The 538,296-nt window shown below is 45.6% G+C and overlaps 1 protein-coding gene across 3 annotated transcripts; it reads left to right on the top strand.

Moving 5' to 3' along the window:
* Nucleotides 1-197,151: 197,151 nt before the first annotated feature.
* LOC140393875 (protein phosphatase 1 regulatory subunit 12A-like) lies at nt 197,152-520,253 on the top strand. 3 transcript variants are annotated; one of them, XM_072480442.1, is made up of 24 exons: nt 197,152-197,413; nt 260,523-260,653; nt 292,299-292,417; nt 316,056-316,215; nt 318,225-318,369; nt 321,690-321,764; nt 324,398-324,477; nt 329,623-329,774; nt 334,253-334,371; nt 337,917-338,129; nt 339,204-339,298; nt 344,785-344,931; nt 346,497-346,529; nt 365,548-365,638; nt 383,244-383,441; nt 394,586-394,769; nt 396,550-396,671; nt 399,251-399,292; nt 484,928-484,944; nt 492,515-492,665; nt 495,146-495,250; nt 495,357-495,407; nt 496,796-496,846; nt 518,317-520,253. In XM_072480442.1, the coding sequence occupies exons 1-24, from the start codon at nt 197,162-197,164 to the stop codon at nt 518,401-518,403; spliced, it is 2,820 nt and encodes a 939-aa protein (XP_072336543.1). In that variant the 5' UTR covers nt 197,152-197,161; the 3' UTR covers nt 518,404-520,253. The 3 variants fall into 3 exon arrangements, with proteins under 3 accessions (XP_072336543.1, XP_072336542.1, XP_072336544.1); XM_072480441.1 differs by having other exon boundaries at nt 346,320-346,529; XM_072480443.1 differs by lacking the exon at nt 346,497-346,529.
* Nucleotides 520,254-538,296: the final 18,043 nt, after the last annotated feature.

Raw genomic sequence — 538,296 nt, 5'->3', positions numbered from 1 at the left:
TTCTTTAGGTGTGCGAGTACCCGTGCCCTCTTTATCGGCCCGTTCAGCCCTCTCACATTCCACGTGATCAGCCGGGTTGGTGGGCTCTTTACCCCCCCCCCCACTTGTCGACTAGCCATCCCCTTTTATCCAGCTCCTCACCCGGTTCCCATGCAGCTGTGTCCCCCCCAGGCGGTGCCCCCCCGCCCCGCCCACCCCACCCCATACCAGCTCCCCCTTCTCCCCAGCAGCAGCAACCCAGTAAACCCCCCCCCCCACTCCCCCCGCTAGATCCCCCACTAGCGTAATTGCACCCCCCATGTTGCTCCCAGAAGTCAGCAAACTCTGGCCGACCTCGGCTTCCCCCCGTGACCTCGGCTCGCACTGTGCGACGCCCCTTCCTTCCTGCTTCCCTATTCCCGCCATAATTATCATAGCGCGGGAACAAAGCCCGTGCTTCCCTTTTGGCCCCGCCCCCAATGGCCGACGCCCCCAGCTCCTCCACCTCCCTCCCTCCCTCCCCCACAACACGGGGAAGAGAGAAAAGTTACCGGGTCGCAGGATTAACAACATAAAAATCATCTCTCCCCCCTTTTTCCCCCCTCTTCGCCCCCCATATTTGCCCCACCACTTTGTCTCAAACGTTCTTTTTTATAACCCACTTATTCCAATTTCTCTTCAACAATAAATGTCCACGCCTCATCCGCCGTTTCAAAGTAATGGTGCTTCCCTTGATGTGTGACCCACAGTCTTGCCGGCTGCAGCATTCCAAATTTGACCTTTTTATGAAGCACCGCCTTGGCCCGATTAAAGCTCGCCCTCCTTCTCGCCACCTCCGCACTCCAATCTTGATATACGCGGATCACCGCGTTCTCCCACCTACTGCTCCGAGTTTTCTTTGCCCATCTGAGGACCATCTCTCTGTCCTTATATCGGAGGAATCTCACCACTATGGCTCGGGGAATTTCTCCAGCCCTCGGTCTTCGCGCCATCACTCGATATGCTCCCTCCACCTCCAACGGACCCGTCGGGGCCTCCGATCCCATTAGCGAGTGCAGTATCGTGCTCACATATGCCCCGACGTCCGCCCCTTCTGCACCCTCGGGAAGACCAAGAATCCTTAAATTCTTCCTCCTCGCATTATTCTCCAGCACCTCCAGCCTTTCCACACATCGTTTATGGTGTGCCTCGTGCATCTCCGTCTTCACCACCAGGCCCTGTATATCGTCCTCGTTCTCGGCAGCCTTTGCCTTCACGACCCGAAGCTCCTGCTCCTGGGTCTTTTGCTCATCTTTTAGCCCTTCGATCGCCTGTAATATCGGGGCCAAAAGCTCCTTCTTCATCTCCTTTTTAAGTTCTTCCACGCAGCGTTTCAAAAACTCGTGTTGTTCAGGGCCCCATATTAAACTGCCACCTTCCGACGCCATCTTGGTTCGTGCTTGCCTTCCTTGCCGCTGCTCTAAAGGATCCACCGCAATCCGGCCACTTTCCTCTCCTTTTTCCATCCGTGTCCAGGGGGGATTCCCTTCTGGTTTACCGCACATTGCTTTTAGCCGTTAAAATTGCCGTTGGGGCTCTTATTAAGAGCCCAAAAGTCCGTCCAATGGGAGCTGCCGAAACGTGCGACTTAGCTGGTCATCGCCGCACCCGGAAGTCTTAAAAGAATAGTTATTGGAGCCCTTTCTCAGCATAATGGAGTGCAAAAGTAACAACCACAAACTTTATGACCTTCACAGGATGGGTTAACAAATGTGTGAAAAGAAGCACGACTTGACCCAGTTCGATATAATTCTGCTTATTAGGATTTTATAGTGTAAGGATGATAGCTAAACGATATAAATATGTAACACAGCCCTTTTATCAGGCAGACACCCTGTAGGAGCAGGTTGTGTCTCCCAAGCATGTTTGTGTATCAAGTCTTTGTTACTGCAACTGACAGACTTGAGCGTTTTCAAATGGACCACATTGCAAGCCTGACAGAAAAATCCTAAATGGGTTGTCAGCATAATTATTTTTAGTACACTGACAATTATTTTTGCAAATGTTGTTCAATCACAGAAACACATCTAATATTGAAAACTTTTTTTGAGTTTTGCAAGCATGGGCTGGTTGGGAACGGTCTGTGCTTTGCTCATTGCAAACAGCCGGAAGAGCACGCTGTTTTATACCATCCGCAATTATTTGGGATGTATGGCTTGGATACCTAGCATCACACTGTGTAGCGCACAAAGACTCCATGAGACGAAAACAGTGAAGTCGATGAGGCTTTATTAAGCGTGTCTGTTCCCCAGCAGCCCGATAGTAAACTGGCCTGCGGGGGAAGGCACCGGCTTCTTATACTTCGCCTTCAGGGCGGAGTATGAGGTCAACGGCCAACCAGGACCCGGGATCTGTCAGCCAATGACATTAGGGCTTCCAGTCCCACATGACCCCCAATACATACTACCACATTCACCCCTTGTCAAAAATGAACCCGGCGGGGTGATGCTTCGTATGGTGGTAAGGGTTTACAGGGCTGGTCCTGGGAGGATAGAACAGTTACATGGTAGTACAGTATTAGACAGTATCATCCTGTTACAACTATTTACAGAGGGTATAGGAAAAACAAAATGTTCATTGAACAGTCCATCTTTGTTTTACATCGACGCCACGAGTCGGTCAGGCGGTCTGGTCGTCCGTGTCGATCGCCTCGGCCCCGGCGGTGGTGGTGGTGCTTGTACCAGCGTTGTCGCCTCCGGGAGCCGCACGGTTTCAGCTGTCGGTGCAAAGGGGAGGGGGACTGATCCTCCTGGGAAGGGGGCGGTCGCGGGGTGCGGCGGCGGCAGGAAGGGGGGCGGTTGGGTTGATGGTGTCGGGGGGGTGTGCGTGGTGCCGGCGGGCGCCAGATCCCGCAGGGAGACCGTGTCCTGTCGGCCGTCGGGGTACTCCACGTAGGCGTACTGGGGGTTTGCGTGGAGGAGGTGAACCCTTTCGACCAACGGGTCCGCCTTATGTGCCCGCACATGCTTTCGGAGCAGGATGGGTCCTGGGGCCGCCAGCCAGGTTGGCAGCGACGTTCCAGAGGAGGACCTCCTAGGGAAGACAAGGAGACGCTCGTGCAGCATTTGATTAGTGCTCGTACATAATAACGACCGGATGGAATGGAGAGCGTCCGGGAGGACCTCCTGCCACCGTGAAACTGGGAGGTCCCTGGACCGTAGGGCCAGTAGGACGGCCTTCCAGACCGTGCCGTTCTCCCTTTCTACTTGTCCGTTCCCCCGGGGGTTGTAGCTGGTCGTCCTGCTTGAGGCTATGCCCTTGCTGAGCAGGAACTGGCGCAGCTCGTCACTCATGAAAGAGGACCCCCTGTCGTTGTGAACGTATGCGGGGTAACCGAACAGCGTGAAGATGCTGTTCAGGGCTTTAATGACTGTGGCCGCAGTCATGTCGGAGCAGGGAATGGCAAAAGGGAAGCGGGAATATTCGTCCACTACATTAAGGAAATATGCGTTGCGGTCGGTGGAGGGGAGGGGCCCTTTGAAATCCAGACTGAGGCGTTCAAAGTGGCGGGAAGCCTTAATCAGGTGCGCTCCATCTGGCCTGAAAAAATGCGGCTTGCATTCCGCGCAGATGTGGCAGTCCCTTGTGACTGTACGGACCTCTTCTAAAGAGTATGGGAGATTGCGGGACTTGATGAAGTGGTAAAACCGAGTGACCCCCGGGTGGCAGAGGTCCTCGTGGAGGGTTTGGAGGCGGTTAATTTGTGCGTTGGCACATGTGCCACGGGATAGGGCATCGGACGGCTCGTTCAGCTTTCCGGGCCGGTACAAGATCTCATAGTTAAAAGTGGAGAGCTCGATCCTCCACCTTAAGATCTTGTCATTTTTAATCTTGCCCCGCTGTGCATTATCGAACATGAAGGCTACCGACCGTTGGTCAGTGAGGAGAGTGAATCTCCTGCCGGCCAGGTAATGCCTCCAATGTCGCACAGCTTCCACTATGGCTTGGGCTTCCTTTTCCACTGAGGAGTGGCGGATTTCTGAGGCGTGGAGGGTTCGGGAGAAAAAGGCCACGGGTCTGCCCGCTTGGTTGAGGGTGGCCGCTAGAGCTACGTCGGAGGCGTCGCTCTCGACCTGGAAGGGGAGGGACTCGTCGATGGCGCGCATCGTGGCCTTTGCGATGTCCGCTTTGATGCGGCTGAAGGCCTGGCAAGCCTCTGTCGACAGAGGGAAGGTCGTGGTCTGTATTAGGGGGCGGGCCTTGTCTGCGTACTGGGGGACCCACTGGGCGTAGTACGAAAAGAACCCCAGGCAGCGTTTCAGGGCTTTTGGGCAGTGCGGGAGGGGAAATTCCATGAGTGCGCGCATACGTTCGGGGTCGGGGCCTATTATCCCATTGCGCACTATGTAGCCCAGAATGGCTAGCCGATCGGTGCTAAAAACGCACTTGTCCTCGTTGTACGTGAGGTTCAAGGCTTTGGCGGTCTGGAGGAATTTTTGGAGGTTGGCGTCGTGGTCCTGCTGATCGTGGCCGCAGATGGTTACATTGTCGAGGTAAGGGAACGTGGCACGTAACCCATGTTGATCAACCATTCGGCCCATCTCCCGTTGGAAGACCGAGACCCCGTTTGTGACGCCAAAAGGGACCCGTAGGAAATGGTATAATCGCCCGTCTGCCTCGAAGGCTGTGTACTTGCGGTCACTTGGGCGGATGGGGAGCTGATGGTAGGCGGACTTGAGGTCCACGGTGGAGAAGACTTTATACTGGGCAATCCGATTGACCATGTCGGATATGCGGGGGAGAGGGTACGCATCTAGTTGTGTGTACCTGTTGATGGTCTGGCTATAGTCAATGACCATTCTTTGTTTCTCCCCTGTCTTCACTACTACCATCTGCGCTCTCAAGGGACTATTGCTGGCCTGGATTATGCCCTCCTTTAGTAGCCGCTGGACTTCGGACCGAATGAAGGTCCGGTCCTGGGCGCTGTACCGTCTGCTCCTAGTGGCGACGGGTTTGCAATCCGGGGTGAGGTTCGCAAACAAGGACGGGGGTTGCACCTTGAGGGTAGCGAGGCCGCAGATAGTGAGTGGGGGTATGGGGCCGCTGAATTTAAACGTAAGGCTCTGTAGGTTACATTGGAAGTCTAAGCCCAGCAAGGTGGGGGCACAGAGTTGGGGAAGGACTTTAAGTTTGTAGTTTTTGAATTCCCTCCCCTGTACCGTTAGGGTGACTATGCAGAATCCCTGGATCTGTACGGAGTGGGATCCTGCAGCTAGGCAAATCTTTTGTGCGCTGGGGTAGGTAGTTAAGGAACAGCGTCTTACCGTGTCGGGGTGTATAAAACTTTCCGTGCTCCCGGAGTCGACTAGGCATGGCGTCTCGTGGCCGTTAATTAGGACCGTTGTCGTCGTCGTCTGGAGAGTCCGGGGCCGAGCCTGATCGAGCGTAACCGAAGCGAGCCGTGGTTGTAGTAGTGGGGTGTGATCCGTTGTTGCCGTCCAAGATGGCGTCGGGGATGGACAAAATGGCTGCCCCCATACATCGTACGTGGCTGAGGGGTCACAAGATGGCGTCGGGGGTGGACAAAATGGCCGCCCCCATGCGTCGTACAGGTCGGGGGCGGTCCAAGATGGCGGCGCCCCTCCTCCCCTCGTGGTGGTCGGGACCCAAAATGGCGGCGTCTGCGAGTCGCACATGGTGTGCTGGGGGGTCTGGGGAGCGCTAGGACCGCGCGGAGTTCCTTCACTGCGAGTGCCAGGGCCGCGGGCACTAGGACCGCGCGGAGCTCCCTCACCGGGACAGCGGTGGTCGGGGCCCAAGTCGGCGGAGCCGGCGGGTCAGGCGTGGGGCGCGGGAGGGGGGTGAGGGTGGCGTTCGGGACGCGAAAGACCCATTCCTCTCCGTGGAGAGTGTTGGCCGGCACCCAAATCGGGAGCGCCGGCGGCGGGTCGTACATGGACTGCGGGGAGGGGGGTTGGGGAGCGTAGGCGGCGTGCAGGGCTCCCAGTTCTCCCAGGGCCGCGGTGGTCGGGACCCAGAGCGGCTGTGCCTGCCGGTCGCACATGGTGTGCTGGGGGGGTTGGGAGGCATAGACTGCCTGTAGGGCTCCCTGTGGCCCCGGGACGGCGGCGACCTCGCGGGATCGGCACACCACCGCATAGTGGCCCTTTTTCCCGCAGCTTTTGCAGATGGCTGCGCGGGCCGGACAGCGTTGTCGGGGGTGGTTCGCCTGGCCGCAGAAATAACAGCGGGCGCCCCCGGTGCGACTCGGCGTTTGGGCCGCGCAAGCCTGTGGGGTGTCCGGGGGGGGGTTTGCCGCGACGGGTACGTACGGGGCCCAATGGCCTGCTGCGCGGTCGGGGCCGTAGGCGCGGGTAGCGCGGCGTAGAACTCGTCCATCGATTCTTCGGGAGCTTGCCGTCTCATCGCGAGCTGGTAGCGAGCGTAGATTTGGTTAACTGGGTGGACATAGAGACTTTTCAGTGCTGCGAACGCCGTCTGGAAATCGTCAGTGTCTTCAATGAGGGTGAAAATCTCTGTGCTCACCCTCGAGTGCAGGACCTGCAGTTTTTGTTCGTCTGAGACCCGGCCAGTGGTCGGTCTGAGGTAGGCCTCGAAGCAAGTCTGCCAGTGTTTGAAGGCTGCTGCCGCATTCACTGCGTGGGGGCTGATCCTCAGGCATTCTGGAATGATCCTGAGCTCCATAGTCCTTTTTAGGCACGCTTAATAAATTGTAGCGCACAAAGACTCCATGAGACGAAAAGAGTGAAGTCGATGAGGCTTTATTAAGCGTGTCTGTTCCCCCGCAGCCCGATAGTAAACTGGCATGCGGGGGAAGGCACCGGCTTCTTATACTTCACCTTCAGGGCGGAGTATGAGGTCAACGGCCAACCAGGACACGGGATCTGTCAGCCAATGACATTAGGGCTTCCAGTTCCACATGACCCCCAATACATACTACCACACACTGGAACTGAAATTCATATACCACATTGCTTATTTTTGTGTTAGCCAAAACACCCTTTGCGCTTGAAGGCAGCATCCTGTTAATGACAGATGCCACAAGTGTTGCTACCGCATGGTAGCAGCATGAAACAGCTAGCTTTACCTATTGCTCAATGTTTTCAGATACTTTGCCCTTCCAGGGTAATCGGAGGGAGACTGGGTACTTTTCAAGGCCGCAAGTGATGGTCTTAGGTCCGGTCATGAGTTTGTGCAATATACAAAGCAAAATGATCTGACCAATGTAGCCATTATCCCACAGGATGCCTTTCATGTGCTCTATTTCAGCAGCAAACTTGCATGGTGAGAAAATGTCGTGTTTGAAACTGCTAGGATCCGAACACATGTATTGACCAGTGAAGGTAGGCTTGCTGTAGACCGTGGTACTAAAAATAATTATGCTGACAACCCATTTAGGATTTTTCAGTCAGGCTTGCAATGTGGTCCATTTGCATTGACTGGAAGCTACATATATTAATACATAGGACCCTCTCCTTTGCAGATAGAAAGACCATGGGTGCGATTCTCCACTCCCACGCCGAAGTGGCCGCGCCGTCGTGAACGGCGTTGAGGTTCACGACGGCGCGGAACGGCCCCGATCCGGACCGATTCAGGCCCTGACAATGGGCCAGTATCGGGGCCGCGTCATCTACCCGCGCCAGGCCTTGTCGCCCGCGTAAAAGCGGCGCCGCATAGATGACGCAGCCTGCGCCGCATAACGGACGTCATCCGCGCATGCGTGGTTGCCGTCCTGTCCAAATCCGCCCCGCAAGAAGATGGGGGACGGATCTTGCGGGGCCGCGGAAGGAAGGAGATCCTCCTTCAGAGAGGACGGCCCGACGATCGGTGGGCACCGATCGCGGGCCACCCCACATTCCAGGTGAAGCTCGGTGCAGGATCCCCCCTCACCCCCCCACAGGCCGCCCCCCAGCGTTCACGAACCGCCCACGACTGCAGCGACCAGGTGTGGATGGCGCCGGGGGGAACCCGCCGTTTTGGCCTGGCTGCTCAGCCCATCCGGGCCTCAGAATAGCAGGGGTGCTGGAGAATCGCCATTTTGGATGTCTCCGGTGATTCTCCGGGCTGCGGCCCGCGAAACTCGACCGGGCCGTTCCCGCCACTTGGGAGAATCGCGGGAGGGGGTCAGACCGGCGTCCCCGGAAATTTTGGCGGCCGAGGTGATTCTCCCAACCGGCGTGGGAGTGGAGAATTGCGCCCCATGTATGCACATTGCGCCTGTTTCAGCTAAACAAAAGACGTGATAGCCGTTTTCTGGTTCATTCCTCAGGGAAATGCCTTGACAATCAGAGTCAAGCTGCCTGGTTTAAATTTTAAAACCATGATGTCAGTCGTGAGTCATCACCATCAGCTGGTGCATTCTCCATGATAATAGCTGTACCAATCAGAGTCCATTAGCAAATAACTCAGCACTCTCTTCTCATGGAAGATAAAGTTGCTGTTTCCCCTGCCATTAATATTCTTGCAATTGTCCTGATGAGTGTAAAATGAAAAACTTTGACAAGATGTCTTTTTCAATAACACTGAAGGTATAAATATCAAATTGTGCTTTGAGGATGGGGTGGGGGTCAGACATGGGCTAGTTACATATTTACTTGTCTTTTGCTGGAATTCTAGCACTTATTGGCTCTTTTTGTTCAATCTTCAGCTCAGTGCGAGAGACCTTTATGTTCTTCCTTTGCCAATAAGCTGATCTTTGGTAGTGCCAAAATAAAACAACAGCTTCAGGATTTTGCATTAGTAAACCATTGTTGGCTGGATGGCTGGTTGCGATGTGGAGTGATGTCAACAGCATGGGTTCAATTATCGTACTGGCTGAGGTTATTCATGAAGGCACTGACTTATCAACCTTGCCCCTCGCATGAGGTTTTTTCATAGATTATCATAGATTATCATAGAATTTACAGTGCAGAAGGAGGCCATTCGGCCCATCGAGTCTGCACCGGCTCTTAGATTGAGCACCTACCCAAGGTCAACACTGCCACCCCATTCCCATAACCCCACCCAACATTAAGGGCAATTTTGGACACTAAGGGCGATTTATCATGGCCAATCCACCTAACCTGCACATCTTTGGACTGTGGGAGGAAACCGGAGCACCCGGAGGAAACCCACGCACACACGGGGAGGATGTGCAGACTCCGCACAGACAGTGACCCAAACCGGAATCGAACCTGGGACCCTGGAGCTGTGAAGCAATTGTGCTATCCACAATGCTACCGTGCTGCCCCTCAGGTTAAATCACCACCAGTCAGTTTCCTCTCTTTCAAAAGGGAACAGCAGCCTATGGTCCTCGGGGACAATAGTGACTTTCACTTACACACTCATTGTTGGAGCATGGGAGAAAAAAGGTGTCGGATTCTCACATTAAAGGCAATATTGAGCACCCTGGCACTGCAGCCTTGCCACTCTGGCAGTGCCCCCAGGTATCCTGGCAGTGCCACAGCACCTGGGGGAAGTGCCATGGTGCCCGGACAGCAGTGTTGCAGTACTACATGCCCTGTCCCCGACCACCTAGGGTCTCTAATGGTCAGTGAGAACCCCCAAGGTGCTGTTATGCCTGGTGCTGTTTGCGTAGACCAGTATTAAACGGGGCCCTGGCAAAGTCTTGCAGGCATGGCTGTTGACTCCCAAGCGGCAAGTGAATCTCGGGTCCGGTATTTAAATGAGCCCAGCAAGGGCCAGGTCCAGATTTCACTGGGGAGGAGCGAGTTGGGTGACTCATGCCAGGAACAATTTGATTGCTGAATCACACCTGAAGTTGTTAATTTCCTTAGGCCTGAATGCTTAAATGTCTTCTGCCTCACGGCGCTGTGGACCCGGGTCGATCCTGGCCCTGGGTCACTATCCGTGTGGGCTTTACACATTTTCCCCTTGTCTGCGTGGGTCTCACCCCCACAACCCCAAAGATGCACAGGGTAGGTGGATTAGTCAGGCTAAATTGTCCCTTAATTGAAAAAAAAGAATTGTGCACTTAAAATTTTTTTTAAAAGAATGCTTAAATGTCTATCCTTCAATTATCAGCAATTTGTGTTAGATTTTAAGAAGGTAAAATATTAAGATTTACTCTCTTAAACCTCACACTTACCTCAACTCCAGAGTGTCACTCACTGAAACTAGCACTCCGTTAACCATTGCTAAATGTTTAGAAATGTTGTGGTTAGTTTCACAGCATGCTACTTGAGATCCACTCAAGCGTGAAGAAAAATGAGATTAAACAATCCAGACAGTGGGTGTGTGCAACCTGTCAATCACAGCCCAGTAACATAAATTTCACATTGATGTGAATGAACGACTTGCAGATTAATGATCTGAGGGGTGTTTAAACCCAGTTGATGTGAGTTTTCCCTTTCTAGGAATTTACAGGTGCTGCTTCCTTTGCCTGAGCCAGTAGGTGTAGGGCACAGGTGAGTTTTAAAGCAGTAATTTTTTTTCTTACTATCTTTGTCTGGATTACTTTCTAGCCTCCAGGAAGAGGTCTCTAATGGGGGGCTTCCAGGCAGGGGTCTCTGTAATGGGGGGTTCTCGTGAAGTTCTCACTTATGGGGTTTTCTATTTGGGGTCTCTGAAATGGATGGGGTTTATGATGAGGTTTCTTGTGGGGGTGTCTGCAATTGGGGTTTCTGGCGGATATCTCTCTTATAGGGGGTCTCTGGTGGGGTGCTCTATTATGGGGGGTCTCTGTAATGGGGATCTCTGGTGACAGGTCAGTGGGGGGAAGGGTCACCTTCATACTGCGGAGGGGACGGGTGACTCAGAAAATACCAAGGTGGTAGGGGATGAATTGTGTTGTGGAAGGGTGGCAGGGGAAGTGGCCCAGCTGCTGGACCTTGCTATCAAGCCACTCGCTCAAAATGGCGACCTGATAGCAAGATTCACAACTAAATCCCTTGCAATATCAACCGTGCATAAATTTGCATTAAAAAGGATTGTGAATCCTCTCTGAATTTGTGCTCCCAGCACAAGCTCAAATCAGAGATGATTCATCTCTGGCAGGAGAACATAGGGCTGGATTCTCCATTGCCCAACGCCAAAATCGGGAATGGCGATCGAGCGGAGAATAGCTCCCGATGCCGAGATCGAGCCAGGTGCCGGTTTGATGCCGAATCGCGATGCTCCGCCCCCTCCAAAACGGCATCATTGCGACGCATGCCGTGCACAGTTGCAACTGCGTTCACATCTCATTAGTGGGCCAACCCGCGATGCTACGCCTCCAATGGGCCGAGTTCCCGATTGCATGGTCCACATGTGCTCTCAGCGGTCGTGAACCTGGCGTGGTGCCTGCGGAGAGAGATAGGGCGCATGGACAGTGTCCAGAACCGCCATACTTCACCGACATTTGTGCTGCCCGCAGGCGGCTTCTGCCAGGGCTGGGGAGAGTAATGGGGGGTGGCCAAGCGGTGGGCTGTGGGGTTGGATTGGATGGGGAAGCGGTCCAGCAGAACCAAGGCCACCTTTCCAGACACGATCGGTGTGTGTGTGTGTGTGTGTGTGTGGTGGGGGGGTTGTGTATGCTACAGCTTGCACTGCGCATGTCCATCACGGACCAGGTGATTCCTGCTCTATTTTCCACCTGTTCTGCGGTTGTTCCATGCGGTGCTAGCCCCTCACTGGTAGCGGTATTGGTGCGGGTGTGGCGGTGATCTTTCCGACGTTGAACTCCACAGATACTCCGTTGGCGCCAGCATTTAGGCTCAGGAGGAACGGAGAATCCAGCCCATAGTCTCCTAAACAGAGACTGCCTGGCCATGATATTGTCTGTACTCGCATTTCCACGCACAATGAGCTCCAGATTTCAGGCAGGCCAAAGTGAGCATTGTGAGCTTTCCAAACAAAAAGAAGAATTTAAAGTAGAGAACTAGTCTAATCAGGAAGTTACATCGGCAGCATGGATGCTGGAATAGTCTCCAAATACCAATATTTTGTTTTCTCTTCCCTCTCTGTTTTACTCTGCGGGAAGATAAATAAAACCGATTTACAAATTTATAAATCACTAGCTAGGCCTCAGCTTGACTTGTGTCAAATTCTGGTCATTATACATTAGGAAGGATGTTAAGGCCCCGGAGAGGGTGCAGCGGAAATTTACTGGAGTGGAGCCAGGGATGTGGATCTTCAGTTATGTGGAAAGACTAGAGAAACTGGGATTGGTCTCCTTAGAACAAGATAATAGAAACTGGGAGATTTTGTTCCACTGGCAGGAGGCCAGGCAACCAGAAGAGGCAGATTTAAAAGAACTGGCAAAAGAACAAGAGAGGAGATGAGGAGATATTTTATTGTTATAAACTAAAAGGCATTGTTTGAAAAGGTGCTGGAAGTCAGATTTAATGATAACTTTAAAAATTGAACTGACTAATTTTTTGACGGGGAAAATAGTTTCAGAGCAATGGGGAAAGAGTAGGGGAGTGAATTAATTGGGTCAATTTTCCAGAGCCTGCACAGGTAAAATAGGTCGAATGGCCTCCTCAGTGATTTATCATTCCATGATCTTTGCAAGTTACTCTCTCTCTAAAGCAAGCTAAGTTAGCAAAACCACTGGAAAAGGAAACAGGGCAGCTTCTGAGCTAAACCAAAGAAAACACGAAAATCTCCAAGCCGACCATGCACTTGCAGAAATCACTACTGAAATCACAAATTTCAATGGCTGCAACCTTCCACCATCTATTCCTCCCAGACACGTCAAAGACTGATTCATTTTTTTAAAATTACTTTTGGACTCAATTCCCATGTCTCACCTTTGATACAGAAATATAACATGGGTCTTATCATTTTTCTCTCATTTGGTGGATAATAAACTCAATCTTTCTTTAACTCAAGAAAGACTGATTAAATTAACTCCTTTTAAAACATAAAAATAATGGGCTGGGAACAGATATCCGCAAGGGAAGGGATCCTCTTTAAATGAATCTTGTTGTGAACAACCAATGGAGTTAAAAAAAGACCATGAGCCAGTTCATCCCGCCATACCCTGGATAACAAATTTGGGCAACCTCGCCTGAGGACAGGTTGTATCATAGAACATGGAACATAGAACAGTACAGCACAGAACAGGCCCTTCGGCCCTCGATGTTGTGGCCAGATTTGTCCGAAACCAAGATCAAGCTATTCCACTCCCTATCATTCTGGTGTGCTCCATGTGCCTATCCAATAACCGCTTGAAAGTTCCTAAAGTGTCCGACTCCACTGTCACAGCAGGCAGTTCATTCCACACTCTAGCCACTCTCTGAGTAACGAACCTACCTCGGACATCCCTCCTATATCTCCAAACCCGAACCTTATAGTTATGCCCCCTTGTAACAGCTACATCCACCCGAGGAAATAGCCTCTGAACGTCCACTCTATCTATCCCCCTCATTATCTTATAAACCTCTATTAAGTCGCCTCTCATCCTCCTTCGCTTCAATGAGAAAAGCCCTAGCTCCCTCAACCTTTCCTCATAACAATGTGACCGCTCCTTTTCTATTTCTAACTTCAGCCCATATTGCCTCAGTAGGCAGATCACCCTCGAACTGCCTTTCTGCAGCCGTTAAACTACCCTTGATTAACAATGATACTCCTCCACCTCTTTTACCACCTTCCCTACTCTTACTGAAACATCTATACCCCGGAACTTCCGACAACCATTCCTGTCCCTGTTCTAACCATGTCTCCGTAATGGCCACAACATCGTAGTCCCAAGTACCAATCCACGCTCCAAGTTCACCTACCTTATTCCGGATGCTCCTTGCATTAAAGTAGACACACTTCAACCCACCTTCCTGCCTACCGGTACACTCCTGCGACCTTGATACCCTCCTCAGTACCTCACTACTCTCAACACTGGCTTCTGGACTACAGCTCGTTTTTCCATCCCCCTGACAAATTAGTTTAAACCCCCCCGAAGAGCCGTGGCAAATTTTCCTCCCAGGATATTGGTGCCCCTTTGGTTCAGGTGCAAACCGTCCTGTTTGTACAGGTCTCACCTTCCCCAGAATGTGCTCCAATTATCCACGTAACTGAAACTCTCCCTCCTACACCATCCCTGCAGCCACGTGTTTATCTGCACTCTCTTCCTGTTCCTCAACACGCTAGCACGTGGCACCGGCAACAAACCTGAGACGACAACATGGTTAGTCCTGACTCTCAGCTTCCACCCTAACTCCCTAAATTCCTGTTTTAAATCCCCATCCCTACTCTTATCTATGTCGCAGGTACCGATGTGTACCACGACTTGTGACTGTTCCCCCTCCCCCTTAAGGATTCTGAAAACACGGTCTGAGATGTCAAGGACCCTGGCACCCGGGAGGCAACATACCATCCGTGAGTCTCTTTTGTTGCCACAGAACCATCTATCTGTCCCTCTAACTATCGACTCCCCAATAACTATTGCTCTCCTGCTCTCCCTCCTTTCCTTCTGAGCCACAGGGACGGACTCAGTGCTGGAGATCCAGTCACTGTGGCTTACCCCTGGTAAGTCCCACCCCCCCCCCCCCCCCCCCCCCCCCCCCCCCCCACCACCAGTATCCATTGCGGTATACTTGTTACTAAGGGGAACACCACAGGGGATCCCTGTACTGACTGCTTCCTCCCAGCCCCTCTCACCGTCACCCATCTATCTTCATTCTTCGGAGTAACTACATCCCTGAAGCTATTATCTATGACCACCTCTGCCTCCCAAATGATCCGTAGTTCATCCAGCTTGAGCAACCGCCCAACTTAAATACAGGTAAAAATAAAACACTTAACCAGCAACCACTGCGTCCCGCACTATAACAGCAATCAGCTGTTATGGGCCCGCGCAAACAATTTAAATCTGTACTACTTACCCAGCAGCCACTCTGTCCTCACTCCTCACTCCATCAGGATTCAGTTGGAAACCCCCAACGGTAAGTTTTTTAAAATTCACTCACCGTCCCAGCAAACACTCAGCAACCACTGCGTCCCGCATTATAACAGCAATCAGCTGTTATGGGCCCGCGCAAACAATTTAAATCTGTACTACTTACCCAGCAGGTAACCCATTCGTCAAACTTGTGGGTTTGGATGGTGCTTTTGAAGGGCCTTAGCAAGTTTCTGCAGTGCATCTTGTAGGTGGCACACACTGCTGCCACTTAGCACTGGTGGTGGACAGGGTGAATGTTTAAAATGGTGAATTGGGTACCTATCAAGTGGCTGTTTTGTCCTGGATGGTGCAGAACCTCTGGAGTGTTGTTGGAGCTGCACTCATGCGTCACATTCCTGCCTTGTGCCTTGTAGATGGTGGACAGACTTTGGGGAGTCTGGAGATGAATTACTCACTGAACAATTTACAACGTCTGGCATTAATCTGATCTAGTAGTAAAGCAGAGATTGCTGACACTGATTTCTGAACAAATTTAGGTTTCTCATCAGTTGCGGAATGTCTAATTTACTCCTGTATGTGGATGCCTCGAGTGTGCCCACTCCTGTTGAGTGAAGCCTATTTCACTTCTGTTTGCAGAGACATTCAATGGTTACAGCACAGGAGGAAATAATCCAGCATGTTGAAACCAACTTTATTATTAACACAGTATTAAACTACACTAACATCACAGAAATATAGCTTCCAATTACCAGTTGAAGAATGCTTAACAATTAAAGGAAATACTTTAATGTCTAATTGATTTCTTCTCTATCTCCAATCAAGAAAAAACCATCACAGGTCAAAAAACACTTTTAAAATAAAGTTAGAAAACATAGGATTACTTTCCATTTTCTCGATAGAAAGTTCTTTGAAAGACTACTTGGAGAGAGAGAGATCCTGTCAGATTAATGCTGAATATAACAGCCTTCTGCAGAAGCTGCTGTTCAGCTCACAGGTTCCAGCCAAAACTAGCTTAAAAATTACTGATACAGACCTGGCTCCTCCCATTACTCTCATCATTCTTTTTTTCCACTCAAATCCTATGCTTATTTACTTAAGTTTAAACACAATGGGTGGGTTTCTCCGGTCTGCCAGCCACATGTTTCTTGGTCGTGCGTTGTTTGCTGGTAGTGGGATTCTATTTTCCCACTGATTGTCAACGGGATTTCCCATTATAACCACCCCGTGCCGCTGTGAAACCTGCTGGTGGGGGTGCGCTGCCGGCAGGAAAATTGAATCACGACTGGCAAATTTCAGCCAAGGTCTCTAATTTTCTACTCCTCAGAAATAATAACAAAACTCCTTTTGTTCTCTCCTTGTAAACGTAAGCATGGCTTGAAAGAATGATGATCTCATGTTTACAACATCTTAATTGCACCTTTTGGAGCCACAAAGTCTGTCTGTCTTTTAAACCAGGATTTTAAAAAAGTATGACTGCAGCAGATATATACACACCCTAACCCAAGCTTTTAAAACATTACTGCAACAAATACATATAATACAATATATATATACCAATTTATTGCATTCATCATAATAGGCTGCAGCTCTTTATCATCCTCCTCCTGCTGCTGCCACTTTGTTCTACCAGACAAACAATATTAAGGGACTGAATTTGAAAACAAAATATTTCTCGGCCAGAATCTCATCACTATTACTTTGAAAGAACTTCATAATACATTTTCAGCCTGCTTGAAATATTTAAACTTTGGTTTGGCTGCTTCTTACAACTTTAATCACGTACCTTTCTGCAAGAAGCTCAAAGCCACACAATTATAAATTCAATGCTACACTTCTCGGAACCTGCCTCCTATTGCTCCATGTCCCTTTCAACCAGCCTGCAACTTTTAAAGCTCAAAGTGTCCCTCGTGTCACTCACCTTTCCTGATCTAATTGTGGTGCCTCCATGAGCAGATAACATGGGCCAGCTCTATTCTACTTAGTGGTCTCTATACAATAACTCGGTGTTTCAGTTCAGTGCAGTTATTACCCCTGACCAGGACCCACCTTAATATCTTTAAAACCACATCGCTGAACAATTTCCAACTTCTGGCACCAATTTGATCTAATAATTAAACAACGACTTCAAATACCGATTTACAAACAAATTAAATTTTTAATTCCTTTCTACTTTGAGCACGATTGTTGCTGTGTACCTTCTCTGTTGACTATGATATTCCTTCCACGTTTGTATGGTGTTATAGTCACTTCTGTAAAGGTAGGGAAAGTACTCATTCTGGATTGGAATATCTCAAAAGCAGGCTAATGTCACTCTTAAACAACTTAAATGGATAATCCACTCATTGTGTTCAAGCAGTCAATGGTTAAACTGGAAATCATTCAACAAAATTCAGAAAAACTGCAGTACAGCCTTTGACTTATTCTTGCAACCTTTCATACACAACAAAGTGCTGTAGTAACAGCCACTGGAAAATGAAAAGAAAATCGCTTATTGTCACAAGTAGGCTTCAAATGAAGTTACTGTGAAAAGCCCCTAGTTGCCACATTCCGGCGCTTGTTCGGGGAGGCTGGTACGGGAATTGAACTGTGCTGCTGGCCTGCCATGGTCTGCTTTAAACGCCAGCGATTTAGCCCAGTGTGCTAAACCAGCCCCTAATAATAATCGCTTATTGTCACAAGTAGGCTTCAATGAAGTTACTGTGAAAAGCCCCTAGTCGCCACATTCCGGTGCCTGTTTCGGGAGGCCGGTACAGGAATTGAACCCACGCTGCCGGCCTTGTTCTGCATTACAAACCAGCTATTTAGCCCACTGTGCTATACCAGCCCGCGTTATAGTATATGGAGCTAATATTGAAAACAATTATCAATTTGAGGGGCTGAATTTTCTAACAAATACAGCGTGGTATTTTTGCATTTGTGAAGTGGATCAATTCTTATGGATAGGCTGAAAATAGCTTTCTTCAGACAATGTTTCAAAGTGAATGTCCGATATTGGTGCACACTGTTGCAGGAATGCAACAATAGTTAAAAGCCATTGAATCAATGAATCAGGAGTTTTCAAAAAATTATCCAAGTGCAATTGCTAACCAAAACATGAAACATATGGAAAACAGCTGAATGAAGTCTTCAAGGCGGATGAATTTAGTGCTCCACTCCTGGTCTAGTTCACTTGTCATAGAATAGCGAATGCAGTTTTACTTGATAAAAGCAAATTACTGCAGATGCTGGAATCTGAAACTAAAACAGAAAATACTGGACAATCTCAGCAGGTCTGACAGCATCTGTGGAGAGAAAAGGGAGCTCTTGTCCTCAAGAGTAAGCCAATCGGATTGGCTGGCAGCTCTGGCAGTCCCAGCAGAGCCAGAAATCAGTAGTGGACACTGCCTGGACTGCCAGCAGACTCTGGAAGAAGATAAATGGTGTGCAGAATGGTGTCCACGGCTTTTAGGACAGGAAGGCATCAGGCACCTAGGGAAAGGGTCAAGGAGGTGAGAGGGGTGTGTTCTGGGGCCAGACTCTTTGTCAAAGCTAGTGTTACTTGAACTGTACTCGATGACAAATCTATCTCCAGTGATCAAAACATCCCACAAATATACTGCTCATTTCATAGTTTGGTTTTCTACTATTTGACCCTCTGAGAAACATGGAGAGCTGGCCATGTTGTATATCGTTAGGTGATGATACCAATGGATTTTGCCAATGTGACTCAGCATCTTTGCCCATCACAGAGAAAAGGGAGCTCTTGCCCTCAAGAATAAGCCAATCGGATTGGCTGACAGCTCTGGCAGTCCCAGCAGTGCCAGAAATCAGTAGTGGACACTGCCTGGACTGCCATCAGACTCTGGGAAGACGATAAATGGTGTGCAGACCCAAAAAGGGTTATTCCCAGTGTTTCTGCCTCACTGATGGGCAAAGATGCTGAGTCACATTGGCAAAATCCATTGGTATCATCACCTAACCATATACGCCATGGCCAGCTCTGCCAACATCCAAACACTGAGATCCAAGAGCTGGCCACAGCATTTAAATTTCAAAGAGTGCTGAGCTGGGTTTCTGACCCTGTCCGATCAACCATCCTGCCTACTTTCACCTCATAATACCTTACAACTCCATTTGTACCTCAACTCATTTCCTGCTGAAACCCTCGTCCATGCCTTGGTTCCGTCTAGATTAAATTATTCCAATGTTCTCTCAGCTGGTCTCCGATCTTGCAACCTTCATAAACTTGAAGTCATTCCAAAATTCCACTCACTGGTAGGGTTGGGGGGGAGAGAATATTGTTTGCCCCACCCTCGAAAGAAAGATCATTCCCAAACGACAGACTTTAAACATGGCCGCCATGTTGCAGTAAAACATTGGGGGCGGCCTAAACAAGCTGAGGGTCGAACTTCTGTCCCACAGTGGGGGGAGGTCTTGCCTTCAAGAGTAAGCCAATCGGATTGGCTGGCAGCTCTGGCAGTCCCAGCAGTGCCATAAATCAGTCGTGGACACTGCCTGGACTGCCAGCAGACTCTGGGAAGAAGGTAAATTGTGTGCAGAATGGTGTCCACGGCTTTTAGGACAGGAAGGCATCAGGTAGCTAAGGAAGGGGACAAGGAGGTGAGAGGGGTGTGCTCTGGGGCCTGGGGTGCAGAAACAAAGGGATTAACATCTTGGAGGTGACTCCAGTGCACACATCAACAGGAATAACTGCTCTCCAATTGGGGTGTCATTTTGATCGGTAGCTCCGATCCCCCTGCCACATGGCTTTAATGGCCCCCCTCACCCTCTTAACCTTGACAAAGCCCCTGTGAAGCCCCCTCTTACCACCCCCAACTATTTGGCAAGGCTCCCCCCCAGGTCTGACCTCTGGCAGTGCCAACCTGGCACCCAGGCACCTTTGCACTGCCCCTGGCACCCTGGCAGTGCTAGGCCCGAACTGCCAAGGTGCCCAAGTAGCACTGCCAGGGTGCTAGGCTAGCAGTGCCAAGGTGCCCAGATAGCAGGGGGAGTGCCAGGGTACCATTCTGCCCTGTGCCTGACCACCCAGGAGTCTCCAATAGCCTGCGAGACCTCCAGATGTGCTGTTGCAACTAGTTCACGTTTCTGTGAAGCAGTACTAAACGTCCTGGTGAGATCTCGCAGGTTCAGCCATTGAATCTGGGTGCAGGGTGAATTCAGTGAGGGAGAGATCCATATCTCACCAGGCGGAGCGAGTCGGGTGACTCACAATCGGCCCGGTACGGAGCCCGATTTGGAGCTCTCGTGTGATTCACCCGTTGCCAGGCGCAACGGGATCGCTGAATCAGACCCTAAACCTGCTGCGTGTTTGAGAAGTTTTGCCCTGGTACAACATTTTCAAAAAATTAGCAACTTGCAAAATCAATTCGCCGAGGGGCCATGTGCACAATTTTACTTCACTGCTCATGAAATGACTGAAATTTGTCCTTGTGGGTTACTTGATCAAGATAGTTATGGGCAATCTAATCACATGGGATCATATCTCTTCTCTTCTGCACATCTCTCTCTCACAAACTTTCCACACCCTGACTGTGCATAGGTCAGATCATCATCTGTTTCTATTGCTAATCATTCCTGGAACAGGGGCTTATAGGTTGAGGGGCATTATACCATATCAAGTATAGCCACACTCACACACATGCAAATTATGGGGTAATTAATCATAACCAACCTACCTAACCTGCACGTCTTTGGACTGTGGGAGGTAACCGGAGCACCTGGCGAAAACCCAGAGGGAGACCGTGCAAACTCCACACAGATAGAACCCAGGCCGGAATTGAATCCAGGTCCCTGATGCTGTGATGCAATGGTGCTAACCACTGTGCCACCGTGCCACCCATTTTACACATCAATTTACAATATTTGTAACTGGTATAGATTTTCATGCAGATTTACATAACAACCTGTTGTCAGAAGTACTCGATAAATTCACAGTCCTTTCAAGGAAGGCAATTGGTGGGAGTAAAAATTCAATCTGGTGGCATCACGGAAATGTCAATGCTAACATGGAACTTGAACAGGAATTGTACTCTTGACATTGGATTTGAGTAGACAAGTGGGTGTGAAGTTACGAGTGACTAATTTTGAGCGTATCTATTGTAATAGGATGGGAACCCATCCAAAAACGCATGAAGGATCCAAGGAAATTACACCAGGGTTCGTATGGGTTATTTGAATGAAGGAATGCCAAGTCAGGGAAACATTAATCAGGATCCTTGGTTTAAAGTTGATTTCGACAAACAACCATATAAGGCAGAGACCAATATAAAAATCATCAAATTGAATGCTACAGAAATGACTCAACAGTGAGACAAGAGCTAATGGACCATTCGACTGTCTAAAACTTTGCAAATAATTTTTAAAATGCAGCATGGTAGTTTGTCGAACTTTGCTGAGCAATTTTACGTATTTAGTTTGCGTATTTTTTGTCACATTTATTTTGTTCGAAGACCTCTTACTTTAGCTATGGGGAGTGAAAAAAATGAGTCTTCTATATAGTGTCAGGCAACAAGGAATTTCAGTGTTAATTTCTGAAGAATGGGCAGAGAATTCAAGTCAAGATCCAAACCCATTACTCAATCTAGATGTATTGAGAAACTCTACCAAGTTTTGAATTGCAGTTTAATGAATATTGACACCAATATGTGAGCACATGAAATCTGAGAGGGGAATAAGTTGGAACCACAAAATAAGTCAAATTTCTTGCAACCTCCTACAAAATATAAATATGTACAGATTAATTAAACTGCCATTCTGAGCTTCAATGTTCCTGGCAGAAGCCAAATAACTCAGCAGTGACATTCTGTCAGCGGGCCACTGTCTGCTTGTACACAATGCCAATTTTCAGATTGAACAACGTTGCTTCCATTTTCTTCACTTCCAAGTCTGTAACTTTCAAAAGCTATCATTCCCTTCCAACTCACAGGGAGTTAAAAACTGATTTCTGCTGCATGTGTCAATGGTCAGATTAATATCAGGTATTGGTCAAAATGTAATCCCAAGGTATTTTGCTCAATTGAAATGATGTAGAAAACAAACAAAATGCCTTAAGATAATTATAACACATATCTCTTAAACCGTGTGGTTAGGGCGGCATGGTAACACAGTGGTTAGCACTGTTGTTTCACAGCTCCAGAGTCCCAGGTTCAATTCCCGGCTTGAGTCACTGTCTGTTCGGAGTCTGCACATTCTCCCCGTGTCTGCGTGGGTTTCCTCCGGATGCTCCGGTTTCCTCCCACAAGTCCCGAAATACGTGCTGTTAGTAATTTGGACATTCTAAATTCTCCCTCTGTGTACCCGAACAGATGCCGGAATGTGGCGATGAGGCACGATCAATTGGACAAAGACCATGGCCGAAATTCTCCTGAAACGGCGCGATGTCCGTCGACTGGCGCCCAAAACGGCGCCAATCAGACGGGCATCGCGCCGCCCCAAAGGTGCGGAATGCTCCGTATCTTTGGGGGCCGAGCACCAACATTGAGGGGCTAGGCCGACGCCGGAGGAATTTCCGCCCCGCCAGCTGGCGGAAACGGCCTTTGTTGCCCCGCCAGCTGGCGCGGAAATGACATCTCGGGGCGGCGCATGCGCGGGAGCGTCAGCGGCCGCTGACAGTTTCCCATGCATGCGCAGTGGAGGGAGTCTCTTCCGCCTCTGCCATGGTGGAGACCGTGGTGCAGGCGGAAGGGAAAGAGTGCCCCCATGGCACAGGCCCGCCCGCGGATCGGTGGGCCCCGATCGTGGGCCAGGCCACCGTGGGGGCACCCCCCAGGGCCAGATCGCCCCGCACCCCCCCCCCCCCCCAGGACCCCGGAGCCCGCCCACGCTGCCTTGTCCTGCCGGTAAGGTAGGTGGTTAAATTTACGCCGGCGGGACAGGCAATTTATCGGCGGGACCTCGGCCCATCCGGGCCGGAGAATTGAGCGGGGGGGCCCGCCAACCGGCGCGGCGCGATTCCCGCCCCCGCCGAATCTCCGGTGCCGGAGACTTCGGTAACCGGCGGGGGCGGGATACACGCCAGCCCCCGGCGATTCTCCGACCCCGTCGCCCCCGAGTTGGATCCAACTGAGGCTTTATTGCGATCAGATGTGTGGCCTCCCACAGCAGCTGACGAAATGGAGGACACGCATATTTATACCCCGCCTCCTGGGCGGAGCCAGCAGGCAGGGACTACCGGCGAACCTGTAGTACAGGTCCCACCGTACATCACCTAATACAGGTGCAACAGTGGTTTACCACATTCACCCCCTGCTAAAAATTGAGTCTGGTGGGGGTGGTGGATAACTATATACAACAATGAGCTAATATTTGCAAGATTTGGGCAAACAAATGTCCTTTGATGTCCGGTGGATCAGTCAGAGGTTTAGCCGGTCCGGGGCCTTGATGTTCCTCTGGGAGCGACGCAGTGGTGTCGGCGATGTTGGTGCTGATCTGGTCGATGGTGACTCCGGGAGCGTGCCAAAATCCTCTTCATCATCGGGCGTGGGCAGGGGGGGATGGATGGTCCTGGGGGAGGTTCTGTTGGGAGCGACGGGGGAGGGGAGGGTGGCGCTGGGGGCGGAGAGGGTGTGGGGATGGAACCTGCTTGTGCCAGGTCCCTGAGGGAGACAGTATCCTGGCGGCCATCGGGGAACGCCACGTAGGCGTACTGGGGGTTTGCGTGGAGCAAGTGCACCCTCTACACCAACAGGTCCGCCTTGTGGAGTCGGACGTGCTTACGGAGAAGCACGGTTCCCGGAGCTGCGAGCCAAGTCGGGAGCGACATCCCGGATGTGGACTTCCTGGGGGAAGGCAAAAAGACGTTCATGGGGTGTGTTGTTCGTGGCAGTGCAGAGTAATGAGCGAATGGAATGTAGTGCATCAGGGTGGACCTCCTGCCAGCGGGAGACCGGGAGGTTTCTGGACCGTAGGGCCAGCTGGACGGCCCTCCATACCGTCCCATTCTCCCTTTCTACCTGTCCGTTTCCCCGGGGGTTATAGCTTGTCGTTCTGCTGGAGGCGATACCCCTGCTGAGCAGGAACTGGCGCAGCTCATCACTCATGAATGAGGATCCCCTGTCACTGTGGATGTAGGCGGGGAAACCGAACAGAGTGAAGATTGTGTTGAGGGCTTTAATGACGGTGGCAGACGTCATGTCGGGGCATGGGGTGGCAAAGGGGAATCTGAAGTATTCGTCGATCACACTGAGAAAATATGTGTGACGGTCGGTGGAGGGGAGGGGGCCTTTGAAGTCCACGCTGAGGCTTTCAAAGGGGCGGGAGGCCTTCACCAGGCGCGCGTGGTCCGGCCGGTAGAAGTGTGGCTTGTACTCCACACTGACCTGGCAGTCCCTGGTGATTGTCCTTACTTCCTCGACGGAGTAGGGCAGATTTTGTGCCTTAATGAAGTGGTACAACCGTGTGACTCCTGGGTGACAAAGGCTGTCGTGCAGGGCCCGGAGTCAGTCTACCTGTGTGCTGGCACATGTACCTCGTGATAGGGCGTCGGGAGGTTCGTTGAGTTTGCCGGGGCGATACATAATCTCATAATTATAGGTGGAGAGCTCGATTCTCCACTGCAAGATTTTATCATTTTTGATCTTGCCCCGCTGTGTGTTGAACATGAAGGCTACCGAGCATTGGTCAGTGAGGAGAGTGAATTTCCTGCCGGCCAGATAATGCCTCCAATGCCTCACAGCTTCAATGATAGCATGGGCCTCCTTTTCGACGGATGAGTGCCGAATTTCTGAGGCATGAAGGGAGACCAGAGACAAGGGAAGGTAGTCCTCACAATCTTCCACTGGTGCCTCACTCGAAGCCTGCGCAGGTCGTTACGGGACCGAATGGAGATAGAGACGCTGACATGACGGAGGCAGCAGACTCTGACTCCGAGATGGAGACACAGGATGCATCAGAGGGGGAATCCTCGGGTCCACGGGCCGTGGATGTACAACCGCGCCATTCATCACGGAAGCGGCAGTCTCCGTCTCGTTACACGCCGCCTGATCCAGCGCCGCGTGCAAATGGCGTACGGCCTGCGGCCAAACGAGTCCAACGCCCTCCTTCGCCAGGGTCTTCGGTGGATTCCTTGGACTTTGGGGGGGAGGGATGTTATAACCTGCCTACTTACCATTGGCTGGGTACTAATGACTATCCCACAATCCTGTGGGAGTATGAGCTTCCCCAATGAGGGGGGCGGAGAAACCACTAGTAAACTCCTAGTATAAATAAGCTGGCCAGTTCAGGAACCAGGAGGGAGGAGTATGTAGCAAGGGAAGTTACTGCTACTGTTATGTATATATGTTATAGTAAATAAATGTTATTTCTTTGTATCCTTAAAACTCGTGCTGGATTCTTCGTGGCCCTTACAAAAAGAAAACAAACCAAATTCTTCTACTATGTACTTGTTAAACGACCAAGATTATAGTGGATGAAAAGTATTTCCAGCCGTTTTGAACAAACAACAGCCTCGTGTAAAGGTTGAAGTTAATCAATTCCATGACGGTATATCTGTGTAGTATGAATCATTACAGAGTGGTGTGTGGATGTGTGTCCCCTGTGCACACCCAACGTTACTGGAAGTGCACTGTAATGATGTAAATGGGCTGATGCAATGCCAAGAGAACAGAATTGTTCAACAGATCTGCAGGGAATGCCTTGCTTATTCATTTCTGAAGCAATAAGCACTGAAGTAAGATGTGCCCTGTTCTGTGGCTGTTTAAACAGCCACTCAAGCTTCAGCCAAGGTGCTTTTGACTTGTGTTGAGGCGAAGTTGGTATGAGTTACTGGAGAAGTTTGGATGATTCTGCTGACCACTGAAAACAGAATAATATAAACTTGCACGGGTATTTTGTTCCAGTGCCACAGGTTCTTCAACATGAGCAGGAGGAGACAGGGACGGAATGCTCCGTGAGGAGACGGTCTTCTTGAAGTACAACTGAAACTGGGTTGAGCCAAGCCCAGTGCCACAGGAAGCTTCACTTCACTAAGGAGATAGTGAGAGTTGTGTCAGCTTCCTCATGATAACTGGAGCCTCGAACCAGGGTGAGGTTAGGGCTGCAAAGATTACCATCGCCATTTCTCCCTGCAGTCAGATCGTTTCACAGTAATGTGTGGCAATTCTCTGTCCATAGAGCTATCCGGAAGGTGACAGGGGCTCTCCGCAGGAGAGAAGACTTCATCCTTTTCTCTCCGAGGAGGAAAGACCAGGATGAAAGGGTAGAAGGGTTCTCCAGGATCATTTGCTTTCTGATGGTGTTCTATGGTGCGTTTGTCCTGTGGCAGTCAAAGTTTCTCACTATCTTCAGGCCTTCATGACAGACAACAGAATGCGGCTCAGTAACAAAGCATCACAGCACTATGCCAGGTCAAAGGGATCACAATGAAATCAATAAAGCCACCCACAATCCTGTGAAGTATGCCAGTGGGCTCCTAAAATGGAGATTTTGCTGCTTTGAATATTTGGGGTGAGAAGCGGCCTCTGTGCTACATGGCAAAGAAAGTTTCCATGTTCATGATGATTTGCTACATTCTCCACAATCATGCAATTATAATGGCTCAGCCACTACCTCATAGTATCCAGAGGCCGACTTGGGAGGAGGAGGAAGAGGAAAAGGAGGAGAGCATCGGGAAGGAGCAGAAGGAAGGGAGGAGATCATATGTATCATTTGAAGCCAAAGAAAGCGTGAGGGTCCTCATTGTCAGGTTTTGCTGCAGTAAAGAAACCCCTCACCTGCAACATCGGCCCACCATTCCTTAACTGTACATCTGTAGCAGACTGCACTAGGAAGCCCCTTTGGCAATATAATTCAAAGGCTAACAGCAAAGCGTTTACACAACTTTATCCTGCAATACAGTCCTTGTGGAGATGAAGTCCGATCTTCACGTTGAGGGTACACCCCATCATGTTGTGTACTACTACCACCAGGCTAAATGGGATAGCTATTGGACAAATCTAGCAACTCAAAATTGAGCATCCATGAGGTGCTGTGCGCTATCAGTAACAGCAGAATTATATTCAACCACAATCTGTAACTTCATGGCCTGGCATATTCCCCAGTATCGCACTACCGCCAAGCTGGGAGATCAATACCAGTTCAATGAAGAATGCAGGAGGACATGCCAGGATCAGCACCAGACATACATGAAGTGAGGTGCTAACCTGGTGTAGCTACAAAACTGGAGTATGTGTGTGCCAAACAGTGTAAGCAGCTTGCGATAGAACTAAGCAATCCCATACCAACAGATCAGATCTAAGCTCTGCAGTCCTAACAACACATCCAGTCGTGAATGGTAGTGGACAATTAAACAACTCCCTGCATGAGGAGGCTCCATGGATAATGTCCTGATCCCAACTATCTTCAGCTGCTTCATCAATAATCTTTCAAATGCAGCAAGATCAGGATAATATTCAGGCTTAGGCTCATAAGTGGTAAGTAATATTTGTGCCACACAAGTGCCAGGCAATGATCATTAATGAAAGAGACTCTAACCATCTCCCCTAAACATTCGATGGTATTAAGATCACTGAATATCCCACTCTTAGCATCCTGGGGGTCACGATTGACCAGAAACTGAAGTAGCTATAATAATGCTGTGGCTACAAGAGGAGGTCAAGGGCTGGATTTCTGTCCACCACGTTAGAAGAATCATCATTTGCGTCCATGTGGATTGGGCTTAGGAAAAAAAATAGGGGCAGTCACACTACCAAGACTACTATAGACTCCCCAAACATTTGCGATGGAAGAACAAATAAATATGCAAATCTCTGAGAAGTGCAAAAAGATTAGAGCAGTAAAGGTAGGGGAGTTTAACTGCCCCAATAGGAACAGAGATAGTTTTGTGATTAATGTAAAAATTGACATGTAAAATTTAATACTTTTTCAGTAACTATTAAAACCTGAGTTAAGATGCATGCAAACAATATAACTGTTAGAGCTGTGATTAAGGTGTCGTAGATGTGAAGTAATCATTGATTTGCAGGTGAAGTGTTCTGCTAAAGATCTTGAGAACCATTTACTTGATTACAGATAGTTAACTAATAAGATATTGTTTACGTTTGAAGAACTGTTAAAATACGTCAGGAAGGAAATTGCACAGGGTCTGCCTATAATTTTAATCCTCACTGGATGCAGATGAGGTGCTGGAGGAATGGCGATCTGCTAAAGTTTACCTTTCATTCTGTGACCTAGAAGGCACAATTCAGGGTGTGATGGAATAGTCTTGACTTGCCTGCTTAAGTGCATCACCAACAAGCTCAACATCATCGAGCACAAAGTAGCTGGGATTGGCGCCCATACGCCACCTTGAACATCCACTCCTTCCATCACTGATGCACAACAGCAGCAGTGTGCACCATCTACACAAATGCACTGCAGCAACACCCCAAGGCTGCTTCAAAAGCAGCTTCCAAACCCATGATCTTTACCACTTAGAAGGACGAGGGCAACGGATGCATGGGAACATCTCAAGACCCCCTCCAAAACCGCACACCATCCTGACTTTGAATTACATCACCTTTACTTCACAGTTTCTGGGTCAATATCTTCCCTTCCTAACAGCCAACAGAGCAGATTCATTTCCCATATCAGCTGAGGTTACTCATGAAGGCCCCACCTTCTCCATCTTGCACCTCTCCCGAGGTGTGGTGACCCTCAGGTTAAATGACCACCAGTCAGCTCTTTCTCAAAAGGGGAGAGCATCCTATGGTCCTTGTCATGATATGCACTCATGCACATAATGAGATACAGACACCCAGTACAGCCAATCAACACACAGGACAGAACACAACCAATCACCAGGCAGAACACTAGAGGGGGATTCCCACTATAAAACACACGAGGCATCAGCACTCTGCCTATTTCCACTGGTGACAACGGTAGTGACAGTCAGGGTGTATATATCAGTTAGCACCTTCTACACGTGGCTCAGAGCTAGTCTGGTCTAGTTATTTATAGTTAGCACGCTTAGATTAGTAGAGTGTCAACCCACAGCGAATTGTGTGCGCTGCTCAGCAAGTTCAATAAAACTTATTGAACTAACGTCTAACCTTGGTGTCTACTTTACAGTACAACTGCATCCAGTTGCAGTCCGCATTACCCCAGGGTGAATAACATGACATGGTACCAGTAGGCTACTTTATCTAAGTGGTTTACCTCGAGTGATTCAGTGACGACCAGCGAGTGCCTTCCAGCGGCATATAGAAGATCCAGGCCCTTCCACAGCTATAGATCTCCGGCAATCCCAGCCCCAACTGGCGGGTCTTCAAGCAAAGGTTCCTTCTCTAACTTGAGGCCTCGGGCCTCGAGGATGCGTCCGATGCCAGAAAAATCATGCTGCTCCTATCAACTACGGGGGACCAAGCCATCCAAATTTTCAACTTGCTCACTTTTGCCGACGGCGAGGACAAGACCAAATTCAAGACCGTTTTAGGTAAATTCGATAATCACTGTTAAGTCGAAACGAACGAGAGCTTTGGGTGCAATGTCTTCCAGCAACGCCAAGGATGAACCTTTCCAATCCTTTATAACTCATCTCCGTATATTAGCACAGTCCTGCAACTATAGTGACACCGCTGATTACATCATCAGGGATCAGATCGTGTTTGGGGTCCACTCCGACTCTTTGCGGGAGCAGCTCCTCAGAATTAAAAACATGACCCTGCCAGTCGCAATCGAGACGTGTAAAGTCCATGAACAGGCGAGAAATCGGTACTCCCGTTTCAAACCGGCAGAACAGGAACAACTTGCCTCCCACGAGGCAGAGAGTGTACAGACCATCGCCCGGATGCGGCGCCTCAATATCGATGAAGGTGGCCATTTTGCACGCTTTTCCCGGGGTCCCACGCTTGCGCACCACAAACAGGAGAACAAAGCGGCCGTGTTACCCCAGGGTGAATAACACGACAGTCCTATGGGACTACGGTGACTTCCATTTATTTCAATCAATGAAAGCAAAGGAAGTGCAGACAAACCGGTTCCAGCAAGCAGAACTATCGCAACAGGGAGAGATTAAAACTTGTTATACCTTTAGAGATACTAATAGTCACCTCATTTCCATTCTAAGTGGGGATAATGGGTTCAGGTCAGAATAACTGAAACTGATGGTTAAGCAGCAATCAACCCAATAATGGGCCACATCACATGACCCAAGCCTCTAACCTTTTGGAGAATTTTAACATTACATCTTTGGCCTCACACGCAGTCTGCTGTTTAACATCCAACCTGTGAACGCCAAGAAACAGGACTCTAGACTGAACAACAGCCTACTCCTCAAAACCTGCCCCTGCTGAAAGATTTCCTACCCTTGCCTGTAGAACTGACCCAGTCTCTGTGTGCCAATTTTACCTTGCGGTAACAGCACCAACTGAACTAACCAGCTGAAACATAGTAAAAAATTGGAGCAGGAGTAAGCCATTCAGCCCTTTCAGCCTGCTCCGCCATTCATTATGACCATGACTGATCATCTAATTCAACAGCCTGTCCAGCCATCTCCCCATATCCTACGATGCCTTTAGCTCCAAGAGGTGTATCTAACTCCTTCTTGAAAACATAATGTTTTGACTTCAGCTACGTTCTGTCGTAATGAATTCCACAGGCTCACCACTCTCTTGGTGAAGGAATTTCTCCTCATCTCAGTCCTACAGTCCTCCCCGTATTCTCAGACTGTGACCCCTGGTTCGGGACACCCCCACCGTCGGAATCATCCTTCCTGCATCGATCCTGTTTAATCCTTTTAGAACTTTATAGGTTTCTATGAGAACCCCCAGCCCTCCCCCTCAGTCTTCTGAACTCCAGTGAATATAATCCTAACCGACTGAATCTCTCCTCATATGCCAGTCCTGTCATCCCAGGAACCAATCTGGTAAACTTTCCAATAACTCCCTCCACACCAAGAACACCCTTCCTCAGTAAAGGAGACCAGAATTGCACACAATATTCAAGCTGTGGTCTCACCAAGGCCCTGTGTAATTGCAGCAAGACACCCCTGTTCCTGTACTCGAATCCTCAACTATGAAGGCCACCGTATAATTTACCTTCTTTACCACCGGCTGCACCTGCGTGCATACCTTCAGAGACTGGTGTACAAAGACACCCAGGTCTCATTGCACACCCCCTTCTCTCAACTTATAGCCATTCAGAAAATAATCTGCCTTCCTGTTTTTGTTACCAAAGTGGATAACCTCACATTTATCCACATTAGAACTGCATCTGCCATGCATTTGCCCATTCACTCAGCTTGTCCAAAGCACTAAAGCATCTCTGCAAACCCCTTGCAGCTTACCGTCCCACCCAGCTTTGTGTCATCTGCAAATTTGGAGATATTGCATTTAGTTCTTTCATCCAAATCATTAATATATATTATGGATAGCTGGGGTCCCAGCACTGATCCCTGCGGTACCCCATTAGTCACTGCCTGCCATTTGGAAAAAGACCCGTTTATTTCTACTCTTTGTTTCTGTCCACCAACCGTTTTTCTATCAAACTCTGACATGAAAAAGCTCCTCACTGGACTCTGACAATCATGTGAACTAATATTAATTTCTGTGGTTCTTTCACTGTTATTATCCTTAGTGTGCAACTTTTTCTATCCTCTCCTTACTGTGTGTGTGTGTATTTGTGTGTAGTGGAGTGGGACATTGCAAACATCTTCCTCAGGTTTGAATGTGAATAAACTAACGGTTACATTTCTTTGTTGCCGCAAAGAGAAACGGTGTGGTGATGCCCACACTCTGGATTCTAGTAAAACACAATAAGAGGTTTAGTAAGGGTGTTGCTCATTCAATCAAGATAGTGATCCCCGCTCAAAGCCCAAGCAAACACTCTGCTGACATCACTACACATCACATGATGCACCATCAGCAAGAATGTATTCCCAGGTGCTAACCTTTTGAGTCAAACATAACTGCTGCGAGCTATCAGTAAATTAGATGAGATAAACTGAGGGTTTGGAATCATAAACATATGAAGCCAACATAAAACAATTCAAAAATTCCTCCGGTTTACAGACAGTTGCTGTGAAGATAAAAACTTTTAGTTTGCCTCTCTTTCCTGTCAATAACAGCTTCTATATCATAGAAATAACAGCAATCACACCCTATTTTACAAAAGCAAATCTGATTTAACTCTCCTAGCATTTTCCAAGATGGCACCGGAGCGAGGCGACTCTCTGCGAGCTCTCCCCAACAGATCCACTTTTTACTTAACTCGTTCTAATCTTTTAAAAATTAATTCTAAAACTAACATTATTACTAACCTCTCTCTTTTATCTTCTCTTGCAGGCTTGAACATCCTCCGAGGTCCTTGGAGACCTTTTGACCCGACCCGACCTGACCTCCGCGACATGGAAGAAGATCGGGCTCACACCGGAAGTGAGGCCCCGACCTCGATTTGGAGCCGACCCGGACCTCGGAGCTCCCAAACCGGCCTAACTACCGACGCCAGCTCCCGGATCGCCTTGCTCAGTCCCCGGAGCTCCCAACCCGACCCCCGATGGCAAGACCCAGCCCAACACGACCCCACAGACCCCCCCAGCGACCCGACACAGAGAGGCCCGCCCAACAACCCAACATACCTGGTGATGGAAGAAAGAAAAATCCACGTGGAGGCCCAACCGGGCCTACTTCAAGATCCGACTCCAGGAGCGCCCAGGGAGGGAACAGACCACGGGACCCAGCCCAACCTGCCTCAGGAGGCCCCTGCCCAGGACCCAGGACCCCCGAAAGGGCGGAGATCCCGCGTGAGGACCCAAACGCGCTGCAAGGTATTCCCGCGCAAGCAGAATGCCGGGACCCATCCGGATCGCAACCCCTCTACTTCAACCAGTGCCCGGGACCCTGCCAGACATGACCCCAGATACGTAAACAGCGCCCTGGTCCCCGCCAGTGCCCTGGTCTCCACCAGACGCAACCACCTACCTTCCACAAGAGCTGACATCTCCCATCGGATCCCAGGATCATCCAGCAGCAGCCGCGACCGAGGAAGCGAGGGAAACGCGGCGGTCTGCAGGTTAGACTGAAGCAATGCGGTTTCAAGACCCCCCCTCCCCAGCATACTCCTGGCAAACGTCCAAGCGATCGAAAACAAGCTGGATGATCTTAACATCAGACTTACCTCTCAGAGGGAAGTAAGAGACTGCTGTGTGCTCTGTTTCACAGAGACATGGCTCACCTCCGCCTCACCGGACTGCCATAAAACCTGAAGTCTTCTCAATTCACCGGGCGGACAGCACTGCATCATCAGGCAAAGCGAAGGGTGGAGGGGTGTGCCTCCTCATCAACTCCTCCTGGTGCTTGGATGTGGCGACTCTGGCGACCTACTGCTTGTAGCACCATCGATCACACACGAGGCGAGACGTAGAGAACGTCAATCGAGGCTTTATTGAGCAGACTTGTTCCCCAGCAGCTCAGTCACAGAATGCAGCTGCTGGGAGCAAACCGGGTTCTTATACCCCGCCTATCTGGGTGGAGCCCAGTAGGCGGCAGATCCAATCAGGACCCAGCATCTGTCCTCCAATAGCTCCTTGGCATTCATGATGTACCGTATTACCCTAATACATACCACCACATTCTCCCCTTGTTAAAAAAGAACCCGGCGGGGTGGTGGGTGGTATGGTGGTAGGGGTTTACAGGGTCGGTGTCTTAACCATTTAACTATATACAACCATGCCGCTTTTACTGGGCCACTGAATTATTCACATTTAACCCGATTAGCAGCAGTAACTATTTACAACAATGCCGCTTTACTGGGCCACTGAATTATATACATCTTAAGTTGATTCAATGAGTTGAGATGGTGCTCTGGTCGCCCTTTCCGACCGTCTCAGCCCGGGTGGTGGTGGTGGTGCTGGCTCGGGTCCGGTCGACTCTGGGAGCATCGCGCTGTCCATCCCTGTTTCCTTACTCGTGGGCGGCCCTGGGAGGAGAACCGATGCCCCCGGGAAGGGGGTGGCTGTGGGGTGCACCGGCGGGAGTGAGGGGGTGTTGATAGGTGTTGGGGGGGTGTGGGGAACTACGGCGGGCGCCAGGTCCCGCAGTGAGACCGTGTCCTGCCACCCGTCTGGGTACGCCACGTAGGCATACTGCGGGTTTGCGTGGAGTAGATGTATCTTTTCCACCAGCGGGTCTGATTGGTGCGTCCGCACATGTTTCCGGAGCAGGATGGGTCCAGGGGCTGCCAGCCAGGTCAGAAGTGACGTTCCAGAGGTGGACTTCCTAGGGAAGACAAGGAGATGCTCGTGAGGCGTTTGGTTCGTGGTGGTACACAGCAGGGACCGGATAGAATGAAGGGCATCCGGTAGGACTTCCTGCCAGCGGGAAGTTGGGATACCCCTAGACCGTAGGGCCAGTAGGACGGTCTTCCAGACCGTTCTGTTCTCCCTCTCTAACTGCCTGTTCCCCCGGGGGTTGTGGCTGGTCGTCCTGCTCGAGGCTATGCCCTTGCTGAGCAGGAATTGGCGCAGCTCGTCACTCATGAAGGAGGACCCCCTATCGCTATGGATGTAGGCGGGGAAATCGAACAGGGTAAAGATGGTGCAGAGGGCTTTAATGACCGTGGCCGCGGTCATGTCGGGGCAGGGGATGGCGAAGGGGAAACGGGAGTATTCGTCAACGACGTTAAGAAAGTACGTGTTGCGATCGGTGGAGGGGAGGGGGCCTTTGAAACCAAACTGAGGCGTTCAAAGGGACGGGAAGCCTTTATCAGGTGCGCTCTATCTGGCCTGAAAAAATGTGGTTTGTATTCTGCGCAGATTTGGCAGTTCCTGGTGACTGTTCGGACCTCCTCGACGGAGTACGGGAGGTTGCGGGCCTTTATGAAGTGGTAGAAATGAGTGACCCCCAGGTGGCAGAGGTCCTCGTGGAGGTCTTGGAGACGGTCCACTTGTGCGTTGGCACATGTGCCGCGAGATAGGGCATCGGACGGCTCGTTCAGCTTTCCGGGACGGTACAAGATCTCATAATTATAGGTGGAGAGTTCGATCCTCCACCGCAGGATCTTGTCGTTTTTTATCTTGCCCCGCTGTGCATTATCGAACATGAAGGCTACCGACCGTTGGTCAGTGAGGAGAGTGAATCTCCTACAGGCCAGGTAATCTCTCCAATGTCGCACAGCTTCCACTATGGCCCGGGCCTCCTTTTCTACTGAGGAGTGGCGAATTTCTGAAGCATGGAGGGTCCGGGAGAAAAAAGTCACGGGTCTGCCCGCTTGGTTGAGAGTGGCCGCCAGAGCTACGTCGGATGCGTCGCTCTCGACTTGGAAGGGGAGGGACTCGTCGATGGCACGCATTGTGGCCTTTGCGATATCCGCTTTGATGCTGCTGAAGGCCTGGCGGGCCTCTGTCAACAGGGGAAAAGTAGTGGACTGGACTAGTGGGCGGGCCTTGTCTGCGTATTGAGGAACCCACTGGGCGTAATAAGAAAAGAAGCCCAGGCAGCGTTTCAGGGCTTTGGAGCAGTGGGGGAGAGGGATCTCCATGATAGGGCGCATGCGTTCGGGGTCGGGGCATATCACTCCATTACGCACTACGTAGCCCAAGATGGCTAGACGGTCGGTGCTAAACACGCATTTTTCCTTGTTGTAGGTGAGGTTGAGGGCGTTAGCGGTCTGGAGGAATTTTCGGAGGTTGGCGTTGTGGTCTTGTGGTCGTGGCCGCAGATGGTGACGTTGTCGAGGTACGGAAACGTGGCCCGTAAACCGTGCTGGTCAACCATTCGGTTCATCTCCCGTTCGAAGACCGAGACTCCGTTCGTGACGCCGAATGGAACCATTAAAAAGTGGTATAGCCGCCCGTCTGCTTCGAAGGCAGTGTACTTGCGGTCACCGGGGCGAATGGGGAGCTGGTGGTAGGCGGACTTAAGGTCCACGGTGGAGACGACCTTGTACTGTGCAATCCGATTGACCATGTCGGATATGCGGGGAAGAGGGTACGCATCTAGCTGCGTGTACCTGGTGATGGTCTGACTGTAGTCTACGACCATCCTCTGCTTCTCCCCGGTCTTCACAACTACCACCTTGGCTCTCCAGGGACTATTGCTGGCCTGGATTATGCTTTCCTTCAGCAGCCGCTGGACTTCGGACCTGATAAACCTCCGGGGGAGGTTCGCAAACAAGGAGGGCGGTTCGACCTTGAGTGTCGCGAGGCCGCAGATAGTCAGTGGGGGTATAGGGCCGCCAAATTTGAATGTTAAGCTCTGGAGGTTGCATTGGAAATCCAACCCCAGGAGGGTGGGAGCGCAGAGGTGGGGGAGGACATACAGCCAGTAATTTTTGAACTCTCTCCCCTGCACCGTTAGGTTTCCGATGCAGAACCCTTTGATTGCAACGGAGTGGGACTCCGCCGCCAGGAAAGTTTTTTGGGTGCTTGGACGAATTACAAGAGAACAGCATCTTACCATGTCCAGATGAATAAAATTCCCCGTGCTCCCCGAGTCGATCAAACACGGCGTCTCATGCCCGTTCACCAGCACCTTCGTCGTTGTCAGCTGGAGCGTCCGGGGCCGCGACTGGTCCAGGGTCACCGATGCCAAACGTGGTTGGTGCATCTGATCGGTGTCTTCAGGCAGTGTGGAGCCGTCCATGCTGGGGTCCTTGCCTGTCAGCCAAGATGGCGGCGTCCATGGATCGCACGCGGTCGGGGGTGGACAAAATGGCCGCTCCCATGGATCGCACGCGGCCCGTGGGTAGGAAGATGGCACCGCCCGTCCCCCCCTTGTGGTGTCCGGGGTCCAAAATGTCGGCGCCCATTGGCCGCACATGGGTCGCTGGGGGTGTTGAGTCCGTGGTCCCGTTTCTTCCCCGGAGATAGCGGCGACCCCACGGGACTGGCACTCCGCTGCGTAGTGCCCCTTTTTGCCGCAGCTTTTACAGGTGGCCGAGCGGGCCGGAATTTGCGACGATGCCAAACCTGCTACGTTCGCGTCTCTGATCAGGAGCTCCGTATGTTCATTCGCCGTTACCGCTGGGCAGTTGCAGTTTCTTCCCAGGATCGTTAGAGCATTGTAGAATTTGTCTAGCGATTCCCCGGGGATTTGTCATCTCGTCGCGAGCTGGTAGCGTGCATAGACCTGGTTGACGGGCCGAATGTAGGTCTCTTTCAGCAAGTTGATCGCCGCTGGGAAATCTTCCGCGTCCTCGATGAGTGAGTAGATTTCGGGACTTACCCTGGAATGCAGGACCTGCATCCTCTGGTCTTCTGTTGGTCTGCCGGGGGCCGTTCGGAGGTATCCCTCAAAGCACGCCAGCCAGTGCTAAAATGCCAATGTAGCGTTAGCTGCTTGGGGGCCGATTCGCAGGCACTCCAGGGCGATCCGGAGCTCAATATTCCTTTGTAAGTCTGCTCAATAAATTGTAGCACCATCGATCACACACGAGGCGAGACGTAGAGAACTTCAATCGAGGCTTTATTGAGCAGACTTGTTCCCCAGCAGCTCAGTCACAGAATGCAGCTGCTGGGAGCAAACCGGGTTCTTATACCTCGCCTATCTGGGTGGAGCCCAGTAGGCGGCAGATCCAATCAGGACCCAGCATCTGTCCTCCAATAGCTCCTCGGCATTCATGGTGTACCGTATTACCCATAATACATACCACCACATTGCTCCCCAGACTTGGAATACGTGACCATGAAGTGCCGCCCATATTACCTTCCACGTGAGTTCACTTCAGCCATTATCACAGCGGTCTACATCCCACCACAGGCAGAAGTGAGGAAGGCGCTGGACGAACTGTACACAGTTATAAACAATTACGAAACAGAACACCCGGAGGCCTTGTTCATCGTGGCCGGAGACTTCAACAAGGCCAATCTCAAGAGTGTACTGCCAAAATTCCACCAGCACATCTCCTGTCCCACCAGGGGCGACAACACTCTTGACCACTGCTACTCAAAAATCAAGGGCGCCTACCATTCCATCCCCCGACTTCACTTTGGGAAGTCAGACCATAAGACGTGCTCCTTCTCCCGGCATACAAGCAGAAACTCAAGCGGGAGAATCCAGCTAAGAAGGTTGTGCAGTCCTGGTCCGAGGAGACAGAAGAGCTCTTACGTGACTGCTTCGAGACAGTGGACTGGTCCATATTTAAGAACTCAGCGACCAACTTAAATGAGGATGCCACCACCGTCACAGACTTCATCAGCAAATGTGTGGCCGACTGAGTGCCAAAGAAAGCAGTACGCATGTTCCCCAACCAGAAACCATGGCTCAATCGCGAGAATGATCCCCTACTGAAGGACAGATCTGAAGCGTTCAAGACAGACGACCCTGACCTATACAAGAAATCTAGATACGACCTCCGCAAAGCCATCCGAGATGCCAAGAGAGAATATAAAACCAAGCTAGAGTCACAGACAGACTCTCGGCGGTTGTGGCAAGGACTAAACAACATAGCAGGCTACAAAGCGAAGCCGGGCAGTATCTTCGGCAGCAGCGCATCCCACCCCGATGAACTCAATGCATTCTATGCTCGGTTCGTGCAGGTAACCAACAATCCGCTTTCAAGTGCCCCAGCAGCCCATAATTCACCCATACCCACCATCACAGCTTCCAAAGTCAGATTGGCCTTCCTGAAAGTGAACCCTCGGAAGGCGACGGGCCCGGACGGGATCCCTGGTCGTGCACTCAGAGCCTGCGCGGACCAGCTGGCAGGGGTATTCGCGGACATCTTTAACCTGTCCCTACTCCACTCCGAGGTCCCCACCTGCTTCAAGAAGATCACCATCATACCAGTACCAAAGAAGAACCAGGCAACGTGCCTCAATGACTACCGTCCAGTGGCCCTGACTTCAGTCGTAATGAAATGCTTTGAGAGGTTGATCATGAAGCACATCATCTCCATACTCCCAGAACGCCTTGATCCACTGCAATTCGCATACCGCTGCAACCGGTCCACATCTGACGCCATTTCCCTGGCCCTACACTCATCCCTAGAGCATCTCGAAAAGAAGGACTCCTACATCAGTCTCCTATTTATTGACTACAGCTCCGCCTTCAGCACCATAATCCCAGCCAAGCTCATATCAAAGCTCCAAAACCTAGGACTTGGCTCCCCACTCTGCAACTGGATCCTCGATTTTCTGACCAACAGACCACAATCAGTAAGAATGAACAACAACACCTCCTCCACAATAGTCCTCAACACCGGCGCCCCGCAAGGCTGCGTACTTAGCCCCCTACTCTACTCCCTGTACACACACGACTGCGTGGCAAAACTTGGTTCCAACTCCATCTACAAGTTTGCTGATGATACGACCATAGTGGGCCGGATCTCGAATAACGACGATCAGAATACAGGCGGGAGATAGAGAACCTAGTGGAGTGGTGTAGCGACAACAATCTCTCATTCAATGCCAGCAAAACTAAAGAGCTGGTCATTGACTTCAGGAAGCAAAGTACTGTATTCACCCCTGTCAGCATCAACGGGGCCGAGGTGGAGATGGTTAGCAGTTGGAGATGTGTCTAGGGGTGCACATCTCCAAAAATCTGTCCTGGTCCGCCCACGTCGACGCCACCACCAAGAAAGCACAACAGCGCCTATACTTCCTCAGGAAACTAAGGAAATTTGGCATGTCCACATTAGCCCTTACCAACTTTTCCAGATGCACCATAGAAAGCATTCTTTCTGGCTGCATCACAGCCTGGTATGGCAACTGCTCGGCCCAGGACCGCAAGAAACTTCAGAGAGTCGTGAACACCGCCCATCCATCACACGAACCTACCTCCCATCCATTGACTCCATCTTCACCTCCCGCTGCCTGGGGAAAGCGGGCAGCATAATCAAAGATCCCTCCCAACTGGCTTACTCACTCTTCCAATGTCTTCCATCGGGCAGGAGATACAAAAGTCTGAGAACACGCACAAACAGACTCAAAAACAGCTTCTTCACCACCAGACTCCTAAATGACCCTCTTATGAACTGACTTCATTAACACTACACCCTTTATGCCTCATCCGATGCCAGTGCTTATGTAGTTACATTGTATATGTTGTGTTGCCCCATTATGTATTTTCTTTTATTCCCTTTTCTTCCCATGTACTTAATGATCTGTTGAGCTGCTCGCAGAAAAATACTTTTCACTGTACCTCGGTACACGTGACAATAAACAAATCCAATCCAATCCAATCTGCAGTATTTTATTTCTGGTTAATCTTTTTGTGTTTTTCCTTGCGTCTGCGAATAACGAAGGAAACCTATTGCATTTACATATCGCCTTTCACACCCTCAAGTTGTTCCAAAATGTTTTTTAGTCAAATGGTTATCTTTTTGAAGGGTAGTCGTTGTTATTTTACAGGCAATTTGTAAACTCTTCCATCAAGCACCAAATGCAGTCAGGAAACAATTCCGTTTAATTACAGGAAATGAGCCATTGACTTTTGACAATGCTTCAGAAAGCATTTTCATTTGGAATAGCTTGCAGGACATGATTCAGAAGTGAACCATGATATTATGAGAATATTCTGACAATTTAATAAAACACTGTTATAAACAAAGGGAATAAAGCATCAAGACCTATCTCCACGTCAGTTGAGAACTGAATGGCTCAGATAGAATTTGTCCTAACATTTTGACAGACATCCAATTCTGAAGTCCTGAGGAGTAAGGGCAGAGAGGTGAGCAACTGAAATATTTTTCCTGCAACAACCAAGTGAACATCACTAATTGACTGAATGCATAAGCACGATTGCACAGACACCCGGTCTTGAGTCAAAGTTTTACACAGACTGGTTGTTACAAGCAGCTTATTGGTTCACAGATATTGATGATCTTTGGCAGGGCTGATATCTTTATTCCAAATCTCTCCAGACATGATTGGTCCCCCTTCTGTCTTACCGGTTTGTGATGTTCTCACTTTTCACAATTTCTGTACCTCCTCTAGGTGCTTACCCTTCTCCAAGTCTGGCTTCTTGTGCATTGCTATTTTAATCGTACCACCATTGACTGTTGTGCTTTCAGCTGCCTGTAACTCCTGATCATAATTTCAACTCTGCCATTAACTAGGACCAGAAACAAATGAGTGACTGATGAATATAATCAATCTGGGGCCTCACAGTGTGATTAAAACCTGGTTGCTATTTTAACTGGGCAGAGGGAAGTCAGTAAATGCTTATGTGATTGGCCTAGAGCAGCCAAACCTCCAGACATCTCCAGGGATTAAACCCACTGCCGAGAGGGACATGTGTAAGTGATGGAGCAGGCTGTACTGTACACTGCTCGGTGCTGGGTATCTATTTATCTTGCATTTCCATAGCGTGAATACTCATTAAATGGGAATTGACTCCTACCTTCAAGGTTAAGTCAGCAGCAGAAGGGAAACTTGTACTTACAGGTCCCCAACTGTTTAAAGGTGGAGTACATGAGGCGAGGTTGTTCAATCCTTGGATTTGAGGTGAGGTCTTTGTCTTTGTCTAACTCAGTGGCACAGGGGAGGGCAGCAGGAGAAACTGGACAGTCTAGTTAGAGGCAAGAATGGGGAAGAGAGAGGGGCTGGTGCTGCTCAGGACCTCAAACAGCACAGTAACTGGGCTGGCAAGTTGGTGGTGGTTGGGGCATCAAATGTCAGTGCAAGAAGGCCCTAGCATGTTTGTCTTCGGGGGAGTGGAGGGGGTCTGTTATTTGTGAATTCTGGGCCCGCATATCCAAGGGAGACAGCTGAACCATGCAGAGCAGGTCTATGGTCAGAGAAGGGCAGTTCCAGCTGGAGGCAGAGCAGATCATGGGCCACTGGGGGATGGTCAAGAGGTACCAAGGGCAGGTCAAGGATAATGGGGGGAGAGTCCAGGGTGAGAGATGGAAAGTCAAGGGTCACTGGCACTGGGTCAAGAGTGATAATTAGAGATTTGAGGACCATTGCAGAGAGTGATATTGGGAATGTCAAGGACGATGGGAGGAAGCTTGAGAGTGATGAAGGATGGAGGTTGATGTGTTGCAGCTGCAGGGTCACACTGAATTTCAATCGACATGGTTGCCAATACAGATTGAATTGGCAGGGAACCAGATTTTGAGAGAGAAGATGACTGTGGAATGGGAGGTGTCCTAGGTGTGGCCCATGGAAGGACCATGCACTCCCATAGGCCAGCTGCAAATGCTCTATGGATGCAAGACATGCACATATATTTATCTGCCTTCTTTGTGGAATCAAAGTGGGTCTCATACATCTAATTTTTCCACCACCTTGGGAGGAAATGGAGAAATTCACCACAGGACGGCTGTGGTCCAACAACAACAGAGACCACAGGGTCATCAGGCGGTACCAGCAAAGGGGGAAGTTGATCAGGAGGAAGACAACCAGGACTGTCATTGTCACGAGCAAGCATTGATGCATCAGCGTGTGTTCAGAACGCAGACAAACCACTTTCAATAGTCTGGGAGGCATGCCAGAGATGGCTGAGACCTCGCTGGGAAGTGGTCACTGCTAAGACCTGCCCGGGAAGTGGTCATTAGCCTGTGTGTGCTCCTTCACCAAGACCTGCAACCTTGTGGATTTGGAGGGAACCCAATACCAGTCAATCTGAAGGTGAGTGCGATGCTAAATTTCTCTGCGGACATTCCAGATGTCGACGGGGGGACAAGTGTGACACATCCCAGGCTGCAACACGTTGATGCACCAGGGAAGTGACCAATGCCATGTTCAGCAAGGAAATGAAAATGAATGAAAATCGCTTATTGTCACAAGTAGGCTTCAAATGAAGTTACTGTGAAAAGCCCCTAGTCGCCACATTCCGGCGCCTGTTCGGGGAGGCTGTTACGGGAATTGAACCGTGCTGCTGGCCTGCCCTGGTCTGCTTTCAAAGCCAGCGATTTAGCCCTGTGCTAAACAGCCGCTAATGAATTCATCCAGTTCGTAACCAAGAGCAGTGAGCTTCAGGCCATATTGCGGCCACAAAGGCAGGGGGTAATTGACTGCACTCATGTACCCATTAGTGTTCCATGTGAACAGCCAACTACATTTATGCATCAGAAGAGGTTTCACTCCCTTAACATTCAACCAACCTGTGAACATGAAAATCAATTATGCCAGTCAGCGTTCATTTACCAGGGAGCTCTCGCATGATTCCTACATTTTATGCAACTACCAGAGCTAGTTATGGCCCCTGCCCAAGCTCAAGAATGGATCCTGAATGACTAAGGCTACCCCCTCAGGATATGGTTCAAGGCACCATTAGGTCACCCATAGCCCACAAAGGAGTGACACAATGCAACACATGGATCAACCAGGGCAATCATACAGTAGAACATTGGTTTGTTGAAAATGCTCTTCCGTCGCATTGACCAGTCAAGTGGATCATTGCAATACTCACCACAGAGGGTATCCAGAATTGTTGTGATCTTTTGTGCATTGCACAATGTGGCATTGCAACAGGAAAAGGAATTACCATGCAAGGATATGAAGGAACTGCTCTCCTCCTCGGATGAGGATGACAGTGAGGAATATGGAGATGAGGCCACAGATATCGCAGGAATGGAAAGATGTGTCATGGCAATGGAGAGATATTCCAGGGCAAGGGCTGTCAGAAATAATATCATCTTTAATCAGTTTATGCAGGCAGGATGCACCTCCCTAACCGGCAGTACATCGCCTGCAAACCATTGTCTGCTCTAGTGTGCGCCCACCTCTGCCAGCCTCCACCTGCTATTATCTTACGATTCACGTGCTTTACCCAAAAGGCTAAGTTGAGTGGACGTTTATTGCACAAAATCAAAAGATAAGACTGCCTTTGAGGATACTGGCCTCATACGTTCACATAAATCACTGAAACTCTAAGCGCCGCCTTTCTGCTCCTTGTCCACAGTGACAGCACCACGAGTGCATGAACAGCACATCACTTCTCGTGCATTGCAGTCCCACCAGAGGCTGCATATTCAGACATATTCCCCTGCTAATACAACGGAAGCCACACACATTAGCACACAATAAGGATTGAACTCTAATACATCACAAAATTGTGCCTACACAGTTATTAAGTGAAACAAATATAATATCAGATATATACACGCACATATGTTTTGTGTCCCAACAACTGTGCCACCATTGTGCCTTCAAAATGTCCCACTAGGGTCTGGTACATACAGGGTTAATGTGGGACTGGGCACAGTACCACCCACACAACACTATAAGAAAGCACATGACCCAGACCAGAGTCAGTGTAATGCTGGCCAGAAATACGTTACGAGGTAGAGATAATTACTTGTCTTTCTGTACGCTTTACTGTATGTATGTATAATGACAAGTAGGTAATAAAGACTTGCTGTAAACACACAGAAGTCTATGAAGGCTTCCTTAACTAACATATCCTGGAACCAATATCATTACGACACCAGCACATCACTGCTCGTTCATGCAGTCCCACCAGAGGTTTAATGTTCAGCAATGATACATTGCCCTGCTAATACAAAGGAAGCCACACACATTACCACACAATAAAGACTGAGCTCAAACACATAGCAAAGTTGTTGCCTACACTAGTGAACTGTCCCTCAGTGTCCTTGATTTATCAATGATTGTTAATCATGAAGCATGATATCATCATAAGCCCTCTGAATGAAACATCCCAAACAGTGAACTTGTACATAAGTGAAACAACAACCCAAAAATGCACGAGTGAAATAAATATAATGTTAGATATATACATCTACTTACATTTACACTACCTGAACACCAGTGCCCCATTGTGTTATCAAAACGTCTAAGTTTCCTCTTAAGCTCACTACTCTTTGGTGCAACTCCGACATCCAGAGTTGAGAATGAGGCAGACTAATGAGAGCAATATTCTGTTGCATTCAATTACCTTGGCGGGCATTCTCTGGTTGGTTGAGGCCTTGATAGCAGCCTCCTGCTGGGGGTCTCCTACATAGGGGCATCGCCCTCAGCCCCGCTTTTTGGAGGCTCCGGGGTCACCAGCAAAGGGGATGAAGAACCACTGCTCTCAAATTGCAGCAGCCGTGCATTCCTCCTCTCTCTTGTGCTTCATGTATCGCTGAGGGTAAAGGGCACCTGGAGAGAGGCACATGTGCTCCGTTCTCCTCTTGCCTAACCATTGATGTACTGGGCCTATGGCCAGAGCGATGGAATGTCGTTCTTCATGCATATGATCTCTGTGGCAGTTGCCAATCTCTTCATGGGGGGAGCCATACGTTCACATGCCAGGACCATGGCAGAATTAATGGAACTCATGAATGGACTCCGTATCCATCCATGCAAGATTCTGCCTAGACTCTGACACCTCCGTTCGATTTACCACTGCCTGTCTGATTTTCATCAGCATCTGACCCCGATTCTATATGCAAACCCTCCAAATCCTGTGTGAGTGTAACTGCGCTGGTGGAAGATGAGGGGTATATATATAAAACGATGCATCCCCTAGGTATTGTGAGTTTTTATCCGAGAGATAATGGGCGGGATTCTCAGGTCACCGACTCCGAAATCGCATTCAGCGTTCGGCCGGACAATCCTCGTTTGCACTGAAATCAATGGCGGCGCCACTTTTGTGATGCTACACCCCCTCAAAAACAGCGTACGCCGCACGCCGTATGGACGACCTCAGGACGGCCTCAGGTCGTCACCTGAGTCCCTCCCCCGATGCTCCGCCACCGATGGGCCAAGTTCCCAACAGCGTGGGTCACGCATGCTATTTTTTTCGTGAACCCTACATGGCGGCTGCGGACTGAGTCCAACGCCGCCACAGTCGGGTGGGACCCGTCGTCCGGACTGGGGGGCTTTGGACGGGGCTGGGGGCACTGGTCGGGGGTGGTCCAGGTTTGTCCAGGCGGGTTTCTGGGGGACAGGTTGTGGCAGCCCTGGTCCACGCACAGCCGGCACCATGTTGCACGGTCACGGACCCTGCAATTCTCCGGCCGTATCCGCAGGTAAAGCAGGGGGCTTTATGCTGCATGCCTGCTAGCTCCCCACCAGACGGAGGATCGGTGCAACATTTGCGCCATTTTTTCTGGCGTAAAACGCCACTGTTCCCACACCGGCATCAGCACTTAGTCTTCAAGTCGGAGAATCCAGCCCGATGTTGTTGCTTTTCCATGGCCTTTGATCTTCACACCCTATAGCAACAACCTGCAATGGAGAACAAAAAGACTGTAAAGAGAAGCTCAGTCTATCAGGAAACCACAGCTTCACATGTGCCTCTAGTGTGCCTTTGTCTCAACATCAGGTTGGAGGTATTCTCACTCTGTGACTGACTAATCAGCCTCACCGGCTGCAACAGAATGGCCTTCCAGCTCTCCTTCAATCTCCGAGGCTTCTTCCTCACATTGCATTTGAACCTTCAACTCAGGAATGCCTAATCCCATTTTATCCTCCCCCCCCACCCCCCCCACCCCAACCCCCCACCCCCCCAAACCTTGATATTGAAGCCCTCCTCGTCCTGCATAATGATGTGGAGACTTAAAAGGCATGCCAAGTGGCTCCTAATTTCATTTCCTCCATGCATCGCCATGGCACATACTGGCCCCACATTCTCCCCCTGGTGCAAAGTTCTACACCCTCATAAGGAGTCATTTGATGCATCACCATATTGTCACTGACACTGGTGGATCTTAGGAGGTTATCACCCCTTCTGCTGCACTGGATTTAGAATCATGGCTGGACCGCCACGGCTGCTCACTTCCTCTATGATATCTGTCCAGGCTGCCTTGGTCAAATGGCAGGATCTCCTATTGCCATCCCTGTGGAAAAAAACCTGCCATCTTTCCGGGCTGGCCTAAGGAGAATCTGCAGGGAAGCATCGCTGAACTGTGGGGCCATTCTTGGTCTATGTGTAGACATGTTACTGATGGAGGGAAGGGGAGTGATGGAGACCAGGAAGGTGCTTGCTGTAGAGGAGAGGGCTCAATGAAGGGGGTTATTCACAAAAGCTGTCAGGGGGGGTGGAGGCTGTGGTTCAGAAAATAACTGTTCACTGGCCCTGTAGGTAAAATATCTTGATGCCAACATTCTCTCAATTCTCCCTGCCTGCAAATACTAGATGCTTGCAGTGGTGGGACCTTTATAGCCCACCCCAAAATTTAAATGAGTCAGGTGAAGGCAGGGACAGTCACTTCCTGCCCACCCCCATATATGTGATTACACATGGATCATGTACCTTCCACAGAGGCTTTTGATTTGCATCATAATTGGGAGCATTGTGGCTTCTGACACATGAGTGGAAGGGACATCCACTTCCAGTCCCACCATCAGGGTATGTTATAGAGCCATACAGTACAGAAGAGGCCCTTTGGCCCATCGACCCTGCACTAATCTGCCCATCTCACCAACCCATTTATATCTTCCTGCAACCTAAGACCTTCTTCCTCACTGCCAATCTTCGTGTCATCCGCAAACTTACTTATCATCCCCCCCACATTCCCATCTATATCATTTATGTATGTCACAAACAATAAGAAACCTAGCACTGATCCCTGTGATATGCCACTGGATATCGGCCTCCAGTCACACCTTCTATCACCTTCCTCTATATCCTACCGCTAAGCCAGCTTTGAATCCAACTTGCCAAGTTACCATGGATCCTATGTGTATTTAATTTCTTTACCAGCCGCCCACATGGGGCCTGGTCAAAGGCTTTGTTGAAATCCCTGTAAGCCCATCAACTGCACTACCCTCATCTACACACGCAATCACCTCCTCGAAAAGTTCAATAACATTTGTTAGATATGACCACCCTCTGACAAAACCATGCTGACTAGCCTTGCTCAACCCCTACCTCTCCAACTGGAGATTAATTTTCACCTTCAGAATTTTCTCCAATACTTTTCCAACCACTGATGTGAGACTCGCTAATCTGTAATTCTCTTGGTTTGTCTCCACTATCCTTCTTGAAAAGTGAAACCACATTAGCTGTCCTCCAATCCTCTGGCACCTACCCTGTGGACAGAGAGGAATTAAAAATTTGGGTCAGAGCCCCTGCAATTTCCTCCCTTGCCTCCCACAACAGCCTCGGATTCAACTCATCCGGACGTGGGGATTTCTCCACTTTTAAGCCCGCCAAAACCTCCAACACTTCTTCACTCCCTATGTTAAACTGTTCAAGAACTTCACAGTCCTTCTCCCCAAATTCTGTACCTACATTCTCCTACTCCCGAATGAAAATGGATGTGAAGCATTCGTTTAACACTCGAACAATGTCCTCCGGCTTCCCAGACAGATTGCCCCCCAGATCCCTAATGAACACTATTCCTTCCCTGGTTATCTTCTTCCCCTTAGTATACTAATAGGATATCTTGGTATTCTCTCTAATCTTACACGGCAGTACTTTTTCGTGCCCCCTCTTTGCTCTCCTAATTGCTTTCTTAAATTCCCCTCTGCACTTTCTATACTCCACAAAGGCCTCTGCTTACTTGCTCCCTTTGTACCTGCTAAAAACCTTTATTTTCTTTCTTATCCAGTCCTGAATATTCTTAGACATCAAGGGTTCTCTGGGCTTGTTTTCACTATTTCACCATTTTCTACTTTTCACTTTAAAGGGGACATATTGAGCTGTCACTCTCCTCATATCCTGTTTGAAAGCACCACCATCCCCCCCCCCCCCCCCCCCACCCCACTGCTCAGAAACCTGCCTTCCCCAATGCAAAACCATTTTTTGCAGACTAACTTTTTTTTTTCTTTTTCCATAACAAAATTAAACCGTACTGTGTTGTGGCGCAATCACTAAAGTGTCCCCTCACTGACACATCGAACACCTGTCCATCTTTGTTCCCCAGAATTAGATCCATTGCGCCATCCCTTGTTGGACCTTCTACATATTGACATAAAAAGCTTTTCTGGGTACATTTCTAGAAATCCACCCCCTCTAAACCCTTAGCACTGATCATAGAATCATAGAATTTACAGTGCAGAAGGAGGCCATTCGACCCATCGAGTCTGCACCGGCCTTGGAATGAACACCCGACCTAAGCCTACACCTCCGCCCTATCCCCGCAACCCAGTAACCCCACATAACCTTTTTGGACACTGGGAGCAATTTATCATGGCCAATCCACTTAACCTGTATATCTTTGGACTGTGGGAGGAAACCGGAGCACCCGGAGGAAACCCATGCAGCCACGGGGTGAACGTGCAGACTCCGCACAGTGACCCAAGCTGGGAATCAAACCTGGGACCCTGGAGCTGTGATGCAACAGTGATAACCACTGTGTTACCTTATCGTCCTCACAGTGCCAGGGACCCAAATTCAATTCTGACCCCGGGTGATTATCTGTGTGGAGTTTGCACTTTCTCCACATGTCTGCTTGGGTTTCCTCCGGGTGCTCCGGTTTCTTCACACAGTCCAAAGATGTGCAGGTTAGGTGAATTGGCCATGCTAAATTGCCCTTAGTGTCCCAAACGGTTAGGTGGGGGTTACTGGGTTGCAGGGATGGGGGGGGGGGTGTCCTAGGTAGGGTGCTCTTTCCAATGGTTGGTGCAGACTTGATAGGCTGAACAGCCTCTTTCTGCACTGTTGGGGTTCTAAATAAACTAATTTGAGAGCGAGACCCCAGGGAATTCCAGCACCACCTGCCTGTTTCTCTTGGACTTCCTGGGGCTCCCCCTTCTTTCTTCCAGTCCCTTGAGCTGCAGTGTGACTACCCCCCTAAACATGCTATCCACGTAACTCGCAGCCTCGCAGATGCACCACAGTTACTCCAGCCACCACTCGAGCTCCAAATCCCGGAGCTCAAATTTCTTCTGATTAAATTCCACCTATTACTTAATTGAGAGTGGGAGGGGTAGTTGGAGGCAGAAGATCATGTGATGAAACATCGACGAGTTTTGAGTTGTCAACCATGCATTGGCCTCAGAAACTAACTGGTATGACTTGATGAACTGTTTAAAGAACCAGGGAAGCAGTCATGTGGACTATTAGGGCATGTGTACTTCTACAATTATTGGATTGTCAAGCCATTTCGGAGCTTGCAGATTGCTTCATTTTGCTCTTCTTGCTTTTCTTGTCCTGACTAAGCTTTTTCACTTTATCATGGGTACTATTTTTACTCTTCTAAATGACTTGCTAGTTGGAGATAGTGCAGCAGTCTCAGCAATCAAGGAGACCAAATGGCTCTTATCGAAGTCAAAAATAACAAAGGCAACCTCTCCCTTCTCATCTTTTGTGAACTGTCGGCAGCCTTTGACACAATTGATCACAACCTCCTCCTCAAACACCTCTCCTCTGTCATCCCTCTCGCTTTGCACTCCCCTGCTTCCATTTGCCTCTATCGAATCATAGCCAGGGAATCACCTGCAATGGTGTCTCTTCCTGCACCCGCGTCATTACCTCTGCTGTCCGTCAAGGATCTCTCCTTGGTCCCTTTCTATTTATACACAGTCATTTGGCAACACCATCTGAAAGCACAATGTTAATTTCCACATTTGATGCACCTTGCTCGATCTCACCACTCCCTTTCTCAACCCCTCCCTCATCTCTCTCGGCCCCTCTAATGTCTCTAAATTGTCAGACTGCTTCTCTGATATCCAATATTGAATGAGCAGAAATGTCCTCAAAATAAATATTGGGAAGACCAAAACCATTGTCTCCAAACTTGTTAACTAGTGACTACACCCCTCTCCATGGCAACCACCTGAGACTAAAGCAGACATTTGCAACCTTGGTATGATATTTGTCCCCAAAATGAGTGTCTGAACATGTATCCATGTTGTTACCTATTTCCGCCTATTTCCATCGCCTTTAAATCACCTGAGTCTATCTCTGCCTCAGCTAATCTACTACTGAAACTTTCATCCATGCCTCTATTACTTGCAGACTTAACTATGCACTTCTGGCTGACTTCACACATTCTATCCTCTGTAAACTTGAGGCCATTCAAAACTCTGCTACCTATATCCAACTCATTCCAAGTCCCATTCACCCAATAGCCCCGTGCTTGCTGACTTATATTGGATCCCAGTTAAGCAATGCCTCAACTTTAAAATTCTCATCCTTGTTTTCGAATAATGATAATAATAATCACTTCTTGTCACAAGTAGGCTTCAATGAGATTACTGTGAAAAGCCCCTCGTCATCACATTCCGGCGCCTGTTCGGGGCAGCCGGTACGGGAGTTGAACCGGCGCTGCTAGTCTTGTTCTGCATTCCAAGCCAGCTGTTTAGCCCACTGTGCTAAACCAGCTCCATCTCTGTGTGCATGCCCCCTTATCTCTGTGAGCTCTTTTAGCCTCTTAATCTCCCAAGACATTTTCTCTCGTCTAATTCTAGCACCTTGACTACCCCTAATTCTAAACAGTCTACAATTGTCTGATGTGCTTCCAGTTGCCTTGGCCCTCAGCTCTGGAATTCCCTCCCTAAATTTCTCTGTCTCTTGGCCTCACTTTACTCCTTTCGGATTTTTTTTTTCAATCTCCCGCATTTGCCAAGCTTTGGTCATCTGCGCCAATATGTGGTTCAGTGCCAAATTTTGTTTTATAATGCTCTTGTGATGCACCTTGGGACATTTTATTAAATTAGTATTTATATATATAGCAGTTGTTGTTTTTGTTGTTCAATTGAGCCTGTGGACCATCGATGCAGTGGGAGTGGGGGACAGGCGGGAAGTGGTGGGGTGCTATTTGTAGAAGGCCTTAACCAGCCCACAACATCAAACTACCAAGAAGCTGTGAAAGCCACCACTAAACTGAACCTTATTTCCTGAGGCTCCTTTCAGATTGCTACAGAAGATATCACATTCATCTCCCAGTCTGAAATGCATATGCACATCTGCTTTGAGCAGCGCTATAATGCTGTCTTAACCAAGCCAGTCAGTTTATTCTCTCTAATGGTTGCCAGAATGAAAGAGCTCTGGGCTTGCAGCAGTGGCTGCCTTACTTTGTGCACAAGACATCACTGGCTGCACACACCTAGCTGTCAGAGCACTGGGGGGTGACCAAAATGTTTTTTTTCTCAGCAAGAAGGGTTAGCATTCCCATCAGTGTCAACATTCAAAGATCACACAATTTGCAAAGGTTCTGCTGGCAGTTTACATGGTGCTTGCAGCCTCATTCATCTTCCCACTCTTCCACCCACCCAGAAATGTAAGACTTTGATAAGAGATGTTACTTCCATAGGTGGTCAATGACACTCTCTGCATCCCCGCCACACCTAAACAGCACAGGAACAAGAAGTGTCATGAGGCCGAGAAACATTATTGAACACACACACTATTGGCATTTTGAAGCTAAGGTCCCAAATGTCTTAAATGGTCTGGGGCTCCAGGAAAAATGGGACATATGATGAGGTGCTGCATTCTGCTCAACATGGGTATGGAACTAAAATTGGAATTTGAGGAGGTACTGCAATCCATACATCCAGTCCATACTCCTCTGTACACTAGTGCTAGGTGAATCCCCACATGCAAACCACTCCAGCTAACACTCTAACCCAGCCACAGTGCGAATCTCTGTCCCAGTGTTTGGGAGTGATGAAGAATGTAGGATGCCTCCTCAGAAGAATCCTATGAGAAGTCTTCTTCATGGCTCTGCCTGCTGGGATGGGAAAAGGGCTAAAAGTTAGGAATGCATTGGGATACTGCACAATTGCAGAAGTCATGCATCAGAATATAGTATTTTATAGTAAAAATAGCAGAGTGTGCAGCTCTTTAGCTTAATGAAAGGGTGTGAGTAATTGTCAGGGGCCCTCGTTCTGACACCCTGGGTTAGTGCGCGGTCAATTCCAGACCCACTTGGCCATGAGTCACAACACAATTGAATTAACCAATAATTCTAAAAATACCCAAAGTTTTTGGTCTTTGGTTGCCCAATAATTTCAGTCACCAGGTTTGTAAATTTAAACACAATTACTTTTTATTTACACCAAAAACTATAATGAAATATGCAGCAGACACAAATGGTTAACTATAATCTGATCCCTAATCCACCACTTTGACTTGCCCCCATCCCCTACACAAGACACAAGACAGACAAACACAAAGGGGTGAAAGGTGAAAAGAGAGGTGTCCCTGGGGAAATATGGAAATCAGTAGGAAGGATCCTTACACCATGTTCAGCCTCAAAACCTATGCTATGCACAGCTGGCCACATGGTTTTCTGATCCGGCTTACTCAACCTCATGAGGTCAGATGGTCCTCCTACCGAGGCTGACGTCACTCTTAATTAGTGTGCACTGTCATGTCCTCTACAGAGAGATGGTGGGGGTTGGTGAGTGACTATCTGATTAAACTTTATTGACTTGTAGAATCATAGAATGGTTAAAGCACAGTAGGAGGCCATTCAGTTTGTCATGTCATGTTGGCTCTCAGGAAGAACAATCCCCTACCGTTTCCCTGTCGCCCTGCAATTCTTTTCTTTACAGATGATAATCAACTTTCCTTTTGAAAGCCTCGATGGAATCTTTCCTCCATTACACTTCTAGCAGTGCGTTCCAGATCCTAACCACTCACTGCAATAAAAATGTTTTTCTTCTGACACATGTAACTCTGTTTTTCTCTCCACAGACCTGCTGAGTGTTTCCAGCAACATCTTCTTTTAATTAATAACAAGTTTAAGTTGTGGCAAGATATGGAAAACACTAAGTTTGGGGAATGAAATCCAATCAACAGCATCAAATACATAAAACATTGACTTTTAAAAAGGAAATGAGTCCTGATTTTAAAATAATGCTATCAAATGATCTTCCAGTGAGTTTCTTCAGAGAGCATGTGAATTTACTTATTGATGCACTATCAATTACGACGAGACGAGAGTAGAGAGTAATCGAGGCTTTATTAAGCAGAGATGTGTTGCCTCTTGCAACTGCTGCCGAAATGGATGCAGCTCGGTGAGCTCACACATTTATACTCCGCCTACTGGGCGGAGCCAGCAGGCAGGGATCTACCCCCGTACCTATAGTACAGGAGCCTTACCGTATTACCTCTCATATACGTATTATACAAACGGTGGTGACTGCCACACTTATATATATGAAAAATAGGCTGGCACAGTGGTTAGCACGGCTACCTCACTGTGCCAGGGACCCGGGTTTGATTCTAGCCTTGGTTGACTGTCTGTGGGGAGTTTGCACTTTCTACCCCTGTCTGCATGGGTTTCTTCCGGGTGCTCCGGTTTCCCCCCCACAGTTAAAGATGTGCAACTGAGGTGGATTGGCCATACTAAAAATTGCGCCTTAGTGTCCAAAGATGTCCATGTTAGATGGGGATATGGGGATAGGGAAGGGATTGGGCCTAGGTATGGTGCTCTTTCAGAGGGGCGGTGCAGACTTGATAGGTTGAATGGCCTCCTTTTTCACTGTATGGATTCCATGGAACTCATTTCCCATATTCAGACCAGGGTCGTTATTGGTCCATTTAATGACCTCAAGTGCTTATGGTTGGAGGCAGGAAGGAGGAGGAGTGCTCATCAGCCACTCTCCCACCTCCCTACCTCCAAACGTGCAGCTATAGAGGATAGAAGATTCCACCCACGGTTACAGTTCATGAGATGGTTAGATTCTGTCTTGATCAGCACATCCTGAAGTGCTTTCAAGCCTTTGAAGCATAGTTACTGAAATAAAGTAGGGAAATGAGCCATACAATTTACTCACAGCAATGTGTTCTTGTTGGCTTTTGATTCCCAGACGTTGTTAATAATCACTTTAAGCTTGGAAATATCAGAAACTCTCGGCGGAATTCTCCGCTCCTGAGAGTAAGAGTTGACGCTGGGGCAGTGATGCACGATCAATTACACAAAGACGAGAGTTGGATGCAACCGACGCTTTATTACACTAAGATGTGTGGCCTCCTACAGCAGCTGGCCAAATGGCTGCTGTACGAGGAGCACTCATATTTATACTCTGCCTACTGGGCGGAGCCAGCAGGCAGGGAACTACCCCCGTACCTGTAGTACAGGGCCTTACCACAAAGCACCTAATATATACATCAGTGGTGACTATCACATTCACCCCCTGTTAAAATTGAGTCAGGCGGGGGTGGTGGAGAACTATATACAAGTAGATGTTTTAAAGTACAGGAGAAAAATTGACTCCAGCGGGGGTGGAGGAGAGTTATACAGAAGGATGATGTTTTTTTAAGAGTCCCGATCAAGTTACAGGTTCAGTCGATCCGGAGCCACAATCTGCAATTGGGAGCGCCGCAGTGCTGGCGGCGATTCCGGTGTCGGTCTGGTCTTCGGTGACTCCGGGAGTGTGCAAAATCCTCTTCATCCTCGGGCGTGGGCAGGGGAAGATGGATTGTCCTGGGGCGGGGGTTGTGGCTGGGTACGCCGGGGGAGGGGAGGGTGGCGCCGGGCCGGAGGGGTGTGTGTGTGTGGAACCAGCTTGTGCCAGGTCCCTGAGAGAGACAGTATCTTGGCGGCCATCGGGGTACGCTATGTAGGCATACTGTGGGTTGGCGTGGAGTAGCTGTACCCTCTCAACCAACGGGTCCTCCTTCTTGTGGAGTCGTACGTGCTTACGTGTCCTGGAGCTGTGAGCCAGTCTGGAGGTGGACTTCCTAGGGAAGGCAAAGAGATGTTCATGGGGTGTGTTATTACTCGCAGTGCATAGGAGTGACCAAATGGAGTGCAGTGCGTCGGGGAGGACCTCCTGCCAGCGGGAGGCCGGGAGATTTCTGGACCATAGAGCCAACTGGATGGCCCTCCAGACCATCCCCTTCTCCCACTCCACCTGCCCGTTGCCCCGGGGGTAATAGCTGGTCGTCCTGTTCTAGGCGATACCCTTGTTGAGCAGGAACTGACGCAGCTCATCGCTCATGAATGAGGATTCCCTGTCACTGTGGACTTAGGCGGGAAAGCCGAACAGAGCGAAGATGGTGTTGAGGGCTTTGATGACGGTGGCAGACGTCATTTCGGGGCATGGGATGGTGAAGGGGAATCTGGAATATTCATCGACCACACTGAGGAAGTACGTTTTACGGTCGGTCGAGGGGAGGGGCCCTTTGAAGTCCACGCTGAGGCGTTCAAAGGGGCGGGAAGCCTTCACCAGGCGTGCACGGTCTGACTGTTGAAGTGCGGTTTGCACTCCGTGCAGACCTGGCAGTCTCTGGTGATTGCCCTGACTTCCTCGACGGAGTAGGGCAGATTGCGGGTCTTGATGAAGTGGTACAAACGTGTGACACCCGGGTGACAAAGGTTGTCGTGCAGAGTCCGGAGTCGGTCCACCTGTGCGCTGGCACGTGCACCTCGGGATAGGGCATCGGGGGGCTCGTTGCGCTGCTGTGTGTTAAACATGAAGGCTACTGACCGTTGGTCAGTGAGGAGAGTGAATCTCCTGCCAGCCAGGCAATGCCTCCAATGCCGCACAGCTTCAATGATTGCTTGGGCCTCTTTTTCGACGGAGGAATGCTGAATTTCGAAGGCATGTAGGGTTCGTGAAAAGAATGCCACGGGCCTGCCTGCCAGGTTGAGGGTGACGGCCAGAGCGGCGTCTGATGCGTCGCTCTCGACTTGAAATGGTAACGTCTCGTCGACTGTGTGCATCGCGGCCTTGGCGATGTCAGCCTTAATACGGTTGAAGGCCTGGTGAGCCTCGGCAGTTAGGGGAAAAAGAGTGGATTGAATGAGTAGGCGGGCCTTGTCTGCATAATTTGGGACCCACTGGGCGTAGTAAGAAAAGAACCCCATGCAACATTTCAGGGCCTTGGGGCAATGGGGAGGGGGGAGTTCCATGAGGGGGCGCATGCGATCGGGATCGGGCCCCAGAACTCTGTTCTGGACCACATAGCCGAGGATGGCAAAGCAGTTCGTGCTGAACACGCACTTCTCCTTGTTATAAGTTAGGTTGAGGAGAGTGGCGGTGTGGAGAAATTTGGCAAGGTTGGCGTCATGGTCCTGCTGATTGTGGCCGCAGATGGTGACATTGTCTAGGTACGGAAAAGTGGCCCGCAGCCCGTACCGATCAACATTTGGTCCATTTCCCGTTGGAAAACCGAGACCCCGTTGGTGACGCCAAAGGGAAACCTAGGAAAGTGGTAAAGGCGGCCATCTTGGATTGGATTGGATTTGTTTATTGTCACGTGTACCGAGGTACAGGGAAAAGTATTTTTCTGCGAGCAGTTCAACAGATCATTAAGTACATGAGAAGAAAAGGGAGTAAAAGAAAATATATAATAGGGCAACACAACATAAACAATGTAACTACAAAAGCACTGGCATCGGATGAAGCATACAGGGTGTAGTGTTAATGAAATCAGTCCATAAGAGGGTCATTTAGGAGTCTGGTGACAGTGGGGAAGAAGTTGTTTTTGAGTCTGTTCGTGCGTGTTCTCAGACTTCTGTATCTCCTGCCCGATGGAAGAAGTTGGAAGAATCTGCCTCAAAGGCAGTGTATGGGCGGTCCGCCTTACGGATGGGAAGCTGGTGGTAGGCGGATTTTAGGTCGACAGTTGAGAAGACCCGGTACTGCGCAATCTGATTAACCATATCAGATATGCTTGGGAGGGGGTACGCGTCGAGCTGCGTGTACGATTGATGGTCTGAAAATATGCCACAACTTGTAGTTGTACTACAGAGACTAGCCAAGAATTTGGATTGACCCTTGAGGCCACACTGCAAGACAGACTTGTGTGTGGATTGAGAAATTAGACAACCCAAAAACGATGGGACCCAGGTGGGGCATTCTCCACAGGAATGTTGGAGACGAGAAAAGAAATGTTGTAATTACGGCAAGAAAGGTCGTATAACCAAGTCGTGCGGGGCCAGGCAAAATCCTCAAACCTCAAAGATGGGTAAACGCAAGAATGCACCCAAATTTTAAAAAAGAATCTGCAGAATGATCAAAGAAAAGGAAATTCTCAGGAAGACACGATGTCTGTGGAGATCAAAGAACTAAAACTTGATGTATTATTGATACAAGGTGTAGGAATTCCATTAAGTCCCCCAGCCATACTGAGGCACTGGGCAGGGAAGCTGACCTCCACCAAACAGCACCTGCCTGCGAGCAATCAGTGGGGCAAAGGGATTTTGGGTCTATTCAAAACTAAATGGGAACTAAATTAAAATGGAAGTGGATACAGGAACTGCTGTATCTCTTATCTCTGCAAAATTATATCAACAGTGGCTCAAGAACATATCGTTAAAACCGTCTAACATAATCATGGGAATTTATGTGAAAGTGGTGGTTCCAATGAATGGTTAAAGCTTGGTGCAAGTTTTCTGAAAAATTGCCATTACATGAAGTAAAAGTAAATTTTCCTGCACTTTTCAGAAAAGCATAGTTGAACAAAATCAAAATAATTTGGCAAGTTGTGAACCAATTGATTGATGGAAAGAACACATTATAGAGAGTCTTAGGGAAGTACAAGAAGCTATTTGAAAACACTTTAGGGGAAATGGTCAGATGCAATGCTGCGGGGAGAGAGGGTGTGCGGACAGTGTCCAGCAACGCCATACTCCACCGAGAGCCGCTGGTCGTGGGTCTTCTGCCAAGGCTGGGGGCAGTAGTGGGGGGCAGCCAGGAGGTGGACTGTAGGGTCGGGGACTGTATATGGTCCAGCACAACCGCAGCCATCTTATCCGGCATGCTCGGTGCGTGTGTGGGGGGTGTAGGCGTGTGCGCGGCTGCAGCTTGTCAATCCTGCGCATGTCCAGCGTGGACCCAACGATTCGGCGACAGTTCTTTGCGCATTCCGCGGGTGTTTCACGCAGTGCTGGTGCTAGCCCCTCACAGGTAGCGAGTGTAGCGCCGATTTGTCCGTTGTGACCTGAAACACCACAGATCCTCCGTTGGCGTCAGCACTTAGACGCAGGAACAAAGAATCCAGCCCATAGACTATTTCTGAATGGGAAAAGGCTTCGGAAATCAGAAGCACAAATGGACTTAGGAGTCTTAGTTCAGGATTCTCTTAAGGTTCAGTAGACAGTTAGTAAGGCAAATGCAATGTTAGTATTCATGTCGAGAGGGCTAGAATACTAGAGCAAGGATTTACTGTTGAGGCTATATAAGGTTCTATATAAGGCTCTGGTCAGACCCCATTTGGAATATTGTGAGCAGTTTTGCACCCAGTATCTAAGAAAGGATGTGCTGGCTTTGAAGAGGGTCCAGAGGGGGTTCACACGAATGATTCCCGGAATGAAGGACTTGTCATATGAGGAGCGGTTGAGGACTCTGGGTCTGTACTCATTGGTGTTCAGAAGGATGTGGGGGGATCTCGTTGAAACATACAGAATATTGAGAAGCCTATATAGAGTGAACATGGAGAGGATGTTTCCACTAGTAGGAGAAACTAGAACCCGAGGGCACAGCCTCAGGCTGAAGAGATGATCCTTGAAAACTGAGATGAAGAGGACTTTCTTCTGCCAGAGGGTGATGAATCTGGGGAAGTCATTGGTGCATAAGGCTGTGGAGGCTAAATCACTGAGTGTCTTTAAGACAGAGATAGATAAGTTACTGACTAATAAGGGGATTACAGGGAGAAGAGAGGAGAACTGGGATGAGAAACATATCAGCCATGATTGAATGGCGGAGCAGACCTGATTGGCTAATCACCTAATTCTGCTGCTATGTCTCATGGTCTTATGGTTGTGTGCTGACCAGTATCCCTTAACATTAATAGAGGCCCTATTTGTTGGATTGGCAGGTGGACACAAATTCAGCAAGTTCATCATCGCTATCTGGATTTTTGATTGCCCTCTCCCGTTTACATAAAAGAACAGGACCATGCTATGAATTTGCAACTAACCTTGCGGATGAATGAGGCCATCAGACTCTGTAATGGGCTATGGCTGGTCAGATCAAAGTGTCCTGTAGGACAATGGATCTTGAGTGAATCACCCATCAACTGAACAGGGGTATCCTGTTTATTCCTGCGAATGGGTTTATGTCTGAATGGGACAATGTAACTCAGTCTGGTTGTGGGCGTGTACCTCTGACTCAGTGCTAGCAGTTTTACCCTCAGTCTGTTAACCCCTAAATTGCCCACTGCATTTTCGATCCGATTCCGCGTCTAATTTCCTAATATCTCCCTATCACAACAGGCACCCTAGCACTCCCTCTGGAACCTGGCACCTTGGCACTGCCAGCCTGGCATGCTCTCAGTGCCACATAGGCACCATGGCATTGCCAGGGTGACAGTGCCAGGATGCCTGGGTGCCAGGTTGGCACTGCCATTGATTGGGCCCATGGGACCTTGCCAGGTAGAGGGGGGTGGGGGTGAGGGGCTGATCCTGGGACCTTCCTGAGGTTGGGAGGGTGGAGGTGGCGGGGGGGGGGGGGGGGGGGGGGGTCACAAAAGGGGGAGGCGCTGTAGGCAGGGGGTGGGGGGGGGGGGGGGAGGGGGGGAGATCGAGGCAGCCTTCCAAAATGGCACCTCAATCTGCGAGGAGCCTGCAGGAATTGACTGAAGTAATAACCTTTATTGCCACAAGTAGGCTTACATTAACACTGCAATGAAGTTACTGTCAAAAGCCCCAATCGCCACATTCCAGTGCCTGCTCAGATAAAAAGAGGAAAAATTCAGAATGCCCAAATGACCTAACAGCACGTCTTTCGGGACTAGTGGGAGGAAACCGGAGCACCCGGAGGAAACCCATGCAGACACGGGGAGACGTGCAAATCCTGCACAGACAGTGACCAAAGTCGGAATCGAACCTGGGACCCTGGCGCTGTGAAGCAACAGTGCTAATAGAGAGAAACTCCCCGAGGCCAAAAGAAACGGCAAGTTTCTCAGTACCGCAGCTGCCGAGAATCACCCCCTTAAACACGCCCAACACCTGACATAGAATTCTTTCCATTGAATCACACCCTACATCTTCTTACATGAGTCCCGCAGGTTTGCTGTGTGCTCTGATCTCTGCGGCACGAAGGAGCTCATATGTTGGATAAGCCAAGGACTCCTCTCAGCTCTCTTTCAGCTCTTGGGTCATCCAAACCTGAGATAGCTTTAATTTTTTCAGGGCTTGGCTTGGTTCCAGCAGTGTGTGTACATCATTCCGAAGCACTGGAATTCTGTCACTTTCACAATGAACTTGTCTACATTTAATTTGGCCATAACTTTCCTGGTTCACTCCAAGGCTTCATTTAGATGATAATCATAATCTTTCTCATCTGCACCACACATCTGAATATCATCTGCTATTCCGACTGTCCCTTTGCATCCTCGGCATGTCTCATTTACTTTCTGCTGGAACACATCCCGGCTCACTTTAAGGCCAAAAGCTAAATGGAGGGATTTGGACTGTCCAAAGGGTGTGCTGGATGTTATTAGCAACAAAGATTCTGCATCTTGTGTCATTTTCCAGTAGCCGTTTCTGACATCCAGTTTCCTGAAATCTTTTGTCCTTGCCAGTGCTGGTGCCACCTGTTCCAATGTTATGATGTGGAGATGCTAGCGTTGGATTGGGGTGAGCACAGTAAGAGTCTTACAACACCAGGTTAAAGTCCAACAGGTTTGTTTCGAATCACTAGCTTTCAGAGCACAGCACCTTCCTCAGTTGTAAGACTCTTACTGTTCCAATGTTGCAATGGAGGGGTGCGGTTCAACCGCTGATGACGCTGGTACGGAGGCCTGAGACGAGGACGTTATAATAAGGCCCATGCTGCCCCCATGCTGTCATTGAGTGGTGCACGAACTGCTGAAAATGCAGTGTCAATGCCTGGATCGCTCAGGTGGTATCCTATAACAAACCCACCAGAGGGCTCCCACTTTGTGGTGGCCTGTTGTGTCCTCCACAATCTGGCACAGCAGCGGGGAGACATGCTGGAGGGGGAGGAAGGACATTCCATCTCATCTGAGGAGGAGGGGTGGCAGTCCAGGATGGACTGGAGTGAAAGCCCAAGGAGTAGCCGGAGGATGGAGGACAAGTGACAGCAAGAATCTGACATGTGAGGAGGACAAGGGAGACTCTCCTCGTCTCCAGAGTGTCCTAGGCCAAGGCTATGTCCATCCACTCAACCCCCACATTTCCCTCCCTCCTCCCCAATCCCTTCCCTCTCCCATTTCCCTCCCTCCCGATTCCCCTCCCAGATTTCCCTCCATCCCCCAATCCCCCTCCTCCCATTTCCCTCCCTCCCCATCCCCCCTCCCCAATGTCCCTCCCTCCCCAAAAAAATGTCCTTCCTCAATTTCCCTCTCTCCCCCCAATCACCCCCTCCCACCCATTTCCTTCCCTCCCCCAATCCTCCCTCCCTCATTCCCCTACGTTCCCCCATCCCCCTGCCCTCTCCCCCATTCCTACCCTCCTCCAATCACACCACCCTCTCGCTGACCACTCTGTTTCCCCCTGCAAGGGTCAGTCAATCATCACTTCAGGGTGATGAGCCTGTGTCGGCACTGTCAGCGGGCCAATATACAAGGTAGGAGAGCTATGATCACTCGCTGTGAGGAAAGCTCTGGAGCTCCTCAGTTTCTGCCAAAGTCTGACTCTTGCCTCTCTGCTGACAGCGTGCTCACACCCATCCTCTGAACGGGGTTTGCATTAGGGGCATTTGATCTTGAACCACTGTGCCTGAGGGGCGGGGGAGCGGAGGGCAACAGGGGCTGGGGGTGCAGGCAGGCCCACTGTGAAGATGAATGTGACAGAAGCTTCACATGTATGAGGTGTGACATGTTTTAATAATGAACATTTTACTGCAACAGTTTTCCATTCCCTCTAGCTACAGATAATGACCCCCCAGTACCCATTCAGTGCTCCGCACTCTTCTTGACATTTTGTGGTCTAGTGTTATGTAGGTATGTCCCCAGGATGCACATCTGAGGTGGAGGCAGCCTGTTGCTTTCTGCACCCTGTGGCGGGTGCCCCCTGGTGGGCAAGGGTCCTTGTTCGACTTACCGATGTCACTGGTGTCGCCATGCCACCCTGTTCTTCCCGCTGCCCCTGAAAGGCACCAGTGTTAAGAGTGGGGATTCTGAAGAACTGGAGACTTCCGTCGTTTCCTTGGTGGCAGGCCCCGAGTTGGCTTCCAGCGCTTCCTCCTCCCTGATGATGTCCGTAGGGCCCTGGGGAACTCCAGCTGGACTGAGCTCCAGAGGTCTCCGAATCATCTGGCACTACCAGACCTGGAGGCTCCTCATTGCCTGAACCACATGTCAACACCCTCAGCGATGCTTCTCACTGACTGGGCCATGTTCTACAGTGCGCCGGAAATGTCCACCTGTGTCTGGCACACGTTCCTCAGTGACTGGGACATGATGTCGAGGCCCTCAGTCATACACTAAGCCATGCCTTGGACATCACCACTCTTTTTTTTTTTATAAATTTAGAGTACCCAATTATTTTTTCCAATTAAGGGGCAATTTAGCGTGGCCAATCCACCTAACTTACATATCTTTGGGTTGTGGGGGTGTAACCCACGCAGACACGGGGAGAACGTGCAAACTCCATACAGACAGTGACCCAGGGCCGTGATTCGAACCCAGGTCCTCAGCACCGTAGGCAGCAATGCTAACCACTGTGCCACAATCCTGCCCGGACATCACCACTCATAACACAACGTCGTGTTCCAAGTTTTCTACTGCAGTCGGAACTCGCAGTGTTGGCCTCAGTGTCATGCATTGTTGGTAATATCTCCTGCGCCTGCAGCCTTTGGGATTCCTCCATTCGGCCTTGCAGTTGCTGGAATGTCACGGCTTTGTCCTATCATCTACACCAGCTCTGGGAGAATCTTGTCCTGAGGCTTGGCATCTGGCTGGGATCCAGCTGAGCCCTGAGACCAGCAGACCTCCAACTGCTGTCTCCTTTGGATGTTTCTGCCTCCACCTGATGTGCATCAGCAATGTCGTACTCACCAGATTGTGCCCCAGGCGACTGTCCACTAATGTCACCCACCAAGGTATGTGTCTCTGCACTGATGGATTGTGGGGGTGACAGCTCTGACACCTCGATGGTGGCATTCCTCTTGGGTGGCAGGTGGGGTGGTGGGGCGGGGGGGTGGAGCATGACACTGAATGCCCAGCCCCATCAGTTGAAGATCCTGTGTTATGGGCCAGAGTTTAGAGAACCCCAAAGTGTATCATGGAGTTCACCTGACCCACAATTTTTAATAGTTTGTGGTATGGGGAGCACACGGCCCACTCTACAGGTGTGGTACAGCAGAAATAGAAAAGTATTTTTTAAAGCAGAACAATGTTTATTCTATGAACTCAAGTTAACCTTTTTAAAACATACAGTGAACATCTTAGCAACCATCAATTCAAATACAACCCCCAAAGACTACAACACTAAGTAATCCTTTCAGCTGTTCTTTTAACATCCATTCAATTTAAAAGCAAAACCTTTAACCGAAGCACATCAGGTTAAAGTCACTACTGAAAACATTTATAATTCTGAATTCACCAAATGATCAAGGGATAGGCTGTTCATGGCAGAGAGTTCAACAGTACACCTGCTTTGCCTGGCTTCAGCTCCAACACTGAAAACGAAACTAAAATACAACCTGCAGCAAACAGCCTAAAACAAAAGTAAAAAGCTGACAGACAGCCCAGCTCCACCTACACTCTGACATCACTGATAAACACCCATTTCTTAAAGGTAAATTTATGAAGCACCCATTTCTTAAAGGTACTCTCACATGACACCTCCCCCCAAGAAAAAAAAATAAACCATCAGCTTCAAGATGGTTTCATTTTTCACCTTTTCACTATGCTTTAACAAATGCACACAGTAAATATACTTTTTCATTTCAAAAAAACAACACACGCAAATAGGTATAATAATATAGTCCATTTTTGTTCTTCTTCCTCCAACTGAAATCCTTCTCGATTGACAGTCTGTTTGAACAAGAAGGTCTCTGCATGATCTATCCATTCCTCTACGCCTCGGCATTTCTCTTTAAAGTCAGATACTTTAGTTCAATCTGATCACAGAGTCCCTTGTAATTCTCCAACACACGCGCATTGGTTATCACAGCTTTCAGGCAGTCAAATGCCTATTGAAAGTCCGCTGTCCAGTGAAATTTTCGACGTTGCTTCAGCAAGTCTATCAGTGGAGCAATCACTCTACAAAACGTTTGCACAAATGCTCGATCAAATCCACTCATGCCAAGAAATCGCATTATTTCCCTTTGTCTTGAGAGTATTGGAAACTCCTCAATAACTGTTGGTTTCACATCCCGTGTGACCATTCGACCCTGTCCGATTGTATGGCCAAGGAAAGTGACTTGGGCTTTTCCAAATTCACTTTTGGCTAGGTTTATCACCAAACCCGCCTCCTGAAGTCAGTTGAATAACTCCATCAGATGTTTTAAACGTTCTTTCCATGTCTGGCTGAAAATTACCAGATCGTCGATGTATGCCGCACAATTGGGTAATCCTGAAACTGCTTTGTTAGTTAACTGTTGAAATGTGGCAGGGGCGTTTTTCATGCCAAATGGCATAACTTTGAATTGGTATATAACATCTGGAGTCACAAAAGCTGAAATCTCCTTCGCCCTTTCGGATAAAGGTACCTGCCAGTAACCTTTAAGTAAATCCAATTTGGAAATAAAAGCTGATTGTCCCACTTTCTCAATGTAATCCTCCAAACGTGGGATACGATAAGAGTCCGTTCTTGTAACTGCATTAACCTTTCTATAGTCCACACACAACCGTTGGGTACTGGCTGGTTTAGGCACCATCACTATGGGTGAGCTCCATTGGCTGCAACCCACTTCAATTATGCCATATTTAAGCATACTCTCAGTCTCTTTGTTAACCTGTGCCAATTTTAAAGGGATAAGTCTATATGGATGTTGTTTGATTGGAACAGCATTTCCCACATCTACATCATGTATAGCCATTTTAGTACTTCCCAATTTATCTGTACAAACTTGCCCATGTGATATCAATAACTCTTTCAAGTCAGTCTGTTTTGCCTCTGGAAGGTAACTCAACAATTTATCCCAATTTTTAAGAACATCCTAATTTTCTAATTTAATTTGAGATATGTCAAATTCACAGTCATCTGGATTTGGTTCATTACTTTGAGTTAGAGTCATTATCCTAGAATTTACAGTGCAGAAGGAGGCCATTTGGCCCATCGAGTCTGCACCGACTCTTGGAAAGAGCACCCTACCCAAAGTCAACACCTCCACTCTATCCCCATAACCCAGTAACCCCACCCAACACTAAGGGCAATTTGGGATACTAAGGGCAATTTATCATGGCCAATCCACCTAACCTCCACATCTTTGGACTGTGGGAGGAAACCGGCGCGCCCGGGGGAAACCCACGCACACACGGGGAGGATGTGCAGACTCCGCACAGACAGTGACCCAAGCCGGAATCGAACCTGGGACCCTGGAGCTGTGAAGCAATTGTACTATCCACAATGCTACCATGCTGCCCCTAATAAAAAAATGAAAATCGCTTATTGTCACAAGTAGGCTTCAAATGAAGTTACTGTGAAAAGCCCCTAGTCACCACATTCCGGCGCCTGTTCGGGGAGGCTGGAACGGGAATTGAACCCACTTTGTTGGCCTGCCTTGGTCTGCTTTCAAAGCCAGCGATTTAGCCCTGTGCTAAACCAACCTCCTTTTTCACTCCTTCCCTTTTAAAGTAGGTTTTAAGCATATTCACATGACACACTCGGCGAGTCTTCCTTCTATCTGGTGTTTTTACCACATAATTTACCTCACTTAATTTCCTTTCAATCTGATAAGGTCCACAAAACCTAGCTTTTAAAGGTTCACCTACCACTGGTAACAATGTTAAAACTTTATCTCCACTGGCAAAACTACGAACTTTGGATTTCTTGTCCGCTACCCGTTTCATCACATTTTGTGAAACTTTTAAATGTTGTCGAGCCAATTCACCTGCTCTATTTAATTGTGCGCTAAAATCTGACACGTAATACAATCATGTAATTTCCGATTTCTCACTCAACAATTGTTCCTTAATTAAATTAAGTGGTCCTCTTACCTCATGACCAAAAATTAGTTCAAAAGGACTAAATTTGGTTGACTCATTAGGTGCATCCCTAATTGCAAACAGTACGAATGGAATTCTTTTATCCAATCCTCTGGATAATCTTGACAATAAGCCCTGAACATTGTCTTTAATGTCTGATGCCACCTTTCTAACGTCTCCTGCAATGCTGGATGGTACGCAGTTGATATAAATTGTTTTATTCCTAAGCTATCCATAACGTCTTTGAATAACCTTGAGGTAAAATATGATCCTTGATCCGATTGTATTTCTGTGGGTAGCCCATATCTAGTAAAGAATTTAAGTAACTCCTCCAAAACCTTTTTTGGTTTTAATATTACGTACTGGAATGGCCTCTGGAGACCTAGTAGACACATCCATTATAGTCAAAAGATATTGATTCCCACTTTTCGTTTTAGGAAGCGGTCCTACGCAATCAATTAGGACCCTTGTAAAAGGTTCCTCCAATGCTGGAATGGGTATTAAGGGCGCTGGTTTTATTACTGCTTGAGGTTTCCCTGTCACTTGACATGTGTGACATGATTGACAAAATTTAACTACATCTTTATGTAGTCCAGGCCAATAAAAATGTTTCTGGATTTTAGCTTGAGTTTTCCTTATTCCCAAATGACCTCCCACTGGTGCCTCATGTGCAACTCGCAACAATTCCTTTCTATACCCGATTGGCAATACTACTTGATGAACCTCTGCCCATTTTTCATCCGCCTCCATATGTAAAGGTCTCCATTTTCTCATCAAGACATTACTTTTACGGTAATAACATTCTGGTATACACTCAGATTCCTCTTCCGAATATGCTTTCTGATACATCCGTTTTATTTCTACATCTTTCTGTTGTAACTCCGCCAATTTTCTTGAACTAAAAATTTCCGCCTCATCCTCCACCTGTTCTTGTTCTTTTTCAACCATCTGGTCAAAAATCGTTTCTGATAATTGCACTTCAACTTCATCTTCACTCTTTGATTTCTCCTCTTGTCTTAGCCTGTGACTTTGCGACCTTGTTACTCCACAATCCGGAAAAATCCCAGGATATTTGTCCTTCAACACTTCAGTTGTCTGATTTTCCACTGGTTTATCAACCACAGTAGGCATCACCCCCGCCTGTGATCCAGCTATATCATTACACAAGATAAACTGTATTCCTGGACAGGATAGTTTCTCTATAACTCTTACTACCACTTCACCACTCTTCACTGGACTTTCCAACCTTACCTTATATAATGGAACACTACTCCTATCACCCTGAATTTCACATATTACCACCTTTTTTTGCAACATTCTTCCCAAACTGCATAACTCCTCATCTCTTACCAGTAAAGATCGACCAGCTCCCATATCTCTTAAAATTGTGACTTCTTTACCTGCTCCTCCTGATACACATGAGTAAACTTTACCCACACAAGTAAATTCTTTAAAGAGACCTGGCGCCTTATTATCAATCACCTCTTGATCAGGCTGTACAATCTTTTGCACCTCCTTCGCTTCACTTGCGCTTTCCTTCACCACTTTCACAAACCCCACTGTCTTATCCTGTTTTACCACATCAGCCTTCCCAATGCTTTTCTTCAACCACCAACACTGTGACTTTACATGGCCTAGTTTATTACAGTGAAAACATTTGAAACTTTTCATGTCTCTTCCACCCTCCTGGATTTCTTTTTTAATCTGAGGTACGCTCTCCTTATTATCTCCCATCAGATCACCTTTACGTTTACCACTTGAGTATTTCTCATGTCCCCAGTTTCCATTCCTCACAGGCTGAAACTGACGTCGGAATCCAAGCTTTGTTTTATGAACTAATTCATAATCATCTGCCATTTCTGCTTCTAACCTCACAGTTTTAACCCTCTGCTCTTCCATATGAGTTCTCACAACATCAGGAATTGAATTTTTAAACTCTTCCAAAAGCATAATTTCTCTGAGAGATTCATAAGTTTGGTTTATTTTCAAAGCCATTATCCACCTATCAGAGCTACTCTGTTTGAGCCTTTCAAACTCGATGTATGTTTGACCAAATTCTTTCCTTAAATTTCTAAACCTTTGTCTGTCGCCTTCAGGCACTAGCACATATGCACCTCAGGTGGATTTTTTCACCTCCACATATATCCCAGATACCTCCTCCGGCAGTGATGCAAACACTTCCCTAGCCCTACCTATCAGCTTTGGTTGAATCAGTAATACCCACATGTCCTTTGGCCATTTCATTTGTTTAGCTACCTTCTCAAATGAAATGAAACATTTTCCACCTCCTTCTCGTCAGACTTTGGCAATGCTTGGACATATTTAAATAGATTCCCATCAAGCCTTTAACTTTGACGCTCTTTCTCACTATCCTCATCACTATCATCCAACTGTACGTTTCCCTTTACGTCTGCCAATTTTAACTGAATGTCATGTTTCATGGCCATTTTCTGAAGTTCAAACTCACTCTCTTTATATTTTTCCCTGATCTGTATCTCCCTTTCTCTCTCTTTTTATTCCACTAGGGCTATCCTTCCTTTTCTCCTTTCTTCTCTCTCCTTTTCTTTTTCCTCCCTCTCTCTTTCTTTTTCCTCTCTTTCGTATTCAAGCTGCTTTAATTCTCTCTCATGTTCCATTTGTTTAAGTTGTAACTGAATGTTTGCCATTTCCAATGAGTCAAACTGTATCTCAGGCAACTTTAAATGCTTAGCCACCACCATAATTACCTCACCTTTTCGCATTTTGTCAGTTAATGTTACCTGCAATGTTTTTGCCAAATCTAACCGTCTGCTTTTAGTCTCTGTCCGTAAGGTACTGCGTGTGACCGTCTCCACCTCCAAAAACTTCAGAGCCTCTGAAAGAGCCATTGTCCACAACACATTCCCCACTTAAACTAGAATACCACACCTGATAAGCAACCAAAATATGCTCACCCCTCACTGTCTTTAAGTTCACTAAGCCAATCCAATAGATAGACTTTCATCCCCCTTGAGCCCCCAATTTGTTATGGGCCAGGGTTTATAGAACCCCAAAGTGTATCATGGAGTTCACCTGACCCACAACTTTTAATAGACTGTGGTATGGGGAGCTCATGGCCCACTCTACAGTGGTGGTACAGCAGAAATGGAAAAGTATTTTTTAAAGCAAAACAATGTTTATTCTATGAACTCAAGTTAACCTTTTTAAAACATACAGTGAACATCTTAGCAACCATTAATTAAAATACAACCCCCAAAGACTACAACATTAAGTAATCCTTTAAGCTGTTCGTTTAACATCCATACGACTTAAAAGCAAAACCTTTAACAGAAACATATCAGGTTAAAGTCACTACTGAAAACATTTATAATTCACCAAATGATCAAGAGATAGGCTGTTCATGGCAGAGAGATCAACAGTACGCCTGCCCTGTCTGGCTTCAGCTCCAACACGGAAAACAAAACTAAAACACACCCTGCAGCAAACAGCCTAAAACGAAAGTAAAAAGCTGACAGACAGCCCAGCTCCTCCCACGCTCTGACGTCACTGATAAACACCCATTTCCTAAAGGTACATTTCTGAAGCACTCATTTCTTAAAGGTACTCTCACATGACACCTGTGCAACAATGGACATATGGTCAGTGAGAGGGAAGGATCATTTTGTCTGACATGAACAACTCACTTGAGGCAGTTCATCTGGGTGAAGGGGCAGTGGATCCACACCTCGGTGACAGAGGCCAACCTCACTGTCGGTAACTGCTCTCTCCTCAGGCAACTCTGCGATTTCCAGGGCCTGTCCCTCACAGGGGGTGCAAACTCAAATCTCTGAGACTCCGCACTCCAGTCTTGGCCCTTTCCCATTTATTATGGGCTATCTTCTCCTGTGGGGACAAAGAGAGGGCATTGCGAGTCACATGTTTGATGGGTTAGGGGAGCTAAAGGAGGTGGCAAGTTTGGGTACCGCACCTGGACATGAAGGGGCTGTGCTGGTGGGTGCTAGCAGGTTCTGAGGATCAAGAATGAAGATCGGATTTGGGGAGGGTGCAAGGTGTTTGGGGGGAGGGGTGGCATTGGGGATTTTGAGGGGTGACAGGCAGAACTGATGCCAGGAGAGAAGTGGTAACTTACCCTTACAGCTCGTTGGAGGTCATTTGTCTTCTTCCAACATTTGACAGCTGTCCTCCCTCTCATGCTGCCCACACAGAAAGCCACTGCCACAGCCTCCCAGGCAGCATTGCTGACTCTGCTGCTCGTCCTCAAACTCCCTCAGGGGAATAGGGTGGCCCGCCTCTCATCCACATGTAGAGAAGCCTGGCCATCCACAAAGCGAGGGTATGTCTGCGCGCTGCCATGCTTGTGTGTTGACTGAGAGTGAGTGGTGAAGGAGCATTTAAAAGCCGCTCCCCCTTGTTAGCGACGAGCTGCCAAGGGGTGAGTTGGACAGATCAGACAGCGAGGGAGCCATTAATGTTGAGAACCACATGGGGGCTCATTTTGAGCAGTAAGGGCCACTGAATATGGGCCGCCATCTTGCCAATGCAGCCATTGCAAAACACTCCGCCAAACACACCCAAAAGGGACTTTGAAATGTTTCAGTTGAATCGCACCCGGGGCAGTGATTCCTCTTAATGGCTTTAACAATGTCTTTGACATCCAGGCAAATAAAAGTAGCCATAATTTTTGTTCCTCTTGCACCACAAAGGTAAAGATTAGGGCGGGATTCTGTGATCTTGAGGCTAATGTTGACGCCGTCGGAAACGCCGTCGCTCTTCTTGACGGTGTCAACATAGCCTCAGGATCAGCATTTCTGGCCCCTACAGGGGGCCAGCATGGCACTGGAGCAGTTCACGCCACTCCAGCTGCTGATCCTGTCGTGAACTGGGCGCCACGCGATCCGCGCATGCACAGTGGCACCGGCGCCAACGCACGCATGCGCAGTGGCCTCCTTCAACGCGCCGGCTCCGACGCAACATGGCGCAGGGCTACAGTGGCCAGCACAAGAAAGGTGGCCCCCAGCCAGAGAGGCCGGCCCGCCTATCCGTGGGCCCCGATTGTGGACCAGGCCACATCGGAGGCCCCCCACAGGCCACCCCCGGACCCTTCAACGCCAAGGTCCCGCCGGCTGAGAGCAGGTGTGAACGGCGCTGGTGGGACTCGGGTTTTTAACGACGTCCACTCGGCCCATCCTGGGCCGAGAATCGGCGGGGGGCCCCATAGAGTGGCCCCCGACCGGCGCTGCGCCAGCCACACTGGCACCAATGGCTCCGATTCTCCACTCTGCGGAGAATTGCGTCCCGGCATCGGGGCAGCGTGGCGTGATTAACGCCGGTCGCGGGGAATATCCGGCCCAGCACCGGGCTGAGAGAATCCCGCCCTCAGTATCTCGTGATCATCCTCCTTTCTTCCATGTCTTGGAGCTCCCTTTCAAGCTTTCCTTGGACTGGTATTTAAAGTGCAGGATACATCCCTGGTTTCATCACTGGGTCAATAGTGAGGATTACTCAAAACCTTCAAATCATCCAACCATCTCATCCAAGCTCTCTGGGTGTATCTGCACCAGATCTTCTTTGCATCTGATTGGAAGGTGCTTTTCAATGTTGTATACTCTTCAACTTTCAGTATCGCCTCTTTTACCTCATGGATTATAGAGATAATCTACAGCTCTTCACAACTGTACAATACCAGGATAGCAGGACCATCTGATTCAGTGATGAAGAACATACAGTTGAAGTATTTTCCTTTGTGTCCCCCTCTGATTTGGGTTGTTCCTTGCTGTTGAATTTTAATTCTCCCATATGCTGTTACCATGACATGTTCGGTTTCAGAACACCTTCCTTGGAATAACATAAGAACATAATAACTAAGAGCAGCAGTAGGCAATTCAGCCCCTCGAGCCCGCTTCACCATTCAATATGATCGTGGCTGATCTCCTCTTGGCCTCAACTCCACTTTCCGGCCCGTTCTCCACAGCCCTTCCACCCATTACTAATTAAAAATGTCTCGATCTCCTCCTTAAATTTACTCAATGTACTGGCATCCACCGCCCTCTTGGGTAGTGAATTCCACAGATTCAGAAGTAATTTCTCCTCATCTCTGTTTTAGATCTGCTATCCCTCATCCTAAAACTATGATCTTTAGTTCTAGATTGCACCACACAAGGAAGCATCCATTCCACCTTTTATCATCTTATATACCTCAATTATATTTCCTCTCATTCTTCTAAATTCAAGATGATATTGTGCTAAACTGCTCAATCTCTCTTCGTAAGACAAACCTCTCATCTCTGGAGTCAATCAAGTGAACCTCATCTGAACTGCCTCCAATGCAACTACGCCTCTCCTCAAATAAGGGGACCAAAACTGTACACAGTTTTCTTACATATTTCAAGGAAAGATCTTCTGGTATAACCCGAGCAGGATGATGTTACTCTGTGCTCTGGTGTCAATTTTCACAATCAGATTGTAAGCCTTTATCTCACCCTCTTCCAGATCTGAACAGTTGTGTGAATTTCTTTCCTTGGGGAACTTGCATTCGGTCATTTTATATAGTAGTATGAGCCATGTTCTCAGATTCATCATCATCTTCCAGGGTATTGATTTCTGCTCCTGTCACATCACCCAGTTGCTTTAGCTCTGGTTCCTCATCTACCAGCCTCTCCCGTTGTTCTGCCTTTGATTGGCCTTTCCACAAACTCTGCAGATTGATCATTTATGGGACATTTCCATCTGTCTGTGAATTGATGTGGTTATCCACAGCTCCTGCATGTCTTTCTCTCTGTTTCTTAGTGTAGCCATCTGGGATGGCCACGTCCCGATTACAAAATGGACACTTGGAAAGACTGCAGGGAAAGTTGGACAAAGCTAAGAAACAAGCAGGTGCAAGCTCTGTCTGTTGATTAGAACCTTAAACACTCAGACAGGACAGAAACTACCAAACGATTTACATACTAATGAGCCATCTCCGGGGACAAAAGGGAAACATTTAGATACACAATGTTAGGACAGACTCCCTGGCGCCAGAAGAAGCTAAGACTTCTCCTGGTGATTGACAGTAACCAGGAGACGCCCAGCGATCAGGGAACCACCCCGCTATTGGAGGAAAATCGATACCGATGATTGGGAAAGACCCAATTAATTGAGGCCAAGTTCAAGGCCCGCTCAAAAGAGGTATACTTTGCAGTATAAGAGGTATCACCCAAGGGAGAATCTTTCTCTTTTGGCTTTGGCTCTCAGCGAAGAGAGAGACCAGCCTGGCAGCTACAGTAGACCAAGTAAGTTCCAAGTCAACACATGCTACGAGATAGACGCTCCTAGTTGCTACCCTGTAAACAGCTCAACCCAGCAGCCTCAGAACCGAGCAACGGCCATTGTTCCTCTGACTGAGTGGGCGCCCAAAGCTAAGTATAGGCCTTAGTAATAGTGGTAGTTTAGTTTGTAGACTTTATGCATGAGTAGATTTGACTGTGTGTAAATAAATGAGCATTGCTTTTGAACTTACTAACTGGTGTATCGAGTCATTGATCAGTATTCGGTTCTGAGCCTTGTGGCGGTGTCGAAAGATACCTGGCGACTCTTGAGCAAACGTGATTAAATAGAGCCAAATTAAGAACCAACCAAAAGTTAGCAACATTATACATTCTGTTGTTCCTGCTGCACTACATCAACTTTACTACCTTTCTCTTGGCTTAACCGAAGGTTAGTTGTTGGGGTAATCGGTGTCTTCCTCTATCTGCTCGTTGCTTTGTGTACTTTGGCAGTGTCTACAGCCTATAATATTGAGAGCTCGTCCTTCCCCATTAGTGCTTTCTGTGCTTCAGAACCCAGAATTAGTTGGTCTATCAGCCTTTCATTTATGTACTTAAACAGACATTTTCTGGCTGCTTTTTTAAAATCTTGTTACAAAGTTATCAACGGGCTAGCCTAATTCCTGTCTGAGGCCTTGAAATTCACAGGGATGGATCTCAGGTTTCAATTTTGGCTGGAGCTGGGTGCTAGGTTTTTCAAAAATATTGTCTAGGTCTTTGCTGTCCTCTTAAGTAAGCTCCCAGCTGTTAAGTAAATTTAATCATACAGTTCCTGCCCACAGGAGAACATAGCTGGCCCTCTCTTCAGGAAACTACTAAATGTCAATCTGCTCTTTTGTTTAAACTTTGCAAATGCCTCTTCAATATCCTCAGTTTTCCATTTTGTTGCGGTCTTTGGCTGTGCATTCGTTGCTGTGGAGGTTAATATTTTGTTTTTCATTTTCACATGATTACGAACTTAAATACAGGAGTACGAATCAGGAAGAGGAGTAGGCCATTCACCCCTCATTGATGCCCGGTTTTGAGCTGCTATATCTGTTCTGAATCTATCCCATATAGCATGCTGGTAGTGATAACACAATGGAACTATGTCTCTACAAGGATTGTGCATTGGTCACTCCTACCTATGCTGTCATGGACAGATGCTTCTGCAACATAAGGAGCGGGAAGGATGAGGACTAGTAGGTTTTTCCTCTTGTTCATTCTCTCACCACCTGCCAGAGGCCCAGTCTGGCAGATATATCCTTAATGACACTGCCAGTTTGGTCAGCATTGGTCCTACAGAGCCACTCTTGTTGATGGACGATGAAATCCTCTACGCAGAGTACATTCCGTGCCCTTGCCATCCTCAGTGCTTCCTCCAAATGGTTTTCAACACAGAGGAGTACTGATTCATCAGCTGAGGAAGGGTGGTATAGGCGGCAGTAGGATGTTGACCTAATGCAATGAGACCTCATGGAGCCTGGAGTCAATGTTGAGGACAACAGCTAGAGCGACCGAGCAGGTGATCTACCTCAGCCTTCCCAACAGGACAACTCCTTCATGCAGTGTATAACATTGCAGCACCACCTCTGCTGGTGGGACAGGACTATGTCTGCGACAGATACTCACAAAATCATATCTTATAGACAATGTCAGGCTGCTGCTTGACTAGTCTGTGGGACAGCTCTCCCTATTTTGGCACAAGCCCCAGATGTTAGTAAGAAGGGTTATTCAGGACTAAGTGTACTGCTGTCATTTTCCATGGCTAAGTCAATGCCAAGTGATCCATCTGGTTTTATTTTTTTTTACCTTTCTCGACAACTGAGTGACTTTCTCGATCAATCTCAGAGGGCAGTTAAGAGTCAACCATATTGCCGCATGTCTGGAGTCACACGTAACCCAGACCAAGAAAGGACGGTAGATTTTATTCCCTAGAGGGCATCAGTGACCCAGATGTGTTTTTAATGAAGTCGATGATAGGTTCATGGCACCACTACACAGACTAGCTTACAATTCCAGATTTTTATTAATTCATTGAATTTTAATTCCACCAGCTGCTGTTGTGGAGTTTAAACTTGTGTCTCCAGGGCATAAGCCTGCGCTCTGGATTACTAGTCAGGTGACATTACCACTACGCCAATCACCTCCCTGTAAGTTGTATTTGGAGATGTTAAAGCATTGCGGTGCCAGAATAATTCTTGGGAGTATTATATTTGCAGAAAAGTTCATCCAGTACAGTATTTCAATGTCATTTATGCTTTTCTTCTTCCAAAATAATTTCAGCTGCTCAAACACATCTGTTTCATTCACAGACTTGTGCAGACCACCCTTAACAGTTGAACCTTATCATCCTTTCCTGTTGTTTCCTTAAGGATGATTTTCTTAATTTCAGGACCTTTAATTAATTTTCCAACTGCCGAGAGAAATCCCAATTATCCCACCACAGGTGTATTGAAAGGAAAATGGGCCCAGTGAAAAGACTGAGCGATCATCTGCAGCTTCTTACTCATTAACCTGAATATAACAGGATTCTTCATCACAATACAGTGGATTCCTATTATTTGCGTTAATCTATACAAATAGAAATGCGATCGAGTTTTACCATCATTTTCTTCAAATCAACAACATAGGAAGCATAAAGAAAATAGTGGATTTCTAAACTATTGTTATAGCCTCTTACCAAAGCTGGTGACTATTTAGCAAGAACACAGGGCATGATTCTCTGATCCTGAGGCTAAGTGTTGACGCCGTCGTAAACGCTGTCGCATTTTACAATGGCGTCAACAGGCCCCTAGGGGCAGCGATCCTGCACTGCACAGGGGGCCAGCATGGCACTGGAGCGCTTCACGCAGCTCCATCTGCCGATACCGGTGTCAGAACGGGCGCCGCGGGTTCGCGCATGCACGCTACGGCCGGCCCGAATTCGTGCATGCGCATGGGTTGCCTACTCCGTGCCAGCCCCGAAGCAACCTTGCGGAGACCTACAGGGCCCCGGCGCGGAGGAACATAGGCCCCCACCAGAATTACCCCACCCGCCGATCGGTAGGCCCCGATCGTGGGCCAGGCCACCGTGGAGACCCCCCCTCGGGGTCGGATCTCCCCTCCCTCGCACCAGGCCGGCCCCCACAACATGAACGGCGAGGTCTCGCCGGGTGGGACCACACGTGAATGGTGGCGGCGGGACTCTGCCTATCTCGGCAGGCACTTGGCCCATCGCGTGCAGAGAATCACCGGGGTGGGGGGGCCACGTCAGCCAGCGCTCCTGGTCCGGTGGCCGGAGAATCGGCGGACCAGCATCGGAGCGGCGTCGCGTGAATCGCACCCCTCCCCCAGCGTTTCTCCGAGCCGGCCCACAATATCAAACTGAATTGTATCACAAGTAATACATTTAAAACCAGAGAACTACTGTCCTATTTATTTTACAATTTTGCAGCCTGCCGATAACTACTTATGTTAAACACAAGCTGTTAAAAGTAAAGTAACCTGTTGTCAAACCATGCCCTGTAAATGCACAAGAATTAACATTGATGTCAATTAATTTTTAATAATTTGTTTGTATTCAATCATTAATAGTCTGAGTATGTTTCTCAGGTTTGAAGCGGCTGTATGCAAATTCTCAACTTTACAATAAATCTCCTAGATCCTAACTATTTATTTGAAAATTTGACCATCAGTCATGATGAACAAATCACATTTTTATGTATCAAGTGAACAGGGGATACGTGATAACCAACATAAAAACCGAAAGTGTTAGGAAAGCGTAAGGGGTCAAATCATTACCTGAATGAGAAATAGAGATTAGTGATTTGGTTCTCAAATTTTGTCCGATGATCACAATGTTCTATATAGTTTGTTGCTGCTGCCTGTTGCTTTTTTGAACATAATTACATCATTATGTGTACTAAAAGTAAATAAACAATTGGTTGCAATTCTGCTATGAATCATGCTTACAAAGTCCCACTCATTTTAAACTGTCTCAATAAACTGGGATTCTAGATAGTCTTCCTTTGCTATTTCCTTCAGTGCCTTCCTTTTCTGAAGATGTTAAATATTTGCTGAGAGTGTTGTTCCACGGATACATGTTGGTCTTTCATTGTACAAAAGTGTGGCCTTTGATAGCGAACGGCAACAAGTCATTGCTGTCACAATCCTTATCTAATACCCGCATTTGTTCAGTTCCAGTTGTGATCAGGAGAAAACAGTTCAAACCTAAATCACAGGACACGGTCTAGTATACTGTTTTTCTGTCCACGGAAGACTCCCATAGGAGATTGTGTGATTTCTAAAAAAGTAAGGTGAAACAAAGTGAGTTCATATGGCATTTTCCAAAGTAACCTTCAGGTCTTGATAAGCCATATCATTTCTTAGTTAACGGCGAGCGAAGACCCACCAGTTCGGGTGAAAGTTCATTTTAAGGACAGAAAACGCACTAAGAGCAAGTTCACCTGCAGCACTAAAGGCACATCAACAGCAGTGAGAGATCACGTATATCATGGAAAGATCATCCACATCATGGAAAGATCACCTAGAGCAGCGAAAGATCATCTACAGAAATGAGATCACCAATAGCAGTGAGATAACCTACAGCAGTGAGATGACCTACAGCAGTGAGATCATTTACAGCAGTGAGAGATCACGTACAGCAGTCAGATCACCTCCAGCAGGGAGAGATCACCTACAGAGGGGAGAGATCACCTTCAGCAGTGAGATCGTCTGCAGAAGTGAGAGATCAACTACAGCAATGAGAGATCATCTACAGCAGTGAGATCATCTACAGCAGTGAGAGATCACCTACAGCAGTGAGAGATCATCTACAGCAGTGAGAGATCATCTACAGCAGTGAGAGATCACCTACAGCAGTGAGATCATCTACAGCAGTGAGAGATCACCTTCAGCAGTGAGATCATCTACAGCAGTGAGAGGACATCTACAGCAGTGAGATCATCTACAGCAGTGAGATCATCTACAGCAGTGAGATCACCTACAGCAGTGAGAGATCACCTACAGCAGTGAGATCACCTACAGCAGTGAGATCACCTACAGCAGTGAGGACATCTACAGCAGTGAGATCATCTACAGCAGTGAGATGGCCTACAGCAGTGAGAGATCATCTACAGCAGTGAGAACATCTACAGCAGTGAGATCATCTACAGCAGTGAGAGATCACCTACAGCAGTGGGAGATCACCTACAGCCGTGAGAGATCATCTACAGCAGTGAGAGATCGCCTACAGCAGTGAGATCATCTACAGCAGTGAGATCATCTACAGCAGTGAGATCACCTACAGCAGTGAGAGATCACCTACAGCAGTGAGAGATCATCTACAGCAGTGAGAACATCTACAGCAGTGAGATCATCTACAGCAGTGAGATCACCTACAGCAGTGATAGATCACCTACAGCAGTGAGATCACCTACAGCAGTGAGAACATCTACAGCAGTGAGATGACCTACAGCAGTGAGAGATCATCTACAGCAGTGATATCATCTACAGCAGTGAGAGATCACGTACAGCAGTGAGAGATCACCTCCAGCAGTGAGATCATCTACAGCAATGAGAGATCATCTATTGCAGTGAGATCATCTACAGCATTGAGAGATCATCTACAGCAGTGAGATCATCTACAGCAGGGAGAGATCACGTACAGTGGTGAGATCACCTACAGTAGTGAGAGATCACCTACAGCAGTGAGAGATCACCTACAGCAGTGAGAGATCACCTACAGCAGTGAGAGATCACCTACAGCAGTGAGATCATCGACAGCAATGAGAGATCACCTACAGCAGTAAGAGATCATCTACAGAAGTGAGAGATCACCTACAGACGTGAGAGATCATCTACAGCAGTGAGAGATCACCTACAGCAATGAGAGATCATCTACAGCAGTGAGAACACCTACAGCAATGAGATCACCTACAGACGTGAGAGATCATCTACAGCAGTGAGAGATAACCTACAGCAGTGAGATCATATACAGCAGTGAGTTTACCGACAGCAGTGAGGTCATCTACAGCAGTGAGAGATCATCTACAGCAGTGAGATCATCTACAGCAGTGAGATCATTTACAGCAGTGAGAGATCATCTACAGCAGTGAGATCATTTACAGCAGTGAGAGATCACCTACTGAAGTGGGAGATCACCTACAGCAGTGAGAGATCACCTACAGCAGTGAGATCATCGACAGCAATGAGAGATCACCTACAGCAGTAAGAGATCATCTACAGAAGTGAGAGATCACCTACAGACGTGAGAGATCATCTACAGCAGTGAGAGATAACCTACAGCAATGAGAGATCATCTACAGCAGTGAGAACACCTACAGCAGTGAGATCACCTACAGACGTGAGAGATCATCTACAGCAGTGAGAGATAACCTACAGCAGTGAGAGATCATCTACAGCAGTGAGAGATCATCTACAGCAGTGAGACAACCTACAGCAGTGAGATGACCTACAGCAGTGAGATCATTTACAGCAGTGAGAGATCACCTACAGCAATGAGAGATCATCTACAGCAGTGAGAACACCTACAGCAGTGAGATCACCTACAGCAATGAGAGATCATCTACAGCAGTGAGAGATCATCTACAGCAGTGAGATCATATACAGCAGTGAGTTTACCGACAGCAGTGAGGTCATCTACAGCAGTGAGAGATCATCTACAGCAGTGAGATCATCTACAGCAGTGAGATCATTTACAGCAGTGAGAGATCATCTACAGCAGTGAGATCATTTACAGCAGTGAGAGATCACCTACTGAAGTGGGAGATCATCTACAGCAGTGAGAGATAACCTACAGCAGTCAGAGATCACCTACAGCAGTGAGAGATCACCTACAGCAGTGAGAGATCACCTACAGCAGTGAGATCACATACAGCAGTGAGAGATCATCTACAACAGTGAGAGATCACCTACAGCAGTGAGAGATCATCTACAGCAGTGAGATCACCTACAGCAGTGAGATCATCTACAGCAGTGAGAGCACCTACAGCAGTGAGAGATCATCTACAGCAGTGAGATCATCTACAGCAGTGAGTTCACCTACAGCAGTGAGAGATCACCTACAGCAGTGAGAGATCATCTACAGCACTGAGAGATCACCTACAGCAGTGAGAGATCACCTACAGCAGTGAGAGATAACCTACAGCAGTGAGAGTGACAAAACATAAATTTCTTTACCCGTCAGTCTGGCCTCAATAAAAGTCGAGATGGATTTGCAGGTACGGCATTAGTTATTTTATTTGACTTGCAAGCCTGACTCAGTTCACAGCGGTACAAAACACATCTTGCTTTCTGTACCTCCGGAATCAAGTGAGTCTGTAGGACAAAGGAATCTCTACTGATACACACAAATGGCATCAAGTTTCACATACACGATTCCCATAGGTCATCCTATACCCCTCCTGACCTGGCCATACATCCTAATTGGCTCACTTCCAATCCCTTCCTCTGGCCCCCTATTACCCAGCATCCTTTTCCCCTCCATAGCTGGACACACCTCCTCCTTACTTTGCCATGCATTCTGAAATCCTTTGTCTGTGAAGTCACCAGAATGCGATTGGCCTATCTCTACATTACAGTAACTAATATCTCTAAAACAATTATTTTATATCACATTCGTCATTCCCTCCTTTTATCATTCCATGATAACCGAACTATTCAATCCATAGCTACGGTCCCTCATCTAAAAAGATCCGTCGCTGCATTTCCAATTCCTGTAGTAGCCCCCTTCAGGCAGCACGGTAGCATTGTGGATAGCACAATTGCTTCACAGCTCCAGGGTCCCAGGTTCGATTCCGGCTTGGGTCACTGTCTGTGCGGAGTCTGCACATCCTCCCCGTGTGTGCGTGGGTTTCCTCTGGGTGCTCCGGTTTCCTCCCACAGTCCAAAGATGTGCGGGTTAGGTGGATTGGTCATGATAAATTGCCCTTAGTGTCCAAAATTGCCCTTAGTGTTGGGTGGGGTTACTGGGTTATGGGGACAGGGTGGAGGTGCTGAACGTGGGTAGGGTGCTCTTTCCAAGAGCCGATGCAGACTCGATGGGCCGAATGGCCTCCTTCTGCAGTGTAAATTCTATGATAATCCGCTGCACTCTCGTGGATTTTAACAGCCAAGATTCTTGGGGCGTCTATCTGTTCCAGTGCACCCCGCATTCTACCCATCACGCATTTAAGGATGGCTGGGCCCACAAAGATGCAGCCAATAGCCACTGCTAAATACATGGCCATATTTATCAACCAGTCCTTCCAACCTCCAAATCCCCAGTTACCCCAAGAGCCAAGATCCTGCATTCCGTCCAGGTGATCCCGTATGTGATCCATACATTTAGTGATGTTAGCGGTTAAGTCATGAACTGCCATGATACACTTGCCCTTTACTATGGCGCATGCCCCACCCTCACGGACCAGAAGATAGTCAAGAGCATACCTGTTCTGCATTGCAAACAACCGCAGCTACAAGACGCTCAGAATTCCCCCACCCGGCTGAGTGGCCCCGGTTGGGTGCGAGAACCTGAGGTTTTTTCCAGTTCTCGCAGAATTCAGCTGAGACTGCCCGGCGGGTTAACTGAGTATGCAGCATCCACGCCAAGGGGCAGGGGACTGTGGTAGGGACTAGAGTCCCAATAGCAATTTGGCGGGGAAATGGGGCTGACAAAACATTGGTCACTGTGCCATTAAATAAAAAGTAGTATCCTTGCTCCGTGTGCAGGCTAGCATCACAATCAGCATATCGATTGCGCAGGGATCCCCCAGTAGCCCAGTTTATCCAGCTTTGAAACGCCCATTCGGGCCGCCTAGCAATGCGGAAAGCCCTAGTCCTAACAGTGATATGAGAGACATTCGCCCAGCCACAAAGGAGCTGGAGGCCGGCGTTCAATGGATCGCAGGTGGTGTTATAACAAACGCATTGGCCAGACACCTGGGTGACATGACACCTCCTGTCCGTACAGGTGGGGAACAGACATGTTATATTTGTTTCCACCTCTACCAGCAAACAGCCGTATCCTTCACTTCTGAAACAATTCTCGTACGACCGGGAATCCCTATTGGGAGTGAAGTGGCTAGGTATGTATGCCCTCCACCGTTGCGGCCTATCATACTGTGAGTGGGAATTATCCCGAGGAAGGGGAAGGCAAATAGCCGGTGGTGCTGAACCCGGATCGTAAGGAAGAGTGACTTGCTCGGGTGGTGGCTCGGAACGCTGTCAATGAACCACCGTTTGGGGAGTGCCCCAAAGCGGTGAAACAGAAAATAACCTAGACACCGCTGCGGGGTTTGGGTAGCAGACAACCCGTCCGTGGCCATACAAGTGGTGGTAGATCTGGTAGAAGAGATTCATACTACCCGGGTTTCCCTCAGTTTGGCCTTTAACTAAATTAAGTGTATCTCCTGATAACCTACGTTCTAGTTGTACTTCCCTTCTCACACGCTCCGTCGTCTCTCGAGTCCCCCTCTCTCTCTCACAACCTCTTTCTACTCTCTCCTGACGGTCTGATGTTACCTTTATCGCACCAATCTTAACACATCCAAAATCAAATTTACATGTACTCCAAAAACAAGGCAATGTCCATGTAATGGTTCCTTCGCATCGCCGGGACCGTTGCAATTGCTTCATGAGTCCTGCATTTTCCCTCAACCTGATGACATTTCATGAGTCGATACCATGTCCTCGTATATGGGGGCAGCGAAGAACATCACCTCTGCATAAACAAAATGTCCTTGTAGTTTGGTTGGGGTTACAAATGTAGATAATATTTCCCTTTTCCATGTCCGTCGCCGATGACACTCCAAGTGAGGTGAGGCCGAAGATCACACAGGCAGTGCGTAGCCACCCCATCATGCTCCACACCTGTAAAATAGCACTGGAGAAGGGAGGCAGGTTAATCTGTCCAAGAAAATGAGGCCCGTTATCAGAACTCAACTGAGCTGGTATTCTGTACCGGGGAATGATTTCCCACATCAGAACTTTAACCACAGTTGCAGCTTTATTATGGATAGTCGGATACGCCTCAACACATCTGCTGAACACATCCACAATGACCAAAACATATTTATAACATTGACATCTTTCCAACTCAATGTAATCCATTTGGAGCGTCTCAAAGGGACCACTGGGCAACGGGGTTTGCCCCATACCACAAGGGATACCTTTGCCGGTGTTATATTGCTGACAAATCAAACACCAAGTGTTGATATTCTGAGCCAACCCCTGCATTTTAGGGTGCCACCAAGTGTCCAGCCACAAATCACTAGTCCCCCGAGCCCCACAATGAGTTGCAAAGTGCACACATTCAGTGACCCATAAAGCCAGTACATCAGACATACAAGTCTGATGTGATGGCGTGGTCCATAAAGAGGAAACAGAATCATATGTACAACCTAACCGTTTCCACATTTGTTTATCACTCTCAGGAGCGTCCTCCTGTAACCTTATGACGTCTTGGATGGTTGGTATTGGCTTGTCAGAAGCAGACATATTTATAGTAGATCGTTTAGTCTGACTTAACATTTTAGGCACCATCACTTGCTGAATTTGCGCGGCTGTCTGCACTGCACAATCTGCTCGTTCATTACCAATGTCAACTGGGGTCTTACCGTTTGTGTGAGCAGCGCATTTAATGACGGAAATCTGCGCGGGCATAAGGAGGGCCTGCAGTAGGTCATTAACTAAACCACGGTGGGATATTTGACCACACATAATCATGTCAGGTTGTTCTGACAAAATATCACTCAAATCGTCCCTTATTGTGGTAGTTTCCTGAATCAAGGCTAAACAGTCGTGGCCAGGTGCGTCTTCATGGACAGGGGGACCACTAAGAAAACAGGCTGGATTGATAGTGGTACAGTGTTTAAATGTCACACGTGGATTGTTCAAAAGGTACATCTCATACCTATTCTGACGAGCTGCGGTAAGATGCTGAGTCTGCAGTTGCCTCAGTAGTGCGATGACCGAGTGGGAGCTATACACCGTAATATCCTGTTGGAGAGTGAGAGCATGTAACGGCTGTGCGATGGCATTGATTGAACGTAAATCCTGTACTAATCGGTACTGGTCTGGCTTGGCTGGTTTAGGCACAGCAAGTATGAGGGTGTTACATTCTGATTGGCAAGGGACCAAAATACCCTGATGCAACAGCTCTCGGATTAATTTGTCTATAGACGGGGCAGCTTGGGGTTTCAGGGGGTATTGCCGAATGGAAGGCAGCTTTACATGGTCCTTAATCATCGTTACCTTAATAGGTGTAACATTTGTCTTTCCCACTTGTGATGGGTATTCCGCCCAGACCTGTGGATTGACATATTCCAAAACATCATGTCCCCGGTGATGCTGCAGTCGAGTGTTAATCGTTTCAGGGACCTCAAAATATTTTATGGCAGTGCCGTCTGGCGTGACTTGAAGTGCGTACTCTGTTGGATCTGAATGATCCACTGCCCTCCTTACCATAGGCCCCAGATCCCTGGTCTGGTACTGGTCGTGGACCTGACGTGTAATATGAGGGCTTACCGAAGCTGACTGTGGCCATAAATGTGGTGGTATTGTAACAAAATCGGCTGTACCTTCTTTTCCCGTGACTGTGGCTGTAACTTTGACTGGCCATTCGGTCCCAATTAATGGCCGGTATTTGTCCTCCAACTCCCTGTTTTGTCCGGTTCTGTCATAGGCCAGGGTAACGTGATGCAGTGAATGTTCAATGTCTAACGTCCACCACTGGGGGGGTGATAGAAATATAGCACTGTTGTCTCATCCTCCATGATTGAACCGTTACCCCTTCGTCTCCGTACTCTAGCTGTAGCTGGAAGATACACAGTAAATCTCGGGCCAACAAGTTACAGTCCAATCCAGTAGTCACTAAAAACTGATGATCTGCAGACTTATTCTCGTAAGTGACTGTCACAGGTTCAGAGATAGGATACTCACACACCTGTCCTTGGGACCCTGAAAAATGCTGGGTGTGGTCGGATAGTGGTAGTCGAAGTTCTGATTGTACCGAAGACATGGCTGCTCCAGTGTCGATTACAAATGGGTGATGTTGATCTCCTATCTGCAGAGAGATAATAGGCTCCCTGTCCGATTGGAGAGTCCTTACGACTAAATTAGCTAGTCAATCCTGTGTTGGGAAAAGGTTTGCCTGGGAGAAGTCAGTGTATCTTGTCTGTCCTCCCCTTGGTGGGTACCCCCTCCTTTGGGTCGGGTAGTCTCCTTCTGCTGCCCATCTTTTAAAGGGGCATTCCTGTTGCCAGTGATCTGCACGGCCGCAATTAAAACATGCATTGCTCCCTCTATATCTGCCCTGTCCTTTTTTCCCAGTAGACCAATGGCCCCTCAACGGGGGCGACGGTTGTAAAGCTGTTGGTGCTTACGGTGGGCCATAAAGAGGAGCTGAGGGTCCATTTGGGTGGGTTTGATATCCTCCCCCTCGCTGATCCACCCACCCAAAGTCACAATATTGGGGTTCCAGCTGGTACGCTACCGTTTCTGCCGCATGTTGGGGTCTCAGATCATCCTTTTTTATTACATACTCAGTCTTAACCTTTGTAACTGAGCCTCCTTCCTGGCCTACACCGTCCTTCCAATAAAATCTGACTGCCCTGGCCATCTGGGAAGGGTCGTTCTCTGTCCAATTCATGTTATTACATTTCACAGCAGTAGCCACGGAAGGTGGTAGGCAATGCATTAACATAGCACAATATTGAGGGGAATTCTGACCATTTTGATATGGCAAGTCGCCTGACTGCCCACGGTAGATTTCATTAAAACGTTCCAGAAATTCCTCTGGCTCATCAATCTTTTTAGGTTTGAGGTCTAAGATAGCAGAAATATTTATGGGCTTTTGAAATGTGCTATTCAATGCATTCAGGATTTGTGTCCGTCTATCATCGTCCAACGCATGGGCTTGCTGAAGTGCGGCGTGGCTAGCATAATTCAAGTGATTAAGATGATTGCGGTACTCTGCTGGGGTTAAAACCTGCTGGACTAGGGACCTCTGAGCTTGATAAATTGAGATGGTAGTTCTCAGGGAATCCACAAAAGCAGCAGGAGATTTTTTTCTATCTGTGATTGTAGCCATAATAGCCATCATCTCACTGGGTGTCCATGGGAAATAAACATCTATCGTGGGCTGGGCCCCGGCGGTCACTGCATCAAAGTTTGGTATCTTCCTAATCGGCAACTGTCTCCGAGTCTCACCAGGGGGCACTCTAGCTATTTCCTCTGGTTCTTCCAAGACTTTGACGTCCCTCCCTGTCACTAGAGGGAGCTCTTTCTCTTCAGAACCATCCCTTTCCTCCCTCTTTGTTCTCAAAGTTTGCGGTTTCCCCTTGGTCTGAAGGGATTTAGGTGGTATGCTTGATTGTTTCTGGTTAGGATCAGGCCCTTCTCTCGCTGTCCGAGATCGGGTCCTAGAGCTAACTGGGCTTGTGGAACAGAGCTCCTCTTCCCTCTTAGATCGTGAAGATGGTAAATTAGGACCCACGCTATCAAGCAAAAGTGACTGGCATGATTGGAATCTGGGGAGCCGTGACTGGATATAAATTATTATACTCTGGTGGTTCTGGAATTAGTGCAGACAATGCTACAGGTGCCGTCGGAACCTTTGCTGACATAATCAAATCATCCAATTTGTCATTTTCTGTCAATTCAAGGCCAGCCATTGAACTATGTAGCCCATTGTTTGTTTGTTTTTTCTTCACTAATTAGAATCCCCATTTTAAGGGCATTTTCTTGCCAACTTAATAACATGATCTTATCCCTCTCATGTTGACAATATTGTCTCCATAATCTAATTAACTCTTTAGCTTTCATACTTTGGCTCTTTCTTTTTAAAAAATTTTTTTTAAATTATATATATATATATATTTTGCTTATTTATAACCAATGGCAATTTTTTGCTCCTTGGCAAAATTATTTAAAAGGTTCTAACAGTGTTCTTTTAAAACTTAAAATGTTTGAAAATTCAAATTGAATTACTGCAACTTGCAAGCTTAGCTCTGATCTCAACTCAGAACTAAATTTACGATTTGCTTAACACAAACTTGTATAACATTTACAACTTAATTAATTCTTTATCTTAACAATTTTTCTTTTAACAAGTTTTTCTTACATTCTCAAAAATGTTGGCTGCTATCAATGAGGGAGCAGTTAGCTGCGGTGATGTATACCGGAGCAAAGTCAACTGTCATCTCCAGATTTACACTTTTTAAAATGGTGTCAGTGAGTTTCTTTCAGTTTCTATTAATTCACAAATAAAATGAGATAAACATTATTTCAAGTAAGTAAAACTTAAGATTCTGGCAATTTCAATCAATTGCTTTTGAAAATAATAACTTTTATCAAAGAGGTGGAGAAACCCACTGGTTTCCTTTAATTAATTCAAAATGTAACTTTGCTGGAGTTCACTGACTCAAAGGAAAGGTATCCGATTACACCACAGGCTGCTGCTGTTATCTCAAGGCCTGTGTGAGAAGCACTGTCTGTAGTCTTTAACTTTGGCTGCTGCTGTTAACCCTTTGAGAGACTTCTGCTTTAACTAACATGCAGCATCCAGTTCTATGGATGTTCTTTGTTTTGAAATTTATCCAAGCAATTCCCCATAATCTCAACTAGTCCTCAGAACTGCGTTTTTCGCCACTACAGTCCAAGGGTACAATTTTAGCTTAATCAACTATAGATTTAAAACACTCACACATGGAATTGAATCATCTGTTTTAGATGTTGCATCAACCCAAAACCTAACCCAAGCCGAATCAGAACTCACACATGGAGTTGAACCATCTTTGTTTAGATGTTGCATCAACCCATAACCTAACACAAGCCGAATCAGAACTCACACATGGTTGAACCATCTTTGTTTAGATGTTGCATCAACCCATAACCTAACCCAAGCCGAATCAACAATATGAAATCCCATCAATTAAATTTCTAATCCCCAGACTGACCTTTGATTTCGTCGAGACAATCTTTCCGTACCAACCGCGAGTGACCAGACTAATCAGACGATAAGAAGAGGGGAAACAGCAATGCGCGGTCATTTTCCAGCTATACATTGTGGGCCCCTTCTTCCCACTCTCCCTGTTCATAATCAGTCTAATTCTGATTTTGCAGTTGGTCAGAACCGTCTTGAGAAATTCCGGGTTTCGGGCACCAAATGACAAAACATAAATTTCTTTACCCGTCAGTCTGGCCTCAATAAAAGTCGAGATGGATTTGCAGGTACAGCATTAGTTATTTTATTTGACTTGCAAGCCTGACTCAGTTCACAGCGGTACAAAACACATCTTGCTTTCTGTACCTCCGGAATCAAGTGAGTCTGTAGGACAAAGGAATCTCTACTGATACACACAAATGGCATCAAGTTTCACATACACGATTCCCATAGGTCATCCTATACCCCTCCTGACCTGGCCATACATCCTAATTGGCTCACTTCCAATCCCTTCCTCTGGCCCCTTATTACCCAGCATCCTTTTCCCCTCCGTAGCTGGACACACCTCCTCCTTACTTTGCCATGCGTTCTGAAATCCTTTGTCTGTGAACTCACTAGAATGAGATTGGCCTATCTCTACATTACAGTAACTAATATCTCTAAAACAATTATTTTATATCACATTCGTCAAAAGATCATATACAGCAGTCAGAGATCACCTACAGCAGTGCGATCGTCTACAGCAGTGAGATATCACCTACAGCAGTGAGAGATCGTCTACAGTAGTGAGAGATCATCTACAGCAGTGAGAGATCACCTACAGCAGGGAGAGATCACCTACAGCAGTGAGATCACCTACAGCAGTAAGATCATCTACAGCAGTGAGATCATCTACAGCAGTGAGAGATCACCTACAGCAGTGAGAGATCTCCTACAGCAGTGAGATCACCTACAGCATTGTGAGATCATCTACAGCAGTGAGAGATCACCTACAGCAGTGAGAGATCATCTACAGCAGCGAGAGATCACCTACAGCAGCGCAAGATCATCTACAGCAGCAAGAGATCACCTACAGCAGTGAGAGATCATCTACAGCAGTGAGATCACCTACAGCAGTGAGAGATCACCTACAGCAGTGAGAGATCATCTACAGCAGTGAGAGATCACCTACAGCAGTGAGAGATCATCTACAGCAGTGAGAGATCATCTACAGCAGTGAGAGATCACCTACAGTACTGAGATCACCTATAGCAGTGACACCATCTACAGCAGTGAGATCACCTACAGCAGTAAGAGATCACCTACAGCAGTGAGAGATCATCGACAGCAGTGAGAGATCATCTACAGCAGTGAGATCACCTACAGCAGTGACATCATCAACAGCAGTGAGAGATCACCTACAGCAGTGAGAGATCATCTACAGCAGTGAGAGATCATCCACAGCAGTGAGAGATCATCTACAGCAGTGAGAGATCACCTACAGCAGTGAGAGATCATCTACAGCAGTGAGAGATCATCTACAGCAGTGAGAGATCACCTACAGCACTGAGATCACCTATAGCAGTGACATCATCTACAGCAGTGAGAGATCATCTACACAGTGAGAGATCATCTACAGCAGTGAGATCACCTACAGCAGTGAGAGATCATCTACAGCAGTGAGAGATCACCTACAGCAGTGAGAGATCATCTACACAGTGAGAGATCACCTACAGCAGCGAGAGATTATCTATAGCAGCGAGAGATCACCGACAACAGTGAGAGAATATCTACAGCAGAGAGAACTCACCTACAGCAGTGAGTGATCACCTACAGCAGTGAGAGATCATCTACAGCAGTGAGATCACCGATAGCAGTGAGATCACCTACAAACCTACAGCAGTGAGATCACCTACAGCAGTGAGAGATCATCTACAGCAGAGGGAGATCTACAGCAGTGAGAGATCACCTACAGCAGTGAGAGATCACCTACAGCAGTGAGAGATAATCTACAGCAGTGAGATCATCTATAGCAGTGAGATCATCTACAGCATTGTGATCATCTACAGCAGTGAGAGATCACCTACAGCAGTGAGAGATCACCTACAGCAGTGAGAGATAATCTACAGCAGTGAGAGGTCATCCACAGCAGTGAGAGATCACCTACAGCAGTGAGAGATCATCTACGGCAGTGAGATCATCTACAGCAGTGAGATCGCCAATAGCAGTGAGAGATCATCTACAGCAGTGAGAGGTCATCCACAGCAGTGAGAGATCACCTACAGCAGTGAGATCACCTACAGTAGTGAGAGATCACCTACAGCAGTGAGAGATCATCTACAGCAATGAGATCACCTACAGCAGTGATGTCACCTACAGCAGTGAGAGATCGCCTACAGCAGTGAGATCACCTACAGTAGTGAGAGATCATCTACAGCAGTGAGAGATCATCTACAGCAGTGAGCGATCACCTACAGCAGTGAGAGATCACCTACAGCAGTGAGTGATCATCTACAGCAGTCGGAGATCGCCTACAGCAGTGAGATCATCTACAGCAGTGAGAGATCATCTACAGCAGTGAGATCATCTACAGCAGTCGGATATCGCCTACAGCAGTGAGAGATCATCTACAGCAGTGAGATCATCTACAGCAGTCGGAGATCGCCTACAGCAGTTAGATCATCTACAGCAGTCGGAGATCGCCTACAGCAGTGAGATCATCTACAGTAGTGAGAGATCATCTACAGTAGTGAGAGATCATCGACAGCAGTGAGTTCACCTACAGCAGGGAGAGACCATCTACAGCAGTGAGAGATCATCTACAGCAGTGAGATCACCTCCAGCAGTGAGAGACCATCTGGAAGAGCATGGCTCATTTACAGCAGGGAAGTCCACGGATAGGAATTCAATCTCATCTACACGAGATAATGCTGAGTCAGCAAAAGTACAGCGTATGAAAATCGCACAGGATTCAACATTGAATATCTACTGGACAGAATATTGTACAGAATTCTCTTTAATTTAGTATTTAACTCCTTTTCTTTTAAGGTCTGTTCATAGTACACTTTTGCACTCTAAAAAGGACTCTGAATCACATGAAGTTAAGATTTAAATCAAAATATTCAGGCTCAGAATACATCTGTAGATAATTTAAACTTTGGTGCGATGTTGATTGCAAAATCAGTGTACTATCTGTTGAACTGATGCTGATCTTGCAGCTCTCTTGCATGCTGCTGATGTAGCATTCCCCTCAGGTTCCTAATGGAATTGTGTTTATTATTCAATTAAATAATATCCATGATGACGCACTCTACTGGGTAAAGAAAACCTACCTCACCACTGATATATTTAGAATCTGGCATTTCTACAAACCAGGAAGTCCAAATTTAAAACTCGTCAAAGCAAAGGAAAGAGCTCCAATTTCCTTTGTAAGGGTATGCTATGTTACAGATTTATCTTGAACTGTTAGATAGACTGGATGGGGAACCTTTTTTAATTTACAAAGTGTATAATGAAAATAATTCAATTCTTCACACAGAAAATTGATGAGAGTAATTTTATTGGCTCATTCCTTTACTCGGAAGGTTTTGTTGACTTGGGAAAATAAGTATTATGTTACCGGATGAGAACCCAACAGTTGCCTGGATACCGGACAGAAACCCCATTATTTCATTTCATTTGTAAAACTGTGAGGAAAGGATACTTCACTCCAGGAGTGATTCCACGCACAAATATTGATATGGTGTATTAAAATAAACTTTATTACTAACACAGTATTACTAACTTTAACGTCATAAAGACAAATAGCTTACAATTATCAGTTAAACAATGCTTCACAGTGAAATTAAATGCTCCTAACTGCTGTCTTTTATCTGCACTCAAACAAAACCCATCTCAGGTCAAAATCCACTTTTAAATACAGTTAATCGACCCTGGCATATGTACTTAATTTGAGATAGAGATATCCTTCAGGGCCCAGCTTGCAGATTCTTGCCTGTCTCAAACTACTGTTTAAACTGCCAGTCTGAGAGACTGCTTCTTTCCTATTCACAGGCAAATATTTAACTCACTGTTCTGAGAGCAGCTGCTTTGCTGGTCTGTCCCAGTCAATCTTCAACTGAACTGTTTTGAAGGAAACTGCTAGTCTGTCCACAGACGGATCTAAACTCACTGTATTGAGAGGAGATGCTTGTCTGTTCACATCCCAAACTAAAATGGAATTTTAAAACTAAAACCTCAGCACCTGACTGCTTCAGCCCCTGGCTCCTCACATTGACTATATCATCTTAATAAAACTAAACACAGTGTCCCTAATTATCTACTCACCAGGGAACCCTCTTAATATGAATACAATTCCAATGGACCAATTTCATCAAACAATGTCCATGGTTGGAATGTATTATGATCTTACTTTTACAATGTTTATATTGCACCTCTGTCTCCAAAAGGTGCCTGCTGCCTTTCAAGCCAGGATATTTAAAAACATGACTGCGGCAGTCATACACACATTAACCCAGTCTTTTAACCCTTACTGTGCCAAATAGATATATTAGAATATATCTGGAATTCCTACATTCATCACAGAAGGTTCAGGAATGATTTGATCTAACTTCATAATATGGGGGGGGCTGATAAGCGAGCAGAGAGAAACTATTTCTGCTGGTGTAAAAGTAAGAACTGGAGCTTTCAGGAGTGAAATTAGTAAACACGTCTAAGCAGTCGAAGGTCGGAACTCTCTCCCCCAAGGTAATTGGGGCGTGATCAATCGTTAATTTTAAACCTTAGATTGAGAAAGTTTTGTTAACCAAATGTATTAAGGGATATGGAGCAAAGGCAGGTATGTGGAGTTAGGCTGAAGATCAGCCATGATCTCACTGAAAGTTGGAGCAGACTCAAGGGGCTAAACGGCCTACTCCTATTCTTATGTTCTGATGATTAGCACAAGTTAAACTATGGATAATATTATCCAGAAAATGCTGGCATTGTCTTTATTCCTACATTTCTGTACCAGAGAATGGGTAGCCGTTTCAGATTTATTCATTAACATGATATTGGGGTGGGGGGGGGAGTGATAAACTAGGCAGAGAGAAACTATTTCTGAATTATAATTCTATTATAATGAATAAATGCCAGTATAAGCTTAATAGGCTGAACGGCCCTCCTTCAGTGCTCGAACATTCTGAGTCTACGATTCACACATAATTTGTTCCTCTCATGTCTCATAGAAACTCCTCTTTATTAATGTATCCATCCTCTTCTTTTGCATGTGCCTGCTCATTTCCTTCTTTTGATTTGAACCTTCAATCAGTTTGAGAAACACAAAACTTGAGCCAATCAGCTGAAAGAAATTGGAGGCACTGATGTGACATTGAATGGAGTGCACCTACTCGGCATATACTGATTTCCAGTGGCACTGTCACGGTGAGTCAGAGGTTCTTCAATGTCTAAAAGGCCTTGGGAAAGGGCTCACCTCTTCAGTTTTAAAACTTGGATAAAATAACCTTTCCAGATTCAGTGAAGCAAATATTTCTGATTGATCCTTGGAACACGATCGAGTAATTTTTCTTTCTGACTAACTGAGCAGACATCACCACTATATAAAGACATCTGAATTGTAATGTGAGAGGGCAATCTGTTTTCACTCTTTTTTTTCCAAATTTAGAGTACCCAATACATTTTTTCCAATTAACGGGCAATTTAGTGTGGCCAATCCACCTAGCCTGCACACTTTTGGGTTGTGGGGGCGAAACCCACGCAAACACGGAGAGAATGTGCAAACTCCGTATGGACAGTGACCCAGAGCCGGGATCGAATCTGGGACCTCAGCACCGTGAGGCAGCAGAGCTAATCCACTGTGCCACCGTGCTGCCCCTGTTTTCACTATTAAAGTGTGGTGTGTTTCATTATGTATGCCAAAAACAATATAAAAGTAAAATACTGCTGGAAACATGAAATAAAGATCGCAAATATGGCAAATGATCATCAGGTCAGACAACATCTGTGGAGAGAAACAGAGTTAGCAGGTGTAATCTTGTGTGCTCCCCTGTTTAAATTTATTATTATTTTCAGTTCCTTCTAAACACAAATAAAGGAAAAAAGACTGATATAAGCATTCAGAATATATTTTTCAAAATTGTTTTTGTTTCAATCTTAATCTAGGGGATGTGTAACGTGTTGTGAAAATTCTTTAAATATTATCATTTACAGTTTTGACAGGAACATTTTCCCAAAGAGAGGTGGAGTTTATGTTTTAGAACGTGGATGGTGATAAAATTAAAAGGTCTTAAAATGGTGATCAACATTAAATAAGACGCTGGTGTCTATTGCATGCCAAATGCAAATAGCACGGCAAGACATAACCCTCAAGCAATCTTGTGTGCCAAGAGTCTGTAGACGATCATTGTGGACGGCTTACTGCAGTCCATAAATCAGTGAGGATTCCTACTCATAAGATCTTATTATATATATCCCAATTTCCTGCATTAGCCTTCTGACTCGAGGAGCTGAACCTGAAGGTATGGTGGACCAGTTGCACTGATTTCTTGTCAACATTGCTGGCAAGACAACTGAACGTTTGTAAACGTTATGCTGTTGGATATTTCAGTGCGTGCAGACTTTTCTGTAGGAGTTCATTGATTCCTTCTAAATACTGATCAGGGAACAATTGACAGTGCATGTCTCACTTTTAAACTAAACTTGCTGAAAAGCAGTAAATGTTTTCATATTAATATAGTATCAATTTCGGTCATATATCATCCCTTCGACCTACTCTCAACAGCAACGTAATGGAGGGTGTCATTGACGTGTCTACAAAGCGACACTTACTCAGCCATTACTTGCACACCACTTCTCAGTTTGGATCCTTCCAGATCTTCTTGGCTCCAGATCCCGTTACAGCCTTGGCCCAAACTTGGATAAAAGAGTTGAATTCCAGAGGTGAGGTGAGAGTGACCACCCTTGACAGCAAGGCAGGATTTGATCAGGTTGTGCTACCTAGCAACACTAACAAAATTGAAATCTCTGGAAATCTGGGGACGAGGAGGGGGGGGCACTCTCCACTAGTTGGAGTCATACCGAGCACAAAGGAATGTGGTTGTGACTCTTGGAGTCTAATCACCTCAGTCCCCCAGGACATTGCTGCAGAGGTTGGTCTGTTGTGTTATGCTGCTTCGGATAACACAAGCTGCTTCCTTGCTGTAGTCTCTACAAAAGGATGCTCCAGACTATGAAATGAGGTCAACGTGTTCATTGAACTATTAACACAGTTCTTAAATGAGTTCGACACTCTGCTAATCTATCTCTCTAGTAACTCAGTCTAACTATACGAGCTTGCTCTAAGCCACGTGCTGGAGTGTGATGCTGCTGATCAACCCTGTCTAACTCTCTAGATGTCTGTCCGTGGAAAGAGGCAGAGCCTGTGTGCCCTGTCCTTTTATATGGGTCGTGTAGTGCCCCCTTGTGGTAATGCCACCTCTGGGTGTCCTGATTACCCATTGGTTGTGTCCTGTTCTAATGACCCATTGGTTGTATGCCTGCATGTCATGACATCTCTGGTGTTCCCTCTGGTGGTTACTTAGTTGTAGTGTATTTACATTACCCCTTGTGTATATACAGTGATGCATATCACTACATCCCCCTTTTTTTGTGTTACATATTTTCTGTACTTTGTTAAAGAAAATTGTACAAAACAGGTAGATAAATGATGACATGTACAAGTTGTGATGATATTGATGATTATACAATACCAATTAACATTTATGATACCAAACTTTAGGAATTGGTACGGTCGAGTGGCTTGCTTGTTTTGTTGTTGAAGTGGTGATGTTGATGCTGTCATTTTCTTGTGAATGCCGTCAGTGTTCCTGTGATCATGAGGTGTTCGAATGGTCGATTCACTTTGTTGTCTGATTTGGACTCTTTTTTTCTATGCTTGTGGTAGCAATTCTGTATGTCATCTTTCCTGAAAGCTGGTTTGCTTGTTTGTAGTGGAGCAAACGTGAATCGGTGAGATTCGGTTCATGCCATGGTATGTCTGCACTCTTGCCATTGTCTTGAGCTGTGCTGTCACATTGTCCTTCATGTGCAGAGTTGTACCATGTCGTACAAGTCGTTGTTCTATTGTTGTTGTTTTTGTTGTGTTTGTCATGCTTGTTGTTGCTGTTGTTGCCTTTGTTATGCTTCTAGTCGTTGTTTTTGTTGTTGTTCTTGTAGATTTTGTTGTTGTGCTTGTTGCGCTCAAGACTTTCATAGTCTTCTTCTGGTGGCTCAAATAAGCAGGGTAGACTGTCATAGTCTTTTTGTTGTTCACGTGAGCTTGGTAGACTTGGATCGTCTGCTGCTGGTTGCTCAGATAAGGTGGATAGACCTTCATGGTCTTGTTCATGCATGGACTTCATTTTCATTTCATTTCATGGAGTCTTGAGTTGCTTCCATTGTGGAGTCTGTCAACGAGCTTGCTGTGGAGGCTTGCATCGCTCTCTCTGTGGAGTCTGGCATCGTTCCCTATGTGGAGTCGTGCAGTGGTCTCGCTGTTGAGTCAATCTGTGCGCTCTCAACGAAGTTGTGCAGTGGTCTCGCTGTGGAGTCTGTCATCACTTTCTGTGCGGAGTCGGGGACTCTTCGTGGTGTGTGGACCACTCTCTGTGTGGAGTCGGGGACTCTTTGTGGTGTGTGGACCACTGGTTTGGCATCAGGCTGCTCTCTGTGGGCTTCGCCTTCTTCTTGGGGATTTGACAGGTTGCTGTCATCCAATGTATCGACGATCTGCCATGGCATCATGGTATTGGATTTGTCTACCATGACTAGAGTCGTGTTGAGCTTTGCAACCGTTTTGCTGATGCAATGATCATCAAATCCGAAGAACTCATCCATGTCTGAGTAGTATTCTTCAATGTACAAATCATCTCTTTGTGTTTCGGATTTGTTATTGTACGCTCCATGTCCAATGATGAAATCATCTTCTGAGTAGTATTCTTCAATGAACAAATCATCTCTTTTTGTTGCGGACTTGTTATTGTGCTCTTTATGTCCAATGTTGAAATCATCTTCTGAGTAGTATTTTTCAATGAACAAATCATCTCTTTTTGTTTCGGATTTGTTATTGTGCTCTCCTCTTTGGATGGTGCTAACTGCTTGTTTCAGGGTGCGGCGGAGGTCATTTTAAACTGCTGGTAGAAGTTCAGGCATTGTTCTGTCTTTTGAGATGAAGGAATTGTGTTTTCTGGCTTTAAAACTCTTCTTTTTTATTTTCGGACATTTCCCCTTTAAGTGGGTGTGGTTCGGGGGCCGTTGACGTCATGGCGCTCATGACATCATGCGTAGGACTCCATTGTGCATGCTCACGCCGAAGTTCTTTTACTGTGCGCTCTTTTCGCAATTGCGCATGCGCGGCTTCTCGTGCATGCGCAAAACACCGTTTTGCCGGTTCACGTCTTCTAGGGAAATGCGCATGTGCGGACTGGTCTGGCTGGATTCGCGCATGATGGCTGCCAATCAAAACTGCCGTCTGCTTCTGTTGCAACCCTATCTCTGCCTCGTGGTGAGTATTTGCGCCAGTTTTACCGATTCCTTTTGTGTCTGCCTCGCAGTGGCTGTCGAATTTGTCCAGGATGGTCTGGAATTTCGTTCTTTCCTGCCCGTCGGAGTGTTTAAAGGAGTTGAAGATCTCTATTGCATGATCACCTGCAATGGTGAGTAGAAGAGCTATTTTCCGAGCATCGGTCGCGCCATCGAGGTCGGATACTATCACATATAGTTGAAATTTCTGCTTGAATGATCGCCAGTTGGCACTAAGATTGCCGGTGGCCCTGAGCTGATGAGGAGCCTGAATCTTGTCCATTGTGCCTGTACGCAGTAGCTGGTTGTCACGGATCTTGCTGAGTTGAACTAAATAGATTGAACAGTCACACCTGGTATCATGTTTTGTTATGCTGTTTTGGATAACACAAGCTGCTTCCTTGTTGTAGTCTCTACAAAAGGATGCTCCAGACTATGATATGAGTTCAATGTGTTTATTGAACTATTAACACAGTTCTTAAATGAGTTCGACACTCTGCTAATCTACCTCTCTAATAACTCAGTGTAACTGTACCAGCTTGCTCTAAGCCACATGCTGGGGTGTGATGCTGCTGATCAATCCTGTCTAACTCTCCAGATGTCTGTCTGTGGGAAGAGGCAGAGCCTGTGTGCCCTGTCCTTTTATATGGGTCGTGTAGTGCCCCCTTGTGGTAATGCCACCTCTGGGTGTCCTGATTACCCATTGGTTGTGTCCTGTTCTAATGACCCATTGGTTGTATGTCTGCATGTCATGACATCTCTGGTGTTCCCTCTGGTGGTTACTTAGTTGTAGTGTATTTACATTACCCCTTGTGTATATACAGTGATGCATATCACTACATCCCTCTTTTTTCGTGTTACATATTTTCTGTACTTTGTTAAAGAAAATTGTACAAAACAGGTAGATAAATGATGACATGTACAAGTTGTGATGATATTGATGATTATACAATACCAATTAACATTTATGATACCAAACTTTAGGAATTGGTTCGGTCGAGTGGCTTGCTTGTTTTGTTGTTGAAGTGGTGATGTTGATGCTGTCATTTTCTTGTGAATGCCGTCAGTGTTCCTGTGATCATGAGGTGTTCGAATGGTCGATTCACTTTGTTGTCTGATTTGGACTCTTTTTTTTTCTATGCTTGTGGTAGCGATTCTGTATGTCATCTTTCCTGAAAGCTGGTTTGCTTGTTTGTAGTGGAGCAAACGTGAATCGGTGAGATTCGGTTCATGCCATGGTATGTCTGCACTCTTGCCATTGTCTTGAGCTGTGCTGTCACATTGTCCTTCGTGTGCAGAGTTGTACCATGTCGTACAAGTCGTTGTTCTATTGTTGTTGTTTTTGTTGTGTTTGTCATGCATGTTGTTGCTGTTGTTGCCTTTGTTATGCTTCTAGTCGTTGTTTTTGTTGTTGTTCTTGTAGATTTTGTTGTTGTGCTTGTTGCGCTCAATGACCGTTCCATGTGGATAATTCGAGTCATTCTCAAAGTTACTTGTGTCAGTGTCGTTTGTGGTATCTGATGCTTCATTGAGCATTTCTTCTTGAGGATTGTGAGAATGACCTGATGTGGCATTGATCTTGGTGACATCACTCCTTTGTGGTTGATGTGATTCCTCTTTGATTCCTTGGTGCTCCTTTTCTGGATCATTTCTGGTTCACTTGAATCGTCTTTGGTTTCTTGATGCTCCTCGTCTGGAGTCAAAATCTTCAAGATTTCATTTTCTTGTAGATAGGCTCGAGTGGATGAGGTTTTAATTGACGTGGTCTCACTGGACGCACGAGTAGTTTCACTTTGATTGTCGAGTGCCTCTGTACATACGAGCTGAGATCTGTCAGTCTCGCTGTGCTGTTGCACATCTTGTATGGGAATCGTGATTTCTTCGTCACTTGTCTCACATACAGTGGGTGGACATTCAGTGTCTTCTTGTTGGTTAAATGAGCTGGGTAGACTTTCATAGTCTTCATCTGGTGGCTCAAATAAGCTGGTAGACTTTCATAGTCTTCTTCTGGTGGCTCAAATAAGCTGGGTAGACTGTCGTAGTCTTTTTATTGTTCACGTGAGCTTGGTAGGCTTGCATCGTCTGCTGCTGGTTGCTCAGATAAGGTGGATAGACCTTCATTGTCTTGTTCATGCATGGACTTCATTTTCATTTCATTTCATGGAGTCTTGAGTTGCTTCCATTGTGGAGTCTGTCAACGAGTTTGCTGTGGAGGCTTGCATCGCTCTCTCTGTGGAGTCTGGCATTGTTCCCTATGTGGAGTCGTCCAGTGGTCTCGCTGTTCAGTCAATCTGTGCGCTCTCAACGAAGTTGTGCAGTGGTCTCGCTGTGGAGTCTGTCATCACTTTCTGTGTGGAGTCGGGAATTCTTCGTGGTGTGTGGACCACTCTCTGTGTGGAGTCGGGGACTCTTCGTGGTGCGTGGACCACTGGTTTGGCATCAGGCTGCTCTCTGTGGGCTTCGCCTTCTTCTTGGGGATTTGACAGGTTGCTGTCATCCAATGTATCGACGATCTGCCATGGCATCATGGTATTGGATTTGTCTACCATGAGTAGAGTCGTGTTGAGCTTTGCAACCGTTTTGCTGATGCAATGATCATCAAATCCGAAGAACTCATCCATGTCTGAGTAGTATTCTTCAATGTACAAATCATCTCTTTGTGTTTCGGATTTGTTATTGTACGCTCCATGTCCAATGATGAAATCATCTTCTGAGTAGTATTCTTCAATGAACAAATCATCTCTTTTTGTTGCGGACTTGTTATTGTGCTCTCTATGTCCAATGATGAAATCATCTTCTGAGTAGTATTTTTCAATGAACAAATCATCTCTTTTTGTTTCGGATTTGTTATTGTGCTCTCCTCTTTGGATGGTGCTAACTGCTTGTTCCAGGGTGCGGCGGAGGTCATTTTAAACTGCTGGTAGAAGTTCAGGCATTGTTCTGTCTTTTGAGATGAAGGAATTGTGTTTTCTGGCTTTAAAACTCTTCTTTTTATTTTCGGACATTTCCCCTTTAAGTGGGTGTGGTTTGGGGGCCGCTAATGTCATGACGCTCGTGACATCATGCGTAGGACTCCATTGTGCATGCTCACGGCGAAGTTCTTTTACTGTGCGCTCTTTTCGCAATTGCGTATGTGCGGCTTCTCGTGCATGCGCAAAACACCGTTTTGCCGGTTCACGTCTTCTAGGGAAATGCGCATGTGCGGACTGGTCTGGCTGGATACGCGCATGATGGCTGCCAATCGAAACTGCCGTCTGCTTCTGTTGCAACCCTATCTCTGCCTCGTGGTGAGTATTCGCGCCAGTTTTACCGATTCCTTTTGTGTCTGCCTCGCAGTGGCTGTCGAATTTGTCCAGGATGGTCTGGAATTTCGTTCTGTCCTGCCCGTCGCAGTGTTTAAAGGAGTTGAAGATCTCTATTGCATGATCACCTGCAATGGTGAGTAGAAGAGCTATTTTCCGAGCATCGGTCGCGCCATTGAGGTCGGATACTATCACGTATAGTTGAAATTTCTGCTTGAATGATCGCCAGTTGGCACTAAGATTGCCAGGGGTTCTGAGCTGATGAGGAGCCTGAATCTTGTCCATTGTGCCTGTGTTCAGTAGCTGGTTGTCACGGATCTTGCTGAGTTGAACTAAATAGATTGAACAGTCACTCCTGGTATCATGTTTTGTTATGCTGTTTTGGATAACACAAGCTGCTTCCGTGTTGTAGTCTCTACAAAAGGATGCTCCAGACTATGAAATGAGTTCAATGTGTTTATTGAACTATTAACACAGTTCTTAAATGAGTTCGATACTATGCTAATCTACCTCTCTAATAACTCAGTGTAACTGTACCAGCTTGCTCTAAGCCACATGCTGGGGTGTGATGCTGCTGATCAATCCTGTCTCACTCTCCAGATGTCTGTCTGTGGGAAGAGGCAGAGCCTGTGTGCCCTGTCCTTTTATATGGGTCGTGTAGTGCCCCCTTGTGGTAATGCCACCTCTGGGTGTCCTGATTACCCATTGGTTGTGTCCTGTTCTAATGACCCATTGGTTGTATGTCTGCATGTCATGACATCTCTGGTGTTCCCTCTAGTGGTTACCTAGTTGTAGTGTATTTACATTAACCCCTTGTGTATATGCAGTGATGCATATCACGGCAGGTCAGGGCGGTGTCCTAGGAAAAACCATCGTCAGCTGTTTCCTCAGTGACCTTCCCCCATTATAAAGGTCAGGAATGGGGGTGTATAGTATATGTTTAGATCCATTTTTCAGCTCATCGGATGAGAAGTAGGTCATGTGTGTGTACTGCAGGACCTGGAGGAGGACATTCAGAATTGAGCTGACGTGGCTGAGTGCAAGTGTTTGTGTAGAGCACCATCTTGTGGCTTGTGTTGGTGTATTACACATAGCTGAAGCAGTGATTGTACAACTTTTTTAATAGAATTTGTAGGTCTTTATTAATGATACAGATCTACAAAATAATGTTTTTGAACAATTGTTTTTTCATGGAAATTATGAGCCTTATTTATTTTCTGAATTGTTTCGGTTTCAGACTTCTTTACTCAGTTGTTCATGTTGGTATTTGAAGAGGTATTTTGGGATAAAATTTGGGGCTTGTACATACAAACCGATAAAAATGCTGGGACAAGAGCAGATGAACCAATGAACACCGACATAGTTGTGATACCTTTTGATCGCTCAGGAGTGACAAATAATTTTGTTTTTAAAAAACAACCCAAGATACAAAAATGAAATATGGAAAGCTCCTCTTTGGCCTCCTTTGGGTGATTAGAAACTAGACCAGGAGACCATTTTAAATTGGATTTGTTTTATTTAATTTTTCACCTTGCCTGCCTTTGTTTTGATCAAAAACTGCCTGCAGCAGCCTTTATTGCTTAAATCTTCATATCATCCACAAATGATATGACCGTTCCTCCAACACTTACATTTCGGACAATAAGAAGTCTTACAACACCAGGTTATAGTCCAATAGGTTTATTTGGAATCACAAGCTTTCGGAGCGCAGCTCCTTCATCCAATGAGTGAAGAGGTAGGTTACACGAACACAGCATATATAGACAAAGTCAATGATGCAAGACGATACTTTGAATGTGAGTCTTTGCAGGGAATTAAGTCTTTGCAGGTCCAGATGGTGCGACTGGAGAGAGGGATACTCACAGGTTAAAGAGGTGCGAATTGTCTCAAGCCAGGACAGTTGGTAGGATTTTGCAAGCCCAGGCCAGATGGTGGGGTGTTAAATGTAGTGAGATATGAATCTAAGATCCCGGTTGAGGCCGTACTCATGCGTGCAGAACTTGGCTATCAGTTTCAGCTCAGCGATTCTGCGTTGCCGTGCGTCCTGAAGGCCGTCTTGGATAACGCTTACCTGCAGATCAGAGGCTGAATGCCCTTCACTGCTCACTATTCCCCGACTGGAAGGGAACATTCCTGCCTGGCGATTGTCACGCGATGTCCGTTCATCCGTTGTCGCAGTTTCTGTATGGTCTCGCCAATGTACCACATGTCGGGACATCCTTTCCTGTAGCGTATGAGGTAGACAACGTTGGCCGAGTTGTACGAGTATGTACCATGTATCTGGTGGGTGGTTTTCTCACGTGTAATGGTGGTATCCATATCGATGATCTGGCAAGTCTTGCAGAGCTTGTCATGGCAGGGTTGTGTGGTGTTGTGGTTGCTGTTCTCCTGAAGGCTGGGTAGTTTGCTGCAAACAATGGTCTGTATGAGGTTGCGCATTTTCTTCGGAGCCTTCAACACGTCACCGATGAAGGTGAACATCTTGTCAAGGCCAACCCACACCTCCACTACTTGCTTTCAAACAACCACGCAACCTGATTTCACACTCAACAGCCTCCAGCTTAGACATTGACACTGCGCATAGTTTAGAGGATAGGACAGAGGCAGGATCTGCACATGGTGAGACACCGTGCATAAGCTTGTTCCCTGCCCCGAGTAGAAGGATAGTACAGCCACCAACTCACCAGAGGGCAAGGTCACCCACAAGTTCTGCTGCAGAGGACTGAGATGAGCACTGCAATGGAGTAACCTACAGTTAATACTGATGGATATGCAACAAAATGCTTTGTACATTGGGAAATCTTTTAAGGAGCATTGAGGAGTCCAGTAGCAACTTTGCACAATGCTTGATGTAGGGCTTGGAGCTTATCCTTTCCAGTGGGATAGTGGTGGCCAACTCCATCCACTCAATTGCGAACCCAAACATGATGTGGCATCCAACGGCTAATGGCGCAACTTCCATTGCAGAGAAAGTAGTGACTGCAGTGAAAGCTCAGGCTATTGAGCTTATTGTCATGCAAGCTTAGACTGCGTTCATCACAGTTGTGGACTGCAGTGTGCAAAGGGGCTTTCAGGGTCTCGCAGCTGTCCAGGAATATGCCCCCCACAGAATACTAGGATTCCTGCGGCACCAATCTGAGGGAGCAGCCTGGATCACAAACGATGTTATCTCTCAGGAAAGCATCTTTTATCCTCCCACTTCTGCTACCTGTAACTTTCTTTCTGTTGCCTGTCAGCCAGGCAGCTGAGACAGCAGTTACCCCCACTGCTCCACGAGGTGCAATCCATTGCCTCGTAGGACCAGAGCTGTCTCTCTTCAAGGCTACCTGCAGTCTCCTCTACTAAAAGACAGCAGCCTTTCATCAGCCATGCTACAGCCACTGGGGTAGCACTGGGGAGCACCCGGACACACAAGAGCACACAGCAGACAGACAATGATGCACAATGGTCATTAGTGACTTCTGTATGCTGAATGGCATACTTTTATTGAAAATTAGATTTAGATCATTTAGGTCATTTAGATAATTTATTTTGTGCTGTTGTTTTATTTTTGCAGTGAGGCTACACAGTGATGTCCAGTAACAAAGGGAAGATACGCTGTGGGACAGATGGTGAATGTGGAATTGGGGTTTATAGTCATCGGCATCAAACTCAAATGATTTCTACATCGACAGCCCAGCCAGGAAGTGCCTGCGCTGATTGCTTCCTCTTCACCTATCCTGCTCCTCATCACCCACCTTCTCCCACTCTTCAGCTGCTCGCCATATATTTGGTTGCAAGAGCTGTGCTCTCGTGATGATGAGTCTACTGCAGCATGCAGTAGACTACCATGAATCTGGACACCCACCTTGCTGAGTACTAAAAGGCTCCTCCAGAATGGTCCTTCCAGTGAAAGCATTATTTCAGCATTACAATGGTCTGTCTGAATGCATTTCATATGGCAGGATAACGTCTATCGCATGCATATCCTGTAATTGTGAGTGAGCATCCCACCAGAATAGTGCGCTCTTGACACCCAATAGCTACCCTTGGGGTGGTATTTTATCTGTGATGCCAGAGGAGTGAGTGGAATTTCCACTTCTGTATTGAGATTCAGTTCCGATGCAATTCTAATTAAAATGTAAAATGCCGGCGACCTGCACAGGAGATCAAACAGCATACTTTCATTGGTGAATCCTGCTGTCACCAGGGCTGGGACCTCAAAATGTTCTAGAAAATGCAAGTTACACAAAATGAATGAGCCATAAGAGCCCTCTAGGAAACAAGCGTAGTCATGAATGATCACATTCAATGATAGAAAGTTAGAGGAATGGCAGGGAAGGGAGTGCAATGTTCCTCCTGCAGGATGTTTGAGGTGAGGGATGCAGTTAGTGTCCCTGCTGATTTTACCTGCAGGAAGTGCTGCCATCTCCAGCTCCTCCAAGACCGAGTTAGGGAACTGGAGCTGGAGTTGGAAGAACTTCGGATCATTCGGGAGGCAGAAGGGGTCATAGATAGCAGCTTCAGGGAATTAGTTACACCAAAGATTGGAGATAGGTGGGTAACTGTAAGAGGGACTGGGAAAAAACAGTCAGTGCAGGGATCCCCTGCGGTCGTTCCCCTGAGAAACAAGTATACCGCTTTGGATACTTGTGGGGGGGGGGACTTACCAGGGGTAAGCCATGGGGTACGGGCCTCTGGCACGGAGTCTGTCCCTGTTGCTCAGAAGGGAAGGGGGGAGAGGAGCAGAGCATTAGTAATTGGGGACTCTATAGTCAGGGGCACAGATAGGAGATTTTGTGGGAGCGTGAGAGACTCACGTTTGGTATGTTGCCTCCCAGGTGCAAGGGTACGTGATGTCTCGGATCGTGTTTTCCGGGTCCTTAGGGGGGAGGGGGAGCAGCCCCAAGTCGTGGTCCACATTGGCACCAACGACATAGGTAGGAAAGGGGACAAGGATGTCAGACAGGCTTTCAGGGAGCTAGGATGGAAGCTCAGAACTAGAACAAACAGAGTTGTTATCTCTGGGTTGTTGCCTGTGCCACGTGATAGTGAGATGAGGAATAGGGAGAGAGAGCATTTAAACACGTGGCTACAGGGATGGTGCAGGCGGGAGGGTTTCAGATTTTTGGATAACTGGGGCTCTTTCTGGGGAAGGTGGGACCTCTACAGACAGGATGGTCTACATCTGAACCTGAGGGGCACAAATATCCTGGGGGGGAGATTTGTTAGTGCTCTTTGGGGGGGTTTAAACTAATGTAGCAGGGGCATGGGAACCTGGATTGTAGTTTTAGGGTAAGGGGGAATGAGAGTATAGAGGTCAGGAGCACAGATTTGACGTCGCAGGAGGGGGCCAGTGTTCAGGTAGGTGGTTTGAAGTGTGTCTACTTCAATGCCAGGAGTATACGAAACAAGGTAGGGGAACTGGCAGCGTGGGTTGGTACCTGGGACTTCGATGTTGTGGCCATTTCGGAGACATGGATAGAGCAGGGACAGGAATGGATGTTGCAGGTTCCGGGGTTTAAGTGTTTTAGTAAGCTCAGAGAAGGAGGCAAAAGAGGGGGAGGTGTGGCGCTGCTAGTCAAGAGCAGTATTACGGTGGCGGAGAGGATGCTAGATGGGGACTCTTCTGCCGAGGTAGTATTGGCTGAAGTTAGAAACAGGAAAGGAGAGGTCACCCTGTTGGGAGTTTTTTATAGGCCTCCTAATAGTTCTAGGGATGTAGAGGAAAGGATGGCGAAGATGATTCTGGATATGAGCGAAAGTAACAGGGTAGTTATTATGGGAGACTTTAACTTTCCAAATATTGACTGGAAAAGATATAGTTCGAGTACAATAGATGGGTCGTTTTTTGTACAGTGTGTGCAGGAGGGTTTCCTGAAACAATGTGTTGACAGGCCAACAAGAGGCGAGGCCACGTTGGATTTGGTTTTGGGTAATGAACCAGGCCAGGTGTTGGATTTGGAGGTAGGAGAGCACTTTGGGGACAGTGACCACAATTCGGTGACGTTTACGTTAATGATGGAAAGGGATAAGTATACACCGCAGGGCAAGAGTTATAGCTGGGGGAAGGGCAATTATGATGCCATTAGACGTGACTTGGGGGGGATAAGGTGGAGAAGTAGGCTGCAAGTGTTGGGCACACTGGATAAGTGGGGCTTGTTCAAGGATCAGCTACTGCGTGTTCTTGATAAGTATGTACCGGTCAGACAGGGAGGAAGGCGTCGAGCGAGGGAACCGTGGTTTACCAAGGAAGTGGAATCTCTTGTTAAGAGGAAGAAGAAGGCCTATGTGAAGATGAAGTGTGAAGTTTCGGTTGGGGCGATGGATAGTTACAAGGTAGCGAGGAAGGATCTAAAGAGAGAGCTAAGACGAGCAAGGAGGGGACATGAGAAGTATTTGGCAGGAAGGATCAAGGAAAACCCAAAAGCTTTCTATAGGTATGTCAGGAATAAGCGAATGACTAGGGAAAGAGTAGGACCAGTCAAGGACAGGGATGGGAAATTGTGTGTGGAGTCTGAAGAGATAGGCGAGATACTAAATGAATATTTTTCATCAGTGTTCACTCAGGAAAAAGATAATGTTGTGGAGGAGAATGCTGAGCCCCAGGCTAATAGAATAGATGGCATTGAGGTACGTAGGGAAGAGGTGTTGGCAATTCTGGACAGGCTGAAAATAGATAAGTCCCCGGGACCTGATGGGATTTATCCTAGGATTCTATGGGAGGCCAGGGAAGAGATTGCTGGACCTTTGGCTTTGATTTTTATGTCATCATTGGCTACAGGAATAGTGCCAGAGGACTGGAGGACAGCAAATGTGGTCCCTTTGTTCAAAAAGGGGAGCAGAGACAACCCCGGCAACTATAGACCGGTGAGCCTCACGTCTGTAGTGGGTAAAGTCTTGGAGGGGATTATAAGGGACAAGATTTATAATCATCTAGATAGGAATAATATGATCAGGGATAGTCAGCATGGCTTTGTGAAGGGTAGGTCATGCCTCACAAACCTTATTGAGTTCTTTGAGAAGGTGACTGAACAGGTAGACGAGGGTAGAGCAGTTGATGTGGTGTATATGGATTTCAGCAAAGCGTTTGATAAGGTTCCCCACGGTAGGCTATTGCAAAAAATACGGAGGCTGGGGATTGAGGGTGATTTAGAGATGTGGATCAGAAATTGGCTAGCTGAAAGAAGACAGAGGGTGGTGGTTGATGGGAAATGTTCAGAATGGAGTACAGTCACAAGTGGAGTACCACAAGGATCTGTTCTGGGGCCGTTGCTGTTTATCATTTTTATCAATGACCTAGAGGAAGGCGCAGAAGGGTGGGTGAGTAAATTTGCAGACGATACTAAAGTCGGTGGTGTTGTCGATAGTGTGGAAGGATGTAGCAGGTTACAGAGGGATATAGATAAGCTGCAGAGCTGGGCTGAGAGGTGGCAAATGGAGTTTAATGTAGAGAAGTGTGAGGTGATTCACTTTGGAAGGAATAACAGGAATGCGGAATATTTGGCTAATGGTAAAGTTCTTGAAAGTGTGGATGAGCAGAGGGATCTAGGTGTCCATGTACATAGATCCCTGAAAGTTGCCACCCAGGTTGATAGGGTTGTGAAGAAGGCCTATGGAGTGTTGGCCTTTATTGGTAGAGGGATTGAGTTCCGGAGTCGGGAGGTCATGTTGCAGCTGTACAGAACTCTGGTCCGGCCGCATTTGGAGTATTGCGTACAGTTCTGGTCACCGCATTATAGGAAGGACGTGGAGGCTTTGGAGCGGGTGCAGGGGAGATTTACCAGGATGTTGCCTGGTATGGAGGGAAAATCTTATGAGGAAAGGCTGATGGACTTGAGGTTGTTTTCGTTGGAGAGAAGAAGGTTAAGAGGAGACTTAATAGAGGCATACAAAATGATCAGGGGGTTGGATAGGGTGGACAGTGAGAGCCTTCTCCCGCGGATGGATATGGCTGGCACGAGGGGACATAACTTTAAACTGAGGGGTAATAGATATAGGACAGAGGTCAGAGGTAGGTTCTTTACGCAAAGAGTAGTGAGGCCGTGGAATGCCCTACCTGCTACAGTAGTGAACTCGACAACATTGAGGGCATTTAAAAGTTTATTGGATAAACATATGGATGATAATGGCATAGTGTAGGTTAGATGGCTTTTGTTTCGGTGCAACATCGTGGGCCGAAGGGCCTGTACTGCGCTGTATTGTTCTATGTTCTATGTTCTATGAGTGAAAGCTCTTCCAATTCACAAATGCCACCCGCTGGTCCCAGGAGGCTCTAATGGCCACATGAGTGCAGGTGATGGCCCCTTGCATGCTAAAACAAACAATGATCGCAAATCCCAATGCTCTTGCTACCTGGCTGTCCTGGCCTGTGATGTGTTGGGTATGCCGGGTCTGCGAGGACTGCGTTTACTGCAGCAGTGAGGGAAACAGGCTTCCAACACTTGAAGAAATGCAACTCGATTTTATTGAACTCTTAACTATCATACATACTTTAACTGTGGGTTGACACTATGCTGACTTGACCGGAGACCTGAGGCTAACCTGACCAGACTATATTACTACCACATGGTGCATGTTCTAGTTGCTGCTCACGGGCTCTGACTGTCTCAGAGGCTGCATCCCAAGAGAGCGGGAAAACTAGTGCCCTCTGGCTTTATAGTGGTCGTGTCTTGTCTGGTGATTGGCTTCTGTGTTCTGTGTGTTCACTGGTCATCCTGTGTGTCAATCACTGCCTGTCTGTGCACCATCATACGCCTGTGTGTATATTATGACATCTCCCCTCTTTTTTTTACTTATTTAAAAGAATGTGTGTAGGTCAATAAATAGTGAGTGTGTGTGTGTACAGGAGCCTGACTATATACAAAGTATGCTAACGTATTCACATGGGAAGGTGTCTAGTGCAGATAGAGGGCAGATAAAAAATTAGGAAGAAACAATATGTACAGATGTGTAAACGGATTACAAGTTAATGCAACATTCAGTCTATAAATCCAGTCTCTGTGGCGGGCGACGAGTTCTGGTTGACCGCCTCAAGGGTGGGTCAGGGGCCGCCTGCACTTGAACGGGCGGAACTACCTCCAATGTAGAGGTCGGTAAAAGAACTGGCAGATCGGTGGCCTCGTGGAAGGGCGCGTCCTGAGGGACCAGCATGCGGGGCGCGACATCACGTTCAGGTGGCGGGCATGGAAGCAGCCGCAGTGCCCACCAATTACGCCGAAGAAAGGAGCCATCATGCATGCGAACGAGGAACGATCTCGGGGCCACTTGCTTAACCACCACAGCCGTGGCAGACCAGCCACCGTCAGGTAGCTGAAAACGAACTTGGTCAGCAGGAGCCACAGCAGGGAGATCTGTGGCATGGGCGTCGTACGCCGACTTGCATTGATCCAGAGACTGTCGCATCCTCTGCAGGACCGGAAAATTGCCAAGGTCCGGGATGTGGATAGCCGGCACCGTCGTCCATAGTGTGCGGTTCATTAGCAGCTGTGCTGGGGACAGGCCAGCGGACAAAGGAGTCGCCCGGTAGGCTAACAGCGCCAGGTTAAAATCTGAACCCGAGTCAGCAACTTTGCACAATAGTCTTTTAACAATGTGGACCCCCTTTTCAGCCTTCCCATTCGACTGGGGGTAATGGGGGCTTGAAGTGACGTGCGTAATATTGTACAGCCGGGCAAAATCCGTCCACTCCTGGCTGAAGAAACAAGGGCCATTATCAGTCATAACTGTAAGTGGAATGCCATGACGGGCAAAAGTCTCTTTGCATGCCTTGATGACTGTTGCTGATGTGAGGTCAGTCAGTCTTGATGTGTTGGGTGTTCTGGATCACATACAGGTCACCAACACTTGAAATAGTGCAACACTATTTTATTAAATCATTAACTGTTTAAACATACTTAGACTGTGAGTTAATACGATACTAGCTTTAATTAAAGACCTCTGCCTTGTCCTAACCAGTCGATGCACTCAGCACATGGTGAATGTCTGTGTTGCAGGCTGTGAGCTCTGTCCTCCTAGCTAGCTGCAACTCGAATGAGCGGGAACTCTGATGCCCCCTGTCTTTATAGTGCGTGTGCTCTCTCTGGTGATTGGCTGTGGTGTTGTGTGTGTTGATTGGTCCCACTGTGTGTCCATCAGTGTGTGTCTGCACCATGATATACTGGTGTATATTATGTCAAGTCTGACCACCTCGGGGTAGTTGGAAAAGTAGTCCACGAGGAGGACATAGTCTCGGCCCTTTGCATGAAAGAGATCAATACCAATTTTGGACCATAGGGAGGACACCAGTTCATGCGGCTGTAGAGTCTCTTTGGGCTGAGCCGGCTGGAACCTTTGACACGTTGGGCAATTGAGAACCTTGTTGGCGATATCCCGACTGATGCCTGGCCAATATACTGCCTCTCGGGCGCGACGGCGACACTTTTCGACCCCCAGGTGACCCTCGTGGATTTGACCGAGGACCAGCTCTCGCATGCTCTGTGGGATTACTATCCTGTCCAGCTTCAATAATATGCCGTCCACTACCGCTAGATTGTCCTTAACATTATAAAACTGGGGGCACTGCCTCTTTTGCCAACCATCCGTGAGATGTCGCATTACCCGCTGGGGTAAAGGATCTCTGGCCGTCTCCTGATGAACTTGCACGACCCTTTCATCAGTGGCCGGAAAGTTGGATGCACAAAACTTCACCTGAGCGTCTATCTGACAGACAAAGTCCGACTGCTCACACGGCGTGGTGATGGATTTAGAGAGTACGTCGGCCACAATCAGCTCTTTACGCGGGGTGTAGACCAGTTCGAAATCGTAGCGGCGGAGTTTGAGGAGGATACGTTGTAGCCGTGGCGTCATATCATTGAGGTCTTTTTGGATGATGTGAACCAATGGTCTGTGGTCTGTCTCGACCGTGAATTTGGGGAGCCTATACACATAATCATGGAATTTGTCAATCCCTGTGAGGAGGCCCAGGCATTCTTTTTCAATCTGAGCGTATCGTTGCTCAGTAGGTGTCATGGCTCTAGAGGCATATGCGACTGGGGCCCAGGAGGAGGATTCGTCCTGCTGGAGGAGTACTGCCCCATGCCAGCCTGGCTCGCGTCGGTGGAGATCTTTGTCTCCTTGGCGGAGTCGAAAAACGCCAGTACCGGGGCCTTGGTGAGTTTCGCCCTGAGCTCACACCACTCTTGCTCATGAGCGGGGAGCCACTGGAAGTCCGTAGTTTTTTTGACAAGATTGCGGAGAGCTGTGGTGTATGATGCAAGGTTGGGGATAAACTTCCCAAGAAAATTGACCATCCCTAGGAAGCGGAGGACCGTCTTCTTGTCCTCCGGGGTCTTCATGGTGTTGATCGCTGACACCTTGTCTGCATCTGGCCGCACACCGAACTGCGAAATATGGTCATCAAGGAACTTTATTTCTGCTTGACCAAATGAGCATTTGGCTCTATTGAGTCGGAGGCCATGCTCGTGGATCTTGTGGAACACTCGCGTGAGGCGATCGATGTGCTCCCGAGGAGTTGTGAACCAGATAATAATATCATCGATGTATACTCCCACCCCCTCGATGCCCTCCATCACTTGCTCCATTATGCGGTGGAACACCTCCGAGGCGGAGATGATGCCAAAGGGCATCCAGTTGTAACAGTAGCGACCGAACGGGGTGTTAAATGTACACAACTTTCGACTGGACGCGTCCAGCTGTATTTGCCAAAACCCCTTGGAGGCATCCAGCTTCGTGACAAACTTGGCGTGAACCATTTCGCTGGTGAGCTCTTCTCGTTTAGGTAAAGTGTAGTGTTCCCTCATGATGTTACGGTTCAAATCTTTGGAGTCTATACAAATGCGAAGTTCCCCTGACGGTTTTTTGACACAGACCATGGAGCTAACCCAGTCCGTGGGTTCAGTGACCTTAGGAATGACGCCCTGGCCCTGGAGGTCTTGCAGCTGCTGCTTGAGGCGGTCCTTGAGGGGTGCCGGCACCCGACGTGGTGCATGAACCACAGTGTGGCATTCGGCTTCAGCAGTATCTTGCATCGGTAAGGTAGTGTACCCATACCTTCGAAGACGCTGTGGTATTGCGCTATGCTGACATCTAATTGGGCTTGGACATTGACATCTGGCGAGGTCGTTGCCTCTGCGGACGACATGGTGTGAACCCACTGCACAAGATTCAGGATTTTGCAGGCCCGAGCACCGAGCAGGGAAGCTCTGTTGGTTCCTACAATTTCAAAATGCAGGGTTGCTTGTGAAGAACGATGGGATACCGTAAGCTGGCATGAGCCACTGGCAGCAATGGCATTGCCATTGTAGTCGAGGAGCTGGCAGGCCGCTGGAAGAATGCTTGGCTTGACGCGGATGGTGTCATGGTCAGACTTTGAAATGAGGTTCGCTGAAGCGCCGGTGTCCAGCCTGAAGCGTATGCGAGCCTTGTTGACCGTGAGGGTGGCACACCACTCGTCGTCCGGATCAATGCTCATCACTGGGAGTTGTTTCGCCTTCTTCACTGAAAGCATCTTATGCTTGGTGATGATGCTCACCTGGAATGGGGATGTGAGGCCCTCGGTGTCGGAATCTGGAACCATGTCGGAGTCGGAGTCTGCAACGGGTTGCTGTACTGACCGGACGTTCCTGCGCTGCGACTGGGATCGCTGTGTATTGGGCAGTTGAGCAGATCTGCACCGGGCTGCGTAGTGGCCAAGCTTGCCACACTGGAGACAGCATCAAGATTTCGCGGGACATTGCCATTTTATATGGGCGGAGGCACAGTTGTTGCACGTCATGGCGCCGACGTCAGGACGCCCCGTGCGCCACCGCACATGCGCGGTGCGGTCAAACGATGTGCGCAGTTCGGTCATCAGCCTCGCCGTCCCCTTGGTCGTGGCGCGCATGTGCAGGAGCCCGGGAAAAGCGCGCGAAATGGCCGCCCTCATCCAGACTCAGGCCCTGGAGCTGTTTTACGGCCTGCACCCGCTCCGCATCGTGGGGCTCCTGCCGCGCCATCTCTGCCGCCTTGATATGGGAGTACCGGTTGTTAGCGTGCTCGTGGAGGACGCAGATTTCGATGGCGATGGTAAGGGTGAGCTGCTTAACTTTAAGGAGCTGCTGGCGAAGGGGATCGGAGTGGACTCCGAAAACGATCTGGTCGCGGATCATGGAGTCGGAAGTGGAGCCGTAGTTGCAGGATTGCGCGTGGATACGGAGATGGGTTAAGAAGGACTGGAAAGGTTCATCCTTACCCTAAAGCTTTTGCTGGAACACATAGCGTTCAAAGCTCTTGTTGACTTCGATGTCACAGTGGCTGTCGAACTTCAGCAGAGCTGTTTTAAACATTGTCTTGTCCTCACCTTCAGCAAAGGTGAGGGAGTTGAAGATGTGGATAACATGGTCCCCGGCTGTAGAGAGGAAGAAAGCGATCTTCCTGGCATCCGATGCGGTTTCGAGGTCGGTGGCGTCAAGATACAGCTGGAACTGCTGCTTGAAAATCTTCCAGTTCGCACCGAGGTTGCCGGCGATGCGGAGCTGCGGGGGAGGGCGGACGCTGTCCATGTTACTGATCGCTGGTAAAAGGCAGACTATCGCAAGGTAGGTCCGTCAAACTCGAGCCCCACTCAAACTGGTACCATGATGAGTTGGGTATGCCGGGTCTGCGAGGACTGCATTCACTGCAGCAGTGAGAGAGACAGGCTTCCAACACTTGAAGAAATGCAACTCGATTTTATTGAACTCTTAACTATCATACATACTTTAACTGTGGGTTGACACTATGCTGACTTGACTGGAGACCTGAGGCTAACCTGACCAGACTATCTTACTATCACATGGTGCATGTTCTAGTTGTTGCTCACAGGCTCTGACTGTCTCAGAGGCTGCATCCCAAGAGAGCGGGAAAACTAGTGCCCTCTGGCTTTATAGTGGTCGTGTCCTGTCTGGTAATTGGCTGCTGTGTTCTGTGTGTTCACTGGTCATCCTGTGTGTCAATCACTGCCTGTCTGTGCACCATCATATACCTGTGTGTATATTATGACAGTCTGTGACGTAATTGGTGAATTACTTACACACAAAGGAAGAGGGCATTGGTCACTTCCTTTATATAGCTATGTGGCAGCCTGTGGTATGTGACCTAAGTCAGTAATGGAGCCCTGGAAAGCACCAATGGCAAAACAAATTGAGCACAACAGTCACCTTGAGGACCATTGGATTGAAGTTACCATTAAATCCACATGGCTGCAGGTCTTGGTGCACAACCCTACACATCACTTACTGGAATAACCCTGATTGTCTTTGGCAATGTCTGTCCAATATCTGCAGATAGTTAGTTCTTGTCCTGAGGTTGCAGTAATGTCTTGGTGCCTGTGTTCTAAAATACCCTTTCAAGATAGATGCATTTGCGTCTCTTTGCATCAGTTCTGATGATGCTACCTTCCACAAGGGCGCTTATGACATGTCTTCCTTATTCCTCAGCCAAGGATTCCCCCGCACCCCATCATAATTGATAATGTCTTCAACCAGAGAGTGCAAAACAGCGCACAGCGAGGTGAACCCAGAAAGTTCAAACACTGGGGAAAGGGAGAGGAGGACTTGGTGTTGCCTTTTCTCCTTATACTCTTTTACTCTGTCCTTTCTGTGGTTCTGTTCCAATTACGGCAATCAGTAAATTTGCCTTTCTTTCTACATTATCTATGTCCGAATGCTTAGAGTCGCCAGGTATCAAATGATACCACCACAAGTTTCAAACGGCTATTGATCAAAGAGCCAAACACCAGTTAGTTAGTTCAAGGTCAAGGGTACTTTATTTACACACAATTAGTCATGCAACATAAACACTACTAGTTAACTACACCTATCGACTAAGACAACCTGTACTTAACTTCGGGCACCCGGCTTAGGTCAGAGAAACAGTGGCCACTGTTAGATTCTGGATCTATCGAGTCCGAAGGAGTAGCTGCTGCTCAGCTAGGCTCATCGTCTGGTAGTGGGCGTTGAACTTGTACTTGCTTCTGGTGTTGCTGCACTTGGAGATGGCCGCGACCGGGGTACCAGGTTCAAGAGAGGACGAACATGTGGCGAACACTTCTTCTTATACTTGGGGGTTTTCACGCTCTTTTGAGCAGTCCTTCAGTTTGGACCCCACTAATTGGGTGATCCCTGATCACGCCGTTCGATTCCTAACCAATAAGTGGGCGGGGATCTGGATGGCTGGGCGTGTCCCAAGTGGTCACTGACCCCGTTGTTTGTGTTTCGCTTGAGCAGGGAGTGGCGCCAAAATGTCTGGGACTGTACCGGTCGCTCGAGTACCAGTCCTTTGTTTTGGTGAAGTTGGGCCATCAAATGCTAATCAGCCCCATTATAATGCTAATTGGACGGAGTTTCGATACCATCTGGACTTCTTGCTTGCAACCCGGGGAGAGAGGGGGGACCCGGGGAGAGATCGGGGCCCAGGGAGATATGGGGACACAGGGAGAGAGGTCGTGCGGTGGTGAGAAATAGACCCGGGGAGAGAGGCATGCACGGGGAAAGAGGCGGACCCGGGGGAGAGATGCGGACTTGGGGAAAGAGGCGGACCTGGGCAGAGAGATGGACCTGGGGAGAGAGGTTGACCTGGGAAGAGAAATGGATCCGGGGAGAGAGATGGCCCCATGGAGTGAGTGGGACCCGGGGAGAGAGATGAACCCGTCGAGAGAGGCGGATCCAGGGAGGGAGGCGGACACGGGGAGAGTGGGAGACCCAGGAAGAGAGGTGGACCCGGGGAGAGAGGGGGACCCGGGGACAGTGGGGGAGCAGTGGCGAGAGATGGAACCGGGGAGAGAGGGCAACCAGGGGAGAGAGGAAATGAAATGAAAATCGCTTATTGTCACGAGTAGGCTTCAATGAAGTTACTGTGAAAAGCCCTTGGTCGCCACATTCCGGCGCCTGTTCGGGGAGGCTGGATTAACCCGGGGAGCGAGGCGAACCAGGGGAGAAAGGCAGACCAGTGGAGAGAGGGGACCAAGGGAGAGAGGCAAACTCGGGGAGAGAGGTGTTTTGGGGGTGAGGGATGGACCCGTGGAGAGAGGTGGACCCGGGGAGAGAGGGGGACCCGGGGAGAGAGGGGGACGCGGGGATAGATCGGGGCCCGGGGAGAGGTGCGGACCCAGGGAGAGAGGTCGTGCGGTGGCGAGAAATAGACCCGAGGAGGGAGGGTGACCCAGGGAGAGAGGGGGACCCGGGGAGAGAGTGTTGCTTTCTTTGGTTGGCTCTTAATTTGGCTCTGTTTAATTACATTTGCTCATGAGTCACCAGGTATCTTTCGACACCTCCACAACGTTCAGAACCGAATACTGATCAATGACTCGTTACACCAGTTAGTAAGTTCAAAAGCAATGCTCATTTATTTACACACAGTCAAATCTATTCATGCATAAACTCTACAAACTAAACTACCACTATTACTAAAGCCTATACTTAGCTTCCGGTGTCCACTCAGTCAGAGGAACAATGGCCGTTGCTCGGTTCTGAGGCTGCTGGGTTGAGCTGTTTACAGGGTAGCAACTAGGAGCGTCTATCTCGTAGCGTGCGTTGACTTGGAACTTACTTGGTCTGTTGCAGCTGCTAGGCTGGTCTCTCTCTTCGCTGAGAGCCAAAGCCAAAGGAGGAAGATTCTCCCTTGGGGAATATCTTTTATACTAAAAAGGGCTTCGCGCGCTTTTGGGCAGGCCTTGAGCTTGGCCTCAACTAATTGGGTCTTTCCCAATCAGTTGTATCGATCTTCCTTCAATAGAGGGGTGGTTCCCTGATCGCTGGGCGTGTCCTCGGTGGCTGTTGGTCTGCTTTGTCTTAGCTTCTTCTGGCGCCGGGGAATCTGCCTTAACATTGTGTATCTAAATGTTTCCCTTTTGTCCCCGGAAATGGCTCATTAGTATGTAGATTGCTTGGCAGTTTCTGTCCTGTCTGAGAGTTTAAGGTTCTAATCAACAGACAGAGTTTGCACCTGCTTGTTTCTTAGTATTGTCCAATTTTCCCTGCATTCTTTGCAAGTGTCCATTTTGGAATCGGGACGTGGTCATCCCAGATGGCTACAATCCCTCCTTGTGATCCTCAACATGAAGCATGAAGGATCACACTACTACGTCGTCTTCATCCTCTGACCAACCAGGGCACCCATACTTAGGTTCTACACTGTCCTATCCTATGCAACACAATTTTACCTAAACCATTTTACATACATTCATTATCATAAACACTCTGCGGGGCGCTATGACATTAATACATGCATTACAGAAAAATAAAAAACTGGAACCTCTAACTATTCTCACTAAACTGTCCGCATTCAAACAATCCAAAAATACAAACAGTCCAAAAATTATCTCTACATCTTTAACTGTACAAAATAGCAGCACACAAATTTCTCTGGCCTGGCAGTCAGACACAGAGGTTTACATCTCTTTATTCCACAGAATACATCAAGAAAAATGGATGCTCTTTAATCCGTCCCAACGGGTTCGGGGGTCTGGTGAAATCCGAAAATGGGGGACCTAAACCTGTATACCGGGGTGCGAGAGGGATATGCTCTCTTTCGCCATTTCCTAACTCTAAACGTTTGCATGACACTGCAAAGTATCGCCAGCACTAAGAGTGCTTCGACAACATATGAGAGTGAGTACCAGGTGATAAACTTATCACACCAGGTCGGGGTATTGCTAGCTGTCGCTGGGCTAGTTATCTCAGGGTTCCGTGTAATGCAGGAGTGCGAATCATTTACGGTTTGTGTGGTAGGGGTCAGGGGGGTAGCGTCCATGCGCAACTGAAGGGATCCCGCTAAGATCCATGTGAACACGAAGGCTGTCTTCATCTTTGTCGGTCTACTTCTTTGTCTTCCTCTGGGGTTCCTGGGTTTCTGGACTTCTGTGAACACAAGCATAATTTCTGTTATTATCTTGCTTAAGATCTCGTATGTCTGTCTGTCTGTCCTTTATTGCCAATTTCCCTTTATAATTGGTCACCATCTGTGACTCCCTCATTTTTTTTTTAAACCGAATATTTGGACTAGACATCTTAGAAAAATACTGCGGTACTGCTAGCCGTCTCGCAGCCTGTGTGATTTACCATCCCAGTGTTCGAGGATGTAAATAGCATAGGGAAGCAACCTAAGAGTTGCCAAAACCAAACTGAAGAATTTTGAACGTAATGAGCCAAAATGGGGTGCATATGGGCCGCGGCGGGTAAGAAATGGGTGGAATCCCCGGGTAGGACGGTGATCAATGCCGTTTGTGTTCTACCCGAGCGTAGCTGACCAGAGGGGGAGTCCTCAGGCAGGGCGGGGACCAATGCCGTTTCTCCACTGCCTGAGCAACCGGCAAGAACGGGTAAGAATGTGGTCATCGTGGGGGGCTGCCTCTCGAATTAGGAGACCAACTATGAGTCGTGTTGTGTCGACAAACTAGTTCCTCTGAACTATTGTCTGGGGACAAGCTTGTTCCATTAACAGGTTTCTGGGGACAAACTAGTTCCTCTAACAGCAAGGGGGCGTCAAAGGAGTGGTGACGTGGGGCCATGAAAACTTTTGCGTTTACGAACAACACTTAACATTAACACGAACGAACAAACATTCAACAAACATGGTGCAGGTTCCATCAGAAAGGACACCGTATTTCTCCAGCGGTTCCTTTTTTCTCCATCATCTGGACACCTCACTGCTCAATAGCGAACAGGGTCGCAAAAGGATTGGTTTGGTGGGAGTCAGACTCTAAGTCATCATCTTTTCCCGGCTGCCAAACTCTTGTCTGTAGTAACCGTGCTAAAGCTGCTTGGGGCGAATTGGGGTCCATCTCATCATTCCGGATGAGCCTGAACGAATTGTCTCGGTGCCAGAATCGTGTGTCAAGGTTGGAGCTACTATGCATCAATCCGTAATCATCGGGCGGTGGGTCTGGGGCAGGGGCTTTGATATAAGTGATCTCAAATGGGTCAATAGAATCATGCTCAGATTCACTGGGAGTGGGGCCTGCTACAGGGGTATAGTCGTAACGTGGTGTCCTGTGGCTATCATCATCGTGAGTGCTATCACTGTCGCTGTCACTGCTGGTTCAGGGAAGGGAGAGGTGGGGAGGTGCCTCTGGGGCGGAGTTGAAGTCGTGTCTGAGGGCGGGCTGGAGTGGTTGGGGGAGGCTAGGAATACGTCATCTGTGGACGGAGCGTGATCGTCTGCTGCTGCGACCAGGATGTGGTGTGTGTGGTTATTCTGCGAACCGTAAGCCTTGAGCTGGTTTATATGAAACTACGCAGACTTACCATTGGGATAGGTTATTTTATATACTGAGGGGCTGACTTTGTCCGAAATGGAGTACGGATCAGAAAATTTTGGGGAAAGGAATGAACTGGGGTTGTAAAGGGAAAGCATAACTTCTTGCCCTACTGTAAACTCAGTGGCGTGTGCTGTTTTTTCGAAACAGGCCTTGCTCTGTTTCTTCCTGGTTCCAGGTCTCACTGCTGCTGCGAGTTGGGCTGCCTTTATGTTCTGTACCAGTTGTGTAACCGCATTTTCATGCGTGAGGGCTGTAACTGCGGGGCTGGCCAAATCCCGTCCTAATAAATACTCAGTGCCTTTCATGGGGCGTCCGGTCATGAGGATGTGGGGGGTGTATCCTGTGGACGTGGATACCGTGTTTCTTAAAAGCATTAACGCAAATGGGAGAACTGAATCACAGGTGCTGTTATTCTGCTGTACCATTTTTCTGAGGGTGGCTTTTAATGTCCTATTCAGCCACTCTACAATACCACTTGACTGGGGGTGGTATGCGATATGGAACATTTGTCTAATGCCGAAAATCGTGAGGACGTTTTTCATTACACGTCCGGTGAAATGGGAGCCTTGATCGGACTCTATACTGCATGGGAAGTCCCATCTTGTAAAGATGTGGTGTGTTAATATTTTAGCTGTTGTCTTGGCCGTATTAGTTCATGATGGAAATGCTTCCACCCATTTTGTGAAGGTGTCTATGACCACCAACACATACTTGTAACCATTTCTGCATGGGGGTAGGGGTCCTATATAATCTATCTGGAGATTTGTCCAGGGTCCATTAACGGGGTGGGTATGGCTAAGTTGAGCCTTTTTCGCATATCTGTCCGGATTGTTCTGGACACAGATTAAGCAATTCTCTATGTAGTGTGTGACATCAATTTTTAAATCAGGCCACCAGCAAAGCGGTCTGAGGTGGGCTAGGGTGGGTTCAATTCCTTGGTGTCCATGATTGTCATGGAACTGACAAATGATCTGGTTCCTGTCCTGGCTGGGAACTATATAAATGCCATCCTTTAAAATCACACCGTCCTGTCTGGTTATTGAGATTTTAAACTTGTCGTACTGGGCTGGGAAGGTTCCCTTTAAAACTTCCCTGAGTTTCTCGTCCTCTTTCTGGGCCTTCGCTAAATCCTGAATGTTGGTCTGTGAGACCTGAACTGCGTGTACTGGGGTGCTTTCGGGGGGGTTCCACAAATAACCATGCCTGGAGCCTTCCTTCGCTAGGGCGTCTGCTTTAACATTACCAGGGGGGGAAGAACGGTGATGACTGCGAACCTTAATTATTCCGTATTTCCTATAGTTCACTGTCTCTAAGATATGGCGGAGTAATGGAGCTGAAGGTAGGGGTTTACCGTCCGCAGAAACAAATCCTCATGTTTCCCAGAGCGTTAGGAACTCTGTCAAACTATTGCAGACATACATGCTGTCCGAATAGATGTCTGCTGGGGTCGGGAACGAGTCTGGGTCGTCTACACTATATGCAATGGCTGCTAGCTCTGCTGCCTGCGAGCCTAAGTGTCCTGGCAACTTTAATGAAATTTCATCTAGAGTGTGTCCCTGCGCGTCCTCTACATATATACCGCAACCGGTAATTCTCTCTCCATTTAACTCTGTGGAAGAGCCATCCACATAAATCTTCAGGGGTGCGCACGTGTCTGTGGGCTGGGGTCTCTGGGGAGTACTACCTGTTTTCCTGGGAGGTGTCTTGGGAATAAATGGGCCTGTGTTCTGTTTCGTGGTGATGATCTCACATTCATGAGGGGTGCCTGCATACTGCAAATTATCGGCTAGGAAGGTATGGGGTTTGGTTCTCTTTACTGTGATGTCCCCTCCCTGTAAAAGAAGGGACCAACGGGCTACACGGATTTGGCTGACGGTGCCATCTTTAATTCGGCCGTCTAACAATAGCTGTGTCGGGGTGTGTTCTGTGAGGATGGTGATGGGGTTGAGTCCTGTAATGTAGGCGAAGTATTGTACTGTCCAAAATACTGCAAGCAGATGCCTTTCACAGGCAGAAAAATCCTTGCTCCACAGGGTCTAACACGCGTGAGGCGTATGCTACAGGGCGTAACTGGTCATGGCATTCCTGGAGGAGTACGGCCGAAAGGGTTCGGTCGGTGCTTGCAACTTCGATTGCGTATGGGGAAAGTGGATCTGGGACCTGTAGTGCGGGGGCTGCGCTGAGTGCTCTTTTTAAAGCGTCCACAGCATCTGTATGCTGTGGAAGCCATTCCCAAGGTGCCTGCTTCTTGAAAAGGTCGGATAGGGGCGCTGCTTAATAGCGAAACTGTCAATATGGTTTTGGCAGTAGCCAACCAGTCCTAAAAATTACCAGAGAGCTGAGACATTGTGGGGAAGGGGCAATTTGACGATCGAGTCAATTCTCTTGTGAGTTTACCATGAGTGATCACTGTTCCTAAGTAAATCACTTTTTCTTTCAAAATCTGGGCCCAGATTTACAACCAATTTCTTTTAGGAGTTCTAGGAGTTCGGCGAGAAGCGAAATGTGCTCTCCCTTTGTGTCTGTCTGTAGTAACACGTCATCTACGTACTGGACCAGACAATCGGGGCAGGAAAATTTTGCTAAACCATTTTCCAGCTGTCGCTGGAAAATGGAGGGGAAGTTGTGGAAGCCTTGTGGAAGGCACGTCCACGTGTATTGTTGCCCTTAGAATGTAAAGGCAAATTTGTACTGTAGCCACCTAAAATGGCTGATTCCCGATTAGAATGGTCAAACCCCGATCTAAAATGGCGAACGAAAGAGGCTGATGGGAAAATCAGCCAACAGGACTCAAACGGACAGCTGCAGGTAAAACAGTGTATTCGGCTCTGGGGAAGTCGGCCCAGACCGATACCTGCACCCATTAACATCACAACAACCCAGCCATCTGCATAATAAGCAGCCATCCCCGGGAACAATTGCTACACATTAGCAACATAAAGCCGATCCAGACTTTTCGGCGCCAGCAGTGGATGAGACAAAGAAAGATGGACAACCACCCCCCGATCAAGGAATCGCCCCATTATTGGAGCATATCGAACCAAGTGATTGGGACCAAGTCCAATCACTTGGAACCAGGGTCAAGGTCCGCCCCAAGAGGCGGGAAGCCCCTGGGAACTATAAGAATAGGGGCCAAGTTCAGATCGACCCTTCTCTTCCTGCTCTCAACCTTCGACACCCTTCGACAAAGAAACAAGTAAGTCTTACACCAACGATCGCTACCAGATAGGTGCTCCAGACTATCGACTCGTAGCAGCCTTTTTGAATCCCGCAGGCCAGACCCAATTCGATAGACCATTCATTTCTCTGACCTGGTGGGCCATCTCCAAAGTTAAGTATTGGCCTTTAGTGATAGGTAGTAGTATAGAAGTAGGATTATTGTATAAGTATATATTGCTGTAAATAATAAATGATCGTTGATTTAACTTTTACTAAGCGGTGTGCTGCATTATTAATCATTACTTGAGCTTGAACCACGTGGCGGTATCAGAAAGATACCTGGCGACTCATGAGCAAATGTGACAGAATTAGAGCTAATAAAACTAAGGCTAATAAGAGCAACAGTACTGGCACACTTTAGCCAATGGAATGGACCAAAAGCCATTACTAATGTCCAAAACCGAAAGAAATTTTGACTGGAGTCTCTGTTTGAGCATGGTGTCGGGACTCATGGCTATGGTGGGGGCTGCTGCTGGGGTTACTTTGTTCAGTTCCCGGTAATCAATGGTCAGTCACCATGATCCATCCGGTTTCCTGACAGGCCAAATTGGTGTGTTGTTTGTGGAGGCTACTGATCTGAGTACGCCTTGATCCAACAAACTCTCTATTACTTTGGAGATTTCTCCCTCTGCTTCCTGGGGAAATCCATACTGCTTCTGGAGTTTAGGGTCGGGACCTGTAATGTTCACAAAGCCAGCCAAATTGCCACAGTCGCGCTTGTGCTGTGCAAATGCTGCTTTATGTTCCTGCAGGACTGCCCTAACCTGTTTGTCTGCACTAATGGCTCGAGGGTCGAACCAGAAGTCTCCTACTAAGTTAATCGTATTTACATACTCTCCTACTTTGAGCATGGCGGGGGCTCGTGCTGCCTTTGCCATTTTCCAGACACACTTGTTAACTGGGTCAAAACAAAGGTTATGGGAGCTCATGAAATCGATCCCAAGGATATGTTCTGCTGTCTGGGGCAGATCAACTAAAACTACGGGGTGCTTAGTTGTGATGTTCCCTATTTGTATTGCTACAGGGGCTGTGCTGTGTCCCTGTTGTAAATGGCCTGTAAAACCGTTGAGTGTGATGGTGCCTGTTGTGTGCCACATGTCTCGCTGGAACATCGTGGAGGAATTGAGTGTGGTGCGGGACCCTCCTGTGTCCCAAAGAAATTCTACGGGTTGTCCCCGGACTTTGCCTACTACTACTAGTCCACCGGACTTGTCCCAAAGGGTGTCGCAGACCCAAGTTGGGGAGCCCGAATGCCGTTAGTCGCTGCCGTTCATGTCTGCATTCTCTGAACGGGCGCTAACGCTATGGATCGGCTTTGCCCTATTCCTGTTTAGGGTGCCTGTCTGTTGGTTTCTCTGCTGCTTCTGGGGCACGTTGCACTCTCGTGCAAAGTGTCCTAGCTGTCCACAGTTGTAACATTCCTGAGCTTTGGGCTGGGGTGGGCTGTTCCTGCCCTCATTTACCCATGCGGGGTTCTGGTGTGCTTTAGCTGGGTTCATCTCTGCCTGCTCTTCATCAGGTGTTATAAATGTGGTTTTGCCTGCAATTAATTGCTCCCAAGCGTGGGACAATCTCTTCAAAACCCATTTTTCATTGTGGGCCTCATCTGAGGGGTGATAATTTGCACAAGCTTTTCGTCCTGCTTCTGTGGCGTGGGAGACTAGAATTCGGGTCCATTTGGCCATATTATCTGGGGACAAATGGGCGCGGGCTAACTCCCCAAAAACTGCAGTGAAGTGAATCCACAAACGTCCAGCAAATGCTGTGGGGTGCTCTGTCATCTTTTGCCTACACTTATTTAGGCCTTCTATGGGGTCTCCTCTGTTAAAGCCGATCACATCAAGGATCGCTGTGTGCATCTCTTGGAGTGTGCCTCCTCCTACATTCTGTGGGTCGGGAAGGGCTGCCATGACTGGAGGGTTGAGGCTTAAAACTGTGAGTTTCACTAGCTCCTTTTCGTCCAGGCCGTACATGGTAGCCTGGTGTTTGACTTTCGCGAAAAATTGGTGGGGGTCTGAAGTGGGAAGGAACGGTGTAATTTTTCCACACGCGTCCTGTAATTGGGTCACGGTTAACGGGGTTGTGTAAAGGAACTCTGTTTCTCACTCTCCTGCGGCCCTGCGGTGTGTGGTTACAGGGTTCATGGGGGGTGTTCTGCCTGTTCGGTTGGGGGTTGGGGCGCTTTCCTTTTCTTGGGTTTTCCCTGTGTTCATGTCCCATGTACGTATTTATGGGCAGTCTCATTCAATTCCTGCCAGTCAGGGCCGTTTTCTTAATCTAATTGGGGTCCGAATGTACTTTGAAAGCCATTTTGAACGGAAAGCAGAGATTGCAATTCTGCAATTTGCTTCTGGCACTTTGCGTGGTCTACGGAGCTCTGCCTTTGTTCCGCTGTGGAAGTATGGACTGCTCGTAGGGCTGCTTTTAAATCATTGCACTGTTTCTGCAATTTCTCAATTTGCTGTTCTGTTTCTTGCCTTACCAAGACCGCACGTTGCATGTCCTGGTAGGCCTTATCATATTGCGTCTGAAAACTGTTCAAATGCGCGAGACAAGACTGATGTGCCCACTTGGCATCATCTACCTCTCTGTCCCTTGCCGCTAACTGCTCTTTTAAATCTCAATTCTGCTGCTCTACCTCACTCACGTCTACCTCACTGGTTCTGTCTCTCTCCCCTATCTCTCTATGGCGCGTCCTAACGACCTCCTCTGTGCCTCGCAATTGTGCCAAGCAGGACACGATTGCCATCGGCTTGCGAGCTTTTCCCAAGCTCTTCTTGTGGATCTCTGACAGGTTCTCCCACCAAGTATGTCCTATACTCCCGGGTCCTGTTTCCTCATTATTGCAGAATTCACTCCAAATTCACTCCATTCTTTCCCTTTGAGATATTTTCTGATCTAATCTTCCCAAATGGGACACTGTCCTACTCTACTGGTTGCTGCGACCTCGAATTCCTGGGGGTTCATAAGGCATTCCATTGCCTTCATTGCCATTTTCTCTATCTGGGTTCTCTACTGAACTTGGAACAGGGGGCGCTAAAGTGGTGATGTAAACATGGGTACGGCTTACGCTAATGTCCGGCCTACAAAACTCCCGACAGTTTTACGCAACAAAATCTCTCAGGTTTACCTAATATCCCTGTTAATATGCCTGCATTAACACACTTCCGAATCTCAGAGGCTTGATCGGTACTGTTTTGACGCTTGCGGTTTTTCTTTCTGTTCCCAATTGGATTCTCAATTCAAATTTTGGGTTCTCTCAGAGTGGTTAGGCCACTTCTAAGTCAAGTCCTGTCAGATGTTGCCAGTAAATGTTGCTCTCTTTGGTTGGCTCTTAATTTGGCTCTGTTTAATTACGTTTGCTCAAGAGTCGCCAGGTATCTTTCAACACCGCTACAAGGTTCAGAACCGAATACTGATCAATGACTCGATACACCAGTTAGTAAGTTCAAATGAAATGCTAATTTATTTACACACAGTCAAATCTACTCATGCATAAACTCTACAAACTACACTACCACTATTACTATAACCTATACTTAGCTTCGGGTGCCCACTCAGTCAGAGGAACAATGGCCGTTACTTGGTTCTGAGGCTGCTGGGTTGAGCTGTTTACAGGGTAGCAAATAGGAGCGTCTATCTCGTAGCGTGTGTTGACTTGGAACTTACTTGGTCTGTTGCAGCTGCCAGGCTGGTCTCTCTCTTCGCTGAGGGCCAAATCCAAAGGAGGAACCGCTACCCATCTCTCCCCGGGTACCCCTCTCGCGGCACCACTACCCCTATCTCCCCGGCTACCCCTCTCTCCCAGGGTACCCCTCACTCGGCACCGCTACCCCTCTCTACCCGGGTACCCCTCTCTCGGCACCGCTACCCCTCTCTCCCCGGGTACCCCTCTCTACCCGGGTACCCCTCTCTCAGCACCGCTACCACTCTCTCCCCGGGTCCCCCTCTCTCCCCGGGTACCCCTCTCTCCCCTGGACCCCCTCTCTCCCTGGGATCCCCTCTCTACCCGGGTCCCCCTCTCTCGGCACCGCTACCCCTCTCTACCCGGATACCCCTCTCTCCCCGGGACCCCCTTTCTTCCCGGGTCCCCCTCCCTCCCTGGGTCCAAGTCTCTCGGCACTGCTACCCCTCTCTCCCCGGGATCCCCTCTCTCCCCAGGTCCCCCTTTCTCAGCACCGCTACCCATCTCTCCCCAGGATCCCCTCTCCCCCGGGTACCCCTCTTTCCCCGGGTCCCCCTCTCTCCCCGGGTCCCCTCCTCTCCCTGGGTCCCAGTCTCTCGGCACCGCTACCCCTCTCTCCCTGGGTCCCCCTCTCTCCCCGGGTTCCCCTCTCTCCCCGGGTACCCCTCTCTCCCTGGATCCCCCACTCTTGGCACCGCTACCCCTCTCTCCCTGGGTCCCCCTCTCTCCCCGGGTACCCTGGGAGAGAGGGGTATCCAGGGAGAGAGGGGTACCCGGGGAGAGAGGGGTAGCGGTGCCGAGAAAGGGGTACCCGGGGAGAGAGGGGGACCCGGGTAGAGAGGGGTAGCGGTGCCGAGAGAGGGGGATCTGGGTAGAGTGGGGAACCCAGGGAGAGTGGGGTACCCGGGGAGAGTGGGGAACCCGGGGAGAGATGGGTAGCGGTGCCGAGAGAGGGGTACCCGGGGAGAGAGGGGTACCCGGGGAGAGAGGGGGACCCGGGTAGAGAGGGGTAGCGGTGCCAAGAGAGGGGGATCCGGGTAGAGTGGGGAACCCGGGGAGAGTGGGGTACCCGGGGAGAGTGGGGAACCCGGGGAGAGATGGGTAGCGGTGCCGAGAGAGGGGTACCCGGGGAAAGAGGGGTACCCGGGGAGAGTGGGGAACCCGGGGAGAGATGGGTAGCGGTGCCGAGAGAGGGGTACCCGGGGAGAGAGGTGAACCTGGGGAGAGAGCGGATGCGGTGCTGAGAGAGGGGGAACCGGGTAGAGAGGGGGACCCAGGGAGAGAGGGGTAGCGGTGCTGGGAGTGGGGTACCCGGGGAGAGAGGGGGACCCGGAGAGAGATGGGTAGCGGTGCCGAGAGAGGGGGATCCGGGGAGAGAGGGGTAGCGGTGCCGAGAGAGGGGGATCCGAGGAGAGAGGGGTACCCGGGGAGAGAGGGGGACCCGGGGAGAGAGGGGGACCCGGGGAGAGAGGGGGACCCAGGGAGAGAGGGGTAGCGGTGCCTAGAGTGGGGGATCCATGGAGAGAGGGGTACCCGGGGAGAGGAGGGGACCCGGGGAGAGAGGGGAACCCAGGAAGAGAGGGGGACGATGGGAGAGAGGGGGACCCGGGGAGAGAGGGGATCCCGGGGAGAGATGGGTAGCGGTGCTGAGAGAGGGGGACCTGGGGAGTGAGGGGATCCCGGGGAGAGAGGGGTAGCAGTGCCGAGAGACTGGGACCCAGGGAGGGAGGGGTACCCGGGAAGAAAGGGGGTCCCGGGGAGAGAGGGGTCACGGGGAGAGTGGGGGACCCGGGGAGAGAGGGGGACGATGGGAGAGAGGGGGACCCGGGGAGAGAGGGGATCCCGGGCAGAGATGGGTAGCGGTGCCGAGAGAGGGGGACCTGGGGAGTGAGGGGATCCCGGGGAGAGAGGGGTCACAGTGCCGAGAGACTGGGACCCAAGGAGGGAGGGGGACCCGGGAAGAAAGGGGGTCCCGGGGAGAGAGGGGTACCCGGGTAGAGAGGGGTAGCGGTGCTAAGAGGGGGACCCGGGTAGAGAGGGGATCCCAGGGATAGAGGGGGTCCCGGGGAGAGAGGGGTACCCGGGCAGAGAGGGGGACCCAGGGAGAGAGTGGTAGCGGTGCTGAAAGAGGGGTACCCGGGTAGAGAGGGGTACCTGGGCAGAGAGGGGTAGCGGTGCCGAGAGAGGGGCACCCGGGTAGAGAGGGGGACCCGGGTAGAGAGGGGAACCCAGGGAGAGTGGGGTACCCGGGGAGAGGGGGGAACCCGGGGAGAGATGGGTAGCGGTGCCGTGAGAGGGGTACCCGGGGAGAGAGGGGTACCCGGGGAGAGTGGGGAACCCGGGGAGAGATGGGTAGCGGTGCCGAGAGAGGGGTACCCGGGGAGAGAGGGGTACCCGGGGAGAGTTGGGAACCCGGGGAGAGATGGGTAGAGGTGCCGAGAGAGGGGTACCCGGGGAGAGAGGTAAACCCGGGGAGAGAGGGGATGCGGTGCTGAGAGAGGGGTACCCGGGGAGAGAGGGGATGCAGTGCTGAGAGAGGGGGACCCGGATAGAGAGGGGGACCCAGGGAGAGAGGGGTAGCGGTGCTGAGAGAGGGGTACCCGGGGAGAGAGGGGGACCCGGAGAGAGATGGGTAGCGGTGACGAGAGAGGGGAATCCGGGGAGAGAGGGGTACCTGGGGAGAGAGGGAGACCCGGGGAGAGAGGGGTAGCGGTGCCGAGAGAGGGGGATCCGAGGAGAGAGGGGTACCCGGGGAGAGAGGGGGACCCGGGGAGAGAGGGGGACCCGGGGAGAGAGGGGGACCCAGGGAGAGAGGGGCAGCGGTGCCGAGTGTGGGGGATCCATGGAGAGAGGGGTACCCGGGGAGAGGAGGGGTCCCGGGAGAGAGGGGAACCCGGGGGGGAGAGGGGGACGATGGGAGAGAGGGGGACCCGGGGAGAGAGGGGATCCCGGGGAGAGAGGGGTAGCAGTGCCGAGAGACTGGGACCCAGGGAGGGAGGGGTACCCGGGAAGAAAGGGGGTCGCGGGGAGAGAGGGGTCACGGGGAGAGTGGGGGACCCGGGGAGAGAGGGGGACGATGGGAGAGAGGGGGTCCCGGGAAGAGAGGGGATCCCGGGGAGAGATGGGTAGCGGTGCCGAGAGAGGGGGACCTGGGGAGTGAGGGGATCCCGGGGAGAGAGGGGTCGCAGTGGCGAGAGACTAGGACCCAGGGAGGGAGGGGGACCCAGGAAGAAAGGGGGTCCCGGGGAGAGAGGGGTACCCGGTTAGAGAGGGGTAGCGGTGCCGAGAGGGGGACCCGGGTAGAGAGGGGATCCCAGGGATAGAGGGGGTCCCGGGGAGAGAGGGGTACCCGGGCAGAGAGGGGGACCCAGGGAGAGAGTGGTAGCGGTGCTGAGAGAGGGGTACCCGGGTAGAGAGGGGTACCTGGGGAGAGAGGGGTAGCGGTGCCGAGAGAGGGGTACCCGGGTAGAGAGGGGGACCCGGGTAGAGAGGGGAACCCAGGGAGAGTGGGGTACCCGGGGAGAGTGGGGAACCCGGGGAGAGATGGGTAGCGGTGCCGAGAGAGGGGTACCCGGGGAGAGAGGGGTACCCGGGGAGAGTGGGGAACCCGGGGAGAGATGGGTAGCGGTGCCGAGAGAGGGGTACCCGGGGAGAGAGGGGTACCCGGGGAGAGTGGGGAACCCGGGGAGAGATGGGTAGCGGTGCCGCGAGAGGGGTACACGTGGAGAGAGGTGAACCGGGGAGAGAGGGGATGCAGTGCTGAGAGAGGGGGACCCGGATAGAGAGGGGGACCCAGGGAGAGAGGGGTAGCGGTGCTGAGAGAGGGGTACCCGGGGAGAGAGGGGGACCCGGAGAGAGATGGGTAGCGGTACCGAGAGAGGGGGATGCGGGGAGAGAGGGGTACCTGGGGAGAGAGGGAGACCCGGGGAGAGAGGGGTAGCGGTGCCGAGAGAGGGGGATCCGAGGATAGAGGGGTACCCGGGGAGAGAGGGGACCCGGGGAGAGAGGGGGACCCGGGGAGAGAGGGGGACCCAGGGAGAGAGGGGTAGCGGTGCCGAGAGTGGGGATCCATGGAGAGAGCGGTACCTGGGCAGAGGAGGGGACGATGGGAGAGAGGGGGACCCGGGGAGAGAGGGGATCCCGGGGAGAGATGGGTAGCGGTGCCGAGAGAGGGGGACCTGGGGAGTGAGGGGATCCCGGGGAGAGAGGGGTAGCAGTGCCGAGAGACTGGGACCCAGGGAGGGAGGGGTACCCGGGAAGAAAGGGGGTCGCGGGGAGAGAGGGGTCACGGGGAGAGTGGGGGACCCGGGGAGAGTGGGGGACGAAGGGAGAGAGGGGGTCCCGGGGAGAGAGGGGATCCCGGGGAGAGATGGGTAGCGGTGCCGAGAGAGGGGGACCTGGGGAGTGAGGGGATCCCGGGGAGAGAGGGGTCGCAGTGCCGAGAGACTGGGACCCAGGGAGGGAGGGGGACCCAGGAAGAAAGGGGGTCCCGGGGAGAGAGGGGTACCCGGTTAGAGAGGGGTAGCGGTGCCGAGAGGGGGACCCGGGTAGAGAGGGGATCCCAGGGATAGAGGGGGTCCCGGGGAGAGAGGGGTACCCGGGCAGAGAGGGGGACCCAGGGAGAGAGTGGTAGCGGTGCTGAGAGAGGGGTACCCGGGTAGAGAGGGGTACCTGGGGAGAGAGGGGTAGCGGTGCCGAGAGAGGGGTACCCGGGTAGAGAGGGGGACCCGGGTAGAGAGGGGAACCCAGGGAGAGTGGGGTACCCGGGGAGAGTGGGGAACCCGGGGAGAGATGGGTAGCGGTGCCGAGAGAGGGGTACCCGGGGAGAGAGGGGTACCCGGGGAGAGTGGGGAACCCGGGGAGAGATGGGTAGCGGTGCCGAGAGAGGGGTACCCGGGGAGAGAGGGGTACCCGGGGAGAGTGGGGAACCCGGGGAGAGATGGGTAGCGGTGCCGAGAGAGGGGTACCCGTGGAGAGAGGTGAACCGGGGAGAGAGGGGATGCAGTGCTGAGAGAGGGGGACCCGGATAGAGAGGGGGACCCAGGGAGAGAGGGGTAGCGGTGCTGAGAGAGGGGTACCCGGGGAGAGAGGGGGACCCGGAGAGAGATGGGTAGCGGTACCGAGAGAGGGGGATGCGGGGAGAGAGGGGTACCTGGGGAGAGAGGGAGACCCGGGGAGAGAGGGGTAGCGGTGCCGAGAGAGGGGGATCCGAGGATAGAGGGGTACCCGGGGAGAGAGGGGGACCCGGGGAGAGAGGGGGACCCGGGGAGAGAGGGGGACCCAGGGAGAGAGGGGTAGCGGTGCCGAGAGTGGGGGATCCATGGAGAGAGCGGTACCTGGGCAGAGGAGGAGATGATGGGAGAGAGGGGGACGATGGGAGAGAGGGGATCCCGGGGAGAGATGGGTAGCGGTGCCGAGAGAGGGGGACCTGGGGAGTGAGGGGATCCCGGGGAGAGAGGGGTAGCAGTGCCGAGAGACTGGGACCCAGGGAGGGAGGGGTACCCGGGAAGAAAGGGTGTCCCGGGGAGAGAGGGGTCACGGGGAGAGTGGGGGACCCGGGGAGAGAGGGGGACGATGGGAGAGAGGGGGTCCCGGGGAGAGAGGGGATCCCGGGGAGAGATGGGTAGCGGTACCGAGAGAGGGGGACATGGGGAGTTAGGGGATCCCGGGGAGAGATGGGTAGCGGTGCCGAGAGAGGGGGACCTGGGGAGTGAGGGATCCCGGGGAGAGAGGGGTAGCAGTGCCGAGAGACTGGGACCCAGGGAGGGAGGGGTACCCGGGAAGAAAGGGTGTCCCGGGGAGAGAGGGGTCACGGGGAGAGTGGGGGACCCGGGGAGAGAGGGGGACGATGGGAGAGAGAGGGTCCCGGGGAGAGAGGGGATCCCGGGGAGAGATGTGTAGCGGTACCGAGAGAGGGGGACATGGGGAGTTAGGGGATCCCGGGGAGAGATGGGTAGCGGTGCCGAGAGAGGGGGACCTGGGGAGTGAGGGGATCCCGGGGAGAGAGGGGTAGCAGTGCCGAGAGACTGGGACCCAGGGAGGGAGGGGTACCCGGGAAGAAAGGGTGTCCCGGGGAGAGAGGGGTCACGGGGAGAGTGGGGGACCCGGGGAGAGAGGGGGACGATGGGAGAGAGAGGGTCCCGGGGAGAGAGGGGATCCCGGGGAGAGATGTGTAGCGGTACCGAGAGAGGGGGACATGGGGAGTTAGGGGATCCCGGGGAGAGAGGGGTCGCAGTGCCGAGAGACTGGGACCCAGGGAGGGAGGGGGACCCGGGAAGAAAGGGGGTCCCGGGGAGAGAGGGGTACCCGGTTAGAGAGGGGTAGCGGTGCCGAGAGGAGGACCCGGGTAGAGAGGGTATCCCAGGGAGAGAGGGGGTCCCGGGGAGAGAGGGGTACCCGGGGAGAGAGGGGGACCCAGGGAGAGAGTGGTAGCGGTGCTGAGAGAGGGGTACCCGGGTAGAGAGGGGTACCTGGGGAGAGAGGGGTAGCGGTGCCGAGAGAGGGGTACCCGGGTAGAGAGGGGTAGCGGTGCCGAGAGAGGGGTACCCTGGGAGGAGGGGTACCCGGGGAGAGAGGGTTACCCGGGTAGAGAGGGGTAGCGGTGCCGAGACAGGGGTACCCAGGGAGAGATGGGTAGCGGTGCCGAGAGAGGGGTACCCGGGGAGAGAGGGGGACCCGGGTAGAGAGGGTTAGCGTGCCGAGAGAGGGGGATCCGGGTAGAGTGGGGAACCCAGGGAGAGTGGAGTAACGGTGCCGAGTGAGGGGTACCTGGGGAGAGAGGGGCACCCGGGGAGAATGGGGAACCCGGGGAGAGAGGGGTAGCGGTGCCGAGAGAGGGGGATCCGGGTAGAGTGGGGAACCCGGGGAGAGAGGGGTAACGGTGCCGAGAGAGGGGGATTGGGGAGAGAGGGGGAGAGGTGGCGAGAGATGGTCTGGCCAGTGGGGGAGGAGCTCACAATGAACAGAGTGGGAAAAACAAAGAGTGATGTGATAAGAAAGCGGTAAGTTCATTGATTGATAAGAAACTGCGAATTTGCATTATCTATTCTAATTTACTTACAGTTAGAGGTGAAAAGGAGAAATATTTTATAGGTTAGAAAGACTAAAAGCCAGCTCGAAATTTAAAATTAAAGAACCAAATTAAAAACAAATAAAATAAAATAGAACTGCCAGACTAGACAATGAGTTTTTCCTGCATGATGTGGAGCTGGTGGACCCCTTGCGGTTCCTTGTGAACCCAACTGTCGCAAGTGTTCGGTCGTTGGGCCCCAGCTATTTACAATCTATATAAACAATTTTGATACGGGGTTAGAAGGTTCTATAGCCAAATTTGCAGACAACACAAAAATAGGTGGGACAGTAAGTTGCAGTGAGGAAATAAGAACCTTACAAATGGATATGGATAAGTTACGAGAGTGGGCCAAAATGTTGCAGATGGAGTTTAACATGGATAAGTGTGAGGTCATGCATTTTGGTCTGAAAAATGGGAAGGCAACTTATTATCTAAATGGGGAGAAACTTTGGGTTGCTCCATTGCAGAGGGATCTGGGGGTCCTCGTTCAGGCGTCACAGAAAACTAGCATGCAGGTACGGCAGATAATAAAGAATGCGAATAAAATGTTGGCATTTATAGCTAAAAGGAATAGAGTATAAAGTTAAGGAAGTGTTGCAATTGTACAAGGCATTGGTGAGACCACACCTGGAGTATTGTGCACAGTTTTGGTCCCCTTATTTGAGGAACGATGTAGTGGCATTGGAGGCAGTTCAGAGGAGATTCACTAGGTTGATTCCAGAGTTGAGGGGTTTGCCGCATGAAGAGAGATTGAAAAGTTTAACCCTATACTCTTTAGAATTTAGAAGAATGAGGGGAATTTAAATTGAGGTATACAAGATGGTAAAAGTTATGGATAAAGTAGACGTGGAACGGATGCTTCCTCTTGTGGGGCATTCTGGAATGAGACTTAGTGTAAGAGGAAATTTAAAGTGGAGATTAGGAGAAACTACTTTTCCCAAAGGGTTGTGAATCTGTGGAACTCACTACCCCACAGTGCAGTGGATACTGGGACAGTGAGTAAATGTAAGGAGGTGTTGGACAGATTTTTAATTAGTAATGGGTTCAAGGGTTATGGAGAATGGGTAGCATGGTGGAGTTAAGGGCAGGGTGAGATCAGCCATGATCATACTGGACGGTGGAGCGGGCTCAAGAGGCTCACAATGCAGTCTCCTCGATACTGGGTAGACTAAATTCAAACTGGGTGACCACTTTGCAGAACACTTCAATCAGTCCACAAGCCCGTCCTGTCATTTGCCATTTCAATGCGCCATATTTCTCTCATGCTCATTTTCTCTCTTTGGCCTGATACAATTTTCCAGTGAAGCCCAACGCAAACTGGAGGAACAGCAATTCAACTTCTGATTAGACACTTTACAGCCTTCAAGACTCAACATTGGGTTCAACACTTCAAACCAAGAACTCTGTCCTACATTTGCAATTTTTTTGCCTCTATGGCCAGTCTGTATGTTGTTCTCATGTATTGTTTTCAACCAATGTTGACCCTATTTCTGCTATTAATATATTCCGCTACTTTGCTTTCTATCTTGATCATCTTTGATCTTCTATTCTGCTTTCCTTTTATTCAACACATACAACCCATCACTAATTCTGAAGAAAAGTCATATTAGACTCAAAATGAAAATGAAAATCGCTTATTGTCACAAGTAGGCTTCAAATGAAATTACTGTGAAAAGCCCCTAGTCGCCACATTCCGGAGCCTGTTCGGGGAATTGAACTGTGCTGCTGGCCTGCCTTGGTCTGCTTTCAAAGCCAGCGATTTAGCCCTGTGCTGTTTCACTCTCTGGGGATGGTGCCAGACATGGTGCGTTTTTCAGCATTTACTGCTTTTATTTCAGATATCAGATTGGGCGGCACGGTCACACAATGGTTAGTATTGCTGCCTCACCGCGCTGAGGTCCCAGGTTCTATCCTGGCTCTGGGTCACTGTCCGTCTGGAATTTGCACATTCTCCCCGTGTTTGCGTGGGTTTCGCCCCCACAACCCAAAAATGTGCAGTGTAGGTAGATTGGCCACACTAAATTGCCGCTTAATTGGAAAAAATAAATTGGGCACTCTAAATTTTTTTTTAAAGCAATGCTGCCTCGTAGTGCCAGGAACACAGGTTTGATTCCGACCTCGGGTGACTGCGTCGAGTTTGCACGTTCTCCCCGTGTGTGCGTGGGTTTCCTCCAGGTGCTGCGGTTTCCTCCCACAGTCCAAAGATGTGCAGGTTAGGTGGATTGGTCAAGGTACATTTCCCTGATTGCAGCTGGTGATAGATTTCAGTGAGGATTGTCATGATATTCAAACACACACATCATGATAGACACACCAACAGACAAATCAGAACACACAACACCACAACCAATGACAGAAAGATATAAAAGCATAGACACGACCCCCGGTGGTCAGTATTAGCTGCAGAGGAGAACCAGGACACATCTATTGCCAAACACACTCAGGGAGACAGCACGTGCAGAGTATCCAGAACGAACTGTATTATAAGAGTTATAATAAAATAGAGTTGTACCACATACAACTGTGTTGGCTCATCTGTGCACCAGAGCACCCAACACCACATGGTACAGGAGTGGATCGATACCTGCCGGCATACCTCAGTGTACACAGACAACCAGCAGTGCCCAGGCATGATGTACGAGCTCCCGGTTCCGCAGGCGCTCCAGTGCCACGGCGACCTCCGCGAAAACTGGCGGCGATTCCGGCAAATGTTCGAATTGTTCCTGGTGGCAGCTGAACTCAAAGACCTGGATGATAGGGAAAAAATTGAATTTCTCCTCACCATCGCCGGTGCAAGGGCAAGAGAAATATTCAGAAGGTTCAGGTTCTTCAGGAGGCAGCAAAGGTACGATTACCAGGCAGTCCTGGGCAAATTCTCCAAGTACTGTGAAGAAAACGCAATCCAATCGGCACATAAAGGTAAGAAAAGCTGCAGTACTCACCTCGTGGCTGGGATCCCGGAGCCCGAATTCCCAGAGGCCGAAATCCCGGGCCTGAGAGAAGGCTGGGTCGAGGTCGGCGGCCATCTTGCTAAAGGTATAACGCTAGCACAGTTGCGCGAGAAGTGCGCAGAACCGGAAGTTTCGTTTGCGCATGCGCGAGATGCTGCGCATGCGCAGTCAAGAAAACGGCCATCGGTAAAGGAACAGCGATCTGAGCATGCGCAGTCGCTTCCTACGTGCTACATACCGAGCGTCAGGATGTCAGAGGCCCCAGACTGCACCAATTTAAAAGGGAAATGTCCCAAATCCAATTTAAAAGGGAAACGTCCCAAATCAAAAAAACAAAAATCTGTTAAAGCTGTGAAACAACCTTCCCTCACCTGGAATGACAGCACAGTGCCGCAAATTGACCCAGGAGATGAATTTGACCTCCGAAGAACCCTCCGACAAGCAGTTACCTACGCACAAGCCGATGATTCCGACCTTGAATACTTCGATGACGATCTTTACAGTGTTTCCGGACCTCGCGAGCCCAATGATAGCTCCGTGGTCCTATATGACTATGACTCGGACGAACCTTTCGTGTTGCACATTGGCGGCCCCCACATTGAATCCGACGCAGATGCGGATTCATTTTTCGGATTTGAGGATCTTCAATCCAGCAGATATGACGTTCCAACTTATCAGTACCGGATGATGCTGCAGCCTGACATTAACAGACAGGGAGCGGTGCAAGCACACGGAGAGTGCCCTGCTGCCACACAGAGCGTGGTCCACGTCCCGCTCAACGTTCCCGACTCTATGAAAGAAGACATGCAAGACTCCAGAGTGCAGTCCTCGCATGAACCAGAAGTGACTCCAGTGTCACAAGCTTCCACAGCAAGCTCGTGGACAGACTCCACAATTGCAGAAATGCAAGACTCCAGAGCGCAGTCCTTGCACGAACAAGAAGTGACTCCAGTGTCACAAGCCTCCACAGAGAGCTCGTGGACAGCCTCCACGATAGAAGCAACGCAAGACTCCAGAGCGCAGTCCTTGCACGAACAAGAAGTGACTCCAGTGTCACAAGCCTCCACAGAGAGCTCGTGGACAGCCTCCACGATAGAAGCAACGCAAGACTCCAGAGCGCAGTCCTTGCACGAACAAGAAGTGACTCCAGTGTCACAAGCCTCCACAGAGAGCTCGTGGACGGACTCCACGATGGAAGGAACGCAAGACTCCAGAGCGCAGTCCTTGCAGGAACAAGACCATGAGGGTCTAGCAACCTCTCCTGACCAACCAGCGGCAGACGATGCAAGTCTGCCATGCTCACGTGAACAGCAAGAAGGCTATAACAGCCTACCATGCTCCACTACACAGCAGCATGAACATGACTGTCTCTCATGCTACAATGAAGGGCACAGCGCCGAAGACTGTTCAAGCCCAACTGAAGACAAGCCAAAGGAATCGCCTCGTCCAAGCCCGAAGAAAAAAGGTTTATGCGCTGACCTTCAGGATCATTATAGCCGAACAGAGATTAATAATGCTGCACGGCCACAGAAGGATGCTGAGGATTTGCTAACGAAATTAATTGAATGTTTAACTTGCAAGGAGCAGACTGAGAATTGCCAGTGTTTTAGTACGGATCGAAAAAATGGACAAGACATTGATCCTCAGGTAATGGAAATAACACAACCTGAATCATATCTACAGCAGGGACAAATGTCTCCCTTCAACACAACACCGCAAAATCCCAACTTCGGAGACCAGCAGTTAGTCAGTAATGACTCTTCAAACCTGGAGGGGAACATTAATTGCATTGAACCTATACACGCTCCACTGATTATTGAGCAGAACATTGGAGCAAGAATCCTGAGGACACCGACATCGAGTAGCCAGATAACGAATTTAAAACCCACAGCAGTGTCAAGTGAACCAAGTGTGCTTTCCACTAATGGTGAAGATGCAGATAAGGTCGACCCGATTATCCATTGTACCACACTAACCCCAGTGATTAAGCAGTTATGTATGGGGAGTATAAGGTGGGCAATTGAGAACAGTAAAAGAGAGACTGTGACCATGCCAGTCCCAGCAAAATCAGACCCAGAGACCATGAAGGCATGTACATTAGACAAAGATACACATGAGGCACCTGAGAAGAAAAGTGAAACGGAATGTTCTTTGGAAAATAGTACAATGTCGATAGAAACATTGGATCCTATATTCGAGCCCATACCTATGGGAGAATTTGGGGGTAATAAACAAGGTTCTGCAATGTCTGGGGGAAGATTTAAAATTCCAAAGAAGAAAAGCCCAAATGAAGGACAACGGCAAGACAATGACAGTCCACCGACATGGTGTGCACCACCAGATGAAAACTCTGACAATTTACCCAACCCTAGTGAACAGCAAGCTGCTAATGAGGATCTATCCACGGGATGTGAGACGAGTGACGACAGCATCCCACTTCCCATGCAAAAGGTGCAAGGTGACAGACCTCGCCTAGTGCGTACCGAGGCACTCGACGATCACGGTGGGACCACTGACGACTGCGGTGGCAGCGCACCGCTTCCACCCTCGATGGCTCGACCCTCTCCACTGGTTGGTGCATTCCTGCATGTTCCGACTCCAGAAGTGCAGCTTCAGGGAATCTCGGCTGCCTCCAGTGAACCTGTTGGGACTCCGGACGGGGGGCATCGACGGAAGGCAGACCGGACTCCAGATGGGGAGCAGCCAAGCGCCGACTCTGATTCGCGCACGCCAGACCTTGCTCCGGACGGGCGGTGTCGCGGCCTCGGTGATGGCACGCTCAGGGTGACGGCGGATGCCACGGCGACAGGGAATGGATCGCGTGGCAGTCCCACTGGGTCGGCAGTGGCAACCAGCACCGGCGGTCCAAGATGGACACACCAATTCGCGCCATCGCCAGACGTTGATGCGAGCAACAATTCTCTCTCCAAGGCGACATGCTTCGACGTTTCTCTGCGGAGTCACCCTTCCGGCACAGCAGGTGGCCGGAACCAGCGTACACGGTCTCGGCCAACTTCCACATCTGGCACAGTCATCGCCTTGCATGATATTAGTGATGGTGCTACTTCGATGGCAACGACCCATCGGCTACAAGATGCCGTCCACCACAAACATAAAAAGAAAAAGACTCCACCTTGTTCCTGGCATGCAGGGCGGATGGATTGGTGCGTAGGCGCAATCAGCGAGCTTTGCGCCGCCTTCCACGCTCGCAACTGAACCGTACGCACACGCCGGATCCTCCACGGGTTCCCAAGGATGACTTCGTGGAGATGCCACGGATCATGCCCCTTCCATCGCCACCAGAACCAAATCTCCACAGCTGAACCGGCTTGAGGACCAGCCCATTCTTGAGGCGGTCACCCATTAGACTGGACTTATAACGCTGTTCATACGTTCAAAAAGTCAAACACTTCTGTATTATAACCTGTTGTTGTTTATTGTTCCAGATATCGTCTGACCAGACCAATGTTCAAGTTTTTTTTTCTCTCGCATCCAAGTTTTGTTATGGTACAACCTTGTTAGTGTGACGCACCCGACATCGCCCCATGTAAATAGTTACGTCATATACACACGCTGTACATAACACACACACACACTCTTCGATGCACTCACGACACAATTATATTTATAACCACGTAGGCACATATCTTTGTAAAAAGGGGGGATGTCATGATATTCAAACACACACATCATGATAGACACACCAACAGACAAATCAGAACACACAACACCACAACCAATGACAGAAAGATATAAAAGCACAGACACGACCCCCGGTGGTCAGTATTAGCTGCAGAGGAGAACCAGGACACATCTATTGCCAAACACACTCAGGGAGACAGCACGTGCAGAGTATCCAGAACGAACTGTATTATAAGAGTTATAATAAAATAGAGTTGTACCACATACAACTGTGTTGGCTCATCTGTGCACCAGAGCACCCAACACCACAAGGATCTCCTTACTGAAGTTCAGATGTTTTGTTTGTTGCTCTCACTGAGATTCAGAACAGGAAATTGTTCCCTGATCATGATGGGCAGATGTGAACTCCTGTTGAGTGCTTTTCTGCCCATTCAAGCAGTTTCTGCTAATTTTCCCAGTCATACTTTCCAAGGGGAATGCTTGCTATCATCTGTGAGCAACTGATTTGCGTAGAAGCCTTGAAGTGAGCAAAATCTCCACCAGCACCTCCCACATAATTCACTGCAGGCACTTCAGAGCATTAATCACTTGCAGAATCAAAACAACATCCAGAAGAAATCAACCAGGAACTAACTTGTAAGTTGTTGATCATGCCATGTTATAGCACTGCTGGAAGGTTCTTCCTTCTGTTGAACACATGTTCAGCTACACAGATTTAACTTAGCTGGAACGTTGAGCTCCAAAATGGCACCACTGGCACAGACTAAGCATTCCACACTGATTGGCATCATGACCTGTCCGCAGCAAATTACCGTGCGCGTGCTATCTCCCTCAACAATGCGTCATCCAGCGTGATTAACCCTGAAAATGTGTACACATGCTGCAAACACCGTTTTTAAACTCAAGGACACTAGCACATCCCAAGAAATGTGCACAAACTATCTGGATTTCTCACTCAAAGTGTAAAGAAAGAACCATAGGCAATCAAACAGTATGGTGTCCGAGGTGCCAGCAGTAGTTGCTGGGCCACTATAGGGCCCAGCACAATGAGATATATGGCCACACAAATTGGACTAAGTTTCCATTGAAAAGCAGCAGTTTTCCAAATACTAAAATTCTGAAAAATAGTACATGAGTGTGGTAGTCACCACTAGTGGCATAGTATATGCATTACGGCACTGCCCGTGTATTAAGGGTACAACGGTAAATCCCTGCCTGCTGGCTCCGCCCAGCAGGCGGTGTATAAAAGTGTGTGCTCTCCGATGCTGCAGCCATTCTGGTTCCAGCTACAGGAGGCACAACATCTTGCTCAATAAAGCCGGATTGTTCCACCATTCTCGTCTTGTGGTAATTGACGATGCATCAATGAGTACCTTCTTTCATTGAGGTAGCACGTAGAAGGGGCACTGATTAGAAGGCAGAAGCATCACACTTTGATCTCCAAGCAGAAGAACCCAGGAAGGAAATAGCAATGGCACACACTTTAAATACTTGTAAAAAATAAATTGGTTTTGCTCAACTTCAGTATATTTCAAATGCTGCTTTTGGGAAGTGCATAGGAAGGTGGAATGAGAAAGGTTGAAGGCTACATATGATAGTTGACTATAATTGTACAGTTGTCTGCAGTGAATGGTATTGTGTTTACAGGCCTACTCGACGGCTGCATGAGTAGAGTAAGATTTACATGAACATCCTGTCTGTATAATTGGTTCCCTGTTCCAGGCTGTATGTCAGCTTCAGCCATTTCTTCCTCATCCTCTGTCAAGGACCAATGATGCACTTGCTGACCTTATGACTCCCAAAGCACATTCTCTCGAGATAACAGTATTATGTAATAAGCAGCAACACAAATGATATTTAGATAATGGAGCATGGCCCATCTGCTTGATCTATCTGAACAACAGAATCGCTACTTCAGGAGGTCATTGGTACATTCTCCCATAATTTTTTTACATTTTTTTTTAAATGTTTTTATTCTCCATTTTCACATATTCCTTCAAAATTTACACCCCACCCACAAACAGTAAACGGTAAGAAATACAAAATCAATCCCCTTAACAATACCAACGATCCCATCTTCCCACCACCCCAAACAACGGCCCACCTGTCAATATATGCATCCAATAAAACAAACCCTCCTACGGTGGCAACAAAAAAACAAAGGAGAAAATGAAAAAGGAGTCCGGGACCGCCCATGGTCACCATTGACCTATAGAGTCCACTCCCCCTCCACCCCCCTACACTCAACGCCCTCCAACCTCTGAAAGAGTACCGTACTTGATACCCAAGAATTGTACCCCCCACCCCCCCCCCCCTCTCCAGTCTCCAACTCCTCCCGTCCACTGCCTCTTGTAAAACTTCTCCCCCCAACCTCGGTTCCTTCCCCCCAACTTTTCACCCCGGCTAGACCACTCGGACCCTGTTCTGCCAGGCTCCGATGGCCACAGCCCCTCCCCCCACCTCACTCCCGTTCACTGGATGGCTAAAACCAGCCAGCGTGGAGGCCCCCCGCCCGGGTCCCTTTTACCCTTGCCCGGCCCTAGGAAAGCCCAGAAATCCCCTTTTAGCACACAAACCCCGCATATCCACCTACACCCCAAAGAGCCCTCATTTTGAGTGAAAATCCCATCACTTCCCTTGTCCAAATATACACCCGCACGCAGTGAAACAAAAAAGAAGAAAATACAGTCATGAGGTTACATCGGCACATGGCCATTTCTCAACTTCTCAGTTCTGCCACAGTCCTTCTGCCTTCTCAAACTCCTCCGCTGCTTCCGCCGTTCCAAAATAAAAGTCCCTGAGCTTGTAAGTCACCCTCAGCTTCGCTGGATATACAATGCCGCACTGCACCTTGTTAATGTACAGTGCCCTCTTCACCCGGTTGAAGGCAGCCCGCCTCCTCGCCAGCTCCACCGTAACGTCCTGGTATACACGTATACCAGCTCCAGCTCACTGCACCACCCACTTCTGCTTGGCCCAGCTCAGGACCTTCTCCTTCACACTGTACCTATGGAAGCACATAGTCACTACCTTGGCGGCTCACTCGCCTTTGGTACAGGCCTCCACGACCGATGAGCCCGATCCAGTTCATATCGGGAGGGATCCTCCCCCTCCCCCAATAGTTTCGCCAGCATCGCGGCAAAATACTCAGTCGGCCTCGGTCCTTCAACTCCTTCGGGCAGCCCCAGAATCCTCAAATTCTGTCGCCTGGATCTGTTTTCCATTTTTCCTCGCAGATCCTTGTTAATGTCCATCACCTTCCGCATCTGCTTCCCCATCGAGGCAAGTTGATCACCGTGCTGCAATAACGTCTCCTCCACTTCCTTCAGCGCCTCCCCTTGCTCTCGCACCTCCGCCACTGCGCTCGCCACCTCCGTCCTCATCGGGGAAACCGCCTCCTCCACCAGCGCACTCAAAACCTCTCTCATCTCCTTCCTCATTGTCTCCATGTATTTCGTAAACTGCCTTTAGAATTCCGCAGCCATCACCTTAGTTATTTCTCCAGCCGTAAGCAATGCGGCCTCCCCCGGTGCTCCAGCCTCTATTTTCCTTGGTGACCCCGCGGTGACCATTCCACTCCCCGACGGACCTTCAGCTGTTTTCCTTACGGACGTTCTTTTGCTCACCCTCGACATTTTTCTTCACTGTGCCTTCACTCTGCCGCCTCTGTGCCTTCTCCCTGTTTTTGCCACCTCCGTGGACCCTGGGACCGGGCTTAAAGCCCCGAAAATGTCGTTCCCGAACGGGAGCCCTCCATTGTGCGGCCGCCTCCCGCCCGCCGTCACCGGAAGTCCCTATTCTGCCATAATTTGAATGGAGCCGTGAGCTGTGGGGTGTTTCTGCTCCACATGTTTATTTTGCAATCAGTGGAAACAATAACTTGGCTTTGATAGGATTGTCTTGTTCTCCTGGCAATCACTATCTCAGTCTGCTTGTTTCTTCAAATAATTATGGATTAGAATGGCTGCATTATGAAGGAATGTGGCTGTGTCCAGGGTATTGCCATTTACTTACCTGTTCTCGTGGTCTAAGACCTCTTACAGATTAAAAGAACAGAACCTTTTACTATTCATAAAAAAATATGGGACTGCTGTCAGGGATTATTTGGGCCATCGATGATGCTTGCACTTTCTGGGAAGCCACCATTATTTGATAGAATTTCATAGAATCTCTACTATGCTTGTAGGAGGAGTCCATTCAGCCCATCAAGTCACACCGACCCTTCGAGTGAGAACACTACCCATGGCTATTCCCAGTTCACCCGCCCTATCCCCGTAACCCCATAACTTAACCTGCACGTCCCTAACAGTAAGGGGCAATTTATCATGGGCAATCCACTTAACCTGCATATCTTTGGACTGTGGGAGGAAACCGGAGCAGCCGGAGGAAACCCACGCAGACACAAGGAGAATGTACAAACTCCTGTCACCCAAGGCCAGAATTGGACCCCGGTCCCTGACTCTGTGAGGCAGCAGTGCTAACCACTGTGCCACCGTGCCACCCTATGTATATGGTGAAATTGCTATGCCCTCATACTGTCATACTTTATAGAAAAAGAGATGAAAGTGATTCTCCTGGCAAACAGAATTATGACTTATTTGGTGTCTTGTTGTTCTGAATACTGATAATTGCTTTCTTCAGTGGTAACTCTGCAGGATCTAATAGTATAAAAATAAAATGCTATAGCCCCAGGCAGAGGTGTCCCTTGGTGGAACTTGTGTGGAGGTCTTTTTCAAGGTTATTACCTTACCTGTGAATCATAGACAATGAAAATAGGTCTCCATACACATATCCTGGTAACTGCCCTTGGGTCTGATAATTCAAATTCTGCAATGATATTGAGTGGGCAGCAAACATATTAGATGTAATTGCAGCTCCTTTTTATCTCCCAACATTAAGTATGTTTCCTCTTTTAAATCGAGTGTTGCATTTGGAATTTCCACACTGCTCGTGAGATAACAGCCGTCAGTGAAAATGTTGGGAAAAAGATGGCACAAAAATAGTCTTGAAATGGAGTTAAACCTATGAAGCAAAAGCACCAGCTGAAGCATCAAGGATAATACATAAATAGATATTCAAAAATAGCCATTCGATAACTAATTTCAAAAGTAAAGTACCAAAACTACAGCAGCAATCTCAGCGCAGGAAAAGATCGGGATGCCATTTAAAAATGCGAGTCTCGACATGACCCCCGAAAGCCCCAACTCACTGTAAAGGCCCCTCCACCCCCTCACCCACGCAGGGCATCCCCGTGCCCAATCATCACTGTGCCAGAAATGCCAACTTGGCACATTGGCAGTGTCAGCATGGCACATTGGCAGTGACTCTGCCCGCCTGCAGTGCCACCTGGGCACTTTGTCTGTGCCAGGCTAGCACCCAGGTGGCACTGCCAGGATGCCAGGGTGACACTGCTAGGTTGCCAGTCTCGCAGTGCCAAGGTTCTCAGATGGTACCAGCAGTGCCAGGGTACCACCCTACCCAGAGGGCATGTCCTGGAAGACCCCCATGAGTGCCATTCCATCTGGTCCCCATTTGTGGAGACCAGTTCTGAACGGCGTTTGCCTGAGGTCCCCAAGGCAAAGGGGATAGATCCTAATGCCTTGGATATCTCAGGGAACTGTACATTAAAATGAGATTAGCTGTCTCGCTCTAATATGCAGATTTGTCAAAAGTTAATCCCGCCCACAATGGGAGGACTTCACAACATGACGTCTCACGAAATTGCGTTAGATCTCACGAGGTGTGGTGAGCTGGGTAGATCCTGGGAGTGGGGTCTCCCGCCATTTAGTGGCCATGTTGCACTGCGGTGCTCTGCTTTTCGGGTGCAGAGTGTCCGACAGATCACACCCTCAGATTTTCAACAATCTAGTCCTTGGCCGATAATTTATCACGACATCTCAGCAGCTATTGATTTGTTAAATCATTCCTTCTCTGGTACTTTCGATGCCCTTGTCCCTGATAAAACTCTTTCACACCCAATTCACCCCCCTGTTTTCCTCTCACCTCCACTCCCTTAAGTACAAGGAATACAGATTTGGCGGCCGTCAGGGAACGCTACGTAGGCGTACTGGGGATTGGCATGCAACAGGTGGACCCTCTCGACCAATGGGACCGACTTGTGCGCCCTCACATGTTTCCGCATCAGGACGGGTCCGGGTGTGGCTAGCCAGGTTGGGAGCGAAGTCCCGGAGGAGGACTTCATGGGGAAGACAAGGAGACGTTCGTGAGGTGTCTGGTTTGTGGTAGTACAGAGCAGCGACCGAATGGAGTGAAGGGCCACTGGGAGGACTTCTTGCCAGCGGGAGACTGGGAGATTCCTGGACCGAAGGGCCAGCAGGATGGTCTTCCAGACCGTTCCGTTCCCCCTCTCTACCTGCCCGTTTCCCCGGGGGTTGTAACTGGTCGTCCTGCTGGAGGCGATGCCTTTGCTGAGCAGGAATTGACGCAGTTCGTCGCTCATGAAGGAGGACCCCCTATCACTGTGTATGTACGCGGGGAAACCGAACAGTGTAAAGATACCCTGGAGGGCCTTGATGACGGTGGTTGTGGTCATGTCTGGGCAGGGGATGGCGAATGGGAACCGGGAGTATTCGTCAATCACGTTAAGGAAGTACGTGTTGCGGTCGGTGGAGGAGAGGGTGCCTTTGAAATCCATGCTGAGGCGTTCAAAGGGACGGGAAGCCTTTATCAGGTACGCCCTCTCTGGCCGGTAGGAGTGGTGTTTGCACTCCGCGCAGATTTGGCAGTCCCTGGTGACGGTCCTGACCTCCTCGATGGAGTAGGGCAGGTTGCAGGTCTTGATAAAATGGAAAAAGCGAGTGACCCCCGGGTGGCAGAGGTCCTCGTGGAGGGATCGGAGGTGGTCCACTTGTGCTGTGGCACAAGTGCCGCGGGACAGGGGATCAGGAGGCTCATTTAGCTTCCCCGGACGGTACAAGATCACGTAATTGAAGGTGGAGAGTTCTATCCTCCACCGCAAGGTCTTGTCGTTCTTAATCTTGCCCCGCTGTGCATTGTCGAACATGAACGCCACCGACCGTTGGTCCGTGAGGAGAGTGAATCTCCTGCCGGCCAGGTAATACCTCCAGTGTCGCACAGCTTCTACTATGGCCTGGGCCTCCTTTTCGACCGAGGAGTGGCGAATTTCGGAAGCATGGAGAGTACGGGAGAAGAAAGCCACGGGCCTGCCCGCTTGGTTGAGGGTGGCCGCCAGAGCTACGTCGGACGCGTCGCTCTCGACCTGGAAGGGGAGGGACTCGTTGATGGCGCGCATCGTGGCTTTTGCGATGTCCGCTTTGATGCGGCAGACGGCCTGGCGGGCCTCCGTCGACAGGGGGAAGGTTGTGGACTGGATTTGGGGTCGAGCCTTGCCTGCGTAATTAGGGACCCATTGTGCATAATAGCTAAAGAAGCCGAGGCAGCGCTTTAGGGCCTTGGGGCAGTGAGCGAGGGGGAACTCCATGAGGGGGCGCATGCGTTCAGGGTCGGGGCGTATGACTCCATTTCGCACTACGTAGCCTAGGATGGCTAGATGGTCGGTGCTAAACACGCATTTCTCCTTATTGTAGGTCAGATTAAGGAGGTTCACGGTCTAGAGAAATTTTCGGAGGTTGGAGTCGTGGTCCTGCTGGTCATGGCCGCAGATGGTGACGTTATCAAGATACGGGAACGTTGCGCGTAAGCCGTACCGGTCAACCATTCGGTCCATCTCACGCTGGAAGACCGAGACCCCGTTCGTGACACCGAAGGGAACCCTTAAAAAGTGATAGAGCCGCCCATCTGCTTCGAAGGCAGTGTATTGGCGGTCCCCATGAGGGTTAGCTGGTGGTAGGCAGACTTGAGATCCACCGTGGAGAAGACCTTGTATTGCGCAATCCTGTTTACCAGGTCGGCTATACGGGGGAGAGGGTACGCGTCCAGCTGCGTAAACCGTTTGATGGTCTGGCTATAGTCGATGACCTTCCTATGTTTCTCCCCGGTCTTTACCATCACTACTTGAGCCCTCAGGGGCTGTTGCTTGCTTCGATGACCCCTTCCTTCAGCAGCCTTTGGACCGCGGACCTGATGAAGGTCCGGTCCTGGGCACTGTACCGTCTGCTCCTGGTGGCGACGGGTTTGCAATCCGGGGTGAGGTTCGCTAACAGGGAAGGCGGGTCGACCTTAAGAATCGTGAGGCCGCAGACAGTAAGGGGGGGAATAGGGCCGCCAAATTTAAAAGTCAGGATTTTCAGATGGCACTGGAAATCCAGCCCAAGGAGGGTGGCTGCGCAGAGGTGCGACAGAACGTACAGGCGGAAATTGCGGAATTCCCTGCCTTGTACAGTGAGGTTCGCTAGGCAGAACCCCTTTATCTTCACTGCGTGTGACCCGGAGGCCAGGGAGATCCGTTGGTTTACGGGATGGGTGACAAGGGAACAGCGCCTTATCGTGTCGGGGTGGACGAAGCTTTCCGTGCTCCCGGAGTCGATCAGGCACGACGTCACGTGGCTGTTGATAGCGATCGTTGTGCTGGCTTTCGCTAGCGTCCGGGGCTGACTCTGGTCCAGGGTCACGGAGGCCAGCTGCAGCAAGGGGAAGATCTGGTCAGACAGCGTGGAGTCGGCAGTGCTGGGGGGTTGAGGCCGGTTCCGGGTTACGGAGGCCAGCTGTAGCAAGGAGGAGTTCTGGTCAGGCAGCGTGGAGTTGGCAGTGCTGGGGGGTTGAGGCCGGTTCAGGGTAACGGAGGCCAGCTGTAGCAAGGGGGAGTTCTGGTCAGGCAGCGTGGAGTCGGCAGCGCTGGGGTCTTCTTGAGGCCCCATCCAAGATGGCGTCAGCCACAGGTTGCACATGGAGTCCGGGGATACAGAAGATGGCGTCGGCGAGGGACAAAATGGCGGCGCCCATCCACCCAGCGTGGTGGCCGGGGGCAAAATGGCCACGCCCATGGGTCGCACGTTGCCTGTGGGTAGGAGGGCGGCGGTGGGCCTTGGGCGGCCGGGACCTGGAACAAAGGCTGATGATAGTCGCTGGCGACCGCTGCCACGGCGGGGCCTGGCAGACCACGACATAGTGGCCTTTCTTGTCGCACCCTTTGCAGGTGACGGTGCGGGCCAGGCAGCACGCGCGGGGATGATTCGCTTGGCCACAGAAGAAGCAGCGTTGGCCGTCAGTGAAAACGGGCCGTCTAGCGGCGCAGGCCTGCGGGGTTAGCGGGAAAATCTGGGGGGCTGCCGCGACGGGGTGCCACGCGCCCGGGAGCAAAAGCCAGTGCGTTTTTGTACGCAACGTCCATAGACCCTGCCAGGGCCCGTGCCTCAGTGAGGCCCAGCGTGTCCATTTCAAGGAGCCTTCTGCGGATGTCGGGAGAAGACATACCTGCCACGAAAGCGTCCCGAATTAAAAGTTCCGTGTGCTCATTCCCCGTGACTGGTGGGCAGCTGCAGTTCCGGCCCAGCGCTAGTAGAGCCCAATAGAAGTCCTCCAGTGTTTCTTCAGGGCTCTGCCTTCTAGTTGCCAACAGATGACGGGCATAGACCTGGTTCAGAGGATAGATGTAATGTCCTTCTAGCAGCGTGATAGCTGCAGCATAATTCTCCGCCTCCTCGATTAGAGGGTAGATTGCAGGGCTGACTCGGGAGCGTAGAAGGTGCATCTTCTGCCTTTCCGTGGGGGTGTCGGCGGCTGTGTCGATGAAGCTCTCAAAACACGCCAGCCAGTGCTTAGAAATAGCAGCAGAATTGGCTGCGTGGGGACTGAGCCGAAGGCACTCCGGCTTGATGCGGAGGTCCATCCTTTCAGAAGTAATAGCTGATTAAATTGATGCACAATCAATTACTCGTGAGTCAAGGAGAGTCATACTAATCGGCTTTAATCAGCTAGAACTGTACCCAGCAGCTTCAATACAGAAAGTGAAGGCTGCTGGGACAGCATTGGTTCTTATACCCCGCCTCTCAGGGCGGGGCTATGTGCGTTAGCCAATGGTAGACTCCTAGGTCTAGCCAATGGGCATCCACCTCTCAGGTACTGCAATACCTGGTATTACCACACCACTCAACCTCCCATCTGGCTTCTATGGTAATTAACAACATTCTCCTCAGATTCTTTCATCTTGAAATCTGCCATCATCACCCTCCTCAATCAACCCTTGACCCCTCCATCTTTGCGATCGTCTTCAAATTCCTATCTTCTCCAAATCCATTATCGCCTCCCAAATTCATACCCAGTATCTTGCTTGAATCCCCCCCAATCAGGTTTCCATCCATATCATCACTGTACCGAAACAGCTCTTATCAAAGTCACAAATGGCATCCCAGTTCACTGTGACAAAGGTAAAATATCCCTCCTCGACTGCACTGGCCCGTCTGCAGCCTTTGACAGCAATTTTGCTCCAACATTTTTCATCGTCATCTCACTGGGTGGGACTGTGCTTGATTGGTTTCACTCCTATCTATCATGTCATTGCCAGAGCAATGGTTTCTCTTCTTACTATCCTTGATCATCTCCTTTTTTGCAGCTATATACTGCCCCTGGGCAACATACTCTGAAATTAAAGCATCAATTTCCACAGGTAGGCTGACGTTACCCAGCTCTATCTGTCTTCTCCTCCCCCCCACATTTTGATCTCTCCCCCAGCTCTAAATAGTCTGACTCTTTGCACAGCGCCCAGCATTGGATGACCAGAATTTTTCTCCAATTAAGCTAGCATTTTTGGTCTGTGCCACAAGTTTTGTCCCCTCATCACCAGATCCATCCCTCTCCCCAGCAATGATCTGTTGCTGAACTATACTGTTTGACACGTCAGCATCGTACTTGAACATGCAATATATTTGAACCTGCCACATTTCCATACCTCACAAAGACTGCTGATTTTCATCTCTGTAACATTGCTCAACTCCACCCTTGCATCAGCTGTTCAGCGCAAACTCTCAAAAGTGCCTGTTTTTAATTCCAGACTTGATTGTCCCACTGCAATCATGGCCTGCCTCCCATGTTCTACTCTTTGAAGTGGCAAGTTATTAGAAGAAATTCTGTGGAACAGTAGAGGGGTGGGTGTTAGCACTGCTGTCTCACAGCGTCAGGGACCTGGGGTCAATTAGAGTGTGACAACACAACGACAGTGTGAATTCTGAATAAACTGACTGTCTGCGTGGAGTTTGCACATTCTCCCTGTGTCGGCATGGGTTTCCTTTGGGTGCTCCATCCGCCCACAGTCCAACAATATGCAAGTTAGGTGGATTGGCCATGATCAATGCATGGAAATACGAGGATAGGATGAAGGAGTGGGTCTAGGTCGAATGCTCTTTTGAAGGGTTGGTGCAGAATCGATGGGACAAATGGCCTCCTTCTGCACTGTAGGGATTCTATGGATCATTTAGAAAGGCATGTATTATTGAAGGACAGTAGGCATGGATTTGTTAATGGACGTTTACGTCGACGAACTTGATTGAAGGAGTGTAATAGGAGTGTAGATGAGGGTAGCACACCTGATATAGTTGACATGGGTTTTAGCAAGGCTTTTGACATGCTTCCACACATAGACTAGTCAGAAAAGTTAAAGCCCATAGGGTTCAAGGGAAAGAGGTAAATTGAATCCAAAATTTCCTCAGTACCAGGAAGCAACAAGTAATTATCGCAGGACGTTTTTGTGACTGGAAGCATATATTACCATAAATGGAAAGCATCATTTAAAAAAACACCAAACACAAACCACTGAAAAATCTGGTGGGATTGTGGGGGGGTGGGGATATCAATTTGATTATGTCGCATTTCAACTGATTACAGAACATGTTGCCATGAATGTATACAAGGGTTTAGCAGATGAAAAGGTCTGTGGTAATTTATTAATGCAAAAATCGGGGGCAGCATGGTGATGCAGTGGTTAGCACTGCGGCCTCACGGCGCCAAGGTCACAGGTTCGATCCTGGCCCTGGGTCACTGTCCGTGTGGAGTTTGCACATTCTCCCCGTGTCTGTGTGGGTTTCGTCCCCACAACCCAAAGATGTGCAGGGTAGGTGGATTGGCCATGCTAAATTGCCCCTTAAGTGGAAAAATGAATTGGATACTCTAAATTTTAAAAAAAGATTAAAGCAAAAATCAAAACTAGGGAAGGTTTGACAACTACACAGTGAGATTTGTCAAGAATTGATAAAGTATTGGAGTTGGGGCAGTTAAATGAGGGCACTATATTTGAGATCCCGCCATGTGGTTGTCGCTACTTACAAAAGTGGTTCTGCAAAAAACACTTAACTCTCCTCATTTTTGACCCGCTCATCTCCCAGCTGTAGGTGGATGCCTTCCTCCTCCATCTACCCTATATTTATGTGTTGTTGTTTGTTATATACTGCTTGCTACAATATATTCCCAATGAACTTGGAGACCCTGGCTATATTGTTGCGCACACCAAGTCTCGCAGGAGATATAAAGAGCTGCTTTAAGGTGTCTGTGTTCTGTGACCTGGTGCCTCCACAGCCGTCGATGTTATGCACTGTTCATCACTGTCCCCGAAGTGCCACGAGTAGACCTGGTCTCATTGCAATCAATGTGATGCTCCTTTACAGCTTGACAAAACCTAGCACTGTGACCTACTTCAAAATGAAAGTATCACAACTTGAACTTAATGTTGAATCTGGGAAATTATTAACCATCATAATCCTGCTTTGTTCATAATCAATCTGCAGTCCAGCAAGATAAAAAATTGTGCTCAGGAAATGTTAGAGCTGTGCGATTTTCTGGACTTAAAGATATCCTGCCAGGTGAAAAGAAAGACTGTAGTACCCTCATATTCTGCTATCGATTGTTCCGGAGGAAATTAAACTAATTGCTTGGTCTGAAGACAACTCATCAGTCAACAGCTTGATACCTTTTTGGGAATGCAGATTGACTGATGTTGTTGATTTCATCGGCAGAAACTTGGAAAGCAGTATAGATATACTGGTTCAGACCTCTGGAGACTTTGGCAGCCATTAGCAATACTGTCCACGTAGTGCAAGTTGGTTAGTTTATAGGACCCTTCATATGTATGCCAGTGGCACTGAGCTCCACATCTGTAACTCTTCCATCTACTGAATCCATGAACGGCCCCGGTCCCAACCAATTCAGGCCCTGACAATGGGCCAGGATCGGGGCCGCGTCAACTACACGCGCCAGGCCTTGTCTCCCGCGTAAAAGCGGCGCCGCATAGATGACGCGGCCGGCGCCGCATAACAGGCGTCATCCGCGCATGCGCGGGTTGGCCGGCGTCAACCCGCGTATGCGTGGTTGCTGTCCTCTCTAAGTCCGCCCCACAAGAAGATGGGCGACGGATCTTGCGGGGCTGCGGAAGGAAGGAGGTCCTCCTTCAGAGAGGACGGCCCGACGATCGGTGGGCACCGATCACGGGCCACCCCTCATTCCAGGTAAAGCCCGGTGCTGGATCCCCCCTCGCTCCCCCCACAGGCCGTCCCCCCAGCGTTCACGCACCGCCCACGACTGCAGCGACCAGGTGTGGATGCCGCCGGGGGGAACCCGCCGTTTTGGCCTGGCCGCTCGGCCCATCCGGGCCTCAGAATAGTGGGGGTGCCGGAGAATCGCCATTTTCGGTGTCTCCGGCGATTCTCCGGCCTGCGGCCCGCGAAACTCGACCGGGCCATTCCCGCCGCTTGGGAGAATCGCGGGAGGGCGTCGGACCGGCGTCCCCGGAAATTCTGGCGGCCCATGCGATTCTCCCAACCGGCGTGGGAGTGGAGAATCGCGCCCTCTATACCGTCAGATATCAGGGGCAAAATTCTCCCGAAACGGCGCGATGTCCGCTGACTGGCGCCCAAAACGGCGCAAATCAGTCAGGCATCGTGCCGCCCCAAAGGTGCGGAATGCTCCGCATCTTTGGGGGCCGAGCCCCAACCTTAAGGGGCTAGGCCCGTGCCGGACGAATTTCCGCCCCGCCAGCTGGCGGAAAAGGCCTTTGGTGCCCCGCCAGCTGGCGCAGAAATGACATCTCCGGGCGGCGCATGCGCGGGAGCATCAGCGGCCGCTGACGGCATTCCCGCGCAAGCGCAGTGGAGGAAGTCTCTTCCGCCTCCGCCATGGTAGAGACTGTGGCAAAGGCGGAAGGGAAAGAGTGCCCCCACGGCACAGGCCCGCCCACGGATCAGTCCACCCCGATCGCGGGCCAGGCCACCGTGGGGCACCCCCCGGGGCCAGATCACCCCGCGTACCCCCCAGGACCCCGGAGCCCGCCCGTGCCGCCTTGTCCCGCCGATAAGGTAGGTGGTTTAATCTACGCCGGCGGGACAGGCATTTTAGCGGCGGGACTTCGGCCCATCCGGGCCGGAGAATCGCGGAGGGGGGCCCGCCAACCGGCGCGGCGCAATTCCCGCCCCCGCCGAATATCCGGTGGTGGAGAATTTGGCGACTGGCGGGGGCGAGATTCACGCCAGCCCCCGGCGATTCTCTGACCCGGCGGGGGGTCAGAGAATCTCGCCCCAGATCAAGAACAAGGCAAGATTTTATTACAATAGAAGGAGAAATGATTTCTTTTAACCCTGTGATAAACTCTGTACCCTTGGCTTGACTCATGTTCCTTTCAACAAAGAACAACAAAGAACAAAGAAATGTACAGCACAGGAACAGGCCCTTCGGCCCTCCAAGCCCGTGCCGACCATTGACCGTTTCCTTGATACTCACTCAGAATAAACCAGACCTTTAAAAACCTTCATATCCTGCTTGTATGTTTTGCATGTGAAGCACTTTGGGATGTCATAAAACCCTTCTTAAAACCCACCTCCAAAGCCAAACTCTTAACCATCTGAGTGATCATCTGACTCCTCATGCCACTTGTTTCATACTACTGCCGCGATGAATAACTCTGGAATTCAGAAAATATTTGCCTGTAACTCCCTCAGAAGGAGCATAGGGGGTGCTGGACTCAACAGGTAGGGAGGGGGCATCTGTCCTGGAGATGGGTCATTCGGGATGGGAGGAGGATGTCCGACTGGAGGGGAGGCGGAGGTCAGTCCGGGGGAGGGGGGGTCAGTCTGGGAGGGGGGTTTGCGTCGGACTGGATTGCAACGGGGGATGGGGGCCTGGGGGAGGGGGGTGGGTGGGAGGGTTTGTTCAGGTCAGGGGTGGAGGTGATATGGTGGGTCCTCAGTGTGTCCTGTGCCAGGCAGGGTCTGGATTTTTAAATGAGGCCCTCTTGATTTAGAAATAATTTTTGTTCGCTAACTCTTTCAGAGTAACTATCAAGGTAATACTGACAGAACCATTTGAAGTGATTTAAATCAGGTGACATGGTGGCACAGTAGTTAGCACTGCTCCCTCGCAGTACCAGGGAGCCTGGTTTGATTCTGGCCTTGGGTGATTGTGTGGAGTTTTCACTTTCTTCCTGTGTCTGCTTGGGTCCTCTCCAGCTGCTCAGATTTCCTCCCGCAGTCCAAAAATGTGTAGGTTAGGTGGATTGGTTATCCTAAATTTCCCCTTAGTCTCCAGAAATGTGCAGTTTAGAGTTGGAGAAAGTGAACCGATATAGGATGCCCTTTTGGTGAGTCAGTGCAGACTCAATGGGCAAAGAACCGCCAGAGGACGTCTTCCAGGTTGCCCAGGTATTCCTTCTATGGATTCTATGGTTCCCAGCCCAGTACAATTGTCCAAAGGAGGTTCCTAGCGGGATTCCCCAACGCATCACTGGGGTACTCCCTAAATGCAATGTTGAGAACCAGGAGCTATTATCTCTAATATTATTTATCATTGATGGAAAAGTCTCCCCAAGACTCCCGAAAGCATGTCAACCATCTACAAGACACAGGGCAAAAGCAGTGCTCAGCATTGGATTCTGGCTGAGGCTATTGGTGGAATTATCTTGTCTTTCTTAAAGAGGCCGAGTAAGTGCTTATGGTCCATGATCACCATGAAATGACACCCATAGATGTACTGGTGAAATTTCTTTATTGCGTATATCACAGCCAGTCCATCCTTTGCGCTCTGCATCAGCCAGCGTTCTGGGCACAAACTCTATCAGTCTTTCTGTCCTGTAGTCCCACCGGTGGGACAACACTGCCCTAATGCCATACAGGGAGGCGTCACATGTTAGGACAAATGGTCTTGTGCATTGAAGTATGTCCATAGCTGAGATAACACCAACTACTGCTTCACTCTGGTGAGTGCCTCCTCCTGTGGCGCTTTCCACACTCAATTTTGTTTATTCTTCAATAGTGTGTGCAAGGGAGCTAATAATTTAGCCAGATACAGGACGAACTTCATAGAATAATTTACAAGCCCGAAAAATGACCACCGCTCCGCTGTGTTTTCCAGTTTAGGGGCTCCCCGATACCCTGGATGTTACTTCCACTGGGTGCAATCCATCCTTATCGATGCAGTACCCAAGGTACGTAACCTCTTTCGTCTGGAGGACATACATTCCCCTCTTCAGTTGGACACACACACCAGAAAACCATCAGAGGAGCTCTTCCAGGTTGCTCAGGTACTCCTTCTCAGTGGTTCCTGTAATGAGCACATCGTTCAGATAGACAGAAACCCTGGGAAGCGCTTGGAGGATGTTTTCCATAACACACTGAAAAATCGCACACGCTTAACAACACCCCAAAGGGGAGACAAGTGTACTCGTACAACCATCTGTGGATTTTGATGGTGACATATTGCAATGACGCTGTGTCTAACTCCAATTGGAGCTACGCATTGCTCATATTGAGCTTCATGAACGAGTAACCGCTGGAAAACTTTGCGTAGAGATCTTCTACACATGGCATGGGGTACCGGTCCAAGTGTTTACTGTCATTTAAAAATTGCCACGCAGGTGGACGAACTTGTCAAGTTTCAGCACCAGGTCCACTGGCGCTGCCCACTCTGCAAACTGCACCCGGCGAGTTTAGCCCAAGCTCTCTAGCCGTCTCAATTTGTTTTCTACCTCTGTAGGCATGGCATATGGGTCTGGCCGGGCCCTGATGTGCTTAGACTGGGCCTCTGGATCAACATAAGTTTTTGTTCTGGCTCTCTTTATGTTTCCCAGCCCCTCCTGGAAAACCTCTGACTATTTTCCGAGGACTTCATACGGGTCGCCAGTACCATCCAGAAGATTTCTTGCCAGTCCGGGTGGAGTCTTTGTAACCAATCGTGGCTGAGAAGATTGGGTCCAGGTTCTTGTACTACTTCCAGTGTTGCCTAACTGACTGTGGTCCATGGGTGACCAGGTCACCGTGGTACTGATGATGTTCAACAATTCCCCGGTATATGTTGCCAGCCGAGTCTTGGTATCACTCAAACCCAGGGATAGAATTCCCATACGGAGCCTACGGAAAGTTTGTTGTCCAATAATAGGGACAGCAGCCCTGTGTTCATAAAACCATAGAATCCCTACAGAGCAGAAGGAGGCTATTTGGCCTTTTGAGTCTTCACTGACCCTCTGAAAGAGCACTCTAACTAGATCCACTCCTCCACCCTTTCCCCATACCCCAACCAAACGTATAAATGGTACCCCTACCTAATCTAAGGGCAATTTTATCATGGCCAATCCACCTAACCACACCTTTGGACTGTGGGAGAAAACCGGAGCACCCGGAGGAAACCCGCACAGACTCAGGGAGAAAGTGCAAACTTCACACAGACAGTCACCCGAGGCCGGAATTGAACCTGGGTCTCTGGCACAGTGTGGCAGCAGTGCTAACCACTTTCTGTGGGTCTCACTCCTCACCCCTCCAATAGGTTTCCAGTTTGTCATCGGAAGGAGCAAATTCCTTTTTTTGATCAGCTCATATTTGCTTTCATCATCGTTTCAACAAGAATGAAATCACTCCAGCCACCTCGATCACATTGTGTAGGATATATCAACCCGGCTTGTTCATTAAATCAAACTTATTTTTCTTCTGAGTACTGCTCTAGATAAAATCAGAGTCAGTTTCTCTATATGCCTCCTGAATTCTGCATTCTGTTTCTTGTCTTCCTCCTGCATCTTTTTCAGTCTTGCACTGCGCAACGGATCTTCAGAGCATGCAAAATGGCGACATGGAGGGCAGCACGGTAGCGCAGTGGTTAGCACGGCTGCCTCACGGCGCCGAGGTCCCAGGTCGATCCCAGCTCTTGGTCGCTGTCCGTGTGGAGTTTGCACATTCTCCCCATGTTTACGTGGGTTTTACTCCCACAACCCAAAGACCTGCAAGGTAGGTGGATTGGCCACGCTAAATTGCCCCTTAATTGGGAAAAAATGAATTGGGTACTCAAAAATTATTTTTTTTTAAATGGCGGCATGGTTCATAAGTTAGGGCAGGAAGCTGCAGTTAACAGTGGCACCAACATTTAAGATGGTAGTTTTAAACAGGAACAAATGTAGCCGCAAGAAGAGGCAGAAAACTGTTGACCTGAAGTTTTATCCTAATTGCGGCTACTTTGGGAGCCATAATGCAATTTAGCTGCATCAGGTCTTCCTCCTCAGGCAGGAAAATATGCAAGGGGTGGCTCAGGGTGTCATGGTATGCAGACATGCACATAATGAGATACAGACAGGCAGCTAATGAACACAGAGAACAGGACATAACCAATCAGCAGGCAGAACACTTGGGGGTGGTTTCCCACTATAAAAGGCACGAGGCACTCACACTCCACCTCTTTCCACTGGGGACATCTACAGAGTGAGTCAGGGTGTATATATCACATAACACCTACAGCACGTGGCTAAGAGCTAGTCTGGTTCAGTCAGACAAAGTAATCACACTTAGGTTAGCAGAGAGTCAAACTCACAGAGAACTTTGCTAACTGTGTGACAGGTTCAATAAATCAGATTGAACTAACTTCAAGGTCTGGAGTATCTTTCAGTTAAAGCTGCATCCAGTTGCAGCCTGTGTTATCTCAAGAACAATCAAAGAACAAAGAAATGTACAGCACAGGAACAGGCCCTTCGGCCCTCCAAGCCCGTGCCGACCATGCTGCCCGACTAAACTACAATCTTCTACACTTCCTTGGTCCGTATCCCTCTATTCCCATCCTATTCATGTATTTGTCAAGATGCCCCTTAAATGTCACTATTGTCCTTGCTTCCACCACATCCTCCGGTAGCGAGTTCCAGGCACCCACTACCCTCTGCGTAAAAAACTTGCCTCGTACATCTACTCTAAACCTTGCCCCTCTCACCTTAAACCTATGCCCCCTAGTAATTGACCCCTCTACCCTGGGGAAAAGCCTCTGACTATCCACTCTGTCTATGCCCCTCATAATTTTGTAGACCTCTATCAGGTCTCCCCTCAACCTCCTTCGTTCCAGTGAGAACAAACCAAGTTTATTCAACCGCTCCTCATAGCCAATGCCCTCCATACCAGGCAACATTCTGGTAAATCTCTTCTGCACCCTCTCTAAAGCCTCCACATCCTTCTGGTAGTGTGGCAACCAGAATTGAACACTATACTCCAAGTGTGGCCTAACTAAGGTTCTATACAGCTGCAACATGACTTGCCAATTCTTATACTCAATGCCCCGGCCAATGAAGGCAAGCATGCCTTCTTGACTACCTTCTCCACCTGTGTTGCCCCTTTCAATGACCTGTGGACCTGTACTCCTAGATCTCTTTGACTTTCAATACTCTTGAGGGTTCTACCATTCACTGTATATTCCCTACCTGCATTAGACCTTCCAAAATGCATTACCTCACATTTGTCCGGATTAAACTCCATCTGCCATCTCTCCGCCCAAGTCTCCAAACAATCTAAATCATGCTGTATCCTCTGACAGTCCTCATCACTATCCGCAATTCCACCAACCTTTGTGTCGTCTGCAAACTTACTAATCAGACCAGTTACATTTTCCTCCAAATCATTTATATATACTACAAAGAGCAAAGGTCCCAGCACTGATCCCTGTGGAACACCACTGGTCACAGCCCTCCAATTAGAAAAGCATCCTTCCATTGCTACTCTCTGCCTTCTATGACCTAGCCAGTTCTGTATGTGTGTTTAACACGACATGGTACCAGAAGACTGCTATCCCTAGGTGGTTTACCTCAATCTGTTCCGTGACGACCAGAAAATGTATCCCAGCACCATGGAGAAGATCCAGGCTCCTCAACAACTGCGGACCTCCGGCAATCTCAGTGCCAACTGGTGGACTTTCAAGCAAAGGTTTCTGCTGTACATTGAAGCTTCAGACCTCTTGGGTGCGTCTGACGCCAGGAAGATCGCGCTTCTCCTCTCAACTGCGGGGGATCAAGCCATCCAACTCTTCAACTCGTTTAACTTCACCGAAGGCTAGGACAAGACAAAGTTTTAGACCATCCTGGACAAGTTTGATAGTCATTGTGAAGTGGACACCAATGAAATCTTCGAGCGCTATATATTCAAACAACGCCTATAAGGTAAAGATGAATCTTTCAACTCCTTCTTAACTAATCTCCATCTACTAGCGCTGTCCTGCAACTTTGGTGATATTGCTGACTCCATGATCAGGGACCAAATCATTTTTGGAGTGCGCTCTGATCCTCTGAGAGAGCAGCTTTTAAAAATCAAGCCTATGACCCTGTCAGTTGCGATTGAAACATGTACAGTGCATGAGCATGCCAAAAATCAGTATTCCCAATACAAATCGGCTGAAAATGAGATAATTGCCTCCAACGAGGCAAAGAGTGTGAAGGCCATCGCCCGGATGCAACACCTCAGCATTGATTAAAGCGGCCATTTCGCGCGATCTTCCCGGAGCCCACATATGCGCGATGCGAATGGGATAACGAAGCGACCGATCACCACACTGCGCATGTGCGAACGTCTGCCGACCGCACTGCGCATGTGCGACGACGTACGGAGCATAACGACGTCATGACGTGCCCGAACTGCGGCACCGCCCACTTAAAGAAATACTACCCTGCAAGAGGCAGGCGATGTTTAAATTGCGGAAAGCCTGGACACTATGCAGCCTTGTGCAGGTCTGCACCACCAGTCAAGGGCCAGCGCTCCCAATTCCAATGCAGGCGCATTCGGAGTGTCCAACAAGGTTTACAGGATTCTGATCCTGTCAGTACAACGGATCCAGAGGACGATTGCCTGGAGTCCCCCTACCGTGTGGGCATCATTACCACACGTGATCATGCCTCACCGACATCATCACGAAGCCTGTCTATCCTCACTGTAGATTCTGCGGACAAATGGCGTGCGGTGATGCAAGTAAATCAATGCACTATCTAGTTCAAGCTGGACACAGGTGCTTCTGCCAATCTCCTTTCACAGGCAGATTTCAACCGCATCAAGAAGCCACCCAAGCTCCTTCCAGCAGCCTGTCAATAACGGCAATGCCATCACAGCACTGGGATCCTGCCATCTGCTCGTCTCCAACAAGGGCATTCACACAAGGCTAAGGTTTGAAATCGTCAAGCCAGACAGGGCCTCCCTGCTTGGCGCACATGCATGCAAGCAGCTAAACCTTGTGCAGCGGGTCTACACAATAACCTCCCCCAACGTGGATCTTCAAGCTGGCATTGATGACATCCTCGCTCAGTATCCGGATGTGTTTTACAGGATGGGCACTCAAGATCCTGCTACGGCCTGATGCCATGCCTGTGGTCCACGCACCACGCCGGGTCCCGGCTCCACTGAAGGTGCACCTGAAGGCACAGCTCAAGGATCTTCAGAACCAGGGCATCATTTCCAAAGTTACGGAACCAACTGACTGGGTCAGCTCGATGGTATGTGTAAAAATGCCTTCGGGGGAGCTGCGCATTTGCATTGATCCCAAGGATCTCAACCAGAATATAATGCGGGAACACTACCCCATCCCGAAGCGGGAGGAACTCACAAGTGAGATGGCACACGCCCAGTTTTTCACAAAGTTAGATGCGTCACATGGATTCTGGCAAATCCAGTTGGATGAGTCCAGCGGAAGGCTCTGCACCTTCAACACACCGTTTTGCAGGTACTGCTATAATTGTATGCCGTTCGGCATTGTCTCAGCCTCGGAGATCTTCCATAGAATCATGGAGCAGTTGATTGGAGGGCATTGAAGGGGTTCGTGTGTATGTGGACGATGTTATCATATGGTCCACGACCCCTGAAGAGCACATCTCTCGTCTCCAGCAGGTATTCCGCCGTGTCCATGTCAATGGCTTCAAGCTGAACAGGGCCAAGGGTTGCTTTGGCATGTCGACACTTAAGTTCTTAGGTGACCAGATATCTCAGCAGGGTGTGCGCCCTGACACAGACAAGGTCAAGGACATCGAAGCCATGAAAACCCCTGAAGACAAGAATGCGGTGCTGCGCTTCCTCGGCATGGTAAACTTTTTGGGCAACTTTATCCCAAACCTGGCCTCACACACCACAGCCCTCAGACACCTGGTGAAAAGGTCGACTGTCTTTGAGTGGCAGGCAGCTCATCAAGCAGAGTGGTTGGAGCTGAAAGCCAAGCTCACCGCTGCACCTGTATTGGCATTTTTTGGCCCTGACAGGGAAACAAAAATCTCGACAGATGCGAGTCAGGTCGGCATCGGCGCGGTGTTGCTCCAGTGCGATGACACCCCATCCTGGGCACCTGTTACCTATGCATCACGGGTGATGACACCCACCGAGCAGCGGTACGCCCAAATTGAAAAGGAATGCCTGGGCCTGCTCACTGGAATTCTCAAATTCCACGGTTATGTCTACGGCCTGCCGACGTTCACCGTCACCGTCGAGACGCACCACAGGCCTTTGGTCCACATTATCCACAAGGACCTGAACGACATGACGCCCCGGCTGCAGTGCATCCTCCTCAGACTCAGAAGGTACGACTTTAAACTAGTGTACACGCCTGGCAAGGAGCTCATTATTGCGGATGCCTTGTCCCGCTCCATAACCTTGCCCAGTGAACTGCCGGCATTCATCCAACAGATTGAATCACAGGTGCAGCTGTGGGCCAACAACCTCCCGGCGTCGGATGAAAACGTGATTCGCATTCGCGATGAGACAGCCAAAGACCCTCTTCTGCAGCGTGTCATGCGCCACCTCGCCAATGGCTGGCAAAAAGGGGGGTGCCCTCAATTCTTCAATGTGAAGGACAGTGGTTGATGGTATCCTCCTCAAGCTGGACCGCATTGTCATTCCACTCAGTTTCCAGAGCCTGGTGCTCCGGCAAATCCACGAGGGACATCTGGGTGTCGAGAAGTGCAGGCGCAGAGCCCAGCAAGCTGTCTACTGGCCTGGGATTAGTCAGGACATCTCGAATATGCTCCTCAACTGTCCGACCTGTCAATGCTTCCAGCCAGCACAGAACAAGGAGACGCTTCAGCAGCACAAAATCATGACCTCCCCGTGGTCCAAGGTGGGCATCGACTTCTTTGACGTCAATGGGCATGATTATGTGTTAATCATTGATTATTTTTCCAACTACCCAGAAGTCGTGAAACTCTCAGACCTCACATCCAAGACCGTCATCAAGGCCTGTAAGGAGACGTTCTCCAGGCATGGTATTCCACTCACTGTCATGAGTGACAATGGTCCTTGCTTCAGCAGCCAAGAGTCGTCAAGATTTGCCCAGTCATATCAGTTTAACCACTGTACTTACAGTCCACATTACCCGCAGTCCAACGGGAAGGTTGAGAAAGGGGTGCACATAGTGAAGCAGCTCATCTGAAGGCCACGGGTTCTGCTTCTGATGTCAACCTTACGCTGCTTGCGTACAGGGCAACTCCTCTGTCTACTGGCAAGTCACCGGCTCAACTCCTGATGAACAGGGACCTGCGGACGACTCTTCCAGCCATACATTTGCCTGACCTGGATCACCTCCCGGTGCTGCAGAAGGTGCAGAAACTCAGGGACCGGCAAAAGCAGGGCTACGACGCTCATGCCACTGATTTGCCTGTGCTGTTCGGATCAAGCTACCTGATGGAGGCTGGTCAGCTCCAGCTTTTGTTGTTCGACAGGCTGCTCCTCGATCGTATGTTGTGTGTATGACTGATGGCTCTGTTGTGCGGTGAAACAGACGGGCACTGCGTACAGTTGCCTGCCCACAACCACATTCTTCGTTGTTTCCATCTGTTATTGTGCCACCTCCTGATACCTTGACCCACGAGGCCACCAGTCAGGCTTCAATCCCACCGGTCAAGGCGCCATCGTCCCCACCACCACCTCTCCGGCGGTCGACCAGGATCAGACGCAAGCCCCAGAGACTGGACTTATGAATATTTGTTTTGTTTGCTATGTTCTGTTTTCGCACGTTAGACACCTGTTTTCATATGTACATATGTTCCCATCTGCCATAGTATGTAAATAAATTAGTTTTTCGGCCTACACATGTAAATACTTTCACATATGCTACAGAAAAACATTTCAAAAGGGGAGATGTCATGATATGCAGACATGCACATAATGAGATACAGACAGGCAGCTAATGAACACAGAGAACAGGACATAACCAATCAGCAGGCAGAACACTTGGGGGTGGTTTCCCACTATAAAAGGCACGAGGCACTCACACTCCGCCTTTTTCCACTGGGGACATCTACAGAGTGAGTCAGGGTGTATATATCACATAACACATCCAGCATGTGGCTGAGAGCTAGTCTGGTTCAGTCAGACAAAGTAATCACACTTAGGTTAGCAGAGAGTCGAACTCACAGAGAACTGTGCTAACTGTGTGACAGGTTCAATAAATCAGATTGAACTAACTTCATGGTCTGGAGTATCTTTCAGTTAAAGCTGCATCCAGTTGCAGCCCGTGTTATCTCAGTGTGCTTAACACGACACAGGGCATCTGCGTTAACTGACCAGGGCAATTGCGTTCACAGTTGATTCTGGTAATCTCAACCATTGCAGATCATGCGACTGCAAATGCAGCACTGTTGTGGGTACTCCTCATCATTCTCCGGGGAGATGTCCCACTGGACCGTGGTGGCTCTCAGCCATCAGGCCTGACCGTGATGTTGTTTTGGCGGTGACCGGGTCACCTGAGCCCTGTCCTTGGAAGTACCGCTCTTCAAACATGGGCCACCCAACGCTGTGTAGACCGCAGTCCAAAGAATCCTGGAGCTCCTAGACCCCCTTTCCCGCATTCTTGCGTGAGAGTGACAGTGGATGGTCGTTTTCAGGTCCAAGGTCGGTTTTGTTAATATCTTCCTCTGAGCTTGCCATATTGTTGATTCCACACACCAAACGATCTCTTAACATCTCGGGGAGGATGGAACAAAGTCACAATATTCTGCTAAATTACGAACGTGCGTCAGAAAATCCGTCATAGATTCCCAGCCATATTGAACCGGTACCTCTGCATTATTACAGATAGCTTTGGATTGTAATGATTTGCAAGAAGTCCCATGAGCTTGTTGAAGGATTCTGAGTCCAGAGCCGCTGGAGGCTTTTTATTACATTGAATGTCAGGGACCTGCAGGTGGTCAAAAGTATTACCTTCTGTCGGTCATCTCCAACAATACCATTTGCCTGGAGGAAATACCTCATCCATTCAGTATACTGGACCCAATCTTCTACACCTTAGTCAAAGGCCTCTCGGCTCCAAAAAGTGGCATTTTAAATATTCCGCTGACCTCGCTCCTGCGCTGATGTATTCCAGTGTGGTCAGGACTTCCAGAATCACAGCTGCAGTTTTTTTTCCTCGTCGCCAGTATAAAAGCTTATGAGGCCCGAGAAGGTAGATTAAACAACATTTAATTTCAAAGTAAAAGCCGCAACATGGCTTCAGCTCACGGGTCCCATTTGGAATAACCGGAAGTGTCGGTCCCAGTCCGGGTTGGTTTTAAAGGGTGAATTTACGAGCCCCAGCTTGACGGGCCTCTGCCCAATAGCGGAGCAGTTCATATTCTGTGTGTCCCATAGGGAGATCGATTGATGTGTCCCAGGGGTCTGTTGAGGGTTATAATATAGACTTACAGTCTAATCTGCAGCCTTACATCCCTGAATGCACCCAATTCTAGTTCATTCACAGAGATAGTGAATTTGGTGAAGGCATATTTTCAACCAAAGCTCTCAGTCATTTTGCAGCGTTTCAAGTTTAATTCCATGGGGAGAGCTCCAGGAGAAACCATTGCAATCAACATAACGAAGCTAAAGTAAATCATAGAGCACTGTGACTTAGGGGCCACCCTGAATGACATGCTGAGAGATCACTTAGTTTGTGGAGTCAATAATGAGGCTATCCAGAGAAAGATATTAACGGAGACAGACATCAATCTGAAAGAGATGCCGTAGATAGCGCTAGCAATGGAGAGCAATGAGCAAGATGCACAGGAGGTTCATGGCAGCATGGTTCATCAGTTAGTGTGGGAAGCTGCAGTCAGCAGTGGTGCCAAAAGTGAAGATGCTAGTTTTAAACGGAAAGCAAATGGAGCTGCAAGCAGAATCACTTATAAGATTTAGGGGAATGAATGCAACACCAAGAATTGAAGCAGAGTGTTACCGGTGTGGAGCTAATCACTCCCCAGAGTCTTGCAGACTTAAGGAAGCTGAATACTATTCATGTCACAGGAAGGTGCACTTTAGGCACCGGTGTAAGGACAAACCAAGCCTGCTAGTTGCTAAAGGCACCAAAACATCACAAGTACATAGTGTCGAAGATTTCCCTGCAAATGATTTGAGAGTATATTCACTGAGCAACGTGAAAATGGGCAAGGTAGCCCCCATTGGTTAATGGTAAACCCATAGAGATGGAAGTAAACATGGGAGCATCCGCTACAGTAATAGGAGGACTCATGTGCAGGTACTTACGAGAAGGGGTTCAGCTATTGGGTTTAAAGAATACATCAGCCTATATGCTTAGTTCATTCGATGGGTTGGGTTTTAGAGTAGTGTTGCTGGGGGGGGGGGATGGGTTCTGCTGACGTGGGAGGGACTTCAATGGAAGGTCACTGAGGGGGTCGTGGGTGGGGGCCGCCTTGGGGCGGGCTGGAGGAGGCGCGGCACATGGGCTGGAGGCATCCCCAAGAAAGAGGATGGCTGACCGGCGGATGGGGGGGGCACTTTGCCCCCCAACTAGGCTGGTCATCTGGAATGTCCGGGGGTTAAATGGGCCGGTAAAGAGGGCACGTGTGTTTGCACACCTGAAGGCGGACGTAGTAATGCTGCAGGAGACACCCCTTAAAGTAGTGGATCATGTCAGGTTGGGGAAAGGCTGGATTAGTCAGGTTTTCCACTCGTGGCTGGATACAAAGACTAGAGGGGTTGCAGTTCTGATTAACAGGCGGGTGGCATTTGAGGTGGGGACAATAGTCTCGGATGTGGGAGGTCGATATATCATGGTTAGTGGCAAGCTGCAGGGGATGAAGGTAGTGCTGGTCAATGTATACGCGCCAAATTGGGATGGTGGGGATTTTATAAAGAGGGTGCTAGGGAAGATTCCGGACTTGGATTCGCACATGCTTATTATGGGAGAGGATTTTAATACAGTTATCGATCCCGGCCTGGACCGGTCATGCTCGAGAACGGGTAAGGTGCCAGCAATGGCAAAGGAGCTGAAAGGGTTCATGGAGCAGATGGGGGGGTGGATCCATAGAGATTGAGGCAGCCGAGGGCCAAGGAATTTTCTTTTTACTCCCACGTACACAAGGTGTATTCCCGGATTGATTTCATTGTCGTGGGTAGGGCCCTATTGGCGGGGATGGTGGATACGGGGTACTCGGCGATTACGATCTCGGACCATGCTCCGCACTGGGTGGACCTGCAGGTTAGTATGGATAGCAAGCAGCGCCCGCAATGGAGGTTGGATGTAGGGCTATTGGCGGACGAAGCGGTGTGCGAGAGGCTGAGGAAGTGCATGCTGAACTACCTACAGGTAAACGATACGGGAGAGGTCTCAGCAGCGGTGGTCTGGGAAGCGCTGAAGTCAGTGGTGAGAGGGGAGCTGATCTTGATCCGGGCTCACAGGGACAGGACGGATAGGGCAGAAACGGACCGACTGGTACAAGAGATTCTACGAGTGGGCAGCAGATATGTGGAGGCTCCAGAGGCAGGGCTTCTAAGGGAACGCTGGAGGCTACAGGTGGAATTTGGTTTGTTAACCACCGGGAGGGCAGTGGAACAGCTCAGAAAGGTGAAGGGAGCGATTTACGAGCACGGGGAGAAGGTCAGCAGGATGCTTGCACAGTAGCTCAGAAAGAGGGAGGCAGCTAGAGAAATAGGCAAAGTTATTGACGGGGATGGGAACTTAGTTGGGGATTCGGCGAGGGTGAGCAAGTCCTTTCAGGATTTTTATAGCACGTTGTACAGGTCGGAACCCCCTGCGGGGTCGGAGGGGATGAGGCACTTTTTGGACCGGCTGACTTTCCCGAAGGTGGATGGGGAGCTGGTAGAAGGGCTGGGGGCCCCGATCACGTTGGAGGAGATAGTGTAGGGTCTGAAGGCCATGCAGTCGAGCAAGGCCCCGGGACCGGACAGGTACCCAGCCGAATTCTATAAAAGGTTCTCTGGAATATTGGGGCCGGTGCTGATGAAGGTGTTTAATGAGGCCAAGGAAAGGGGGACTCTGCCCTATACGATGTCACAGGCCATGATCTCGCTCATTCTGAAAAGGGACAAGGACCCGGAGCTATGTGGGTCTTACAGGTCGATTTCCTTGCTGAATGTAGATGCCAAACTTCTGGCCAAAATGTTGTCCTCCAGGATTGAGGACTGTGTACCAGACGTTATAGTGGAGCATCAGACTGGCTTCGTTAAGGGCAGGCAGCTGGTGGCCAATGTAAGAAGGCTCCTAAACGTGGTTATGATGCCCCTGGAAGGTAGGGAAGTTGAGGTGGTGGTCGCGATGGATGCAGAAAAAGCCTTTGACCAGGTCGATTGGGATTACTTATGGGAGGTGCTGGAGTGGTTCAGGTTTGGAAGGGGCTTTGTTGACTGGGTTAGGTTGCTGTACCATGCTCCGGTTGCAACTGTACGGACAAACAGGACGGTTTCGGACTATTTTAGACTGCACCGGGGGATGAGACAGGGAGGCCCCCTCTCCCACTGCTGTTTGCGCTGGCGGTAGAGCCACTGACGATTGCTCTGAGGGCCTCAAGGGGCTGGAAGGGGTTGGTTCCTGGGGGTGGGGGGGGCAGGGTGTGGGGGGGGGGGGGGGGGGCAGGGGAGAGCACAGTGTCTCGCTGTATGCGGATGACACCCTGCTGTATGTCTCAGACCGAATGGAGGAGATGGAGGAAATTATGGGAATTTTAGTGGAATTCGGCCGGTTTTCGGGGTATAAGCTCAATATAGGGAAGAGCGAGATGTTTGTGGTCCTGGCGAGAGGTCAGGAGTGTTAACGTGTGACGTCTCCCCTTATGACGTCAGTGAAGTTTCGTCTCATTCAATGGGTGATAAGTCTGAAGGATATGCCTCTCAAATCCTCTCAAGAGACCAAAAATGGCTATTCTCAGATTGAAAAAAGAGTTGGTTGTTGTGTATGGAGTAAAGAAGGTCCACCAGTATGTGTATGGAAGGCATTTTACCATTGTAAGGGGTCTCAAACCACTTTTGGGTCTTTTTACGGAAGCTTTGGGCATTAATCTTATCAGCATATAAGTATACATTCCAACACCAGCCTGGAATGCAGATAACAAATGTGGATGTACTGAGTTGCCCACCATTGCCTGAGTCCAGCACCTCCCCCCCCCCCCCCCCCCCCCCCCCCCCCCACAATACTGCAGGAAATTGTGATGCTGCTAAATTTCTTGGATACGTTGCCATTTTGAGCACAGCAAATCAAGTATTGGACTAGCAGAGACTGGCCATTGTCCAAAGTGAAGTGCAGAATATTAACAGGATGCACCAATGAGCCAGTGTCTGAAGAGGTGAAGCCGTCTTATTCAGAAAGACAAATTAAGTTGTGAAGATGGCATCATACTTTGGAGAGCAAGAGTAGTCATCCCTGTACAAGGAAGGGATTGCTCTTGGCTGAATTAATTAGTGGCCATCTAGGTATTTCAAAAATTAAGATGTTCACCAGGAGTTATGTTTGGTGACCTGACATAGCTGCCGACATCGAAAGGTTAGTGAAGCACTGCGGTCAGTGCTCGTTTCAACAGAAGTTTCCTGCTGCAGCCCGTTTGCACACTTGGGAGTGGCCTGGTTGGCCATGGGTGTGGGTCGACGCTGATTATGTGGGGCCATTTTTCGGCACAATGGTTTTGCTCCTGATAGATGCCCATTCGAAGTGGATGGAGGTTGTAGCCACCCGAGTTGGCCACTTCCTGACTTAAAATGGAGAACCGCAAAGGTTGAAGGGAAATTCAGCCAACACAGGCAAAAACTAGCAGGTGCAAGTTTACTGTGTATTAGACTCTGCAGAAACCCAGACAGCATTGATACAAGCAGCCATCTGCATAGTAATGTAGCAGCCATCTACATAGTAATGAGCGATCCCTGGGAACAAACAAAACATTTTAAGGTAAACAAGGCCAAGCCAGACTCCTCGGCGCCAGCAGGAGCCAACACAAAAGAGGTTAACGGACACATAAAGACCGCCCAACGATCAGGGAACAGCTCCAGTATTGGAGAAATCGAACCAAGCGATGGGAACGGTGTCCAATCACTTGAAACCAGATACGGGGTCCGCCCCGAAGGGTGGGAAGCCCCTGGGGACTATAAAGTAATGCCCCCAAGTTCAAATCGTTCTTCTTGACAGGGTCACTCAGCAACGCGAAGCAATCCCCGAGAGTGAACTATCCAGCGGCCTCCAAGCAAGTCAGTCTCAAGTCAACGCTCGCTACGAGATAGGCGCTCCTAGCTACCAGTCCATACCAGCTTTGAATCCCGCAGACTCAGGACCTGAACGAAAGGCCATTTGTTCCCCTGACCTGGTGGGCCAGTCCGAAGCTAAGTATAGGCCTGTTAGTGATTGAAATAGTTTAGAAAGTAGAGCTTATGCATGAGTAGTGATTTACTGTGTATAATAAATGTGCTTTGATTTGAATCTTACTAATTGGTGTGTTGAGTCATTGATCATTACTTGAACTTGAACCTTGTGGCGGTATCATAAAGATCCCTGGTGACTCTAGAGCAAAGGTTATAAAACAGAGCCAATTGAACCAACCAAAAGTTAGCAACAAGGTGTTCAACATGAAGACTATGATGGCGCATGCCATAGTTGATAAATTACGTCAGTGTTTTGTATCCCATGGGATACTTGAAATAATTGTTTCGGATAATGGAACGGCTTTCACGAGTGCTGAATTTCCGAATTTCACCTCCACGAATGGTATAAGCATATCTGGACTGTGCCATACCACCCAGCATCCAATGGACTGGCTGAATGAGTAGTCCAAGCGTTCAAGGCAGGTCTTAAACAGCAGTCATGTGTGACTCTGGAAACCAGAATGTCTTGCTTTCTTCTAGGGTATCAGACAACGCCGCACTAGTAGTGCCGCTAGTGGAATTATTGATGGCCCGGCATCTTGGGACCAGACAAAGTCTGATGTTTCCGAACTTGCCAGGGAGGGAAGAGGCCAGTCAGTGCTACCAGAAGACAAACTATGATTCAGGCAAAGCAGCAAGATCATTTGTAATAGATGAACCAGTGTATGTCAGAAATTTCGGAATCGGACAAAGCTGTGTCCCAGGTGTTGCTTCAGCCAAGACAGAATCTCTGTCTTAGGAAGCGAATGTATGAGATAGAATTGCCAGGAAACAAGACAAGAGTTGTCCCAGCAACCAGTATGACAGCTGGAAACCGTATTGCCAGCAGGGAACATACTGGTTGTCCGAGTAGTGAAGTACCGAGTTAATCTGTGACAGGTGTGCCTGCCATCACCACAAAAACGGATGAGGCCGATTTTTCAGTACCTGAGGCGATAACAGTTGAAGCAGTGTCTGCATAAAGTTCCCCAGCAGGAGCACCCAAGTTGGTGGAGTTACACCGCTCTGCCAGAAAGCGGAACCATCAAAGAGACTAAATCTATGATGGACTGGTTGAATGGATTAATGTTAACTTTATCGGAGACCGTAGAGTTTAATTGTTATCATTGTAAAAAAGGACTTAGAGCGGGAGGGATATGGCATCTGACTCCTTTAAGGGGCGATTGGCCGATAGGGTCACATCACCCAGGAAAAAACAATCAGGGGGCTAGGGTGAGGGTTCATTATAACAAGCGCGGGCTTTTGCTTCAGATCGATTCCGGACGCTGACTGACAGCCACAAAGCTGCAAGAGCTGGTGAGCGAACATTATTACATTGGTTAACAGTATAAAGCTGACCACAAGGTTTATACAGTACTTCCATTATGGGAAATGGTGCAAGGGTGGATATGTTTGCAAGAAAGCAAAATCACCGGATGAATGTAAATGAACGCAGAGTCATTGACTATTTACTGGACAGTAAATCAATGGGAATATATTCATACTGTTGGTAAGCCAATACCATTAAATAAAATTTCCCCATGAACTATTACTTTGCAAACCGGTATTTGCTACGTAAGTTATCCCTTTAGGCTTGCCTCTGTCCATTTTAAAACGTGCTCAGGGGACAGCTGCAAAATTTGATATTAGTCTGAATCAAAGGTCTGCAATCAACAAAATAGCTCCTTAAACAGACCAAAGGGTATATTTTACCACAAACAAATATTGAAATTGATGTTACAATTTCATCAACATAATACCAATAAAATAAAATGTAATCTATGGAAATATGCATGTTGGTTAGCTCAATACATTTATTTAATGCCTTTGCACGATCATTGTATCTTCAACTCAATCCTTCAGTACTTCACTCTGTAAAAGTCTCCCCAAGGAGGATTTAAGTTATCCATCAAAGTTATTTTTCTTCTTTCCAAATATAGAGGGAAAAACAAACATTTTATAAATGTGCTCCTTTCAGAATAGTCTCTTCCACACTTGTCCAACATAAATTATGTGAACAATCTCCATTTGGTCATTCCTTTTGCACTATTTCAATGTTTTTATTGCTGGAATTATTTTTAAATGGTAATGTAAATGTGAAATATATAAGCTGGTTAGACAACAATATTCAGTGTAAACCATAAACGCCATAATCACAAGTCTGGTTACAATGTTTCCTTACAATGTCAACCAAATTCTAATTCTACTGTTTGTTGCATATGTAAAATTAATCATGCATATTCCAGTGAATATGGTACCAAAACTATCTTGGGATATAGCTAGATTCAAAGTTTGGCTATTAAGATATTCATTTTTGAAAAAAATATTTTTATGCAAGCAAATTTTCATTATAACAAACAAACCCACCAACAATACAACCCCATCCTATCCTTAAACTATCCCCAGCATGACCCCCCACAAACTTCCCTCCCCATAAAGAAAACAAAACCTTAGCAAATCCTTAACCCAACAAAGAAGACAAACCCCCTCCCCCTAACAAATGATGGTAATCAACCCCCCCAAAAAAGAAATGAAAGGCTGCCAACTCGAGTAGAGCCCTTCCACCGACCCCTTCAAGGTATGCTTAATCTTCTCCAGGTGTAGAAGTTCCATCAAATCCCCCAACCAAGTCAAGGACTTAGGCGGCACCGGGGATCTCCACCCAAACAGACCTTGCCTCCAGATATTCATGCTACATTTCACTGAAAGGGCAGTACATTACAATGTTTTTTTTCAATGGGACCTATTGCTTCAATCTACTTGAGGCAATTGGCCAAATTGCATTGGTTTAGTAATAAAAGAATATTATCAACTAGGATCAATGCCAAGACCATTGGCAAAACCATTTTATACAGTAGCAGAAAAGACGGCTGTCATAAGAGTTATCTGATAAACTTTATGGCCATTTGAGAAATTAACAATTCTAAGTGGACTTTAAGTGAATGGTGAGAAACATATAATTATGTGAGTTGTATCAACATTTCTGCTGCTTTTGGCACATCCAACCTGGTTAAAAAGGATAGGGCCACACTAAATACTTAATAGGAAGTTCCCAATCTTCCCTGGCCATAACGAGAAGGTAGTAAAGTGGTGAATGGCAGACATTATACGCTGCTCGGTAAGCGAGATGAAACCACTAGCTAAGTCACCAAGGCTACCTGTTCCAGTTCTGAATACAAAAGACCAAGAAATCAAGGGGGACACTGTCATTACTTGCCAATACGAATGACAGACAACAATTATTTCCAACAAGAGATTCTAACTATCTTCCCTTGATGTTCAGCAGGATTATTATTACGACCTCCTCAGGGGCCAAACCCTTCTACGGTTCCCCTCCTACACCTTTGAATAGAAACTCCCCAAGTGATTGGGGGGGGGGGGGAGGGGGGCAGAGCCTCCCACTAATTGGGAGGATATCCTCACAGGATATAAACTCCAACCTGGAAGCAGGTCAGGGAGGGTGACCCTGCGAGATGAGGAGTAGTGTAACTGTAATATTGTGAGTAGAGTAAATAAGCCTAGTTGTTATCCTGCCTACCTGGTGTCATATGAAGTCCTTACTATCGGCTATCACAATTATCATATCTGAGTTCCCTATAATCGATATCCAGGAGGTTAGCATTGATCAGAAACTGAACTGGGCCAGCCATATAAAGACCATGGCTACAAGAGCAGGTCAGAAGCTGGGAATTCTGCAGCAATTAACTCACTTCCTGTGTTGCTGATTTTCTCCTTGGTTCAATTGCTCTTTTTTATTACCTTTGCTCTTGAGTCGCCAGGTATCTTTATGATACCGCCACGAGGTTCAAGTCTGAGTAATGATCAATAACCCAATACACCGATTAGTAAGATTTAAATCAAGGCACATTTATTATACACAATAATCGCTACTCATGCACAAATTCTACGTCTAAGCTACTTCTACAACTAACAGGCCTATACTTAACTTCGGACTGACCCACCAGGTCAGGGGAACAAATGGCCTTTCGTTTGGGTTCTGAGACTGCGGGATTCGAAGTTGGTATGGATTGGTAGCTAGGAGCGCCTATCTCGTAGCGAGCGTTGAATTAAGACTTACTTCTGTCAGGAGTCACTGCACCGGTCACGGTCAATGTTGGTTCGTGTTGCTGGGTGACCCGGGCAGGACGCAGAGGTGAAGGAAGCTGAAGAGAGCTGAAGAGAGCTGAAGAGAGAGCCGAAGAGAGAGCGATTTGAACTTGGGGCTCAACTCTTATAGTCCCCAGGGGCTTCCCGCCTTTCGGGGCAGACCCTGTACCTGGTCCCAAGTGATTGGACTTTGTCCCAATCGCTTGGTTCGATTTCTCCAATACTGGAGCGGTTCCCTGATCGATGGGCGGTCTTGAGGTGCTCGTTCACCTCCTTTGTGTTGGCTCCTGCTGGCGCCGAGGAGTCTGGCTTTACTTTGTGAGTCCAAAATGTTACTTATTGTTCCTGGGGATTGCTCATCAGTATGCAGATGGCTGCTACTTTGTTATGCTGAAGGTCGCTGGTATCGATGTTGTCTGGCCTTTGCAGAGGTAAATACAGAGCAAACCTGCAGCTGCTGGTTTCTGTCTATGTTGGCTGACTTTCCCATCAGCCTTTGCCGTTCGCCATTTTAAAGCAGGAGTTGGCCAATTTAGGTGGCTACACTCCCTCCTTGTGATCCAAACGCGAAGCGTGAAGGAACACATAACTACGTTGCTTTCCATTCCCTGACCTGGGGAGCACATCTTTCATGGCCTCTACACTGACCATAACTATGCAAAAAAATGTTAACTGACAATTCTAAGGGGCGCTATGTCAAACAGGGACATGCATTACAAAACAAAAAAAATGTGGGAACCTCTAACTATTCTTAATATACTACACTCACTTAAACATTCCGTCACTCTACCTTCCTCAACCATACAAACAAAATCATAGCAGTTTATACACATGTTTCCTGGCTTGGCAGTCAAGCTCAGGATCGTACAATTGCTAATGAACATTTCTTTACATTTCTTTATTTACAATAAAACCGCAAATGGATGCTCTTTATTATAGATCGCGGGGGTCGGGGGTCTGGTCGTATCCAAAGATAGGGGATTTGATCCTATATACCAGGGTGCGAGCGCGGTAGGCTCTCCTTCTCCATTTTTTTAGATGCATAGTCTGCACGATGCAGCAGAGTATCGCCAATACCAGTAAGGATTCTATTACATAGGACAGGGAGTACCAGGTTATAACCTGGCACACCAAGATGGTGTGGTGTCGCTGGTGACTGGGCTCTGGGTACTGTGGGGCAGTGAATCATTAACGGCTGGGGGGCTTGAGATCATGGGGTTCGCGTTCATGCGCAACCAAATGTCCATTGTGATGATGAACCATCCGAAGGAAGCCCTCATGGTGCTTCTTCTTTCCCTTCTGTTCCCTTCTCTTCTCCGGTCTTGGAGCTTCTTGAGTTCTGTGGAATCAAGCATAGTGTCTGTAACTATCTTGGTTTAACATCTTGTACGATAGTCTGTCTGTCCTTTAGTGACAATTACTCCCTTTATAATTGGTCACTATGTGTGACTCCCTCATTTTTGTTCTCCAAAAAGCGAATTGTAGGACAAGACACACTTTAAAATAATGAACCAGTGCGAGCCGTCTCGCAGACTGTGCGGTTTACCATCCAAATGTTTCAGGATGTAAATAGCATGTGGTTGGCAACTTAAGGGTCACCTGAAACAAGCAAAACATTTTGAACTAAAATTTCCAAAATGAGGTGCGTATGGACCGCGCCGGGTAAGAGTTGGATGGAGTCCCTGGGTAGGATGGCTACCAATGCCGTGTCTTCCCTGCCCGAGCATAGTTGACCAGAGGGGGGGGGCTCCCAGGCAAGGCGGTTCCCAAGCCGTTTCTCCACTGCCTGAGCAACCGACAAGAACGGGCAAGAAATGGAGTCATCGCGGGGAGGCTGCCGTATTGGTTCTTTCCTTGAACCAGAAGAGCAGTTACGAACGGGCGTCTGTCAACAGACGAGTTTCACTGAACTGGCGTCTGGGACCTTTACAAGTCTCTGCAGACAAACTAGTTCCTCTGAACTAGCGTCTGGCCAATAGCGAGTCTCTGTGGGCAAGTCCTCAGAGGTTTCTGCTGAAAAGGCGTGGGGCCGTGAAAAAAATAAAATTTGCGGTCTGACAAACAACATGTAACAAACTTAAAAACAACGTAAAACATGAGGCAGGTTCCATCAGAAAGGACACCACTTCTCCCAAGCGGTTCCTTTTAAAACATCATCTGGACACCTCAGTTATCGGTTGCGAACAGGGTCGCAAAGGGGTTCTCGTTCTGGGAGTCAGACTCAAGGTCGTCATCTTCTCCTGGGTGCCAAACTCTTGAAAGTATTAAGGTTTATAGTGCTGCATGGTGTGATTTGGGGTCGCTCTCGTCGTTTCAGGCGAGTCTGTATGAGTTGTCGCTGTGCCAATAGGTGGTGTCTAGTTGTGTGGGGACGAAATCGGGGTCGTCAGTGTAGTTCGGTGGTCGGTGGTGGGGTTTGTTCAGGAAAGTGATCATGAAGGGATCACTCAGATCGTAGTCGGATTCGCTGGGTGTGGGTCCTGTTGCATAGTAGGGAGGCGTGCTGTGGCTATTGTCTGAGTCACAGTCGCTGTTGCTGCTGCTGCAGTCGGTCGGCGTTCCGGGGCGGAGTGTATATTTCGGGGGTGGAGTTGAGGTTGAGTCCGTGGCTGGGCTGGACGTGTTGGGGGATGGTAGGGTTACGTTGGCTGTGGGCGGGGTGTGGTGTTCTGCGTCGAGCATGACGTGATGTGCGTGGTTAGACTGTGTTCCATATGCCTTCAGCTGGTTGATATGGAACCACGCAATCTTTCCGTTGGGATACTTTATCTTGTGTACGGAAGGGCTTACTTTGTCCGCAATGGAGTACGGATCCGAGTACTTTGGTGACAGGAATGTGCTGGGGTTGTATACGGAGAGCATGACTTGTTGTCCTACACTGTACTCAGTCGCATGCACTGTCTTGTCGAAACAAGCCTTGCTTTGTTTCTTCCTTGTGCCCAATTTCATTGCGGCTGCTAGCTGAGCCGTTTTAACATTATTCACTCGTGTGTGAGGGACGTCACTTCAGGGCTGGTCAAGTCTAAACCTAATAAAAATTCTGTGCCTTTCATGTGGCGTCCGATCATGAGGGTGTGTGGGGTGTAACCTGTGGAAGTTGAAATTGTATTACGCAAAAACAGCGCAAAAGGGAGGACTGAGTCCCAAGTGGTGTTGTTTTGCTGGACCATTTTTCTGAGGGTGGATTTTAGGATCCGATTCATGCGCTCCACGATACCACTCAACTGTGGGTGGTATGCTATGTGGAATTTTTGGGTGATGCCAAATATCGTGAGGACGTTCTTCATGACATGTCCTGTAAAATGGGAACCTTGGTCGGATTCAATGCTGCGGGGGAGTCCCCATCTCGTAAAGATGTGTTGGGTCAAAATCTTGGCTCTGGTTTTTGCAGTGTTTGTTCTGGCTGGGAATGCTTCCACCCATTTTGTAAACGTGTCTATCACTACGAGTACATATTTATAACCATTCCTGCAAGGGGACAATGGTCCTATAAAATCAATCTGGAGGTTAGTCCAGGGGCCATTAAAGGGTCAGGTGTGGCTAAGCTCAGCCTTTTTGGCATATCTGTCCGGATTATTCTGGGCGCAGATAAGACAATTCTCGATGTAGTGATTAACATCGTCCTTTAAATTCGGCCACCAACAAAGCTGCTTGAGGTGGACTGTAGTGGGATCGATTCCCTGATATCCATGACCGTCATGGAACAAACAAATCAGTTGATTCCTGTCCTGTTCAGGAACCACATAAAGGGTGTCCTTTAACACCACACCGTCATGCGTGGTCAGAGCATTTTTAAACCTCTCATAGGGAGCTGAATATTTTCCTTTTACAATCTCCCTGAGATTGCTGTCCTGCTTCTGGGCCTCCACTAGATCCTCGATCCTAGTCTGCAAGACCTGAACTGCATTCATTGGTGCGCTTTCGGGGGGTGTCCAAAAATATCCATGACGGGAACCTGCTTTAGCCAGTGCGTCGGCTTTCACATTTCCAGGGGGGAGAGGAACGATGGTGACTTCGAACTTTGATTATCCCAAATGTCCTGTTTTGGGCTCTCTGTAAAATATGACGGAGCAATGGGGCTGAGGGGAGGGGTTTCCCGTCTGCGGAAACAAATCCTCTTGCTTTCCACAGGGACAGGAATTCCGTGAGGCTGTTGCAGACATAGAGGCTGTCCGAGTATATGTCTGCTGGGCTGGGGAAGGAATCTGGGTGTTCCACTATATATGCGATGGCCGCAAGCTCTGCTGCCTGTGCGCCTAAGTGGCCTGGAAGTTTTATTGCGATTTCTTCGAGGGCGTGTCCCTGCGCGTCCTTGCCATAAATGCCGTAACCTGTTATGCGCTTCCCATCCAAGACTGTGGAAGATCCATCCACATAGATCTTTATGGGCTCACACGTGTCTGTGTGCTTGGGACTCTGGGTTGAACTGCCTATCTTTCTGGGGGGTGTTTTAGCAATAAAGGGGCCTGTGTTGTGGTGTGGAGAGATAATTTCACATTCATTGGGGGTCCTGGGGTACTGTAAGTTGTCGGCTAAAAAGGTGTGCATCTTTGTCTGTTTAACAGTGATGTCCCCTCCCTGCAAGAGAAGGGTCCACCTAGCTGCTCTAATCTTTCTCACCTAGCTGCTCTAATCTTTCTAATCATCCTTGAGTCGTCCGTCCAGTAAAAGTTGGGTGGGGATGTGTTCGGTGAGAATTGTGCTGGGGTTCAGTCCGGTAATGTACGAAAAATATTGAACAGCCCAAAATACTGCGAGCAGGTGCCTCTCACAGGCTGAAAATCCCTGCTCCACAGCATCTAAAATTCTGGAGGTGTAAGCTATGCGCCTTAACTGGTCGTGCCGTTCCTGGAGGAGCACGGCCGAAAGGGTGCGGTCTGTGGTTGCTACCTCTATAGCGTAAGGGGAAAGCGGGTCTGGAACTTGTAGTGCGGGGGCTGCTATGAGTGCCTGTTTTAAAGAGTCCACAGCATCCGTATGCTGCGGAAGCCATTCCCAGGGGGCTCCCTTCTTTAGGAGGTCTGAGAGGGGTGCTGCCTTGCTGGCGAAACCGTCAATGTGGTTTCGGCAGTAGCGAACCAGTTCTTAAAATGACCGGAGGGCTGAAACGTTCTGGGGAAGGGGCAATTTAGCAATCGAGTCAATCCTTTTATGCTCGATCTCGCGTTTACCATGTGTGATAATTGTTCCCAAATATATCACCTTATCTTCCAAAATCTGGGCCTTTTTGGGGTTGAATTTACAGCCGATTGAGTGTAAGAGTTCCAGGAGTTCGGACAAAAGCTCAATGTGCTCTTCCTTGGTGTCTGTCTGCAGTAGTAGGTCGTCTACGTACTGGACCAGAAATTCGGGGCGAGAGAATTTGGCTAAACCATTTGCCAGCTGTCGGTGGAAAATGGAGGGGGAGTTGTGGAATCCTTGTGGCAGGCATGTCCACGTCTACTGCTGTGTTTTAAAGGTGAAGGCAAATTTGTACTGGCACGTCTTTGCCAATGGAATGGACCAGAATCCATTACTGACATCCAAAATCGTAAAGAATCGGGAATTGAGTCCCTGCTTGAGCATGGTCTCGGGACTTGTGGCTACTGTGGGGGCTGCTGCGGGGGTGATTTAGTTGAGTTCCCGGTAATCGATGGTCAGTCGCCATGATCCATCGGGCTTTCTCACTGGCCAAATTGGGGCATTATTAGTGGAGGCTACTGATCTAAGTACGCCCTGCTCTAATAAGGTTTCTATTACCTTTGAGATCTCTCCCTCTGCCTCTTGGGGAAATCCATACTGTTTTTGGGGTCGAGGGTCAGGTCCTGTTATTTGTACGGAGCCAGTCATCCGTCCACAGTCGTGCTTGTGGGTCGCGAATGCTGCCCTGTTCTTTTGCAGAACTGCCCTAACCTGCTTGTCCGTACTAAGCGTGGTCGGGTTGAACCAAAATTCGCCTGCTGCGCTAATTTTGTTCGCGTATTCTCCTATGTTGAGCGTTGCGGGGGCTCTTGCAGACTTTGCCATTTTCCAGACACACTGGTTGAATGGATCAAATGATAAGTTGTGGGAATTCATAAAATCGATTCCCAGAATGTGTTCTGCTGTGTGGGGCAGATCAACTAAAACTACGGGGTGCTTGGTGGTGATGGTGCCGATTTGAATGGGTACAGGGGCTGTGATGTGTCCCTGCTGTGAGCGGCCTGTAAAGCCGCTGAGGGTGATAGTGGCTGTAGTGGGCCACGTGTCTTTTTGAAACAGGGTGGGGGAATTTATTGTGGTGCGGGACCCTCCTGTGTCCCATAGAAATTCGATGGGCTGTCCCCGAATTTTCGCTGCAACTACCGGTCGTCCGGATCTATCCCAAAGGGTGTTGCAGACCCAACTGGGGGAGCCCGAACACCGTCAGTCCGTTCCGGTCAGATCCGTCTGATCTGAATGGGCGCTAACACTATGAATGGGCTCTGTTTTCTTCTTGCTCAGAGTGCCCATCTGCTGGGCTCTCTGTGGCTTTCTAGGGGCATTGCACTCTCTTGCGAAGTGTCCCAACTGTCCACAGTTGTAACACTCCTGTGACTTGGGTGGGGGGCAGTTCTTTCCTCCATTCACCCATGCCGGGTTCTGGTGTGTGGTAACTGCCTGTATAATCTGCGGCGGCCTGCTTTTCCTCGGGATTCTTGAGTGCGGGTTTGCTTTGTATAGATTGCACCCAAGCGCGGGACAATCTTTTCACTACACACTTCGTGTTATGGGCCTCCTCTGAGGGATCATAACTCGCGCAAGCTTTATGTCCTGTTTCTGTGGCATGGGAGATAAGGGTGCGGGTCCATTTGGCCATGTTGTCTGGGGCCAAATGGGCGCGGTCTAAGTCTCCAAAGACTGCTGCAAAGTGGATCCACAGGCGTCCAGCAAACTCTGTGGGGTGCTCGACTTTCTTTTGCTGCATTTGTTGAGGCTATCTACGGGGTCACCCCGATTATACCCGATCGCATCCAGGATCGCAGTATGCATTTCTGCAAGGGTGCCTCCTCCTACATTCTGGGGGTCAGGAAGGGCTGCTGCTACTGAAGGGTCTAAGCTTAAAACTGTGAGCTTTACATGCTCTCGCTCATCCAGGCCGTACATGGTCGCCTGATACTTTACTGTGGCAAAGAAATGGTGGGGGTCTGAGGTGGGGAGGAACGGTGTGATCTTATCGCATGCGTCCTGTAATTGGGTCACTGTTAAGGGGGTGGAGTATAGAAATTCCGCATCGTCCGATGTGGCTGTGCGGTGGATGGTGACTGGGTTCATTGGAGCCTGAACTATCTGCTCTGTGGGGGGTTGGGGCGCTTTCCTCTTTTGTGGTTTTCCCTGCGCACATGTTCCCTGAACATATCTCTGCGCTGTTTGATTCAACTCTTCCCAATCAGGGCCGTCTTCCTGATCTAATTTCGCTCCAAAGGTTTCCTGGAAGCCTTTCTAAACTGAAAGCAGCGATTGCAGCTCTGCAATCTGCTTCCGGCACTTTGCGTGATCTAGCGTACTTTGTCTTTGCTCTGTGGTGGCAGCATGGAGTGCTCTTAATGCTGCCTTTAGGTCGCTGCACTGTTTCTGCAATGCTTCTACCTGCTTTTCTGTTTCTTCACGTACCAGGACTGCACATTGCGTGTCCTGGTAGGCCTTTTCATATTGAGACTGGAAGCTGCTTAAGTGTGCCAGACAAGACTGGTGTGCCCTTTTGGCATCCTCCACCTCTCCATCGTTTGCTGTCAATTTCCTTCTCAATTCTAAGTTCTCCTTTTCTACCTCGCTTACATCGACCTTACTCATTCGGTGTATGCCCTCTACTTCTTTCCAGAGCATCCTAACGACCTCCTCTGTGCCTCGCAATTGTGCCAAGCAGGACACGATGGCCATCGGCTTGCGAACTTTCCCTAAGCTCTTTTTGTGGATCTCGCTCAGGTTCTCCCACCAAGTATGTCCTATACTCCCGGAGCCTGATTCCTCATTGTCACAGAATTCATTCCAAAGGGGCCATCCTTTCCCTTTGAGATATTTCCTGATCTCTTCCTCCCAAATGGGACATTGTCCCACTCTACTGCTGCTGGTCGCTGCGACCGCAAATTCCTCTGGGTTCATGAGGCGTTGCATTGCCTGCATTGCCATCTTTCCTATCCGAATGCTGCTCTTCAAATTTGGGACAGGGGTATTAAGGCGGTGCTGTAAATACGGGTACGGCTTTCGCTACTTTCCGATATACAAACTCCCGACAGTTTTGTCACACCAAAAAATTTATCAGTTTTACCTTATCGCCCTGTTAGTTACGCATGCATACACACACTTCCGAATTATGAGTATTGATCAGAACTGTTTGAACGCTTGTGGTTTTCTGTTTCCAATTGGATCTCTAATTCAAATTGTTGGGTTCTCCCGGAGTGGTTATGCCACTTCTAGATCGGGTCCCATCAGATGTCGCCAAATAATGTTGCTGATTTTCTCCTTGGTTCAATTGCTTTGTTTTATTACCTTTGCTCTTGAGTCGCTAGGTATCTTTGATACCGCCACGAAGTTCAAGTCCGAGTAATGATCAATAACCCAATGCACCGATTAGTAAGATTTAAATCAAGGCACATTTATTATACACAGTAATCGCTACTCATGCACAAATTCTACGTCTAAGCTACTTCTACAACTAACAGGCCTATACTTAACTTCGGACTGGCCCACCAGGTCAGGGGAACAAATGGCCTTTCGTTCGGGTTCTGAGTCTGCGGGATTCGAAGTTGGTACAGATCGGTAGCTAGGAGCGCCTATCTCGTAGCGAGCGTTGAATTAAGACTTACTTCTGTCGGGAGTCACTGCACCGATCACGGTCAATGTTGGTTCGTGTTGCTGGGTGACCCGGGCAGGACGCAGAGGTGGAGAGAACTGAAGAGAGAGCTGAAGAGAGAGTGATTTGAACTTGGGGCTCAACTCTTATAGTCCCCAGGGGCTTCCCGCCTTTCGGGGCAGACCCTGTACCTGGTCCCAAGTGATTGGACTTTGTCTCAATCACTTGGTTTGATTTCTCCAATACTGGAGCGGTTCCCTGATCGATGGGCGGTCTTGAGGTGCTCGTTCACCTCCTTTGTGTTGACTCCTGCTGGCGCCGAGGAGTCTGGCTTTGCTTTGTGTGTCCAAAATGTTACTTATTGTTCCCGGGGATTGCTCATCAGTCTGCAGATGGCTGCTACTTTGTTATGCTGATGGTCGCTGGTATCAATGTTGTCTGGCCTTTGCAGAGGTAAATACACAGCAAACCTGCAGCTGCTGGTTTCTGTCTATGTTGGCTGACTTTCCCATCAGCCTTTGCCGTTCGCCATTTTAAATCGGGAGTTGGCCAATTTAGGTGCCGACACCTGCCTCCCTAAAACCTGTCCACCATCTACAAGGCACAAGTGAGGAGTATGATGGAATGCTCTCCACTTGCCTGGATGAGTGCAGCTCCAACAACACTGAAGAAGCTCGACAACATCCAGGACAAAGCAACACCTTCCACCACCTTTCAAACATTCACTCCATCCACCTGCATTGTGGTAACAGTGTGTACCATCTACAAGATACACTGCAGCAACTCACTCAGGTTCCTTAGAAAGCACCTTCCAAACCCAAGATGTCTGGAAACATAGGATCATAGAAACATAGAAACTAGGAGATGGAAGAGACCATTCAGTCCTTCGAACTTGCTCCACTGTTCAGTATGATCGTGGCTGATCCTCTATCTCAATACCATAGTCCCACTTTCTCCCCATACACCTTGATACCATTAAAATCTATTTAAAATTACCTGTCTCTTTCTTGAATGCATTTAGTGACTTGGCTTCCACAGCCTTCTGTGGTAGAGAATTCCACAAGTTCATCCTCTGAGTGAAGCAATATTTCCTCATCTCAGTCCTAAATTATCTACCTCGTATGCTGAAACTGTGTCCCCTGGTTCCCCGCAACCAGGAAAAACATCCTCTCTGCATCTATAGTCTGTCCAATTTTTAAAAATTTTATACCTTTCAATCTGATCTCCTATCATCTTTCTAAACTCGAGAGAATACGGGCCCAGAACAAATCTCTTCATATAGGACAGTCCCACTAACCGGTATCAGCTTACTTCTGCTGCATTCCTTCTGTGGTAAGTATTTGGTGGAGTATATCTCCAGCTATCGTTGACCCTCTGATCACCCCATCCACACCCCCACAACAGTATAGATCTGATCCTATTTCCAGTTCTCTCTAGCATTGACAAAGAGTCAACCAGACTCGACATGTTAGCTCACATCTCTCTCTGGACAGATGCTGTCAGACTTGCTGAGATTGTCCAATATTTTCTGTTTTTGTTTCAGATTCCAGCATCCCAGTAATTTGCTTATATCTTTCTTAGGTAGGGAGTCCAAAAATGCATGCAATACTGCAGGTGTGTGTGGTGATATGCCTATGGGCTATACCATAGTTAAATAGTGTGCAACCTCCAACCAGCAGGTGGCGGTAGACACAACATGCAGTCTCCAGACCAAGGTCACGTGACCTGGGACCCAGATATAAAGGGAGACACATCCGACCATCTTCAGAAGAAGATTGAGAGGATAATAAGACGTACATGGTAATTGATCAGTGCTAGGTGTAAGTGCCAGAGGAGTAGCAAGACTCCATGATAACGTGCTCATTATCAGATGACATCTTACCACACGAGACACAATAAAAGGATCCTGGTTTGGACAGATCCAACTATTTGGTGAGTTACTCCATAAAGTACAAGGGACTTAACGTAACAGTGTGATCTCACCAAGACCCTGTATAACTGCAGTAAGACATCCCTATTTCTTTTAAAAAAATGTTTTTATTCTCCATTTTCACATTTTCCTTCAGAATTTACACCCCACCCACAAACAGTAAACGGTAACAAATGCAAAATCAATCCCCTTAACAATATCAATGATCCCATCCTCCCACCAACCCAAACAACGGCCCACCTGTCAATATATGCATCCAATAAAACAAACCCTCCCACGGTGGCAACAAAAAAAAAGGAGAAAAAGAAAAAGGAGTCTGGGGTCGCCCATGGTCACCATTGACCTATACAGTCAACTCCCCCCCCCCCCCTACACTCAATGCCCTCCAACCTCTGAAAGAGTACCGTACATGATACCCAAGAGTTGTACCCCCCCCAGTCTCCAACTCCTCCCATCCACTGCCTCTTGTGAAACTCCTCCTCCCAAACTCGGTTCCTTCCCCCCAACTTTCCACCCCAGCTAGACCACTCGGACCCTGTTCTGCCAGGCTCCGATGGCCGCAGCCCCTCCCCCTACCTCACTCCCGTTCACTGGCCGGCTTAAACTGGCCAGCGTGGAGGCCCCCGCCCGGGTCCCTTTTACCCTTGCCTGGCCTCAGGAAAGCCCAGAAATCCCTTTTTAGCACACAAACCCCGCATATCCACCTACACCCCAAAGAACCCTCATTTCGAGTGAAAGTTCCATCACTTCCCTTGTCCAAATATATACAACATTGGCTCCTTTAGCCCATATACCCGCACGCAGTGAAACAAAAAAGAAGAAAATACAGTCATGAGGTTACATCGGCACATGGCCATTTCTCAATTTCTCAGTTCTAACACAGTCCTTCTGCCTTTGCAAACTCCTCCGCTGCTTCTGCCGTTCCAAAATAAAAGTCCCTGAGCTTGTAAGTCACCCTCAGCTTCGCTGGATATACAATGCCGCACTGCACCTTGTTAATGTACAGTGCCCTCTTCACCCGGTTGAAGGCAGCCCGCCTCCTCGCCAGCTCCACCGTAAAGTCCTGGTATACACGTATACCAGCTCCAGCCCACTGCACCACCCGCTTCTGCTTAGCCCAGCTCAGGACCTTCTCCTTCACACTGTACCTACGGAAGCACAGTCACTAACCTTGGCGGCTCACTCGCCTTTGGTACAGGCCTCCACGACCGATGAGCCCGATCCACTTCATATCGGGAGGGATCCTCCCCCTCCCCCAATTGTTTCGCCAGCATCACGGCAAAATACTCAGTCGGCCTTGGTCCTTCAAATCCTTCGGGCAGCCCCACAATCCTCAAATTCTGTCGCCTGGATCTGTTTTCCAGGTCTTCCATTTTTCCTCGCAGATACTTGTTAATGTCCATCACCTTCCGCATCTCCTTCCCCATCGAGGTAAGTTGATCACCGTGCTGCAATAACGTCTCCTCCACTTACTTCAGCGCCTCCCCTTGCTCTCATACCTCTGCCACTGCGCTCGCCACCGCCTTCGTCACCGGGGAAATCGCCTCCTCCACCAGCACACTCAAAACCTCTCTCATCCCCTTCCTCATTGTCTCCATGTATTTTGTAAATTGACTTTCGAATTCTGCAGCCATCACCTTAGTTATTTCTTCAGCCGTAAGCAATGCGGCCTCCCCTGGTGCTCCAGCCTCCATTTTCCTTAGTGACCTCAAGGGGACCTTTCCACTCCCCGACAGACCTTCGGCTGTTTTCCTTACGGACGTTCTTTTGCTCACCCTCGACATTTTTCTTCACTGTGCCTTCACTCTGCCGCCTCTGTGCCTTCTCCCTGTTTTTGCCACCTCCGTGGACCCTGGGACCGGGCTTAAAGCCCCGAAAATGCCGTTCCCGAACGGGAGCCCTCCATTGTGCGGCCGCCTCCCGCCCGCTGTCACCGGAAGTCTACCACCACTGACATCCCTATTTTTGACCTAAAATCCTCTTGCAATGAAGGCCAACACAACATTTGCCTTCCTAATTGCTTGCTGCACCTGTCTCTCCACTTTCAAGTACATCTCAATCCCTTTGTACATCCACACTTCCCAATATATCTTAATTTCCTTTCTGTTTTTCACACTGAAGTGTATAACTTCACATTTAGCCACGATGTACTGCATCTGTCATGTGTCTGCCCACTCTTAACTTGTCTAAATTGCCTTGCAGCCTCCTCACAACTCACAATTCCACCCAGTTTTGTGTCATCAGCAAATCACTACTTAGAAGGAGAAGGGCAGCAAATTCTTGAGAACTCCACCACCTACAAGTTCCCTCCCAGGCCACACACCATTCTGACTTGCAACTGAATCGCTGTTCCTTCACTGTCGCTAAAATCCTGGAACGTCCTCCTTAACAGCACTGTGGGTGTTCTTACAACACATGGGCTGCAGCAGCTAAAAGAGGCACACCACTATTTTCTCCAGGAGGATTAGGAATGGCCTTGCCAGAGATTCTCCCGTCCCATGAAGGAATTAAAAAAACTTTACCAGATTTAATTGGAGATGAACACTAAAGTTTGTACCAAATGGAAAATAGCAACATTTTATACATTTCTGTTCTTTCTAGTGTGTGCAATTAAAGATCAAGAAATGTCAGTTTCTTAGCCTTGGGAGAGATTGGAGTATCCTGGACCTCGCTGCCAGAGAAGGTGCTGGAAGCAGGTACGATAGTGATAGTGATAGATCTATGATAGTGACGTTTAAGGGGTATCTTAACAAATACAAGAATAGGATGGGAATAGAGGGATATGGACCCCAGATGTGTAGAAGGTTTTAGGTTAGATGGTCGGCGCAGGCTTGGAGGGCCGAAGGGCCTGCTCCTGTGCTGTGCGTTTCTATATTCTTTGTTCTTTCCAACAGTGTCTTGATCCTATAGTGGTTGTATTTCTCCTCAAAACCCTTGAATGTGTTTCTCCTCAAAACCCTTGAATGTGTTGTTTTATAGGATTTCCAAAATGTGAAGTTTAATTATCAAGCATTAAAAATTCTTTGAATAGTTTGCAGGCCCTGCTATTTCTTCTGTGCAAGTGTCTGCATTGTTTCTTCTGGGTAAAGGTGCCATAGTCCCAGATGACCATAGCTGACTGGTGGTGGTTTAACCACTCCACACGTGGGGGGCAAGATTCAGAAGGCAGGGCCTTCGTGAATAACCTCAACCAGTACAGGAAATGAACCTGTGCTGCTGGCCTTGTTCTGCATCACAAACGAGCTCTCTAGCACACTGAGCTAATCCGGCCCCCAATTTAACATTGTATCACCTGAATCTTCTTAACCCCATGTTTGAATTCTACCATTACCACCAAGGTTGCTTTAAGCCAAGACTTCAAATGTATAATACTACCATTGCCTTGCTTCCAAAGCACAACGTTGCCAGGTTTATACAAATAACTTGCATGTTTTCGCCCCGTTGCAACGAGTACATCTGTAAACAAAATGCTAATAAATGTCACAGAGCTTTGCAGTTCACCAGTGTCCGATCCAATATTTTGAATATAACACAATGGAAGCAACTATTTGGTTTACTGAGCCTCATATAGATATTTAAGATAGTGATCGATACAGAAAATGTAATCCAGCATGTTACTTCAAATTAAACTGAGGGGCGAGACTGAGGAGCCACCGTGAAGGTGGGAAATTCTAACTTTAGGATTCACAGAATCACAGAATAATTCAGTGGTTAGCACTGCTGCCTTATGGTGCTGAGGACCCGGGTTCGATCCTGGCCCTGGGTCATTGTCCGTGTGGAGTTTGCACATTCGCCCCGTGCCTGCGTGGGTCTCACCCCACATCCCAGAGAAGTACAGGGTAGTTAAAGTGGCCTCACTTAATTGCCCCTTCATTGGAAAAGAAAATTGGATACTCTAAACTTAGAAAAATAGAAAAACACCTTACCTGCTTACCTAATCCCATTTGCCAGCACTTGCCCCATAGCCTTGAATGTAATGATGTGCCAAGTGCTCATCCAGGTGCTTTCAAAAGGATGTGAGGCAACCTGCTCTAGCACCCTCCCAGGCAGTGCGTTCCAGATCGTCACCACCCTCTGGGTAAAAAGGTTTTTCCTCAAATTCCCCCTAAAACACCTGCCCCTCACCTTGAACTTGTGTCCTCTCGTAACACCCTTCAACAATGAGGAACAGCTGCTCCCTATCCACCCTGTCCATGCTTCTCATAATCTTGTACACCTCGATCAAGTCACCCCTCAGTCTTCTCTGCTCCAGAGAAAACAACCCAAGCCTATCCAACCTCTCTTCATAAGTTAAATGTTCCATTTCAGGCAACATCCTGGTGTATCGCTTCTGCAACCCTTCCAGTGCAATTACATCCTTCCTATAATGTGGCAACCAGAATTGCACACAGTACTTCAGCTGTGGCCTCACCAAAGTCCTATACAACTCCAACATGACCTCCCTGCTTTTGTAACCTATGCCTCGATTGGTAAAGGCAAGTGTCCCATACACCTTTCTCACTACCTTATTAATCTGCCCTTCTGTCTCCAGAGATCTATGGACAAACACACCAAGATCCGTTTGTTTCTCCAAACTTCTCAGTGTATTGCCATTCATTGAATACTTCCTATAAACGCCTGGAGAATTGCCGGGTCCGTGGCCGTGCATGGCGACAACCTGCAGGGGTCACGTCGTACATCGTGGCACTGGCCGCATGCAGAGCCGACCTGCCAGATGATGCCCCCTGGACACCACCTCGCCACCCCCGGGCCACCCCACCAGTTCCCCCCAGCCCTTGCCGAAGCCCCCCCAGCCAGCAGCATGGCTCCCCCCCCCCCTGACTGTGGCGGAGTTGGACACAGTCCGCAGCCGCCACGCCGGGTTCACGAAAACTGAGAGAACACGTGTCATGCGCCGTCGGGAACTCGGTCCATCAGGGGGCAGAGCATTGAGGGAGGGCCTTCAGGTAACGTCCTGGGGCCATCCCAAAGGCATACGGCGTACTCCTCGATGAGGACATTTTGGAGGGGGTGGAGCATCTGAAAACAGGCGCTGCCCCCGATTTAGTCGTAAACAGGGATTCTCCCTGTTCCCCGATTACGATATCAGCGTCAAGCAACGGAGAATCTTGCCTCATGATGGGGAGGTTGCAGGCTGTTTTTGACTCAACAAGGTTGAATGACCTTCCTCATTCACAACTTCTCTTGTCATTCCGCTCCAACTTCATGATTCCCACTGTGCTTTTGTCAGAGACATGCTTGTCACAGGTCTGCTGCTTATATTGGTGGTTCTATTGTAGGAATTCACAATGACCTGGGAAATACACTTTAAAGGCCTTTCAAAAGCTGAATGAAACACATTTAATTGCAAAATTGAAATCAGCTAAAATCAAATAGTTGAAAAATACTTTATTGAACTGGATCCGAAGCTCGCAACATGCCCTCAGTCTGAGAACACTCACTTTAGGTCAATCTACGAGATACGTGACCCACACCCCCCGGGATCAATAACCAATTTTCCTTGATTTGAAACTTCACAAGCGTCGTTCTGTAAGAATGAAAAAGGACAAAAAACGTTCAATCCTCAAACTTAAAACAAAAATCCGTTAAATATGTCATGTCGCAGTTAGGGTTGAAGACAGCGAGGTGAGGCATTTGCAATGAAGAAGCCATGTGGACTCGAGATGTTAACCCTTTGCCCACCCACATATCTTTCTGCCTTGATTGCAAACGAATGTTAATTCCGCATTTCGCCGAATTTCCACAAGATGGCACGCCAGGGATTTCCCTTGTGCTGAACGGTTTACAATGATGGGTGCAACCTTTCTTAACGTTGACGGGCATATAGTATTCTTCAGGCATTTATCTCTCACGATGTATGCGCCTGGCGACTGGAAAAACTTCTAAATGTAAGCAGGAGGTCATTTGCATTGTGGGGCTGCAAAGTTTACTAAATATTGTTGATCAAATCTCAAACATAAGTTTAGTTATGTGACTTTTTTTTCAATTGGGGACTTATTTCTATGGCCTACTCCTGCTCTTAGTTCGTATGTTCATGCTTTACACATTCCTTTCCTCACGGAAATTGCACTCTAACTTTTAACTACACACCATAAACAATGATTGTTTGTACCCCCCCAAAGTCTTTGTTATTGTGGTTTCAGATAATGGTATCAATATTGAATGTGAACAGTCAATTTACAAATATAAAGAACAGATTCTTATTCCGTTCTTTCTGCTGCGGTTTGCTAAAACAGAAACTTTGATAGGTCCTAACTTCATAATGAAATTAGGCATTAATATTTTTGTTGCCGCTCTCCACAATTGAACTTGAACTGGAATGTTTGACAGCAATTGGTAAAGCAGTGAATTTGACAAATAGATCTAATATCAATGTTATATTTCATTATGAAAATCCAAATTGACAAGCATGGCAACCAAATTGGCCATTGGTGTGACATAACAAAAGTTAGAGTAATAAAGCGCTATACCGCTTAATGAAATGAGTCGATCAAAGGCTTTCAGCAGGACACTTTTTTTTGTAAGTTGGATACATTACAGTTCCAATGCAGTTATAGACATTACAGAAAAATCACAGTGCAGAGGTAAGAGGAGGTCAAAAATCAAATGAATAAAGCAGCCCCAGGTTACCAAATGTTGATCTGGCAACTGCACTGTAAACATTGAAAAGCAATTGCTGCTGGGTGTTTGAGATTCTTATTGGGATGTTGGAAAATGCCCCTCTCCAATCTACTACATATCTCAGATCAACTGTGTGTTTAAAGAATGCGAAGACTGGAGCAGTCTGCTGCTTCTCCTGTCATAGTAATGGAACTTAAATCCCTACATGGTAATGAATGTGGTGCAATATGTCATGTGTTTACCATGTGAAGCGTGTTACCAACTTTAGAAATAATCAGAATCCACAAAGAGCTGAATGAGTTCACTTCAGATCACAGATCTCCAATGACAATTAGGGTGGGGGGGTTAATGTAATTGTAGAATGGATTGCTGATTGCTTATTAATCAAAATGATTGGCTGTTACTCCTTCATTTACTGTCTGGGGAGTGATTTGTTCCAATGCGTGCTTATAATTGAATCACGTAAATGATTTTCTGGCTATGTTGTATTTCACCATTGAGGTATGATCATACTAAATTAATAGTTGCAGCTTTTTTCTAAAAAAGTAACAAATTTTAATGTCATAAGTAAACAATTAGATCACAGTTTAGGAAATTTCATTTCGCTGTGAGTACACAATCCCACTGATTACATTGCAATAACTTATTTTCAAACTCTTATTTCAGTGTTGAGATATTGGCTGTATATGTGTAATGGCACATCGTTAGGACGTAATTTATTAAGATGATTGACATTACATTAGGTGCCCTTCTCTTAATTTCCTGAGAAGGATAAAGGTGTGTAGAATAAAGTGACATTGTTCTAACTTATAATTTTACTTATGTTTGATGATATCACCAAGATAAAAGCAAATTACTGTGGATTCGGAATCTGAAACAAAAGCAGGAAATGCTGGAGAAACAGAAAAACAGAGTCATCCAGACTCGAAATGTTAGCTCTGTTCTCTCTCCACAGATGCTGTCAGATCTGCTGAGATTTTCCAGCAATTTTCTGTTTGTGTGTGCGCTGATGATGTCACTGGCCATTTTGGTGAACAGTCGATGCCTTGGAGTTTATTTTAATGTAATTTAAATCTTCTGGTGATTACTTAGGTATGATTGATTATTAATAATGTTTCATTTACTTCTCTGCATTTTCCCCGTTTTCTGCTTCTTTGAGTAAAAGTAAAATATATGGATGGTTCTGTATGCATGCATTATATGCAGAAAGTAATCAGAAAGCACCGTATCTTTCATCTTGGCACTCTGCAGCTTTCTGGACTTAATACTGAATTCAATAAATTTAGATCATAACTGTTGACTCCATCTTTTCTTTGCTAACTTGTTTCTTTATCCTTGCATGTTACATTCAGACAGTTTTTTATGTCATCATTCACATCTCATCTGGACCCAACCTTTGTTGCTTCACAGTGTCAGGGCCTCATGTTCGATTCCCGGCTTGGGAGTTTGCATGCTCTCCCTGTATCAGCGGGTGTTCCGGTTTCCTCCCACAAGTCCGGAAAGGCGTGCTGTTAGGTAATTTGGACATTCTGAATTCTCCCTTCGTGTACCTGAACAGGCATCAGAATGTGGCGACTAGGGGCTTTTCACAGTAACTTCATTGAAGTGTTGATGTAAGCCTACTTGTAACAATAATGATTATTAATTATAATGATACTCCGGCCCAGCCCATGTTATGAAGTGTAGTCAGATGAACACTGCTGTAATGTTTGGTGGCTTTTAGAAACAGCTTTGTTGTAGACAGTACTCAAAAATTACTTTATACCTTTTTGACCACATTATTCTAAATACAATGACATAAATAAGATTAATCAGGGTGAGAGTTCCTTTTGGATTGTGACAAATGGCATATGTGTCACGAGTGCATTTGGTCAACTGTGCAGAAATTTGTTCAATAACTATTTTGCATGTAGGTACAGTAAATCTTTGGGACACAGAATTTTCAAAGCAATAAACAGGCTGAAAAGGTGAATGTGTGTTGCCAAAGATGAACGCAACCAGATGTTTGAGGACAAACCGTCATACAGCAATAGATTGGAATCATGTACAGACATTACACATTGGAGCATTAACTGGTTAAACCGACATCCATCCAGCTGTCATTTGTGGATCAATTTCTTACTCTTCCTTCTGTGTTTAATTCATGAGAAACTAACAATTTATCTTGAAGTGATATGATTTGATATGATTTATTATTGTCACATGTATTGGTATACAGTGAAAAGTATTGTTTCTTGCATGCTGTACAAACAATGCATACCGTACATAGGGAAGGAAGGAGAGACTGCAGAATATAATGTTACAGTTAGAATGAAGTTTTAGAAGCATAGAACAAGAGTAAAAGATAGAATTAGAGGGCATGCTGGGCACAGCTTGCAAGAAGTCGCCTCGCCGTCCGGTGCCATCTTGGAAAGACATGAATGTAAGTTGAACAAAAAATAAATCATGTGTAGGTAAGATAATTTAAAGTGCACTTCTTAAAAAATGCCACTCTTTTAAAAGGTGCCACTCATTTAAGATTGAGAATCTTGCACACAAGATTATAAATTAATTACTTTGTTACATATTGAAATATTTTGACTCAACTTTTTTCACTGGTAGTAAGCTGATTCACAAAATAATGTATTTCACTAGAAAATAGTCTATGAGACTCTATACAATAAGATATATTGATATTGTTTACAGATTCAAATGTTTATTTTTCTGTAGATTTAATCTCAGTTATGAACATTTCTGCAATTTTGCATTTGATTGGGACTTTAAAAAAAAATGCTTGTAATTGCATATGCCCATTCATGTTTAAAGTTACTATACCTCAAAGGGTTTCATTCAATTCCCTATTGACGTAAGTCTGTTACACCAAATGCATAATCACATTAGGTGTCTTTAATTTTACAGGACCTATATTTTGTATTTTATTTTCTGCAAACGGGTTGGGCAACATGATTGTAAAATTGGGGGTAATGCGCATTGTCGTAAACTGCTCTGGGATTAAAAAGTTTTTTTTAAATTCTGATCTTTTTCAGATAAATACCAGTATCAAACATATATAACTGCAATCATGGATGCCTGATAAAGAGTTAATATTGCTACCTTATACAAGATTGTGGATAATCAATGACATCATTAAAAGTTACATTGTCAATTTAAAAAGTGAATAAAAGTCAATGTGTGGTATTTTAAGACTGAAAAGGAATTGCACACGAGAGACAAATAAACAGGTCTGTTTACAACAGTTGCTGCTGCACAACACATGATGGATTATGAACCTTTCACTGCACACCTGCGCCTCGGCTTCATTTGCAGCCTCGGCCTCCTCCTGCACTCAGGTGGCGCTGTGGTTGGCGCCCGCGAGTCTGAACCAATGTAAATAATGCACCCTAACCTGATGGCTGAGAAGTCTGCTGCCCGACAGTCGCCTCGACCAATAGCCGACCGGTGAGGGCGGTACAGCCAGCCGCTATTGGTTCTGAGCGGGAAGGCGGTGCCCAATGAGCGCGGAGGGAGGGAGTGGGGCGGGTAGAGTTAGTTAGACGGGCAGTGGCGGCGGCGGTTTTTTGGTGCGGTGTGTGTCTGGGGGGGCGGGGAAGGGGGTGTGTGAATTGTTTTGGGAAGCGGAGTGCGGCGGGAAGATGGCGGACGATCGCAAGCGGGCGGATAACGCCAAGCATCGGCGGGGCGAGCAGCTGAAGCGCTGGCTGGGCTCGGAGACCGACCTGGAGCCGCCCGTCTTCAAGAAGAAGAAGACCCGAGTCAAGTTCGACGACGGCGCCGTGTTCTTGGCTGCCTGTTCGAGCGGCGACACCGAGGAGGTGAAGCGGCTGCTGGACCGCGGCGCCGACATCAACTACGCCAATGTGGATGGGCTGACGGCGCTGCACCAGGTACCTGTCGAGGGGAGGCCGGGCTGCTCACCAACCCCTCCAATCATCCCCCCCCCCCCCCCAAGGGCTCTGGAGAAGGGCTGATGTGCCCCCACCATCCACCCACTCCCAGTTAATGGGTACAACAGGAGTTCCCGTTGATCCATCACTTCATCCAGGGAGCTGCTGTGCCCATTGCCAGGGCGGCTGGTTTGTTTGCATTAGCGGTTCGGCAGGTTGTCCTGGGCTAGCTTGAGCACATTGGGGAGGAGGGGGGTCTCTCCCACCACCACCTTTTTTCCTCTCTTTCCTTCACTGAGACCAATTGTGATGTGTTTTGCTTCTGTCCTTGTAGAACACGAGTTGCATTTGCTTCATCCCCATTCTACCCCTCCCCTCAGGCTATCGGTACTTGCGCTCATACGACCCAATTCCTTCCATCTCTCGCTCTCATCCCCGCCAACCTGATTGGCAAAAGTCACCAGAAAGGACAACTCGGTCCTGCAGCGAAAGGCTCATTTAAAACGCCTTCCAGATGCGAAGGACATGCATGGGTGGACAGATTACTCCACAGGGCGCAGTACCTGGTGCACCAGGAAACCCCTCTGGGCGTCATCGGGCATTTTGCAACCGTGTTCAATGTTAAATCTCCGGTTAACAAGAGTAGCGCTTTACGGCTCCATTGTCTTGTTTCAAACAACGCATGTTGATTTGAATGTGAGCTCATTTATTTTTGCAAATTTCAGTCTCGCTGTGGCACCCCCTTCCTCCCACAGAAACCAAAACTAATTTGAGATTCAGAATGTTCGCCCTCCCAAAAGAAAGTGAGCGCTCCTGCGTTTACCTTTTTGTACACACTGCACCATGACATGTAGGTTTAATTCCATGTGATCAAGATTACATGGTTGGTTGTTTCTCCTCGAAGTGCGACTTAAAAAAACTTTCACTTGGCAGGAGCAAAGACGATTGTTTTCTCACCCACTGTTACTATACTGTTATTTGAATTGGGGAAAATACAGCAACAGGTTTCTGTTGTGGTTAAGGTGCTTGATTCAGCTTTTCAACTGTACATATGTTTGGGAAGTTGCAATAATTTCTTATATTGTTATGATTATGGGTGGCGGACCTGTGTAACCTTGCTGACTCTTGTTAGTTTGCCAGGTACTTAATGTAAAAATGCCATGCTTTTGACCTCTTGTGCAAAAAATTCACTTTATGGGACGTGAGCACCAGCATTTATTGCCTGTCAATAACTGCTCTCTATTTCGGAGGACATTTGAGTCAGCCACATTGCTGTGGATCTGGAGCCACATGTAGGCCAGACCATGTAAGGACGGCAGATTTCCTTCCCTAAAGGACATTAGTGAGCCAGATGGGTTTCCTAATCATTGCTCCACCACTGCTGGCCGTGCCTTCAGTTGCCTGGGCACTTAGATCTGGAATGCCCTCCATACACCACTCTGTCTCCCTATCTCACTTTTCCTCCTTTACGGCATTTCTTAAAACCTACCTCTTAACCCAATCTTTAGTCATCTGACTAATTACCTTATTGTGGCTTGGTGACATTTTGTTTTCGAATGCTCCTATGTAGAATCCTGGGATGTTTTATTATGTTAAAGGTGCTAGATAAACATGATTTGGTATTTTAATCCTGCCACTACATCATAACTATCTCTGAAACTGTCACATGGCTTAAAGGCAAGCAATTAAATTTATCAGCTGTAATGACAGCCGGTGACCTTAAGGGAAAAAAGCTTGCGCTAATGGGAGGTAGGAGTTCCAATGCCAAAATTTAGTAATGCAAAAATAACACCCTTAATGTGCAGTATGAGGGCATGTGGGAAGATTCTGGTAATGCCCTTAACTGCTTTCTAATTATTTATTGCCAGATTCCTTTAAGTGCTAATGCACACATACTGATTTCAACCAATGTTTGATTATTTGTATATATATATAAAATGTAATGGTTACAAAATTAGTGTTTGTACAAAATCTGCCTTGGCTTTTATCGGCAGTGTAAATGTAGTTGCTTCCTCTGCACCAATGTGGAGGAAGTTATCATCTGTTACAGTAACTAGCCGCTGTTACAGTTGATATGCTCTGTTTAGGAGCGCACTATATTGGCACTTGAACTTGCAACAAATTACAGTAGGACAGATTGCATTTTCAAGGACTTGAGCATGGATATTGACATCACAAAACCAAGTCAAAAGGTCGTGATGGGAACTAATCAAAAATGTCGTGGATCTTTCTCGGAGTTGATTTTCACATTCCAATTTGCTTGTATTCATATTTGTTGGTGGACTTTCACAGGATTCTGAGAAAGAATGAGGACGCATATGAAAATACAATGTTTTTAAGAATATGCTAGTTGAGTAGAGGGAGAAACTCAAGACAGACTTCCTTTAGTTGGGCGCTAGAAATGGCAATACTGGGTGCACATTGCAGATTAAAATCTGTAATGTGTGCTGCTGCTTTTGAGTTCTGTGATGTATGAAAACTGTTTTTGTTTTGGGGTTCCTGGTTACTATACTGAAGTTTAACCTTCAGTATGTTAAACTTGCCATACTTTGCAAGTCTACCATTTTATCAGTTGTGTATGGAGTGACCTTCATTTCACATTTTCCATGAACATTTAATTAAGTTGTACTCCGCTGCGTGACAGCAGCAATCCAGAATTAGAGAACTATTGTTTTCAGACACGTATGCATACATTGCTGAGTATCATCTGCAAGCATAAAGTGCAATTAGAGAATAATCAGTGCCAATGAAGTGCTTTGCATGGATTAAACAGCTAATAGTGCTGTATTAGAACAAATGACCATCTGCAAATGTGAACATCTTTGTGTGTAGCTGATCTTAATATAAGCTTAGGAAGCATGAAAATTGTTACAATTTTGGAATTTGTTTGGCATGTGCTCAAAAGTATTATAGAGCATTAGGCAGGATTAATTTTGCAAGATACTTGCAGGGCAGCCCGGTAGCGTTGTGGATAGCACAATCGCTTCACAGCTCCAGGGTCCCAGGTTCGATTCCGGCTTGGGTCACTGTCTGTGGAGTCTGCACATCCTCCCCGTGTGTGCGTGGGTTTCCTCTGGGTGCTCCGGTTTCCTCCCACAGTCCAAAGATGTGCAGGTTAGGTGGATTGGCCATGATCAGTATTTAGTATCCAAAATTGCCCTTAGTGTTGGGTGGGGTTACTGGGTTATGGGGATAGGGTGGAGGTGTTGACCTTGGATAGGGTGCTCTTTCCAAGAGCCGGTGCAGACTCGAAGGGCCGAATGGCTTCCTTCTGCACTGTTAATTCTATGATACTTTGAGACTTATTTATAAATTGTTCCTGTTAGTTTTTATTCTTTAAATCTATTGAAATTTGTGAGTTTAAACTTTGAACATTATTCCCCTACCTATTGGCAATTTTTGTAGAAAATAAGATCCATCTATTGGGAAAGCAGTACAATTGTGGGACTAGAGATGAAGTTGTATTTTATGTAATGTTGATCATAAGTAACTGTAATGAATATACCTATTTCACTTCTCTTTTACCCCCACTCCCCAGTTATTTCTTTGTAAAAATACATTTCATTTTTGAGTAATGCTTTTGTATTGTAGGCACTTTATTATACTGTATTTTATTCATTTACGGGATGTGGGCGTCATTGGCTAGGCCAGCATTTATTACCCATTCCGAGTTGCCCTTGTGAAGGTGGTGGTGAACTGCCTTCTTGAACTGCTCCAGTACCTGAGGTGCGAGTACACACAGGGAATTCCAAGATTTCGACAAGTGATCGGATAAGTGAGTGGTTTGGAAGGAACTCCCAGATGGTGGTGTTCCCAGATATCTGCTGCCCTTGTCCTTTTTAGATGCTAGTGGTCATGGGTTTGGAAGGTGCTGACTAAGGAGTCTTGGTGAATTCCTGCAATGTATCTTATAGATGGTATACACTGCTGCTGTTGTTCGTTGGTGGTGGAAGTGAATGTTTCTGGAATGGGTACCAATCAAGAGGGCTGTTGTCCTGGATGGTGTTGAGCCTCTTGAGTGTTGTTGGAGCCACACTCATCCAGGCAAGAAGGGAGTATTTAATCATAATCCTGACTTGTGCTGTGTAAATGATAGGTGGATTTTGGGGACTCAGGAGGTGAGTTACTTGCTGCAGGATGTGTAGCCTCTGACCTGCTCTTGTAGCCACAGTATTTATATTGCTAGTCCAGTTCAGTTTGTTGTCAGTGGTAACCTCCATGATGTTGATGGTGGAGATTTGCCAATGTTAATGCCATTGAACGTCAAGAGACAATGGTTAGATTCTCTTGTTGGAGATGGTCATTGCCTGGTACTTGTGTGGCTTGCATATTACTTGCCACTTGTCAGTCCAAGCCTGGATATTGTTCAGGTTTTTCTGCATTTGGGCATGGACCGCTGCAATTGCACGAAAAAGAAGTGCACTGAATGATCAGATATATTTATAGCTATGTTGGCCACGTTAATAGAATCATAGAAGTTTACAGCATGGAAACCAGGCCCTTCGGCCCAACCAGTCCGTGCCGCCCAGTTTTTACCATTAAGCTAGTCCCAGTTGCCCGCACTTGGCCCATAACCCTCCATACCCATCTTACCCATGTAACTATCTAAATGTTTTTTAAAAGAAACAATTGTACCCGCCTCTACTACTACCTCTGGCAGCCCATTCCAGACACTCACTACCCTCTGAGTGAAGAAATTGCCCCTCTGGGCCTTTCTGAATCTCTCCCCTCTCACCTTAAACCTATGCCCTCTAGTTTTAGACTCCCCTACCTTTGGGAAAAGATGTTGACTATCTACCTTATCTATGCCCCTCATTATTTTATAGACCTCTATAAGATCACCCCTAAGCCTCCTACGCTCCAAGGAAAAAAGTCCCAGTCTATCCAGCCTCTCCTTATAACTCAAACCATCAAGTCCCGGCAACATCCTAGTAAATCTTTTCTGCACTCTTTCCAGTTTAATAATATCCTTTCTATAATAGGGTGACCAGAACTGCACACAGTATTCCAAGTGTGGCCGTACCAATGTCTTGTACAACTTCAACAAGACGTCCCAACTCCTGTATTCAATGTTCTGACCAATGAAACCAAGCATGCCGAATGCCTTCTTCACCACCCTGTTCACCTGCGACTCCACCTTCAAGGAGCTATGAACCTGTACTCCTAGATCTCTTTGTTCTATAACTCTCCCCAACGCCATACCATTAACTGAGTAGGTCCTGGCCTGATTCGATCTGCCAAAATGCATCACCTCACATTTATCTAAATTAAACTCCATCTGCCATTCGTCGGCCCACTGGCCTAATTGATCAAGATCCCGTTGCAATCCTAGATAACCTTCTTCACTATCCACTGTGCCACCAATCTTGGTGTCATCTGCAAACTTACTAACCATGCCTCCTAAATTCTCATCCAAATCATTAATATAAATCACAAATAACAGTGGACCCAGCACCGATCCCCGAGGCACACCACTGGTCACAGGCCTCCAGTTTGAAAAACAACCCTCTACAACCACCCTCTGTCTTCTGTCGGCAGCCAATTTTGAATCCAATTGGCAACCTCACCCTGGATCCCGTGAGCTTTAACCTTCTGCAACAACCTACTATGCGGTACCTTGTCAAAGGCTTTGCTAAAGTCCATGTAGACAACGTCTACTGCACTGCCCTCATCTAATAGTTAATAGTTTGACTGATTAACTTCAATTGGTTAGTGTAGCTTCTAGCACATTCAGGATTGTTCAAGTGTTGCTGAATCACGTTTAACATATATATTGTTTGGGCTTGTTGTGTGGGCTGGTTGAGGTTGGTCTGTAATGTGCTTATTCTGAACAACTGACGGAACATGCTGTTTGATCAGCCAGTTTCTGGGATGTATGGCCTACGTAGCTGGTATCGCACTGGCACTGAAGTATATACATGACATTGCTGAATTATGTGGTAGGCAGAATGTCTTTTTGGATTGACGTCATACATCTTGTTGGTGGAAAATACCATTTGCCTAGCCACTATGGCAGCAGTCTGAAATGGCTTGTTTAACCTGTTGTTCAAATTCTTGATGCTTTCTGGGAAATTTGAGATAGACCGGGTACTTTTAATGATTGAAAGTGGCGGCCTTGGGTTCGTTTGCATGAAACATGGCGCACAATGATCTGATCATTGTCCAGCAGGATAGCTTTGCATTCAAATTTTGCATCTACCTTGCTGTTTTAAATGTTGCACCACACAAAAGACTGTCCAGGACAAAACTGTCCATTTGATTGGCACTCCAGGCACCACCTTCCAAACATTCTTGACACAGTGGCAGTGGTGTATACCACTGCAAGGTGCAATACAGCAGCTCACCCAGGCTCCTTCGACAGCATCTTCCAAACACGTGACCTCTACCACCTAGAAGGACAAGGGCAGCAGATGTGTAGGAGCACCACCACCTGCAAGTTCTCCTCTAAGCCGTCCTGACTTGGAGCCATATCACAGTTCCTTCACTGTTAATGAGTCAAAATTTTGGAACTCCCTTCCTAACAGCATTGAGTGTGCCTACACCACATACACTGCAACAGTTCAAGAAGGCCGCTTACTATCTTGGGAAATTAGGATTGGGCAATAAATGCTAGCCTGGTCATTGCCCACGTTCTGTGATCGAATAAACAAATGGGGGTTGAGGTTACTCACTTCGGTCATTTCAATAGAAAAGCAAAACATTTTTTAACGCCGTGCAATTTGTAAATGATCATAGGAGCTAGGGTTTACTTGTCCAAGTTAGGTTGCAGGTACAACAAGCAATTGGGAAGAGAGTTGGCATGTTGGCCTTTTTTTGTAAGGCATTGGAAAACTAGAATGAGGGCCATAAGCTATAGGAGCAGAATTAGGCCATTCGGCCCATCGGGTCTGCTCTGCCATTCGATCATAGTTGCTATGTTCCTAATCCCCATTCTTCTGCATTGTCCCCATAACCCTGAACGTCTGAGGATCCTGGGATTATATTCATTGGAGTTTAGGAGGTTGAGGGGAGATCTAATAGAAACTTACAAGATAATGAATGGCTTAGATAGGGTGGATGTAGGGAAGTTGTTTCCATTAGCAGGGGAGACTAGGACCCGGGGGCACAGCCTTAGAATAAAAGCGAGTCACTTTAGAACAGAGATGAGGAGAAATTTCTTCAGCCAGAGAGTGGTGGGTCTGTGGAATTCATTGCCACAGGGGGCGGTAGTGGCCGGGACGTTGAGTGTCTTTAAGACAGAAGTTGATAAATTCTTGATTTCTCGAGGAATTAAGGGCTATGGAGAGAGAGCGGGTAAATGGGGTTGAAATCAGCCATGATTGAATGGTGGAGAGGACTCGATGGGCCGAATGGCCTTCCGCTCCTATGTCTTATGGTCTTAACCCCTGATCACCCCTGTGCAGACAAGCTGGCACATTTGTTCGCGGACATCTTCAACCTCTCCCTGCTCCATTCCAAGGTCCCCGCCTGCTTCAAGCAGACCACCATTATACCAGTGCCAAAGAACCAGGCAACGTGCCTCAACGATTTTCGTCTGGTGGCACTGACATCGATCGTAATAAGTGCTTAAAGAAGTTGGCAATGCAGCACATCCAACTCCATACTCCCAGAATGCCTAGATCCACTGCAATTCGCACACTGCTGCAACCGGTCTACAGCAGACGCCATCTCCCTGGCACTGCACTCATCCCTGGAGCATCTCGACAACAAGGACACCCACATCAGACTCCTATTTATTGACTATAGCTCCGCCTTCAACACCATAATCCCAGCAAAGCTTCTGTCAAAGCTCCAAAACCTAGGACGTGGCTCCTCACTGCAACTGGATCCTTGACTTTCTGACCCATAGACGACAATCAGTAAGGATAAACACAACACCTCCACGATAATCGTACTATACTCCCTAAACATACATGACTGCGCGGCAAAATTCGGCTCCAATTCCATCTACAAGTTTGCTGACGACATAGCCATAGTGGGTCGGATCTCGAACAACATTGAGTCAGAATACAGGATGGAGAACCTAGTGGAGTGGTGTAACGACAAAAATCTCGACATCAAATCTGAAAAGAGCTGGTTGTTGACTTCGGGAAGCAAAATATTGTACACACTCCTGTCTGTATCAACAGGGCTAAGGTGGGGGTGGTTGAAAGCTTCAAATTCCTAGTTGTGCGCATCACCAAAAATTTGTCCTGGTCCACCCACTACGTACTACGACCAAGAAAGCACAACAGCGCCTATACTTCCTCAGGAAACTAAGGAAATGCGGCACGTCCACATTGACTCTTACCAAACTTTACCATGTAAACCATCCTGTTTGGCTGCATCACAGCCTGATATGGCAACTCTCAGTCCAAGACCGTAAGAAGCTACAGAGTCGTGAACACCGCCCAGTCCATCACACAAACCCGCCTCCCATCCATTGACTCTGTCCAAACCTCCTGCTGCCTTGGGAAAACGGGCAGCATAATCAAGACCCCTCCCACCCGGCTTATTCACTCTAGCAACTTCTTCCATGGGGCAGGAGGTACAAAAGTCTGAGAATGCGCACTAACAGATTAAAAAACAGCTTCCCCACTGTTATCACACACCTAAACTACCCTCTTAGGACTGATCTGATCTCTTCACACACCTTTTCTACCGAGTAGTACTACACTCCTGTATGCTTCACCGATGCCTGTGTCTATGTATTTATGTTGTGTATTTTATGTTTGCTCTAGGCATTTTCTTTTCATGTACAGAATGATCTGTCTGAGATGCACGCAGAACAATACTTTTCACTGTACCTCGGTACACATGACAATAAATAAATCCAATTCTTACTAATCAAAAGCACTAGGTTTGTGCTTGAGGTGCTGTTAACTACAGAGCTACAGACCAAGAGGTGGAATTAGACAGAATAGTTCTTTCTTAGAACATTAGAGCAAGAGTAGGTAATTTAGTGTCTTGAGCCTGCTCCACCATTCAATACGAGCATGGCTGATCTCATCATTGCCTCAACTCTACCGTGTTGCCTGTTCTCCATAACCCTTCAACCCATTACTAATTAAAAATCTGTCTAACTCCTAAATTTACTCCGTCGTAGCATCCACCGCATGCTAGGGTAGAGAATTCCACAGATTCACGACCCTTTGGGAAAAGGTAGTTTCTCCTAAATTCCATTTTAAATTTGCTACCCCTTATCCTAAGACTATGACCTCTCGTTCTAGAATGCCCCACAAGATGAAGCATCCGCTCCACGTCTACTTTATCCATACCTTTTATCATCTTGTATTGCGCAGTTTGATCTCTCCTCATTCTTCTAAACTCTAGAGTATAGGTCTAAACTGCTCAATCTCTCTTCATTAGACAAACCCCATGAGACTGGAACTCCAATGCCACTACATCTTTCCTCCAATAAGGGGACCAAAACTGTGCACAATACTCCAGGTGCGGTCTCACCAATGCCTTGTACAATTGCAACACAACTTTCTTACCATTATACTCTATTCCTTTTAGCTATAAATGGCAACAGCCCATTCACTTTCTTTATTATCTGCATGCTAGTTTTCTGCAACTTGTGTACGAGGGCACCCAGGTCCCTCTGCACCCCGAAGTCTCTATCTATTTCAATAATTTGTCTTTCCATTTTTTTACGACCATTTCCTCATTGCAACCTACTGTCCCACCTATTTTTGTGTTAACTGCAAATTTAGCTATAAAACCTTCTAGTTAATATAGATTGTAAATTGCTGGGGCCCAAAGACACCCCACTTGTTATACCTTGCCATCCAGAAAAAGACCCATTTTTGCACATTCTCCCCCTGTCTGCGTGGGTTTCACCCTCACGACCCAAAAGACTTGCAGGTTAGGTGGATTGGCCACGCAAAATTGCCTCTTTATTGGAAAAACAAAATTGGATACTCAAATTTTTTTAAAAAAGGACCTATTTATTCCTACCCTGTCTTCTGTCCGTCAGCCAGTCTTCTATCCATGCTAATAAATTACCCCTAACCCCATGTGATCTAACCTTGTGTATTTAACTGCACCTTCTGGAAGTCCAGATATATTACATGTACAAGATTCCCATTATCCACTTGGCTCGCTACATCTTCAAAGAGCTCCAGCAAATAAGTCAAACATGATTTACTCTTAATACCATGCTGACTCTGAAGGATTCTGTTTTTACTTTCCAAATGTGTGATATTACATCCTTAATAATGGATTCTGACAATTTCCCAACAAATGTTAAACAAACTGGTCTGTAATTTCCTACATTCTGCCTCCCTCCCTTTTTGAATAAAGACGTTACATTAGCATTTTTCCAATCCATTGGAATCTTTCCCATGTCCAGGGAATTTTAGAATATTATAACCAATGTATACACTGTCTCAGCTGCAGCTTCCTTTAAAATCCTAGGATGTAGGCCATCAGGTCGTGGGAATTTGTCTGCCTTCAATGCCAATAATTAGTTGCGTACTGTTTCCCTATTGATGCTGATTGTTCCAAGTTCCACCCTTTCTATTACCTCCTGAATTACCCGTGCCTATAGGGATGGTACCAGTGACCTCTACCTTGAAAATTGAAGTAAAATATTGATTTAGCAGCTCTGCCATTTCTGTGTTCCCCACTATTAACTCTCCGGTTTTATCTTCCAAGAGACCTTGGCTCTTATTATTCCTTGTTTTAGTAGCCCTTTGTTTATGTTTGAAAGTTTCCCAATCTTCCTGCCTGCCTTTGCATTTAGGTGCACCTTAGTTTTTGTCTTTATGTTGTCCTTGACCTTCTTGCTTAGCCATGGATGTTTTCTTTACCCCTCCTACCATGTTCCTCTCTGGCATATATTTTAGTTGTGAGGAATTGAGTATCTCCTTAAACATCTGCCACAGCTCATTCGCTGTGCTGCTTTTCAGTCTTCCTGCCTACTCTACTTGAGCCAAATCTGTCCTCATGTCTGTATAATTACCTTTGTTTAATCCCAGAATGCTAGCGTGGGATTGTACGTTCTCGCCCCAAAATTGAATTCTGAATTCTATCATACAATGGTCACTATTATTATTCCCTCGAGGATCTTTAACTATGAGGTCATCAATTAATTCCTCCTCATTACACAGCACCAAATCCCTGCTCCCTGGTTGGTTCCACAACATATAGTTCCAAGAAACCATCTGTAATGAATTGTTCCAGGAAACAATCTCTAATACATTCAATAAACTCTCCCTCGAGGCTACACTTGCCAATTTGATTAATCCAGTCTATGTGCATATTAAAATCATCCACTATTATTGCTGTACCATCTGTACACACCCCTAGTATTTCCTGGTTTATACTGAGCCTCATTATGGAACTACTGGTTGGGGACCTATAGACTACTCCTACCAGGGACTAATTCCCTTTGCTTTTTCTTATTTTACCCAGACTGATTACACATCTTGATCTCCAATGCTTGTATAATTTCTCATTACAGCACCGGCCCCTTTCTTCACCAGCAAAGCTCCACCACCTCCTTTTCATTTCAGTCTATCTTTCCGAGATACTGATTACTCTTGGGTGTTCAATTCCCAGACCTGGTCGCCTTGTAACCATGTCTCCATAATAGCCACCAAATCATACCCTTTTGACTCTATTTGCATCGTTAACTCATTAATTTTGTTCTCTATGCTTGAGCATCTGGATATAAAGCTTTTAAATTTGTCGTACTGTTAAATTTCCTCTCTCTTTTATTATTCATTGTTGCAGAAAGGCATTCACCCATTCTGTCCCTCATCTTTATTTTATGTGAAGCCTAGTTTCATTGAATAACCTTTTGGTATAATTACAGGAATCATTTTTTTTGGTGTGTAGTTCATTTTAATTGTAAGCAAAAACTTTTTTTTTCATCTTCTGCAACACAAAATTATCAGTTTTGATAACACATTCTATACTTTATGAACCCATAAGCCCCAGCAGGCTCAATGAGCATATATAGATATTTTGAAAGTGGCAGCATATTTCTCAACTTGGCTTCATACCATCCAAATATCAGGTGATTTGGATTATTCATGAAGGTCCGCCTTCTCAACCTTGCCCCTTGCCTGAGGTGTGATCCTCCGGTTAAATCGGCAACAGTCAGCTCTCTCCCTCAAAAGAGGAATGATGTGGAGATGCCGGCGTTGGACTGGGGTGAGCACAGTAAGAAGTCTTACAACACCAGGTTAAAGTCCAACAGGTTTGTTTCAATGTCACTAGCTTTCGGAGCGCTGCTCCTTCCTCAGGTGAATGAAGAGGTATGTTCCAGAAACATGTATATAGACAGATTCAAAGATGCCAGACAATGGTTGGAATGCGAGCATTAGCAGGTGATTAAATCTTTACAGATCCAGAGATAGGGTAACCCCAGGTTAAAGACAGCCCTGGCTTGACACAATTCACACCTCTTTAACCTGGGGTTACCCCATCTCTGGATCTGTAAAGATTTAATCACCTGCTAATGCTCGGATTCCAAGCATTGTCTGGCATCTTTGAATCTGTCTATATATATATATATGTTTCTGGAACATACCTCTTCATTCACCTGAGGAAGGAGCAGCGCTCCGAAAGCTAGTGACATCGAAACAAACCTGTTGGACTTTAACCTGGTGTTGTAAGACTTCTTACTGTGCTCAAAAGAGGAAAGCAGCCTATGGTCATTTGGGCCTATGGCGACTTTACCGTGGCGAATTGGGTCATGAGGCCCATCGGGTCTGCACCGACCCTTGGAGCACTCTGCCGAAGCCCACACCCTCCACCCTGTCCCCGTAACCCTGTGACCCCACCTAACCTTTTTTGGACACTTAAGGGACAATTTAGCATGGCCAATCCACCTAACCCGCACATCTTTGGACTGTGGGAGGAAATCGGAGCACCAGGAGGAAACCCATGCAGACACGGGGAGAATGTGCAGATTCCGCACAGACAGTGACCCAAGCCGGGAATCGACCCTGGGACCCTGGAGCTGTGAAGCAACTGTGCTACCGTGCTGCCCAAATGTGAAATAAAATACAAAATGTTGTTAATATGAAGCTGAAGAAACACATTTGCTTAATAATGGTTTAATAGAACTTGAAAGCTAAACAGCTATTTAGTAAGAAAAGGGGAGAGAACCAACATGAGTTCAATGACCTGCGTACTGCTGAGTACAAAACTGTTGGGGCAGCTTAGTGTGTCCTATCCACCTACCCTGCACATCTTTTTGGGTTGTGGGGGTAGGGCCCACGCAGACACTGGGAGCATGTGCAAACTCCACACGGACAGTGACCCAGGCCCGGATCAAACCCAGGTCCTCAGGGCTGTAGGCGGCAATGCTAGCCACAGTGCAGATCCTAGGAAATGTATTATTATTTGTAATAGGTTTGTTGTAAATCAACAGCTCACGTGAAAAGTATGCAAAATGATATTTTTCCAGTACAAAAAGTGACAGTTTACAAATTTTGATTATCTTGACCAGTGATTTTCCAAACCTTTTTTCCTGGGACCAACTTTGCCAACCAGCCAACCTTCGTGACCCATACCAGCTGACCGTCATGACCCACGGCAGCCGACCTTCGCTTCACATTTGAAAGGGGAGCCTGCTTTGTCCGCACGATCTCGCTCTAATCAGGTTCAAAGAGGGAGTGGGCAATGAGCATGTCGGGTGCAGAGTTTAGCCAGTCCCTTTGTGCCATCTTCATCTTTATGATGACCGAGAATACAACCTTGCACATGTGGGAAGTCATGAAGGGCAATAGCAACAATGTTTGACTCAGCACTGGAAACTCCTGGGAGATGCTACTGCAGAGTGCTGACAGCCTCCTGGGCTTTTGCCGTGTTTTTAATGTGCTATTACAGTCAGTTATAGCAGCGTAGTATTTTCATTTGGAGTCAGCTGTAAGTTAATAACTGACTCTGGGGGGACGTCCGGTGGCGGCTATGAAGGAGTAAGTCGCATATTTGGTGGCTCCCGCTTGGTTCGGACTTTTGGACCTTTTCCCCTGATTTTCTACCGGATTTGAATTGAAAAATTGATGACCGAGGCAATTGTGTACTGAATTCCCACATCAGTGTATGGAGAGGAGGACTAGAAGTGCTCACAAAGGCAGAAACAGAAAGACAGAGAAGGCTTGGGCTGAAGCTGCAGGGGGAGAAAGCATGGCGGAGGACCGGATCTCTGGCTCGGCGACCCAGTGGTCAATGGAGCAGCTGATGCAAGTTCTTCAGGAGGGCTTTGCTAAGCAGAAACGGGACTGCTTGGACCTGATAAAAGAGTCAATTGAGCGGATGGAACTTAGATTGGATGCCCAAGATCGGGCGATCCAGAAAGTAGAGAAGGCGCTGGCTGACCAGGAGGAACATCAAACCGCAGTGGAGTTGGAGGTGGGGATGCTGAGACCAGCAGAAAAAGCTGGAGAAGGTGGAGGACCTAGAGAATAGGTCCCACCGGCAGAACTTGAGAATCGTTGGGCTCCCGGAGGGGTCCGAAGGAGTGGATGCTGGGGCATACATCGCAGACATGTTTGAGAAGCTGCCGGGGGATGGGGCATTCTCCCAACCGTTGGGAGGTGGACAGAGCTCACAGAGCATTCGCGAGGAAGCCGCGAATGGGAGACCCCCCCCCCCCCCCGAGGGCCATGGTGATGAGATTTCATAGGTATTTGGATAAGGAACGTATTTTACAGTGGGCCAAGTAGACACGGAGCTGCAAATGGGACAACAGTATCCTGCGGATCTACCAAGACCTGAGTGCGGAGGTGGCCAGGAGAAGAGCGGACTTCAACCAGATCAGGTTGACCCTTTTTCAGAAAAAGGTGAAGTTCGGACTGTTGTATCCGGCCAGTCTCTGGGTCATGTACGAGGAACAGCACTTTTATTTCTAGTCGGCTGAGGAAGCGCTGGACTTTGCGAAAAGGAAAGGACTGGTGGTGGACTGAGAACTTTTGAACTTTGCTGCAACTTTAAAAAAAGTTTCTCGTTTTTTGTTTTGTGGATGCTGTCTGTAATGCCTTCTGTACTGATTTGGGGCTAGTTGCAAAGATGAGTAAGTTAAGGTTTACATTTGCACTGTTGGGGGTTGGAGGTGTGCTTGTTTCGATTTTGGATCTCTTTCTTGATCTTTATTTGTGTTTTGATTTTCCTGTTTTTTTCTGTTGGAGATTGTGTTGGGATTGTTTGTCATTGGAATATGTATGTATGAGCGGTGGGGAGGGAACAATAGGTGGGAGACTTTTTGGCGCCAGGGGTGGGGGCCACCAAGCTAGCTGGGTGGGCAAGCTCACGGAAGCATAGTAGGGGATGTGCATGTTAGGTTTATTAATTGGGGTTGAGTTATATTGTGTTGTTACTGGCGGGGGGGGGAGGAAAATGTTCTGCTGACGAGGGAGGGACTTGTGCCAAGGGACAGAGAGGAGGTTGGGGGCGGAGGCTGCCTGTGGGCGGGCTGGTGGAGGTGCGGAGCACGGGCTGGAGGCTGGCCCAAAAAAAGGGATGGCTGATCGGCAAAGAGGGGGGGGGGGGGGGGAATGAGCCCCCCATCTAGGCTGATTACCTGGAATGTACGAGGGCTAAATGGGCCGGTCAAGAGGGCTAAATGGGCCGGTCAAGAGGGCATTCGTGTTCGTGCATCTGAGGGGACTGAAGGCGGACGTAGTAATGCTGCAGGCGACGCACCTCGGAGTAGCTGACCAGATTAGATTGAGGAAAGGCTGGGTCAGTCAGGTCTTTCACTCAGGGCTAGATTCAGAGACTAGAGGGGTCGCGATCCTGATCAATAAGCGGGTGGTGTTTGAGGCACATAGAATAATTTCGGATGTAAGAGGTCGGTACATTATGGTCAGTGGGAAACTGGAGGGGGTGAAGGTGGTATTAGTAAATGTGTATGCGCCAAACTGGGATGATGTGGAGTTCATAAGGAGGATGCTGGGGAAGATACCGGACCTGGACTCGCACAGGCTGGTCATGGGAGGGGACTTTAATACCGTTATTGACCCTGGCTTAGACCGGTCAAGCTCAAAAACAGGCAGGGTGTCAGCAATGGCAAAGGAACTAAAAGGGTTCATCGAGCAGGTGGAGGGGGTGGTGGGGGGTAGACCCATGGCGATTTGGACAGCCGAGGTTGAAGGAGTTCACCTTCTGCTCACACGTGCATAAAATGTACTCCCGGATCGATTTCTTTATTCTGATCAGGGCTTTACTGACGGGGGTGGTGGACACGGGGGACTCGGCGATCACAATCTCAGACCATGCTCTGCATTGGGTTGACCTGCAGGTTAGTAAAGACAGTAACCAGTGCCTGCACTGGAGGTTAGATGTGGGACTTTTAGCTGACGACGGGGTGTGCGAGCGGCTGAAGAAATGTATTCAGAACTACCTACAGGTCAACGACATGGGGGAAATTTCAGCAACGGTGGTCTGAGAAGCACTGAAGGCAGTGGGTAGAGGGGAACTGATCTCGATACGGGCCCACAGGCCTCGATAGGAGGTATGCGGAGACCCCAGAGGCAGGGCTTTTAAGGGAATGGCGGAGGCGACAGGCGGAGTTTGGTTTGTTAACTACAGGGAAGGCGGTGGAACAGCTGAGAAAGGCGAGGAGGGCGATCTATGAGCATGGAGAGAAGGCCAGCAGAATGCTTGCACAGCAGCTTAGAAAGAGGGAGGCAGCCAGGGAGATAGGGAAAATAAATGATGGAGATGGAAACTGCGTTGGAGATTCAGCAGGGGTGATTAGGCGTTTAAGGATTTTTACATAGGCTGTATGGGTCGGAACCCCCAACGGGACTGGAGGGGATGAGGCACTTCTTAGGGGGCTGAATTTCCCAAAGGTGGACGGGAAGCTGGCAAAAGGGCTGGGGGCCCCTATCAGGTTGGAAGAGGTAGTGGAGGCCCTGAAGGCCATGCAGTCGAGTAAAGCCCTGGGGCCAGATGGTACCCAGTAGAGTTCCAGAAAAGGTCTCTGGGATATTGGGACTGTTGTTGATGAGGACGTTCAATGAGGCAAGGGAGGGGGATGCTGCCCCCGACGATGTCACAGGCCATGATTTTGTTGATCCTTAAGCGGGACAAGAACCCGGAGCTGTGTGTGTCCTCCAGGATGATATCCTTGTTGAATGTGGACGCCAAACTGCTGGCCAAAGTTTTGTCCTCCAGAATTGTGTTCCGGACGTTATTGGGGAGGGCCAGACAGGGTTTGTTAAGGGTAGGCAGTCGGTGGCCAATATAAGAAGGCTATTAAATGTGATCATGAAGCCCCCCCGGAAGGTAGGGAGGTGGAGGTAGTGGTCGCAATGGACCCAGAGAAGGCCTTTGATCGAGTAGAATGGGAATATCTGTGGGAGGTACTGGGACGGTTCGGATTTGGGCGGGGCTTTTTTGACTGGGTCAGGTTGCTGTATCAGGCTCCTGTGGCGAGCGTACAGATGAATAGGACAACATCGAACTATTTTAGACTGCATCGGGGGACGAGACAGAATGCCCCATCTCCCCTCTGTTGTTCGCGCTAGCTTTCGAGCCGCTGGCAATTGCTCGGAGAGCTTCAAGGGGCTGGTCGCCGGGGGGTGGGGGGGGGGGAGCACAGAGTCTCACTTTATGCAGATGACCTGCTACTGTATGTAATGGACCCAATGGAGGGGATGAAAGAAATCATGTGAATTCTAGGAGAATTTGACCAGTTTCCAGGGTACAAGCTAAATATGGGGAAATGTGAGATGTTTGCGGTCCAGGCGAGCGGACAGGAGAGGCGATTAGGGGAGCTGCTGTTTAGATTAGTAGGAGGAAGCTTTAGGTATCTAGGCATCCAAGTGGCGCGCGAATGGGATCGGCTGCATAAATTAAATCTGGCCCGACTAGTAGACCAAATGAATGACTATTTTCGGAGATGGGACGCGCTTCCTTTGTCACTAGCTGGGAGGGTACGGGCGGTGAAGATGACGGTCCTCCCGAGATTCCTGTTTGTATTTCAGTGCCTCCCCATCTTCATTCCGCGGTCCTTTTTTAAACGGGTTAACAAAGTGATCACTGGCTTTGTTTGGGTGGGCAAGAACCCGCGAGTAAGGAAGGTAATGCTTGAGCGGATTCGGGGAGAGGGCAGGCTGGCGCTGCCAAATTTTAGTAACTAGTATTGGGCCGCGAATATAGCCATGATCAGGAAGTGGGTGGTGGGGGAGGGGTCGGCATGGGAGCGTATGGAGGCGGCTTCATGGAAGGGCACCAGTTTGGGGTGTTGGTAACTGCGCCTCTGCCGTTCCCGCCGGCACGGTACTCCACCAGCCCCGTGGTGGTGGAGGCCCTGAGAGTCTGGGGGCAATGGAGGAGGCATGTGTGAGTGGATGGACCATCGGTTTGATCTCCAATCTGTAATAATCACTGGCGGTTTGCCCCAGGGAGTATGGATGGGGGTTCCGGAGATGGCGGAGATCAGGGATTGAGAGGCTGGAGGATATGTTTATAGAGGAGAGCTTTCCGAGTTTGAGGGCACTGGAGGAGAAGTTTGGATTGGCGAGGGGAAATAAATTCAGGTACCTGCAGGTCCAGTACTTCCTATGTAGACATGTTTCAACCTTCCTGCTCCTACCGTCAAGGGGAATTCAGGACAGGGTAGTTTCCAGTGTGTGGGTAGGAGAAGGGAGCGTCTCTGACATTTACAAGGAACTTATGGAGTCGGAGGAGCTGAAGCGCAAGTGGGAGGAGGAGCTGGGAGGAGAGATAGAGGATGATCTATGGGCGGATGCGTTGAGTAGAGTCAACGCGTCCACAACATGTGCCAGGCTCAGCCTGATACAAATCAAGGTCGTTCATCGGGCTCACATGACAGTGGCCCGGATGAGCAGATTCTTTCGGGTGGAAGACGGGTGTGCAAAATGTGCGGAGGGCATGTCCACATGTTCTGGACATGTCCCAAGCTTAGGGGATTTTGGCAGAGGTTTGCAGATGTCATGTTCATGGTGTTAAAAACAAGGGTGGCACCGAGTCCAGAGGTGGCGATTTTCGGGGTGTCGGAAGATCCGGGAATCCAGGAGGAGAAAGAGGCAGACATTCTGGCCTTTGCTTCCCTGGTACTGCTAACTTGGAGGGACTCAAAGCCCCCGAAGTCGGAGACCTGACTATCTGACATGGCTAGCTTTCTCTGTCTGGAGAAAATTAAGTTCGCCATGAGAGGGTCAATGTTAGGGTTCGCCTGGAGGTGGCAACCGTTTGTCGACCTTTTTGCGGAAAATTAATCGTCAGCAGAAAGGGGAGGGGGGGGGTTAGTTTATCTTTGAGGTGGGGGCTAATAAAGGTGGGACCTGTAAGGGAGGGAGATGGCTTTTGCACTATGTTTATACATTCATGGACATTGTTTATTTTGGTGTTGTAAAACCAAAAATACTTCCATAAAATATTTACAAAAAATAAAATAACTGACTCTGGGATCTCAACCTCAAAAGGAATTTTTCACCCAGCACTTTTTCAAAATCTGAAACCTTTTTCATTTGCCAGTACTTTCCTGCTTATAACACACATGGCCTTTGCATCTTTATTTGCATTGGCACAAACCATAACTCAAGAAATCATTTTGATGCTGATTTGTTCCCGAATTAAGTTTTTTCTTTGTGGGCTGTTAACCAGAGACCCTGAAACTCTGTACAGAGGTAACACTAGCACTACTCTGTCCTGCTGTGGACTGTGCTGGGCAGCTCTCTCCAACAGATTCAGTAGTGAGATCTTGGCCAGAAGATACACTGCCTAGTTGTGTCTCTGACCTTTTTCTACTTCTAAGAAAACTATTTATCTGCACAGTCCTCTTGCCTTGCTTGCCAGCAGCTGGAAAATGGAAGCTCTCCACGATCTACATATGCGAGGTTGTATTCTCTGTCATCACAAAGATGAAGACGGCACAAAGGAACTGGCTGAATTCTGCACCGATATTCTCCACCAAAAGCACGTACATACATGGCTCTTGACGTCAAGTGTATATGCCGGGCTCGTGACCTCACTGCTGCTGCTTCTGGCTAGAGCACTGCACACCGCCTCATTTCTGTCTTAATTAAAAGACTGCAGCGGTTGCCATTTTCAATAAATACACCAATAGCGGCATTGGGTGCTTCTCCTGTGATCGGGACCACTGCGACCAATCGCTCCACGACCCTCCCGACACCTGCCTGTGACAACCAGTGCGTCGCGGCCCGCACTTTGAAACATCCTGATATTGACTACGTCAAGGAATTATTAATTTTTTGTCTGATCAGTTGAAAGTGATCAGCTGTACTCTACATTGTATGTAAATCAAAAATCTGTGTCACAGACCAGAAGAGACTGGTTATTCTTGGTTCCTTAATCGCATGCTGTAATTAGGTCTGTGTGAATTAGATATTCTTCTGTGTAACCTGTTATGGATCTCTCTAATTGTAAGCTATGTCAATTGAAGTCTACAAGCAAATTAAATCAGGATCATTGTTTTTCTTGCTGTTTTCAGTCTGCACTGTTATATTCTGACTGTGCTGTTATGTGACGCCTTTAATCACTATATTTGTGGCAATGAATGTTACGTTATTGAGGAGTTACTGAGAAATGTTTTGTCGAATTTGAGCTGTGACCTCTAATATATAATAATGCTGATATCAGCAGAGACGCTTTGTATCTGTCATGAAATCTATGCACAAGTTTTGATTGTGCGTAAAATATGAATGTTTTCCTACGGACCTATTTAGTAAAGGTGTTTCTAATGTATGATTATAGAGGCAAAATTGTTTGCAAAATGATAAATCTAATTAGTTCAAAGAGTATTGTGGCTTTGTTCATATTTTGAACCAAACCATATTGGAGGAATTAATAGGGGCTGTTTAGCACAGGGCTAAATCGCTGGCTTTGAAAGCAGACCAAGGTAGGCCAGCAGCATGGTTCAGTTCCCGTACCAGCCTCCCCGAACAGGCGCCGGAATGTGGCGACTAGGGGCTTTTCACAGTAACTTCATTTGAAACCTACTTGTGACAAGTGATTTTCATTTCATTTCATTTTCATTTCATTTTCAATAGCCCAATTGACAAGTTGGTATCATGACACATTCCAGGATCTTTGTTGCAAAATATGAGACTTGCGTCAGTTTGCAACATGTGGCATTTCACTGGCGAAGACATGCCAAATTTGGGTTTAATGGGATTTTGTTATTTAATTTAAGGTGAGGAATATAATTGAACTAGATGCCATTTATAGATGCCATTTTTTTGAAAGTTAAGATACAAAGTATCCATGCCTGGTACTGCTAGATAAGGAATAACCAGAGTAAAGTTTTGCTTTGCTTCAGCAATTTAGATTATGCAACTTCTGCTGTACTTCTACACATAGTTGCACCAGTTATCTTTGTGACCCCTGAACTCATTGAAAAACTGTTATAACTTGTGCTTGATAGCAACCTGGTTAAGACTGGTTTAACTTGGCTTCATACCCTTAAGTTATTTTTGAGAAAGTGCATAAATCCAAACACAGACCTCGAGGTCGGTGTTTTTCACTACCCACTAACGCAAAAACACTTTTTTGGTATTTTGCTGTGCGACGTCTTTAGGTCATTTTTTGCTGCATCCAATGTGAGGCTGTTATATCTCTTGTGCTAGAGCTGGACAAAGAGTCCCATTTGCTAAATTTCTTGACACAAATGTATTTGTGTTTATTTTCTGCTTGACTGCAATGTTAGTAATTCCTGTCACCGAACTCTCTAAGGCATGTTCGTAATGTTTTGAGGTGCACTTCATTAAGAATTTTATTCACGTTTAATTTAACCTGATAAATGTTGGCTTATTTACCAGATATGTAATTTTTCTAGCATTTGATCACCAGGAATTCCATAAAATATTTATCACGTGCTGAAAGTGCGTTTTGAGCCTTTGTGAATCCTTTTAATTTTAAATCTTGAATGATTTAACTGGACAACTTGAAATGAAAGTTGAATTGAATAAAAGCTGTTTGCCAAGATCAGAAATTTCCTTGTAACTGGTTGAATCTGCAGTTGTTTTAAATTTCATTGCTTTATTTTTGAAATCTAAAGTTCTGGTACCTTTTTATGGAACGTTAATTAGATAGTTTTTTTCGTTTTTCTGTAGTTCCTTGAATATTAACATTTTGATTCTGCCGAAGCTGTAACTAGCTAAATTTGTTTTGGTTGTCTCTCTACACCAGACACCTATTTATGGTGTTGTATTGTGTAACACCAATGTGCTGAGATTTTAATGCAGAAACAACTGATGAAGAATCAGAACTTGCTGAAGTAGGGCATTTTCTCTGTTAAATATTTGTTTCCTGTGCCTTGAGGCAAAACATTTTAGAGCTAAATGTTGCCAAAAGTTCATGCTGATAATGTGGTGAGGGCTTCTGAGACCTTGCTGAATGGAGGATCCAGGAGTGTACCTCTGAAGGTGTTCTAAAATGCCATCAAATGTACTTTGTAGTTTGTGATTCACTACTTGGTCATTTAAGCTGTACATATTTCACTGGTCTTGAGGGAGGACAGTCAGTTCTACTTTTTAAGTCTGTTGTCAATATCTGAGGTATGACAAAGCATTCGAGTATATGTTCTCATCTCTTCTTGATTACATGGTGCAGGAAAAGGCTGAAATGTTAATTCATAATTTCAGTTATGCCATATGTCAGAAGTTAGTCTTGCATCATAAAAATCAATTTATGACGAAGATCCAAACTTTCTTTGCTGATTCATGAATAAGAAAAATAAAAAATATTGTTTTTTATATATATATATATATATATATATATATATATATAAATCAAAAGATATTGGGCTACAATTGCATCATCAGTGGCAGTTAATGTTAGACGTACACATTTGTGTTTATATTTTCTGTGTGACAAGTTGATGAAAGTGAGAGCTGATAATGCAGTGAGGAACACCGGAATCTGGGATCTGAATGAAGAGGAGGGCACGCAGCATGCCTCTCTCCAACCAATCTGATTTAAGTATTGTGAAATTAACAGAGCAAGGACTTGGAAGAAAGTGTAAATGAAAGTGAGTGAAACAAATTTGGTCGGGAAAGAAGAATCAAGAGAAATATCAAGACATGGAAGGGAGAACACCAATTTTGAGATTTAAAAAAAATCTGCAGCAGTTATAATCTGAAGGAATGAAACTTCACACTTGTTAAGTTTTTTTTTGATTCCTTCAGGTGCAGTGCTGGAAAAGTTATCATTCTTGCCAATCCCCAATTGGCTTTGAAAGTGATGGTGAGCTGCATTCAAGAATCACTGCAGTTTGGTGTACGTACACAGTGCTGTTAGTGAGAGTTCCAGGTTGTTGACCAAGTGATAGTGAGGGAATGATACAGTTCCAAGTCCAGATGGTGAGTTGGCAAGAAACCTGCATGTGGTGGTGTTCCCATGAGTCTCCTGTCCATGTCCTTCTCAGTGGTAGAGGCTGCAGGTTTGGGAGTTGCTGTTGATGGTGGCTTGCTGAGTTGCTGGAGTATCCTGTGTACAGTACACACTGCTGCCACTGTGCATCATCGGTGGTGGAGGGAGTGAATGTTTAAGCTGGTGAATGGGGTGCTGATGAAGTGGGTTCTTTTGGCCAGGGCTTGTTGAGCTAGTCCGAGAGTTTGACGAGATGTAACTAATGCACACCATGCTGTTAAAAGGGTGCTTGGACCGATATGGACCAGACTTGATTTTCTGTGCTGAGTTTAGTTTAAATCATTCAATGTATTTCAGTAGTGAGACAAACAACATTTCTTTCCTAAAATGACAATTTGGTCATCAACATTCGGATGTTTGTGTTTCAGCACGTATGCCTGAAACTGCCATACACAATTAAGTGGCTTTAGTGTCACTGATTTTGATAAGGAAAATCTGGGCCATAGTACAATGGTTGTAATTTATCAGGATCTTGTACAGAAAAGAGCTAAGTGTGCAGCAAACTCTCTTTCTGTAAGCGGTCAGCCTGCTTTTTTAAAATATAAATTTAAGACTACCCATTTTTTTTTCTCCAATTATGGGGCAATTTAGCATGGCTAATCCACCAACGCTGCACATCTTTGGGTTGTGGAGGTGAGGTCCACGCAGACAAGGGGAAAACGTGCAAACTCCATACGGACAGGGACCGGGATCGAACCGAGGTCCTCGGTGCCGTGAGACAGCAGTGCTAACTGCTGACCCCGCCCCTCATCCGCCTGCTTCTTGTATACTATCGTATGTTTGCCACTATGCAAATCTAACTTCGGTCCTCGGTGCCGTGAAGCAGCAGTGCTAACTGTGCCGACCCCCCCTCATCTGCCTGCTTTTTGTATACTATCATATGTTTGCCACTATGCAAATCTAACTTCGGTGCAGATCTGAACTATTAATTCAGTACTGGAGTCTGAATTGACAGCAAATTGTAACCATATAGCTCAGTTTTGTTCTTGTATCCAGATGCAGGCTTCGAGCTTCATTTACTTGTTTAGAGTAGCAAACAACTATTGATGGTTGCGCATGTTTCATAAAATGAACTTTTATTAAAAGTCTGATTTTATTAAAATCTGAAGTGATTTTGTTCTTGGGAGAAGGTTTGAAAACACTGTACTACTCTTCTGTTACATTATTAAACATTAAGGGGCTGATTTAGCACAGTGGGCCAAACAGCTGGCTTGTAATGCAGAACAATGCCAGCAGCGCGGGTTCAATTCCTGTACCGACCTCCCCGAACAGGCGCCGGAATGTGGTGACTAGAGGCTTTTCATAGTAACTTCATCGAAGCCTACTTGTGGCAATAAGCGATTATTATAACTGAGTGGCGACAGACCCCAAATCATGACTGGCATGGGTTGGTGCTGAACGTGATAGTTTTGCCATGTTTTCTATTTTGACTAATCATTCGACTGAAACAGATTTTTAAATGAGACACCCAATCTTGGTTTGCAGGGTGGTTGGCTTTAATGTAGCCATTGTGAGTATCTGCTCCATATTTTGTATGTTAAAATATTTTTTGTTTTGGGAATTAATGTTTTAATTAAATAATTGGGAACATCTGATTGAGAAACTGATGAGCCAATTGGGAACATCCGATTGAGAAACTGATGAGCAATCTTGAAGTAAATGTAATTCAAGTTAATTTGGAGTTAATTACATATAAAAGCTAACCTGAGTTTAGCTTATAAGGTCAGAGCTGATGGAGAAAAAAATACTTAAAGAAAAGATGATATATGTCTGGAACTGTGGTTGTCGGGGTGTCCATTGTTATCTTCAAAGATAAGCTAAAAGCTGGCAATCCTGGGAAAGATATCTGTAAGATTATTTTAGAGATATAATTATTTATGAGTTGCAGAAGCAAAGAAAATAAATGTGTTGAAGGTGAAATAATTGGTTTGCATTTTTATTTGATGTAGCTCAAAACATTTCTTGTTGCCATAGAAATAATTTATATTGGTGTTTTGGTTGGAATTCTTTGTTTTAGTTTATCTGTTTGTGCTTTCTGCGGAAGCGTGCAATTCAGTTTGGACTTTTGAGGGTAAAACGACTTGAAGATTTCTTCTAACTTGTACCTTGTGGAAGGAATCTACAGGGGCCCTCACAGTGCCTTTCTAATAACTATTTAGCTTGAATTGTTCTCTTAGAAAGCGCTAGAGAAATAGTGGGAACAGATTGTGGGAAAACAGTCTATGCATGTTGAAAGCCAGGACAAGAAGCTGAAGAGCCCACAGTTGTAAAGTCTTTATGGAATATGGCTTAGCCAAAAGTTGATGGAAGGATCACCAATGATATTTGTACCCCTTGGAATTGCTGGAATACCAAGGTGAATTAAAGTAACTGAGGGCTGTGCTTTTGGGTTGATCCGAGGAAAAGTGAATGAAGCTTCAACATTTTGTAACAAAAGAGAATACTTGGGGAGGAGAACTGGGGAAAGTAAAAAGTAAACCTGTGTCTTAAGTTTTTATAAGCTACAGTGTTAAGTTAGCGGTGTTTGCTTTGTTTAATTTTTCTATGGAGAATACCGTTTTGTGTTTAAAAACATTAAAATCTGTGGCATAGCTCTGCGGTTATTTGCTGGATGTTCAGATTTCTTTAATCATTTAATGGTCCTTAACAGGATCATTGCATTCTTCATATTTATTCAATGATTGCAATTGGAAGTAAAATGTACTCCTGTTGTAGTGTGGGGAAATGATTATGACTATAAAGTTATAAAACTATAAATGATACTTAAAACATAAGTTGTAAAGGAAGAGTCGACTTTGATGTTGGCACTTCCTATAAAAAGGCAGCTTTTGGACTATAAAAAGGCAGCTTTTGGACATGTTATTTGGGGAATTAATTTTGATGTGGGTACCAGTAACTTAACTATTATGTTCCATTTGAAGTTATACTTTTACTTCACAATCACTTGTCTTTTATAAAATAACTAATGTCTTTTGGTGGTTTGCTGGTGTTCTTCATTTATCCCATCTAAAGGGTTGCAGCCTTTTTTATGGTTACTCCATAGCTGTGTGACCAATTGCATATCTTGTTGACCTGATGTGCTTTTTGCTCCAAAATTATTCCTCTTAAACTCTAGCCCTTTCAGAAATGAAGGAGCCTCCTGTTGTGTACTACTGGTCCACTTTTATCATCCTGTCTGGGAATTATTACAATGTGTGCTGATGCTATTATGGTTAGGAATTTGTATTTGCACAACTAATGGAGGTTTAATGCTCACTTGGAATGATGCCAATTTCTCTTGCATTTTGAGATGTTTTGAAGCTGTGGAGGGGGAAGAGCTGAAGGTCAACATTGGAATTAAAAGAACTTGTCTAATCATTTTGTAAACACGTGAAACCACTTGTGCAAGGAAAATCATATTTTCCCAGTTTGAATTTTATAACATTTAACATAATTGATCCTACTTTGTGGATGAATAGCAACCCAAATGTACAAGTCAATTCTGTGAAGCATATTGAATGTTTTGATCTGTTGCAACATGAAAAGTGACTGATCTGATATTCACTGTACAAATACACTAATACTTCCAAAAATAATGACCAAAACCAAATGCAGAAAAATCAGATTTAACAAAATGGGTAATATTTCATGTGGTCCTTTATAAATCTGAGACCTGAATTGTGTTACATGTCTACATGCTGATTTTCCTGAACAACCATTGCAGATTACATTCAACTGTCCATTTTTGTGGCAAAAGTCACAGGATGGAATAACCCTGTTTGGCATCTGTTACTACAAAATATTTTCGATCTGTTATTATAGATAACATATTTTTAAGCCCTTGGCTATTGCTCTGAGGGGTTGGGACCTATGGAGGGGGATACTGAGGGGTGTGGAACATAGTTGCTAAGGTGATTTGGGTGGTTTTTTTGGGTAAAAATTGAATTTGGGGAAGAGTGAGTATTTTGTGGTGTTTTCTCCAGGTGGAAGGGTTGCCATTTTGGGTAGTGACAACTCACTAGGTATTTGGGGGATGCAGGTTGCGTGAGACTGGGCATTGCAAGCTAAATTTCACAAGTCTGGTGGGGAGGGTGAAGGAGGATTTGGGGAGATGGGACAGTCTCCCTTTGTCGTTGGCTGGCCAGGTACAGGCAGTTAAAATGAATATTTTGCCACGGTTTCTGTTTTTGTTCTGATGTCTGCTGGTCTTTTTGCCAAGGTCTTTGTTTCAAGGGGTGGACAGGCTGGTCTTGTCATTTGTGTGGGCATGGAAGGTAGCGACGATAAGGAAGGCGGTGCTCCAAAGGGGGCGGCAGTTGGGGAGGGGTTGGCCCTTCCGAACATGTTGCACTATTACTGGGTGGCAAATGCAGAGAAGGTGTGGGGCTGTGGGCGTGGATGGAGATGGGTTCTTGTAAAGGGCTGGGGTTGCGGGCAACGGCACCGCTACCGCTCGCCCCGGGAAGGTATTCTTGCAATCCTGTAGTGGTAGCCATGGGCGGCAAAGTCGCACAGTGGTTAGCACTGTTGCTTCACAGTGCCAGGAACACTGGTTCGATTCCTGGCTTGGGCCACTGTCTCTGCGGAGTCTGCACATTCTCCGCGTGTTTGCGTGGGTTTCCTCCCACAAGTCCCGCAAGACGTGCTTGTTGGGTGAATTGGACATTCTGAATTCTCCCTCCATGTACCCAAACAGTAACAGAGTGTGGCGACTAGGGGATTTCATAGTAACTTCATTGCAGTGAATGTAAACCTACTTGTGACACCAATAAAGATTATTATTATGCTGAAGATTTGGGGGCAATTTCGATGGCACTTCATGTTGAGGGCAGGGTCGAGGGTGATGCCGAGAAGAGGGAATCACGGGCCTGGGGAAATGGATGGGAGCAGATAGGGATAAAAGAGATGAAGGATTTTTGTCTGGAAGTTTGGAAGAGCTGGGGGTGAAGTATGGGCTTCAGCATGAGGAGGACTTCAGGTATTTGCAGGTGCGGAATTTTGCAAGAAGGCTTTTCCTGAGCTTCCTGGTGTCACCGCCCTCATGGAGGAGGTGTGGTCGGTTGGGGGAGGGGGGGGGGGAAAGGGCAGTTGGAGAGTGGGGTCGTTTCCGTGATCTAGAGCAGCATTATGCAGAAGAATATGGAGTCCATGGAGGGGATTAAGGCCTAGTGGGAGGAAGAGTTGGGGATGGGGCTGGATGAAGGATTATGGTGCGAAGTGCTGTGAAGGGTCAGTGACTCGACCTCGTGTGCGAGGCTGGGGTTGATTCAGTTAAAAGTGGTGTATAGGGCACACTTAACTAAGGCGGGGATGAGCTGGCTGTTTGAGGGGGTGGAGGATAGTTACGAGCCGTGTGGGTGGGACCCAGCCAATCTTGTCCTGGTGCTGCTCGAAGTTGGGGAAATATTGGAGGTCGCTTTTCAGCACCGCGCCCAAAGTTCTTCACGTGGAATTGGAGCCGGGCCCCCTGGAGGCCATATTCTGGGTGTCAGACCTGCTGGAGCTGCAGATGGGAACAGTGGAGGACATTTTAGTCTTTGCCTCGTTAATTGCTTGCAGGAGTGTTCTGTTGGGGTAGAGGTCAGTTTCTCCCCTAGTGGCGGTGGACCTAATGGAGTTCCTGTATTTGGAGAAGGTGAAATTTGCTCTGAGGGGCAGGTTAAGGGTTCCACCGGAGATGGGGTTCGTTTGTTTTACATTTTGGAGACCTGGTTGTTGTCAAGGGGTGTGGGAGGGGGCAGTTGTGCATTCTTGTAAAAATGTGGAAAATTTGAATACAAACATTTTAAAATATAGATAACATTTTACTGAACTGCTGGAGTCATTATTTTAATTGTGTGTGCGCTATGTTAATGAATTGTGAGGGAATAGATACAATTTTAAGTAATTTAAATTTCTATTTGTGTTGGGCATAACTTGGGCTTTTAGTACAAGTTTTAGCATTATTTATATTTTGCAGTTTTTTGTTACCGGGCAGCATGGTAGCACAAGTAATTAGCACTGTGGCTTCACAACACCAGAGTCCCAGGCTCGATTCCCCGCTGGGTCACTGTGCGGCGTCTGCATTTTCTCCCCGTGTCTGCGTGGGTTTCCTCTGGGTGCTCCGGTTTCCTCCCACAGTCCAAAGACATGCAGGTTAGGTGGATTGGCCATGATAAATTGCCCTTAGTGACCCAAAAAGGTTAGGAGGGGTTATTGGGTTACGGGGATAGGGTGGAAGTGGGGGTTTAAGTGGGTCGGTGCAGACTCGATGGGCCGAATGACCTCCTGCACTGTATGTTCACTTTAAAAGATGCCTGCATTTTGATAAGGCATTTACAACTCTAACAAGAATACTGGGTATAAAAGAAATTAGTCTGTTTGAGGAGAAACCGCTTCACTCAGGATAGTGAACCTGTGGCATTCTCTACCAGAGGCTGTGCAGGCTAAGTCATTGAATATATTTCAGAAAAAACAGGTTTCTCGATGCCAAGGGGTATGGGAGACTGCAGGAGTATAATGTTGGGATAGAGGATTAGCTATAATCATATTGAATGGTGGAGCAAGCTTGATGGGCTAAATAGCGTGTTATTTTCTATGAAGTATAATGTGGGAAAATAGGAATTTGTCTACTTGGCAAAAAATGGAAAGTGGTGTATTACATGCACCATCTTTTGGGTTGTGGGGGTGAAACCCATGCAAACACTGGGAGAATGTGCAAACTCTGCATGGACAGTGACCCAGAGCCAGGATCGAACCTGGGACCTCGGCGCAGTGAGGCAGCAGTGCTAACCACTGTGGCACCATTGTTGCTGATTTTCTCCTTGGTTCAATTGCTCTGTTATATTACCTTTGCTCTCGAGTCGCCAGGTATCTTTATGATACCGCCACGACGTTCAAGTCCGAGTAATGATCAATAATCCAATTTACCAATTAGTAAGATTTAAATCAAAGCACATTTATTATACACAGTAATCGCTACTCATGCACAAATTCTACGTCTAAGCTACTTCTACAACTAACAGGCCTATACTTAACTTTGGACTGGCCCACCAGGTCTGGGGAACAAATGGCCTTTCGTTCGTGTTCTGAGTCTGCGGAATTCGAAGTTGGTACGGATTGGTAGCTAGGAGCGCCTATCTCTAGCGAGCGTTGAGTTAAGACTTACGATTTTGATGATCACTGGAGTCACTGCACCGGTCACGGTCAATGTTGGTTCGTTGTTGCTGGGTGACCCGGGCAGGAAGAAGAGAGTGACGAGGAGCTGCTGAAGAGTGAAGAGAGCGATTTGAACTTGGGGCTTAACCCTTATAGTCCTCAGGGGCTTCCCGCCTTTCGGGACGGACCCTGTACCTGGTCCCAAATGATTGGACTTTGTCCCAATCGCTTGGTTCGATTTTCTCCAAATACCGGAGCGGTTCTCTGATCGATGGGCGGACTTGAGGTGCTCGTTCACCTCCTTTGTGTTGGCTCCTGCTGGCGCCGAGGAGTCTGGCTTTGCTTTGTGTGTCAAAATGTTACTTATTGTTCCCGGGGATTGCTCATCAGTATGCAGATGGCTGCTACTTTGTTATGCTGATGGTCGCTGGTATCGATGTTGTCTGGTTTTTGTAGAGGTAAATACACAGCAAACCTGCAGCTGCTGGTTTTTGTCTTGTTGGCTGACTTTCCCATCAGCCTTTGCCGTTCGCCATTTTAAATAGGGAGTTAGCAACTTTAGGTGGCTACACCGTGCTGGGCAGGAAAAAGAGTGATAGAGCTATAATGATAGGGGATTCGATAGTAAGGGGAGTAGACAGGCATTTCTGCGGACACAAACGAGACTCCAGGAAGGTATGTTGCCCCCTGGATGCAAGGGCCCTGGATGTCTCAGGGTGGCTGCAGGACTTTCGAAAGGGGGAGGGTCAACAGCCAGCTGTCGTGGTGCGTATAGGCACCAACGATATAGGTTTAAAAAAAAAGAGAATTTAGGGAGTTAGGAGATGGACTAAAAAGTAGGACCTCAAAGGTTGTAATTTCAGGATTGCTACCAGTGCCACATGGTAGTCTCTCTGAGTAGGATAGACAGGATGAATGCGTGGCTTGAGAGATGGTGCAGGAGGGAGGGATTCAGATTTTTGGTACTTTGGAACCGGTTCTGGGAGAGGTGGGACCATTACAAATCGGATGGTCTACTCTGGGCAGGACGAATCCATGTCCTAGGGGGGGTTGTTTACTAGCGCTGTTGGGAAGGGTTTAAACTAATGTGGCAGGGGAATGGAACCAATGCAAGTCGGGGAGTAGTAAAGAGGGGACAGAAGTAAAAGTTAGTAAGGGGAAAGGTGGAATGCAGAGAAACAGATTGAATTGCCTAGTATGGCAAGGGGGTGGGAACCAGAGTAGGAGGTCAGTGGGAAAAATAACTGAGGGAGAGCTAAGGCCAGTAAGATGAAGAGGAAGAGTAGGCAGGGAGTGGTTGGTCAACGCTGCGGGGCTGGTGGGCTGAAGTGCATTTGTTTCAATGCGAGGAGTATTTCGGGTAAGACAGATGAACTTAGAGCGTGGAATTATGATGATGTTGCTATTACAAAAACTTGGTTGAAAGAGGGACAGGATTGGCAACTAAACATTCCAGGATTTAGATGCTTCAGGCAGGATAGAGGGGGATGCAAAAACGGTGGGGAATTGAATTATTGGTTCAGGAGAATATCACAGCTGTGCTGAGGGAGGATGCCTTGGAGGGTCCAGGCAGCGAGGAATATGGGTAGAGCTCAGGAATAGGAAAGGTGCTGTCACAACATTGGGGGTTTACTACAGACCTCCTAACAGCCGTAGAGAAATAAGGAGCAGATATGCAGATAGATCTTGGAAAGATGCATAAACAATAGGGTTGTTGTGATGGGTGATTTTAACTTTCCCTATATTGACTGAGACATACTTACTGCTAGAGGCATGGGTGGAGCAGAATTTGTAAGGAGCATCCAGGAGGATTTCTTGAAACAATATGTAAATAGCCCAACTCGGGAAGTGGCCATATTAGAACTGGTGCTGGGAAATGAGCCCAGCCATGTGATCGAAGTTTCAGTAGGAGATCATTTCGGGCACAGTGATCATAATTCTGTAAGTTTTAAGCTGCTTATGGAAAAGGACGACAGGTCCTCGGGTGAAGGTGTTAGACTGGGGAAGGCTAATTACATCAGCATTAGGCAGGATCTGGAGAGTGTTGACTGGGAGAGGCTGTTTGCGGGAAAATCAACATCCGGCATGTAGGAGGCTTTCAAACGTCAGTTGATTAGAATTCAGGACCGGCATGTACCTGTGAGGATGGAAGATAAGAGTGGCAAGTCTAGATTACCCTGGATAATGAGGGATATTATGAACCTTGTCAAAAAGAAAAAGGAAGCATTTGTAACTTCTAAAAGACTTAGGACAGATGAAGCCCTTGAAGAATATACAGCAAGTAGGAAGGAACTTAAGGTAGGAGTTTGGAAGGCTAAAAAGGGTCATGAAATGTCGTTGGCAAACAGGCTTAAGGAAAATCCTACGGCGTTTTATATAAATGTAAATAACAAGAGCGTAGAACATAGAATATACAGTGCAGAAGGAGGCCATTCGGCTCATCGAGTCTGCACCGACCCACTTAAGCCCTCACTTCCACCCTATCCCCATAACCCCTCAACCTTTTTGGTCACTAAGGGCAATTGATCATGGCCAATCTACCTAACCTGCACATCTTTGGACTGTGGGAGGAAACCGGAGCACCCGGAGGAAACACACGCAGACATGGGGAGAACGTGCAGACTCCGCACAGACAGTGACCCAGCCGGGAATCGAACCTGGGACCCTGGCGCTGTGAAGCTACAGTAATATCCACTTGTGCTACCGTGTAGCGTGAGAAAGGGTTGATCCATTCAAGGATATTGGAGAGAATCTATGAATGGAACCAGAGGAAATGAATACTTGTCCTCCGTAATCACCAAAGAGAAGGACTTGGTGGATGAGGAGTGTAGGATAGAGTGTGTAGATATTTTGTGTCATGTTGATATTACTAAAGAGGAGGTGTTGGGCATCTTAAAAAGCATTAAAGTAGATAATTCCCCAGGGCCTGATGGGATCTACCCCAGAATATTGAGAGGGCAAGGGATGAAATTGCGGGGGCCTTGACAGTAATCTTTGTATACTCATTGGCTACAGGTGAAGTTTCAGAGGACTGGAGAGTGGCTACTGTTGTTCCATTGTTTAAGCAGGGCAGCAGGGATAATCCAGGAAATTATAGGCCGGTGAGCCTTGCGTCAGTGGTAGGGAAATTATTGGAAAAGATTCTTAGAGACAGGATTTACTCACATTTGGAAAGAAATTAACTTGTTAGTGATGAACAGCATGGTTTTGTGAAGGGGAGGTCGTGCCTCACTAATTTGATAGAGTTTTTCGAGGAAATGACAGATGATCGATGAGGGACTGCAGTAGATGTTGTATACATGGACTTCAGTAAAGCCTTTGACAAGGTACATCATGGTAGACTGGCACAAAAGGTGAAGTCCTGTGGGATCAGAGGAGAGCTGGCAAGTTGGATACAGAACTGGCTAGCACAGAAGGTAGCAATAGACAAGTGGTTTTCTGAATGGAAGGCTGTGATTAGCGGCATTCCACAGGGATCAGTTCTGGAGCCTTTGTTGTTTGTGGTGTATATAAATGATTTGGAAGAAAATGTAGCTGGTCTGATTAGTAAGATGACACAAAAATTGGCGGAGTTGCGGATAGCGATGAGGACTGTCCGAGGATACGGCAGGATATAAACTGGTTGGAGTCTTGGGCGGAGAAAGGCAGATGGAATTTAATCAGGACAAGTGTGAGGTAATGCACTTTGGAAGGTCCAATGCATGTAGGAATTGCACAATAAATGGTAGAACACTTGCAAGTACTGACGGGCAGAGCGTTCCGGGCGTGCATGTCCACCGATCACTGAAAGTGACAACGCAAGTGGATCAGGTGGTCAAGAAGGCATACGGCAACTGGCCTTCATCGGTCGAGATATTAAATATAAAAATTGGCAAGTCATGTTGCAGTTTACAGGACCTTAGTTAGGCCTCATTTGGAATATTGTGCACAATTCTGGTCGCCACACTACCAGAAGGATGTGGATGCTTTGGAGAGGGTACAGAAACGGTTTACTAGGATGTTGCCTGGTATGGAGGGCAGTAGCTATGAGGAGCGGTTGAATAAACTCTGTTCAAATGGATTACATCTCCTAATTCCATGTTCATATGAATGTACTCTCCCCTACTACCTGTGTTGTTTTTCTGCTTACCAGTTCAGTTCTCTCCTTAAAATCCATTCCAAACTTGTCTTTCGGCATGGTTTTCAGTCGCATCCTGTTGTCGACCTACCATTTCAAATTCTCTGATTATTTCCAACCTTTGTGACTTGCTTAACAAAGGTAGAAGTGTCAGTTGTTGAATTGTGTAACATGCTGAAATTTCAGCTTTTCTTCATTCGCTAATCTGAGTATCAAAATGTACACTAGTTTAGTGGAGAAGAGAATAACTTGATTTCATTGGAAGGGAATTGTGTGGTTTTGAATCTGTCCTTGTAAGTATAGATGGATGATTTATGTTTGGTGTTGTCATCTGCATATGTCAGTATGCATTTGGCAGGATGTCTTTGGCATATGGCTTTTACTCAACTGGAACACAATTTGGAAAGGAGCTCCTCTTCCTGGTGTGTTGAGTAATGAGGGTTTCATCGAATTCCTACAGTGCAGGAGGTGGCCATTTGGCCCATCGATTCTGTGGCGACCCTCCGAACGAGCACCCTATCTAGTCCTATCTCCGCCACCTCGCCTAACCTGCACATCTTTCGATTGTGGGAGGAAGTCGGAGAACCTGGAGGAAACCCACACCGATATGGGGAGAATGTGTGCACTCCACACTTGCAGTCACCCAAGGCTGGAATTGAACCCCCGTCCCTGCCCTGAGGCAGCAGTACTAACAATTGTGGCACCATGGGCTAGTGGTAAATTACTGAATGGAAATTGAAAGAAATTTAAAAGTATGTTCATTCACTTGAAGTGAATGATATAAATACAAATCCAAGTCCTGGGGTATTCAACACCCTGACCCTTTTGGGGAAATTAGGTGAAGAGATCTTTTGAGATTTTGCTTTCAGAATTTTCTGATTTTTGAATTCAAACTGACTCTGCTGCTTGAATTGTCTAAATTGGAATCACAACCTTGTGGAATGCAAATTTGTAACTGATTCTGGTCCTTCGACAAATACTTTGCACTGTATTACCATGGGAAAAGCTTTCTGCAGTGCGCAACCATACTTATTTTTTTTAATAGAAAAAATAGCAATCTGTACATTGTGCATAGAACCAATCTAATTAGAATGTGTTATGCAAATCTCTCTCAATTTATTTTTAGCATCCTTCCATGATTTCAAAGTTAAAATCTCAATATCATATCGTGGGCGAGATTCTCCGTTTGGGAGACTGTTCTCGTGCCAGAGGTGGATTGCAACTGATTTGCGCTCCCACTTGGAAGATCATGAAGCAATTCACTATAGTTCGCCATGCAAATTTATGCATGTTGAGGAATGCGAGAGTATCCCGCTATCAGGCTGCCATTTCATAGACTTTATCATAGAATTTACAGTGCAGAAGTAGGCCATTTGGCCCATCGAGTCTGCACTGGCTCTTGGAAAGAGCACCCCACCCAAGGTCAACCCCTCCACCCTATCCCCATAACCCAGTAACCCCACCCAACACTAAGGGCAATTTTGGACACTAAGGGCAATTTATCATGGCCAATCCACCTAATCTTCACATCTTTGGACTGTGGGAGGAAACCGGAGCACCCAGAGGAAACCCACGCACACACTGGGAAGATGTGCAGACTCCGCACAGACAGTGACCCAAGCCGGAGTCGAACCTGGGACCCTGGAGCTGTGAAGCAATTGTGCTATCCACAATGCTACCGTGCTGCCCTTTTGAGCAGGCAGCCAGATAGTGAGGCCCTGTAGCTCTTTCTCTCTCTCTCAGGAAAACAGCTGTATCGAAGGTGGTTAGTGTGCGATGTCCTTGTCAGCAATGCTATTTTTAGTTTGAATTCATGATTTAATACACACTCAGTTCCTGTCCCTGGGAGGAAGATGATAGCAGGTTTGTACATTCCAGCAGTCACTAAGCAAACTTTGCATTTCAAAGCAGGTATGTTTCAGTTTCAAAATAAATTGCAGGAAAAGCTTGGCCATCTGAATTTGCGTAAGTAGGTATTTGTTGTGACTGGATATGATTATCATTCTATGTGTCAAGTGGAAATAGTTGTGCCTTCCCTTTGTTTAGTGAGACTGCAAAAGAACATGGCTCATTTAACTCCACATTCACGTATCATAATTCACGTCACACTGCTATCTTTCATTCCAGTTTGTATTTCGAATCTGTCCATTTCTCTTTGTAAGTACTAAGTGCTAACTTAAGGCAAAACATTGAGCTAAGTCATTTTAGAATTCTCTACAAAGAATATCTCCACATTCCCCTGTTGTTTGCCAGTGCGATTTCATAAATTAAGACTTTTTTTTCTGATGCTGCCTTGTTTCCAGTGAAAATTGATGAAATACTGTTCATGTAGTTTGTGACTGAAAATGAACGTTACTGCAAAGTGATTAACATTGGTATTGATTTTGGTGGGCGAGCCTTCAGGCTGTTGGTCCAACTTATGACCGTCAAAAATTAGCACAACGGCCGTTGAGCAAAGGAAATTATTGACCTTCGTAAAACTTTAAACATCATTTTCTTGCTTGAAGCAAAGTTTCTCAAGTCAATGATTTAGTATGAAGTCTTCTGATGAGAGTAAGTGATCTTTTGTTTTTAACTGATGTAAGACCATGAGAAATTGGAACAGACATAGGTCATATGTCACCATGACCATGCTGCGGCATTCAATATGCTCATGGCCAATCCTCACCTCCATTCCATCTGCTCCTCATATTTCTTGTTTTTCTGAGACCAAAAATGCCAAATTTCAAAGGGAATAACAAGTTATACTGCATGAAAAAATATGCTGTGGTTGAGATGTTGCCATGCTGAATGCACCAGGGAACTATTGTCCCTATGTTTTTATTCAAAAAAAGTTGCAAAGTTTGGTGTTCGGGACAGGAGGGAATTTAATTTAAAAGGCCTTGATTTCTCCTCTCACCGCTCGTCTGCAAACAGGTGTTTTGGTTTTCATTTCCCCCTTTATAAGAGGTGTAGTTTCCAATGCCTCAGTTCTGGTGTGTCCCAATTTTTATTAATAACCTAAACTTGGAGGGTTAGATTATTCGCCCACACTCCATGCAGGAGGAGGGTGTTGCTATGTCGCCCCTGATGTATTCAAACAATGAAAGAAAGATTTGCAGGGCAACTACTGCAGAGCAAAGAATTCTTGTTTCATATGAGTCCAAAGTTCAGAATCGAAGTCCTATGTTGTATTCCTTTAGAGGTCTGCAGGCTGAAGACTGATGCCAGATACTTCACTTTTCCAATCGAGATGACTTCTAAAATGGAATAGACACAGAGATGAATTTGTCCAATAGGCGATGGTATAGACGTTCAGAAGTTGCAATAGAAATAGTGTAGATGGGAGCAGACATTCACCCACCCATGTCTTTTCCTGAGCTACTGCTTGCTAGATGGAAGGTTTTAGACTGGGCTTTGCAGCTCCACAAAAGCCAATATTACAGGTTCCTCCAACTGGAGGGGGGGGGGGGTTGTCATGTTGCATGACTCCCTCCTCCCAACACTTTGCCTTTGACAAGAGGTGTATATTCCTTTGAATTATTGGAGTTTGTTGATGTTCCAACCATTATGAATTTGAAAGGAGTATGTAGGGTCCTCTGCCCTAGCAGCCTAGGAAATATACATATTTCATAAATACAGGAGGAGGCCTTAGCTCCAATACATTGGACATATTCTTTTTGCCTGCTAATGGGTTCTCTGTTACTGTCCACTTCAACATTACTTTCATTGGTCATTATACATGTTGGGATTCTGGCACTTCCTTGCCCTAAAATATTGGACTTATCAGCAATCTTGTAAATAGAGCCCCAGCCATTTGCTAACCGCAAGCTTGATGTTGAAATAGGGTGCATCAAGTCTATCCTGTGGGTTAATGGGCACCCCAATCAGATCTTTACCCAGGGCATATCGTTCATACTACAAAAAGGGCCTAAGGTTGCCACTTTTGAACCTGAAGCATGTCCAACCTACATCCGATTACCCTGGAAGGATAAAGTCTCTCAACTTATAGCAAGAGGATAAGCTAGCCGTTTAATGCTGCGAATGCAGTGGCAACTCAAGTGGTGTTTTCCACTAATAGGATGCTACGTCAAGCCAAAAAGACATTTTGCCATCACCCAAATGAGTCATGTTGGTGTTGCTGTGATGCCAGCTACACAGGCCACATGGCTCAACAACTGGATCGTAACAAACAGCACTTTGGCTCTTTGCAACAGGCAGCGTACTAACCATACTCAACAGAACATAATGTCCATCGTTAGCTGGGATACTGAGATTGGGCAGTTCTTGCTGAACAATCTCACGTGTACTAAGAATTAAACTGATACCAATTTAAGATCATGACTCCGGTTCACAATTTAGTTCACTGGATGCTGCATGTCTTCATATGCAAGTACCTGTTCTCTGCAGGCAAAAGGAATTTTTACAGACATTGCACCATTTTTGAATTAAAAACGCATGGGGGACAATAAGCTCCCTGGTGCATTCGCCATGGTAATATCTCAACCAGTCAGCACCATTTTCTCATGTGTAACTTGTTCCCGTTGACATTTGGCACTCTTATTCAGCAATACTAAGTCGTTGATATACATTGTTAATGGATGCTGAACACTGATATTTGTGACCAACCTGCCAACTTGAAAAACGCCCCATTTATCCCTATTCTTTTCTTCCTGCCCGTTGACCAAATCTTTCCATGCCAATATATTTCCCGCAAACCTGTGAACCTTCATCTTGCATATTAACTGCTCATGTGGCACCTTATTGAATGCCTTTTGTTTTTTTTTTAATTTCAAGTGCCAAATTCCTTTTTTTTTCCAGTTAAGGGTCAATTTAGCCTGGCCAATCCACCTAGCCAGCCTGCACATCTTGGCTGTGGGGATGAGACTCCAGTAAATGGGGGAGAATGTGCAAACTCCACACACAAGTGACCTGGTGCCGGGATCGAACCTGGGTCCTCCGTGCCGTGAGGCAGCAGTGCTAACCACTGCACCACTGTGCTGCCCTATTGAATGTCTTTTTGATATCCAGTTATTCTACACCTCCTAATTCTTCTTTAACCAACCTATTGTTGCATTCTGAAAAAACGCAAAATTTGTCAAACACTATTTCGCTTTCATAAAACCATGTCGACTTTGATCGTGCTAGGGTTTTCAAAGTGCATTATAGACTTCCTTTAGTAATAGATTTTCCCGATGACTGATGTCAGGTTAACTGACTTGTCATCCGTGTTTTCTTTTCCTCCTCTGAATGGCGAAGGCACATTTGCTAACTTCCAATCCATCCTAGTAACTAATGAATTTTGGAAAAACGTAATCAGTCCATTTGCTACTTCTGCAATTACCTGTTTTAGAACTCTAGGATGTAAACCATCAAGTCCTGGAGATTTGTCAACTTTTTAATCCATTAAGTTTCTCTCCTATATTTTCTCTGATATTAATTACCTTAAGTTCTTAATTCATTATCAGTCCCTTGGTTACCTTTTATTTCTGGTATGTTGTTTTGTGTCATCTACAATGCAAACAGATGCTAAATATGTTAATTAAACAATTGATATGCACATGATTTCAGCTGTCAATTCTCTAAATTTGTGTTAATTGCTCAGCAATTTACATTTCAGAAGATGAGTGTTTTCTGGCACCATATGTAAAGTATTACATTTTTAAAAACCTTAACGTAGGAATGTATTACTTTGCTTAGATTTTGACTAGAAGGTAAATAAATTGTATATATTTGCTTTGAGCAAGGTAATTGTTGACCAAAATATTTTCAGAATGCATTGTAACCTCTGATATCTGCTTTCCCATAATCTAGTACAATTTTGTCAGAGCAAAGCCTCATCGCACATAGTCTGCTCCTGTTTCACACAGTTTACTTCACAATTTACCATTACGTTTTAAAAATATTTTGTGTTGCCTTCATTCTTTTAGTTCAGGTAACTTTGTGTCTAAATACATAAACAAAATGTGTGCACAAGGTGGACTGAGATCCACTCCCATTATAGCAACAATGGAGGTTTTGGTTTCTTGGTTAATACTGGCAACTTCTAATACATTAAATAAAAATCCAATTTAAATAATTGCACACAATTTGTTGATGTAATGCTGGTCACAGTTTAACATCTGTCAGATTCATTATTACTGTTGGTTGAAAGTTAAATCTCAGCACGTATTGAGAACTATTGCAAAAATAATAACAATACAAATGGAGTCCTGATAATGTAGCTTTGAGCTAATTCTTATTAATTTGCCATGCTGAGCCTTTTGAGATGCCACCGTTGGACTGGGGTGGGCTGAGTAAGAGTCTTACAACACCAGGTTAATGTCTTAATGTCCAACAGGTTTGTTTGGAATCTCTAGCTTTCGGAGCATAGCTCCTTCATCAGGTGAGTCACACTCGCCTGATGAAGGATCTTCGCTCAAAAGCCAGTGATTCCAAACAAACCTGTTGGACTTTAACCTGGTGTTGTAAGACTTCTTACCGAGCCTTTTGAAGTTCAACTAAAAGAAATGCGTGTTTACATTTCTGCAGAATGGTCTAAAATGAGCCAAATTATCTACCTGGTGAAGCCGTACTTTCTGGATGTTCAGGTTTTGCTGCTTGTGGCATTTGACATTTTAAAAATGATGGGTTGTGCTGACTCAACACCAATTTAGCAATTCAAACTCGAGCTTTTAGATCTTTTCAAGTTTGTAGCTAACTGGTATTGTAGTAAAAATCTTTCCATGTAATTGGTACAGGTTTTGAACACAATTGTGAGAGAAATTAAGCACATTTATGATGGTAGAGATTACAATTATGGTCAACTGGATTAAGATGCTTCATCAACGATCTTCCCTTCCACATAAGGTCAGAAGTGGAAATGTTTGCTGATGATTGTGCTGTGTTCACTTGAGGCTTGTCACATACTGAAGCATCTCTTGTCCATATGGAACAAGACCTGGACAATGGATTTGTGTTGATAAGTGGCAAGTAACATTCCTATCACACAAGTGGCAGGCAATTGCCTTCTCTAAGCAACACAGAATCTCCTCATGGCATCCAGTGCATTTCCATCACTGAATCCCCACTATCAACATCATGTGGGTTACTATTGACCAGAAACCTAACTGAACCAACAATATAGATGCTTTGACTGCAAGAGTAGATCAGAGGCTGGGAATTTAGCGACGAGTGATTGAACTTCTGACTCTCCCAAAGCCTGACAACCATCTACAAGATAAAGGTCAGGAGTGTGATGGAATACTCTTCACGCGTGGATGAGTACAGCTCCTACAATACTCAACGCTTGGCATCATCCAGGTGTCACAATTGTGGGCTAAGGCGTGGTCAATTCCAGCCCCTCTTGACGTGGAGTCGCAACACACCATAGAAAAATACCTGAGGTTTTTGGCCCTTGGCTGCCCAATAATTATTGTCACCAGATCTGTAAATTTAAACACAATTACTTTTTATTTATGACCAGAAGTATGATGAAATATGTAGCAAATATAACTGGTCAACTATTATCTGACTCCTAAATATATATACAACATTGAGTTTGTCAACTTTAGATTGTGGTGAGTGCTGCATTTAATCAATATTGCAGTTTATCACCAAGTTTTGAATCCATTAGTTCTGAAGATCACTGCTAGCTATGTTTCTGTTTCTTTTTAGCTCAGTTAGTGGAGTGAGTGGAAATATCTCAGATTGGTAGTGGATACCATCTTGCCCTTCCTATGTGGTAAGATGACTTTTCCAAAGGTAAATTGAGAGCTATTGTGAAGTCTACAATTAGATGAGAGCTGCTGGCTTTTTCTTTGTTCAAGTCTACATGCTAGAAGCATGGCATGTTCAATACTGTATGGTTGAAACTGCAGTGCCAGTATACCTTTTCTGCTATGTCCATTCCAAAGCATTTAAGAATGTAGGAACACAGGAGTTAGGAGCAGAAGTTGGCAATTCAGCCCTTTGAGCCTGTTCTGCCATTCAATCAGACCATGGCTAAATTCTAAATTCTGCAGTTTCATGGGAATTAAGAAATTACAAATTCAGATCTGCAGCAAAGCTTTATTTAAAAAAAAAAAAGACCACAGCACTCAAGCGGCTGAGTGTTTATGATTCTCAGTACGAGCTGCAATAGGTAGAAATTTTCAAATGGCAAATATTCATGTTGATTGAAATGTGTTGGATTAAAAGTAAGCTTTTTAAACAAATTGACTCTGGGCCCCCAGAAAGCTGTTGATTGTCTTGTGACAGCATAGTATTAAATTGTTGGATTTGTATTCTTAAACTCTTGAATAACTTCAGAAGTTAAAGTCATATCTTATTTATGCTGTTTATTGCTTCTAAGTCATGTATTTCTGAGGGGAGGGCTGAATTTTAAGGTAAAACACACAGATGAAATTGAAGGGAGCAACTGCCGAGCAATGAATTTCATGAGCAAGCATCATTGTGCTTTTATAAAGTCTGAAAACAGCTTGCTTTTGGAGGGAAAAAGTTAGCTAATGTGCATGTTATGTAGGATTTACTCTTGTCATTGCTGCTGACAGATGCTGTGTTTAAATGATGAAAAGGTCAAGGGATGGCGTGACCTCGGAGATGATTCCTTTTCTGTTTCGTCTTGGTGTAAAATAATTTGTTTATTTAAGCTCCTAATCTCTTTATGAAAGAAAAGGACTTAAACATTCACTTCAATCTTTCAATATGAAAAGAGCTTTCTGATAGTTTTAGGATATTAATGCCAAAAACTTAGTTTGTGGTATGAAGGCTAAAAGGGAATCTGAGATCTGTATGGGCAGGTGCTTGCCTCAATTGGTGAGATTGAAGAATCCTTACTGGGGCATGCAAGGTTAAAAATGTGTTTGCTTAGTGTCAATTCAAAGCAGTGCTACACAGACTACCTTGATTCACCAGGCCAACAGTGCCATGGACCATCACTGTGTGCCCGTCTCGGTCTCTTTAATGGTACCGTACCATTTGGAATGCTGAAGCTGTTGTATACAACTGTCTGCTCACCAGAATTAGAGGTCATCTATCTAGTGGCAATCTGAAACTCCACTATACAAACTAAGGTCTAGTCTGCACAGTCTAAACTAGAGTGTGTGACTTTAGAATAATGTTGCTAACTTTGCCTTAGTTCAATTGCTCTGTTTTATTACCTTTGCTCTCGAGTCGCCAGGTATCTTTATGATACCGCCACGAGGTTCAAGTCCGAGTAATGAACAATAATCCAATACACCGATTAGTAAGATTTAAATCAAAGCACATTTATTATACACCGTAATCGCTACTCATGCACAAATTCTACGCCTAAGCTACTTCTACAACTAACAGGCCTATACTTAACTTTGAACTGGCCCACCAGGTCAGGGAAACAAATGGCCGTTCGTTCGGGTTCTGAGCCTGCGGGATTCGAAGTTGGTACAGATTGGTAGCTAGGAGCGCCTATCTCATAGTGTGCGTTGAATTAAGACTTACGATTTCGATGATCACTGGAGTCACTGCATCGGTCACTGTCAATGTTGGTTACTTTTGCTGGGTGACCCGGGCAGGAAGAAGAGAGCGGTGAAGAGAGCGAAGAGATGGAGAAGAAGAGAGCGAATATGAACTTGGAGCTCAATTCTTATAGTCCCCAGGGACTTCCCGCCGCTTGGTTCGATTTTCTCCAATGCTGGAGCGGTTCCCTGATCGATGGGCGGTCTTGAGGCGCTCGTTTACCTCCTTTTGTGTAGGCTCCTGCTGGCGCCGAAGAGTCTGGTTTTGCTTTGTGTGTCTAAATGTTGCTTCTTGTTCCCGGGGATTGCTCATTAGTATGCAGATGGCTGTTGTTTTGTTATGCTGATGGTTGCTGGTATCGATATTGTCTGGCCTTTCCAGAGATAAATACACAGCCAACCTGCAGCTGCTGGTTTTTGTCTTGTTGGCTGACTTTCCCATCAGCCTTTGCCGTTCGCCATTTTGAATCGGGAGTTGGCCATTTCAAGTGGCTACAACATATAATTAAATTCCAATTCATGTATGGAAATCAAAATAAGAAAAAAGGAAACAGATAAAAGAAAATATTTTAAAAACTTTTTAAATAATTCAAAGTCTGAAGCAATGGGGCTCCTTATTTGTAATAGTTAATTTTCAATTTCATTTTTTTTTTTGTTAGTAATAACTTGAGTATTGCAGAAAAAAGACAAGCCATTGAGCCTTTTCATCTTGTACTCGGGTGCAAGAATGCCAAATTACAAAGGGAGTAACAGTTTATGCTGCATGAGAAAGAGGTGCGAATTGGTTGGAACATTGACTCTGCATAATGCATAAGGGAGAAAGTTGAACATAGAACATACAGTGCAGAAGGAGGTCATTCGGCCCATCGAGTCAGCACCGACCCACTAAAGCCCCCACTTCCACCCTATCCCCGTAACCCAATAACCCCTCCTAACCTTTTTGGTCACTAAGGGCAATTTATCATGATCAGTCCACCTAACCTGCACTTCTTTGGACTGTGGGAGGAAACTGGAGCATCCGGAGGAAACCCACGCAGACACGGGGAGAACGTACAGACTCCGCTCAGACGGTGACCCAGCAGGGAATCGAACCTGAGACCCTGGCGCTGTGAAGCCACAGTGCTATCCACTTGTGCTACCGTGCTGCCGAGTTGGCTCATGGTGTGACATGATCCGGAGGGGGAGTTCCATAGCATATGTTTGGGGTGGCTCTGTCAGTATGATGTGTCTGACCACCGATTACCTATTGGTTTACACAGACTATACTTATTGTGAATATTAAGAGTATGAGATAGATATTGTAACTTACATTACCTCCATATGCCTGTAAAAGTTACAGTTGAGGGTGATGAAGTCAGGTAAGGTTTCTTCGGGAGGGTTTAAACTAGTTCAGGGGCTTGGGAACCTGAATTGTAGCTCCAGTATACAGGCGGTTGAGAGTAGTGAGGTCACGAGTAAGGTTTCAAAGTTGCAGGAGTGTACCGGCAGGCTGGAAGATGGTTTAAAGTGTGTCTTCAGTGCCAGGAGCATCTGGAATAAGGTGGGTGAACTTGCGGCATGGGTTGGTACCTGGGACTTCGATGTTGTGGCCATTTCGGAGACATGGATAGAGCAGGGACAGGAATGGTTGTTGCAGGTGCCGGGTTTTAGATATTTCAGTAAGCTCAGGGAAGGTGGTAAAAGAGGGGGAGGGGTGGCATTGTTAGTCAAGGACAGTATTACGGTGGTCAAAAGGACGTTTGATGAGGACTCATCTGCTGAGGTCGTATGGGCTGAGGTTAGAAACAGGAAAGGAGAGGTCACCCTGTTAGGGGTTTTCTATAGGCCTCCGAAAAGTTCCAGAGATGTAGAGGAAAGGATTGCAAAGATGATTCTAGATAGGAGCGAAAGCAACAGGGTAGTTGTTATGGGGGACTTTAACTTTCCAAATATTGACTGGAAACGCTATAGTTGGAGCACTTTAGATGAGTCCGTTTTTGTCCAACGTGTGCAGGAGGGTTTCCTGACACATTATGTAGATAGGCCAACGAGAGGCGAGGCCATATTGGATTTGGTACTGGGTAATGAACCAGGACAGGTGTTAGATTTGGAGGTAGGTGAGCACTTTGGTGATAGTGACCACAATTCGATTACGTTTATTTTAGTGATGGAAAGGGATAGGTATATACCGCAGGGCAAGAGTTATATCTGGGGGAAAGGCAATTACGATGCGATAAGGCAAGACTTAGGATGCATTGGATGGAGAGGAAAACTGCAGGGGATGAGCACAATGGAAATGTGGAGCTTGTTCAAGGAACAGCTACTGCGTGTCCTTGATAACTATGTACCTGTCAGGCAAGGAGGAAGTGGTCGAGCAAGGGAACCGTGGTTTACTAAAGCAGTCAAAACACTTGTCAAGAGGAAGAAGGAGGCTTATGTAAAGATGAGACATGAAGGTTCAGTAAGGGCGCTCGAGAGTTACAAGTTAGCTAGGAAGGACCTAAAGAGGGAGCTTAGAAGAGCCAGGAGGGGACATGAGAAATCTTTGGCAGGTAGGATCAAGGATAACCCGAAAGCTTTATATAGATATGTCAGGAATCAAAGAATGATTAGGGTAAGAGTAGGGCCAGTCAAGGACAGTCGTGGAAAGTTATGCGTGGAGTCCAAGGAGATGGGAGAGGTGCTAAATGAATATTTTTCGTCAGTATTCACACAGGAAAAAGACCATGTTGTCGAGGAGAATACTGAGATTCAGGCTGCTAGACTAGAAGGGCTTGAGGTTCATAAGGAGGAGGTGTTAGCAATTCTGGAAAGTGTGAAAATAGATAAGTCCCCTGGGCTGGATGGGATTTATCCTAGGATTCTCTGGGAAGCTAGGGAGGAGATTGCTGAGCCTTTGGCTTTGATTCATCTTTGTCTACAGGAATAGTGCCAGAAGACTGGAGGATAGCAAATGTTGCCCCCTTGTTCAAGAAGGGGAGTAGAGACGACCCCTGTAACTATAGACCAGTGAGGCTTACTTCTGTTGTGCCTCACAAACCTTATTGAGTTCTTTGAGAAGGTGACCCAACAGGTGGATGAGGGTAAAGCAGTTGATATGTATATGGATTTCAGTAAAGTGTTTGATAAGGTTCCCCACGGTAGGATACTACAGAAAATACGGAGGCATGGGATTCAGGGTGATTTAGCAGTTTGGATCAGAAATTGGCTGGCTGGAAGAAGACCAAGGGTGGTGGATGATGGGAAATGTTCAGACTGGAGTCCAGTTACTAGTGGTGTTCCACAAGGATCTGTTTTGGGGCCACTGCTGTTTGTCATTTTTATAAATTACCTGGAGGAGGGCGTAGAAGGATGGACGAGTAAATTTGCAGATGACCTAAAGTCGGTGGAGTTGTGGACAGTGCGGAAGGATGTTACAAGTTACGGAGGGACATAGATAAGCTGCAGCGCTGGGCTGAGAGGTGGCAAATGGAGTTTAATGCAGAAAAGTGTGAGGTGATTCATTTTGGAAGGAATAACAGGAAAGACAGAGTTTCGGAGCCATGAGGTCATGTTGCAGCTGTACAAAACTCTGATGCGGCTGCATTTGGAGTATTGCGTGCAATTCTGGTCGCCGCATTATAGGAAGGATCTGAAAGCATTGGAAAGGGTGCAGAGGCGATTTACCAGAATGTTGCCTTGTATGGAGGGAAGTTCTTATGAAGGAAGGCTGAGGGACTTGAGGCTGTTTTCATTAGAGAGCAGAAGGTTAAGAGGTGACTTAATTGAGGCATACAAGATGATCAGAGGACAGTGAGATTCTTTTTCTTCGGATGGTGATGTCTAGCATGAGGGACATTGCTTGAAATTGAGGGGAGATAGATATAGGACAGATGTCAGAGGTAGGTTCTTTACTCAGAGTAGTAAGGGCGTGGAATGCCCTGCCTGCAACAGTAGTGGACCCGCCAACACTAAGGGCATTCAAATGGTCATTGGATAGACATATGGACGATAAGGGAATAGTGTAGATGGGCTTTGGAGTGGTTTCACAGGTCGACGCCACATCGAGGGCCGAAGGGCCTGTACTGCGCTGTAATGTTCTATACAGTTTATTATTCGTGTTTAATAAATGTAAGCACGGTGGCACAGTGGTTAGCACTAGTGCCTCACGGTACCGAGGACCCGGGTTTGATCCCGGCCCTGAGTCACTGCCTGTGTGGAGTTTGCAAATTCTCCTCATGTCTGCGTGCGTCTCACCCCCGCAACCGAACAAGATGTGCAGAGTAGGTGAATTGGCCACGTTAAATTGCCCTTTAATTGGGAAAAAAAGAATTGGGTGCTCTAAATTTTTGAAAATGTTCAATAAATGTTTCTTTGTTAAAAGTTCATCAGCCTCCTGTGACTGTGAAAGTTAGGATCTATCAAGCCAGGTTCCACTCTGGAACTGACTTTAGTAGTAACATCAACTGGGATCGTAACACACTTCTTTTGAATTAAATAAAAGCTTGGGGGGTGGGTTGGGGGGTGGCGGGTGTCAAGTTTGAAAGTGGTGATGGGGCAAGTACAGAAACAAGATGTGTCTGAAGGAGATGTGAATGGCAGAATATAATGAACAGCTGGTGTCCAAAAATAAAAGGAACAAACAATAGAAAAAATACAAGGGGAAAATCGAAACTTGCAAGATAAAAGAAAATTGTTTGGGAGCGAAAGGCTATGATTTGAAATTGTTGAACTGTTATGTTCAATCTGGAAGGCTACATATAACTTGCATAACTAAAAGATGAGGTGCTGTTCCTCAAGCTTAAAAGTTTAATTGGAATGCTTCAGGTAGTGGAAGTAAAAATAATCTTTATTATGGTCACAACTAGGTTTACATTAGCACTGCAAAAGAGTTACTGTGAACTTGAGGGCAGCGAGGTCAGAGTGAGAGCAAAGTGAAGAATTAATAAACTGATATTAAAAAGCTAAATAAAGTAGGGGTGGCATGTGGCGCAGTGGATAGCATTGGGACTGCAGCACTGAGGACCCGGGTTTGAATCCCGGCCCTGGGTCACTGTTCGTGTGGAGTTTGCACATTCCAAAAATGTGCAGGGTAGGTGGATTGGCCATGCTCTTATTGCCCCTTAATTGGGAAAAAAAAATTGGGTACTATTAATTTATTTTAAAAAGCTAAATAAAGTAAACTGAAATTGATTTTAAACTCTATGCAGTCAATACATTAGTAGAAATTTCACAACTCTGTAGAAGTTAGTAGACCCTCCCGCACGTCCTCTCCTGGCTCCTCTCCTCTCTTTCCCCCCGCCTCCTATCTCGTGCATGTCTTCTCCCGGCTCTCTCTCTTTCCCCGGCTCTCCACCTCCTATCTTTCGTTGCTTCTCCCCCCCCCCCCCCCCCCCCCCCAACCACATTCCTCCCTCCCCCTGGCCCTTCCTTGCCAAATCTCTGAGCATTAATTTTTTAGATAATTCCTTGCTATCTAAAATAAAATTTGCTTGGCTCTTCTTTCCACTGCCGTGGATGATCTTACAGTTCCTCACATTATCCTCCATCTACCACCTTATTCCCCACTCATTTAACTGCCTATACCTCTTTGCAGCCTCTTTATGTCGTTCTCATAGATCACTGCTCCACCTAGATTTATATTGTCAACAAAGTTCGAAACATTGCACTTGTCTAAGTCAATCATTTTGATTGTAAATAGCTGAGGCTCCGACTCTGATCCTTGCGGACCCCTCTTAATTACAGCCTGTCAACATCTAAGTGTCCATTTATTCTTACTCTCTGTTAACAAACCCTCTATCCATGTTAACCCCATGAGCCCATATCTTGTGTAAAAAGTAAACAACTTGCTTTTTCCCCTTAATTTCCCGTCAGAACTTGTTTCCAATATGCAGAAGCTGCAAATTTGCTGATGAAATGATGTTGAATCCAATTTACCTCCTTGACGTTAAAAGTTCTGTTTAATATAAAAATATTCCTCCTTTAAATTGATTTCAATGCAAGGCATGAAGGTGTGGCATTACTGTCTGCAGGAAGCAGAATTGCACTGTTAGTGAATGTCATTCTGGCAAAAAGAACCTTGTGCTTTAACACTTGAATAGAGGTTTCTGTTAAATACAAAGTCATTAGAATGCACAATCACCATTATTTGGGGTCATGAGGAATTGCGCATAACATTTTTTACATTTAAAAATGTCTGCTTTTATTTTGTAAGTGTGTTCATTCAGCGATGTATCAAATACTTTCCCCATTTCCCCAAAAGATTTTGATATTGCTTGTGAGATTCTAGCATGGTATAGTTATGGACACGAGTATTGTTGAGAGCGCGGTTAACATATTCCTGGACAACTGGTGTCTCCTGAGCTATATGCGATCCCTGAGTAGCTGAAGTATGACTCTTAAACACCATTCTTAAAAATAGGTCAGCGAGTGAATTCTTTTGCAGCTGATATTGCCTCAGAGGTACGTTTGGTTGGTCTCTGGCGAAGACCAATCCACTCTCCGGACAAGAACTGAGCATAATTTGGCTGCAACAGCAACTCTGAACAAAGTACCCATGATACTAAACTGTGGCAGCCAACTATGCTCAACTAATTCTCTAGTAAATGAATGTACTTTCAGACACTGACTCTGCCCTGTCTCTCTATTAGTTGTCAGGAGTTCAGTGATGGGATATGTTCCACGGTATTAGCAGTATGTTGCTTCTCACCTGGTTTATTTCATTACTTGCTCAAAAGGAAAACAAATTTGTTTTTATTTCAAGCTATGGATTAATAGCAGGGCTATAAGTTGTACATTTAAATGTTTGAATGCTTAAAATGATGTGTATGGACTCTAGCTGTTACCATTGTTATGAGTTTTTAATGGTTTCAATTTGTGTATTGTGGCTCATGGTTCTGTGACTTTTGTTTCATATATGTGTATTAAATACATTTATTTGACCACTGAATTCTAATTTCATGATCATTTGTCAGGATTCACACAGCTCCAAGCTCTATATTGATAGAATCAATACTCAACGAACAAAGAAAAATTACAGCACAGGAATAGGCCCTTTGGCCCTCCAAGCCTGCGCTGATCCAGATCCTCTATCTAAAACTCACCTATTTTCTAAGGATCTGAATCCCTCTGGTCCCTGCCCATTCATGTATCTGTCTAGATACGTCTTTAATGACTCTATCGTGCCCACATCTACCACCTTCGGAGGCAATGCGTTCCAGGCACCCACCACCTTCTGCGTAAAAAACTTTCCACGTATATCGCCCTGAAACTTTTCCCCTCTCACCTTGAACTCGTGACCCCTAGGAATTGAGTTCCCCACTCTGGGGGAAAAAGCTTCTTGCTATCCACCCTGTCTATACCCATCATGATTTTGTAGACCTCAATGAGATCCCCCCTCAACCTCCGTCTATCTAATGAAAATAATCCTAATCTACTCAACCTCTCTTCATAGCTAGCACACTCCATACCAAGAAATATCCTGGTGAACCACCTCTGTACCTTCTCCAAAGCATCCACATCCTTTTGGTAATGTGGCGACCAGAACTGTACGCAGTATTCCAAATGTTGCCGAACCAAAGTCTTATACAACTGTAACATGACCTGCCAACTCTTGTACTCTATACCCCTTCCGATGAAGGAAAGCATGCCATAAGCCTTCTTGACCACTCTATCGACCTGCGCAGCCACCTTCAGGGTACAATGGACCTGAACACCCAGATCTCTCTGTACATCAATTTTCCCCAGGACTCTTCCATTGACCGTATAGTCCGCTCTTGAATTAGATTTCCAAAATGCATCACCTCGCATTTGCCCGGATTGAACTCCATCTGCCATTTCTCCCCCCAACTCTCCAATCTGCTGTATTCTCTGACAGTCCCCTTCACTATCTGCTACTCCACCAATCTTCGTGTCATCTGCAAACTTACCAATCAGACCACCTATACCTTCTTCCAGATCATTTATGTACATCACAAACAACAGTGGTCCCAGCACGGATCCCTTTGGAACACCACTGGTCACAGTTCTCCATTTTGAGAAACTCCCTTCCACTACTACACTTTGTTTCCAGTTGCCCAGCCAGTTCTTGATTCATCTAGCTAGTACACCCTGGACCCCATGAGACTTCACTTTCTCCACCAGCCTACCATGGGGAACCTTATCAAACGCCTTACTGAAGTCCATGTATATGACATCTACAGCCCTTCCCTCATCAATCAACTTTGTCACTTCTTCAAAGAATTCTATTAAGTTGGTAAGACATGACCTTCCCTGCACAAAACCATGTTGCCTATCACTGATAAGCTCATTTTCTTCCAAATGGGAATAGATCCTATCCCTCAGTATCTTCTCCAGCAGCACTCATTAGAAGTGTTGAAAAATTGACGACGAATGAACTGATACAATGTTGATCTGTTTTTTCTTCAGTGATTTTCTATGTGAGATGAACTCCTCATTGTATGTTTGCCAATGACCAGACAGATTTTATTCAGCAACGTTTGCTCATTAGCTCCAAAATGAAGCAGGATCTCAGCAGTTATGTAGAATATTTGATGTTTTGGATTAAAGAGAAAAATAATCTGCATTTTCTGTTGCCATTTGTACATTATGTATGGTCCACCTGGGCGACCTCTGTTCAGTGAAAGTTGTGATTATTTTAAATTCCATGTGAAGAATTTGTAAAGATTATTGTGAAATCAGAACCCCAAAATGTATCATGGAGTTCAACCAACTTCTCCCTTTAATGTATTTGTTGCTTTTCCTAGCACATGTTTCTGATAATTGCACTTCAACTTCAACTTCATCTTCACTCTTTGATTTCTCCTTTTGTCTTAACCTGTGACTTTGCGACCTTGTTACTACACAATCCGGAAAAATCCCAGGATATTCTCCCTTCAACCCTTCAGTTGTCTGATTTTCCACTGGCTTATCAACCACAGTAGGCATCACTCCCACCTGCGATCCAGCTATATCATTACCCAAGATAAACTGTATTCCTGGACAAGATAGTTTCTCTATTACTCCTACTACCACTTCACCACTCTTCACTGGACTTTCCAACCTTACCTTATATAATGGAACGCTACTCTTCTCACCCTGAATTCCATATATCACCATCTTTTCTGGTAACATACTTCCCAAACTACATAATTCCTCATCTCTTACCATTAAAGATTGACTAGCCCCTGTATCTCTTAAAATTGTGACTTCTTTACCTGCTCCTCCTGATACACGTGAGTAAACTTTACCCACACAAGTAAATTCTTTAAAGACATCTGGCACCTTCTTAATAATTTACTTCTTGAACAGGCTGTACAATCATTTGCACCTCCTTCGCTTCCCTAGGGCTTTCCTTTACCACTCTAACAAACCCCACGGTCTTATCCTGTTTCACCACATCAGCCTTCCCAGTACTTTTCTTCAACCACCAACACTGTGACTTTACATGGCCTAGTTTATTACAGTGAAAACATCTGAAACTTTTCATTTCTTTTCCACCCTCCTGGATATCTTTTTAAATCTGAGGTACACTCTCTTTTTGTCTCCCATCAGATCACCTTTACCTTTACCACTTGAGTATTTCTCATGTCCCCTGTTTCTATCCCTCACCGGCTGAAACTGATGTCGGAAACCAATCTTTGATTTATGAACTAATTCATAATCATCTGCCATTTCCGCTGCTAATCTCGCAGTTTTAACCCTCTGTTCTTCCACATGAATTCTCACTACATCAGGAATTGAATATTTAAACTCCTCCAAAAGTATAATTTCTCTGAGAACTTATATGTTTGGTTTATTTTCAAAGCCCTTATCCACCTATCAAAATTACTCTGTTTGAGCCTTTCAAACTCCATGTATGTTTGACCAAATTCTATCCTTAAATTTCTAAACCTTTGTAAGCTTCAGGCACTAGCACATATGCACTTAAGATGGATTTCTTCACCTCCTCATACGTTCCAGATACCTCCTCCGGTAGTGATGCAAACACTTCACTAGCTCTACCTACCAGCTTTGTTTGAATCAGTAAGACCCACATGTCCTGTGGCCATTTCATTTGTTTAGCTACCTTCTCAAATGAAATGAAAAAGGCTTCCACTTCCTTCTCGTCAAACCTTGGCAATGCTTGGACATATTTAAATAGATTCCCACCAAGCCTTCGACTATGACGCTCTTTCTCACTATCCTCATCACTATCATCCAACCGTACTTTTCCCTTTACATCTGCCAATTTTAACTGATTGTCATGTTTCATGGCCATTTTCTGAAGTTCAAACTCCCTCTCTTTATCTTTTTCCCTGATCTCCCTTTCTTTTTCTTTTTGTTCTGCTAGGGCTATTCTTTCTTTTCTCCTTTCTTCTCTCTCCTTTTCTTTTTCCTCTCCCCCTCTCTCTCTCTTTCTCTTTTTCCTCTCTCTCACTCTCGTATTCAAGCCGCTTTAATTCTTTCTCATGTTCCATTTGTTTAATTGGCAACTGAATTTTAGCCATTTCCAATGAGTCAAACTCTATCTCAGGCAACTTTAAATGCTTAACCACCGCCATAATTACCTCACCTTTTCGCATTTTGTCAGGTAATGTTAACTGCAATGATCTTGCCAAATATAACAGTCTGCTTTTTGTTTCTGTCTGCCAGGTGCTACGTGTGACACTCTCCACCCCCAAAAACCTCTGAGCCTCTGAACAACACTCTCCCCACTTAAACTAAAATACCACACTGGAAAAGCAACAATCCTTCACTGTCTTTAAGTTCATAAAAGCCAATCCAATAGGTAGACTTTTATCCCCCTCAAGCCCCCAATTGTTATGGGTGAGGCGTTTTCAGAACCCCAAAATGTATAATGGAGTTCAACCAACCTCTCCCTTTAATGTATTTGTTGCTTTTCCTAGCACACGGCTTGTTCCCTAGGTGTGGGATTACAATTATGGACACGTGGGGTATTTAAACATAAAACACTGTTTATTCCATGAACTCAACTTAACATCTTAAATAAACATTGGATCCCTTAACACCCCTTACTTCAAAGATAACCCTGAAAATATTGCAACAGTAAATAATTCCTCAATGTTCCTTCAAACTTCCAAGAGACTAAACACCTTTAAACAGAATCACATCAGGTTAAAGGCTTTACTATTATGAGTTTAAATCACCCTAATGATCCAGAGATAGTCTTTCATGGCAGAGATCCAGCTCACTGCAAACACAGACACTCCCAAGCTCTCTTCCTCCAAACTGCAGCTCTCTGGAAACACATAGACACACACAAGCGCTTTTTCAAAACTGCAAAACTAAACTGCAAAATGGCTGATCTAAAGCCCAGCTCCACCCACTCTCTGACATCACTGTTTTCTTAAAGGTACGTTGCTTAAACATCTATGCCTTAAAGGTACTCTCACATGACACTTGCACAAATTGTTCTAATTAAATCTACCCACCTTGAACTTGAAATAAGTTAGATTGCAGAGTAATTTAAAGCTAACATTAAGTTGATTTGTCTTCGGACAGGTTTTCATTGGTGTTTCGCTTTTTAGAGTTTAGGATTTTAATTTTGCAGAAGATCATAAATTGCTGCTATTTGTTCTTAATGGGTGACTTAAGTTGGTGAATACAGTTGCACGCTTCATATTATTTATCTGTGGTTAGAGTGCTCAACATTCATTGCTTCCCTCCTATTTTGTTTTAATAAGTAGTTCAAGCTTGCATCGTAGAGTACTGTAAATCTACTCTAAAACCGTGTTTAATACAGGTCACCATTCCTGCTCATCCATTCAGCAAGAACCGATAGGCACCCATGGCAACGTTGAAACATCCTCTTAATGACTTTAGATTTCTCATCGCCATGATTCTTCAATTCCCTGTGTTGCTACCTTGGTTTGTATAATGCGCGTTTGATTTTTAAACTTCATTGTTCTGAAGTTTGGTGACTAATTTATAATCTGTATTTCCTTTTGTTTTATAACCTCATGGATTTCTGTGCTCATTTAAGCCCTCCCAAGTATCAATGTACGTTTGTATTGCCAGCTTGTCGTTCTTTGGAAGAAGACGATCATGGAACTAAGTAGCTTTTCTCATCCTCGCTAGACAAATCGGAAGCCAGAATAGTTGTAAACACATGGGGCTGTTCAAAGGACTGTTCCAGTCACGCCCTTCCTGCGCTTACTGGCTAATGCAAATGTGGTGCCCCTTGGTTATAACAATCATTTATAAAAATCAAGCCCATTAGCACAATAACCATCTGTAGTAATCAGCATGTGGTCCTGTGATATTTTTAAGATTTTCTTCATAAATAATAACTTAAGTCCCTTCTGCACTTCACTGGGTACCTCATGGAATGCAAAATAAATCTAGAGCATGTGATCTATAATAAGTTCAGCTTCACCCTGATGTACAGGGGAATAATGTAATTATAGACTGCGTTATAAGCAGCACAGAAATAGGTGATAGCAATCAGTTCAAACCTTAGGAGAATATTGAGGCAAAAATCTGAACACTGTCGCATTTTAACCCAAAACATATTACGGAATCCTTAGCGCTGCTATTTTGATTTTTAAAATATAGTTCCCATACAGGATTTTACACTCTAGAGAGAAAAAAAAAATGACATTTGCATTTTCTTTGCACGGTGGCTGTTTTGTGGATTCATTAAAATAGTGTTTTCAAGCTAATAATTTGTTGGGAGTTGCCGAATGATTTTCTAGTCCTTATAAGGCCATATTATGTTGCTTTAGGGAGTCCATAATGGAGTGCAATTACCCATGAAGTTAAATCCTGTCCTTTTCCTACTCTCATAATGAACCATTGGCAAAGCTGCTGGAGTTCAGGATTCCTGCAGCTTTTGTCTGGTTGGACACGCATTGTTTTGGCATCGCCACAGGCATAGACTTATTTTAATATTATCAGAACCTTTTCCTTAGTTACATAGGTAGTAGGACTTTCCTCTTTCCATTTTACCATCTCTCCCATATCTCATGCTCACTTGTGCTCACATGTACATGTAAAGAATATTGTACTTTCTGTGCATTCTAAGCTGATAACCACAGCCTAAGAAAGCTGTATATTTATGCTGCACTATTAGTCGTAGCTGGTAGCTACAGGATATAAAGCATAACTAGGCTTTCCTGTGATTCTGAGTGGCATGAGAATTTTTCTTTGTGTTATTTAAGTAGATGTGTAGAGCTCCTTTGAAAGTGTATTTTTGTATGTTTTAAGATATTGGATAGAAGCATCTGATTTCTCAATATTTAAAAAAAGTTCACAGTAAGGTTATAAAGAGCTCCAACCACTGAACACCTTTTAAAGCTACCCTATAGTTATGTAATTTTTTGAAGTGTTCTTTATTGCACTTCCAAGACTGGTCAGAAAAGTGACTCACTCATGCTGTAAATGTAACGATGGCAGTGTAATTTCAGCCACAGAAACTGCATTCGAGTTCAGGTTCATAATGCAAAACATAATGGGCTGGATTCTCCATTACCCCAGCTCTGTGTTTCTCTGTGATGTGGCATTCACTGGCATTGGGATCTTCCCGCCACTTGTTAATGGGATTTCCCATTGAAACCCACGGGCAGGGTGCGTTGCCGGTGGGAAGAGGGCAGGAAAAGTGAATCGCCAAGGTGGAGATTTCCGGCCAATGTTTTCGCAATTTAATCATAGAAAAGGTTTCAATTGCAAAATTGAGGTGAGAAGTCATCTTGAAGATTTCAATTGCAGAATTGCAGAAATTTGATGCACTTTTGACTGAATAACAGTGTTAACTATATATAGGAATTTGTGATGGCTGAAGTGTAATTTAAGTAAAATCACATTGCTATGTATTCTAATTAAATTTTCTCTAATGGGTTCACACATTCTACATAGAGTAAGCTCTTAAAATTATAGTTGTGTTCCTGAAAAGTGCAACTTTAAGTGAAATGACTAAGCAAATCACATTTTACCATCAAAACCAATATAAGAGCTCTCGTTGAGTTCATGTAGGACCTTCCTCCATGGGGAAAATATAAAACATGTAAGGTGATGTACTTTACCAATATATGAATTTAACTTTTTAAAATGAAATCAATTAAAAAATATAGAAGTACAGTATGGTGACTTTCTCTTTGCCTCCTGCTGGACTTGCTTCCTGAACTTCCCAATTGCCCCCTACTGAAGTGACCAATCAAGCCACTCAGTTCTAGGGCAATTAAGGATAGGCTGCAAACGCTGGTCCAGCCAGCGATGCCCACACCCGATAACAAATTTTTAAAAAACCCTACAATTGATAGCCTCTCCTGCTCCAGAAACGGTGGTGAAAGTAAGCGGTCTTTGTGATGGAGAATATAGGAACACAAGATTAGACCAATTTGAGTTGGTTGTGAACAGTAAATTTCAGGCCTACACAATGGTCGGGAAGGGGGGAGAAAAAGAATTGGTTTGTGGCAGAGGCTGAAAACTACTGTGTAACTTCTTGGAGGCAGTGTAAGGTTGGGAGAGATGAAGCTGAGTATTATTACTGAGTGTTCATGTGGAAGTTGCATATTCCATCCCATTTCCTCAATATTAAAATATCCTGCAGCTGGTTTGTTCTGACTTTGGAATTTGGTTTAACAAACCATATACCACAGAGCATAGAGATTTACCATAAAAAATCCTGAAACAATAGGTTTAAGCTAACTGTGGATGAAGCATTTCATAGATTATCATAGAATTTACAGTGCAGAAGGAGGCCATTCGGCCCATCGAGTCTGCACCGGCTCTTGGAAAGAGCACCCTACCCAAGGTCAACACCTCCACCCTATCCCCATAACCCAGTAACTCCACCCAACAGAGGTGGATTGCAACTGATTTGCGCTCCCACTTGGAAGATCAGGAAGCAATTCGCTGTAGTTCGCCATGCAAACTTATGCATGTTGAGGAATGCGAGAGTATCCCGCTATCAGGCTGCCATTTCATAGAATTTATCATAGAATTTACAGTGCAGAAGGAGGCCATTTGGCCCATCGAGTCTGCACTGGCTCTTGGAAAGAGCACCCCACCCAAGGTCAACACCTCCACCCTATCCCCATAACCCAGTAACCCCACCCAACACTAAGGGCAATTTTGGACACTAAGGGCAATTTATCATGGCCAATCCACCTAACCTTCACATCTTTGGACTGTGGGAGGAAACCGGAGCACCCGGAGGAAACCCACGCACACACGGGGAGGATGTGCAGACTCCGCACAGACAGTGACCCAAGCCGGAATCGAACCTGGGACCTTGGAGCTGTGAAGCAATTGTGCTATACACAATGCTACCGTGCTGCCCCATTTGAAGCACATTGAATCTCAGAAATGCAAGATTTGTGTTTAGTGAAAATCTGTTAAACAATAGAAACACTAGGTAACACTATAAACACTAATTTTTAAAAAGCTGTTCATTGTGTGTGAATATTGCTGGCAAGGCCAGCATTATTTCCCATCCCTAATTGCCCTCGAGATGTTGGTCATGAGGACCCTGAACCCACTGGGTACATAGTGGAATGCAGCGAGCGAGGGAGTTCCAGGGTTTTGACTGAGTGACATTGAAGGAACGGTGATATATTTCCAAGCCGAGGAACCTTCAGCAGGTGGTGTTCCTATGTGTTTGCTACACCTTTTGTTCTAGTAGAGGTCATGGGTTTGGGAGGATGCTTTTGAAGGAGGCAAGGTGAGTTTCGGCAGTACATTTTGCAGTTGGTATGCACTGCTGGTGGGGATTCCCATCAAGTGGGCTGCTTTGTCTTGGTTGTTGTCTTGCTGAAGTGTTGTTGGACCAGCACTCATGCAGGCAAGTGTGGTGTATTCCACTATACTATTAACTTGTGGAATCGTTTTGTTCGAGTGCATTATGTAGGCAAAGGTATTTTGTGGTTGATTGCTTGTTACTAATAGTAATGACATTTAAGCTAGTGGTTAAACATAGTTGGAACTTATAACCTGATCTGAGATGTTGAGTTTCATATTACTATTCTTAAATCACATTGTCATCCTGACTGTTTTGGGAAGCTACCTTGATGAGAATTATTATCTGTATATGGGTCTAATGCAAATAGAGAGGGTAACTCAACTTTTTTTTGAATTGGTCAGGATTTCATCAATCCTCAAGGAAGCAAGCAGTTTGCATGTCAATTTTAGATTAAGAAAAAGGCACATGATTTCCATGCAGGAAAACTGATACTCCTTCCAGCTGTGTCAAATGATACAAGAGATTTAATAACACTTTTACCCCTTTCAGGTAGATACCATGTTGCTTAATTAGAATTCTATAATACAATTTATTTCACTCGGTGTTCTTCCTCTATCATTCCAGTTGTGTAAAAGTTAATTTCATTCCTCTATTTGTGCAAGTGTGGCTTACAGAAATCCTTTCAAGTTGCTTACAACTAGAGCATTTCAGAGAAACTTTTATTTTGAGCAGTAGAACTAAATTGGTGTAAAAGCATTGAGTCTAACCTGAAAGATTGTAAAACCCATTTACTCCAGATCCAAGAAGAAATTATGAATGAGGGATAATTAACCTAAAGTTAAGTTTGGGAACATCCAAGAACATATGTTGTTATGGAGACGAGTGGAGCTACGGCAAGCTTTCTGGTTTCAGTTTATCTAAGTGCAGAAAGTGAGTTGCAGTTTGGACCTCCATGTGGTTTGCAGCTCACAAGATAACCAAATTAAATGATGATCAGATCTCTGCTGTAAACAGACTGAAAAAATTAACTTGAATCAGTTGCATGGAATGTGGGTGAGGCTAAATCTCAGTTTGAATTTTGTGGAGGGACACACTAAGATTGCCTAGTTGGAAATCAGTGGGAGAATCTAGTCGTCCCAACTGTGTCTTGTGATAAAGAAAGCAACAAGCACGTTAACTTGCCAGTATTAAAAAGGAACCGGAACAAGGGACTAAGGCACCCACAGGCAAGCGATGGTAAATGAAAGTTTTACTTTTGAGAATTTCAGGAGTTGAGGCGAATTCTCCAGAGATCTATGGCATACTTATGGATAGTTCCGACAGAAGGAGTTAGCACGAGTGATAAGAGAATTCTTGGCAGAAGTAAGAAGCAAGCCTGAGTGCATAACATACATAGTTATACTATATTGTTAAGTTAATAGTGATTGTTTTGGTTAAGCTGTATATACATTAAAGGGGGTTTTGTTTAAAAGAAATGGTGAAAAATATTGATTAAAATGAGATATTTGGATTTCGATGTGAATGTTGATGGTCCCTAATCGGATCGTACCGATGAGATTACAGATATTGGGATGGCAGCTCAGGCCATTGGGGGTGGGGGAAGATTTGGAAACTAGGATAAGAATTTTAAAATGAAGACTGCTCGACCAGGAACCATGAGTTAAAACATGAGCAGCAGAGTTTTGGATAACATCAAGTTTACAGAGGGTAGAATATAGAAGACCAACCAGGAGTGCATTGAAATATTTGAATCAAACATATGATTGAGGGATTTGTAATGGTATGAAAGAGATTGGAAGTTCATCTCAGGATCAAATGTGACACCAAGGTTGCCAACAGTTGGATTTTGTCTTGGACTGTTGTCAGGGCTGGAGGCAGTAGCTGGGCCACGGAGTTTGGAGCAGGGACCAAAAGCAATGTTTCAGTCATCTCAATATTGGAGGAGTGAGAGGTGATGTTGAGGTAAAGCTGAGTGTCTTTGGCATAGATGTGAAAACGAGTGACACCACACTGATCTTGATTTATGTTGTCTCTTGCTTTTTAGGAATTAGTTTTATGCAATCTGTGAGGTTGACTTAGGCAGTTGTAATTAAGTGGCTTCAATGATACATTAAATCCTGAACAATTATTGAGGTATTTTGGTATGCTGCACATATTTGTAGTGTAACAAAAATCAGTGCAATTTAGCTTGTAGCTGCATTCACTGAACAGCTGCTGTAAAATATTCCTGCAACAAAGATTTTGTTACCAGCCGACCGGGTTGAAGGATTATGAAACAAATGTTGGAAGGTCTAGATTTGCTTGGAATTTCTTGGATCATGTGGTGGATTACGAATTGTGCTGTGGTTGTAATTCGTAGCTGTCATCCTGAAATGATGAAAATAATGTTTGTGTCTTTCCATAAATGTTTTGAGTCCCATCACGGTGGCACAGTGGTTAGCACTGCTGCCTCAGCGCCAGAGACCCGGGTTCAAGTCTGACTTCGGGACTGACGTTTGCACATTCTTCCTGTGTCTACATGAGTTTCCGCCGGGTACTCCGGTTTCCTCCCACAGACCAAGGATGTGCAGATAGGTGGACTGGCATGCTAAATTGCCCCCAGGTGGGATTGCGGGCGAGGGCAAGGGATTGGGCCTGTGTTGGATGGTGCTCTTTCAGTGGGTCGGTGCAGACTCTGGGCAAATGGCCTCCTGCACTGTAAGGATTCTATGATCATCTTTATTTAGGTTGGATGATGGCGATTAATAGTATATTTTATTGCTCATTTATGAAAGGGTGCGCAATGTTTTAAAGATTGTATTTTTGTTCGCCAGATCTGCTCCTAGAATTTCTATCAGGCTATCATGTGTCTGAAATCCGGAAGTGAAGCTTTACCATCTTTTCAAATTTCCATCAACATGTAAAATAGATTTTTAAAATCGTTAAATTGTGCTATTGAAATGAGGAATGACCTCCAAAATAGTTATTTTTGAATGTTTTATTTAGGATCTTGACTATTGTTAGCTGAATGAACTTGTGCAATAATACACTAATGTAGCGCTATCAATCTAAAAGCTTACATAAGATTTGATTTAGCCAGTGTCCACAGTTTACATAGTTCAGTTTTTTTCTGGCCAGTGTTCTTGGTAGTCAGTAAATATTAACATACAAGTTGGAGCTATACATTTTAAATAAAGATGCCAGTTAATATTGATTTGTATTTGCAGCCTAAATTGTTTTCACGTGTGGCCGTTATTTATGTAATTGTTTACTTCTGATTTGATTTGAACACGTGCTTTGAGGTGAAAGGCTTGTCACTCTTATACAGACCGTTTGTTTGAACGTTCATACTTTGCGACAAAAGAAACTCCTGTTCTATTTCTTCAATCCTTCAATCCTATGTGCAATAAGTTAATGGCGAAGCTAAATTGCTTTTTTGTTTTACAGGCTTGCATTGATGAGAACCTTGAAATGGTGAAGTTTCTGGTGGAGCACTGTGCAGACACTAATCAACCAGATAATGAGGGCTGGACCCCGCTGCATGCTGTTGCATCCTGTGGATATATAAATATAGCTGAGTAAGTGAAAATTCGCAGAGTAGCTTTATAGTCATGTCTATGTGCAATGGGGAGAAAAGCTGCAAGTGTGTTTCTGTTAGAATGTGAAATATCTCAAAAGAAAATGTTAAAGTTAAGCTGATGAAATGCTGTATTGAATATTAGTGAATGTTTTATTGTGCATGTGCAAGTATAGCTTTTCATTTTGTACATTCCAACCACACTAACCTTGTAATTACTGGTTTCTATGAAATGTTTAGAAAAGCAAACCACGCTGTTATTTTAAAGATGATTTCTAATTCATCTTTCTCCAGCTAGGAAAGCCTGTGTGACCGGTGCTAGTGACTTGAATATTTGTTTCTTGAAGAGGTTACATGTTCCTTGCATCTGGTACTGAGATGTTCCTTTGTGAGAAGCTGTTGGAACATGGCTGATAATCTTCCACATCTTTGTCTTGAGTATTAACCTGGTTTAGGAACTAGAAAAATGTCTGGATATTTTGATTTTCTCGCTCGATTGTTTACGTCTGATGCTATATAACTTTGAAACCGCAGCAGTCCATTTAGCCCCTATTCTACCATTTCATTAGATCATGCTGATCTCCTCATACTGTCCTTTGCTTTGCAAGCTTTAATATCCTTACCGAGCAACAAAAACCTGTCACAGTTTTGAAATTTTCAATTGCCTCACTCAAGAGTTTTTTAAAGAGATGATTGATTATGATGTGAGAATTTATCAAGATTCACTGGCTGCTAATATATACAGCGCATACATTAATGATGTATTAAAAATTGTGTCTGCATTCAGTTTGTCGGCTTTTTCTATTATAAATGCCTGTGACATGAATCTCAGCTGCCTATGTGAACTCACCTTGCTATAATTACACCTCATGCCAGTCAATGGTGGTGCAGTGGCACCTCCGTTTTCTAGCTGTCCTTTGATGCTTCCTAATCGTCACTTATTTTATAATTTAACATTAATAATATGATTAAGAAATAAGTACTGATTTTACAGCTTTGAAGTGGTGACTGAATTACATCTGTGCACCCTGACTCAGTTATCACTTGCCATCCAATCCCACATATATGAAAAATGCACATGGTTTTTATCTTTGTGTGCAGTACTTTGAAAAATTGACCTGTATGCATAAGTGTATTTTTCTCAATGTCAATCTCCTAGATAACAGGAAGTTATGAATCTCCCTGTGATTTGATCCTCCTGAGAACTTGATATTGCCTCATCTATCCTAAGTAAATTTACTTGATGTCAATTTAAAAGTCTTTTCTCAGACCAGAATAGCTCTTCGACTGAGGAAGATGAGATTCTGATCTCTGACTTGACTTCGTCTTTGTCAATCTTTCTGATGCATTCAACTCACCAAGCTTCAGTGTAGAATGTGAGAGTTTTTTTGCTGAGTCATGGAACCCGTGCTTTCAATTTCATTTCTAACAGATTATAACTTCCATCCTCTTGCCAGTCTACCCACCTCTCCAGACCACCACAAAATATGAAACAACATTTCCTGTAAGCACACTTCCCCCTGTGCAGAATGTGAAAAGTATTTCTGCCCCTTGAATGCATTTTAAAATCTTACTTGGCTGTTAATTATGTATTTCTAGTTGACATGCACCAAATCAGCCATCCAGAACATGTATGTTTTCTCAGGATGTTCACTATTGTGGCATTCAATGGACAAAATTCTGTCAATGGGTGCTCACTTGTACATGGCTTTAATTTTTTTAGACAATCCCTTGAGACTGGATGCGCCAAAGAATCAAATGGGTTTTGTGCTTACAACTTATTTGCTGTTGATGCGCATGGCTGATAATTCTTGCCTTTCACTTGGAGTTGCAAGCTGAACTGCTAATAGAAGAACTTTCACCACAAAGGAAACATTGAATCTGTAAGGAATTACAAGCAACAGAGGTTGAGTTACTTAGCAAACATTGCAAAAGGCAGAGCCAATTCAGCCAGGCAAGATTTAATGCCTCAGATCTTACGGTCCCTGGACAGTCTGATGCCGGTTATCCTATGGGACCCCATGGAAGTCCAAGCACACTGACTCTGGGAATTGCATGGGAAATTTTAACTTTGATGGACAATTCCCCTGCTCCACGGGACCCTCTGGAAAAAGTCTCCAACTTTTCAAGTCTGAGACTTTGGACAGTTTTGAATTACTGACCTGGGTAGTTACCCAGGGAATGTTGGACTAAAATCTATCTAACATCTGTGTAAGTACAGAATTGACCCCTCCCCCCTCAATCACTCATACTGGCCCGCCCTGACTACTCCTTTGACCTTTCCCAATTCTTCCTTTCCACTCTGCCTCATATTCTTCGACATGTTTTATGTTCACCTGAGTGGACAGGTGGGGCCTAATTTTGGTCTCTTGCCTAAAAGAAGGCACCTCTAACAGTTCAGCAACCCCCTCCCTGCTCCCGGTTAAACACTGCCTCAAATTTTAAAACCCTCTTTATTCCAGTCCTATAATCCTAAAAGATATCTGCACCTTTCTAATTGTATCCTCTTTAGCCACCTAATTTTTAATTGCTCTACCATTGGTGGCTGAGCTTTCAGTTGACTAAACTCTGGAGGATCCTCTAAATATTTGTCCTTTAATACACTTCAAAACCTGCCTCTTTGAGCAAATTTTTGGTTGCATGTCCTATATCTCCTTATGTGGTTTGGTATCATTTTGGTATCAATGGACTTTTCACAGTGACTTCATTGCAGTGTTAATATAAGCCTACTTGTGACAATAAAGATTATTATTATGTCTTATAATGTCTCTGAAGGTTTGGTATCATTTTGATATGAAGGGACTTTTCACAGTAACTTCATTGCAGTGTTAATGTAAGCCTACTTGTGACAAAGATTATTATGTCTTATAATATCTCTGAAGTGCCTTGGAACGTTTTATGTTAAAGATACAGGGCTCGATTCAACTAAGTCCCATAGTGAGCGCATTTAGCCGCACCTTTCCTGGCGCTCGCAGCGCTTGAAACATGGCTATACGATGCGACTCACTTTGTATAAGGGGCCTCAGCAGGGAGTACACGGCCGAGGCGTCACATAGCCCTGGAGCTCCCCAGTGTAGCGAGAGATCTGCACTGCCAGGGTGCAAGGTTGGCACTGCCAGGGTGCCCAGGTGGCACCAGCAATGCCAGGGTACCACCCTGCCCAAAGGACATGCAGCTGGGGCCTCTGATTCCCTGCGAAACCCCCACAGGTGCCATTCCGTGTAGTCCCTGTTTGTGGGGACCAGTGCTGAACGTCGCCCGCCCAAGGTCTCCGAGGCAAAGGGGATGAATCCCAAACCCTGATGTACCTCAGGAATCTGCACATAGAGTGAGACTAACTGATGATTGATGCAGGTAGGGCAGTGGACGTTGTCTATATGGACTTCAGTAAGGCCCTTGACAAGGTCCCTCATGGTAGACTGGTACAAAAGGTGAAGTCACACGGGATCAGGGGTGAGCTGGCAAGGTGGATACAGAACTGGCTAGGTCATAGAAGGCAGAGAGTAGCAATGGGAGGGTGCTTTTCTAATTGGAGAGCTGTGACTAGTGGTGTTCCGCAGGGATCAGTGCTGGGACGTTTTGCTGTTCGTAGTATATATAAATGATTTTAGGAAAATGTAACTGGGCTGATTAGTAAGTTTGCAGACGACACAGGTTGGTGGAATTGCGGATAGCGATGAGGACTGTCCGAGGATACAGCAGGATTTAGATCGTTTGGAGACTTGGGCGGAGAGATGGCAGATGGAGTTTAATCCGGACAAATGTGAGGTAATGGATTTTGGAAGGTCTAATGCAGGTAGGGAATATACAGTGAATGGTAGAACCCTTGAGTATTGAACGTCAGAGAGATCTAGGGGTACAGGTCCACGGGTCACTGAAAAGGGTAACACAGGTGGAGAAGGTAGTCAAGAAGGCATACGGCATGCTTGCCTTCATTGGCCGGGGCATTGAGTATAAGAATTGGCAAGTCATGTTGCAGCTGTATAGAACCTTAGTTAGGCCACACTTGGAGTATAGTGTTCAATTCTGGTCGCCACACTACCAGAAGGATGTGGAGGCTTTAGAGAGGGTGCATAAGAGATTTACCAGAATGTTGCCTGGTATGGAGGGCATTAGCTATGAGGAGCGGTTGAATGAACTGTTCTCATTGGAACAACGGAGGTTGAGGGGCGACCTGATAGAGGTCTACAAAATTATGAGGGGCATAGATAGAGTGGATAGTCCAAGGCTTTTCCCCAGGGTAGAGGGGTCAATTACTAAGGGGCATAGGTTTAAGGTGCGAGGGGCAAGGTTTAGAGGAGATGTACGAGGCAAGTACTTTTTACACAGAGGGTAGTGGGTGCCTGGAACTTGCTGCTGGAGGAGGTGGTGGAAGCAGGGACGATAGTGATATTTAAGGGGCATCTTGACAAATACATGAATAGGATGGGAATAGAGGGATACAGACCCAGGAAGTGTAGAATATTTTAGTTAAGGTGGGCTTGGAGTGCCGAAGGGCCTGTTCCTGTGCTGTACTATTCTTTGTTCTTCGTAACTGCCTCACTCTTAATATGCGGATTTGCCAAAAAGTGATCCCACCCACAATGGGTGGGATTTATATCGCAACATCTCACGAGATCGCGTTGGATCTCACGAGGTGTTGCAAGCCGGGTAGATCATGGGAGCGGGGTCTCCAGGCTTGTATTGGCCACGCAGCACTGCGGCGCGCTGCTTTTCCGGCGCAGCGTGGCCGTTGGATCCTGCCTAAAATATAAGTACAAATTGTTGTAACGTCTTCCTTTTTGCAAGAAAATAATACAGAAAATGAGATGTGAAATGTCAAGAAGCTAAGCAGTTCATCAAATCTAATCTTTCTGCAGATAGTTGCTATCAAGCTTGCCATTGAACCTAATAATTTAAATTTCCTTGTTAAATTTGAAAAACGTTTCTCTTGACTCTCAACTACACGAAGCAAAATTCCAAAATAATTGCACTGTTCCACAACTTAAACTCTGGCTGACTGAGTTCTGTGGGATGGTTCTTTGGTCACAGTTACCTTAAAACCCCAGGGAACAGCCTGATTATAACCATTGATGCGATCCCATTCCTGAACAGTTGAAATATTCTGTTGCTAATTAGATTCTAATCCTTTTATTTATAGTTAACTATTAGATTTTTTACTTGATTGTCTGTCCTGATTAATTTGGGTTTTGCTTCAGGCAAAATGTTCTGTTTTTGTTTTTTTACACGTGCTTGAAGTTAAAAGCAGTGTTTACATTTATGTATCTATCTGTTAGAATTTAAAGCCTTTCATGTTTCCCTTATTTCCCCTGAATTTTCAAATGTAAACCAACTAACATTGCTTTGCAGGTTTCTTCAAACATCAGTGAAGTGAGCAAGAGAAACTGCACTGTCTTCTACTATAACTGCATGAAAGGCTGTTAATCCGAAAATATTAGAATGCAGGAGAAAATTAACAGCCATTTGGACAGTTGTGGACTAATAAAAGAGAACCATCATAGATTTATTCAGGAAAGGTTGTTTGACTAAAAGGAAAACAGAAGATGCTGGAAATAGTCAGCACCTGTGTATTCTCATAGAATCCCTACAGTGCAAAAGAAAGCCATTCGGCCCATCGAGTCTGTACTGACCCTCTGAAGCAAGAGTCCTATTCCCATGACCACACCTAACCTTTGGACACAAAGGGGCAATTTAGCATGACCAATCCACCTAACCTGCACATCTTTGGACTGTGGGAGGAAACCATGCAGACACTGGGAGAAAGTGTAAACTCCATGCAGACTGTCTCCAAGGTCAGAATTGAACCTGGGTCCCTGGCGCTGTGAGGCAGCAGTGCTAAGCACTGTGTCACCCACTCTAACATTTTTCATTTTGTTTTTTGATTTCCAATAGCTGTTAAGTTTCTGCTTCTGGAATTATTTGATTAACTTGACCAATTTTTCTTGATGAGGTAATTTCAGTTGATTTTGACTTTCAAAAAGTACCAGATATTAGCTTGATTTGCAAAATTGAAACCCATAGGATTAAAGGAACAGTAGCACCATTGTCGCAAAATTTGGCTGAGGGATAAAAATAAGGTGTGAATGACATTTTTTCTGGAGCTTGATGAACATCATAACTTGGATTTGGGTACAGGCCCAATTTCCAAATTTGCCGATTACACAACATAAGTGTAATAAACAAAGGAGAAGATAGTAATTGATTTCAAGAGGTCATGGACAGGCTGTAGAATGGGTAAATGTAGAAAAGTGAGACTTGGGGGGTGTTTGTGCACAAATCTTTGGAGGTGCCAGGATAGATTAATAAAGCATATGTGATTCTTAATTTTATAAGCAGAGGAATAGAGTAGAAAAGCCAGGAAGTTATTAAAGCTATATAAAACACTAGTTCAGCACCAATTGTAGTATTGTGTCCAATTCTCAACACCAAACCTTTTAAAGATGTGAACAGTTGGCGAAGATGCAGAAAAGATTTAAGGAAATGGATCCAGGAATAAGCGATTATAATTATGTGCAAAGACAGATGAAATTGGGTTGTTCTCATTAAAGAGGAGAGAGATGTACTTATAATCATGATTAAAACTAAATAGAAACTGTTCCTAAAGGGTCAGTTACAAGAAGAGACCGATTGTCAAAAGAACCAGAGGCAATTTGAGGAAAAACGTCTAAATGTGATGAGTTATTAGGATTTGGAATGTGCTCTTTAGAATGCTGGTGGACATGGATTCAATAATAGCCTTTGAGAGAGAATTGGATAAATACTTGAAGAAAAAAATGGGAGTGGGACAGATAGGGCTGCTCTTTGAAAGAGGAAGCACGGACTTAATGGGCCAAAACCCCTTTTGTGCTGCTCTATACTGATTCCTCATCACTGAGCTGTGGTTAATAGCTTGTCCATTCATTGTTTTTATTAGCTTGGTGTTTTCAGAGAAACCTCATCTTCCCAATCCTTTCATAATGGTTACCCCCTCCTCATTGTCTATGCCTGTCTGTTCTTTTGAGAAATTCAATTCTACAATCAAGTTTTATCAGATGCCCTCCATTTTAATGTTGATGTTTAGATTCCTGATTGTGCCTGGTGTATTGACTGAATCACATCCTGAGCAGCATCCCCACTTTTTGTCTTCAAAAGATAGTTTATTTCAAAGATTGTTTTTTTTGCTGCGAATGAGATTTAACAGCAATTTTCATAGTCTATATAGCTGTCTATTCATGAACTCTCGCCTTCTCAATCTTGCCCCCTCACCTGAGGTGTGGTGATCCTTAGGTTAAATCACCACCAGTCAGCTCGCTCCACCCCCACCCCACCCCAAAAGGGGAAAGCAGCCTATGGTCATCGACTTTACCTTTACCTCTAGCTGTCTCCGCAGTCCTCTTCTGTTGATCACTTTGGCTCTACTCGTTCCTGTAATCTTAATTGAATTTCTCCTATTTCTCCATTGTTGAAACTGTCATGAAGAAGCTGCATTTACTGTTTAATCCTTAGTATTTCCCTGCTGAAATAACACAATATATGCACTTCTCCCCCCCCATAATTTTGTACTAAGTAAAATACAATAAAAAGTTCAGTGTAATTGGCAGTGTGCTATTTCTATCCTGTCTTTTTATATTTTGCTGCTTATTTGTGCTTCTAATCTTGTCCTGTTTTGTTCCATTTAGTGCTGTTTAAGCTGAATGTCTATTCCACATTCATTAACATAAGGATTTGTTGCCTTTGTAAAAGCATTTGCAAACAGCTAATATATTTGGCACAAGAGGCCCATTGAAACAGGAATTTTGTTTAGTTTAAAAGCATCATACTGACTATAGAAGGCTAAATGAGGATTGCAGTGACTAAATAAGTGTGAGTGGCTTCATGGTACTGAACCTGCCTTCTCTTTACATCATACACAGCTGTCCACAACCAAACAATGATTTTTTTTATTGTCAACTATTCTGATGGGAGAAAACCAGTTACACAGCCCTTTTCTTCACATAATTCAGTTTGTTGAAGACACCTCACTCCTTGGCTGAGTGACAAAGTGGAGAACAGTGGTGCATGGTTGCATACCTTCCTTCAGTTCCCTTGGGGGTCAGTATTAAGTTCAATGCTTTTCTTGGTATATATTAATAACTTCGACCTGGGGTATACAGAGCACAATTCTGACACAGGACTTGAAAGATTTGTAAGTAAGATAGTGATAGATTTCCAAAGGACATGGACAGGCTGGTGGAAAGGGCAAACATGTGGTAAATGAAATCCAGCACACATTTGAAAGTGATACAGTTTGATATGAAGAATGAGGTGAGACAATATGAACTAACAAGTGCAATTCTAAAATGTGTAGTGTTAACTCAAGTCAGCTGTTAAGTAGGAAGCTAGATACCAATCTTTTAGATGTATTTACAGAACTCAGCATACATATGTCTTCCTCCTCAAACAACATCTAGTGTCACAGCTGTCTTTCTTTATAACTCAACTGAAAACCAATAAGTAAATTATCAACCTCCTTTTTGGAAAGAATAAATCTTTCTTTTTGTGCTCAAGGTACTTGAGCAATGCCCTTCACTTGTGTATTCTTAATCTTGATACTACTAACATATAATTAGCATGGAGGATCAGAGAGAGTTGGGGTATTTGCACAAATTGTTAAAGATGATAGAGCAGATTGAGAAAGTGATTAAAAATGCATTACACAACTGTGGACCTTTATAAATAGAGTAATCGAGCACATGAACAAGGAAGTTATGGTTAACCTCAATAAAATACTACTTCCACATCAGCTGGAGATTTGTGGCCCATTCTGGGCACCAAACCCAAGGAAGCAATACTTTCCAAACTGTGGTTCGCAAACCCTGTTGGTGTTGTCGAAACAGTGGGCATGGTCACAAGCTCCACCTCCAAGATTGCGATCTGGCACCAAGCCCAGGCAATTTCTGGACCTGCTTCACTCTTGGTTTCTTTCCCATGTGATTCAGAGTTGAATGATGGACCTGATGTATGTGAGGGGAGGATTCACAAACATCTTGTGTAGGCTGCAAACTCTAAATCTGAAGCTGTTGGTCCTGCATTTGCAGTGAGCAGGGCAGAAACTGCTGGACTTCCAGTGATAGGCCTGGATTAACAGCTGCTATCTCTATAGGGGTTTTTTTACAGCAGGGGTCATGTGTGGCCATTCTGTGCCAGAAAGAATGATGAGGACGTTACTGAATCTTCTGTCATCCGGGAATAGGAAGGAGCTGACTGAAACCTATGCAAATGCATTAAATAACATTTTGATATGATGTACTATCTGATAATCTATAACACGTGAACTGTCTCTATTGTCGACACCTAGGGTCATGTTAATTTTCAAGTTTTAAAATTAAGTGACATTGGAAATATAGTTTGGGATGCACTGATGCAAAGTCTTTAGATAGGGTGCAGAAACGTTTGAGAGTAGCTTCGTGGTGAGGGATTTAAGTTAAGAGTAGATTTGAGAAACTGGGCTTCTTCCTATTAGAGAGGGGCTTTGAAAGTATTAAAAATTATGACAGTACATCTTAAAAAAAATTATTCCATTATTGGAATCGAGAACCAGTGGATACCGATTCCAGGTGATTGGCAGAATAACCAGAGGCACCTGAAAACATTAGCGCAGCAAATGGTTATGATCTAGAATGCATGCCTGAGAATGTGGTTGGGGCAGATTTACTTGTCGCTTTAGAAATAAATTTGACAAGCATCTAGAGGGAAAATATTTGCTAAGCTACAGGGAAATGCTGGGGAATGAGATTAGCTGAATTGCTTGTGTAAAGTGCTGTCAGCCACATGGCTGAATAAAACGTATCCTATGCTGCAGCCATTCTAAGATTCTTTGTGGTTGTATATTAAATATTTTTGGAATTTCCCAAACACATATAGTACGGATATAGTTTGTCATTGTGCTGCATTTTATACTGATTCATACCAATCTAGTCAGGAGACTCCTTTCCTATAGTGCGTTTGCAACTTGATTTTTGCATATCACAGGAAAATCACCATTAGCTGTAATAATGGTAGAAACTCTGAATAATAAAGAACATTAGCATTTTTAAAAATTCATTGACTGAAAGTGAGTGTCGCTGGCTAGGTTAGCATTTATTGCCCTGCAGCCTTTGAGAAGGTGTAGTCAGCTGCTGCCCTGAACCACTACAGTCCCTGTGGTGTAGGTTCACCAACAGTGCTGTTGGAGAGGGTGTTCCAGGATTTTGACCCAGCGACAGTGAAGGAATGGTGATGTATTTCCAAGTCAGGATGGTGAATGACTTGAAGGGACACTTCGAGGTGAGGGTGTTCCCCTGCATCTGCTGCATGTGTCCTTCTAGATGGTAGTGGTCATGGGTTTGGAAAATACTGTCTTTAGGCACCTTGGTGAGTTACTGCAGTGCATCCAGTAAATGATACACACTGCTGTCACTGTGCGTTGGTAGTGGAGGGAGTGAATGTTTGTGGAAGGTGTGCTAATCAAATGGGCTGCTATGTTCTGGATGGTGTCTAGCTTCTGGAGTGTTGGAGCTGCACTCATGTAGGCAAATAGTGCCGAATATTGTGAAGCCACCAGCAAAGACCCCCACTTCTGACCTTGTTTTTTTAAAATTCATTTACATGGTGTGGGCATTGCTAGTTAGGCCAGCATTTATTGCCGATCCATAGATGCCCTTCAGAAGGTGGTGGTGAGTTGCCTCTTGAACTGCTGCAGTCCCTGAAGTGCAGGTACACTCGCTGTGCTGTTAGAGAAGGAGTTCCAGGATTTTGACTGGGTTACAGTGAAGGAACAGTGATATATTTCCAAGTTGGGGTGGTGAGTGACTTGTAGGGGAACGTCCAGTTGGCGACTGCTCTTGTCCTTTTAGGTGGTAGTGGTGGTGAGTTTGGAAGGCGCTACCAATGGAACCATGGGGAGTTCTTGCAGTGCGTATTGTAGATGGTACACATGGCTGCCACTGTTCATCAATGGTGGAGGGATTGAAAGTGGAAGAGGTAGCAATCAAGCAGACTACTTTGACCTAGATGGGGTTGAGCTTCTTGAGTGTTGTTAAAGCTGCATTCATCCAGGCAAATGGAGAGTATTCCATTACACTCCTGACTTGTGTCTTGTAGATGGTGGACAGGCTTTGGGGGTCAGGAGGTGAGTTACTCACCGTAGGATTTCTAGCCTTTGACCTGCTCTTGTAGCCACAGTATTAATATGGCTAGTCTAATTCAGTTTCTGATCAATGATAATCCCAGGATGTTGATTGTCCTTTTAGATGGTAGTGGTCGTGTGTTTGGAAGATGCTGTTTAAGGAACATTGGTGAGTTCCTGCAGTGCATATTGTAGATGGTGTACATGGCTGCCACAGTTCGTCAGTGCTGGAGTGATTGAATGTTTGTGGAAGAGGTAGCAATCAAGCGGGCTGCTTTGTCCTGAATGGTGTTGAGCTTCTTGACTGTTGTTGGAGCTGCACTCATGCGGGTAAGTGGAGAGTATTCCATTACACTCCACTTACCTGGATGGGGGGGGAGGATTCATTGATGCAATTGCCATTTAATGTCATGGGGTGATAGTTATAGAATCAGAGAATTTACAGTGCAGAAGGATGCCATTTGGTCCATCGAGTCTGCACCAGCCCTTAGAAAGAGCACCCTACCCAAGCCCATACCTCCACCCTATCCCCGTATCTCAGCAAATCCAGCCCACCTTTTTGGACACTAAGGGCAATTTAGCATGGCCAATCCACCTAACCTGCACATCTTTGGAATATGGGAGGAAACCGGACCATCGGAGAGACACTGGGAGAACATGCAGACTCCGCACAGACAGTGACCCAAGCCAAGATTCGAACCTGGGACCCTGGAGCTGTGAAGCAACTGTGCAAACCACTATACTACTGTGCTGCCCCCTTTAGTTAGATTTTCTCTTGTAGGAGATCGTCATTGCTTGGCACTTGTGTATGCAAATATAACTTGCCACTTGTCAGACCAAGCCTGGATATTGCCCAGGTCTTGCTGCATTTGGACATGGACTGCTTCATTATCTGAGGAGTCGTGAATGGTGCTGAACATTGTGCAATGATCTGCGAACATCCATACTTCTGACCTTATGATGGAAGGTAGGTCATTGATGAAGCAACTGAAGATGGTTGGACTTAGGAAATTGTCCTGAGGAACTCCTGCAATGATGTCCTGGAATTGAGATGATTGACCTCAAACCACCACAATCATCTTCCTTTGTGCCAGGTATGACTAACCAGCAGATATTTTACCCCCTGATTCCCGTTGACCCCAGTTTTGCTCGGGCTCCTTGATGCCATACTCTCAAATGCTGCCTTGATATCAAGGGCAGTCACCCTCCCCTCACACCTGACATTCAGCTTTTTTGTCCATGTTTGAACCAAGGTTGTAATGAGGTAAGGGGCTGGATGACCCTGGTGGAATCCAAACTGAGAGTCCATGAGCAGGTTATCGCTGAGTAACTGCTGCTTGATAGCACTGTTTATGACTTTCCATCACTTGCTGATGGAGAGTAGACTAATAGGGCGGTAATTGGCTGTGTTAGATTTGTCCTGTTTCGTGTGTACAGGATATGCCTGGGCAATTTTCCACATTGCCGGGTAGGTGCCAGTGCTGTAGCTGTACTGGAACAGCTTGGCTTGAGGTGTGGCAAGTTCTGGAGCACACGTCTTAAGTACTATTGCCAGAATATTGACAGGGCTCATAGCCTTTGCAGCATCCAGTGCCTTCAGCTGTTTCTTGATATCATGCTAAGTGAATCGTATTAGCTGAAGACTGACATCTGTGATGCTGGGGACCTCTGGAGGAGTGAGATGGATCATCCACTTGGCACTTCTGGCTGAAGATTGTTGCGAATGCTTCAGCCTTGTCCTTTGCACAGATGTTCTGGGCTCCTCCATCATTGAGGATGGGGATATTTGTAGAACCTCTTCCAGTGAGTTGCTTAATTGTCCAACACCATTCATGGCTGGATCTGACAGGGCTGCAGAGGTTAGACCTGGTGCGTTCGTTGTGGAATGGCTTAGCTCTGTCTATTTCTTGCTGCCTAGGCTGTTTAGCACACAAGTAGTTAAGTGTTGTAGCTTCACCAGGTTAACACCTCATTTTTCGGTATGCCTGATGTTGTTCCTGGCATGCTCTCCTGCACTCTTCATTGAACCAGGGTTGATCCCCTGGCTTGGTGGTAATGGTGGCGTGGGAGATATGCTGGGCCATGAGGTTGCAAATTGTGTTTTGAATACAATTCTGCTGCTGATGGCCCACCGCGTCTCATGGATGCTCAGTCTTGAGTTGCTAGTTCTGTACGAAGTTGATCCCGTTTAGCACGGTGGTAGCACAACATTGAGGCTACCCTGAATATGAAAACAGGACTTTGGGTCTCCACAAGGACTGTGCAGTTATCACTTGTTCCGATACTGTCTGCAGCAGGTAGTTTGGTGAGGAGGAGGCCAAATATGTTTTTCCCTTGGAGTTTGCGTGTGTTTTCGCAGTGGTTAAATACAGCTGAGTGGCTTGCTCAGAGGGTGTTTAAGAGTCAAACCACATTGCTGTGGGCCAGGAGTCTGATGTAGGCCAGACAGGTAAGGATGGCAGATTTCCTTCCCCAAAGGACATTGGTGAACCAGATGTGCTTTTACGGCAATCGACAATGGTTTCATGGTTGAAAGACTTTAATTCCAGATATTTTATTGAGTTTAAACCGTGGTGGGATTCGAACGCGAGCCCCCAGATCATACCAAACCCTGGGTCACTGGTGTACCAGTCCAGCGACAATACCACTACGCCACCGCCTCCCCTGGATGCAAAGATGGTTGGGCATAGGACGCAACCCTGAGAAACTCCTGCAGTGATGCCCCGGAATGGAGATGATTGGCCTCCAACCTCCACAAACAACATATTTTGTTAAATATACTATTCCAATCCATGTGTATGTGTAAAAACATGGAATTATGGCACAGATCAGTCAGAAGCCTTTGTATCTATTTCCTGATCCTTTACTTGGCTGTTTGTGTTGGAATATTGAATGGTGATCTATTATTGGTATTTAAAATAGTTTTCTGATATTTTTGTCCCCAGTTCAAGTTGTAACATTTATGGATTTTCAGCACTGTTACTAATTCCATAGCAAATTGCAGTGTTGTGCATATCTGTATCGGGTAATGACTTTAGTTAGAGGACGTTTTTCTCACTCGTTAGTGGAAATACCACCATTTGAATTCTCTGGGCTTTTACTTTTGCAAGGTTATGGAATTTATTTTTAATTTAACATGGGCAATTTACCGTCTATACTTCATATTGCAATCACCATAACTTAGTTTTTTTCAAATATCAAGATAAAACTTATGGTGACATTCACATGGTACTTTGGAAAAGCTGCTTTCAGTCCTGTAGGGGCTGAATTAAAAGGGAAATTATTGTCATTTTACTGATCGGGCGAAGATGGTGTGTAACTGCTCTCTGCTATCTTTTCAGTGCTCAGTAACTCCTTCAAACCAACTGCATTCCATGTTTTAACAAAACATGTTGAAACTGTCTATTTTTCAATCTGATCATTTAAGTGTTGATAGGGGATGCTACAATTATTATCTAGCTTTTATGAATTTTGTAATAGTGGGCGCGATCTACCAGCCACTTCTTGCCGGAAGCAGGGCACAACGCGGCCGGTACATCACGGAAGAGGCCTCTTCCGGGATTTAACCGGCTCAGCATGCCAGGGGCACTGCCAGAGTGGGGAGAATGTGGGCAGCACGGTAGCATTGTGGATAGCACAATTGCTTCACAGCTCCAGGGTCCCAGGTTCGATTCCGGCTTGGGTCACTGTCTGTGCGGAGTCTGCACATCCTCCCCGTGTGTGCGTGGGTTTCCTCCGGGTCCTCCGGTTTCCTCCCACAGTCCAAAGATGTGCAGGTTAGGTGGATTAGCCATGATACATTGCCCTTAGTGTCCAAAATTGCCCTTAGTGTTGGGTGGGGTTACTGGGTTATGGGGATAGGGTGGAGGTGTTAATCTTGGGTAGGGTGCTCTTTCCAAGAGCCGGTGCAGACACGATGGGCTGAATGGCCTCCTGCACTGTAAATTCTATGAAAGAGTGCCAGTTTGGTGGTGCCCGGATGTTATATTGCCTGTGCCGGAGATCTGGCCTGGGGGGTGTCCTGCCCTTGATAGGTGGAGTGTGGGGGGCTTCGGGCGGCCTCGTAGCACAGTGGTTAGCATTATTGCTTCACAGCGCCAGGCTCCCAAGTTTGATTCCCGGCTTGGATCACTGTGCAGAGTCTGCACGTTCTCCCTGTGACTGTGTGAGTTTCCTCCCAGTGCTCCAGTTTGGGACCTGTTAGGTAATTTGGACATTCTGAATTCTCCTCCATGTGCCTGAACAGGCGCCGGAATGTGGCGACGAGGGGCTTTTCACAGTAACTTCATTGCAGTGTTAATGTAAGCCTACTTGTGACAATAAAAATTATTATTATAGATGACCCCCCTTATAGGTGAATTGTGGCATTGATGGAGGGGGATCAGGTGGTCTCGAATGGCACCCCAAACTCTTCCTGCACTGGCAAGCGGAGTTCCTCAGGGAAGAAATGAGATCAGATCGACCTCGGCAGGGTGTTCCCCTCTGAGGCCCTGAAATAAAACCAAATCCTGTTGGATAGCGGGGTCTTTCTCGGCACTGTGAGAAATCACCACATCTCTCTGTGCGCATATCAGCTCCCATTCTCCTCATGTCCTTGAGCCTGCTGCTTCCTCTGATATCTGCGCTTTTATTTCTTATAATTCCATTTTGTATCTGTCCAGTCGGGTTTCCATCTGCCATAACACTGACATGGCTGTAATCAAAATCATATAAAACCTGCTCAGTGAATGTGAACATAGTGCAATATTCCTTCTTGATTTCTGTGTAACCTTTGATTTTTTTAAAGCATAAATTTAGAGTACCCAATTATTCTTTTCCAACTAAGGGGCAATTTAGTATGGCCAATCCACCTACCCTGCACATCTTTGGGTTGCGGGGGTGAGACCCACGCAGGCATGGGGAGAATATGAAAATTCGACACGCACAGTGACCCAGGGCCGGGACTGAACCTCGGTCCTCGGCACCTTGAGGCAGCACAGTGTACCCTTTAATATGGCCATTCACAGTACTTTGTTCCAGCTGAGATTGCTCCCATTTTGTTCTACTCTCCATTGGAATCAAAGCATCTGCAGCTGTGGCTTCACTTTCTATCCACATTGCCTCTTGAAGCACCCAAGGCTTTGTATTTGGCTCACACCTCTTACTGAACTACATGCTGCAAAACTGAGACATCATCTGGAGATGGGAATAAGCATCTACACATGAGTTGATGGTGCCCAGATGAACCCCTCAACCAATTCTCTTCTTGACTCTTGCTATTTCATTTGATAACATTGGAAAAGTTCACCTGCACAGGTAGGGTGTGTGGGATTGCCTCTTTCTCATCGAATCAAACATTGGTTTCAGTTTTGTCTGTGCTGGCTCTCCAAGTGCAAATTAGCTAATCCCGCTGCCCAGACATTCCCCCATACCCCTGCTATTTTATTTTCTTGCGATTATCCAATCTCTTTCTGAAAGTCATAATTGCATCTACCTCCAGTGCATTCAGATTGTAACAACTTTCTGCATAAGATTCTTCCTTATGATGTCTTTTGAATCTTTGCCTTTTCAATCTTTTGCCAATGACTAGCCAACATGTGGCACAGTAATTAGCATTTCTGCCTCCCGACGCCAGGGATCCGGGTTCAATTCCGAACTTGGGTGACTGCATTTTGCACTTTCTCCCTGTGTCTGTGTGGATTTCCTCCGCGGTGCTATGGTTTCCTCCTACAGTGTGCAGGTTAGGTGGATTGACAGCGCCAAAATTGCCCCTTAGTGCTCAGAGATCTGCGGATTAGGAAGGGTTATGGGATAGGGCGAGGGGTGGGCCTAGGTTCGGTACTCCTTCAGAGGGTTTATGCAGACTTGATGGGCTGAATGGCCTCTTTCTGCACTGTAAGGTTTCTATGGACTTAAATCTGAGTCCTTCAGCTTTCAGTCCTTCCGCCAGTGGGAATAGTTTTTCTCTTATCTCCTGTGTGGAGTCCTCATGATTTTTGAAGCCTCCCTGATTATCTCTCAACCTTCTCTAAAGAGAACAAGCCTAGCTTCTCCAACGTATCCATGTAATTGAAATCGCTAATCTCTGGAACTATACTCATAATGTTCCTGCACGCTTTAAAGCTTTCAACTTCTGTGCTTAAATGTGATGCCCAGAATTAGCCACAATATATTTTGCTTTTGAACTTAATGCCTCTATTTATAAAGCTTTATATTGTCACGTGAGAGTACGTTTAAGAAATGTACCTTTAAGAAATGGAGCTGCTCATGTTACTGGAGTGGTGTCAGTGTGGGTGGAGCTGAGCTCCAATTCTGCTTTTTAGTTTCAGTTTGAGAAAGAGCTTGGGTGTGTCTGTGTTTTTCAGTGAGCTGAATCTGAAGTTAAAAGTGAGCTGCACTGCTGTTGATCTCTGCCATCCAAAGGCATTTTGGGGAGAGGAGCAGAGCATTAGTAATTGGGGACTCTATAGTCAGGGGCACAGATAGGAGATTTTGTGGGAGCGTGAGAGACTCACGTTTGGTATGTTGCCTCCCAGGTGCAAGGGTACGTGATGTCTCGGATCGTGTTTTCCGGGTCCTTAGGGGGGAGGGGGAGCAGCCCCAAGTCGTGGTCCACATTGGCACCAACGACATAGGTAGGAAAGGGGACAAGGATGTCAGGCAGGCTTTCAGGGAGCTAGGATGGAAGCTCAGAACTAGAACAAACAGAGTTGTTATCTCTGAGTTGTTGCCCGTGCCACGTGATAGTGAGATGAGGAATAAGGAGAGAGAGCATTTAAACACGTGGCTACAGGGATGGTGCAGGCGGGAGGGATTCAGATTTTTGGATAACTGGGGCTCTTTCTGGGGAAGGTGGGACCTCTACAGACAGGGTGGTCTACATCTGAACCTGAGGGGCACAAATATCCTGGGGGGGAGATTTGTTAGTGCTCTTTGGGGGGGTTTAAACTAATGCAGCAGGGGCATGGGAACCTGGATTGTAGTTTTAGGGTAAGGGAGAATGAGAGTATAGAGGTCAGGAGCACAGATTTGACATCGCAGGAGGGGGCCAGTGTTCAGGTAGGTGGTTTGAAATGTGTCTACTTCAATGCCAGGAGTATACGAAACAAGGTAGGGGAACTGGCAGCGTGGGTTGGTACCTGGGACTTCGATGTTGTGGCCATTTCGGAGACATGGATAGAGCAGGGACAGGAATGGATGTTGCAGGTTCCGGGGTTTAGGTGTTTTAGTAAGCTCAGAGAAGGAGGCAAAAGAGGGGGAGGTGTGGCGCTGCTAGTCAAGAGCAGTATTACGGTGGCGGAGAGGATGCTAGATGGGGACTCTTCTGCCGAGGTAGTATGGGCTGAAGTTAGAAACAGGAAAGGAGAGGTCACCCTGTTGGGAGTTTTTTATAGGCCTCCTAATAGTTCTAGGGATGTAGAGGAAAGGATGGCGAAGATGATTCTGGATATGAGCGAAAGTAACAGGGTAGTTATTATGGGAGATTTTAACTTTCCAAATATTGACTGGAAAAGATATAGTTTGAGTACAATAGATGGGTCGTTTTTTGTACAGTGTGTGCAGGAGGGTTTCCTGAAACAATATGTTGACAGGCCAACAAGAGGCGAGGCCACGTTGGATTTGGTTTTGGGTAATGAACCAGGCCAGGTGTTGGATTTGGAGGTAGGAGAGCACTTTGGGGACAGTGACCACAATTCGGTGACGTTTACGTTAATGATGGAAAGGGATAAGTATACACCGCAGGGCAAGAGTTATAGCTGGGGGAAGGGCAATTATGATGCCATTAGACGTGACTTGGGGGGGATAAGGTGGAGAAGTAGGCTGCAAGTGTTGGGCACACTGGATAAGTGGGGCTTGTTCAAGGATCAGCTACTGCATGTTCTTGATAAGTATGTACCGGTCAGACAGTGAGGAAGGCGTCGAGCGAGGGAACCGTGGTTTACCAAGGAAGTAGAATCTCTTGTTAAGAGGAAGAAGGAGGCCTATGTGAAGATGAAGTGTGAAGTTTCGGTTGGGGCGATGGATAGTTACAAGGTAGCGAGGAAGGATCTAAAGAGAGAGCTAAGACGAGCAAGGAGGGGACATGAGAAGTATTTGGCAGGAAGGATCAAGGAAAACCCAAAAGCTTTCTATAGGTATGCCAGGAATAAGCGAATGACTAGGGAAAGAGTAGGACCAGTCAAGGACAGGGATGGGAAATTGTGTGTGGAGCCTGAAGAGATAGGCGAGATACTAAATGAATATTTTTCGTCAGTATTCACTCAGGAAAAAGATAATGTTGTGGAGGAGAATGCTGAGCCCCAGGCTAATAGAATAGATGGCATTGAGGTACGTAGGGAAGAGGTGTTGGCAATTCTGGACAGGCTGAAAATAGATAAGTCCCCGGGACCTGATGGGATTTATCCTAGGATTCTATGGGAGGCCAGGGAAGAGATTGCTGGACCTTTGGCTTTGATTTTTATGTCATCATTGGCTACAGGAATAGTGCCAGAGGACTGGAGGACAGCAAATGTGGTCCCTTTGTTCAAAAAGGGGAGCAGAGACAACCCCGGCAACTATAGGCCGGTGAGCCTCACGTCTGTAGTGGGTAAAGTCTTGGAGGGGATTATAAGAGACCAGATTTATAATCATCTAGATAGGAATAATATGATCAGGGATAGTCAGCATGGCTTTGTGAAGGGTAGGTCATGCCTCACAAACCTTATTGAGTTCTTTGAGAAGGTGACTGAACAGGTAGACGAGGGTAGAGCAGTTGATGTGGTGTATATGGATTTCAGCAAAGCGTTTGATAAGGTTCCCCACGGTAGGCTATTGCAAAAAATACGGAGGCTGGGGATTGAGGGTGATTTAGAGATGTGGATCAGAAATTGGCTAGCTGAAAGAAGACAGAGGGTGGTGGTTGATGGGAAATGTTCAGAATGGAGTACAGTCACAAGTGGAGTACCACAAGGATCTGTTCTGGGGCCGTTGCTGTTTGTCATTTTTATCAATGACCTAGAGGAAGGCGCAGAAGGGTGGGTGAGTAAATTTGCAGACGATACTAAAGTCGGTGGTGTTGTCGATAGTGTGGAAGGATGTAGCAGGTTACAGAGGGATATAGATAAGCTGCAGAGCTGGGCCGAGAGGTGGCAAATGGAGTTTAATGTAGAGAAGTGTGAGGTGATTCACTTTGGAAGGAATAACAGGAATGCGGAATATTTGGCTAATGGTAAAGTTCTTGAAAGTGTGGATGAGCAGAGGGATCTAGGTGTCCATGTACATAGATCCCTGAAAGTTGCCACCCAGGTTGATAGGGTTGTGAAGAAGGCCTATGGAGTGTTGGCCTTTATTGGTAGAGGGATTGAGTTCCGGAGTCGGGAGGTCATGGTGCAGCTGTACAGAACTCTGGTACGGCCGCATTTGGAGTATTGCGTACAGTTCTGGTCACCGCATTATAGGAAGGACGTGGAGGCTTTGGAGCGGGTGCAGAGGAGATTTACCAGGATGTTGCCTGGTATGGAGGGAAAATCTTATGAGGAAAGGCTGATGGACTTGAGGTTGTTTTCGTTGGAGAGAAGAAGGTTAAGAGGAGACTTAATAGAGGCATACAAAATGATCAGAGGGTTGGATAGGGTGGACAGTGAGAGCCTTCTCCCGCGGATAGAAATGGCTGGCATGAGGGGACATAACTTTAAACTGAGGGGTAATAGATATAGGACAGAGGTCAGAGGTAGGTTCTTTACGCAAAGAGTAGTGAGGCCGTGGAATGCCCTACCTGCTACAGTGGTGAACTCGCCAACATTGAGGGCATTTAAAAGTTTATTGGATAAACATATGGATGATAATGGCATAGTGTAGGTTGGATGGCTTTTGTTTCGGTGCAACATCGTGGGCCGAAGGGCCTGTACTGCGCTGTATTGTTCTATGTTCTATGTTCTAAAGACTATGGATCATTCGGTGAATTCCGAAGGATTATAAATGTTTTCAGTCTTGAATGTAAACCCTAATGTGCTCCTGTTTGAAGGTTTGTTACGTCTTTTGTATGTAAAAGGACAGCTTACAGGTTATTTAGTGTGGTATTCTTTGGGGGGTGTATTTGATTTTACTGGTTGCTGAGATGTTCATGGTTTATTTTTAGAAAGGTTAACTTGAGTTCATAGAATAAACATTATTTTGTTTTAAAAACCACTGGTCCATTTCTGCTGTACCATACCTGTAGAGAGGGCCGTGTGCTCCCCATACCACAAACTATTAAAAGTTGTGGGTCAGGTGAACTCCATGATACACTTTGGTATTCTCTAAACCCTGGCCCATAACATTATACCTTTTAACCATTTTTTCAACCTAATGTGCCACCCTGATGTATCCTTTGGTTTATGTTGTTCCTCCTCGTTTTCCATACCAAAAGTGGTTCACTTCACACATCCTGTGTTAATTTTCATCTGCCACCTATCTACCCAGAAGTCTATCACTTACCACCTCAGCTCTTTCTTCAACAGCAGATTTGACATTGTGCCGTCTGTACTGAAGGCGCCTAAGATGTTAATATAGATCAAGAGAAACAGTGATCCCAGTTCCAAGCCCTGGGGAGCACCGCTGTATGCCTTCCTCTGATCCAAAATGCAAATGTTCTCCACTCCGTCAAGTTAATATCCTTGTTACCACAGTTCATAGATCATAGAATTTACAGTGCAGAAGGAGGCCATTCAGTCCATCGAGTCTGCACAGGCCCATGGAAAGATCGCCCTATCTAAGCCCACACCGCCAACCTATCCCCGTAAGCCCATCTAACCTTTTTGCACACTTAAGCACAATTTAGCATGGCCAATCCACCTAACCTGCACATCATTGGACTGTGGGAGGAAACCGGAGCACCCGAGGAAACCCACACAGTTCATTTATTCCATGGACTTTTTACTTGCTGACAACTCTACAATCACCTTTGTAAGTCTGCATACAGCACACCAACTGTATTACCTTATCAGCACACTGCCACTTGAACAACTTTATGCTGGATTTTGACAATAAGTCGCACTTATCTAAGTGTCAATTTTGCTCAGGATTTTCATTTCCGAAGGTTTTCCCATCTGGCCTGCAGTTGCTGGATTGATTGTTTAAACCCTTTTTGAACAGGTTGCGAAGAGGTTTTTATGGCCATGTAATATTTGCAATTCTCCAGTCTTCTAGAACAACCCCTGATTATCCAAGGAGGAATGGAAGATTATAATCCGTACCTGTGCAATTTCCACATTTACTTCCTTTAACCTCCTTGTATGCATCCAATCTGGTGAGGAGTCCTGGTGATATAGGAACCTCTAGTGCAGCCAGCCTTTCTTGGACCTCCTGCTTTTATCAATTGTTAACCTGTCTAGCATTGTAACTGCATCCTCTTTCATTATGATTTTGGTGGCATTCTCTTTGGTAAGACAGATTCAATCTGCTTATTTAGTACCTCCGCTCTGTATTTTCCCCAATGTTGTAGTTCTTTTTTTGTCCCTGATCGTTCTCACCCTTTTACCTCATGATTTTATTATGTATCTGCCAATAGAAGACTTTTGGGTTCATTTTTATGTTGGCTGTGAAGAGCATTTATAAACTAGTTGCGTTTTTATGTCCATGTAACATTTTTGGTGGTATTTTTTAATTGAATGTCATAGAATTTACAGTGCAGAAGGAGGCCATTCGGCCCATCGAGTCTGCACCGGCTCTTGGAAAGAGCACCCTACCCAAGGTCAACACCTCCACCCTATCCCCATAACCCAGTAACCCCACCCAACACTAAGTGCAATTTTGGACACTAAGGGCAATTTATCATGGCCAATCCACCTAACCGGCACCTCTTTGGACTGTGGGAGGAAACCGGAGCACCCGGAGGAAACCCACGCACACACGGGGAGGATGTGCAGACTCCACACAGACAGTGACCCAAGCCGGAATCGAACCTGGGACCCTGGAGCTGTGAAGCAATTGTGCTATCCACAATGCTATCGTGCTGCCCCACAATGCTACCGTGCTGCCGCTAGCACCAAGCTGCTAGGGGTTGTGACCTCTTTCTCTGGATTATTATTGAAGCCTCTGGACTACTAGAGGGGAGACTAGTGGCGTAATGATAATGTCACTGGGCTAGTAATCCAGAGGCCCAGGCTAATGGTCTGAGGACACCATTCAAATTGGTAGCTGGTGGAATTTAAATAAATTATGCACATCTGGAATTAACAACTGGGGCGAGATTCTCCGACTCCCCCCGCCGGGTCGGAGAATCGCCGGGGGCTGGCGTGAATCCCGGTTGCCGAATCCTCCGGCACTGGAGATTCAGCGGGGGCGGGAATCGCGCAGCGCCGGTTGTCGCCCCCCCCCCCCCCCCCCCCCCCCCCCCCCCCCCCCCCGCGATTCTCCGGCTGTCCGCCGAAGTCCCGCTGCTAGAATGCCTGTCCTGCCGGCGTGGATTAAACCACCTCTCTTACCGGCGGGACAAGGCGGCGAGGGCGGGCTCCGGGGTCCTGTGGGGGGCACGGGGCGATCTGGCCCCGGGGGGTGCCCCCACGGTGGCCTGGCCCGCGGTCGGGGCCCACCGATCCGCGGGCGGGCCTGTGCCGTGGGGGCACTTTTCCTTCCGCCTTCGCCACGGTCTCCACCATGGCGGAGGAGGAAGAGACTCCCTCCACAGCGCATGCGCGGTGATGCCGTGAGCGGCCGCTAACGCCCCCGCGCATGCGCTGCCCGGAGATGTCATTTCCGCGCCAGCTGGCGGGGCACCAAAGGCCTTTTCCGCCAGCTGGCGGGCGGAAATCAGTCCGGCGCGGGCCTAGCCCCTCAAGGTTAGGGCTCGGCCCCCCAAGATGCGGAGGATTCTGCACCTTTGGGGTGGCGCGATGCCGGACTGATTAGTGCCGTTTGTGGCGCCGGTCGGTGGACGTCGCGCCGATACTGGAGAATTTCGCTCCTGGTCTCTGCAATGGTGACCATGAAGTATCATTGTTGTAAAAACCCACTTGATTCACTAATGTCCTTTTGGGAAAGAAATCTATGTTTGCCTGGCCTACACATTACTCCAGACCCACAGCAATGTGGTTGACTCTTAACTGCCCTCTGAAATGGCCTGGTAAAACAGTGTTCAAGGGAAATTCGGGATGGGCAACAAATGCTGGCCTTGCCTGTGATGTCCACATCCCATTAAAGAACAAAGGAAAAAAATAACCTGGTAACATAGCACTGCATTACTGAGCTGTATTATTCTACTAACTGATTCCAAGTGAACACAAACTCCACTCCTGCCGGAAATTCCATCTTAAACATCATCCTCAACCACTGTAACAAGTTGCTGATTGTTTACAACTTCAACACCCTAATCAATAGTGAGATGAGGTTCTGTCACCATTCCCATGTCAGAGATCACTTGTTCCACCTTTAATCTATTAATGCAGATTTCATCCATGCCTGTCTCCTCCAGATCCGACTACATCAGTGCTTGCCTGGCAGACTTACCATCTAAGTCTGTCCACAAATTTGACAACTTCAAAACTGTACTGCACCATGTTCCACTTATCCATTACTTGTGCCCATGCTTATCTACATTACCTCCCAGTCCCCTAACATTTGCAATTTAAAATTCTCATCCGCTGTTTTATGGCTTTATGGCCTTGCTGCTTATTTTTGTAATCCTCTCTTGCCCTATTGTCGGTTCTGAAATTTTTCCTCCCATCTATGGTCTCTTGAACATTCCAGTCTCACTATCCTCTGCTATCGGTAGCTGTCCCTACCCTCTGCTATCAGTAGCTATCCTTAGGCTCTGAAATTTCATCCATCCAGCTCTTCGCTTTCCCTGCCTCTTCTGCTTTAAGATTCTCCTTCATAAACCAAGCTTTTTGTCATGTGCCCTAATGTCATCTGCCCTAGTTGTCAGCTTTGTTCGATTATACTTTTCCGTCATTTAAACCCTACGTATAAATGCCCAGTGTCATCGTTGTCCTGTGACCTGATGAATGCTAATGGGTATGACATTGTTTTAGTTGATAACTATTCAGTAACCAACTTTTTGTGGATAATTTATCCTTACTGATTGGTTGGCAAGTGGCAATACCAAGGAGTATGCAGCAGTTGATGTTAACTGCCAATCATTATTTAAAATTTATGCCAAGGAGCTTGACATGGTCAAGGCATTGCCCTGAGGAATGAACCAACGAATGGTTGGCACTTAATGTGTGTTCTTTTTTGAACAAGGGTAAGACATTTTCATTCTGTAGATTTATGGCACTGCCCCACCACTCCCCAAACCCTGTATCTAAGGAAGATTTGAAGATTTTGGGCAGTACCTCCTTTCCTCCCGCAGCAGCCTAGGAAGCATCCTACAAGGAACTAGTAACTTGCAAGTGGATTTAATAAAGCTTGCGATATGTGTTCTACAAAACTTAAACATGCTGTGATTGACTCTATCTATTTTTATTGTTCCTGAACGATGTGTAACCCAAGAAAAGCAGAATTAAAATAGAGTAGAGTTTCTGCAAAGGTTTGCCCTATATATATCACTAAAATACTTTAAGTAGGCTACTGCTCTTCTAAGCGGCTGATCAGAGAACCAGTGCAGAAACCACTAGGCTACTGCTCTTCTAAGCGGCTGATCAGAGAACCAGTGCAGAAACAACTAGCTTAGGTCATTGGGAAATGGGCTATCTTATTGCTACTCAAGTATAACTTTTAAATGGTTGCCCTAATTATAAAAGGGATAAAACTCTGGAATGCTGTCCTTCTACTTATAAAGGTGAAAAGTCTTTGTTCCAAGGTAACCAAAATAGGTTCTGTAATCCAGTGGGGCACTTAGCGGTTTTACTGGAGGTGCTTTATTTTTTCTTTACTGAGATTTAATGAATATTAGAAATTGAAAACAACTAAAATGGAAGATAGTCGTTTGGGAGTACAGAACTTGCGTATTGCTGAAAAAATAAGTCTTTGTCAAAATGTTTGCCATTGCGCTCATCAGAACATTTGCAAAAATACAATGCAAGAGAAATCATCAAAATTATACTGAAGAGGATGAGAGTGCTGTTTGGTTGGCAAGTGGACTCCGGTACAGGCATTACCCTGGGGAATGCACCAGTTGATGGTGACAGACCGTTAACTACCAAGTGTTGTTCAAAATTTAAACCAGGCAGCTTGACTGGTCAAGTCATTGCCCTGAGGCATGAATCAGCGAATGGTTGCCACATTCAGCTGAAACAAGTGCAGTGTGTGTACATGTTCTTTCTGTCTGCAAAGGACAGGACCCTGTACATTAATATTTGTAGCTTCCACTGTGAATCTGACTGTAAATCTTAAATTATCAGTGTAATTTTTAGCACATTGCCGATTATTTAGGAATTCATGTCCAATCATGGAATCGCAATAAATGTTGGACACTGTTTTGAGTTTTGCAAACACAGGCTGGTTGGGTACGTGCTGTACCTTGCCTGTTGATAATGGTCAAATTTCTGATGTGTGTTGCCTTGTCTTCATTGCTGACACTGTACGCACACAAACAAAATATTCACCATGTACAGTTCTTATAGATGTTTGGATATCTTAAGTAAAATTGTTGATTTTGGTGTAATGTTGACTGCAGTGCTGAGAAGCTGCATATTGAAGCAAGCAATAATGCACTCAGTTGGACAACATCCCAACTTTTAAAGTATTTAATTTGTCCTTTATTGTCAGAAGCATGTTCTGGTATCTTCTACCTAATGGCACTTATTTACATTTGCAGCAATGTTTGAGGAATTTGGGAATGTCACAACTCAACAAGATTATAAATTAGCAAAGCCAAGAAATAGGTTGTTTTAACAATAAAATACTGAAGTATGGCAAAGCAATGCATCTTGCTTGTTCGAGATTGAGCCTGGCTAGCTTCTAATTGTGGTTAGAAACCTTTTCATTTACTGCTGTAAAAAAGTTACCAGATGCAAGTTATTGCAGTTGCTAAATTGTATCCGTTTTGAAAGTTAATTTTCATGTTTTGGTTATGTAGTTGGTTTTACCTTCAATTTATAATATGATGAGCCTACTGCATGTGCACATAACCATTGAGGAAGAGATCAAACACTGAGCTTTGACAAAGGGTCACCTGGACTCAATGTTAGCTCTTTTCTCTCCCTACAGATGCTGCCAGACCTGCTGAGATTTTTCAGCATTTTCTCTTTTGGTATGAGATCAAACATTGGATCAGTTGTGCCACGTCAGCCTACTACAATCTACAATGACCTCCCAAAGTCATCAAAAGTCTTAGTTGTCAGAGCAGTTGGTGTTGCCACTCCTGCACTGTGGTGAGGCCTAGATTGTGAATCAAAGCTAGAGAGATTACTTAAATATCTCTGTTACATCCTCTGGATTGATTGGGCAGATTGTCGAATAAAGGCTAATGTCCTCAAAGTCAGCTCCTTAAACATTCAGGCAAAATTCCCAAAACAAATTTGATGGATGGACTTTATTGAAATGTCCAAGATTTTGGGGGGAGGCATGATACAATGCATACTGGGAGGATGAATTCTTTTGTGCAGGAGACTAGAATTAGGGGTCACAGTTTGCAAATAGAATTAGGGGCCACGGTTTATGAATAAGGGGCCTCTCTTAGGTTAGGTTCCTGAGGGTTGTTAGTCTGTGGAATTCTCTTTCTCATAAAGCAGTAGAGGCTGGGTCATTGAATTTTTTCAAGGTCAGGAGACTGGAGTTGAGAGCATAACCAGGTCATCCATGATCATCTTGAATGGCAAAACAAGCTTGAAGTGTTGAATGGCCTACTCCTCCACATCTTATGCTCCCATGTGTCCGGGTGGCCATAAACCACCTCCCCTGCCAGGTCCTGTTCTCTCAACTCGTCAATGTTTCAGAGAGGTTAAAGAAAACAATTCAAAGACACTTGTCACTCTGAAGTGGGCAGCACTGACCTCAATGACTGGGAGGAGATTGCAACCAATTGTTCAGAATGGTGGCAATTTGCCCACCAAGCTGCATCACACTTCAAGTCACAACATCTTAATGATGAGGCAGGACAGCGGCAAAGGAGGAAAAAATAGTAAGCATCTTGTGCAACGTCCTGTCCCATGTGCCCAAAGATATGTGGATTGAGAATCACATGTTTAGTCACACGAAAACCCATGACCGAAACCTGGGGCCTTAATGCACGTCATCCATGAATCAATGAGCAAATGCTGACTTCAATGTATTTGGATTATCTTGCTCGATCAGCATGTTCTTTCTGTAAATTTTCCCACTAACCTGATGATATTATGTTTCTCATAACCAAAAGACTGATCCAGTGAATTAACAACACATGAGCAGTTGCATTAAAATTTATTCTAATAGGGGAATTGCTTCCTACTGTGCTTAAAATTGCCACAGTCTCTGTTAGACCAAGCTGCTTTATTTTAAAATTTTTGACCAAGATTGAAGAAAATGCATTTCCAATGGGCCTTCACAATGCAACCTGTAATGTAGATTATCCTTTAACCTATTCAGTGATAGCTTTGTAGCGCTTGCTCTTTTATGTTGAACTCTATTGATACCATTATCGATGACCGTTTGACCAAAAATCATTCTTGGTGATAGAGCAGAAATACATTTCCAAATCCGCTGTTTGAGGAAGAGTTAGAAAACCTCATTTTTCTGAAGAAAACAATTCTCCTCGTCTGTCTTATACGAGTGAACCTTTATTTTCAAACCGTGACCTCCTAGTTCTAGTTTCTCTCGTAAGAGGAAACATCCTCTCAACATGCATCCTGTCAATAGCCCTCAAGATTTTAGAGCTTCGAATCAGGTTGACTATTATTCTTCTAAACTCCAGTGGATGGCAAGTTTCATAGAACTTATAGTGCAGAAGGAGGCCATTTGGCCCATCAAGTCTGAACCAGCCCTTGGAAAGCACACCTACTTAAGCCCACACCTCCACCCTAACCCAGTAACCCCACCCAACATTTGACACCCAAGGGCAATTTAGTATGGCCAATCCACCTAACCTGCACATCTTTGGACCATGGGAGGAAACCGGAGCAACCGAAGGAAACCCACGCAGACACGGGGAGAACGTGCAGACTCCGCACAGTGACCCAGCCGGGAATCAAACCTAGGATCTGGAGCGGTGACACAACAGTGCTAACCACTGTGCTACCATCTCGCCTGTCCATCCTCTCCTCACAAGACAGGCCACTCATTTATGTTATTAGCCTAGTAAACCTTCTCTGAACTGCTTCCAATGTTTGGGATCTTCTTTGGGACCTTCTCCCTGTCACACTTCCTGTACTCTGCTCCCTGGGGCACCTACTCCTGAATGGTGTTCCTCTTCAGGTCTCCTGACCTGCAGTTTCGTGCTGTTTCAATTTTCTTTGTTTTCGTCTGCGTTGGTGAGCAGGGCAGGTTACCAGCCTAGAGAATGTAAAAAAAGACAAACCGTGCATGTGTGACCAGCTCATGCACACAGGAAACATGGAAAAAGACTAATTATGAGGTAAGTATTCGAGTTTTACAACAAAGCCCTTCATAGTTTTGAATAGCTCCCGTCAAATCTCAGATTTTGATTGCCATATCAAATCTTCCGCGTATCATCTCTGCTCTGTAGAACCATCCCAGCTTCACATAATTGAAAACGCCCATCCTGGGCATTATTCTGGTAAACCTCTTCTACCTGGATATTCTTCCTAAAATGTAATGCCCAGAAGTATGCATGCTGCTCCAACTGAAACCTGACCAGTGATTTGTAAAAATGTTTCATGACAATCAGCAATGGTTTCATGGTCATCCTGAGACTTTTAATTCAAATCTTTTTTTTAACTGAATTCAAATTCCACCCTCTGTCATAGAATTAAGCCCAGGTCCCCCAGAGCATTAGACTGGGTCCCTGGATTGCCACTCCACGACAATACCACTACATCACCGCCTCCCCAAATTTAAATATAAAATTAAATACACTTACCTTTTCACTGTTTTGGAACAGGAGTTGGGTCTAAACAACGGTCAGTTATGTCACTTGCATTATTTTTAAAAGGAAGGATTTAAGGATGCCTCGCAGCTATGTCCACTCTTTCGGAGCTCCACGGCAGCCATTTCTGCTTTGGAGCTTGTGACTCCAAAATTGTATCTTGTTACCTCACTTGAGATCGTGACTGAAGTTTGGAAAGCCTTGATCTAAATGCACAACATCCGCTGCATTGCCTTTATGGATACTGTTTCTTCATCATGTAACTCGGTCTGGATCTTCAGATATAGTTTGACTTTAACAAATATGTACTGATGTTCCTTTCTGGAAGGGAAGATTTGTTTGTCCTTGATGATCTTGCCCCTTGTTATTTTCCCACCACTGACATTGTACTGAATGGTCATATTTCTCCCCTCCCCTGTTTGGAACAGGAATGTAAAAAGTGGTAATTCTTCCTCCTTTGCTCCCACCTTGATCATTGAGAAACTGGTATCCATGACTTGTGTGCACTTTATAAGTAATTGTGATTGGACCTCTGCTGTGCAGTTGAATACAGTAAGCTACATGGATGATTGTAGGACTGGTCTAGTTTAGGTACAAGTTGTTGGCTTTTAATAGGTTGAATTGAGGTTAAAAATAACAATTATACTGACCTAATCAAAATATTTGTTCCTCTGAGTTGCTTGCATGGTTGCAAAACTTGTATAGAAAGGCGACCAAAAGAAGATGGTTAATGCTTTAGAATGGTTGAATTCCATTTTATACCAATTCTGTCTCCTGTCTTTTGTCTGTCTTTAATTCTTTTGGTTTTCATAATCTCCAAACTCTAAAAATTCAGTTATTCTTTTAAAAATAATCTTATTAAAGGCCACCATCAAGAATCTTGGGTTGCCAGCACTGACGTTGACCAAATCTGTAGTTGTACATTGGAAGTCCAAGTGCACGTTTAGAGCAAGACATTCGTGCATCTGCCAGTTAAATTTTCAGAGAGCACTGCAGAAATAGCAATTCTTGGAATGCTAGGAATGTCGTAAAATGCACATTCAAACAATTGCCTTGTAGAGCTGACAGTTTCGCTGTTTTGTTCACGCAACCCTCTGTGTACGTGTCCGTTAAAACGACCTGATGTTTTACAAACACACGGGACAGTTCTAGAGCAGTTTTTGTAAATAGGGCATCAGTTTTAGTACTAATAGAGACTTTCATCACGGAAACATTTCTGTTTGTTCCAGGATAACTAAATTCATAAACATTCTACGTTATAATACGAGATTCAATATGTAAAATAAGATTACATAATAATCGCTTATTGTCACAAGCAGGCTTCAGTGAAGTTACTGTGAAAAGCCCCTAGTCGTCACATTCCGGCGCCTGTTCGGAGAGGCCGGTACGGTAATTGAGCCTGCCCTGCTGGCATTGTTCTGCATTACAAGTCAGCTGTTTATCCCACTGTGCTAAACCAGCCCCCAACATTTGGAGTTAACAAGGAGAAATGTTGTTGCTTTCAAAGATGCATGGCTACCAGCATAGACTTTGTTCTAGTTCACAGTGGCGCCCCCCTTTTCAAAGGGAGGTTTACTGAAATTGGACATTCAGAAGTTATAACTGTCTTTTGTCTTTGTACAGGTATTTAATAAATAATGGAGTCAATGTTGCTGCAGTTAACAGTGAAGGAGAAATCCCATCAGATATTGCAGAGGAATCAGCAATGAAAGACCTTCTGCAAGATGAAATTAATAGGCAAGGTACAGTACGATATTCTAGAATATTACTTTTTTATGCTGGTCTTTGACTCATTTGTGAAAATGAGCCCATTGCTCGTGAGTGCCTGGAATGAATAAGGTGAAATTGTCCTGCTTGCAAGTTTAAAATCTTTGCGTAGTTGTTGCTGAGATGTTTTGTACATTTTACTTACTGTGGTACTGAATCTTTGCATAGTTATTATAATCTAATTGTGGAACACTGTCGTATTTTGCCCAGTTTGGACTTCATTTTTCCTCCGGATGGATTATTACTAAATTTGACATAGTGAGATATTTAAGGTTATGTCCTTTAAAGAAAATTTTTCATGATCATGAAATATCAAAGTTCACTCGGAAATGTTCCACCTGATTTACTGTTGAAATATCAGTACAGGTTCCATTTCAAATTGCCAGATATATTTCCACTGGATGAAACCACCTCCAAAAATATTGTTTGGAAAACAAAGGTAGTTTTAAGGGATTTATATTTGTATTGGTAAACGTTAGGAGTAAGGATAGTTTTAAGTGGGTTTAATTTAATGTTTTAGTGGAAGGGTAAAACCTATAGTTAAGAACGGGTTGTATTGAGCTCAGAGAGGGTTTTGGCTTGAAGAGTAAACTAGCAGTGGTTGTTTAGCAACTTGGCCCTAGTAAGGTAGTAAAGCTTTTAAGTTTTAGCTGGGTAATACAGTTGAAGACAGGGCACTGGAGAGTGAACATCTCCCAACTCTGCCAAAAGATAGACAGGACAGAGTGGGAGCTGCAAAGAGGCAAAAAAGGTACTGCCCAAATACCCAGGGAATTGGGACAGAAAGAATGTCTTAAGAAAGCATGGTAGCACAGTGGTTAGCATTGTGGCTTCACAGTGCCAATGTCCCAGGTTCGATTCCCGGCTAGGTCACTGTCTGTGCGGACTCTGCACGTTCTCTCTGTGTCTGCGTGGGTTTCCTCCTGGGTGCTCCGGTTTCCTGCCACTAGTCCTGAAAGACGTACTGTTAGGTAATTTGGACATTCTGAATTCTCCCTCTGTGTACCCGAACTGGCGGGGCTTTTCACAGTAACTTCATTGCAATGTTAGCCTACTTGTGACAATAAAGATTATTATATTATAACTGAAATTGAGAACCGAGACAAATGTATTCAGAAGAATTCATGGCAGTGTTAAACCGTGCCCTGAGACAATTGCAGTAATTATATTTAAAGTGGGAAAACAGATTTCAGAGGTAAATTGTTTGATGCTATTTTAATAACAAATAAAGAAGTACTGTATCATAACCCAAGCCGGGACTTGAGAAAACATTGAGTTATAATAAAATACGTCTTTACTCCCTTAGCTTAACAAATACTCAAATTTTATTAAATGTTTTCCCCCTGTTAAAACTAATTTGCGGTCACGTGACTCTGTTCCTCCATACTTTAAAAATAAAAGTAAAGGCCCTTTGAGCCAGGGTACCATTCTGTGATCTTCAACCAACTCTAATCGTAACATTACGAACCATAGATTTTTACATTAATACCAATTGAAACAAGGGAATCCTCACTTGATATTTCTTTATCCTCCCCCATCCCCAATCAATCCCCACCATTCATCCGTGGTTGGGCATATAAAATCAAGAATTACTGATTTTCTAATGTTTTCTATCTTATGTACACAACGGTGTTCTGAAATAATGAGGCTATTTTTCTTTGGGTGGCTGATGTCTTTTGCAAGGTGGCACAGGGTGAATGGTGCAGTGAATTGTGATCACTGGAGTGTATCAGTATTTGTTCAGTGTCCTGGGTGTGTGCCACCATAACGCTCCCAGCAATGCATCATTAATTTGCATGGGGTGCTTGCATGTGTTTTGATGGTCATTAATGTAGTAGACCATTGTGAAAGCTATCTAAACAAACTGCTGAGGTTATTTGTATCTTCTGATAATTTCCCCATTGTCTCCTGCCCCAGAAAGTCATGTGTTAAAACATGTTGCGATATAATCCAAGGTGGTGCAATGGTTAGCACTGCTGTGTCATGGCGCTGAGGACCTGTGTTCGATCCTGGCGCCAGGTTACTGTCCGTGTGGAGTTTGCATATTCTCCCCGTGTCTACGGGGGTCTCCAACCCCACAACCTAAAAATGTGCAAGGATTGGCCAAGCTAAATTGCCCATTAATTGGAAAAAAAAGAATCCAACCATCCTTTATTCAGATGTTCGGATAATCTGGCGGTAATTGGGGATAGGTAGGTATGTGGAGTTGAGGTTGCAGTCCGATCAGCCATGATCTCATTGAATGGCAGAGCAGGCTCAAAGGGCCAAGGGACTGCTGCTAATTTTTATACCCTTATGTTGTGCTAACAGTCTTCCACTTTTACTTGCTATATTTAATTAACTCAGTAGACACAATTTCTGTCATGAATGTGCACAATTGTCAACAAATGTTCCACCATTTAGTAACCAGTTTTTGAATGGGTTTCCATCCTTGGGTTATTACTTGAAATGAGTGTCTTGGTTTGATCTCAACTATTGAAACATTCCCAGGGTGCTTACTGGTGCTGTGCGCTTAACACTTGTTCAATTAAACTTGTCCTTCCTTAGAATCATTTGAATATTTATCTGAGAATTTTTAACGTAATTTTGGACTTTCAAATATAATTTGTAAAGGCATAATTGGGGCTTCATTGCTCATCAACATTGAGATTTTGAAATTATGATCAGACGCAATTTTAGCAATTGCTAAACTATCGGAAACAATAGGACAGCCAATATTCATTAATTGCAACCTTACTTACCTGACTTCTCACTATACCCTCATTCTCTCACGAGATTTCAATTGTCTTTCCAATCCATTTATGGAAATTGAGTTTGAGCTTCCCTGACAATTGTATTTTGTTCAAATTGATAAGAATGTTGTATCTAACATCTTTCATAGCCCCCAGTTTCTCATTTTTAACTTGCATGCCCAGAATTGAAACACTTTCCAGAAATCATTCTGGCAGTGTTGGGGATCATACAGTTAAATGCGTTCAAGAATGGCTTTAATTGTAAAAAGTTTTTTTTGCATATATCGACACAAGACGCAGTAGTAGGGGGGAGGTGGTGGCATAGTGGTATTGTCGCTGGACTAGTGATCCAGAGACCCAGGATAATGATCTGGGGAGCCGGGTTCGAATCCCATCATGGCAGGTGATGGAATTTAAAAATGCAATAAAATTCTTGAATTAAAAGTCTAATGATGACCATGAAACCATTGTAAAAACTCATCTGGGAAGACCCATTAGAAAAGAAAATCTGCTATCCTTAACCTGGTCTGGCCTACATGTGACTCCAGACCCACAGCAATGTGGTTGACTCTTAAATGCCCTCTGAAATGGCCGAGCAAACCACTCCCTTGTATTCAATCACTACGCAAACACGGAACAGGCATTTCCGTGAGTGTGCCTTCATCTCGGGGCCTACAGCAGTTCATGAAGGCAACTCGCCACCACCTTTTGAAGGGCAACTAGGAATGGGCAATAAATGCTGACCTAACTAGCAATGCCCACATCCCGTAAAGGAATTTTAAAAAAAGTACTCGGAAAATCAGTTCCCGATTTTCTGTGCATTAGTTCGAAAGATTTTAATCAAACAAATAAGTTTCTCATTTTAATAACCTGAGCTTGTGAGTAAGCCCCCTTTCAAAGTTTTGTTGACTTTTCGTTCTGTATGGTACCAGCTTTCAAGAACGAAGGTATCATTGGGCTATCGATTCCGATTTTGATCCTCCTCATGCACTCCGCTCACCCACACACACTTCTTCTATGCTGCAGCTGCTTGTTTGCTCATAACAGTCAGCATTTTCAACATGGAGCTATCCTGGAATCATGAGCACGAGTGACAATAATAGAATGACATAATTCTTCCTGACCTCTGTTATGATCCCAGTTGGTGTTATAACTGGATGGGAAGATCCCCGAATGGAACCCTGGTTCAAAAGATCGTAACTTGTTTTCAAAAAATGTGGAGAGAGAGAGAGTCACAGAACCGCTAATTAGTTTTAACAACAAGAAAAAAATCATTTATTAAACATGAAAAGTTGGATTATTATACAATACTCATTTACCCCACCATCCCACCCCAGCGTAACAATTAACATGCAGGTCCTAGGAGTAACATGGGTTACAAAATACATTTTAAGCTACAATGATCTCATTAAGCACACAAGGTGATTGTGGTCAAATACACACACTCTGCTCTGTTCTGAATTTAAGTTGGTGTCTGTGGATTTCTACTCCAAATCCCTCCAGATGAGAGTTTGAAAACGCCACTCCCAAAAACACACTTCAAAATCACCTCTCAGAATAATGTTTTCCCTTAGCGGTTTGCACTCTGAAATCCAGTCCAAGTTTTACAAATGACACTTTTAAACAAAGCTTTTGCTCCACTTTTAACAGCAAATACAGTATGGGATTTTATGCTTACTCCTTTATGATTTCTTTGTCTCGACTGTTTTAACTTTCTATTTCCAGAATGTATTAAAATTACATCAGACTTATCATCTACCTCTGAAGTCTGCTCTCCCACTTTAAATCTAGTCTCTTTATCGCAGAACACCTTTTTCTTCCTTGAATTCTTCTGAACAATATCTTGGTTTCTGTCCTTTTAACTTGAATTGCTGTAAACCTTCTTTCTGGCCAAATTTCCTGGTTATCTGGACTGTAACTTGTACTTTAGGAAGCCTGCCTCTTTGCAGCTCCCACCCTGTCCAGTCTTTCTTCTGGCAGAGTTAAGAGATGTTCACTCCCTGAGATCCTGACTCCCAATTACTCAAATTACCTAAACTAAAACTTAAAAGCTTTTTACCTTGCAAGGACCTCCAGTTAGTGAGCAACTGCCACATGTTTATGCTTTTTATTTATTTTTCACAAGGTAGCCCCCTCAAAGCACAATAGAAACCCAGTTGGAACTCAACCAACACATACAGCACCTTTGTTCATCATGATGACTATAGGTTTTACCCTTCCAGCACAAACATTCAATTAAACACTTCTAAAATTATACCTTATTACTAATGTTTACCAATACGAATGGAATCCCTTAAAACTATCTTTGTTTCTAAACACTTGCTGCAGCTGCAGAGAAGATGGCCAGCAGCAATAATAAGGAATTGATGTGTTCAAATCAAGATGGATGTAAAAAATTGAGTGCGCATTTCACATGGGAAACTTGGAAATGCAGAAAATCATTACTATGGTCTGGACAGCTTGAGATATCAAGTGTTATGCTAGTTTGAATATGGTGTGCATCAGGAATGTAAGTCCATTATTAAAAAATATATTTTAAAGGATTAAGCATGAACTGCAAAACATCGCTGATCTTGCCACTTGCTCATGAAAAACAAAGCAGTCGTTTAAAACTTTTTTTTCTTTTCCGTAAGCTTGCTGTTTCCACTTCTGCCTCCTAAACCTAAGCCTACAAATATTCAAAGCAAGATCTTTTAAAAATTCTTGAATTATTCATTGTGAGATATCTTCCCTGACTGAGGAAGTCAGTTTCAGGTATGTGTGCTTTTTATGCTCATATGACTGATCTTTCCTCTTGGCCTCAAGTTCTGCTTTTTTGATTGGCAGATCCCTAGGGGTAAATAGCAGAAGACAGTGGCTTGACTTCAAAAATCATGCTATTTTGAAATGAGACTCTAAGATGATTCTTTTCATAGTAATGAATGGTGCTGGGAATTTGCTCTAAATCCTTGGCTTGCTTCAAGCCGAGTGCAAAAAGTCACTCCGTTAATGGAAAATATAGTATTGTGTGGAATTACAATTCTAGCATTACAATACTAATATTGGAACCTATTGACACTTTAAATTTATTTTTAAACGCTCTTGAATTTTTTTAGTCACTAAAATTGAAACCATCTGTTCATCTGCACCTGCTATATCTCCAGCTCTCTCATCTTTCCTGGTACACTAACTCTGAACCTGTATTATTAGTTTTTCTCCCATTCCCTTGCTTGCTGTCTCTAAACTCATCATGTCCATGAATCTCATCAGCTGTTCGCTTGAACTCAATTCTATGAAACTCCCTTTCCTGGACTACATGCTGATATTGTAAATGGTTCTGTCCCAGGTCCTATTTTTCTTCCTTTGAAAGTAAATGTTATCACTCCTGCTTAAAAAAAAATACATGTTGCTGGAAAACAACTCTGCTCATCTAAAAATGATCGCTGATTGTAGTGATATTGTATTGTGATTTTGAGCTTTAATGCTTTGTGCTGTGCAATGCTAAATTGCAAGATCACAACTCAAATTTGTTTGTTGAGGATGGTGTTCAGGGAAGCACTTGGGTGTTGATTTATAGGAAGACTGAATTGCAGGGCCAGTTACTATTTGCTTCTACAATCTACTTTCAAATAACTTAAACTTTCAATTTGTAGCTTTGATGTGGATTCCCAGTTATTCCGAATGTCGAAATACCTTTACAATGTAGATGGCTATTTTTCATATTTCTTTATTTGCTTTCAGAGTATGGTTATTGGCAATAATGAACTATTTTAAAGGATCATGCTTTACAATGAGGCAGAACTAAGGATACTGACCCACCAGACTAATTGAAGGATTCTTTGTGCTAAAAGGATCAAGCAAATTATTGAATAGTACACTGTCTGGCTGCAGAAATTAACCTTTCAGCTATTGCCACACTTCTGATTATTCCGTTATCAGTGTTCAAAATAGTAGTTACTGACCAGGTCAATTGCTCAGACTTCTTTGACTAATACCTTTTAACAATGGCACCTTCTGCAGAAAATTGTTTTTGAGGTAATGTCATTATATGAAAACCTGCAGTAATAAGATCAAAACAACTTTTTAAATGTTTTTTGAAATAGATAAAAGCGTGGAGTAAATGAATATTTTTCTGATCTTCCAAAGCTTATTTGACTTGGTCTACATGGAAAAAAAACTACTACTATTTCACTTGTGTCATTGATGCAAGTGAAACTCAAGGCACTGCACTTGCAGGATACATCTTGTACTATAATCATGGGTAAAAAGATACAGGTTTATTTCCAGTATGAAGTATCTGTATTCAATAGATGAGGTTCATGAATGTGGCTTCATCACAATATATAAGAGGGGTAAAGAGTATACATTGTTATTCCTCCTAGCTGAAATGAACAAACCATATTTCCAGCTCCACATGTCCTTGTCCTGCTCTGTAAGTGAGCATTCAATCATTTTATTCTGTATTTACATGATATTTAATTGAGTTGTGCAGTTTTAGATGGGAATACATTATAGTAATTCCTCACTTAGTGTTGTAGTATGCAACTTTAGCAAACTAGGTTTTCCCTTTCGAATTGCTGAATAAACTGGAGTTAGATTCTTCTGGGCGTTTCTCATCAGGAAAAAAATGTTGAAATATTGTACATGTACAGTACATCCTTAAATTAAATAACTATAGTAAAATACATACAAAATATAAAATCAAACTATTCAGAGGTTTCACCATTTGAACAAACTGACAGTAATAATATAATCATTAAATATTAGGACTGGTGAACAGAATGCAGGTGCAGAATGTTAGGATAACTTTGGATGGGAAAAAGATCATTGAGAATGAGATTGTGGAGAGTACATGTTCTGTTCCAGACATATGAGGTGACAGAGTGATGAAAGGAGCAGGGATAATGATAGAGAGAGAGAGAAAAATTAGCAGTGTGAATAATTCATGAGGATACAACTGCTAAAGTATCCAGAACAATTGGGGAGAAACTGAGTTGCTCCTTATTTTATTAGGGCTGTTGTAACAAAATAACATTGACCGAGTTGACATTAAGTGAGGAGTCCCTGTACCTCCATCAGGAGAGTAATGATGGTAAACTGAACATTTGGTGGATCAGTTTTTACTGCATTGCCGCTTGGAGCAAATCTTTTAAGTGCTTTTGTGAGAAGTAATTACCTCATTCATAAATTTGCATTAAAGCTTTGTTTTGAGTTTGCCTTACCACAATCTCTCTTGATCAATGCACCATTGCACTAATTTGTCATATTGTTTGTGACATTGAGAGTTGGATATGCAGGACCTTCTACTTAAATACTGAGAAGACCAAGGCCATTGTCATTGATTCTGCCACAAATCTTGTTCTTTAGCAACCGACTTGATTATTTTCCATGGCCACTCTGAGGTTAAGCCAGAGCATTTATACCCTTGCGTCCTATTTGCCAGCAGAGATTCGATCCCACAATGGTTCCAACACCAAGGCCACAAACCTAACCGTCCAACATGTCACCTATTTTCCCCATTGCTGCTGAAACCCATATCAATATTAAGCTTGACTATTTCAACGCTCTCCGGCCTCCCGCTGTAAAATTGAACACACCCAAATTTCTGTCTATATGTCATCTGTTCATCCATGACTGTTGTGTTTGCTGACCTACATTGTGTCCCAGTTCACGCAACCCTGGCTTCTTTCCATCCCCTAGTTTTCCATTGCTCCCCCAATGTTATCAAATAAAAATGTTTACACCAAACCATGGAGCTGATGGTTTCAAAACTTGATCAAAGAGGGTTTTTTATTACGAACATCTCAAAAGTAGCGAGGTTTGGAGAGGGAATTCTAGAGCTTAAAGGCTCAACAACTGAAGACATGGCCAGAGCAGCACGGTGGCACAGTGATTAGTACTGCTGCTGCACAGCGCCGAGGTCCCAGGTTTGATCCCAGCTCTGGGTCACCGGCTGTGTGGAGTTTGCACATTCTCCTCGTGTTTGCATGGGTTTCGCCCCCACAACCCAAAGATGTGCAGGTAGGCGGATTCGCCACGCTAAATTGCTCCTTAATTGGAAAAAATGAATTGGGTACTCTAAATTGAAAAAAAAACTGAAGACATGGCCATCAGTGGTGGAGTTATTAAAACGGAATATGTACTAGAGGCCAGAATAAAGAGTGCTGATAGGTGGTTTGTGGAAATTTGAGATAATGAGGCCATAGGAATCTGAAAACAAATAAGGATGAGAATTTTTTAATAAGAGGTATTGCTTAACTGGGATTCCATGTCAACCAGCACGCACTGGGATGGTAGGTGCATGGGACCATGTGCATTTTTGCTAGCAGGTGCACTAGCAAAATTTATTGATATAAGGGACAACACAACTGAACCTTGGGTCCCCACCTGACAACTACTTGTACCATTTCTAACTGGAAATCATGGATCATCTGCAACATACGCAGTGGCACATTAATACAGCAGTAATAACTAAGTGTATTTATATGCAATCTTTAAAGCAGCTTTATTTCCACTAAAGTGAAATCTGACAAAAATAGATGCTGAAACAAAGGAAGAGATGATGGGGTGATTTGGCAAATAGAAATTAAAGGTAATGTTTAAGGAGGGCTTTAAGGGATGCAAAGAAAAGGTCAGGGCATTCGGCTGTAAGCAGGAAATACCAGGATGCTGCACCTGAAGCCAGAGTCACTAGTGATGTGGCAAATGGAAGATGAATGCTCAAGAAGTTGGCTTCAAAGGAATCGATGATTAGATATAGGTGATCTGGAATTGAGGTTGGAGATAGATAGGAACAAGACTTTGAAGGGATGTGAACACCAGCAGAGTATTTTAAATTTGAGAAGTTGGTGAACTGCGAGCCAAGGTACATTTGCAGGGGTGCATGGAATACACTGATGTTTATCAGTAAATAATACTGAATGTAATAAAAGAACAGTAGTGAGGCAAATGTCATTATCCACACAATTGAAGGTGGGAGGAGGTGATGTTTTCTCCCGTTTGTTAATTTGTTTGTCTGTAAACAATACATCTCAAATTAACAGATGGATTCAATGAAACTCTGTACGCGAATGGAGTATGGCCCAAAGAAGAACTGATTAGCTGATTAGTCTTTGGTGAAGGTGTGGATAGGGATTCAAATTCTGGAATTTGTGTGGATAGGGATTCAAATCCTGGAATTTTTTTTAAAGGTCTGTTGACATTGGGAGATGGGGTGAATTGACTATTTTTTTAGAATGTTGTAGGTTTCATTTATAAAGTCGTTGATTGTTTTGGAATGTTACGGATTGTCTCTGCTTTTCAGAGAAAGTTGTTGGTTATGGATTGGCTTGAAGACTCCTTGTTGTAATGGAAGCTCTTGACAAAAGATTTTTTTCAGCCTTGTAGTTGCACAGCATTAACCAGGCGAGGAAAAGCTTCAAAGAAGAGCTGCATAATTGTAGTGACTTTGAGTTAACACAGCATGTCGTAGGTATGTGCCCTCTACTGAGTGTCTTCTTCACTTGTTTATAGTATATTTCAAGATGAGAATCTGTCAGCAAAACCTGTGTGGCTGTGCAGCAAATTTTCTTCACTAAGGACTGACCAAAGCAAAGCGGGAACTCTTTCCACTAAATTTGTGCCTACAGTCCATCGGCTGTAATAAGTGACCTAGATTTGAAACCTATTTGGTAAATATAGACCTCCGGTAACACAGCTATTTTTGTTAGACTTCTTTCATGTTTAATTGATGTTTCAGCTATCTTTAGCACATGCTGCAACATGTATTTTCACTGACCTCTGATAGTCTTTTAAATTGTAAAATGCAAATTCAGTGTTACTCGAGGCCAGCTGATTAGAATTGAAATTGGTGTGTAGATTGCATTAGTTAAGTCATGGTTTTTGTGTTTTCCTCTGGTCTTGTGCCTGTAACAGAAACAAGACAGAATGAAACTGAATTCTTCCTGAAATTGTAGACAGGTGGGGCGGAAGAGGGCATTGGTAGTGAGGAGAGAATACGTTCAATACTGAAAATTCTCTGCACAGATTCAATTCTGTGGAAGTCACATACTGTTTGAATTGAGAGGGGTACCTGTTTATCTTCTTCAATTTTCCATCTAAACTTGTCTGTTCTTCCTCTCCCTCATTTTTAGCTGGCTTTCCCTTCTGTTGTTCGCCCTAACTACTCCACATGGTAGTAAGTCCCACATTCTAACTCGTCTCTGGGTAACAAAATCTATCCTGAATTCCTTATTGGATTTATTAATAACTTATAAATATGATCCCTTGTTTTGGATTCCCCACAAGTGTAAATGACTTTGTTTAGAATTTTAAAGATTAAGTCATTACTCTATCTTTTCTCTTGTACAGTCAAAATGGCACAGGAGGAAACTGTTTGGGCCTCTAGTCCATGCCAACTTTAAATGGAGCAGCCAATCAGTCCTATTCCCTTGCTGTATTCTTGTAGCCCTGTAAGTTTATTTCCCTCAAGTGCCTATCTGATTTCCTTTTGGATCACTGCCCTCCGCTTCTAATGCCCCTGTAGACAGTGAGTTTCAAGTCATTATCACTCCGTATTTTAAACAAAAGCTCTTCCTCACATGTTCTTTTTTACTAAAGGGAAGAACACTAGTTTGTTCAGATAGTTTAACCCTCAGTTCTGGTATCATCATTGTACCTTTTCTGCGCCTTCTTCAGTCCTTCCATATCCTTTTGCAAAATGAGACCCGAACTATGAACTGCTCGTGTGGTCTAGACAATGTTGTAAATAATTTTAATTAGTTCTGCTCTTCCATTCTTTTTCTCTGGATTTCTGCTCAAGTTCGCAATTTATCATCAATAATGTTGATACTAGTGTAAAATGCATGCCGGCCTTGCGAAAGTGTAAAGCCACTTGGAGCAGACAAATCAACCCAAGGAATGTATCTCTGCCAAGCTAATCTCCGCATCCAACTGCCAGCTTCAAATATTGCCTAACGTACAGACTCATCTTGTATAGTAGACCTAGGCTATCTGCATGTGATCTTAATGCATTAGGCTCCCAGGGCAGACCCCAACAGTGGCTAGGATACTGGAACAAAAACCCCAATATTTTATTTTGTTTTTAAGGTTGGGTGGAACGATCAATTTCGCTCAACGAGTGATTGCATGAACAAATAGGGCTTGGTTATATTTAAAACAAACTTTTTTACGAGAAACAATATTAAACCTATTTAACTTCAAACCCGAAAAGAACAGCACACCCGTACACCTACAACTAAACATACAGTTCTCAATCCAGCTTAAACAAGCAAGACCTCAAGTGGTACGTACTGGTTCTTATGAGATTCCTTTCTTAATCTATCTGAAGGTCTTCAAATGACTGCGTCACTTGATTTGTTTCAGTCTTTCCCTTTCTCTGGACAAGGCTGCTCCGTTAGTAAAGTAGTATCACTTTGTAACCTATCTTGGAAAAGAATTGTGGACTCAGTCAGCCACATGGCAACTCAGCTTCTCTTTTCTCAAAGCTTCCCCAAACTCACTGCCTCTCTTCCTTTATTTGTAGTCTCAAGAAAAAACAGGGTTGCCAGATCAGATATCAGACCTCGCTTCCAAAAGCCTTTCTCCAGCCCTTGTCTCTCTTCACAGCTTCTCATAAAATGGCCCTGTGCTTCCTTAGCTCCTCCCATCACTGACCTATCAATCACAGGCTTTTAACTCTTAAATTGACCACTGAAATCTTCCAATCGTCACAAGTGGCGCACTCAAGCAGGTGGTAAGATGCTTCTGTGCAGCAAAAACAGACAAGACCATTTGGGCCAAAAGGCTTGTTTCATGCTCTGTTGATGCTACTTAATTATAACCAGCATGACTGTGTTGAATGGAGTACAATCTTCCTTTTGTGCTTTCCCATAACTAGTTTAGCTTAACTTCGGTAGTAGGGAAGATGCTGGAATCTATCATCAAGGAAGAAATAGTGAGGCATCTGGATGGAAATTGTCCCATTGGGCAGACGCAGCATGGGTTCATAAAGGGCAGGTCGTGCCCAACTAATTTAGTGGAATTTTTTGAGGACATTACCAGTGTGGTATATAATAGGAAGCCAATGGATGTGGTATATCTGGATTTCCAGCAAGCTTTTGACAAGGTGCCACACGAAAGGTTGCTGCATAAGATAAAGATGCATGGCATTAAGGGTAAAGTAGTATCATGGATAGAGGATTGGTTAATTAATAGAAAGCAAAGAGTGGGGATTAATGGGTGTTTCTCTGGTTGGCAATCAGTTGCTAGTGGTGTCCCTCTGGGATCAGTGTTGGGCCTACAATTGTTCACAATTTACATAGATGATTTGGAGTTGGGGACCAAGTGCAATGTGTCCAAGTTTGCAGATGACACTAAGATGAGTGGTAAAGCAAAAAGTGCAGAGGATACCGGATGTTTGCGGAGGGATTTGGATAGATTAAGTGAATGGGCTAGGGTCTGGCAGATGGAATACAATGTTGACAAATATGAGGTTATCCATTTTGGTAGGAATAACAGCAAAAGGGATTATTATTTAAATGATAAAATATTAAAACATGCTGCTGTGCAGAGAGACCTGGGTGTGCTAGTGCATGAGTCGCAAAACGTTGGTTTACAGGTGCAACAGGTGATTAAGAAGGCAAATGGAGTTTTGTCCTTCATTGCTAGAGGGATGGAGTTTTCGACTAGGGAGGTTATGCTACAATTGTATAAGATGTTAGTGAGGCCACACCTGGAGTATTGTGTTCAGTTTTGGTCGCTGGAGGGTGTGAAGAGATCCACTAGATTAATCCCAGAGCTGAAGAGGTTGGGTTACGAGGAGAGGTTGAGTCGACTGGGACTGTACTCGTTGGAATTTAGAAGGATATGGGGGGATCTTATAGAAACATATAAAATTATGAAGGGAATAGATAGGATAGATGCGGGCAGGCTGTTTCCACTGGCGGGTGAAAGCAGAACTAGGGGGCATAGCCTCAAAATAAGGGGAAGTAGATTTAAGACTGAGCTTAGGAGGAACGTCTTTGTGAATCTATGGAATTCCTTGCCCAGTGAAGCAGTTGAGGCTCCTTCATTAAATGTTTTTAAGATAGATAGTTTTTTGAAGAATAAAGGGATTAAGGGTTATGGTGTTCGGACCGGAAAGTAGAGCTGAGTCCACAAAAGATCAGCCATTATCTCATTGAATGGCGGAGCGGGCTCGAGGGGCGAGGTGGCCTACTCCTGCTCCTAGTTCTTATGTTCCCAACCAATTGCTGTATTGAAACTGAACATTTCCGTTAGCACTGACAAATACAGACTAAATTCTCACGTGGATTCAGAAGTGAGAATTTATTTTTGATTCTGTCATTTCCATAGCTAAGCAGTTTTGGCAGATTTGCTGATTAAATTTGTTCGGGTGTTTTTTTCTTTGTGGTTGCCATTTCAGCAAAAAATTGTTAATCCAACCATAATTCCTCTTGTGATTCACCATGAATGATTTTATAACAGACTTTTCAATTGACTAGTAATGGTAATTATTATGTAACGGTTCTACAGTCTTATATTAAATGACAAGATGACATGCACACAATACAACTTGGTTCCCAGGGCCTGGAGTGATTGCTTTTGGTTCTAGGTTGCTTATGTTGTTGTCGGCTTCGGACCGATGCTTAGATTGCTCCCACCCCCAGTGAAAACATCATGCCATGTTTGGCCAGACGTGGAGCAACCAGTTCCAGCGCCTCCAGGCTATCCATGTGGGGAGGCAATGGTGTAGTGGTATTGTCACTGGACTAGTTAACCAGAGACCCAGAATAATGCCCTGGGGACCCAGGTTCAAATCCTACCACCGCAGATGATGAAATTTGAATTCCATAAAAATCTGGAATTAAAAGTCTAATGATGACCATGAGACCATTGTCCATTGTGGTAAAAACCCATCTGGTTCACTAATGTCCTTTAGGGAAGGAAATTTGCCATCCTTACTTGGTCAGGGCCTACATGTGATTCCAGACCCACAGCAATGTGGTCGACTCTTAACTGCCCCCTCAAGGGCAATTAGGGATGGGCACAGCCCATAAATGCTGGCACAGCCCATGAACAAATTTTAAAAAATAGCTGCGCTACTTCTGACCATCCCACAAAAGCGGTCACTTGGGGGTGATGAGGGACAAATGCTTTTATTCTTGTACGAATAATTATAATCTTGACTGTGCCTAATCTAATAATTGTACATTTAAATGGTGTCACATTTTTAGGTGTTTATTTAGCTTCCCATCTCTTCCAATGCACTGAGCAGTATTTGCATTGAGCAGTACTTATGTTTGTACCTAATTGATTTTGTCAATTGAAGATGACAAGATAAATGATAAAATTGGCCACAATACATCTTTTGTTAAATTGATATGTTTAGATAAATCCTTTCACAATCTCAGGATTTCCCTAGCTAATAATAAACTTTTAAGATCCAGTCACTATTGACGTAAAATAAATCTGGCAGCCAATTTGTGTGCAGCAACATCTTACAAATAAAAGTTATGAAGACACCCTAGGCTAGTGCGCGGTCGATTCCAACCCCATTTGACCCGGAGTCGCAACACAATTGAAATTAACTATTAATTCTTAGAGAATACCCAGGCTTTGGATGCCCAATAACTACATTCGCCAGCTTTGTAAATTTAAATGCAATTCACTTTTATTACTAATAACTATAGTTAAATTGGCAGCATATACAACTGGTTAACTATTATCTAATTCCGCGCCCCTCTTCAACTTGCCCCTCCCTCTAACGCGCAGGACAGGCAAATGCACTGGACAAAGAAGGGTGTAAAAAAGAATAATACGAAAAGTAAAAGGATAAAAGTCTGTTTCAGATGGACATCTTCCAGTTAGATGCCGTTTTAGTCTAGGCCTAGAGGTGGATGATCTTGCTTTCAGTCTGTAATGGTTTTCACTGTAGATTTACCAGGATTTCAAAACATCTCTGCAGATTCAGAAGCCACATGTAGGAAGCATTTCTTTGGAGAGAGAAAGCAACTCACATCTGCTTCTTTCTGCATCCAGTGTTCAGGAGCGTTCTCTTTTCTGGATTCTGAAAACTCCCCACCTGACTTGTCAATCACGGTCTGTTGCCAGGCAGGATACAATCCTTAGCCAATCCATTGGCTACCAGCCAACCAATCAAACCAAATCCCTCCGATCTCAAGTGCCAGAAAGTCTGAATTCTTCTGTTCAAAAACTCAATCTTCATAGCATTGTGTACTATTTTGAGTTCCTCACTTTCTCTGCTCGACTTAAAGGTATATGTCCATTAAATGATCATGGATCAAAAATGATAACGACAAAGTGAAAGAAATGGGAAATAAGTGAATCAACAGGAAGGGCCCTTACACAGTAAATAAAATGACCAGATTCTGTTTTTAGGTGCTCGGTCAGAGGTAGCAGCAAACCAGGGCATAGGGGAATATCCTTGCTCCTCTTTCAATGGCATCATTCATATTTATGCGAGAGGTTTGCCAAGCCTGTTTAATGTTGTCTGCATTTCTTACCATGCAGGTCTCTCAAGTGTGACTTGAACCCACAACTCTGCGAGTACTACCACTGAACCGCGGGTGACACTGGCAGTTAAAATGATGCCGTATAGTCTCAGCCTATTACTTTATTGTATTCTGCATAAAATTGAATTCTGTGTATTTCAACCAAAATGTAATTCAACCTTACAAAGTACAGTGCAAATTAATAAATCCCACATTATTGTAAACTTGTTTGGTGATAGTTAAATTAACATTTGGGGTTAAATATTGTTAACTACATGGAATTATATTAATTCAGTCAGAGTAGAATATTTATCTGCATATCTGAAGCTGGCGCATGTATTAGTTTACCGCAAAGTTTTATGTGTCAAAAATGTTATGGTCTCCCAATGTGAGTATCATCATTTGCATGAGTACTCTTAGACATTGGCAACACTTGCATTTAAAGAACTTTCAGACACACCTGTCCAACAATCAGAAACAAATTCTTTCCTGCAAGTATTTGCATTTTGTTTAACTGAGGGACAATACCATTGTAATGTACACTGTTGTCCAGCAAATGTCCTCCCTTTCTCACCCTGCTGCCTTGTATTAAAACAATTGGTTTGGAAGCCATAATAACATTGTGAAAGTACTAATATTGTTATCTTTGTTCTCTATTCAAAAGCATAGTGTCGGTGAAAATTAAACAGTTCCATAAATATATCTGGGCCAGCAGCTATGCCACATGAAATATTATAAAGGTGGATTTAAAAATGGATCGTAGCCAATGAATAATTTTCCCCACCTATTGCCAAAAGAAAAATTGGATGTCGATATGTGCCATCAAGGGGCTGTCATGTAAATTATCTAGAAGTCTAGATGAATTAATTACATTTATTCTAAGAAAATTGTCATCCCAGGTTTTTAAAAGAAGTCCCCTAAGAAACTGGGTGGCACAGTGGTTAGCAACGCTGCCTCACAACGCCAGTGACTGTGGAGTTTGTGCGTTCTAAGTGTCTGGGTGGGATTCCTCCAGGTGCTCGGGTTTCTTCCCACAATCCACAGATGTGCAGGTTAGATGAATGCTAAATTGCCCCTTAGTGTCCAAAGGGTGGGTGGGCCAGGGCAGCATGTGGCACAGTGGTTAGCACTGCTGCCTACGGCGCTGAGGACCCGGGTTCGAATCCCAGCCCTGGGTTACTGTCCGTGTGGAGTTTGCACATTCTCCTCGTGTCTGCATGTGTTTCACCTCCACAGCCCAAAGATGTGCAGGTTAGGTGGATTGGCCATGCTAAATTGCCCCTTATTTGGGGGAAAAAAATAATTGGGTACTCTAAAATGTAAAAAAAAAGTAAGTGGGTTTATAGGGCGGGGGGAATGAGCCTATATAGGGTGCTCTTTCAGAAGGTTGGTGCGGGCTCGATGGGCTGAATGGCCTTCTCCACTGTATGGATTTTATGATTCTAAGCTCCAGATTTACATTTCTTTGGCAAAACTGAAGTTCAGCTCCAAAATTCAGCACATTTGCTTGATAAACCTTTAGGATTCATTGTTTGATAGGAATGTAGTTAAAGGTATTTCGAACTAGAATCAAACAAAAGTGTGCAAATTGTGAATGGTCTTTTTCAAATACAATGTCATTCTAATTGGTAAGCAGAATTTAGATTCCAGAGCCTTTGCCTTCCAACTAGAAGATATCACTGTCAAATTCCAAATTTCACTTAAAATTCCTGATTTTTAAACTGAAATACTATATTTGTAAAGTATGACGGTTTATACTGAAATTTGCACCTTTTTGTAGCACTAAACCTTATGGTCAGTTTCTATATTGCAGATATGTTATAAACGTCATTAATCTTACAACTTAGTAACAACCCAAATAGTGCTGAATCTGAAAATTTCTGAGCTTCTACATTCCAAATTGCCTCATTGCAACTTTTAAGAATAATCCGTGAATAAATAACTTGAAACACAAAAATAGCCTCATCTATAATTCAATTGTTTTTTACAAAATTAATTCTAACAGAAGTCAGCTCATTTCAATTCACACTTTAAACAGTACAAGTCTGCCCTCTTGAGGTGCTGGTATGGAATAGAGGCTTTGTACTTGTTACAAACAAATGCAACTCGACAATGAATGTTAATGGGAATTGATATGGAGATAGTTATATTGGATATGCTTCACATTTAATTTATGAATTAACGAGAAGCATGGAATGCACTGCCTGTGGAAGTAGTTGAGTTGGAAACATTAGGGACCTTCAAGCAGCTATTGGATAGGTACATGGATGACGGTAAAATGATATAGTGTAGATTTATTTGTTCTTAAGGGCAGCACGGTAGCATTGTGGATAGCGCAATTGCTTCACAGCTCCATGGTCCCAGGTTCGATTCCGGCTTGGGTCATTGTCTGTGCGGAGTCTGCACGTCCTCCCCGTGTCTGCGTGGGTTTCCTCCGGGTGCTCCGGTTTCCTCCCACAGTCCAAAGATGTGCGGGTTAGGTGAATTGGCCAATGATAAATTGCCCTTAATGTCCAAATTGCCCTTGGTGTTGGGTGGAGGTGTTGAGTTTGGGTATGGTGCTCTTTCCAAGAGCCGGTGCAGACTCAAAGGGCCGAATGGCCTCCTTCTGCACTGTAAATTCAATGATAATCTATGATTAATCTAGGACAAAGGTTCGGCACAACATTGTGGGCCGAAGGGCCTGTTCTGTGCTGTATTTTCTATGTTCTATAAGCTCAATTTTCAATTGTTGAATTTCACTATATCCCCTCTTGGAGAAGGAAGCACCATCTTAAAGAAATGAAACATCCCATGGTGGTTCACAGGAGCTTTATAAAACAAAATATGGTACAAAGCTACATAAAAAGAGTGATTAGAGAAGATGACCAAAAGTTTTAGTCCCAGGTAAGTGTGTTAAGAACAAAAGCAAGGTAAAGGGGTGCGGAAGCTTCGGGAGGGAATTCCAGAGCGTGGGCCAAGGCAAGAGGAGCGGAGATATAATTGGAGCGTTACTGGGTTGGAGGAAATTAGAGATGGGGTGGGGCCAGGCCATGGAGTGACTTGGAAACTACGATGAGAATTGTAAAATTTGAGGCTGTTTAGCCCAAACATAGTATAGCTTAGTGAACATGGAAATGGATGTTTGGTGCGAGTTGAGATGCAGACAGCATAGTTTTGGGTAACCCCAAGTTTGCAGAGGACAGAATATAGGAGGCTGACCAGGTGTGTGTTAGAATAACCCGATTCTGCCTTGGATAGGGAAAGGGATGGGATTAGTGGCAAGGGAGATAACCGGTACCAAAGGCAAGGAATGTGGTCTTTATATTTAATTGGAGGAAATATTGCATCCAATTCTGGATGTTGGGTAAACAGTTTGACAATTTAGACAGTGGAAAGTTTGAGAGGGGTGGTGCAGAAGTAAAGCAAGGTATCACGAGTGTATGTGTAGGAACTGATTTATTCATGCTTGGGGTTATCGATAAATACATGAACTTACCTTACCAGGAATGGAATACAAATTGTGGTTGACCACTTGAGCTGCTGTTCAGAACATAAGAATGCAGGAACAAGTGTAAACCAATTAGCCCTTGAGACTGTTCCGTCATGAGTTAGATCATGTTGATTTGTGACCTAACTCCTTATACTCATCTATAGGGTCATATCCCTTAACACCTTTTTCTGAACAAAACCTATCTCCTAGATCTAGTATTGATTTGCTGTTTGCAGAAGAGAGTTCCAAACTTCTACCATGGTTGACCTCTGGTTTGCATTGAAGATTTATGTGCTTGTACCTTGGTTTCTCTTCTCTTAATGTTTGCCAATCAGATATTAATTCATTACTCCTCTAGCTTTGGCCAAAGCTACCAATTAGTTGAAATGTTTACTGAGCCTTTCAAAAGACTGCAAATAATTTGAATACTTGCCTTCAGTTGTCTACATCTCACCTATGTACAAATCTGCACATAAAGTTGTGCATAATTATTTAGCTGATCACTGAAATGTGGGTGTAAATTATGCTTTTTATTAAACAAATAATTATTCTAAGCTACATGGACGATGCTGAATGTTCTATCTCCTGTTGCTCTGAGGTGATCGTCTGAAGCAGGTTGTGTGTTTGTGACCCATTTGTCGGGCAGGCTGTTAGTGTCTTGTTTCCTGAGGGTTTAGTATACCAGTTGGGTGTTCTGACAAATGTCATGTATTCTTAGCTTATTTGTCACCACCTGACATACAATGGTAATATCACTGGACAAGTAATCCAGAGGCCCAGGCTGGTCAAATCCCATCATACCGGCTGATTGAAATTAAACTCAATCAATAAATTGAAAGCGAGTCTCAGTAATTGTGACCATTACAACGATCATCAATTGTTGTAAAAACCCATCTGGTGCACTAATGTCCTGTGGGGAGGGAAATATGCCATCCTTCCCTCGTCTGACTACACTCCCAAATCCACAATAATGCGGCTGATACTTAACTACCCTCAGTTCGAGGGCAATCCAGGTTCGATTCTGACCTCTGGTGACAATGTGGAGTCTGTACTTTCCCTCTGGGTAAGTGTGGGTTTCGTTCGGGTGCTCCGGTTTCCTCCCATAGTCCAATGATGTGCAGGTTAGGTGGATTGGCAAAGCTAAATTGCCCGTTAGTGTCCAAAGGTTAGTTGGGGTTATGGGGATTGGGCCTAGTAGGGGTTCGGTGCAAACTCGATGGGCCGAATGGCCTCCTGCTCTGCAGAGTCTGTGAATCTGGGTGGGCTAGCCTTGCCAGTGATGCCCCATATTCCATGAAAGAAAAAAAACAAAAAATGGCAATAGAACTGAGCAGAGAAAAGAAAATTTGAAAAACAAAATGAGAACAAGAACTAGAATAGAACAAGGCTCTCGATTTCAGGTAGAAATTTGGTCTTGGACTTTTGAATAAAATATACGATTTGAGAAGAATCAAACTGGAGATTAGTAATAACTTTGTATCCACAATTTTCATAATAACAAATGAGTTACAGTATCTTTCTGTGGGGGTGTAAAGTATTATTCGTAATTGCTAATTATTGGGTTAGGAGTCATTACAGTGTCAGAACATTATTCTCTATATTTGCCTTCCTGTCTCTCGTAGGAATGATTATCGTATTCATGTTCTAACGTAGCATCAAATCAGTTGACATTTTCAGCTGCTACTCTCATCTGTGCATATTAAGCATCCACTTCCAATCCACAGGTTAGCTTGGTTTTAATGTGTATAACATAACCAGTCCTGGTATGAGCCAGGAAGTCAAATACAGGTTCAAATTATATACCACTATGTGCAATGTTTATTTAAGAGATTGGACCATATGCTGGTGGTGCTATTTTTGAAATATTCCATACCAAGTATTTTAATAACATTAATAAACATGCGATTTTCAATCACGGAGTAGTATGGCCTGGAATTTGCTGTTAATGATTGTGAATCTATTAACACCTGCCATCAACAATGACAATACCTCCATACATGTGCAGTTGAATGTGGTAATTCAGAAGTTGTTGTCCGCGATTTCCTTCTTTACAGGGCTTGCTGATGCATTCACCATAGATGGAATCCACGCAGTAATGTGACAGGGTAGAGCAAGAAGGATGTTTTAAATTGTGGGGGTGTCCAGCACCAGGGATCACAGTCTCAGGATACAGGACAGAGATGAGGAGAAATTTCTTCACCAGAAAGTGTTCCGTCTGTGGAAATTGCTACCACAGAAAGCAGTTGAGGCCAATTTTTAAAATGTTTTCAAGAAGCAGTTATAGCCCATGGGGCAAAGGAAATCGGAATTTGCAGGGGAATGCAACAACAGGCTATTGAATTGGATGATCAGTCACGATCACAATGAATGGCGGAATGGGCTCGAAGGACCGATGGCCTTCTCCTATTTTCTATGTTTCCATGACATGAAATTTCAATTTTATGCGTTTTATTTGCTGGAACAGCTGTCAAACAACTTGGGCCTCACTAAATGGGGTATAAATGAGTTGAACGTCATAATTACAGCTGGGCGACTTATCTGACCCTCAAAGTAATTTTAAAATACCCAGTGTCTTCCCTCCATGTATAAAAAAAAAAAAAAAATCCATACGCTTTTAAAGTTAATTTCATGAAAGTTCAACTTCTACCTTTATCCTATGTACATGTCCCAATCTTTGTTTTGTCTGTTAGAGCAGGGCAATTAAGGATGGACATTAAATGCTAGCCGAGTCAGTAATGCCCAAATGCCATAAATAAATTTTGCAAAAAGTAAATGATCAATGCTTTTTACTTCCTGCCTTGCTGTCCAAGAATTCCTCAGCCTGATTGGCTGCTCAGTTTACTTGATGATTTCACTTTCCTGGCCGTGAGAGATCCTCTGTAGATGGCGCTAGAATTTAACTGACGTAATGGAGAAATTGAAATTACAGAGCCAGCTAAATCTTTGTGGGTAACTTTCTGCATAGTCCCTTCACCGCTGTTTGTCAAATCTGGGTCAATTATTTTTAAGCGTACTTCATTTCCACAGTGCAGTGATGTTTTCCTTCGCATGTCACCAGTTTTGTTTTCGACATAATTGGGAACAAGCCATTACCTAAAGGTATAATTAACAATTGTTCCATGGAAGAAAATCCTAATTTTAATTATTGAAAAATGCTTGTTTTTCACATTGAAGAATAGCATGCATGTATGACTATAATTTTATTAAAACGCAATGACCCTGAAGTACTGATGCATATTGCTTGTGGCTTCCCCACTCAATCTGTTATTGCAACCATTTGCTTATTTGTGTGGTTGTCAAAGGCAATGTCACAGATAAATCTGTACTATTGCCGGAGAAGCCTCTTTGTAATGCCACCTTCCAATAGCATGTAAATGCCTGTGCATTGAGGCAGCGGCTTATATGCAACTGCTGTAATTTTGATCAGTTCTAACATTTGAAGATTAAGCTTATAATTGTAGTTACCTATAAATCATGTGTTCATTTGTTTGATCAATAAAAATGAGCTGACCGTGAATTGAATTAAGGTCTATTGAGCCTGTGAATAATTTCTTCACTCTGCCTTCTGCCATTCTGACCAGATAACTCACAAAACACTTGCATTGAAGGGAAAGGATCCTTGAGATCCAAACTGCTAACTAGCATAAATTGTTACATGATACTAGTACGCATAAAACAACTAGCATTGTAAACTAAAAATGGTGGTAGTGTCTTATCACATGTACAACATATTGTGAGAATTGGGTAATTTTATTGCATTAAACATTTGACTAATAATGAGGGCCTACAACTAAATGATTCAACTGGACCACGTATAGTGCATCAAAGGTTCAAAATTACAATATGCAGATTTTTGCATGCCCAGATGACTTTATATTTGAGCAAATATAGGGAGTTAAATGTCTCAAGTTCATCTGGTGCTTTTGTACTTGCATAGGAATTGATGTTGAGGTTGCAAGGAAAGAGGAGGAACACAGAATGCTCCAAGACGCCAGGCAGTGGTTGAATAGTGGCAAAATAGAAGATGTAAGGAACACCAAATCAGGTGGCACAGCTCTGCATGTAGCTGCTGCGAAAGGCTACTTGGAGGTTTTAAAGTAAGTACATAACCGATAAAATATCATGAAATCTGCTAGCCATCGCATCAGTGAGAATACATTTTATTTGAGTTTATTGAAATAATAAAGGTACCTTTTGGCTGCTGCCTGACCAGGCCTACATGCTCATTTGATAGTGATATAAAATGAAATAAACATGTCTTTTGGGCTGTTCTGTCTTTTCCTTGACATTTTTTTCTGTCCTGAAGACGGTGTGGATGTAAAAGGTAAAGTCTCTATAGCCCAGATGACCATAGGCTGCTCTCTTCTTAGAGCGAGAGAGCTGACTGGTGGTGATTTAACCTCAGGATCACCACACCTCGGGCAAGGGGCAAGGTTGAGAAAGCAGCCCTTCACAGTGTGGGTGTACAACACTAATCATCCCCTGGACTCTCACTTGACGTGATCATTCTCCATCTGTGAGCCTTGACTTCAGTTTTGGCAGGCCGTAAGGGCAACACAGTGGTGCAGTGGTTAGCACTGCAGTCTCACGGCGCCGAGGTCCCAGGTTTGATCCTGTCCGTGTGGAGTTTGCACATTCTCCCCATGTCTGCATGGGTTTCGCCCCCACAACCCAAAGATGTGCAAGGTAGGTGGATTGGACACGCTAAATTGCCCCTTAATTGGAAAAAAATAATTGGGTACTCTAAATTTATTAAAAGAAAGTTTTGGCAGGCCATTCAGCTGTAGATCATCATAGCTGAGTTCATTCCTCTTCCTGTCAAATGCCAATCATGTATGTTTCCAGCAAGGCTCAGTGGTTAGCAATCTGGCTGTCTTTCATTTCCTTTATCTGGTTTGGGTAAAGATACCAATTTCAGTTCTCCTGCCATTAGACCCTTGACCTTCACACATTTGCTTCAGCTCAACTCTCTCAACACAAAGACACGGACCTGATCCATGTAAATGAGTTACTCACAGGGTTTGGTGCATTTTGCTTATTCATCGTGCAGAACTAAATGCAAAATGAGTTCTCTGCTTTCTCTAGCTAGAGCATTCTCTTCCGAAATACCACATTCCTTATTTAAACATTTTCAGTGAAACCCATTGTTTTCTGAGTGCATGACTGATTTTGTAGTGTGGCTACTGCTAAACTATGTAAAATCAAATCCAACATGATTTGGGTTTCATCCTCCATATTTGCTATGCAAGACATTCTCCACTCATGGTAAGCCTGGCGCTCCACTTTACTTCTGCACAACTGGGCTGATGGGGAGCAAATTCCTGCTTTAACTAAGAGGAGAGGTATGGCAGGGCTCAACTGAGAATGTCCAATGTAACTTGTGAACATTGGCCAGACACACACTTGTCAAAAAAACATAGTGCAGGTGCTGGAAATCTGAAATATCGGAAAATAATCTTTTCAGGCAGCACCTGTGGACAGGGAAACAGAGTTAACATTTCAGACTTGAAAGACCTTGGGAGAAGTCATCAGCCTGAAATGCTAACTGTTTCTTTCCACAGCTGCTACCTTACCAGTTGGATATTCCCAGCATTTTCACCTTCAGGAGAAGGCTAAAGGAATAAAACAGGGTCAATTTGGCAAGGAGATTGCAAGAAACTGCAACCCATTTTGCTCTGGTTTTGAGGAAGGATTTTGTTCAGAAAGTAAAGTTAGAAGCTGGTATTGTTCTCCTTTGAGCAAAGCAGATGAAGGGGAGATTTGGTAGAGATGCACTCGATTATGAGATATTGAGATAGGTAGACAACAAAATGTTCCCAGTCGCTAATGGTACAAGCACTGAACAATCCAGTCCTGACAGTGCACGGGGATATGAGGATGAAAGCTTTACACAACGAATGGAACACGTCTACGAGGTGGTGGAAGTGGAGACTGTAAATGATTTTAAAAGTAAATTGGATGTGTACTTGGAAATAAACCTTACAGGACTGCAGATATAGAATGGAGAAATGGGACTGATTGGATTGCTCTACAGAGAGCTAGCATAGGCACAGTAGACTGAATTACTACCACATGTACCTTAATGATTTTGGTGCTTATTTTCTAGACTACTGATACAGGCTGGATATGACGTAAATGTCAAGGACAATGATGGGTGGACTCCACTGCATGCTGCTGCTCATTGGTGCAAAGAAGAAGCCTGTAGAATCCTTGTGGAGAATTTTGCTGATATGGAGTCGGTTAACAAAGTGGTCAGTTGCTTTTAATAAGCTGAATTTTATTGTTTTAATAAAAAGTTTCAATAATCTTTATTAATGTCACAAGTAGGCTTACATTAACACTGCAATGAAGTTGCAGTGAAAATCCCAGTCGCCACACCTTTGCGGGTGGGTCGTAGGTGGGTGTCGGGAAGGTCGCAGAGCGATCTGTCGTGGTGTTTCAGCAGTGGTCCCAATCATGGGAGAAGCGCCCAACGGCCGGTACCAGCATATTTATTGAGAATGGCAGCCACTACTACTTTCTAAATAAAAAGGAAATGAGCTGTGTGCTGTTTTTCGGCCAGAAGCGGCAGCAGTGAGCAGGTCACGGGCCCTGCACCTATTCCTGACGTCTTGTGCCCCCTATGTACATGATTTTGCCGACAAATTACCGTGGAGAGCTTCCATTTTCTAGCTGCTGGCAAGCAAGGCAAGAGGACTGTCTAGACTAATCATTGTCTTACAAGTAAGAGAAAGCCGTACACACAGATAGGCAGTCTATCTTCCGGCCAAGACCTCACAAGTGAATCTTCTGGAGAGAGCTGCCTAGGAGAGTCCACAGCAGGACAGGGCACTGCTAGGGTTATCTCTGGACAGAGCTCCAGGACCTCTGGTTAACAGCCTACAAAGAAGAAACTTAACTCTGGAACAAAGCAGTATAAAGAAGATTAACTCGGGTACAAAGCAGGATAAAGATTTATTGAAGTTCTGTTTGTCAATTGTGCCAATGCAAAGAAGGATGCAAAGCCCATGTGTATTACATGCTGGGAAGTACTGGCAAATGAGCGGTTTCCGATTTTGAAAGAGAAGTGGTGGGTGAAAAACTTAAGTTAAGACCCTGTAGTCAGTTATGAACTTGCAGCTGATCCCAAATGAAAAGACTACTCTGCTATACCTGACCTGTGACAGCACATTAAAAACATTGGCAAAACCCACGAGACTGCCATCATTCTGAAGTAGCATCTCTCAGAAGTATCCAGTGCTGAGTAAAACTAGCATTTTGTTGCTATTGCCTTTTACGACGACCTACATGTGCGAGGATGGATTTTCCATTATCACAAAGGTGAAGACGGCACAGAGGAACTGGCTGATGTCTACACCTGATATGCACATTGCCCTCTCCTCCTGTGAACCTGATTCAAGTGAGATTGTGAGGACCAAGCAGGCTCCGCTTTTGAATTAAAGGTAAATGAAAGTGACGTGGGTTGCGAAGGTTGGCCTATTGGCAAAAGTGGGTCCCGGGAAAATACTTCATAAAACAAACCCTTTTCAATAGGATTAGCAAATTGCCTCGCAAGGAACTCTGTTCTAGCTCTGTGTAAGTTCATTCTCCCCCTATTTTTGTACTTAATGCGTGGTACTGGGAGTAATTTGGAGATTACTACTTCTGAGGTTCCACTTGTGATTTTTCTATCCAGCTCTATAAATTCTGCCTGCAGGACCACATTTCTCTTTCTGCCTATCTTGTTGGTACCAATGCGAAACCTTCCACATGGATGACATCTGTGACCCTGGCACCAGGAAAGTAGCACACCATCTTGAATTTACACCAGTGGCTGCCGGAATGTCGGTCTCTTCCCCTTACTATTGAACCTTCTATCACTGTTGCTCTACAAATCATGCCCCTTGTCATGCTGAGCCACCCTTGGTGCCATGGACTTGGCTCTGACTGTAATTCCCAATGAACCATCATTCATCAGTACGACTATTGATTGGAGAGTATGATTGGACAATGGGATACACTTGGGGGACTCCTGTCCTACCTGCCTATTTTTTCTTGACTGTCTGGGTGGTCACACATTCCATCTCCCCCTGTGTCCTCATCAGCTGTGGGGGTGACTACATTTATAAATGTGCTATCCACAAAGGTCTCAACCTCCTGTTGAAATGTATTTCACACAGGATACTGAATTTGCAGCTCCAGAAAAAAGCTTTTAACGGTTGAATCCAATTAGATTGTTGAGGGAAATATTTCTCCGTTATTTACAAATTGAATCTGTCTGATCTGCTTGCTGAACCTTTTCTTCTGTATGAAGGCATTTTATTCGGACTATCATGAGAAGGAGGTTGCATTAGTTGTACAGGATGAAAAATATTTTCAAGGAATAGGCCTTGTTTAAATTTTAATACAATGCCTGAACAACAAGATAAGCAGTAAACCTTTATTGAACTGACACTAAACCAATAACTGATCAGTGTCACACTCCGGGTGGGTGAAAGGGGATATATGCCTTGTATTCTATATGTGTATATGATAAAACAAATACTGCATGTAGGTATCATAAATGTTCAGCTGGTGAGAGTATCCTTGGAGTCAAACATTTCTAGTTAGATCCAAAGCATTCCAATGCATGTTTTCTAAAAGAATAGAAGCACCTTGAGGACAAAACATCCTTTTGTTTTTACAGCTCTGTCTCCTGTTCTTTTCACTCACTGTTTGGGAATCTCTCTGACTTCACTGGAAGAACCTGGATTTAATTCCCAGCTTGGGTCACTGTAGTCTGCACATTCTCCCCGTGTCTACGTGGGGTTCCTCCAGGTGCTCTGGTTTCCTCCCACAATGTGCTCGTTAGGTGAATTGGACATTCTGAATTCTCCTGTGTACCCGAACAGGCACCATAGTGTGGTGACTAGAGGATTTTTACAGTAACTTCATTGCAGTGTTGATGTAAGCATACTTGTGACAGTAATAAAAAGATTATAGGAGAAGTCAGGGTGTTTTCTTCACATGAAGTTATCTCTGTATCCCTGGCCTTTGTAGCCAACATGTAATGATGAGAAACATGCTACCAGGCCTGTGACACTTGTTTAGCTGACAGAAAACATCTGATAATGACATTGCGTTGTTGTTTCTCATTTTCTCCTGTAAGGTGTCTGGCATATGCCGATAGTCTGCCAATTTACCTGGGTTAAAATCAAAAGGATACTGGCATCTGCATCCCATGAACTGTACCATGTGAAATATCTTTAAAATCAGAGACCAGTGCAAATTTCAACAATTCAGAACAGGTTCACTTTAAAAATTGCTAGAGTTCACATTATGTTTGATATTTGAGATGTAGTTTTAAACCCACAAGTTTTCCAATCAATTATTTATGTACGGTCTCTTGCTCAAACTGTTCTTTAGCTGGATACAAGGGGCTTGTCTTGAGCATCCCGGCCTCGTTTGCTCACCAGTTATCTGTCCTTTCCTATTTGGAAATGCTCAGTCTTTTCAACACCTACTTGTACCTGTACCCCAATAATACAGCTGGGAACTGCCTATGAAAATCTAAACCACGCTTATTTACAAGTTATCTATATCGTGTTTGCAGGGTCAGACTCCTTTTGATTTAGCAGATGAAAGCATTGTTGAGCTTTTAGAAGAACTCCAGAAGAAACAGAATATTGTAAGTGACTTTTTTTGGACTTTTCTTCCCTCTTGCTTGACAGCATTTTGCTTTAAAAAGTGCATTCAATGAAACACTAATATAGCCAAATGTTGTTTAAAACAACCATGAAATATTCAATCTATACAATATGAACTAATTGGCCTTATGGAGCCAAAACCTGAGCAGCTTTTCAGAGCCATGTACAAAACTGGAGCAATTGTCTTGTTTTGGATTACAGAACTAACCTCTGCTTTTATAAGCATGCAGAAAAGGATCCAACCTAAACCTTTCCAGCAAGTAGAATTTTAAATTTACTTTGAAGCCCTCTGTGTGAAATATTTCCACCTGCACTGCTATTTTAAATGTTCATTCAGCATTTTGTATAGTGTCTGTCACATCTTCCATTGAAAAATTCTGTGTATAAAAAAAAAAACTGCTATCTATTGAAATTGGAATTTTTGACTTAGTCACTGTAAATCAGTGGTTCTAATGTTACAGAAACACTCATTATGAAGTAGTGAATCCTCCAACCCATCTGTAAATAAAGCCATAGATCTACAAGTAAATACTGTAAATTAAGACTGCCTCAATCTGTTGTTCTTTACCATCTGGAAATCTATGTATTAAGGTTCATGCTTATGTTATCATTCATAAAAATTTCAAATGTTAAAACGAAGATGTGGGAAATCGGTTGGACACCAAACTCCGTATGTAGGATGTTGTAAATTGAAAGTGATCCAGTCAAAGGAAATATTTTATAGTTGGACTGTAAATATCTAAAAATAGTTTTGAAAATAACTTGGAATGGAAAATGAATATTTTAAAAGCGCTTGCCTCTGAAATATTGAAACTTAAACTATTAGGAAAACTATGCAGGAAAAGATAAAGTTTAAAGTAATACAAAACCTAAAAAGTATTGTTAGCTATAATATCTCAAAATGGCTATACAATGCAGGTTGATCTTAAATGCTAGAAATCTGAAACAAAACCAACATACTGAAAATTCACAGCAGACCAGTCAACAGATGAATGGAAAATATAGGTTTTACCTTTTCAGGCAAAACGCATTTTTATTGAGATGTATACTTGAAACATTAAATCTTGTGTTCTGTCTATTAATGATGAGGCGCCTGCAATATTTCAAGCAGTTTTTGTTCCCTGGCCAAAATATAATCTGGTATTAACAGTTAGTAAGATTTTCCTACCTAAACCAGGTTTGCAAAATTCACAATCTGGCTGTAGAAGTACCTCCGGTGTGTTGGTAAGTGTTACTTTGGCCAAATTGATAAGATTCCTTCTCTGAATCTGAAGAATTCAATCCCTGTTATAGGCTCGAGTATGCATTAAGGCTGACAATTCAGTGCAGCACTATCTGATGTGCTATCTTTGGCCTGCATGCTCAAATGGATGTAAAAACAAAACCCATGGGACTGTTTGAAGAGCAGAGAGTTCTGATGTTCATAGAATTTATCATAGAATTTACAGTGCAGAAGGAGGCCATTCGGCCTATCGAGTCTGCACCGGCTCTTGGAAAGAGCACCCTGCCCAAGGTCAACACCTCCACTCTATCTCCATAACCCAGTAACCCCACCCAACCCTAAGGATAATTTTGGACACTAAGGGCAATTTATCATGGCCAATCCACCTAACCTGCACATCTTTGGACTGTGGGAGGAAACCCACGCACACACGGGGAGGATGTGCAGACTCCGCACAGACAGTGACCCAAGCCGGAATCGAACCTGGGACCCTGGAGCTGTGAAGCAATTGTGCTATCCACAATGCTACCGTGCTGCCCTATTCTGGCCAGCAGTCATCCCTTGAGCAATACATACAAAAACTGATCATGAATTCAATTATTTGCTGTTTGGAGGACTTGGATGTGTGTAAATTGGCTGTTACTAACCATAAATGCAATTACAAAAAATAGTTGTATCTCAAATTATTAATTTACTGTATGGTAATCTGGAATGTCCTGAGGGTATGATGCCACTGATTAACTAAGTTTGTATTGTTATGACACCCTGGGCTAGTGCATGGTCAATTCCAGCCTCACTTGACCCAGAATCGTAACTAAATTGCGTTAACCAATAATTCTTAGAATACCCAAAGTCTTTGGCCCTTGGCTGCCCAATAATTACAGTCACCTGGTTTGTAAATTTAAACACAATTACTTCTTTATTTCGAGCAAGAACTATAATGAAATATTCAGCAAATACAGCTAGTTAACTATCATCTAATTCCTAATCCCGCACTTTGTCTTGCTCCCACCCTCTATGCACACACATACAAACAGCCAAACCGAGAAAGGAGGAGAGGGATGAAGATCATGAGTCTTTGTTTCAGATGGTTATCTTTAAGCAGATCTTCCTTCAAAGTAAGCTTACAGATCCAGGCCTCTGTTTGCAGCCTGTAATGGTTTTCACTGTAGACTCATTCAGGTCTGCACTTTCAAAAATACAGCAACTCACAGCCTTTAAAGAGAGGAGAGGGAGAGAGGAGAAATTATAAGTGCAAAAATAAAGGAAGGAGAAATAAGAGAATCAGAAGGAAAGACCCCTACAGTATTCATGTTCAGGATTTGAACTTGGTTTTCAGTTGTGACCCATTAAAAATAAATCTGACATTGTCGTTTATTCATTTTTTAACAGCTTCGCACTGAAAAACAAGCTGAGAGATCAACACTCATTGAATCAACTGTAAATTGTAAACTACAGACAAAGCATTTGAGGTATTTTGAACTTTGATAAATGTTCCATTTTCTGTGAAAGGCGATGACTTGATTAGTTACCTTTTGGCTTTGTACAATCGACCATTGGATTTTAATCACTTAACAATAGCCTGTGGGCAATCTTGCAGTGGCGTTTCTCTTGTGTCCTGTAAACTGCTGACTCTAATAATAATAAAATATTTTTATTGTCACAAGTAGGCTTTCATTAACACTGCAATGAAGTTACTGTGAAAAGCCCCTAGTCACCACATTCCGGCGCTTGTGATGCAATTAAATGGCTACTTAACTAAACCTTGTTTACATTTGTATTGGGTGTTTTAACGACTGTTATGTTGACATAATGTAACTAATTTGCTTTAAAAGCCTTTCCTTCCAACTTGCTATTTAATTATGTTGGTAAGTATGCAGAGGGCACGTCACACTGATTAGGTCTTGCCTGTATTCTAATCTTGCTGGCTTTCTATATACCTAACATCAGTTTGGTTATGTCAAGCTTATGTCAGTTTAACATTTGGGTTTACTGTCATTAGCTGTAATAGAACAAGCTAGAATAGAACCGTGGGTAATTTTCAAATTCCGACTTTCTATTTCTCACCTGATCCGCTGGCAGCTAAAAACAAGGGCTGGAATTTTCCGGCTGTTGTGAAGCACTTTTCAACGCAACCCCGCCCGCGGGTTTCCGGTGGCGTGAGGTGGCTTCAGTGAGAAATCCTATTGACAAGTGGCGGGAGGGCAGAATCCTGCTGCCAGTGAATGGCGCACCGATGAGAAACTCATGGCTGGGGAAATGGATAATACAGCCCAAGGAGGCACCTTGCTTGCCATTATCAAGTCCTGTCCATTATAGTTTTCACCCAAACCTTTAAATGGGTTTTTATTTATGAGTAAGTTGAATGATAGGATGGAAATCCAAAAATCTTAATTTGCTGATGGCACAAAGATGTGCAATATTGGAAGCAGTGTAAATGGGAGCATGAAATTACAAAGATATTGTCAGATTGTGAATGGGCAAAACAAGCAATTAAAAGATGCAGGCAGATGTGACCTCAAAAAGATGATACAATATACTTAATAAATGGTCGTCAAGTTAGAAATAATGGAGGTACAGATGTAAGGGTCAGGTGCATGGATAATTAAAATGTCATGGACAAGTGCAGAAAATTATCAGAAAGACTAATGGAATGTTGGCCTTTGTATCTAGATGACGAGAATGTAAGGGGTAGAAGTTATACAAAGCCTTGGTAAGCCATGCCCTGGAGTATTAAAAGCAATTCTGGGCACCACACCTCAAGGATATGTTGGAGATGGAGGGAGTGAAGCATAGAGAATGATATCCAAGGATTGTGCTGCAGGGAGAGATTAACTAAATTAGGTTTGTGTTGCCTGGAATTTAGGAGGCTCGGAGTGATTTAAAAGTTTTCAAGATATTAATGGGAATAAATAGGGTAGATGGGGGAAAATACAAACGCTATTTCCGTGATTTGAGAAGTTCAGGACTAGGGGGCATTGATTAAAAATTAGAGCCAGGCCCCTCAGAAATGAAATTCTCCAAATGGTAATTGATGGTAGATTAACTGTTAAATAAGTCAGTTTTAAAATGTTTGTTAACTAGTGATATGTGGCTCGGTTAGGTTGCAGAACAATCATGATCTCATTGAATTGTGGAACACGGTCGAAGGGCTTCCACCTCTTCCAATGTTTCTGTGATTTCTATGTTTGTCGGAAACTGATTAATATGTAAATCAGGAAGCCGCTGTTTGATTCCACTGCAGTTTCTTTCTAGTGGATAGGAGGCGTACTGGGTTTTGGACTGTCTAAACACTGCAATGAGGTGGGGGGCCAATTTGAATAATTAAACAGAGTGAACGGTATTTTGCCAGTGATGAGCCAGTCTTGCAGCTTCATGCAGGCGGCCTCAATGCTGCAGTCATCTGAGCTAGTGGCTACGTGTCCCAAAAAGGGGGCTGTGTCAGAAGATACAGTCTCTGCCACTGCATCCCCAGCCCCAGCAATTCCCTAATCTCTGATCAGCTGGGCCTTGTGCCCTTGACTATCCTGAATTGATGCCTTATCTTTTATCTTACCGCCTTTTGCAAACTGCTTTCCAGTGGCTAGGCCAGTATTTCTAAAATTGCCCTTGAGAAGGCGGCGGTGCTGTTTTCTTGAACATGTGGTGATTGTACACCCACAATACTATTAGGGAGGGAGTTCCAAGATTGTGACTCAGACAGTGAAGGAACAGTAATAAAGTTCCACGTCAGGATGGTCTGTGACTTGGAGGGGAACCTGCAGTCAGTGGTATTTCCACGCATCTGCTATCCTTGTCCTTCTAAGTGATTGAGGTGCTTTTGAAAGGACCCTGATGCAAGGGCATCTGTATTTTGAGGCGCATTCATGGTTTCCTACCTGTCCCAACATGGTGTTGAAGCTTCAGAGCTGCCAGCCCTCTGATTGGGTCAGGATATGCCAGAGAGGACTGATAGGAGGACGCCTACATGAAAATCATCAAGCAGGACATTACAGCCCCCCCCCCCCCCCCCCCCCCCCCCCCCCCCCGAACTGAATGGGGTTTAAATGGCTTGCCGCATCTACTGGGAGTGGGGGTCAGTAGTGGTAGAGGAGAAGCAGCTATGCCATGGTGGGACAGTTAAAATCCTGTCCAGTGTATTTGCATAGGTCTAAAATAAACGTCTGAATTCTAGAATTGATGAATTTGTGTAAACTGGTTTATAAATGCCAAAACATGCAAAGCAAGTTTCAAAGTGGGATTAGACAAAAAAAAATCAATAGGATTTGCCAAGACAAACTGTCCAGCTGACGAGGTGCTCTCACTGTTAAATCTCCAAGTTATGCTCCTGTATAAATAGATATTGGACAGTATGTCACATTTCTTGAACATCAGAAGTGGGACTACTTAGGAGAGTGGCTTCAAAAAGAATACCTTGGGCAGAGCTGAAACTTAAAACTGAAATTAATTCATTCTACTGATCACAATCTCTGTGGAATTTGGCTGTGGAGTAGGTCTCCGCAATTTCTGAAATAAATTATGCATTTTCTCTTGAGATTTTTAACTGCACAAGTGAGGCTGATCAGAAAGCTGTAGGAGTAATGGCTTGTACAGAGAAAATAGGAACAGGTGTAGGCCATTCGGCTCCAACTCTGCAACCTGTTCCAGCTTCCACAACCCCCCCCCCCCCCCCCAACATGTCCTTTGATCCCGTTAGCCCCAATATCTAACTGCTTCTTGAAAATATCGTTTTTTGCCTCAACTGTTTTCTGTGGCCTGTGGTAGCGAATTCCACGGGCTCACCACTCTGTGTGAAGGAATTTTGACCCATCTCCGTCCTAAATGGTTTGCCCAGTATCACTATAGTGTAATGTCTGGTTCTCGACTCCCTTGCCATCGGCAACAGCCTTTCTGCATCTACCCTCTCCAGACATATTCAAATTTTATAGGTTCCTGAGACCCCCCTCATCTAAACTCCAACAAATATAATCCTTACCGACTTGATATGTCCTCGTACTCCAGTCCTTCCATCCCAGGAATCAGTCTGGTAAACCTTCGCTGCACTCCCTCTGTGGCAAGAACATTGTTCCTCAGATAAGGAGACTCAACTGTGCACACCATTCCAGTTGTGGTCTCACCAAGGCCCTGTATAATTGTAGTAAGACACCCCTGCTCATGTACTCTCTTGCTATGAAGGCTAACATACCATTTGCCTTTAATAATAATTAATAATAATCTTTATTGTCACAAGTAAGCTTACATTAACACTGCAATGAAGTTACATGTGAAAAACTCCTAGTCGCCACATTTAACTCCTGTTCGGGTACATGGAGGGATCATTCAGAATGTCCAAATTAGCTAACAGCACGTCTTTCGGGACATGTGGGAGGAAACGTGAGCACCCGGAGGAAACCCACGCAGACATGGAGAGAAAGTGCAGACTCCGCACAGACAGTGACCCAAGCCAGGAATCGAACCTGGAACCCGGGCGCTGTGAAGCAACAGTGCTAACCACTGTGCTACCATACCCACCTGTATGTTTACTTTCCGAGACTGGTGTAGAAGGGCACCCAGATCTCGTTGCACATTTCTCAACCCCCCCCCCCCCCCCCTCAATCTATAGCCATTTAGATAATCTGCCTTTCTGTTTCTGCTGCCAAAATGGATAACGTCACATTTACCACATTATACTGCATCTGCCATGCATTTGCCCACTCACAGCTTGTCCAAATCACATCGAAACTTGTACAAATCACATCACTTGGTGCATTCAGCAGTACTCGTTTTGGAAAATGATTGTGTTTGATTACCATAGGAAATATTCTGCCTGCTTGGCAAAATTAACAATTATTGTGGCTTGTAGAGCAGGCAGAGCAAATTCAGAAAATGAATTTTATTCTACCTGATTATGCCTCCTCCAGACAATGAGATACCTACTTACTTGACAGCTTCCATTCTTAAGTGCCAATGCTGAGAGCATGTTCTCCAACTTTGCTACCTCCAGGTCAACATGCTTTGCAAATTTAATTGAATGCCTCACTCTTTGGGATTGCTTAAGTTGGTGTCACAATGGTGTAGAAAATTGAGGGTTGTCATTTAGCTTTATTAGGTCTCTTACAGTTGGCTGCAAGTATCTAATTGTGTTCAAAATTATTTTATTCTCTAGTTTTCATTTTTCACTAAGTAGACTAAAATTCTGTCGACTTTTCCTCCCTTGATTTTGCCTCATTTTGTGACACTTCGTAAAAAAATCTTGGAAGAAGGTTCAAGCTTTAAATCCACAATAAAGAAAAAGACAATAATGATCCTTGCTAATTCTCTTTAGTAAAGAGCTCATAAAAGTTGCAAATGGGCAGGATAATTTCTGGAAGCATCTTGCTTTACTTTGTCATCTCACATGAACATCGGACTTTCTGTGTGAACTGTTGGCTGCTCAATCTTGGACCAAGCATTTGGAGAACAGAAGCTACACATTTCCAAAACTTAAGAAAACGTTATCCTCCCTATTTTGCAGCAGTTACAAAATTAAATGTCAAGTTTTCACCATCTCATTATAACATTGCAGTAATTAATAAAATCAGTTCCGTGAAGTAATTTGTACAGTTAACTGAAATTGACTTGTTTCAACATTGTTACAGTAAAGACACTCTATTTTCTGAAGAAAATGAAACTAAGTGCAAATCACCTGAGCACGAAAAGGTTGATGAGGAGTGCAAAAAAGATGAATCCAGCAGCTCCAGTTCTGAGGAAGAGGACGATGCCTCCGATTCAGAGTCTGACATAGAAGCAGGTAAGCTGAAGATAGATCAAATCAGTGGAAAGCGCTTTGTAAATGTACAGGGAATATGGAATGAACATATAACGTTTAATCTTTCAAATGCTTTTTTCTTTTCCCATTTAACACAAGTTCTGAACAATTTCAGCTAATGTCAAGGAATGTAAGGGTGGGGTAGGCTTGGGAGATTTGAAGGTTATGGGTTGGAAGCCTTAACTGAGTGTCGGCCCCTCGCCCTCTCCAATTCCTGATAAATATCGATGATGGATGCTATTATGGATCCCGCAGCAGCTGCCCTTGTGGTGGTGGTGCAGTCCAGGCAGCCAGATGCCCGAAAAGGCGGCGGCAGCAGTGTTGACAGAGGCTCGAGGCAGGGGCCCGCCCCATACCCTGAGGATCCGGCCACCCAGAAGATCAGGGAAGGACCCAGAGGAGGAGGCCTGTGTTTGAAGAGATGTCGGACAGCATGTGCTGCTGGAGGCTCCACCTCAACAGGGAGAGGGTACAGCACCAGTGTCACGTCCTTGCAGACTTGGCCGTCAAGGTCACCACAGCCTGAACCTTTGCGCGTTGGGTTCATTCCAGATCTTGAGCCGGGGACTTGTGTGGCATATCCCAGACAACAATCCACAATTGTGTCTATGACATTTGCCTGGGCAGCTGGCTATATAAACTTTGACCTGGACCAGGCCCATCAAGGTGCCCGGGCAGCAGGATTCTCCGCCATCGCCGGGATGCCCCAGTCCAGGAAGTAGTAATGACACTCGTATCGCCATGTGTGCACCATGAGGTCCAGGAGCGCCCTTCATTAACAGGACGGGGTTCCACTTCACTGAATGTTCAACTTGTGTGCAGCCACCACCTCAAGATCATTGCACATCTGTGCACGCTTCCCTGGAGTGTGCACGACAGCCATAGCCTGGGGCAGCCTGAGATGCCTGATGTTTTCGAGGGACAACCCAGGATGACCGGGTTGGCTGATGGGGATAAGAGCTACCTGTTTAGGTCCTGGCTAATGATGCCAATGAGGAGGCTGGTAAATGATGTGGAGACCTGATACAATGAGGTCCATATGGCCACCCGGGCTGTCATTGAATGGTGCATCAGACTGGTTAGAATGTGTTCCGATGCCTCGACCACTCTGATGGTGCGCTCCAGTACATCCACGGAGAGTCGCCCGCTTTGTGGTGATCTGCTGTGGCCTCCACAACATGGAACAGCAATGGGGAGACATGCTGGCGGTAGAGGAGGAGGAGCATGCCACTGAGTGCCGGCCTCTTGCCCTCCTCAATTCCTGACAAATATCACATGATGGATGATATTGTGGACTCCGCAGCAGCTGCCGTCATGGTGGTGGTGGCAGTCCAGGCAGCCAGATGCCGGAAAAGATGGCGGCAGCAGCAGTGTCAACAGAGGCTCGAGGCAGAGGCCAGTGTGCAGGGGCCCGCCTCACACCCTGAGGATCTGGCCACAAGGAGGTGCCAGACCAGGAGGGTCTGGGGGAAGAAACTGGAGAGGACCCGTGGGAGTGTTGAATCCCAAATTTCTTTCTCTGTCAGTCTGGCCTCAATAAAAGTCGAGATGGATTTGCAAGTAAAAAGAAGTTATTTTATTCAGCTTGCAAGCTACCTAGTCCACAGTGATACAGATAACATGTTGCTTTCTGCAGCCCCGGGAACTAAGTGAAGGTCCCAGACAAAGAGATCAGTACTCATGCATTCAAATGGCATCAAGTTTCACATACTCGACACCCATAGGTCATCCTATGTCCCTCCTGACTTGTTTGATCTATTCTGATTGGCTCACTTCCAATCCCTTTCTCCGGCCCCTATCAATGCAGCATCACTCTCATAGACACACCTCTTCCTGCTTTTTCCATGCGGTCTAAAATCCTTTGTCTCTACTTGCCAGAATCAAAGTGGCTTATTTCTACATTACATTAACTAATATCTCTAAAGTAACTATTTTATATCACATTCGTCAGGAGCAGCAGGAGGACAGACGGTGGCGAGGATCCGGAGCATGCCGGACGGCCAGAGGGGCCTTTATCCAAAGCAGATGGGGGTGATAACTGTTGTAAAGTGAGCTCTGGTGCTACTCTATCTATGTCATAGTCAGTCTGTCTGCTGACAGTGTGCTCACACCCATCACCTGTATCACCTGTACATGGTACGTCTGGGGGGCAGATCTAGGACCTCCATACCCGGGGGGGGGGCAATTTTAGGGGGGGGGGATTGCATACCAGCCCGCCTTGTGGAATAACATAAGAGGCTTCACATGCCTTGGGTGTAACGTGTTGTTTTCATGGTGTACAATCGTGGCGCTAACTGTCTCTAGCTACCGATAGCGCCTCGACAAGGACCACCTGAGGCTGCCACTCAGCCTTCAACGTCATTGACTGAGCAATACCTTTGACACCACCGCTCATGCTGCTGATGTCGTTCTCCAGGCTTTCAACTGCAGTCACCACCTTAGCAATGTTAGTCTTGGTGCTACGCATTTCCTGTGCCATCTCTTGCACCTGTAGCCTTTGGGACTTCTCCAATTGGCTATGGACCCATTGGAGTGTCGCTGACAACCCCCTCTGAATCTCTTGGCCGCAGTCTAGCATCTGCATCAGCTCCGGAATAACCTAGTCCAGAGACTCAACATCACACTGGGGTCCAGCAGACCTCCGACTGCTGTTTCCCCCCTGGATGTTCCTGCCTCCACCTGATGTGCATCAGCATCTGTGGTGCTCACTAGATTATGCCCCAGAAGCCTGTCCATTACATTTTCCCACCGGGTTTTGTGTCTCTGTGTTGGTGGGGGATGGGCATGTCAGCTGTCAGGCCTCAGACGTGGCATAATTTACACTCTCCTTCAAGGTGTTCCCTTGCGGTTGGCACCACCATAGATGCCCATCAGATGGAGGTCCTGCGGGAGAATGGACAGGTGGACCGTGAGAGGGAAGGATTATTATGTCTGGCATTAACAACTCATGTGACAGACCATCTGGGTGGGGCCAATGGATACTCCACTCTGCGGTGCAGGCCAAGCTCTATGTCGGTGACCGATCTGTCCTCTGCTCCCCCCGCAACCTCCAGGCACCCCAATACCTGTCTGGGGCCCTTTCCCATCTGTTGTGGGCCAACCTCTGCTGCGGGGACAAAGAGAGGGCATCATGAGCCGCATGCTTCATGCATCGTAGGGATGGGGGAGTGCTTTGGCGGGGTCATGCATGAGTGTCGCAGATGGGCATGGGATGGGAGTGCGGGGATTGCATACTGTGTGTGTGCGTGCGTGTGCACGATTTTCGATTACAATATTTTACAAAACAGTGTTTCTAATAATCGGGGGAACTGAGTTTAAGAATTTAGATTATTTCTAACGTTATTTAGAGGGTTTGATTTCATACTTTAAAAAATCTTTACCAATCTGATCCTTGACACGCAGGCTGACTAATGTAACTATCAAGTGTGTTGATTAGTCATGCATTCAGGTATCTGATATCTTGTGTCAGTGATGTTTGGAAAAACGAACCTTCATACAGCACTGATTCAACAACAATGGTCATTGGCAATTTCACAACATATTTTGATCTTTGCACATTATGTTGTCATCTGCCAAACTGTTCCCCCATTTTTCTGCAATCCAATACTGAAACTTTGAAAATAGAACTTGGAATGTTGACTGGTCAGTTGGTTTCAAAATCCTAGGGAGGGATTTACTGCTCAACTTGCCGCATGTGAAATAACCCTGGGCCGGGGGTGCACCACCGGTGGGACTGGAATATCCTGCCAGCGTGGAGGGCAGCAAAGTTCTGGCCCTAGTTTCAGATAACCGACTACGTTCTGATCATGCATCCATGTGATGCATTGCTGTTGTCAAACCTCAGCTGTGTACTTTGTTCCATAATTATGGGCAGAAAAATGTCTGAATCCTTGGGACAATGTTTTGATTCATGATTCTGTTCACAGCTCTATTGGTGACCCCAAAAGCCCACTTGAGAGAGTTGGATGGAGGAAGTGCTGTAGAAAGCTGTCTTTTCTCAACTTCTTTCCTGTTCAGTCATCTGTAAAATCATGCTTCCTCAAAACCATATGTATTTCATTACGGTTGGTCATGCTATGGATTGGAAAGTTAGCGGTCGGGTGTTGGCAGTTATATTTATAATTTGAGTAGACAGTTATAGATCCCTTGTAAGTCAAGTTATTGTACAGAATGACTTGTACTTTAGCTGCTTAAGCACTGTTGGGTTAATCTCTTGTCAGAGGGTGACTTTTCAGTGCAGATTTTCTCAATACCTTTTTAAGTTTTTCTAACTACCTTTCAGTTATCATGATACAAACTTTTGTAAGCCTTGAAATGGTCATTGCTTGATGGGTATGCAGTTGCAATGTTTGAAGTTGTAACAGCAATCATCTCTTGGAGTTCTGATTGTTGGCCCTTTAGTTTTGAAGTGTACCTGTTCAAAATAAAACTTCTAAATTTGATTTATTTTTCTCCCACAGAAAAGTCAAAACCATCCATCAAAAATAATATAAACAGCAAACTGAACAGCAGAAGCTTGCAGCTGGCTCCAACTGCAGGACAGTCCACACGATACACAGCCACCACTGCAGCAAGAAAGGTGAAGTCCAACTCTGGTATTTTATACTATGTTTTCTATATCAAGGGGCACTGACAGGTGAGTATTGGATTCATTTCTGCAGGTAACTGCTAGGGGTATTGGTACAGATTCACTTAAACGCTCCCCAATCATTTTTTAAATTTTCACATTTCTTTCTGTGAGCAATGCCTTGGAGATTTATTAATGTGCTTACAGTATTACCTTTAGATTGCTTGAATTCATTTTAAACCTTATAATAGTCTTTTACATAAAAAGACAAAGTATAATTAACTTCAGTAACAACTTGAATTTATATGGTGCCTTGCAATAGGAAAATGTTCCAAGATATAAGGAAAGAAATGAATGCTGAGACAAAAAGAAAATATTTGAAGGTAACCAAAAACTGAGTTGAAGAGGTAGGTTTTAAGGAAGCTACTGAAGGTTGACTGGAATGTTTAGAGGATTAACAAAAGGAATTCCAGAGCATGGCAAATATGGGGTCAGCGCTCTGATGAAGGAAAAGTGAATGCCCAAGAGACCAGAGTCAGAGGGACAGGGTTTGGAAGTGGTTGAACGGCTAGAAGAGGTTAGATAAAGGGGGTGAGACCACAAAGGAATCTTGATCACGATAATTTATTTTGAGACATTGCAGGATTTTGAGCTAATGCCAGGATTGACAAATCAGTGAAACCTGGGGTAGGCTAAGATATGTGTAATAAAGCTTTGAATGAACTAAAGTTATTGGGGCTGATAATCTAGATAAGATATTGCAAACAGTCCAGACTTGAAGTGACAAATGCATGGTGTTCATTTGAGTTGCATATGAACTGAAGCAGAAGTAAAGGTGGGCAGTGTTAATGGAGGTTGAAGGGGGCATTTTTTGTCGAAGATATTTGGTTGGAAGCTCTGCTCTGTGTACTTGTTTTGCGGTATTGAGGACCTTTTCCCTACTGCTTTTAGCTATTTTCAATATTTTGCGTGAAAAGATGTTAGAGGGAGCAGATGGGAAGTCTAAAATGCTTAGAGGCATGATTGTGCCTGGTACTGAGGGGAATGAATTATCACTTAACTATCACGAAACAAAGGTATATGTTAATGCAGTTTTAATTTGCCGTCTGCTTCAGTTATTCATTCCAACTACCAAATAATATGATGCATCAATGCAGTTTGGGGTAGTGGTTGGATTCTGTCAGCAAATGTGCCGACATTAAATATTTTTGCATAGTTTCTTTCAAACAGTGATTATTTAAAGGTCAAATGAAGCCCTCTGACTTGTGAATTGACCACCGTCTCATTTAAAGCTGTGCTTCTCGCATTTTCTCTTATGCTTTTGAGTGCGAAATCCTTATTTTGTTCCTCACTCGTTCCACTCTTAAGATGCTTAACAGGGAGCTTATTCTTTTTTAAAAAAATATATTTTATTCAAGATTTTTTGGCCAAACATAACAGTACGTAGTGTTTCTTTTAAACAACAATAAAGCAATATAAATAACAGTGGCCAGTTTTAAACAAATAAATAAATAATATATGAACAGAAACAAAAACCAAACTAAATGGCAGCTGCCTTGTCAAAAATAAATACTCTCCAAAGATACAATTCAACAGTCCAATATACATTACCTAAAACAAGTGCCTATACATATACAATAACATCCCTGAGAGTCCGTCCGATTCCCCCCCCCCCCCCCCCCCCCCCCCCCGGGTTGCTGCTGCTGGTGTCGTCTTTTCCATTCCCTCTATCTTTCTGTGAGGTAGTCGACGAACGGTTGCCACCGCCGGTGAACCCTTGAGACGAACCCCTTTGTACGAACTTAATCCGTTCTAACATTATAAACCCTGCCATGTCGTTTATCCAGGTCTCCACACCCGGGGGCTTGGCTTCCTTCCACATTAACAATATCCTGCGCCGGGCTACTAGGACGCAAAGGCTAAAACATCAGCCTCTCTCGCCTCCTGCACTCCCGGCTCTTCTGCAACCCCAAATATAGCCAACCCCCAGCTTGGTTCGACCTGGACCCCCACCACCTTCGAAAGCACCTTTGCCACCCCCACCCAAAACCCCTGTAGTGCCGGGCATGACCAGAACATGTGGGTGTGATTCGCTGGGCTTCAGTGAGCTTATTCTTAACTGTGTGCTGTACTTTTGTGCCAAATTCTCAAAAATATCTAACTGCAAGATCAGCCAGCTGATAAAGGTATCCATAGGAAGTTATGTATGGTAAGGCCTGTATTCGAAGGCTGCAAAAATAATCCCAATTCTTTTATTTTGAAATTGCCACTGTTTTTGATTCGGAAGAGAGGGACATTTTATTTCCAGGGAGAGTCTTGACTGTTGTGTAAGTCTTAGAAGTGCTGCTGTAGTCATGATATTGCTATTAGGCCATAATTGAAACTTGCCTTTGGCCATTGCCAGCGCTATATAATCAGACCCAACTTCAAGGCTAGCAGAAACATTGTTTATATACCCATTTTAAAATTGCTTCTTCTGGTGAAAAGCTAAATCTTAAAAGATGTTATTGCATCTGTTGCAGTACCTTCTGTGATAAGAAAGTCATTCAATTCTTTTACAATTTTTCTCTTTTCTGTACAATCTATTTCTGCATATTTAATTCCGATGATTTCCTGTAAATCACCAGCTGATGGTTTTTGTTCAAAGTTCACATTATGAGACTTGATTTGCGGCACTTAATTTTAGCCCTTTCTGATAGGATATCGGTTCAGAGAAAAGATAAAACAACCTGTGCCATCAGTGAATAATTGAAATTCTTTTGATGGGAAACATGCTTTAAGAAAAACGAAGACCCAATGCTATGGGTTTGAAGACCCAATGCTATGGGTTTGAAGATACAATGCTATGATTTTAAAAAGCATTGTCCTGCCAATGCAGCTAATAATCTAAATGGTCAGACATTTTGTAAATAGAGAGGGTTGAGATGTAAGCAGTTCTATTTTAAGTTGTGTAGGAATTTGAGACCACTGCTAAGCTGAGTTAGCTACAGAAAAAACTGGTGAGTTGAAATCCTATTCTGACCATTTAATCTGATATTCTAAATAAATGCTCAAGCTTGGTAGAAAATATCTGATATTAGTGTACGTTTTTCTTGCATATCTCATTCAACATGGGCTGTACTTGTTGGAAGAATGAGGTAATCTTGATGTATTTACTCGGGGTTAATTTGGAGTTGTGTTCTTGTCGTCTTTACTTTGTGGGACTTTGTGCATAAATTGGCTTTCACATTTTTGCCTTAGAGCAGCGATGATACAATTTTTTTAAAAGTCAGTTAATTTTTTGTGATGAGCTATAAGATGCTCTAGGATTTGATAAGGCTCTGTGAACACCAGTTCATTCAAGCTTAATTTCAGTAGTACATTCGTGAAATTTGAAAGCTGGTTGCTTGTGACGTTTTCTTTTTACATTTTTTATATTTTAGTATATCCAGCGTGTTGTAGTAGAATTTTTAAAAAAATCATCCATCAAAATTAACCACAAACTGAAACTGTTTGCAAGTTTTGTGAAACAGAAAATTTGTAGTAATTGTGCAATTAGGATTTTTATCTTGTTACAGATTATTAGCCCTTTTATTAAATCCACTGCCAAAGATGATGAAGGAAAAGATGAATCTCCAGCTTCTTGGAGACTGGGGTTGAGGAAAACTGGAAGCCACGATGCACTGAGTGAAATCAGTAGTTCCCAAGCACTGAAAGAAAAAGACTCAATTGGGATTTTCCGGTCTGCTTCAAGTCCTCGTCTTTCAACCATATTTGATAATCGGGAAAAGGTATAATTTCTTTTGATAACTTAGTCTAATTCTGTGCAGAATATTTAACACATCCCTTTCATTGGTAGAATTTAAAATGGAATACTGTATCTGAATGGTAACATTAGCTACATTTTCAGGTGGATGGCATTTCCAACAGTTCTGTTGCAGTATAAGATCTTGGTCTTAGTAGGTGAACATGTTATTTGTTGATTCAAAAATAACCCTGGCCACCGATAAATCCATGAATAATTTTGAATGGATGTCTTACAACTGTTAGATAACTGATGGGTCAACTCCTTTGAGTTTGTTACTAGGGTGTGACATTGGAGGAGCATTGTTATATGAGCTTTGAAATTGCTTTTGTGTTTTGCCTTTTGAAGATTAAAAAGTTTGAAAGATAACAGGATAGTTAATTAGCTCTTCAATCCCAAAGACCATGAGCTGATTTTCCTATATCCATTTATCCTATATGCCTGTGCTGTCAGGCAGTACACGTGTGTACTGCAGAAACAGTGACTTGCTTCTAGTGATTTCGAGTGTGTCTCTCTGTCATAGGCCTGCCCCAGACAAGGTTAAGGGTGGAAGTGCAGCCATGGCCATAGTTTGTAATACTTGCACCTGCAGGGAAGGCTGCAGCTATCAAGGTCTTTTGCGTGCAGTGTTAAACCTGAGCACCAGTGCCAAACCCTATGCCTGATCAGAAAGAAACTTGTGTTGACTACTCTGGTCTTTGTTTATCCTTTCTCTGGAACTCTGTTTGGATGCAGACTTTCATCAAAATGAGCGTCCTACTAGCACGGTGTGAGGAAAATGGTGTGGGCACATGAGGGTGGTTGCTCTCTGCCTGCATCTGTTGGAAGTGCAGACATTCCATCCCTGCCCACGAAGTCTTGAAAAATTGAAGGACACTTAAAGAATACAAAGAGCTGGCAGCTCCAGTCTTTGCCCCTTTCTGCTCTAATTTGTAAGTGTCAATTGAGCCTTCCTCCAGGTTTATTGGGGATGAAAAGTAATATTTCACATCCACTAAAGACCAGTGTGATATTCATGGAATAATAATTGAACATAGATGTTTTTGTTTTTGCCATGCAGGATAAAGATAATAAAACTAGGCTTGTGTATGTTGCACCAACCATCCCTCACCGAAGACTGCACAGCACATCTGATATTGAAGAAAAGGAAAATAGGTCAGTTCGATTTCAACTAAATTGACTTGGCATTTCAGATCTGCTCTTCCTTTTAGCAACTGATGCTAATAAAATAGGGAAGACCCTTTGTTTCAGTGTGTATTTAGCTATTTCCTTTCAGCAGTGTCTTCATTCTGACCACACTAGCCATCTAGCTAACTGAGATGTCCAAAGTATAATTTTGACTATTTACAACATGATAATTGATAATGGACTATATTGCTTGAAATTTTGTAATCACATTGTGTCAAGATAACTAAATATATACAACTTTGGTAGTAAACTTGAGTATTGCTGAAAAAGGAAATATGTTGAAGCTTTCCGTCTTGCATTCATCAGGACAGGTGCAAGAATATCAAATGTAAAAGGAGCAGCAGTTTATACTTCATGAGGTGAGGGTGTTGATTGGTAGGGACATTGTCAATGGAGAATGCACCAGTTAACTGATGACTGACAGTTAACTGCCAAGCTTTAAGTAAATTCAAGCTAGGCTGCTTGACTCTGGTCAAGGCACTACCAAATCTACTTCAAGTACCCTGGCAGGTACATCAAAATTTGAGCAACTGATGAAGTTGGCTCTTTAGTGCTGCTGCTGTCCAGAAGCAACATAATGGTATTCATCATTAAAGGATGCTACCATCAAGCCAAAAAATCTACCTATCACACATACCTTGCATTTGGCATTCTTGCAAATGTTCTGATGAGTGCATGACAAAAAACTTCAACATATAATTTAGCAGATTCACATTGAGAGGGAGGAGGTGTTAGCAGATTTAGCGGGTTTACAAGTGGATACGTTACCAGGCTCAGATATGATGTGTCTTAGGCGCCTGTGTGAGACGAGGGTGGTGATTGCAGGGGCTCTGACGTTCATTTTCAAACTCTCTGGTCACTGGGGCGGTGCAGGAGGACTGGTGGACCGCTAATGTGGTACTGTTATTCAAGAAGCAAAGTTGGGGAAAAAATATGTAATTAGAGGCCAGTGAGTCGAACATCAGGCAGAGAGAAATTATTAGAAAAAGTTCTGAGTGACAGAATTATCTACACTTTGAGTGGCAAGGATTAATCAAAGATAAACAGCATGGCTTTGTCAGGGGGAGATAATATCGAACAGATTTGATAGAATTTATTGAGGAACTGACTTTTTATGTGGATGAGGGCAATGTAGTTGATGTAGTCTACGTGGACATGAGTAAATGCTTTTGGCAAGGTCCCACATGGGAGACTGATCAAGAATGTCCGAGCCTATGGGACCCATGGCAATTTCACAAATTGGATTCAAATTTGGCTTAGTGGCAGGAGGCAGAGAGTGATAGTTGAACATTGTTTTTATGACTGGAAGCCTGTGTGAAGTAGTGGACTGCCGGGATTGGTGCTGGGCGCCTTGCTGTTTGTAGTGTACATTAATGATCTAGACTGAATTTGTGCGGTATGACCAGTAATTTGTCAAATGACACAAAAATTGGTGGTGTGGTTAATAGCGGGGAGGAATGGTTTCGATTCCAGGACATTATGGACAGGTTGGTCAGATGGCAGAACAGTGGCAAATGGAACTTAACCCTGAAAAGTGAGAGTTGATGCATTTTGGGCGGACGAAGAAGACAACAGAATACACTATGAATGGGAGGTTGCTAGGAAGTACAGAGGACCAGAGAGACATTGGAGTCCATGCCTAAAAATCCCTGAAAGCAGCAGGACAGGTAGATAATGTGGTTAAGAACATAAGATCTAGGAGCAGGAGTAGGCCTTCTGGCCCCTCGAGCCTGTTCCGCCATTCAATGAGATCATGGCTGATCTTTTGTGGACTCAGCTCCACTTTCCGGCCTGAACACCATAACCCTTAATCCCTTTATTCTTCAAAAAACTATCTATCTTTATCTTAAAAACATTTAATGAAGGAGCCTCAACTGCTTCACGGGGCAAGGAATTCCATAGATTCACCACCCTTTGGGTGAAGAAGTTCCTCTTAAGCTCAGTCCTAAATTTACTTCCCCTTATTTTGAGGCTATGCCCCCTAGTTCTGCTTTCACCCTCCAGTGGAAACAACCTACCCGCATCTATCCTATCTATTCCCTTCATAATTTTATATGTTTCTATAAGATCCCCCCTCATCCTTCTAAATTCCAACGAGTACAGTCCCAGTCTACTCAACCTCCCCTCGTAATCCAACCCCTTCAGCTCTGGGATGAACCTAGTGAATCTGCTCTGCACACCCTCCAGCGCCAGTACATCCTTTCTCAGGTAAGGAGACCAAAACTGAACACAATTCTCCAGGTGTGGCATCACTAACACCTTATACAATTGCAGCATAACCTCCCTAGTCTTAAACTCCATCCCTCTAGCAATGAAGGACAAAATTCAATTTGCCTTCTTAATCACCTGTTGCACCTGTAAACCAATGTTTTGCGACTCATGCATTAGCACACCCAGGTCTCTCTGCACAGCAGCATGTTTTAATATTTTATCATTTAAATAATCTCTTTTGCTGTTATTCCTACCAAAATGGATAATCTCACATTTGTCAACATTGTGTCCCATCTGCCAGACCCCAGCCCATTCACTTAACCTATCCAAGTCCCTCTGCAAACTTCCAGTATCCTCTGAACTTTTTGCTTTACCACTCATCTTAGTGTCGTCTGCAAACTTGGACACATTACCCTTGGTCCCCAACTCCAAATCATCTATGTAAATTGTGAACAATTGTGGGCCCAACACTGATCTCTGAGGGACACCACTAGCTACCGATTGCCAACCAGAGGAAAACCCATTAATCCCCACTCTTTGCTTTCTATTAATTAACCAATCCTCTATCCATGCTCCTACTTTCCCCTTAATGCCATGCATCTTTATCTTATGCAACAACCTTTTGTGTGGCACCTTGTGAAAGGCTTTCTGGAAATCCAGATATGCCACATCCATTGGCTCCCCGTTATCTACCGCACTGATAATGACCTCAAAAAATTCCACTAAATTAGTTAGGCCCGACCTGCCCTTTATGAACCCATGCTGCGTCTGCCCAATGGGACAATTTCCATCCAGATGCCTCGCTATTTCTTCCTTGATGATAGATTCCAGTATCTTCCCGACTACCAAAGTTAAGCTCACTGGCCTATAATTACCCGCTTTCTGCCTAACTCCTTTTTTAAACAGTGGTGTCACGTTTGCTAATTTCCAATCCGTCGGGACCACCCCAGAGTCTAGTGAATTTTGGTAAATTATCACTGGTACATTTGCAATTTCCCTAGCCATCTCTTTTAGCACTCTGGGATGCATTCCATCAGGGCCAGGAGACTTGTAAGAAGGCATATGGAATTTTTGCCTTTATTAGCCGAGACACAGAATATAAAAGCAGGGAGGTTATGATGGGGCTATATAAAATGTTCATTAGGCCTCAGCTGGAATGTTGTGTGCAGTTCTGGTAGTCACACTATAGGAAGGATGTGATTGCCCTAGAAAAGGGCGCAGAGGAGATTCGGCTGGATGTTGCCTGCGCTGGAGTCCAGTTTCAGCTATGAAGAGAGGCTGATTAGGCTGGGGTTGTTTCTTTAGAGCAGAGAAGGCTGAGGGGGACCTGAGTGAGATGTACAAAATTATGAGGGACATGATGGGGTAGATAGGAAGAAACCTTTCCCCTTAGTAGCAGGGCCAAAAATCAGGGGGGCATAGATTTAAGGTAAGAGGCACAGGATTTAGAGAGGATTTGAGGGGAAACATTTTCACCCAGAGGATGGTGGGAATGTGGAACTCACTTCCTGGAAGGATGGTGGAGGCAGGAACCATCGGAACAGTTGAGAAGCATTTGGATAAGCACTTGAAATACCATAGCATACAAGGCAATGGACCAAGTGCTGGAAAATGGGATGTGAGTTGGTAGGTGATTGATGGCTGGTGCAGGCACGAGGGGCCAAAGAGCCTCTCTCTGTGCTGTAAAATGTTATGACCAACATGTTGCTTTCTTCGGTGACATACAACTTTGTTAGAATGGAAGAAAAAATGTATGAAAATCAATTTTTTGAAGAAGAAGAAAACTACAGGTTGTATGTCCAGAAGTGAATTTTTGGAACTGGTCCATTTGATATTCAGACTTATTGTTCAAATACTGAGACAATTCGACTATGTAGTCCATGGTGGCACACCGGACTAGTTATGAGCTTCACCACTTTGTTTAGTGTCACTTTGGTCTAGTCCCATACTCAAGTCGACTGAAAGACTCTTGACCCCCACCTGACCTGACCCAGTCCAAAGCACTCGACTCCTGCCCATGCACTTAGTGCTGTTATTGTAGTAACCATTTTTATGCCGATTTTGAAACCCGGTAACTGGAACAATGTGCTAAGTATTAAAAACTATTATTTATTCTTTTTCAAACTTTATTTCATGTATCTCTTATTCCTTTAATTTGGCTTAGGATAGGCTACCTGATTTTATTGGCCAAAATTTGGAAAAATCTGAAATCCAGCACAGTCTTGCTTTGGATTGAGTATAGCGCCAGTTCTGCTCAAGCTCTTTGATGTCAAGGGCTGTCATAGTCACATCCTTTCTTCAGTTCAGCTATTTTGTCCATCTTTGGACCAAGGCTATAATAAGGTCAGGAACTGAGTGGCCTTGGCGAAACCTAAGCCGAGCATCAGTGAGCAGGTTATTGCTGTGAAAGTGTCACTTGATGGCAATGTCAACAACACCTTTCATTACTTTGATCGAGAGGAGACTGATGGGGCAATAATTGGTTGGGTTTGTGTTGTCTTGTTTGTTGTGGACACGAGATAGCTGAGCGGTTTTCCACGTTGTTGGTAGATGTCAGTGTTGTAACTATACTGAAACTGCTTGGCTGGGTGGGCTGGCCTTTCAGGAGCACAAGTCTTCAGTACTATGACCAGACTCGCATGGAGTGAATGGAATTGGCTGAAGAATAGCATCTGTGATACTGGGGACCTCTGGAGGAGGCCGGGATGGATCATTTATGCAGAACTTATGACTGAAGAGGTTGCAGACTTGTCTTTTGTTTTTGCATTTTGGACTCCTCCATCATTGAAAATGGGGATATTTGTAATGCCTTATCCTCGTGTTAGCTGTTTAATCGTCCACCACGATCCATGGGTGGCACAGTGGTTAGCTTTGATCTGATTTGTAGGTTGTGGAATTACTTGGCTCTGTCTAACACATGCTGATTCCATGGTTTGGCACGCACATAGTCGTGTTGCAGCTTCCAGGTTAACGACTCATTTTGCAGTATGCCTGATGCTCTTGGCATGCCCACCTGAGCTCTTCATTGAACCATGGTTGATCTCTTGGCTTGATGGTAATGGTAGAGTGAGCAATATGGCAGGCCATGAGGTTGCATATTGTGGTTGAATATCATTCTGGTGCAATTGATGGTCCACAGTGCCTCATGGATGCCCAGTTTTGAGCTGCAAGATATGTTTTGAATCTATCCCATTTAGCATTATGCCATGTGACTTGAAGCAAATCACTTTTTGTGTTTAAAGGGAATCAGCAGCTAGCCTAGTACGAAGTGGGTCTTATACAAGACGACAGTGGAAGGATGACTTCAAGGATATAAATCACATGGGAAATGAAGGCAGTATGCCTGTAAATGCATCAACCACAAACGCAATGCCTTTGTATCAGCGAAGGTGAGCAAGAATATGATTCTTTCACGCAGATTAAATAGATCATCATTTAAATATGCCATTTTTATCCAACTTATTTTGTCAAAATTGTAGCTAAAAGATGCAGAGTTGAACAACTTTATCAATATTGTTAGATATTTTTGCTTTGTTTTTTTTTGTATTTTACCTGGTTAATAATTATTCTCAAAACGCATATTTTATGAAAGTGCCAGAGATTCAATAAACCACCAACTACTGGTTATTTTTCAGGGCTGCTATGCAAATTGATAACATTTTATAATATAGTAATCAAAAAGATTTATTTTTAACTGGGATTTTGTTTCAATTTGCATGCTAGGCAATATCAATTTCTAAGAGAGAATATCAACATTTCTCTAGAGGTGCAGTTACCTAATGCATATTTTTCCAAGTATACTACATGCTGCTGAATTTGGCTTCAAGCATAGGCACTGCTTTGTTAATTTGCTCCTTAACATTCCTGAAGAGCCGATGAATTATCGTGGCGACTTTGCATCATTTGTCCTTTCAGTGAGTGATGGTGCCAATACAGAGATCTAAACTTGCAAAAGCAGGACGCGAACAGAATTCAAAATTAACTGGCTGAAATGTATAAAACGCTGCTGTTATCTTTACACAACCCAATTTGAAACAACCCTGGTTTAAAGATGGATAGATTTTATGTATATAAGCAAACCCATAAGTTATTGATTTTGCTCTTAAGTGAAATCATGTAGGCTATGCTGCGATCAACCTGAGGTTTGACTTTTAGAGTCCATGTCACTTCAGATGCATTATTTTGCGATCTTTTCTGGTAGCATTCCAGATTCTCAAACCTATTTATGACTTATTTCAAATTTTGAAGAAAGAAATCCCTGTTTGGTATTTTCATCTTTATTCAGAAGTTCTTTATGGAAGTCCATCCGTGAAGCATTTTCTTCCGTGTAAAATAGTAATTTGTTGATAAATTATATGCAAACAAAACCGTATTTGTAGCCTGTTAGCTGTACCAGAAGCATGTTTGATTCCTGATAAAGAGATCCAAGTTCTTGACTGATGACTGCAACTTCTGACTTTCAGGACAAGTTTCAGCTAGTCTCAACTTTGTCAACAAGTTAGGAATGGGAAAATGTTAGCAAGCTTACTCTTTAGCTTTCCCCATTACTTTGCATATATGACTCAAATGTCACCCAGCGTGCCAAGCCAGAGAATAAGGATGGTTCCTTTGGAGATGCTGTGAGCTGAACTGTATTGGCCTGCCTGAAGAGAACATGTAGTTGTAGTGCAATTGCTTTAGGGCGAGAGAAGTCACATTGCAAGCCTATAATTAATTGAATGGTGTAGTGTAGTTGTCTACTGTTACCTGTTCTTATATAACTATCAATTGTTACCAGTGCCTCATTTGGTAGAAGAAAAGATGACTTGAACAGTTCCTCCATTTCAGTCATTCCCATCACCACCTCAGTCACCTCAGCTGTTACTATAGCAACAGTTAATTCAGCTACTGATCAGCAACCCAGCCGAAATACCATCATCTCTCCCTTCTTCTCTTCCTCTTCCATCTTAAATAGTGTTGTTTCCACAGCAGCAAGCCATCAGGGCAGGTAAGACTAATGTGAAAGGTATGCTTTCTCATGTTTTCTGGTATCTTCATACCCTGATTTTAATATTTAAAAGCACAAAGGTATAGAAGAAAATTCCCAAGATTGAATTTCTTGCTGTGAACATTTTGATCCTATTAACATAATTTTCTTGTTCAAAATAATCTTGGCATTTTCATGCAGTACATTTATTTTGTTAGCTCTGCATGCTTTGTTATATTGCTAGGATGTTATATTTAATTCAAGAGCTTGAAAGGGTCTTCAAGTCATACCAATCCTCTGTTCTATGAGATTTTTAAGCAGATTTTAGCTTACCTTGACCTTGAGAGTGCAAGTAGTCTTCCTGTACCAGTTGTTAACATCCTGCCCATAGTTGAAAATTTCCCCTTTGGAAGCTGTTCCCAGTTTATACTGCTGTCAGTGATTCCAGTTACAGTTAGGAATATAACTTTTTTATAACATGCACTGATTTTTGCATTTGTTCAAGGCATGATGATTTCTGAGTCACAAAAATATTCCTTATTCATTTGCTTGAAATACTAACCTCTCCTACATCTCTTACTGGCTGCTGGATGAATTGTCTTTGAACTCTAGGACCAGAATTTTGCAGTTAGGTGGGTGGTAGATGTTTCAGGTTTTGAAGGTATTGTTGAAGGAGCCTTGGTAAGGTCCTGCAGTGCATCTTATAGATGGTGTACATTGCTGACATTTTGCGTCAATGTGGAGGGAGTGAATGTTTACGGTGGTGGATGGGGTGCCAATCAAGCCAGGTGCTTTGTCCTGCATGATGTTGAGCTTTGTGAGTGTTGTTGGAGTTGCACTTACCCTGGCAAGAGGAGAGTATTCCATCACACTCCTGACTTGTGCCTTGTACATGGTGGAAAGGCTTTGTGGAGTCTGTAGGTGTGTTGTCCGCTGCAGGATTCCTAGCCTTTGACTTACTCTTGTAGCCACAGGATTTATATGGCTTGTCCAGTTCAGTTTCTGGCTAATGGTAACCCCTAGGATGTTGATTGTGGGGTATTCGGCGATGATAATGCCATTGAATGTCAAGGGGGGGATGGTTAGATTCCATCTTGTTGGTGATCGTCATTGCCTGGTGGTGCGACTGTTACTTTCCACTTATCAACCCTAACCTGAATGTTGTCCAGGTCTTGCTGCATACGGTCAGAACATTTTATTTGTAGTACTCCTATTGCCTGATGCAGTCCACCTCAGATAGCGGAGGGTCTGGTCAACCATGTGATATTCCATTATTAGTCTTGGCGCTTTATGTAATTCTTCAGTATGCACGATACACAGCGGGCAATGATCTGATGAGGGTAGCAATTGTCCCACAGGGTGGCTTTGATGCACCTTTTTTCGGTGTCATGCTTGCACGGTCAGCAAATGGCTTGGGCCATATCTTATACACATGGAACTGCAGCAACCTCAACACATCTATTGATCAGTGAAAGTAGGCTTGCTCTAGACCGTAGTAGAGAACCCATTTGTGTATTTTTCAACTAACATGCTTCAAATGTGAAGCCAGGATGGAGCACATTGAAATGTGTAAGGGACTTTGTAGATGCAGCTGCAGATTCTGACAGAGCAAACGCACTATCTATATCGGAAATCTGCAAGGACAAGGAAGTTAGTGGTCATTCTATCAAAAACACATTTCTCATGGAAACTAATGAAAATGTTAGTGAGAGCCAATCTGCAACCTTTTCTCATACAGCATAAATTGCTGCTCCCTTTGGAAATATAGCATTTCTTCTCAATGCATTTGATAGCATATCACTTTTTCAACAATACTTTTGGTCATTAGTTCATTTCATAAAACAAAAGATATGTTTCTTAGCCCTTCCAGAAAGTAACAGTCTTCAACTCATTTTAAGACATGGAAAATTCATTTTTAAGAAACAAGTATGTAAGAATGTAGAGGTCTCCAAGTGTCTGCAAGCATCATCAAGGAATTTGTTACTTTTTGATTGCATGCCAATCTGGAACCTTATACCCAAGTTGAAAGTTGATGTTTTTTGTATGAAATCCTCTGCATAGTTCCTGACGGGGAACAAAAGAAGGGAGATGGATTCTTGCGTAAGATGCAGAACTAGTGGTACTCACCAAGAACGTATTTAGTGGGGATTAAATGTCTGTTATTCATAGCTTGTCTTTTAATGTATATTAGGTGGATGTAAAATATTCCACTATCCAATTCTGAGAAGTTCTCCCTGATGCCCAGGCCAACACTTAAAATAGATGATCTGCTTGGTAACATTGTTTTCTGTGCGACTTGCTGTGTACATATTGACTGCCCTCTTTGCTATGTTACGGCAGTGACCATACTTAAAAGTGCTTAATTGGCTATAAAATGCTATGAAACATCCTGACACTGAAAGGTTCTCTGTAATTGCATTTTTAAAAAGCATATGGACATTTAAGTCTAAGTAAGTAAGTCAGAAACTTAATTTTCTTTAATTAGGAATATTAAAATGTCTCCATTTTATTTTAACTGGTACACAAAAATTAATGATCAGTAGTAGAGATGGTATTGAGGAGGGAAGAAAAAGTAGAGCCCCAAGAAGTATGCTATTTTATTAATCCCATCCACACTTAACAATGCCCAGCTTTATGCTGAATACTTTTAATTAATTCCATTTTGTTCATTCAAATTAACTTGAAATATCTGCTTAAATAATTAAAACTCTTGCAAATATTGCATTGTACGCAATCTTTTGAAGTACTACATTGAATCTGTGGAAGGAATAATATGTCACTCTCATTGGCTCAAAAAACGAACAATTATTTTATGGAATTAAAGGTTAGTTGATGTACCACATCAAAACAACCTCTTGAACGGCTGCAATTTCAACCAATTATGTGACGAGCTTTTTCCAAAGTGGTTCCAGTTTCTGAATTTATTTCAGACCCAGCAATAAATAAAATTTAAAACAAACTCATAGAATTGAATAATTTTCTTAATTTCCACACGATATTGCCCATTTCTAAATTATGATTTTTTTGCAGGAGCCTGTTGATGTCTCTGGGACCCTGGAGACTAACATATTCTCCTTCTCTGCAACTTCGTTGTTTTACCTGGGCATTGCGAACCATTTCTTTGCCTTATAGCTAGTCCAATTACCAATTTTTTTTTAGGAATATATATATAGACTTTTTCTTCCATCCTTTGAGCAATTATTTTTTCCAATAATGTTCTTGCGCTTTCTGTTAATGGTAATGTTTTGCATTCCCCACGCCTTTCACATTTCAAATTGGACATAGTGTTCGTACATTTTAAAAATGCATTTGCTTGTCGAGATTATGCCAGATAGATGAGAGGGTTTGAAGAATTTGAATTAGCAGAGGAATCAGAAGAATTCGGTGTAGAAAGCCAAATTCAGCAACGTTGACAAAGCACTGTCTGAGTATCCAAAACAGTCAACATTTTCTAGTATATATTAACATTTTCTAGTATATATTAACGTTTAGCTATGGTACAATCTGAGAATTACTTTTGATCATCGTTTCCATGAAGACTGTTTGATGCAGTCCAAAAGTATTGAATTTTCTTCTGCTATCTGTGCTTGCAAAGTGAAAAGAAGCTGCATATAAAGTCATTGTAGCATAGAGGAGTCCATTTGGCCCATCAAGTTTTGCCAGCTCTCTAAAGAAATCCAGTCAGTCCAATATTTTAGTACCATTCACAAACTTATGGGTCATTCCCCAATACACATGTACTTGGATCCTCCAATAAAAATAGTATATAGTAAAGGTCATCACAATGATTCCTTCAGTATGCTGGTTTTCAAGTAGCTCCACATTCAAAACAAGTGCTTTCTGCCTTCAAGCGTTCTGTCAATTTTTAACCCAACCACTGTTGATTACTTCCAATTCCATATGATTCTCTTTTTGTAGAGATGTCTTTCAAAGCCAGTGATGAGATAGCATGTGAATCCAGGTAGATAACAATGACCCATATCCACTAACTAGTGAATTATTTCCAAAAATTAAGTGAACCTGGCTAGATATTACTTTTTTCCAGAAGATGTGATGGGTGTTCTTAATGTCACCAAAATGGACCTAGATTTCATCCCTAATAATTCCCTTGAACATCTTCCCTGTTACTGATGTTGGACTAATGGCCCTGGAGCTACTTAGTTCTACATTCATTATGTTAACTTCCAATTTCAGGAAACAGCCCTAACTTCAAAGTATTAAAAGTGCTTGCTCCAGTATCTGTCCTATCTCCTTAAAGATCTTCAGCTATATATTACCCACATCAGTAAACCCCCCCTGAAATGTCCACTGTCAAATTTTCTTGCGGACAATTGTCAATTCTAGGAAAATGCAAGAAAGGAATTTGAAAACATTGCGCATTTTAATTAAAATTACATGAAATATAATGTAATCTTTGAATGTGACACAATTCAAATGTAACTGCAGTTCAAGTTTTGAAGACTAAATTTACTTCAGTGGTTTGTGACACAGACTACTGTTTTACATTTTATACGAGTCTTAAGTACATGGACGTTTTCTCCTTCATTCAGCTCCACTGATACAGGATGGTGATTGCCAATTGTACACAATAGGTTTGTAAAAGAAAATTGGCTGCAGGCATTTCTAAAGAGCGAGAACAAATTAAAAAAAAAACATTTAGAGTGCCCAATTCATTTTTCCAATTAAGGGGCAATTTAGCATGGCCAATCCACCTATCCTGCACATCTTTGGGTGTGGGGGTGAAACCCACGCAAACACTGGGAGAATGTGCAAACTCCACATGGGCAGTGACCCAGGGCCGGGATTGAACCTAGGACCTCGGCGCTGTGAGGCAGTTGTGCTAACCACTGGTCCCCAAGAGAGAACAAACCTAATAATAAAGCAACTTTATCTCATCCTCTGTCCTAATCCATGTGACAGACAGTTGATTGCTCCTGGCATTTGGTCAAGATTGCGAAAGAGGTAACTCTGGGAGTCAATTTCCGCACAAAATCCAAAAAAACAGCTAATCAATGAATTGTCAGAGTCTCTGATGTTGTTTGGGGGACGAATGTTGGCCAGGCTGCTGGGAGTAACCCTTGAGAGTAGCCGTTAAGATTTTTATGTTGATATTTACAACTTTGCATCAGTTAGCTAAACATTTGGGAACAATAATCAGTAATTCTCAAACCCTTGCAGATTCTTCTTCACTAAGCTTATTTAATAATTCAAAATACAATACCTTCAATTAAGTATTTCAGTATGGTGAGTGCATCGGAAATTATGCTTTTTAGAATATCTTCAAAATTTGTTTCTTGCAAGTCACATGAAACCATTTTATTGTATTAATTTATGTCTCTGATGCAAATGGAAAACCAATTTTCCACTTGTAAGATAAAGTTACCATAGTCCCAGATGACCACAGGCTGTTTTCCCCTTTGACAGGGAGAACCAACTGATGGTGATTTAATCTGAGGATCACTATATCTCAGGCAAGGGGAAAAGTTGAGAAGGTGGGCCTTCATGAATAACCATTTGTACCTCTAAATACCGATAATCAGTTATAGAGTCATTGAATCATACAGCACAGAAAAGGCCCTTTGGGCCATGGCATCTGCACCATTCAAAAACAGCTATCTAACTATTTGAATCCCATTTTCCAGCACTTGGCCCAGAGTCTTGTATGCCTTGGGTTCACAAGTGCACATGTAAATACTTCCGAAATATTATAAGGGTCTCTGCCTCCACCACCCTTTCAGGCAGCGAGTTCCAGATTCCCACTACCCTCTGGGTGAAAATTATTTTTCTCACATCCCCTCCAAACCTCCTACCCTTTTGTAGCCACCTAAAATGGCTGATTCCCTCTTAATTTGGCCAAAACCCGATTTTAAAATGGCTCACCGAAAAGGCTGATGGGAAAAGCAGCCAACAGGACACAAACGGACAGCTGCAGACAGAATAGCGTATTCGGCTCTGGGGAAGTCGGCCCAGATCGATACTCAAGACCATTAGCAGCACATCAACCCAGACATCTGCAGTTTAATCGGCTATCCCCGGGAACGATTGCAACATATTAGCAATTGAATGCCGGGCCAGACCTGTCAGTGCCTGCAGTGGCCGAAACAAAGACAGGTGAACGACCACCCCCCGATCGAGGAATCGCCCCGTTATTGGATATATCGAACCCAGTGATTGTGAACAAGTCCAATCACTTGGGACTCGGGGTCAAGGGCCGCCCCGAGAGGCGGGAAGCCCCGGGACCCTATAAAGTGAGGGGTCAAGTTCAGATCGCGCTCTCTCTCCCTTCTTCTCCTGCTCGAGACCTTCGCAAGAACATCCACCAGAAACAGTATGTTTGACTCCAGCGATCGCTACCCGATAAAGACTCCTAGCCATCGACCCGTATCAGCCTTTTTGAATCCCGCGGGCCAGATCCGATTCGATAAGCCATTCGTTTCCCTGACCTGGTGGGCCCTTCCTAAAGTTAAGTATTGGCCAGTAGTGGTAGATTTCTATATAGATAGTAGGATTATTGTATAAGCGTTACCTGTTGTATATAATAAATGACCGTTGATTTCAATCTTACTAAGTGGTGTGCTGACCTATTAATCATAACTCGAGCTTGAACCACGTGGTGGTATCAGAAAGATACCTGGCGACTCGTGAGCAAAGGTGACATAATCAGAGCTAATAAACTGAGGCTAAAAAGAGCAACGTAATTGGCGACTCCGCCGGGACCCGACATAGAAGTGGAAAACCACTCCGGGAGAACCCCAACAATTTGAATTGAATAGAATCCAATCGGAAACAAAAACAAACAAAAAAAACCACAAGTGTTCAAGCGGTTCTGGTTAATAATTCACAATTCAGAAGTGTGTGTATGCATGCGTAACTAACAGGGTTATAAGGTAAAACTGATAGATTTTTGTTGCGTCAAAACTGTCGGAAGTCTGTATTTTCGGAAATTAGCGCAAGCCGTACCCGCATCTACAACACCACCTTAGCCCCCTGTTCCAAATTTGAATGTAACAAGCAGATAAGAGAGATGGCAATTCAAGCAATGCAACGCCTCATGAACCCCAAAGAATTTGTGGTTGCACCGATCAGCAGCATTAAAGTGGGACAGTGTCCCATTTGGGAAGTGGAAATTGGCAAATTTCTGCAGGGCAAAGGATGGCCCGTGTGAAGCGGTTTCTGTAATAATGACGACTCAGGTCCCGGAAGTACAGGGCATACTTGGTGGGATAACATGAGTGAAATCCATAAGAAAAGCTTAGCGAAAGCGCGCAAGCCGATGGCAATCGTGTCCTGCATGGCACAATTGCGAGGCACAGAGGAGGTCGTCAGGACGCTCCGAAAAGAAATAGAGGGCATACATCGTATGAGTAAAATCGATGTCTGCGAGATGGAAAAGGAAAACCTGGAATCGAAAAGGCAGTTAGAAGCCAAGGACGAAGAGGTGGCTGACGCCAAACGGGGTCAGCAGTCTTGTCTGGCGCATTTAAGCAGTTTTCAATCCCAGTATGGGAAGGCTTATCAGGACACGCAGCGTGCCATCCTGGTTAAGAAAGAGACGGAGAAGCAGGCGGAGACACTACAGAAGCAATGTAGTGATCTCAAGGCAGCCTTGAGAGCGCTCCACGCTGCAACCACGGAACAAAGGCAGAGTACCTTAGACCATGCAAAGTGCCGAAAGCAAATTGCAGACCTGCAATCAATGCTTTCTGTCCAAAAGGGATTCCAAGACACCTTTGGGGAAAGTTTAGACCAGGAAGACGGCCCTGATTGGGAAGAACTGCAAGAGACAGCGCAGAGATATGTTCAGGGAGCATGTGCGCAGGGAAAACCCCAAAGGAGGAGAGCACCCCCGCCCCCCACACAGCAGGTAATACAGGCTCCCATGAACCCTGTAACAACCCACCGCACCGCCACAGCAAACGAGGCGGAAGTCTTATATTCCACCCCCCTCACAGTGACCCAATTACGAGACGCGTGTGCTAAAATCACACCGTTCCTCCCCGCTTTAGACCCACACCATTTCTTTGCCACCGTCAAACACCAGGCGACCATGTACGGCCTGGATGAGAAAGAGCAGGTAAAGCTCACGGTCCTCAGCTTAGACCCATCAGTCGCAGCAGCCCTTCCCGACCCACAGAATGTAGGAAGAGGCGCCCTTGCAAAAATGCATACCGCGATCCTGGATGCGATCGGGTACAACCGGGGCGACCCCGTAGACGTTCAGAATAAGTGCAGACAGAAAAGGTCTGAACACCCCACAGCGTTCGCAGGACGCTTGTGGATTCACTTTGAAGCCGTTTTCGGAAATGTATACCGTGCCCATTTGTCCGCAGACGATATGGCCAAATGGACCTGCACCCTTATCTCCCATGCCACGGAAGCAGGATAGAATGCCTGTAGTAATTATGATCCCTCGGAGGAGGCTCATAATGAGAAGTGGGTGGTCAAAAGATTGTCCCGCGTTTGGGAACAAGCGGCTCACGGTAAACCCGCAGCTCGAACCCCTGAGGAAAACCAAGCCGCCGCAGACGTGCAGGCAGTAAGAACCACTCTTCACAACCCCGCCTGGGTAAACGAGGGGAAGAGCAGCCCCCCAGCAAAACCGCAAGAATGCTACAATTGCGGACAGTTGGGACATTTTGCCAAAGAGTGCAATGGCCCTAAAAAGCCACAGACAGGCACTATCAATAAGAAAAAAGCAGAACCCATACATAACGTTAGCGCCCAGTCCGATCAGACAGACTTGACCGGAACGGACTGACGGTGTACTGGCTCCCCCAGCTGGGTCTGCGATACCCTTTGGGATAGGTCAGGACGACCCGTAGTCACAGCAAAGGTTAGGGGACAGCCGATCGAGCATCTCTGGGACACAGGATGGTCCTGCACAACCTTAAATTCCTCCACCCTTGGTAAGGACACGTGGCCCACCACAGCCACGATCACCCTCAGCGGCTTCACGGGCCACTCACAACAGGGACATATCACAACCCCTGTACCCATCCAAATTGGCACCATTAATACAAAACACCCCGTAGTGTTAGTCGACCTGCCCCCAACAGCCGAGCACATTTTGGGTTTGACTTCATGAATTCTCATCACCTCTCTTTCGATCCAGTCAACCAGTGTGTCTGGAAGATGGCGAAATTCGCTAGAGCCCCTGCAACGCTCAATATAGGGGATTATGTGAACAAAATTAGCGCAGTAGGCGAGTTTTGGTTCAACCCCACCACACTCGGCACGGACCGACAGGTTAGGGCAGTCCTGCAAAAGAACAGGGCAGCGTTCGCGACCCACAAGCACGACTGTGGACGGATGACTGGCTCCGTACAAATAACAGGACCGGACCCTAGACCCCAAAAGCAGTACGGATTCCCCTTAGAAGCAGAGGGAGAAATCCTAAAGGTTATAGAAAGTTTATTAGCGCAGGGCGTCCTAAGATCGGTAGCCTCAACTAATAATGCCCCAATTTGGCCAGTAAGGAAACCCGACGGATCATGGCACTTGACCATTGATTATCGGGAACTCAATAAAGTCACCCCCGCAGCAGCCCCCACCGTTGCAACAAGTCCCGAGACCATGCTCAAACAGGGACTCCACGCCCGATATTTCACGGTTTTGGACGTCAGTAATGGGTTCTGGTCCATTCCATTGGCAAAGGCGTGCCAGTATAAATTTGCCTTCACTTTCAGAGCGCAGCAGTACACGTGGACATGCCTGCCACAGGGCTTCCACAACTCCCCCTCCATTTTCCACCGACAGCTGGCAAATGGACTAGCAAAATTTTCTCGCCCCGAATGTCTGGTACAGTATGTATGTAGACGATCTACTACTGCAAACAGACACGAAGGAAGAGCACATTGAGCTTCTGTCCGAACTCCTGGAATTACTACACTCCATTGGCTGTAAAGTCAACCCCAAAAAGGCCCAGATATTGGAAGAAAAAGTGGTATATTTGGGTACAATTATCTCACACGGCAAACGCGAGATCGAGCACAAAAGAATTGACTCGATCGCTAAATTGCCCCTTCCCCAACACGTTTCAGCCCTCCGGTCGTTTTTAGGACTGGTTGGCTACTGCCGAAACCACATTGACGGTTTCGCCAGCAAGGCAGCGCCCCTCTCACACCTCCTAAAGAAAGGAGCCCCCTGGGAATGGCTTCCGCAGCATACGGATGCTGTGGAATCATTAAAACACGCGCTCATAGCTGCCCCCGCACTACAAGTTCCTGACCCGCTTTCCCCGTACGCCATAGAGGTGGCGACCACAGACCGCACCCTTTCAGCCGTGCTCCTGCAGGAACGGCACGACCAGCTAAGACCCGTGGCTTATGCCTCCTGGATTTTAGATGCTGTGGAGCAGGGATTCTCAGCCTGTGAGAGGCACCTGCTCGCAGTTTTCTGGGCAGTCCAGTACTTCTCATACATTACCGGACTGAACCCCATCACCATTTTGACCGAGCACACCCCCACCCAACTTTTACTAGACGGACGACTTAAAGACAGTACCGGCAGCCAGATCCACGCTGCTAGGTGGACCCTTCTCTTACAAGGACGGGACATCACAGTAAAACGGACAAAGACTCACACATACTTAGGGGACAATCTACAGTACCCCGGAACCCCCCATGAATGTGAGATCATTTCACCCCACCATAATACAGGCCCCTTTATAGCTAAACCATCCCCAAGAAAACTAGCCACTCCATCTCAGAACCCCCCTCACCCGGACACGTGTGAACCCATTAGGCTTTATGTGGATGGATCTCGCACAATCCTGGATGGGCAACGCATAACAGGTTGTGGGATTTATGTGGAGGACGCGCAGGGACGCGCCCTCGAGGAAATCGCATTAAAATTACCCGGACACTTAGGCGCGCAGGCAGCAGAGCTTGCGGCCATCGCTTACATTGTGGAGCACCCAGATTCCTTCCCTAGCCCAGCAGACATATATTCAGACAGTCTATACGTGTGCAACAGCCTCACTGAATTTCTGCCCCTCTGGAAAACGAGAGGATTTGTTTCCGCGGATGGGAAACCCCTCCCCTCAGCCCCATTACTCCGCCATATTCTGAAAAAAGCCAAGAACAGGACTTTTGGCATTATAAAAGTCCACAGCCACCATCGTTCCCCCCCCCCCCTGGAAATGTAAAAGCCGACGCGCTGGCTAAGGCAGGATCCAGGCATGGGTATTTTTGGAAGCTCCCCGAGAGCGCCCCAGTGAGTGCGCCAGTGAGTGCAGTTCAGGTCGTGCAGACTAGGATCGAAGATCTAGTTAGTAGAGGCCCAGAAGCAGGATAGCGTTCTCACTGAAATTGTGAAAGGGAAGTTTCCAGTCTCATACGAGAGGTACAGAAATACAATAACCACACATGACGATGTGGTGCTAAAGGACACCCTTTACGTAGTTCCTGAGCAGGATAGGAATCAAATGATCTGTTTATTCCATGATGGTCATGGACACCAGGGAATCGAACCCACCGCAGCCCACCTCAAACAGCTTTGTTGGTGGCCTAATCTCAAAGAGGATGTATCCCATTACATTGAGAATTGCCTCATCTGCGCTCAGAACAACCCAGATAGATATGCTAAAAAGGCACATCTCAGCCACACCCGACCCGTTAACGGCCCCTGGACTAACCTCCAGATCGATTTTATAGGTCCATTGCCCCCTTGCAGGAATGGCTATAAATATGTTCTGGTGGTCATAGTCACTTTTACAAAGTGGGTGGAAGCATTTCCCGCCCGCACCAACACCGCGAAAACCACAGCCAAAATCCTAACCCATCACATTTTTACAAGATGGGGACTCCCCCGCAGTATTGAATCGGACCGAGGTTCTCACTTTACGGGACGGGTCACGCAGAATGTCCTCACGATATTCGGCATAACCCAAAAATTTCACATTGCGTACCACGCTCAGTCGAGTGGTATAGTGGAGCGCATGAATCGGACCCTAAAAACCACCCTTGGGAAAATGGTTCAGCAGAATAACACCACTTGGGATTCAGTCCTCCCCTTTGCGCTGATGTTTTTACGTAACACTATTTCCACCTCCACAGGTTACACCCCACACACCCTCATGACCAGACGCCCCATGAAAGGGACAGAGTACTTGTTGGGTTTAGACCTGACCAGCCCTGAAGTTACGGCGCTCACCCATGAGAAAGCCGTTGAACAATTACTCGCAAATGTAAAAACGGCTCGGGTAGCAGCCGCTGTTAAACTGGGCACTAAAAGAAAACCGAGCAAGGCCTGTTTTGATAAGGCAATAATGCAACGGAGTATAATATAGGACAACAAGTGATGTTGTCTGTGTATAATCCCAGCACATTTCTGTCTCCGAAATACTCGGGTCCGTACTCCATTACGGATAAAGTAAGCCCATCGGTATACAAAATCAAATACCAAAATGGTAAGACTGCCTGGTTTCACATAAACCAGCTAAAGGTTTATGGAGCACAGGCGAACCACGCCGAGCACGTCATGCTTGACGCGGCAGACCTAACCACACCCACCCCTTCCACGTCCAGCCCAGACACGGACTCACCCCCGACTCCACCCACAAACTTTACACTCCGCCCCGGAACGCCCACAGACTGCAGCAGCAGAGACGGCGACTGTGACTCTGACGACAGCCACAGCACGCCTCCCTACTTTCCTGGTCCCACACCTAGCGACTCCGACTTCGACTCCAGTGATCCCTTCCTCATCACTTTCTTAAACAAACCACACCACCGAACCACACGGACGACCCCGACTTTGTTCCCACCCAACTCATTGGCACCGCGACAACTCCTGCAGACTCGTCTGCAACGACGAGAGCGACCCAAACTCTCACCACGCAGCCCTTTCCGCCCTAATTCACTCCAGAGTTTGGCACCCGGGAGAAGGTGACGACCTCTGGTCTGACTCCCAAGCCGCCAACCCCTTTGCGACCCTGTTCGCAACAAAGAACTGAGGTGTCCACATGATGAGTTAAAAGAGACACTTGGTGAAAAGTGTTGTCCTTCCTGACGGAACCTGCAGGATGTTTTCGGTTGTTTGTATGTTTGTTTAATGTTGTTCGTCCGACAGGAGAATGTGTCTCACTGTCACACACCCATTCACCTGAAACTTTTTTAGCTTTTTCCCACAGACACCCACCGCGGCCAGACGCTTGTTCAGCGGTACCAACTTGTCCACAGATACCTGGTCAACAGACCAGATGCTTGTTCAGCGGAACTAGCTTATCTGCAGATACCTGGTCAGCAGACCAGACGCTTGTTCAGTGGAACTAGCTTGTCTGCAGACACTTTAGCCGATACCTGTTCGGGTACCAGACGCCCGTTCTGATTCGAGGGTAGAAGCACAGCACCAACCCCACCACGATGAATATATTTGTGCCCATTCTTGTTGATTGCTCAGGCAGTGGAGAAACGGCGTGAGACCCGCCCTACCTGGGGACACCCCCCCCCCCCCCCCCTGTTGGTCAAAAATGCTCGGTTAGGGGACATACGATATTGGTAGCCGTCCTACCCGGGGACTCCATCCAAATCTTACTCGTCGCGGCCCATACGCACCTCATTCGACCTTTTCCTTTCAAAAACAGTTTATTTATATTTAGGCAACCTTTGGGTTGCTGCCAAATGCTATTTACATCCTAGAACATTTGGATGATAAACTTAGCACTGGTCCACCATTGGGAAGTGTGTCGTGTCCTAACATTTGTTTTGAAAGAAAATGGGGGAGAAGTCACATATAGTGACCAATTATAAGGGTTTAATGGGCCCCAAGAAGGTCAGACACACTAACACACCGGATATTAAACCAAGGTAGTTACAGATACTATGCTTGTTTTACAGAACTCCAGAAGCTCCAGGACCGGAGAAAAACAGAGAACACCGAGAAAGAGGACAGCCATGAGGACTTCTTTCATCGTGCTCAACATCTTTTTGGACATTTGGTTGCGTGGGAACGTGGACCCCATTACTCCAAACCCCCCTGCCGTTAATGTTTCACTGCCCCGCAGTACCGAGGGCCCAGTCACCAGCCACGCTGCATTATCCTGGTGTGCCAAGTTCATAACTTGGTACTCCCTGTCGTACGTTATTGAGGCACTGTTAGCATTGGCCATACTCTGCTGTGCAGTACAGACCATGCGCCTCCGCAAGTGGAAAAGGAGAGCATACCGCGCTCGACCCCCGGTACATCGGATCCGATCCACTATATTCGATTATGACCAGACCCCAGACCCCCGCGACCTATGAAACCAGAATAATAGAACATGCACTTGCGTTTTTCCTGTCAATAAAATGAAATGTGTGATCCTGAGCTTGACTGCCAAGCCAGGAAAGAATATATGGAATATTATGATTGTTGTTGTATGTTAGAGAGATAGGATTATGCAATGCTTGATGAGTGTTTTAGGTACAATTAGAGGTTCCAAGTTTTATTATGTTTGATACATGCCCCTGCCTGACATAGCGCCCTCAAGAATTGTTTAGGTAAATTTTTGTGCATAGCTAGGGTCAGAGTAGTGGCCATGTAGGAGGTGTGTGTGTGCGTGTCCCCGTCCCCGTGTGTGCATGTGTGTCCCCGTCCCCATCCCCGGGAACGGAAAGGACAAAATTTATGTGATCCTTCACGCTTCGCGTTAGGTTCACAAGGAGGGATTGTAGCCACCTAAAATGGCTGATTCCCTATTAATTTGGCCAAAGCCCGATTTAAAATGGCTCACCGAAAAGGCTGATTGGAAAAGCAGCCAACAGGACACAAACGGACAGCTGCAGACAGAATAGCGTATTCGGCTCTGGGGAAGTCGGCCCAGATCGATACTCAAGACCATTAGCAGCACATCAACCCAGACATCTGCAGTTTAATCGGCTATCCCCGGGAACGATTGCAACATATTAGCAATTGAATGCCGGGCCAGACCTGTCGGTGCCTGCAGTGGCCGAAACAAAGACAGGTGAACGACCACCCCCCGATCGAGGAATCGCCCCGTTATTGGATATATCGAACCCAGTGATTGGGAACAAGTCCAATCACTTGGGACTCGGGGTCAAGGGCCGCCCCGAGAGGCGGGAAGCCCCGGGACCCTATAAAGTGAGGGGTCAAGTTCAGATCGCGCTCTCTCTCCCTTCTTCTCCTGCTCGAGACCTTCGCAAGAACATCCACCAGAAACAGTAAGTTTGACTCCAGCGATCGCTACCCGATAAAGACTCCTAGCCATCGACCCGTATCAGCCTTTTTGAATCCCGCGGGCCAGATCCGATTCGATAAGCCATTCGTTTCCCTGACCTGGTGGGCCCTTCCTAAAGTTAAGTATTGGCCAGTAGTGGTAGATTTCTATATAGATAGTAGGATTATTGTATAAGCGTTACCTGTTGTATATAATAAATGACCGTTGATTTCAATCTTACTAAGTGGTGTGCTGACTTATTAATCATAACTCGAGCTGGAACCACGTGGCGGTATCAGAAAGATATCTGGCGACTCGTGAGCAAAGGTGACAATCAGAGCTAATAAACTAAGGCTAAAAAGAGCAACACTTTACCTTAAATCCATGTACCCTGGTCATTGATCCCTGCATCAATAGGAAAGGTTTCCTGATGTCTACACTATCTATGCCCCTCATAATTTTATACATCTCAATCATGCACCCCCGGAATCTCCTGTGTTCCAAGGAAAACAATCTAAGTCTAATCGCAATCTCTCTTCATAACTAAAACATTCCAGCCCAGGCAACATCCTGATAAATCTTTTCTGCACCCTTTTCAGTGCTATCACATCCCTCCTACATTGTAGATTCCAGAACTGCATACAATGCTCTAGCTGTGCCCTAACCAACATTTTATACAGCTCCAGCATAACCTCCCTGCTTTTAAACTCCATAACTTGGCTAATAAAGGCAAGTGTACTATATGCCTTCTTAACCACTGTGTCCACCTGCTTTGCTACCTAAAGGGGTGGGTGTACATGCATACCAAGATCCCTCTGATCCCCGGTGCTTCCCAGGGTCCTGCCATTTATCATGTAGTCCCTTGCCTTTTGTCTTCCCCAAGTGCATCACCTCATACTTATCTGTATTGAATTCCATTTGCCACTGATCAGCCCTTCTGTATCTTCCTGTAATCCAAGGCTATCCTCCTCACTATTTACCACCCCACCAATTTTTGTATCATCCCCAAACTTACTGATCAACCTTCCTACATTCATATCTAAAATTGTTAAACATTTTAAAGGGACTATTTTACTACTATGACAGAAAATATAGTAATCTGTTAAATAGGGTTATTTACTATGATTAGGAGAAAACGAGTAATGTATCATTAGATCATAAGGAGATTTAGGAGCAGAATTAGCCATTCGGCCCAGCGAGCCTGCTCCGCCATTTGATTGTGGCTAATCTGTTTCTCATCCCCATTCTCCTGCCTTCTCTCTGTAACTCCTGATCGCCTTATTACTCAGGAACCTGTCTATCTCTGTCTTAAGACACAGTGACTTGGCCCCCAGAGCTTTCTGCGGCAATGAGTTCCACAGATTCATCACCCTCTGGCTGAAGAAATTCCTCCTCATGTCAGTTTTAAAGGATCGTTCCTTCAGCTTGAGGATCTGCCCTCTGGTTCTAGTCTCTCCTACTAGTGGAAACATCATCTCCATGTCCACTCTATTTGGTGCCTCAGTACTCTTAAGGTTCAATGAGGACAACCCCCCCCCCCCCCCTTCTAAACTCCATTGAATCAAAACCCAGAGTCCTCAACCATTCCTTATATATAACAAGCCATTCATTCCTGGCATAATTCTCATGAACCTCCTCTGGACCTCCCAAGGCCAGCACATCCTTCGTTGGATATGGGGCCCAAAACTGCTCACAATATTCCCCATAGAACCTTATACAGCCTCAGAAGTACATCCCTACTCTTGTATTCTAGCCCTTTTGAAATGAATGCTAACATTACATTTGCCTTCCTAACTGCCGATTGAACCTGCATATTAACCTTAAGTAATACCTGAACTGGGACTCCCAAGTCCCTTTGTGCTTCAGATTTCCGAAGCCTTTCCCCATTTAGAAAATAGTGAACTTAAATGTGTGAATTTGGCTGGACCTAGTTTTACTTAACTGTGAAGTGTTTCACATTTTTTATAAAAACAAATTTACACTGCAGTGGTATGAAATAATTACTCCTGTAGATGCTGCGTAATTGTGAAAACAAATCAGTGATTATTGACACGTAACCAGAGTGATTAAAGAGCAAAGCATTTCTACAAATCCAAATTTTAAAAAGTGGAAGGTTTTAAGGCTAAATGAGTGAGGGAGCTGAGTTTTTTTTGGATATTAGCAACTTACTTCATGCTTAGGTGCTGTCTGGGCCCCATAGTGCTAACATTTTTAGGTGAACATTTTGTGACCTCAGTGAAATTGCATTTGGGGGAGCACAACTAGGATTTTTTCCTTTGCGTTTCGAAATGAATTATCTTTATCTACGGTTGTTTGGGATTCAGCAGAAATATTTGTTTAGACATTTTCTGTTTGTGTGATGCCATACCTGATTTTTGAAATTGGTACTGGAATCTTGAATATAAATTGTCACTCATGAATTCATTCTTCTATTGGATACTGACCTTTCCACATATGGATGTGCAAATGCAAGCTGGATACACTCAAGATTGGAATGTCATTCACTTCTGTTACTGACAAGTGTGCAGTTCGGTGTCACCTTACTATAAAAGGCTTTGTTAACAGTCCTAAACTAATCTTCCACAGATAAGACTTGTGCCAATTTGATCAACTGTGTAAGCCTTCTGCAGCGCCAACCAGTAATTGTGTATTGGCGGAATGTGCACTTAATATAATTATCTGATGTAGTGGGCACTTGAATGCTAAAATATTGTCTCAAATCCGAGTCTACCAAAGTTTTGGTTTGTAGCTAACGAGCATTTTCAGAGTTGATCTTTGCAAGGACAAGTGAATTAAAGTTTTTTTGCCATTGAAAATATATTGGAATTATTGAAGTTTGTTATCTGAACTTGATGTTTAATATTTTTAAACTATGTGCCACGATCTCTCTGATTCTGTCAAGTCTGATTCTTAATTAAACTCTTTTAACTCAATACAAAGGAAAATGTTATATTTCAGTTAAGTTTTTCACCATGTTTCTGTTTGACTTTTGAATTGTGAAAATTGTTCATCCTATGTGTATAAAAAGTGTCCAAACAAAATACCAATACAGCAATGTGCAAAGCTGCTTGAATCAGTTAATGTAAAATGCAGTGATGGATGGTTTTACAGTGAAGTTACTCCAGGTTAAATAAGTATGACAAAGGTTGTCAGTGATATCACTTCCTGCAGAGTTGCAGTATTCATAGTTATTCCTCACTCCGAGCCAAGGCATCTAGCATAATGCAAGGGTTTGGTTTTCTTTTGCTGAAACTATACTTAGTTCCTGCAGTCTGCTGTGAAGAAGCATCTTTCTGTAATTGTAGTTTTTTTTCTGACCTTGAAAGTAAGATGCAATTCTGAGTGAAGCGGTATCTTCTCTATTTTACTTTGTGAACTAGGATTGCTACGTGTTTTATAGCTGAAAGGGGACAATTGAGCAATGAAGTCCATTTCAATTCACAATAGCTTCTCTTAAACCTTAAACTTCATAAAAGTTGTAGAGTTATCCAAAAGCATGTACTTTCTAGATATAGAAGTGGTTTGCATGAAGTGAAACTGGTCTTGATAATGCTAACAAAAATTTTCTTTGGGTAGAATAATGAATTACTTTAATGGTAGATGTGATGTAATCTGTAGGCACTGTTATTACATACCTTGTTTTTGCAATGAATTAAGTTATTAGTTTCTGTTATGAAGGGATATATATTCTACTATGCAAATACATGGTTTTTCAATCCAATCATGTAAAATTCTTTGTCTGTTACTGCAGTTTTGAATATTAGCAGTGATTTCAGAGCTGCACTAGAAAAATAGATGTTGTCATTCATGCTAACCTCTTAGAATCACCTGCCTGTTGCAGTCCATTTCCAGAAAAAATTTCACTGTGCTGACGTATTTCAGGTCCTATCTCACTCCTGTCCGAGATGAGGAAGCGGAATCACAGAGGAAAGCTCGATCCAGGCAGGCCAGGCAGACAAGAAGATCAACTCAGGTCAGTGGCATTACAGATTTTTAATTTTTAGTCATCAAAAGTTGGAAATTTATTCTCCTTGATTGTTCAGTACCAGAAAGTTAAAATTACTTGGATTCTTACTCCTGGTCCATTACGAATTGGAAAAAGAAATACACAAACATAATCACTTGTATCATGCATTTCAAATGTGTTTATTTTATAGCTTTAATTGGATTGTTGATTAATTTCTGTGTTTTGTTAACAAAGGGAGAATGGAGCTTAATTTTGATCTTGGAGAAAATAATTCCATTTTTTCTCCGACCATTGTATTCTTATGACTTGAAGCCAAAGCTGTCGATGTGAATACTGATTGGGAAAAAAAAAGAATAAATATTTATTTGAAACTTTACATCAGCAAATGCGAAAATGGAAATTAGCTTATAATGAGGACTTAAAACAAGTATGGAATAACTAATTTTCTTTCCTCCCCAAAATGATACTTTTTTTAAACCAATTAATTCAAGCTCTTCCCCAGATTCATTTGAGGTTCATTGTCACCCATGTTACGCCTTGCTGTTAATTTTTACTACTCCCAAATAACAAAGCAATTCATTTACTTCATAAATGCTAAAACTGACTTTGGAGGCCTATGTTATGTTTTGACATCTGGGCATTTTTGTATGCCTGAAGTGTGGATACTGACAATCACATTGACCTTTTTGGTCAAGAACTTGAAATCTGCTACTCAATTTCAACCTCATCAGTGTTTAGGTCACCGTGGCTTGTCTGTCGACTCAGTTAAAGCAGTTAAGTTTGTAATTTACTGAATTTTTATGTTTAGAGTTTTAAACGCAAAAAACAGATGTATAGAAGTATTATGGCTTATGCAGTTGAGACGTGGAGCTGCAAAAATGTAAATTTGGAGTTATATCTGGAGATTAATTTTTGGCATGTACTTAACACTGGCAAAAAAAAGTTTGACAAATTTAAAAGAATGAACACCCACACAACTGTGTTTGCACAATAATTAAATGTATAAATTTGTTAGCAATCACCAGCTAGTTAACAGGATTACCACTTGAAAAGCCAACTTATTCCTGAATAAAGATTTCTAATTTGTGAAATATGAATGAGTTATTTACTAAAAGAAACATTTGTAAGTAAATTCGGAATTATATTTGCAGTTTTTGTAAAGTTAATACCATTTTATACCTTTTTTTTATTGACCTGTGAAATTACTACTTTCAAATTACGATTGGTTTTGAACAAAAAAGTCCTTCAACTGAGAACAATCCTTTTGTAAAATTTAACCTTGGATGAAGCTACTTTAGCTCATTTTTCATGAAGGCAGCTAATAAAAATCTTGATACTGATATTACAAAAATATGGCTGATTTGAAGGTGGGGAAGAGATGGACCTATAACGGTTTAGAATATTGTACCAGAATTTACCTGTTTAGCTGAAAGTGTTTGTGAAGGGCGTTGGTAACTGTGCGTCTGCCGCTCCTGCCGGCGCGGTACTCCACCAGCCCCGTGGTGGTGGCGGCCCTGAGAGTTTGGGGCCAGTGGAGGCCTTGTGGGAGCAACGGTCTGGGCCCCAATTTGTGATAACCACCGGTTTGCCCCGGGGAGTATGGATGGGGGCTTCCGTGTATGGTGGAGAGTGGGGATCGAGAGGATGGGGGATGTGTTCATAGAGGGGAGCTTTCCGAGTATGAGGGGCTGGAGGAAAAGTTTGGGCTGGCGAGAGGAAACTAATTCAGATACTTGCAGGTGCAGGACTGCCTACGTAAACAGGTGGCAACCTTCCCGCTCCTACCGCTGAGGGGGATTCAGGACAGGGTAATTTCCAGAGAGTGGGTAGGGGAGGGGACGTCGCCGACATCTAGAAGGAGCTTATGGGGTCGGAGGGGACGCAGACTGAGGAGATGAAGAATAAGTGGGAGGAGGAGTTGGGAGGTGAGACAGAGGATGGTTTATGGGCAGACGTGTTGAGTAGAGTCAACACGTTTGCAACTTTTGCCAGGCTCAGCCTGATACAATTTAAGGCTGTGCACCGGGCTCACATGACATGGCCCAGATGAGCAGATTCTTTGGGGTGGAGGACAGGTGCACAAAATGCGTGGGAGGACCAGCGAACCATGTCTATATGTGTTGGACATGTCCAAAGCTTTGGGGATCTTGGCAGGGGTTTGCAGACGTCACGTCCAAGGTATTAAAAACAAGGGTGGCGCTGGGTCCAGAGGTGGTGATTTTCGGGATGTCGGAAGATCCGGGAATCCAGGACGAGGAAGAGGCAGATGTTCTGGCCTTTGCCTCCCTGGTAGCCCGGAGACGGGTACTATTGACATGGAGGGACCTGAAGTCGGAGACCTGGCTATCGGATGTGGCTAGCTTCTCTGTATGGAGAAAATTAAGTTCGCCTTGAGAGGTTCACTGTTAGGGTTCGCCCGGAGGTGGCAACCGTTCATCGACTTCCTTGCGGAAAATTAATCGTCAGCAGACGGCGGGGGGGGGGGTTAGGTTAGAGTAGGGGGGTAATAAGGGTGGGACCTGTACGAAAGGTAAACCGTTTTTGCACTGTTTGTGAAGAATAAGTGAGTAGAAAAGGCAAGTGAGAAAAAAGTGTAGAAATTCTAATTGGGAATTGGCAATAAACCCATTCTTAATAGCTGCTACCTAGCCAAAACGGTAGAAAGCTACTGGGCAGTAGAGCTTCAGTAATTTTTGATGTGAGAGTCTAGGATTTAAATATGGAAGCAATAAGTGAGACCAATGATAACCGAAAAGGAGAAGAACAACAGTCCCAACAACTTTGCAGAAGAAATCACCAGAATAATAGGGTTGAAAAGATTTGATTGTGGAACCATAGACTTCCTACAGTGCAGATAAGAGGCCATTTGGCCCATCAAGTCTGCATTGACCCTCTGAAATGCACCCTACCTAGAGGCCCACTCCCTGGCCCTACACCCGTAACTCCTCCTAACCTGCACACCGTTGGACCTTAAGGGGCAATTTAGCATGCTCAATCCACGTTACCTGCACATCTTTAGAATGTGGAAGGAACCAGAGCACCCAGAGGAAACCCACGCAGACATTGGGAGAATGTACAAATTCCACATAGTCATGGCCGGAATTGAACCCAGGTCCCTGGCGCCGAGGTACCAGTGCTAACCACTGTGCCACCTGAGTTGCATAAATTTATATTCACTTGCATTTATATGTAAAGGGGGCGATTCTTCCAAAAGATTTCTAAGTTCATTTGTGGCGGGGCTTTTCAGGGAGTGCCGGTGTTTCCCCACCACTATTCAGTGACTCTTGTTCACTTTTTTGGGCCCTGGGGAGTTTCTCACCGGTTTAGCCTCGCTTAAATTTCTTTTTGTTGCTAGCACTGGAGATCAGGCTGCCATTTTGAAAGGGTGCCCCAATCTCTAAGTGAGCTTGTGGGACCCCCCCACACACATGAACAGTACCCCATAGCCCACAAGTGAGGAATCCCTGTTATGGGGTCACTGGGGGTCCCCCTTCAGGCCCCCCAAGCCCCCTTACAACACCCCTCCCTTCCAGGAACCACACCCATCAACCACTCCAACCTCCTGGAGATCCCTACTTACCTGCCCTGCACACCCCCACCCTTTAAACCTCCCCGTTTCCACCCTCCTTTCATGGGCATGCCCCCCCCCCCATCAGGCCTGGACCCTTGGCAGTGCCACTCAGGCACCCTTGCACTAGCACCCTTGGATCCAGACAGTGCTCTAGCCAGCTTGGCAGTGCCACCTGAGCACCTTGGCAGTGCCAGGGTGACAATGCAAAGGTGGCAGTTGGGCAATGCCAAGGTGCCCATGCTCCAGGGGGAGGGCAGGGAGCCACCCTGCACGGATCCTGACCACCCACGGATGATCTCCCGGGGACAGTTCCACCTTGTCCACGTTCTTGTGGACCAGCACTGATTGGAGCCCAGCTGCAGTTTCTCTGGGGAGGCCGGAGAATCGAGATTGGCCGGTGGATATCAGATGAATAGGCCTTAAGTAGGATTATGACACTCTACTTCCGTGAGTGTCATTTGGTCCCACCCCTTTTGGGCATAGTTCTGAATCCAGTGCCTTTCGGGACTTGGGTGAATCCCGCGAGGCTACCCGGAAGCCCGCGAGAGGGTTTGCCTGGGATTTTCCGGACGCATTGTGCTCTCGCTCGAGCGCAACGTGGCCAGAGAATCGCGCCCAAAACGTTGTAGGTTAATTTAATTGAGGTAGTATAAATGGTAAGATTTGATAAGGTAGAGGCAGAGAAACCTTCCCTGTTCTGGGGCAAGGAAAAATCCTCAGTGCTAACAGCTACACTTATAACAAATTTAAGATAATCAGCAAAGCTCGTAATGTGGCTAATTTATGTTTACTCGACTTGGCCGACAGTACATTCTTATGCTGTGCTCACTGACTCCTGGTCAAGCAACATCTTGATTTTGAGCCTTTGTCCTTGTTTACAAATCTCTCCACGACCGCCTCTTCTCCCCACTTCCTCTTCCTACCTTTGTAATCTCTGCCATCCCCAAAGCCCCCCATGATTTCTGTGCTCCTCACTTTCATCCTGGAAGGTGCTCCTTAAAACCTACCTCTCGAGCAAACTTTTGGTCATCGTCTAATCTTATGTGGTCCAGAGTCAAACTTTATTTTGCAATATTCCTATGGGCCACCTTTGGAAGTTTATTATATTGAAGATGCTATATAAATACAAGTTGGTATGGGAAGTAATTCTCTGGCTATAACTTGTGGCCAAAGGGAAAATTCGGTGGGTTGGGGGTGCCAAATGTTCATATCCCACCATGGCAGCAGTCAGTGGAATTACAATTAAATTAATAAAAGCTGATTTTTTTTTTTTTTAAATCTAGTCTAATGGTAGCCACAAAACCATTGTCGATTGTTATGAAAACCTATCTGGTTTTAGGGAAGGAAATCTGCTGTCCTTCCCTGGCCTGGCCACCTGTCTCCAGACCCATAGTAATGTGGTTGACTTTTAAATGCCCTAAGAAATGGCCTAGCAAGTCATTCAATCTTATCAAACTGCTACAAAGTCTGCAAAAGGGAAAGAAACTGGATAGATCATCCAACATCAATCTAAGCACCGAAAATGTAGATTACAAAACCAGCCTAGTCAGCCGTATCAAAGTACTCCTTACTAACATATGGGAGTTTGTGCCAAAAATTGGAAGAGCTGTCCCACAGACCAGTCAAGCAATAGCCTAACATAGTCACACTCATAAAGTTTACAGAAAATGTCCCAGACACCATCACCAGCAGCACAGTTGTATACAATCAGGAGGGAGCTAACCTGTGTGGTAGGCTATATTAAGGGTATTGTGGTACCTAGGTGGGATGTACCTTATACTGTAGTACGAGTGGTAGAACCTGTCTGCTAGTTCTGCCCAGCAGGTGGAGCATAAGAGTCTGTGTTTCACCCACAGCAGTCATTCTGTACCGGAGCTGCTGGGGTAACTACTTGTTCATTAAAGCCTTCAATTGGACTACAATCTCGCTTCAGTAGTGATTGATCGTGCATCAATTTAATAAACAAAATTGAAAAATGGCTGCTCTCCGCATCAAGCCAGAGTGTCTACAAATCAACCCCCACGCGGCAATGCAGCAACAACTTTTAAACGTTGGCTGGCATGTTTCAATGGGTACATCAGGACGGCCCTGACTACCCCCACAGAGGAACAGAAAATGCAAGTCCTCCACTCAAGGGCGAGCCCAGAAATCTACACGCTTATCGAAGACGCGGACGGTTTCGAGGACGCAATGACTTTGTTAAAAGAGCACTACGTCCGCACTGTGAATCGGGTATACGCTCGGCATCTTTTAGCTACCAGGCGGCAGATCCCAGGGGAATCACTGGACTAATTTTACCACGCAGTGTTAGTTTTAAGTAGAAACTGTAACTGTCCACAAGTCTCAGCCAATGACCACATCGAACTCTTAATGCGGGGATGCTTTTGTTGCGGGCATGCTGTCCTCTAAAATCCGCCAGCGACTGCTGGAAAACTACACACTAGGGCTTAAAGAGGCATGGAAACTTGCTAGATGTAGCCTCCCACAACGCCCAGGCCTACATTCCTGACCGCGCTACCCGCTTGGACAGGGTGGCCCCCACCCGCGGCCGATTCCAAAGCACCCCTAAATTCCCCACAAGCTTGCGCAGTGCGGCAGCCAGGAAATCCTGGGGGGGGGGGCTATTTTTGCAGGCAAAACAAACACCCCCGGCAACGCTGCCCGCCCCGATCCGCAATCTGCAAGGGCTGCGGGAAGAAGGGGCACCTCGTGGCAGTATGCCAGGCCGGGTCGGCCGCCGCTGTCTCCACAGGCGAACTGGGCCCGCTGCCATTCCTCTCCTCACAGGCCATATGCGATTCATGGGGGCAGCCATCTTGGTTGACGTCTCAGGACCCCGACTCGGCTGGCCATGTATCGCCTGATGAGGTCTCCCAGCCGGCAATGTGCGATTCATGGGGGCAGCCACCTTGGATGACATCTCAGGACCCCGACTCGGGTGGCCGTATATCGCCCGACGAGGTCTCAGCTTCTGCCACAACTTGCCTCAGTGACACTGGACCAGTCTCGGCTCCGAACGCTTTCAACCGCTACGACGTTGGGATTCATCAACGGGCACAAGACATCCTGCTTGCTCGACTCTGGGAGCACGGAGAGCTTTATCCATCCCAATACAGTAAGACATTGCTCCCTCGCTGTACACCCGATTAAACAAAAGATCTCCCTGGCCTCTGGGTCCCACTCTCTGTGGAGATCCGGGGGTACTGCATAGCCAACCTCACGGTCCAGTGCATGGAGTTCAACAACTTCCGACTCTACGTCCTCTCCCATCTGTGCGCTGCCACACTCCTGGGACTGGACTTCCAGTGTAACCTGCAAAGTTTAACCTTCAAATTCGGAGGCCCCATACCTCCTCACTGTCTGCGGCCTCGTGACCCTCAAGGTCGACCTGCCTTCAGGGTTTGCAAACCGTACTCCCAATTGCAACCCCGTCGCCACCAGGAGCAGACGGTACAGCGCCCAGGACCGGACCTTCATTAAGTCGGAAGTCCAGCGGTTGCTAAAGGGAGGCATTATCGAGGCCAACAACAGCCCCTGGAGAGCTCAAGTGGTGGTTGTAAGACCGGGGAGAAACATAGGATGGTCATAGACTACAGTCAAACCATCAACAGGTATACACAGCTCGACGCGTACCCTCGCCCCTGCATATCTGAAATGGTCAACCAGATAGCGCAATACAAGATTTTCCCCACAGTGGACCTTAAATCAGCCTACCACCAGCTCCCCATTCGCCCAGATGACTGCAAATACACTGCTTTCGAAGCAGATGGGCGGCTCTACCACTTTCTAAGGGTTCCCTTTGGTGTCACAAATGGGGTCTCGGTCTTCCAATGGAAGATGGACCGAATAGTTGACTGGGACGGTCTGCGGGCCATATTCCCGTACCTCGACAATGTCACCATCTGCGGCCATGACCAGCAGGACCACGACACCAACCTCCGCAAATTCCTCCATACCGCAAAAATCCTTAACTTAACCTATAACAAGGACAAATGCGTGTTTAGCACCGATCGCCTAGCCATTCTTGGCGCTGTAGTGCATGATGGAGTCATAGGTCCAGATCCCGAATGCATGTGCCCCCTCATGGAGTTTTCCCTCCGCCGCCCCACTGCCCCAAGGCCCTGAAACGTTGCCTGGGCTTCTTTTCTTATTACGCCCAGTGGGTCCCCAATTATGCGGACATGGCCTGCCCACTAAACCAGTCCACGGTTTTTCCCCTATTGGCAGAGGCCCGCCAGGCTTTCAGTCGCATCAAAGCAGACATCGCCAGGGCGACGATGCACGCAATCGATGAGTCCCTCCCTTCTTGGTCGAGAGTGACGCATCAGACGTAGCTCTGGCTGCCACCTTCAATCAGGCGGGCAGACCCGTGGCCTTTTCACGCACCCTCCACGCCTCAGAAATCCGCCATTCCTCCGTCGAGAAGGAGGCCCAAGCCATCGTCGAAGCTGTGCGGCATTGGAGGCATTACTTAGCCGGCAGGAGATTCGCTCTCCTCACTGACCAACGGTCGGTAGCCTTCATGTTTGACAATGCACAGCGGAGCAAAATTACAAATGATGAGATCTTACGGTGGAGGATCGAGCTCTCCACCTATAATTATGAGATCTTGTATCGTCCCAGGAAGCTCAATGAGCCTCCTGATGCCCTGTCCCGCGGCACTTGTGCCAGTGTACAAGTAGACAGACTCCGGACCCTCCATGACAACCTCTGCCACCCGGTTCCTCCACTTTGTTAAAACCCGCAATCTGCCCTACTCCATCGAGGAGTTCAGGGCCGTAACCAGAAACTGCCAAATCTGCATGGAGTGCAAGCCGCACTTCTACAGGCCAGAGAAAGCACACCTGGTGAAGGCTTCCCGCCCCTTTGAACGCCTCAGCGTGGATTTCAAAGGGCCCCTTCCCTCCACCGACCGCAATACGTATTTCTTAAACGTGATTGATGAGTACTCCTGGTTCCCTTTCGCCATTCCCTGTCCCGACATGACGGCTGCCACCGTCATTAAAGCCCTCCACAGCATCTTTACCCTGTTCGGTTTCCCCGCCTACATCCATAGTGATAGGGAGTCCTCCTTCATGAGTGACCAGCTGCGTCAATTCCTGCTCAGCAAGGGCATTGCCTTCAGCAGGACGACCAGTTACAACCCCCGGGGAAACGGGCAGGTAGAGAGGGAGAGTGGGACGGTCTGGAAGGCCGTCCTACTGGCCCTACGGTCCAAGACTCTCCCAGTGTCCTGATGGCAGGAGGTCCTCCCCGATGCACTTCACTCTATCCGATCACTACTGAGCACTACGTCCAACGCAACACCTCATGAACGTCTCCTTGCCTTCCCTAGGAAGTCCTCCTCGGGGTCCTAGCTCCCAACATGGCTGTCAGCCCCCGGATCTTTCCTACTCCGCAAACACGTACAGGCCCACAAGTCGGACCTACTGGTCGAGAGGTTACATCTCCTCCATGCTAACCCCCAGTATGCCTATGTGGCGCACCCCGATGGCCGACATGACACGGTCTCCCTCCGGGATCTGGCCCCCGCTGGATCTCTTTTTCCCCCCCCCCCACCAACCCCAACCATTTTTTCACCGGTGCACACCACCGCAGCCCCCTTTCCAGGAGGATCCGTCCTCCCACTGGCCCCATCCGGATGCGATGAAGCTGAAGACGACATGCTCCCAGAGCCACGGATGCCCGAGCCGACGCCAGCATCACCGCCGGGACTGTGACGATCGCAGAGGACGACCAGGGCCCCCGACCGGCTGATAGTTTCATTGTAAAATGAACTTGTAAATAATTGTCTGTAAATATGTGTATTGCATGTAAAGGCACCAAAGGGTACCGCTATAACCTCCACCACTGTAAAAGCAAGGCCACCACCCCGGCCGGACTCTTTTTTTTTTTTAACAGGGGTGAATGTGGTAGGCTATAATAGGGGTATCGCGGTACCTATGTGGGATGTACTTTATACTGTAGTATGAGTGGTAGAACCTGCCTGCTGGTTCCGCCCAGCAGACTGAGCATAAGAGTCTGTGTTTCACCCACAGCAGTCATTCTGTACTGGAGCTGCTGGGGTAACTACTTGTTCATTAAAGCCTTCAATTGGACTACAATCTCGCTTCAGTAGTGATTGATCATGCATCAATCTGGGAGTCCTCAACATCGACGCTGGACCCTATGAAGTCTCATGGCATTTGGTCAAACATAGGCAAGGAAACATCCTGCTGGTTACTACCTAACATCCCCCTCAGCTGATGAATCAGTACTCCATGTTAAACATCACTTGGAAGAAGCACTGAGGGTGGGTAGGGCACAAAATGTACTCTGGGTGGAAGTCTTCAGTGTCCATCACCAAGAGTGGCTGGGTGACCCAACTACTGACCAAGCTGGCTGAGTCGTAAAGAGTATTGCTGTTCGACTGCGTCTTCAACAGGTAGTGAGTGAACCAACAAGAGGGAAGAATCTACTTGACTTCATCCTCACCAATCTACCTGTCACAGATGCATCGGTCCATGACAGTATTGATAAGAGTGACCACCACACAGACCTGGTGAAGATAATTTCCTGTCACATGAGGGTATCCGCCATCGTGTTGTGTGGCACTACCACTGTGCTAAATGGGACTGATTTTAAGCATGTCTCGCACTCAAAACTGATCATCCATGAGATACTGTGGGCCAACAGCATCGCAATGGTATACAACCAGAATGTGTCACTTCATGGCCTGGCGTACCCCCACTCTAACATTGCCATCAGGCCAGGGGATCAACCCTGAATCAATGAAGAGTGCAGGAGGGCATGCTGGGATCAGCACTAAGCATACCTAAAAATGAAATTTCAACCGGGTTATGGTACAATAGATTACTTGCATCCAAGGCAGCAGAAGCAGTAAGCAATAGACAGGTGTATGTTATCCCATAACCAATGGATCAAATCTAAACTCTGCAGTCGTGCCATACCCAGGCATGAATGGTGGTGGGCAATTAAACAAACTGATGGACGAGGCTCCTCAAATATTCCCATCCTAAAGGATGGGGGAACCCAGCACATCAGTGCAAAAGATGGGGCTGAAGCATTTGTTGCCACCTTCAGGCAGACGTGGGTGGCATGGTGGCACAGTGGTTAACACTGTGGGTGTTTCTGCAGCACATTTGACTGCAGTGTTCAAGAAAGCTGCACACCACTCCCACCACCATTTGAAGGGCAATTAAGAATGGGAAATATGAACAAATACTGAAAACTATTCCACTGGAAAACTTGGACACATTTAGAGGTCACTAATTCTTGATTCTATCAATATCCACCTAAACTCTGTGTAGTCAGGTCAATAGAATCTATCAAGGATAACATTTGGAATGCATACTTGGACCCTATCTTTATTTATTGACCCTGCTTTAAGGTAACATTGATCACTCTGTTTTCCTGCCGGCATTCTGCTCTAACACCACAGTATCTGACTTGGATGTGATATCTTTAAAGTATCATACTCCTGGAGAGTCTGAGGCATTCAAATCTTTTCTTTACTCTCTCTCAACATGCTCTCTTTCCTTGTATGGAGCTTTTCTGAGTAGTTCATTTCGTTTAATAATAATTTCATGGCCCATTGGAATTGGAGGCTCCTTCTCTGCATTGTTTACATGTGGAGCATTGGTTGTGTGAAAGAGATTTCCATCACCCTGTGACTGTAAATTCTGATCCGTTGTGGACAGTTTGCAGCAGAGACAGAATGATTTATTGAGAAACACAGTAAAATGGATAAATCTGAGCAATCTGAGTTTAATATGCTTGCTGTTGTTCAACAGGCCCAATCATATAGGTCACACACGAGGGGAATTCCCTGTGGATTGGTTCTCAACTCTTACAGTTGGGCAACAAACATTTGGGGGACACTGCTGAAGTGAATAGAGCCAAACTATGCTCTCCGATCTTTATAGCTACTGTATCCAGGGGTGCCACTGGATGGCAGCACATTCTGGACTTGTTCACTAATTTTAAGCATCAGTTTTAGTTTGTTCTTTTTCTTGTGTGTGTCCCAACAGGTTAGTATGTGTACAGTGCGTGGCTGAAGAGAGTTAGCATGCTTTTTGTTTTTGCATGCCAGTTTGTTTCTCTCTTTCAGCCCACAATCCTGGCAAGCAGTGATGTGAAATAGGGAGCCAAATATATAAGTCTCTCCCTGATCGTTCACAGCCTCACTGTCACCAAGTCTTCCATCAGTACTTCCTTGTGGTGACACACACAGGCTTCCTCTCTTGCGGCCTCAGAATGAAGAGGCCCCAGGTAATGTAGCATGCAGGCCCACTGGCTCTCGAGAACTAAACAGAATCAGAAATGTTACAGTGCAGGAGGCCATTTGTCCCATCTTTACACCAGCTTTCTGAATGAGTGATTCACTTAATGCCATTCTCCTGTCTTTTCTCAGTAACCTTGTACATTCATTTTAGATAACTAATTCTCTTTTGAATGCTTCAGTTAAACCTGCCTCCACCACACTCAGGCTATTCATTCCAAACCTTGACCACTCGCTGCGTGAAAAAGTTTTTCTTCGTATAATTTTTGCCAATCACTTAAATCTCATTCTCAATCCTTTCAGAATGAGAACAGTTACTCCTTAGTGACTGTCCAGATCTCTCATGAATACCTCTATCAAATTTCCTGTCCACCTTTTCTTCAAGGAAAACCACCTCTGCTTCTCCTGAATCATTTCTGCAATATCCAATGCCTTCGCATCCTTCCTAAATTTCAGCACTCCGTTCTCTTGCTAAAGTCAAACTAATGTTCTTTACAAGTACAATGCGTAACCTTTGCTTGTATACTCTATGCCACTATTAATAAAGCCATGGATACTGTATGTTTCATTAACCATGCTGACAACCTGTCCTGCCACCTCAGTCACTTATGCAGATATATGATCCCTCTGATCCTGCACCACCTTTAGAATTGTACCCTCTTATTTTATATTATTCCTCCATGTTATTCCTATCAAAAAGAATTTAGAATGTAATAATCTTTATTATTGTCACAAGTAGGCTTACCTTTTCACTGCAATGAAGTTGCTGTGAAAATCCTTTAGTTCGGGTACACAGAGGGAGAATTCAGAATGTCCAGTTCACCTAACAGCACGTCTTTCGGGACTTGTGGGAGGAAACCGGAGCACCCGGAAGAAACCCACGCAAACACGGGAGAACGTGCAGACTCCACACAGACAGTGACCCAAGCTGGGAATCAAACCTGGGACTCTGGAGCTGTGAAGCCATAGTCCTAACCACTGTGCGGTGAAACAGCAGCCGAGTCTTGTAATAATCTTTGTTATTGTCACAAGTGGGCTTATATTAACACTGCAATGAAGTTACTGTGAAAATTCCCCCAGTCTCCATACTCCGGCGCCTGTTCGGTGTTGAGATCCATTGCAGAAGGATAGTCTTGATGTTCAGAGAAGCTGAGGAATTTGAAGCAAAATTTAAGAAAAGAGATAGAGTTAAGTGTAGGGGAACATTTATTTAGTACTGCTCACAGCACAATAAGGTTTAAGAAAAAGGATGAGGAAGACTTGAGGCTAAAGTAAATACATACAAAAAGTCTGATTTTAAGGGGATGAGAATGGAATTAGGTAAAATAAATTGACTGACAAACCAAAAACTAGAGTATCAGTGAGTAACATTTAGAAGAACGATCAATCAACTCTGCAAAAAATATATTCTACTAGAAAGCTGCAGCAAACAGCCAGTAATGACACCTCAAACATCAAGTGAGAAATAAGAGGAAAAACTGAAACAAAAATATAAGATATTAATTAAGATTAAGACCACAAAAGTAAAAATGACAAACAGGAATATAAAAAAGACAGAAAATAAAACCATGAGGAAGGCAAAGGTGGGAAATATACAGTAAATGGCAGAGCCCTTAAGAGTATTGATAGGCAGAGGTACCTGGGTGTACAGGTCACTGAAAGTGGCAACACGGGTGGAGAAGGTAGTCAAGAAGGCATATGGTATGCTTGCCTTTATCATCCAGGTCACGGAGTTTAAAAATTGGCAGGTTATGTTGCAGCTTTATAGAACCTTAGTTAGGCCGCACTTGGAATATAGTGTTCAATTCTGGTTGCCACACTACCAGAAAGATGTTGAGGCTTTGGAGAGGGTACAGAAGAGGTTTACTAGGATGTTGCCTGGTATGGAGGGCATTAGCTCTAATGAGAGATTGGAGAAACTTGGTTTGTTCTCACTGGAACGAAGGAGGTTGAGCGGTGACCTGATAGAAGTCTACAAGATTGAGGGGCATGGACAGAGTGGATAGTCAGAAGCTTTTTCCCAAGGTGGAAGAGTCAATTACTAGGGGGCATAGGTTTAAGGTGCGAGGGGCAAGGTTTAAAGGAGCTATACGAGGCAATTCTTTACACAGAGTGGTGGGAGCCTGGAACTCGCTGCCTGTGGAGGTAGTGGAAGCAAATACGATCGTGACTTTTAAAGGGGATCTTGACAAATACATGAATAAGATTTAAATAGAGGGATACGGTCCCCGGAAAGGTCGGTGTTTTACTTCAGACAGACAGCATAGTCGGTGCAGGGTTGGAGGGCCGACGGGCCTGTTCCTGTGCTGTAATGTTCTTTGTTCAAAAAGATCCACTGGCCACTCTTCATCCCTTCCCTGGTTCCAAAAAGAAACTCAACCTTTTTATAAGCCATCATTTTACTGAAGTTGTTTGCAGGAGGTGTAGCAGCTACTGATCCTGCCCCTAATCTGGGTTTCTGTCCAGGCTGATGGGCGCGACTCCATTACCAGCTCTGAACCGAACGATGAAAGCATTCCAGTTATGCTCAATTCTAATAGCAGTAGTGTGTAAATCTTAGACAACGAGGCAAAATGGAAGTAGAAAACAGGAATGTTTCATGAAGTGTCATTTTAAGAACTGTGGAATGAGGAGGAGAAAAGCCTAGGCCACGGTGGTCAAATGTGAAGATGAAAACAGCCCTGAGGTCATGCAGGAATAATAACAGGTGCAAGAATGCCAACCCAGAAAGGTAGTGAATGTGGTAAACAGCATTAATTAAAAAAACTGATGCATAGCCCTATACGATGTTACATGTCAGAATAACTTAAATTCTGTTATGGAATGCCATGATTTTTAACCTGCGTTTTCTGAATTTTTTTTTTTCTTCCCTCTGTGAATCTCAGCCTCCATGCCCTTAATGCTGAGCAAGAAGCTATTTTGAGAGTGCAGTGGGAGATGGTTTGCCCTTAATTAGGACCCAGTTCTGTCAGCTGAGTTGCACACACAATCTAAAGATCAGAAATGTTAATTTCAAAATGCACTACTGCAAATTTTATTCTCTGGGGTGTTTTGACAGCCTTGGAAATGTAAAAATGCAACATGCGATTCCCATAATATCAACCATTATACAAGAATGCGATCTTTTCTTCGCACTTGCACCGTCAGTTTAATTTAAAAACCTAGTTGCTTTCCCATGACTGTAATCCTTTTGACTGGGATGTTACATTGCGTCACAGATGAGACCCTGTCAATTGTTGACCCCAGGGCAGCTCCAGATGTCATTATTTCCTTGATACGGACATGAATAAAATAGCTGAATTCCAGAGGCAAAGGTGAGAGTGACTTGCCTCGGCAACAAAGCAGCGTTTGACCAATTAAAGAAGCATAGAATCCCTACTGTGCAGGAGGAGGCCATTCGGCCCAACAAGCCTGCACCAGCCTTGAGCATCAAGATTGGGGTCAATGACAATGCACTGGCTGGGGTCACACCAAGCATGGAAGAAGATGGCTGTAGCTGTTGAAATTAATTCTCTCAGTCCCATGACATTGCTGCTGGAGTTCCTCAGTACAGTGTCCTAGTTCTAACCAACTTAGTTGCTTCAGCAATGACCATCATGAAGTTCGAAGTGGAGATGTAAGCTGATGTTTGCACCCGCTCTGCCCTGCCCCGCCTCGCCCCCGCTCTGCCCCGCCACGCCCCCGCTCTGCCCCGCCTCGCCCCCGCTCTGCCCCGCCTCGCCCCCGCTCTGCCCCGCCTCGCCCCCGCTCTGCCCCGCCTCGCCCCCGCTCTGCCCCGCCTCGCCCCCGCTCTGCCCCGCCTCGCCCCCGCTCTGCCCCGCCTCGCCCCCGCTCTGCCCCGCCTCGCCCCCGCTCTGCCCCGCCTCGCCCCCGCTCTGCCCCGCCTCGCCCCCGCTCTGCCCCGCCTCGCCCCCGCTCTGCCCCGCCTCGCCCCCGCTCTGCCCCGCCTCGCCCCCGCTCTGCCCCGCCTCGCCCCCGCTCTGCCCCGCCTCGCCCCCGCTCTGCCCCGCCTCGCCCCCGCTCTGCCCCGCCTCGCCCCCGCTCTGCCCCGCCTCGCCCCCGCTCTGCCCCGCCTCGCCCCCGCTCTGCCCCGCCTCGCCCCCGCTCTGCCCCGCCTCGCCCCCGCTCTGCCCCGCCTCGCCCCCGCTCTGCCCCGCCTCGCCCCCGCTCTGCCCCGCCTCGCCCCCGCTCTGCCCCGCCTCGCCCCCGCTCTGCCCCGCCTCGCCCCCGCTCTGCCCCGCCTCGCCCCCGCTCTGCCCCGCCTCGCCCCCGCTCTGCCCCGCCTCGCCCCCGCTCTGCCCCGCCTCGCCCCCGCTCTGCCCCGCCTCGCCCCCGCTCTGCCCCGCCTCGCCCCCGCTTCGCCCCCGCCTCGCCCCCGCCTCGCCCCCGCTCTGCCCCGCCTCGCCCCCGCTCTGCCCCGCCTCGCCCCCGCTCTGCCCCGCCTCGCCCCCGCTCTGCCCCGCCTCGCCCCCGCTCTGCCCCGCCTCGCCCCCGCTCTGCCCCGCCTCGCCCCCGCTCTGCCCCGCCTCGCCCCCGCTCTGCCCCGCCTCGCCCCCGCTCTGCCCCGCCTCGCCCCCGCTCTGCCCCGCCTCGCCCCCGCTCTGCCCCGCCTCGCCCCCGCTCTGCCCCGCCTCGCCCCCGCTCTGCCCCGCCTCGCCCCCGCTCTGCCCCGCCTCGCCCCCGCTCTGCCCCGCCTCGCCCCCGCTCTGCCCCGCCTCGCCCCCGCTCTGCCCCGCCTCGCCCCCGCTCTGCCCCGCCTCGCCCCCGCTCTGCCCCGCCTCGCCCCCGCTCTGCCCCGCCTCGCCCCCGCTCTGCCCCGCCTCGCCCCCGCTCTGCCCCGCCTCGCCCCCGCTCTGCCCCGCCTCGCCCCCGCTCTGCCCCGCCTCGCCCCCGCTCTGCCCCGCCTCGCCCCCGCTCTGCCCCGCCTCGCCCCCGCTCTGCCCCGCCTCTGCCCCCGCTCTGCCCCCCCTCTGCCCCCGCTCTGCCCCCCCTCTGCCCCGCCTCTCCCCCGCTCTGCCCCGCCTCGCCCCCGCTCTGCCCCGCCTCGCCCCCGCTCTGCCCCGCCTCGCCCCCGCTCTGCCCCGCCTCGCCCCCGCTCTGCCCCGCCTCGCCCCCGCTCTGCCCCGCCTCGCCCCCGCTCTGCCCCGCCTCGCCCCCGCTCTGCCCCGCCTCGCCCCCGCTCTGCCCCGCCTCGCCCCCGCTCTGCCCCGCCTCGCCCCCGCTCTGCCCCGCCTCGCCCCCGCTCTGCCCCGCCTCGCCCCCGCTCTGCCCCGCCTCGCCCCCGCCCCTGCCCCGCCTCGCCCCCGCCCCGCCCCGCCCCTGCCCCGCCCCGCCCCTGCCCGGCCTCGCCCTCGCCCCTGCCCGGCCTCGCCCCCGCTCTCACTTCCCCGCTCCCTGCAAGGGACAGTGAGGGGGTTGCTCCTTTCCCTTCTACTACTCTTGATTTGAACCTGACTTCTTGACTGCCTTACCACGTGCCTTTGTGCACACTATTTTTTCATAAATTTGGAGTACCCAATTCTTTTTTCCAATTAAGGGGCCATTTAACATCAATTCATCTACCCTGTACATCCTTTTGGGTTGTGGGGGTGAAACCCCTGCAGACACGGGGAGAATGTGTAAACTCCACACCGACATGACCCACGGCCGGGATTGAACCCGAGTCCTTGATGCCGTGAGGCAGCAGTGCTGCCCCTGGTGCCACATTTGAAACCAAATTTGAATTATTTCTAATTGTGTGATGTGTTTTGTCAAACTAGGGTGTAACACTAACAGATCTGCAGGAAGCTGAGAAGACATTCAGTCGATCTCGTGCAGAGAGACGAGCTCGGGAACAACAGGAGAAGGACGAAAAGGAAAAGCAAGATGTAGAAAAGCAGGACGAGAAAGAAAAGCCATTAATTGCACAGGATACAGAAGAGTACAGAGAAAGATTGAGTAGCAGCCAAGAAGGAGAGGTATGTTGAATTAATTGTGATATTTCCAACACAATTGAGTGGTTGAATAATTTGGGGCAATCAAAATAAGATGTAACCTAAAAGTGCCTGGAAACTGCTGCTGAAGGCGAATTCATTTCTATTCCTTGCTGAAGAGCATTCATACAAAAAGCAGCACCTTGACTGCTACACTGACAGTGAATATCTTGCTCTTAACTGTAAGGGCCCTTTCTGTTGATTCCCTTATTTCCCCTTTCTTTATTTTTCCCGGTTTCATTTTTGATCCATGAATGCTTAATGGGCATGTATATATTTTTTAAAAAATAAATTTAGAGTACCCAATTATGTTTTCCAATTAAGGGGCAATTTAGCATGGCCAATCCATCTACACTGCACATCTTTTTGGGTTGTGGGGGCGAAACCTACGCAAACACGGGGAGAATGTGCAAACTCCACACGGACAGTGACCCAGGGCCGAGATTCGAACCCGGGTCCTCAGCGCCGTAGGCAACAATGCTAACCACTGTGCCACCGTTCTGCCCAATGGCCATGTATCTTTAAGCCAAGCAGCAGAGAAAATGCAGAATTCAAGAAGTTCCAACATAGTATTTGATGCTAGTGTTCAAACAGGAGAAGTCAGACTTTTCAGCCCCTAGCGATGGGATGGGACTCTGTTTGATTGGCTGGCTGGTTGCCAATGAGTTAGCCAAAGGGGCGTATTCTGTTGGGTGACAGTTGGTGATTGGATCCTGCCTGAGTGGGATGATTTCTAGAGACCTAAGGAAAGCAAGTTGAGACCTGGACACACAGCGAAAAGGACCTGCTCTCGCTCCCTCGCATTTTCTCTAGAAATGCTGTGAGCTGCTATATTTCTGAAACTGCAGAGACCTGAATGAATCTACATGTTAAAAATCCTCAATCAGAAAATGAGGGAGGTTTTACTGAGCAAATTGGGATATAGATGCGAGAGTGCAAGATGATGGTGTTACGATCCCAGACCAGACACCCAGGTTTTTGGTAGGGACCGATTTTGTTTAAAGTAGGCAAAGAGTGAGATTCAAGACACTTGCTGAGAGAATAAAGCCAGTCATTCTATGGGTTTTAAACAAACAAAAATACATTTTAAAGTGTAAGAAACAAAATTAAATTTACAAAAATAAATAAATACAAGATCAAAAAAAAAACAATTCACAATTTCTATTTTATACTGCATTTAGGGTTAGTATGATGTACATGGAAACTAACAGGCAAACTGAGATCGAACACACCACATTGTTAAAAAAAATATATATCAAATGCCCCACAGGTTTCTCAGCAACCCACTAAGATATCTGTAAACACTGTGGCTGGAACTTTCCAGCCGTTGACACTGGTAGGATCTTCCGATTCCACCAATGGTGCACCCCCTCCGCGGGTGTACATGTGGCAACAGGTGAATCCAATGGGAAACCCTGTTGACAATGCGTGAACTGGAAGATCTTGCCTCTTGCCAATGGCGGGCCATCTCCACTGCTGTAAAGCACGTAGTGTGTTGCGTGGAAAATCCTGCCCTGTCAATCAACCAATCTCTTTGAAACTCTGCCTCACTCACGAAGGACTCCCAAGATCAAGCCCCTCTGAATTACCTCACAGTCCACTGTAACTACTTCAACAACTGCATACCTCCCAGGGTTTTGTCTCCTCTCACTCACTTGGGTTTCTGAGTCTGCAATTCAGACTCTACTTGCGCCATTTCAACTATTAAACAACTGGCTAGATTCACTGGGCTGGCATTGCCTCTGGAATTCACCAAGCTTCAATTGCCCCAACTAAATGAAGGCTTAAATGGCTCCAAAGCTTCTGATCCTTGACCCTTTCCAGCAACACCCCCCCCCCCTAACTAGATTTGGAATGATGGGGAAATAATTGGAGAAAAATAGTTTTGAAAAAGTAAATTACTCGTAATGGAGACATTTAACAACACGCCACACATAGAAAATACTTTTTCGGAACTAGATCTGTTGTTCAGCAACATTATTTGTGGGCAGCACGGTAGCCTTGGGGATAGCACAATTGCTTCACAGCTCCAGGGTCCCAGGTTCGATTCCCGGCTTGGGTCACTGTCTGTGCGGAGTCTGCATGTTCTCCCCGTGTGTGCGTGGGTTTCCTCCCGATGCTCCGGTTTCCTCCCACAGTCCAAAAATGTGCAGGTTAGGTGGATTGGCCATGCTAAATTGCCCTTAGTGTCCAAAATTGCCCTTGGTGTTGGGTGGGGTTACTGGGTTATGGGGATAGGGTGGAGATGTGGGCTTGGGTAGGGTGCTCTTTCAAAAGAGCCGGTGCAGACTCGATGGGCCGAATGGCCTCCTGCACTGTAAATTCTATGATTATCTATTGCTCACATTGCAGCTTTAAACCCAGTCACACCTGATTAACAAGGTGTAACATTTTTAAGGCATTTATTTGGCGATTGAGTGCAGAAAAGGGAAAGTTCACACCCCATCAACTGATTTCACTGGCACTGGGGGATTTGGAGATTGGATGCATTGTGGCACAGTGCAACATGTGGTGAAGCAGTGAGTGACAGGCTTATAACTTCAGGCTTTTGGTGCCCTAGCACTAAATTCTCAAGTCATGTTCAATTTCAGAAAGGCAGTGATGGTGGACATTTTGGAGCTCACCATCTAAAACTTGTGCAAAATCCAGGCTATGTATCATTCCTGGGCAATATCTGACTGGTCTCTTTCCAAATATTCTCTCAGTTCTTTCACAGGTTATCGAGAGAGGAATCTTGTGCCTTCAAATAAGTTGGAGCCTTAAAAATTAGGTTATACATTAAACTTAAAGTTGTATTGAAAGTGATCTATGGGTAATGACTTGCGAGCATGCCAGGATTCTTGAAGAGTTTGCGAAAGAAAAATGGATATAGACTTGGAAAATTTGAAGGGGAGTGGGACGAATTGGGTAGCTTTATTGAAACAGAAAGCACAATCGACAAAAGGCCACCATTTGGTACATTTTTCACAGTTCTCAATTTATTTCAGGCAGTGACTTTGTTCATTGAAGGAAAATAATATCATGCATATTTTGTGCTTTTTGGTTGAGATCACCTTTCCTTACTGCAACGTTTATGTTCAAACTTTGGTCATTTGCTTTAGGTTCTTTTTAAAAATTAATTCATGAGCCAGCATTTATTGCCCTTCTCTAATTGCCCTTGAACTGAGTGGGTGTTTGGCATTAGATTTTTTAATTCCAGATTTGTTTTTAAAATTCTAATTTCCCCATTTGCCGTGGTGTGATTCAAGCCTGGGTCCCAAGAGCGATATTATGACTAGTCCCGTGATAATACCAGTATGCCATCACATCCTATTCTCTGCATATTGAGAACATCTACTGGAACTTGGGCTTTGATAACATTTTCTCCAACTGTTGATTTTTTTTTTGTGCCTCAGTGAATTACAGAACAGCTACAGCTCAGAAGGCATATTTGGCCCCTTGTGTCTCTGCTGATTGTCATGTGAGAGTACCTTTAAGAAATGGGTGTTTAAGAAATATACCTTTAAGACATGGGTGTTATCAGTGATGTCAGAGTGTGGGTGGAGCTGGGCTGTCTGTCAGCTTTTTACTTTCGTTTTAGGCTGTTTGGTGCAGGGTGTGTTTTAGTTTTGTTTTGAGTGTTGGATCTGAAGCCAGACAAGCAGGTGTACTGCTGTGTTCTCTGCCATCAAAAGACTATCTCTCTTGATCATTTGGTGAATTCAGAATTATAACTGTTCTCAGTCGTGAATGTAAACCTTAATGTGCTTCTGTTAAAAGGTGTTTCTTTTGTCTTCTGGATGTTGTTTGAGAAGTTATTAAGCATTAAGTGTTGTATTCTTTGGGGGTTGTATTTGAATTAATGGTTGCTCAGATGTTCACTATGTTTTCAAAAGGTTAACTTGAGTTCATAGAATAAACATTGTTTTGCTTTTAAAAAATACTTTTCCATTTCTGCTGTACCACACCTGTAGAGTGGGCCGTGTGCTCCCCATACCACAATCTATTAAAAGTTGTGGGTCAGGTGAACTCCATGATACACTTTGGGGTTCTCTAAACCCTGGCCCATAACATGATCAATGCAGGAACTACTCAGCTAGACTTACTCCCCTGTCCTTTTGCTATATCCCTGCAGTTTCTTTTCTCATTTAATTATCCAGTTTTCCTTTTGAAATCCATGATTAAATCTGATTCTGCCAAACTCTGAGACAGTGTATTCTGGATGCTAACTACTTGCTACATAAAATATTCCCCCTCGTATTGTCTTTGATTCTTTTGTCATTCACCTTAAATCAATGTGCTCTGGTCTTGACCTGTCTAGCAGTAGGAACAGTTCCTCTATTCCAGACTCGCCATGACTCTGAACGCCAATCAAATCTCTTCGCCACCTTCTCCAAGGAGAACAGCCCTAGCTGCTCTAATCTACCCATGTAACTATAAGACCATAAGACATAGGAGCGGAAGTAAGGCCATTCGGCCCATCGAGTCCACTCCGCCATTCAATCATGGCTGATTTCAACTCCATTTACCCGCTCTCTCTCCATAGCCCTTAATTCCTCGAGAAATCAAGAATTTATCAACTTCTGTCTTAAAGACACTCAACGTCCCGGCCTCCACCGCCCTCTGTGGCAATGAATTCCACAGACCCACCACTCTCTGGCTGAAGAAATTTCTCCTCATCTCTGTTCTAAAGTGACTCCCTTTTCTTCTGAGGCTATGCCCCCGGGTCCTAGTCTCCCCTGCTAATGGAAACAACTTCCCTACATCCACCCTATCTAAGCCATTCATTATCTTGTAAGTTTCTATTAGATCTCCCCTCAACCTCCTAAACTCCAATGAATATAATCCCAGGATCCTCAGACGTTCATCGTATGTTAGGCCTACCATTCCTGGGATCATCCGTGTGAATCTCCGCTGGACCCGCTCCAGTGCCAGTATGTCCTTCCTGAGGTGTGGGGCCCAAAATTGCTCACAGTATTCTAAATGGGGCCTAACTAATGCTTTATAAAGCTTCAGAAGTACATCCCTGCTTTTATATTCCAAGCCTCTTGAGATGAATGACAACATTGCATTTTCTTTCTTAATTACGGACTCAACCTGCAAGTTTACCTATAGAGAATCCTGGACTAGGACTCCCAAGTCCCTTTGCACTTCAGCATTATGAATTTTGTCACCGTTTAGAAAATAGTCCATGCCTCTATTCTTTTTTCCAAAGTGCAAGACCTCGCACTTGCCCACGTTGAATTTCATCAGCCATTTCTTGGACCACTCTCCTAAACTGTCTAAATCTTTCTGCAGCCTCCCCACCTCCTCCATACTACCTGCCCCTCCACCTATCTTTGCATCATCGGCAAACTTAGCCAGAATGCCCCCAGTCCCGTCATCTAGATCGTTAATATATAAAGAGAACAGCTGTGGCCCCAACACTGAACCCTGCGGGACACCACTCGTCTCCGGTTGCCATTCCGAAAAAGAACCTTTTATCCCAACTCTCTGCATTCTGCCTGACAGCCAATCGTCAATCCATGTTAGTACCTTGCCTCGAATACCATGGGCCCTTACTTTACTCAGCAGTCTCCCGTGAGGCACCTTATCAAAGGCCTTTTGGAAGTCAAGATAGATAACATCCATTGGCTCTCCTTGGTCTAACCTATTTGTTATCTCTTCAAAGAACTCTAACAGGTTTGTCAGGCACGACCTCCCCTTACTAAATCCATGCTGACTTGTCCTAATCTGATCCTGCACTTCCAAGAATTTAGAAATCTCATCCTTAACAATGGATTCTAGAATCTTGCCAACAACCGAGATTAGGCTAATTGGCCTCTAATTTTCCATCTTTTTCCTTGTTCCCTTCTTGAACAGGGGGGGTTACAACAGCGATTTTCCAATCCTCTGGGACTTTCCCGGACTCCAGTGACTTGTGAAAGATCATAACTAACGCCTCCACTATTTCTTCAGCTATCTCCTTTAGAACTCTAGGATGTAGTCCATCTGGGCCCGGAGATTTATCAATTTTTAGACCTCCTAGTTTCTCTAGCACTTTCTCCTTTGTGATGGCTACCATATTCAACTCTGCCCCCTGACTCTCCGGAATTGTTGGGATATTACTCATGTCTTCTACTGTGAAGACTGACGCAAAGTACTTATTTAGTTCCTCAGCTATTTCCTTGTCTCCCATCACAAAATTACCAGCGTCATTTTGGAGCGGCCCAATGTCAACTTTTGCCTCCCGTTTGTTTTTAATGTATTTAAAGAAACTTTTACTATCATTCCTAATGTTACTGGCTAGCCTACCTTCATATTTGATCCTCTCTTTTCTTATTTCTCTCTTTGTTATCCTCTGTTTGTTTTTGTAGCCTTCCCAATCTTCTGACTTCCCACTACTCTTTGCAACATTATAGGCTTTCTCTTTTGCTTTGATGCATTCCCTAACTTCCTTTGTCAGCCATGGCTGCCTAATCCCCCCTCTGATAACCTTTCTTTTCTTTGGGATGAACCTCTGCACTGTGTCCTCAATTACTCCCAGAAACTCCTGCCATTGCTGTTCTACTGTCTTTCCCACTAGGCTCTGCTCCCAGTCGATTTTCGTCAGTTCCTCCCTCATGCCCCTGTAGTTACCTTTATTTAACTGTAACACCTTTACATCTGATTCTACCTTCTTTCTTTCAAATTGGAGATTGAATTCTACCATATTATGATCACTGCCTCCTAAGTGCTCCCTTACTTTAAGATCTTTAATCAAGTCTGGCTCATTACATAACACTAAGTCCAGAATGGCCTGTTCCCTCGTGGGCTCCATCACAAGCTGTTCCAAAAAGCCCTCCTGTAAACATTCAATGAATTCCCTTTCCTTGGGTCCACTGGCAGCATTATTTACCCAGTCCACCTGCATATTGAAGTCCCCCATGATCACTGTGACCTTGCCTTTCTGACATGCACTTTCTATTTCGTGGTGCATTTTGTGCCCCCGGTCCTGACCACTGTTAGGAGGCCTGTACATAACTCCCATTCTGGTTTTTTTGCCTTTGTGGTTCCTCAACTCTACCCACACAGACTCCACATCATCGGACCCTATGTCATTTAGTGCTATTGATTTAATTTCATTCCTAATTAACAAGGCAACCCCGCCCCCTCTGCCCACCTCCCTGTCTTTTCGATAGGTTGTGAATCCCTGGATGTTTAATTGCCAGCCCTGAACCCCCTGCAACCACGTCTCTGTGATGCCTACCACATCATACCTGCCAGTCACAATCTGGGCCACAAGCTCATCTTCCTTGTTCCGTACACTGCGCGCATTTAAATATAGCACCTTTAATTCTCTATTGACCGTCCCTTTTTGTTTTCTTAGTGTGGTGGACCTTGGTTTACTGAGCCTTTACATACACTGTGTCATATTTTATGGGATGGGGACTATTGTAATCTCTGCTGAGTTTTGTCTTTTCGTGCTTTTTTGTATTCCTAAGCAGCTACGCTTCCCACTGATTACTTCATCTCTTGGTTCCCTGACTTTCCTTCCCCCCCCCAATCTTTAGTTTAAAGTCCTATTGACCACCCTATTTATTCTTTTCGCCAGAACTGGTCCCAGCTCGGTTCAGGTGGAGACCATCCCAACGGTATAGGTCCCCCCTGTCCCAAAACTGATGCCAGTGTCCCATGAAAAGGAACCCCTCTTTTCCACACCACTCTTTCAGCCACGTGTTAACTTCCCTTATTCTTGCCTCCCTATGCCAATTTGCACGTGGCTCGGGCAGTAATCCGGAGATTATGACCCTTGAGGACCTGTTTTTTAATTTGAATCCTAGCTCTTTATAATCTCTAAACAGGTCCTCTTTCCTAGACTTGCCTATGTTGTTGGTACCGACATGGACCACAACAACTGGATCCTCCCCCTCCCTCTCCAGTATCCTTTCAAGCCGGTCAGAGATGTCCCACACCCTAGCACCGGGCAGGCAACATACCATGCGGGACCCTTTATCCTGCTCACAAAGGATACTATCTATCCCCCTGATAATAGAATCCCCTACAACTACAACTTGCCTATTTACTCCCTCCCCTTGAATGGCCTGCTGAACCATGGTGCCTTGGTCAGCTGACTCATCCTTCCTGCAGCCCTGTTCGCCATCCACACAGGGAGCAAGTGCCTCATACCTGTTGGACAGAGTCAAGGGCTGAGGCTCCTGAGTTCCTGACTGCTGGTTCCCTTTACCTGCCTGACTTGCAGTCACACCCTGCTGTCCCTGGCCACTAGCAGGATTTAAACTACTTACTCTGACAGGTGTGACTGCCTCCTGAAACACAGTGTCCAGGTAAGTCTCCCCCTCCCGGATGTGCCTCAGTGTTTGAAGCTCAGACTCCAGCTCATCAACTCTGAGCCGGAGCTCTTCGAGCAGCCAACACTTACTGCAGATGTGGTCGCTGCAGCTCGCAATGGGATCTGCCAGCTCCCACATCAAGCAGCTCAAGCACATCACCTGACCAGCCATCACTAATTAATTAATTAGTTTAATTTAAGTTTATGAGTTTAGCTGTGTTTTTTTTTAAATTTGGGGCAGATTTGCTATCAACCACTCAGATCACAGCTTCCCTCTGACGTCACTTTTGGGGAAAAAACTGGAAAACAGGAAGTTTCCGTTAGGTTTTTATACTCACAGAGACTGCTCCTCCTCCTTCGAACGGCTCCCGAAATTAGGCCCGAAGAGAAAGAGAGAACAAAACAGTAGGGAAAAAGCACCTTCTCCCACTCTTCACCGAATTACCTCACTGCACCAAATTACCGAATTCTCACTCTGTCTGTATCTCTCTCACTCAGGCTGTGTGTCCTTGACCTGCGCAATGCTTCTGAAGTCCCTCAATCCAAGAACCATCCTTTTAAATCTTCGCTTCCCTCGCTTTTATTCCTTCACATTCTCCTAACGTGTGGCACCCAAGATTTATGACTACCCTAGTTCGAGCTGCAATAAGGTGTGCTTTCTGTGCGTTATGCCATTGTTTCCCCTTTAACGTCACTGGACTCGTAATCCAGAGGCCCATTGCTCAGGGTTCAAAGTGGGCTGGTTCAATTTAACTTTGACTAATAAGATCTGGAATTGAAATTTAGGGCGCGATTCAGTGACCCCATTATGCCCTGCTGGATCCGGGTGCAATGGGTAAATTGTGCCCAAACCCCAAATCTGGCTCCACGCCTGGAGCGAACCTTTATGCAAGTCACCTGACTTCCAGCTCATTTAAATACCCGGATGCCAGATTCACCCGCCTGAGACTCTCAGGCCGCTTGGGAGACCTTACCAGTGCACTGTTTGGTACTGGTCCACACAAACATAGACCAAGCATAACGACATCGGAAGGGGTTTTTCCAGGCCATTGCAGCCCCCCCCTCGGCGTGGTCAGGGACAGAGCATAGATGCACTGCCGCCCATGCACCGTGGTCATCCCGCCCTCGAACTGCCTGGTGTCAGGCCCGTGGGGGGCTTGGTACTTTACTCCCCAAGGTGGGGGGAGTCAAAAAATTTGGGGGCTAGTGGAGTTCGGGACAGCCTACCAAAATGCCGCCCCGATCTGGGAGGAGTCTTTCCAGCTTGCCAGCAAGAAATCCCTCTTGAGTGCAGCCTTGGTGGGGACAAACTCCCGTAGCCCAAAGCAAACTGCATACAGTCATTGCTTTACAGGATGTTTCTTGGCGCTGCAGCCGCTGAGAAACACCCCGCTAAACGTGCTGTTCAAAGGTCTTTAACTTGACTCCGCTGAATCGTGACCTTAGTATCAGTACGGGTGACCATAAATCCATCTTTTTCACTAAAGTTCTTTAGGAGCATAAACTGCCATCCTTACCTAGTCTGGCCTCAATATGACTTCAGACCCCATGTGGGTGACTCTTAACGTCCCTCTGAAATAACTTAGCAAGCCACTTCAAGGGTAATTAGCAAATGTGGCCTTGATACCCACATCCTATAGATGAATAAATAAATAAAATGTCTCTATTTATGTAATCCATGTGCCTCATTCACCACTTTCTCAACTTGTCCTGTCAGTTTTAACAATTTGAGCACATGTACTTTGTGGTCCCTCTGCTCCTCCATAGCTTCTAAAATTATAACCTTATGGTCCCTCCTCACTCCTACCAAAATGAATCCATTCACACTGCATTAAGTTTCATCTGCATGTTTCCACCCATTTCACCAGCTTGTCTGCCCTCTTGAAGTCATATCAATATTGCCCTCAAGTCCACAATACTGCGAAGTTTTGTATCACCTATAAATTTTTTAATTTTGCTCTGAATACCTGTTGTTAATATATATCGAAAAACAATAGCCATATTACTGACCTCTGGGGAGCCACATTGTGTATTTTTCTGCAGTTTAAAAAAAAAAAAAAAACCCCCAGCCGTTCACCACTACTTTTTCCTGGAACTTCCTGCCACCATCCTGTTTATTCCATGGGCTTTAATTTTGCTGATGAATATTATTTGGCACTATTGATCAAATTCCTCAAAATGCTCTTAAAAGTGAAGACCGCATTCAGTACTGTACATACCTCTGCCTTTCTGTGTTCACTCAACGCTATTACAATTATGCAACTCTTGAGACTTTTTCCTGCCTGGTTGATGCTGTCTATCTACAAAGCTAAAACATAAATATTATTATCAAGGCATTCCATCCCGCTGAGCAGGCTTGCGATCAATCCACATCCAACAACCTGCTCTGAAAACACTGCTCACATATTGGCAGCAGTGACAAATTCCACCACAGTGGCTGAGACAATCCACAATGTTGTAAAACAATCAACCCCATTTTGTATAAAACAACCCACAACATTCTTTAAAAAAGGTAAATTTGGTCTATCTACCAATGTTAATGGGTGGATTGTTTTTTTTTACATTTCCAAAATCTGGATCTAAATTTCCATGGACCATACCCTACACGGCAGATTTTACATTCACTGATATACACACATATTTTGAACGTAATTTAGAAAGAAATTCCCAATCTAAAGCTATTTTGAAAACAATGTGCACGCAGATCACTGATTACACCTAAAGCGGATACTCTATCCCACTTTGACTCGAAATAAACATTTATATGATAGAAGTGTTGTATAATTATTTCCTAACAACTGTTCAGAATTTTAAAGCATTTTGTTTTCCTTGTCATTAGTCTGGGTATCGCCAATCACGATATACATCACAACCAGATAGTCCAGTTGCATCTCTCACATCGCCTTCCACATCAGGCAGCTTCTCGTATTCAGGCACCCAACTAAACCGCCTGAATGGAGTTATAGATCAAGCACCTTACATCTCGCACTCAAGGACTTTATCCAAGGAAATGGAGAGCAATGGTAATCTTTAAATCTGCTCAAATAATCAGTTATGTTTGTTGACCTCATAACAGTTTGCATTTATGAAATGCCTTTAATGTGATTAAAATATCCCACATACTTTACAGGAATGTCATGGAGCAGAATTTGGCACTATGCCACATGAGATAATAATCTTTTTTAGTGCCATAAGTAGGCTTACATTAACACTGCAGTGAGGTTACTGTGAAACTCCCCATGTCACCACATTCTGGTGCCTGTTTGGATCCACGGGTAGAATTCAGAATGTCCAATTCGCCTATCAAGCATGTCTTTCGGGACTTATGGGAGGAAACCCAGGCAAACACTGGGAGAACGTGCAGACTCCGCACAGACAGTGACCCAAGCTGGGAATCGAACCTGGGACCCCGGCGCTGTGAATCAACAGTGCTAACCACTGTGCTACCGTGCCGCCCATTAGACAAGATGACTAAAAGCTTGGTTAGAAATGTAGTTTGTATGGAGCATCTTAAAGGAGAGAAGCGAGGTGGTGAGAGAATTCCAGTGCTTGGGGCCTGAGCAATTGAAGACACAGCCGACAATAGTGGAGTAATTGAAATCGCAAACGCTGAAAATGAATTTTGAAACTGTTGCAGATGTTTCCATATTAAACTGTCAAACAAGTGCTCAATGAGCTTGTAACACAGTATGCACTAATATTCTAGCCATCGTTTGCTGCAGTTTGAGATTGGCATTTTTTAAATTCACCCTTGCTGAAACAGACAGAAAAAGATTTGGCTGGGCTCATCCAATTTAGAAAGTCTAATGCTTTCTCTTGATTTTATCTAATCTTGATAAGTTGATCGAGTCTTTAAACAGTTACTTTTCAATGTAAATTTTGATAACATGTGCATATTAAAAATGGCAGAATAGTATCAGCCATCCGAAGAAATGTTTGCTGTAGGTGATTTCCTGTGATAATAATATTATATGACAGAATCAGGTAAAAGAAAATGCATAACGCTTCATTCGAATGATAAGTATTAAAAAAATTAGTTATCAAAAGTGTCGAGAAGCATAAAGAAGAAAAATGTATAATGCCAAAAAAAAAAAATCATTAGGACGAGATGAAAGAAACTGACCAGTGGATGACTTCAGCAATGTTCAGCATGCTTAAAGATATCTTTCAAACTCCAACAGTCAAACCAGAATATTCTCAGGAAAATTATAAAGATAAGTGAAGCCTCAATTAAATCTCTCAAAAGAACATAGCACAGCAATTAATGTGCAAGCCAAAGGTGCTCCCAACAAAAAAGAAAAAACAAAAATACAACTTTATCAGTGCTCCAAAACATCAGTTAAAGATATCAAATTAAAGATTGGAAGCCTAAACCAAAACACTGGAGATAAACCAGAATTCCAATGAAAAACCACAAAGTATTTTTTTTGTCCAACTAATCGCCTACTAAGATAAACTTCCTTTCTCCATCCAATCCTCCCCCACTGACTTGCCTTCTGTTACCTCTTCTGTCCTCCCACCCCCATCCATTTTTGCATCCCTCTTCTTCCCTTTACTTCCATTTCCTTTTGCTCCACTTTCATCTTGCACCACTCCCACATATCCTCCCTCTCGTTCATGCATGCAGCTTCCCTTCCTCCCATTAATCCTTCCCCCTCGCCCAGTTCTAATATGACAAGTGAAGTGTTCTCGTATGAAAGATTGTTTGAGTTTGTATAACTTTCACATGCATGGCAGATTTAACCATTATTAGTAATGGTTAATAAAATGAAATAGCTCTCGTTTGTGATTTATTTTGAAAAGATGACTCTGAGAAAACAAATGAAGACGACAAAGATGTTAATGACCGGCAGCTCTCAATAAGAGAAAGACGACGGCCCAGGGAGAAGAGGCGATCTACTGGAGTGTCATACTGGACTCAAGACGTTAGTATTTCTTACTGATGTGTTACATACTGAGTGAATGCTTGGCTTTGGAGAAACAACATTTTCTTGTAACAATTGAAATATATTTTAAAGTGAGACATGTATAATGAATGTTAACATTTTTCTTTGGACAGTACTACTTACTCTATTTTGAATAGAAATTTAGAAATTGCCTCGACTTTTTCTGAAATATCAAAAAGCTCTGCAAAAAAAATTAGTAATACTTCTGTTACGACACCCTGGGCTCGTGTGCAGTCAATTCCAGCCCCGGAGTCCCAACGCAACTGAATTGACCAATAATTTGTATAAAAATTCCAGAAATCTTTGGCCCTTGTCTGTCCAATAATTAGAGTCACCAGGTTTGTAAGTTGAAACACAACTACTGTTTATTGATAACAGAAATACAGATGAGATATGCAGTCATCTTTGAAGATTAGATTGGATAAGTGGATGAAGGACAAGAAGTTGATGGGGATGCAGTAAACAGGGTGGGTTAATGTGATTAGGATTATTTTGTTGAGTGGAGGGCAGTAATCTTAGCCTTTCACCTGGGCCCACATCTACCCTTGATATGATGAGCGGTATCTACGGATTATAAATAGTCCTGACTGAGATGGGATTTGGAACTCTTGAGCCCCATTCCCAGTAAGTACAAGCCTGTGGCATCAAATTGTGTATTCAGTTCAAGTAATTTGGGTAGGTGGAAAACGGTAAAAACTTTTACTGTTGCATTAAAGAATGAATGTTCTTTGAGCCCAAAAGAACTCTCAAGAAAATATGCATGAATACATTGAATAACTGCTGGATGCTTGTCTTAACAAATTAAAAGCTGAGAGTTGATGCAAAAATTAGTTTGACCTTGAATTGAACTTGATATCTTGAAAATTGCTCCCAATACATGGGAATGAATTTAATCTTGAATAAGCAATTAGCCCTACTAGCCTGCATCAGTTTAGGGCCTCCACTCAACAAAATAATCCTAATCACATTAACCCACTCTGTTTCCTGCATCCCCATCAACTTCTCTTCCTTCGTCCACTTATCCAATCTAATCTTCAACACTGCAGCTTTCTTCCAACCACTAATGCTAGAAATGAATTCCACCACACCGTACTTTGTGTGAAGCCGCTTCTCCTACCCTCAGTTCTAAATCTCTTGCATTTAATCTAGTGTCTGTGACCTCTCGTTCTTGACATTTTAAATTACAGGAAACTATCCACTTCTACCAACTGTATCCCATCCTTCCATAATTTTAAACTCCTCTAATATCCAAGCATTCTGAAAATGTGCTGTGAAATTTGGACAGTTTTATTTCTTGTTCATGTTCATAGAATTTACAGTGCAGAAGGAGGCCATTTGGCCCATCAAGTCTACACCGGCTCTTGGAAAGAGCACCCTACTTAAGCCCACGCCTCCACCCTATCCCAGTAACCCCACCTAACCTTTTTTTGGACACTAAGGGCATTTTAGCATGGCCAATCCACCTAACCTGGACATCTTTGAACTGTGGGAGGAAACTGGAGCGCCCAGAGGAAACCGACGCAGACACTGGGAGAACGTGCAGACTCCGCACAGACAGTGACCCAAGCCGGGAATCGAACCTGGAGCTGTGAGGCAACTGTGCTAACCACTGTGCTGCTCTGCTGCCCCTTTTTTGTTCACCGGTAACCAATTTTGGATCCGTTATGCAATAAAGTGAATGATGACAGGCACACTAAAAATCAGTAGTTGTAGTTTATCAGCCAGCTCACCATGGGCTTATTGCAGTGAGCAAGTTGAAAATGTTACTTAAACATTGAGTAAAATCATAGATTATCATAGATTATCATAGATTATCATAGAATTTACAGTGCAGAAGGAGGCCATTCGGCCCATCAAGTCTGCACCGGCTCTTGGAAAGAGCACCCTACCCAAGGTCAACACCTCCACCCCATAACCCAGTAACCCCACCCAACACTAAGGGCAATTTTGGACACGAAGGGCAATTTATCATGGCCAATCCCCCTACCCTGCACATCTTTGGACTGTGGGAGGAAACCGGAGCACCCGGAGGAAACCCACGCACACACGGGGAGGATGTGCAGACTCCACACAGACAGTGACCCAAGCTGGAATCGAACCTGGGACCCTGGAGCTGTGAAGCAATTGTGCTATCCACAATGCTACCGTGCTGCCCAAAAATATTTAGAAAATAAATCAAATGTCTGGATATTTTTTGCAACTGTGTACCATATTGGAGTTTTGTGCCTAAATTGTAGCCATGTATAATTTAAAATGCTTGTGGATAAACTAGTGGAAATGAGCCATGTTTGATTTGAATATTACTGTACAGATGTGAACATATTTGCAATATTGTTTGAGAAATTGTGTGTGTGTGTGTGTGTGTGTGTGTGTGTGTGTGTGTGTGTGTGTGTGTGTGTGTGTGTGTGTGTGTGTGTGTGTGTGTGTGTGTGTGTGTGTGTGTGTGTGTGTGTGTGTGTGTGTGTGTGTGTGTGTGTGTGTGTGTGTGTGTGTGTGTGTGTGTGTGTGAGATGTAAATTGGAGTTTCAGTTTCTGAGCATAATTTTGCTTTTCTTTAGGGTGATGAAAATGATGGAAAATGGGAAGAGAAAGACATCCGGGTAAGCTTGAGTTTAAAGATGATCCTCTAAGCAGGTGTGAAGTAAAGGAAATAGATTTTGCATTTTATATAGTTTTATCTTTTTCTTTATCCTCAATGTTTGCACTGGAAACAGTACTGTAAAAGCGTTATAACCATCAATGTAAAACAGACTGGACAATTTAAGACAAAAGTGGAACATGGTTACACATCTTGGTCGTATCTATAAACTGAGCACTTGACCTAGCAGCGAGAGAGCGAGCAATGTCAGTTTTTCTTCTCCAGGTAAATACATTTCTGAGTAGTCTGCCAATGGCCTGTGTTCATTGTTCTGTTGCTGAAAAGCTAAAATGTTACGGATCTGAGCAACTTGCTTCAGTTTAACAAATAGCATTCAGTTCTATATCCCTTTTACCTAACACAAGTTGTTTTGCTATATCTGTGTTTCAAGTTAATAGTAAAAGTTATAGGCAGCACAGTGGTTAGCACTGCTGCCTCACAGCACGGAGGTCCCAGGTTCGATCCCTGCCTTGGGTCACTATTCGTATGGAGTTTGCACATTTTCCCCTTGTTTGCATGGGTTTCACCCCCACAACCGAAAGATGTTCAGGGTAGGTGGACTGGCCACACTAAATTGCCCCTTCATTGGAAAAAATGAATTGGGTACTCTAAATTTTTTTTTTTTTTAGAAGGAAAAGAAAAAAAATTAAAGCACATTGATCAAAAATGTAGTATTGCTTACTTGGGGAAATTGATGATGGAAAAAACAAACTTTCCAGAATTGACTCGGAAATGCAGTGCATTTGATTAACTGAAGAATAACACAATCATGAACTGCCAAAGAGTTTTAAGTTCATTCTGGTTCATTATCTATTCTTTCACAGGATGTGTGCATTACTTGCTAGGCCAGTATTTATTGCCCATCCCTAAATTCCCTTGAGACGGTGGTGGTGAACCATTGAAGGCCATATGATGTTGATAAATCCACAATATTGTTAGAAAGGGAATTCCAGGATTTTGACCTAGCACAAGTGAAGATCAATGATATAGTTCCAAGTCAGGAAGATGTGGCTTAGAGGGGAATTTGCAAATGGTGTTCCTGTACATCTGCTGTCCTTGTCCTTTGAGGTGATAGCAGTCACGGGTTTGGAAGGTGATATTGAAGGAGCCTTGGCGAGATGCTGCAGTGCATCTTGTAGATGGTGTACATTGTTGCCTCTGTGTGTCGATGGTGCAGGGAGTGAATGTTGAAGATGGTGGATGGGGTGCCAGTTAAACAGATTGCTCTGTTCTGAATAGTGTCTAGCTTCATGAGTGTTGTTGGAGCTGAACTTATCCAGGCAAGTGGAGAGTATTTCATCACACTCCTGACTTTGGGAGTTCTCTCTTGCTGGAGATGTTCATTGCCTGGCACTTAATTGTGTGGCAAATGTTACTTGCCACCTGTCAACCCAGGTCTTGCTGCATTTGGGTTTCAATAGCTGGGGAATTTCAAATCATGCAATCATCAGCCAGCATCCCCACTTTTAAAGTTGTGAATCAAAGTCACTTTAGCTGAATGTGTAGAACATTCGCAATAAGTAAGTGAACTAGTGATACAAATAGAGATAATTTGTTCAAATGTAATTACTATTACAGATACATGGTTACAAGATGCTCACGGTTGGGAAATAAATCTTCCAAAGCACACATTTGAAAATGGCAGGCAGAATGATAAAGGGTGAGGAGTAGCCTCAGTAATAATAAAGGATAATATTGGTCAGTTAGGATCATCACTCAAAATCAGGAAGTAAAATCAGTATGGGGTGGAGATTAGAAATGGCAAGGGTTAGAAAATGCGGATGGAAATTATTTATAGATTCCCTAACAGTAGTTATAATTTTGGACAGAGCACCAGTATATTATTGGAGTTTCTAACAAAGGTATGTAATAGTTGTGGGTGGCATGATGGTTAGGACCTGGGTTTGATTCCAACCTTTGGTGACTGTCAGTGTAGAATTTGCACTTTCTCCCCATGTCTGTGTGGGTTTCCTCCTGGTGCTTCGATTTCCTCCCACAGTCTAAAGATGTGCGGGTTAGGTGGATAGTTCATGCTAAATTTCTCCTCTGTCCAAAAGGTGGGATGTGGTGGTTGGGGGGTGGGGGGGGGGGGTCTAGGTGGGATGCTCTTTCAAAAGGGATTGGTGCCGACTCGATGGGCCGAATGGCCGCCTTCTGCACTTAGTAATTCTGTGATTCTAACTCTGCAGCCCTCTAAACATTCACCACTATCCAGGACAAAGCCCATTTGAGTGCCACCTTTTCATTCCTCCAACAGCGGTGCATTGTGGTTATAGTGTACATGCTATAGGACTGAGATGAGGAGAAATCTATTCACCAGAGAGTGATGAGCTTGTGGAATTCAGTACCACAAAGTAGTTGAGGTCATAACATTGTATGTTTTCAAGAAGAAGTTAGATATGGCTCTTGAGCAAAAGGGATCAAAGGATATTGGGGTTGGGGGGGGGGAGAGAAAGTGGGAAACGGACTACTAAGTTGAATAATCAGCCATGAGCATAATGAATGGCGAAGCGGGCTCAAAGGGCCTACTCCTATTTTCCATGTTTCTATGTACCCTCTCCAAGATGCATTGTAGCAACTTACCAAGGCTTCTTAAACACCCAAACACACCCACTTATTGCTTGGAAGTACTGGGGAGAGGATAAAGATAGCCCGAGGCACAGAACCTGCACTTGCCCTTGGGAGGAGAGAACACAGGACCTGCGAGGACACCTTGTTTTGGGAAGAGGATAAAGACAGCCCAAGGCTCAGGGACAGCACTTGCCTTCGGGAAGAGAGAGCATCGGACCTGTGAGGGACAACTGTACTATGGATAATATAAAGACAATCCCGAGGCTCAGGGCCTTTGGCAACTCAGGAGCTGTTCAAACAGCTCGTTGGGGTTCAAGGAAACAACCAACAATGACATCACAAGAAAGCGCTAAGTTGATTCGTTGGTGAATAACCGATATTAGGGACTGTATATAAATAGCTGTAACTGAAAAAGATAAGAGTTAGGGAACTAAACTTGGAAAATAAAGGAGAAGTGACTCTGAAAGCAGAACCAGGAAATCAAAAAGAGCTAATTGGGTGAGTGCAGTTATAAATTCTTTAAGAGCAAGGAGCAGCGAAGAAGGAGCAAGAGCGAGAGGAGCCGGGAGCTTGAACGAGTGGGTGAGGAGAAGGATAAATACAAACGTCAGTTCAGAAAGTGGTGTGGGACCAACCAAAGCAACTGATTTTGTGAGTAGGTCCAGGTGAGTTTTGTTTTTCAATCTTTTAATCAAATTCATTGCTTAAAACTGAGTTGGGACTATGAATGAACAAATAAAAAGGAGTGTAGACTAGTACCGTACGATCACAATGGAAGAGTTAAGTAAGAAACAAGGTTCCTAGCTGACGTAAATAAGGCCCCTAGCTAAAGTAATTTTTCTTTTCGGGGAGGAACTAGCTTAATCAAAAAGGACATCATGGCAGGAGACCTCAGACCCGTGATCTGCTCCTCGTTCACAATGTGAAAAACGAGGGACACTTCCAGCTTCCCTGGTGACCATGTGCACAGCAGGTGTGTCCAGATGCAGCTTCTAGCTAACTGGATTTCGGAGCTGGACTCACGGGTGGACTCACCTTGGAGCATCCATGATGCTGAAGAAGTCGTGGATAGCACGTTTAGCGAGGTGGCCACACTGCAGACGAGAATTGCACGGGCAGAAAGGGAATGCGTGATCATCAGGAACAGTAAAAGACTCCGGAAGGCAGAGCGGGGGACCGCTACGGTCACCCCCCCAAACAGATATGCTGCTTTTGGATAGTGTTGGGGGAGATGGCCTCTCGGGAAAGCAGCAGCAGTCAAAATCACAACACCGTGGGTGGCTCTGCTGCTCAGATTGAAAAACAAGTGGCAGGGTTATAGTGATAGGGGATTCAATAGGCACAGACAGACACTTCTGTGGTCGCAATCGTGAATCAAGGATGGTATGTTGCCTCCCTGGTGCCAGGGTCCGGGATGTCACGAGCGGCTGCAGGACATTCCGGGGATGGAAGGTGAACAACCAGTGGTCGCGGTACACATTGGTACCAACGACATAGGTAAACAAAAGGATGAGGACCTGCAAGCCAAGTGCAGGAAGTTAGGAGATAAACTAAAATACAGGATCTCAAATGTAGTAATTTCTGGGTTACTCCCAGTACCACGCGCTAGAGAGCAGGAATAGGAGGATAGATCAGATGAATGTATGGCTGGAGAGATGGTATAGCTGGGAGGAATTCCGATTCTTGAGGCACTGGGACCGGTTCTGGGGCAGGTGGCACCTGTAAAAACCGGACAGGTTGCACCCAGGCAGAGATGGGACCAATATCCTAGCAGGTGCTTTTGCTAGTTATGTTGGGGAGTATTGAAACTAGTGTGGCAGGGTGGGATCCCAGGAGTAGGATCAGATGGGCCAAATTTAGATCAGGAAAATGGAGGTAGAACTTTAGCTAGTGTTGCAGAAGAGGAAATGATAAACTTGGAATTACAGGAGAAGCAAGTTTTAAAAGTGTCCAGCAAGGGGAAACAGTGGGGTTAAACTGTTTGTACTTCAATGCAAAGAATATTACAAACAAGGTAGACTAGTTAGGAGCACAGGTAGACACATGTCAGAGGATGTCATTGCTATAGAAAGTGCAGGGGCGAAGTCCAAAAGGAAATAAGATAATCAAAGAGAGGGCATGAAGAAAGATGAGCAAGTAAAGTTCAAGAAGACCCGTAGACGTTTTACCAATATATTAATGGTAAAAGGTTAATTAACGATAAGGTGGGACCTGTCCGAGATGAAGAAAGGAACTTGTGTGTTCATAGAGGCTGTGGGAAGGGTTTTAAATGAATATTTTGCCTCCATGTTTACAAAGGAAATGAATGATGCAGACATAGTAGTCCAGGAGGAACATTGTGAGATACTGGATGGGTTAATCATAAAGAGAGAGGAAATACTCGAAGGATTGAAATCCTTGATGGTTGATGTGTTGCCAGGGCCAGATGGATTGTTACTGAGGCTATTGAAAGAGGTCAGGGAGGAGATAGCAGATGCCAGAGTCAAGGTTCGATTCCTGGCTTGGGTCACTGTCTGTGTGGAGTCTGCATGTTCTCAGTGTCTGCATGGGTTTCCTCCGGATGCTCCAGTTTCCTCCCACAAGTCTTGAAAGACGTGTTGTTAGATAATTTGGACATTCTGAGTTCTCTCTCTGTGTAACAGGCGCTGGAATGTGGCAACTAGGAGCTTTTCACAGTAACTTCATTGCAGTGTTAATGTAAACCTACTTGTGACAATAAAGATTATTATTATTATTGCAGTGTTAATGTAAGCCTAACTCTGACAATAATAAAGATTATTAAATTGTTTCTCCTGGTGGAGAATTCTAGAACCAGGGGACATAGATTGAAGATTAGTGGCAGAAGGTGTAGAGGGGACATGAAGAAAAACATTTTTACGCAGCGGGTAGTGGGAGTCTGGAATTCACTGCCCAAGTTGGTGGTAAGGCAAAGACCCTAACTAACATCTTTTTAAAAAGTACCTGGATCTGCACCTTCTAAGTTATAGGGCTATGGACCGGGTGCTGGAAGGTGGAATTAGAAAGGGCACCTGTGAGTCGTAGGGCTGGCATGGACAAGATGGTCCGAATGGCCTCCTGTGCTGTAACCTTTCTATGATTCTATTCTATGAAAGGCAAGGGCAAAAGGGACATGGGAACATTACCACCATTTCCAAGTCTCTTACAATCCTGACTTGAAAATATATCACTTTCTTCAATTTTTCTGTGTCAAAACCCTCCAACTCCCTAATTTAAGCATTATAGCTATACCTTCATGATATAGGTTGTAGTGTCTCGAGATGGATTCTCACTATCGACCTTTCAGCAATGCTTTTTACTGAATGAATTAAAATAAATGAATTAGCAGTGTTCATTTTTTTCCTTCCCAAACCTTTGAACATGTGGGAATTTAGCATCATCAATCCACCTAACCTGCACATCTTTGGACTTAGCAGTAAAATAACTCATTCAATGCATTGCAATGGAAAAACACCACCAAGTATTTATCATGTACTGCAGGCTAAAATTACACTTCAAATTTAGTTTATAGAATTACATTTGCACAGGAGGCCAAATAAATACAGCAGTGATAGATTTGTGCAAAACCTCTTGACTTAAAAGTATTAATTTTGATTGCAAGTCAGTTTCAGAATCTTATAACTGAGTCCTTTAATTTGTTTATATAAATGTATGCCTTTGTGCTCACAAGATTGTAGCTGGTCCATTTTTTATTAGTATGTATTGAAAGGGAATAGCTAACCATGTAGATTCAGGTAATGCAAGTACACTTACAATGTGATTTTCTAAATAAAACAGCTGTTGCATAATCTCAAATTTCTGTTACCACAAATTACCCTAAAGGAGCATACAGGTAGCTGCTGGAGTTGGGCGAGCAGGGTGCTTTGTACAGGTGTACTAGCCTATGAGAGAGAAGCACAAATGCGGAAAGCCCTGCGAAAACCAGGTTTTTTAATGGTAGACTTCGCTTGAAATAGTAACATACCTGAATAATCTGAGATGCTTGGTTTAAAAAAAAAAATGAAAGGCTTTGTCTTAATGATGCCACAGAGTGGTCAAAGCTGGACATGCAAGGAAGCTTGAGCAAAGTTTTATAATGAGAATTTACAGTCAGATGTTTGTGATTGAAAAATATGATGGAGCTAAGTTAGTGAATGGGAATACTTAATTAGTGTTACACATAGGAATTATAGGCAATTACCACTAAGAGGGAAGTGGGCATAATTAACATGGGAACATTTGACAGGAAGAAGTCTTAACAACACCAGGTTAAAGTCCCAACAGGTTTGTTTCGAATCACTAGCTTTCGGAGCACTGCTCCTTCGTCAAGCGATTCACCTGAGGAAGGAGCAGTGCTCTGAAAGCTAGTGATTCGAAACAAACCTGTTGGACTTTAACCTGGTGTTGTAAGACTTCTTACTGTGCTCACCCCAGTCCAACGCCGGCATCTCCACATCATGGCTAACATTTGACAGAGCATGCCATTTTCTCATATTAAAAATGGAGTGACTGCAGCATTTTGTGGCTGCATGTACTGCGGGTGACATTAAGCATGCCATTCAATGAAGTCATGCTTGTCTGACATGTGACTGTTCCTCTCAACTTGAAATCATCCTAATCTAACTCAGTACTGTGAAGCTGCATCCTAGGTTGCCTTGTTATAAATTGTTCTACTTTAATAGGATACAATAGGGCTATTATGCACACTTGGCAAAAGGATTTAAGTATTAGATCATTTTGTCCTGGGCCGAAGTAGCGCGTGTGACCCGATTAGCGCCATTTTGGTGCGGCTGCTTCTGCTGACCGCTCTGCCCCTTCCCATGCTTCTCGCTTTCAGCCCCAGCAAGACTTGGGGAGATTAAAGCATTTTGACATTTTAAAAATATATTTTGTTTTAGAAGCTTTTCAGATAAAATAGTTTTGTGGTTATTTTTAGTTTTAAAGGCACACTTTGAATTTGTAAATATGCCAGAAATCTCCCTTGGGCACATCCTTGCTTTTCATAACAGGAAATGAAAATGCCGCACTGAAACAGCAGATGGTGCTGTTTGTGGTTGAAAGTTAAAACAGGCACCATTTTTGAAGTATCCTTTTTTGCAAAAACAAAACTCCATTGATATAAATCCAGTGTTAAACAATATTTTTATTTTAAAGACATGATTTAAAATATTGGGAACTAAAACATTTATAGCTCGTGCCAATTATGAAGGAGCATATCACACTAATTTAAGATTCTTTTTCTGATAGTGTTAAGCTTTTGCATTATCTCTGTTCTGTCATACTGGAACTAATCCCACTGGGAAGCTTTAATTCAATATATCCTTCAGTATTGGTTACAAAATGTTGAGTCAACATCAATGGTTTGTTTATTAAATCACATTTCTGTAACGTTCTGCGTTGATGCTGAGGAAAAGTTTGCATTTGAATCTTTAGGAGCAGAAAAAATTGAGATGAAGCTATCTTTATAACCAGCGTTTATTTATATATATATATATTATTATACATGTAATCTGGAGTCTCAGAACCCAGTAAAAAGTGAGCTAAACCAAGTGATAAGTACTTAAATCTGAAGTGGAAATTGTTTTTTGTTTAATTTCATGCTTGGAAAACAGTACTTTATGGTAATACAGCAGGTTTTAATTGTTTTAATTTGAATTCAATTTTGATATAAAATCTATTAGCAGCAAATTACTAAAATTGACCCCAACACAGAACTGTTTTGTAAACCCACGGATCGCCACGGTCAGAAAGGCTCGGCAGTGAACAATTGTTTTGTAAACTAGTTTATTTTTGAGTTATAAAACCTTTCCTTTCCAGCACACAACAAAATTTATATTTTAATTGGATCGGATAGCAGTCAATCCTTCACTGTTGCACAGTATATTGATGCTGATTTTGTGCCAGTGTTCAGTCGTATTTGTAATTCGTCAGATATCAAGGAGTGTGCCTGCAAGTAGCATTCAGACTTGGCCTGATAAGTGGAAAACAACATTCTTGCCACAAAGGTGCCAGGCAATGACTCTCTGCAGCAGTGTATTTCAAACTTTTTTCCGGTCCCATTTTTACCAGCCAGCCGACCTTCGGGACTCGGGCGGGCCGACCTTCGCGAACCAACATTAATCCCCAACCAACGTGACTGAAAGAGATGATTTGGTCATTGTTTTTGGGACCCAGTGTGCACATATTGACTGCTGCGTTTCTTACCTTACAGCAGTGACTACACTTCAAAAGTACTTATTCGGTTGTAAAGCACTTTGGGAACATCCTGAGGTCATGAAAGGTGCTACATAAATGCAAGGTGCTACATAAATGCAAATTGAAACAGTCCCAGGGTGAGCTTGCAGTGCCGGGAAAGACCACTCTTATCTATCAGCACTGAGGAGCTCCACTCGCCGGAACTCCTCAGTGCAGGAAGACATCAGGGGGGGGGGGGGGGGGGGGGGGGAAGAGTTGGCGTGACGCCATTTTGCAGTCAAGGCGAGCCGGGGCTGCACCTCAGCCATGACAGGCAGGAAGAGACCCTTCATTGGCCGCTCGAGCAGCTCAATTACTCTTACAAGGTAGCTTGGTGGTGGGAAAATTTCAAGTATGCCTCAACCACCCCACCCCCGCAAATGTGCATCCTTCCCACCTCCCTATATCACTATATGAGCCACTTTGCCTCCCAGCCCATCTCCAGCTGTCTGATAAAATCCAGTATAATGAGTTTGCATCCCACAATCAATTAAAATTTCTTGTCTGTTCAAGAAGCTTACAGGAAAAACCTACCCAACAAGCAGTTACAAGGCATAAACACCCACAATGCATATCAAAGTGTTTTGTTATTACCGATGAGCGAGCACGCATGCGCAGTCCGCCCGCATTTTTTTAATGGTCGCGGCCGTCACTTTGAAGGCCGCTCGGCTGCTGCGGCTGTTGCGCGCAAATTTGCGCAATTGGGAGCACCGCGACGGACGGCTCCACGACCCTCCCAATGCCCCCCGCGGTCGCAACCTCCACTTTGAAAATGACTGATCTACAGTAAGAGAGAACATAATCATTCCTCTTTGGCATCATCATTGCTGAATCTCCCACCAACAATATTCCGAGGGTCAGTATTGACCAGAAACTGAACTAGTCCAACCACATGGATACTCTGACTACAAAAGTCGATCAGCAGCTGGGAATTTTGTAGGGTGCAACTTTCATGACTTCACAGAACCTGTCTACCATCTACAGACTCTGGTTTGAACTGTGGTGGAGTATTCTGCACTTGTCTAGATGAGTGCTGCCTTAACAGCTTTTGAGAAACTTGACACCATCCACGACATAACCTAATTGATTGGCACTCCCTGCACCACTAGTGCATAGTGGCAGGACTGTAGACCATCTACAAAATGCACTGCAGAAATTTGCCAGAACTGCTTTGACAGCATCTTGGAAACCTGTAACCTCTAGAACAAGGGATGTAAATGCATGGGAACACCACCACCTGCAAACTCCCTGCTAAATTAATCCCAATTCCGACTTTGAAATATACTGCCATTTCTTTACTGTTGGTTCAAAATCCTGGACCACACACTTTGCAGCACGGTTATAAATAAAAAGTTTAGGATTATTATGTTTTCTGACTGTCTCTTTAATTTGGGGTGAAACGGGGGAAAACAAAGGGGTCACATGATCTGCTCTGAATCGTGCCTGACGACAGCATATGTGGCTTGGTAATTAAATGTTAAAGTGGGAGCCCTGATTGTCTTACTTAAAATGAGGCGCAAGTTATTCAAACCTGTAGACAATGGCAAGAGCACCTGTGCTGACTCTGGGTAGACTATTGATCTCCAAATTACACATAGCAGTGTTAGCAATGTCCGGTTTTATAAGCAGTTCTAGCTTTAACTGTATTTAATTTTGAGTTTGACTGGATTTTGATGTCTAAAGGAATAGCTAGTTGGCATTTTTACCTGGCTACTGATTCACATTACTGTAGGATGGGCTTTAGGAAGGAATAGTACATAGAAAACCATTGTAGGATTATGTTGTAGATCTTCCGCAAATATCCTTGAACCCCTCAAACACTGCAAGAATCTTAGAGCGATTGAGGCAACCAAGTCTCTAGTTCATCATGGAGAATGTGGGTGGGAGTTCATACTCTAATTGAAGAGACCAAACTTGTGAGAATTTAAACTAGGCTGGAAGACTTGCTTAGATTTGGCTGGAGTAAGAAATCATCAGGGTAACCTTCACCAGGAAAAAAATTCCAGGGTTAAAAGTTACCTAGCTGGAACTGAGAATCACTTTAGACTAGTTCCCTGACAAGGCAGTATCAACACAAGGGACACAAAGTATAGCGTTCAGGGGGATTTTCAGTTTTAAAAGTTAAGTGGGAAAACTTTTCAATTGTTTTGTGTATAGGTTGCCTACCTTTTAAAAAGTGTTTAGTCAATGTTGCTTTTTGTTTCAGCAGAAATCTTGAGAAATCTGACTGGTCAACCACTGGAAATTTAGTCTCTGTGGGGATCGTAACATTGTACTTATGCTAAATGGACAGCAGGAAAGGGATTAAAGAAAAAAAATGAGGAAACTAAAACAGCAAAATAAAAAAGAAACAGGGCAGCACGGTGGCGCACGGCGGTGAGGTCCCAGGTTCGATCCCGGCTCTGGGTCACTGTCCGTGTGGATCTCCCCGTGTCTGCGTGGATTTTGCCTCCACAACCTAAAGATGTGCAGGCTAGGTGGATTGGCCACGCTAAATTGCCCCTTAATTGGAAAAAATGAATTGGGTACTCTAAATTTATATATTTTTAAAAAAGAAACCATGAAATTTGTGTTTATGATTGAAACTTGTTGAGCTCCATGTTGAGTTCAGAGGCTGTATAATGGATTGAGTCAAAAGATGAGGTAATATTCTTAGAGTTTGCATTGAACATCATTGGAATATTACCAGGCCAAGGGCAGAATGATCAGAGGGGAGAAAGAGAATTGAAATGAGAGTAGGAATCTAAGGGTCATACTTAAAAGGATGCCTGTCTGTATTTGGTCACCCCAATGGAGAGTAGAGAAGACTGTATACCAAATTGAAAGAAGTATAAGTAAATTGCCGTTTTACTTGGAATTGTGTTTGGGGCCTTGGATGGTGAAACAGGAGAAAGTCCTGGGCCCAATTATCTTCAGCTGTTTTATCAATGATCTTCCCTCCGTCATAAGGATAGAAGTGGGAATATCTGCTGATGTTCAATACCATTCACTCAGATACTGAAGCAGTCTGTGTTCATATGCAGCAAAACCTGAATAACTTTCAGGCTTGGGGTGATAAGTGGCAAGTAAGATTCACACCACAAACCATGTTAAACAAGCAAGAATCTAATCATTTCCCCTCAATCCTGGATTACTAGTCCAGTGACATTACTACTTTGCCACTGCCTGCCCATTATCTCAAACTTGCTCAGCAGATTTAAATAACCAAAATTCGATGCAGATAAAGAAACAAATACGTTTGTATAATTCTCAGTCTCGATTTCACGGCAAGCCTATAGTTTCTTAGATGAGTTGATACTTTTTGTTGAAGCAAAGGTCTTTTAAGTAAAGGTTTTACAATAAGCTGCTAGCCACTGCCTGGTTGAATTTCCAGGAGGTTGGTTCTCAAGTGAACTTGAAGTTGGAACAGATTGGGGAGAGCTCTCTCCCAACTTCCACTGTATTGCTGTTTATATTATCTTGGTGACATAGTTGACTTAAGCTGGTTCGGTGGCTTCCAGATGAAGTCTGATTCTGCAGAGCTGATTCTTTGAAGTTTTCAAAAGGGGCAACGAATATTGCCGTCTTTCCCATGTGATCAGTGTCATAATATACATCTATGTATATAATGGAGTGCAGACAGGCAGTGATTGACACACAGGATGACCAGTAAGCACACAGAACAGAGCAGCCAATCACCAGACAGGACACGACCACTATAAAGCCAGAGGGCACCAGTTTTCCTGTTCTCTCTCGGGACCCAGCCTCGGAGACAGTCCGAGTTAGCGAGCTGGCCAGTGCAAACACCATGTGGTAGCTAGTAAGTCTGGTTAGGCTAGTATCAGGTCTCCAGTCAAGTCAGCATAGTGTCAACCCACAGTTGAACATGTATAATAGTTTAGATGTTAAATAAAATCGTGTTACATCTTATCAAGTGTTGGAGGTCTGTTTCTCGCTACACTGCATCAAGTGCAGTCCATACCGACCCACCCTACCCAACACATCAATCAGTTACAAATCCAAAGTCTTTTTCCAGTTACGGTGGGTGGCCAGGTCCTCCTATGTGATGGCTTTCCCATGTTGAAAGTGTAGTGTGTCTCTACCTGAATGACTCATTCAGTTTTAAATTGCCCTTTGCATTAGTTTCCAGGAAAAGGCATTGAGTCAACATCAGTCTGGAAAATTCATTTGTTTCCTCTTGAGGTGGGAGTGTTTCAATCCACAAGAAGTTTGGTAATCCTCAGTCGGCCATCTTTATGTAGCCTTTGTGATTTTTAACAATATAAAATATTAACTTGGGGTTTATAATATACTAAAATATGATAGCAGAAATATTGGATGGTCTCTTTTTCTGTTATGCTTTCATTTAATGTCCCATTGTTTTGACTGTGACAGTGATTTGAGGCCCACATATTTGAACTCCTCAATACAAAAATTCAGAGAGGGTGCAGTTTTCACTCGGGATGAAAGACTCGTTTGTAGATTTAACACTGGAATTGTAAAAGCTTCTGCTTCCTGATTATTTATGCCCCTGTACAAATAAAGACCTGTCATGCTCTTTGTTATTCATTAACAGGCATCTGTTTTTGATTGTAACTTAAGAAGTAGGATTTGTCTTCATATTTTGTATCAATGCAGATTTGTTAACTGGATTAACTACCTTTATGGATATTTGAAAAACTATTTTATTCCCTACAATTTTAAACGCTTTACAATTTAAACAAAATCTTTAAAAGGGTTTATTCTTTAACTTTGTTTGGTTTAGATTGGCAATTTTTAATCTTTGTTTCATGAACCACCGTACTGAAACTGAACATTGTTTTCTGAGAACAAACTGTTTTGTGATTTCAACATCATAAATAGCTTTATTATTGTAGCATCACTAACTTATTAAAATTACTCAATTTAATTTTACAGCCATTTGAAACAATATACCTTTCCTTACCCTTACAAATGAAAATCTGCATTAGTAGCATGAATGGGCCACTCAGCCTTTCGAGACTGCTCGGCCATTTAATAGGATCATGGCCGATCTGATTATAACCTCAATCCCACATTCCTGCCTACCCCTAATAATCTCTCACCCCCTTGCTAATCAAGAATCTATCTAGCTCTGCCTTAAAAACATTCAAAGACTACTTCCACTAACTTTTGAGGAAAAGAGTTCCAGCGACTCTCCATCCTCTGGGGGAGAACAATTCTCCTCATCTGTCTTAAATGAGCGATCCCTTATTTTTAAACTGTGATCCCTTTAACTCTAGATTCTCCCCCAAAAAGAAACATAATCTCCACATCCATCCTGTCAATATCCCTTTTTCAACCAGGTCGCCTTTTGCTCATGTAAACTCCAGTGAATACAATCCTAGCCTGTCCAACTTTTCCTCATAAAACAACCTGTCCATTCCAGTTGTTAGTCTAGTAAACCTTCTTTGAACTTATAACACATTTACATATTTCCTTAAATAAGGAGATCAATACTGCATACAGTACCCCAGATGTGCTCTCACTAGTGCTGTGTACATAACTTGAAACAAGTTATGAAACTTCCTTACTTTACCCTCTGGCACACCACTTGTTACATTCTATCGAGCAGAAAAATACCCATTTATGCCAACTATTTCCTGTTAGCTAGTTGATATTCTATCCATGCAAATGTGTTACCCCCTCCACTAAGAGCTTATATTTTCCACAGTAACCTTAGATGTGACACCTTAACAAATGCCTTCTGGAAATCTAAGTGGTGTGTCCTGCCAACACATCTTTAATAACTGCCCTATAGTTTCCCATTTTCTCCCTCCCTTTTTGAATAAAGGAGTTACATTTGCTATTTTCCAACCTAATGGAACCTCCCCGAATCTATGGAATTTTGGAAAATTGAAACCAATGCATCAACCATCTCCCTAGTCACTTCTTTCAAGACCCTAAGAAGACGCCTTTCGGACTAAGGGATTTGTCCGCCTGCAGCCCTAACAATTTGCTCAATGCCACTTGCCTCGTGATTATAATTTTTCTGAGTTCCTCCCTCCCATTTCCCAAATTACAGCTATTTCTGGGATGTTACTTGTATCCTCTATAGTGAAGACTGATGTAATACCTGTTCAATTCATCTGTCATATCCCTCCCTACTTTACCATTATCAATTCCCCAAACGCACATTCTATAGGACCAATACGCACTTTGCTGACTCTTATTTAAATATCTATAGAAATCCTTACTCTCCATTTTTATGTTTCATGCTATCTTTATCACCTACTCTTAATTTTTCTCTCCTTATTAATATTTGACATTCTTTGTTCTTTATATTCTGTCCGATTTTCTGATTTATCCGTCTTTGTGCGATTATATGTTTTTTCTTTAAGCTTGATACTTGCTAGGGCAGCACGGTGGCGCAGTGGGTTAGCCCTGCTACCTCACGGCGCCGAGGTCCCAGGTTCGATCCCGGCTCTGGGTCACTGTCTGTGTGGAGTTTGCACATTCTCCCCGTGTTTGCGTGGGTTTCGTCCACACAACCCAAAGATGTGCAGGCTAGGTGAATTAACCACACTAAATTGCCCCTTAATTGGAAAAAACGAATTGGGTAATCTAAATTTATATTTAAAAAAAAAAAAGTTTGATACTTGCTTTAACTTTTGTAGTTAACCACAGACGATGGGTCTTCCCCTTGGAATTTTTCTTTCTCAGCAGAAAGTATCCATTCCGTGTATTCTGAAATATCCATTTAAATGTCTGCCATTGCACCCTTTTGAACTGGCTTAATTTTATTTGCCAGTTCACTTAAGCTAGCTCTGCTAATTTCCTGAACTTGTGTTACCCGTCTCTAATATGCTAATACCATCATTAATTTACACAACCACCCCTCCACCTTTTCCTGAATTCCTGGGCGGGATTCTCCGAAATGGGGGTAGAGTGTGAACGCCGTCGAGATTCACGACGGCGCGAAACGACCACTATCCCGACCGATTCAGGGACCGATAATGGGTTAGGAGCGGCGCCGCGTCATTTACACGCGCCAGGCCTTGGCGCCGCGTAAAGGCGGCGCCGCATACATAACGTGGCCGGCACCGCATAACTGGCGTCACCAGCACATGCGCGGGTTGGCCGGCGCCAACCCGCGCATGTGCCGTCCTCTCCGAGTCCGCCCCGCAAGAAGATGGCAGACGGATCTTGCGGGGCTGCGGAAGAAAGGAGGTCCTCCATCAGAGAGGAAGGCCCGACGATCCCCCCCCCCCCCCCCCCGGTGCAGGATCCCCCCCTGCAGGCCGCCCCCCAGCGTTCCCGCGCTGTTCCCACTGGCAGCGACCAGGTGTGGAAGGAGCCGGGGGGAACCCGCCGTTTTGGGCTGGCCATCCGGGCCTGAGAATAGCAGGGATGCCGGAGAATCGCCATTTTGGATGTCTCGGGTGATTCTCCGGCCTGTGCTGCGCAGAACTCGACGGGGCTGTTCTCGCCGCTTGGGAGAATCGTGGGAGGGCGTTGCGGTAAAATTTGACGACCCAGGCGAATCTCCCAACCGGCGCGGGAACGGAGAATCGCGCCCCTTGTCTTTCCTAAATGTCACGTTTCCTTCAAATTCAGGCCCAATCTTTGGCATCCTGTAACCATGTTTCTGTAATGGCTATCAAATAGAAACATAGAAAAGGGAACAGGAGGAGGCCACTCGGCCCTCCGAGTGTGCTCCACCATTCGTTATGATCATGGCTGAACAATCAACTTGATAGACTGATCCCACCCCCCTTATCATTTGATCCCCTTCACCCCAAATCTAACTGCTTCTTGAAAACAGTTTTTTTGCCTCAACTGTTTTCTGTGGCAACAAATTTCACAAGCAAACCATTTTCTGGGTGATTAAACGTCTCCACACCTCAGCCCTAAATGGTCTATCCTGTATCCCCAGACTGTGTTCCCTGGTTCTGGACACCCACACCATTGGGAACATTCTTCTTGTATCTACCTTATCTAGTCATAAGAATTTTTTAGGTTTCTAAGCCTCTCCACCCATCCCCCTTCATTCTTCTGAAATCCAGCGACTACAATCCTAACCAACACAATCTACTTGTACGTCAGTCCTGCCATCCCAGGAATCTCTGCACTCCCTCCATAGCAAGATCAAAACTGCACACAATATTCCAGGTGTGGCCTCACCAACCAAGGACCTGTATAATTGTAGCAAGACATCCCTCCTCCTGTACTCTAATCATCTCACTATTAAGGCCAACATACCATTAGCCATCTGATGCACCTGGATGCTTACCTTCAGCGACTGGGTATTGAGGACACCCAGGCCTCGTTGCACATTTCCCCCTCCTAATTTTTGGTTATTAAGATAATCTGCCTTCATGTTTTTGCCACCAGGTGAATAACCTCATATGTATCCACATTATACTGCATCTACCATTCATTTGCCCACTCACTCAACTTGTCCAAATCATACTGAAGGATCTCTGCATCCTCCTCACAGATCCTTCTCGCAGTTCGGCCCCCCACCCAGCTTTGGGTCATCTGCAAATTTGGAGATATTACATTTTGTTCCCTCACCTAAATCATTAATATATCTTGCGAATAACTGGGGCCCCAATCCTTGCAGTACCCCATTAGTCACTGCCTACCATTTGGAAAAAGACCTGCTTAATTCTACTGTTTCCTGTCTGCCAACCATTTTTCTGTCCGTCTCCATATACTACCCCCAATCCCATATGCTTTAATTTTACATGCTGATCTCTTATGTGGGACTTTTATCACAAGCCTTCTGAAGGTCCAAATAAACCACGTCCACTGGCTCTCTTTCATCAAGTCGTCTAGTTCCATCCTCAAAGAATTTCAGTAGATTTAACAATCATGATTTCCCTTTCATAAATTCATGGTGTCTCGGTCCGATCCTGCCACTTTTCCAAGTGCTCTGCTATAAAATTCTTGATAATTGATTCTGGAATTTTCCCCACTACCGACGTCAGGCTTACTGGTCTATAATTCCCTGTTTTCTCTCTACATCCTTTTTTAAATAGTTTGGTTACATTCGCTACCCTTCAATCTGAGAGTCTTTAGAATCTTGGAAGATAGCCACCAATGCATCTGCTATTTCTCGAGCCACTTCCTTAAGTATCCTGGGATGTAGATTATCAGGCCCTGGGAATTTGTTATCCTTCAATCCTTTCAATTTCCCAATACCATTTCTCTACTAATACTGATATCCTTCAGTTCCTCCCTCGCACTAAACCCTGAGTTCCCTAACATTTCTGGTATGTTATTTGTGTCCTTTGTGAAGACAGAACCCAAGTATGTATTTAGTTGGTCAGCCATTTCTTTGTTCCCCATTATAAATTCCCCTTTTTTTGAATGTAAGGGACTTAAATTTATCTTAACCAATCTTTTTCTCTTCACATACCTATAGAAACTTTTACAGTCAGTTTTTATGTTCCCCGCAAGCTTACCTTCGTACTTTATTTTCCCATTCTTAATTAATCCCTTGGTCTTCCTTTGCTGAATTCTAAACTGATCCCAATCCTTAAGTCAGTTGTTTTTCTTGGCCAATTATATGCTTCTTCCTCTACTTTCCCTTTTAAGATATGATTTGGCCTCCAAACAATTGTTGCTAATCGCCCATGCGCTCCTTGAATGTTTGCTATCGCCTATCCATTGTCATCCCTTTAAGTAACCCCTAATCCATCAGAGCCAACTCACGCCTCATCGTAGTTTTGTTTATTTAGATTCAGGAGCATAGTCTCAGAATCAACTACGTCACTCTCCATCTGATTAATTTCTATTTGTGCTATCAGTTCATCTTTTTTGTCTTGAATGCTACTTGCGTTTAGATCCATATAGCTGTGTGTTTTTGTAGCATCTGGCATTATCGGTTGACTTAGAATCATAGAATTTACAGTGCAGGTGGAGGCCATTCATCCCATTGTGTCCGCACCGGCCCTTGGAAAAGCACCCTACTTAATCCCAGGCCTCCACCCTATCCCCGTAACCCAGTTAACTCACCTAACCTTTTGGGCACTAAGGGGCAATTTGTCACAGTTACATTGTCCCATTCAGACTTAAAACGTGTTAATGGGAATAAACAGGATGCCCCTGTTTAGCGGGGGGTAATTCAATCGAGACCCATTGTCCTCCGGGACACACTGATCTGACATTAGCCCAAATACAGGAGTCTGATGGCCTCTTTTGTCTGTAAATTGGGAGATGGTGCATATTCATCGCATGGCCCATTTCTTGTGTGTAAACGGAGGTGGGCAATCAAAAGCCCAGATGGCGATGATGAGTCCAAATCTTGATATGCCTGGACAGAACCAGGGGCCGGGCGGAACTTGGAGAGATAAAAGAATCCTGTTCAAACAGGTGGGGGAGAAGGATTTGCAAAGCGACCGGAATATTTGGAAAGCGACCGGATGAGGTCATGAAAAGCTGCCACAGAGACCGTGCAGGTCCTTCAGACCCCTTTCCGAAAGCCTAACGGCAGGAATATATTCTGTGAATGGAAATATTATTTTTGCCTTCCTGAGTAAGTGGAGTAGAGAGCTGTATGTTTATTTTACATGCTGTTTAATGGGAAATTGGGGTTAAGAGATGTAAGCTGTTCTTATTAGGTTTGAAGTTTAAACGTTAAAATTTTGTTTTAATAAACTTATGTAAAAATAACCAAGCCCCATTTCTCATAGTGTCACTTCTGGAGTGAATCAATCTTTCCGCATAGTCTGAATAATTTTTTTAAATTTGCGATTCTGGTCCAGTATCTTAGCCACTGTTGGCATCTGACCAGGCATATGTAACAAAATCCCTTAGCTGCAGTCATACCCTCCTGTCCATCTTTCAAATCAGAATGCCTATTCTAAGGGGTTACCGTCTCCTGGTACAAAGTGTCCAGGCAACACTTGTCCTTCCTGGTGTATCATTGTCCGGAGCTCCACCTCTGACTCAATGACTGAGCTGAAGCTCCTCAAGCTGCAGACACTTGACCGAAGACATACTTGCCCTGCATCATCCTGGTATCAAGGAGTTCCCACGTTCTACAGGCATGACACATGACCCATCCTACCATACTTGAGTACTTTAATTCATTAGTTTAATCAATTATTTAATTCTTTAATATATTTATTAATCTTATCAGAAATTCCTGTACTATTCCAAACTTTAGGAATATAATAGACCTTAACTACTTAGAGGATACTTACAAAACAGCTCACTCCTTCCTCCAGTAGAGCAAGAATCAATCCTTGCAGGGTGAAAGTTGAGAAAAACTGAATATTCCTCTCTCCCCTCCTCACCGAGCTCGCTCAGCTCACCAAACTCTTGCACTCCATTGAGGTTGCACTCCAGTCCTAGTATGCTAATTTTAACCCACTCTCTCTTCCCTGTTTCTCTTTTTAAATAAGTCTTATTTTTTTCCCCCAGTTGCCTTATATTCTAACCTACATTCGGCAACTCACTTACTTGTTTTCTTAAGCTTAAACAACTGATTTCTTCCTCATCAATACTGGACTACAGTATTCTACTGGAATCTTCTTCAACCTAGAGTTAGTAATGGCAAATTCTAACCCTGACTGCTGCAGTAGTTACCACCCCTTGTGTTTATTGTTTAAAGTGATCGTAAATGGATGAAAGTGGCTCCAAAATTGACATGAGGGTTTCATTAACAAAAAGTTCAAGGGTTAGTTTTTCAAGCACAGGTAGTCGTTTTTTTAAGTTAACCAGAAAAACCTTTTTTTTTTAAACTTGTAACCATCAATTAGGAACTGGGACTCACAAACAAATGATTGTTAGTCTTCACAATGAACTTGGTTGAGAGGTTTGGAGAGGTGATCTTGATTGGTTAAAGTAAAATGTCAATGTTTCAGCCATTCATTTTGTAATCTGGTGAGTTTTCACATCTGCCAGCTTCTTTCCCAAGCCTTCATAATTAGCATCAGTGTTATCTGTTCAAATAACAACAAGACGGGCTTCCGGGTGCGGCGATGACCAGCTGAGTCGCACGTTTCGGCAGCTCCCTGTGAAACGGACTTTTGGGCTCTTGATAGGAGCCCCAACGGCAATTTTAACGGCTGAAAACACCGTGCGGTAAACCAGAAGGGTGTTCCCCCTGGACACGGATGGAAAAAGGAGAGGAAAGTGGCCGGATTGCAGCGGATCCTTTGGAGCAGCGGCAAGGAAGGCAAGCAGAAACCAAGATGGCGTCGGAAGGTGGCAGTTTCATATGGGGCCCTGAACAACAAGAGTTTTTGAAACGCTGCGTGGAGGAGATAAAAAAGGAAATGAAGAAAGAGTTGTTGGCCCCGATATTATAGGCGATTGAAGGGCTGAAAGAGGAACAAAAGACCCAGGAGCAGGAGCTTCGGGTCGTGAAGGCGAAAGCAGCAGAGAATGAAAACGATATACAGGGCCTGGTGGTGAAGTCGGAGATACAGGAGGCACACCAGAAACGATCTGTGGAGAGGCTGGAGGCACTGGAAAATAACGCAAGGAGGAACAACTTGAGGATTCTTGGCCTTCCTGAAGGTGTGGAGGGGGCGGACGTCGGGGCATATGTGAGCACGATGCTGCACTCGTTAATGGGAGTGGAGGCCCCGACGGGTCCACTGGAGGTGGAGGGAGCATACCGAGATATGGTGCGAGGATCGAGAGCAGGAGAAGCTCCCAGAGCCATAGTGGTGAGATTTCTCCGTTTTAAGGATAGAGAAATGGTCCTTAGATGGGCGAAGAAAACTCGGTGTAGTAAATGGGAGAACGCGGTGATCCGCGTCTATCAAGATTGGAGTGCGGAGGTGGCGAGAAGGAGGGCGAGCTTTAATCGGGCCAAAGCGGTACTTCACAAAAAAAAGATAAAGTTTGGAATGCTGCAACCGGCAAGACTGTGGGTCACATATCAAGGGAGGCACCACTACTTTGAGACGGCGGATGAAGCGTGGACTTTTATTGTAGAAGAAAAATTGGAATGATTGGACTACGAAAATGAACGTTTGGACAAAGTGGTGGGACGAGTGGGGGGGGGGCGAAGAGGGATTGTATGATTAATCCTGCGGTATGGTAACTTCTCTTTCTCCCACAGGTGGTGATGGGGGGAGGTGGGGAGGGAGAGGAGATGGGGCGTTGGCCATGGGAGGCGGGGCCGAGGGAGAGGCGCGGGCTTGGTTCCCGCGCTATGATAATTATGGCGGGAATAGAGAAGCAGGAAGGAGGGGGCGCCGCACGGGGCGAGCCGTGATCACGGGGGGAAGCCGAGGTCAGCCAGAGTTTGCTGACTTCTGGGAGCAACATGGGGGGAGTAATTACGCTAGCGGGGGGTCTAGCGGGGGGGGGGGGGGGAGGGGGGAATTACTGGGTTGCTGCTGCTGGGGAAAGGGGGGAGTGGGTACGGGAAAGGATGGGCGGGGGGGCACCGTCTGGGAGAAATACAGCTGCGTGGGAACTGGGTGAGAAGCTGGAAAAAGATGATGGCTAACCGGCAAGGGGGGGGGGTGGGAAGCCCCCCAACTCGGCTGATCACGTGGAACGTGAGGGGGCTTAACGGGCCGATAAAGAGGGCACGAGTACTCGCACACCTTAAGAAACTTAAAGCAGATGTGGTCATGTTACAGGAAACGCACCTGAAACTGATAGATCAGGTTAGGTTGCGCAAAGGATGGGTAGGGCAGGTGTTCCATTCGGGGCTGGATGCGAAAAACAGGGGGGTGGCTATATTAGTCGGGAAGCGGGTAATGTTCGAGGCAAAGACTATAGTGGCGGATAACGGGGGCAGATACGTGATGGTGAGTGGCAAATTACAGGGAGAGATGGTGGTGTTGGTAAACGTGTATGCCCCGAATTGGGACGATGCCAATTTTATGAGGCGAATGCTATGACGCAACCCAGACCTAGAGACCGGAAAGCTGATAATGGGGGGAGACTTTAACACGGTGTTGGAACCAAGGCTGGATAGGTCGAAGTCCAGGACTGGTAGGAGGCCGGCAGCAGCCAAGGTGCTTAAGGATTTTATGGAGCAGATGGGAGGGGTGGACCCGTGGAGATTCAGTAGACCTAGGAGTAAGGAGTTCTCGTTTTTCTCCTATGTCCATAAAGTCTATTCACGCATAGACTTTTTTGTGTTGGGTAGGGCATTGATCCCGAGGGTGAGGGGAACGGAATATACGGCTATAGCCATTTCGGATCATGCCCCACACTGGGTAGACTTGGAGATAGGGGAGGAAACAAGAGGGCGTCCACCCTGGAGAATGGACATGGGACTAATGGCGGATGAGGGGGTGTGCTTAAGGGTGAGGGGATGCATTGAAAAGTACTTGGAACTCAATGACAATGGGGAGGTTCAGGTGGGCGTGGTCTGGGAGGCGTTGAAGGCGGTGGTTAGGGGGGAGCTGATATCAATAAGGACACATAAAGGGAAGCAGGAGAGTAAGGAACGGGAGCGGTTGTTGCAAGAACTTTTGAGGGTGGACAGACAGTATGCGGAAGCACCGGAGGAGGGACTGTATAGGGAAAGGCAAAGGCTGCATGTGGAATTTGACTTGCTGACCACAGGCACTGCAGAGGCACAATGGAGGAAGGCGCAGGGTGTACAGTATGAATATGGAGAGAAGGCGAGCAGATTGCTGGCACACCAATTGAGGAAAAGGGGAGCAGCGAGGGAAATAGGGGGGGTGAGAGACTAAGATGGAGAGACGGAGCGGGGAGCGGAGAGAGTGAATGAAGTGTTTAAGACATTTTATAAAAAATTGTATGAAGCTCAACCCCCGGATGGGAGGGAGAGAATGATGGAGTTTTTGGATCGGCTGGAAATTCCCAAGGTGGAAGAGCAGGAAAGGATGGGATTGGGAGCACGGATCACGGTAGAAGAAGTGGTGAAAGGAATTAGGAACATGCAGACGGGAAAGGCCCCGGGACCGGACGGATTCCCAGTTGAATTTTACAGAAAATATTTGGACTTGCTCGCCCCGCTACTGACGAGGACCTTTAACGAGGCAAAGGAAAGGGGACAACTGCCCCCGACTATGTCAGAAGCAACGATATCGCTTCTTTTAAAGAAGGAAAAGGATCCGCTACAATGCGGGTCCTACAGACCAATCTCCCTCCTCAATGTAGATGCCAAGGTCTTGGCCAAGGTAATGGCAATGAGAATAGAGGAATGTGTCCCGGGGGTGGTTCATGAGGACCAAACTGGGTTTGTGAAGGGGAGACAGCTGAACACGAACATACGGAGGTTGTTAGGGGTAATGATGATGGCCCCACCAGAGGGTGAAACGGAGATAGTAGTGGCGATGGATGCCGAGAAAGCATTTGATAGAGTGGAGTGGGATTATCTGTGGGAGGTGTTGAGGAGATTTGGGTTCAGAGAGGGGTATGTTAGATGGGTGCAGCTGTTGTATAGGGCCCCAGTGGCGAGTGTGGTCACGAATGGACGGGGATCGGCATATTTTCGGCTCCATAGAGGGACAAGGCAGGGATGTCCTCTGTCCCCATTACTGTTTGCACTGGCGATTGAGCCCCTGGCGATAGCGCTGAGAGGTTCCAAGGGATGGAGGGGAATACTTAGGGGAGGAGAAGAACACCGGGTATCTTTATATGCGGATGATCTGCTACTATATGTGGCGGATCCAGCGGAGGGGATGCCAGAAATAATGCGGATACTTGGGGAGTTTGGGGATTTTCCAGGGTATAAATTGAACATGGGGAAGAGTGAGCTGTTTGTGGTGCATCCAGGGGAGCAGAGTAGAGAAATAGAAGACCTACCGTTGAGGAAGGTAACAAGAGACTTTCGTTACCTGGGGATCCAGATAGCTAAGAATTGGGGCACATTGCACAGGCTAAATTTGACGCGGTTGGTGGAACAGATGGAGGAAGATTTCAAGAGATGGGATATGGTAGCATTGTCAATGGCAGGGAGGGTGCAGGCGGTTAAGATGGTGGTCCTCCCGAGATTCCTCTTTGTGTTTCAGTGTCTCCCGGTAGTGATCACGAAGGCTTTTTTCAAAAGGATAGAAAAGAGTATCATGGGTTTTGTTTGGGCCGGGAAGACTCCGAGAGTGAGGAAGGGATTCTTACAGCGTAGTAGGGATAGGGGGGGGCTGGCACTACCGAGCCTAAGTGAGTATTATTGGGCCGCTAATATTTCAATGGTGAGTAAGTGGATGGGAGAGGAGGAAGGAGCGGCGTGGAAGAGATTAGAGAGGGCGTCCTGTAGGGGGACCAGCCTGCAGGCTATGGTGACAGCCCCATTGCCGTTCTCACCAAGGAACTATACCACGAGTCCGGTGGTGGTAGCTACACTGAAGATTTGGGGACAGTGGAGACGACATCGGGGAAAGACCGGAGCACTGGGGGGGTCCCCGATAAGAAACAACCATAGGTTTGCCCCGGGGGGAATGGATGGGGGATATGGAATGTGGCAAAGAGCAGGTATAACGCAATTGAAAGATCTATTTGTGGATGGGAAGTTTGCGAGTCTGGGAGCGCTGACCGAGAAATATGGGTTGCCCCAAGGGAATGCATTCAGGTACATGCAATTGAGGGCTTTTGCGAGGCAACAGGTGAGGGAATTCCCGCAGCTCCCGACACAAGAGGTGCAGGACAGAGTCATCTCAAAGAAATGGGTGGGGGACGGTAAGGTGTCGGATATATATAGGGAAATGAGAGACGAAGGGGAGACTATGATGGACGAACTAAAAGGGAAATGGGAAGAAGAGCTAGGGGAGGAGATTGAGGAGGGGATGTGGGCAGATGCCCTAAACAGGGTAAACTCGTCGTCCTCGTGCGCCAGGCTAAGCCTGATTCAGTTTAAGGTATTACACAGGGCACATATGACTGGAACACGGCTCAGTAAATTTTTTGGGGTGGAGGATAGGTGTGCGAGGTGCTCGAGAAGCCCAGCGAATCATACCCATATGTTTTGGTCATGCCCGGCACTACAGGGGTTTTGGATGGGGGTGACAAAGGTGCTTTCGAAAGTAGTAGGAGTCCGGGTCGAACCAAGCTGGGGGTTGGCTATATTTGGGGTTGCACAAGAGCCGGGAGTGCAGGAGGCGAAAGAGGCCGATGTTTTGGCCTTTGCGTCCCTAGTAGCCCGGCGCAGAATACTGCTAATGTGGAAAGAAGCCAAGCCCCCGGGGGTGGAGACCTGGATAAATGATATGGCGGGGTTCATAAAGTTAGAGCGGATTAAGTTCGTCCTAAGGGGGTCGGCTCAAGGGTTTACTAGGCGGTGGCAACCGTTCGTCGAATATCTTGCGGAAAGATAGATAGGGGAGAACAAAGAAGGCAGCAGCAGCGGCCCAGGACTTGGGGGGGGGAGAGGGATTGGGGGGGGGTGTGGCCTGAGACAAGGCAGTTGCCAATTAGGGCTAGTTTTTATTTTTTGTTATTTAATATTTATTTATTTGTTGTTTTTGTTTAAATTTAAAAAGGTCATTATTATCTGTATTGTTACAATGTTGTGTAAAGGATGCACAATGTACTGTGTTGGTTGACCAAAAATTTTCAATAAAATATTATTTTTTAAAAAAAAAATAACAACAAGACAAAACAAAATGCATTCAGCAAAACACTTCGTCAGACAGCATCAGTAAAATGTAGCCAAGTCTCTTCCTCTCCCAAGACCCTTTTTTTAAAAAGTAAAGCCTAACAAAATTATACAGATGCAACAATTTCTTAATACTTTGCATTGTTTAAATGTCAACTTTACCCATATTAAATGTTGTACTTGGTTTGTATCTGTCTTTTATTGTTGCTAAATGTCAAACACATTGGGCGAGATTCTCCGGCCTCATTGCGCTCTTGTTCGAGCAAAACGAGGCCGGTGATAGAAATCAGATTTTCTGGTTAGCTGTAGATAAGATAGATAAAAGGTTTAATGAAGAAATCCTGGTTGGAAAAATCCTTAAGAGTAATTAACTAAATCAATATATTAACCATGAGAGTGAGGAATAGCTGACTAGCTGGGAACTGATCAGATAAGACACTTCATTCTCACATTTTGCAAGTTGCTTGAAACAGCTAGACAATTCAAGGCCAGTGACAAAAGACTTGTGTGCCTTCCCAGGCCTGGAGTGATCCGTTTCCATGGTACTTTTCAAAAACTGTGTTAATCTAATTAATGTTAGAAGCATAATTGGCAAGACAGGTTATGGAAAAATACAACATCACACAAAGACATTTATCTCTTAAATTGACAGACAGACAGTTTGGTTGAATTGACTGAATTATAAATTAGTTGAAGCCAATCACAGCTGTAAAGAGGGGAAAACCTTAAGATAGTAATCTCCTTAAAAGATCATTGTCGGGATGAGAAAACTCATTCTGGATTCAATCTATCACTTTCTGAAACCTATGCTCTGCTTTCTTCTGCTAAATCGCCATTTTTCTTTTGTTTAATAGCGTGTATTATGATTTGAAGAATTATCGAGTTGTATTTTAAAACTCAACCACTATTTGCTAAAGACAATCGAACTGATTAGCCTGCTGCAGGGTTAGTTGGAACTTCCTAATTTTTGTACTGAAAATTGACTTTACCAGTAGACACTGAAGCTGACGAATAAAGTTTCAAATAACTTTACCAATATCGCATCTGGAATCTCTGTTATTTGGGAACTAAGAAGGGATAACGCATATCCAGGGTTCCGTATAGAGACAGATCTATCAGCCGGTGAATAGCGGGAGAGGTGGGAAACTAGAACCACTCTTTAAAGGCATTAACTTCCAGTTGGGGTATATCGCACAAGTGCTAGTTGCCCTTCTACGGTTTGTTCAACGATTTATTTTTATTGCCCTGGCATTTCCCCTGACCAAACAGGATCAGCTGCCTCATTTAAATTTCAAACAATACTTGGCAGTTAACAGTCAGTGATCAACTGGTGCATTCTCCATGGCAAATCCTCTACCAGTCAAAGTCCACTTGCCAACCAATCCGCATTCCCTTGCATAGTAGAAATTGTAGTTTGTCCCGATAGTGCAAGACGAAAAGCTTTGATTTGTCTTTTCAGCAATGCTGAAGTTCTGTACTCCCAAATGACTAGTCCGTTAATAGTTGATGGGTCAATTAATGCCTTTGAATTACGAATTTGGTTGGAACCCCGTTTAAGAAAATAGTCATTTGCAAATGGAAGCTAATCTTTCAGAAGTAATTTTGTAAGCAAATAAAATTGATGGTTTATGTATGTGTACTCTACAGTGTGGTTTTGGAGAATTTTTAATTTATTACAACAAGCCCTGTTAATCCGTCACCTTGTGTTTCCTGAGTTACTATTGTCTTCCGGCTAGCAATGCCTCAAATCTTGAATCTTCATTCTTGGGTGGAATGTTCCCAAAAATGGCAAAGTGTCAGGTTCTGACTAAACCAGTGTGTTTCTCCACAGGAACACAGCCAGGTTTTCACTCCAGATCTCTGACAGTTTGTCAAAAAAAAAGTAGGGGTGCGTGTTTTGTGGCGTCACTATGACTGGGTGGGGTCTGATATAGCCAGCAAGCCCCAAAAGTGTGACTCTTTCAGTGTCTAGGCGTGAACCTGATTATGTGGCTGGCGGAGAGGGATGATGTGGAGAGATGTGATTACACGGCGGAGAGGGAGGGGAAGGAAGAATAGAAGGATTTCAAACTGAGATCTCGCTGCCGCAAATCCCATCATGGCCTTCTCGCAAGAGTTAGCAGCCATAACGGGATTTACAAGCAGGCCCTGAAAATTAGATTGGATTTGTTTATTGTCACGTGTACCTAGGTACAGTGAAAAGTATTCTTCTGCGAGCAGCTCAAACAGGTCATTTAGTACATGAAAAGAAAAGAAAATACATAATAGGGCAACACAAGGTACATAATGTAAATATATAGACACCGGCATTGGGTGAAGCGTTACAGGAGTGTAGTAATCAGGTCAGTCCATAAGACGGCCGTTTAGGGGTCTGGTAACAGCGGGGAAGAAACTGTTTTTGAATATTTTTGTGCGTGTTCTCAGACTTTATCTCCTGCCCGACGGAAGAAGTTGGAAGAGTGAGTAAGCCGGGTGGGAGGGGTCTTTGATTATGCTCCTGCTTTCCCAAGGGCAGTGGGAGGTGTAGATAGAGTCAATGGATGGGAGGCGGGTTCATGTGATGGACTGGGCGGTGTTCACAACTCTCTGAAGTTCCTTGCTGTCTTGGGCTGAGCAGTTGCCATACTAGGCTGTGATGCAGCCAGATAGGATGCTTTCTTTTTTTTTAAATTTTTATTAAAGGTTTTCATAAAATATCAATAACAAAATGAGAAAGAAAAAAGAACCCAACAGGGTTAAGTACAAAACACAATCTAAAAAAGCAACCCCCCAAACCCCTCTTCCCCCCCCCCGTACATAAATAATAAATTAACATGAACACAACAGGTGTATCCACCCCCTCAGACCCTCCAGTGTAAGTAACATAAACAAAATGAAAGGTAACCCCCCCAGCTGCTGCTGCCATTGACCAATGTCTATCGTTCTGCCAGAAGGTCTAAGAACGGCTGCCACCGCCTAAAGAACCCTTGTACCGACCCTCTCAAGGCGAATTTCACCCTCTCCAATTTAATGAACCCTGCCATATCGCTGATCCAGGATTCCACGCTTGGGGGCCTCGCATCTTTCCACTGAAGAAGAATCCTTCGCCGTGCTACCAGGGACGCAAAGGCCAGAATTCCGGCCTCTTTCGCCTCCTGCACTCCCGGCTCCCCTGCCACCCCAAATATTGCGAACCCCCAGCCCGGTCTGACCCTGGATCCTACCACCCTCGACACCGTCCTCGCTCCGCCCTTCCAAAATTCCTCCAGCGCTGGGCATGCCCAGAACATATGGGTGTGATTTGCTGGGCTCCCTGAGCACCTAACACACCTGTCCTCACCCCCAAAGAACCGGCTCACCCTTGTCCCGGTCACGTGTGCCCTATGCAGCACCTTAAACTGTATGAGGCTGAGCCTCACGCACGAAGAGGAAGAATTCACCCCCCCTAGGGCATCTGCCCACGTCCCCTCTTCGATCTCCTCTCCCAACTCCTCCTCCCACTTACCTTTCAACTCCACTACCGAGGCCTCCTCCTCCTCCTGCATCACCTGGTAAGTTTCCGAGATCTTCCCCACTCCCATCCCCCACTCCCATCCTCCCATCCCCCCCCCCGAGCGCACCCTGTCCTGTACTGTGTGTGGCTGTAGCCGCGGGAATTCCACCACCTGCCGCCTGGCAAACGCCCTTACCTGTAAGTACCTGAAGGTGTTCCCCGGGGGGAGCCCGTACTTCTCCTCCAGCTCACCCAAGCTCGCGAACTTCCCGTCCACAGACAGGTCCCCCAACTTTCGTAACCCTGCCCTGTGCCACCCTGAAAACCCTCCACCTGTTCTTCCTGGGGCGAACCGGTGGTTCCCCCGTAATGGGGTCCACGCCAAGGCCCCAACTTCCCCCTTATGCCGCCTCCACTGCCCCCAAATGTTGAGGGCCGCCACCACCACCGGGCTCGTGGTATACCTCCTTGGAGGGAGCGGCAGCGGCGCTGTTGCCAGCGCCCCCAGATTCGTACCCACACAGCACGCCGTCTCCAGCCTCTTCCATGCAGCCCCCTCCCCCTCCATCAACCACTTGCGCACCATCATCGCATTGGCGGCCCAGTAGTACCCAGAGAGGTTGGGCAGCGCCAGCCCCCCCCTATCGCTACTCCGCTCCAGGAACACCCTTCTCACCCTCTGAATCCCTCGCGCCCACACAAACCCCATTATACTCCTGTTAACCCGCCTGAAAAAAGCCTTCGGGATAAACACAGGGAGGCACTGGAACAGGAACAGGAACAAAAACCTTGGGAGCACCGTCATTTTGATTGACTGCACCCTACCCGCCAAGGACAGCGGCAACGCGTCCCACCTCTTGAACTCCTCCTCCATTTGCTCCACCAGCCTTGTAACGTTAAGCCTATGCAGGGCCCCCCAGCTCCTGGCCACCTGGACCCCCAAATATCTGAAGCTCCTCTCCGCCCTTTTTAGTGGAAGCTCGCCAATCCCCCTCTCCTGGTCCCCTAGCTGAACTACGAACAGCTCGCTCTTCCCCATATTGTGCTTGTACCCCGAAAAGTCCCCGAATTCCCTAAGGATCCTCATTACCTCTGGCATTCTCCCACCGGGTCCGCCACATACAGCAGCAGGTCGTCCGCATAAAGCGACACCCTATGCTCCTCCCCACCCCGCACCAACCCCCTCCAGTTCCTCGATTCTCTCAGTGCCATAGCCAGGGGTTCAATCGCCAGTGCGAAGAGCAGGGGGGACAGGGGACACCCCCGTCTCGTCCCTCGGTGCAACCGAAAGTACTCGGACCTCCTCCTATTTATGGCCACACTCGCCATCGGGACCTCGTACAACAGCCTAACCCACCTGACATACCCCTCCCCAAACCCGAACCTCTTCAGCATCTCCCACAGGTACCCCCACTCTACCCTATTGAAGGCTTTCTCAGCGTCCATCGCCTCCACTATCTCCGCCTCCCCCTCCCTCGCCGGCATCATGGTAACGTGCAAAAGCCTACGCACATTCGCGTTCAACTGTCTCCCCTTCACAAACCCCGTCTGGTCTTCATGGATGATCTGCGGCACACAATCCTCAATCCTCGTGGCTAAGACCTTCGCCAGCACCTTGGCATCTACATTTAGCAAGGAAATCGGTCTGTGAGACCCACATTGCAAGGGATCCTTGTCCTGCTTCAGGATCAAGATCAGTGCCCGGGACATCGTCGGGGGTAAAGCCGCCCCCCCCCCCTTGCCTCATTAAAGGTCCTAACTAACAGCGGGCCCAACAGGTCCATATATTTTTTATAGAACTCGACCGGGAAACCGTCCGGCCCCGGTGCCTTTCCCGCCTGCATGCTTCCTATCCCTTTGATCAGCTCCTCCAGCCCAATCGGGGCCCCCAGTCCCTCCACCAGTCCTTCTTCCACCTTTGGAAACCTCAATTGGTCCAGGAAACGGCCCATCCCTCCCTCCCTCCCATGGGGGCTCGGATCGGTACAATTCCTCGTAGAAGTCCCTGAAGACCCCATTGATGCCAACCCCACTCCGCACCACGCTCCCTCCCCTGTCCTTAACTCCCCCGATCTCCCTAGCTGCGTCCCGCTTCCGAAGCTGATGCGCCAGCATCCGGCTTGCCTTTTCCCCATACTCGTAGACCGCCCCCTGGGCCTTCCTCCACTGCACCTCCGCCTTCCTGGTGGTCACCAGGTCGAATTCGGCCTGGAGGCTTCGCCTTTTCCTCAACAATCCTTCCTCAGGCTCTTTCGCATACCTCCTGTCTACCCTCACCATCTCCCCCACCAGCCTCTCCCTCTCCCCCCCGCTCCCTCCGCTCCTTGTGGGCCCTAATGGTGATCAGCTCTCCCCTCACCACCACCTTCAGTGCCTCCCACTCGGACCTCCCCGTTGTTGTTGGTCTCCAAGTACCTCTCTATACTTCCTCGGACCCACTCACTCACCTCCTCGTCCGCCAACAGCCCCACCTCCAAGCGCCACAGCGGGCGCTGGTCCTTCTCCTCCCCCATCTCCAAGTCCACCCAATGCGGGGTGTGGTCCGAAATGGCTATTGCCGAATACTCGGTATCCTCTACTCTCGCTATCAGCGCCCTACTCAAAATGAAAAAGTCGATTCGAGAATAAGCCTTATGGACATGTGAGAAGAATGAAAATTCCCTCGCCCCCGGCCTTGCAAATCTCCAAGGGTCCACCCCTCCCATTTGGTCCATAAATCCCCTCAACATTCTAGCCACCACCGGCTTCCTACCCGGCCTAGACCTGGAGTGATTCAGTGCCGGATCCAACACCATGTTAAAGTCTCCCCCCCCATTATCAGGCCCCCCACTTCCAAGTCTGGGATCCGACCCAACATACGCCGCATAAAACCCGCATCGTCCCAGTTCGGAGCATACACATTGATCAGTACCACCCTCTCTCCCTGCAACTTACCACTTACCATTATGTACCTACCGCCATTATCTGCCACAATGCTTGACTCCTCGAATGACACCTTCTTTCCCACCAAGATCGCCACCCCTCGATTTTTGGCATCTAGCCCCGAGTGAAACACCTGACCTATCCACCCTTTCCTCAGTCTTACCTGGTCTGCCACCTTCAGGTGTGTCTCCTGGAGCATAACCACATCCGCCTTGAGCCCTTTCAGGTGCGCGAACACGCGGGCCCGCTTAACCGGCCCATTCAGTCCCCTTACCTTCCAGGTTATCAGCCGGATCAGGGGGCTACCCGCATCCCTCCCCCGCCGACTAGCCATGACCCCTCCTCGGCCAGCCGTGCACCCGCACCCCACACCCGGCCCGTTCCCCACAGCGGCATACCCCCGTCTCGACCCCCCCCCCCCCCCCCCCCCCCCCCCCCCCCCCCCCACTCGCTCCAGCTCCTCCTTGACCTTAGCAGCAGCAACTCGATTCCCCCCCCACCCCGGCTAGGACCCATCCTAGCTGGTTTACTCCCCCCATTGCACTTCCGCAAGTCAGCTGACTCCTGCTGACCCCGGCCAGTCCCGCCTCCCCTTCGACTCCTCCCATTGTGTGGCACACCCACCTCTCCCACTCCCCATCCACAGGCTGTCCCCCTCCCCCCTCCGTTCTAAGCGCGGGAAACAATCCTCGCTCCCCCCCATCCCCCCCCCACCCCAGTCTTCTGCGCGGGAAAAAAGCTCGCGCTCTCCACCTACCAGGCCCCGCCACCTACCAAAACAGTGCCCAACCCCCCCCATCCACCCTCCCCAACCCAAAAGAGAAAAACACAGAAAAAGAATCCAAAACAATGCAAAGGCCACCCCCCCCCCGAACCAAAAATAGGCATAACATATCCACCGCAGTCCCCAATCGCCCATCCCGACCCTCAGTCTGTGTCCAGCCTCTCGGCCTGAACAAAGGCCCACGCCTCCTCCGGAGACTCAAAATAATGGTGCCGGTCCTTGTAGGTAACCCACAGTCGCGCCGGCTGCAACATGCCAAACTTCACCCCCTTCCAGTGCAGCACCGCCTTCGCTCAATTGTACCCGGCCCTCCTCTTCGCCACCTCCGCACTCCAGTCCTGATATATCCGAACCTCCGCGTTCTCCCACCTGCTGCTCCTCTCCTTCTTGGCCCACCTGAGCACACACTCCTGATCGACGAACCGATGGAACCGCTCCAGCACCGCCCGCGGAGGCTCATTAGCCTTGGGCCTCCTCGCCAACACTGTATGGGCCCCTTCCAGCTCCAGGGGCCCCTGGAAGGACCCCGCTCCCATCAGCGAGTTCAACATGGTGACCACTTAGGCCCCCATGTCCGGCCCCTCCGGGAGGCCCAGAATCCGCAGATTCTTCCGCCTCGACCGATTCTCCATCTCCTCGAACCGCTCCTGCCATTTCTTGTGGAGCGCCTCGTGTGCCTCCACCTTTACCGCCAGGCCTAAGATCTCGTCCTCATTGTCAGAGATCTTTTGTCGAGCCTCTCAGATCGCCACCCCCTGGGCCGTCTGTGTCTCCACCAGCTTATCAATAGAAGCCTTCATCGGCTCCAGCAGGTCCGTTTTAATCTCTCTGAAGCAGCGCTGGATACCCTCCTGTTGCTCCTCCGCCCACTGCCTCCACGCTGCCTGGTCTTCGCCCGCCGCCATTTTGTCCTTCCCTCCCTTCTTCTGGTCCACCACCTTTTTTGTCTCCCCGCTCCTAGTTAAAGCCATATCATGACGAGGAGCTATTATTAACTCCTTCCCACACCGGGAAACGTCGCAAAAGTGCCCTTGGGGGCCCTGAAAAGAGCCCAAATGTCCGGTTTTGCAGGAGGCGCCGAATGTGCGACTTAGCTCCGCATAGCCACAACCGGAAGTCTCGAGAGGGAATCCTTTTGGCAGTGTTCGCTTCACCAGTCTGCCCCAAATGGTATATGGAAACTCCTGGAAAAGGTCTGAGAGTCGGTTCCAGACGGGAGCTGCCGAATGCGTGACCTCCTACTCCATGGCCGCCACCGGATGCCTCGTCCCCGCTTCTTCAATGGCCTTGGTAGATCTTTTCACAGTTGTTCCCTCTGCTGCTAGAATTCACCTTTGATAGAGGCCCTCAAGTCAGATTGCAGATTTAAGCTTGCCCTTCCCCCGCCTGCATGCTGGAAGAGGCTTTTGTCTATTCCTGCAGCTCAAGCCAAATCTTTTACTGTTTCTGCCGGGTCTGGTAACCAAAAGACATCCCATTCCTGGGATACACTGTCAGGGGAATGCTGCAGTCTTCTTCCCACACTGGGAAATGTCAAACAAATGCCGTGGGGGCCTGTAAAAGAGCCCAAAAGTCCGTTCCAAGCGGGAGCTACCGAATATGCGACCTAGCTCTGCATAGCCGCACCCGGAAGTTGATAGGATGCTTTCTATGCTGCGTCGGTAAAAGTTAGTAAGAGTCAGTGTGGACATGCCTAATTTCCTTAGTTTCCTGAGGAAGTATAGGCATTGTTGCGCTTTCTTGATGGTACCGTCGGCGTGGGTGGACCAGGACAGATTTTTGGTGATGTGCACACACAGAAATTTGAAGCTGTCAACCATCACAACCCTCGTGTTCAAATCCCTCCATTGTCTTGCCTCTCCCATGCTCTATAACGTCCTCAAGTTCTCTGAGTACATTTTGTTCTTCCAATTCTGGTGCCTCATGTCACACCAGTTTAACTGGACTTTCATTAGTGCCTTTAGCTGTATGGCTCTAGATTTCCCTCATTAAACCATTCTGGTTAGTGTCCATTTTTCCAATAGCTTTTTGACTCGGCAGTAAAGATGCTGCAGCAAATCAATAGAGCCCCTCCGACATCCTGTGAAAGAATGAGTTTTTAAAAATAAATTGCTTTCACTATTTTGTGGATAACTGCTTTGGATGGATGCGATCCAGAAGCCAGTGTTTTGTCAGAATCTATCTGACTGTATTGCCTTCAGTCCAACCTATGCTTTTACTGTTTCATTTCTGGAATTGTCTTGCCATATTATTGATGCCATGAAGCAAGTGGAGCTCCAGCCTTGTAGCCATACATAGTCATGGAAAAGTTAAGGGCCTTCCAACAGGCTGAGTTCAGTATTCAACTTGCGATTGCTTTTTTAAAAAAAAACCTTTTCAATAATAGAATGCCATTGCTATTCTGTTCTCAGTCGTCAGTTTGAACTGTTGCTGTTTATCAGTTCTCACTCCCAAGTTATTTGAACTGGGTTATTTCTAGTCCTATTGTTGTTGCCATTTTATGCATTGCTGCTGTAGAGAATGAAACGGGGGTTGTATTTTGTTTGGAATATGGCTAGCTTCTTTGAAGGATATATTTTCAGAGAGTTGTAGCGTTATTGTAGTTCAGACTTAACTGAGCCTTCTCCCACAATCTAGGCTTTAGCCCCACTTGCCTCAAATGCTGGTTAAATTGTGATCCCTGCAATATTTGTGCTGTTGGTTTTAAGAAATTGAATTATCCAGTTAGAATACAATTTACTCTCAAACTTGGTTGTATCTTAGCCTGGCAATAGAACTTTGTTTCATAATATACTATAAATAGTCAAATATTCATTTAAATGTCAGCTTCAACTGAGTATGTACACAGCTTTGGAACATCTAGTTCTGCAGAGGAGTAAATATTTGAATCTCGAACTGTATAACCATTTTTTTTTTTGTGTAACGGGGCTTAACTTAGTGCAGGAACCATCCAACTATTTCAGTATTTATTGCAGTATGTAAGTGCACTTGCAGCCCACATTAACACAAGTATTCTATTTTCTTTGCTAATCTGTTTCTGAAAGCTTTCATAAAAATGTTAATATGCCGTAAAGTACACAATGTACATTTTCATTTGTTTCCGGCTCCGGCATGTAACAGCTATTTGTCTGACAACTTAAAAAGCATGTGACTTTTGTTTTAGAAAGGCTCACTTTGTATTCTGAAATTCTCAAATGCTGTTTCATTGAAATGTGAAGGGTTAGTATATAGTTCAGTTGTGCCCTTTCTAGGTATAGAGCTGCTTCGTCTTGGATACACTGGTTACCCCGCTGATTTCCAAATATGGTAAGGTATGTCTAGGCAGAGTGTGGAGCTTACTGTTTGGATGCAGGTCATGTAATAGGTGAACAGTAAGTAAAATTAAGCACAGTATCAAATTATTAGTTCATGCTAAACTTTTATCAAGACTGGGAACAATTCGAGATCACCAGCATTATTCTTAAATGTACTATGTTTAGAGCAGTCTCATTAACAGAAGTGTAAGATCCACTGTGCAAATTAAATTACAGGATTTTCTGCTGAATGCAAAGTATAGCTAATTAAAGAATGTATAAGAAGTCTGAAAGATATTGTAGTCTAGATTGAACAAGATATGTTTAAAAATATATTTCAAAAACAAATATGTTCCCGCAGAGGATAAGGGTGGACTCTGCCATCTAGACCTCTCTCTCTCTCTCTCACACACACTCACTCTCTCTCACTCTCTCTCTCTCACACACACTCACTCATACTCACTCACTCATACTCACTCACTCTCACTCACTCTCACTCACTCACTCTCACTCACTCACTCACTCACTCACTCACTCACACTCACACTCACTCACTCTCACTCACTCACTCACTCACTCACACTCACTCACTCACTCTCACTCACTCACTCTCACTCACTCACTCACTCACTCACTCACTCACTCACACATACTCACACTCACTCACTCACTCACTCTCACTCACTCCTCACTCACTCACTCACACATACTCACTCACTCTCATACTCACACTCTCACATACTCACTCACTCACACTCACTCACTCCTCACTCACTCACTCACACATACTCACACTCACTCACTCCTCACTCACTCACTCACTCTTACTCACACATACTCACTCACTCTCATACTCACTCACTCTCATACTCACTCACTCTCATACTCTCACTCTCACATACTCACTCACTCACTCACTCCTCACTCACCTCACTCACTCACTCACTCACACTCACTCACTCACACATACTCACACGTACTCACTCACTCTCACTCACTCCTCACTCACTCACTCCTCACTCACTCTTACTCACACATACTCACTCACTCTCATACTCACTCACTCTCATACTCACTCACTCTCATACTCACTCACTCTCATACTCACTCACTCTCATACTCACTCACTCTCATACTCACTCACTCTCATACTCACTCACTCTCATACTCACTCACTCTCATACTCACTCACTCTCATACTCACTCTCATACTCACTCACTCACTCTTACTCTCACATTCTCACTCACTCACATACTCACTCACTCACACTCACTCACACTCACTCACTCACTCTCATGCTCACTCTCATACTCACTCACATTCACTCACTCACTCACACACATTCACTCACTCACATATTCACTCACTCACATACCAAAGAGCATACAGAGTAGGTAAATGCAACAAAAAAAATCAGATTTTTAAAACTCAATTCTGCAGTAAGCCCAAGGAGATATGGAAGCGCAGGGGTGAAATTAAAAAGGAAATTAACAAAACGAAGAGAAGGCATGAAAAATAATATTGCTGAGAAAAATCAAGGAATGCCCAAATAAATATGTGTATGGAGGTGGAAAATGTGGGTCTGGTTCTTAATAAGAAATTTGCATCTGTTTTCACAAAGGAAAGGGACAAAACAAACATTATTGGGGAGGAATAATGTGATAAATAAGATAGGGAATGTGTTATCCTTCAAAGTGGATAAAATCATGAGATCCGGGTGAAATGAATCTGACAAGCAAACAGGGAAAGCAATCATGAAGGCCCTGGGCAAAGTTCTCCATCCTCTCTGGCTATAAGCATGACACTGGAGGATGACTAATGTTGTACCTTTTCTTAAAAAAGGAGGAAGGGACAGCATTACAGACCAGTCTGCCAGTCTGTCAATGATCCTGGTGGCGGGATCAAGGCAGGTCCTGGGTTGGTTGGTGGGTCCGTGTCACCCGCTGCAGTGTGGTGGAGGATTCGGGCCCAGAGGCCGACTGTCCGAAGGCTGTCAGCCACCCAGTGTTGGGAGCGCAGGGTGCACGAGAAGCTCTGTAGCGGGGTGCGTTTCTCACTCATGCCTGACACTGTGTTGCCCCTCACCCCCACTGGGGAATCCCGGAATCTGGCACATCATATTTGATGGTTCTTTTGTTTTTCTGCCTCCGTAGATAATACAGGCAGTGCCCTATTTGCCCCTTCTCCCCCCCCCCCCCCCCCCTTCACCAACACTTTGACTCCCTCCCTTCCCACCACCCTCCTTTCCCCTCTCTCCCCACCACCCCCCTTCCTTTCTCTTCTGTTGGTACAGAGATAAGGGTATCTCGTGTCTCCAGCGCAAAGTTTAGTGCTTGTACCATTTGTTTATGTAGAAATGTGTTGTGAACTGTTTTAATAATCAGAATATCCACCCCCCCCCCCTCCCCGTACATTGGTACTGAGGGGAGGGTACAAAATTAGTGTTTGTACCGTTTGGCCTTGTATATATTTTTTACTGTTTTAATAAAAAGATATGGTGGGCAAACTATTGGAAAAACTACTAAGACATTATAAGTCATCATTCAGAAAGAGGTGCTTTATTGAAAGACAGCATGGATTTGTTAAGAGGAGGTTATGTCTGACTAACTTAATTGAAATTTGTGAGGTGCAAGGAAGATCAGGGAGGGTATCGTGGACTTACATGGTCTACATGGATTTTAACAGGCTTTTAACAAGGTCTCACACAATAGACTGGTCAGAAAATTAAAGGATCAATGAAAGGTAGGATGCTGAGAAATGTAAAGGAAAAGAGGGACCTTGAGTGTCTGTCCACAAATTTTTGAAGGTAACAGGATGGGTAGATAAGCTGGTTAAGAAGACAGATGAGATTTTGTTCCTATATTGGCTAAAGTCTAGAATATAAGTGCAAGGAGTATGCTAGAACTGTATAAAATATTAACTAGCTTGCAACTGGAGTACTGCCTAAAGGTCTGGTCACTGCATTACAGGAAGGATTTGTTTGCAGTCAAAAGGGTGAAGAGGAGATTTGCGAACAATGGAAAATTTTAGCTGTGATAAAAGATTGGATAGGCTGAAGTTACTTTCTTTGGAACAGAGGAGCTTGAAAGGAGATTTAATTGAGCTGTATAAAATTACGAAGATAGAGTAGATATGAAGGAGCCATTTCATCTGGCAGAGTGGTTAATTTAAAGTAAATACTGGAAGGATTAGAGGGGAGTTGAGGAGAAAAATTTCCACTCGAGGGTGCTGGCCATCTGAAATGATCTACCATGTAAAAGAGATGGAGAATAAGATAAAGCAGAAAAAGGGAAGTCCGGTAGATACTACAAAGAACCAGGCTGAACATAGAAAGTTCAGAGAGGAAGTGAAAACACAAATGAGAGGGTGAGAAGAAATTGGCAGCATGAAGGGAATCTAAATTTCTTCTATTTATTATTCATTTAAATAATAAGAGGAATGGTGGGCCAATTAGAGACCAAAAAGGAAATCTATGCATGGAGGTAGGGGCATGACTGTTGTACTAAATGAGTACTTTATATCGGTCTTCTTTCCAAAGTCATAGTGTCTAGACTTAAAGTTGATAAGTCACCAGGATCGGATGGAATGCAGCAGAGGATGCTGAGGAAAGTAACGGTGGAAATATTGGAGGTACTGGTTGCAATCTTCTAATCTTTGACTGCAGAGGTGATGCCAGAAAATTGGAGAATTGCAAATGTAGCACTGTTGTTCTGAAAAAATTGCAAGGGTAAACCCAGCAACTACAGATGTATCAGTTTAACCTCAGTAGTTGGAAAGCTTTTAGAAATAAAAAATAGTCTCTTGGACAAGTGTCAAATAATTAAGTAAATCCAGCATGGAATATTTAAAGGCAACCCCATATTTAGCAAATTTGAGGGTTTTTTGTTACGGTGGTAAGGGACTTAATGAGGGCAACGAGGTTGATGTGGTGTACATGGACTTCCTAAAGGTGTTTGATAAAGTGCCACATAATAGAATTGTCAGCCAAATTGAAATCTATGGAATAATAGGGACGTGGTAGCATGAATATGAACTTGGCTGAGTGAACGGAAACAGTAGTGGTGAACAGTTGTTTTCAAACAGGAGAAAGATATAAAGTGGGGTTGCTCCTGTGGGGCTAGTTATTAGAGTTTTCTTGATTTTATATTAATGACCCTGACACTTTTCAAAATTTGCCAATGATAAAACTCAGATATTTTGTGAACTGTGAGCAGGATAGAAGTGAATCAATTTGGTGAGAAGATCGAGGAGAGACAACAGGAAATAAAGATTACAATTTGAAAGAGGAAAATGTACATGGCAGGTTGCGAATGTGGCTAAAAAGGATCCCGGGCTTTATAACTAGAGGTATGGATTACAGAAGTTTTCATGCATCTTTTATAAAACACTGGTTTCAACTATGTACTGTGCCTGGGTGGCTTGTGGCGCAGTGGTTAGCACTGGGACTGCAGTGCTGAGGACCCGGATTCGAATCTCTGCCTTGGGTCACTGTCCGTGTGGAATTTGCACATTCTCCCCATGTCTGCGTGGGTTTCACCCCCACAATCCAAAGATGTGCTGATTAGGTGGATTGGGCACGCTAAATTGCCCCTTAATTGGAAAAGAAAAATAATTAGCTACTCTAAATTTATTTTTTTTAAACCATGTACTGTGCCCAATTCTGGGCTCTGCACTTTCGAAAGCATGTGAAGGCTTGAGACGGTGTAGGAAAGATGTATGTGGATAGATTGGAGAAGTTGGGGTTGAGAGGCGATTTAATGGAGGTTCAGAATCATGGGCCTGGACAGTATAAATGGAAGGGTCAAAATCTAGAGAATATCCATTTAAGCTGATTAGCAAATGAATCAGTTCCAAGATGAGAGAACTTTATATGCGAATGGTTAGGATCTTGAATGCTGTGCCTGAAATTGTGGTGGTGACAGATTCAACCATGGTTTCCCGTAGGTTATAAGGACCTAAAAACAAAATTAATTGCAGGGTGATGAGGAAAGGGCACTGAAATTCTGACTAATTGTGCTAACCCCCCTCTGCATGCTCTTCTACAAGCACTGGCTGTTCACCCCCTCAACCGTCTTCACCCTCGAGTACAGTTCCATGGCACCTGTCAAAAAGACAGACTTTGACATTTTCATAATGGTGATTGTTGGCAAGTGATTTGGGCACAGCCCTGCAGCCAACTTTGATCCAATATTCACAAGTGCACACCAGCAGAAGTGACTTAATAGCAATTAAAAGTGGAAATTATGGCCTATTATGATATATCTGGTGTTCCCCAGGGATTAGTACTTGGACGACTGCTGCTTTTGATGTCCGAGAGTCACCTTACTATTGTAGAGTGAAACCACTTCCCTGTCTCAAGAAGGAACATTCCAGACTGATGTTGCATCAATGCCCTTTCCTGAAGCTAATCCAAAAGTGTATTACCAATTTGAAAGCGAAGACACTCTCAAGGTGTTAAACTACAACATAGTATGTGTTACCAATATAAAATACCACTCCCTTATTTGGAGAAGAAATTTGAATTTGTATGAGTCACATGATGTGGAAGCTATTTTTGTCAGTTTGTAAGATCAGTAAGAAGCTGTTTGTAGACCTGAGTTCCACCAGAAATCATTGAACTACCTGCAGGTCAAAAAGCAGCCAAGGTAATTAGCAACAGTACCTTGAAAATGAGAGATCCCTACAGAGAAGGGCTTTCCCAATCGGTTCCAACTTCAAGTTCACCTGAGAACCAGCCTCTTAGAAATTCAAGTGCAAGAAACCTCAAGTCTCCTGAGAATCCTTCCTCTTACAAGACACTCACTTCAACTTTAAAGCATTACATTGATCTAAGAAACTCCTCAGATAATGAAGCAGTCCATGTTCAAATGCAGCAAGACCTGGGCAATATCCAGGCTTGGGTTGACGAAGTGGCACGTTACATTTGTGCCACAAGTGCCAGGCAATGACCATCTCCTGCAAGAGAGGATATAGCCATTGATCCTTGACATTCAATGGCATTACCATTGCTGAATCCCCCATAATCAACATCCTGGGAGTTAACATTTATCAGAAACTGAACCGGACTAGCCACATTAATACTGTACCTACCAGGGTAGGACAAAGGCTACGAATCCTACGTCAAGTAACTCGCCTCCGTCCCAAAAGCTGTCCACCATCTGCAAGGCACAAGTCAGGAACGTAATGGAATGTTTTCCACTTGCCTGCATGAGTGCAGCTCCAACAACACTCAAGAAGCTTGACACCATCCAGGACAAAGCAGCCAGCTTGATTGCTCCTCCTTCCACAAACATTCAAACCCTCCACCACTGTCGAACAGTGGCAGCCTTGTGTACCATCTACAAGATGCACTACAGTAACTCACCAAAGTTCCTCAGACAGCACCTTCCAAACCCACGGCCACTACCATCTAGAAGAACAAGAGCAGCAGATACCTGGGAACCACAACACCTGGCGATTCCCCTCCAGGTAACTCACCATCTTGACTCTGAAATGTATCACCGTTCCTTCACTGTCGCTAGGGCGACATCCTGGAACTCCCGCCCTAACAGCACTGTAGGTGTACCTACACCTGAAGGACTGCAGCTGTTCTAGAAGGCAACTCGCTACCACCTTCTGAAGGGCAACTAGGGATGGGCAATAAATGCTGGCCTGACCAGCGACGCCCACATTCTGTAAATGATTTTTTTAAAGTTTTAAAACTACATGCGTGCACAAAGGAGACAGATAATTGTAAGCTGTAACAGTAAATTACCTTCATCTGTGATAATGTGTGAGAAGTGGAAACTAAGTTTGGGGTAAGTAAGTGAGAATTAATAATCATTTTTCAACACTCGCTGCTGAATTACTTAATTTGGGATCCACACACTCATGGTAAGACAACACACACCTCTTAAGTACAGACATACTGATCACAGGTGGCATACGTTCTGTCTGTGACAATGTACATTAGCATCTTGGTCTTGGGGGTATGCAGGTAGTGATACACTGAAGAAAACATAGGCTGGTGGAAAAGATGGATACAGCACAGATGAAATTCAATGCAGTAAAATGTGAGGTAATGCATCGTGGGGTAGGAAGAATGAGGATGGATAATGCAAACAAAACTATGATTTTAAAGGGGATCCAAGAATGGAAAGATATTGGGATGTTTTTCTCAAACTTTTGAAGGCAACAAGACAAGTTAATAAAGTATATGTAGTCTTGGCCTGTATAAATAGAGGAATAGAGCACAAAAGCCAAGAAATTGTGCTAGACTTGCATAAACCACGAGTTTTGGCCCAGAGAATTGCATCCAATTCTGGTCACAATGCCTTTGGAAGGCAATAGAGGCATAGGCAATGGCACAGAAGAGATTTACTGGTATAGTGTCTCAAAACCCGCATCCTCATGCTGAGTTTGTGCTGGATTTCAGATTGTGCAGAAAAAATAATATTTAATTTGAAATGCCATACATGTACAACGCAGCAGTTGAAATAACTTGCAAAACTGAATACATAAAGTTTTTTTTATTCTTTCATTGGATGTGGGTGTCACTGACCATACCTAATTACCCTTGAGAAGGTGCCTTGAACCACTGCAATCCATCTATAGGTACACCAACAGTGTTGTTCGGGAGGGAGTTTCAGGAATTTGGCCCAGTGGCAGTGAAGTAATGGTGTTATGGTTCCAAGTCAGGATGGTGTGTGGCTTGCAGGGGAACTTGCAGGTGATGGTGTTCCCATGCATCTGCTGCCTTGTCCTTCTAGTTGGTAGAGGTTGCCGGGTTAGAAGTTGCTTTTGAAAGTGTATATCTTGTAAATGATATGCACTGCTCCTACTGTGCATTCGTGTGGAGGAGGTGGATGTTGAAGGTGGTGGATGCAGTGCCAATCAATGATTTCAAGTTTCTTGTGTTGTTGTGCTGCACTCATCCAGGGAAGTGGAGGGTATTCCATCGCTTATACCTGACTAGTGCCTTGTAGATGGTGGACAGGCTTTGGTGAGTCCCAAGGTGAGTTACTGACTGCAGAATTCCCATTCTCTAACCGCTTGTAGCCACGGAAGTGCAATATTACAATTTTTTTCAAAATTAACCTTACTCACCGCACTTATAGATTGACCAGGCTCCACCTAATGTCAGAAGTTGGCTGGTGCAAGTATCAGCTGAGGATCCAGGGCGAACTGCACCAATCAACATTTGCTATTAGCTTGAGCCCAGGCAGGAGGCAAGGGTGGGAACAGAAGCACTGGGAAATGTTGTACGAGTACACATGCTACAGAACAGGGAATCTGTGACAAATGACATTAAAGTGAAACTGGCCACATTAAATGAATATATTGACACTTCACTTTAAAGTTGATAATGTAACAATGGTAAGCGAGTCAACATTAACGGATTTACTGTCTCCTGCATGCAACCATCTCTTCTCTCTCTCTCTCTCTCTCTCTCTCTCTCTCTTCTCTCTCTCTCTCTTCTCTCTCTTCTCTCTCTCTCTTCTCTCTCTCTTTTCTCTCTCTCTCTCTCTTCTCTCTCTCTCTCTCTCTCTCCCCCCCCCCCCCCCCCCCCCCCCCCCCCCCCCCCAGGGGGCCCGGCAGCCAAGGATCTATTATCCTTGGCCCCTCATTTACATTCTGCTCCTCGAACATCATTGTTAAATACCAGGATCAGTTTCCACTTCGACACTGAGGACCACCACCTCTCTTGACCCCACCAGCGAACTGAACCCATCCCTCAACCTCTGTTTCTCTCTCCTACTTTGAGACACTCCTTATAACCTACTTGTTTGCCCAATCGTTTGGTCATCTGCTTGTCAAATTATGTTTGAGACTACTCCTGCGAAGTACCTTGGGATGATTTAACTACATGAAAGGCACTATATAAATGAACGTTGTTCCATCTAGGATTATTTCATGAGCTGACTTCATATTTATGTGTCATCAGAGTGGAACTGTTAGCCAGATTTTACAGTACCTTGTGTGCTGCAAAGGAAAATGAAGTAATAGATTTTATCATGGTTAAGAATGCAAAAAGGTTTTCTGAACTATGCATATTGAAGAAATATAATAAATCCAGAAGTTCCAAGAGAAACAGTAACACTTGGGAAAGAATTATGCAATATTCAGATTTCTGGAGATGTTTAGTGAGCATCATAACTATAAAAGATAAATATTCAAACAAGGGTAGGTCACTTTTTCTAGTTTGCCAACAACTTGTTTACCATTTGTATTCAACCTTTGTTCAAGAAGCTGTCTTTATTTGCACTGTGCACACAGCCAAAGTGAATATTCCATCTCTCAAATGTGCAAGGCCATCCAACTGGCCGCGCATTCCAGTTAATCAGAATAGTTTGTAGTCTAAAATCAGCTCCTACGTTAATCCATTGTTCATGATTAGGAAAAAGAGGGGTATCAAGATTTGGCTGTGTAATGCTAAAACTTTCTGAGTGCCGTTTTTGTCCATGGTGCATGTGCATACTTTTGCCATGGACCATGCTGGATGCCATCTTGGGTAGACCGTTAGTATGGGAACTGCGGCGAGGACCTGGGTTCAATCCCGGCCCTGGGTCACTGTCCATGTGGAGTTTGCCCATTCTCCCCGTGACTGCGTGGGTCTAACCCCCACTACCCAAAGATGTGCCGGGTAGGTGGATTGGCCACTCCAAGTCACCCCTTAATTGGAAAAATTAAAAAAGAAAGACTTGCATTTAAATGGTGCTTTCAATGACCATTTGACATCTCAAGTACTTTACAGCAAATTAAGTGTTTTCAAAAAAAGTAGTCACTGTTGTAGTGTAGCAAATGTGGCAGCCAGACTGTGCATAGCAAACTCCCATGAACAACAATATCATAATGACTAGATGATTTTTTTTTTCTGTGATTTTTGATTGAGGGTTAAATATTGACCAGGACACCAGGGATAGATTCCCTTCTCAGTAGTGCTGTGGATCTTCTACGTCCACCAAAGCAGGCAGGTGGGGCCTACCTTTTATGTCTCATCCAAAAGACAGCAGCTCCAACAGTGCACATGTTGGACCAGTTGTACATATTGGTACTAACGACATAAGCAGCAAGGGGCATGAGGTCCTGTAGCAGGAGTTCATTGAGCTAGGCAGAAAGTTAAAAGACAGGACCTCTAGGGTTGTAATCTCGGGATTACTCCCTGTGCCACGTGCCAGTGAGGCGAGAAATAGGAAGATAGAGCAGCTAATCACGTGGCTAAACAGCTGGTGTCGGAGGGAGAGTTTCCGTTATCTGGACCACTGGGAGCTCTTCCGGGGCAGGTGTGACCTATATAAGAAGGACGGGTTGCATCTAAACTGGAGAGGCATAAATATCCTGACCGCTAGGTTTGCTAGTGTCACACGGGAGGGTTTAAACTAGTATGTCGGGGGGGGGGGGGGCATGGGAGCAATAGGTCAGAAGGTGAGAGCATTGAGGGAGAACCAGGAAAAGCAGACAGGGTGAAGTTGCTGAACACAGCTGGTCTGGTGGCCTGAAGTGCATATGTTTTAATGCAAGAAGTATTACGGGTAAGGCAGATGAACTTGGAGCTTGGATTAGTACTTGGAACTATGACGTTGTTGCCATTACAGAGACCTGGTTGAGGGAAGGGCAGGATTGGCAGCTAAACGTTCCAGGATTTAGATGTTTCAGGCGGGATAGAGGGGGATGTAAAAGGGGTGGCAGAGCTGCGGTACTGGTTAGGGAGAATATCACAGCTGTACTACGGGAGGACACCTCCGAGGGAAGTGAGGCTATATGGGTAGAGATCAGGAATAAGAAGGGTGCAGTCACAATGTTGGGGGTTTACTGCAGGCCTCCCAACAGCCAGCAGGAGATAGAGGAGCAGATAGGTGGACAGATTTTGGAAGAGAGTAAAAACAACAGGGTTGTTGCGATGGAAGACTTCAACTTCCCCAATATTGACTGGGACTCACTTAGTGCCAGGGGCTTAGACGGGGCAGAGTTTGTAAGGAGCATCCAGGAGTGCTTCTTAAAACCATACGTAGACAGTCCAACTAGGGAAGGGGCTGTACTGTACCTGGTATTGGGGAATGAGCCCGGCCAGGTGGTAGAAGTTTCAGTAGGGGAGCATTCCGGGAACAGTGACCACAATTCAGTAAGTTTTAAAGTACTGGTGGACAAGGATAAGAGTGGTCCTAGGGTGAATGTGCTAAATTGTGGGAAGGCTAATTATAACAATATTAGGTGGGAACTGAAGAACCTAGATTGGGGGCGGATGTTTGAGGGTAAATCAACATCTGACATGTGGGAGGCTTTCAAGTGTCAGTTGTAAGGAATTCAGGACCGGCATGTTCCTGTGAAGAAAAAGGATAAATACAGCAATTTTCGGGACCCTTGGATAATGAGAGATATTGTAAGCCTCGTCAAAAAGAAAAAGGAGGCATTTGTCAGGGCTAAAAGGCTGGGAACAGACAAAGCCTGTGTGGAATATAAGGAAAGTAGGAAGGAACTTGAGCAAGGAGTCAGGAGGGCTAGAAGGGGTCACGAAAAGTCATTGGCAAATAGAATTAAGGAAAATCCCAAGGCTTTTTACACGTACATAAAAAGCAAGAGGGTAACCAGGGAAAGGGTTGGCCTACTGAAGGATAGGCAAGGGAATCTGTGTGTGGAGCCAGAGGAAATGGGCGAGGTACTAAATGAATACTTTGCATCGGTATTCACCAAAGAGAAGGAATTGGTAGATGTTGAGTCTGGAGAAGGGTGTGTTGATAGCCTGGGTCACATTGAGATCCAAAAAGATGAGGTGTTGGGCGTCTTGAAAAATATTAAGGTAGATAAGTCCCTAGGGCCTGATGGGATCTACCCCAGAATACTGAAGGAGGCTAGAGAGGAAATTGCTGAGGCCTTGACAGAAATTTTTGGATCCTCACTTGTCTTCAGGTGATGTCCCGGAGGACTGGAGAATAGCCAATGTTGTTCCTCTGTTTAAGAAGTGTAGCAAGGATAATCCAGGGAACTACAGGCCGGTGAGCCTTACGTCAGTGGTAGGGAAATTACTGGAGAGAATTTTTCGAGACAGGATCTACTCCCATTTGGAAGCAAATGGACGTATTAGTGAGAGGCAGCATGGTTTTGTGAAGGGAAGGTCGTGTCTCTCTAACTTGATAGGGTTTTTCGAGGAGGTCACAAAGATGATTGATGCAGGTAGGGCAGTGGATGTTGTCTATATGGACTTCAGTAAGGCTTTTGACAAGGCCTCTCATGGTAGACTCGTACAAAAGGTGAAGTCACACGGGATCAGGGTGAGCTGGCAACGTGGATGCAGAACTGGCTAGGTCATAGAAGGCAGAGAGTAGCAATGGAAGGAGGCTTTTCTAATTGGAGGGCTGTGACTAGAGGTGTTCCGCAGGGATCAGTGCTGGGACCTTTGCTGTTTGTAGTATATATAAATGATTTGGAAGAAAATGTAACTGGTCTGATTATTAAGTTTGCAGACGGCACAAAGTTTGGTGGAATTGCGGATAGCGATAAGGACCGTCAGAGGATAAAGCAGGATTTAGATTGTTTGGAGACTTGGGCGGAGAGATGGCAGATGGAGTTTAATCCGGACAAATGTGAGGTAATGGATTTTGGAAGGTCTAATGCAGGTAGGGAATATACAGTGAATGGTAGAGCCCTCCAGAGTATTGAAAGTCAGAGAGATCTAGGTGTACAGGTCCACAGGTCACTGAAAGGAGCAACACAGGTAGAGAAGGTAATCAAGAAGGCATACGGCATGCTTGCCTTCATTGGCCGGGGCATTGAGTATAAGAATTGGCAAGTCATGTTGCAGCTGTATAGAACCTTAGTTAGGCCATACTTGGAGTATAGTGTTCAATTCTGGTCGCCACACTACCAGAAGGATGTGGAGGCTTTAGAGAGGGTGCAGAAGAGATTTACCAGAATGTTGCCTGGTATGGAGGGCATTAGCTATGAGGAGCGGTTGAATAAACTCTGTTCTCACTGGAACAACGGAGGTTGAGGGGTGACCTGATAGAGGTCTACAAAATTATGAGGGGCGTAGACAGAGTGGATAGTCAGAGGCTTTTCCCCAGGGTAGAGGGATCAATTACAAGGGGGCATAGGTTTAAGGTGCGAGGGGCAAGGTTTAGAGTAGATGTACGAGGCAAGTTTTTTTACACAGGGTAGTGGGTGCCTGGAACTTGCTACCGGAGGAGGTGGTGGAAGCAAGGACGATAGTGACATTTAAGGGGCATCTTGACAAATACATGAATAGGATGGGAATAGAGGGATACGGACCCAGGAAGTGTAGAAGATTGTAGTTTAGTAGGGCAGTATGGTCGGCACGGGCTTGGAGGGCGGAAGGGCCTGTTCCTATGCTGTACTTTTCTTTGTTCTTGTTCTTTGCAGTATTCTGTCAATACCACACTGGAATGTTTGGGGAAGGGGAGTTAGCCTGCAAATTTCAGTGTTTAAAAAGTGGCATGTTGTGGGTAATCAGCCCAAGTTCCCGAATGACAGGTTCCACTGAAACCATTAGTGTCACTCCTCCCGAGTCCATTCAGGCACACTACAACATCTGGATTTGAGGGTAAGTGGGCTCCTTGGAAACAACAAAGCCATTGCGGCCTGAATAGTGACAAATCTGTCACCATTCACTGCTTACGGGACCACACAATCTGGGCTATTGTGCTTGGGTGATGTGGTGGTCATGGTTGAATAGCTGGCAGTGTGTATGAGCTAAGATAAGACTTTCAATCATGGCTGATATGTTTCTCATCCCCATTCCCATTTTACCCCATAACACCTGATCCCTTTATTAATCAAGAACTTATTTATCTCTGTCTTGAAGACACTATTTGCCTCCACAGCCTTCTGTGGCAAAGAGTTCCACAGATTCGCCACCTTCTGGCTGAAGAAATTCCTCCTCAACACAGTTTTAAAGATGATGTGGAGATGCTGGCGTTGGACTGTGCTCAGTTTTAAAGGATCATCCTTACAGTCTGAGGTTGTGCCCTCGGGTTCTAGGTTTTCCTATTAGTGGAAACATCCTCTCCACGCCCACTCTATCTAGACCACTCAGTATCCTGTAAGTTTCAATAAGATCCCTGCTCATCCTTCTAAACTCCAAAGACTACAGGCTCAGAGTCCTCAACCGCTCCTCCTGTGACAAGCTCTTCATTCCAGGGATCATTCTTGTGAACTACCTTTGGACCCTTTCCAAAGCCAGCACAACTTTCCTTAGATACGGGGCCAAAAACCGCCCACCATACTTAAAATGGGGTCTGACCAGAGCCTTGTACAGCCTCAGAAGTACAGCCCTGCTCTTGTATTCTCGCCCTCTCAACATGAATGCTAATATTGCATTTGCCTTCCTAAATGCTGACTGAACCTATACGTTAACCTTGAGAATCTTGAACTAGGACTCCTAAGTTCCTCTTTGCTTCTGATTTCCGAAGCCTTTTCCCATTTTGAAAATAGTCTATGCCTCTATTCTTCTTACCAAAGTACATAACCTCCCACTTTTCCACATTGTATTCCATCTGCCAATTCTTTGCTCACTTCCTAGCTTGTCCAGGTCTTTCTGCAGTCCCCCTGCTTCCTCAATTCTACGTGCCCCTCTGCATATCTTTGTATCATCTGCAAACTTAGCGACAGTGCCCTCAGTTCCTTCTTCCAGATCGTGAATGTATATTGTGAAAAGTTGTGGCTCCTCCACCAACCCCTGAGGCACACCACTAGTCACCGGCTGGCATTCTGAAAAAGACCCTTTTATCCCCACTCTCTGCCTTCTGCCAGTCAGCCAATCCTCTATCCATGCTAGTATCTTACCCTTAACACCATAGGTTCTTAACTTATTTAGCAGCCTCCTATACAGCATCTTGCCAGAGGCCTTCTAGAAATCCAAATATATCACGCCCACTGCGGGCGTAGTACTGCTGCTTCACGGTGTCCAGGACCTGGGTTCGATCCCGACCAAGGTCACTGTCCATGTGGAGTTTGAACATTCTCCCCTTGTCTGCCTGGGTCTCACCCCCACAACCCAAAGATGTGCAGGGTAGGTGGATTAGCTAAATTGCCCCTTAATTGGAAACAAAATGAATTGGGTACTTTAAATTTTAAAAAAGATTGTGTCCACTAGTTCTCCTTTGCCTAACTTCCTTGTTACCTCCTCAAAGAATTCTAACATATTTGTCAGGCATGACCTCCCCTTGACAAAGCTGTGCTGACTCAGTTCTATTTTATCATGCACTTGCAAGTATTCCTCAATCTCATCTTTAATAATGGACTCTAAAATCTTTTCATTATCCATTTTCCAATCTTCTGGGATCCTCCTTGCTTCCAGTGATTCCTGAAAGATGACCACCAATGCCTCCACTATCTCCTTTAGAACCCTGGGATATAGTCCATCTGGTCAAGGTCATTTATCCATCTTCAGACCTTTCTTTCCCGAGAACCTTCTCCTTAGTCACTACATTCACCTCTGCCCCCTGATTCTTCTGAAGTTCTGGTATCCCACTGGTGTCTTCCACCATGAGGATTGAGGCAAAGTAACTATTCAGTTACTCTGTCATTTCTTTTTGTCCTATTACAACTTTTCCAGCTTCATTTTCCAGTGGTCCAATGTTTATTCTTGCCTCTCTCTTACCTTTTATATATTATCATAGATTATCATAGAATTTACAGTGCAGAAGGAGGCCATTCGGCCCATCAAGTCTGCACCGGCTCTTGGAAAGAGCACCCTACCCAAGGTCAACACCTCCATTCTATCCCCATAACCCAGTAACCCCACCCAACACTAAGGACAATTTTGAACACTAAGGGCAATTTATCATGGCCAATCCACCTAACCTGCACATCTTTGGACTATGGGAGGAAACCGGAGCACCCGGAAGAAACCTACGCACACACAGGGAGGATGTGCAGACTCCACACAGACAGTGAGCCAAGCCAAAATCGAACCTGAGACCCTGGAGCTGTGAAGCAATTGTGCTATCCACAATGCTACCGCGCTGCCCATATTGAAAAAGACTATCTTCTTTTATATTACTAGCTAGCTTACAGTCATATTTCATCTGCTCCCCCACCTTATTGCTTTTTTAGTTGTCCTCTGCTCGCTTTTAAAGGCCTAATCCTTGCCACGTTGTATGCTTTTTCTTTTGTTTTTATGCTGTCTTTGAATTCTTTCGTCAGCCATGGATGCCTTGTCCTCCCCTTAGTATGTTTCCCCCTCCTTGGGATGAATTTCTGTTGTGTCTCCCGAATAACCCTCCAAAACACCTGCCATTGTTGTTCCATTATTCACCCTGCTCGGCTCCCCTTCCAATCAACTCTGGCCAGCTCCTCCTTCATGTCTTTGTAGTTAACTTTATTCAATTGTAATACCATTGCATCTGATTCCAGCTTCTCCCTCTCAAACTGAGGGTAAATTATATTATAATTGCTCTATGTGATATCTTGGGTGCATATGTTCTATAAAGCCGGTTCAGCTGGCAGTCTGTAGTTGGGTACGCAATTCATGCAAAATTTGACTGCGCACTGGCCAATTTGGTCTCTAGCCCTTATTTCAAGGATTTTTTTGTTTTTTTATAAAGTGCCTCACATCTAAGATCTTTGAAATATGTATGTATATATATATATATATATATATGAAACACTGCACAAATCCTAAAATTGTCAAAATTCACTCATTGCTGGGTGCTGTAAATTGTCACTGAAAGATCTGCAGTATATCAATCTAATAAAATATTTCTATGGTAAAACTGAGACTGGAGCTCTGCAGGGCAGTTTTAGTTGAAATAAAATTATGACGGTGATGATCAATAACTCATAGAATCATATAGCACAGGAGGCGGCCATTTGGTCCAAGTTTGCTGGCTCGCTAAAGAGCTATCCAATTATTACCACTCCCTAGTTTTTTCCCCTTAACCATGCAGATTTTTCCTTGATCAAGTATCTTTCCCATTTCCTTTTAAATGTTATTTCCTTTTAAATGTTAGCACCGAACATGCTTTCAACATCCTTTCAGGCAGTATATTTCAGATCATTGCTTGTTGCATGAAGGCATTTCTCCTAATTTCCCCACTAGATTTTTTTTCTTGCAGATTAACTTTGGTTATTGACCTTCCTAAATGGAAGCAACAGTGTCCCCTCAATGCTATCAAAACCTCTCATAACTTTGAACACCTCTACTAACTCTCCCCATATCCATCTGTGCTCAAAGGAAAATAACCCTGTTTCTTTCGAGTCTCCACAGAATTGAAGTCTCTCCTCTTTGGTGCCATTCTGATAAATTTCCCCTGCACTTCCTTCAAGGGTTTGACAACTTTCCTGAAGTGTGGTACCCAGAATTGGAGGCCTAATTAGTAATCTGTAACCATTGGCTACAACTTTGCGTTGTACTACATTCCCCGATTTATAAAACCATATGTCCCTTTCTGCTTTTCCAACTGCTGGACATGAAACCCCAGGTTTTAAGTTTGTTTAATTAAATTTGGGAGAGTTTCAATTTTCCTGCATGTGTTTTCTTCTCTGAATGTTCTCAGATTCCGCATTGTTCATTGAAAGATGTTGGGCACTATATTACTGCGGCACAAGCACTATGTATTGGTATTCGGAGAGAGAAAGGCAGTCAAAAGGGAACATTTCCTCGACTTCAGTGATATGACTTGTGGATCCCACCAGTATTTGGAAATCCATCCACTTTCATCTGCCAGGAGAGAACCATTATCCATAATTCTTCTGAAATCGATGTCTAGAATGGAATTTAGTCACTTTTAAGCTATACAGCAGGGTATATACAATATCTTTTCAGAATGTCAGTATGTGAATACTTCGCTTTCTTAAGCCAAAGATTGAACTGAAATAAAATGGGGTATCGAAATGCATCGCTTTTGGAATTGTGATTCTTTTAAAACATTGGACTTATTTGGCTTCTTAAAATAAACTTGGAAAAATATACTGCCACTAAAAATGCACAGTAAGAAGTCTTACAACACCAGGTTAAAGTCCAACAGGTTTGTTTTGATGTCACTAGCTTTCGGAGCGCTGCTCCTTCCTCAGGTGAATGAAGAGGTATGTTCCAGAAACACATATATAGACAAATTCAGAGATGCCAAACAAAGCTAGGAATGCGACCATTAGCAGGTGATTAAATCTTTACAGATCCAGAGATGGGGTGACCCCAGGTTAAAGAGGTGTGAATTGCATCAAGCCAGGACAGTTGGTAGGATTTCGCAGGCCAGATGGTGGGGGATGAATGTAATGCGACATGAATCCCAGGTCCCGGTTGAGGCCGCACTCATGTGTGCGGAACTTGGCTATAAGTTTCTGCTCGGCGATTCTGCGTTGTCGCGCGTCCTGAAGGCCGCCTTGGAGAACGCTTACCCGGAGATCAGAGGCTGAATGCCCTTGACTGCTGAAGTGTTCCCCGACTGGAAGGGAACATTCCTGCCTGGTGATTGTTGCGTGATGTCCGTTCATTCTTTGTCGCAGCGTCTGCATGGTCTCGCCAATGTACCACGCTTCGGGACATCCTTTCCTGCAGCGTATGAGGTAGACAACCGGGACCTGGGATTCATGTCGCATTACATTCATCCCATTTAATCACCTGCTAATGGTCACATTCCTAGCTTTGTTTGGCATCTCTGAATTTGTCTATATATGTGTTTCTGGAACATACCTCTTCATTCACCTGAGGAAGGAGCAGCGCTCCGAAAGCTAGTGACATCGAAACAAACCTGTTGGACTTTAACCTGGTGTTGTAAGACTTCTTACTGTGCTCACCCCAGTCCAACGCCGGCATCTCCACATCATGACTAAAAATGCAAGTAGCTACATTTAGAAAAAAAATCAAGATCAAAATCAGTTTCTTTGACTTTTGGTGCAACTAACTTATTGTACTTGGTATTCTGCATGTTCAAAAGCAACTTTATTCCATGCAAAATTCATTTTCTTGAGATTGCTATAGATAAATGTCTCTGGGAGAAAATGTAAGGGCTATGATAATGAGATAATGTGCAGTCCTAACTTCGATGGAATATGCAGCATTCAAACAGTGCATAATCTTAATAGTTGATATTAATTTATCCTAACCATGAATCAGATTTGTTGGCCTGCCAGAAGAATTGTTCTAAATTTCAGATCCTTACATAAAATTCCACTCTGCTTTTCAATGTGGTTGTTTGTAAACCTAGTAGTCTATTTTTGTAAGAAGACCAAAATGAAGTTGAAAAATGCATTTGCAACCAAAATGTGGAGCACTCCAGTTTACATATTAAGTAACTAGTTGCCATTAATAATCTAATGTCTATACCATAAAACAGTAGAATGCTTGCAGTCCACTACTTAGTGAAAGCAAATAGTTAATTGGTCACTGAGAAAATTTGCTTCACAGAGATTTGTTTATACAAAACTGAAGGGCAAATCGTTCCAAAAGTGAGTTTGTGAAATTATTCTATGTTTAAAATCTGAGAACTTCTTTCTTCCGAAGAAATGGCTTCCTTGTTAAAACTGTTGAACCCACATGCATGAAAGGGAACTTTTAAGGAGTTTCTTCCTCAGAGCAAAAACTTAATTCCCAGCTGAAAGCGAATGGTGCCTTTGGCATAGCTCCAGCATTCCTATTCAAGTCAGAAAAATTTGAAATGCTGAAAGAAAGCAGCACATGAGACTGCCCAGCTAAGGCAATAAGAACAAAACAAAACTTGTTGTGTTCATACATCACCAAGAGGTGCTCCACCCCCTTGATGTGAACAAAGTCAAAATGAAAGATCGAGTTTTGATGGTTATCTCAATTTCGCCGTTTTATTGTACGGTTCAGGTAAATTGAAAACCACTTTCTTGCAGCTGTAATATTTTGAAAGACAGTCCGTTGGGATTTTATTTGATGCATTCATCTGCTTCTTTTTAAATGTGTTGAACTCTTGGTGCAACTAATGAAGAACGAATCTCAGCTCGAAGACCAACAATTCATCTAACAGTCCTATTTTCAATTTACCTGTTAACCTGCACTGTTGTAAAGCAAATCTCTACAATTTCAGCTTTGGATACGGACAAACCAGTTCTGAAGGCAACGTGTTTGAAAGTAGAAAAAAAAAACTTGTTCGATAAAGTGAACCTTAATACAGCACTGATCAGAAGTGAATACTTTGGAATTGAGTAACTATGTCAGCGCTATATTCTAGAAATAAGGACCTGACGAGGAGCAGGAAAACACAGCAAGAGACACCGCCTTGCTCACCTTCACCCACCAGCAAGACATTCCGAGTAAGAAAACCACTGAATTTCATTGCTGTGCTCCGATATAGTATTAAAAGAGGCCTAGCAATTCTGCAACAAATAATATGCGGGGACTGTGGGTTGTAATTTTCTTTTAAATCCTGACACATCTAAGACATATAGAAGCTGTTAAGCAGTCGGTCTTATATTTCCATACCTTTTAAGTGTTCCGTTAAATCCAGTGTTATAGTGTTTCAGAAAAAACCAAGCCCAAGAGAGATTTCATTCCGAAGTCAAGAAAAAATGTTGCTGACTTTTCCCTCTAAGTGACGGTTTTCAACTCCTTACAACTGTATATTTTGACAATTGGGCTGAATAATTTATAAGCGTATAGGGAGTAGTAAATGTGATGGTCAACATATTTTTGTATACTGCCCAATATTGATGAAGTGCAACTTGTTTGGCTCTGTCATTGTTACATTTTGGGCAAGTTTGGGGTCATGCTTTTTTTCTCAGTAATTGGCATCGAGGGATTAACTTCAGTAATGGTTCTAATTCTGTATATCAAATGTACATCATGGTGGCTAATAGGTGAACAGTCCAAAGAAAAATAATGAAAGATTTTTTCTTAATAGCCTACCGTAACCAGTTTCATTTATTGCCAGTTCTGATTGTGTGGTCTCTAAGCATATACAGGAACTGTTTGTGGGAGGTTATTGTGGAAGGCGAATGTAATTCGCAACAGCTGCTGTGCAGCAGATATACTGCTATTTAATGTGCAGAGAGAAAGTTGAGCTTGGGGCCCAGGGAAAATTTGCTGAGAAACTCAGCTGGAAATATAAACTACAAGTCTGAAATAAATTTTGATCAAACAAAAGGAAAATCATTGGAGAAACAGTATATTCATATTGTAAAGCATATTGATGAAACACTTTTGCTAGATTTGAATCCCTATGAAAAATGTCATTTGTAAAATCAGGAGTTTCTTTGCATTTTGCCTGATTCATAATTCTTGTTTGTCTTTCGTAGTCATTGCATAATTTCAGTGCATATCAATGCCATAATTCAAGATGGATATACGCCTGTATTAGAGAACAGAATATTTTTGATATTCACGAGTGGTGTACACTAATAGGCATTAAAATTGGTGCTATTTTAAAGCACCAAACTGGTAATTGAATTGAATTTGAGACACAGCCAGAATGTGTCTGATACTGTTTATTAGCCAAAAAAACAAAAAGTCAAATGGATCACAAGCAAGAAAATTGCGAAACTATTATTTATACATGTTATGACAGCATATTTCCAAAATCCTGCGATTAAATATAGCTAAACATTTTCCTTTGTGGAAAATCTTTGTTCAGTGCATTGAACTTTCTCCTCTTCTATATTTCCCATTAGTTTTGACCCCTTAACTGATTCACACCCCCATCTTCAAAGTGCTTATGCAGGAACCTCATGGCCACTGACTGCATTAAGGTGCATCATCTGAATGGCAGTGCCTCATGTATGATTTTGGACTTAGGGTGTTGAAAACTGCTTAGTCAAGGCAATCATTATGCCAGGCTCATTATTGTTTTCATCCAGTGGTCAAATGTACATTCCCATCAGGTAGCACTGTATAGCTATCATCAGCAATAATTATGAAAACAAGAGTAGGTAATTCAGCACTGAACCAAGAATCAAACCTGATGCCGCCTTCTATCTCTTCCCCTCCCGCTTTTACTTATTGTCTAATACCTTGAGTCTCTCTACCCTTTTACAATTTTTACAGCCCAATTGGTAGAATTCCTAGTTTCAATTTCAGTAAGTTTGATTTTTTAAATATAGAAGTATGGATAGATGGGAGTAATTAAAGTCAGTATACTTAAGGGGTTCATATTTTGCCGTTAAACCGCAAAACTAATGCTCAGCAGTCTACCAACTTGCATTAGAGTTCCATTTAAAAACTATATGTGGCTTTAATTTTATGTTGAATTACTGACATTGGTGTTGCGGGTTTATCCACTGTAGTTAGTTTGGTAAATTTCATAATTAGCGCTTAGAACCGTTAGATTCTATTATTTAGGCAACAATAAAGTACAGGTTAGGTAGTCAGAAATAAAATCATTTAAACATTATGATCAAATTAATGTGTAGCAGTTTATATTTAAGAATAAATAACCAGCTTTGACCTAAAGGTTCACTTGACTTTGATTCTATATGCAGCAATCATAAGTGAGGCCTTAGTTCCTCCTTTTATCTAACTTAAAAATATTGTATTTTTGTAAGATACACCATAAAGAAGATTCAACATCAAAACATAAATGATATCCTAGTCATTGACCATGTTCATGTGCTGATACTGGGTAGAAATGAAAGTAGAGGGGAGTAACAAAATGTTCTTATGCTGCTTCTGTTCTGAAACCTGGAACTTATTCATCGATATGCAAAAGAACAAATGCAGACCCCATTGTTACTAGTTGAATCGGTGTTGTTAAAGCATACTTTTAAGGTTAAGTATCCAGTAACACCATTATTAACTTCCTGAAACCATGGGCTGGATTCTCCGCACCCCGACAGCGAAATCGCGGCCGGCGCTGGTTCCCCGATTCTCCAGGCCCCGAAAAGCGGCGTACGTGTACGCCGCAAAGCACCTACCTGCGCCCATTGCTGGAGGCCCGCCCCACCATTCTCCTCGCCAACTGGCCGAAGTCCCGACGACGTGGATCTAATATGTTCGGGGGCGGGCCGATCGTAGGGCAGGGATTCCCTTATACGTGGTCGGGCAATGTTCGGGCGGGCCGGGCGCGGTGCTGATCAGGGGTGTCTATTTTTAATGTCCAGCTCCACGGTCTGAGTCCGCCATGGAGCACGGCATAGCTGCTGGAGGCCGCCATGCGCATGTGCGGCCTCCGACCTGGAAGTGCGGGGGCCCGTACCTGCAGCAAAAGCTGCTAGATTTACTCTGGTTCCCTGCTAGCCCCCTGCACAGCTAAGAATATGTGGCCCTTTCACATCAGTTTTAGTCCCAAAAACAAATAATCCAGCCCCATCGGTTTTTCAAATAATTTCTAGGATTTAATTTCTTTAAGTGACCATTTACAGTAAATAAATCTATCGATTTTTTAAAAAAAATAGTGTGTCACGGACAGAATGTATATGCTTTCTACTGCCTGTAATCGGTGTTTTATAAAGAAAGAGAGGGTGTCTTTTTCTTGTCCGTAGAGTATGAATTCCAATTAAATAATTCAGCAGCAGGCTCTTGAGACTTTAAAATAAAGGAGACAGGCAACAAAATACTTGTTTTACTCGGCACTGGATGCACCTCGGAGATGCTACTCCAGAATGCTGATGATCTCGTAGACTTGTGGCGTGTTTTTAATGTGCTGTCACAGGTGAAGCGCAGACGTTCAGTCAGCTGTAAGTTAATAATTGACTCTGGGGTCTCAAACTCCAAGGGACCTTTCACCGACCTCTTCTCTTTCAAAATCTAAAACTTCTCCGAACCATAGCGGCAAAAGCTGTTGATCTGCGCAGCCTATTGCGACTGAATAAGGCTTGCCAGTCTATTGACAGTTCCTTTACTGACACTGTTTGCTTTGATGTATCATAGCAGTGTGGGGAACATGTTGTAGTTTTGACTTTGTATTCGCATTTGCCAAACTTCCAATGACTTTTGGAAAGCGTCTATTTCTTCAGTGCTGAAAGCAGTCATTGTCCTTCCCTTGCAAGTTGAGGTTCAGTTCGTTTAGAATTGAAAAGATGTCAAAAAGTAAGATAGAGTTAGCATCCAAGTTTCATCACCAAACAAATCAGCCAGAGGGGCAAATTCTTAAGCAGGCAAGCATGCTTTTTATACCTCAGTTCATAAACTCTGCTAAACACCCAACCCTTTGACAGCCACCGTACCTCTGTGTGGAACAATACATGTGCTCATCCCCCATATTGGAACAGAGCCTCAAAGTCTGGTATTGAGTGTGTCGAGTTTAATTAAATTCACAACTTTCTCCATTCCTTTCAACACCACTTAAAGATCAGATAGAATTCCTTTTGATGCCACGAACAAAACAATGATTTCAGACAGTGTCCTGACCATCTGCCTCCTAAATCCTTATTATAACTCTGTTTTTCCCAGTCATGTTGGCTGCCTCATCACTTGTGATTCCTCTGCAATGAGCCGAATCGAGCCCGCACTTTCCAACCATGTAACTATTCAATGCTTCAAAAATCTGCGCCAATGGTGCTGGTTTGTAATGTCAGGCAGCATAGCAAATCCTCAACAAATTCATTGTGCCAAACATACCTTATGTAAACTAACAAGGTTGTACAATCTGAAACATCTGTACTTTCATCCAGTTGTATTGAGAACTCCTGTGCTGACTATAAACAAGAAATACCCTGGACTCCTAAATTCTCAGCAATATCACAAATTCAGCGAGCCACTGTGTTATCACTTCCGTTTCTCAGCTGACTCTCATCTGGGACCGTACAAACCATGTATAATGCTGCAGGGAAAATTAATCTCTCTTCTATAGTGTGGGGCATTTTCTCTTCAGCTACACGGTATGCTACCATGTAAGAGGCTAATTGTGCTTTTTCATTCAATGTTACATTTCTGCTAAGGACTTCAGCTGATGATTTAAGTTCTTGCTGCATCCTTTGAAAAAAATCAAGAGGGTTGTCCTCAAACTCACCATGCTTAGTCTTCAGATGCCTTTGAAGGTTTTAAACTCTCATTTGCCAAAACTTCCCTGCATACATCACACATGGGCTTTGCATCTTGATTTTCATTGGCACAATTAACAAAGCCATACCTCAAGAAATCTTTATACTGCTTTGTTCCTAATTTAAGTTTTTTTCTTTGGCTGTGCACCAGAGGCCCGGGAGCTCTGTACACCGCTAACAGTGCTGCTCTGACTTGCCGTGGACTCTACTGAGCAGCTCTTTCCAGCAGACTTCCGTTTTGTGATCCAGCAGGTACACTGCCTGTTTGTGTCTCTGGCTGTCTCTTCCTTGTAACAAAATGATCCATCTTTCCAGTCCTCGTGTCTTGCTTGGTAGTGGCTAGGAAATGGAAGATGCTCTCCTCCATGATTTCATGCCAAAACTAGGTATGTACAGTGTGCTTGACATCATGTGTTTCGCATCGCACATGATCTGCCCACTGCTACCGCTTATGGCTGGAAAACCTCATCATTCTCCTTTAAAAGCCAGTCTTAGCCGGCTTCCATTCTGAATTTAAACGCCAGTCGTGGCCTTCGGATGCTCAACCCCGCGATCTGGACTGCTGTGACAGAGCGCTCCGTGACCTGCCCGCAACCCATCCAAGGGTCGTGATCTGCACTTTGAAAAATCCTGTTTTAGGGTTTCAGACTTTTCTACTGACTATTTGACTTCGAATTTCGATTTCATTACGATCAGTTATTGTACTTAAGTAGGTGACCAGCATTAACAGCAGCTACGGTAACAGTTGAAGCAATTGACATGAATGCACAATGCTCCACTTGTTCTTTGAATAATGCATTTTTGGCAGATTTTTGTATGTTCACAAAGGGTCAAAAGTAAAGATTCTTTTAAAACTAATTGCAATTGAACATGAAACTGTGCTGTGTATAATTATTTTTAAATGGACGAATGGTATCTTTAAAAACAAGTGTTTTGCTTGTTTAAAAGCAGACTGAAGAGCTTCATACAAATATATTTATCATCCATGCACAAATATTCTGCAGAGCAATTTTAAGACCTTCCTGCTGAAGTATGAGCCCTTAAGTTCCTTGCTCGAAATTTCTTCTCGCCATCAAAATAAGCACATGCTTGCTGTGCCAGCTGTACCACATTTCAAAATTGTGCCATTATCAATCCAGTATATTTGTACAGAAGTTGCAAGGGTATTATGTTGATCTCCAAACTGAAACAAAAGGCTTCGACTTTTATTTTGATGGGTCTTTGTGGGTCTTTGCCACCAAGACTACTCTGGAGGATAGGTTGCATCAGTTTTTATTTGGGTCAAACGTGGGAGAAAAGATCTTCCAAGCAGAGGGGTGTACTTTCCTGAATCACTTGAAAATTGTCTTAAAATAGTCCAGCCAAGTGCACTATTTATAGAGTTATTTGGCTAGACTGTCCTACTCTTTCAGTCATGAACAGCGGTGTGAGTGGCTAACGTGTTGGGGGAGAAGACAAGAAATGAAGGTTATGTTAAAATTGGAAAGGATTTTTCTTTTGAAGAGAATTGTGACATTCTGTTTTTATCACCAAATACATTTTCCACTTGTCATAGGGAACATTAGGTGCAGACTAAATTAATTATGGTGTTAAAAAACATCTTACAGTCCTAAGTCTATGAAGAAAAGATTTCTTTATAATTAGACCAAAAACAATTTCTTAAAATAATCCAGTAATCTTAGATTCTCTGGGTAGATATGGCGTAAATGACATGTTCAAATACATGTTCTAGTGGAAAATATTCTCAAACTTCTGTGTAAATGAAGTGTTCCTTTAATATTCAGGGCCGGTTTACCTCAGTTGGCTGGACAGCTGGTTCGTGATGCAGAACAAGGCCAACACCACAGGTTCAATTCCTGTACCAGTAGAGGTTTTTTGTGAAGGCCCTGCCTTCCCAACCATGTCCCTCGTCTATGGTCATCTGGGACTATGACGACTTTACATAACTATGAATGCCTATTGGAGGAAATTAGTTTAAAACACTTTCATTTTAAAAAGTACCTCATATCCTCAGGACATCCCAAAATATGTCCCTAGTATAATCAGTGTTTATTTTATGTCAGTAAGCACTGGAACCACAGTATCTGTTGTTCCTTTCTTAAGGAAACTATGTTAGGCAGGCAACAAGAGAAACCCCTTGTTCTTTTTTTGTATAAAGCCACAAGATATTTTAGATCCACTTGAGCAATCAGGAAGGGCCTCAGTTTAAGATTTTGTACAAAAGACATGACCTCTAACAAGTAGTTCCTCAGAATCATACTGAAATGTTAGGCTATATTATATGCCCAAACCTGGGAATGGATTTTCAACTCCAGAACGTCTGACTACGAAGCAAGCATGCTCCAAGCTACTGCCTAAGGATTCAAAAGACACCAGTTATTGTAAAAATAATTTTTATTCACTCCCACAATGTCAAATACAGGGGCTGGTTTAGCACACTGGGCTAAATCGCTGGCTTTTAAAGCAGACCCAGGCAGGCCAGCAGCACGGTTCAATTCCCGTACCAGCCTCCCCGAACAGGCGCCGGAATGTGGCGACTAGGGGCTTTTCACAGTAGCTTCATTGAAGCCTACTTGTGACAATAAGCGATTTTCAAATAGAGAAGTATACTGCAAGCATTTTTTGGATTGCAGTTGCTCGACTTGAAACATGGAATATTGGAAAGAATGACGAAAGCAATCCGTGTAAGCTTAAATTATTTATTACAAATCCATATTCAGCTTCAAGGCTTCAATTTATATTACATATATTAATAATACACATTTTTAAAGTGAAAATTACCTTTGATCTTTTCCAATATTCCCATTTGAAATATTTAATATTTTACAGTTGGTGATATGTTTCTGAGATTTCCTGTCTGCTGTTTTGATTATTTCTCTTGAGCAGTAAAGACCTGTCTACATTTATGTGTCTGAAATGTATATTACGTAATGCTGTGTAAAGGGATCCGGTAAACACGAAGGGCTGTAACTTCTGAGTTAATGCCCTCCAGAGGTTCGAAAGCAAGGCTTGTACGGCAATTGCTTGAGAAGTGGAAATTTACCATGCCTTGCACTAGGAGCATCAGAAAATGCAATTTAAATCTCAAACTTCAGATGGTTCCAAATGCATTACATTAAAGTGAAAGAATTAAAACCGCTTGCAACTTCTGTGTAACCATTCTACATGAGCCCATCAGGGGATCCCCTGCCAAATGGACTCATCTGTGGTACTTCCCCTGACTACCCCCACAAATAATCTTCTCTCCACCTCAGCACCCCCCCCCCCCCCCCCCCCCCCCCCCCAACCAGACCCAGCTCCTGACTGACACTCTTCCTTCTTTCCACCTCTTGCCCTCATCCTCCTTCCCGGCCAGGCCCATCTCCTGGCACTCACCCCCACACCCCGGCTAGGCCCGATCTCTGGCTCTTTCCCCCCCCCCCCCTGCCATCGCCCAACCTGGCCCTCATCCAATGCCTGACCCAAATCAATGCCCCTCCCCCAAACAATCCTTCCTACCTACCTACTTCATGTGCATGCTTTCTCCCACATTTGTCAAAGACCTTAAATAAATCCTACTTGCTTTTTTGCTGGTAGTGCTGTAAAAGAGGTGAATGACCTTTTTCACTCTGTTGCAGTCATGCTCAACTGAAGACTTCAGGAGTGTACTGCCCTGTACAGTTCTCTCCTGGCCTTTTCTGATTGTCACTTCACAGTAGTTATGGCCCCCTAGAATGTGTGGGAATCACTTCAAAGGCATTGTGCATATAAAAAATGGAAATGCTCGGAATGGAGGGGAGTAAAGTGCCATCACACAAATGTTTGACGTCCAAACAGGTGCTGAAGACGATATAATAATTGATGCACTGCTTCAGGATCTTGGATGTGACCATTGGTATATTTGGCAAGATTCTGGTTTTTAAAAATTGTGATTTGGTAAGTTTGCACTTTCTCCCCGTGTCTGCATGGGTCTCACCCCCACAACCCAAAGATGTGCAAGGTAGAACATGCTAAATTGCCCGTCAATTGGAAGAAAAAAAATGAATTGGGGGCATCAATTGTTTTTTAAAATGAAGCGATAAGTTTGGATTAGTAATGCCATTTTGTTTTTCACAAATGAAAAAAAAAAATACACTTTTAATTTTAATTTATAAAAGATGAAAAGTTGATCCAGACCATGAAGTCCTTTGTATTAAAATTTTGAGTTATACTTTATTTCTAGTTGGTGAGCTCTTCCAAATCTTTGTGTTACCGTTAACAGTTGAACATCAGTTTTTGCTGGATTTTTTCTTGCATCTTCTGTACAAGATGCCAGTATGCATCGATTAATATTCTAAATATTAATTAATTTACTCCAATTAGCAAAAAAACTCAACTGTACAAAAGGACTGGCATTTATCATTAGAAACTTTAATCTGTTATTGTGCTGCACATTTGTTTGGAGTCTGAAGATGGCTGATGAAGTCGATTCGCATCTGCAGGCTTTATGGCATGTAGGGTATTTATTGTCATGAGATGTCTGGTTGTGTGTTATTAGTTTGGGCCATAGGTTTGTTTTGCTTCTCTCACTTTTCCTCTTTCTTTTGTTGTCGCTAGGGCTTAAAATGCTGGGACCTTCCCCGCAGACTTCCTGCCATCTGGCTCAGTCCAAGGTGATGGTCTCCCAGGAGTTGATATCAATGTTGCATTTCCTCATGTAGGCTTTCAGCACATCATTGGAGCACTTCTTCTGTCCTCCTCTGATGTGCCTGCAAAGTCTGAGCTGGAAGAAGCAGACCTGCTTTGGGAGCTTGATAACTGACATCCAAGCTATATGACTGACACAACAAAGTTGTTGGTGAATGCTTGTGAGAGGATACTGATGTTAGTGCGCCTGTCCTCCCACTTAATATACACGATCTTCCGCAGGCAGCATTGATGCTCTGACTCCACTGCTTTGAAGTGCCTCCTGTACATTGTCCCATGTTTCAGCCCTGTGCAGTAAGGTAGGGTTCACGGCCACTTGATAGACCATAAGCTTGTTTTCACTTTTGATATCGCTTCCTCAGGTGGCCAAAGGCGCACAAGCAGATTCAATAAGCTGGTGCCAAAACCAATAGTAATCTGCTTACACTGTGGAACCTCTATGCCTACATTATTTAACTGTGTATGATTAATGTTACTTCCTGCAAGCCAGTCTAGCCTTCATAATTGATCAACCACATTTGTTGATGGATTGAGGTAGATGATCTTCTCTGATGCATGTTCCTCCTCTTCTGCACTCTTTGATTCTTAAAACGTGCTGAGGCTAGCTGTTCACGCACGAGTGATTTATTACATTTACAAATACTGTTGACTCCTTCCTTCATCCACAGTGCTGACAGTTTGAAAAATATGCATTAACAAGGAGAGTGGAGCTTTCTTTAATGTTAATTAGTGGATTAAATTTTAAAAATGGCACTGTTGATGTGTTATAGTTTACTATTTGTGATGAATATATGAAATTGTCATACTTTATTGTTAGTATTTTTGCAGTGATATTATTAAAACCTAGGTTAGAATGCTTACAGACAGTATGTCCACTGGAGTTGTGATATAAAGTGAGGTAATCACTGAATTTTGCAGGGGAAGTGTTTTGCTCATAGATATTAAAATCTATTTACCTGTTGGCAGATGGAGACATAATGTAATGTTGTAACAGTTTGAGCCTGGCTAACAAATCAAGGCACATCTTGTAACAAGAGACACAAGAATGCAGCTGATGTAGATAAGATTAGAGGCTAGGTCTGAGAGAGAAAATGCTGGAAAATCTCAGCAGGTCTGGCAGCATCTATAGGGTGAGAAATGAGCTTACGTTTCGAGTCCGATGACTCTTTGTCAAAGCATGGACGCTTTGACAAAGAGTCATCGGACTCGAAACGTTAACTCTTTTCTCTCCCTAAAGAAGCTACCAGACCTGAAATTTTCCAGCATTTTCTTTCATTTCAGATTCCAGCATCCGCAGTAATTTGCTTTTATCCAGAGGCTAGGTCTGTCTGGGCAAAGGAGTTGCTTCTAAGGCTCTAAGGTGAGCAGAAGTTTTCAGCTTGATCCTAAAAGCGAGTTTCTTTCTCCAAGGACTCTGCACCAAGATAAGCAAGTAAAAACCTGGTTGTTAACTGTATACATAAGTGATATTTGAAATATATAGGTTTGCTTAATTAGAATGTCGAGGCAGGTTCCAGGAAGCAAGTTAAGATGTTGTAACTGTTAACTATAAGGCTATTTATTTGTCATTAATGTGCTTAATGGGAAGCACGGTAGCAAAGTGGTTCGCACAGTTGCTTCACAGTGCCAGGGACCTGGGTTCAATTCTTGGGGGCACTGTCTGCAAAGTCTGCGCATTCTCCCCGTGTCTGCGTGGGTTTCCTCTGGGTGCTCCGGTTTCCTCCCAGAAGTCCCGAAAGACATGCTTGTTAGGTGAATTGGACATTCTGCAATCTCCCTCTTGTTGTGTTTATTGAACAGTTAACAATTCTCCTACTTGAGTTAGACTCTCCTGTTAATCTTACTACAGTAACTCAATCTAACTAACCAGTCTGCTCTAAGCCATGCGGTGGGTGTGATGCTTCTGATCTGCCCCTGTCCTCCTCTCTGAGTGTCACCTGTGGAAAGAGAAAGAGCGGGATTCCCCCTTGTGATAGTGTCCCCTCTGGGTGTCTTGCCGGAACCGGAAGTTCGACCCGCGGGCCTCTGGGAAGGCCCCCCCCCCCCAACCAATAAATTCTGGTGGAGAGGAAACCCGAGACACTACACGTGTAGTGTCTCCCACCCACCCTCCTCCTCTAACCTAATAATAAGATCCATTGGTGTGAGGTAAGTGCCATATTATATCATTATTATATTATATTAGCATTGCACAGGTCAAGGGGACACAGCCTGAGTGAGAGAGATACCGACAGTGAGAATTTGGTAGTTTGGTGCAGTGAGGTAACCAGGAAAGGTAAGTGGTTAATCTAATTGTGCTGTTTTTCAGTTAAAAGTGCAGTGTAGATTAGTGTCTGATTGGCTGAAGCTGCCCCCACCATAAACTTAAATTAAACAAATTAATTAATTAGTGATGGCTGGTCAGGTGATGTGCTTGAGCTGCTTGATGTGGGAGCTGGCAGATCCCATTGCGAGCTGCAGCGACCACATCTGCAGTAAGTGTTGGCTGCTCGAAGAGCTCCGGCTCAGAGTTGATGAGCTGGAGTCTGAGCTTCAAACACTGAGGCACATCCGGGAGGGGGAGACTTACCCAGACACTGTGTTTCAGGAGACAGTCACACCTGTCAGAGTCATAGAACATAGACCATAGAACACTACAGCGCAGTACAGACCCTTCGGCCCACGATGTTGCACCGAAACAAAAGCTATCTAACCTACACTATGCCATTATCATCCATATGTTTATCCAATAAACTTTTAAATGCCCTCAATGTTGGCGAGTTCACTACTGTAGCAGGTAGGGCATTCCACGGCCTCACTACTCTTTGCGTAAAGAACCTACCTCTGACCTCTGTCCTATATCTATTACCCCTCAGTTTAAAGTTATGTCCCCTCATGCCAGCCATTTCTATCCGCGGGAGAAGGCTCTCACTGTCCACCCTATCCAACCCTCTGATCATTTTGTATGCCTCTATTAAGTCTCCTCTTAACCTTCTTCTCTCCAACGAAAACAACCTCAAATCCATCAGCCTTTCCTCATAAGATTTTCCCTCCATACCTGGCAACATCCTGGTAATTCTCCTCTGCACCCGCTCCAAAGCCTCCACGTCCTTCCTATAATGCGGTGACCAGAACTGTACGCAATACTCCAAATGGGGCCGTACCAGAGTTCTGTACAGCTGCAACATGACCTCCCGACTCCGGAACTCAATCCCTCTACCAATAAAGGCCAACACTCCATAGGCCTTCTTCACAACCCTATCAACCTGCGTGGCAACTTTCAGGGATCTATGTACATGGACACCTAGATCCCTCTGCTCATCCACACTTTCAAGAGCTTTACCATTAGCCAAATATTCCGCATTCCTGTTATTCCTTCCAAAGTGAATCACCTCACACTTCTCTACATTAAACTCCATTTGCCACCTCTCAGCCCAGCTCTGCAGCTTATCTATATCCCTCTGTAACCTGCTACATCCTTCCACGCTATCGACAACGCCACCGACTTTAGTATCGTCTGCAAATTTACTCACCCACCCGTCTGCGCCTTCCTCTAGGTCATTGATAAAAATGACAAAAAGCAACGGCCCCAGAACAGATCCTTGTTGTACGCCACTTGTAACTGTACTCCATTCTGAACATTTCCCATCAACCACCACCCTCTGTCTTCTTTCAGCTAGCCAATTTCTGATCCACATCTCAAAATCACCCTCAATCCCCAGCCTCCGTATTTTCTGCAATAGCCTACCATGGGGAACCTTATCAAACGCTTTGCTGAAATCCATATACACCACATCAACTGCTCTACCCTCATCTACGTGTTCAGTCACCTTCTCAAAGAACTCTAAGGTTTGTGAGGCATGACCTACCCTTCACAAAGCCATGCTGACTATCCCTGATCATATTATTCCTATCTAGATGATTATAAATCTTGTCCCTTATAATCCCCTCCAAGACTTTACCCACTACAGACGTGAGGCTCACCGGTCTACAGTTGCCGGGGTTGTCTCTGCTCCCCTTTTTGAACAAAGGGACCACATTTGCTGTCCTCCAGTCCTCTGGCACTATTCCTGTAGCCAATGATGACATAAAAATCAAAGCCATAGGTCCAGCAATCTCTTCCCTGGCCTCCCAGAGAATCCTAGGATAAATCCCATCAGGTCCCGGGGACTTATCTATTTTCAGCCTGTCCAGAATTGCCAACACCTCTTCCCTACGTACCTCAATGCCATCTATTCTATTAGCCTGGGGCTCAGCATTCTCCTCCACAACATTATCTTTTTCCTGAGTGAATACTGACGAAAAATATTCATTTAGTATCTCGCCTATCTCTTCAGACTCCACACACAATTTCCCATCCCTGTCCTTGACTGGTCCTACTCTTTCCCTAGTCATTCGCTTATTCCTGACATACCTATAGAAAGCTTTTGGGTTTTCCTTGATCCTTCCTGCCAAATACTTCTCATGTCCCCTCCTTGCTCGTCTTAGCTCTCTCTTTAGATCCTTCCTCGCTACCTTGTAACTATCCATCGCCCCAACTGAAACTTCACACCTCATCTTCACATAGGCCTCCTTCTTCCTCTTAACAAGAGATTCCACTTCCTTGGTAAACCACGGTTCCCTCGCTCGACGCCTTCCTCCCTGCCTCACCGGTACATACTTATCAAGAACACGCAGTAGCTGATCCTTGAACAAGCCCCACTTATCCAGTGTGCCCAACACTTGCAGCCTACTTCTCCACCTTATCCCCCCCAAGCCACGTCTAATGGCATCATAATTGCCCTTCCCCCAGCTATAACTCTTGCCCTGCGGTGTATACTTATCCCTTTCCATCATTAACGTAAACGTCACTGAATTGTGGTCACTGTCCCCAAAGTGCTCTCCTACCTCCAAATCCAACACCTGGCTCATTACCCAAAACCAAATCCAACGTGGCCTTGCCTCTTGTTGGCCTGTCAACATATTGTTTCAGGAAACCCTCCTGCACACACTGTACAAAAAACGACCCATCTATTGTACTCTAACTATATCTTTTCCAGTCAATATTTGGAAAGTTAAAGTCTCCCATAATAACTACCCTGTTACTTTCGCTCTTATCCAGAATCATCTTCGCCATCCTTTCCTCTACATCCCTAGAACTATTAGGAGGCATATAAAAAAACTCCCAACAGGGTGACCTCTCCTTTCCTGTTTCTAACTTCAGCCCATACTACCTCGGAAGAAGAGTCCCCATCTAGCATCCTCTCCGCCACCGTAATACTGCTCTTGACTAGCAGCGCCACACCTCCCCCTCTTTTGCCTCCTTCTCTGAGCTTACTAAAACCCCGGAACCTGCAACATCCATTCCTGTCCCTGCTCTATCCATGTCTCCGAAATGGCCACAACATCGAAGTCCCAGGTACCAACCCATGCTGCCAGTTCCCCTACCTTGTTTCGTATACTCCTGGCATTGAAGTAGACACACTTCAAACCACCTACCTGAACACTGGCCCCCTCCTGCGACATCAAATCTGTGCTCCTGACCTCTATACTCTCATTCTCCCTTACCCTAAAACTACAATCCAGGTTCCCATGCCCCTGCTGCATTAGTTTAAACCCCCCCAAAGAGCACTAACAAATCTCCCCCCCCCAGGATATTTGTGCCCCTCAGGTTCAGATGTAGACCATCCTGTCTGTAGAGGTCCCACCTTCCCCAGAAAGAGCCCAGTTATCCAGAAATCTGAATCCCTCCCGCCTGCACCATCCCTGTAGCCACGTGTTTAAATGCTCTCTCTCCCTATTCCTCATCTCACTATCACGTGGCACGGGCAACAACCCAGAGATAACAACTCTGTTTGTTCTACTTCTGAGCTTCCATCCTAGCTCCCTGAAAGCCTGCCTGACATCCTTCTCCCCTTTCCTACCTAAGTCGTTAGTGCCAATGTGGACCACGACTTGGGGCTGCTCCCCCTCCCCCCTATGGACCCGGAAAACACGATCCGAGACATCACGTACCCTTGCACCTGGGAGGCAACATACCAAACGCGAGTCTCTCTCGCTCCCACAAAATCTCCTATCTGTGCCCCTGACTATCGAGTCCCCAATTACTAATGCTCTGCTCTTCTCCCCCCTTCCCTTCTGAGCAACAGGGACAGACTCCGTGCCAGAGGCCCGTACCCCATGTCTTACCCCTGGTAAGTCGTCCCCCCCACAAGTATCCAAAGCGGTATACTTGTTTCTCAGGGGAACGACCGCAGGGGATCCCTGCACTGACTGCTTTTTCCCAGTCCCTCTTACAGTTACCCACCTATCTCCAATCTTTGGTGTAACTAATTCCCTGAAGCTGCTATCTATGACCCCTTCTGCCTCCCGAATGATCCGAAGTTCTTCCAACTCCAGCTCCAGTTCCCTAACTCGGTCTTGGAGGAGCTGGAGATGGCAGCACTTCCTGCAGGTAAAATCAGCAGGGACACTAACTGCATCCCTCACCTCAAACATCCTGCAGGAGGAACATTGCACTCCCTTCCCTGCCATTCCTCTAACTTTCTACCAAGATCTGGCTAACAACTAAATTAAATTTTTTATAAAAATAATAATAATATAATAAAATATGGTACTTACCTCAGACCAATGGGTTTTATTATTAGGTTAGAGGAGGAGGGCGGGTGGGAGACACTACACGTGTAGTGTCTCGGGTTTCCTCTCCACCAGAATTTATTGGTGAGGGTCTTCCCAGACGTCCGCGGGTCGACTTCCTATTCCCGCCTAAAACACTAATTTTTTTTAAAAATTCTCAGCTCCTGCTGAAATTGACTAACCAGCCAGCTCCACTCCCGCCGAAATCGACTGGCCTGCCCCTGCAAAGACAAGTGCTTTTAAAGGACAGACTTACCTCCCAGCAGCCACTTCCGCACTGCTCCCGCTGAAACTGACTCACCAGCTGTTCTCCCGCCGAAATCGACAGGCCTGCCCCTGCAAAGACAAGTGCTTTTAAAGGACAGACTTACCTCCCAGCAGCCACTTCCGCACTGCTCCCGCTGAAACTGACTCACCAGCTGTTCTCCCGCCGAAATCGACTGATTTAAGTAGCTTAAATCCTGCTAGTGGCCAGGGACAGCAGGGTGTGACTGCAAGTCAGGCAGGTAAAGGGAACTAGCAGTCAGGAACTCAGGAGCCTCAGCCCTTGACTCTGTCCAACTGGTATGAGGCACTTGCTCCCTGTGTGGATGGCGAACAGGGTTGCAGGAAGGATGAGTCAGCTGACCAAGGCACCATGGTTCAGCAGGCAATTCAAGGGAAGGGAGTAAATAGGCAAATTGTAGTTGTAGGGGATTCTATTATCAGGGGGATAGATAGTATCCTTTGTGAGCAGGATAAAGGGTCCCGCATGGTATGTTGCCTGCCCGGTGCTAGGGTGCGGGACATCTCTGACCGGCTTGAAAGGATACTGGAGAGGGAGGGGGAGGATCCAGTTGTTGTGGTCCATGTCGGTACCAACAACATAGGCAAGTCTAGGAAAGAGGACCTGTTTAGAGATTATAAAGAGCTAGGATTCAAATTAAAAAAACAGGTCCTCAAGGGTCATAATCTCCGGATTACTGCCCGAGCCACGTGCAAATTGGCATAGGGAGGCAAGAATAAGGGAAGTTAACACGTGGCTGAAAGAGTGGTGTGGGAATGAGGGGTTCCTTTTCATGGGACACAGGCATCAGTTTTGGGACGGGGGGACCTATACCATTGGGATGCTCTCCACCTGAACCGAGCTGGGACCAGTGTTCTGGCGAAAAGAGTAAATAGGGTGGTCAATAGGACTTTAAACTAAAGATTGGGGGGGAAGGGAAAGTCAGGGAACCAAGAGGTGAAGTAATCAGCGGGGAGCGTAGCTGCTTAGGAATACAAAAAAACACGAACAGACAAAACTCAAGAGTGGTTACGATTGTCCCCATCCCACAAAATATGACACAGTGTATGGAAAGGCTCAGTAAACCAAGGTCCACCACACTAAGAAAACAAAAAGGGACGGTCAATAGAGAATTAAAGGTGCTATATTTAAATGCGCGCAGTGTACGGAACAAGGAAGATGAGCTTGTGGCCCAGATTGTGACTGGCAGGTATGATGTGGTAGGCATCACAGAGACATGGTTGCAGGGGGTTCAGGACTGGCATTTAAACATCCAGGGATTCACAACCTATCGAAAAGACAGAGAGGTGGGCAGAGGGGGCGGGGTTGCCTTGTTAATTAGGAATGAAATTAAATCAATAGCACTAAACGACAGGGTCAGATGATATGGAGTCTGTGGGTAGAGTTGAGGAACCGCAAAGGCAAAAAAACCATAATGGGAGTTATGTACAGGTCTCCTAACAGTGGTCAAGACCGGGGGCACAAAATGCACCACGAAATAGAACGTGCATGTCAGAAAGGCAAGGTCACAGTGATCATGTGGGACTTCAATATGCAGGTGGACTGGGTAAATAATGCTGCCAGTGGGCCCAAGGAAAGGGAATTCATTGAATGTTTACAGGAGGGCTTTTTGGAACAGCTTGTGATGGAGCCCACGAGGGAACAGGCCATTCTGGACTTAGTGTTATGTAATGAGCCAGACTTGATTAAAGATCTTAAAGTAAGGGAGCACTTAGGAGGCAGTGATCATAATATGGTAGAATTCAATCTCCAATTTGAAAGAAAGAAGGTAGAATCAGATGTAAAGGTGTTACAGTTAAATAAAGGTAACTACAGGGGCATGAGGGAGGAACTGACGAAAATCGACTGGGAGCAGAGCCTGGTGGGAAAGACAGTAGAACAGCAATGGCAGGCGTTTCTGGGAGTAATTGAGGACACAGTACAGAGGTTCATCCCAAAGAAAAGAAAGGTTATCAGAGGGGGGATTAGGCAGCCATGGCTGACAAAGGAAGTTAGGGAATGCATCAAAGCAAAAGAGAAAGCCTATAATGTGGCAAAGAGTAGTGGGAAGTCAGAAGATTGGGAAGACTACAAAAACAAACAGGATAACCAAGAGAGAAATAAGGAAAGAGAGGATCAAATTTGAAGGTAGGCTAGCCAGTAACATTAGGAATGATAGTAAAAGTTTCTTTAAATACATTAAAACAAACGGGAGGCAAAAGTTGACATTGGGCCGCTCCAAAATGACGCTGGTAATTTTGTGATGGGAGACGAGGAAATAGCTGAGGAACTGAATAAGTACTTTGCGTCAGTCTTCACAGTAGAAGACATGAGTAATATCCCAACAATTCCGGAGAGTCGGTGCAGAGTTGAATATGGTAGCCATCACAAAGGAGAAAGTGCTAGAGAAACTAAGAGGTCTAAAAATTGATCAATCTCCGGGCCCAGATGGGCTACATCCTAGAGTTCTAAAGGAGATAGCTGAAGAAATAGTGGAGGCGTTAGTTATGATCTTTCAAAAGTCACTGGAGTCCGGGAAAGTCCCAGAGGATTGGAAAATCGTTGTTGTAACCACCCTGTTCAAGAAGGGAACAAGGAAAAAGATGGAAAATTATAGGCCAATTAGCCTAACCTCGGTTGTTGGCAAGATTCTAGAATCCATTGTTAAGGATGAGATTTCTAAAATCTTGGAAGTGCAGGGTCAGATTAGGACAAATCAGCAAGTAAGGAGAGGTCGTGCCTGACAAACCTGTTAGAGTTCTTTGAAGAGATAACAAATAGGTTAGACCAAGGAGAGCCAATGGATGTTATCTATCTTGACTTCCAAAAGGCCTTTGATAAGGTGCCTCACGGAGACTGCTGAGTAAAATAAGGGCCCATGGTATTCGAGGCAAGGTACTAACATGGATTGACGATTGGCTGTCAGGCAGACGGCAGAGAGTTGGGATAAAAGGTTCTTTTTCAGAATGGCAACCGGTGACGAGTGGTGTCCCGCAGGGTTCAGTGTTGGGGCCACAGCTGTTCTCTTTATATATTAACGATCTAGATGACGGGACTGGGGGCATTCTGGCTAAGTTTGCCGATGATACAAAGATAGGCCGAGGGGCAGGTAGTATGGAGGAGGTGGGAAGGCTGCAGAAAGATTTAGACAGTTTCGGAGAGTGGTCCAAGAAATGGCTGATGAAATTCAACGTGGGCAAGTGCGAGGTCTTGCACTTTGGAAAAAAGAATAGAGGCATGGACTATTTTCTAAACGGTGACAAAATTCATAATGCTGAAATGCAAAGGGACTTGGGAGTCCTCGTCAAGGATTCTCTAAAGGTAAACTTGCAGGTTGAGTCCGTAATTAAGAAAGAAAATGCAATGTTGTCATTCATCTCAAGAGGCTTGGAATATAAAAGCAGGGATGTACTTCTAAAGCTTTATAAAGCATTAGTTAGGCCCCATTTAGAATACTGTGAGCAATTTTGGGCCCCACACCTCAGGAAGGACATACTGGCACTGGAGCGGGTCCAGCGGAGATTCACACGGATGATCCCAGGAATGGTAGGCCTAACATACGATGAACGTCTGAGGATCCTGGGATTATATTCATTGGAGTTTAGGAGGTTATGGGGAGATCTAATAGAAACTTACAAGATAATGAATGGCTTAGATAGGGTGGATGTAGGAAAGTTGTTTCCATTAGCAGGGGAGACTAGGACCCGGGGGCACAGCCTTAGAATAAAAGGGAGTCACTTTAGAACAGAGATGAGGAGAAATTTCTTCAGCCAGAGAGTGGTGGGTCTGTGGAATTCATTGCCACAGAGGGCGGTGGAGGTCGGGACGTTGAGTGTCTTTAAGACAGAAGTTGATAAATTCTTGATTTCTCGAGGAATTAAGGGCTATGGAGAGAGAGTGGGTAAATGGAGTTGAAATCAGCCATGATTGAATGGTGGAGTGGACTCAATGGGCCGAATGGCCTTTCTTCCGCTCCTTGGTCTTATGGACTGCCCATTGGTCGTGTCCTATTCTAAGTGTTCATTGGCTGTATGTCTGCATGTCATGACATCTCCGGTGCTCCCTCTAGTGTTTACTTAGTAGTGTATTTACATTAACCCCTTGTGTATTTACAGTGATGCCTATCACCACATCCCCCTTTTTTCGTGTTACACATTTTCTGTACAGTGTTAAAGAAAATTGAACAAAATAAGGTAGATAAGTGATGACATGTACAAATCATGATGACAGTGATGATTATACAGTACCAAATAATATGTATGAGTCCAACGTTCATGAATTAATATGGTCGAGTGGCTTTCTTGTTTTGTTATTGAAATGTTGTTGATGTAATTTCCTTGTGAACGCGGGTAGTGTCCCTGTGCTTAAGGAACCAAGAAGTCATCAGGAGGTGGTCAAATGGTCAAATCACTTTGTTGTCTGATTTGGACTTTTTTTTTGATGCCAGTGGTAGCGATTCTTGATGTCATCTTTCCTGTCTGACCTGGACTGGTGTCTGTGTTTGCGGTATTGATGTTGTATGCCAGCTGCCTTAAAAGCTGGTCTGCTCGTTTGTGGTGTAGCAAACGTGAATTTGTATGATGCGTTATCATGCCATGGTATGTCTGTACTCTGGCCATTGTCTTGAGCTGTGCTGTCACAGTGTCCTGCATTGGCAGAGTTCTACCATGTCGTACCAGTCGTTGTTCCATTGTTGTTGTTTTTGTCGTGCTTGTTGTTGACGTTGGTGCCTTTGGTACACTTCTTGTTGTTGTCAGTGTTGTTTTTGTAGGTTTTGTTTAAACTTGTCCAGGACTGTCTGGAAGTCTCTCAATGACCACACTGAGTGGTGAATTCAGGTCCTTCACAAAGTGACTTGTGTCTGTGTCCTTCGTGGCATCTGCTGTTTCATTGAGTGTTCCGTCTCTGATTCCTCGACGCTCCCCATCTAGAGTCATGTCCGGTTCACTGGAATCATCTTTGGCTTGTCAATGCTCCCCGTCTGGAGTCCTTTCTGGTTCACCTGAATCAGCTTCGGTTTCTTGACACTCCCTATCTGGAGTCATTTCAGGTTCACTTGAATCATCTGAGGTGTCACTTGAATCATCTGAGGTGTCTTGATGCTCCCCATCCGGAGTCAAAACGTTCAGGAATGCATTTTCTTGTGAAGAGTCTCGAGTGGATGAGGTTTGAATTAACGTGGTGCCACGAGTCACTAGTAACCTCACTTTGATCGTCGAGTGCCTCTGTTCATACTAGCTGAGGTCTGTCAGTCTCGCATATAGTGGGTAGACCTTCAGTGTCTTCTTGTCGGTTAGATGAGCTCGGTAGACTGTCAGTCTTCTTCTGGTGGCTCAAATAATCTGGGTAAACTGTCATAGTCTTTTTGTTGTTCATGTGAGCGTGGTAGACTGTCATAGTTGTCTTGCTGTGCACTTGAGCGTGGCAGACTTGCATCGTCTGCTGCTGGTTGCTCAGATAAGGTTGCTAGACCTTCATGGTCTTGTCATGCAAGGACTACGCTCTGGAGTCTTGCGTTGCTTCCATTGTGGAGTCTGTCAACGAGCTCGCTGTGGAGGCTTGTACCGCTCTATGGAGTCTGGCATCATTCCCTGTGTGGAGTCATGCAGTGGTCTCGCTGTGGAGTTGATCTGTGCGCGCTCAATGGAGTCGTGCAGTGGTCTCGCTGTGGGGTCTTTCTGTGTTCTCTGTGTGGAGACATGCTGTGGTCTCGCTGTGGAGTCTGTCATCGCTTTCTGTGCGGAGTCAGGGACAGTTTGTGGTGTGTGGACCACCTTTCGTGTGGAGTCAGTTTGCTCTCTGTGCGATTGTACCGTTCTCTGTCTCTTGGCTTCAGGCCGCAGCAGAATCCTGTACTCACGGGTCGGGATGTCGTCTATGCTGGGCTGAGGATCCTCAAATCCGAAGAACTCATCCATGTCTGTGTCGGATTCTGTAATGTACACATCATCTCGTTGCGGTTCGGATTTGGTACTGAGGTCGCCACGTCCAATGATGAAATCATCTTCCGAGTCGTAGTCTTCAAGGACCATATCATCACTTTTTGTGTCGGAGCTGTCATTGTGCTCACTATGTCCAAGGAAGAAATGAATGTCAGAGTCGTCTTCTTCAAGGACTAAATCATCTCTTAGGGCGGTGCTAACTGATTGTTGCAGGGTTCTGCGGCGGTTACTTTCAGCTACTGGTCGAAGTTCAGGCATTGTGCTGTCGTTCCAGATGAACGAATTGTGTTTTCTGGCTTTAAATTTTTTTTCTCACTATTTTTGGGCATTTCCCCTTTAAGTGGGCGTGGTCCAGGGCCTTTGACATCATGGCGCTTGTGACGTTGAGCGTAGGAATGGATTGCACATGCGCAGATCGCTTTTCCTTTACTGTATGCTCTTTGCGCAACCGTGCATGCCCAACACAGTTTTGCCGGTTCGCGTCTTCTGGGGAACTGCGCATGTGTGGCTCCTTTCTCAAGATGGCTGCCAATCAAAACTGTCGTTTTCCTCTGCTGCAAGCCTACCTTTGTCTCGTGGGGAGTATAGGCGCCAGTTTTACCAATTTCTTCTGTTGTGTTCACCTCGCAGTAGTTTTTAAACTTGTCCAGGACTGTCTGGAAGTCTCTCTTGTCTTGCCCTTTTGAGTATCTGAAGGATTTGAAGATTTCTGTTGCACTTTCACCCACAATTGTGAGTAGAAGCTTTATATTCTCAGCATCGGCCACGCCGTCTAGGTCGGATGCTACCATGTAGATCTCAAATCTCTGTTTGAATGCACACCAGTTGGCACAGAGATTGCCGTGGTACCTGAGCTGCTGAAGAACCGGAATCTCGAACATCTTGCCTGGGTGCTGTGACTGGTCGTCATGGATCTTGAGTTGAACTATATAGATTCAACAGGCACTCACTGGTACCATGTTGTGTTATGCTTCTTCATGTAGCATAAGCTGCTTCCTTGATGTATGCTCTGACAAAGGAAGGTTCAGACTTGGAGATAGGTTTAACACATTTATTGAACAGTTAACAATTCTCCTACTTGAGTTCGACTCTCCTGTTAATCTTGCTATAGTAACTCAGTCTAACTAACCAGTCTGCTCTAAGCCATGTGGTGGGTGTGATGCTTCTGATCTGCCCCTGCCCTTCTCTCTGAATGTCGCCTGTGGAAAGAGAAAGAGCATGTGTGCCCTGTCCTTTTATATGGGTTTCCCCCCTTATAGTAGTGTCACCTCTTGACTGCCCATTGGTCGTGTCCTATTCTAAGTGTTCATTAGCTGTATGTCTGCATGTCATGACATCTCCGGTGCTCCCTCTAGTGTTCACTTAATAGAAGTGTATTTACATTAACCCCTTGTGTATTTACAGTGCATATCACCACACCTCTGTGAACCGAACAGGCGGCGTATTGTTGCGACTGGGGATTTTAACAGTAATTTCATTGAAGTGTTAATGTAAGTCCACTTGTGACACTAATAATAATTATTACTATAATACTATTAATTCTTTGTTTAAATTCAAGTTTGTTTTAATATAAAAGCTATCTACTGGTCAGTGCAGTGGTGCAGTAACATTTCCCTCCATTTTACCTAATGCAAATAGTTAGGTTACAATCCGGAATTCTCACCCAAATTGAAGTTCTGGTCCAGACCCATAATGCTATTACAGTGATGTCAGTGCTGAACCTTGTTTTCACAATTTAAAATTGAAACAAATCAACAATAGTGGCTCTGTATAAATATCTAAAATGTGCTAGAAATGTTGGTACATTTGTAACTTTTTTTTTCATCATAGCAAATGACTATTCTCTTTGGAGCTTAACTGGTTTTAACTAACTGCAAAAACAGGTCAAACCTTAGTATTGTTATATACAGAATTTTCCTCCATTCAAAAAGCTTTCTTTCCCCTTTGGGGAAAAAAACAATGTTTTCTGCACCTTTTGCCAAAAAGCTATTCTTCCCCACTGTTCTTTTTTTTTTCTTTATCTGGATATGAATTTCAGATGTGTTTTTTTTTTTTACTTTTTATGCTTCTACTTTTTTGCCCTGTACTCACATTGATGCATTGCAGAGGAAATAGATAAGCACACCAAAGAGTACACAATTCATCTTTTCCAATTAAGGGGCAATTTAGTGTGGCCAATCCACCTACCATGCACATCTTTGTGTTGTGGGGGCGAAACCCACGCAAACACGGAGAATATGAAAACTCCACATGGACAGTGACCCAGAGCCGGGATCGAACCCGGGACCTCGGGGCTGTGGCTAACCACTGCGCCACTGTGCTGCTCCATAGAAGGATATGTTGACCAGGTTAAATGGAAAGGGGTGGGAAGAGGCTTGTGTGAAACATAAACACTAGCATGAATCTACTAGGCTGAATGATCTGTTTCTGTGCTGTGAAGGTACTTTATCAATTGCTTTTCGAAGAGCACTGAAAAAAGAAGAGGAGAAAGTTGATGGCAATTCATGTGAGGACCCAAATAGATTTTTTTTTAGCTGTGTATTAAAAGTATTGGTTATGCTGCACACCAGCAAGTGCTCACGTTTTGGAATTTTTGTAGTGAAGTTTCTCTTTTCTCCTTTTCTCTTAACCCAAGCACACACCCCGTCACCACCACCATCCCCGATCTTTGATCTCCTTGCCTTTTTGGGTGCAACAGACATTCAGCATGTAATTGGAGAAGCTGTAACTTACTAATGTGTTATAAACTGGTGCTGTTTTGAATGATGCTTAAAGGTGATATATTTCTGCATCTGTGGTGCAGTTACCTTGGAGGTGCATTTTTTTTTAAAGCGAATTTTAGGAAATAGACCTGGCGTTGGTAAAATTTTACAAATATGTGTATGTCTAATATCTGGCAAAATTGTTACGATTAGAAGTAATATTGCCATCTATCCAGCTCGGGAGATGATGGACTGTCACTTCTATATTGAACATTGTCTGTGTGGCTGTAGATGTTGATTTTGTGACTGACAATCCCAGCCGCGGCTGGCACAGATGAATAGTGTTGGCCCACGGTCAACTAATGTCCTTTCCTTCCGGCAAGCCCTCTTTTCTGTCATCTGGTCATTTCTGTGGTCTTCTACTTTTTCCGTGCCCTTTCTGATTTCTTGTTCTCAGGCACTTCCCATGCAGTAACTCTATTCCAGATAATTTGAAATCTCGTTTGCTGGCGTTTGCCACAGAGCTTATCTTTGGGGATATGTTCATCATCCAATCAGCTCACATGATCCATTCAACAGAGTCACTGCTGCGGGGGCAAACATGCTGCTGTACTTCCATATTCAACACACCAGGAGATAACTTGTATTCATCTGAGACAGCATTAATGGGAAAACAAAAATTGGGTATATTGAAAATGTTATTTCTATCCTTTAACTGCAATTGGAAGATGAAGATCCCAGTACAAACATGCCCCTATTGAAGAAATATTGCAGGATTACTGAAACAAATCTTTTAACTCCTGTTTATTGGCCTGTGTCTGCATTTACTGATGTGAATAAGCTTTTGTTAAAAGCAGCAAAGCAGATATTAAGGAGAGAATGCTGTGATTGTAACTTTATGCAAGGAATTGTAGACTGTCTTTGGTGCTAGTATCTGATGTGAAACCTATTACAGACGTACCTTGTCCAAATTGGGTTTGAGACAGACTACAGTATATTAAACATATTCAACAACATATATGTATCAAGGGAAATACCAGTCTATAGAATTAATTAAGCCTGAATTGCTGATAACTGGCCTTATGTAATCGAGAGTATTTAATAAAAAGCAAAATACTGCAGATGCTGCCGATCTGAACTAAAGGCAAAGTGCTAGAGATACTAAGCCTGTCTGGCTGCAACTGTGAAGAGAGAGTTAGCATTTCACGTCCAATATAGCTCTTTGTAATATTTCATGTTTTTCAACAATAATACGTCATTAAAAAAGAATAGTACATGTCAATAGTAAACATCCTCTGAGCAAATTAGATTTGTTTAAAACTTAAATTATGTTGTTAGAAGTGACATATCTTTAAGCAGAACATCTATATCAAGGATAAAGCACTTTGGAATACCTGTACTTAATTAACTACTTTCTCACATTAACCTTCTGTAAACTGATTATCTTGAAAGCAATATTTCTGACCCTTTTAAAATGTTTTTGAAGTCTTTGCAGACTTTATAATGCTCTTGTCATGCATTTATGTCAATATACCATGTCTTAAAAATATCTCAAATTACTTAGCATATGATGAATTTCTTTGAAGCACTATAGCTGCTTTTTGCAGTACATGACATGGGCAGCACGGTAGCATTGTGGATCGCACAATTGCTTCACAGCTCCAGGGTTCCAGGTTCGATTCCGGCTTGGGTCACTGTCTGCGGAGTCTGCACATCCTCCCCGTGTGTGCGTGGGTTTCCTCCGGGTTCTCCGGTTTCCTCCCACAGTCCAAAGATGTGCAGGTTAGGTGGATTGGCCATCATAAATTGCCCTTAGTGTCCAAAATTGCCCTTAGTGTTGGGTGGGGTTACAGGGTTATGGGGATAGGGTGGAGGTGTTGACCTTGGGTAGGGTGCTCTTTCCAAGAGCCGGTGCAGACTCAATGGGCCGAATGGCCTCCACTGTAAATTCTATGAAAAATTCTATGACATGTAATTTTTAGTGCGAGAGATTTTAATCATATACTTGGCATCCTGAAATTTTAAGGAAAGCAAAATATTGAAGATGTTTGAACTCAAAAATAAAATAGGAAATGCTGGAAATATTCAGCAGGTCAGGCAACAATAGTTCTCATGAAAGTTAAACCACTTGAAATGTTAACTTTGTTTCTCTTCACAAATGCTGTCTGTCTGGCTGAGTATTTTGAACATTTCCTGAAATTACTTGTGCATGGATATATTGGCATAACATTTTTATATTCAGTAAATGTAAAGTCTGTTGTTGCAGTACTTTGTTTAGATTGTATCTTAGTGAACTAGATTTTTGGTCACCTTTTTTGGCAAATTCCCTTTTTGCACTCGTGTAATCAGCGGCAAATTCAAACTCAAAGTGCTTCAGTATCTATGGATAAACCAGTTTATTGCCAGATATTTTAATGACGGACCCCATGATAGTGTAGAGCACTGTATGCAACAGCATGCCTATTCTGGAACACATTTACTTTCTGTTAGCCAGTCACACAACAACCAATGCTGGAATAATGGAGGTAAGTAATCTTTGCATAAAAAAAGAATGGATTGGCGAATACTTTTGCCAGATAACTGAGTTCCTTCGGTGCCAAAATTTGCCTTGATGATATTTTGAGAAGCAATTCAATGTGACCATCATTCATGAGAACTTTTAACTGCAGAGAGCATCATTCCAGAGCCTGCTATATTTTTATATATTGCATGTATATTTTCAATGAGGTTTGTATGATTGTGATTGAATGGGCATATTGCTTCTTTTTCCCCTTTAGCCCAAGAAGACCAATTATACTAGCCGTGTTGAAATTCCAATTTTGCTTTTGCATGGTCTGTGTGGCTTAGTTATCTGATGAGTTAATGAAGAAATTCAATATTTATTCAAATTGTTTTAAAAAGTTAAATTGGAAGCTAAATCATGATCATAATTTGGCAAGCAGCTGAAACTGACTTGAATTATCGCTACTGAGGAAGGGGGGAAAAGAAGAAGCATGTTGCTTGGAGTTGCCTCAAGCTTCATATTTCTACCTTCAAGTTGAGCGAATGCATTTTGTGTTATGATACAGAAGTAGCTCTGTAGGGAGCTGCATGTAGCCTAAAAAGGTCAGTCTTAATACTTATCCAATTCCTTCTCTGGCTGGCTGGCTGCAAATGGTGAGCTGGCGTTGCCATGCCTTCTAGTCCACATGGAAAAAATGTTAAATTTGGTTCTTGCTGGATCTCTGTCCCCAAAATATCCCTAGGAGGGAAGGCTCACCAACCGCTAACCTTCTAAATATTCATCTGTCAGGCACATCATCTTGCCAGCTCCCTTTTGGCCAAATGACCCAACAGGGCAAGTTTCAATTGAGCTACATCAGTAGCGGATATATAGAAGATATCTTTCTCTAGGGTGAGATGTACACCTTTTATACCATATAGTTTGTAAGCATAGACTCTAACGTATAATGTGCATTTTATTACATCTCAATGGGGCAGCACGGTGGCGCAGTGGGGGTTAGCCCTACTGCCTCATGGCGCCGAGGTCCCAGGTTCGATCCCGGCTCTGGGTCACTGTCCGTGTGGAGTTTGCACATTCTCCCCGTGTTTGCGTGGGTTTCGCCCCCACAACCCAAAAGATGTGCAGGGTAGGTGGATTGGCCACGCTAAATTGCCCCTTAATTGGAAAAATATAATTGGGTATTCTAAATTTAAAAAAAAAAAAAATTACATCTCAATGTTACTAGACTGGATTTGGCAAAGAAATATTTATAAACTCTCAGCAGCATCCTAAATGCTTGTTTTTTTTTACTTTTCAGCATGATCGACTCAGCAGGTAAGAACTTTACTCTTTTACATTGTGTGAGTACTACATCCATTAACAGTATATAAAATGGCTTGTGTATTTTTCTGTTATCAGCTGTTTCCTTACACATGCTGTATGAACAATAATATTTTGGTAATTTAAAATTAAAGGCAAATTTGTTGACTGATTTTCAATATATTTTTTAAAATCATGTCATTCTGGTTAACGAATTGACGGGTAATTGCTACAGTTGATCACAGCATTTTTACAGTTCATTTAAAATTATCAATATGGTCTATTGGTAAAATATCTGACATGATTCAAGCCTCCGGCCTCGTGTCTATAAATAGGCGGCACAGTGGTTAGCACTGTTCATTCACCGCGCCAGAGTCCCAGGTTTGATTCATGCTTGGTTTGCTGTCTGTGCAGAGTCTGCTCATTCTCCCTGCGTGGATTTCCTCCAGGTGCCGGTCCGGTCTCCTCCCACGGGTCCCGAAAGTCGTGCTTGTTAGGTGAATCCCACCGTCTGTATCTGAACAGGCGACTAGGGAATTTCACAGTAGCTTCATTGCAGTGTTAATGTAAGCCTACTTGTACAATAAAAATTATTATTATTATTAGGATATAACCAGATATTCATTTATTGCTTTCAGTATGTCCATCTGAGCATAAATGTGAAGCACTGCAAATTGTATAGAGTACCTTAGCATTAAGTAGTTTTGGACTTTGCAGTCACTGATTCTACATTTGTTTGCTTGAAGTAGATTTTAAAGAGAGTCTTGAAGAAGGAAGGGCGGTGGAGAGATGCGGGGACGGTATTTGGGGCTTGGGGCTAAGGTAACTGAAGTCATAGCTGCAAATAATGGGGTGATTAAAAGAGGATGCATGCGATGCCAGTGTTAGAGGAGTGCTGATATCTTGGGGGGTTGTGATACTGGGGGAAATTGCAGAGGTAGGGAAGGTCGCAGCCATGGATGGATTTGAAAGCAAGGTTGAAAATTTTGAAATCAAAACATTGCTTGACTGTGAGCCAGTATAGGTTGGTGAGCGAAGAAGAGATAGGGGAACAAGGCTTGGTCTGAGTTAAGACATGGGTAACACAGTTCAGGATGGATCCTTGGGTGACAACAGAGGCAATGGTGAGAGAACAGGAAAAAAAGCCATTACAAGTAATTCTCTGAATTTGAGTATTACCTGTAATGGATTTCCTACCCACTCCCTTGTTTTCTCTGATGTTTCTCGAGAATCTATCCTTGGTTCCTCCTATTTCTCACCTACATGCTGTCCATCAACAGCATCATCTGAAACCACAGCATTTGTTTTCACGTGTTGCAGTGATACCCCACTCTATCTAACCATCATCTTTACTCTCCACTGTAGCTAAACAATCCGACTACTACTTATCTGACACCCAGTGCCTGATGAGCAGAAATTCCCTTCAATTAAATATTGAAAAGACTGAAGCCATTGTCTTCAGCTATCACTGCAAACATTGTTTCCTAGCCAGCAACTCCATCCCTCTCCTTGGAAACTGCACAAGACTAAAACATACATTTTCAAACACTGTGTCATATTTGACCCCAGTGTGAGCCTCCAATCACATATCAGCGTCTTCAAGACCACCAATTTTCACTTCCGTAACTTTCCTCTGCATTCAGTCATCTGCTGCTGAAACCCTCATTCATGTCTTTATTACATCTAGACTTGAATTTTCCAATGCACTCCCTAAAAATCTCCTGCTCTGTACTAATTTACCCTTTTAAGACTCTCTTTGGCCAAGCTCTTGGTGAGACCATACCTAGAGTACTGTGTACAGGTTGAAAATGTGGAACCGCAGCAACCCGACTGAACATCAAACTACAAGTCTACCAAATCACAGTCCTCCATGCACTCTTCTACAATGGTGAGAACTGAACAACATTTGCTCAGCAGCCGAAAGGCTGAGCAGTTTTTGCCTTCGCTGTCTCAGATTTATCCTTCGCAAGGCTATGTCCAACTCGGGACCTGAGGCATGCTAATTCCACCACCATGCATTTTTTTTTAAAAATGTATTTTATTCCAAACATATTCAAAAGCATCAATAAATTGAAGAACATTCTTCTCCATGTTTCACAGTTTGTGCAAGTTTCTCTTCCCCCTCAAGCTTGGTCATGAACAGTCCCCACCGTGTCTCACAGCTCTCTGCCGATCTCCTCAATTCAAACTTAATCCTCTCCAGCCGGAGAAAGTCGAACGGGTCCCCCAGCCAGGCTGCTGCCCCCGGCGGCGTTGTCAACAGCCATTCCAGCAGAATCCTTCGCCGGGCAATTAGAGAGGCGATGGCAACAACGTCGGCCTTCATCACCTCCATCCGCTCCAGCATTTCCGACACCCCAAAAACACCACCATAGAGTCTGACCTGACCAATACCCTCACAATCTTTGCTAGCGTCCCGAACACCCCCTCCCAGTATCTCTCCAACTTCTCACAGACACAGAACATATGTGCGTGATTTGCTGGCCCTCATCAAGCCATCCATTTCTCCCTGCTTAAACCCGTGGTTCCCACACAGCGGTATTAGTACCGACATCCCCTCCATCCTAAACCGCCTCCTTAACTGGTTCCACACACTACTCGTGCACTGTACCACCGGGCTCTCTGTGTACCTCCTTGGTGCCAGTGGTAGCGCTGCTGTCACCATGGCCCTCAGGCTGGACCCCCTACAGGATTCCTCCTCCATTCTGACCCCTCTCCTTCCCACCACCGCTCGCCTTTTCCGCATTCGCCAACAACCCCCCCCCTTGCCTCTGAAACAGGGCCCTCTTCACCCTCTGTACCTTCCCTGTCCATATGAACTTCAAAATTGCTACACCAGTTTCCGGAAAAATGCCTTCGGAATGAAGATCAGTAGGTCTGGAATACATACAGAAACCTTGTTCATTTTTACCACCTGGTCCCTCCCCGCCAGTGTCACCTGTAACGTATCCCATCCCATCTCCTAAAGTCCTCCCTTACCTCCTCCACCAACTTTATTAGGTTCCATTTGTGCATCGTCGCCCAATCCCCTGTCATCTGAACCCCTAAATACCTAAACCTATCCATGGCAACATCCCCAAATTGGCTCCCCAACCCGCCTCATTCACCGGAAACACCTCACTCTTTCCAACATTCAGCTAATAGCCCAAGGAGGCCCCAAACCTCTCTTGTGTGCCCATAATTCTCCACACCTCTCCAGTGGATCTAATACGAACAGCAGCAGATTATCTACACACACTGTTCCCTGTTCCACCTCACAATCCCCTGCCACTCTACTGACCCCCTAAGAGCGTGATTAGCGTGATCAATGCCTGGGTCAGTGTCTCTGGCAGATCCCTCTACTCCAGCGCCTCGATAAACATCCCCGATACATGATGCCAACTCCGTCACAAACTCCTTATAGACCTCTGCCGGGTAACCATCCGGCCCCAGGGCCCCCCCAACTTCATTCCTTTTATGCTATCCATCACCTCTCTCAACTCTAAAGGCTCCCCCAATGCCTGCGTCCTCTGTTCATCCAGCTGTGGGAATTCCAGCTCGTCCACCAACAGCCCAATGTCCCCTTCCTCACGACATGGATCCGCCCTATTTACCTTCTCATAATATTCCCTGAACGCCTACTTTATCTTCCCCGGCTCCGACACTACCTCTCCCTCCCCTGTCCGTTCTTTCAGGATTTCCATTCAAGTGGCCTGCCTCTGTAGCTGATGGGCTAGCATATGGCTTGTTCTCTCCATATTCATACTGCACCCCCCTCTCTCTCAGTAGCTGCCCCACTGCCTTCCCCATCGTCAGCCTATCGAGTTGCCTCTGTAACTTCTTTCTCTCCGCCAACCCCTCCTTGGAAGAGGCCCTTGACTATTTCTTGTCCACTTTGACTATCTCATTGAACAACTGTCCATACTCCTCCCTCCTTCTGCTATCTCTGTGTGCTTTGCACAATATGACCCCCCCCCCCCGAACCACCAGCATTAATGCCTCACAAAATGTAGCCGCCAATTCCTCCCTATTCGGATTCATCTCTGATCACCGACCTCGCCTTGTCGCAGAACCACTTGCCCACTAGAAGTCCCGGGTCTAACCTCTATCCCTGCTTCGGCTCCTGCCTTGAGCTAAGTCTAACCTCCAACCTGTGCGACGCATGGTCCGAAATCACGATTCCCGCATATTCTGCACCCACCGCACCCACCAACACTGTTCTATTCACCACAAAAAAAAAATCAATTCTGGAGTATACCTTGTATACGTGCGATAAGAAGGAATACTCCCCACCCCCGGGTTCCAAACCTCCATGGATGTGCCATTCCCATCCCTTCCATAAACCCTCCCAGCTCCTTCGTGACCCTCAACCTTCCCATTGACTTGGGGCACGACCTATCCACCCTCGGCTCCAGTATGTAATTAAAATCAACCCCCCCCCCCCCCCATAATCAACTGATGCGTGTCCGGGTCTGGAATCATTCCCAGCAACCCCTTCAGAAACCCGACATTGTCCTAATTCAGCGCATAGACATTCACTAGCACCATCGGCGACCTGCCAACAACCCGCCCACTGTCGCACATCTCCCCCCTGGATCCCGCACTTCCTTGGCATCTATAAGCTATAAGCCCGCCCTTTTGCTCAGCAGGATGGCCACCCCCAGCGACTTTGAATCGAACCCCGAGTGAAACACCTGACCCATCCATCCCTTTATCAACCTAACCTGGTCCTTTACCTGAAGATTCGTCTCCTGCAGAAAGACCCCCCCCCCCCCCCCCCCCCGTGCGCACACGCGCCTTCAACCTTCTCAAGTGCGCGAAGACCTGGGACCAACTTCAATGGGCTTTTCAGCCCCCGTACGTTCCATGTTACGAATCTTAACCGGAGGCTTGTGCCTCCATTCTCCACTACTGTCTGCCATACTTGCTCTCTGATTCTGTCCCCTTTATTTTCACCCTAAACCATGCCCATCCAAGATGGCCCCATCCTGCTCCAACACTGCCACGTCGCGGCCACCTCCCCCACCTCACTTCTATTAGCAGTATTACCTGCCAGCGTGGCAGCTCCTGCCCGAAGGCCCCTCCAATCTACACCTCCACCCCTCCTTCCACCTTCTCCTTGGTCTGTGCAAACGACACCCTGTGGACCCCACCCTCCCCCACACAAGACACATCCAAAACCACAGACGACCTTCTCCAAAAAAGAAGAAACACCATAAGGGGGGCAGGAAGGAAGAGAGACAGTTGCCCCCTTACAAACTTATTGCTCCTTAACAAACAATCACAAAGCCAAAATCACCCCAACCGCGAAGAAACCCCTGCCACCCTCCTGCCCCCACACTACCCGCATCTTACGAACTCTGTTGTTTCAGCTCCTCCGTCTCCCATCAACGATTAGTTCTCCCCCAGTTTATGGTCTCTTATAAAGTAATTGGCCTCTTCTGGGGTTTCAAATAGTACTCCCGGCCTTCAAAGGTCAACCACAGTTTCACCGGACACAGCACCCCAAATCTGACCCGCCTTCAGTATGGAATCACTTTGAGCTTGTTGAACCTGGCACGCCTTTTTGTCAGCTGTGCTTCAATGTCCTGATAGATTTGGACCCTGTCCCCCTCCCACTCGCAGTTCCACTTCTCCCTGACCGACTGCAGGATCTTCTCCTTCTCCACAAACATATGGAGCCTCACAATCACCGCCCACAGTGGCTCCCTCACTCTTGACTTCTGCTTGAGGGACCTGTGCGTCCTATCCGCCTCTAGGGCCTTGTCCAGCACCCCCTCTGCCACCAGCCCCGCCAGCATCCTTGAGACGTATTTCTTGACACTTGTGCCTTCCAGCCCTTCAGGCAAGCCAACAATTCACAGGTTCTGCCTTCTGGATCTATTCTCTGCTCCTCTAAGAAGCTCTCTTAAGAAGCCCCACCTCCGCCTCCAATCCCACCACCCGATCACTGTGGTTCGAGATCACCTTCTCCATCTCCCGGATCTGCGCCCCCTGTGCCTCCAAGCACTTCCCGACTCTCTCCTTTCACGGGTGCTACTGCTCGTTCTGTGGCCTCGATCGATCTTGCTGCATCTCCTTTCGCTGCTGGCGGAACTCCTCTCTGATGAACACAATCAGCTGCTTCATCTGGGGTATTCCAGCTTGCGACAACCCTTCCCCCTCTGCCATCTTTCCAATTGTTGCTGCGCCACAGGTCTCCTCCAGTTCCTGGACCAGGTCTTTAACCTTCTGGGTCTGATAGCCAGCAGACATGCCACTCCCAGGGAAAACTTCTCCTCCACACCTTCAGCTACACTTTCCTGTCAAAATGCCACCGCTTTCGGGTAAAAAGAGCTCAAATTAACACCTTTGAGCCAGAGCTGCCCTGTGTGCGACCACTCACTCCATGGCCACCACCGGAAGTCCCATCACCACACATTTATTACTAAGCCAACAATGTTTGTGATGGCTCCGCCTCGTTTGTCAGATGGATGACTGCCATATACCCAAAGATTTTCCGCATGGTGAACTGGCCATTTTGTCACAACCTCTTGGATGAACCGTAGCTCTGCTGCAAGGGCACCTGCAGGCTAGATATAAAGACCATTGACATTGACAACTGAGACAATTGATTGATAGTCATGACCTCTGGAGGTTGACGGTTTAGTGACACGGTGGAAGAAGTGAACCGAAACAAACTGCTAAACTGGTTGAGAAGAGGACCCAGTGAAAACATAGCAGCCACCGAATTGTGCATCATCTCAGCCGACTGTCTTCCTCGCCAACAAATGTAGCAGGACGTGCCAAGTCACAGTGAGGTTCCTGAGTCACAGTAGGTGATGCTTAACACCGATTTCAACACCAGGACCCAAACTACAATATTATGAGACTAAAGGCTGCCACTATTTTGTAGTCTTACTTAAGGAGGTTTATACTTGCATTGGAGAGAGTTCAGATTCCAGAGATTAAGTGGTTGCCTTATAAGGAAAGGTTGAACAGATTGGGCCTGTACTTGTTGGAATTTAGAAGGAGAGGTGACGTTATGGAAACATGCAATTTTGAGGGGCTTGACAGGGTGTACGCACGAGGATGTTTTCCTTTATAGGGAAACCGAGGGAGCCTAGAACTTAGGGGCGCAGTTTTGAAATAAGGAGTCTCCCATTTAAGACTGAGAGGAGGGGGAGAAAGTTTTCCTGAGGGTTGTTTTCTTTTAAATTATCTTTCCTGGAGAGGAATGGAGGCTGAGTCATTGAATATATTCAGTGATGAGTTGGACAGATCTTCTACCTACAAGGGAATTGCTGAGTATGGGGGGCAGGCAGGAACTTGCTGATGGCATGATCTTATTGAATGACTGAGCTGGCTTGAAGGAGCAAATGACCTGCAGTTCCTATTTGTTATGCTCTTCTCAAGCCTCAGGATATTATGATGTTAAAACTGTTAGACAAATATAAATTGTTGTTGTAACAACACTTTATAATGAATTTTTGGAACTGAAATGTGACAATTTTGATGTCACCTGATGTGGATTTTTGATTTACAGCTATATTAATATGAAGCTTAGCAGCTGTATTTTGTGTGTTATGGTCTGTAACATAACTTTAATTGTGGCTTTTACACTTAGGTTGGATTCGGGGTCATCAAATTCCTCATCAGCTGACAGTTACAGTGACCGGTTGTTGAGTCGAACTAGTTCATACACGCGCAGGGAGAGTCGACTGTCGTCCCTTAGTAAACCAGAACAGGAAGACACTGTAGTAAAGGACTACAAGAAGGTAGATGATTATGGGGGATTTTTTGGTGTCCGATTCTGAACGATTTGTAGATTTTAGAGTATGAATCTGACAGCATTGTCTCTGAAAATATGTTTTTGGCCTTTTTTTCCTCTAACTCACTCCCACACAGGCTCGGTCTTGCCCTTTCCAGCTGCAGTTCTTTTTTGTGTGAAATTGAGATTTGCAGTGGGAATACTACAGCAATCTATAAATTTGGATGTTCCCTACTTTCATGAATCATCAAAAGAATCATTCTTGTTGTGTTATGCTTTTTTTAACCATGTTTTTTTTCCCCTTGCAATGGTCAAATGATTCCAAAAACATTGTGGACCTATAACAGAACTTATTTTAGTGATTAGTTTGAGCTGCCTCCTGGTAGACTAAATATAATGTAGAGCTCTCTTTGGGGGCTGGATTCTCTGCCCCGCCGTGCCACATTTCTGCGGGATTCTCCGTTGCGCCGGCTGGTCAATGGGATTTCCCATTGTGGGGCAGCCCCACGCCATTGGGAAACCCCCGGGCGCCGGCAAAACGGAGAATCACGCCGGCAGAAAATCCTGCCCCAGATGTCAGATCAGTGTGGCGATTTTTGAACAGCAGAATGATTTTCATGGTTTGATTCTAGCTCATTTACCTGGCAACATGTCTTGACTTCCTGCCTCCAGAAAATGCGGAAATATTGTTGATTTTTCAAAACAAAATTAATAAAAATGTGACTGACAAATTTACAAGTTTTACAAGAATACCTCCATCAATTTAGTACAGCTAACAAATTATATAGAAATGGAGCACAAGTAAAATATGCTCATAACAAGATCAAATTAACAAGCAGGAGCAATCAATACACAACATAAAATACACTGTATAGGAAAATCAATTTTCTTGTAAAATTAATTTAGTCTCGGACATTTTCAGGCATTATTCTAAGCAATTAACCATTTGTTTCCAAGGAATAAGGAAGCTGAACATTGAAGTATATTTATCCCAAGAGAAGCCTTGATTTGTGCAGGGCTCCAACATGGATGGGACTTTCTGTGCACCCTGTCGTGTGTTTCATGGCAGCGAAGGTGGGCCGCCATTGGCTGCCGGTGAGGTCTTCTCGTCCTGCCGTTGTCAATGGAGGTTCCCGTTGAATATGCCGCTGGCGGGACTGGAAGATCCCGAGAAAATTTGGCCTTTGATTTTAATTTTGTAGTCTTCTAATTTTGAGAGCCTCTTTTTGCTTTATGAATTCCTTTCTAGAATGTCCTAAATGATGACCTATCGGGGGTACTCTGCATACTTTTGTTAACACCAGATGTTAATTTATTATTTTGCAAGGCTTGGAGGATGTCAAATTTTATTTTGGAGCCTTGATGTTGACAAAGAGCATTTGGTACATTGTGGCTAATGTAATACATTGGTCATTATTAAAATGACCAAATAAACTTGAAATAGGGGAAAAGCTCCCTGTGTTGCACAAATGTGACAACTAGTCAGGAACAGTTCTGGGAATATCTTGAATATTTAGAAGCTAATATTTGGAAGATCAAATTCTCAACATCAGCAGCCAGGGAGACATGGGCATATTTGACCTCTATTTAAAGGATTGAGAATGGACATTTAGGTCTGTTGATTTGAAACCAAACCCCAGTGGTGACATTACCCACTTAGTATTTAGTCAGTAAAGTAACAATATATATCAAAACTAAAATGAAGGAATAAAATCAGAAGAATCTTTTCCAAGACTTTCTAGTAATAATTAATGGGTGGCTAAATCATCTGAACATGGAGTTCTGAAAGTTGGGAATCTTTATAGAAGGCTGCAAGTAATTTAAAATAATTATTTTACTACACCAGTATACATGTGTACAATTTCAGTGGCTTTGTGGTTTGTGTTAGCTTCCTCGTAAATGTAATTGCTCCTTAAGCTCCATATATAGTAACCAGTCGTCCTGCTGAGCATTCCATCTGTAACCAGCTATAAATCACCCCAGTTGATGAGTTTTAAAAAGAATTAGTGGAAGAAGTGGCTCGTACAGAGAACTTAAAATAAGCATAACCCATGACATCAATTCAAATAATCATCATTGCTCCCTTATAACATTGCTGTGCAACACTTGCTCAACTGTGTGGCCTGGTGAAGAAAAATATTACACACAAAATCTATATTTTTGCTTATTATTTTCATTCAAATGTGCAGCTATTCTTTCTTCCTGCCTGAAGGTTATGAGTCATCATGCAGTATGAAAGTGAATGTCTTTAAGTAGCAAAGTTTAAATTTTAAGCCTGCGCTAATTATAGACTGGATGGGAAGCAAGTTTCTCCTGTAACCCCTCTTTATGATTACATTTGAAATAATTAAAACTGCAAACATGTGTATTTAAAAGAAAATGCCGTTCAACAAGTGTGTTTAAAATAGTGCATGTAAAGATAACATTTACTGCTTAAATTGAAATTCCAGATTTATAGTTGATTTAATCATTGATTTTGGTTTTCAGTTATATGAAGAGGCCTTGACTGAAAATGAGAAACTTAAAGCCAAACTGCAAGAGGCACAGCTTGAACTCACTGAAGTAAAAGCACAGCTAGAGAAGGCTACACAGGTTCCGAGAGATTCTCACGAAAACCTTTTATAAAGTTCGAATCCTGTTATAGAAAATTCCTGTTGGCAATTTAGCACAAACTAATATAGGTGTTTGTCCATTTCAGAAACAAGAACGGATTTCTGATAAGTCTTCAATGCTGGAGATGGAAAAAAGGGTACGTTGACTTTCCATGCCCCAACTCCCTATCCCTACCACAAATTTCTAAGCATGTACAAATTGTCCAGACAAATAGTCTCCCTATTTTTAGTTTTTCAACAATTTTAAGTTCCCAATCAAAACTGTTCACCAAATACTTTGGGTGGGATTCTCTGGGCTCTCAGCTACATGGTTCTCAGTAGCGGGAAGCGGCATGACATTCGCTGGCTGTGGAATTCTCTGCTCCTGCCACTGTTGGGAGATCCCATTGGAACTCGCGGGCGGGAGTGCACTGCTGGCGGGACCAGAGAATCCCACCACTAGTGAATGGCCAGAGAATTCAGGCCCTTATGTTTTGCTTTATCTGTAATGATGACAGCTGATCACCCTGTACAGGGGAGTTATAAGAAAAATGTTATTGTAAGTGATAAAAGCCAGATTGGTCCTATTTTTCCATAATCCTTCAATGATCTAAGCATTATATTAAGTATGAAAAAGGTAATATCAATAAGGGAAAGATTAGTAATAATTATAGAAAAAATGTAATAACCCATGTAGAGAACATACAGTGCAGAAGGAGGCCATTCGGCCCATCGAGTCTGCACCGGCCCACTTAAGCCCTCACTTCCACCCATCCCCGTAACCCATTAACCCCTCCTAACCTTTCTTTGGTCACTAAGGGCAATTTATCATGGCCAATCCACCTAACCTGCACACCTTTGGACTGTGGGAGGAAACCAGAGCACCCGGAGGAAACCCACAGAGTCAAAGGGAAAGTGTGCAGACTCTGCACAGAGTGACCCAGCGGGGAATCGAACCTGGGACACTGGCGCTGTGAAGCCACAGTGCTATCCTCTTGTGCTACCGTGCAATTGTGATATAAATTGCTACAAAAACATTTTGAGGGAAGAGAAACAAACAATATGGAAGTTTTAATTTATGCCCAAGTGATTTCATAGACTTGAGAACAAAAATACGGGGTCACCGGAGGGCAGAGGTATGCTATGAACTCAGCAGGGTGGGCTGAAATTGGAGGCAGAATGCAGATATTCTGAGTCGCCACAGAATTTACTTATCAGTCGAGGTCCCAGTTGGGTACTTGTGAGCTGGGCATTTTTCTAGTCTGCAGCTTCTGCCAACTTGCATCTGTTAGGCTGAGCACCTACTGAGGACCCACTAAATTATAGATTTGAAGGACACAAAGTAAGGATTATATATTTCTGGAATCTATTACCTTCTGTATGCTGTCCGACTGTTCCTGTCATGTTCAGTTAGCTTGCTAATAGCTGTGTGTTGGCCTTGAGAGCAAGAGCGAAAGTTGGAACAAAACATGCATTTATAAAGTTTAAGCTGGAAATGCTCTCTATTTTTGTTGTTCTAACATAAAGTGTAATTGGTTTCTAACAGGAAAAACGTGCTTTGGAAAGGAAAGTTTCTGAAATGGAGGAAGAGCTAAAGGTATGATGTGGTTTTTGTTCTTCCTTATGCAAGCATGAATGGTATATCCCATGAGACATTGTTTAATGTAGTCCGTTATGCGAGCAATTATGTGAAGAATATACTTCAGTATTGATGGCAAGTGCTTTATTTGCACTTTGGCCTCCTATTAGGGTGTATTGACAGCTCTTAACCTAGATTCCTGAAAATTAAGCTTTTCCCATTTAAGTTGATTAAATTTCTCAAATTAACATTAATTATATGGATAAAACAAGTCTAACTGGGAAATCACAGGAATAGTTCATATCTTCTATTGTGGCAACATGGTAGCACAGTGGTTAGCACTGTTGCTTCACAGTGCCAGGGTCCCAGGTTCGATTCCTGGCTTGGGTCACTGTCTGTGCAGAGTCTGCACGTTTTCCCAGTGTCTGCAATGGTCTTCTCCGGGTGCTCCGGTTTCCTCCCACCAGTCCCGAAAGACATGCTGTTAGGTGATTTCGACATTCTGAATTCTCCCTCTGTGTACCCAAAAAGGCGCTGGAATGTGGCAACTAGGGGCTTTTCACAGTAATTTCATAGCAGTGTTAATGTAAGCCTACTTGTGCCAATAAAGATTATTATTATTGGGTAAACTTTTTTTCCCCACCTCAAGATCCATAAATATGAGGGAGGAATCAGTCGAATAGCTATTACTCATTCCTTGCTATTCTTGATGGTCTTCCATCTGATTATTGTTATGATTGCGAGGGAGAGTATTAACTTTTTAAAATGAAATTTGAACTTCCAGTTAGTAACTGAAAGAAATTACACCTTTTACTACATATGAACTAAGCAAAGCAAGCATTAGGACACCCCTATATATCAAAAGGTTCTTCAGGATCTCACTCGGCTTAGAACCTTTGCCAGGGATGTATGAGTATTCAGAGACAGGAGTTTGTGGGGCAGACCAAAGACCATGGCTTCAGTCTTCCCAGTATTTAGCTGGAAGACTTTCTGCTCTGCTGATATTAGTCTTGGACAATCAGTGGAAGAGTCCAAAGAGGTGTTGGTGGGATAGTACTGAATGTCATTGACATGCAAGGGAAATCAAGAATGTTTTCAGACGATATCACTAGGGAGGAACATATTGATAAGAAATATAAGAGGTCCTTGGAGGAATTCCAGAAGTAACACTAGGCAGGAGAGGCTGTTGCGGATGATTCTCTGGCTATGACTAGATAAGAATGGAAGCAAGCTCAGACAATTCTAATCAGCCAGACAACAGAAGAGTTGGTGGAGGATGGCACAGTCAACTGTGTCAAAGCCTGCAGATAGGTTGTGAAGAATGGGGGTTCACAGTCACACTCAATGTAATTTGTAATTTTGACAGGCGCCATTTCGGCATTTTGGCCCAGCTGGAAACCTAATTGGTGGGATTCGACATGCAATTGCAGGGAAGATGGGCATGGATTTGGAAAGCAAGAACGCATTCAAGGACTTTGGAGAGGAAAGGGAGGTTGGGGTAAGGTAGTAGTGTGCAAGGACTGAGAGGCCATGGGTAGATTGTTTGAGGACAGGCACATCTGAAGGGCAGGACAGGGGAACAATCCTAGCGGAGGGAAATGTTAATCGTATCAGCTAAAATAGAACCCAGGAAAGAACGTTCATTAGTCAGTCATTGAATAGGATCAAGGGAACAAAAGATGGGTCTCATGAATGAGATGGGATCTAAGAGAGTATTGCAGGAGATGGTAAAGAACCTAGAGAACAATGTGATTTCAAGACTAGGGCTGCGAGGAGCATGTAGGGATGTTTATTCCGATGGATGAGAGCAATGGAGGGAAGTGATAGAGTCGGCTGAACTGATTGATCTCTGTCCCAAATAATGTCCGAGTTCCTCGCAGATTGGGAAAGGTGGAAAGTAAAGGTGGTTGAAGATGGCAGTTTCTGGTGGAGTAGAGAAACCAAGGTTATCTTTGTATTAATTAATTTGTCTTTTTATGCCCTTATTAGCCTGTATTGGAGCAGCACGGTAGCACAGTGGTTAGCACAGTTACTTCACAGCTCCAGGGTCCCAGGTTCGATTCCCGGCTTGGGTCACTGTCTGTGCGAAGTCTGCATGTTCTCCCCGTGTCTGCGTGGGTTTCCTCCGGGTGCTCCGCTTTCCTCCCACAGTCCAAAGGTGTGCAGGTTAGGTGGATTGGCCATGATAAATTGCCCTTAGTATTCAAAACAGATTAGGTGGGTTTACAGGGATAGGGTGGAGGTGTGGGTTTGGGTGGAGGTATGGCCTTAAGATAGGGTGCTGTTTCCAAGGGTCGGTACAGACTCGATGAGCCGATTGGTCTCCTTCTGCACTGTAAATTCTATGATTCCTGGGTGTTCTTTCAATAGTGAGCAATTGTAGCAGTGGCAAACATAATTTGGTAAGTGGTGTCTTATGTCTCAACGCCAGAGTTCCCTGACAAATAATATTATGCTCCTTGTGGGGTGATGAGACTATCTCTTGGTTCATGTCCAGGTAGTAAACATGTATCTAAACTGGCATGAAGATTTGGACCTCATTCTAAACACGAGCTTGGAATGGCTCTGTTAGCACCAAGCATTTCCAGGTCAGATAGAGTATGAATTTAACCTTGATGCTCGACCACATCAGGTTTCTTCTGTGACTATTTTCTTTGCAATATTTTTTGCAATCCTTGAAATTTCCAAATGATGCCACATTGTGAGAAATATTATGTTGTGTGCCCCCTCTACTATGCCAGATCTCTTTGCCTGCATTAATAACACACCTTGATTCTGCTACCTGTTCATGCAGCATCTACTTGATCTTGCGTGAACTGCTCTTTTTGTCTCGGTGGATACCCATTGACAGTTGCGAACCACGTGCTTGGTATTTCAGTTAGAGAAGAATAGTAGGATGACAATGACACGGATGTTACTGAATAGTGATAATATATCATTGTCAATCGAAAATCATTGATATACAGGCCAATTTATTACTTTGAATAATGACATTAAAATGGTGGATGGTATGTGTAATTATATTACTTCACATGCTTGTGTTTTTATATTTATTGCTTTTTTCATAGGAAGGGGAGCATTTCCTTTCATGAATCCAATCATTATCTCCCTTGGTTTACTAATGAGTGTTGTGGCATCTGCCTATTTTCAATTTGCTTGTTGCTCATTAATAATCTAGAAATGCAAGCTTTGGTGCATTCAGGAAAATGCATAGCTTTCTAAAAATAGGGAACAAAAACTGCTGCATCTGGATGTTAACTTTGCAATGCTGTTGAAATAGTTGATATGTTGTGTTAATTGTTCACACAATTTAGCACTTTGTGGGATGAAGTGCTTTGGTAGGATGATAAGCTGTACTTCCAAGGTACTTGAGTTTAGGTTCTAAAACTTGGTGGGGAAAATCTGAACTTGAATTCTTTTTAGTTCATTTACAGGATGCGGGTGTCATTGACTAGGCCAGCATGTATTGACCATCCCTAGTTGCCCTTCAGAAGGTTGTAGTGAACTGCCTTCTTGAACTGCTACAGTCCCTGAGGTGCTGTTAGGGAGGGAAGTCCAGGATTTTGACTCCGCAACAGTGAAGGGACGGCGAAATATTTCCAGGTCAGGATGGTGAGTGACTTGGAGGGAAACCGCCAGGTGCTGGTGTCCCCAAGTATCTGCTGCTTTTGTCCTTCCAGATGGTAGTGGTTGTGGGTTTGGAAGGTGCTGCCTAAGGAACCCAAGTTAGTTTCGGCAGTACATCTTGTAGATTGTACACAGAGCTGCCACTGTTCGTCAGAGGTGGAGGGATTGAATGTTTGTGGAAGAGGTAGCAATCAAGTGGGCTGCTTTGTCCTTCATAGTGTCAAGCTTCTTGAGTATTGTTGGAGTTGCACTCATCCAGGCAAATGGAAAATATTCATTGCCCTCCTGACTTTTGCCTTGCAGATGGTGTTACCTACTTTTGGGGGGATCAGGAGGTGAGTTACTCACCACAGGATTCCTAGCCTTTGACCAGCTCTGGAAGCCACATTATTTACATGGCTAGTCCAGTTCAGTTTCTGATCAATGATAAGTAGCCCCAGGAAGTTAATAGTGGAGGATTCAGGGATGATAATGCCATTGATTTTCACAGGATGACGGTTAGACCCTCTTTTGTTGGAGATGCTCATTGTGTGACACGAATGTTACCATTATCAACCCAAGCCTCCAGGCTTGTCCAGGTCTTGCTGCATTTGGACATGAACTGCTTCAGTATCTGGGAATCATGAATAGTACTGCACATTGTGCAGTCATCTGCAAGCTGCCCAGTTCTGACCTTATGATAACAGGAAGGTCATTCATGAAACAGCTGAAGATGGTTGGGCCGAGGACACTACCCTGAGGAACTCCTGCAGTGATGTCCTGGAGTTGAGATGATTGACCTCCAACCATCACATCCATTTTCTTTTATGCCAGGTGTAACTCCCAACCAGTCGAGTGTTTCCCCCCCAATTCCCATTGTCTCCAATTTTGCTAGGGCTCCTTGATACCATGTTTTGTCAAATGCTACTTTGTTGCCAAGGGCAGTCACTCTTACCCCACCTGCGAAGTTCTGGTCAGGAGCTGAGTGACCCTGGAAGAACCCAAACTGAGCATCTGCGAGTAGGTTATTGCTGAGTAAGGCTGCTCAATAACACTGTTGATGATCCCTTCCATCACTTTGCTGATGATCAAGAGTAGACTGATGGGTGGTACTTGGCTGGATTGGATTTGTCCTGTGACAGGACATACCTCGGCAATTTTCCAAGTTGCTGGATAGATGCCAGTATTGTAGCTGTACTGGAGCAGCTTCCATGGGGCACGACAACTTCTGCAGCACACGTCTTCAGTACTGTTGCCGGAATATTGTCATGGCCCATAGCCTTTGCAGTATCCAGTGCCTTCAGCCATTTCTTGATGTCACGAGGAGTGAATCAAGTTGGCTGAAGACTGACATCTGTGATGCTGGAGACCTCTCTGGATCATCCAATCAACACTTCTGGCTGATGATTGTTGAGAAGGCTTCAGCCTTATCCTTTGTGCTGGGATCTTCCATCATTAAGGATTGGGATATTTGTGGAGCCTCCTCCAGTGAGTTGTTTAATTGTCCACCACCATTCACGCCTGAATGTGGCAGGACTGCAGAGCTTAGATGTGATGCATTCATTGTGGAATTGCTTAGCTCTGTCTATTACTTGATGTTTCACACACAAGTAGTTCTGTGTTGTAGCTTAACCAGGTTGTCACCTCATTTTTAGGTAGGCCAGGTGTTTCTCCTGGCATGCTCTCCTGCACGGTTCGTTGAACCAGGCTTTATTCCCTGGATTGGTGGTAATGGTACAGTGGGAGATGTGCTGGGCTATGAGAATACAAATTGTGGTTGAGTACAATTCTGCTGCTGCTGATGCCTCAGAGCTTCACGGATGCCCAGTCTTGAGATGCTAGATCTGTTCAAAGTCTATCCCATTTAGAACAGCGGTCATGCCATGCAACATGAAAGGGGGTATCCTCAATGTAAAGGTGGAACTGTGCCTCCACGAGAAATTTGAGTGGTCATTCCTTCCAATACTATCATGGACAGATGCATCCGTCAGGCAGGTTGGTGAGGATGAGGTCAAGTAGGTTTTTCCCTCTTGGTTGCCTCACCTTCTGATGCAATCCCAATCTAACAGCTATGCCCTAGGACCCGGCCAGCTTGGTCTGTGGTTCCACTACAGAGCCACTCTTTGATGGATATTGAAGTCCCCAACCCAGAGTACATTCTGCACCCATGCCACCTCCAAATTGTGTTCAACATGGAGGAGTAATCATTCATTAGCTATGGGAGAATGGTACGTGATAATCAGCATGCGGTTTCCTTGCCCATATTTAACCTGTTGCCATGAGATGTGGGGGCCAGAATTGTTAATGAGGACTCCCAGGGCAACTCCCTCCCAACTGTATACCACTGTGCCACCACCTATCTGGGGTCTGTCCTGCGGTGGGACAGGACGTACCCAGGGATGCTGAACGTGGTGTCTGGGATATAATCTGTAAGGTGTGATTCCTTGAGTATGACTTTGTCAGGCTGTTAATTGACTCGTCTGTGAGACCGCTCTCCCAATTTTGGCACAAGTCCCCAGATGTTAATTTACCGTTGTCTAGGTCAATGCTACGTGTCTCTCCAGTTCCATTTCTTTACGTTTTCTTCGTAGCAGTTTGATACAACTGAGTGGCTTACTTGGCCATTTCAGAGCGTATTTAAGATTCAAGCACGTTACTGTGGGTCTGGCGTCATATGAAGACCAGATCAGGTAAGGATGTCTGGTTTCCTTCCCGAAAGGACATTAGTGAATCAGATGAGTTTTAGCGACAATCATCATTACACTTGTTGTGGAAGCAAAAGTTCTATTGAACTCCGGCCTCCAGAGGATTACCCTGAGTCTCTGGATTACTCGTAAAATGACAATGCCACTGCACCACCGCCGCCTCCTCCATCAAACATGTAAAGAATATATATATATATACATAAATGTACAACGAGCCAAATCAAGGGAGTTATCAAAATGTTGAGGCAAATAAAGGACCAAACATGATATCAGAGGTAAAGAATACTTTGAAATTGATGAGATTAGGAAAAACTCCAGGGCAGCACGGTAGCATTGTGGATAGCACAATTGCTTCACAGCTCCAGGGTCCTAGGTTCGATTCCGGCTTGGGTCACTGTCTGTGCGGAGTCTGCACATCCTCCCCGTGTGTGCGTGGGTTTCCTCCGGGTGCTCCGGTTTTCTCCCACAGTCCAAAGATGTGCAGGTTAGGTGGATTGGCCATGATAAATTGCCCTTAGTGTCCAAAATTGCCCTTAGTGTTGTGTGGGGTTACTGGGTTATGGGTGGAGGTGTTGACCTTGGGTAGGGTGCTCTTTCCAAGAGCCGGTGCAGACTCGATGGGCCGAATAGCCTCCTTCTGCACTGTAAATTCTATGATAAAGCATAGATGAGGTAACAACAGAACACCTAACATCCCTTGGAGAAACAAAACTAGAACTGATATAGAAAGTTGTGATCAAATATATACCAAAAGATACATTCCAAATGACTTGTGACGTTCATTATTCGTTAAGTAACCTAAGAAACCTAAAGCAGTGGGGTGCATATAGAACTATAAACTTAAAACTGACTTTAAAAATCATAGGAGAAAGAAATCACATATTTGACCAAAAATTGGTGAAATACAGTCTGGATTTAGACCTGCAGTAGGAACAAGAGAGAATATTTAGCCGAAGGACAACCTTTGGTTTTAAAAAAAAGTCTGAAAGTAAACAAAAGTTCTTCACAAGTAATATTTTTTTTTAATTTCAATCTTGTTTATCACCAAAAGCAAATGCATGTGCTGTTGAAAAGTGACATTGAGACTAAAATGAGATTCATCCAGAGCCTATATTGGGACCAAAGAGCAAGGATTAGACTGGAAGGTGGATAATCAAACTTGTCGAAACAAGTTGGCGCACAGTTGCCAAAATTATTCAATCTGTACACAGAACAAATATTCAGTTCAGAACAAAACATTAATACTTCAGCCCTTTGATCAGAGCAAAAGGCTACAGAGATCTCTAGATGGCAAAGTGGAGGGCAGCAGAAAGAGGGGTCGACCTAGGGGTAGTTGGAGATGGATCTCACAGAGAGATTGCAGATGGGCTACAATGCAAAATCTTAACCAGAATTCTACTGAACTGTTTGCTGCAGCATCTCTACCAGGATCTGCTGCAATTGGTGCAGTTTCCGAAAAGGTAGAGGAACCACTGATATGGTTTTTACAGTTAGAAAGTTCCAGAAGAAATGGCAAGAACAGAACAGCGAGTTCTAAGCCAGATTTGTCAAGCTGACCAAGGTCTTTAATGCAATCAGTGTGAAAGCCTTTGGAAAGCTGGGGAAATTTTACTGCCCTGAGAAATTCATCAGTGATTCAGCGTTTCCATGACAGCAGGTTCACACACGTCCTGGATGATGATCAGACATCTGACCCATTCCAACTCACCAATGGAGCTGAACATGGCTGCGTGCTAGTGCCAACCTTCTTCAACATGTTTTTCTCTCATGTTCTCCAGTGTTTTCCCTGATGGTGATCCAGGCATCAAAATCAGATATCCCATGGATGAGATGCTGCTCAATCTGAGGCAACTCAGAAGTGACGAGAAGGGTTGAAGAAGGTAGTGTGGTGGATGTTATGTACGTGGATTTTAGCAAGGCATTTGACAAATTCCCATATGGCATTTTGGTCAGTAAGGTAAAAGTCCATGGGATACAGGGCAATGTGGCAAACTGGAGAAAAAGTTGGCTTAGAGACAGGAAACAAAGGGTAATGGTCGATGGCTGCCGTTGCAAATGGAAAGTTGTTTCAAGTGGTGTTCCACAGGGCTTGGTGTTGGGACCATTACTGTTTGTGTTATATATTAATGATTTGGACGTGAGCGTGGAGGGCACGATTGGGAAATTTGCAGACGACACATAGATTGGCTGAGTGGTAGACAGTGTAGAGGATAGCTGTAAACTCCAAAATGATATAGGTGGGTTTGTGGAGTGGGCGATGAAGTGGCAGATGGAACTTAACACAGTGAACTGAGGTCATGCATTTAGGGAGATCAAACAGTTATAGGGAGCACACAATAAATGGGAATATATTGAAGGGGTAGATGAAGTGAGAGATCTTGGCATACAAGTTTATGGGTCCCTAAAGGCAGCAGTTCAAGTAGACAAGGTTGTAAAGAAAACATATGAAATGCTCTCCTTCAGTGGCAGAGGTATAGAATATAAAAGTAAGTATATCATGTTGGAATTGTATAAAACACTGGCAAGACCACAACTGGAGTATTGTGTGCAATTATGGTCACCACATTGCAGGAAGGGCATAATTGGTCGAGAGAGAGTGCAGCAGAGGTTTACAAGAATGTTGCCAGGGCTAGAAAAGTGTAGCTACAAGGAGAGATTGGATAGGTTGGGGTTATTTTCCTTGGAACAAAGAAGGCTAAGGGGTGACTTTTTTTTTTTTTCAATTAAGGGGCAATTTAGTGTGACTAATCCACCTACCTTGCACATCTTTGGACTGCAGGGGTAACACCACACAGACACTGGGAGAATGTGTAGTGACCCGGGGCCTTGGCGCCATGAGGCAACAGTGCTAACCACTGTCCCACCATGCCGCCCATGGCTGACGGGTGACTTAATTGAGGTGTACAAAATTGAGAAGAGATAGTGGACAGGATAAAATTGTTTCCCTTGGTGGAGAGTCCTATAACCCACCATAGATTCAAGATAAATGACAGAAGGTGTAGAGGGGTCATGACAAAACCATTTACTACCCAGAGGGTAGTGGGAGTCTGGAATTCGCTGTCCGAGATGATGGTGGAGCCAGAGACCCTAAATGTGAAGTACCTGGATCTGCACCTGAAGTGCTGTAAGCTACAGGACTATGGACTGGGTGCAGGAAGGTGGGATTAGAAAGGGCACCTTGATGTCTTCGGGCTGGCATGGACAAGGTGGGCTCTTTCGTTGTAACCTTTCTAAGGCAAAGACCAAGATCTTCAAGGACATGCTTTGTGATTTCCTGTTTGCTGATACACCAGCTGCTGGTTCAGAGCTGGACAGGCAATGTCGCATTGACTTCTTCTCCAATCCATGTTTTGGCCTTGTGATCAACATGAAGAAAACTAATGTACCAGTTTTCGAGTCATGCAAGGTTTCAGTCCATACCCAGCCATATTTTTGTGCTGCCAAGAAAACATGCTGGTAATCTGTTTTACAAAGAAAAGCTGCTACGTTTTGCTTAATGCATCAGTCACTGCATTTTTGCGTTAGAACTGAATGGAGAACCAACATGATACTCCCCTGTGTACTGATCTCTGACATTCAGCATTGTGCTTTCTAATATATTTGCTCACAAGATAACATCACCTTATCGATCTGCAATATTAAGCCCTGAGGATCCCATCAGCTAAAAAAACTTGTTTCAGCAGCATCTACTTCTATTTAAAAAATAAACAAGCAGTCATTTGGAATGTTCACTTATGCTTCAGAATGACTGCAGCCACTTAATCGACCTCTGCAGAAATTCTCATTCAATCTTACCATAAGACCATAAGACATAGGAGCGGAAGTAAGGCCATTCGGCCCATCGAGTCCACTCCACCATTCAATCATGGCTGATTTCAACTCCATTTACCCGCTCTCTCTCCATAGCCCTTAATTCCTCGAGAAATCAAGAATTTATCAACTTCTGTCTTAAAGACACTCAACGTCCCGGCCTCCACCGCCCTCTGTGGCAATGAATTCCACAGACCCACCACTCTCTGGCTGAAGAAATTTCTCCTCATCTCTGTTCTAAAGTGACTCGCTTTTATTCTAAGGCTGTGCCCCCGGGTCCTAGTCTCCCCTGCTAATGGAAACAACTTCCCTACATCCACCCTATCTAAGCCATTCTTTATCTTGTAAGTTTCTATTAGATCTCTCCTCAACCTCCTAAACTCCAATGAATATAATCCCAGGATCCTCAGGCGTTCATCGTATGTTAGGCCTACCATTCCTGGGATCATCCGTGTGAATCTCCGCTGGACCCGCTCCAGTGCCAGTATGTCCTTCCTGAGGTGTGGGGCCCAAAATTGCTCACAGGATTCTAAATGGGGCCTAACTAATGCTTTATAAAGCTTCAGAAGTACATCCCTGCTTTTATATTCCAAGCCTCTTGAGATGAATGACAACATTGCAAATGCTTTCTTAATTATGGACTCAACCTGCAAGTTTACCTTTAGAGAATCCTGGACTAGGACTCCCAAGTCCCTTTGCACTTCAGCATTATGAATTTTGTCACCGTTTGGAAAATAGTCCATGCCTCTATTCTTTTTTCCAAAGTGCAAGACCTCGTACTTGCCCACGTTGAATTTCATCAGCCATTTCTTGGACCACTCTCCTAAACTGTCTAAATCTTTCTGCAGCCTCCCCACCTCCTCCATACTACCTGCCCCTCCACCTATCTTTGTATCATCGGCAAACTTAGCCAGAATGCCCCCAGTCCAGTCATCTAGATCGTTAATATATGAAGAGAACAGCTGTGGCCCCAACACTGAACCCTGCGGGACACCACTCGTCCCCTTCAGGTGCGCGTTAAAGTCCGAAAAAGAACCTTTTATCCCAACTCTCTGCCTTCTGCCTGACAGCCAATCGTCAATCCATGTTAGTACCTTGCCTCGAATACCATGGGCCCTTTTCGATCTCCTCCCACTTGCCTTTCAACTCCACCACCACGGCCTCCTCCTCCTCCTGCATCACCTGGTAAGTTTCCGAGATCTATCAGTGCCCGGGACATCGTCGGAGGTAAAGCCCCCCCCCCCCCCTCCCTTGCCTCATTAAAGGTCCTAACTAACAGCGGGCCCAACAGGTCCATATATTTTTTATAGAATTCGACTGGGAAACCGTCCGGCCACGGTGCCTTCCCCGCCTGCATGCTTCCTATCCCTTTGATCAGCTCCTCCAGCCCAATCGGGGCCCCAGTCCCGCCACCAGTCCCTCTTCCACCTTTGGAAACCTCAATTGGTCCAGGAAACGGCCCATCCCTCCCTCCTCCCGTGGGGGCTCGGATCGGTAGAATTCCTCGTAGAAGTCCCTGAAGACCCCATTGATGCCAACCCCACTCCACACCACGCTCCCTCCCCTGTCCTTAACTCCCCCGATCTCCCTAGCTGCGTCCCGCTTCCAAAGCTGATGCGCCAGCATCCGGCTTGCCTTTTCCCCATACTCGTAGACCGCCCCCTGGGCCTTCCTCCACTGCACCTCCGCATTCCTGGCGGTCACCAGGTCGAATTCGGCCTGGAGGCTGCGCCTCTTCCTCAACAATCCTTCCTCAGGCTCTTCCGTATACCTCCTGTCTACCCTCACCATCTCCCCCACCAGCCTCTCCCTCTCCCCCCGCTCCTTGTGGGCCCTAATGGAGTTCAGCTCTCCCCTCACCACCGCCTTCAGTGCCTCCCATACCATCCCCACTCGGACCGCCCCGTTGTCGTTGGTCTCCAAGTACCTCTCTATATTTCCTCGGACCCGCTCGCTCACCACCTCGTCCGCCAACAGCCTCACCTCCAAGCGCCACAGCGAGCGCTGGTCCCCCTCCTCCCCCATCTCCAAGTCCACCCAATGTGGGGCGTGGTCCGAAATGGCTATTGCCGAATACTCGGTATCCTCTACTCTCGCTATCAGCGCCCTACTCAAAATGAAAAAGTCAATTCGAGAATAAGCCTTATGGACATGTGAGAAGAATGAAAATTCCCTAGCCCCTGGCATTGCAAATCTCCCAGGGTCCACCCCTCCCATTTGGTCCATAAATCCCCTCAACACTCTAGCCGCCGCCGGCTTCCTACCCGTCCTAGACCTGGAGCGATCCAGTGCCGGATCCAACACCGTGTTAAAGTCTGCCCCCATTATCAGGCCCCCCACTTCCAAGTCTCGGATCCGACCCAACATACGCCGCATAAAACCCGCATCGTCCCAGTTCGGAGCATACACATTGACCAGTACCACCCTCTCTCCCTGCAACTTACCACTTACCATTATGTACCTACTGCCATTATCTACCACAATGCTCGACGCCTCGAATGACACCTTCTTTAGCACCAAGATCGCCACCCCTCGATTTTTGGCATCTAGCCCCGAGTGAAACACCTGACCTACCCACCCTTTCCTCAGTCTTACCTGGTCTGCCACCTTCAGGTGTGTCTCCTGGAGCATAACCACATCCGCCTTGAGCCCCTTCAGGTGCGCGAACACGCGGACCCGCTTAACCGGCCCATTCAGTCTCCTTACATTCCAGGATATCAGCCGGATCAGGGGGCTACCCCCTCCCAGCCGACTAACCATGACCCCTCCTCGGCCAGCCACGCGCCCGCACCCCACACCCGACCCGTTCCCCACAGCGGCATACCCCTGCCTCGACCCCCCCCCACTCGCTCCAGCTCCTCCTTGACCTTAGCAGCAGCAACTCTATTCCCCCACCCCACCCCCAGCTAGGACCCATCCTAGCTGGTTTACTCCCCCAATTGCACTTCCGCAAGTCAGCTGACTCCTGCTGATCCCGGCTACTCCGCCTCCCCTTCGACTCCTCCCATTGTGTGGCACACCCTCCTATCCCGCTCCCCATCGACAGGCTCTCCCCCTCCCCCCTCCGTTCTAAGCGCGGGAAACAATCCTCGCTTCCCCGCCCCAGCCCCCTCTTCTCTCCCCCCCCCCCCCCCCCCCCCAGTCTTCGGCGCGGGGAAAAAAGCCCGCGCTCTCCACCTACCAGGCCCCGCCACCAACCAAAACAGTGCCCAACCCGCCCCATCCACCCTCCCCAACCCGAAAGAAAAAAACACAGAGAAAAAGAAACCCAAAACAATGCAAAATCCACCCGAACCAAAAATAGGTATAACATATCCACCGCAGTCCCCAATCGCTCATCCTGACCCTCAGTCTGTGTCCAGCTTCTCGGCCTGAACAAAGGCCCACACCTCCTCCGGAGACTCAAAATAATGGTGCCGGTCCTTGTAGGTAGCCCACAGTCGCGCCGGCTGCAACATGCCAAACTTCACCACCTTCCTGTGCAGCACCGCCTTCGCTCGATTGTACCCAGCCCCCCTCTTCGCCACCTCCGCACTCTAGTCCTGATATATCCGAACCTCCGCGTTCTCCCACCTGCTGCTCCTCTCCTTCTTGGCCCACCTGAGCGCACACTCCCGATCGACGAACCGATGGAACCGCACCAGCACGGCCCGCGGAGACTCGTTAGCCTTGGACCTCCTCGCCAACACTCTATGGGCCCCTTCCAGCTACAGGGGCCCCTGGAAGGACCCCGCTCCCATCAGCGAGTTCAACATGGTGACCACATAGGCCCCCACGTCCAGCCCCTCTGGGAGGCCCAGAATCTGCAGAATCTTCCCCCTCGACCGATTCTCCATCTCCTCGAACCGCTCCTGCCATTTCTTGTGGAGCGCCTCGTGCGCCTCCACCTTTACCGCCAGGCCTAAGATCTCGTCCTCATTGTCAGAGATCTTTTGTCGAGCCTCTCGGATCGCCACCCCCTGGGCCGTCTGTGTCTCCAGCAGCTTATCAATAGAAGCCTTCATCGGCTCCAGCAGGTCTGTTTTAATCTCTGAGGCAGCGCTGGATACCCTCCTGTTGCTCCTCCGCCCACTGCCTCCACGCTGCCTGGTCTCTGCCCGCCGCCATTTTGTCCTTCCCTCCCTTCTTCTGGTCCACCACCACCTTTTTTGTCGACCCGCTCCTAGTTAAAGCCATATACTAACGGGGAGCTATTATTAACTCCTTCCCACACTGGGAAATGTTGAAAAAGTGCCCTTGTGGGACCCCGAAAAGAGCCCAAAAGTCCGATTTTGCAGGAGCCGCCGAATGTGCGACTTAGCTCCGCATAGCCGCAACCGGAAGTCTCGAGAGGGAATCCTTTTGGCAGTGTTCGCTTCACCAATCTGCCCCAAAAAGTCTGTGAAAACTCCTGAAAAAGGTCAGAGAGTCCGTTCCAGATGGGAGCTGCCGAATGCGCGACGTACTCCTCCATGGCCGCCACCGGAAGCCTTGGTAGATCTCTTCACAGTTGTTCCCTCTGCTGCTAGAATTCACCTTTAATAGAGGCCCTCAAGTCAGCTTGCGGCTTTAAGCTTGCCCTTCCCCCGCCTGCATGCTGGAAGATGCTCCTCTCCCCTGCAGTAACGGCCAAATCTTTTACTGTTTCTGTCGAGTCTGGTAACCAAAAGACATATCATTCCTGGGGGACACTGTCAGGGGAATGTTGCAGTCGTCTTCCCACACCGGGAAATGTCAAACAAATGCCGTGGGGGCCTGTAAAAGAGCCCAAAAGTCCATTCCAAGCGGGAGCTACCGAATATGCGACCTAACTCTGCATAGCCGCACCCGGAAAATCCTTTTGATTGAAAGTTAGGGCACGATTTTCCGGAAAAAAATTCCAAGTGTTGCAGCGCGCGGGAATTGGCGGAGGTTTCCCGATGATCGGCCCAGCGAAACCGGCAAAACAATTCAAAGTTAATTTGTCCACTTAACGAGGCCTCACGGGCTTCTCACTGCAAATAACGGCAGGCCAGCTGATTCGCCGGGACCATGCTCGCCAGCCCAGCCCCCCTCCCGCTAATGAGTTAGAGTAGCACATAAACTGCACTTGCTCAGCCAACCCCAGCCAGCTTGCAATAATGGCGCTGAGGAGATCAGGATTTGGGGACGCTGACCTGGGGAGGCTCCTGGACGTGATGGAGGCCAGTAGGGATGGCCTCTTTCCCCGGGGGTCCAGGAGGGTGAGCATCAAGGCAACCAGTGCTGCCTGGAATGAGGTGGCGGTCGCCGTTAATTCCAGCAATATGACCAAAGTGACTGGCCAGCAGTGCAGGAAGAAGGTCAACGACCTACACTGGGCAGCATGAGTGAGTAGACACCAATGCCACCCCTCCACCCCCAAGGGAGCATCCACAGCCCCCCCCCCCCCCCCACAACTCTCCAAGTGACCCCCAGCACTCCCCCTCAACAACGCCTTTACACCCTCTCGCCCACCACTGAAGCACGCGTGTGGCTAACGATGTCCCCTCTGTGTCTCAGGAAAAGTTCTCCCACAATCAGCGAGAGAGGGCCAAGACTGGCGGTGGGGTGGAAGACTTGAGAATCCTCACCTCCTTCGAGGAGCGGGCCCTGGAGGTGACTGGGTAGCCGAGGACAAATCGGCCACCCACATGGAGGCTGTCGGGCGCAGCAGAGGCGAGGAACCACCGGGTTCCACCAGGGCACACTGTCAAACGTGAGTAGTGATTACCTTACTAACTGACACATCACTTCCACTGACCACATGTCCATTCTCCTGCAGGTCCTCCAGCTGCCGGCGCCGGCCCATCGCAGATGGCCCCCTCTCCTGACTCCCAGGAGAACACCTCGGAGGAGAGCTCCAATGATACCACCATGGTTGCAGCATAGCTGTCATCCCCACCCTCCACCAGGACAGATACACAACATCTCGGTGGGACATGTTAGCAATCAGGCATCTGGGGCACAATCTGCTGAGCAGCACTACTGCTGATGTACATCAGGTGGAGGCAGGATCCCACAGGCGAGAGAGCAGTTGGAGGGCAGCTGCATCCCAGGGCCCAACTGGGCCGCAGCCTGATGCTGAGCCTCTGGAAGTGCATTACCCGGAGCTGATGGAGACGACAGGGAACGGCCGGGACGTGCAGAGGGAGATGTCAGCGACACTCCCGCAGATCCATAGCAGCTTGGAGGAATCCCAGAGGCTATGGGTGCAGGAGATGGTGCCGGCAATGAGTGGCACCGAGGCCAACACTGCTTGGGTGGCAAACGCAGTGGAGTGCCAGGTGCACGACGTTGGCACCTTGAGTGAAGGTGTTCAGGGTGTTGCACAGTCGATGACGACCATGGCTGAGGGTCTCGGCAGAATGTCCTCCTCGCTGGTGGATGTCACCCAGTACCAGGCTAATTTTGATGAGGTTCTGTGGGACATGTCCCGCTCTCAGATGGGAAAGGCTGAGGCGCTGTGGAACTTGTCCCAGTTGCAGGTAGGCATGGCTGAGGCACTGCAGAGCATGTCCCAGTCACTGAGGAGCTGAGGATGTCGACACCATGGGGAACCACCAGGGCTGGCAGTGTGAGACGATGCAGGAGCAGACAGGGCTCATACCAGCTGATTCTCTGGGTGAACTCCAGGGCCTTATGGGCACCGAGCGGGAGGACGGGGCGCTGACCGCCAACCCAGACCCGTCCCATGGAGTGGTGGCGGTGGCCACCAGTTCTCCCGAGTTCCACCTCTCTAATGAGGCTGTGTCTCGCAGTCAGCACACGGAACAGGGCGGCACGGAACATGTGCCGCCGACAAGTGAGCCGGGGCACTCCGGCCCCAGAGGACGCTCGTCAGCCACATCGCAGGTCACGGGGCGAGGTAAGCAGCTGGCTGCCTCCACCTCTTATGTGCATCCTGGAGAAACCTTAAGGTGTTGTGGTAGAGCTAGGAGGGCCAGGCACATTGAAGATCACGGAGGGCACCGGTGGAAGGGGTGGAGAGGGAGGGGTGGGGAGGGGAGCAGCACTATCTGGAATGGGGTATTGTACAGCACATAACCCCCAACCCCATGCGGCTCACCCAGCCTCTGGCTGTGAACATGAGTGTGTCCCATACCCTGGGTGTTCGGATGTTGGCTGCTGCGAGTGTGGGTGTTTCCTCCCGCAATGTTCAGGCACTGTCCAGACATCAAGGTGCGATTGGGGTGCTTGGTAATGACTCCCATATGCTACATGGCCCACCACCCACAGGAATCCACTTGGCATGTGTGAAGTGCTCACTTACCCACGATTGCCAATTCCCTATCGGCGATATCCTTCAGCTGCGCAGCCAGATTCCGCAGCAGTCAATGGGGGTTATGGGTGATTGGTGGTGCAGACGGGCAGGGACAAGGATTGCTCCCGGAATGGGGTTGGGATCCAGGGGTTGGCATGGTGGTGCTTCAACCGGTTGCCCTCCCCCTCCCATGGCAGCCCACCCCTGCGGAGCTCCACCCCCACCCACCGCCGCCGAGTACAGGGGTGGCAAGCCCAGCACACCCGGGCTCTTTGCCTGTGAGCAAAGATTGCTACTCGCATCCTTGGCTCCCCACAGAAGCCCTTCCGCCATATTCACGTTTTCCAAAGCGAGTACTACTCGGCGCCAGCGTGACCACTTGCCGGGTGCCTGCTGAATGATGGGAGGCCGTTGGATATGGTGTCGCTCTCATTGATTGTATGGAACGCGGCCGGTAGATCGTGGGGTAGGGCTGGAGGATGCCCTGCCCGTGTGAAGTGGAATGCAGGAGTACTCTATGCCAACAGGAGGTTGAGAGATTGGGATGCCATTTAAAAATGGCGTCCTGATCTCTTGCTGCGTGGAGGAGCGCGCACCCCCCCCCCCCAAACCGACTTTTTTTTATAGTTAGACCGCACATAGGTCGTAGTTTTAGGATAAGAGGTAGCAAATTTAAAACTGAGTTGAGGAGAAACTACTTCTCCCAAAGGGTTGTGAATCTGGAATTCGCTACCCCAGAGTGCGGTGGATGTTGGGACAGTGAGTAAATTTAAGGAGGAATTGGACAGGTTTTTAATTGGTAATGGATTGAAGGGTTACGGAGAACGGACAGGACGGTAGAGTTAAGGCTAGGATGAGATCAGCCGTGATCAAATGGCAGAGTGGACTCAATGGGCCAAATGGCCTAATTCTGCTCCTATATCTTATGATCATTGAATTTTCTATTGTTCTGAAGCCGAGAAAAAGGCCGAAGATAGTACTACCTCTGGAAAATATCATGTAAGTGATGCATCATGCAATCTTACTTGCCACACCTACTTAGCTACTCTTGCTTGTAGAGGCAGGAAGTAAATTCAGTTAGCTTCAATACATCTTAGCATTGTATTCTTAGCTCATTGTGATAAAATGTCATTCCTAATGATTGCTTTAGACTCCTGTCAAAGGACCCACACCCACCAGTTTGTCTCAACAAGTTAATGTTCCAAAGTAACTTATTAGGGTAACCACTTAAAATCATTAGAATTACAACTTACACCCAAAAATTGATTTTTAAATATATTAGTTTTAATCTACCTGGAATCAAGTAAATGAATAAAATTAGTATTATATACCAACAGCTTAACCTGAGTATCGCAAACATCAAAGCTGCATTTCGGACGATTCAAAAATGCTTCCCCAAAAGTTACCCGTGAATAATGTATTCGGAGATGTCAATGTTTTTTCTTACCTGTGGAGTGAGAATACCATTTAAAATAACCCAACAGGAAAGCCTTTTTTGTCTTTCAAAAACAGAAAAGTTTGGTTTATTTCACCCTGTTGCTCTGGAAGTTACTTAAAAGATAAATTTACTAACACATACGCACACAGTGAAGGTCTGAAGTGAAGGCCTTGTGGTTGCAGAGGTAGAACCATAGAATTCCTGCAGCGCTGTAGGAGGACATTCAGACCCCCTTGGATACTATGGGGGAATTTAGCATAGCCAACCCACTAACCTGCACATCTTTGGACTTTGGGAGGAAACCAGGCAGACACGGGGAGAAAATGCAAACTCCACGCAGTCACCCAAGGCTGGAATTGACTGGCTCCCTGATGCTGTGAGGCAGCAGTGCTAAGCATTGTGCTACCGTGTCTGCAACTGCAATGGCTTCCGCTCTCAAATTGCCAGAGGTTGATTTCAGTAAATGGAATTGGGGAGAGGGGAGTTTTTTTAATTCTCTTTCAAAAAGCTGGGTTTTGGCCCTTTTCAACTTGGTTGATTACAGTGGTTTGATGTCTGCACTCCCCTTATGTTGAAGCTCTTATCTGCTTCTTTGAAGATGTCTTTGTTTCTCTCAGCTTTTCTCAGCCCTTTTTAATGCATTTTTAAGAGCCAAGATAGTTGCTGTTATCATGTGACCTGTACAAAATGTTAAATCGTATCCCAAATAGGGCATCAACTTCAAATCGCCCTTCTCTCACCTGTGATTCTTTTGTCTTAGCCAAGGCACAATTTACATTATTACAATGCGACATCAACAATTTTGGTTCAATATGGACAAGACCATAGTGAACCATAATTACAGTAAAGATGGTCTTTTGTTCCCTCAGAAGACCAGACCCAGTCTGAAATCCACAATTATGTCTGGTAGCTTGTTGCCATTTTGAAACAGTCTTTAAAACTCAGTCCAAAGATTTATTTTAATATAACCTTCAGAATATTCTTTCTAAATATTTGTAATATCAGAAGTCCAGTTTTACACATGTAAGTGTAGCAGGAAGGAAATGCATCATAATTTTCCTGTAGAATTTGATAATGTTATGGGCACTGTCTACATTTTCAATTTTGATGCTTCAAATTGATTCATTACTTCACTTGAGTATTGTGCTAGCATTATTGTGCACATGGTTGAAAGCCAACTTCTGTGGATAATGTTTCTACAATCATACAGGACATCAGTACCCGATTCATAAGGCACAAGGAATTGAAAATGAAAATGAATGGATTGAGAAGTGTTTTGAGCTCTGTCGTGTATCTAATTCAGTTTTTATTTTATTTTTAAAAATTTTGAAGCATCCCTAAATCTTCACTTTGATTGTTTCTAAATGTCTCCCAGAAGACCATTTTTATAATGAGCAAGAAAGGCCATGCAGCTTATGAGTTGTCAATTATCCTATATTTTATTTTAGCCATGGGTTCCACTTGTCCAAATCAATAGAGTGTAAAACATGGCAAAGGGATGAAATAAAAACTTCCACAATGGAGATTCACAAGAGGAAAAGTTATAATTGACTTATTGATCCACATCACACCTTGGGACACCTGTTATACTTCCTTAATGTCTCCGACTTTCATCCGATTTAGGACGTTTGTGGAATTGCTGCTCAAACAGATGAGTTTAATTGACTTGAATGCAGTAATGGCACTTTGTTTCTGTTAACTGTTTTTATTTATTGTGGTATGTTTCCACAATATAAAAGCATTCAAATGTTTTGCAAATAAAGGTTTTGATCATGTATAGTTCACAACAGGATTCTAAATTTAAATTAATCTTGTAATGCCATCCAAATTCAATGTTAATTTGGTTTTCTATTGAAAAGGGGAATTATCTACTATTAGATCTTATTCTGATGCTGTTAGTGCTCCAACTTTCTGTATCACCCAATGCTGCCACCAGTAGGATTGTCCAGAAATTTGCCTTCTCCATCGCTTGTGGCCAATTTTAATAGCTGCACATTCATTTTTCAACATTGCACACAAATGTGGACTTAGCATAGCTGGATATTTTGCGTCAGTTTTGTCGTCCAGATTTTCATCTACAAATAATTCATTCGAATTGAAAAGTTATTCAGATTATGTATGTTTATTCCACAAGAGTAACCTGTATTTAATTTGAAGTAAAGCTTTCAACTATGAACAATTAACGTAGGATATTGAACCTAAAGTGGTTGCAGTTTGCTAATTGCTTTAGTTTTATGACTAGAGTTTACTGTCATCTTCAGTCAGCAAAAGCTGCTTTTTGAAAAAAGAACCTTTTACATTTAGTCTGAATATTAGTTTAGTAGTCAACAAATAAAACAATGTATGAAACTTTTGTCAAAATATTTCAATTTTAACATACAATCTTGCCCTTCTGAAACCAAGAATAAAATTGGCTATTTTCAGTGCCAATTTAAGACCATGCACCTTTGTTGCAGAACTGCCAAAGTTGTAGTATTCAGTCCCAGTTTTAGGTGCCACCCATTTTGCTTAGAGTTGGCATTGTCAGTTGAGTCCAAAAACAGAAGCACTTTTAACTTGTTCAACTGCTTTAAGGTGGATATTTTTTTAAGTGATCTGCTTTTTCTGTCGGGGGTGGAGGGTGAATAGCAGAAACTTAATTAACTCATACTTTGAGAACATTTGTGAAACTACTTCTTTCTCCATTCAGGTTTTAACAGAACTGAAATCGGACAACCAAAGACTGAAAGATGAGAATGGCGCACTAATCCGAGTTATTAGTAAACTGTCAAAATGAAAGTAGTCTTTCTGAGCAAGAGGCGAAGGGAATAAAATCAGCTGTAAGAGCCTCCTTGCTCTTGCGAAAGCCATCACAATAAAGAATATTCTCCTTGGCATTGAGAGGAGCTCACACTTAGATTTTGTCTGTTCATGGCTGTCTCCCTGCATTTCATGTCTGTTGAGATTCCTCAGGTTATGGTCCTATGCAGCAACTATAAGGTCTTTAATTGCTGCGTTCAAACAACCTTGTTTGTGAGAACTGTTGGGGAGAAAGTACTGAGTGTGTCTATTTGGTGAGGTGACGCTTGCAGCTTCTCGCAATTGAACTGCAACCTGTAGAGTTTCAGAAACAGCTTTAAGAAATGCCTTCCACTATCACAACTGCTTCAGTCACGTTAACATTGCACCTCAGTCTATTGGCTGCGTTTTGGGAAGGATCTTTTGTTATGCAGTATTCGCTTCTTTGCACAGTAATTAAAATCACTGCAGAACATGGCTTATTTCTTTCTTAAATAAAAACCATCAGCTAGACTGTATGGGACAGAAAGTATTAATTGTATGTGCAATATGCTGTTTTATTATTTTAATGTGATCTTATTCAATTGACTGCCTTTCACTGATTTCTGTTGCCTTCATTATCAGCAGTGGATGTTAATTTCTTTTTTATTTGGTTTGTAGTGAAAGCTTTAAAATAATCAGAGGCTTTTGGTTGTGTCTCTGCGACTGTATGAAATTTAATATTTGTGCTCTCAGTGGTCGCCACTCTTGATTTTTTTGCATCTATCCAGCAAACTCTGAGAAAAAGTTAGTTCAGATTGATGTTGTTTATTGAGGCTGGTTCAAAGATGCATTTTAATGTACTATATCTGGTTTTGCATTTTGCTGTTGAGACGTTTTGTGCTTCATCTCCTATTTTAAAGCTAGTTTTAAGTTACTTCTGTTTTGTTTATTCTTATACACTGAAAGGACATTATAACTTTAATGTAGACTCAAAGACACGTTTTCTGAGATTTTCATTGCATGATGAATAATATACTCTATCTCTGTGTACCACTGCTGCAGGAATTTAACATGAAAAGGTACTTTTCTGTAGCGAGCACTCCTTATAAATACTATAGAGTTCAGGGAAGGGATCCATCCAAAGACCCATTGCATAGTCCTTAATAAAACTAATGTAATTCAGAGACAAATGTAGTAACTTGTATAGTGCATTCCGTGGCTAAAATGTCTATTATAGGCAATGAAATATGGTACTGAAATCGAAATGTGTATATTTTATATATATATATATATATATATATATATATATAATGTGTGTGTGTCTATAATATATATATATATATATATATATAATCAGTGGCACAGAAAAGGCCGTCAGTTTGTGTTTTATGTTTACCTTAGTCAAGCCTACAGGTTATTGAAAATGCATTGGCTGGTTTTTATTTTAAAAATCCTGTGCAAAATGGGGCTTGCAGTAGTATTGTTACTGGATAGAATACAAAGGGACTGAACTATTAAAGTCTTTTATACAGAATGAAGATTATGTACATATGAAATCTCCACAGGAGGGTTCAGACTGCTGGGAATTTACATTATGCAACTGTTGGTGGCCTTTTAAAAGCTCTGAATATGCTATTAGATATAATTTAGTGTTATAATTTGAACATTTCTGTCACATTTCTATCATGTTGGGAAATGTACATGTTATTTAAAGCTTGTAAACACATCTGTATTTTATGGTTAAATAGACCACTGATTTCAGGTTTGAAATAATGTTGTACAGCAATTGTATGTAAATGGAAAGGACTAAATGCATTGTCACCTTTGCATATTATTCTATTAAATGTGAGTTTTTATCGCTCTGAATACAGTAAGTGTATTAAATTCTTGTGGCGCTATTGGTTCCAACATTGGAAGAACTACTTTACATAAGGTGCAGCTTGTGTGTTATGAAGGTTTGTTTTTTGCAGAAATGACATTATTCTTTCGATGTGCTTAATGACTCATTAGAATCACCATCAGATTTACAATTGTCAAAAGAAAAATGAACTTTGGACTTCAAGAATGAACTGAAACTTGTATTGGTCCAGTTCAGTGCACCTTAAAATAATTGATTGTACCACCTAGTGGATCAGCAGTGAATTCACTCCCTTATAATACATTTTCTGGTCAAGAGTAATGCTGTTTGTAAAATAGCAATATTTGACTTTTTAAACAATAAATCAAACTTATATTAACAAATGAAATTATTTTTATCCTTTACAAGAGACTTACAAATCACAATTTGACTTGCTGTTAACCACTATCATTATTTGGGTGATGCAATTTGAATTAAAATGAAGATTAAAAGTGCATGCACTCCGACTATTAATTTGAGCGTGTTGTACTCCAACATAACTTCCTGGAGAGGAGGGGGTTGATGGTGGGTGGGTTGGTATATGTCTGGCAGGTTGTGATGGTCAAAACTGGAATTGGAACAACTTCCAAGACCTTTTTAGCAGTGAGGTTAAGATGAAATAATTAGACTGGAGAAAATGTAGAATTAAAAATGTCTCCTTTCAACCGCCTTTTCTTTGCTCAGCTCCCTTTTCCTGCAGCTCTGGGTGCACAGCAGCCTGTTTCAAGGTGACTGCTCGTGATAAGTGTATAGACTGGATGCACTAAATACTCTGAAGTAGTCAACCTATTATTTAGCTTCTCCCCAAAGCAATGTGAAAGGATACTGAAGATGTTTCTCAGTAAATGTTAAATTAAAAATAGTGATTTTTAAAAATTGAGGCAGAGTTTTTAGTAAAAATGTACTTTTTATCTCTTATTACAAACCATACATCATAAATTAAAATCTATTGCTTTGTATGCAGCTTTTTTTAATAGGAACTTTTTAAGTTGCACATTTGCATGCGTCTATACGCACATGGCTGTCCCAAGCGGTTAAATTAGGGCTCAAATAAAGTTTTATTGACCCTTGACAACTGACAGATGAAAGAATGTCGAGATAAATGTCTGTAGAGTTGGTGATTTTGCAGATGACCAGCTTCATTCCCAAGAATAGATGCAAGAATAAAAACATCTAAAATAGATTATTATTATTATTATTTTGCCTCTGTCTTCATGGTAGAAGATATTAAGAAATTGCCAAAAACTACAGTTAATGTGGAGGAACTTGGTGCAATAACCATCACTAGGGAGACGTTATCGAATAAATTGATGGGATTAAGGGCCAATAAGTCTCTGGGATCTGATGGCCTGCACCTTAGGGTATTAAGGGAGGTGGCAGTGGAGATAATAGATGCATTGGTTATGGTATTTCAGAATTCCCTGGATTCTGGAAGGGTCCCGTTGGATTGGAAACAATCAGATGTGTCGCTAGATAGAGTAGACAGAGACTTTTTCCCCGGGTGGAACAAACCATTACAAGGGGACATAAATTTAAGGTGGAAGATATTGGGGGGATGTCAGAGGTAGGTTCTTTACCCAGAGAGTAGTGGGGGCATGGAATGCACTGCCTGTGGAAGTAGTTGAGTCGGAAACATTAGGGACCTTCAAGCAGCTATTGGATAGGTACATGGATTACGGTAAAATGATATAGTGTAGATTTATTTGTTCTTAAGGGCGGCACGGTGGCATTGTGGATGGCGCAGTTGCTTCACAGCTCCAGGGTCCCAGGTTCGATTCCGGCTTGGGTCACTGTCCAAAGATGTGCAGGTTAGGTGGATTGGCCATGATAAATTGCCCTTAGTGTCCACAATTGCCCTTGGTGTTGGGTGGAGGTGTTGAGTTTGGGTAGGGTGCTCTTTCCAGGAGCCGGTGCAGACTCGGGGCCGAATGGCCTCCTTCTGCACTGTAAATTCAATGATAATCTATGATTAATCTAGGACCAAGGTTCGGCACAACATCGTGGGCCGAAGGGCCTGTTCTGTGCTGTATTTTCTATGTTCTATACCGGATTTCAAATTAGGTGTTTGGAGATCCTGGAGTTGAAAGCGTTCATTTGATTCAGCATCCTATAGATCAGCATTGGGTGTGATTGAGACTACTAACTAATGGGGATGAGAGCGCATTTGGTATGCAAATCCCTTGTATTAAAACCATAAAGGACACCTTATCCCTATAAATGAAATGTTTTACTGTTTTGGGTAGTACACAGTTGAGATTATTCCTGTCATTCATTCATAGGATGTCAGCATCATTAACATTGCCAGCAATTCTTGTCCATCCCTAATTGTCTTAAAAAATGTAGTAGTGAGTTGCCTCCTTCAATGGCTTGTTAAGCCATTTCCGAGGGCAATTAAGAGCAATTACATTGCTGTAGGTCTGGAGTCGCGTATAAGCCAGACTGGGTAGGCCAGCAGATTTTCTTCCCTGAAGGGACATTAGTGAACCAGTTGGGGTTTTAATGCCAATTTGATAGCTTCCATAATGGTAATCATGATATCTTTTTATTCCAGATTTATTTAATTCAACATAAGTTGCCATGGTGCAGTTTGAACTCCTGTCTACTGTTCCCAATTCCTATACTACAAAAGCCCGAGGGTTGTTGATCTATATCTAATGTTTACTGGCATAAAACTAGTCTAAACATTGCTGTGGAATAGACAAAATAATTCAATTACAATTGAATTGTACAAACCAGAAACTTATCCACTCCATTCTCACTGACGGCCATTATTTCGGGACTCGTTCCAGTATAAACAAGCGAGTAATCTGAACTTCATGCTGCTGCTCTGTCTTATATGCTGGAATTGCCTTGGCTTCTCATAAGTGATGACTTCCAATCCATAACCATTCATATTTTAAGTTTAAGACTCAACTGCAGTATAAATTTTAAACTAATGTGTTAGTTCCTTGATTGGTTTTTGCTAATAAACCTAATAGCAGAATAGATAAACTGTCACTCTGTCTCTTTCTTGTCGAACATATTAAAGTTGTAAGAAGTGCAGTCCGTGTTTAAAGAATTTGTGAAGAGTTTTGTTACAGGGAGAATCTAGATCTTGCCTTCACTGTGAATGATGGTGACACTGGGTTGGCTGCTGTCAAAATATATTTTTCTCGTTCAATTCCTTCAAATCTGGGCCTAGCCCTTAATAGTATCAAATGATTAGGATGCTAGGAAAACTGCAAGGGGATTTATGATGGTACTATAATGGATTAATTGATTTAAAGTAAGCCTGTGCCATAGCCAGCATTGATAGGTGGTGCAAGTTATTTACATTTTTGCTTTATTTTAGACCCCTATATTTAGTGGTCTAGAAGGAATTTCTATCCATGAGACATTATTTCAACCCTTGCCTTTTAATAGTGCATCCTGAACTACATTTTGCACTGCAACTGATTAATTTGGGATCAGTAATGGTTTGGTCAATATTGGGTTTCGAAGAGGAGATTTGAAAATAAAATCTTAAAATGCCGGATATCTTAATCGATTGCTGAAAATACACAAGGTGGTCAATCAACATATAAGAAAAAAGGAAAGCCATGCTTAAGTTTCCCCTCATCAGAAGCCTGGTGAATGTACTGTTTTGACTTGGATCATAAAATGGCTGGAGCTTCACATTGGGCCAGTAGCACAACCTGGTACAAATCCAACCCTGGCTTCATGAGGTGGGAGAATTTACTCTGCTGTTTGTGCTGTTTATTTCAGCATATGTATATGATGCAGCGGTTTCACTATGAATGTTAATTGCAAGTTTGCATAAATTAGTGCAGAATGTCTAGTTTTACAATTACTTGAAAATTTAGAATGAACTTTTATACTAATGGCCAAATGCACTTGAATCCATTTTTGTCTATTTTGCGAACCAGTAGCTGTGTCCAAAGTTAATTTTTATTAGCATTTTAACTTTCTTTCAATATATGTGGTTAAACTTGGAGCTCATACTTGGACATTGGTGCACTGCAGACTGTTAAGTATGGTTGATGTACGTGTCTTTTGTGTGTGGAATTTACATTAGCTGTTCAGATTTTATTTATTGTCTGTGAATTGAGATCTCATTTGCTTACAGAGCTGTTCACATCTTGTACCGACCGGCATGAAACGGGCTTCAATAGAGTGTCAGAAAAATGTATTTTGTCAAATATAAATAAATGAATTTGAAGTATTTGTGTGCATCTTGAATTTTATCCAATTCATATGTGCTATAACGGTATTTAGAATGAGGTGATTAATTTTACCCATTTTAGTTATTTAATCTGAGAAACAAAAACTTCAGTGGTCTTCAAAATCATACCATTGTGGGATTTTCTTCTTTCAAATTAAGGATTTCCTTATACAAGAAGAAACATGGTTAATTTTCAGTGTTTGGATGCATCATATCAACAAGTTCTTACGTGTGCTGCCACTGTTATTTTCATATCCCTTCCAGTTTTTATCCCTTGCTAAAAATGCAGGTGCATGTTGGAAAACAGACCAAAGGTGGTAACAGCCCTCTGGCAATTCATACATAAGCCTCAATAAGTGGTGTGTCCAGTGAGAAATCAAGAATGTTGATGGCCTTATAAATCCCTTGCAGTTTGCTCTATCTGCTAACTCAGCAAAGACTGGAGATCAAATCTAGCCGTTAACTGGTTTGTTTTAACAATTGAATCATTGTGGATTGTATGAACTCAGATTCAGGTCATCTGACACAGTGGCTTTCCCCCACAATAACTTGACTCTCTTTTGGTGAACTATAGTTTCTGTCACAATAGACAGTTTAAACTCAAAATAGGATTGATCAGATCTGATAAAATACAAACTTTCTATTGTAATGAATAAAAGATTTCTTGCTGTGACAATTCTTTATTTAAATACATTGTTATTACATGCCTTGAACCAGTTCAATATTTTTTTTAATTCAATGGAAGTTGCCAGAGCATGTCTCCAGCATGTTAATTTGGTGTCACCTTGTACCTTGGGAAATATTTTCCCTTAATTCAACAATGAGGCTGTTATGTCATTACTTTACTGAATTTCACCAGTGGCTGTTTCACAGAATATATTAAGTACAAAGCTGACTAAAGCCTATGAAATGAAAATGTATTGAGTTAATTCATTGTCACTGCACTATTTGCATTAAAAAAAACTTTGCCGCCACTCCTGGGAACAAATTTCATGCAACATCTTTTGTTTTTGCAACTGAACTTTGATTTAGAAAATAAAGCACTTTCTATGGTGCTTCTAATCCATTCTTAGATATTTTCAGGAAAGTGAAGCTCCAAGGATGCAAATGGTTTTTTTCCCAATGGGAAGTGATGAACAATTCTCTTGAACTCCAACCAGAAAAACGCATTGTTCCTCTGCTGCGGTTAAGAATCAGCATCTCTTTATGGTGTCATTCTTTTTTAAGTTTTTTTCTGAGATGATAAGAGAAATAAGTCAGGCTACATAAGAACTTGCCCTTGACCATTCTAGGATTTACTTTGAAGTAAGGCACAAACTGGCTTTGCAGATCCTTATAAACAATATTCAAAATATTTTGAATAAATAAATAAAACCTCTCGTACCAAGATTGGAATGTAATATTAACTGCATGCCAATTAAATTTGTTTTGACCTCACTTAATAATAAATGGTATGTTTTTGTCTAATTCCAGGAATTGGCTTTTGGTTGAGGCATTCTGAGCTTAGTGCAGTGGTCCAAAATAGGTAGAGTGTGGGAATATAATTTGTGGATTGATGTCGCCTTTGTAATTTGTCCTTGATGTCTTTGCCCTGGGTGGTGTGCAGTTTGTTGTGCTCTTTTACCACTGGCCTATTTTTGCTTTGTTCATGCAGTTTTAAAAGAAGACAACAAAAACGAACATAGTTCATTTTGGCTGGATAATTGATAAAATGGACAATGCACAGCAATGAGGAATGATCAAATTATTTTTTGTATTGCTCAGTCAAGGAGTTGACATAGACACAGTGGGCTGCATTTGTGCTGTAAACCTACAAAGTTCTCTCCACTTCTCCAGTCAAAAGTGTAATGATCATATATTCCAGCAAAACAATATTTGTTGAAACACTACATAAATGGGAATATTAACTTGGTGGGATTAGCACTATTTTACTGTATTGAAAATTTGGTTATCAATTTAGAGCTCCACTAGTAAAACCTTTTTCAAGGATTCTATACTGCAGGTAACTTTGTTATTAAATGAATACACGCATATATATATATATATATTGTCATGGGAGTGTCCCTTTAAGAAAGGTTTTTGTCTTATCACATGCCTTCAGTGATGTCATTGTGTGGGTGGAGCTGAGCTGTGGCTGTGAGTTTTACTTTCATTTTTGATTTGGTTGCTGTGGACAGAACAGAAGTGCTTTGGCCTGTGTCTCTATTTTTATTTTACATATCTGTTCCAGTAAAAAAAAACATTGATTACAGAGACCTACTTTAGTAACTTAAAACATATAGTTTGCTTTCCGGAGGGCTTAAACCTGGTGAGACGGCGTCAGAATCTCTGGGGAAAGCCAGTCTTATTCAAGTGAGAATGCAGAGTGCTGGGCCATGCCCTTGAAAAGGGATTTTGGTTTATGGAATTTAATTTTTGAATTGGAACAGTTAAGGGGGAATTCATTAAGTGTTATACATAGATTAATGTAGCTGTGTGTTTATATAAATGTTAACTAAGTTCTTAGAATAAAGGTGATTAAAGTGTCTAGGACGACTGTTGAATCACAAGGCTCTTGTGCTCATCCTAGCCAAGTTGAACAAAGTTTTTGGTCAGGTGGACTCCATAGTACACTTTTGGAGTTTTTAAAACCTGGCCCATAACAGTATACATATTTACGATATACCACATTAACTGAGGTAACTGGAGTGGTAAACCGGGAAGAAAAATCACCTGTGGGATTGAAATGTATTTGTAATTAGAGACAGGTTAATTTAGTACTAATCAGATTTCTCAAAGGGATTCACATACAATAAATTATAGTTCAATGACCGTTACATAGGTAAATGTGACAGCCATTCTTTGCTCATCAGTACCCCACTTGCACCAAATTAAATTTACTCAATGCATTTTTTGCAGTTATAGTTGAAGGACGAATGTTGACCAGGATGTAGAGAAATGACTGTTCCAATGAGTTTTAAAAACTGTGACAGAGGCACCTAACAGCTACGGCCGAGGTTTCGGGAGTGGATAACCAGTCAGCTTCCTGTGCAGGACTAACATTAACTGATGTTAATTTACAGTAAACACGTGGCTTGCCTTTTCTGTTGCCTCTCCCCTTCATGTTGCCCCATCTCTCCCAAAAGGCATTATTTTCCAGATCTCTGGAAAATCTCCATGTATTCCCATGGGTCTACAAACACAGTATGAGATTCACTGACTTGTGCAAGGAATATTGCAAGATGAGATTTTCTCTTCTAAACTAAATGTACTGAAACATAAAACTTGCTATTTTGTTTTGTTAGCAATATTCTATAGGACTTTCCATAAGTTCATGGAAAAGCAAGTATTAAGATGCTTACCTCGATGACTTGTGCACATATGCTAACATTATGGAATAAACTATCTCTTGTTTTCATCTTGATGGCACCTGCATGTTGAAGTCAACACTTAACACTGAACCCCTTTGACTCCCCAACCCTCGAATTCATCTCCAAACTCACCACACAACCCACATACCTCAACCACCTCACCCAATCAACCCCCTGACCTCAATAGTTTTTTAAAGCAGCTTTGAGATATTTAAATTATTTACTTAACAGAACACGGCAGCTAGAGTTGTAAAAAGGGGTACTGGCTTCTTTATGGATTCTTTCAAATGCTCCCTCCCAATCTTTTGCACTGATTGAGTCCTGCAAGATCCTTCATCAGAAGATTGCCCTAAAAAGTCAGACGGTAAGTGTATTTTTTTGTCTGACATAAGTTGAAAACAGGTTGCAAACCCGAACAAAGGATTAAGACTCCTGTTTCTGTGGCAGCTCACAGCAAAATGCTGCTGTTCTTTTATCCTTTCTAGAGTAAGGAACATTGAAGCCAAAGTCAATTTGTGTATTTTTTTGTTTTGTGTGATTGATGATAAAACCCAAAGCCTGCCATGGGCCCATTCCTGCTCATCCTCCGCTGAGAGATGTAAGCGGGCAGAAGCCCATTTGCTTTCAATGGCAACTTGCTCATTTCTTCCAGTTAATAAAATTTAGGAAAAATAGCAGGAAAATAAAATTCCAATTGCCAAGCAACAGTGTTTTTCCAGATTTGTTGTGATGAACAAAGCAATTTGTTTTCTTGGCAAAAAAATGAAGACCAATATTTCTTCTCCATCTCAATTTTAAAAAATAACACATTGCTGCAACACAGTCCCACTAGCAACTCGACCAAGTTATTTGAGCCTTGACAGTTAATTTATTGCAGGTCCTTTGTCTGAAAGGAGTTCTACAATTCTTCTCGGAAACCATCTCCTCACCAACGATGTTTTAATGATTGTTTCTGCTAATTAAGAGAGTGATCTTACTTTTGTTATACGTTTGGTCTTATCTGTACCCATCAATTGTTGTTATGGGATCAATAACAGTCTATGAATAGTTAAGCTACCCACTCGGTCATAACTTTCAACAGGTGTGCAATAAACTGAATTTGTGGATGAATGGATTGTGGCGCACCTGATCATGTACAACTGTCCAGAAAGCTGTGCATGTGATCACAAAAGTTAAGTAAGTGCTTTTTAAAATCTTATTTATTACCAGCTCGCTAAGCAATGTAGGTTAAAGCAGCTCTAGTGTGAAAGATACATTGGCACTGCTGCCGATCAATGAGCCGGTTTAGTTCAGTTGGTTGGACAACTGGTTTGTGAGGCGGAGTATTGCCAACAGCGCAGGTTCAATTCCCATACTGGCTGAGGTTGTTCATGAAGTCCTCGCCTTCTCAACCTTGCTTCTCACCTGAGAGGTGGTGACCCTCTGGTTAAATCGCCACCAGTCAGTTCTCCCCCCTCAAAGGGGAAAGCAGCCTATGGTCATCAGGGACTCTAGCAACTTATTTAAGTCAAGGTAACCCTGTAGGTATTAGATCTCCAAACAAAATTTCCTTAAGGCAGATTTCACTGCATGAGTCCTGTTATGAATGTGTTTATTAAATTTCAGATTTGTTTTCATTGTAGGCATCCACCTCAGTAATTGAAGTTTTTCATATCCTTTGAGGTTTCAACACAGTGGATAAAAGGGGCTGGTTAGCACAGTGTTAAATCGCTGGCTTTGAAAGCAGACCAAGGCAGGCCAGCAGCACGGCTCAATTCCCGTAACAGCCTCCCCGAACAGGCGCCGGAATGTGGCGACTAGGGACTTTTCACAGTAACTTCATTGAAGACTACTTGTGACAATAAGCGATTTTCATTTCATTTCGTAAGTGTCATTATCTTTACTGACCCGTGAGTGTATGATTCAGATGTGTGACAAATGATTCTTATCCTGAATTTGTAGATGAGACTGAACAAAATGTTTCCTGCAAGGAGTTTGTCGAAGTATAAATACTTGAACCAGTTTAGGGAGTTTGTTTGTTTGTTTGACAGCCTGTAACAGCTGATGCTATAAAGTCTTATCATGAAAGCTATTTTGGGAAATGGAAGCTGGTAACTACCTAGGATTGTAGTTGGATTGAGTGCATTCATTGCTGCAACAAGCATTATACTGATCCAGAGTGCTGCCAACTCCATGATTTTCCTGTGCAAGTTAAGCTTCTTTTCCTGTCAAAGGGCGCGATCTACAGGCCTCGCTCAAGCAAAATGAGGCCAGTGAATAGGGTAGAGGCCAAAAACATGAACCGCGCCAGGCGCCAAACAGTTTGCAATGCAACCGGCCTGCTTCCGTAGGCAAAAGCGGGATCTCACCGTAGCAAGAAACCAATTATCACCACTTAAGCCCAATTTACATATAATTAACGGGAACCACCCCATATCCAACGGCCTCCCGTCATTCAGTCGCCTCCCCAGCAAGGGCTCATGCTGGTGCCGATTAGTACTCCTTTTGAAAAACATGAACTTGGCGGAAGGGCACCTGTGGGGAGCCTAGGAGGAGAGTAGTAATAATAATTGCTTATTGTCACAAGTAGGCTTCAATGGAGTTACTGTGAAAAGCCCCTAGTTGCCCCATTCCGGCGCCTGTTCGGGGAGGCTGGCACGGGAATTGAAACCACTCTGCTGGCCTTGTTCTGCATTACAAGCCAGCTTTTTAGCCCACTGTGCAAAACCAACCCCAGGCAGTCATCTTTGCTCACAGGCAAAGAGCCCAGGGGTGCTGGGCTTGCCACCCCAGTGCTTGGTGGAGGGTGGGGAACCCTCCGTAGGGGTGGGGGGGGGAGGTGCTTAGGGGGCAACCACTCATGGCACTGCCATCCCAACCCCAGGATTGTTTACCCATTCTGGGGGAAACCTTTGTCTCTGCCCCAACACCAGCCATAACCCCGCACCGACTGCCGAGGGATCTGGCCATGCAGCTGAAGGGTATTGGTAATAGGGAATTGGCAATCGTTGTGAAGTGAACATCTCCAGTGGATTCCCATGGATGGGTGGGCCATGTAGCATGTGAAAGTCATTGCCTAACATCCCAATCACACCTTGATGCCTGGACACTGCACCTGAACACTGCGGGTGGCAACACCACACACTGAACAGCCAACATCAGAACATCCAGAGGATGGGACTCAGCTCCGGGGACGTGTTCACGGGGTGCCACGGGGAGATGAAGATGCAGGGATGGGCCAAGGGATTGGAGGTCAGCCCGCATTGCGGGAGAAAGTGACAGGTGTCAGAAGTGTTGTGCAGAAGTGTGTTTAATGTGTTTTACCATTCCTCACTCTCCCAATGGTGTTCCCCCGATCCCCAGTCCCCACCCTACCTCCTCCCACGGTGCCTTTGGTGATCCTCAACGTGCTTGGCCCTCCTAGCTCTACCAGTACATCTAGGTGTTTCCCCAGGATGCACATCAGAGATGGAGGCAGCTAGCTGCTAACCTCGTCTCATGGCCTTCGATACCTCTTGCCGGGCGACCTTGGGGCCAGAGGGCACATGCACAGCAATGCCGCCCTGTCCCATGTGCTGACTTCGAAACATGGCCTCAGCAAAGGGGTGAAACCCGGGTAGCTGGTGGGACAGGTCTGGATTGGTACTCCGTGCCCCTCTTCTCGGTCGGTGCCCATACGGCCCTGGGGTTCACCTTGGGTTGGGACAGCTGGTTCGAGTCCCGCCTGTCCCTGCATCATCTGGCTGTGCCAGCCCTGGTGGTTCCCCATGGTCTGCACCATCGTGTCAACGCCCGACTAGGCCAAGCTCCGCAGCGCGTTGGCAATTCCGGTCTGAGAGCAGGACATGTCCTGCAGCCCCGTTTACATCATTGATCTTTTTTCGGCATTGAAGGCCAGACATCCTGGTCACACTCCCGGAGCTCTCATCTGCCACCACCTCATTCCTGGCAGCACTGGCTGCCCTATGGCTGACTCACCTAGACCCTCCAGGAAACAGGACATCCCTCCTGGCCTCCACTGCGTCTAGGAGCCGCCTCAGATCTGTGTCCCTGAATCTCTGGGCCGGTCTCCTCGGCACCATTGTTGCGAGCTGGTCGACCTTGTTAGCGGGGTGCCGCCGTGCATGCCCCAGCAAATCAGCTGGCGAGCCTTCATTTGTGGCAAGAAGCCGTGAGGCCTTGTTAAGTGGACTAATTAACGTTGAATTGCGTTGCCAGCCTCGCTGGGCCGAGCACCGGGAAGCTTGCTGCAATTCCCGCTCGCTAACACACGTGGACATTTTTTCAGAGAAACGCACCCAATTAGTTCCAATCAGGCTCTTGGTTGTCAGCTTGGCCCATTAATGTATGAATAGAATTCCTTTGTGAATTTGCACATGATTTTTCAAAGTTCTGAACAGCTCTTTCCTTTTGAAACTTCAAAATGGTAATTCCAAAGAGATGTCATATAAAGGGAAATTAGGACAGGAAGTCAAAGGTAATTTTTAAGGAATGGCTTAAAGGTGGATGCAAAGGCTTAGGGAGGAAATTCCAGTTTTTAGGGCATGGGAGCTGGCACACTGAATAATGATTGAACTTGGAAAATCGATGGCGGCACGATGGTGCAGTCGTTAGCACTGCTGCTTCACGGCGCTGAGGACCCAGGTTCAATCCCGGCCCTGGATCACTGGCCGTGTGAAGTTTGCACATTCTCCCCGTGTTTGCGTGGGTCTCACCCCCACAAAGATGTTCAGGATTGCTGGATTCGGTCATGCCAAAATTCTCTTAAAAAAAATTTTTTTTTTTAAGAACTTGGAAAATTGGAAATACACAAGCGGTCAGAAATGAAAGCCCGCATACATCTTGGCAGTAGAGCTGGAGGAGTTCATAGTGTTAGGGAGAGGTGAGATCGTTGAGGGAATTGAAGACAAGGACAAAGATTTTAAAATGGGTGTTGCTGGCTCAGGAACCAGTGTGGGTAGGTTAGTGAATTATGGGTGGACAGAGCTTAGTGTGAGTTAAAATAAGAGAACCAGAGTTGTGTTGTTTACTGGCGCTTGTGTGAATCTGTATTCTCTTCTGCAATGAATTCTGGATTTTTGAACTTTTTTAACTCTATCTGCATTACGATAGAGAGTAATGTTTTTTTACATTATTGGTGGTTGATAAGGTCTATTACAATATTCAACAGTTAGCCTGATAGATGTCTTTTCAGAACAATACCAAGTTGTTCCATCACTGAAGAGGAGCTGTACTTAATCTGTATCTTGCAGTCAGATTTTGGGGTCACTGACCATATGTTTAATTCTGTCTGGGTGCCCATCCAAAACGTTGTGTTCCAGTGGTATGTGTCATGATACAATCATGACTGTGCAAGTGTTTCTTTCTGTTACTTTAGGACTTTGGTTCAGATGACTATCCAGTTAAGCAACTATGTAGGCATTTGGCTGTAATGGCTGGTATACACAGCAATCATTGTTCAATGAATGACAAAGCAGCTGCAGGAAATATAAGTTATGCAAATAGAAGGTGACTTTGGTAAGTAATATATGTGCAATCCTTTAACTTTCTGTAGCCAGTACGCATAAGTAGATTTGGGATATGCATTTTAAAACTAGTTAGATGCATTTTAGAGTGTTCTGTGCTGCAATCTTATATTCATAGAGTCATAACAATACAGAAGTGAGCCTTTTGCCCATCGGGTCTGCACTGGCAAAACTACACTAAATCTACATTCATCCAACTTGGACCATAGCCTTGAATGTTATGACATTTCATGTGCTCACCCGTGTACTTTTTAAAGGCTGTGAGATTTCCCACCTCATGAGCGCCACGGTGCCATGGTCGTCCACACTGCTGCCTTACAGCGCCAGGGACACAGGTTCAACTCTGGTCTTGGGGTGGCTGTCTGTGTGGAATTTGCCCATTCTCACCGTGTCTGCGTGGGTTTCCTCCGGGTGCTCCGGTTTCCTCCCTCAGTTCAAAAGACGTGCAGATTAATTGGATTGGCCATGCTAAATTGCTCCTTGGTGTCCAAACATGTGCAAGTTAGCTATGGTTACGGAGACCAGGTGGGGGAGCGGACCTAGGTAGGGTGCTCTTTTAGAGGGTCGGTGCAGACTCGGCGGGCCAAATAGCCTCTTTCTACACTAGGGATTCTATGGATCTGCACTATCCTCCCAGGCAACACATTCCAGACTCCCATCCCCCTCTGGGTGAAAAAACCTTTCCTCAAATCCCCTCTAAACCTCCTAACCCTCAACTTAAAATTACGTCCCCTTGTTATTGACCCTTCAACTAATGGGAACATTTGCTTCCCCTCCACCCTGTCCATACCCCTCAATCTTATACAACTCAATCAGGTCCCTCCTTAGCCTTCTCTGCTCTAAAACAAATAACCCAAGACTATCCAGCCTCCGTAGCTAAAATCCTCCGTCCCGGGCAACATCCTTATCAATCTCCTCTGCACCCCCTCCGGTGCAATCACATCCTTCCTATAGTGAGGTGACCAGAACTGCACACAGTATTCCAGCTGTGGCCTAAACTAAGTTTTGAACAGCTCCAACATAACCTCCCTGCTCTTATAATCTGTGCCATGACTGATAAAACCATCCAATTAACCTGTCTTGCCGTCTTCCGGGCTCTGTGTTCAAGCGCACCAAGATCCCTCTGTTCCTCTGAGTTTCCTAGTGTTCTGCCATTCATTGTGTACCCCCATGTCTTGTTACTCCAAAGTGCATCACCTCGCTCTTTTCAGTGTTAAATTCCATCTGCCACTCATCTGTCCATCTGACCAACTCGTCTACATCTTCCTGCGACCGAAGACTTTCTTCATCACTATTAACCACCCTGCCAATCTTAGTGTCATCCACAAGCTTATATAAATAGCCTTCTACCACCATCCTCTGTCTCCTGCCACTAAGCCAGTTTTGGATCCAAATTTCCAAGCCCTGGATACCAACATGTGTTTTTACCTTCTTTCAGTCTCCCATGTTGTACCTTGTCAAAGGATTTGCTGAAATCCATCCAACCACATCAAGTGCACTACCCTCATCTACCCACATGATCACCACCACAGAAAATTCATATTTATTAGGCATAACCACCCTCATGCTGACCCTGCCTGATCAAACCTTGCCTCTCCAAGTGGAAATTAATTCCCTTTCAGAATTTTCTCCGATAATTTTCATACCATTGATGTGAGACTCACTGGTCTGTAATTCGCTGGTTTATCTCTACCACCCTTCTTGAAAGTGGGACCACATTAGCTGCTTTCCAAATATCTGGCACCTCCTCTGTGGCCAGAGAGGAATTAAAAATTTGGGTCAGAGCCCCTGTAATTTATTCCCTTGCCACTCTCATCAGCCTGAAATACAACTCCGGACCTGGGGATTTGTCCACTTTTTTAAGCCTGCCAAAATCTCCAATCCAATTGCCCCTACGTTTCACACTAAAGGGAACATTTTAGGCCTGCACTCTTCTCATTTCCTTTTTAAATGCCTCCCCCACCCCCAATGTTCTGCTGTAGATTTTCACACAAGAAGCTGTTCCCTGTCTACTTTGGACAGATTCTGTCTTTTAATAAAATCTTTTTCCTTTTTCGTGACCAACTTAAATCGGGGCAGCTCGGTAGCACAAGTGGATAGCACTGTGGCTTCACAGCGCCAGGGTCCCAGGTTCAATTCCCCGCTGGATCACTGTCTGTGCGGAGTTTGCACGTTCTCTCCGTGACTGTGTGGGTTTCCTCCGGGTGCTCCGGTTTCCTCCCACAGTTCAAAGACGTGCAGGTTAGGTGGATTGGCCATGATAAATTGCCCTTAGTGACTAAAAACAAAAAGGTTAGGAGGGGTTATTGGGTTACGGGGATAGGGTGGAAGTGAGGACTTAAATGGGTCGGTGCATACTCGATGGGTCGAATGGCCTCCTTCTGCACTGTATGTTCTATGTATCTATGTACTGTGTTGTGGTTGCTATCACTAAAATGCTCCCCCACTGCTACCTCAAAAACCTGTTTGGCTTTGTTCCCCAGAATTAGATCCATTGCACCATCCCTTGTTGGATTTCTACATATTGACATAAAACACACTCGTGAATACATTTCAAGAAATCCACTTTCTCTAAACCCTTTGCGTTCTGACTATCCCAATTATTGTTGGGGAAGTTTCCATCCCCTAATAATTGCCCTATTATTATTTTTACACACCGTGAATTTTCTACATGTCTGCTGACTGTTTGGGGCCCATAATACATTCCCAGCAATGTTATTGCCCCCTTTTTAATCCTAAGATCTACCCACAAAACCTCATTTAAAGACCCTTCTGAAATATTGTCCCTCCTTACTGCAGTAATTGACCCTTAATTAATAATGCGACACCACCCCCTCTTTTACACCCTCCCTTGTCTCGACTGAAGATCCTGTACCCCGGACTATTAAGTTGCTAGTCATAGAATCGTAGAATTTACAGTGCAGAAGGAGGCCATTCGGCCCATTGAGTCTGCACTGGCCCTTGGAAAGAGCACCCTATCTAAGCCCACACATCCACCCTATCCCCACACCTTCACCCTATCCCTGTAACCCCACCGAACCTTTTTTGGACACTACAGACAATTTAGCATGGCCAATCCATCTAACCTACCCATCTTTGGACTGTGGGAGGAAACTGGAGCACCTGGAGGAAACCCACACAGACACTGGGAGAACGTGCAGACTCCACACAGACAGTGACCTAAGCTGGGAATCGAGCCTGGAGCTGTGAAGCAACTGTGCTAACCACTGCGCTGCCCTTCACTCAACCATGTCTCTGTGATGGTAATAATATCACAATTTTACTTATCAATGTCTCACCTACAATGCTCCTAGCATTAAAATAGAGGCCAATCAGCTTCGCCTTACTCCCTTGGTACTCAAGGTGGCTGAACTCCCCCTATCTTGGTTCCTTTACTGTAGTATGCTGTGTCCCTATTAGTTCAATGTTCTGTGTCCCCTCCCCCACCTAACTAGTTCAAAGGCCTCCCAACAGCACGAGTAAACCCACCTGCAAGGATGTTGGTCCCATTCTGGTTCAGATGCAGACAGTCCAGCTTGTACATGTCCCACCTTCCCCAGAAACTGTCCCAGTGATTGAGGAATCTAACCCCCCCCCACCCCCACAGCAACTCTTGAGCTGCACATTTATCTGCCATATTCCCCTGTTTCTGTACTCGCTAGCATGTGGCACCGTGTGTAATCCAGTGTTTACAACCTTTGAGATACTTTTTAATCTGATGCCTAGCTCTGAATTCTTCATGCAAGACGTCCATCATTCTGCCTGTATAGTTGGTACCAATGTGTACCATGACCTCTGTGGCTTTAGGATGCCCTGCAACAGTTCAGTGACATCCCTGGCCCCAAGGAGACAATGCACCATCTTGGAGTCATGTCTGTGACCTCAGAAACACCTGTATGCACCCCTAAGTAATGAACCCCATATCACGGTCGCCGCTCATTCCTTCATCCTCCCCTCCTGTACAGCCAGGCCGCTTGGTTCTGACTGCGCTCCCTTGAGGAGTCAACATGCCCGCATCAGCTTTGAAAATGGAAAGTCGATTGAGTGTGGGACCCCAGGGGACTCCTGCACTACCAGCCTGTTTCTTGGACAGCCTGGTGGTCATCCTTCTTTTTGTACCATGAGCTGTGGTGTGACCACCTCTAAAGGTGCTATCCACGTAACTCTCAGCCTCACTGATGTGCCACTGCGTCTCCAGCCACCGCTCGAGTTCCAAAACCCGGAGCTCAAGTTTCTGCAGTTGAGAGGATGCCGGTACAGTCCATGACTTCTCACAGTCCACTTGGCTGACCTCACCTGCTGTGTCTTAAACGTACTGTGTCTTACTTACTAACTTTTCAAATGAATTAGTCTTAAAAGATACTCTTATCTTAACTTGGTCTTCTTGTCTAATTCTACTTTGGCCTACTTATCCTTGTTTTAGTTAAATAATTTTCTACTTGGCATAAGGAATTATAATTTATTTTGAAAAACTAGAACTCTTATCGTAATGTAGCTTTAAGTTGGAGGGAAATATAAGAGCAGGAGTAGGCCATTCGGCCCTTCTAGCCTGCTCTGCCATTCATTATGACCATGGCTGACCATCCAGCTCACTAGCCTGTTCCCACCATCCCCCGCCCCATATCCTTTGATCCCTCTTCGTCCCAAGACCTATATCTAACTCCTTCTTGAATACTGTTATGGGCCAGGGTTTAGAGAACCCCAAAGTGTATCATGGAGTTCACCTGACCCACAACTTTTATAGATTGTGGTATGGGGAGCACATGGCCCACTCGACAGGTGTGGTACAGCAGAAATGGAAAAGTCTTTTTTAAAGCAAAACAATGTTTATTCTGTTAACTCAAGTTAACCTTTTTAAAACATACAGTGAACATCTTAGGCAACCATCAATTCAAATAAACCCCCCCAAAGAATACAACATTAAGTAATCCTTACTAAATTCCCAAACAGCATTCAG

This window comes from Scyliorhinus torazame, chromosome 17, assembly GCF_047496885.1.
Source record: "Scyliorhinus torazame isolate Kashiwa2021f chromosome 17, sScyTor2.1, whole genome shotgun sequence".
NCBI classification, from domain to species: domain Eukaryota; kingdom Metazoa; phylum Chordata; class Chondrichthyes; order Carcharhiniformes; family Scyliorhinidae; genus Scyliorhinus; species Scyliorhinus torazame.
This window is presented reverse-complemented; position numbering and strand designations above follow the sequence as displayed.

What these genes read in the sequence shown, in the direction of transcription:
- LOC140393875 (XM_072480441.1), top strand. Translation starts at nt 197,162, where the DNA reads ATGGCGGACGATCGCAAGCGGGCGGATAACGCCAAGCATCGGCGGGGC. An exon ending in GGCTACTTGGAGGTTTTAAA is followed by an intron (nt 316,216 to 318,224) that starts GTAAGTACATAA and finishes CTTATTTTCTAG; the next exon opens with ACTACTGATACAGGCTGGAT. An exon ending in GCAGCAAGCCATCAGGGCAG is followed by an intron (nt 346,530 to 365,547) that starts GTAAGACTAATG and finishes GACGTATTTCAG; the next exon opens with GTCCTATCTCACTCCTGTCC.